This window comes from Haemorhous mexicanus, chromosome 3 (assembly GCF_027477595.1).
Source record: "Haemorhous mexicanus isolate bHaeMex1 chromosome 3, bHaeMex1.pri, whole genome shotgun sequence".
Classification (NCBI taxonomy): Eukaryota; Metazoa; Chordata; class Aves; order Passeriformes; family Fringillidae; genus Haemorhous; species Haemorhous mexicanus.
The window spans coordinates 13,535,616-14,112,331 of record NC_082343.1 but is presented as its reverse complement, the minus strand read 5'-3'; the positions used below and the strand labels follow the sequence as shown (position 1 = coordinate 14,112,331).

Here is a 576,716-nt window from a genome sequence, read left to right as displayed (position 1 = left end):
CTGCCCCCTACCTGCTGGCTCCCCGTGACATCCCAGGCCTCTTTGTGGCAGGAGAGGCTCCCACTGCTGCTGCAGGTCATGCTGTACTAAGCTCACACTTGATCCCTGAGGTAACTTCATCCCCCTCTGTTTAATACCATTAAGCAAAACTACCTGCGTGGGGCCACCTGTGTAACCAGAGAACTTCCCATGGCCACATGCCAGGGTGTCTCCTTCCCAGGGTGTCTTCTTCCAGCCTGGACCTGCTGCCAGGGTGGGAGGGGGACAGGAATGAGCTGGGCAGTGGGCTGCTCCAGCTGCTGGTGAGGTGAGAGGGGTCCCACCTGCTCCGGGTCTGCAAAGGACACCGATGATGCAGGGGCTTGTGCACCTCTCCCTGAATCCATGGAATGATCCCCTGACCTTCCTGGCACCATCAGGAAGGGAGGGATGACTTTTCTAGCAGTCAGTAGGATGTGATTTTGGTGGGCAGAGTCCACATGGAAGAGCCAGGTGATTCCTGCCCAGGTGTCAGCCTGGCTACGCCTGGCTGCGCCACCGTGCTCCTCTGCTGCCTCTCACCACGGGCCTGGCAGCTCCTCCTTGAGCAGCCTGAAATGGATCCCTGCAGACAAGAGGCACTTCACTGCTTTCAGCTGGGAATAATAGAGATGAGAAAGCAGAGTATGGTTGGGATGAGGCCCCGTGCCTGAGCCCTGGCACTTGGTTTCCACAACACAGAAATGCCGAAGCCTGACAACTATAATCAACAGCAATATTGCTTCCTTCAAGATTTGGTCCAGTGCAAGTCTAAAGTCTTGTGGGAAGAATTTATTTTTAATTCTCTCACCATACCAAAATTATAGAGCTTTTAAAAACCACCCACCCCCCCAAAAAAAGAGTTTAACATTTCCGTACTTCTCTCTGTTTCAAAGCACAGAATTAAAAGTGTAATGGGTTTGAAAAATGGAAACTCACTCAACTTGGAGCCCACTGGATGGTTTCTACCCCAAATTCTCAGAGAAGTTTTTAAAGGGGGATTAAGCAACAACCTTTGTTTTGCAGATGGGGAAACAAATCAAATTTTGGATAAGCATCTAAAAGTGAGTCAATCAAAGTTAGTAGCAACATTGGAAAAGCCATCCATGTCTCCTGACTTCACAGGTCAGTGACTAAACAAGCAAAATAGATCTCAAACCAATCATGAGATTTCATGAGCGAATGCAATAAACACAGGTGACATGCCAATTAAAAAGATACTGAGTTGTACTCACCACGATGTGCAGTTAAAGCAATTAATTCCTTCCGTGGAGAGAAAAAATTGGAGTCTCTGGCTTTGCAGGCAGATTCCTCCCCATGAGAAAAGGTGGGATGAAGGGCTTTTTCTCTGCCTGGTAGGATGGTCTGGGGAGCAGGAGATGCCAATAGTGCTAGCCAAAGTTGTGTGGAGGAGGCTGAGTGGGCTAAAACACTGTGTCAAGGGTTTGGCTGAAGTTGGGGGAACTTTTATTCTCAATTTTCCTGGAAAAGTGTTGTGTTCATATTCCAGTTGCAGCTTTTTAGCTGCAAGGAATTGACTTCCAGCAAACCAGAGAGTACATCACCTGTGGGGATGGGGATTTCTAAAAATAGAGGGGGAAAGCTTATGGTGATTGTCTGGGAGAGACACCCACCTGTAGCCAGGGTTTTCAAACTCAGCTTGTGTCTTCCTCACCTCACAGCATTTCTCTGTGTAGCTCAGGTGTCTTTAAAAAAGGTCCCCTGAATTGCAAGGAATGATAGTGTGTATTTAAAAGTGATTTCTCTCAAGGCACTGGAGGGCTGTTGGGGCAGGACTGTCTGGAAGGAAAGCTAAAGAGTCCTAGCTATCATCTCCAGGAGCTCAGGTTTTGGTTATTCAGGTCCCTTACATGGAAAGTGACTTTCCAGAAGTATTTCTGTCTTTAAATATTTGGCATTGGCTGGCTGTCCCATGATTCAGGGCAGGTGTAGTTTACTGTGACTTCACAGGAAACATCACTCAACACACACATCCCACAAGTTTGTAGTTGGCAAGCTCATTTTTTTTGTAAAAAACAAAGAGCGAGCCCAAACAATTCTACAGCACACAGTTATATTTTTATTTACACCAGCTTGGCTTTTTTTCTTTAAACACATTTCTGCCTACGGCCATAATTGGATTTACTGGGCCTAGCAGCTCAGTGCCAATCATGTTTCCATGGAGAAAACAGTAGGTCCAGCTCATTCTCCCATGTACTCTTATCTCCAGCTCCCTTGGAGGCACTGCCTTTGTCACTGCTCAAGAAGCACCCTTGTACTCAGGACAGGAGTCCCAGGGAAACAATAATGAACACAGGAAAATAATCAGGAACATCGAGACACGGTGTGCTCACAGCATCCCAACAGCCTCGGGTGTGGGTTTGAGGTGTGTCCTCTGCCTGCCCTGCCAGGAGCAGATGGACAGAGATCCAGGAAGCAGGGCATCCTACAGAGCCCAGGCCTCCCTAGCTCTGCTTGAAGCCCTCCTCAGCACCAGAAGGTACCCTCTGCCATGGCAAGTGCAGCCAGGGGTTCAAGGGCTTACGGGAGCTGATGTCAGGGAGTTTATTCTCCTTTCTCCTTCTCAGTCTGGGCACTCTGTCTCTCCCTGCTGTGGGGACTAGTGGAAAATGCTCATTGCAACCTCCACACAAGTAACACATCTCTTCAGGCCCTTTGTGGTGTTCATGTGCAGCATCATATGAGTGAAGTTGCCCTTCATCTTGCAGGTGGAGCTGCCAGAAAACCATGGCCAGGCCCACTCCCATCTTTCACACATCACTGCTGATGGAACTGGGCTTTGGGAATCCAGGTGGGACCAGCTGGCATCCTCAGCCTGGTGTGCTCTGCCCTGACTCAGGAAGGTGCCCTTCTCTGACCTGTGCCACCCCGTGCTCCTGAGTGGTACCCACAGATGGAGTGGGGCTGGCAAAAGCCAGGCAGCCTTCTAGGGCTAAGGGTGGCTCCCAGCTGTGCAGTGGCTGTTGCCAGTGGCCTCCCTCACCTCCCAGCTTCCTCAGGTTACCCGAGAAAAATTTCTTCAGGTGCACCAATCTATAATCCATGGCTAGCCTAGGTATCTATTGAGACACCCAGGATACCCACTACTGCCCATGTTAGGCAAACCCCAAAAAGCTCTTCTAGGGAAGTTTAAGTGACTGTGGCATGGTGGGATGAAATGCCACCCTCCTGCCTGTGTGACAGGGAGGGGACACAATCTGCTGGAAGATTTGTCCAAAGCTATGGCACAGCAGTGGTCCCAAAATTTTGGGCATCCTGCACCCCACGGCCTCTCCTGCTGGCAGCCACTGCTTCCCAAGCCACCTTTGCTGCCTGGCTGTGCAGCCGCTGCTACCCCTGCCAGGCAAAGGGTGTAATCAATGGTAAGCAGGCTGCATTTTAATTACCCTTTATATAATGCAAACGTGACTGCATTAATAATCCTTGCAAGCCATGCGACCATCTTACACAACCCTTAATTACTCAGGGAGTTCAGCATTTTCCATTGTTGTACAATTTGCTTTATCTTCTATTATCTCACCGGGCTGCCAGGCCCTGCAGTACAAAGGGAAACACTCTCTGCAATTTCTTCCAAGCCAGGCATCTCGAAGCTGTGTACCTGCTCCAAGACAATCATGTTTCCTCCCCTTTATTTCCTGGGAGCACAAAGCCAGAACATCACCCAAACTTCTCATGTGCACATGCACAGGGTGGCCTCCCCTCCTAAAAATCCCCGCCTTTGTGGTGAGAGGGTTGTTCCCACACAACTATCTGTATTAAAACAATAAAAGATAAGGGTAATGAGTGCTTGACACATTGCATGAGGCAGACCCAGCAGAGTGCTTAAGAAAGGGAGTAAAGCTCTTAAGCACATTTTCCCATTGACTGGAGCTTACCTTTTATTAAGCACTGAACTGGAGCGTATGGGTGTTCGCAGAAATGGGAATTAGGTTCTGACGTGACATCCTGGATCAACCAGATTTTTCCAGTGGCTTCAGCAGCAGTAGGAAAAATATTACTCATCAGCCTGTACCAGAAGCTGTCCTTATTCATGGCAATTGGCACGCTAAAAAGACCTTTGGGGCACAAGAACCAGAGCCCTTATGTCCTCTTGCACCTCATACCACCAACAGCACTCAGGTGCCTCTCAAGTTTCTTCGTTCCCCAGGCCCCTGAGGGTGACACTTGCTCCATTTCATTCCCCCATCCCCAATGCAAGTCACCTGGGCGACTCTGTGTCGTCCTTTGCAAGTTGTTTCAACACACGAGAGTTCCCTGGAGTCTGCTGTAAGCTGACAGGTCTGCTGAGATATTGGATATAATAAACCAATAAAGAATATCAAAAATAACACAATAATAAAATGAGGCATCACATTTTTGCAAAGCATTCAAGTGGGCATCAAAACCCACTTGATGAATCAGATTTATTTTGCAAATTAAGTGTTGAGAAGAATAAACAGGAAAAAACAATAAATAGATGTTCTTTCCTCACAAGGGGGTTCCTCTCACTGCTGCCCAACCCATTGCTCAGGCTTCTGCTGCTGTGGATGTGGATTGAGATCCATGCAGACACCTCAAGCAAAACTGCCTGGAAGAGTATCCAAATTCTTGGATGCACTGATAAAGGGACTTAACTTGAATTTCTTCCCTTAGAAGTCTCCTGCAACTGTTTTTTCACACATCTACCAGTGCCATTAAAAAAAAGGTCCCAGCTGGCAAAATGATTCTAGAACAATTAAAATATTACTTCTCTGGGCCTGAGTCTGATACTGGCTTGCACTGGCACCAGATTTAATCAACACCATAGTGAAGTGTATCTGCAGAATTGCAAACAGAATGGAGGCTATAAATTAATAAATATTAAGAGATGAAAAATTCGGTATTTAAAGCATTTTTGGATGTTTCCCACCACCCTACCCCCAAAGCTTTTATGTACAATTAGTTCTCCTAAGGTCCCTACTGGGGATCATTTCATTAAATAATAGCTCAATGCTGAGTTACAGAGTGGAGTCTATAAAATATTATAAGGCATGTTAAATTATGTGTGAAGCTCAGCTAGGTCAGCTGGGGAATAGGGATTTCTGTTGTCTGGAAGGTCACACATCTGTCTCCAAGAAACATGACAACAAGCACAGATATGCAGGAGCTACCCCACTGGCTCAGGCTTTCAGTCCTTTTCCTGCTCTACCTGCTCCTGTTCTCTTTCAAGGATGCAGAGAAGGAATCTTACTGCTCAGCCCTCATGCCTGGCATGAGCAAGAAAGTCCAGATCTGGTGAGCTCTGCCTTCTCCTTGAATTAGCTTTAGGCATGAAAATGGTTTCCTGCTGCCATTAGCTTTTCCTGATACAGTAATTAATGTGCCTTCCTGCAGAAGGAATACCAATCGAAAGGTAAAGCCATTGCCTGGAGAGAGCTGGGCTTCCAAGGAGGTGCTAATTAGTCCTGATTTTGAGAAACCTGGTTAAAGCAAGTGAGCAGGTGTTGCTAGAAATTGGAAATAATCTGTACAAACATGTCCTTTCCTATGTGACAGCAGAGCTAATTACACCTCCTTGGGTCACCACTCCATTTTACCTAATATCTCTCTGTCAAAAGTGTATTCCTGCTGCCTGGCACTGGCTGCTAGAACAAACACTTTAGCACTTGGTGTCAGGGGTGAATTAACTCCTTCTCCCATCATGGCTTGACAGGAAGGGTGTTGCTACCACCCCCACTCGCTCCAAGGACAGGGAAAACCTCTCCCATCTCCTTTCAGGCACGTGAGGCACCGTGCAGTGCACCCTGCCCTGTGCCTTCCTGTCCCACTGCCAGCCAGTTTCAGGTCACCTTGCTCAGTGTCAGCGTAGGAAGGGCTTAGGGATGGGTTTGTGCTCCATCCCACTGCCGTGGCATGCGATCAAAGCTCCACAGCCTCCTGGGAAAGCAGGATGTTCCCTGGGGAAAGGCGGTGATTGATGTGCCGAGGAGGAATGGTGCTGTGGCAGCAGCAGGAGGAGTCACCAAGCCCATTGCTGTTTGTGTGAGAAGTGATGTGTGCAGGCTGTCTCAGACACAATGCTCTCGGGCTCGGGGGAGGTGTCCATGCACATCTGCAAAGCTGGATCTGAGGAAAATGGGAAGCAATCACTCAGCACAAGCCAGCACAGGAGGGAAGCAGCCAGCTGCAGGTTGATCTCAACAAGAATTTCCTCAGCACCCTCCCAAACCAGAGGTGTCTCTGCGCTGTTTTGCAAGCCTCACGCAATCTTAACTCCTGGTTCGCAGCACTTCCATGGGAAGAGACGGGCCAGGCACAGTCTGCATGGACACAGAGATACCTGCCAGTCATTGTGGAAGCTGGGAGACCCTCACAGCCCCCTGAGCCTTGGTTTGCTTGGATGCATGGATGTGTTGGCACTGCCTGGGAAGCGAGAACTGTGAGAGGGAAGGAGCAGAACACCTCAGCTACGTTTGGGAGCAGAAGCCCCTTTGTAGGGTGCCTGCTGGGGCAGTGAGCTGTGTGCTCTTCCTGCAGGCAGAGGATGCTGGTATGCCTCGTAGAGGCTCTGCCATGGCCACGGGCCTCCAGCTGCAGGATGAGGATGCACCTGCAGCCCAGGATTCCCTCCTGCCATGAGACACACTGGCCATCCCACCTGCTAGACCCAGGATAATAAAATGAGGATGGATGCAATACTGAGGTTGTGATAAATGAGTTGAGTGCAGACAGAATATGCTCCTGACATCTGGCGTGGGATGTTTCAGCACAAAGGTGAAACACAAGCCCAGGCAGATCTGGTACCTAAGAGGTCCAAGGAATGGGGGCTAATTCTCAATATATTTCAGGATAATGTGAGGTTTGCCTCTGTTGTAGCTGCAGCTGCAGTGCAGGGTGAGCAGGGCAGAGCCCTCAGTAGAACACCACACACATCAGCCAGCTCAGGCAGCTTTACAGAAAGCCCTTTCCCTACAGGCAGAACCTGCTCAACATCCACTGCTGAGCCACCTTTTCAGCAGCAGCAGCAGCAGCAGCAGCACCTTCCCCAGCCCTGGGCACTTCCAGCCAGGCCTGCATGAGTGGGAGCTGAGCCTGGGGGATGGCAGCACAGCCGTGCTGGGAGCAGCAGTGGGATAGCCCCTTTCCAGTGGGAGCAGAAGGGGTGTGAGGGGTGTGCCCCTCAGCTGCACAGCTGCCCCTGCAGTTGCTCCCAGCACTCCTTATCCCAGCAGCTGAGCATGGCCCGGCTGGACACGGGAGGAAGGCAGGGACAGACCCCCTTTGTATACTTGATTCCAGACATAGTGCCCTACACGTGCACCCTGAAAAGAGGATCTGTTAGGGCTCAACTCATCAGAGCTGGGATCACACTGGGATAAAGTGACAAAATCATGGTGGGAGCTGGCATTTAAGACACTGGAGTGAATTGCATTCCTATGGAAATGTTTGGGTCCTATTTTCCTCCCCTGCCCACCACTAACTGCTGCAGAGGTCCAGAAGGAATGTGCATCATTGCTTGCAGAAGAAGATGGCTAGAACTGATCAGGGTGGTGTCCTTCTCCACCCACAGGAGAAGCCACTTTCATACTCATTTTTTCCTAAAGCCACTGCTGACTCTTGACTCTGCACCCACTTGGAGCTATAAATTTGCTTATCAGAGGGGCTGGCATGGCCCTGAAATGATAAGGTCTGATTACTTGTTCTGTTAACACGCATAAGGCACAATGATGGTGATGATCCCATCCTGAGATGAGGAGAAGAGATACAGAAGTGTTTCCCCACTGAAGTCTTAGTCAGAGCAGGAGCTAATGCTCCACTGCTCCATTGTCTCCCTTTCCAGTCAGGGATGTCCCTGTACTTGATTCCACAGAGGTGGGATGCAAGTGTCTTAGCAGAAAGGTCTCCCTCTCTCATCTGGCTTGTGTCCTGGAGAAATGTCCTTCCCTCAGTCTCAGTCGGTCGAGTCAGTTTGATCTTTTCTTGTGGAACACACTTCCTTAGTCCAATGTTTGCCTTTCCCATAACATCACTATAAAGCTGACTCATGTCAAAATAAAGTTCAAGTATTATGCAGGAGGTTTAGAAATGTCCTCCCTGGGAGCTGGGAGCTGGCTTCAGTCTGAAGATGGCTGCAGTTCAGGCCTCTTCCAGCCATGATGCTGACTTTAAAAATAAATTCTCTTGGTTAAAATAAGAACATACCTTGGATACTCCTTCCAGTTCCTGAGCCACCTAGGTCAAAGCTGCTAAAGCCAGATGTGGGATCATTTTGTTTGAGTGAAAGCTGAATTCTGTCATTCAGATGACATCTGATCCATTTCACAGGCCTTCTAACAAGCTGCCTCCACTGGCAGGTGCTTTAAAGTCCAGCTCAAGGAGTGGTCACCATGCATGACTCACTCCAGCCCCAAAGCCCTGCTTTATCCACAGGGGATGTACCAGCTCTTGCAGTGATGGAGAAATGCTGCTGCCCAGGGTGACGCTCTAAGCATCCTGCCTTTGTAGTGTGGGGCAGGGATGGGGAATATAAAACTGAATTAGCTCAGCTTAAGAGATGATGGGCACAGTATGGGCTCAGCAAAGCTTATGAAAAGTGTGGTTCCACGCAAATCCATGTCTGTAGCTGCTGCTGGTGTGTGTGTGCATGATTCTGTGGGAAGGTTTCTGCTTACCAGCTCCTCTGCCCCTTAATCCTGCAGCATCTCCTGCAAGCTGCAGGGCTGTGGGATTTGCTGGCCCTCAAAGAAGAGTTGGGGTCCAGACTGGACTGGATTTGGGACTGACAAAGGAGAAGACCAAGGAGCAAATCTATTACCTGTTGTGACTCCAAAGACAGATAAAATAAAAGCCCAACCCCCCCTGCTCCAACAAGGAGCCAGCTGAGAACTGTGCTTTTCTCCTGCAAACAAAGCCTCTTTCCTCTGCCATCTGATGCTGCTTCAGTTTGCAAAGAAAGGCTGCTAATGTGCTCACCCGTTGACAGAGCAGACTTGAAGAATAGTTTATGGCACCTACTGTACTCTCAGCTCAGAGATGTAAAACAATTTTCACTGTAGCTGCTGTGCAGGGCTTGGCTAGTACAGCCATGTCCAGAAATATCCAGCAAGAAGAAAAAAAAAGAAGCTATTAAAAACACTCACACACAAGCCAGGAAACATCTTATTATAGATCTTGGTTTGAAGAAGGGAAATTAAAAACCCATACCCACACTCAGCATATGCCCAGCTATATTTGTCTGATTCATTTATTATCTCAGGCAATGCAATTTCAGTGTTGCACTACTCCAGCCTTTCACGCTAAAAAAAACAACAGCCCAACGCGCAAGATGCCATCGCTGGTTTACAGCTGTGGCCTATCCTGTTTCTCTGAACATTTGCTGATTTGGCATCGGCACAACACGGAGGGAAGCGGAAGGTGGGGGCTGAGATCTGCCTGGGAGATGTGGATCGCAGTAAAGCCAGCTCTTCCTGTATTTATGGATGTGCTCCGTCGGAAGCGCAGCAATTTGTTTGTGCGCTGATCTTTAAAATTGTGGTGGAGAAGCCATCACTTTGACTGGGATCCTTCACTAAAGATGTATCCTGTGCATGCATTTCCCAGGCCGTGGAATTGCAAATCCAAGCTTTGGCAAGGGCACATCATGCATACAGAGTTAAATATGCAATGGAAAACATTACAGCTCAGTTAGTTATTGCTCCCATAGTGCAAGGACTGGAAATCAATGCTGCAAGTACTTTATGAAGCAGTAGGAAGCTCCTGGCTCTGGAATAAAGCAGTGTGCATGCTCATGGGTTAGAGGGGAAGAAGCACAGCCATGCTGTAGGCTGAGGTTCTCCAAAGCCACCTGTGGGTCAAGCCATGCCAAAATCACTGGTGAGCCCCTGCCTCCATGGGATGCTCCACAGTGTTCCAGTGCAACGTTGCTGTACCCGTGCCCCCAATGCAGGTTTGCACCAACTCCTCCTGCACAGAACAGACACCAAAAGATCACCAATTCAACATGAGCTCAAGTGCTCTGTTGGCTGAAAGAGCCAAAATAGTTTGAGTGGCGAATTCTGTGTCCTTGATGCAGCAAACTTATACTAGGATCTAAAGCAACACTCGCTTTTATTATTAGCCTAAATGTCCTGAGTGTTTTTCTTTTTCAGTTCTCACGAGTTATTTTCACTATACAGCCTCCCATGATCACCCAACTTTGGGAGCTGGTTGGACCAAATCGTGGGATAAATCCCCACAGATGGAAAAAACCCAACTCAACGCACACCCAGAGAAACAAGAGTGTTTCTATAAAAAGTTAGGAACATGAGCGTGGTATTGTGGGTACAAACAAGACTCGACACGTGTCTCTCTGCCTTTCCTCTGCTGAAAAAGGCTCATTTTGGTTCCTGGGGCTTTATGTAAAGGAGATCCTGGTCATGCATCATGTGCCACTTTTGGGGTCCCTGTCCCCTGAGTAGCCCCCAAGCACTCAAGGCACTACTCAGCAAGGGTAATGGAATTGCATTTCCGTGCTAGCTCTCCTGTTTGCAAAGCAGTTCTAGGGATCAGATCTGCCAGTGACTTGCTTTTGCATGAAAACCTGCCCTCTATTAAGACTTTGAACATCCTAGGAAAGACTATTGTGCAGGGACAGAAAGTCCTCGCAGACACAATGAGTGCCAGATGGGTGGAGAAAAGCCTTTGGGGCAAATGCTTCCCTTAATTCCCACAGCCTGTCTAGGCAGAGATGTCAGGTTGTACAGCTACAGCAGAGATGTGAAACACCTACAGCAACATCTTGGTCCTGTAAAAATCAATAGCAAAACCCTCCTGACTGATGCCAGGCCATGAAACAGTGAATTGTGCAGAAAAAGCCAAGAGTTAGAGAAAAGCAACCGGGAGAAAAGGAATCAGTGCTCAGCAGGAGCTTTTGAAGGCCTTTAGGGTTTGTTTCCTCCAACAATGAGGTATCAAGGGAGCTTGCAGGATGGATTTAAGCCACTATGGTGGGACTTGAAGAAATCAGGATCTCCATGCAGATCCAGCACGGACTACTGAGGGTACAGCAAAACGTGCATGGAGGTCTCTGGGAGTTTTAACTCCTTAACTCACTGTGCAGGTAGCAATGCACAACAACCAAATGCATGACTGCAGACCATTTCCCCCTCCCACATCCAAGTCCTGTTCTGGATTGTGATCACTCACTGAATGGGAATTCCGGATTTTGTTTTATGCCTCTCCATGTGCTTTTTTATTGTGCCATACTCATTCTCAGCTCTGAAGACACTTCTATTCATATTCTCAGGGGTTTTGTTTGATCTTTGTCTGTATATTAACAGGATGAGCACTAAGAGCACAGGAAGACATTCTTCTTGCCTCCAACTCAGGTATTTGGACACAGACTTGCCAGCTGCCAAAGTCTTACTCAGTCCCTGGCTTGGACTTGCTTAAAGCATATAAAATCTTCTGGGGATTTCTCTGTAAAATCCATACGAGCATATGCAAACTACTTTCTTTCCCTCCAAGGTTTGACACAGCATAACCCAGAGGTACTGGGCTGGCAAACAGATCAAGTCCCAACATATTTCATAATTCCCAGCAGTATGAGTATTAGAGCTACTCTAGAAAAAGCTAGACAGATTTTTAACTGGGGAAAAACACTGCATTTTCACTCCCTTTATTTTCTGAATAGTCTGAATATCTCTAAATAAAAGAATAAAAAAGTTAGCTGGAGGTAGAATCTGCCAAGGTGAGATATGTCAGGCCGAGGCCAAGGCAAATGGGAAGCACATGAAGGTCCCTGCATAGATCACAGCTCAGCCCTGCTCTAGGAGACATAAGGAGCCCCTGCCAGCACCTCCAAAGCTGCAGTGGATCCTGCCATCACAGCTGAGACACGGGGAAGGGCCCCCACATTTCAGTGTCAGCACTGAGCCTGTGGGCAAGCAGTACACCTGGTGTGAGGTCATCAAGAAAAGTAGTGCAGAAAGCAGATCTGTCTGCTGCCCAAGCTGCCAGACCGTGCTCTCCCCCAACATACAGACCCAGAGACCTTCTCTGCATCCTGCATGTGCCTCTGCGAGAGTGACAGAGGGACCCGGCCTACAACAGCACCCAAAGCTGATGCTGAAAAGACAAGGAGTTAGAAGGTATTTTCTTCATGGCCAGTAATAATATGGATATTTTAGCACCACCCCTCCACATAGCTAAGATAAAAATAACATTGCTATAAATGCACCACTGTATTCTGACGTCGCACAAGGCTTCCCATGAAATCAGTGCAAGGCATCAGAAAACAACTCACTATTTATCTCAATAAAGCAAGCTCATCTCTCGTTTTTCCTTGTCCCTTCCCAGTAAGGCCCTAAAGCCCCTGGAGGATGGCTATTTTGATAAATTGTGTAACAAATTACGTTTCAGGGCTGTACATCTCCATCACAGAGCATGGATGGAGCGTAAGGCCACCTGTTTACATGAGCTATTCTGGGACACGGTGGACAGCCCTGGCTTTCTCAGAATCCATCAGCAGACAGTGTTTGTTCCCAAGCATGCACACGTACACCCACCACTGCACGTCTCTCATTGACCCAACGCTCCCACATATTCCCCCCAAACATTTCCCTTCACACCAGCGGATAACCAGGAAGTTGTTCCACTTGAGAAGGTCTGATAGCAAAAGGAAAGAATTCAACTCCTCCACATGGTGGGCTTCCAGCTTTGATCTCCTGGATAACCACTGCATCTGGTGACCATCTGTGGTTAAAAATGGCTTCCTAGGAAAAAGTGCTCAGGCTCAGCACGGGGAGGTCAGTTATTTTTAACCGAAACCCATTCCACCTTGGTGCCTCAGGAAAACAAGCACGTTCAGCAGAACTGGTCCTTCAGAGCCAACGAGTGCTATCACCACGTCATGTTGCTTTTGGCAAACAAACCAGTATCACCTACTTGCCCAGGCTCATCCACTTACAGCATGGCTGCCAAGGGAAAACAGGATGAAGAAAGGATGACACATTACTAATCTCTAACCACGCATGTTCAAAGTGCAAATGGAAAGAATGAGCACCCTTGACACCACACTCCCCTGTTTATCACCGGAATAACTGGAGCCTGGGATGTGACCGGGCAACTTTCCCCTGAGCATGAGTATGTCTCTGTCCTAAGGAGAGGGTCAAAGGGTGAACTGTGACTCCAAACCTCTTCAGCTCCAGAGCCTCTGAGCTGGAATCTCACTTCTGAGAAGTCAGCCACAGCAGCGGCAAGGATACAGTGACACTGAAACTGGGCCGTGTCGGACCAACAACTCACACTGCAAGGCAATGGAGAGCAAAGGCTCAGTATCTGGGCTGCCTCCTGCTCAGGAAACCCTAACAAAGCAAAACCAGGAACCCATGGAATGGAGACCCTTCCTGCGTCCTTTCTTCATCCTGCCCATTTGCCATGGGCAAATAGGAAAGAAGGGGAAGAGTTGCCCCATCCTCATTTCTCTGCCCTGCTCAATGCCCTGCCTCATCCTTGGGACCATGGAGCTGGGAAGTTGCTTTGCATCTGCTGTCCCAGGTCCTGTGCAGTGTAGCGCTGCACATCACGGCTTCGCGGTGCCGGGATGTGCGTCCGGCCGCGCTGAGTCACGGCCGCGCTGTGACTGACAGCCCCTGCTCCAGGAGCCTCCCAGGGCCCCGGCGGGGGGAGGTTTGTAAGCAAGGATGTTATGTAAGTGGATAGCTATTTTTGTCCAAAGTTTGGGTCTGTACTCTCCGAGACTAAAAATACCCTCACACAAAGCTAAAGAACGCGTTTCTGCGCGCCCCTGCTCCTGTCATCCTCTGCACGGTGGTGGCATCTTGCTTTACGTGCACTGCACAGTGCAAAGCTGCTCCTTTGTAACCTGCCTCCTCCTCCTCTTCCTCTGCTTTCATCATCTCCTAAACCAGAGTCCAGCACTCCGGGCTCAACAAGGAGCTCCACCATACTCTTCTTGCTGGACAGGAGGTGGTCAAGGGCCTGGGAGCAGAAGCCACAATGAATCAGGTGTAGGTCAGAAACGAAACCTTTTATTCTGCCCCATGAAACTTTTTAAACTGAATAAATCAGACCTGCCATAATTTTGATGCTTTGAAAAAAATCCCACTGAACTTCTAGGAGATTGTCTGCCGTTAGTTGAAGACTTCAGACAGTTAAATGATACTTGCTAATTCTGGTGCTATTCCTAGGCCCAGACATCTGTCCCTGCTGGCAGGTCTAATGAGGACTTTGGTCTGCTCAAGAAACAGTTATTCATCATCAGATCTCTTTGCCCCTTATGTAAATGTTCTGCTTCATGTCAGAAGAAAGGGGAGGCAAAAAAATCTATAAATAAAAAGTCAGCAGCTATTTTTGGAAAAGAATTTTCTTCCTGGTGTATGTGTCTGTGTGTGTGTAAACAATTGTCTTCTGCATTTTTGTCAGCTTATCTTATCTCTTAAACAAATACCAAAGGGCTTTTTTTATTTTATTTTTATCTCTATTTTTTTTTTTTATGGCCTGGTTGTCTTTATCAGTCTCTAAAAGACTCCCTCTGGGGTCAGGTTCTCCAAGCACCACCACATGTCCACGTGGTGCCCACTGTGGTACCTGAGCTGCAAGGCAAGCTTGAGCAACTGATGCTCAAGGCAAAGTCTGGCCCTTGGAGCACCCTTGGCAGGGCTTGTAAAGTCATCACCCCCTACAGCCTTCCACCTAAATATTTATACCTGCTTATTGCAGATACAGCTTCACCCACCACCGTGCTAAGGGGTGCACCTGGGACTGGTTTTGGGCTGCAGGGAACTGCTCCCTGCACCAGACCCCCTGCCCATCAGCATCCTCTGCAGCACAACACTGCCTCAGAGAAGGCTCTTTCCTCAATGATTAGGTGGGGAGGGGCATGGCTTAAGTGCCCTCCAGAGCAAGCTGAAATAGCCTGCCCTGGGGCAGGAGCAGGCAGAGCTGAAGGGATTTCAATGGAAATGAATAGGTGACTGCCGTTTCAGACAGATGGGTATTTTGGAGAAGAACAGGCAGGATATATATAAAGTGAAAAGCAACTTAGGAGAAGAAACGAGCTGCTAAGGGCAATGGAAAAGCTCTCCAGAAGACTCAGCAGCCTTACGTGCTGATAAGAGATAGGGTTGAGTGGAACATCACATTCCTGGACCATTCATAGCTCTCCTTCCTACGAAAGCAACAAGCTCTGGGGCTTGATAACACAGGAATGTCAATGCAGAGCTAAAATAAACCAACCCTCTGTGTGTGCTGCTTTAAATATTCCCAGGTACTCAGGACTTGTTCTGAAAGCACCCTATTTGAAGTCTGAGAGAGGGTGATAACTCTGCTCACCAGGTGGGAGGAAGGCAGACAGAGGCAAGGAGGCTTGAAATGCTGTGCTGGCCTTGCTGCATGTCAAATCATCTCCCCAGCAGCAAAGAGAGAACCAGCACAGGACAGAAGGAGCAGAATTACTCAAATGCTGGAGTTGCCAAAACAATAGCAAACGTGTTAGGGGATTAAAAAAAGTGATTGTCCTTGTCCCCAGCCTCTCACTGCCAGCATCAGAGACACAAGCTTGTATAGACCTCAGATCCAACAAGTGAAGCCACTTCCTGTAAGGAATCATGAAATAAACAGCAACTTTTAAACCATTCAGCTGAATTTCCATCCTGTTGAACTCAGAGTTCTGTCCCTGCACTAAGAAGGGCCAGAAATTAAGTGGATTTATGTGGCAGAGGGACACTTCAGTCCAACCCAACGTCCCAATCAAACCCAGTACCTGATCAAAACCCATCAGCTCATCCTTCTTGCAGTGCAAGAACTCTGTGTTTCCTTGATCCAGTCTCCCAAAGACTCTTGAAGGTGTTATGGCAGCACAGAGAATATGTTGAGTACTGCTCACCCAAAGGCCCTGACTCCCTTGCCCTCAGAGCTTCACAGACTCCTTCAAAGGCCAAAAAAACCAAAACAGAGAACAGGATTGAAAATAGTTGGTTTTCCTCCCTTCTCTAGCTTTAGGCTTTGAGCTATCATGGGAAGGTTTTCAGGGTGGGTTCCTGCGTGTCCAGGCTCCTAGCCCAACACATCCATGCCCTGATCTTAAGTGGCAAATGCCCATGCTACAAGTGCAGTCACACAGGGGCCACATGCGCCACATACCTCTGAAAAAAATCAGGCCAAACAAGTCTCAGTTTTATCAGCTAGAAACTGTGGTTCCCAAAACCTCTTCCCCAGATGCCTGAATACAATCCTTTGCCTGAACTCAGCTTTCCTTGCTCAACATCACCTGCTAAACTGGGAAGCAGAAGAACGATCACAGCTTTTTGCTCTTCATGGTGGCTGGCAGAAGAGGTTCCAGAGATGCCACTGCCACCTGGCTCCTCTGGTTAATCCCTGTTGTCAGGGCCACAGGACGCTTTCAGCAGGGCTCCTTCAGCACACCATGCAGGAAACTCAGGGCTGCTTCCAGCCAGAGCTGGCTCTGCTGTGCCTGTGCTCACTCTGCTGCAGGCACCAAGCTTTCCCAGCTTGGTGGGAAAGGAAAGATCAGAAATCAAACAAAAAACTCCTCCCCCAATTTCCAGGGCTGCACTGTGAGTGTACATCCACATGATCTGGCTAAACCCAGAACTGAGGTGGCTCAGCTTCTGTGGGGGTTAGGGCCAAAGGCTGGATTCAGCTCACACACTGAAGTCAGGGTGGTTTTGTGGATGCAAGCTAGACTGGAACTTCAGTCTGGTGGTTTGAGGAGGATGGAATAACTTAGCTTTGATTTAAAATGGAAAGAGAAACAAAATAAAATGGTGCCATTCCTTTACAAATCTCAAGGTCTCCAGTAACCCTGCTGCAGTGGGCTGCTTCTCCTGTTGGCAGGGCACTAGAGATGGTTTCCAACAGTTAGCTGGTCTCATGGGGCATGGGAATTTTCTATCCTGTTGGATATTTGGTTCATCTCTCTTTCCTAGGGTTCCCTCTCCCTCCAAAGATTTTCCACAAGGGTGAAGCCAAAGCTATAAACTTTGTGTGATATCAAAGCAGCTTTTCTGTACTCACTCATCTTACAAGCCCAGTTTGGATCTCTGCTCTGAGTTCTTTTTGGGTAGGGATTTCCTACCCCTGTTTACTCATCTGAAGGAGCTCCAGGCAGCCGAGTGTCTCACAGCCACCCACTCAGCCTGACAGAACAGGCAGATTCCATCCCATTTTCAATGGTGTTTGCTGTATTTCCTCTGCTGCTAGAAGCAAACCAAGTTCCATCTCACCCAAGCAGAATTACTGCAATGTGGAGAAGAAAAACAAGGGAGGCAGAGTGGGCTTTCAGGAGGGGAAAGGTTTCCAGCAAGAAAGGATAGCAATGATCATGTAGTGCAGCACCCAGCCAAACACTGCCTGCTCAATGTGGCCACCCCAGGACCCACTCTGTGGCTTCAGCCAGAGCCACCCCAAACTATCATGATGGTTTCACCCCACCATCATCTATGCACACTCGGCCACCAGCTAAGATGACAGATATCCTCACCGCCTCGATTTTCTCCTGTTTATTTACTGCATCACTTGTTTCAGTCCCTGCCTGAAGTCAAGGTGGGTACTTGAGGGGGTACTGGGGAGGCACGAAGGGTCTGGCAGGTTGGGCAGCCTCCACCCAATGCATTACCACTCATATCATTGCCTTGGTGTCACTAGTGGCAGAAAATGTGAACCCCACATTTGCCCTAATGCTTTCCCAGGCAGTGCAATCCCTTCTGTTCCAGATTGCAAGGCAAGATGTATTCTATGACCATCTGTATGGCAGTTGTCTTGTGACAAGTGGGCAATTCTCCTTCTCTCTCTCTCTGAGTGATCATAATCACTCCTCCCTAGGCAGGGGACATCTGCTGATAACAAGCTGTTGAATGTCACTGCATGGCCAATAAGAACTAGAACATCCCATAGTGAGATGCTCCGCCCAGAGGGAGGAGCCAAGCATTGCTAGCCAGATATAATCTGGAGGTTCTGACACACCAGCACGGCTTCCCACTGGATTCCCCAGAGGAACAGCAGCTGCTTCTTCTTCCACGGATCTGCGGAGGAAGGATACACCCTTTGAACACAGGACCCCCCCTGCTCCAACAGAACCACGCCTGACACTCCACTTTTCCAACTGGACTGCTACCAACCCCCTGACCAACAGGGTGTCAGGTTGAGTTCTGACTCTGTCAGTGTTGTTCTAGTGTATTGCATTGTTTTATTTTATCCTCCTATTTTTTTCCCTTCCCTATTAAAGAACTGTTATTTCCTGCTCCCATATTTTTTGCCTGAGAGCCCCTTAATTTAAAATTCATAGCAATTTGGAGGGGTGGGGAGGGTTTGCGTACTCCATAGACACCTTCTAAGGTGGTTTTTGTTGTTGCTGGCTCACACCCCTGCAGGGAGCTTGCAGCAGTGCCAGTATATCCATATGGAAGTGAACATTTCAGCCTGCCAGTGGCACCCACTTCCTACTTGGTGCCAGTGAAAGGGCTCTAACAAAAGGCATGCTTGTCACCCATGGCCAGCACTCAGTGTCACCCAGGAGCTGCCCCATCACCAGCTGGGACCATCCAGGTGCTGACACCACAGTTACAATGAGCTGGGAAGGCCAAGCCAAGGAGTGGCTGAACAGTGGTGTCCCACAGAGTGTGGAAACGATGCCTCCAGTAATCTTGGAGTGAATAACCCCAACCAGCTCTTCTCCTGCCCAACTCTGCAGAGAGGGATGAGGCTCGAGTTCCCTCCTACACCTTTTGAGGCAGAAACATCTTTACTTGAGCTGAAGTCAAGGAGGCCAGTTAGATCACAGAGTGGGATGAGACTATGTCTTCACCACACAATTTCATGCAGCAAAGTATCCTTCAAACACTAACTCAGATGTTTTGTCCCCAGTCCAGAAGGAAACCAGATGCCAATCTTTTCAGATTCCATGATAAACTCCTTTCCCATCTGGCCTCCTCTTCTGAGGACTTCAGAGAAGGACTGAAATAATTGGAAGGTTTTCTGAAGTTTCCTGGTTGCAGTTCTCCTGGTAATGGTAATAGTTCAGTGACCTCAAGGTGTGCAAATACACCTTGAGCAGTTCTCCCAAGTAATTTCTTTAGGTAATGAATGGTAGTCTTTGTGTTTTCTTCTGTTGCAGCTTCAGATGACATCTGAATTAGCAATTGAAAATTAAGAAGAATGAAAGAGGATTTTTAGTAACTGGGGTGCCACTTACACTAGGGACAGAGCTGAGCTGGCTGACTGTCAGGTGAATTACTGCAGAATTAATTTTAGTGTCCCATCTCTGTTCTGTACTGTGACAGCAACGTTTCAGAAGGTGGAGTCAAACTTTGACACACAAAGTTCATCTCCACTCAGACAACCCTCAAAGGGCAATAAAAAGCTTGATCCAAAAATATCCTTCATAATCTTTAGGAACAAAAGGAAAATCAGTTTTCAAAAGGTGGTGTGATTTTTAGATTTTGGTTTTGTGGTTTTTTTTTTTTTTTGGGGCGGGGGGGGGATTTGTAACAAGGTACAATACAGAAAAGCAAGGGAATACTTCAGAGCCTCATTTCCTGTTATTCATATTCTGTAAACTGTCTTCAGCATACAGGGCTGAATATTCCCAAAAGCTGAATGAAAAAAAAATTCATCCATGATTCCATATTTATCCTTTGTATTTTATATCTAAATCTACATTCTCCTCGGACAGACAGACTCCTTCATACCTGCACACAGGTTCACCTTCACACACCCACACTGCAGCCTATCCAGTTACCATTTAGAGCAACATGTTTTACTTCCAGCTCGGCAGAAAACCCGGCTGCAGAGGCAGGATTTTCTCCAGATGTGCAGACCTGACCAGGACAGGGGGTGCAGGGAATTGTTGCAGCCCAAAAGCACCACTGCAGTGCCAAGCCTGAGCCTCAGCCCAGGCTGCAGTCAGGGATCCCTAATCAGCCTGGTTCGTGGCCAAAGGCCTCCCTTTCACACTTTTCATTGCAGATATTTCTGGGCAGTGATTGTTGCCTATTCAGGTAAAGGTTTCCAATGAATTCTTTTCAGGCCACTCCTTTTTCCTTACTTAATCCCTGGTTTTCCTTCTCACTTATTTCAGAGCCCATCCCTGCTGCTGGGCCCGAGTAAAAACCCTCAGGGGGCACAGAAGCATTAAGATATTTCCCCTTTCCAGCCACTCAGGAACACTCAGAGGCAGAAAACACTGCCAGGCAGCGTCTCTGCAGAGCCCCGTCCCTCTTCCCCCAGCAGTCCCAGCCTGGAGAAGGCAGCTGGCTGAGCTGCCACTTCCCACCCAAGTGACCTTAGTGTGAAGAAATGCTTTCCTGGTATTCAGCCTACATTTCCCCTCGCCCAGTTTATCCCATTGTTTCTACTTAACCCTTCCTCAACAGCCTCATCACCCTGAGAAGCTCTGACTGTATTTGGCTGCCATACACAGTTCTGGCATGATTTTGGGTAATCTTAATCAGTAATTCAGGTTAGCAACATATGTGGCCCCCCAAAAGACAGGCGCGTGTTCCTATGCCATTCCCATGCCCCTTGTTTCAGGTCTTGGATTACCCAGTGACTTTTTGCTGGAAATGATCAAACAAGAAATGTAACATCAGTGGATGGAACCTAGTGGGTGGGCCACTTGCCCACCAGGAACATCCCCTTGCAGCTTTCTTCTGGATTTCTCTCTGCTTGGTTTGCTTGCCCCACACCTGCTCCTTCTCACATGCACTATTCCCCACTGGAGGTGTACACGAAAGGACACCAGCACAGCTTCTGTGTCAGACACAGCAGGGCCACAAGAGCTGAGGACGGGACAGTGGAAGCAGAAGGGTTGTGTTTGGAGCTTGTAGTTCCAAGGTGGATCCCTGAAAACCTTTCTCCTGGGAATAGAGGTTATTGTAGCTGGTGTGAGGCAGTCCCTCTGAAGCCACAGACACAAAAAGCAGGGTTGTAACCCTTTAAAGACACAGAATAATCCTTTTAAGATGTAATTTATCGAAGAGTATTAACAGAGATGCCACTGGGACGTTCCAAAGCATCTTCATGCTGTGTGTGACTACTACAACCTGCAAAATCAGAACTTGCTAACAGCAAATTTCCTGGAAATCAGTTTGAGCTTCCTCATGTTTTCTGTGAATTTCCATTACTCGCTCCAAATACAAAACATTTCCTTAAAAATCCCCGAGATGCAAGAGATGCAAGCAGATTAACAGAGGAATGTTACAGAATGTCTTCTGTGGAAACCACTTCAGTACAGGAGCAGCACTTTGTAAAGGCCAGAAGTCCCTCTGCCTTGTGATCCTTTTTAACCCTTTAATGCCTGTCACACTCTCCAGAGAGCACTTCAGGTCCACAGCCTTGATGTGAGATGTTACCTTTACACTGTGAGATCTCCCCAGGTCTCCTTACCGTGATTTTCTGCCTTTCAGCCATTCCAACTTCAGCTTCAGGAACTTTCTCCTTGGTGCCAACACTTCTCTTTACCACTGATTCAACCTCAAGCAGAGCAAAATTTCTCCAGCAAAACACGGTGCAAATTTGGCCAGTGAAAAGTTTTCACCTTTGCACAAACTTGTGGATTAATCAGCAGATTTTCAGGACTTGAGGATGCTCAAAGGATTGTTAAAGGGTTAACACCGAGACTTTTTTCAGACAGTGAAAGGTCTGGCTACAACTTCCCTTGGTTTCCCTCTCCCTCCTCCCTTTCCACCTTCCCTCCTGCTGCTTCTTTTATGGATAAATCTTTACTGTGGCTCAAAAAAAAAAAAAAAAAAAAAAATTGCCTCTTGAGGGCCTTGTTTTCCCCTGACTGCTTGGGGCCATCAGAGATCCAGTCAGAGGGTGGCTTTTGTAATAAGGAAAGCTTCTTCCAGGCAGAGGAAGACACTGCCTGGGGCTTCTATATTCACAGCCTTTCTATTTCTGGCTCTCCCTTTTCACAGGGCTTTGTTTGCTAAACCCTGCTGTCTCCCACAGGACATTAGTGAGCACACTTACCCCAGAAAAAGAACAAACAGAAAAGCCCCCAGCCACTCTGGCACAGCCCACCCCAGAGATAAGGGGCTTTGCATCTTACCCCTCTGCCTTTTCTACTTCCAGGAGACTAATTAATAGGAATGCCTTAACGGCTTAAATCCTGCTCTATGGATTTCAATCTGCCTCTTGAGGTAGAAAGTAAGACCTAATCCTATTTTCGATGCAGACAGGGGTAGGCTGTGCAGACACCGAGCCCAAAGCAATGCAAGAAAGGTCACTGCAATAATGGGATGCTCAGAGAGCCCCAGGCAGCTCTGGGGAGCTGGCATCAGATGTTAAGGCAAACCTAAGGGCCCCAACTCTCCCTCTGATCACTGACAGAAGGATTTCAGCCCATGACATCGGCTCTCAGCCCTCCCAACCCCAGCGAGATCCAACTGCTGCCTGCACCGGATTTTGAGGCAATGCTTAAAGTTCCTTGCAAAGGTGCCTAAAACACATAGGATGGGTAAAGCATTGCAGCCTCTCAAGATCTGCACAGGAAATGCAGGGATATTCCTTCTTCTTCCTGAACCTTTTTCCCAAAAGTTTTCATCAGTCTTCCAGCAAAAGCTCTGTTTAGTCCAGTCTCACCAGTGCAGCACACAGGTAACTGCTCTCCCATCCTCAGAGGGCTCCAGAGCTCCCTCCTGTAGATTTTCCATCGGTGGTTGTTTTGAACTCTTTTTTCTTTTTTGCTCTCTCTTGAAACAAGCCAGTGTTCAAGCACAGCCTGTCTGACACCTATCCCGAGGTCAAGGCAATTATTTCACTCCTTGCCCTGAGCTGCTGAGGCAGTCACAGCTTGCACCAATCTTTGAGCATTTCCACCACCTCCAGCCGAGCACAGCCTGACTTGGGAAGTTTACACTTTGTCACTGTTGATGCCTGCAAAGTTACCAGAAGCATATGCCACCTCCCTAGCCCTCTCCTGAACAGGAGGTGCTTTTTATACCTCTCCCTTCCTGAATTTCATACAACTGGTCCTTCAGCCAGAAATTCTCCAATCTTGAATGCCCACTTCTCCAGGGTCTGACATAGCCACATTTTGATATGGTATTGATAACAAGTGTGTAATGGTTTGTATCTACATGTGAAGACACCCTTTTCCCAGGAAGGGACAGTCAGGGAGTTGGTTGTAATCTTGGATGGTTCTCCAGGCTCCCATCTACCACCTCCAAGGATTGATCTGCCCACAGGTATGCACTCTCACTCACTCCTTGTCTTGCCAGTCACTGCTTTTTGATATCCAGCCCATCTCTTCAGTTCTTTTGAGTTGAGCACACACATTTTCTCACCTGGCACCAAGCAGATGAGAAGATTTCTGTGCCCCAGTCACAAGTGCACACCTGTATCAGCTGGTCTAACTGCAGCCTGATCATTTCCAACAGGGAAACAACAGCCTTGCCAAAAAGAGCTCTTGGTCTCCTAAGCACTTGCTGCAGCAGGAATAGGGCATTTCAGAGAGGAATCAAGTTCTTTTAATTTGACAGAAACTGCTGAGAAGCTCTGCCAGAGCAACAATATTCCCCCACAGCTGGCCTGGATGAGCACTGTGAAGCCAGAGGTGAAGGACTTGCATAGCCCATTACCCAGCCTCCTGAGCCATGCACTTCCCAGCTGCCACACAGAAGCTCAGTCCCTGCTCTCTTTCTCCTTCACTCTCAGCTTGCAAACAGAGTGTGAAAACACATTTCCTCATCTTCAAATGCTTTTTTTTTTTTCGTATTTCCTTCTCAGCATATCTGCCCCTAGCTTATCACCTGGAGGCGCAAGGAAGAGGGCACTCAGCATTTCACAAGATGTCATGGTTAACCTTGTGCATGATACAAGCTGGAAACATGAATTATCAGTAGCACTGGGGCATGAATAAGGAGTGTTGTAACTCAGAAACTTCAGACACAGCCACAGGAAGATGCAGTGATGTGTTCTTTTATCTCAGCCTTACTCCCAGAGGGTCACTATTGTACAAACTGCTTGCTAAAACCCAGAGACACCTTCATTCTCACACAAGGTACACGTTCAGCCCCTTCTCCCCCAGTTAAAATAATGATCAGAGATGGTTATTAGGAATGTCAGAAATTCTTCTTCCTGTCTTGAAACTTTGCAAGCTTGGTGACCCTCCTGACTACCTACACATGCAAGGGAAGCCTGGCAAGTCCTGAGGGCCAAGGCAGAAAATCATAAAATCATTTAGGTTAGAAAGGCCTTTTAGAGGATCCAGCCCAGCACTGCCAAGTTCCTAAGTGCCACACCTACATATCTCTTAAATGCCTCCAGGGATGCTGATTGACCACCTTTCTGGGCAGTCTGTACAGGGCTTGACAACCCTTTTGGTGAAGAAGTTTTCTCTAATACCCAATCTAAACCTTCTCTGATGCAACCTGAGATCATTTCCTCCTGTCCTGTTGCTTGTTACCTGGACACACTCCAGCACCTCAATGTCTCTCTTGGGGTCAGGGGCCCAAAAACAGCAGAGAATTTGAGGACTGGCCTGACAGCCTTTCCTTACCAGCAGCACAGCAGCATCTTTTAGGTGTTTCCACCAATAGATACCAGCATGATTTGCAGATGAAAGCAGTACATTATCATCATTGCTGCACTTTTTGGAGGATGGCAAGGCTGAGGTTAAAGAACAGCAATGGAAATGAGATAGAAGCACAGAAGATGGTCAGGGAAGTAAAGCAAAGTTCTGTCTGCTGTAACCAACTTGGGTCAGGATGTCCCCATTGCCAGTGAAAGCCCCTAGAACCAGGTCTTCAAAGGGCTGTCCAGAAGCATCCAAGATGCCAGGCTGGGTCTTTCCGAAGCTAGTTTCTTCCTCCATGTGAAATTTCCCATTTTTACTTATATTTAGCTGCTCAGGACAAACTCCAGGAAATACCAGGAAATGTGCTAAAACATGTCAACAGCACAAAGGGAAGAACAGCTTTGCCTGTCCCCAGCTCTCTGAACTCTTCCCCCAACCTGGCAAAGCCTGAAGCAATTCAGACACTGATGGAGAGACTCTGTTTGGGCAGAGGCACGATGTGCCATGCTGTCAGGTAAGGACATGACTACAACTCCAGAGTCCATTCACACACCCAGAGCCTGGATGTGCATCAGCCTTCAGGAAAAATTTGAGGTTTGATGGGTTCCTGATCCAGGAAGTCAACCTATATATCCTCCAGGAAGGCATCATTGCATCCCTCTTCACCCAGAGGGGAAACTCATCCACACACACTGGAAAACCTCTTCTGCAATTCTCTTTTCTAAGCATCTCTACAGAGACTCTTCCCAGCCCAAACACTTTCTAATAAAGTCAACACCAAAGATTTATCTCTGGCCACAACATGTTTCCTGCCTTCATAGCAGAGGCCAGTGCTGCAGGTACCTCACTTCCAGCATAAAGATATTTATTACAGCACAAAGCCTGGGAGATGGCACTTACTGCAAAGAGCTCAGTCTAATAGGCACAGCTCCACGATCCTCATTCCTACGGGAAGCCAGTCAAAGCCTGGGGGACAACAGGATTTTCCTGGGAAGGCTGTGGCTGTCCCCCTGCTGCCCCACCCCACTTCTGTGCCTGCCCAACATCACTGACCCATGCAGTGCTGTCTGTGCTGCACGGAGCAGCACGTGCCCAGCACAAATTAATCTTCTGCCACCCAAAACCCAGCACTGCCACATGACTCCTGGGCTGCAGGAGAGGGAGCAGCAGGTCTCAGTGACTGGAGCCTCACTGAAATGCTGCATGCCCACTCTCAGGAGCTGAAAACACACCAAGGATGAAGGACGAGCAGAGGGAGCAAGGGGGTTACTCGGGATGCTTAGGGCAGTTTAAAGCACGCAGGCATGAAAGTTCTGCTTTAGTAGAGGTCCTGCAGTCTGGCTGGCACATCCAAACTCTCCACCTGGGGTGCATCCCCACTTGGATCAACACCCTCACAGGTACTTCCTGATGGCCTATTGGTTTCAACAGATGCCCTAGTAAATGTGTTAGAGAGGGAACAACACCCCAGTAGCAGCTGCAAGTTCACCTGCTAACAGCCCCTGGTTGGTGCAAAATGGAAAAGGAGTTTGGAGAGGGTAAGTTATTAACAGGTCAAGGGGATATTTGCAATCCTGGCGACAAGCAACCTACCTCAGAGCTGGGGTAACAGGAGCAGGCACAGCACAGCCTCCCCTGGGACCTGACCTCAAAACCAGGGTCACCTCCCCAAGGCTCCTGCCACTCTCCTGGCAATCTCCATCCTTGTAGAAAACATCACTTGCCAGGCCCAGCTGTGCCAGGGCAAGGCACATCCCAAAATCCCCCTGGCTGCCAGTTCCAGGTAGGGGACAACCTCCTGGTGACATGAGCCAGTCAAAGCACCGGGCCTGGGGGACACTGTGGGGCAGAACAGCTGGCCCCGCGAGGAGGGCTGGGGCAGGCAGCATCCCCTGGGAGCAGCCTCTGCCCAGGAGCAGAGCAAGGACTGAATTTCTGTTCTGGGGCTCCCTGTGCTTCCTGTTTGGTGAGACAGCCTCAAAGGGGAGTTAGTATTTGCAAGGCTCCAGTCACATCACCCCATTGTTCCCATGAAGGCAAGAGGCTGCAGGGGAGAGGAGCAGAGAGCAAAGCACCTCAGCAGGCTGCCCCAGCCCTGGCTCCCTGGCAGCAGTGGCACTGTGCAGGGAGGCAAAGCAAACAGCACAGTGATGTCACTGATTTCCCACCTCCTGCCACAGAGCAGCACACAGAGGGCACTCAGATGCTGGGAGCACAGCTTTCCCCTCCCCAGGTGTCTTCTGATAGTGGAAAAGGCAAAAAAGACAGGTAATTATTTTTCCCTCTGGCAATCTATAGGATTGCATCTATAAACACCCTCCAAAGCCTTTGTAGACCCAATGAGAGGAGCTTTAAAGGCTTTTGAGTGATGTCAGCTTCTCAGCTGGGCTAAAGCCATCCCTCCTCCAGAGCCACTCTGTTTTCTGATGCACACAGATCAATGCCATGCCACAAAGAGGCACAGTGCCTTCTGCATGGGCAAAGAGAGGAGCCTCCTGCAAAGGGAGGGGACACCAGGGGGGCCCCAGGAAGAGGCAGCAAACCCCATCAGCCCTCCCTACCTGGGCCACACAGAGCAGGGGTGATGGGCAGCAAAGCAGAATCAGGAGAGAGAAGAAAATGAGAGCCCCACAGAAGGAATTTGGGGAGTAAAGGGGAGTACAAGACAGGAGGGTGAAGCAGATGTGGCAAATGGAAACTAGAAACAGCTCCTGCGCACACAGGAGCCCTCAGTAAGAAACAGCACAGCATGAATAAAAAGCTATTTTGGGGCTTACCTCAGGATGTTGCTCTGCAGGGTTGCACAGCCCCTCTACTAAACACAGGGGAAGGCATTTTGGGCTTGACAGGAGGAAGGGGCAGAGACAAAAGAGAGGTGTACCAGAAAAAGATCCTGCATCAGTAGGAAGATACAAGCACAGCTGAAGACAAAGGCCTTTTACAAGTGAGACAGCCAGGTTAAGAGACTTCAGCAAATCTCTCTGATTATTTGCTTCATCTGTGCTAGGAGAGACTTGCACCTCCTGGTGCTGCACAAGAATGAATGCAATAAAGAGGACGAAGCACCAGCATGATAAAGTGATGGGGATTGTGCAATTCCCCCCGAGGTGAAACTCTCTGTTTCAACTCAATCAGCAGTGGCAATTGTTTGGTCACTGGTTTTGCTTAGATTTTGAAGCCCCCCTGAACCTGTACTTGTAGGACCACATTGACTTGATTCAGGCTGCATCTCAGTCCCTGTTTTTCCATGGATTGGGACTCAGCATTTCCCATGAGCAGCATGAAAACAGAGTGCAAAAGGCAAATTTTGCAATCTGATTTTGGGCAAAACAGATTTTAGGCAAAATGAGGTACATGTGCACAGCCTGGTCTGTGAGAAAGAGCCAGCCTCCAATTTTGAGTGGACCCAGAATTTCAGCGGACCCAGAATTTCAGCAGCAGCAGCATTTGCTGAGCTATCCAGCAATTCATTGAATGAGAACTTCTGCTGCTCTATACTTTTGGCATGGTTTTATATACGATGTTTAAAGAATTTTTTGTTGTTGTTTCCCTTCCCCATTTTACTTCCTCCTTAAATTCCAAGACAACTGCCTGTGTGCAAGGATAGCAGCTGTTTTATTCCTGGAATTAGCACTCAGTTACTGGCCAGCCAAACACTGGGCTTTCTGCAGGAAACTTGGCTTTCCTGATTTGTTGCTGTTTTCCTTAGGCTGAAGTTAATGTCTGCTAGGGCCAGAACAGACATTCAGGGTTTTGTCTATGAAAAGAAAGAGTTCATTCCTTGTCAGCAGCAATGCGGGGCCTTTCAGAAACAGGAATATTTTCACTCTTAGGTTTCAGCAAGACATTTTGGCAGCATTATGAGCCCAAACCTCTGGCAGAATTGCACAGGCAGTGAGAGAGGGACTTCATGGGAATATGAAGAGCAAAGGGGATCAGAGCTCAGTGTTGCCCTGGGTGTGCAGGAGTCCTTCCCACACATCCCTCACTGCTGGCACCAAGGCACTGCAGGAAAGGGCTCAGACTGCTCCACCTGTTTTCCACATGGAACAGTTCATCACATCTCTGTGGCTGCACCTCCAGAAATGTCCTGCAGAACTCACACAAAAAATCCCAAAACCCATTCTGGAAGTTCAGGATGCGGATGTTGGACCAAGAGCGAAGCTATGGAGAGCACACTGCACATGCACCTCCTCTGCGAGAGCCAGCAGCTCCCTGGGAGCTGGGAGAAGATGGGAGTCACCAGCTGGGGAAGTGTCTTGGGTAGCCAGAGGGCTGTTCCAGAGGGCTGGAATTGCCAATTGGCACTGTGCTTGCATTACCAGGGGCCTGCAGAAACCAGAACACAGGATGGGGCAGAGCTCATTTTTTGCCTCCAGGAGCCAGGAGGCCCAGTTAAGTTCAAACACACTCAAAATAAGGGCTGAAACCTCTGGATGCTGATCCAGTACAAAGTGAAGCTTCTAAAGCCATTAAGTTTTGCCATCTCTGACTGTATTTATCTCCAGCCTTGCTCGAGTGACCGCTCTGAGGAAGCAGGGGACAGACTTCTGGTGCTACTGAAAGGTGCTGTAAAAGCTCACAGCCCCCAGTAAAAAAAGCCATTATCTGAGGGAAAGGTGCATTGTTTAAAAAAGCAAGAAGTCTTTTTGCCTTCACTTTGAGAGTCCATCCCACCTCAGGTCTGTATAACAACCTTCTGGAAAGGAAGGGGATGTCCTCTGGTCAAGGCAAACTCCTCTGCTCAGCTGCCTTTCTCCTTCCCTTCCCTCTCCACCATGTCCACATGGAGACTTTAACTGGTCCTGGAGCCTGCACTCCTCAGGACTCATCCCATCAAGGGCCCAGCTGCCCTGCAAACACTCCCAGGGCCCCAAGAGCTGGAGAACTGCAGGTCACAGGTGAAAATGAGGAGAGGAGAAAGAAAAAGAGCACGGGTAGAGCCTTGACATCTCCTCCTGCCCCAGCCTGGAGCCACCACAGGCTTTTCCAAGAAAGGACTGGGACAGCCAAGCACAAGTGATTGCAAATCAGATGTTCAGGTAAAAATGGTGGCAAGTTCTGTTTTGGCACTGAGTTTTTCCAAAACCAAAAAACCCCACTGGATAAGCATGGCTTTGTTCATGGAGCTTTGCATTAATGTTCTGCTTAGTTCTGATATGACCTGAGCTCTCTTTTCCTTCCATGTCTGAACCTTCAGCTTACTTTACTTTCTAAAGATTTTCTCTGGGGAAAAAAAGAAAAAAAAAAAAGACTGGAAATGCTCTTTTTCGTTTAAAAGGAAGCTAAGACTCCCTAACAATGAGATGACTCCAGCAGCTGGGCTTTTAAGGACACTCTGGAAATTACCAGACTCCTGATAAAATCGCAGGAGCTGGCAAGGCTGTATTTCCCCTGCACAATTACAATTCCTTTGCCTGTGGGTATTGCTGTGTTGAAATGCCTCTAAAGTTCCTGCTATGTCATTGAATTTGCATGCATTTCTTTTTTGGTTCTTTCCTTCTCCAGCCCCTGCCAGAGAGCAGACATTCCTGAAAATCAACTAACCACACTCCCATAACTTTACAGCCTGAAGACCTTGGAGCAAATGAGCCTTGAAGAGTAATTGTGGAATTACAGGCACCAAATGATGCTGAATTATGCAGTGCTTAGCGGATGCTGCTTGGTGGTTGGATTTGGGGGAAATTGCTGGATAAGAGGAGAAAAAGTCACTTTTCCAGCTGATAGAGCAATACTAGTAAACTCTCACTGTTTCTGATCTCTATTAGCAAAAATAAAATAAAATATGGGATTGAACAGTTAAACCTGCACTGGGAAAGGTCAGGTTTAGGCATCCCCCTGACACATCTGCATTGCTGTAAGAGGTGCTGAGAGCAATCACACACCAAATCCAAGCACTTCAGCTAAAAAACATCAGCCAGGATGTACCAGGTCTTGGAGGCAGGTATGAGCCAAATTTCCATTCTGGTGGATGCATGAACCTTAACCAGGATGTATCTTCCTAGCAGGATAAATTAAATCCTATTGACTGTGTGAGATCATTGTCTCTATTTAGAAAACACCTCAACAGCATCATCACTGACCAAGCCAGGAGGAATGCAGCAGCCACAGAAATAAGGAAAGAAACATGATGGAGACACGTGCAGTGATGTCTGGTGGTGTAGGTTCATTGCAGGGGGGTTGGACAGGTGACCTTTAAAGGTCTTTTCTGACCATGATTATACATTCACTTATAATTTACCATCTCTGTCTTCACATGCAGGGTGTTGCTGCACATTCTATGAATGGCCTTCATTATTAGTAGCATTATTATCGTTATTAATATTATGATCATTATTTCTATACTTCACAGGTAGGAATCCAGCTGAAGTGTTAGCATTAATTAAGAAATTAATGTAGAAAATCAGCAGCTTGCTCAACATCACACAGGAAATGGGTGAGGACTGAGGGATGGGAAGCAGGTGTTCCCCTGACCGGATTGTCAGGTTGTAGTGCCTTCCTACCAACAGCTTGGCATTGCATAGGACCCAAAAAACACAAGGCTGCTGCAATGCTTGGAGGTCCTCTTCCCCAAAACTGTGATATTTTCCCTGGACAAGAACTTGAAGAAAGGCAGGAAAGGAATGGGGGAAAGTCTGAGTGCTGGTTATCAGAGAGACTGATGGACGAGGCAGTGGGAAGAGCAGGAGCTTTGATGGGCTGGCCAAGAAATCCCCAAAGGCAGCAGGGATACCTGAAGGGCCCGGCATTCCCAGCAGGTGACAATGGGCAGCACCTGGCTCAGGTGTGCCCTGCTGTGGCACCGGGAGAGCCAATAACCCTGTCACTGGCAGAGCAGCATGCCAGGGTGATGGAGCAAGAGCTGAGGGAGGGTGGGCAGGAGGGAGGGATAAGTAGGTGACAGTCTAATTAGGGACTGTGATAGCACCTGGCTCCAGGGCTGTAGGCATTTCCTGGCCTCGGGATGCTGCCAGCTTTGCCTCCTCAGAGCCTCCTCACAGCCCTGCAGGCACTGGCCACAGCCCCACCGGGCCGATGGAGAAGTGTCCAAATCCATTGTCCTGCCTGTGTGCCCCTGGGGGATGCAGGAGCAGAGGCTTTAGGTCACCTTTTGTCTTGGCCCTGTCGCTGGGTGTTTCAGCACAGGTGTCTGCTGCTGTTGACACTGAGTGATAAGTGGAGACATTTTTTCCATTGGAAAGAATCTCAAGAATTTCCCTGTTCTCTTTTTATTCTTTTTTTTTTTTTTTCCTTTTGCATCGTGGTAAAGAGCCTATAACTGGGGAGAGGGTGGGGGAGGCTGGCACGAGGCAGAGGTGAGGTGGCACTTATTTAAAAATTAGATCCCCCTCCATTCTGTTCTCACAAGCACAGCCACTCTGGCCCCAAGCTTAAAATTCTTGTTTAAGTTAAATATTCCTCCCTTTCTGCGCCCTCAGCTGCCTCTAGTAGCTGGTCCTTAGTGCTCTAGTCCCTCACTTGCAAACTGGTTCCCCAAAACTGCAGCCAGCAGCCACCTCAGGGGATTAATTATCCCTCCAGAAGAGGGAAGAGCTGTGGCTCCTTCGGTGTAGTCTGTGATACTGAGGCTGAATCTGCACCTTTGCATCCGGGCTCACATTTCAGCCCCCTCCATGACCCCTTCAAAGAGAGGAGTGGAACACTCAGAGCTTCATTTCGCAGCTGAGAGAAAAGTGTTTGGATGTCAAATATAAAAACAACGCCTTTCCAAAAGGGGAAAAGTAGACAAGAGCTGGGAGAAGGCCCCCCTTCCCCTTGCCCATCTCGTGACACTGACCTGCCACCACAAAACACCCCAGGCTGCCGCTACCAGAGAGCTCCCATTATATTTGTCATGTTTTCTGTGTCTCAGCTCTGTTTCAGGTCATTTCTTATGTCATCTGAGCCTGTTAGAACTGTTCCCCAAAAGAAACCAGACCTGCCTTAGTCTGTCACACCCTGGGGAGCAGGAGGCAGACCCAGTGACCCCACAGACGTGCTCACACTCCCTCCCAGTGCTGTCACCAGGGGAAAACCTAGTCTCACAGGCAGCTGAACATCTCCTGTGCACACACCAGAGGCTGAGGCGCTCCAACACGCAGGAGCACATCCCAGCACGTGCCACTGCTGCCCAGGAAAGCTGCCCAGCCCCCTTTGCTCTCCCAGACCTGGCTGGAAAGCAGACAAGGCACCTCCAGCCCTGCTGCTGGTGCATCGTGCCACAGGGCATCTCTCCCTCTCGGGGTAACAGTGACACTGATAAGCAGGCGCCATCCCCAGCCTAGGATGGAAAATATAATAATTGTGCTGGAAAAAACCCTGGTGCAGTGGAAAGCCAGGCCCAGGGGACTCAACCAAGCAGCCTGGGACGCCAGCTTGCCTAACATGTTCAGAGAGCTGTGGCCACCACACAACTGCCTGTACCTGCAGCAATCAGCTGGCTCTGGTCATCAGCTACCCCTGCCCTGGGAGCGGGGAGACACAGGGTCCCTCACCATGTGGGGGTCTCCTGGGAATCTGGGCTAGCAGAAAGCCAACAGGAGTTGTTTTAATGGATAATTAAAAAAAAACAAACAAAAAAAACCCCCTCATGTCAGTGCAATGATGTCCTCTCTCTGATCTGCTCCTTGGCTGGGGAAATGTTGGTGGCAGTGAAGCTGGAAGGGTTGGGGTCCTTGCTGCAGAGGATGATATCCTCTCTTCTGGAGAGGATACAAACCTGGGGCCCAACACTCATAAATTACCTTTTTTCCCCCCTCATCTGCAGTCTGCTGTATGGGGCTGCACATCCTCATCCTCAGGGATACGGTGAGCTTCCCCACCCATACCTCCCATCCCAGGGGAGGGGAACCATGGGGGATAAGAAGGAAAAGGCAAACAAGCCTTGTTTTGAACAAAAGAATAAAGAGGCCAAACCACAGATGAAACATTACCACTTCAAAAGGGTAAAAAAATAGATAACAACATTAGTCACCAGCAGTTAAGGACCTCCAGCCTCCACAGCCTGAGGGGGCTATGAGGAGCCTTCCATCTTCCTCATCCTCCTCCTGCCCCTGTTCCTGCCTGTTTGAATCATATGGTTTATGACAAAACAACTTATTAAAGGAATTACCCAACTGAGGTCCTAACCCTTTCCACGCTGGATTTTTCCACAGCCTCACTCTTATCAGGCAGTCATGCTGGAGACACCAGCTACCTGTCACAAGCTCTGTGGTGTGCTTAGCTGTTTTAACGAGGCCTCAGCTCTTTAATTGCTTGCCTGCTTTGTTGGGAAGCTTGGTCACATGAGTGTGGAGGTAATCCAGGAAAAGTACTATCAGTGTACTCAGTTTTGGGGGCTGGCATTGCCTCTGGAGTTGAGCTCTGCCCACAGCCTCGGGACCAGCATCCCAGGAGGTCACTCAGTGGAAGAACATCTTTGCACCTCGCGGAGCAGACTGGAGTTGGCTCTGCAGCTCATGGTCCACGTGGGCCACAGGAGACTTGTCTCCTGACAGGGCCCAGAGCTGGCTGCCCTGGGATTACCCGGGAAGGCCACCTGACCACCGAGGAGGAATGTGTGAGCCTGTGCATAGGCACCCTCTGCCTTCTGAGGTGCCTCTGCGTGCCTGAGGGTCCCACCCAGGGCTGGCAGATTTGGTCCAGGAGCCACCAGAGCAGCATCCTCTAGCAGAGGCAGATGTTGCTCTGCCCTTGCTGTGCCCAGACACGCCAGGACAAACCCCCCCAGGTCACTGCCCCCAACGCGGGACTCGCCACCAGCAGGGACCAGCCCTGCCCTGCCCTGTGCAATCATCTCAATTCGGACTGTGAGGTTTGGACCAGAGTTGGTTCCCAAACACCTCAGGCTGCCAGCAAGGGGCTGGCACACGCACGCAGAGCAAACCCGTTCTATGTGTGAGAGTCTCGGCCAAGAGCCCCAGCACCGTGGCAGGTTTCAGACCCAGGGTGAAGGGCACATTGCATGTGAGTGTGGGCTGGGGTAAAAACCCAGCTCCCACGTTTGACAGAAAATCATTACCTGCTATTTCAGTTTGCTGGTTTCAGACTCGGCTCCAATTTTGTGTCAAACAAATAAAATCACCTGCAGAAATCCCACCCCTCTAACTGCAGCCCACTGGGTCATCTCAGCCAGCCTCAAATCTTCTGGTAAACAACGCTCCCGAAGACAGACACCAGGCTGCTGGAAGCCTCTGCACACATTTGTAATATGTAACACAGCACATAAAAACTGTATCTCTGTGTAATTAGGAGTGCTCAGAGCGGTGACTCAGACATTCCAGTGCACTTTCTTCTTGTCGGTAGTGTGCGAAATCTAACTTTACTCATTTTTTCCAGCGACTTTGGACTTTAAAAACAGCAATTAGCAAAGGCAACTTGTTATCAGCTCCTGTCGGTTGCTCGTCCTCCTGCCAGTCCTCCGCTGTGTTTTGGTCACTGGCAAAGCTTTGGCAGTCGTTTCCCCAGACTTGCTTTTGTCCAGAGGACTGGGGCAGCCAAGCGAAGAAAATAGGTGCTAAACCTGAAGCCCTTCCACACATCTTTGTGTTGAGCATCTGATCATTGAAGTAGCTCTAGACTGGGCCTTTCTGTAACACGGCAAATAGCAGATAAGACACGGAATAAAACTTCAGAGGCATCATTTTCTCACCTCTCCTTCTGGTTACCACTAGGCAGGCATCGACAGATGGAAAGTGAAAATACTGTGCTCTCATCGTTGTGCTTCTCCTGCCGTGTTTTTTATGGTGTTTTTCATCTGTGCTGCTCACAGCTGGCTTTACTACCCAGGCATTGTCACACACTGCTGCAGCTGCACGAATGGCAGGCTGCTGCTCTCCACTGCTGCTGGGTGCTCTGCTGTTATCTTTTTATACTAAAACCCACGTGTACAATGTTTACAATTACTTTCCAATACCTATCACCTATGTTAGACAGTGAGCTTCTACTCTAAACCATTCTAAAAGTGCCAACATCACAGCAGAAGATGGAGGCCAAGAAGAAGAAGAAGGAGAAAGGCTGGACATGCCTCGATTCCTCTATCTTGCCTCCTGACCCCCCATTCTAAAAACTCTAAAAATCTATTTTTCACCCCGTGATAAATTCACTATCATTCTACTTAAATTTTTGTGGCTTATAATCCTTCATATGAGGTTGGTAACCATTTTTTCCAAGAGCTAAATCAAAGGCACAGGGGTCTTGGGCTCTGTGCCAAGGTCTCTGAGCCCCCTGGGCAGGGGATCGAGTTCTCTAGGGCAGCCAGAGGAATTTCCTGGGTTCCGACACTCTGCCCTCCCATGAAATGTTTCCAAGGGTGCTCTGGAGCCTGCTGTGCTTGGTGAGGGGCAGGGGAAGCTGCTGTTCCCTCTAGCATGCTGCTGGTCCCTGCATTTTATTTCCTGGTGGGACTGACTGGTTGTGAGACCCCAGGAGAGGAGGTTGAAAGACCAGCATCCCCTGGAGACCTGTGGGGAGACTCTTGTCCAGCCAGCCTACCCATGTGAGCCACCACGTACCTGGACTGATGAGTGGGGACAGAAAAACACCTAAGAGAAATACTTAAGTCCTCAACATTTTAATATGAAAAATTGGAGTGGAAATAACAACTTTTCCTGAGACACTGAGGTGATTCCTGTTGAGCAGATTGTGCTTGTCTGCCATTTGCTGCATGAATCTCTGACACACACAAAAAGATGGGGTACTGTGCAAGATCCATGTACACCCAGAGGTTTTTGCTGTGGGAGCACGGGAGCAAACAGGATCAGGCCCTACAGCTGGGCTGCAGACAAAAGGCAGGGAGTCTATTTAACCTCCTTGGTCTGTTTTCCTCAGCTCAGGTGGGAGGAACCTCATTAAGAGTTTGTGAACTAGCTGCGTGTGGTTTGTCCCTGACACCTCTCCTTCTACCTCCATGGTCTTCATTGCAGTCCTGCCTGCGTGTTCCTCATTCTTCCCTTTCACAATTGGGTTTTTTTTCACCAGTTGTGTCACTTCATGTGACTGATGTCCTGCTGGTTTGGGCTTATTTTTTAAGAAATGTGAATTTTCCAGCAAATTCAGTCCACTGGGCTCACACAGAATGGCTGGCCATGGATGCATTAACCTTTTTGCACTACAGAACAGGGGGCATTGACATGTGAAGGGGCAAACCCAACAAGGTGAAAGTACAAAATAAACTAAGAGTGAGGTTCACCTCCTATGGATTCAGCTGCTTGAAAGCTGGGCAAGCAAAAACATTGAATGGTTTGGGTTTGGGTTTGGAGGGCACCTTAAAGATCATCTAGTTCCAGCCCCCTGCCATGGACAAGGATGCCTTCCACCAAAGCAGGTTGCTCAGGGCCCCATCCAGCCTGGCCTTGAACACTTCCAGGAATGGCTAATCCATAACTTCTCTGGGCAACCTGTGCCAGTGCCTCACCACCCTCACAGTAAAGAATTCCTCCTAAAGTCTAATCTAAACCTACTCTCTCTTTGAGTTTGAAGCCATTCCCCCTGTCCTGTCACTACAGGCCCTCCTAAATAGTTCCTCTCCATTTTTCTTGCAGTAGGCTCCCTTCAGGTACTGGAAGGCTGCAATTAGGTTACCCCAAAGCCTTCTCTTCCAGGCTGAACAGTCCCAATTCTCTCAGCCTTTCCTCTTAGGAGAGCTGCTCCACCCCTCTAATCAACTCCATGGTTATCTCCATCCTCTTGCTGGCCTGAGGACATTCTTTCCAGATAGGCTGTTAAAATGATTCACCTTCTGGAGATGTTTACTTCCTTCCATGGAGTACAGCAGGAGACTTAACAACTACCTCAGACTAAACACCCAGATTTTAATTACGATGGAGGCAGCTTAGCATGACTAGCCCAGTGCCAGGGTGGGAGGTGGCATCACAGGGTCTGAAGCTTTTGGGGTCCTTTCTTCCAGGGTCTGGAGCTTTTGCTGGCTCTCTGGGTAAAACTCAGCCAAATAAACCATTTCTTCTTACAGCAGTGGCTCTGGAAATTTCTTCTGATCAGGTTTCCTCAAAAGTGACTGCTGCTGCATCACACCAGGAACCTTCCCTGTACACAAATATCTCAGGCTTGTTGGGAGATACAGGTATGGAAAGTCACTGATGGCAAGTCCCTATAAAGAAGAAAATACTGAAATATTATACTTGCATTCTGTGGCCAATCCCATTTTACAGAGGTCAGGACTAGTTACAGAGGTTTAGTTGCTCAGATCAAGTAAGGCAGAGATAGGAAATCCTGGAGAATTCGCTTGGGCTGCTACTGAGAGAAAGCAGAAAGGATTCTGGATGGAAAGGAGCACATGGACGACGGGGTGCAGTCTGTGAAACATGCTGCAGCAAACAGGCAGCTGAGAAAGGCCCTGGAAGGGGCCAGGACAGCTCGGGAGTCCATCTGGGAGCACCAGTGGGGTGCACAGTAGCAGGCAGCACGACTTTCCCCTGCCCCATCTGAATGCCCACAGGCTCTTCCCTCTTCCACACTGAGGCACCCACAGCACACCCAGCCAGGAATCCACATCCGAGTGCTGCAGATTTGGGCAAATCCCATTTCAGGTCAGCTGAGAGCCCCATGGATAGAGACAGGTCATAAGACTGCCCACTACAAAATCCCTTTGTCCTTGAGTGCGGGGGATAATGGCCCCAGCAGGATCTGCTGAGCCTGGCAGGGACTGAAGAGCCCCTGCAAAGCTCCCCTGGTCCTACTGTCAGAGCAAGCTCATGCAGGAAACCCTGCTCTAAAGCTGCCTCTGCCTTGCCCTCTTGTGAAGGTATCCCAAATCCCAGCAGCTGGATGGAACCCACCGAATCCATGCCCGAATGTGCCAATTACTCAGGAGGCTGAGCAGAGGGTGAAGCAAGCTGTGGGCACTGGAGCAGGGGAGGGCAGGGCACCGAGAGGCAAATCCCACTGCACACACACACACACACACACACACACACACACACACACACACACACAGCCTCCTTGGCACACTGGAAAGGCTTTTCCCACCCAAGGGAACATGGAAAGCAGCTCCACCTCTGCTGCTTGCCCCACCAGCTACCTTCAGCCAGTTCACCTCCACGCCGGGGGACCCGGTGGTGTTGTCCCCTGGCCACAAACCGGGCTTTCAGCAGGGAAGTGTGGCTGCAGCTCCAGGGGCAGCAGGGGTCAGTCCTCACCCCGCAGGCAGCATCCACGGCAGGCTTGGCAGCGCTGGCAACAACTGCAGTGGAAAAGAGTGGTCAAACACCGCTCAGGAAGGCTCGTGCTTGACAAATATTTGTTGAGCTGATTGTAACCTGCCTGGCTCATACCTCTGAATGCAGAGAACCTGTGGGGAAGAGCTCAAACCCCTGCAGTACAGTCGCCCTTTTTTGCTGCCCTGGCACAGCTGGAGAAAGCCACAAACCTGAGCCACCTCCTCACCCCGAGCTGTTCTCAGTGTGGAGAACAGCAGGAGCAGGCTGCTACATGGCAGTGACCACACTGGGATTATATTCCCGTGTTTCCCCTTGTGCTGATCCTCACCCTTGCAGTTCCAGAGCCAAAGGCAGCAGCCAGTGCGACCCTGGAGGAGGTGGGGACCTTCCAGGCTGCCGCTGGACTCTGAGGCTCTGCCAGCTGCTCCATCCCTGCAGCTTGCAGCAGAGATGCAGGCTGTGCATGAGGCTCCCGGCATCTATGGCAGGGCACTGTGCACACAGCAGGCGGCCACGAGCACCCCTGGGCCAGGGGACGTTTGGGACAGAGGCAGGACACGCTCTGGGACACAGAGGGCAGGAAATACCTGGGCTCCTGGTCTGGCTGAGGGCAGAATGAAGAAGGAAGCACTGAAAATGAAAGCGGAGCTGCAGTGACATTTTCATGCTTGGCTTCTGACATCCTCTCCCTCTCATACACTTGACTTCCTTGCTTATTTTTATCAGATGAAGCTGATGGTCGCTGCTACGGTAACCCTGTGTGGTTACAGCTCTGGCAGCGACCGAGTGCTCAGTGCATGCTTCCTTTGTGGCTTGTGCACTTTTCCCACCCCTCAGGGCTCTCAGAACAGCGCGTTTGACTTTGTTATGCCTCAGCTGCCTGTTGTGGTGGGCGGAGGTTCACCCCTCCAGGCTCTGTTCCCTTGTCCGTGCAGGTCACTGCCCCCAAGCATGGCGCTGAGGGTTTTTGTTTTAACGTGAATAAAGCACAAGACAACTTTCAGAGTTGGTAACTTGGTGTGGGAGAAAAAGCTCTTCATGGACAGGAAAAGGTCTGATTTGAAACAACAACAACAAAAAAATGTACTTCTCTTGCTTTGACCCCAATCCTTCCCCTTTTAGCCATTATAGGGAAGGTGAGACCAGAGAACGAAAGAATCTCTTCCCCAGCTGGTTTGTCTCCAGTCCTGGCACCCAAAGTGCCCCAGCCTGCTGCCCCAGGCTTTTGGCTCATGCTGGGGCCATCAGCACAGCATGACACAGTCGAGCCCCACATCTCTTCCTCCAGGTGAACTTCCACTGAGCAAAAATTGGGAGCTGCAGAAGTCAGTGGGTGCCCCAGGGTTTGTCCTGGCCACATTTCCAGTCCTTGGAGCCATAAGGAGCTTTGGCAGAGCAGCTCTCCGCTATCACACCTAACAACCCCACCCACAGTGCCCTCCCTTGCTTTGCAGCAGTTCTTGTTCTCTCCATCCCTGCCCATCATCACATAAACACACACAATGCTCCCACCAGTCCCAGGCATTTCCTGGGTGAAGCAGGTTTCTCTGCACTCAGTTCCTCCCTAGGTGATGGGCATGAAGCCTCTTCCCTCCCACTCCTAAAACCAGCACTCATAAACCTTCATTTGTGTAAGGATGGGTTTGAGCTTAGTTCAGCAGAGCTGCTCTCCAGCCAGGCTTGCACAGCCCTTTCTGCAGGTGGATGATCACTGGGGCTGTAGAAAGTGACACATTTTTTAACCCAAGTGGCTCAAAGCCAATGACACTGTGCTACTGACATTGCTGGCCTCCAGGAAAGCCTGGGATGGGCCACCATGCCTCAAGGGACGTCCCCCACGCTGCCCTCCTGCTGCAGAGACATTGACACAGACACTGCTGACCGTGGGGACACCAGGCAGGTGCATAACTAAACTCTGCTGTGCTCCTCTCACATCCAGACACAGATTCGTGCTGGCCAAACATAAGCAGAAAGGCATCACTTGGACCATGAAACAGCCTGAGCTTTTCTCCTCAAGTAAGGATTTAGGAATAGCAATTCCTCCTGTTTATATAGAGATGTGTGGTGCTCAGGATTGCTTTTTGAGAGCTCAGAGCATGTGCATTACAGGCTGTTGCTCCTCACATCCCCTGGTTTGTTCCAGGTGAATAGACTTGGAGGATTTTGTTTTAGTTTTGATTGTGCTTCAAGGCTTCTTAAAGCAGATCAGCATCACAAGGATGAAAGCTCCATGTCCTCATAGGCTGGGAACTTCCTACTGGGATTAAAATTGGAAGGAGACAGCTCACCTGACAGAAAAATTCAGCTTCTCCTGTTGCTTGCAATAATAAAGAGACTGGTTATACCAGAACATAACTTCAGCCTCCACAAGGGGACCTGTGTCTTAGGAGTGGCTGCTCCCCACATGCAGTGCTGGTGAATTATCTTTGCTCTCCCACAAAGCAAGAATTTTTCCTGTCTGCACCCAAATGTAGGCAAAGTCAGATGCCAGCAGTTCATGTGCAGAGGTTCAAATGACTGTGGGCTTGATGAAGGTGAACAGAAGTGGGTGCACTACAAATTAAATATCTGGGAGAGTGAGCTCAGGCTGAACTAAGCCGGACAGCAGAGCACAGCTTGCTGTGTCATCAGTTTCAACTACAGGGCAAAGCTTGAGGAGGACAGATGCCTCAGGCTTAAATGTGACCCAGGAGAAACATTGTTCTGTGTGCAAATAAAGGTCCTTATGCTGCCCATCATTCTTCTTTGGGATGACTAAGGCTCACCCATTCAGCAGCAAGCCCATTTTCACTTGATGATCCAAGTTCCAGTTTGGCCACAATAGTTGGAGTCAAGGAGCAGGAAAGAGCCTCCTTCCCACCAGCACTGCTTCAGGCAGATCCAAGGCAGACCCCCTGGCTGAGCAAGCCCCACTCAGGGGCCAACCCTTCTGCTCTTACCCCAAAACAGGATGATACATCAGGATTCATTCTTGATTCTGATGTGAGCCTGAAAAACCTGCTGGTGTGCAGCACATGGAAGCAGCAGACAAGTTCAATACATTTGCAGTTTCCCTAACCAGTGCTGTATTTTAAGCAAAAACGTTCCAGGTCAAGAATAAATGTCTTGGTTGATTTCAGACCAGCACATCTGGTCATCTTAGAAATCCTGCAGCAGCTGCTACAAGGCAAGAAACTGTGCCTGAGGAAAGGAAGACATCAAAGCACCTCTGCTAGAGGTTGACTGAAGAAAAGGAGAGGTCAGCTTTAATATTGCATTTGTTCCCATGGCATAAAATATCCATGAGTGTTGAGCAGGATACAATTCATCTTCAAACCATGGGGCTCACATTGAGCATGCCCTCAGTTCAAGCATTAAATGGAAGGGTCATTAGTTAGTGTATTTAAACTAGTCTCATGTAAACATAACACTCCAGCCTCAGCTGGGCTTCTTTGCCTAGGTTAGATTAGAGTGTTAGCTGCCAAAACACAGGAACTTCTATCCATGTACCTTAAAGATATGGGTATCCCAGGGTGTTTGCTTCTTATCACCAGGTTTTAGTGGAAAATTTAATCCCATTAAGTACACAGCTTGAATTACTGAATCCTGGCATGGTCAGACTTCTACACCCAGAACAGTGCCTCGGTACCAGAGAAGCTCAGACTCAGAAATGCCATTTTCCCCAGCAGCACCACAAACTGCAGCACATGGCCACTGGTGAGTGCCAAGAGAGCTAGTCAGGAAGAGCTGACCTCTAGACCCAAAATGGCCAACACAGACACCCCTGGGTAGCTCAGCTGAGGCCCACAAGCACACAGCAAGGCAAGGCTTGTCTTCATGAGTGCTGCTCAGGGCAGGGAAGAGCATGCACAGGGAACATGACTAACAGCAGCTGTGAATAGTTTCCACTCTCCATTACTTCATGTTCTGCAAGGTTAGGTTAGGGGGTAGATGTAGATGACAGATATAAATACAGATTTTATTTTTTTTTTCAGGAATAAATAAACCAGAGCAGCAGTTTGCAGCAGCCTTTCACACAGCAATGAGCAACCACAGGAAGACAGAAGGCAAAGGTGCTGCCCCTCAAAGTTGACTTAGGCTTCCAATATCATAGGGCATGATCTGAAGTCAGTCACCAGTATGAAACCAGCATCTCTAGGCTCAGCTGACAGCCATGATCTGGAAGGCTGACCATCCCAACCCACTTCTGCAGTAAAAAACAAAGCCAGTACATTTGGAAAGCATTTTCAAACTTTATTTACAACTGTCACAGTGACAAAAATGTAGTTTGAAAAAAATGCTAGCTTCTCCCTGAGGCTCAAAAAAGAATTACAGAAATATAGAATGTATATCATACAACAGGAGTTTTACTGGAGTGCTTTGTTCTTTAGATACGTTCAACAACAAATAGAAATATACACAATACTTCCAAAAAAAGGATGCAGACAGAAATATGCAAGTCTTTAGGGCAGACAGCAGGTCTGAAGTCCAAGGATTGCCATCTCACTGCTGCCCACATGGTAATATCTTTGATATAGAGCTTTGACTTGGTGGTACAGATGGTAGAGACCAATAGAGAGTAACACTTAGAAATAAGACAACTGGCTGGTATGCAGGTGTACAAGCTCACTCCAGTAAGACAGCAAGACTAGAACAAGTGTTACAGACACAACAGCTGAATCCATTGCTAGAGAAAATGGTATCACCACATCATGGCTGTTCAGTGATCAACCATCCAAGGTGGGCAGGGAGAGTGTCTGACTGGGTCTGCGTGGCTGGACCAGGGGCCAGCTGCAGTGTAGGAACACTGAATTTCTCCTGCTTTGTGCTAACTCATCTCCAAATTCCCATCTGTCCAAAAATAGTTACACAGCTGATAAATTATTGCCATTATGTTGAAACACAAGCAAGACAAGACTAAAACAATCCTGCCAATACGTTAAAAGCAGTTCCCAAACCCCACCAGCGTTTAACTACTCATGAGGTATTAAAAATACAAATACACACATGTCCAAATAGATTTTAAAAATGGAACCAGTTATAAGCAAAGGGGGGTGGCATTGGGATTATTACGGAAGTTTGGTTAAGGCCTTGACATTTCTTTTTCTCTTCCATGACCCCAGATTTGGTTTAGGTGGTAACTGCTCTCATCCTATCCCAAGACTGACTGGCTTCCAAGCTGGTCCCCAAAGCCGCAAGACCATCCCTTTCCAGGAAAGCAGCAGGTTACCTTGTCTAGCAGCAGACTGGCCTTCTCCTTGAGGCAGGATATGGTGAAGAGAGGACAAACCCAGACTTCACAAGCCAGTCTGCACTTCATTAAACCAACCATGAACGTTTCACCCTCGCTAAGAAGCAGGAATGCATCTTGTCTCAGGACACCCAGGCTAATCCTCTCCCAGCAGACCCCATCCTGCAAATCCCACTGGTGATCCACATTAGATCTGGTGTTTCACCTTTGGATGACCCCCAGGTCCAGCAGTGCCCCCCAACACTTCCCACCAGCCTGTCCTGCACTGAGGAGGCCCTGCAGTGCAAGGCTGGAGGAGAACCCCCCCCACCCCCTCCCTAGCCCTCTCAAGCCCATTGACCAGCAAGTTAAGACACCAAACCCTACAACTTCAAGGACACCAAGGCAAGGAGGCATAAATCTCCACCCTTAGGCTTGGGGCACTGTACAAGACGAGACCACCCACAGCAGCCTCAGCAAATAGGAGAGAAAAATCTGAGGTGTTCAAACCTACATGAGCTCTTGCTGCAGACAGAAGCACCTTTTTACATCCGATGCGCACCACCTCATGCTCACCACCTGCAAGATAAGCTAGGGCGTTGCAGGAGAGATGACAAGCAGCAGCCTAATGCTATCCTGCAAATACAGCTGCTCAGCATTGAAGAGTCTAAAGGCAAACAGAGGGAGAAAGTAACTTTGGGGAAAGTGGCTGGAAAACAGGCTCAACAGCAAGAGCAAGAAACCAGACTACTCCTATGGACGCTCACCTTACCCTAGGAGGTGCCGAACCAGGGAGAGCTACAGGCCCCTTGTCACTAGATCATTTAGCCATGCTTCGCTATGGACACCCTTCCACCCCCCAGCACACAAAATGGAAGCTGTAAGAAAGGCAAATCTGAGATATTTTGGCTCTGTTCTCATGCTTTTAGCCAGAGGCAGCTCCCAGCCAAACGCTGCCACCTCCAACTTTCTTTCCCCTTCCCAAGCTCCCCCCTCAGCAGTCCTCGTGTGGTCACCCTCTGCCATGTGCTTGGAATTTCACTGCTGCCTCCGCCTCGGAAAAATACAGATAATGATCTCGAGAACAGCAAACACTTCTCTGCGTTACTTCCTTCCTTCCTCAGGAGGTCTGGTGACACCGAGGGCTTCAGTTCTCAATACAGAGAATACAAAAAAACTAAGATCTCGCAGGTGCAAAATTGAACTTGTCTTATTAAAAAGACTTTCAAAGAAAGTGTGGCTCTTCCTTCAGAAGGGTGCAGTCCCTTGCCTTTCCTCAGACGCCATTTATTGCTCCTTGTTGTCCTTCTTTGCGTCTTCACAGTTTTCCTCCTCCTCCTCCTCCTCCTGCACGAGGAACTCTTCGGGCGGCCATCTCAGCTCGCCGCTCTCCACGTCGCCCTCCGTGGGCTCCACCACGATGGAGGGCAGGCGGTCCTTCAGCTTACAGTAACGATCAAAGTCCGAGGGGTCGGGGAAGATCTGAAAGAGCCAAGGAACACACTCTGTCAGAGGGGCTGCACTCACACAGGCTCAGCCAAAAACCCAGCTCGAGACATTCAGGTCTCCAGGGCAGACTAGTCTGGACACAGAGTCAACCACTGAGCTATGGGAATACTCTCAAAGTTGTCAATAACCTTTTCTAGTCTCCAAGTAATGGAAATGAGCCCTGCCCAAGAGGCTCCCGAAGCACGTGCTTGCTTGGATAGCGCTCAGCAAACAGGCACCTGCCCTTTTGGATATTTATCCAAATGCCTCACCCCCCCACCCCTGCTTTTGCATTAATGCTCTTCAGTTTGCACACAGAGCTCTCTCCATCAGAGAATCTGAGATCTCATTTCCTGCTGCTGGTCAGGCTGCACATCAGAACAGGCTTGTTCTCCCGGCTCTGCTGCTGGAAGGCAGGAGGCTCATGGCAACCCAGGGCTAGCACAGCCCAGACCCCTGCAGCAAGGACCTGTGTCTGGTATCACTCCAGGGCCACAGTGCCAGTCTGAAATAGTTCAGCTGCATTTTAGAGATAATTCTGGCAGTATTCTGCACACTACAGCTACCACACATCAGCAGTGAAGCTCAGCAGGACACTAATTTTATGGAAGGGCTGGAGACTAGATGGTATTTCTTCAGGAAAGGGGTACCTGTGGCACAGCCAGCAGTTATGCACTGTATTCTCATGCAGTGAAGATCAGGACTCCTGGATCTCCAGCCCCTCGAGGTGCACCTTACCCTTTCCCTCCCACCCACTGCTTGCAGGTGGATGCACAAGCTTGTGCAGTGCAGCAGCACCAGGGCCCATACTCACTGGTAGTGCCAGTGATGCACACTTTGATCCTATGAGGAACTGAGGCAAAGTGTGAGTAAAGGGAAAACAAACCTGCTGGTGCAGCGTTAGCAGCAGCTGTGCATGACTAGATTGCAATATGAACAGAAAAGGTTGTGTTACTCGTGGGTAACTTGCTGGGGGAACACCTTCAAACCCCAGCTCATCCAGAAGGGAACTGGATGGGTGATAAAAAGGTTATCACTGCTGGGTGATAAAATCCACTGGCTACATCAGACCTCATGGCTAGTAGCCAGAAGATTTAACAACCACCACCTGCTATTTCAAACAATTTTATCAGTGTCCATTTCACATTAGAGTTGCATTTAAATACCCCAAGGAAGAAAATGACAAAGTGCATTTTCCCCTTGAGGTGAGAAGTCATGTGGCTGTACTTTTCTTTGAACATCATCTGCATTCAAGTGAGTTACAAGAGCATCCTTGCAGGGAGCAGCACTGCCAGCCCTGGCCTCAGTCTGAGAGCAAGATCTCATCTGCTTTGATCTCTGTGGTTCCAGTTACAAAAGCAAGCTCCCCATCCAGGAGCCCTGAGCATTAACCATGAAGCCTCATTTTCCTTGTGCCAATCATGTGGGTACTCACTACCTTGGGAAGCCCTGGCCACAAGAAGTGATACAACATCCTATCAGCTCCTTCTTCAGCCTAGCAACTATTAGCTACAGCACCACCTCCTTGGCAATACTCAGTCTTCCACTGTTCAGCCTCATTTTTCCTTCACACCCAAAGCTTTGTGGCAATCAGATTGGAAAAGCCATTGAGCTGCTACCTAACACAAACTCAGGCATGGGAACAGAAGGAAATGCACAAATCAGGGTCTGTTTGCACGTGATCATCTGGTCCTGGGGACAGTGGTGCAAGACTCCAGCTCCCACCATCCATGTTTTTCAGGTGCACAAAAGCAGCTGAGGTCCCTTGAATGCAGGCACATAACCTTGGCATTACAACATGAGCTACTTGCTATTAGTCACTCTCAGCACCAGCGAGACAGCAACTGTATCTTGGAACTTTGTGGCTTCTGCTTGGCCAAACAAAATCAGTTTCAGGCACACAGTGCATTACTGAAAGAAAAGTCAGTGGCTCTTAAGCAACAAGCTATCTAACCCAGGATAGGGGAAAAAATGCTCTTGGCATTACATGGTTTAGAAGGCTGCAATGGAAAAAAAAGTGTGGTTCAAGAGGTTACATAAGCTGATAATGTCATGAAAATAGCCTCCTATGGAAGAAAAATAGCAGTATAATAATTAAACTAACCTTTAGCTGCTATTATTTTAAGCACATTAGGTCAAATTGGAGCAATTTCTTTGAAAATAGCCTGCCAGATTTTTTGTCCAGAAACTAAGTAGTAGTCATTTCCTCACAAACAAATATCCACAAAATGTGGTGTGCAGCTTTTTTAATAATAAAAAAAAAAAACCCTAGCACAATCTTATCTCAAACAGCTGCAGGACAGGCCAAACCCAAGAAGGTCAGGATTTTTTCCACTAAGTCATGCTTTTTAATCGTTGAGGCAGCATGAAGGGAGATGTTGCAACTGCACTTTGAAGGGGCGTGGACAGTCAATGGAAAAAATACAGAAAGGCAGATTTCCTCCAGCGTGATGGGCAGGGTGACAGCAGGCCAAGCACAGGGGCCCAAGGAAAAAGGGTTTGAGACTAACTGTTCATCTGGGGAAGCCAAGTGAGAAGGTTAACACAACCAGCCTCCCCCCTCCTCTTCACAGAAAAAGATAAGCAAGCACCAGCTCTCTCTGTCCTGCTCCAGTAGGGCCATGCTACATTGGTTGCTTCCATAGGCCTTATCTGGTCCCACTCCAGATTTAGACAATGGGGAGAAAGAAACCTCCCTAATTTACAGCAAGCTCCACACTGGGAATTGCAGCAGCTCAGCTCTGACCTGGGAGCTCTGCACTCTCTGGCACAGCAGCCAGGACAGCAACCCCTGCCTCCAAGCCTTTCTGCTCCCATTATCCTGCCCAGGGGCATGGGAGGAAGGCTCAGCACCTCCCACCCCGCAAAGAGGGCAAGAGCCATGGGTTAGCTTCTCCCTCTCGTGCATGACAGGGAGCCACCTTGCACACAGCTGAGGCAGACACCTTCCCCTGGCAGACCTGGTCACTTGATGGGGGACAAGTGACAAACAACTGGTTGTGATGGCTGCCTAAAAGCAAATTTATGCAATTCAAAGGCATCTTCCTCCCCTTCACTTGCATGACATAGCACAAGGGGCTGCAACTGCTTCCATACAGAGCCTCCCCTGTAGCTGAGTCTCAAATCCTGGCCGTGGAGAGACACATCCAACACCTCTAGATCCACAGAGGACATGACATGCATGCTGCTTCTTACACCACTCAACACAGCTCCTTGCTAACAGCAAGACTGGTTTTTACAGGCCCCTCTGGATTTACATCTGGGAACTGTTCTCCTCATGAACTTATCCAGATCACACACAAATCAACCAAATTCTTGCCTTGCAGCTGGAAAGGGCAGGGAAAAGCAGAACTTGAAACAAAAGCTTGAAATGATTTTAGGACGATCATGTTTGCCTCTGTTTCAGATGAACTAGCTCTGCTATCCTTGGATGAAGTCTTGGCAACCAGAACGGAAAGTTTTCATTGCCCTGGGGAGGCTCATACCCTCTCTCAGCATTCACAGGGATGGAGAAACACCAAAAGCAGGAGAGATGTCAGGCAATTCAGAAGATTAGCTCAGCACTACCACAATCCAAGTGACACTTGTAAATTCAAAACAACTTCCACATGTGTGCTCCATACCAACACCCATAGTTAAAATGCCTGTCTCCCCTCCCATGGGGCTGAAAATGATTTAAATTGTATTACAGGGAGACTAAAGCAATGACATCTTTCCAAATTAAGTTACTGGTTTGGGGAGAAGCTTTGCTTGACTGTGGTAGCTCTATACAAGACTGCAATGTCGACAATGGGAGACATCCCACTTCAGGTACAGGATGCACCCCTGATGGACACATCACTCATCCTCCTCGGACTGAAGGGCTGAATTTTGGGCCTCTTCAGCAATATCAGTATTCCAAATCCCAAATCAGCATTGAAGTTCTGGAAATAAAACGCTAGTGCCACTGAGAAGCATGGCAAGCTCATTTCAGGAAGGGCTTCGGTCATCTCTCAGCGTCCTCTCTGGAGGACTTCTCCAGCCACAATGCCTACATTTACACACACAGTAGTCATGACTCAAAAATGAGCTCCAAGTATGTACACGGCAGCTGTGACTCAGGTTGATGAGCCACAACAACTCCCCAGCCACAGAAATACTGCCCTGTCTCAGGGCATGATGTCAGGGAAACTTCCTACATCTAACCATTTTCCCTCAGTGTAACAAGGCATCAAAGCAGGGAGGAAAAAACATGCTCTGAGGTGTTGCTGCTGTCCTCAGCGTGGATTTCAGTGGAACACTTGTGCACAGCATAGCTGCCAACATGATTGCTTTTGTATCTGTTTATCCCATATCCTGCTTCTGTCCTCACTGAGGTCCCAGACCCTGGAATACACACTGACTCTGCCTATTAATCTTGTCTAGCAGCCACGCTGGCTATCACCACCTTTTTGCAGCCTGGTCTCAAAACCTTCCACAGCAGCAAGCAGGATCTCTGAAGGACTTGCCCCACACAAATCAAAGCTGCACAGACATGAAGCACCTGACAAGAAAACAATTACAGAGGAAGTTCAATTTCCATTGAGCCAACTGCCCTTGGGCCAGTAACATACTGGTGGGTCCAGTTTAACTGGAGGGATCCAGCACACACAGCTCAAGCCCCTCAACTCCCAGGGAAAGCCAGTGCTTCCCCAGGGCTGGTGAAGAGGTGTTGCACTCACCAGAAATTACTTCCCCAACACCAAGCTTTTGGCACAGCCACTGGATAGAGCCTTAAGCCTATTTACCCAGATTCAGACACTCTGACGTGATTGCCAGCGAGCTGTGGCTGTGATTAACCTACACAGATCCCAGCATGATGCGATCATGACTTAAAGAGCTCAAGCTCCCCATGACAACCAAACCTCAGCTGAGGGCACGAGGCAAGCTCAGCCTCTGCAGGCCACTCTCCTACATGGGAGCCTGAAGGACCAGCAAGTCACCTGCCAGCCAGCCTGCAGCAAAGCAGCACACTCAACTCAGCACACTGCCTCTGCTAAGAACGCACACTTTGGGCATTAAGGAGCTCTCAGTTGTGCTCAGACCCTGCTCCACTTCAAGAAGCAAGGTAGGATTGCAGTCAAGGCACTGTTTTGACAACAGCTCCACAAAATGATTAATTCAGCCTCGGTTTCAGCGGCATTGTTCGTGCTGCTGGGAGACAGCACAGAGGACAAGCTGGCAGAGTGCTGATGAGGCTCTTCAAAGCACGGGTATTTCTGGGGCTGGGAAACAGCAAACAGTGCATTAGCTCTGGCTGGCAGCAGAAACAGTCTGGCTCACTGGACACTGCCAGGCAGGAAGTGCGTGAAGCCCTCCATAGCCATATCTGTTTGTAGCAGGGGCAACTTGAGCCATCAGCTGCATTTCAATGAGTTTTTTGTTTAGTAAGTCCCATGGGAATTATGGGACATCTATTAAAGATCCAGAAATAGCTTCTCACTGCAGGCACAAGACCCAGCATGACATCATCTCTTCAGTCACATCTTCTGTTTTGTCTATGCTGCCCTGTTCTGAGACTCATGCCCCAAATTCACCACTCACTTCTGCTCAGGCCCTTGGAATCTGAACCATCTTCAGGGGGATAAGAAAGCAGCTTGCTGTCACAAATACAGTAATAAAAATCTGTCTTACAGAGGATGATTTTGAAGTTAGCACGCTAGCTCACAAGAATTTTGCATATTAACTGGAAAAAAGGCAATCCTATGATGAGAAAGCATGTTGGCCTTAAGCCTATGGAAGCAACTCAGTTAATACTGTTATTCCTTCTACAGTCTGCGTTTTCACACTATTGAGCAGTGATGACCAGACCAGCAAAGGGCACAGTGCTTTACCAGGGAGGAGAGTGCAGACCTTCAGCTGATGTCTAGGACAGACAGACACCCCAGTGGGTGGAAGATGAAGAAAAAAGTCAACAACTCAAGCACCCTTCATAACCACTGAGACAGAAAGGAGCCAAGAAGTTCAGTGAACTCCACAAGACAGAGGAATCAGATTGCTGAAGTTTATACTCAGGGTATGAGCTTGCTTCCTCAGTTTTCGTCCAAGTAAACTTTGAAACAATTCTCTTGGTAGGACAAGTCTGTCTGGAGCAGGCACTGATATGCTCTAGAATTCTAGCAGTGCTGCTGGGCAGTACCAACTCCTCTGGTCCAGACAGTTTCATGCCTGCCTCTGGTGGCAGAAGCAGCCCCCAGTCTCACAGGCAGCATCCTACTGACCAAATCCTAGGCAGTCCCTGCTCTAAACAGCTTGAAGGCAGAAATTTTGAACCCCAGTTTGAGGTCATCTCTATAGTAAAATAAATTCAAGTTCTACTAAAAGAACAGGACAAAATTTTGAAGCTAAAAGCTTGATTCTGGCTCCACCTTTTATTTTTTGCCTCTCATAGCCAGCCAAGGGCTGTTACACTGTGAGTGCCTTACTCTGCAGATGAGTGGAGGAAGATGCTGCAGCACAGAACAACAAGCCTCAGTGTAGAAGCAGTCATGCTCCATTAGCCCTGTCTGGTTTTAAGTTATTGCACTACAGCTCTCAGACAAGCATACAATTTTCCATGTACCAAATTCTCTCCATCAGCAAGATGAGGCACAAAGTGCCAAAGTCTGAGGTAGAACAAAAAGTTCATGGTGCTATTTGCATCAGATTTGCCCTTGCTGGTTTCAGTTGACTCTTCAACCCCTTAAGGATGCTTTCAACTTACCTTGACTGACACTGTGACATTCTTAACCTAGCAGACAGAGAAGGAAGGCTGGATCCTGCTCTCCAATCCTCTTTACACTAACCTGATTTAGAGGTAGACCTCATACACAGCCCACACACTACTAGTGCCATAAGGGTCTTCCATTTCAACTCCTCTACTCTTGCTGCCATCACTCTTCATCACATCAAGGTGAAGTTCTTTGCAGGCATTTGAAAAAAAATTATCTACAACTAGACCACTAAAAGGAATAGATCTAGGATGCAGAAGCCCTGCACAGGTATGAGTCGTCAGCTTTTATGACTCACATGTTCAGGTGATCCACTCAAAACCAAACAGTCCTATTCCCCAGTTGCCCAAAGCAGACTTTATCAAGGTCATTAGCACTCGGGGAGGAACCTCACTGAAGTGATCATTAGAACAAGCAGGGCACCTAGATTCTGCCTCTCTCCCTGGGAATTTGGATGGGTAGATAGAGGCCATTTGACCTGACTGGGTTAAGCCTCTTCATAAGGTGACAGATAAAGGCAGCCCATGCAGGTTACTTTGATTGCTTCAGATTTAACAACTGGCATTGCCTCTGCACTCTGTCTGTAAGGGAGGAAAGAGAGGCTGTACACTCCCCACTAGCTCAAGTACTGAAGCATAGCACAGCTGTAAACCAAACAACTTGCATTATCCAGAGCCAGAATCCTGACTAAAAGAAGGAAAGCATCCCCTTTTCCTCCACAAAGCTATACGTCTGCTAAAGGCCTCCATGGTGGCCCAAAGTTCAGTCGATTTCATGCTCCAGTGCACTGCTGCTGCCTTGTAGTTCCCTTTTCAGACAAGCATTCGGCACTTCATCTGAATGCACACTTGGAGCAAATGCCTCCATGCAGATTGTGTAACATCTGCAAAGGACAAAGCCTGCATCTGGATGTGCCAGTAAAGAGTCACCCGACACACAGAGCAGATGCAAGTCGTCTGCCAGCATTCAGCATCTGTGTCAGAGCTCATCAACAAGCCTCCTGGAAGTGAAGACAACCATGGAGCTGGGAAGCTGAGGTGCCCAACTTGTGTTTTGATTAACTACAGACTAGGAAATGAAAGGGATATTAAGACTAAATCTAGCTGCAGACCACTTATTCATTGATCTAGAGATTAACAGCTAACTACATTGTTCAGAAGTTTCAGGATGAATGTAACTCCTGCCTCCAGGTACCGATATCTCCAGTGACATTTCGTGGCTCATTTAGGCAGCGTCTGGCCTCACTGTATCTTACAGATGACTGTTAACCCTCTCAAATGGGCACATCAGTCAGGAAAATCAAGAACTAGATCAAAAAATTGTGGATGCAATATAAACAGCATCCTCCTGCTCTCAGCAGATCAGCTGTATGCTGTGTTACAAAGATCTCATGAGCCCTCTCAGCCCAGTGAGTGCCATGAATCCTTCTTTAACCCATCTCCCACCGAGCCCCGGGAATGCTGAATGAGAGGGGAGCTCGGTCACTTCAAAACAAGCGAATCCTCTGCCAACCCGCACTGATAGCGAGTGATATTTTAGACAACCATCTCCTGCCAAGCAAACATTCCAGTCTGTTGACTAGTTCTCACTACTGTAAGACCTGCTGCTATTAGGTCAGGCTATGGAAACGTGCGCTAGACCAAGCTTACAGTCTAGCCCAGGCAATTCCACACGGGATTAGTGCCTCAACTGCCAGCAAATCACTTACCTGATACGACAGCCCATCCTTGCGGGGGCTTAGTCCGATCTCATCCATGGCTGGGGTGTTCATCATCACTTCAGTCATTTCAGCGGATCTCAGATAATCAGAGCTAGAGACAAAAGACAGCATTCCAGTGATCTGAGGGGCTCCGGTAGGACTGAGCACGATTCAAGCGGCGAAGCGAGCAGCAGAGGCTGTAGGCAGTCTATTTCTGGTCCCTTCCTTCCTGCCCCCCCTTGGAAGGCAGCGGAAAAAGCTCAGTACCTCGTAAGCCGGAGCTACATCCAATGCCCTCGGAGCACCTCCCCGGCTCTCCCCCCAGGAGCCCAGCTCAAGCACACCGGGGGACGCTCCAGCAGCAGCGCTTCGCTTTTAACTCCGCTTCCTCCAGCTCTACCCCGCGGGGAGGGGGGGAAGTAAAAACCCACAGTAAATAAAGTGCAAGCGCGGGGCGGTTTGGTTTTTCTTTCAGTTTTTTTAAAATATTTTATTTCGCAAGCGGGTGCGCTTTAGATCCCACTGACTTATTTTACAACCTCGGGGACTCCCAGACCAGCGGAGCGCGCGGAGCCAATTCCAGCTCGGCTCTTACAGCCTTAATGGCATTTCCAGCGCCAGAAAGTGAAGCGAACTCCCTCCCGCAGCGGCTTACCCGTCCCGCTACCGCCCGGCTCGCACCGCCCGCCGGGGAACCGCCGCCACCGGCCGCTGGCCCCGAACCGCTCCCGGGGCCCCTCGCCGTCCAGCTGCCTCGCCTCCTCCCGGGCACGGCGGCGGCTGAAGGGGCTCGGCCTCAAGCGTCCCCCCGGCAGCACCCTGCGACGGCAGAGCCGCCGTCCCCCCGCCCGCCCCCCGCGGGAAGCGCCCACTCACCAGGGCAGGGGACACAGCACAGACATGAAGTCCCAGCAGAGGCTGCCCCGGGCAGGGGGTGGCGGAAGGGGCACCCAGGCGCTGCGGGACGATGCGCGGCGCTGCCGAGGACCGACCAGACAACCTTACGCCTCGGCTACCGCCTCCGCTCTGAGCCCCGCGCCCGCCGCCGCGCCGCCTTAAATGGCCCCGGGGGCGTGGCCCGGCCCCAGTCCCGCCCACCGACCTGACGTCAACTTTTTCATGAATGGCCTCGGCACCGCCTACGGGGGGGGAGGGAGGGGCGAGGGGCGGTGGTAGGGGGGCGTGGGGAGGGGTGTCCGTCCGTTCCTCCGTCCCTCCGTCCCCTCTCCGCCACAGCTACTCCGTGCCGGGCGTTCCCAGTGCAGAGAGGTGTGTTCCCGCTGTCTGGGCCCGGGCCGAGGCGGGGTGCCGACCCCCGGCGCTGCTGCCGGCCGCACAGGGACGCACCGGCGGCACCCCGAGCATCGCCGCGGCTGGCGCTGGGTCTCACGGAGCGGAGCGGGTCTCAAACCCGGCCCCTTGGTGGCGGGGGGTGGCCGGGGACACGGGCAGGGACGGCAGGTACCGAGCAGCGGCAGCGGCCGCCCAGCCCCGCTCCTGCCAGCACCTTCCGTGCCCCGCACCGCCGGCGGGAGTAAAAGCTCAGTGAGCAGCTTCAAGGGGCCGAGTTATATTTAGCAGAACAATGTGAATCAATGACGGGAAGGCGCAGGAGCAGAGAGAGAGGCAAATCCATTCGCTGCCCGGGCAGCGTGAGCCCCGTGGCCAGCTATAGGAATGCACATTTCCTGCACTCCCCTCCCAACATGAAACTTCTGGAAGGCAAAGCGCATCTTTGTGCGCAAGGCCTGGGCACCCCAAACTCAGCATGACTCCCGACTTTGTGCATCGATCTGCTGCTGCTTGTGCAGCCTGAGGAGCGGGCTGTGCCCCGAGGCACATGCCTGCAGGGCAGGGCTCTCCAAGGCTGCTGAGAGATGCTCAGGGCTTTTGGGGACAGTTCCCCCCTCTGTTTGCTTTCCCAGGGATGTTGCCATACGCTGACAGGTGAAGTTTAGTGCCGGGACTGTTTGGATTCCACCTGTTGCTTCATGCTGCTGCTCAGACTTTGCCAACACGGTGGATAACTAAGCACACACTTACAAACGCTTCTCGTGTTTCCTTCAAACGCAGAACACTCAGCTGCTGCCGTGCTTCACACACCTGTCTGTGCACGGGCAAATACATGCTATTTGCCCCAGTTTTTTAGTGCTAAAAAAGCACAAGTTCAGTGTGTCTGAAGGGAAGCTTTGCCCTCAGTTCCACTCAGCTACCCTCCAGACTGTGTATGAGTGTGTACATCCCTATGTGCATGTGTTTCCTCAGACCGGATAATTTAATCTTCTTAGATTGATATTATATAATGTGAGCGTGTGTGGGTGTTTCACATCAGGCTGCAGCAAGCTGCTGCTTTGTGCCACATTAGAATGAATCACAAGGAATCAGTTGAGCCCCTGCAAGCGTGTGGAAATTCAGGTGGGTGGGAGTGACTCCCTGCAAAGGCCACCAGTCACCTTCCACAAGGTTAAAGGGAGGGAGGCAGCAGAGGGGACTCGGTGCATATAGTCCCTTTGCCCTCCTTGAGCCTCCTGACAACGAGGTTTGGAGTCAGGGAGAGGAGTAAGAGGACAACCAAGTCTCCAAAGTGCTGGGGAAACAGCTTCCCTCTGTTTTTTTGTCCCATCCACCCGGACCACCTCTCCCTGCTGCATCCCCTGGGACAACACGTTCACATTGACTGTCTTTGCTGATTTCTCCACTAAGAGAACACAAAGACTTGACTTGTGAAATGCTTTTTTGATGCTGAACAGCCCAGGTCAGTGCCTGGTGGTATGCGCAGAGGCTGGGAGACCACTCTGGGAGAAGGAGAGAGATGGGGTACTGCTTCAGTCAAGTCTCTTTAAATTAATTTTCCATCCTGTCCCAAGCGCTTTCATCTCCCACCGCGTCCAGTTAAAACGTGGGACATGAGATGGGGGACATAGCTCAGTTCTCTGGGATGTTTCATCTGAAGCAGGCCTGCCTGTGTCCCTGAAACATAAACACACATGCTAAGGATTTCCTGCTGGTGTCTGTACAAAATAAAAGCTGATGAAAAACCCACATGCCCCCCAGGCCCTCTTTCACCAGGCCCACTGATTTGTCTCTCTAAATGCCTTCATACGCTCAGCAGGGCTTGAAGTTCAAGGTTTTTCCCTCCTTGGGAAGTTCATTCCTTTAAGTATATAATTTTTGATACATCAAAGTCCCTGAAGGAGGTCAAGGGACAGAACTGTGGCTCAGCCTCCCCTCCATCCAGCCTCCGTGGCTCCTGCAGCCACCACTGAGAAAAAGCAGCTCAGATCAGCCCTTTGCCTATGTCCTCTGGGCTCTGCCTTGCCATTTTGGCTGGCATGGGAAGATACTTGAGTTTCCACCTGGATAAGCGCCTTTCAGGGGGTCTGAGGGGGATGACATGGAACAAAACCCCTGGATGTGTCCGTGCTGAGTACACAGCACACTTCCCAACGACTGGGTGAGAACATGGGCCCTGGCCCTGGCCAGTTCCCATTGGGAGGCCTGGGGATCCATGCTTTTACTGCTCGCTCTGGCTCCAAGCCATGGTGAGATCTATCTGTGTGATTAACCCTAAGTGTATTAATAAGCCTTTGGAAAGCAAAGGCACACCTCCCATGATTCCCATCAGTGATTCCCATCAGCCTTGGCTGCTTCCCTGCTTCAGGGTGGCTCCCGTGGCCCCCCGGGTGAGGTTCCGTGGGTGAGCTGTGTACCAGGAATGCTGCACCTTTGGCCCTACCCTCGGGGGAAGTCTTGCTGAAGGTATCCAGGTGTCCCAGGGATGGAAGATGTGTTATAAGCCTGGGGAGGTGTTCTCCATGCAAGGGAGTTGTCCTACAACAGCTCCTTCTGCTTTTCTTGCCCCAGCCAGGTGTGAAAAGCTGGGGCTGCAGAAGTGAGCAGGAGGGGCTGTTGTACCTGCGGCTCCCACCTTGCTAAGAACAAGCCTTCCCCTTTGAATAAGCCTTTATATCAATGTCTAGGATGAAAATGAGGGAGCCCAATTAACCCTTGAGCTGCTGAGCTGCCACCTTGGAAATGGCATGTCCAAGCAATCAGGTTTCATTACATCCCAGATCCTTAAATGCCAAGTCCTCACTTCTCTCAGAGAGCAAAGCAAGAGGAGTTTCCTGCCGTCCATGACCTCACAACCACAGAGCAGTACATGGGAGTAGAGAATAAAATGGGATTACCTCAAAGTCTTTGATCACAAATGAAAACGAACCCCTGTGCTCATTCTCTGCTCTCTTGATAGGAGCAAGATACAAGCATTTCAAATTGCTATTTTTTTGTCTTTTATTTTCAGCCAGTTCTAGTAAATGGAACTCAACCTGCTCTGATTTCTCCTTCTTCTCTCGTCTCAGTGTTCACCAAGTCCCTGTTTCGCTGCTGTGTATTTTTCCATTAAATACTGTGGACTCCCCAGTCACCTGGTGGCCAGGAACAGCAGCACTTGGGTTCTCAGCTGGGGTAAAGGGCTTTCCAGGGCGTTGAGCTGAGGGGAACCAGATGAGCCCCCATGCCTTTTTTATTACCTTCATTTAATTTTATAAATCTCTGCAATATTTTGCTTTTCAGGACAGCATAAACCAACCAACAAATGGAAGCTGGTACGTTCTGGGTCAGCAGCAATCCAGCAGGAGCAGAGTGATGGTGAAGGACAGAGCATCACTATCCTCCTGGAAGACACTTGTGCACCAGCAGAGCCAAGGAGCTCATTTCCACATATTTTCCCCTGACTTGTTTGGAATGTAAGAGTTTTCATCACGTTTGCCTCCAAGCAAATACAAGACACTGCCTATCTGGATTTAGATCCCACTCGGCACTGGCTGAGCGCACGACAGCCGGCCCCGCTGGCATCCCAGTCCCTCTGCAGCCATGCACGTGGCCACCTCCCTTCTCCAAGGGGCAACTGAGGCTGCACGTGGCCACCTCCCTTCTCCAAGGGGCAACTGAGGCTGCACGAGGCGACGTGACCAGCGCAGGGTCAACCTTGGGGTCACCTCCATTCGGGACCGGAGCTCGCCGGTTCTTGTCTCCCGGCCAGAGTTGTGAATCCTACGGGGAAAGTTTCCTAGTGAAAAAATAAACTCTTCCCACTTGGAATTTAAAAACAAAACCATGGAAACATTTCTCTGCGTCCTAATGTTTTGCAAAAAAGTTATTTTAACAAATTTAAATTTGGGGCTTGATTTGACCGTCCGGTGCCCTTTGAAATAGTTGAATCCAGGCCATCACCATGTTGGAGCCAGGCCTCGAGCTCCAGCTTGCCTGACATCCCACCAGCACCTTGGGCATTTAAGTCCCCCCTCCTCAGCTGAGAGGTGGTCAGACTCCCCCCAGTTCAGGGTTCCAGCACCCACAGTGTGCAGTAGCTTGTTTTGCTTCACAAGTTTCATGACCCCGTTGCAAATAGTTTGCATGCCCAGGGATGCTGCAGACAAGCTGAAACAGCTGCCACCTGCAGGCTGCCACCTTGGTGGCACCACCAGAGACTGTCCCATGTGCTTCTGCCCAGCAAAATCTTCCTAAAAGTGGTGACTGCAGCTCAAACAAACTCTGGGCTGTCCCTGCATGGCCCTACCTGTGCATGACCTGGCACAAACCCTCTCCTCTCCGTGCTCGTGGCACACAATCTATTTATTTCCTTGGAAAAAAATAGGCTCTCGCAGTGTCATTCTTTCCAGCCACTTTCCACATAGCATCGCATTTCACAGTGACTTTCAGAGGGTGGTTGAGAAGAAAAGGCCACTCAACGTTTGGCTGACCTGCTCTGTGTGCCTCGTGTTGAGGGGGGTTGGAGAGCAGAGAGGAAAAATGGGGTTCATACTCTGTGTTGAAAAGCAAAAAGGATGGATACAGCAGGCAGAGTAGAGAGGTTTGATCTTATAGACCCAGATGGGCTGCTAAGGGCCTGGGAATTGGATCTGCTTTTGCAAGGTTGCCTCTGGTTTTATTTTACGCTGACCCCCCAGGAAGGAAGGGGCCATGCTGGAGCTGAGTCTGGAGCCTCCGGTGAGGCTGGCTCGGCGTGGCTCAGCTGGTTTCCATCCAGCTCTGCAGGCCTGATTCAGTGAAAACCTTAATCTTGTCCTGATAATTAAGTTTATGCTTAAGGACTTTTCTGAATTGGGGCCTTTCCTTGGATGGTGACAGCTCCTGTAGATAACCATGAGGAGAGTGGAAGCGCCAGCAACAGGAGGAAAGGACAAAGGACATGGCTTCTCTGTCCCAAGAAACCTAAAATATGAAAACCTTGGTTTCTTCATGGTTCTCTTTTCCTCTCCATTGAGGTGGCACAGCTCGTTAGCCTCATGTCCAGAGTTTCACCCAATGCCTGGTCCTTGTTTCACCCAGCCCTGCCTGGGACATGTCCCCACATAGCCTGCAGTCTTCCTGGGCACATGGCTGGTCTCCCTGACTCCTCTCTGGCCCTCTCTGTTGCCCACTGCTCTCACCAGAGGAGCAGAATTTCAGAGCCATTTTGCAATAAGGTAAAATTCCACAAAGCAGGAGAGAATTGGGCTCAAAAGCCCAGCAAAGGGGATTTGATGCGGACCTCACATGGTGTAGGTGTCTCACCAGCATCCCCTCCAGGTTCCTGCAAAAGGAGCTGTCTTCTCCATACTTGTGATGGCTCCTGCAGGAGATGCACTCAGATAAAGCAGATGGATGAGCAGCAGAGCCCCATGTTCAGGACAGGAGGACGTGTCCTTGCTGGGCTCTCTGGAGTTGTAGTGAGCACCCTGCACCCTCAAGGAAGCCAGCAGAAGACGTGAGCTCTCAATGTGGCTCCAGATCATGCCAATACAAAAGGACACATTGAGAACAACGAGTGTCTGGATTAATATTTATATTCTGTCAAGGGAACAGAAATGCCTTTTGGCTGGAATTGGTGTATGGGAGACCTTTCATTTAAAAAATTGAATCCTTTACTCAGTCACTTCATTTCCCCTTTTCATCATCCTAGAGTTTTATTTCTTGATGGGTTTATTTTTTTAACAGCATAGTTTTTGGGGTTTTTTTAAACAGAGTTTATTTTTTTAAACACTGGTATTTATTTCCCTTTTTTTAATCTGTTGGTCAGATGAGTATTGCCCTGAGACAAGTTGACCCTAGAGGCAACATCACCCCTTCCCAGTTTCTGGCAGGTCACTTGCATGCATCAGGGAGACAGTGGGAGCATGAGAAACACAAAGATAAGTCCCCTGCCTAAGAGGGAGAGAGGCAACATGGAAATCCAAGCATCAAGAAGGCACCAAAACGCAGGAGCTATGTGGGGGAATTTATTCCTTCTGTAGTATCTCATCTATGCTGTAATTAAAGCTGTGACCACTGCTGTCACAGCACAGGGCAGCTTTTACACCAGAAATACTATTTTTGTACCAAAGGAGGACTAACAGTCTTGATATCACGCAAACCTGCCTCGATAGAAGTGAGCCAGTGCTCTAGCTCTGGCTGCTGAGAGAGCAGATAAACCACTGGGTCCCCACCACAAAGCACGGGAGAGGATGAGCAGGGCATGGCAGCCCCTGGAGTTTCCCCAGCAGAGTCAGCTTTGTTAAAAAGAGTTGAAAGGACCTAGGGCAGAAAATTAGTGATGAAAATCTAGTACTGATTTAGGGGGATAGCTGCTCATGCAGCAGAGCCCCAAGCTCTTCTACTTGCTGGATGAAAGCCAGACTTAGGAAGAGCTATGGCCACACTGCAGATGAGGAGCATGGGACAGCTTGAACCAGGATGTGCTGGGTGGCCTGGCTCCTTGCTAGGCACCCAGCTCCTCTGGGTTTGTGGTAGGTCCAGGTTTGGGGAGCAAATCCAGGCACTTGGGAGAGAGGGACTCTGACCACATGGGTCTCAGCAATGCTCCTCCCCACACCCTGTCCAGCATGTGCATAGGTGTGCAAGAGCCAGCATGGTCCCTTGTGGTCATCGGCCTGTCCCATCCCTGTCCTGATCAAAGTTTCTTACTGTTGCCTATTAAATCAAACCATGATGCTCAGCACTGACCTTAACTCTGACCTAAGAGGGCCTACATCTGTCAAGGAGCAAGAAGTAATCCCATGAAATCCTCAGCTTCCTACTTAAGAGTGGAGGCTAGTTATCCTTTTGCCTTAGCTCACTAAGACAGGGATCGATGCAGTAATTGCTTCTTTGGGGGCTCCAGGAATGAGTAGCTAAAGTAGCTCAGCTCTGACATTCTATGCCTACTCAGTGGCAGCTCTTCCCTCCCTTTCCAAAGGCTGCAATATGGCCCCAGCGGGGATTCGTGTTCCGCTCTCGGTGAGACTCCTCAATCCCTGGTTTGTGATCCACTGCCCAGAATAACCACGTGGTAGGATGATTCCCACCACTACTCCAACCATTCCCAAAGCAGCAGGGAAAGGACCCTGGCCCCAGCTCATCACAGCCCATACAGTTACACACATGGGAGTGGGGCAGTGTTCACTGTGTAAACCCTTCATCCAGCGAGGCCCCCAGGAAGAGTCACTGCAGGTTGTCTTACACAGCTCCGGGTACTTCCCATGGTAGGAAGCAGCCCGGTGGCTATGCTCCTGTCCTCTGGCAGCTGCATTGTCTGGCCAGCTCGCAGGGGAAGGAATGGGCTTTATCTTAAATCTGTCACTACTGCTGAAAAATAGTAATCAGACAGCTCGGTCATGCCCCCAAAGAAGAGACAAATTCTCTGCTCACCTACTTCTACTCGTATGGACTTCAGTGCAATTGCACCAGGAGAAAACCCACTCCCTTTGCTCCCAGCTGCTGAGGGCACCCAGAACACCCTGTGCCCACAGCTGGGAGCGGCCCCCCTCCAGCCACTGAAACCTGGGCGCTGAAATTACTGCAGAAAGCATCTTAGGGGAAAAATGCCTCCAGAGCGTGAACCGACGGCACGAGCTGATGCTCGTCCAGGTCTCCAAGTCATTCAGGGCCGGTGTCCAGCATGGGGGAGCAGGGAGAGCGGCCGGCTGCCGGGGTCTCGATGACGGCTCTCCAGCCGCTCTCCATCCCCCCGCGGCTCCTCCTGCTGGCGCGGCGTGCGGGACACGCTCCCTGCCGGGAGCGCCCGGCCCTGCAGCATCCTCCGCGGGGAGCGCCCCGGGCGCTGCGCATCCATCTGTCCACGGTACGGGACAGACGGACGGGCCACGCCGTGAGCCCAGGGGGCTGCTCGGCGTTTCGCAGCCGCGGAGCAAGCCTGCGTGCCGGGTTTGCGGGTGGGGACTCCCGTTGGGTAGGCAGACAGCAGCAGAGGGTTCGTGGGTGGGAAGGTGTCTCCAAACACAGCCTCAGCCACCACCAGCTTAGTCTTGCAGTCGGGGTGTTTCTGCAATATGGAAAACTATCACCATGGCTCCCCCCTCTGCGAAAGAGCACTTGGCAGCCGAGGAAGTAGGTTGTGAGTGCAGTCACAACCGATGCTGCAAGAAGTGGCACTCGTCCCACAGGAAGCCTCTTAAAATGCGCCATGGACCCCGTGCAGAGCATCGCCGACACCTCCATGGGGCAGCCACCCCTACAGGAGGGTTTGCAAATGAGGCAGTGCCAGCCTGGCTCTGCAGCAGTTTGGGGAAGGATGAGGATGGCCTTTACACTTGAAATTAAAAGCCACATAAGCAGTCAGGAGAACCAGCAGCCCCCCCCTGCCAGGGCTGAGCGAGGTGGCTGGAGTTGGCATCAGGTGGCAAATGTGCCTGGACCTTCAGAGCATCTCAGTGTGTATGAAGGAGGAATTGTCCCACCCACCTGACTGTGGGCACACGGCCTCACCACCTCAGGACACATGGAGGCCCATCCTGCTCACAGAGGGAGCCAGTAGATTCCCTGGGTTATGTTGGACAAAGTCAGAACCTGCAGCCCAGCTGCGGTGCCTGGGAGCAAGGGAGGGCACAGAGGCCTGACCAGGGATGGCTTTCTCACTGCAGCACCAGCTACTGCACCAGACCAAAACCAGCACCTCGTTTGAAATATGGTGTTCCCTGGGCTGGCCAAAACCATGCCGGGCTTGCAAGGTGGGGCTGGCTGGCTGCACATGGAGCTGCACAGGAAGCAGGCCCCACATCTGTGTCTGCGAGGAAGCTCATCTCCCTTATCAGTGCCAGTGCTGACCCAGCCTCGCCTGGGTCTTGAGAACTATCAACCCCACCATCCCGAGGGTGTGCCAGGGGCAGGTCCTTGCAGAGACAACCCGGCTCTGTGTCAGCAAGCCATGCCCCCAAACACCACGACACACCCCACTTCTTGTGGGGAGCCCAGCAGAGAGAGCCAGCACCAGGGAGGTGGGAAGGGGGATGATACAGCAGCAGGGCTGGCCAAACCTTACTGCGAGCTGCTTCAATAGAAAAGCAATCACTCATGCTCCACCTAAAGGCCTGTGATTTAATCCTGGGGGACCAACAAGGGGAGATCCAAGATAAACAACATCTGTGCATTCACAAATAGGAAATGGAGCTGCTTTCATGTCCTGAGCCTGTTGATTAACCGGGTTATTGTTTGGCTTGGCACTAGAAGCTCGGTGACTTGGGAAGAAGGTAACTAAAAGGGATCATTTTGTTACACACCCTGAATTCGAGAATCTTTAAATAGTGAGTGGGTTTGCATTTTGCCTGCAGAAGACTGATGGGAAAAGGTAGCAGAAGAGTGCAGATGGCTATCAGAAAGGAACCTGTGTTTAGTCTGCTTGTGCCAGATGGGAATGGAAAGTTCTCTCCCTTGCCAAGTGTTTAAAAGAGGAAATAGGATGTGATATTCTGCCTCCCACTCCTTTCTCTCCCCTGAAACCAACTCACTGCTCTACTTCCATTTGTTGTAAAAAGGTAAAAAAAAAAAAAAGTAGCTTGGCCCATGTAAAGCCTTGGAGACAGTTGGAGACACACCTTGTTCCTTTTTAATGTGTTTATTATGTGGAGACGGATGGAACAGTGTATTTTTATACACAGCTGGGCCCAGCACTGCGCAGCACCTGTCCTTCAGTCGCTCATATTCATCTGTGTCACAGAAACAGGACTGCAAAGTCCCCAAACCATCTTCTGCTGTCATCTCCTCCACACAACTCAAGATTCAGACACCTTGGCTGACAAACCTACCTGTGAGATAGACCAAAGCTTCTTGCCTGAAATTCCTGTTCTTCCCCCTGGTTAATAAATCCAGGTCTGCTCTGAATTGCGACTGCCTGGGGAACTTGTGGAGGTGGGGGAGGCTGGGATTGTGAGGCTGGGATTGTGAGGCATTGCTTTATGGAGTTCCAGGGACTGACCCAACAGTGCCCTGTTCACATGAGTGCTATGGCATTTGGTGATGTGCTGCATCAGTAAGCTCTTGGGTTAATTGCAGAAATGTCTTATGGATGTGGAGGATGTGGATAACAGAAGCACAAAGCAGCTCTGGGCAGAAAGGACTGGTCCAGGGCCTCCTGTCCAGCCCCTGCTTGGAGCCCAGCTGGCCTGCAAAGCTGAGCAGGTAGCTGAGGGCCAGTCCAGGTGAGCTGTAAGTGTTTCCCAGAGCAGAGGTCCCACCACGTCCCCAGGCAACAGGCCCAGGGCCTCACTATCCCCATGGTGAACATTTTTCTTTCTCTCCAAACAGAATTCCATCTGCAATTTGTGCCTGTTGCCTCTTGCTATGTTCCTCCAAGAAGGGTCTGGCTCCACTTTCTCACTAGCCCCTTAGAGGAGGTGGATGACAGTAGCCAGACCCACCCCCCCCCCCCCCCCCGCCTTTGCTTCTTGCTCTCCAGATGGGACAAACCACCTCCAAATAATGTAAAGCAATGTCCTCATAGCAGTAATATCCACCCAGCTGGTCTCAAGTACAGGCATTTCTGCAGTGTCCTACAGCTATAGCTTCTGAAGGATGGCTTTGATCACTTATTTCCCCAGATAATTAAAGAACATTTGTATAAACTTTTCATGGAGGCAAATGGCCTCTTGTGCTCCAGCCCTGATGTGTGTGTACCCAGAAATGAAACTGCGACTGAGCAGAGCAGCCCCGTGTGTAACAGCAGAGCCCTCAGGAGAAAAGCTTCTATCAGCATCTATCACACCTCCCCCTACAGCCTCCAGATCACCCCACAAACACTCCTGCCTTGTTCACAAAGCCACAGGGTGCTGGGTCTGGGGACGGTCCCCACTGCTGCAGAAATCCTCAAGGAGGAGAGGGAACAGGGGCCAGCACCCACCCAGCTGGAGGTGCTGGGCACTGACAACATGGCCATCCCCAGCCTGAAAGGACACAGCTCCTCAGAGTGGGGACAAGGCACCCTGCTAGAGGGTGGAGGGCTGAGCGTGGTGGGCAGGAGGGAGCTGGGGCAGCCTGGTCCCCTGCCTGCCCCTGCCGTGTGCAGGAAGCCACCAGGCAGCCACTGGACTCCAAGGACCTGGGGATTTAATGAGCAGTTTCAGGAATACTCTCAGCTTTGCTGTCTCTGGCACTAATCACTAAATCTTTCCAAAGCTGCTGTCTGTGTGAAACAAGGCCCTTGGTTAGATCAGTGCTGCTGTGGGCAGCAGGGCAATACTGCGAGGGTGTCTGCTCAGTCTGGAGGGGCTGGGTGTATTATTCCTACCTTTTTCTCACAGGGAAAGAAAGGATAAGGCCTCCCTCTCACTGTCACATGAGAGGTGCTGTCACTTGCTTTGCCAGGCACTGGGGTGTCCTGCCTCTGCTCTGGAAGGGTGTAAGCCTCTCAGGTGTGGGGAGCAAGGGAATGGGGCAGAAATAGGGCTGGCCTGCCCAGGATATGTGTGAGGACCTGCCTCCAGCTGGCAGGAAATCCACATGGACACTGTGAGATCAGTTTAGTAATGGTGGCAGGAGAGGATGGGAGGAGGAAAGGCAGGGATGGGTAGAGATGAATGCAAGATGGATGGGTGGCTGGGATCTGACTGGCAAAAAATGAGAGCTGTGGAGTAAGGACAGGGTTGAGGACAGTTGTGGGAGAGAAACTTGGATAGTGCTGGCTGTTTTTGTAAAAGAGTTGCCATGGGGAATGGCCACCCAAAAGTCAGCCTTTCCCCATGCCAGTGCCTGCCCCCAGCAAAGGCATGGCACAGGGGGAGGCAGCTGTACCCCTCTATGCCTAAGGGCCAGCTAGGTTCCCATCCCTTGTCCCTTTCCCTGCCTGTAAGAGGCAGGGAGAAGTGCTTAACTGCATCCAGGGTGGTGTGAAGCCCTTCTGTGTTTTTGCCAAGTGAGACTCCCCAGATCACAGCCCCCTCAAAGCTTCTGGATGGTCACAACCTCCTGACAACCTGCAGGCAGCCTGGCAGGGTCTTGCTCCCCAGCTGCACTCCTTGCTCTCAGGTACAGAAAGGTAAAATCTTTTCCATTGCTCTGAGCTCCTGGGAGGTTAAGCCCTGGTTAAGGAGAGCTCACAAACAAGCAGTTTGACAGGTTGTGCTACCAAGGCAGAGAGCTATGGCCACATCTGGATGGGAGTGGGGGCTGAGCGCATCCCTGCTGCAGGGCTGCTGCCGGCTGCACTTGGGCAGGAGGGATTTAGCCCTAAGAGTCTTAGTGACGCATCTTGGGAGACTTAGGCTGAGCCTGGCTTGCAGAGACGTGACCCGTGCTGCATTTCCCGTGGTCACCTGCCAGTCTGCATTATGTGAGCTGTCACCGCTCCCAGACACAACACGTGAGCGCCGTGGCACAGGGGCTTGGAGGACAAGGAGGGGGGAAACCAGCCCAATTCCTTACTTGGTCCAGCCTTGCCCCTGCACCAAGGCTGCTGAAACACAACGCGGGGCTGCTCCCAAAGAACAAAACCCACTGCTTAAAGGTGACAGGGAATCAGCAACCAGTTTGCTGTTGCTTGAACTGGAAGGAAGAGATGCTGAGGGACCTCATGTCTCTGGGTCATCTACAGGACAGTCCTTCCCACTGCCTTGGGGGGCCAGCATTTAGGATGGGGAGGAGCCAGGACTGTAATTGCTGAATTCTGGCTCCTGTATTTGTAAGAATTGCAGTATGAGTCACTGCAAACAAAGCAGCAAAGACCAAGGCACAATTTAATGACGTTTATGATAATCCTATCCACAGGTGTATTTTTATAGCTGAAGAAAATGGGGAAAGGAAAGTAAAGGTCTTACTTTGACTTGCAGAAAGGCAGTCCCAGGGCCAGGACCAGCCCTGGGAGAAAGGAGCAACATGCTGGTTTTCACTGTGAGGGCTGGCTTGCACAGAGACCACCCACTCCAAGAACTGACCTGGCTTTGGTGATCACATTCAGCTGAGATGAAAGTTGAAACAAGGCCAGCTGTAATCCCCAAGAAACCAGGCCACTCTCAGGACTCAGGACAATCAGGTCCCATTAAAAAGCATCTGCCAGACTGATGTCCTGTGGGTTTCATTACCATGCTTAGCTAGAAATCATTGGTGAGGACTGATCTCCTGTGGCCTGGGGAAGGAACTCAAAAGCTGCAGGTCAGTTTCAGGTGCAGCAATGTCTGTTTTCAGAATTTCTTGTCTCCCAAAGGCAATGGGATGGTGCTTTTGGCAAGTAGTGTACTCAGCTTCTTCCCTAAAAGACATGGAAACTTAGGAAGAGAAATGTGACAGTCTTGGAAGTGACAGGTGAAGCGCTCAAAGTACTCAGGACGTGACAGGGCACAGCTAATAAGCAGCAAAGAGGACACCATGGAAATGCCTGCTGTTGTTTGCCTTTTTCCTCACCATCCGTTTGTCTTTTGACCATTGCAAAGTCTCCGAGCCACAATTAGGAGTGGAACTTGTTGCAAGAGTTCCCAGATTTAATTGAGCTCCCTTGAAATGAAACCATTTATAACAACCTTTTGCAAGGACGAAACACGATGTACTCTGCTCTGGTACAGCCAGGAATATGCTGTCCTGGGGGCTGGGGAGCCCCGCTGCAGCACACACGGACAGCTGCCACCCAGGGACAAGCTCCCTGCTGGTCCAGCAGCTTGAACCCAATCCCATTGGAATCAGTAAGAATTTTAAGATCCCTGAAGCAGGAGTCATAAGATGCAGAACTGGGGTCTGGCTCCAGGAAGTATATTTAGCAGAGAGGAGCAAGAGCAGGCTGTTAGGAAGATGATTTTTTGGTTTTATTTCATGTATCTCACCTCCCAAAGGTAGTAAGATCCCTGTCCCAGTCCCTAACTGGAGTGCATCTCATGGGACCTTAATTTGCCATTTTTAATCAATGAGGAACACTCTCTGCCCTGCCTCTTGGCAGGACAGACAAAAATGCTCACATTGCAGTGGTGGAAGCACAGAAGGGCAGATCCAGACCTTGGCTCATGTTCTGGACCTCTTGCTCATCCCTGCTCCTGAACAGCTAGGCATGGGTGGCAGCTGAGGACTTCTTCATGTATTTTTGGAAGAGAAGTCTCCTAGCTGTCTAGAAATCACACACTTGCCTTTCTGCCTGTCTGGGGCAAGAGCACATGATGATGATGCCAAAGTCACGAGCTGACCCTGGGTGACACTTGGGCATCTCTGGCTAGTATAGGAATAGAGCACGGGGTCATGGCAGGACCAATCATTTACTCACTAAAAAAAGGTTGGTTTGGACTAAAGGGGAATGTTTGCAAATGTCACCCCAAGTCAGCAGACAGTCACACCAGTGCTTCAGACATTAGAGGTAAATCCAAGTACAAAGAAGCCTTGGCAGGCTTCAGACTTCTTTCAGGGAAGTTCTTTCATTTTGCTGAGCAAACCAAACTACCAGAAACATTTGCTTCTGACTGATCTAAAATGAACCCACTTGACCTTCTTCCTGATTTGATTAATAGGAGGAAGAATTTCGTATTTGTACAGTTTTAATAACAAGCCATCAAGGAGAAGCCGTGAACTGTGGGTGAGCCATGTCAGGAGCCTCCTGGAGAAGGGAAAATTGTCCCAGCCTGACCTGCAGCAGCTGCAGCGCCATGAGCTCAGTGGAGCTTTTCAAGATTCACTGAGGTGCCTTCTCCCAGGCCGTGAATGTTGCAGTTGGAAGACACCCCGCATCGCTTAGGGATGCTATCAAGAATGGCTGAATTATGAAAAAAGTCCTCATTGCAGCAGGTTTTAAAACAAAAAGCAGAATCAGCGTGGGGCACTTGTAGTGGGCATAGAAGGAAGAAAGATGTGTGGCCTTTTTTTACGAGTAAAGTAATTTTAAAATGTTGAAATGTGTCTAAAATAAAAAAGGCCACTGTAGAACTGGCCCAAGCCAACATGACAAAAAACCAGGAACCTATCTGCCTTGTTTTATGGCCTCCTGCCCTCCAGCCCCAGCAAACAAAGCCCAGCACCAGAGGACCAGCCTTGTGTCCAAAGAAGTCACGACTTGCGAGAGCAAATTTTGCAGAAGCTGCGTCGCAGTGTAACTTTGAAGAGAAGCAGCTTGTTTCTTTTGGGGGCAGGGAGGAAGGGATATTACTAAGTAAAAACTGCCATGGCTTTTATCCATGCGTGTCTAAACCCAAACCTGGCTTTACTCGACGGCCAGAGGCTTCAGGTGCCGATGGTTGTTGCTCCTCTCTGATAAACACTTGTTTCATGCTTTAGCTGGACAAATGAGCCCGGCCGGGGATTTTCTCGGGGCGGCGGTGCCAGCAGCGGTGTGTGCCGACAGCAGAGGGGGGTGTTGGGCCGCTTTTCCTGCGCATCCCGTGCCCAGCCCGCCGGCCGAGCGGGGCTCCGCGCTCCGGCCGCTCTCGGAGCCACCGCGGGCCCCTGCGGGGGGCACCGGCTCCATCGTGTGCCCGAGGGGGTCTGCAAGGGCCCCCTCCTCATCGCCAGGGTGCGATGGTGGGAGAGGGGGTCTTGTCCTGACAACTTCTGCTGATGCCTCAGGTTTTAGCTTTTCTGCTTTTCAGGTTCTGTTCTGCTTTAGTGTGTAAGTCTCGGCTTCATATCAGGGGATGGTGAGCTCTCTTCACAGAGTAGGGAGACCAAACAATTCCTTCTCTAGCTGGGGAGCCAAGGACAGCCCATCCAGATCTCAGGCCCAAGAGCATAAACAACGGTGGAATGAAGAGAGAAAACAAGAAGGATGGGACTTCATGGGCTAAAGCTGTAACTGGACAATTAGCTCCAATATGTTAATGGACCAAAACTTATGAAAGTGTGAGACCCCGTGACCGGTCGGGCGTTTTGTGGCCATTTTGGGTTGTGCTGCCCAAGGTGGATCTATTGAGGCCTCTTAATAAAGCCCTACTTTATTCTTTAGCTCCATCTAGTCTCTGTTCTAGGTCAGCATTCACAGGGCACTACTGCGGCCCCTCGGCTGCTCCCGCCCCGCGTAAAGCTTCTCTCTGGGCAGCGCTCAGGAGCACAACTCACACCTGGAAAGAGGCCCCTGGTGAGCAGGGTGAGGGGTGGAAATTCACTCCCACCAGAGAGAGAACTGGAAGTGCTCAGCTCTGTGGGGCCTTGGATCGTGGCCTCTGACAATCACAGACCCGAGGTAAATTCACAGAACTGGAGAATGGTGTGGGTTGGAGGGAGCCTTAAAGGTCCCTTAGTTCCAAACTCCTGTCAGGGGCAGGGACACCTTCCACTAGACCAGGTTGCTGAAAGCCTCATCCAGCCTGGCCGTGAACACTTCCAGGGAAGGGACATCCACAGCTTCTCTGGGCAGCCTCACCAGCCTCTAAGCACGAACTCCTTCCTAACATCTAATCTAAATCGTTTCTCTTTTAGTTTACAACCATTTCCCCTTGTCCTATCCCAATCTGCCCATTTAAAAAGTCACTCTCCCTTTTTTTAATAAGTCCCTTTTAAGTACCTGAAGGTGCTCTAGGGTCTCTTTGGAGCCTTCTCTTCTCCAGGCTGAACAGCCCCAGCTGTCTCAGCCTGTCTTCATAGGAGAGGTGCTCCAGCTCTCTGAGCAGCTTTCTGGCCTTCCACTGGACTGTCTCTAAGAGGTCTGTGTCTCTCTCCTGCTGGACCTCAGAGCTGGGCACAGAACTCCAGGTGGGGCTCACAAGGGCGGAGCAGAGGGGCAGGATCCCCTCCCTCAGCCTGCTGACAGTGCTGCTTATGATGCACCCGTGAGAACCCCTAAGTCCTCATCAGGGCTACTCTCAGGGAGTTCTTCTCCCTGTCTCTACTCATGTCTGGGATTGCCCCAACCCAGGTGCTGCAGATGGCCTCACTCTGAGCAGGTCCTGGAGCAGGACAAAGGGACAAAGCCCCTCTCTGCTGCAGTGCTGTGCAGCCTGCCCAGTGCAGGCCAGTTGTGTAGCTGGTGCCCCTGAAACGGTATATTCCATGGTTAAAGAAGGCCCTGCAGGGGAAAAGTACACCTTTTATGAATTGGCTGAGCTCCTGGGGACAAAAGGTATTCTATGAAGTTAAATATTAAAGCTACCCTGGATTATTCATTAAGCATCAATTATCACCATCACAGTTACTGTCAGACATTTCAACGCTGCTATTCTGCTCTGGGAGGGAACATATTTTTAGGCTGGTTTCCGAAGGAAGGATGTTCTTGGGGTCAGCTGTGCGGTGTGCTTGTCTGTCTGTCCTCCCTGATTCGGTGAGGACATTTCAGCCAAAGTTTTTGGCAGGCTGTAAGCCTCTACACACTGTGTTGCTGCAGATTAATTAGCTAGGGGATGGTGGGGAGCCCCCAGACCCAGCTAGTGGTGTGGGTGCAGGTAGAGCAAGCACCTGATGGGTGCAAGAGAAGCTCCAGGCAGGGCAGCTTTGGTGCCAGCACTGGGGAGCTCAGGCATGGGACACAACACCATGGGAGACTTCAGCTTCCCTAACTCTGCTGCCCAATGAATAATTTGCACAAATACCTGCCAGCTATGAATTGGCTCCTTATTCCACATCCTTTCTGCTACTCCTGCCTCCCCTTGTTTGTGCTTTTACGGCATTACAAAGTTGGAACAAGCTTTGGTTTAACAATAAAGGCAGTCTCATCTGCAAAACAGGATGTTCCAAAATAAGATCTAATTTTCCTCTGCAAGAACCTAAGGCAAAAGCAAATTGATATCCACTCTAAAGGCAAATACAAACAAGGACTTATTATTTATCATTAAAACATCTTTAAAAGGCTCTAGAGCCCTAAAAGCAAAAGTTTCGTGCTGTATAAAAGAGTTATGTTTCTGAGATGTATCAGTTCAATAATTAAAACAGCATCTATGAAATATAAATGCAAGATATTAATAAATTAAATTAAATTAAAGCCACTGAAAGCCAATTATCTTGTAAAAGATCTTTGATAGCTAAACTAATGAGATGTAGAAAGATTAATTTAGATCCCCATTTTGGGAGGTGATTATAAATTGCTATAATGCCACATTCAGTTACTAGGTTGTTATTGAAACTTGTGAAATACATTTGGAAAGGTTTTTAAATATTCAGGATGAAGCAGAAATTAGAAAGGAGTTAGAAATAATTAAAAAATTAGCTGTCTTGTCATATTGCAGCTTTAATCCTATTACCCCTTCTAGTTTACAAAGCTTCAGATGTCTCTCAAAGCATTGATCTGTGGGGACAGTGGGGTTTATGAGCAGGGATTTACGTGCTTTAATAACTGCTGAACTTCAGCTGTTTCTCTGGTTTTGCTTGTTTGAGGGATTGTTTCTGCGTGGGATTATCGCCCTTGCTGCCAGCACTGCCTGATGGATTTCTTTGGCCAAAGGGGCAGGACATGCCACCAGCCATGGTCCCCTTGAGCCCCCAAAGACCCACTGCTTTCCCTGCAGCTCCTGGTGAAAACGCTGAGGAGCATCAGTGATGGTCACTGAGGTCAGGGCGAAGCACGGGGGTTTTGTGCCTCTGTGGCTGCTGTAGCAAAGCACAGAGCTCTGGGGGAATGCAGTAGGGTGATGGTGGTACAATGCATGCCCATGATCCACACACTATGCTAGGGGCTGGCCAGCCTTGTTTTGGTTGGGACCTGCCATGCAGGGAGCTCTTGGAGAGCTCTGTCTAAGGACTCGGGAACTCACCCCTCAGCACTCAGTTTTGCTTCCCCTGGTCCAAGGGGTGCCAAAAGCTCTCCAGCAGCATGTCTTGGCTGTATTTGCAGTGGGAGCACGGCAATCTCTCCCTGAGCCAGGAGGAAAGTTGCAGGTAGGGGAGGGCAGTGGGTCCTTGAAACCTCTGGCACAGGGCGATAGCAGAGCCCCAGCGCTGTGAGCTACTCCCCCAGGGGCAGCTGCTGCATCAGCCAGCAGAGACATGGCCTTGGGGCTGGCAAGCTGCACTCAGGGGCACAGGGAGGGCGAGGAGCAGCTCGCTCTGCAAGGTGTGCACAGCTCTGCCTGCAGGGTCAGTGCTGACATCCCCGGAGCTGGGGGCAGAGGAGCAGGGGGAGGGGAGCCTCAGGGCACCACACAGACAGCCCCGGGTGGACTCCAGCAGAAGAGGAGGAGGCAGAATCCCTGGAGAGGCAGACAGAGGGGTTCCATCATCAGCACTGTGCTCCTTGGAGGTGAAGGACTTGTGCCAGGACGCCAGCAGCCATCCTCGGGCAGAGGAGGGGTGAGCATGAACTGGGGAGAGGCATAGCAGACAAGGGAGGGGGTGGGTTTGATACTGATAAGGGATTGTTTTTCCCTTTTATCTCCTTTTTCTCTAATAGTCTAGATAATATCACCCAGCACTGTAAGTGGATTGATGAACACTCTTTGATCAGGCTGCTAGAACTCTGAAGTAGTCAAACAGCAGATTGATTCTCCCATGCGAGGCGTGTTTCCCCAGCCCATGTAAAGGCACCAGCTGTGGTGCACAGGGCCGTCAGAGAAGGCAGCAGCCCTCTGGGGAGCCCTTATGGCATTTTTGTGAGTAGCCCTTCTGAGAGAGCCTTTTTATGGGTGCCATCCTGTGGCAGTCAGAGACAACCAGCAACAAGGCTGCTCTGTGGTCACACAGCCTCAAGTGTCTTGCTGAAAGCACAGTGCCTGGTTTTGGGGGCAACACAGACTAGTTGAAAATATTGAAGTGGGGAACGCAGCAGGTTTGAAAGCCTTCCTCCCACCTAGGCAAGAGAAATGTTCAAGGGATGCCTCTAACCATTCTTGGACAGAGAAATGAAAGCTCTCTGTCTTTTCTGTGAGAAGAGATAAATTAGAAATCCCTGCTTAGAGGATTTCTTGGTTGAGAAAACCTTCTGGAGGGAAGAAGTACACTAGGAAAACGACAGAGGAGCAAGCCCAGATTTGGGTGAGGCTCTGCCATCTTCTCTCAACCTGCTTGAGCTGTAGTTTGTAAACAGACCTTTCTGTAAAGTCTAAAATACCTTTAGAGAAGACAAAAATATGTCAGAACTGGCAAATTGGGTTACTCAGTGGGGAACAAACCCCTGGGGTCCAAACTCTTGCAGAAGTATGCAGCAGGCTGACCTAGAGTTTGCCAAATTAAAAGAGATGACCAAGTGTAAACTCTTCTCCCAAAAATCCTTAAAATGTGCAGGAGCGTGGGCTGTGTGGTTAGTTGCCAAAAGCTTAGCTGAAGAAAAACAGGCAGCCCAGGTAGAAATTCAGAAGCTAAGGGAGGAAAACAAGAAACTGAAAGAAGAAATAAAGGCTCAGCAGCTTAAACTGGAGGAGGGTATAACTCAGGAAAGAGCTGTGGCCATGGAAAAAGTGCGAACTGTTCTCCAGTATCAAGAGGTGTGTGAACAAAAAAAGGCCATTTTGAATGAAAATCAGGCTTTGAAGGAAAAAGTAGCCATCAGTTCAAAAGCTGTAGAGGAGGCACAAGGAACAATCCAATTACTGGTACAAAAAATACAGACCCTAAAAGAGAGAGGCACAGACCACCGGGCCTGTGAGGTCAAGATAGAAAAGTTAAAAGCCGCGTTGGAGGCGAAGCACGGGGCTGTCACAAAAACACCCCATCAAAGGGATGATGAGCACTGGGATGGAAAGGAGTGGGCTCATCCGGATGGAAGCCCCTCTGCAGAGGAGTGCAAGCCTGCGAGCCCACAGTCAGTAGTTTTTGAGAGGCCAGAAAGGTTTAAAGCAAATCCTGTCTCGCCTACCTGCGCGGCTGGGAAGCGGGAGAGGGGAGCAGCGGGGCAGGGCGGTGAGAGAAGCGTGCAGCCGCGGGCAGAGCAGGCTCTCACCGAGGGAAGAACCAGCGCTGGCCCAGCTCCTCGCCACTTCAGAGCCAGGGACACCCAGGCGAGGAGAGAGCAGTCGGCAGGGAGTGTCTGGGCAAGGGAGGGAGCCGGGAGGGGAAGGGGCAGCAGAGGAAGGGAAAGCTCCAGGGATGTGCGGAACCCGGAGGTGCTGCAGAGCGCTGCCTCTGCTGCTGTGAGCCCCCAGAGCCCCTTCCTGGGAAAAGGGAGGAAAGGGAGCTGGCAGGGCAAGGGGCATTGGCAGAGCAGCGCAGCCCCTCGATTTGTGGTACACAGCACCGTGGCCAGGAGGGAGTTAAGCAGCTTACGAGTGGACATATGGAGGGAGCTTCGGAGGCAGGGGGAGGACATGGCCCGCTGGGATAACGCTCCCACCAGGGTTTTGTTGGATCGCCTGCTGGAGATCCGCGGGAGAAGAGAGGGAAGCGAGCCCGGGGCTCCTGCCCTCCCTGTCTTAGCCTAGGGCAGACAGTGCCCCTCTTCCCCGGGCTCGTGGTGGAACAAAGCCGGGCCGCTGGGGAAGGCTCCCGCACTGGGAGCCCTGGGAGGTGGGAAGAGAGCCCCGGAGGGATCATCCGTGTCACACAGAAAGCTGGGGCACCAGAGCGCGTCTGCTGCAAATTGAGAAGGCTCCTCAGCCGAGAGCAATGCAGGAGGAGTGAAGTGTTAGGGGGGTTTGGGTTTACTGGTTTTTAAAGGAGAAACACTGAGGGAAAAGTTGACTTTTCCAGCAGGAGCAAGACAGGGCTGCAGTAAAGGAGAGGCTGCTTGAGCTCTGCCACAGCCACCCCAGCACTCGCTGTGCTGCCCTGAGTCTGGGCAGGGGTGTCAAATGCTGCTCAGGCCAAGTTAGCAGAAGCTGTTTTGGGAAAAAAGAAAGCTTTTAGGACTGGTAAAACCCTGGAGCTGTGATACCAGCTGGGCTGCGGTGTTTGTGAGCAGGGATGTGCAGCGCTAGGACTGGGAATGAGCTCTAGGTATGAAGGGCTGTGCAAGAAAGGTTGCAGGAGTTCCAAGCATGGCATAAACCCTGAGGGTGAAGCAAGGACGAAAGAATAACATCTTCTTTCTGGGTTCCTGTAGGCAATCCAAAAGGGTTTGGACGTACAAAAAGAATAAAAGCCCACTATTTAAAAAAATAATACCTGCCTGTTGTCAGAGACAAAGCAGAGAAATCAAGAGGTAAAAGCAGAGCAAATTCAAGAGGTACCAACAAAATGAAGCAGCTCATGTTTAGCATTAGTCGTGTTAAATTCAGTAGTGTGTTCTCACATAAGCATGTGGAAGCACTTGCAGCAAAGAAATTTAGGAATGGTATAAAAAAAAAAAAAAAAGGATAAAAGGATTGAAACAGAGGAATGTGAATTAGTTGAATTAGTTGCTACCAATGCTTAAAAAGTTACAAGCTGGAAAAGTGTCAGATTATGTATGTACCTATGAAGTTTTGAGGGGATGGTTATTAATGATAAAATATTCTAATTGACTTGGGACAGAATTCACTCTGAAAGCAAAAAGTTAAATGTGTGATGCATGACTGGTGCATTAACACCAGCAGTTTTTTCTTAGAGTGGGAAAAAAGAGAAGTTAAAAAAAAAGAAAAAAGAAGTAAGAAACACCTATCATAGTAAAGTATACACATTAATGTAATAATTTTAAATTAAAATATAAAGTTCTTCTGTTACAGAGATACAATGGAACCAGTTGAAGCAATTATGATGAAAGACTGTTGAGCAACTCTTTAAAAACATAAGCTAATAAATTGTATAAAAATATGTGAAGATGCAGTTTATTAGATCCTTAATATCATTAAAAGTTCTATGGGTGTATGTGTTTTCTACCTTTTAAACTGAGATAACTATTCATAACAATCTTTGCTGTTTTTTCTTCCATAGGTAGCACAGAAGAATAAGTAACAATTCCAAATTGCAGATATTATTAATTGTATGATGCTTAGTGTTTGCTTTCTTGCTTTTATTTTGCTTTATTATCATACATGCATAGATGTGTGGAAAAATATAATCTCCTTTTTTCATAACAGTTGCTATTACTGAAGCTCAAATAAGAGAAAAGAATTAACAAGCTGTGGTGACAAGGAAAAACTTGATCCATTTTAAAGGGGTCACCATCTCCAAATAAGAGAAATCTAGTTTCCCTTGATGAGTATGGACATACTTCCTGTTATTGATAGTGATCCTGACTGATAGAGTACCTGTATATGTGAAACAGGAAACACATAGCTGAAAAACATAAGTATTTTTGAATAGTGTGAGAAACAAAGATGAACAAATGAAGTGTAGAATTTTTTAGTAGGGTGAGCTATATTTCAAAAATATATACACTTAGTGTAGCTTTGAACAGTTTTTAGCTTAATTTAGAGCACCTATGTATAAATTGATGAAAGCTGAAGGTCCCCAGTGATGGGGATATCAAATCACTGCATACATGGATGATACATGTCGTGTGCTGATGAAAAATTCTATTTTGTTATGGAGGAGATGAGGAGGTGACTTTAGACACTGACAGCAGGAGGTTTCCTGAGATGAGAGCTGCACAGTGGCCATGTCAAGCAGCCCAGCAAGGTGGAGTGCTCCCAGCTGCCTCTCTGCAGGGACACCAGCAAGCAAGAAGCACTTACACATGCAAATTGCTTACAAAAAGGTAATCGGTTTAGAACTGGGTCTAGCCAGAGGTGAATATGAAATATACCCTTTGGCTTCCAGTGGGAATGTAATCACTTATATGGGATCCAGCTGTGTTTGTGTGTATCTCCAGAATCCAGAAATCACCTCTGCATGTCTAAGTTATCTGGTAATTCATGACTGTTTAATGTGACTTGAATTTAAATGTATGATTTTAATGACACAATATTTTTAGAAGTGACACTAAAATTGCTAGAAATTTTTTAACTGTGTACCGAACAAAGAAACTTTCAAACTGTGTACATTTGGGCTGGGTTTTGACCAGTTGTTGCAGATTACAGCATCTACCTGTAATTTTTGTAGTCTCACAGGCACCAAAGCAAGGTTTGCAGTACATCGCAAAAATGATCAAGTTGCTCTTACTACAACAGCAATAAAAGATGCTGGCCATCATACTTGGTGTACATCCTTCCTTGTTGGCTCTCCCATCACCTAGTGAAATCTTTAACTAGGCTGTCGGGCCTAGAGGTGTAATCCTGGGAATTGCAAGAATTCAGTTAATTGTGCAAACTATTCAACTGGCTATAAAATATTACAAAAACCAAGCAGCAGCCATGCACCTAAGTCAAGAGCTACAGGCCACCCTCAGACCCACACGAGGCAAGACCAGGTAGGAAGGAGCAAATGCCTCCAGGAAGATCAGCTGCTCGGTCCTGGTGAGGAGCCTTGAGCCACAGGAGGGTTTGCGATGTCCTTGCTGGACTCGTGTGTGACAGCCCATGGCCCTGCGCTGCCAGATGGGGTCTGTTTGCCTATAGCCCATGAAACACAGCCTGGCCACTGCCAGAAACAGGCCACAGGCTGTTTACTAACACTGCAAAACAGAGGTCTGTGAGCCTTGCTTTGGTTGGGACATGCAGGGACCCAGCAGCCCCGGTGCTCCGAACTACTCCCCCACAGGCAGCTGCTGCATCCACAGAGGAACTGACCTTGGGGCAGGGAAACATCACTCTCAGCAGCCAGGAGGGCCAGGAGCAGCTCTGCCAGGTGTGCACAGCTCTGCCTGGGTCAGTGCAATGTGCCCAGCTCTGAGGACTGAGGAGCACTGCAAGAGGAGCCTTAAAGATGGGGTAGAAGCAGCCCCAGGTGGACTCCAGCCGAGGAGGAGGCAGAATCACCGTGACCATCCTCCCACCATTGTGCTGCTGCAGCAAAGGACTTGCTGGGCCCATGACACCTGCAGCCATCCCCCTCCTCCTGGGGGACAGACAGCACCTCTGAATCTGGCACCCTGGAAAACTGCAGCAGCTAAAGTGCTCTTGTGTGTTAGTTTTGACCCTTTCTCTCTCATACTCTAGGTAATATTACTTATCATTTTTAACATCATTGTATTTGACATGTACTCTCTGAGCACTCTGGTAAAACTTTTAAGTAGACTAACAATAAATTAAATGTCTTCTCATACTAGCTGTGTTTCTCTAGCCAACATAAATGGCAAAACTAGTGGTAAAACAACATTGGCTTCCATGAGGGAAGTATTTTCTAAACCAAAATAATGACGGAGAGAAAATGAACATCCAAAGGTAACCTCAGAGAACTGGGTCTACTTAAGTGTCACTCTTCATTGTCTTTCCAGGCTACACCATCAAGCCCTGGCCTTCTTGGCCTTTCTCTGCAGTGCTGCCACTTGCTCAACAAGTGATTAAATTATCTCTCTGCTCACAGTGCAAGTAATTCAGTGAAATGCCCAATTTCCAAAGCACAGCCTCAAAGATACTGAAAACCAGTGTGCACAAGCCCCTTCCCCATGTACAGAGCATCATATCTCAGGTATTTTAGGATGTGTACAATGTTGTTCAAACCCAGAGCAAGCTGCTGGCTCCTCCATCCCACCAGGGAATAACTGGAGTATAAATCTGGGTCAGGTCAGGAGAGCAGCCATTGATTTACAAAAGCTACAGCAGAGAAACAGGTTCTGCTGCTGTGAGTGATGTTTGCAGGGTGGATAGAAGGTTGACACTCCCTTAAAGGTGCTGTGTGAAAGACAAACAGTGTGGTACAAATTGTTCACATCTGTCACACACACAGGGCTGCCAGACCACTCATGGCCAGTCTGGATTCTCTATTCAGCACAGGAACTGGTTTACCACAGAGGTTACACAGTGATTACTGCATCAGGAGGCAGGGTGAAGTTTCAGTCAGGAAGCTGCTTACACCCTAGCATTTCTACTTCCACAATCCTCCAGAAGTTCCTCATGGCAATCAGCAGTGCAGGGACACTGCCCATTAAATGGAAACACAGAGCTGCTGGCAGCTGTGATAGGGGTTTATCCCTCAGGAGAATGGGTGAGACAGACTTCACACTGTGAGACACAGCTGCTGCACACACATCTGACACTCGCCTGCAGAAATACTTTTAAACAAAATTCCTGCCTCCCCACTGTGAGCCAGCTTAGTCCCTGCTGTTGCCCCAGGCCTCAGGAGAGTCACCCTGGAGCATTGCATGGTGCAGCCATGAGAGCACTGAGAGCCATGCCACAGACTGTTCCTGTCTGTCAGACTACTAGTCGGACTCTTGCCTGTCAGGAAGGAGATCTGAAAGGATTTGCTTTACTTTGGCATTGACTTTTACACATCTTCTCATTTAGGGTCTGCCACACAATTTTCCTGAGCTCTGCATCAGTTGAGTTTCATCACAGGTTAATGTCCCTGGGGTGATGAAGAGGTGACTCACCAGCCAAGGCTACATACACTCCTTATGGAGACAAGAGATTATGCTTGGGGGAAAAAGAGCCAGGAGATTTTAATCCAAAAAATTGCAAAACCAAGAAATTTCCTTCTCACAAGAGTATCTCCAAGCACTCCCGTACCAGGACAAGGAACCACAAACTGGCAAGGTCAGTATTTACGAAAGCAGCTAGTCTGAGAACAGCAAAACCTGATTTTCAGAGCAAGCAGGTACCCATACGTGTCACTTGTGTCTGTGCTCACTGCACCCCTGCAAACCTGTCCCTAGACTGCCCAAGTCAAGCACTGGAACAGCAGCACCCAGTTCATGTGGCTGTGTGAGCACTGAGCCCAGCAAGCCTGGCACAGTCACACCTCTGTTCAGGAACCACAGTGATTCCCCATCCTCCTTCAAGGCTGCACATAAACCTCTCCTCCTTCTTCAGGGCACTCTGCATCCCTCAGTGATCTCCTACCAACACTGCAGACCCTTAATTTCTTTTTAAGGGGGATTTAAAACTCCTCCTAATTACAGCAGTCATCAGCAGCCATCATTTGTTTAACCATCCAAATTCCTCTGTGTGCTGGGTTGCTTTCCTGGCCTCAGGATTCAGCTTTCTGACACATCTTAAAAGCAACCCTGCACACCTGACCCTTAAAACATTAACTCTTCTTGCTCATTATTTTAGATGGTCTTTGACTACATAATCTGAAGTCATAATCCCCAAATTTCAAATCAATGTCAAAACATCTGTTAAAAGAATGGTAAATTACAGAATTTCTGTTAGGTCTGAAATGTAAACCATTTCAGTACCTTCTGCCTCATAACGGTGAACCACAATACTGTCCCTTAGGTCTGACATATAAATCATTTCAGTACCTTATGCCTAATTACAATGAACTGGTGAAAGTGTCTAGAATAGTCAAAAAGATTATTTTTGCCTATTAGATTTTGCCCTAGATTAGATAGGGGAATAAAGGTTATTTACATGCTACGGTAATTCTTCTTTTCTTTGGCAAAAATGATAGAGAGAAATATTTTGTGTAAGACTCAGCCTTTCCCTTTGTCTTGTTGTTCTTTCCTTTTTGATGTCTGAATAAAAAGGGAGTAAGAAAAGTTTACATTCATAGAAATAAATGCTGTGAGATTCACAGAACAGCTTCTGTGTTGATTATTCCCCAGCGTCTCCCAGGCCTATTAAAGCACTCGAAGATATGCAAGGGAAAACACGCAGGAATGTTTTTGTTTAATAAAAATCAGTTTAGCCATCCAAACAAGTGTGATGTGTTCAAGGGCAGGCTACCATAATACAGGCAGGCCTCAAACTGGCTTGTTTTGTTTGTCACATTGCAAAGTTATTCCAAAATATTCCCTGCAACATCTCAGCCCTCTCAGATATCTCAAATGGCTCTCATAGAGAAGCAAGTTTGTCCTTCTTGGACATATGTTTGCATTTTTACAGGTAAAATATCAACTTGTTGTTGAGCTCTCCCATTTCCAGTCTCCAGATAGATACATTCCTAGAACAAGGAGGAATGCAAGGAGGAGAGAAGTCAGCATTAACAGGACAAAGGCAAAATAGGAACTGGTACACATCTGGAAAAACCTTCAGGTATGGCTCCTACAACTCCTAGTCCCTGCAGAAGTAAGCAGTGGTGTAACTCCCCAGCTGCAGGTAATTCCTGGCAGGAGCACTGTTATTATTAAGAATCTTAGCAATGAGAGTCTCAACCGTGGTTCCACTTGCTAGGTCACCATCCAACATATCCCATAAACTCATCAGTCTGACTGAAAAAGAGTAACATCAGTACAAGCAGAGAAACTTGTTTGTTCTTCCTTCCCCCCCTTAATCTGGTAATCCTCTTTTCCTCACCCTATTTTAGGCTATTTTTTATGACTCCTTCAATGTCCTTCAATTCTGGTGGAAAAGACTACTTTTAGCCCACACCACAGATGTTTCAAAGGCAGTGACTGACTCAAGTTAGTCTTGTGATGGAAACCATGCTGCAGCTTTACGTTGCCATGGCTTCTTTAGTTGACAAAATAGTACTTTTGACAGACAACTTCTTCATCTTTCACAGCCCTCTTATTTCACACAGGGTGGTGGTAACTTCAAAGAAATGATCTTGTAGGGAAAAGGGGGATTAGGGGAAAGCTGGTGGCAGCAGTGGACACAGGCCCAAGGCCTCTTCATTCCCAGCGCTGTACCACCTGCCATCCTTCTGAATCCACTTGATGCCGGTAGGATTTTTCAGCAACAAAATGTAGCCCAGTATTGGTAACTGCTGATTCTCTCAGGCAATCTGTGAGGCTGTCCTGGATTCAATGAAGCTTGACCAATATGGTTTCCTGTGTTCCTCGGGAAGGTAGGGTGACACACAGAGCATCTCCCTCTCCCCACAGTGCAATGCTTGTGGTCTGCAAAGATCAGAGAATATGCTCAGCTGGGAGGGACCCACAGGGATCTTTGAGTCTAGCTCCAGACCCTGCACAGGAACTCCCTAGGAATCATGTGCTGAGAATGTTGTCCAAATGTTTCTTGAACTCTGGCAGGCTTGGTGCTGGATATCAGAACATTGCCACACTTCAATTCAGTGCTTCTGCATCTACAGTAAGGTGTCTGCCACCAGCTATTAACTCCTGATTGTTCCCCCTCTCCTCCTTTGGGAAAGGGATCTAGGGAGGCATCAGTGTTTGATACTGCAGTGCAGCCCTCTGCAGAGCAGGAGGAAATGTCTAAATCAGTTCCTGTCAGATGTAGGCGTTAAGCCACGTTCACCCTCTGTGCAGGCTGTACATCCCAACTTCTCCAGCCAGAAGCCGGTACCTGATCTTCCTCTATTCTCCCCCATAAAATCTATTATTAAGGAAAAGGGGAGAAAGAGACAGAGAGGGAGAGATGTCATGGAAAAAAAAAAAAAATCAGTCAAAACATACCAGCTACTGCTTCCCATACCAGCTACTGCTTCCCTCTGCATTTGCATCTCAGCCTCATTATGTCACCTGAACAATAGGAATTCTCCTGGACTATTTTAAGGTGGCAGCTGCCTTGGAAAACTCCAAGTCTGACATTCTCTGTGTGGAAGGAATACTGGGGAAATAAAGTTGCTTCAGATCTCCTATAAATACTTCTTCAACCAACATGAGATGAACAATGTCTGTTCCAAAGCTTGATGTTGCAATAAACAGTGGTGAAACACAGCTTTGGGAAGAACCTGACCCAGGTTTTATTTCAGAAGGAACATGCAAACCTGGGATCTGACCTGAGAACATGAAGTGATGCAGATGTGTTTCATCCTAAAGATTACAGCTAGATATCATATATCCTTCAAGTCAGTAACAAACTGCTTCCCTTTCAAATCCCATAGATGTCTAGTTCAGCCAGATCAGATTGAGCTGGAATCATAAATCACTTTAATCACAAACTGCAACAGCAGCCTCCTTGGGAAGGTTGGCTGTCATTATTCTAGGAGGACAAATCCAAGTGTCTTTGTTGGCAGCTTTGGCCAATCAGGAAAATAAAATGAGAATTTTTCAGGAAAACCTTTTAAGGGCCAGGTACACTCCTCACAGAAAGGCTCTCCCCTTTGGACAGGGGGTCCCAACCCTCTCAGCTAAAAGTTAGGCAGAGGAGATCTGGCAAAGGCCAAGAAAGCAGGCAGGACCATATCTCCAGGCCACACTGATTCAGTGGAAGTCGAGCCCACACTTCTTTTGCTCTCAGGTAATAAATAACTTGCAGGCTGCCAAGTTCTGCTTCAGGTTTCATTCCCCAACATTCCTAGATGTTGAAACTCCCACAGTCTCTCTTGTGCTGTCAGGAAATAGCTCTTCATTAAAATAGAGGGTTGCTAAGGTATGGCATATGGTATATCCCCAGCCATTAATATTTCTGAAACACAGACCTTGATTATTACAATGTGCACATCCCACTGCAGAGCTGATGACGGGGGAAGGGACATGCAGATGCCCCCAGGAGGTGAGCTGGCACTGAGCTGGATTCATACCATGCCATGAGGGTCAGCTCCCAGATGCTTTTGGAAGGGAGTGCAACAGCATTTTTTTTAACAGCAGAAATCTTTAAAACAGTGCTGATATGTGGAACACAGATGCTTTGCAAAGAAGCTGGATTTATCCACACAGACCTGAAGCAAGGAGTGTAGTAGACATCTGACAGTGGTTGGCATTCCTCTCTGAGGTCTGGTCACAAAAAATATCAGAGGAGCACAAAATACCCTCTGTAAAAAAATATATTGAAAGGAGTATGCAAGGCAATCCACTGTCTATGGACACACACTGCAGTGCCCAGCTGCAGCATTCTCTTTTGTTTCCTAGGCTGAGGGAGGGAAATAATGGTATCTCTATTCAGGGGTCCCTGTCACTGCTCACTTCCCTTCTGTGGAAATTAATTTTGTCACCTCTGTCACACCCCACCAGCTGCAGCCAGGGCAGCTTGGGATTTCATTAAAGGTGAGCTGGGGATGGCTCAGATACAATCAGAGCAGCCCAGTCAGAAGTACTGCATTCATTGAGGGAGCCATGGAAAAGACCCTGCATTAATCTGAAAGACTTCCAGGAACAGTTTCAAAATAGAAAGGTGGAATGTCGGTAGAGGACCCTTGTTTGAGACTCCAGCACTTTTTGCACCAATCCCACCTAGGAAAAAAAAGAGTCAATAAGAACTCTGGATCCTACTTGATCTAGCAAGTAATAACATGGATTAAAGAGTAGCCAAAGCCAAGAAAATAAAGTATGTATTGGTTTTGGTGAAGGTCAGAGTGGGTGGGAAAACACTGAGCAAAAGGTCTTCAAGAAAAAAAGATTGTAGTTTGAAAGGATGTCACAATAAGAAATGCTCAGCTTGCGATGAGCAGATGGAGACAAAAGACAGAGGCAAAGGTAGGGAAGAAATTAGGATGGCAGACCACCAAATTTGTTTATCTAAGAGGACTTAAAAGGAATCCTTCTGAAAAGGGACTGAAAAATTACACCATTTCATTGCCTTTTAATTCAGCATGAGTCTAAGCCTTGCCATGAGGAACAACTGAGTTAATATTTGGAATTGTACTGCCTAAAAACCTGAAATAAATGATTTAGTGTTTTTAACACTGTCTGATGCAGACAGGAAAATTTACAACAGCAAAGTCACCCAACACTAAAGAACACTTGCAGGTGTAAAGAAGGTATTCTTTAGGGAAGATGTATTTAGAAGTATGTTTGAGGAGACTGGTAATCTCAGCACATGTGGACAAGATCAAGTGAAACCAAAAGCCATCAGGTACTATGATTTCATTTCTATTCTATATAATTCCTCTCCATAGATACATACATATTCATATATATAGAAAAAATATGTATATATATTTCTGGTTATACCAAACCTGCAGGGAATTAGTAGCTCCAATGAAGTAAGCTGATGTCAAGAGGAAAAAAGTGTAAAGGAGAGAAGAATCAGGTCCAGAGTCTTTCAAACACTGATTATTTGGCAGCTAATCAGTGCTTGAAAAGGGCACTGAACTAGGGCATTTTAAGGCAATACTGTGAGCAATTTTACACTGTTAAAAGATGGACAAAAATATATGCCTCTGACAGATTTCACAAAACTGCCCATTGAAGACAAGAAAAAACAGATATATGTATGAATCCTGAAAGGACATCTCAAAGCATAGTAAATGAAGAAAAAACATAGTTTTCCATTCCCTTGTCCAAACTGATGCACTTCTTGGCAGCTGGGCTCTCTTTTCAGTTGAGCTGAAGTGTCTGTGCAAAAAATGACTCCTGAAGGAAGGCTGCTTGGCACTTGCCAGCACACAGCTCTCTTCAGCTGGCTATGATTTTGCTCACAAAGCATTACACAGTTGAAGTTTTCCCTGCTGGAGGTCTGCATCAGGATAGGTTATTATATTCTAAAACTGTTCCTCTAGAAACAGGCATTTCTGAAAACCAGGCCCAAGGGATTTACATGATTTTGCCCTTTTAAAACAAGGTGTCCAATTATTTTTTTAAAAAGTTGTGACACAACACTTTGGAGCTGGGCTTTGATACCTTTTGCCATTACCTGTGTGTCTGCAGGGGGTTGTGCAGTGTCCATCTCAGCTCCTTGGCCACCCTGGGTGCAGACATGAGCAGAGCCTTCTCCAGAGCTGTGTCTGCTGAGCATCAGTGCCAGCGGGGCAGGAGTTGAGAACAGCAGGGTCACCTCGTGTGTGTGTGTGTGTGTGTTCTTCATGCCCCTCCCCCCCCGGCAGCGCACAGGGGCAGGGATGAAAACCTGATTTCTGATGCAGTGTCCCTTTGCCTCACCCCCAGCAGTGTGCTAGCAGGGCTGGGTGTGCTGCTGGCGTGACAGCCCGGTGAATCAGAGCGGCAACAGCCCCTCCGTGTCCCCGGCTGGCCGCGCCACCAGCAGCGCTGTCACCGCCGGGGCGAGGAGGAGCGGGCAGCGGGAGCGGAGCCTTTGGTGCCCTGCGGGGAGGAACAAGGTCACCGGCTGAAAACCCAGCGGGGATGCAAGGAGCAGGGCAGGAAGGACGGAGTGGAGCCAGTGGCAGTGTGGGGAGGTGACAAGCGGCGAAAGCACAGACTGCAGGAGGAACAAAGCACACTGGGTGCAGAGAACAGGGAGAGAAGGGATCAAAAAGCAGGAGAAAGGTAAAGGAGCCTGTGATGAGCATCACCTTCCCCAAAGCTCCTGAAAGCGATATCCAAGCATCAACACCGCCGGCAGGTGACAGCAAAACTTCTGGCAGAGCATCTTTCTCTGCCTTTGCTTTCCCCTCACTTCCTGTGGCAAGCGTCCCCCACCTTCTCCTTCAACCTTCTGACATAAAAATACCAATGCTCCTGAAGTGAGTTTTATGGGGGGGAATGGCTTTGTGTCTATTTTTAGGAATAACAATAGAATTTTACGTCCTAAATTGGCACTGGACCGAGTGTTAAAAGCTGCTGCTTTTCTGTGCCTCTGGTTTGTTTTTTTTGCAGGCAGCTTCCAGAAGCCCTGAGCTTACCTGCAGCCTGATAGAGCAAATGAAGCAGGGTGAGATAGAAAGCTGCCTCCCACTGCTCCTCTCTTTCCCAGGAATGTGGCACGTGAATCATGGTGCTGCTCTCTCTGTGACAGGGAGCATGCATGGAGCAGGAACCTTCCCAAGCTCAGAAGCCTGGAAGCAAGAGTCAGGCAGCTTGGATAGGAAATACAATGTAATTTTCATCTTCCCGTTTCTTCCTGTAAAGTCCTACATGGAGCAGGAAATTTACCAACTCCACATACCAGAAGGGGAAAAATACAAACAAGGGAAAAAAACGCAACCAAAACAAAAAAAATCACAACTGCCTCAACCAAACCAGAACTAGAGTACAAACTGAAAATAAAATTCCCAGTCCCATAGTGAAACCTTACATCTTCACCTGTCATCTGATCAGCTTTCTTCATCAAAAAACTTCCTCCAGCTACTGGTTAAGCAGCAGTCAGCCTTGGAGCTTAAGTAGTGACGATTACTGCACCAAAGGGGGTTCCCAGTTCAAATCCCAGTCAAGAAGAAGCCAGTAATTACAAATACTTAATCTCATTTTCTTTTAGTTTTGCCACTTAAATGCACATCAAAAAGTTCATTTTCAAATTGCCTTTAGAAACAAAACTAAAAATAAGTCCAGCAGTCCAGAGTTAGGAATGGTGGGATGAAGGCTGTAGCTACAAGTTCAATGAATATCATATTAAAGGGTGATGATGGTGCCATCCTTGTAGATTACATGGCACTTTCATCCCCAAGCTGCACGTATGCAGGGACAGGACAACCATGTGCTACCCAATCCATTGGAAATCTGGCGTTTTTCAAGTGTTCTACTTCTATACTGTGGCCTAAAACATATCTCTCTGATGTACTTTTGGCTATAATAAGAAATCCCACTGAGGAACTTCATCCCAGGAATGCACTCTCATGGAGTACATCACTAAGCTAATCCCTCCTCAGCAGGGAGACATGGAATAGACAATCCATGGATCCTTCTGTGCTGCCAACAACTAATCCATTGTACTGGTATAGTACAGGATAGAAGTGAGTGTCTAAGATTGCCAGAAGTAAGCACTTTGCCAAGTCCTTAAGCTGCTCTGATTCTGCAGGGAAGGTGCAACAATCACTACAGACCAGACCAAAGGCAATAAAAATGGGTAGGATGGGGGAAAAGATCTGCTGGCCAAATACCAACAGGAGCATAACCACAGAGGCTCTGCACTCTGTCCATGGGATGTACCTGAGTTCTCACTACCAAATCCAGAGCATCCCACCTTTCTGACCATGCACATGATCCAACATCTACCCCTGAAAATAACAAATGTCCTCATCATTTTATACTCACCATATATCTGTGCCTGGAATATTAGTTTTCAAACTCTTCCAGGGACAGAGGATTGTTATCTCTAAAGACAGCTGAAAGGCACCAGGCAGTTCTTTGGTTAAGCAGCCTTGTATAAGCCAGTCTGCTTTGTGTTTCCCTCTAAAAACAGGGATCTCCCTACTCCACTAACTACATCTATTGCAACATCTGCCATTAGTGGGCAATCAAGCATGCAGTCTGCTGTAATCCAGTAAACTTACTGTTTTAAACACCTGTAAATGTTTACAACTGTCAAATCAAATGTCCTTACAAAAGGACAAAGCAAAATTCTGTATCTAAACATCCCTAAGTCCCAGAGAGAAACAGCACTGGATCTTGATGTCAGACAAACAGACATCTCTCTCCTGGGCAGAATCAAAATATAAGATCTGAACATGCTTCTCTCTCCCATTTACCCCTCATGCTTAGAAAATCTAAATTATTACCATAGTCTTTTGCTCTTTTCTCCTACTTTCACTTCTATACAAATGTAAGTTCTTGATAGCAATAAATGCTTCACCTAATGAGAACAGAAACAGAGCCTACTTCAAAGGACAAATGCCTTCAAGCTGCCTTCATCCAAACACAACAGAGAGCCTGTACCAAAGTTAGTCCTGGTGCTGCACTTCCCACTCCTCTGTTCATCAGGGGATCTTAGATCCTCTGCAATGCCCAAGTGATTTCCACTTTCCCTGAACCCACACCAGGCAAAAAGAAAAGGCACAAGTTTACCTCTAGAATTTGTCCCACCTCTGCTCCTTCAGAGTGACTAGTTTAGTTGACATGAATCACACACACACTTTCACCTGGGTTTCTCCTCTATATCCTAACTCCTATGCAGGGAGATTTTTAGCCATATCTTAGACAAGCAGTGGGGTTTATCTTTGCAGGAACAAGTCAAACAGGAACACAGCCATGCCTTCCAACTGAGCAGTGCACAGAGCATGCTGTACCAAATTGTATTTCAGGTCCTTCAGAGGGAAATGCCATGTTTAAGAGGCACAGACTGCTGTCTCTTAGTCACCTCCTTTTTAAAAGGAGGACTTGAAATGCAAGCTTAAGTAAATCACACTTAAAATAACATCAGAAGGAAAGAGCTGCAGCACAGCAATGGAAGTATCCTGTGAATGAGGTCTTCCTTCATATCACCTCTACCCAGAGTACAGTGTTCAGTCAAGCATCACTCCCAAACAACCCCTGCCCAGACTTGGGGAGGAAAGATGATAAAGTCACTAATATTCTGCCAGAAGGGCCTTTAAGTAAAAATGCAGCAGCAGCCTAGCAGCAGTTTTGCTGAGCTCACAGAAATACATTCAAGTAAGAGCAACACTAGCAGTAAACAAAAGGCTGGAAGGCAAACGTGAGATTTCTCCCCCTACACTTTCCTACCAGAAATCCCTACATGAGAGAGAGGCAGGGAAGGAAGAAACTATGAGATCAGGAAGAACTCCACACTTGCAGAAACCAGGCTCCTCAGCAGCTCTTGAAGGTCTTTGCCACACAACATGTAATGAGACAGCCAGGAGCTCACTTTCTTTGGCCATATTTCAGACTTTCTGCAAGAAAAAAGCTTGCACAGGAACTTTATCTACCAGGTCATACTCCTCCTCATCGCTCAAAGCAATTTTTTGAAGTTTTTGGGCAATTTTAACTCTGGGTTATGAAGAGAGGGGCCTCAAACTTGCTTAGTTCTTTTAAGTCCTGCAAAACCAGGATTGGAGAAAAAATCTTATCAGTGCCCCAAGCAAAATAAAGAGACAGAAGCTTTTCATCTTTCTCAGGCATCAAGGAGTCTACAAAGCCCTTGAGATCCACAGAAAAGCAAGCGTCACTGGATTTTTAAAATTTATTGTTGCTCTAAGTAAAGGCAGGCCCAAGAAGGAAACACAATACACTATTTCTGGTTTCTGCAGAATGGTACTGCAGTATCACAGCTTGTGTTCCTTGTCTAAAATAGAGTTCATCAACCAGCTAGCCTCTTCCCAATCAATGCTAGAGCCTTCCCAGCCACCTCATCCTTGTACCCAGCAATTGTGTCCTCAACTGCAGCTTTACCTGTTCCTTACCTGCTCATCCATGATCTGCCAACTTTTTTTCCTAAAGCTCTGACCTAAATCTGCGGAGACAAGCTTGTCCTGTAAGAATAAGGCTGTGTCAGTGACCACAGCCAACCCCAGAGCCCCAGGTAAGGCCATTTTTTCTAACAGAGCCATGAGACATGTATGCCATTTCAAAAGTTCCTCCAACATCCCTGAAGAGCGTAAGTAAAATGCTTTTACACTTCACAAACATACCATCCAAACTTTTCCTCTTCCCAAATCTGTGGTTTTTTGAAACAGTAGCAAGGAGGTATTTCAGTTTCAAGTACACCCACAGGATGGGATCACAGCATTGGTGACAGGAACTCTAATCCAGCCCATGTCATGCAAATGTCACAGCACCACTGCTGGGACAAGCTGCAGTCTAGGAGCACAGATTCTGAGGTCTCTAGGAATGCAAGGTGCACTCTGTTGTGCACTGCAATTTCCTTGCTCCCTTCTTTACCTCAGGCCCCACCACATGCCAGGCAAAAGATCACTGTGGTGGCACATTTTCCTGTGCCAGCCCTCATTTGAGAATCCCAGGCTACTGCACAACTACAAAATTGCAGCTGATGCCAAATAGCAATGTGTCCTCAGTCTCTATATGTGCTGTAACCAATTGCCTTGTTCCCCACAGATAAGTTATCTGTGTTCACACACCAAGTGTCTCAAGGAGGAGCAGCCAAAATATAGGAGGCTGAACTCTCCCAGAGCCATCAAAAGTGATACAGGAGGGAACAGCATGTAAGATAAAACAAGCAAGCATCCAAGCCAAAGTCTTCTAAAACTGCATAGAACTTGCTTAAGTCTCATGGGATTTTGAAGGATTCAATTCACATGTGTTTTTCAAATCAAAGGCTTTGTGAAAAGTAATTTTTAGCATTTCACACCAACATTCTACCGAAATGATCTTAATGTATGTTAGAATAAGAGCCCCAGTCCCCATCACACCAACAGAATAATCCTTTCATCTCAGTTCTTCAGCTTTAGAAGTTGACCAGCTGCTGGCAGGTTTCTGGCTAACATTTGAACACAAAGGAAAAAGTCACAGAAGTCCAGATATATAATACCAAATTCATTCATTTCAGAAGCCAAAACCTCAAGTTTCTTGCAGAAGGCAGATTTTTGCTTAGCTTGCTGCCTTTTCAAAGTCATGGAAAGACATTTGGCACCCAGAATTCCATAAAACGAGACATTTTTTGTTTTCTCTTTTTAACGGGAGTAAATTGAAGGCTTTCAAGAGTCCAAGTGGTATGCATAAAGCTCTACTTGGCTCATTCCAAAGTCAACAGAACTCTTTCATCACCTATACAGAAAGGGATGCTCATCAACAGCTTGTCACTGTGCTGTAGAAACTTAACACAAGGAATGAAAGATGGGTTATGTGATTTGGCTGACAGACTCCATTACAATAACTCTAAAAGGACAGCAAAGATCAGTTCAGGACAAAACATACTTTATTGTACTGTAATGTCAGAAGTACAAGAAAAGTACTGCAGAGAACCATGCTAATGGCGCTTCCAGGGCCTGTGAAGGACAGAAGTACAAGATAATGGGGTACTACTGTACTCAGTGCAAAAACTGATTCATTTGAGGCACAAGTACACTATTGTTTAAGCAGCTTGATTCAAGCACAGCTCTGGTATGTGATCTACTCTGTTTTCTTTCTATGTGACATTTCTAGAACAAAGCTACCTTTACATGAAAGAGGCAGTAAATTCAAGTCAGGGGTGTCCAACTTGCCACTTGGCAAACAAAAAAAAATTAAGAAAAATACTCTGCATAGTCACCCTCCACATCTTAGTTTCAGATATGGAGCTGTGTCTAGAGAAGAAAATTACTCTGAAAGGTCAGAACCCACATCCATTTGGCTGGGTGGGGTTCTCCCCCCTTCCTACGTCTGTGGGTAACTTAATTCACACGTTGACCACAATTTATCCAATAAGAAAAAGAAAGCACAACCAACTCGTATCTTGGATAAGAAATCATACATATCTAACATTCAAATAAATTTCAGCCCTTGAGATCCTAACTTATGGCTTAAGACACAATGAAATAGTTTGGGCACCCTTGAGTTAAGTTAATGAACAGCATTTTTGCTAAAAAAGGCAAGCAAGATCACTGTTTTAAACAGAGCTGACCTCTACAAGAACAAAGTAGGAATCCAAGTCACTAGTTACTACTAGGCTGACATGTACTGCTGCCCAGAAAGATAAAAACATAACATCACAATGAAAACGTTCAACAAAGTTGAGAGATAAAGGTTTCAACACCAGAAGCAGCATTTGAAAACAAGCTGTTTAAGTTAATCTTTTCAAGAGATGCAGATTGCATAACTCTACGCATGAACAAACATGCTGGCAATCTTCTCCTTTTACACAGCAGCTGTGTTTAACATAGGAAGTTCTGGGTTTAAAGAAAGCTACTTGAAGAAGAATTAAGATTTGCAATTCCCTGTCTAACTTAATGAGATTACTAGAGAAATGAAAAAAAAAAGACTACTGAAACAGTAGTTTCTCAGTGGATCCCTATCATTACAAACACAGCTGGATTTGTAAGCAATGCAAGACTAAACAGACAGCTATTACTTTATATTATTACTATGCTCATAAGTTACATCTGTTAAAGTTAAAAAAAGCCAAGCAGTTTCACCCTATTTCAAGGATAGTTTCCAATCAACACCAGTTTATGTGGTGAATGGGACTTCACAAATAAACAAGGAATGGTGACATCTTTGGGTCAAGAATGACAAGAAATAATGGGCTCTGTGCTACCAATCAACCTCAACAAGAATATGGCACATGGGCCAGCCCAAGCTGTACCAACACTGAACCTTTAGCACTCAGCACAAATTCGGATCTCTTCACTTTAGCTAGCAAACCAGGTGAAAAGGCTGGGTAAAAAAAACCCCAAAAAACCAAAAACCTAACTAAAAACTTAAGCCAAAAGTTGGAATATACTTTTAAAAAAACATCTGTAGTTTTAAAATAACTTGATGCTGACATCAGTTTGTGCAAACTAAAAAAAAAAAACTTCTCATTGAATTTCTCTCCAACAAAAGACAAATCCTGCAAATATTTTCCTTTTAGCCCACTGTACCTTAAGATACAATCTCAAATCTAACAGATGTAAATGAAAGAGAGAAGTTACAGCATCTGCACAACATTCTTTCTACAAACAGCTGCTGAAGGGAAAGTAAAATATAAAAGGAATAAAGAAAGTAAGGTTCCATCTGAAATATTCTCACAATCTTTCCCACTTTGTAGTCCATGAATCCGACTCTGATGCTAAGGTGACAGTGTATGTAAGCAGATTTTTTTGTTGATTTTATTACATTGGAGTTTCAATTGAAGAGACCTGAGAAGAGACTGGGGCCTCTTCAGGAATTGTCGGATGGAACATGCTCCTCGAAGCCCTCGCTCTCCCGAACCAAGGCTCTTTCCAGGATAACGCGGCCCTCCTTGTAGCGCTGGCTGTCTTCAGTGGCAAACTCATAGATCCAGCCCAGTTTGCTGTTGCAGTTCTTGCAGCTCACGTCCCGGACCATGTGGCGGCCGGTGAGCATGACGCGATCCTGAACTTCACTGTACTGCAGATTGACCACCTGGGACACACACACAGGGAACACAGAGGATTAGTCTGCCTATGGGAAACCTGCTAAATGACTCGTTAGAAGGGAAGAGCCTGTGGCACCACACAGCAACTGAAAACTGCAGTCTTAAAAATGCTTTGTGAGAGAGAGGGTAACACCTTAAAGATATGCTTCATAGTGATGTAAAACCCTCACATTTTAACTGAGAGACAGGGATTGCTACAACAAAATATGCAAAAGGGCTGTGTTCAACTCTGGGTGAGAACCTCCCAGCAAACAGCTTGTAAATTTATACTAAACCAGTTGTAATGTATGTAACCCATTTCTAGCAACTGATGTGATCACCAAGTCCCAGAACTCAGAAAAAAAATATTAAAAGAGGTACTTCTTTAAAAATCTTGTGGTGCCTTTGAAATAATTACCTAAGAAAAAGCCAGGGTCAGTGGCTGAGAACGTAGACATGAAACATGCACCTTTTTGTGTGCTGTATCAGCAGTATAAATATACTTGCAACTTCTCTGGCAACATCACCACAAAACCAGGATGCTTACCTCATTGAAAAGCTGATGTCAGAACTATACCCAAGCTGATTCTAAAAGATGGGACTTACTACTTTCTCAGCTTTGCACCTGACTGGTTCAAATGTACAGCTTCTGACTGCAGAAATGCAAAACCTCGAACTGTTGTAATTAAACCCCACTATTTCACATTAAAAAAAAAATCTGAACTCCAGGATCCAGAGTTTATTGGATGAGGAAGAAATCTCTCGGTACTGATAAGATTCAGGAAACCAGAAGTCCCAGAGCAAAACATAGTTAAGACACGACTGATGCCTCTATCAACTCTGCCCATGGGCAAATGGCTTATAAGAAAAAAATGAAACTAAAATACACCAAGCATTATATAACCAGGAACTTTGTGAGAAAGCAAAGGACAATCACCATTTTTTTCAATTAATCTAATGGACAAGTCTTTATGCAAGATTAATAAATAATCCTTCAATTCACTCAAAAATTTTGACATCTGTATTTCAATCTATTGAATTGAATCAATTAAAAACTCTTAAACTAAACCAGAGTATTACTGCCTGTAAAAAAGACTGTGATTGATTGTGGCAACTTAAGTTGCCAGACTACTGTTACATTAAATGCATTTCAGAAATTAAACAAAATATTATCTAGACTTTTTTTTTAAACTGCATAAAAGTGAAAAAACCTTTGGAACCCTTTGACAGACACCAGATACACTCAGAGTGACTTTGAGGTTCATATTACAGAAGTCTCTGAAGTTGAAACTCCATCAATTTTGGCCTGAGGCCTCTACATACACAGTCTTCTTTACAGTCTTTAAGTATATCAGACAAAACTAATTTAGTTAAGTTTCTCAACAACAGTAAATGTCAAATTTGACTTCAAAGACAGAAAAAAATTGAAAATAAAATAGTAATTATGCAACACTTTAGCCAAGAAGCTTTTTCCATCTTATGACAGATTCATATCCCACAAACTCATTTTTCAAAAATTATCAGCAGTTCCTCCAACTTCTTACCAACCTTGTTAAAAAGAAAGGCCCTTCCTGTGGCCCCTGTAAAACGAGTGGAGATGAGCTCGGAGCGGTTGGTCAGGATCGTGTCACAGTTTGCGCAGGAGAACAGGCGAGTGCCACCAATATGATCCAAAAAAATTCTTCCCATTTTCAGAATTTATCTATGTTTCTACTCAAGACCTGAAAGCAAAAAGAAACATCATGTAAAAAAAACATTGCAGCAAAAAAATTGAAACTGGCAAACATCCCATAAATACGGCAGAATATTCTTCAAACCAATCCAGCTAATGATTGCTCCAAGTCATTCTCTGTTGGTGAACTGCTGAACTTACAGTCTGCCTTCAAGACAAGATATTTCCCAAAGTGACCATTTTACCAATAAGATTACTTAAATACAAACTAATTGCATTAAATGAGAGAAACATAAACTGAAACCTTTAAAATACAATTCAGACTTTTGCAGACCCCCTACTGATCCCTACAGTTCTTAAACTCAGAAGCTTCCACTTCTTTTAACACAATACTGAAATTCTATTTCAGTACATTCCCAACAACTCACTCATCTTAGTCAGCACTAAGAAATGAAGCACTGAGAATTACACTGAGTCACCAAGACAATTATAGCTTAATTTTCCCAAGTCACCCCCACCTTTTATAATACATATTTATTATGTCACTTCCCCATAGCTTTGCACAATTTATGACACACGATCACACAACACCACCACTCAAAATGTTGGTATAGCACCCTGGCTGCTGTATGTGACTTGACACTTCTTTGTTTCACATACACACCAACATAGGAAGGATTTGGATGCTATTTCACATAATAAACAATCCACCCAGTCTTTACACCAGACAGTTTTATATACAAATGTTTAAAGTTGTCTAATCCAAATATAAAATACTGTGTCATTTATCCAAGGTATTTCCAAAGCCTCATCATTAAAATACCTCAGCAAATCCAACAAGAAAAATACCAGAGATTAAAAACTTTATAGCAGATGACCTCCAATGCCTGATAAATCAGCCTCTTCACTACTTAGGAAAATTAAAGTGTCTCACCAACTTCACACTAACTAACATAAATTACTCAAAGTTAAGTAGTGAGTAGGCACAGAATGTATAGCCGAAAACTTAAATCACGAAGGATGATATAACATGACAAAGGAACTGAATTATGATGTTATTTCCCTTTCAACTGCAGAAGTTTTATGACTAAACTTCTACAGTTAAACAAGTTAAATGTACCTCCATTTATGCTTCAGATGTGGAATCAGAAAAATGTATTGTCTCTGCTTTTGTCATGCAGAGCAATGCAAAGTCAATCTGACACACTGCAATATTAGAATTGTGTGGGTTTTACTTTTCAGAGCAGGAGACTGTGCTGTTCATAGAGAAGTCAATCAAATTCTGTGCTCACCTAATTGAATATTCTAAGTCAAACACCATTAAGAAGCACAAATACCTAATTTAAACTCATTTCAAGGTTTAGGGGATCAGTTTCTTAAAGCCTACTCTTAACATGCACAAAGCAAATGGACTAAAACTTTCACCTGCACAGACAGAACTTAACACACCATTTTTACATCTAAAAATCAGAAGTCGCTGACATAATGATTTTTTTCCAATTGCTTTATTTCACACTTTGTTTTCTTTCAACATGATGCAACAAAAGGGGCTCCTAATATTGAACAGAGAGATTTTAGCTCAGGTTCCTTACCTTCAGATTTTTCAAATCACTATTAATCTTCTGTATCCCATCTGAAGGATACATAAAAATTAATAGCAATGTCATGACTCTTCCTTTTAATACCCAATTCTCTTCTTCAAAGGATAAATAAAAAGGTCTGAGTGTTAGAGGTGTGATTCCACTCAAAATACAGAAAGTATTTTCATTTAGATTTCTCTAAGCTTTATTCCTTTCTAATATGCCTTTATCTTTCGCAACAACCAAAGGCAAAAAAAAAAAAAATTAAAACATGAATACTGACAAAATGAAGGAAAATCAACACACAATAAGTGTGAATAAACAAGTATCAGTAAAAGGTCTCCAGCCAGAAGAAACCACAAATACAAGCAATTAAGGCAATTGTAACAGATATGCCCATAAGGCACTTGGCCTAGGTCCATGTGCCATCCTTCCTAGCTTTGGATAACGTTATATTTGTGCTGATTGTATTGTGGATTCAAAACAATTAACTGATCGTAAGTTACAGTAATGTGCAATCAGCATCCAAAGGGGTGTTTCTTTCAGAGTAAACACAATGCCCACCCTGTCAGTACTTTTAGAAGGTAACATAACATAAATCCAAACCTCTCCCTATCTCACCAAGAGCAACACACACAGAGCCTGGTGTCCAGAACAGATCCTTTACACAGACTGACCCTGCCCAGCATGACATTTTGAAAAATGCACCTAAACACTTCAAATGCAAGTGCATCACCTGCCTAAAATCATAATTCCTGTCAGTGCCCTCAGAAAAGCATTAGCTCAGAGACATTAAAAATGGAAATTAAATACTTCAGAAGGGAGCACAAGCGCAATTCTAACAAGCAAGTTAGAAGCCACAGCAACATACAAATGTATTACTTCTGGATATGGCATTATGGCATGGACTGAAGTCTTGAGTGTTAAAGACCTCAAACATTAAAATAAATGCATAAATAAATATATTCAGAGATGTAAGGCTGAAAAATCTGCCTTCTAATACAAGGCCTAAAATCCTCACTTATTTATGTCACCTTAAAGAACTGAAAGTAACCTGAAGTCACAGCAGAATCTAACAAACCAACTGGTATCAGAATACATTTTTTTCAGAATACAGTGCATAAGGAATCTCTATTCTTGAAAAAATACACATTTTAAAAATTTAGAAAATTAAATTCTACAGTCAGCACTCTAAAAGTCAAAACAATGTCGATTTTGTGTATGTTTTCTTAAGAAACTACTAAAATACTATAAGGTTACCAGAGTGTCTAACTTTTTCAAAGTAACCTCTACACTTAACTACCATCCGGTAGACTACAGTCAAAATACATAGCAGGCTACAGCTACCTCTGACCTCAGTTTTGATTGTTGAATTCAATGAATTTGTAAGGGCGCAGCTGAAGCACTATAAAACTAGTCACCTTAGTCTTTATGTTACTGCTCACAGTAGTAAAAAGTAGGAAAAAATTATAAAATGACTGCTAGCAATGCAGACTTAAAATGCCACACTTTATCATGGATTTTCTAAAAAACCTAACATGGAAATTTTGCTTTCTCCTCTCCTGTAAAATAGAGAAGCTGATTTCAACTTGAAACCATTTCACACTCTCCCCTTCCTTTTTCTTCCCCCAAGCTAAAAACACAGCATTCACTTATAAGGCCAAATCAGAAGGTACTTGCTGTGGATAAAGACTCTTCTCTCCTTATGTAAGGATGCTGAATCCTGTAGGGTATAGTTACTGAACACAGGAAAAAAACCAGAAGCACAACAGCACAAAGGGAAAGCAATTTTCCATTGCTCTGAGGCTCCTGCCCCTTACAAACACAACTGGTGTGTACAAAGTCACCCAAGTTAACTGTGCAGATTTCTTTCCCTATAGTTTCACTACCAATAGGAAAGGTGCAGGCGTCTATTTATGTTCACACATGCATAAATGATCTGAAAAAGCCACTTATAGGCAGCTTTGATAGGCAGTGGGAGGGTTCTCTTAAATGAGAAGCCAAAGAATGGTGAAACATAAAAGCATTTCTAAAGCTTAAGATCCTCTAAACAGGGGAAGGAAAATACAGTAAGTGCACTTGGCCAGTCATCCACTATTTACACTTAAAAATACAGAAAATAACCTCCACTGGTCCAGAGAACCAGTCAGGTTCCCTAGTGCTACTTACAGCTCCAGAAAGTGACACTATCCCACCAACTCCATCATGCTACCAGCAGAATTTTCTAAAGTAGTGGACCAGGATCTTGGTTATTCACAAAATCAAATGCTGAGGAAAGAACAGATTATTTTTTTGGCCCATGATTTCACTTTTATAATCAGCTAAGCATTCTTTACTGGGCATGTATCAGTGATGAAGTTCTAGTGCTCCTGCCTTCATGCAAATTAGCAAACACAAGTGATTATATTAAATGAATGGCTGCAATGTAAGAAAGGTAGACTTATTTACTTTCCTTAATGGGATATAAAGTATCTATTGCTTGTCAAATCTCTCCAGTTCCTAGAGAGGGGTACTTCATGAACTGAGAGATGATGACACTTCCATTATTCAGCATCCAGACCACCTCCCTGAGAGGACCTTTAGGAGAGCAATCAATGACAGGTCATATTACCTAGCAGGTCAGGTTTGCTGACATTGCATAATTTTGACAGAACATTATTCTGACAGCATAAACCTTGATACCACTCCTCAATCTCTCTGTGAAAGACTTCCTCCCTGCATGCTTCTCCCAGTGAATGCGTGGACAAACAGGAAACACAGGCACTGTGGCTGAGTACTATAATGTGCATTCCCAGAGCAGTAGCTCCCCAAACCCCCAAACACTTTCAGTGTTGATTTCAGCAACACTGAGCAATAACCATATCAAAGGGCTGACATTCAACAGCTTAAATTTGACCACTATCTGCACACACACCCAAAACCACCTGAAGCACCACTTGGTTGGTATTTGTACTACCTCATCTGTCTATCTTCACCATCAATAAAGAATGAAAAAGTAACACAAAGAATTATTTATTAACATCTTTAAAACTAACAGTCAGTGTTTTCTTGTCCTGGAATGCATCTCTTGAAGACACAGGACCGTCAACACTTGGGAGAGTCAGCAAGCACTTTCTCTATACACTGGACTGTGGATATCTCACAGGAGGAGCCTCAGTGTTGCTTCAGCACCATCTACTGCGTTCACATCTACAACAGAGAACAGCTGCTAGTTAAAGGACAAAAAACTGTGACCACCTCTCTTTCACCATTTAACCAACTAAAAACATTTTCCTTGTGAGCAAATAAGCATTCTCTCCCTCTGAGAAAGGCTTATGCATTCCCCTAAGCACACTGAAACATTCTCAAGATGTCCTTACCCTGAAACCAGGCTGAAACTTCATCATGGCATCTCACGAACGGGGCTTCAGCTTCCTCTTCTCATCTCAGAGATGGACAAAAGAGGAAAGAGAATTCTTAGCACAACTGCACAAGACCAAATGTTAAAGAATCATAAAGGAAAAAATAAAACTTGCTCCTTACCTTTCCAGGTTTCCCTGCTCACAGGTGGGGGCACATTCAAAAATACATGTGTGGTCAGTCTCTTGGGAGGTTGGAGATTCAATGTCCACCGCCAACTTCTGCGACTGTCCGAGTAAACAAGGCCTGGCCTCTGCCTACATGCAGAATTGAAACCACCACATGTAGCCAAATGAGGAGAGAAACTGAACTGGACCAGCATACTCTGCTCTTTAGAACCATCCAGCTACTGCAGCAAACTGTGAAGGGAACTGAATACAGTCCAGTGACAGAAGAGGCTTTAGCGAAGCCCAGATGCAGGGCACAGCACCCACTAACAACAGGCTGCCTTGCAGGATGAAAACACCCTTGTGCAAGTTGCAGCAGTGTAATTTTGTATTGCAGGGTGCAGTAGTAAACTTCCTATTGCAAACTGCATTTTTTCTTGGATAAGGCGAGCACTAGGACACTGGCATTTAAATTTGTTTATGTCATATTGGTGCAGTGAAACACTAATCCAGGGTACTCTGTTTCACATTTACAGAGAGCAGAGGCACACAGATGGGTGCTTGTTTCTCATACAGCCCCCCTATCTCAGCATCACCCACAGAGTAACTTAAACCCTCACAATACTCTGGCTAGATAACATATAAAAGTATTAGTTTACAAATGGTATCAGACTCAGATTAATTTTCTTTCCCACGACTACACAGAGTCCAAAACCAGCAACTGGACCTGTCTCCCTGCTTCTTTTCCCCTTCATTTTCCTCCTTTCCCTTTCCTAATTACTCCACTGTTTTTAAGAAAGCTGTATTTCCTTGTTTTGTAATAAACTTACTCTTATACTACTTAAGCTGTTGAGATAACTTTTGCCTATGAATCCATTCTGCAACTTTCAGAAAGCTAAACTACACATTTTCATTAGTTTTAGTGCTGAAATGATACAAAACTTCATCCAAAGACATGACTGATTTCATGAGTCATTAAAAATGAAATACAATAAACAACCTTTTAAGAAATGGTGTAAAGACAACCATCATCCAAACCAGCAACATCCAGCTGGCAGAAAGGGTGCTAATACACTAAGTGCATATCACCAAGAGAATTTTATATAAACTAGAAAGGTCCTAAATGTAGGTAAAGACTCTAAAATTAGAAATCACCTTGCTAACAAACATCCACAGTGTGCAAGCATTTCATCTACACATTTAACAAGTAATTTTTAAGTTAAATCTTGCTTTAGGGAATAACGTATTTCAGTGAGAGCTGAGCAACCGAAGATTTCAACACAGGTCAAATGTTAGTAAACAAACATGAACCAATGACCTGACTTGGACAACACCCCTTTCAAGCTTGTGATGATTACCATGTTAAATACAGACATATAAAAATATGTACAGCTCTCAGTGTGTGGTGAGTAACAAACACAGCTTGTTCTTGTCTTCTCTGTTGGGCTTTGAGATGCAGTTTCATTTGTCCTCACACACTTGGCAACCACACTTGAAACTCACTCGTCATTATTAAAATCTATATACAAACAATAAGCTCTGCACCTCTAAGTAATTCTGTAACTACGGAAGTGAAAGTAGCAGATGACAGAAGCCTCCACACAGTACTTCTGAAGACTGCTTTAGAAAAATTGAGCAGCACTTAAAAACTGAGTTTTGTTTGTCACACATGCAGCTTGAATTCAGCCATCCAGAAAGAGGCTTTATATAAAAATATACATAGGATTATATATATAGCAGTTACATATATATAGTATATATACAGCAGTTACATACAGTCACGTGAGGGAATGTTTACAACTGGGGAGCAAGTTCCCTTCCTTTCAGTCATAAACGTTAGTTAATGGTTAATCTAGAGCCATTAGTTGCTGACAGCAAGAGTTGTTCTGTGATACCACTTTCGAAAGAGCCCTGCCCTGTTTCTCTCTCATAAAACCGTGTGTACTTGCTTTGTTATTCCCTCAATCTAACCCTAATCCTGTTTTTTGTTTAAAGAAACCAGAGACAAATAATTTATTAAATTCTACGGCGATATCAGTCCAAAACACGGCCTTCATTCTTAAATAAACACGCTGGATTAATCTAATCTACATCTGCTTGCACAGGACAGCTGAGGGCTGTGCACAAAGTAACAAATGAAGCAGACAGACAGCAGTCTTATTTATGCTTTGACTAAGAAGATTTCCAAAAGCGCTGGCAGAATATTTCAGCTCCCTGGGAATCCATACTTACACGGGGAAAACCCCAACAAAAGCGCTAGCAGCCGAATGCGCCTCGCTGCTGAGCGAGCCGCCAGCACCTCCACAAAACAAACAAGCACCAGGGCCGGCTCGGTGACAGGTCCCCGCGGGAGGCACCTGTGCGGCGGGGACCCGGGACTGCCCCGCCGGCCAGCGCTCAGCAAGCGGCACCTTCGCCCGGGAGAGGGGCGATGCGTCAGGCGGAGCGCCGCCGCCGCCCCCCGTGCGACAGGGCAGAGCGGTTCAACCTCCGCGGAACCTCCGCGGCCGGGCCCGGGGGCGGCGCAGCGGGGGTGCCGGTGCCGATCCCGGTGCCGGTGCCGCGCACACACAAAGCCGCGCGCGCGCGGGGGCGGGCCCCGGCCCGGCCCGGCCCGCGCGCCGTCACGGGGGCGCGCGCAGCCAACCGGGGCCGGCCCGGCTCGTCCCGTCCCCCCCCCCCACCCCCCCGCCGCCGCCGCCGCCGGGCGCTGTCGGGAGCGCAGGAGCCCTGACAACAAACAGCAGGAAACAGCTGACGGGGAGGCACCGCCGCCGCCTCCGCCGCACCGAGGGGCCGTGCCCGGGGCCCACCGCCGCCCCCCATCTCCGAGCCACCCCCGCTCCCGCACCGGGCCCGGGCACGTCCCCGCGCCCACCCGCCCGGGGCTCCGCACAAGAACCGGCCCGAAAAGTTACCCACTGCCGGGCCGGGGGAGGAAGTTGTGTCGGCGGCGACGGGGAGGGGGTGCTCGGTGCCGGCCCCCGCCGGGAAGGCTGGGCGGTGCTGGGAGACGCTGACGGAGAAGGGGACGCGGCGGGGGAAGGCCGGTGCTTTGTGGCAGAGCCGGGTAACGCACCGGGTCAGGCAGGGCCGACCACTGCCCCTTTCCGCGCCCGTCGCCGGACCGGAGCGGCTCGCCCGGGGCTCTGCCGCGGCCCGACAGACACAGCGCCGCGCGGCGGCGGTCGCCACCTCCCTCCCCAGCCGCCCTGGCCTCCCCGGTAGCGCGGAGCGAGCGCGGCCCCCGCCCGATTACCTGGCTGCGGGGAGCGGCGGCGGCGGCGGCGGCTCCGTACCCGGTGTCTCCCCCGCCCTCCACGGCCCCGGCGCTCCGGATCGGCCGCGCGGCTCCGCCCCGCCGTGGCCCCGCCCCGCCTGTCAATCAGCGCGGCGAGGCCCCGCCCCGGTCCCGGCCCCTCGCTGCCCCGGAGGCTCCGCCCCTGCCGCCTCGCGCTCCGCCCCGCCCCGGGTCGCCTCACGGCCGCGCCCGGCGGGGCACGCCGGGTCACGGAATGACAGAATTATAGAATGGCCGGATTATAGATTTATAGAATTACAGAATCACGGAATCATCGAATCATCAAGGCTGGAAGAGACCTTTAATGTCATCTAGTCTGATCGTCCACCTAGCGCTAGCACAGTAACCTCTAAATCACTACACCTCACACCCCAGCACCGTGTCCAGAAACCTCTTGAACACCTTCAGGGATGGTGACCTCCCTCGACAACCTCTTCCAATGCCTCACCACCCTGACAATGACAATTTTTTTCTGTCTAATCTGAATCTCCGCTGCCTCAGTTTAAGGCCCTTTCCTCTGGTCCTGTCACTGCAGACAGGTCAGAGGAGACCAGCCCCCACCTCCCTACAGCTTCCTCTCAGGTAAATGTGCAGAGCCGTGGGCTCTCCTCCACGCTGAACAACCTCAGCTCCCTCAGCCATTGCTCACAAGATGTGTTTTCCAGACCCCCCACCAGCCTTGTTGCCCCTTGCTAGCCATACTCCCAGCACCTCAATGTCCCTTTTAAAGTGAGAGGCTCAGAGCTGAGCACAGTGTTGCCTCCAGTGCCGAGGAGAGGGGCAAGGGCAGTGCTCAGCGCTGCAGCCCCACTGTGGGGGGGCTGGAGGCAGGGCCAGAGCTGGAGCTGGAGATGGAGCCAGGCCTGGAGCCAGTGCCAGAGCCAGGAGCCTTGTGGCAGCGCTCAACCCTTCCCCACCTGCCAAGCTCCATTTCCCAGGCACCTGTCAGCCACTGCCCTCATCCTGGTGCCTTCCACTCTCCCTCTACCAGCCTCTAAGACCCCCTTGCTTCCCTCACAGTCTGGCAGAAATTCCCACTCCTAGGGGAGCTGAATGCCAGAGCCACCCAACAACTCCCTGCACCCCTTGAGCGCATTGCCATGGGCCTGGCTGGGAGGAAGCAGACTCCTGTCTCCAGGGATTTGGCCTACCTTGCCTTCGAGCTTCACCACACTATGGGGCCCTGTGAGAGCTGGAGGTGTAGAAAGGCACAGAGATGGCTTTTGGTGACATCCCCCCCTCAGTGAAGCTGTGACTCATGCTGCTTGCAGACTTTCAGGCCATTCACATTGAAATCTTTGTGGGATACCTTAAACACTGCCCACTGTGGAGATGAAACATCAGAGGAGAATGAGGTGAAGTGTGGCCCTTCTTAGCATTTGTTTGCAAGAGTTATCAGTTCCCTGCCAGTTTTAAATGCTCACAGACTGCCTCCATGGCAAATAGAAATCTTGGACAAAATACAATGAAAAAAAGTCCTTTTGAGTTGTTGGTTATGAAAAAGAGATGCAAAAAGGTGTTGTTTTCCTTCTGTGGGGTAAGCCATGCCATTTTAAGGAAGTATGTTCTGGAGAACGTATTGTCATTCCTGGGTCTGTCCATGTGGTATCATCAGAGGAGCGGCAGTAAAGGCAGGAAGGAATGAGTCAGCAGGATTCTTTTGTCATTTGACACAGAGGCAGAGGGGCATCTCTCAGTGAATATACAGCACACAAAAACTGCTTACACACCCAGCTGTTCTTCAGCCTGTGTCTTTTGCATGGTTTCTTTTATAAAGAGAAATTACAAGGTAGAAGAGAACACAACAGCCTGTGTGAGGGTAGACAGTGACAGGTCAACATCAACATGCTAAGACCTGCTGTTTGATTTGGACAGACCTGCAGAAAATCATATCTCTTCAGTATGGTCAGCTCTGGCCTGATCCTGAGCAGAGCTGAGCATTGACATTTCTGGCCTCTCATCAGCCTCTCTTTAGATCGTGGAAGGGGAGTGCAAGGTGTTAGAGCAGTCCATCAGACAGCAATCACCACTTACTTAATGGCACGGGACAGCAGAAGTATTGAGAATATTAGAAGGAACCCATAAAGCTGTGCCTGGGGTCCCATTTACCACCAACAAATGGAGGAAATAACTGATCCAACATGCCCCCTTTGTTAGCAGGCTGACCTGATCTGCTGCTGGTCCTCACTGGGTAACCACGAGCTGTGTCCCTGGTGGATCTGCTGCATCTCATCATAGGAGCTATACAAAGGTCCATGTCTTACTCATCTCTGCACAGCTCCCATGGAGATCACTGCAAACAAAGCCAAAACAGAGCAGAAAGAGAGTCAAAGCAGTGGTGCTTTAGTCAGCACGGGTGACTGGGTCTTATCTGGGGCCCTGTGAGCTCACTGCTCAGCTCTGCTGCTGAGGCACCCGCATATCCCAGGGCAAGCTGGTTCTTCCTGCCTCGTTTTCCCTCTGTACAAGGGGCAGAGTGATGCTCCCTGCCTTACTGGAAGGTTGCAGGTTGGCTTAAGTACCCTTCTCCAGTCTGGGCATACGAAGGGGTTGTATGTCTGAATATTGCAATCATCACAATAATATTACCATGAAAACAAAGCAAAGCCCAAACCTATGAATAGAAATAAATTCTCAGCAATAAGAAGGGTAGCTGTACCAATCAGAGAGAAACCAAATTGACCATGAGACAAGCAGAGAATGGATTAGCCTGTGCTTGACAGATGGTGTCAGGGACTGATGTTTTTATTTCCCTCGCAGAGGAGCTTAGAGCAAGGGGGGGTAGGGGACGGTGAGGTAGGGCACGTTTAATAGAACAAAGCAGCAGGCTGTAGCAGCTCTGCTGAAAAATGCTAAAAATACCAAAAGCAATTTCCAATTAGCTTGTAAGGGACATGCTACGTGTCAGCTACAGGGTGAAAAACAGGATCAGCAGTATTGTACCACATGGCACTTTTAATTTTCAAAGCAGCCTGAAAACATTAATTAATTCTCCTCTGACATAGGGAAATGCAGTGCAGTCAGCAGTTTGCTCCTTTACTTCTTATGCCAAGTTTTGGGAAGACCCTGGGCCTTTTCCACAGCTGATTCATATCACAATAGCTCAAATTACTTTGGAGGAGCCAGTCTTCTCTGCAGCACTACTGAGCAAAAAAGGCTATGTTAGATCTGGAACTTTATGAACCAGAGAAAGGGGAGATGCCCGCACCCAACAGCCTTAGTAAGACCCACCTTTAATATATGCCCCATCTAAAGCCATTTCTCAGTGGTATGAGCAACTCTATAGGAACATTACAGAGATAATTGGCTAACTGAGGAACTAATCACAATCTCAGACAGAACTGTGTAGTGAAACTCAACCATCAACATATTAATCCAATTAAAACCTGTAACAAAACTTCAGTGGAATTCAGCAGGACCTAGGTACATCCCACTGAATGAGTGTCAGGGCTTGGGGGCTGCTTGTGCATATCTTCTCCCTTTAAAAAAAAAAATCTTACAGCTCAGTAGGTTTTGTTCCTGCTCCTTCTCCAGATCCACTAATAATCTTTTGGTACACTTGTGGATTCCTGTGTGGCAAAGTGAAGCCTACCAAACCAGGCATGCCTGAGGTGGAACAATGATGCAGTGGGATTTTCCATTGCTGTTCCTTCCGTGCCCAGGATTTCTGTCAGCAGAGAGGAGGCAGCTGAAATACAGAGCCAGGCTTACAGGCTGTGATCTCTCCAGGAGACAGCGTGACTCCTCACTGCCCCCTCTGTGCCTTCTCAGCTTTGCCTCGCATCAAAGGCTGGGTTCATCCCACGAACTGCTCTTGTTATTTGGCAGTGGCTACTGATAGCCTCTGTTTTTCAGAGGAGATGGTACAGCCTGCAGCTTCATTTTCATAAGGTAAGCCTACTGACACACACACAAAAATAATTGTCTTTGGTTTGATATCACAAGCAGACCCTTACTGCTTTTGGCTCACCTGAAAGCTGATGCAGGCACAAGTCCTACTTACAGATACTTTTTCAGATGGTTGTATTTTTTGCCAGGGGAAATTATTTCTACAGTTAATCTCAACATCAAAAGATGAAGGTCAGTGATGAAGCAGTCCCTCCAAACCCTCTCCATAATGACAGCTGGTCTTATTATCCTGTCACCATACCTAGTAGCTGTTGGCCAGATTTTAAAAGGTGTTTAAATGTAAAACCCCAAAAGACCCAGGAGCCATATCAGAGAAAGTACTTAATGCCTGAAGAGGGACTTTGAATTTCCATGCCATTATTAAGACATCAGGAACAGAGCCAGTAAGCAGGCTTGGTGCCAGGGAATGCAGAATGGTGTCCTGCAGAAACCAGGAGCCATCGCTGTGCACAGGGCAGTTTGGGGAGGCCAGCAGGCAGACACAGAGACCCTGCAGCCAGGCACTGTTACAGCAAGCCTCACTGCCATGCCCTAGCAAAGAAAGCAAAGTTGCTAAGTAGGATGGATGGTGACACAAACAAATCACAGTGGGGCAAGGATCTTGAAGAGTTTTTCATTGCTGAGCCTTCTCTTTTTGGTCCTCCACAGAGAAGGACAGTTACTGAAATAAGGAGAACTTTCAGGTTTAAGTCTTTAAGTCCTGTCTCACAAATCCTGTTCAGTGGCAATGCTCTGCAAGATCACATATGTTATCACTTTCCTTTGGGGGAGATTTTGTCAGGTGTCCAACTCATTGATGACAGCCATCTGATTATGCCACTTCCTCCACACAAAGGCTTGGTTTGATGCACATGTGTTTGAGTGGAGAAAAGATGCCATGGGGTGGTGCCCCACTGACCCAGCTGATGCAATGAGCCAGCTGCCAACTCCCCTGTACTTTATAGGAGGTGATTTCAAGGGACCTTTTGTCCTCAGCTGAGAAGGTAAAGCTGAAACCATTCCCTTGGCACAGAAAAGCATCACAACAGCTGTCTACCAGGAGATAAACAGTTCGGGGGAGAGCAGCTACTCCAACGCACGTGGACTTTGTCAGACAGTCTGGGCTGTCCCTATTGTTTGTGAGCACTGGGTGAGAACAAAGACAGATTGGGCTAGAAAGGGCCCCATGCAGAGACATTCAGAGCCTGTACAGAACGGGACACTTTAATGTCTGCTCCAGATTGCTGTGGGTTTTTATATAATCAGAGGAATCTACTAACTTGGGAATATATAAATGTACACACACCTGAGGCCCAGATGAATTCCCATAACTGTTTCATTTTTGGTTGCATTTTCCAAGAGATCAAACTCTTGGTTTGTTACAATTGTCACATCACAGACAGGGGAGTGAGAAGAAATCTTTGTTGTATTGTCAGTCTTTTCCATTCGCTGTTCCTGGAGCTCTGGGTGGAGTTTCCCAGCCTCAGACAACACAGCATTTCCTCAAAGGTCTTGAAGCTGATTCAGTTTTGCTTTCAGTCTTTTAACAGTACCACCCCCTGCTTCGGAGGCACACTTCTGAGTGTCAAAGGTGAGCCTGTGTAAAGGAAAACAGCCAACCCCACTCTAGGCTTACTGCTTTCTTTTGTTCACAGATATCTACCCAAAGACATTTATCAAAGATGCTAAATTCAGAGAGAGCAGAGTGAAAAAGGCAAGCAGAGCCTAGAGGAAGAAACAGGTGGCCCACATGAAAGGGGGAGACCGGAGATGCAAGGGAAGGGGACAGGACCTGGAAATCTACCCAATAAAAATCTTCATGCATACCACTGAAATGATGGGGTAGAGACTTGTTTTGTGATCCTTTTGACACCCTAATAATCCTTGGTCATTGTCAAACAGTCAAACAGTGAAGGTACAATGGATGTGAGACCAGGAGGAGAGCTCAGCAGATGTGTGTCCATGTTAACACCAGTCTCCAGGATGGAGAAACCTTGAGGAGGGAGACTTCACACCTGCCTTCTGTCCGGCAGCCATGACACGTGGGTGACACCACGCCCTGCAGGGACAGTGTGTTTCAGCAAGTGATGCCCGTGGGAGGAGCCCGCACCTGAGGAAACAGAAAACGCCCAGCTCCCCTTCTGCAAGTGCTTCAGAGGTCTGCCAAGGGGCTGTCTCTCGGAGCCCAGCTGCACAGCTGAGTAAACACTAGTGTTTGCCTCTGGGGCAGCCTAAGAGAGGTGCTCCATGGTTTATTCCAAGGCGTTCCTGAAACCTCCATGGAAGTGAGAAAGGATTTCTTTCCTTCCCAGGCACAATAGTAACAAAAAGGAGGAAGCTCTCTGCAGACCTTACATCAGAACACACAGTATCACACACACAAAGATTTTCAAGCAGCCTGCTAGGCTGAGTAAGCAACGTAGTTCTTGCTGCAGAGATAAAAATTACGAGTACAAGAGAGTAGAAGCAATGAGCCCCTTGACCTGCCAGAGGGGGACTGGCAGGGTTAGGCCAGAAACACAGGGAAAAGAGTCTTCCATTTGTTTGCTTTCCAGGCTCCATTTTGGATGAGAGTCCAAAGGAAGTGTGCTCGAAGGTTTTCGTGTGGCCAGTTGCTTATATGGTGAGTAATGTAATTATTCAGCACGTGTGACTGCTTTGCACAGGGCAGGCTCTGAGTTACACTAGCAAGGGACTTTTAGTAAAGGCAGCCTGAGTCACTCATAAGCCAGTGAAACAGGTGAGAACAAGAAGAATAAGAATTACTACAGATTTCAACTCAGGCGGGCTCACAAAACTGTAGCACAGGACTCTTGTAAGCAACCCACAATTCAGTTTTCTCATTTCACTGGGGCTCCACGTGAAGATTGCTCACATTTGACGGATTTGAGCAAGGTCTCTTCCTAGGTTTGCAGGATATGACATGAGGGGGATGTTTGCCTTCACACATGACTATACATCAACAAGTGCAACACAGGCAGGCAATAGGGCATCAACAATGCAGGGATCTGAGCTGCAGCAGTGACCACTTGACATGGGACCTGAATGCTCCGTCACAGGATGGAGGGCATGGCTGGCTATGTCCTTGAAGAAGTCTTTAGGAGAAGAGATGGACACCCCATGCTTTGTGAGGGGGCAGAAGGCAGGAACAAAGCAGAAAAGCACTCCAGTAACTTGCCAATAAAGCATGGAAGACTATTTCATCATACTGTTATTGCATCATTATTACTCAAGCTTCTAGGAATCTGCTAATGTGACAGCTATTGATTATTATTATAGTGTTTAGACAGATTTCCAAAAGGCATCATGTAGGTGCCTGACTCCCATTCATTTCAGAGACACTTAGGCAACAGGGACTTAGCTCACAGTGCAGCCTCAGCCTGGAATGTGGGAGGCTACATGGAGGGATCACCCCTTTGTGAGCCTCTAAACAGCAAAAAACAAATGGACTTTCACAAGTACCCTATTAAAATCTAGACCAATCAAGTCTGGAAACACTTGTTAGACTGAACTAATTAACCACTCTTAGCCCTTGCAAGCCACATGGTGGAAAACAGCCTCCAGGGTATTTGCCAAGGCACAGCAGTGGCCTGATGTTCCAAGAGGGCAGCAGCTGGAGGCAGAGCCAGCCCAGGCAGGGCTCTCAGGGATGACACATGGTCTCACAAGAGCTAAACACAGCTGCTGGTGAGGCCAGTCAGTGCAATTAAGGTCTTTGAGTGCCCTCACAGCCATGACTATATTTTAGAGGTTAAATGGCACAAGGAAGTGGATCACAGGAACAGATTCATTTGAATTCCTTGCAGTACAGCACTTAGGTTGGAATTTCCTAATTCTGATTTTTCAAAAATTCAGCTATTATAATTTAGTGTGACTTTTCTCCACGGAAATGTACTGACTGACCTCAGCCTGATGGAATCTCAGGTTCAAATCTGATCAGTTAGCAAGAGAAACACTGATCTCATTCCAATCCCTTGCAGATTTTTCCCCAAGAAAATCATGCAGACACTTGGCAGCTTCTAACTCACTTTGGGAAGATCCAATTTTAGATAGTTGAGAACGAACTAATTCAAGAAGGAGAACATCACAAGGACTGGGATGTTTTTAAACTTGATACTCAATTGACCTGTGTTTTCCTCTTTTCCTGTCTCCCAGTATCAATTCAGCAGTGATCTCACAGAGCCCTTCCATGCTCCTCCCTGGACAGATAAAATCTGGTACTCAAACCAGCTGGGCATTTTGGCTTTGTCTGGGGTTGTTTTTTTTTGTTCCCTCCCTTGCTACCTTAAGCTGAGAAGCAGCCTCAGATGCTCACAGAATGCAGACAGTGTAACTGCCTGTGGGCAAAGGGAGCTGGTTTCTCCCAGGTCGAGTAAGTCACCAGCAAATGTGTTTCTGTTTGGAATACTCATTGTGGGTAGCTCACAAAGGAATAGACCAATGCAGTACTCCTTCCCCCAAAATAGTGAGCAACAAGATAAATCCAGTGACACTTACACATGAAAAAATAGGAGCTGATTAAACACAAGGAACAGCTCAGAACTAGGGGCAGGAAAGCAAAATGACAGAGCCAAGAAATGGATTAAAGAAATAAATCGGTCTAATCAGCTTGGAACACCAGAGAAAGCTTTCTTTCCCTGGCAAATTCACTTGAGCAACTGATCAGTAACTGAAAGGAGAGCTGAACCAGGCAGGTGAGTTTTCTGTGGCTGTTAATTATCCCCGGTTTCTGCAGGCGCTGTTAGTGGCTATTGATAGCGTGTGACACGTCACTCCTGCCCACATCCCTAACTTCAGGGACAGTGATGCACACATGAGCCACGTTAGGCTGCCACACAGCCCTCCGCGGGCGGCCCACATAGTGGCATCTTTGCTGGCTCACTGTCACTAATCCTCGTCGTTTTCTGCTGCAAAAGGAACACGGTGGCTCTCGGGGCAGGGGGTGGGTGTCCATGTGCAGTGACTCACTGCGTGCCCTCCCCGCCCTTTCCCGGTGCGCAAACACAGTAGGGACAGAACGCGAGATGGCTGTTAAATGATCGATTTGAGTTAATCAAGACTTCATTAATCGAGGGTTTTTATCTTGGGTGACCTGGGAGATTTTCTTTTGTGCAGCATAGCTCCGTCTACAATTGACTCATCGCACCTGAGGGCAGATGATACTTAGCCCTGTCCTAGCTATTGAGTTACTGCTCTGCAGTTTGTTTGTTTAATGTGTTCCCTGGTTCTTTGTCCCAAACCCACAATCTGATCGTTCATTTGCATGTAGGCAGGGGCAAGCTCCAGCTCGGAGTCAGCTGTTCAACACAACAGTCTAAATAGTGCCTTGACAAAGCTGGGAAACATAAAGTAAATTGGAACCCAGAGATATTTATCTTGTCACCACTGCTTAAAGTAGGCAAACTGAGCAAACAGTGAGCTGAAATAACTGTGTGTAGAAATCACTTGAAAATAGCCTGAGGTGCTTTGTTAAGGCAGGAGACCACCTTACAAATGAGATCTTTTATGCATATCAAACTGCAATATCATAACTCAATGGTTTTTTTGCCTTAAGCAAATCAGCGTTTGGGACTTTTCTAACAGGCTGTTTGTCCTTGCTGTGCATGGCTTAATTCACCATTGCTTTGCTTTTGGTGGAGTCATTTAAGATTGGGCTAAGTTATGTGATCCCTCCTTTCTGGGAGAGTGTTGTAGAATTATAAATACTGAACATGAGACAGGACAGTTTATAAATCAGTTTCTGGCTCATGACACCAGCTATCAAACTGAGAGCCACAGCATCGAGGAATTTTTTCCTACCAGCTGAGCAGCATTCAACTTTCCAACTAACCCTGGTGTTTTTCCTCCTTTCTAGAAATCAGCCTATGTCAAGTGGAAAAGCAAATATAGGAAATAATTTCCTGACATTGCTCTCCTGGCAGTTTTCAGTTTAACAGTTGGAGCTGTAGCAAGACTGAGCTGTGGCTTGGGAGGGAAGAAAAGGCCACCTGTGCTATGGTGAACAGGAGAGGAGGTCTCCACATGGCACTCAGAAGAATCTATGCCAAGAAAAAGGCTGGCAAAATGCAAGGACTTTGCCATTAGTCCTACAAGCAAATCACCTTTAGTGCTCTGTGTGATGGTGGAAACACATCTCAACTGTTTTTTTTTTTTCCGTACAAACTCATGTATTAAAGTAGAAGGGAGGTAAAGGGATTGGTTACATCCAGGCAAAGAAGTCAGGCATAAACAGCCCTTCAAAGTACAGAAGCAGCATGCACAGAGATGTGGTGAATAGGTGCAGGTTCCTTCTCCTGTGCCCTGTTCTTGGTGTGACTGCAGGCTCTGGGGACCTACCTTGCACATACTGCACACTGAATTCCAAGCTTTGTTCACAGACATTTTCCATAACTTCCATATTTTAAGCCTCGCTCCTGCCCTCTGAGGCCCTCAGTGGGACCTGGGACCTGAAAGGGAAACATACCAGGTTGAGGTTGTGAATACTCCTGGATGTAGCCTTTAGAGCAGTTTGGATGCTTGAGAGAAAGGGGTTAATCTGTTCCCAGTTGGGAGCAGCCTGCAGGCAGGGATTTGCAAGGCAGTAGGGGCTGTACCAGATGTGAGGGCAGTGATTAACTCACCGCCTGGATCACTGAGGAGCTGTGCATAATTGGCACCTTATTTTAGCAGCTTTTAGGATCCAGTCTAAAATTAAGAGTTTAGATTAAATTCACCCTGATTTGAAAGAGAGAAGCTGAGAAAACAGGGATTGTCTGGGACCATAATGGCCTGGGTTTTATATCTTCTTGAAGGGGAGGGAAGAAAAGCTTTAGGAATCCATCCATTTCTGTCACAGAGTTACTCTGATTTTGTTAGAGTCAAACAGAAGCTTTTACTACTCAAGACAGTGTGAATTCTCATAAGTGCTTATTTTTAAAAGGAATGATTCATAGATACTTATTTTTATTTAAAGACTAATTGTTTTCTGGGGGATTTAAATTTTTCATGACAGTGTTTGTAACTTGACATGCCACAAATCAGGGCTGTCACATAGCAATTGGAGGATAATGCTGAGGAGAAACTGGCTATTCTCGTTGGGCTGTCTGGATGGGAAGGAGCTGCAGACAGTGAACAAACAGCCACGTGAAACACTGCTAGAAGCAACCTCCAGAGGTCACCTCTGTTGCTAGGCAGGATTTGCTAACACAAGAAAGGAAAGGAAAATTAACCTCAGAAAATAATTTCAGCTTTAATAATTCAGGCTGGTACTGATACTTAGGAATGGATTTGATCTTTAGGTGCAGGTTTTTATAGTGAATGTAGCCTTCCCCCTTTATTTTCTTTTTTTGCCATCCCAGTTCACTTTGACAGGGGAATGATTCTCAGCCAAAGCTCATGATGGATTTTGTCTGGAGTTGACATCTCTCCTGGTGGCCCCCATCATGATTCCATCAGTGGAACTAAACCACCTGGAAAATTTGGGCCAGGAGCCTTGTGTGGACAGCTCTCTTGGGGGGGACAGCACTTTTAAATTAACTGGCAGAAACCATTGGTGGGGAATGACTGCCAGTTCCATCTGAGGGGAACAATCCCAGCTGCAGGCTGTAATTCCTGTTACCTGTACAGTGGAAAAATCTCCCAGCATTAGCCCCTTTTTCCTCTCAGAGGAGCTAAAAATATGCACTTTGAAAACAGAGTAATACTGGTTGGAAATGGGAGAGGGAAGAAGCAGAGATATCTGGGACCTATGTGGAGGGCACGCTGACAAATTTCCAGTGTTTTCAGGGACAGCAGTTCACAGGGAGTATTGGGTTCTGAAAATCATTGTCATCTGTCCCACAACTAATTATGTGAGTGGATTAGTCACTGCTGGCTTTGGCAGGGCTCTTCATTTGATTTCCAAAGAGAGACTGCAATCTTAAGTCCTATCTCACCTGCTTGTGGTGCACTGGCCAAGAAAAGGTCCATGAGGACAACACAGCACTTTTCTGGGCAAGGTAGAGAAAGAATATTGAGTGGCATTTTGGGGGCCAAAGGAGAGCTCTGTTCATGTTAGCCTTGGACTGTTTGATATAGTTTAGTTTTTCTGGTTTTTTTTTTTTCCTTATTGTTATTATTATTCTGTACAGTGAAAAGCTCCTGGGATCAAGTTAAAAGGTGAAAATATGGGCTTCCTTGGAAAAAAGTGCAAAACACTTCAAGCTTTTTGAGTTGTAAAGTCCTGATAGCAAACCAAGGTGGCTTGCCTTGGGCTTTTGAGGTGGATCCTACATTGGCAGCTCAACCCTTCCTGCTGCAGAGCAGGACTGGTGCAGGAAAACATGGGGCTGCCAATTTGAGCCAGCTCAAGGGCTGCACCAAGGCCAGCTGAGCTGTCTCACCAGCCAGGCAGCCTGGGCAGTGGGGTTTGGTAACCTCCTCAGCTGCGCTGGTGAAAATCATCTCAACTCAAGGCTCACCTTCCAGTGAGAAGCTTGAAGCAACAACAGCAGCAGCCGGATCTGAGGGAGAGGGCTTGGAGTCTGGGAGTTTCTGATCATAAAGCCAGGGAAACCCTGAAGAAGTCTTGCACTCAGATATGAATGTGGTGGCTCTCCTTCACACTTCCAGCAGATGTTTATCCAAATGCCATCAACTGCTGTTTGCAAAGGGATTAAAGGGTGCAGGAGTCACTGAGGTATGTCTTACCTAGATCTGGGTTTAGCCATTTCAGGTGTAATTGCAGTTTCCACCTTAAACTGCTCTTGGTTACCTACTTACTTTTTCATGCTTCCACTTTTCTGAAGGATCTGCAGATCCTCCAAATGCAATGAAAAACACTGCCACATTTAATCAGGGTTGATTCCCTGAAGAAAGCACTGGGAAACAGCATTTAGAGACAAGAGCTGAGCATGCTGCATTTGCCAAACATATGCTGGGATATTTTCTTTCATACTGGGCTCCACCAGTAGCTTGTATTTACAGGCATAGAATTGGAAACAACAGAGATTGGGAGTAAACAGCATTCAAAAATCATGTTGAGATTTAGCATCCTTTATTTCAGAGAAGGAAGCACAAGGACAGAAAAAACAGAAAATGAGGTAAGGGCAGATCACACCAGAGGCTGCTGGGTAAACCACAGTTCTCAGTGGCACCCCAGAAAAGAGGAGTTAAAAGGCATGATTTGACGGAGGGTAATTCGCAGATGTTTATAGGGAAGATCGTTGTAAGAAGGAAGAAACCCATGGAACTGGCTGGTTGCCAAATCCCACCATTCCCCCCCCCCCCATATTATTCTGATGAAAAATATAGGCCAGGGTTATGCCAAATTTGCATTGCTTCCATGTGCACAGAGGAGAGAAAGAATGGACCAAGCTGCTTTATCCCTTCAGCAGGTCACAGGTCTGCTCCTGTTCTGAAGAACCTCTCACTGCTCCTCACGTGTTTGTCACCCACTCTGGGCCCATGAAACTTGCTCTGTCCCAGCCTGCAAGGCAGCTGTGCAGGGGACAGGGAGGACTACAAACATTGCAGGACAAGTACATGTGTAAGTCACTGCAGGGATGAGTCAGCCAGGATATGCTTACAGTGAACCAGAAAAGCAGCTGTTTTGAAGGACCCTCTTAAGACCTGAATTCCATGGTGTAACACAAGTTGTGCAGAAATGCACAGCTCTTAAACCTGTTTGGTTTTTTCTTTTTGAAAGGGAGGCCCATTAACTAGCTCCAAAATATACTCCCTGCTTGCCTTGACTGCCTCTCTCTTCCAGCATCTACCACCTGCAGAAAGACCCCTCATCCCTTTCCTCTCTCACAGAGCCCACTTCACCTTACAAGCTGTTGTGCACTGGGGACTCTCTCTGCATACAGTCCTTTGTCTTACTGACCAACAAGCTCTGCTCCAAAGGCTGGATTTTGTTGGTGAATCTCCATGGGACTGACAGGAGCCAGCATACTGAGGGAAGCCCAAGCTGCTTTGGGTTAATGAGATATTAATTTATATTTGGCTCTTTAAGATATTTTGCTGCCATAGCTAAGAGTGGTGGGTATGGCAATATTCCATAGGGCTTCCATGGCTTTGTAGCCTGGAGAGACGAGAGACTGTAGCAAAAGCAGTTGCTGTGCACATGTGAGGCTGTATTTGTCATTCTAAACCAAGAAGGACATTTTAGCCTGGCTTTCTAAAGAAACAAAGCTTATGCTTTCATGCTGCTTTTCCATCTGTTTCCCCTCTGATTGTTCCTCAGCAAATCTGGAGCCCATTGGCCAGTGTCAGCCAAATTTGACCATGGAACAGTATGCATTTCCCTCTGCAGAGAGATGGGTGGCTTGATACAGGAGAAGGCAGGGATAGCCCCTCTCTTTCATTGGGAAAGACCAGAGCCAACAGGAGCGGAGTGCCGGCTTGGCCTGGCAGCCCACGCTTGGCTCTGGCTCCGGCACAGCTTGTGCCCAACTACGCAGGCTGGGTAAGACCTTGGCTACCTCGGCTAGTGACTGTGCCTGGTGGGGAGAGTTTCCTCTCTGACCATTGTGCTAATCAGCTTAACCCTGCAAGATGACATCTGATAAACTTGGGCTCTCTAAGAAAATATCTCATGGTTATTTTTGTTTGTGTGATTCAAAGTACCCTGACAGGAGATAGATCTATTATTGAACTCCTAATTTTCTCAAGAATTTGTATTTTTGACCTGACACTATTTTGAGGAAACCCTTTGAGGGATGTCTTTTTGCAGAGCCATCACAAGTGTTACTGTAAACACATGCCCCTATCAGTCCTTCTGTCTGACCTCACACCATCAGATAAGCAGGCTTAGCCTTCACATGTCTGTAGGGATTACTTTATATCTGTCCATAGCAGTGACTGGGATAAAGTGATATTTTCTGCAAATACAGTTTAGCCTTTAGGAAGTCACTGCTTACTCATGTGTTAACCTCAGCTCTGAGCAGGTGACCAAAGGCAGGCAGACTTCAGCTTGCCTGTGCTATAAATAAAGAGGAGCCTGCAGCTACAGCTGCCCGTACTCTGCTGCAGGTAAATATTTGTCCATGGAAGCTCAGTGAGGGCAGCTTGCATTTGAATTGCTGACCAAAAATCCCCACAGGAGACTGCGATAAAAATTATTTGGTGGCATCAGGCGCCACAAGGTATTAAGACTCACAGGAAAAAAAATCATAGTTCAGTTCATTATCTCAGTGACAGGTTGTTGACACAGAAAAGCAGTATTTGATACCAGAGACTCAAATAATGAAGAGTCAGAAGCCAGCTCAAGAGATCTACGTCTTAGGCTAAGGCACGAACAAGTACTTCAGGATCATCCTGAGCATATTTTAAATATCTCAAATGGCAAAGATTCCACAGTCTTCCTAGTTAAACATAACATTTGTGATATATTTTCTTTCTAATGGGTATTCCATTCTCATTCTCTGAGCCGCATCCTCCCTGAAGTGTATCCAGCCTCTGACTTTGATTATAACTGTCCAAGTTTTCAGGAGCCCTTTCCTATGGCCCAGTGACTTTCCTGGGTTGAAAATTTGACAGCAACAATCATTTTGAATATCCTACTTTCCCAATACATTCAGGATGGGGATTACTCCTGATTCCAGCTTTGTAAATAGCTGGTTTCTGACATGCTAATGAAAAGCTACAGAGCAGAGAGGCTACAGTGCAGGACAGTTTGAGAGAACTGCCCTTCCCAACTCCTTGCAACACCCCTGGAGTTTTGTATAGCCACAGCAGGTTGACTGATCTACTCTTCATCCCTACATGTCTCTGCTCCTTTGTGTTCCTGCGTGTGGTGATGAAAACCAGTGCAGAGGGTGTGCAGAGCCCCAGCTGGGGTAGAAACATCAGAGCCCATCAAAGAGGCCACTCAGCAGAACAGTCTGTTGGGGCACATTCAAAAGAGAGTGGGGGCCACTTGGGAGAGACACTACAAAAGCAGAGAGGGCAGAGAGCAGAGGAGGGAAAAAGGGGTCACCACATCACCCCAACACCATCATCACCCCCTGCCACTGTCAAACTCCTCTGTCAGCAGCACCAACCCCAAATTCTTACCTTTGCCCCTTAAAGGCCTTTTGTGGCCTCTTTTCATGCAGTTCAAGTGTCTCCATTTAGCAAAGCACAACACTCTCATTGATAGGTGTTTTTTCCACACTGCACCACGCAGCAAAGGAGCCCCTCTGTTTAAACACCATGACATCACCTTCAAGGTCATCCTATAAATTCCTTCCTAAAATTGTTTGTCACAAGCTCTGTGGAAAACACAGAGAGAATGAGACTGATGGGATGCATTGAATACACTGCCAAGCATGGACCTCTGCTCTGACTCATGACTTTGAGCACGGGAGTTTTTCTCTTGTGTTATATCTCACATTGGGCTGGGTTGCTGGCACATGGGCCACCTTTCTCTTTTATCTTTGCACAATGGGCACTTTAGTACAAGACTGGAGCTCTGAGCTCAGCCACAGTTAATAAGCAAGTTGGTCACAGCAAAATGGAGAATGAGTATCAGTCCTTTGAAGGTCAGAACAGTCTCGAAGCTTTGTTAATGCAATTTCATTATTATTCTTTATGAAACAATCCTGTTTAACCAAGATGACCAGACTTTTCCCCTCTCTAATTTTAATGTGGTTTTATAAAATGGATACATTTGGCATGTCATCTGGAAGCATTAACCAGGGAGGTTAAGAGGTGAGGCTCTTGGGTTTAAAGCATCCACTTAGTAGATAGATAAATTAATTGACTAAGTGCTACCCCATTTGTCATAGGGCTATTATACCTGATTTTTTTTTCTGGGCTAGTTATAAGCTATTGGTTAATGGGGTAGAATTAGATTTTTACAGAAGTCTGTGCCATAATTTTCTTGGAAAACATTTTGAAGAGCCTGCCTGTCCAGAATATGAGAGGTGATGTTCCACTGCTGTCTGATGGATTGGTCCTCAAACAGCAGGACTGCAGCTGCAAGTGGTAGCCTGTGGCTCCTCCATTAAAGTTTCTGCACTGGCACAGGAGAGCTGTTATAAAGAGAAATGACATATTAATGTGGAAGTAAGTTCAAAGCCCTCAGATCTGAGCATCATGGGACATTAAGGAAATTTAACATTTGATCTAGAACAGGGCTGCTTGGCCTGGGGAGCCTCAGGCCCAAAGTCATCACATCTTAAAATGTGTGTGCTGACTGGTTACCTTGGGCTTATCTGTCCTCATGAGATTAATCCAAATAAAGAATAATACCTAGGTAACTTCCTCACAACAGGATCCCAGAGCAATGGAGAGTCATCTCAAACAATATAAATACTAGGTGATGTAAAACCTGGCTGGATAAAACAGTGTCTATTAAATATAACAAAAGTTATCCTGCACCAGTGGGGATAGAAGTAGGGGCAGATTTCCCCCTATATTTTCCATTAATATTTTCCTCTGAAAAGCTTTTCCCCAGGCTGAGGAAGTTAAAGAGAGAAAGCTCTGGGACATTCCAGGGTTATGAAGTATTTAATCCCTAGGACACCCTTATCTGAAGTTGGTTGAGACAATTCAGATAGAAATAGGTCCCATCCTAACAGAGAGTAAAGGGAACAGAGGATGTTTTCTAGTGGATATTTGACAGGATTCCACAAAATTGCCACCAAGACATTACAGACAAATTACAGACAAGCTTTTTTTTTTAGCCCTAGCAGTGAGGCTGAAAGATGCATAAAACACAAAAGGGTTCTGCATAAGGTGAGGGGCAATTCCCTGTACACTCAGCAGGGCTTATTTGCCCCCACAAGAGGTCTAGAAGAGGGTGGTGTTATTCCTTCAGTACATATCTCCTTTGATGGTCTCTATTTTTATCAAGCAACAATGATTTCTTTCCACAGTATATCCTTGACCTTACATATGTTCATTCCCAAGCTCTTCATATCATTTTGTTTTGCTCTTCACTCCTCCCTTGTTATACTTTCCTTAGCAAACAGAGTCTCATGATGCTCTCTGTGGCTGGGAGGAACTCCCTCAGCACAACCCCAGATCTCACTTGCTGTTCTCTGTTAAAATCCTACTCAGGAAGCCCAAATGCCTGAAGAAAAGCTGGCAGTGTGTAGGTCGACCTGCTGCTCTCATGTTCACTTTTAGCCCCTAGCCATGCTGTGCTCAGGTTTTTTCTCTGCCTTGAAAACTGCTTGGGAGCATCTTGGCCATGTTGCTCTGGGTGTGTGTCTCAGGCAGCTGAGAGGATCAGGTACTCTGATTGGCACCCCTGTGTTTTCTGAACAAAATGTTAATATTGTGAATGTCAAGCTGCTTTAGGACCACAGCTTGGCAGGTTCAACCATGCAGAACTGAAAGTGGACTTGCAGCTGAGGTCCAAAATAACCTGTGAATGCCTCACCAGGGAGGCTGGGATGACAGGCACCCAGCTTCCTAGCAGGTGCTCATTTCTTTCACATGGAGCTACTGTTGGAGGTCAGGGCCTCTTTATTGGAACATGATGTGACTGCATCTCTTCTGTTACAGTACAAAGAACAGAGTCATCCCAGTGACACTGAGAATGGGCCTTTCAGTGAGGTGAGTAAATAACAAACTCTCTCTGTCACTGCAAACCGGTGATGGTGTCAGTACAAATCAGGGGATAACAAGAAAGAGGTGCTCCCAGCTATCATATCAGATATATTGTCTCTCTCTAGGCTTTGTCTCAGAAAGCTCCCACCACTTTTTTTTGGGGGTTCTGCAAAATGCAAGTGTTCACTTTTGAAACTGATGCTCATCAAGTCAATGCTCATCAAGTCATGGAAAGTCCCCTCTGCAGGTCTCCTACTGCAAATGTCTTCCCTGAAATCCAACCTGGCTCTCCCAAACTGCAAACCTTGGATACCACCCCTTGTATTGTCCACTGCTCCTGAAAAGTATCTGCTGTTTGTGTCTCCCTGCTGGGTGGTTGTGGCCACCTCCAGCTCACCTCTCCCCAGCCTAAGCAAGCCCAGCTCCCTCCAGCTCTCTGAGGGGGTACATCCTGCAGGCCCTGAATACATGGCAGCCCCACTGGGCCCTGCCAGTTTCCCCACATCCCCCTTGAGCTGAGAAGGGGAGCCAAGTCTGGACACAACCCAGGTACAGCCTCCCCACCACCAAGCAGTCTGCAATAAGAGCTGGCTGTCCTCCTCCCCAGGAACACACACACAGGCTTTCTGAGGGAGGAGGTGCTGTCAAAGGCACTCATGGGTTCTTCTTACCCAGGAAGTTGTCCAGTTGCTTTTTAAACCTCTGTAAAGGTTTGAATCTAAAATCTCCTCCAGCAAGGAGTTTTACAGATTTCTTGCATAGTGTGTGAAGGACCTCTTCCTCCTTCTTGTGAAGAGCTTGCTAATTGCTAGTTTCATTTCTTGTTCTCATACAAGAAAGCACAATGAACCATTTATCATCCTCCTGCCCTTCCTAATTTTATAGATCTCTACAGAAGCCATAAAAAAAGAGGACAAAAATACATGAGGAAGACAAATGCTATATTCTGCTTTTCTCTCCCCTTATTTCCTGAAACATGTGACTCCTCACACTTCATTTGAGCATCACCTTTGGAGATTGTCTCCCATTGTTTCCTTCTCCTTTGTCTTTATTGCACTCCACCAGTGAACAGCAACTAGGAGTAACTGAGGCCATAAACAACTACTTTCCTGCTCATTTACCTGTGTTGTTTTGGCAGTTTCTTAATGGTAAACATATGACTTACTGACCCAGTTTAGACCGCAATGCTAACAAGTTTAATTCCTTGCCTTTGAAGGACAGACTAATACAATTTTCCTCTGCATTCCTCCAGGACATAGAGTCAAGAACAGCCACAGGCAGAGGTGTTCTCAAGACCCCCAGCTGCTTTATCATCTGAATTTCATTAGGACTCTGAATAGTGCCGCTGATGAAGTTGACTGGGAAAAAAAGGCAACTTATTCTGTTAAAGAGCTGCAAAAAAGAACTGTAATTCTTTCTGAAAGATTGTTTTAGCTTCTTGCTCTGCTAATCTGATGCTTGTGTTTATAAGGACAGTCAGTATGCATCCTCAAGCAACAACTTTAATGTCTGCTCAACATATGCTGTTTACAGGATTTAGAAGTCACTGATGTTGCAGGCAGTTTGACATTCAGCAAAGGACAAGGCCTGAAGGGAAGGAGATAGCCTGTAGGTTAGGAACAACCAGCTGAACCCTACAGAAACTAACCCCAGCCTCCAAGCTAGAGCAAGGGGTTCAGGCAGGGGCTGAGGGAGGGGTACACTTCCAAGCCTCTCCTCTGAATCTGACACAGGCAAGAAGCCTCCAAGTCCTCAAAATGTTCATCCAAGGCTTTCTGGAAAAGAAGCTGGCCATCTCCATGGAGTGGGAAAACTGATGTGGAGTACAGCTGGTGGTGTCCTGCTAATACCAAAACAAGGGACTCCCACTCTTCACTCTGTTGACTCAGTTATCCTGAGTCCATCACCAAGGGAAGACAGTGTGTGTCCTGTGAGCGGGAGATGATGATGTAGGAAGAACAAACAGCCTCTGTATGGGAACGGGAATAATCAGGAGGGCTGACAGTAACCCTTGCCAGGGACTTTCCCCGTGATTATTAACCATCCAAAGCAAACTGAGCTGCTTATTCCTGGGCCATGAGGTTAAAGATGGTCTCTGTTTAGCACACAGGTGTGCTGACAGGGGAGCAGGCTGGACTGTGGGGTTTTTTACACTGCAGAGCCACCCATATAGAGGAAAGTTCCTGGGGCTGCATCCGGAGGTGGACACGACCCTGCAACAGGAAAGAGGCTGAAGGAGACACAAGGCAGCAGCCAGAATCCTTGATCTGATGCTTTGGATTGACTGAGTACAAGCTGCTGTTCGGGTGGTGCTTGGCCGACGGTTTAGAAAACAGTTTCTTGTGCAATAGACCGTAATTGCTAAGGGGAGCTGGATCTTGGTTTTCCTCCCCAGTGCCTCGGTGGTGGCACTTCTCCTAAAATTATTGAATGGCACCACCTTGTGGGTGCACGGAGATGCGGAGACTTCCATCTTTATTCCATGCGCCGACCCTGCAGGGGTACATCTGAATAGCGGGGTGTGCAAAGGGTGATTTATTCTCACACTGCTTCTCAAAGACCGGACACTCACCAAGAAGTGCTTTTCTGCTTGTTTGCTGCCAGCTGACAGAAACAGATTTTAATGCTTAGGGGTTGATTTTCAGAGCTTAACTGATTTTGCCTTTGCTAGAGATTGTATTGGAGAACTGTAAACAGACAAAATAATTGACACTTTCCAATTATAGAGAAAGTGCAGAGGAAAAACACTGAAATACACATTAAAGATCATCTGCCCAGGATGCCACTTTTTACCTTTTTCCAAGGTGTGAAATCTATGTGTCAGCTTGTCCATGCATCACACAATTCCCTAAACTCCTGAAAGTAAGGTGTAGTGGGAGAATTTACCATATTGTACACTTGAGTTTGCCTTTAGGGATTACCCTGGCTATGACAGACAGCACATGTCCTAAACTGCAGTTTCTGGGAAGCATCAGACATATGTTTGTGAATAGAACAGCCTGTGTACATCGACTCCAAGACCTTCCAGAAAGCACTGGCCGCATGTTGTGTATTTTATACAGCATTAGGATTCGTGTTACTATGGGTATGCCAGAACCCAGGATGCTAAACAGGAGCTATGGGACAGTGTGAGTGTGCATGCATGGAGTACCAGGTTTTTTGGCCAAGAGGGATTATCATGTATAAATCCAAGAAGCTCCATGAAATCTACCCAGACAAGATTTTGCAGAGTGAATAGGATGATGTCCTAAAAGAATGGACATATTGTAGCTTCAACTGAAATAAATAGGGCAGGAGGTCTTTCTCCTTTTTAATGCCCTTATTAAAAGTGATTAGCTCAGGAGGGGAGAACCAATGGGTCCACGCCCATGCCGCCCCTGCTCCCAGGAGTAGCCCGGAGGAGGAGGAAAGTGCAGTTTTGTCCACTAGTCTGTAGGCAGAGCTAGGGGTTCTGTCCTCCCAAGAGCACCCCTTGTTCACTCTTTTGGTTTGACCTTCAGGGTCCTTCCTCCAGCCAACATCCCCCTTGGCTAGGGTGCAGGGCAAAAAGGGTCTCAGAATCTCCGCAGGCTCTGGATTCTGTTCCTCACGTCCAGACATCACTTTAATCTCTTAATTCTGTGTTGGCTCATTATTTTAGGGGTCTTTTTGCTAGGTTTGGTTGGGGGTGGGTGGTGGGGCTTTCCCGTGGCATGCTAGCTCCGAGGTTATTTGCATGGCAACTCCGATGTCCCCTCCTTTCACTGTCCAAGGGGGGGCCATCTACCTGGCAGCAGGCAAGGTGGTACTGACAAAAAGGGGAATTCTCAACAATAGGGAGTTAACGACCGACTATTGTGAAATACAAAGCTGTGTTTCTCGCCAGGTACAGACAGGCAATGTGTGTATTTGTGATTGCTATATGTGTGGAGGCCGACAATGAGACGGTTGAGAATTCTAATAATAACTGAGGAAAGTAAAGCATGGAAGAAGGCCTTTGAACCTATCTTTTGTTTGCAATTAACTTTGGTTGATTTAGGAGCTTTTGAATTAAAGCATTAAGGATGTCGCTTTTTGCTTGTAGTCAGTCCTTAGTGCTGCAATAATAACCCTTTTGAAGTATATTGCTTGTATCCTTGAAACTATAGCTTTGGAACGTATATAAAGGAAATATGCTTATCTCATGCCTTAACAAAACAGAGAAAAATAGCTCGGAAAAGGAAGATGAACATCATCTCAAGGACTTATAATTTCGACCAAGGGAAGCTGGACATCACTGTTATGAGATTTCTTGTCATTGTAATTAAAAAGGTGGACCACATCTGGGGAGCTGGACTTCACCAGATGGGATTCGTCTTTATTCTTGCAGAAACCAGGACCAACATCTCAGAAACTACTACCACCATTTGGGGATCCTCCTTTTTGAGACGCATCCTGAGAAAAACTAAATCACAATAGTGTATAGAATTGTGATGTAAAAATTGGAAAATAGAAATTGCTGATGAGTAAAAATTGGAATAGAAACTGCTGGGAAAGTTTATGAGTACCCCTATAAATACCTGTAAGCCCCAACTATTGGCGTGCAGTTGGAGGGAAACTGCCCCCATTGTACCCAGCGCTGTGTTGCTCATACTTTACCATATTAATTAATAAATTGATTGCTGCTTGAATATTGGCATAGTCAAGCTTCCTATTTATAACACTATTAACAAGTGATTACAACATGAAACTAACAAAGAACTCTCCTCTGCCAGCAATGGCTCAACCTGTAAATCTGCAACTTTTAAAAAATGGGCAACCCTTTTTTTACTTATAACATCAACTACATCAAGAAAATGGAACAAAATCTTAAGGAGAATATAGACAGGTGAGCAGACACATTCATACAATTCTATTGTCCACAGGGAGAAACAATAAAAACGTAAATAAATACAAATGGTTAAACTGCCAGTTAAATTTTTCAAGCTTGCTTCTCAAACTCGGTTTCAATTTTGGAAAGAGCATTTTCCTTTTACAGTGTTTCCCCCCAGCCTTGTGCCCATACAGTTTATTTCTAAGCAAAGTTACAAGGGCTGGATGCAAGGCTGTGCCAGAGATGTGCTGCGACACTATGGGCAGAACAACATGGCCAAAGCAATGTGGTCCACAGAGTGAGGAGAGTGCCAAGAAAAGGGATGGGGAAAGCTTGCCAGGGGATTAGAGAGGTTTCTGAGAGCAGGCATTAGGATAGGAATGGGAAGGCACTAGGCCAGTCCAAGCAAGGCTCTGCAAGGGGCAGTTTGCTGTGTGTTCCCAATAACCCCATATGAGGTGTTGCATGAGCACAGAGTGAATGACAGTCCTGTCCCCAGAGCACCCACAGCCTGACAATAGCCCGGGATGTGCTGAGGGGAGAGTGTGAGCTGTGAGAGAAGGTGGGTGATGTGAGAGGCAGCAGTGCCAGCACATCAGCAGACAGCACTCTGTGGGTGCTTTTTCCAGCCAGGACAGTGGAGCACAGTTTAAAGCAGGGATCTGGAAGAGGAAAATGAGCCAGGCTTAGAGGCAGTGATGGGGATTTCCTCTTCACTGCCCTGAACACAGGGGAGTGTGGGAGAAATTTGTGGGAAAATTGTGTGGGAGAAAATATGAAGATGCTTACTCGGAAATTCAGAATACTGATGACAGCAGTGACCTCTGGGATAAATCAGAGACTGCTGTAAATATCCAGTTGTTGAAGAGCAATGGTAAGAAGGAAGGGAATTTACAGGCTGATGAGATCAGCAGTGAATGTTTGCAAAAGGGATTAAAGGAAGTGAGGGAGCCCCTCTAGTGGGAGAATCCAAGAAAGGCAATCTCAGCCATTAGCTGGCAAAATGATCCTAATGCAGCATCCAGGACTGTCACAAATGTGAATCAAGATTGTCCCCAAATTAACAGTGTGGCATCATTTATATTATGTAAGGTAAAACCCCCTCAAAACTGAAGAAAACATCCAACACTTTCTACCCAGCTGATCACAAGAAAAGCTTTTCCTGACTTGATATCTGGTGAAGAAGCCAAGCCTGAGCATGTGAACAGAACATCCCTATGATGCACACAAATTTAAAATCATGTAGAAACAGTAGCATATTTCATAGTCTTTTAGCCTGGACTCTAGAATTCTCTGTTCATTCACCAGGTGCTAGGGAAGGTCACAGAGACACTAAAATGCTCAAATTAAATATAGGTCCCACCACTTGTGTGAATCAGAGGTAGCCAGAAAGACTTGCAGCCTGTCAAAATATGTAATACAATGGGAAAGGAAAAGGCACTGTCTGCCTCTGTTATGGGGGAAATCACTAACTCGGTATCCACCTCAGTTTCTAATTTGTAAAGCAGGGTGAAGAGCAGTTCTTCACTCTTATAAAAAGGCACATGCCAAAAATCATGAAGGCTCTGAAATGCCAACATACTCAGGAGAGGGAACCAGCTTAGTGTCTGGGCTTGATGTGCAGCGGCACCAACTTTAACAGCTTGCAGATTCTGTTTTAGCACTGAGCTGCCAAACAGGACAGCAGACCAGCAGGGCTGCGCTGGGAGAGGACAGCTCCAGCTGCAGAGCAGGCTTGCTTATGACAGCCACCTTCTGCTCCAGGAGCCATGGCTGTCAGAAGGACAATGCCTCTGCCTGATGCAGAGAATGAGGAAGATAATGTCCATTAGACACCTGTAATAGTTTAACACTTGAATTTTATCCTGCAGCAACACACTCAATATTTCCACCTATTTATGTGGGGTTTTAGGGCTGTATTTGACAGGCTTTAATGTAAACATGGTACTGCTGGCACACCAATAGTTTTTTTTTGGCATTGCTTTTACAGAGTCTTTACATAGAATGAGTTGATGTGTGACTCATGTAAATTCAGATTTTTTTTTTTTTTACTTTGAGCAGATGTGGCCCCTCAGTGTGAGCCTGAAAACAGTTGGGGTGTTGCTGGGATTTATTTACAAACCTCTAAGCCAGCAGTTTCAAATCTGGGTTAAAGTTAGATGCCTGTTTCCATGACAGATGGTCTCATTTTGAGAAGGAGTGAGTCTTGACAACTGGGGCTGGCTGGGAGAGTGAATTTCTGTTTCATAAAGATGATTCTATTTTCAGGGTATTTTCAGATCCCAGATCAAGATTTAAATCTCCAAATTCAACATTTGCAACATTTCATCTTGCCAGTATCAAGGCTCCCGTTGATCCCTGGCTGCTGCCAGTGTTTATCAGGCTGCTGGAAGAACGAGGAGTCCTGGCTCTGTTGTCACCTGCCTGACAGAGCTGTAGGGAGTCAGGAGCAAAGGCTGGATGGGAGCCTTTCTCAGGGGGCTGTGCTCTTCCTGAGTGCTCTGGTGTTCAGGGAACAAGCCTGAGCCCTGGGCTGTCCCTGTCTGACTTGGCATGGCAGGATTGTGGTAGGGGGTCCCTGGGCTCCACAGCAGCCCTGGAGGTAAAAGGACCAGAGAAAGGTTGTCATAGAAACCCTGATTGTTCATTAGCCCTGACAGGACTGGATCCCATCAGAGGTTTTTCTGGAGCAACTCAGAGAAGCATTTCCATAAAAATGTTCCAGTCCTTCCACTGGAGACAGCAGTTGCATTGGACAAGCAGTGCCTGCTGCTGCTCCAGCCTTCAGGAGATGAGGGGGGGGCACAGCCCAGTGCCACCCTCCCCTCCTGAAGCAACAGCTCTGACATGGGGAGGAGCCCCCACCCTTGTCACACAGGGTGCCTGCTGAGGTGTGTGAAATCACACGAGGTATCTGACATTGGTACTGAGGAGCTCCAGGTTATTTTCCCTGGCCTCCAGCTACTTTTGTGGAAAGGTAGGGAGCTTCACTAGCTCCTTCTGTCAGCTCTGTGCAGGTGTCTTGGGTCCTTAACCCATCTCAAATGGCACAAGATGTTCCCTTTCAGGGCAGCAGCCCCCTGGGAATTGTCTGTCATTGTCAACATCACTGCCAGGCAAAGCAAAAGGAGGGCATGTCCTGTACCTGGTGAATTTCACCATGATCCTTGTCAGGGAAAGCAGCATCTCTCCAGTCTAACTCCCATCCCCCAAAGCCTGGATTTTTATTCACTGACCTCAGCTTGGTGCAGAAAGGCAAAGCCTGAGAACAAGGGGAAGAGGGGAGAAACCACACTCAGTGTGCTACTCACAAGACAAGTGGGGCATTGTGCTGCTGAGCAGAGGGGAGCTTGCAGTCCCAGAACATGGATGTAGGCCATGGCCCTCCATCAGCCCGCATTATTAGTAGGGTGGCACCCAGAGGAATTTTGCTGCCAGTGGTGTAACTCTTCTTCTTCTTCTTCAAATTATCTCATATGCCATTAAGAAGAGGGCCAGGCTGGTTTTTTTGTTTGATTTCAGTACCTTGCCATTGACATCTTGAAGGAGTGTTTGCAAAGGCAGTCTGACATGTGTCACCCAGAAAGCTGCCTGTAAACATGAGTTTGTGCAGACTCCATGTTATGGAGGGAAAGAGCTTTTACTTCTTAAGTTTTCACCTAAAGAAAAAAAAACAATAAAACAAAACCAAAACCACCCAAAAGCAAACCAGCATTCAACTGACACCTGTATTAAAAATTTAAGCCATCCCTCTAAATGTCAATGATCTGAAAGTTCAGCTGATTTCTCTCTGCCTTTCACTTTTGGTTACTTTGCAATGAAAGTTCTTTCTTTATCAATTATAAACTTTATCAAAAGGGGACAGTTTTGCTCATGATGGACAGAAGACTCGTTTTAAACAAAATATAGGAGTAATTTTCTTAAATCCTGCATTATGCCCAGGCAGTGCAACATCTTTGGGGCATTCCTGATGAATTTTCCATTCTCTTTAATTAGTCACAAATAGAATTTATTTTTCCATACTGAATCAACCAAGTATATGAGCCAGAGGCTTCAGTCAGCAAAAGGGTGACTTTGTGAAGATCTTTAAATTTCCTGTTCAATTCACTGGCTGTTGGCTGGGATGTCATTAAGGGCTGTTAGGCACTAGCAGCTGTTTCAGGGTTTCTGGTATTGACAGAATTTGTATGGTCACACAGCTCAGAGGTGTCCATCATGGTAATTCCCCGGGTGCTGATGAAGGAGCACTGAGGCAGCTCTCCCACAGGAAGCTCACACTCCAAGCAAACACTGCACCTCAATGGATTTGATGGGAATCTAAAAGTGCTCAAAGCATTTGCGAGGTACCAAAATGTTCCTCTTTTAAGCAGCCTAATGGAATTTCCTGCTTTCATTTTGCAGTGCATCTGCTCTTGAATGAATTCTCAGTGGCTGACTTCAAATATACATTGAACCATGAAGATGGAGGAGAATACTGACCAGCTGCAGGTTTGCAAGGATCTGAACTCATGTGTGATAGCAGAAGCAATTTGTCACTGTCTGAGTCATCACAAGTGCTCTGTTCAGGGAATCCACTCTTCCAATACAATTATTTGAACAAAGCATTAGAGATAATAAAGTCCAGAGGAGACTTACTTGGACAAATACAATTTTCAGGTAGTTCTGAAAAGTTTATTGTTGATCAGACTGTAGACTTCTCCCAGATTAAAAATCCTTTTCAAATAAAAACCACTGGAAAGTGTGGAGAACAGTAGTGAGTGGTTATCTTTGGCTGTGGTAAAGTATTTTGTCTGTGAGACAATAAAATGCAGGGCATAGGAACTGGCACTCTTGATGACTGAATTAACTTTGAAATCTGACTCAGTCCCTGAGACCTCAGAAGGCACTGAAAAGACTTTCCTGACAAATAATTTTGTAATTACACTGGGGCTGAAGATTGTTTTCAGTGACCTCCAGCAGTTAATTATGGGCTCATAAGTTACAGATTATGGGGTTTTACAGAGCTGCACACAGCTTGGATTGTTCTTTTGTAGTGGATTCAATAAAAATAATTTTGAAAAATATGTTCATGCCTTTTTGGACCATGAGTTTTGTCGACAGATGCAATGAAACTGATACATCCAGAGCAGCTCAGTCTCGTGGCACTGACATTTCCCCCACAAAAATACCCAGAAGTTAACTTTCTGAGCAGCTCTTGTTTGCAATAGCAATTCAGCACAAAAACAACTACAAAAGTTCAGACAAATTTGTCATCATTTTGTTAGGAGTGGCACAGCTGTAGTTTTTTATTTATTTGCCCATCTACATGGTGGTAGGACCTTGGATTTGCAGTTTTGGTGTAGTGTCAGCTCCTGCATGTGCACAGAACAAAGACCTTAATTTACAGAAAAAATAAAAACTTTGGAGACTGCCAGGCATTTAGCCTTGCTGATATCACATAGCACTGAACTCCACAGGTTAATTATGGCTGGTGCAAAAAAACATTGCTTTTTGCCAGTATTGGAAACTAAATGTATTCATGCCTTCCTGAATGCTTTCTCAGCAGTTGACAGCCCTGACATTTACATAGGGGTGTGGTGAAACAGGGCACCGACACCCGTAATCATCACGAGGAAGGAAAGCATCCAATGGTGTAAAACTGCTTCACAGTCTCTTCCTTTCCCTGGAAAAACAGCATCTGGCTCAGTGTAGGCACACACTGTCTGCAAGGGCTTTTTTTTGTTCTTTAAACAGAACTCAGCTGACAGGTTACTTTCTGGAAGAGGCATGGTAATCTGTCTATTTATGTACTGCCTTTGAGAGATGTAGCCTCAAATTAGGATAGGAATTGGGAACTGAAACAAAAGGGTTTACAGAAATGGGAGACACTGGGATTCTTGGCGTGTAGGCTCTGTGCAAACAGGTCTCAAAAGCATTAAAAAAAATAGAATAATAAGAGCTTTGTTGTTTTTATAGCTGATTAAACTGAGCTGACATCTCATCCTCCAGACATGAGCATATTGCTTGATCTAACCCACATTTGAAGATGTGCATGACATTCAGTGAGAGCTGGAAACATCATTATCCTTCCTTTGGAGTTAGCCCAGTGTTTACTGAGTGCCTGCCTTTGGAAATGGGCAATCCCTCCCTCGGAGCTGACAGAGGAAAAATATTTGATTTGTGGTGGTCAGGATTCTGCCCTGAGCAGCCTGCAGCATTTGGCAGTCTTCAGGCTCTGGCAATCCCACTGGCTCTCACATGAGTTTCCCTGGAAATGGAGAGCTCAATAAGCCAAACTGTTTATTTGGGCACTGGATCTCATATCCATGAGAGCCCTGTTCAGAAAACAGGATGACACTGGTTGTACCTCATTGCTCTGTGTTTTCTGCAGTGCTCTGATGAAGTTCCCTCCTCAATTCTGCCACCTCCTCTGGGTCCTGCTCCTGACCCATCTCCTGGCCCCGCTCACTCTTTGTCCTAAGCCCAGTCCAACCTGGGGCTTCAACACCCATCAGACCCCAAACTGAGGGGTTGCTGAGGTTTAGGAGGAAGATGGCTTTTGGAGACACTCAATATCCCCACATCCCTCATCTGAAGGTAAGGGAGGTTGTACCTGAGAGTCAGGGGCCACAGCTGGTATTGTACCTCAGGTCTCTACCACTCAGGTCACACAGTGACAGTCAGAGAGCTGTGTCATGCCTTTGCAGCTGGCCAGTGCCAGCCAGTGACACACACTGTGTGTCATGTGTGCCCAGGGAGATGCGAGTGGCTCCAAAAAAAGGAAATCAGCTCTCACCTGGGATAGAGATAGGCACCTGCCAGGTGTTCAATGAATTAAGCTGTCTCTATAAATTATCCCGTGACACTGGAGACACAGAAGATTCTGTTTGAAGATCCATCTGCAGTCTTGCACTCCCTGCTTTCACAGCTGTGGAGATGCTCTCACATTTGCAGCAGGCAGGGCAGCTCATTGTCTGGCATTGCTGTCACCACGCTCCTGCTGCACTGACTGCTCTCAGTGGCCAACACACTGTCATGCTGCTTCTAAAAGGTTTGCTCCCTGTCAACACCCAGACATGCTAGAAATGTTTCCTATATCAGGGGCTCTGTCTATGCCCTGAGTTTAAAAGTGGACAAAGGAAGAGGAGGAGGCACACTCAGATCTGTGCAGGTTGTTTGGGGCCTGTTGCCACAGAGCTCCAGACTTACTGCACTTGGGAGGTGAGGCTCTGGGGGGAACTGGGACACAACAGGACAGCCCTTCACAGGTGGGATAAACAAGAACCTGCAGGAAAACACTGTATGGCTTCCCCAACGTGTTTAAGTGCTCCAGGTCTTGGTACAATGTCCAGCTGAGCATCTGGGTGTAGCAGTATAAGCAGGACATGTGTGGATTACAGCAGTGGTTAACCAGCAGCATGAACATCACCTGAAAATTCTCCATTTGTCTCCAGATGAGTCCCTCTTACATATATATATATATATAAAAAGAACACATATATTGTGTGTGTGTGTATGTATATATATAATATATATATATATATATACACTACACACACACACACACACACACACACACACACACATATATATATATATATATATATATATATATATATATATATATATATGTAGCACCTGTCTGTTGCATCCACCTTTACTTCCAAAGTTCTGCAGGTAAATAACCATTTGGTGTTTGAGTTGTTCTGCATGCAGCACATCAGCTGGTCCCGTTACAAGTAATTCAAAGGCTTTCCAAAGTGGTAAATCTCTGCTTATTTTCATTTCCTGCCTCTAGCAATGTAGTAAAAAATTGTCTCATTCACTGTTTGAAACCTGCAAGCAGAAGTGAAATATTCTGCAAGCCAGGACAGGTCAGAGTGTAGATTCTTCCACTGTCCCAAAGCCTAGTTTAGTCAGCTGGATGAATTAGAGGTAAGCGTGTAGCAGGGCATAAAATAAACCCTTCATGTTCTGTAAAAGCAGCCTCGAGGTGCAGCAGGGCTCTGCACAAGGGCACTAATTTGTCACACAGAGTGTCCTCAAGCTGCACTGCACAGCCCGGGCTGGACATGGAAAGCAGGGTACAGCAAGCATTTCCTAGAGCCTCACTGTGGCTGAAGGGTTATCATCCATCCCCAAGAGATGAGTTTTTCTTTCCCAAGGAAAGGAAAGAGACCAGCAGACACAATCCTGAAAAAACAGCGTGCCTCTGAATAAGGACATCCTCTTGCTTTGTGCTCAGGCATCTGATACCTGGCAATTGATTTGCTTCATTATATATCCTGGCTGGATCATCCTGAGCCCTCCTGCACAAAGGGCACAGAAGAATTGAAATCAGTTTTGCCTAGAAACAGATGCCAATTAAGATCACTGGAGAAGGGCAGAAAGGGAACAAGAAACATCGCACTGGAGTTGTTGACACAGGTAGAATGCTGGAGATGGTCCCAGTCTTTCCCAAAGCCTTTTGTTCTTCTGTTTCCCAAGCAGCTTCTTCCTTAAAGTTTTTCCTGTGTGTGTGCAGGCAAAAACATGGTGGAAAGAGGTGAGCTGAGAACACATGGATCACTGGAGCTTGTGGCAAGGCTGCTCTTCCCTTAATGGAGAGAAATGTCTTGCTCCCACCAGGCAGTGAAATGACAAACATGAAAGCCTCACTTCCAGTTTAGTCAAAGTGTCCAAAAGCTGCTGTTGGCTTTTTCTTTTTCCAGAAGGTGTCTTCACTCACTTCTTTCCCCACAGTTCTCATTGCTCCCTGTAACTTTGTACAGAGGGGCAGGAGGAAGAAATGACAGGGAAAGGTTGCTAAGCCTAAGCCCCACTCTCAGCATGTACACAAAGCCTTTCTGCTTTGGCTTATTCCAGAAACAGGACCCAGTGGAACCCTCTATCCCTGCAGCACAGTTTGGCCATTGCTGGCACCAGGCTGCAGGCTCTGGACTGAGTTTCCGAAGGCTCAGGACCAAGGCCATACTTGCTTTGCCTGGACTACTACAGAGAGCCTGCTGCTTTGTTTCAGTTAGGTTTAGCTGTAGGAACACTTTCCTCCTTCTAGCCAGGTGCCTACAGCTGATGGGGTTTACTTTCACTAGCACTGCATGGTAGAGCCATAGTTTCCTACCAGCTCTTCTGTGCACTAAGAGGTGCTCACAACTCCAGTGTCACACTCTGGAGCTGACAGAGGTCATCGTGGGCTTGGTGTGACAGCAGAGGTGATGCGAGGTGGAAGCACAGGGTGCACTGAGAGGGGCTGCAGGCCCAATGGGATGGGAAGAGATGGGGCACAGGCCTGACTCTGGAGCACTCACAGGTACAAACCACTCACCTGAGGACAGCTAAAGAAGTGCAGGTAAACAGCTGGACAAGAATGGTTTCAGGGGTAGAAATAGGACAAATAAATAATATCTTACATGTATAGAATCAGCATCTATTGTGAATGTGGATGTGAAATGGTGTTGCAATCCAATGAAGAAAAAAACAGGTGCAAAAGTATGTAACAAACCATAAAACTGACCCCCAGGAGAAACTGGAGGGAGGAAGAAGAAACCATCACCATCAGCCTCACATTCCTCCCACAGAACAGCTCCAGATGCTGATAATTTCCTGTAACACCACCACCAGAATGAAACCACCAATGTTAGGATTTAGATGAGCATGGGCAGAGGGAACATAACATCAGCAATAGGGATAGAAGATAAGAAGTGTGCAAAAGGCTTAAAATTATTTAAAAATTATTATTATTATTGCTATTGATTTTTTCTGATAGGAGTATTATTTATTTTTCTGTAATAATTTGACCCGGACTAATAATGATTTTTTTTAATTAGCATGCTAAGATTTCAGTTCTACTAACATTAAATTCTTGTCTTGATATGTAAGGTATGTTTCCCTTTTGCCCAGAAACAATATTTTGAGCATAACACTGTAAGAAGGTTTCTGAATAGCTCAGAAACATTCTGTACTTCTCACGGGTTCAAAATAACCAAATAGTTTATAAGCTGAAATCACCATCAAATGTGAAAAATGCATTTGCCCAGGAGAGATCTAAAGAGCTTCTCAGCCTCAGATGGAAAGATAAATATTGTTTTGGGTAAAATCAGCTTTTGGTTTTCAGTTTTTCCCTTCAAACCTGTCCCTGCTGTCTTTGATGTTCTTTCTGTGAGTCAAAACTGATTCTATTTCTCTTCTGCACTTTGTCAAAGAGGAAAACCACAACAAACAACTTATGAATTAGGTGCCATTATTTTTAGCCACAGATCAAAATTCAAATAAATAAATAGAAACTTCCAAACTCCTAGTCTTCCTCTAGTTCCTCAGCAAAGCTTTCCATATCAATGTCTTCCATTTCTAATGGTTCTATAATGTTTTACAGATGTATTTTGCTTACAATAAAATCCAGTAGCAATGCATTGCCATCAAAAATGTGCCCTTAGCACCAGCTTTTCTAAACTTCTGGAGAAAAAGAAAGAAGAGGCCAAGGCCAGGAGCCACCAGAGCAGACAGACCTGTGCATTTGGAGCCATAAAGAGAAGTGAGCAAACCTGAGGGACTCCTAGTTTGTGGCTGGGCTTCCTAGGCAGAATTACAGTGTAACCTGTAATTACAAGGTACAGTGTAATTAGAAATGTTTTCACATCCTGGACATCCTGGAGCTGGTGTGGAGGTGATTGGCCAGAAGACTCATGGCCATTCCTGATTCTGGGGGTTTGGCCTCCCTCTTCATTGGAGATACTTACAGAACATTTTTCTCTTGGCTTCTATGTGTCTCTGCACCAAGTCAACTCACAGGACTACCTAAAATTAATCTGTATGACTAGAAGCATGGTCCAGATACTTGTTGAGCTCCGACAGGCTGGGTGCTGTGAGCACTTCCCAGGGGAGCTTTATCTTAACATCTGCAGCAGGTGAGGGTTGTTTAATGGCTGTAAAGCTTTGGAAGATGTGTAAGATCTAGACCCAGTTTTGTGAGTGGCTTTGGTTTTCCCTTTGGATGGCTCCAAAAAACATCTGGAGATCTGATCCTTGAATTCTCTCTAGTTTGAATATACTTACTATATGTTTGTCTTCTTGTGAAATGAAAATAAGGATTTCTTGATTTGCTATATTTTCCTTAAAGGGAAATCTTGTTTTCCTACTGTTCCAGATTGCAAGGCAAGATGTATTCTATGACCATCTGTATGGCAGTTGTCTTGTGACAAGTGGGCAATTCTCCTTATCTCTCTCTCTGAGTGATCATAATCACTCCTCCCTGGGAGGGGACGTCTGCTGATAACAAGCTGTTGAATGTCACTGCATGGCCAATAAGAACTAGAACATCCCATAGTGAGATGCTCCACCCAGAGGGAGGAGCCAAGCATTGCTAGCCAGATGTAATCTGGAGGTTCTGACACACCAGCATGGCTTCCCACTGGATTCCCCAGAGGAACAACAGCTGCTTCTTTTTCCACGGATCTGCGGAGGAAGGATACACCCTTTGAACACAGGACCCCCCTGCTCCAACAGAACCACGCCTGACACTCCAGGAAGACTGCAGCCACTTTTCCAACTGGACTGCTACCAACCCCCTGACCAACAGGGTGTCAGGTTGAGTTCTGATTCTGTCAGTGTTGTTCTACTGTACTGCATTGTTTATTTTATCATTTTTTTTTTTCCCTATTAAAGAACTGTTATTTCCTGATCCCATATCTTTTGCCTGAGAGCATCTTAATTTAAAATTCATAGCAATTCAGAGAGGTGGGGAGGGCTTGCATTCTCCATTTCAGGGGAGGCTTCTGCCTTCTTTAGCAGGCACTGGTCTTTCCAAACCAAGACACCTACCAAAATGGTGAGATACCATTTTATTGCAATCTGTTAATTTATAGGATGCATGGAAACCCTCCTCCCTTAAACAGAGCTTGCCATAAAGGACTCTGAGTTAATTTCTGTGAATTTAATTTTAGCCAGGTTGTTCTGCCTTATCCAATGGGACCTTCCCCTCAAACCTGTAGGCCTTGGTCCTCTGTGTTTCACCAGGGCGTTGCACAAGTCTGATTGCCTAATCCCACTTCCCCCCATTGCTGCTGGCTCTGACACAGAGTCCCAAAGCAGGACATCTGAGAAATGCTTTGATCAAAGCTCCCCACACGCCAGTGGGGTTTGGCCATTAACCTTTTGTTTATGCCCTTGCTGTGCAGCAGGGGCACTCCAGGTATTTCCTTGCTAAACAAAGGAAGGCGTTTAAACCCAGCGATCTGCTTTATGACTCTGGGCACCATTACTGCACACTCCGTTTGACTCTTTTCTCTGCAGAGATTAATGCTGACATCTTAAACATTACTAATGCCTTATAGACAATCTATTAACATCAGTGTCTCCTAAGTGGCTAGCCATACCATTATTTATAAAATAGGGATCCTTTCCTAGTGCTAGCGCTACCAATCCCTTGATTTCCTGAGCATGGAATCATGCCTATTATCAGCTGTGGAGTATTTCACACTGCTACATAATTTTTACTATGGAATGAGCTGCGTGTGTGTGTGAGTGACATGAAAAAACCTCCATAAAATAGCAGAGTATTGCTATTCCACTTGCTGCAGTGTATGAGCTGATCTGGTTAGACACGAAATGCAGACAGAAATCCGCCTCACCTCTCAAGCTAATTTTAGTCTCTCCCTCTGTTCTCCGTGGCTGTGTGTGTATAAAATCACTGGCAGTCTGACAGCGTTTCAGTAACCTGTGCCACGCGCAGAGCGGGATGTACTCACCAACCATCTGCTTGCATGGCACGGGTTAACTGAGCCTCTGGGATTGTGCTTACCTAAACAAAACCACTGCAGTGAGGGGAAAAACAATGAATGGGTGGAGATGATCAGCCCATGCATTCCAGCTAGTGCAGTCCAGGCAGCAATGACAGCTTGAAGGTTGCAGCAGCATCGGGATCAGCATTCCAAGTGCATCAATCTTACAGTCTGGAGTGATTTTACGTGGAGCTGTTCTTTATTTGCTGAGCCATGGCCAGTAACCAGGCCAGCCTGCAGGATGATCAGAGCAGGCACTGCAAGTTCTTATCCTACATGTTCTACCAGGCTGTGAGAGATCACAAGCCTGTGTGGATGCTGGAAGACATGAGAACTATGGAGTATTTTTACTGGGAGGAAAATGCCAGCCTACGAACCTACTCACCTTCAGAAGCCCTTCTCTATGCAGTGGTGCATAATCACCTGCCTTATGCTCAGTATCTGCTGTCTCATTTTCCAGAGGAGGCTCTCAAGGTGCCTGGGGAACACTTCTGCTATTGCCCATCCTCTGCTCCTCACCTGGCCATGGCGGTCACATATGACAGGAGAGATATCTTGGGACTGATCATCAAAATTGCACACAAGCTCCCCAGCTTGAACTCCTATATCAATAGGGCTGGCTGCTTTCATCTGGAAGATGGGAAAACACCCCTGCACCTTGCCTGTGAGCTGCTGAGGTCAGAGACGGTCCTCATCCTCCTCGGGAATGGAGCCTCTCCCAGGATAGAGGACAGTAAAGGACTGACCCCGCTGGACGTCATCCTGGAGCAGATGTGGGACTCCAAAGTCAATGTCGCATCAAAGAAGCTCTGCCTTGACTACCTCTTGCTCTTCATGCCCAACCCACAGTTTAAGATGCGGAAAGTTCTGCAGGAGCATCCAGACCACTGGACAGCTTTGCTGGGAGAAGACAAATTCAACAGCCTGGTGGGGAACACACCTGCTTCTTTATATCTGCAAGCTATGCAAACTATTCTCCAGACTCTTCCCCCTTCCCACTTCCCTAAAAGCATCCAGGAACTACCTATACCTCAGGCACTAAAGCCCTTACCATCCTATGGCAAAAAGCTACCAGCAAAAAATGTGGTAAATGTTTTTCCTTGACTTTATTCAATGGGTCTTGGATTTTCCAAGGCAACTTAGAGGAGCTGGTTATCCACCACCCTCTGCATTTTAGTGTGATTTTAGTACTTAACCTATTAGGCTATGCTGGAAAATCCAATATTTTGTGACAAAATTTTAAATGTCTTTTCTAACTGATTGCAGGCACGGCACTTTTAAAGGCAAAAGGCTTCCTTGTTTTCTGTTTTATTGTGCATGTGAAGGGTTAACTGTAGTTGAGACTGTGTTGAGACTGTGTTATGTTTGGTTTCTTAGTTGTCAGCTGGTATCAGTGTATCTGAATTCCCAATGTGATAACTGTATCCTGTGTAATGCACCTGGGTTAAAAGGAACTACTTACCCAGTGGGATTTTTAAATGGTATCACTGCTAGAGCTGGGAGAAATACCATCCCCTACCAACAAGGTTCAGACATCAAGTTCCCTTTCTAACAATGCTCAAGCATTATTAGTAATAACCACAAAGTGCATGGCTGATGCTGCAGGGATGCAGAAGCAGTTCCTGCAGGATAACTGATCTATTGAGTTACTTTCCAGAAGGTCATGGTGTGGAGGGCATGAGTTGAGAGAGGGGCAGTGTGTGTATATTCCTGGGGGATGGGAGATAAAGATCCACAGAACAGCTAATGGGAAGAATCCAGTCTCACCTGGGAGCGAGGGGGTTAAAGGCAATCCCAGCCTTGGTGCCTCTACAGACTAGTGCAATGGGGAAGGAACAATTTTCCCCACTGTACAGTAAAAAAATGGCAATTGGAGCAGGGACATTGGGAGCCCTGTCTTTCATATGTGACATTATTTCTCCTTGGCTTGTGTTTTGGAACATATCTCTACAGGAGATGTAGCTGGCTTACTTGATTTCCCTGTGGGTCTCAGAGCTATAGGCATTTGTTATTTATCCTAAGTTGGGGTATGATATTCCGCTGCTAAAAGTTGTTACTTGCTGTCAATTAGAGTGTTTTTGCCACCCAGGTCCAGACAGTAATCCTTAGCCTGGAAGTTACAAAATGTTCCCACTAACTGGGCACTGCAGGCAGGGTGAGTTTGCAGAAAGCGAGACTGGGTCTGGGCAGCCTTCTGGGTAGCTCTGAATCACACTGCCCTCTCTGCTCAAGGCACTGGTTCTGCTCTCCTGGCTGTTCTCAGCATCAACAGAGCAGTGGTAGAATCCTAGCTCCCTTTGGGGGACATCCCTTATTTTGGACACCAGTGTTCCCCACTCCTTGTAAGCGCACCCTCTGTTCTGCTGAAGTAGCACGACTCACTTCCCCCGCCTGCACTGGGCAGCAGTGCAGAACTCACTCTCCCTCTTCAGCTGGATTTGGGGCCCAAGGCTTGGGGCACAAACCACTTTCCACAGGCAGTAGCTAAGAAAGATGTGCAGTCAAATCTCCACTGCCTTGTGCAAAAATGGCTCATGTCTCCTCTGGCTAATTCCCTGCCTGTGCCAAGGAGGCCGTGCTGGACTTGCTCCTGTCTTTCTGTCAACACAGGGAGCACTACCATTTAATTTCCCTCTGCTTGGGCTACCTCCTGTGTGCCAGGACACTGGCAATGCCAGCCATGGCCAGGTGGAGATTTACTGTGAGGCTGCAGAACATGCCGTTCACAACCACCTGGACCATCCTTTCTGAGACACTGGGATGCTCCTCCCAGCTATCTCTTCCTGCATGCTGTGGGAGCACCTCAGTTCCTGTGCCATGTGCTAGGCCAGGTGAATGAGCAGCCTTACTTGTGAGGTGGAGGAAATGTCAGCCCTAAAAGTGGCAAGAAGACCATGAAGGGGTTAACCCTTCTCCTGAAATCCCACATCTCTGGTGCTGCAGTGTCCCTCCACTCCTGCCCCTGGGGACTTGAATGTCCTTCTCCATCTGTGTCTATTTCTCCTTGTTGATGGGGAAGGCTGCAAATGGGGAAATGCAGGGTCAGCGTTGGGTGAGGTTTTGGGGGAAGCCTGCGCTCGACAGCTTGTGCTGCAGACAGAGGCTGTCACAGCTTGAGAAGCAAAGCAGAGCCCAAGGCAGATTTGCATTATAAGCAGTGTCTCAGCTGCTTCTGCCAAGCCCTCAGGCTCCCCAGCACTGGAAGATACTCCCCCAAAAACCCAGAGCTGGAGGCAGAGGACAGAGCAGGCTCTCGCTGCCCATGGCTGCCTGGAGTGACTGTGCAGAGCACAGCCCCTGTGGCACCCCAGGAGTCCCGAGGAGCAGGACTGGGTTTGTCCCCAGCAGCACTGCGGTATCTCATCCGGATGTCCGTGGGTGAGAGGCGGAGGAGGCTGGTGAAGGATATTATTAGAATAGTAATTAGGTCCTGGAAGCAGAGATCCCAGAAAAGGAGGAAATGGAAATCATCCAGTGCTATTGCACTGGCTCGAAACCATGTGAGTTTCAGTGCTGTGAAGAGTTTCAGAAAAGACGGGAGGGAGGGGAGGGCTGTTCATCTTACAAATCCAAGGAGACAGGTAGGGACTGTTGGCATTATTGCCAGCACTTTCTATTAAGGCAGGAGGCCAAACTCAGAGAGCCAGAGCAGCCCACTGGGAGCAAGTGAGTGTAAAATGGTGCAGGGGTCTCTTGTTGGCTGCAATAGTTGTGGATCAATGCAGTGGTCGGGAATCAGGCACTTTATAGGTGGGTTTGCAGCAGACAGCAGGATGCCTGTGTGCATGCATTTGTCCATGTGGGAGGCTCCCCTCAATCCACCTGCTGAGAGAGAGGATAGAAGATGAATTGTCTTGAATAGTTTCTTTCTGGGACATTCCTGTGACTGGTGCCCCAGCCTGGAAGAAAGCTGCTGGTCCATTGTTGGCTAACACGGCCAAAAATTCTGGTGTGTCCAGCCCAGAGTATAACAGGCAAGTACCCACACAGGAAAGATCACTCCACAGCCCCCTCATTTCTCCTTTTCTTGACCATTTTAGCAAGAGATCGAGCACCAGCTAGCCCTCAATCACATCGGGCCTCCCATGTGCAGTCCTAGTGGGACAAAGTTTTGGGTCATTAGCACTGTGGTGACAACTCTTTCCATTGCCTGTAGCAATGTGACAGCAGGATGGGCACTCCTGCTGGAATAAGGAAATCTTTTCCCTAGACCCTGTTTGCTTATATTGCGGTGATCTGCCTGTTAGTTTGATACCCCTTCATCTTTGTCAATACAGTGACATTACATCAGATATGGCCAAATCTACCTCAGCCCCGTCTGTGTTGGCTTTTTCTCTCCATTCTTTCCAAGCCAGGTCATTAGCAAAAGTAAACTCAAAAACATTTTGCAATATTTTCCTGCAACCTGACCATCTTGAAAAATCCCTATGCTTGCATGGCAAATATGTTGGTGGCTTTGTTAATCAAAAAGGGTGCTGGGTGCTGTGAGGTGATGTTTACATTCTGCATATCTGCATACTGAGTAAGTGTCGCTCAGATCTGTATTTCTGCACTTGGGAAAAAGAATAAACAAGAGAGAAACAGGGAAAGGGTAAAGTCTTTTCTGATCTTTGGATTTAGGTTGGTTCTGCAGGTTACATCTCCTTAATTACAATTTTGAGGAGTAGCATTGTAAGGATCTGAATTGTCTGTATGTATGAGCCTTTGGTTTTGGTGAGAAGCACTTCAATGAGTACAGTGTGGCAGAGTGAGTGAGTGAGTGAGTGAGTGAGTGAGTGAGTGAGTGAGTGAGTGAGTGAGTGAGTGAGTGAAAGCACACAGGTGTGTGTGTGTGCACGTGTGTGAGTGCCTGCCCTCTTGACACACGTGTGACTGTGTCTGCCCTCTTGTCATACGTGTCTGCCTGCCCTCTTGTCGCACACGTGTGAGTGTCTGCCTGCCCTCTCCTGGCAAATCCGTAACCTACTGGCAGCTCCCACCCACTGCACTCCTCGGACCAGCACTGAGCGATGCGCTACGGAAGCAGCCTTTTCACGCGGTCAGTGTGTGTGTCCCGGGCCCCGTGCTGCTGACAGGTAAGGACGTTTCTTCTCTTGGAAAGAGGCAGCAGTTTTGCTCTTGAAATGAATGTTTTATTCCCAAACACCAAGCACAAGGGCTTCTGCTTGCTGGCAGCTGCAATCATCCAGCAAAGAGTTTGTGATCCTGGCCACACTTTATTCTAGAACTTTTTTTTTTTTTTTTTTTTTTAATAAAGTGTCGTAAACGTACATCTTTGTCTTTCTTTTATTCCGGGCTGCCAGCAAAATTCAGCTATGTATGACTTCCTAACCCTATGCTTCTGTCTATTTCTGCAGCATCATTAGCAGGAAGGACAGGCCAGATTCTGACCTCAGTTACACCTCCCTACACCTGAAGTAACGCTTTTTAAGTTGGTTCCATCACTACAGCTGTTTGTGGGTCTAAAGGAAAACAAACTGTTCGTGCATTTGTGTTCTTCAAGGCTCCATAATTCTGACTTCAGCATATAAATAAATGTGAAACTTTATCTCTGAAAACATTTTTTACATTTTTTTTTACTCTGAATGTATATAGATATATATTTTCCATCTCTAAAATCAATGGCATTTCCCTGTTTTCAGTTCCCTTGGCGTTTCTGGAATCAGCATGGCAGTGACAGATGCTGTTGGTCACTTTTTAAGACTGAATGTTGCCATGCCTGAGTACAAATGAATGTTCATTGTATGATACAACTTTCTTATAAAGCCATACTTTTGTAATTTTGGTTTCTCTTTTTTTAGGGGGGGGGGCAATCTTCCCTATAATTGTGTTTGCACATTACTCGCTGCATGATTAAAGATAATATAATTGTAACGTGCTGGAATAAATTATATATACATAGCCTGATGTAATTACATATGCTAGCTGTGAAAATAATTTAATCTTGATTGTATTAATACAATAAACTTGAAATATAAAATTGATGTGTCTTTTATTAGCCAACTGGTCAAAACCACCCATGAGTATCCATTGCTTTTGCTTTGGCTTATCTTATTGTTTGATGATTTCATTCTGACTGCTGAGCCATTGTCTCAAAAAATGTGTTCTGAGGAAAATAATATTTCCCTTCACAGGGAAATATTTTTATTACTATATTGCTTATAGTAGCTGACTGTGCTGTCAGAGGATGACCCCAAGTGATGAGGTGAACCCACACTTCACAGATCTGCTGAAAGGTGAGGATAAATCAGAAGGCGGAGCTCAACAGAGGTTGAATGGTAATTGGTTTCAGAGATTTTAATTTTTTAGGTTTGAGTTCAGCTCATGCAGCTGTTTCCTGTGAACATAAGAGCACTGGTAGCCTGCTTTCCTTCTCTGGTTTGTGCGCCATCAACCAGCTCCTTTCCTTCCTCAGGCTTTTCTGTGTACAGGAAGATGCCCTGGCAAGGCTTCCAGCACAACCTCTCCTGTAGGCTCAGCTGAAGGTCTTCAGGCAGATGAGCACCTCTCACCATGTGCTCTCCATGGGGTAAGGATCCACCAGATTCTGTGCCAAAACCTGAACCATCCAGATCCTCCTCTGCTCTGATAAAAACACCTACCCAAAGTGTTTCAGGTGATGGGTAGCTGGTTTGGATGATGAGGATGGTGATGATAACCATGGGGTGTAGACTCCAGTGCCAACTGTACCCACAGATCTCCTCAAGGCACATTAGTACATGCAAGCCATAACCAAGGGATGACTCTTTTGAGCCTGTGTTGCATAGTATGTTACTGGTTTCATGGAAGAATGCAGAGAGGGAAGTTTCACTGATCTCATTTAAGGAAGATCAAGACTATGTCCTTGCCTTCATAGCAGGAGATTTATCCCTAGCTACTTCCCCACAAGAATGTGGTCCCCAAAGATGTAGTTTTCTGGCTTATTTGCTTCCATGTAGCCTGTGTTCGAGAAAGGGAATCTGATTTAGTTTCTCTTGTGCCCAGGCAGCCCTGCTGAGGCTGACCATTAGGGAGCTCCAGGCTGACACGTTGCTCAGAGGCAGTCCCATGCAGGTATTAGTTTTTTACAACTGTAGCTAGTTGGAGCCCACACACCAGCAGGCAGCAAGACAGGGATTTAAATAGAGAAATTTAAAGGGTATATTCCCTTGCGTGGGGGGAAGCACTGTCACAAGCAGATGACGCACTGAGCGAAATCCTGCCCACGCCTCAGTTACTTGGGTGCACCTCCCCGAGTGAGTCACCCCAAAAGCAGCTGACAGGTTTGGCATGTCCCACACTGTTCCGTGTCTCCCTGGCCAGCACAGCAGCAATGCCTTAGGGGAGCATGCTCTGCCTTCTGCTGCACCGGCCCTCTCAGCTGGTGACATGGATGGCCACCAGGCTCCAGCTCCCAAGATGCCTGCCTTTGTCTCCAGCCCTTTGGGAGCTGCTCTGAAGCCAAGAAGCCAGATTTCTCTGGGGGTGACTCCTAAGCAGTGCTTGGTCTGGAAAATCAGCCATAATTTTTTTCTAGTGAAATGCGTGCGCATTTTGCTATGGATTTGCTGTGTGAAGGAGAAGTTTATTGCTGGTGGGAAGGCTTTTGGCGAATTTCATGAGTTCGTAGAGATAAGAGAGCTGTGCTCTGTACACCAGCTCTGCCCACCCACGCAGATCTCTGAGGAGAACAGTGAGGAGGAGGAATGATTATCACAGAGTTGTCAGACTCATGCAAGAAAACCTGGGAGGAAGAAAGGGAAAAAAAGGGTTGGGAGAGGCTGTATGGCAAGATGCCTGTGGGAAGCAGATCCCACAGCTGAACAGAAATAGGGAAAATAGTCTGGAGAATCCCAAACCACAGTACAAGCTATGAGAAACACAGAAACCACCCCTTACCACTTTCTCATGGAGCTTGTCTTCTGGGTCACAGGGACTATCAGGATGAAGAGGCTAACAAGCATTAGGAAAGGAAATTATCACTAGAGCTGACTGGGAATTGATGTTTCTATTTCACCAAAACCAACAATATTGCATAATACACTTCTGTTCTAATTCAAAATGAAAATTCAAACTATCAAAACCAGTTTTACAAGGAAGAATACTGATCCAGATCTATCAAGGTAATTCTTAAAGAATAGTAACATTTTCATAATGTAATACCTGGCTTTTTATTTTTAACAGTGTTAAAGCACTAAAAAAGAACCAAAATATTATAAAAATACCCCACTTCTTTTGATAGCTGAAAGTCTTTGTTCAGATTTTCTTGTACCAGAATTTTTGTCAAAATAGGAACATAAAGCCCACAGTGCTGGGTTCTCCCAGCACCATGCCGTGTCTCCAGCACTGGCAATGGGAGAAGCCAGGTAAGCAGAGCACCTTTCCCTGACTACTTTCAGCAATACATTCCCTACTTAATTCCCTCAGTTCCCACAGCTGCTGGATTGGGGATATTAGAGGCTATACCCTTGCCCAGTCTTTCAGAGTATTCATCTTGTGTCCTGGTGTCCCAAATTTGTCTAATTCTTTTCTGAGCCTGTTGATACAGTCACATCCATGACTTCCTATGGCAGCAGTTTACATTTATCTGCACCCAAGCTCACCTGCCACCTCTTTTTCCTACTCAGTTTAATATGTGTTTAGTTTACTACTTCAGGTGCCTCTGTGTGGTGTTTGGATACCTGGAAAACCCCAGCAGCACTGTGAAGACTGCTCACCTCCTTTCTCCAGCCACAAGTTATATATTAAACGAAACTGGTTCCCACACCAATCTCCAGGACAGCCCACTGCTGGCTCTTCCTCACCCTTTGCCATTTTGTAACTGGCTTTCACTGCATGAAATAACTCCTGTGAACCCACAACAGCTTCATTTTTAAAAATAATCTTTGGTGTGGAATCTTGTCCACAGGTTTTTGTGAATCCAAGTACCTTATGTTCACCAGGTCTCTCCTTTATTCTCTGTCCTTTTGAGTGAAGTAAGTAATTTACAAACAATTCAATTTTTATGAAGGTAATCTTTGCTGTAAAATCTGTTCTGACAGGAGATGGCAGAATTAAAAAGCTTCACCCATTAGAAGGACGCAAAGATTTTTATGCAAAGTCTGCTTACAGAAGTATATCCCATGGTGTGATTCCTGGAACTGCCCCATGCTGGACCAGGAGTTGGACTTGATGATTCTTGTCGGTCCCTTCCAACTCAGAATATTCTTTAGTTCAGTGATTCTGTAAAACACCTTGCCTGGAGATTGCAGGGGAATTCCAGATGGTATTTCTTTAAAAGTGTCTTATAATTTTGAGGCTTTGACTGAAGCTGAAAATGAGCAACTATAGGACAAAAATCTCTGTTCTTCTGTCTGGAAGGTGTTAGGGAGTGACACTGTAAGCAGACTCTTCTTCTGAGTTTACAGATCCTAGTGAGATACTATTTTCAGCTGTGATGCATATATTTGCAGACACTAAACTTCTCACCGATAGAGGTGATTGCTTGATCAAATGGGGTTTTTTATGGGGCTCCTCCCGTGGGTAGAACTGAGCTTCACTGATAGATACAGGCTTTGGCTTACTTCTCCACCAGCCTGCAGAGCCCAGCATGGTGACAGACAGAGATAAAGCTACATTCCATGTATAATTTGGGAGTTCATGAAAGGAAAGCCAAAATGATAGGAAGAAAGAGTTCTGCCTAAATTAGGTTTTTGCTTAGAGGTGTGTTCCCTAAACACTCAGAACACACATGCTTACTTAGGCTCACTCAGATCTGGTGAGCTTCGGGGAAATGTAAGTTATTCCAAATTTGGGATCAGGGAGGCTGAGAGTAGCTTTCCCACAAAATTACACAGCTCTTCTTTCGCAGAATTAACAGATTCTAGCAGCAGAGTGGTGCTTCGTGTTCTCTGGAAAACATGAACTGGGTTTCAAAATGTCTCAGCTCTGCCCCGACACATATGATCATCATCCCCTCAAGTAAAAAACATCACTAAAATGACAAAGTCCAAACCTAGACCTGTCCATGACCTTTCTTATTCCCCTTTTGCAGATATTTAGAGCTGGGGAGCCCCCTCAATCATGGTCTGGGCCTTTGCCCCCACTGCCTTGGAGTGGATGAACACACAAATTTCAAGCTGCAAAATGACTGCACACAACACACAGAATGAATGCACATGCAAGCACAATAGCTGATGTGAAAGAAGAGGCCCTTCACAAGTCTTACTTATTTTTAGAGTGACAAGCCCCTGCCTCAGGCAGGCAGGAGTCCAAGACTAACATCCCAGTTCCTTGCCGCTGCCAGCCTGACAGGTTTTACTGAGCTGCCTGTCAGTGCAATTCCTCTAAGATTCAGGGAGCCAACTCTTTGCCTTTAGGATCAGGTCAGACCTTAAACAGGCAACTTCAGCTTTACATTTCAGTAGCTACTGCTTTTACTAGATGTGGACCTTTAAACATCCTCAACAAAATCTAGAAACTGTTCGACCTGGCAGAGCTGCTAATGAATATGCTCTCACAAGCTGAAAGGAAGAGGAAAAAAAAAAAAGCAATGTCTTTTAAAATGAAAGCCCCGTGTTTAAATTTTACATTTCAAATGCATTAAGTGGTTTTTTTTTCCCTTCTTTTATTCCTGCAGTGTTGCCTGAAAAGCCAATTTTGCTTGGCTATTGTCACCTTCACTGTATGGCTCCCTATGTTTTCACAGTCAGTCCTCAAATCGCCACAACTTTTAAGTGGATCCTTCTTCCAAATGGACACCTCTTCTTCCTCCTCTCCTCAGCATCAGTAGCACATGAGCGCTTTGGGGCTTTTGAACTCAAATAACACCGTTTATTAGAAGAGAAAATAGACATGCTAACTCATAAAATAAGGAAACAGCTGGGCAGGGCTGGGTAGAAACAAAAAGGAATTATTAGCAGCCTTCCCTTCTCCTAGGGGTGTCCTAGCTTGTTGGCTGCCTGAGCTGCGGAGAAGTAAAACCAGCTCCTTACACCTGTGCAGGCGCTACCGCTGATCATTTCCGCACACCTCCGTCGTCTTGCTTTGGGTTCGTTTTCTTATTTTTTGACGACTTTTCCTACTTTCCACCACGGCGGCTCCTGCGCGGGCTACGGTCGGGCCTGGGCCGCCGCGCCGCTATCGGCCGCCAGGTGGCAGCACCTCCCTACGGCTGCCGGGCCGTGAGGGACCCGCGAGACCCTGGGGGACCCCCGGGCCATGAGGGACACCTGAGGCCCTGGGGGACCCCTGGGCCATGAGGGACCCCCCGAGACTCTGAGGGACCCCCGGGCCATGAGGGACACCCGAGGCTCTGAGGGACCCCCCGAGACTCTGAGGGACCCCCGGGCCATGAGGGACACCCGAGGCCCTGGGGGACCCCCGCGCCATGAGGGATCCCCGGGCCGTGAGGGACCCCCGAGGCCTTGGGGAATCCCCGAACCCTGGGGGACCCCGAGGCCTTGAGGGACCCACGGGCCGTGAGGGTGCTGCAAAACGTGGAATATGCAAAATTTTCCTTGAGAAAGAACGTTCTTTGGTGTTTGATCTTCATATGCTTTTCAGCCTAATTAGCAGGAAAGGAGATTTTAGAATGAGCAGCTGACGAGCAATCCCTGAGTGATGTCCAGGTGTTAGAAAGACAAATTACTTGTTGGTGGAGTTGTCTTGTTAAGGTTTAGGACTCCAGGTGTTTCGGTGATCTCTGACCTCGGGGGAGGTTAACAGAGCTTGGGGAGAAGGATGTGCAGCTGATAATGGACACAAAGAATGCAGAATTTTTGGGCCACAAGGACATTTGGCCGGACCCCAAAGATAAGGAAGAACCTAATAAAGAAGTTCAGCTCAGCAACTGTGCTGAACCAGCTCTGATTGGGTAAAATGTAATTCTGGCAGGAGGAGATGGTGACCACCAACTCACCAACTCAGGGACCCAGGAAACCCACGGGCCCAAAAGAAGGGAAAGATTGAGTATGGGACTGATTAGCAGGAGAAGCAAGAGAATCATTAATAAGCAGAAGACAGAATATTAACAAGAGAACGTTAATAAGAGAACGATGTAACTTGTAACCAATGAACCAAATTCTTTTGTTTGCTAAAATGTATAAATTGCAAAAGGTTTTGATAGTCGGTATGCTTGATTTGTGGAATAGCACTGAGCATCCAGGCTTGTGCAACTCTGAGATAATCGATGTCTCTCTGAAGTGTGGAATTATAGGCTTGTTCTCATGAATCCCATTTTTGTGGATGACAAGGTGACTCCAGGGCTGTGAGAAGACCCTGCCACTGTGAGGGGACCCCGGGATTGTGAGGTGACCCCAGTGCTGTTTGCTGCCCCGTGCCTATCTGGTGATCCTACAGCACATCTTTTGGATGCAGTGTCCAAACCAAACCCAAATGTGCAAACCCAGCTGCAGGAAGGTGGTGCAGGTGCCTGTCAACCACCAAAAAAAGGTTTTCTGTTTTTTTCAGCAATGGAACGGCCTCATTTGCTGTGGAGGTTGACCCTGGAGCTGGGCTCTAGAAAAAGAGCTACAAACAGAAACAAATTTTTTCACACAAGGCATGTGGGGTTGCTGGGCAGAGATGAGCAGGCAGACATTTTTCATCCTCTCTGCTGCCTCCAAGGGAAAGGAGAAGTTGTGGTGACTTAGTTGGCCGTGGGCGGCTGAGAGGCTCCATATCTGTGTTTAGCAAAGTACCTGAAACCCAGGGATGTGATGCAGCCCCATTGGATCACTGTTCCTGCACAGCAAACCTTGTTGGAAGGGTCAGTGGTGGTGGAGCTGTGAGAGCCACCATTTCCCACTTTCCCAAGAGAAGACTGGCTGGGGCAGGAAGCACATCCACTGCAGCGGCAGCAAGGGCCTGCCTGGGCACTGGGCATCTCCTGCAGAAAGCAAAGAATTGCTGAGGGGCTTGATACCTATCAGGAAACAAGGAAAGGTACTGCCAAAGATGTCTTCAGTTCTGTTTCTGGCACATTTATGAAACATCAAATACCAAGACAGTGGTAGATGGTCCAATAGCCTGAAGTCTCAGCTAAAAAAAACCCCAGTTTGTCTTTTTGGAGCTATCATTTTCTGATCTGGGGGTCTGTTCCTGTTTTTTCCACTCCTCTCTGCTTCAAGGCTAATCAGCAGAGCTTGCAAAGCAATAACAAATTGGTTAAAAATCATCTTTATATGCAAAGCCTAAAATAAAACATCTGTATATATCCCAGAAGCCTTCACAACCTCCTGTTTTATTAGTATCTCTAAAATAACTTTTCTTTCCTGACTCTAATTCCAGCTAGAAGCACTCTGATAATCCTCACAGGACTGTTATGTGTATTTCCAATTAAGCAATTTATAAGCACTGGCTGTGAGGAGCTTTTTTGTTCTTAAGGAAATTATTTCTTCATTAAGAGTAAAACAAGTCCTTTTTTTATCCCTGCTTAATATGAAAGCCCTTGTGTCCCCTTCGCATATGTTTTAAGTACTGAACTATGTAGAAGGAGATTAATCATTTTGTACCCCAACAAACAGGGAAGACAGAGCAGCTGGGTCAGTCACTCAGGGAATAGGCTCTTCAGTGTTTGTTTTCAGAGAGAAGTAGAAGTCAGACAGACAGACACTTGCTTTCAAGCTCCTTGCCTTTGCCAGAGGCAACCCACACAATCATGAGCCCTTCTGGAGTCTGAGTCATGAAGAGCTGCAGCAGATAAAATGAAGACAGTCAAGAGGAAAAAAAAAAATCCCATTCATGCCCAGCTAATGAGTAGAAGTTCCAAATTTCCTCTTGTTTTGCAGGCTGTGTACCTTAATTAGATGAATCACAGAACACTGAGGGTGGAAAACACAGGCCAGACAGCTCATAAGAGTCCACTTCATTCTTTCACACTGGCAACATTATCTACCTCCCCGACAGGGAAGAATGTCCTTCCATTTTCCTGGACTGTCAAGAGGTATGGGCAAAAATTGAAAATGAAGAGCAGAAAGGATGGATGATTGAGTTTAGCTTCTATAGTAGCACAAGCATCCTATTCCTATTTTTCCTATTTTTGTCCCCAGGCCCAGCCATTTACACTTTCTATAAAGGCACTCACGAGCCCATGTTCACGAGCCCAAATTGCATGAATTGCAGCATGAGGGAGGACACACTTGCTAATATCAGGAATGAACTTACCAGAAAGCTTCTGATGTGGTCACAGAAGACATTTTGAGCCTTGAGTGTTCCTGGAACTCTGGAAGGAAACCGCACATTAAATGTTGTAAGTAAACTGCATTGCCTTCATTTTCCTCTAAGCCCAACTAGGAGACAGCCTAATAATGGGATAGCTCCTGAATGTTTAAGGTTAATATCTTGTATTTGTTTACAGTGACAAATGTAGAGAAATAGAGGAACTGACAACAAATGGAATTACTACATTAGTAAAGAGTTAATCTATAGAAATAGGTTAGAGATCAAGATGCTGCAGCATGTGAGCCTGTGCCAATGCTTGACTTGCACAGGGTCACTGGGAAATATGTCATGTACTCCAGCAGCACCAGCAGCCCCATGTATTTTTCCCAGGAATGGGTGCATGAAATGGCTGATGAAAGAAGCTAGAAGTGGTGAATTCAACTGCATAGTTCAATTGTATCATTCAGTGAAGAAATTATGAGTTTAGAATGATCTTAAAACCTTGAGGTTTCCTTCTTACTCTCTGCATTTCATGCTATGCTTAGTAATACCATTTATCATCTCCCTTTGTGTTATGGAATGGATTTTATTTAGCAGCACAAGGAAGAAATGCCTGACTACATTTCCCTCAGCAAGCCAAATGGCACTGTGGTTTTTGGTTATGCTGGTTTTGTGATGTCACTCTCTGTCTTAAAGGAAAATAGGTTTTGAAGAGGGATTTGAAAAAAGATGGGGTAATATGTGACACTGCATTGGCTCCTGGGACAGAGGCAGCTCTACTGGCACATGGAGAGTCATTGATTTGCCAGGTCAAAAAAAAGCCACTTGTGTCATGGCAGCATGAAAGAAAGAAAGAGGACAGAGTGACAAGTCGTACTTGGTGGTCAGAGTCAGCACTGCTGTCAGAATGGAGGGAAGAACTGTAAAAGAAATATCAGAAACAGACAAGCAGGTGGAGAAAGGCACTGCAGGAAGCAGAAATGTGCAGAAAATAATGCTGTAGGGGGAATTGGAGGATGAGGAGGGAAAAATAAGTATTAATGATACCATCATTATGCAGGGTATGAGGTCAGTCTGGAAGCTGTGTTTGGGTTGGCTGCAATCTCAGGGAGGCCAGAAACAGAGGGGATAACATCCGGCAGAAGATAAAGTGGTCAAGGGCATGATCTACCCTAGGTCTTAGAAACACCACAGAAGGGAAATCATTTGTGTTTAGATATAGCCTAATGTACAAAAAAGTATTGTGAGCAATCAGAGCTGTCTGGCTACTTCACCTAAAGGAAAAGGGATATGGCAGCATCTCAGTTATAAAAGCTAAGAGAACAAGAGGAGGCAGTCAAAGAGAAAGATCAGGATTTAATTTGCTCAGTGTTCAGTCACCAAGAGACGTGGGGGTGGCAATATTGCCAAAGCAAAACTGAGTTGAGGAAAATAGATTAGAAGCAGTGAGTCAGATGTGTGAGCTCATGGTGGCACAGCTGATACTTGAAATTGCAGGAAGAGCAAGGATCATAGAAACCTTCACAGGGACTTTTCTTCCTGGGTTTTACAGTTCAGATCCCATCAAAACACACACAGTTCAACAACTCTTACTCACTACAAACCTGCAAGAGCACATCAGAGAAGGGAAAGGGAGAGCAGCGGGCAGATATGGAGTTGCAGGAATATTCTTTGGATAGAGGTGGGAATTTTAGAGAAAATGACTCAAATTTAGATCCTCACTGACAACCTCAGCCCTGAGGGGAATCTTTTGTGAGTAAAGGTTTAAGACTTGTCTGTCAGCTGCTGTAAAATCTCTTCTGTGGCCATTCCAGGCAGTACCAACCGGATGATCCATAACTACCCATGGACTATGGTAGCATGAGCCATATTTCTGTCTATGACTGCACACAGTAAAATAATTTTGTTTAACCAGCTTATCTTTGTTTGCTTTCCACCAATACCACTGTAATTTCTTTTGATATCCAAATGCATTTTCCTCCCCTTTGTGGAAAGGGAACCACTTTGCAACAGCTCCTTGATTTTTACACACCTGCCTTAGTGACTGTGATAGCAACATGCTCCTGTATTGCTCTAGAAAGTAGCTTTACATGCACTGTTTCATCTAGTCCTTAATTCTTCCACTGGGGCACTAAATCTGGACTAAGCTGAAATACTAGGACAATAATTCTTAATCCACTGTGGAACATTAACTGAGTGTTAAGACAGCGATTTGCTGTATATTATGAACGTGTCTCCATTTCGTTTCCTCTCTGGAGATGCTGATTCACTGATGGAGTGATGTTCTTCCAGGCAAGAAAAGATTAAGTAGAGACAACAGACTCAGAAGTAATAAATAAGGCTGTAGAACAAAACTGCCTAATATTATATTATTTTAGAAGCCATATATAATCATGCCATCAGAGATGTGCTGTGATGCACACATGCGAGGGAGCAGAGTTAAGGTGGTGCCTCTCATGTTATACTGTGTTAGTTCAGAAGGTTACAGAGTTTACAACTGTATATCTTATGCTGCATCCATCCAGCCCTGGGAAGGAGGTTTGCATCTATTTAGCCACAGCAGTGTCCTCTTGGTTCCCATCACAGTCAAAGTGTTCTTCAAAGGAATGTGTGCACTGTATCTCCTGGTTCCCACATGTGAAACTAAGGTGCTGGAGAAACAGCTGGTCCTTTAGTCCCTGAGATCAATGGCATGTGCAGTACCAAGGAACCAAGTTTCCTGCTCCCTGCTACATCTGCAATATGTGCTCCCCCTGTCCCTTAATCATGCCCTACTGCAGGGAGGTGGCGTGGCTGAAATTCTGGAGACAAGTTTGGATAGTGCCTCTCTAACACAGACAGAGCACAGGCTGGGATCACAGGCAGCCTGCCAGAATTGTCACATCATGTTCCTGAGGGAACCATCTTCAAAATACCAATCAGCAGCAATTGATCCAAGACAAGGTTGTTGCTCTTTTGTTTCTGTGATTCTCCTGTCCAGAAGGCACCTGGGCTGATGTTGCTGTCCTGGCTGCTCTTCATACTGTTGCTGGGAGCAAACCAGGCTACAACTCTTCAAGCGTGGGATAGGCAGCACATAGGAAATATTGGGTATGGGCAGAAAGAGAGGGTTCACTGGACTTCATTCCTGGGAGGCTTTTTTGATAATGGCCAAATGGCAGACATTTCAGCAGCTTGTTGAGCACAGTAACCTACTCCAATTGCAAAGGTAAATTTTAATTGTAACTGTAAAGATAAATTGTAAATTCTCCTCTTAGTGGATCAAGGTGCAGAAAAGAACCCAAGGTTGCTTGTTCATTACAAGAAGCTATACATTGCTATAGGAATTAAAAACACAGAATGCTTCTTTTGAGCAAACAAATCTTAGGATGCTGGTCGGTCACTACTTGCAGGTCTTCACTGGGAATCCATTTCACTTAATCCAGACTTGCTGACAATATCTGAAGAGAGGGCTTGATCATTATGCCTAAGCAAAATCAGGTTGTGCCCAGCAAAATGCAGTGGGCCCTGTTTATTTTTGATGGTGTGTTGTGTAGCTGTGAGAGTTCGAACCTCTGGGTGCTCTGGAACTGATCCTGCTCTCTCCTTCAGGTCAGGGTGTTCTCCCAGGCCTGGAGCTTGTGCCTGTAATGCCCAGCTCTTCTTTTGCTATAGGAAGGGATGGGTGCATGTACTGGTGGTTACAGTGCTCTGTTAGCTCTCTCTTCATGCTCTAGGGAGCTTCAGTGTTTCACAGCAGAGTCAGAGCTGACATTCTTAGCACATTCCTTTCATTTCTTTCCCCTGGCATAGCAATTACTATTCTACACCGTGCTGCTCCATGTGGTTCTTCACAATTTATTTTTAAGGTTTCTCCAAAAACTTGCCTAGTAAGAGTTTTTGCATAATTGCTCCTCAAGATTTGCATTTCAAAATTTCAACACAGTATTAGCTCTTGGAGCTGGCTGCAGGGTTATCTTACTTTCCACTAGTTTAATCCACCCAGCTCTCGACTGAATGATCTAAACACAGGAATATGCATTGTTTTTTGCTTCTATTCTCAAAACAGCATTGTTCTTTCCTAGCCACTTCATTTTTTTTAAACTATTCCCAATTCAATTGCTTCTGCAATAGGCCTTAAAACTTTCCTGACGGAAAGGGGCTGCAGTATGTGCCAGAAGAATCTTTTGGTGTATTTTTGCCAGCTTGTCAGATTCTCAAGTTTTGCAACCTTGAGTTAGGCCTGGCTGATTTATGACTGATGGCATCAGAGAGATCCTCTTTTTCCTTCCTTGTTAATCACATGCCTTAAATTATCATCAGTGATGGGTTTATGTTCCTCCTTACAGGTTTACAGAGTTTCAGCACCAGTTATATCACTGGATTCAAAGGAAATGATGACAGACTGAACTGTATTTGCTTTCCAAAATCTAGCTTTAAAGTTTCCCTCTGGACTGGAACTCACTGATTTAAATTCATTTCTGGATGACACTGATATAAGTAATTTTTTCACTACTCTCCTCAGAGAAAGTGTTCTCTACCCATTTGTTCCCTAATATTCTGTCTTCACTTTGCTCTGGGTCATTTTAAAATTTTCCCATTTCTAACTGGTGCTCTCCTTGCGATGCTTGGACTCTTGCACGCAATATAAAAACATCTTCTGTCATTTTCACCTTTGCAGTTGTTACTTTGCCATGCTAGTTCTTTTTGATCTTCTCTCACTTGCTCCAAAAGTTCTTTTTCCTTTTTTTTTTTTTTTAAATCTGGCATAAAACGTTCTTTAAGTTCAAGCTTGTGATTGTATCTGCTCCTATCTGCCAGCATCCATGACCGCTTCCTTAGAAACAGTTCTTAGCACTTTGCCAAGATGTCATGATAAGAATGAAGTGGGGGAAAGTGCAGTTTCTAACAACATTCATTGAATCCTCCAAGCTTCCTCTCCTGACAAAATATGCTTGATATGGTGTCTTTTTGATCTCCTGAAATGGGTATAAAAATTACCTTCCTCCCTATTTTTTGTTGTAATTTTAAATGCTCTAAATGTTCTAAACATGAAGTTTGATGGCCTGGCTTGAGAAGTTTAACAAGCTGAGCTCCACTGGCCTCTTTCTTTGATGATAAATGGAAGGGGAAGTAAGTGGGGAATAAGCTACAGGTGCACCATCTCCCTGGGTGACCACAGTCATTCTTTGGGGTTATGAGCCTGTCTGAACCTCTCTCTGCTTGTAAACAAACTGGTGAGGTAGTATACAAACTGCTAGTAAATAGGTTAGTAAATACCTGGTAAACTCCTGCAAGACACAGCTAAATTCATGCAGCCTCCAAAACAAGGTATCTGGATGCCTATTGGGAATAATCTGCAGCTTTGTCAGCCCCCAAACCATGCACAGGCATTGTCTGGAAGAACGTCTGACAGCCAGAACCAGGGCTGTGCTGGCAGCTTCACAGCACAGAGACTCCCTGTTCCAAATCTGTGTCCAGGCCTAGGCTTTGTATCCTTTGGGTAAGGTGTATATTGTGCTTTGTTCCTTAACTTTTCTCCAGTGTGACTCTTGGAGTCAAGAAAGAGTTTCAAGATGTCTCTCCCAAGCTCCCTGCTCTGGGAATGGTGGTAAGGAATGTTTCCCTTACTACCATGAGATGTGATTGGGCTTTTTGGTGCTGTGATAGAAGGCTGACATGGCAGTGGTATCTAAAATGTTCTATAACACTGTTTTTCTAGGCACCCTTTCCTGCAGCTTATGTCAGCCATACTTCGTAAAAATTTATCTGATATTCTTCAATCACACATAAAAATTAGAGTATGGCAATTATGTTGGCCTGGTTAAAAAGTCTAGCAATACTGTGGCTTGGAACGCTTACTTTTTCCAGGCTTCATAGAAAAGGCATTTTTGGTATCAAGTAAGCCCCTTTCACTGTCTCCAGGAAATCATGTCTTGGCCAAATCATAAACTCTGACTAATTTTAATTTGAACACCCTTAGTAGAAGCCTTGTTCTCTTGGCAGCTGAATTCCTGGATGTGACATCTGCAGTGAGCACCCTCCAGCTTCTCCCTGCCAGTTCATCTGCCTCTGTGCAGCTCCATGCTGAAACACGGGGCTGGCACCTTCTCCACTGGAGCATGGAGCACTACAGGTGTGGAATGGGGAGCAGGGCCAGCAAGAGCAAAAGCTGGACACTTGGACTTAATATTATAGGGAGGATGGAGAGTAAGCACAGAGAAAGCAAAACCAGCATGACTACAGCTTTTTATGTCTCTTCTTTCTCATCCAACACTGAAACAATCCAAGGCTTTCTTGAACCTCCATGTTTATTTGTTGGCAAGTAACTGTATTATCTGGTGGTGAAGGATGTACCCTTCATCCTCAAATTTGTTGACTGAGTTTTTACCTCATGCAACTGATCCCTATGGATGATAACAGACATCTACTTCTACCAATTACTTATTAGCACATGAGGGAGAGATCTGTTCTTCAGACCTAATAGGTTTCAGTTCCATTTGGAGGTCACTAGGGTTTCATATAATATCATTTCATTTCAATTAACATGGGAAGTTACTTGGTAATTCCAGTAAATGACTAGGTACTTAAAGTAAACCTGTCTGGAAATACAAATTTCTGTCCAGCTGGAAATTTTAACAACTGACATTTTACTTGAGAAAAAACAGAAAAAAGTTACTGCATTTTTGTGGTAAAACATTTAAACAAATGCCCTTCTAATTTTTCTCTGTGAGTTTTGGCCTCAAAGGGTTAACATGAAGAAAATAGGGTGATCAAAGATTTTATGGAAGGATGACTTTGGTCTCATAGATGGTATATGGCAGGATTTAATCCAAAATTAACATGCTGTATGGGTTAATTAAAGGAAACAAATGTGATAAAGCTTGTTCTACTCTTGAACAGCTCATTTAGCTTGTCTTTAATGCAAATTGTCAATGAGGTCCCTGTCATGAAAATAAATCTCATTAAAAATACATCACTTGTTCACAGACATATAAACCAAGGAAAGAGTGTGCTCCTACCAGATGAAATTGATGTTACTCAGCTGCAGAGTGAAGGTGATGTGGGTTTTAAAATGCAGACACTCTTGTTTTTTTCTGGGTTTAAGTTTTCTGAAAGATCTTTCTATTTCCCTCAGTGGGCTATCAGAATCCTTAATGAACATGGAATGAAGAGCAAGAAGAGCTTGAAACCCTCATTCCCTCTTTACTCATATTGACAAAGGTTGTATGTCCTTAGGCTACAACTTCCTTAAGATTTTCTATAACTTTCCATTGAATAGAAGTTCAGATAAAATGAAACTGTGAAAGCAAATACTATTTGAAACTGTATAAAAATGTAAAAATTTATATTGGGCTTATAAATCATGACATCATATTATTATTATTCTCTTGGAGCAGTTTATGGAGCAGTAAAGCTAGAATTCTGCGCAGAGATGAAAGTCAATATCTATCTCCATCCCTACACCAACATTAGTAGGAAATATTGCCAGACATTGCAAGCTAGGAAAGAAATAAGAAGGATATTAACTAGAGCCTTTTTTTCATATTATAGTCCCGTATTAAAAACCAAGCAAGTATGTAGTCCTTCTTTGTATACTTACAGAACTTCTTCTCTATGGAGCAATAAAGAGGCAGAGATTACTGAATGTCTGGTTGGACAAGGCCTGACAATTGCAACATCAAGGATGCTTTGAGAGGCAGTGATCTCCCCCCAACTTGAAGGTGAGAAACTCTACAACAACACATTTGTATGGGAAGCAGGCATAGAAAGAATTCTAATGTTTTCATTGTGTATTAAAATATATGTGTGAAGGTCACAGAAAAGCTTTTGTTTCATATTTATGGTCCCAAAGGCTTTATCCATTCATTCTGCGTATGCTTTTCCAGGCTGAGGTCACAGCTTGGTCACCTCAGCCAACCTCAGGTCAGGCCCCTGACCAGAAAGAGAGTAAAATACGAAGCAGGCTGTTTAGCACATGAAATTCTATTCGGTGTCTAGTACTGCCAGGAGGTGGCAGGGCAAGTCTGATTTACCATGTGTGAGTGGCAGACTCAGGGTATTTTCCAATCTTGACGCTGTGGAAACATGGTGAGTTCCTGCAGTTCTCCCATTTGCACCGTTTAGTGGCAACTGCCTGCACACCACTCACAGCATTTGCAAGGCTATAAAGAGGCTTCCAGCAAGCTTGCAGAGCTCTCTAGGAAATGATGGCTGGTATTGTTTTTTTTCCTTTTTTTTTTCCTTTCTCTTTTTTAATTATAATTTTGCACTGCTGACTCAACTCTGCTGCTTACTGGCAGTTTGGCCAATACATCCTTTCAGAGGCAAGAATGAGTCTTCCTTGTGTGTACATCCTTGCAAGCAAATGACACTGACCCTGCCCACAACAGCACAGAGTGACAACAGTGCATCGTTCAAGCAAGGGCCTGACAAGTAATGACACAGAAGTATATCATACATAATTCTGCATAACTGTCAATACAGCTGCCTCTCCTTTCTCTTCTTGCTACTCCTTCACATGCTAAGTGACCCATGTGATAAGCAGAGAGAAACCATTTGAGACGGCAAAGGAGATGAACAGGAGAAAAAGCAAATAGAGAGTGACAAACTGGCCAATTTCAGCTGGGGTTATTTTTTGTATCAATTTCAGCTGCAGTCAGCTCTGGGTTGGGTCAGCAGATGATGGGGGTTACTGAAGGGAAAAAAAACCAGACGTTGTATCAAAGTGCTGACAATAATTTGGCTATCTAAACTGTATCTAATTGTGAATTACTCTATTAAAAAAGCAATAGGCTTCAGCAAAACCTGTCTTTTTCTTAAGAGCTACTGGTGCTGGTTAGTAACAAACGCCCAAAGTTTATTAACAGAAAGCAACCCCAAAATCTCTGTGTTAGGTTTAGTGGACTGCAGCAGCCCCTGGATAAATATTGGTGCCTTCACAAAACAATGCATATACCGTCTTCGCCTCTTGTGCAGATTTTTTGTATGTCTGTTTCCCTGGGGCAGCTGTGAGAGGAGAGGTAGAAGGAAGGGCAAGAAGAGAAGGTAGTAATAATTTCCTTGGGTTTGATCACCTCTGGGAAAACACAGGACCAGTTTTGGTCTTGCTGTTTTAAAGGACTCAAAAACCTGATGGGTGGCAATGGAGATAGAGAGAAGCAGCTCCTTCAGTTAGGACTACAAGAGAAATTGATGATGCAGAAGTTTTTGTGGACAGGGTTAGAAACAAAGTCAAGAGAACCATGCATGAAAGAAACAGGCAGCGAGGAGAGGTGAACAGAGGATTCTTTGCACTGAAAGTACTGGAGTTACTATGCTCTAAATTCTGCATTTATTGTCTGCTGGCTTCAAAGCAGCAATGTACGATAGAATCTGACCCTAAATGGATGTAGTTGTCAGAATCAACAATAGGAAGCACAGATAGAAAGAGATTTGATATCTTCTCTACAATCCTGCCTCTGGTAATAGTTACTGCTAGACCTCAGAACTCCTTCAGAGGAGGGAGGGAAACAGTATTTCTTCCAACACCTCTGCTAACAGCTCTGTTTTTTAAATTCTAAGAAAGGACCAACTATATAGCTGGGAAGAAGTCACACAGAATAGCACTGCTATTCTCCAGGGGTTTTCCCCAACCTTCTAACTGTTTTAGCCAAGTACAGATAAGATCTATGCCCTGAACACTAATCAGACAGTGACCCCAGACAGACAGACTCAGATCTGGACAGAGCTGCTTGGATAAGAGAAAAGGTCACCTACCATGGCCTATGTGGCCTCTGACTGCTCTGCTAATACCAGATGCAGAGATGGCATCTGGAAGACCAATTTACGGCCACAGGCAACTGAAATTAGAGCAATTAGCACAAGTAGGCAGACAGAAAGTGGAGATCCTTGTAACTTCCAATTTCTCCTCAGCAGGCTGGAGTTGAACAGGCATCTACTAGCAAAAAGCTAAATATCCTGTGGTTCCTTCTCTGAGTTTTGTAAACAGCTCTGTGCATGTTACTGCAAGTCCTTTCACATTAACCCTATGGCTGTGGCTGCTATGCATTGCTTTAAGCATCCAGGTCCAAATTTCACATCTAAAACAATTATGTTTGGATCAGAAATGCTGTTTTGATCCTCCTCTTTTTTTAGTTGCCCCGGCCTGGAGGATGATGGCTTAGAATAGCTGAAATATTTAAAAACTCTGCCAAGCGCTGTGCTGACAAAACAGCGATTTGTATGTGCTCTGTACTTCTGGCTAATCTCAGCACAGAGTTCAGATGCTGAATGAATCTCCTTTTCTTTCATCATTCAGTGTATTAACTCGAGGTCATGCTCCATTGACACTTGCAAACAGCACCCGCCTCTGTCAGTCACAGCCACACTCAGAAGGAGTCTGAAAGGAATTAACTTTGTCTAATAAACATCCCTGGCCTGCACACAGCTCCTCAGGATGGGAGCGACAGCAAACTGGGACTGATGGCAAACTCTTGGGGGAGGGAGTAGGGTTTAGCCTACAGAAATGGAAATGCTTCCATTTGCAATGGTATCACAAGTGCATAATGTCACAGAAATTTCACTTATAGCTTGTTTTCAGACATCTACAAAATCCAGTAGTCATGGCAAAGCCAGCTGCCTTTGTTGTCTGTGGTTACAGTTAAAAGACACCAAATGACACTTTGCAGCCCCGTGATCCAAAGCACAGTGCCCTGAATCACTTCAGGAGAAAGAAGCGGTGACAGGATTTAGTTCAAAGCTGTAAGAAAATGGAGAGAGCAGACCAATAATACCAGCAGTTAAAGAACTTTATTTCTTAAAGGAAAATTAATTCAGCAGCAATAAATAAAGGTGCTGCTCACAAGAAAAACCTCATATTGCTGATGTGCAACATCACATAAATGTGAGGTTAGGAGATATGAGAACATCTGTGCAACTGTTATCTAAGGGCAGATCAATTCTTCTCCTTTCCTCATTTTTTCTTTCCCATTTCATTACAGAAGCTTCAGGAGACTTCTTCCTCTGGTGCCAAACTAACTATTTTGGGAGTGGGAGGAATCATTTATATTCTCATCCCAGAATCACCAGGTACTTTACTGAAAGTTGGATAAGCCCTTACTGTGTATGTGTTATAGGAAAAAATTGTTTGTATTTTATGCTCCAACAAGAAACTGAGGCTGTGGGAAGAGCTGCTGAAAATCCCCATAGGCAATAGTCCAACCTAGGATAGGAACTCAGTACTTCTACCTTTTGTACTCTTCTCCCAAAATAATGCTTTCTCGCTAATGAGGAAATCTGTCCAGGGCAAAAAGGTTAGGAGTATTCCATCCCAAAGAAAAACATGTGGATGCTCTGGTTCGTTTTGCCTCCCTTTATGGCCAGAATATGTTTACTAGGGTGGTTGGAAGGAAGTGACCAACTCTTCTGTCTTATTAATGTTATTTATTTGTCGATAAGACTATCAAGAACTGTCTTAGAAAAATATTAAAGCTGAGTCATATACCAATAAAAACAGACAAATTCACTCTGGCAGCTGCAATAGTGAATTTAGCTTACTTTTGCTGTGCCTTAGCAGTGTGGCATATGGTTCTATGGTGATTTCATTTCATTTCAGACTTTTCTTCTTGACATAAGATGAAGTCTAATAATATCTCAAACGGAGTTACAGGAAGAGCAAAGACAACTCTTTTTATTATAAACAAGGAACTCTGTGCATCTTCCTGCCGCATGTAAAGGCACCTATGACTCTTGCTGGAGAAATGAACAGCTGTTCTAAATGTCTAAATTTGATCTGTGCAAAGACCTCTGCATATCTAATGTGCACAGGCAAGCAAGCAGTGGTTGAAGCAGAGGTTGTGTGTAGATTTCCTCCTGATACTGTTTTGATCAAAAGCTCACGGTGTGAAAAACACTGGTGCTGCTTCAATTGTCCTATTTATCAGCAAGATAGAGCCTATGATTGATAACTATGAGATTCCCAAGTGAAAAGTGACATGTGAAGCAGGTGATAGAATATTTGCTGACTGAAATCACGACTTAAAAGATTATCTTTTTCTTTTGACAAAACACGCCAATTTTTGAGGCCTCAGACAGCAAAAAGAATGGTGATTTTTAGCAGCCAGAATGCAAACTATGAAATGGCACAGTATTCCTATGGATCCTGAAAATGGAGATGTTTGTTTCAATAAGAGCACAATACTGACTCTCTGACTATGATTAAGTTGCTATTGCTCAGTTGGGGTGTTGTTCACCGTAATCTGGGTCTTGCTCATGCTGACTCACATCTCCTGCGTTCTCAGCAGGGATTTGTGTTTGTTACCATTCTGGCCTCTGAGGTACTGAGCCTCCTGTATCTTGATGAGTGTGGGAGGCCTGGGATCAAACGTCAGGGGGCAGGAGCAGTTACTAATAGAGTTTCCTGATGTGAAGATGTCAGACAATGCCCAGGTGTTGGGATCCATGGATTTTTCCTCTTGAGGGGAGGGCAATGGGAGGAAGCCAGAATGTGAGTCAGAAAGGTACAACATTGTACTTAGAAAAGGATGGCCTTTTCAGATAGTTTTGTTGTTATATTTAACTGCTCTGCATCCTATTTTATATAATCACAAGGAACCAACCAAGGATGGCAGAAAGTGAACACCTGGGGAAGTGACATAAGCAGGTTTTAACAAGACAGTGTGGTGGGCGACTTCACAACCTCCATGGGCAGCATTTCCAATGCTTAACCCCCTTTCAGTTAAAAGAATTCTTCCTGATATCCAAAAGAAATCTCTCCTGGTACAACTTGAGGCCATTTCAACTGGTTGCCTGGGAGAAAAGACTGATACCCACTTGGCTACAACCTCCTTTCAGGTGGTTGTTGGGAATGATAAGGTCATCCCTGAGTCTCCTTTTTTCCCAGGGCAAGCACTCCCAGCTCCCTCAGCTGCTCCTCATTAGACCTGTGCTCCAGACTCTTCACCAGCTCCACTTGCCCTTCTCTGGAGACACTCCAGAGCCCAAATGTTTCTCCCATAGTGAGGGGCCAAGAACTCAACACAGGATTTGAGGTATGGCCTCACCAGTGCCAAGTACAGAGGGACAATACTGCCCTGGTCCTGCTGGCCGCATTCTTGCTGATACAGGCCAGGATGCCACTGGCCTTCTTGGCCACCTGGGGTCATGTTCAGTGCTGTCAACCAGCACCCCCAGATCCTTTTCTGCTTGGCAGTTTTTCAGCCACTCTGCCACCAGCCTGTCATGCTGAACAGGATTATTGTGACTGAAATACTGAAGTATGATAAGTGGAGCCAGACAAAGAGACGTCAGTTTGCAGGAGGTGAAAGAAAAAAATGTGACAGCAGAGCACAGAGGATTAAACAAGTCATTGAGAGTATGTAAAAGTGACATGCATGGGGTGATGGATTTTTCTACCACTCTGCATGCCTCTTGCTGCAACTAAACAACACTGGCCCTGAGGCTAGGTTTCATAGGACATGTAAAATTCTAATCCTTAGTCCTCTGGTCTCATTATTGTTTCTGTTGTAAGGGCCCCATCTGCACCTCATCAAAGTCCTCATAAATTTCTGGATAGGTTTGAGATAGATGACTAGATTATTGCTGTAATTTATCCACGTATACTATCAGTAGTTACCTACTTGTTCTTTTAATTAGGCTAAAATTTGCCAAAGCATATGAAAAATTGCTTATCCCACTGAAAACAACAGAGAGCTAACAACCCATTCTTCAACTTTTGCATAAATATTTTTATTGTATATTTTTATGTTCTGCATTTAAAGTGTGTCACTGGGGACATGTGCTGGTTGTGGATGCTGTACTTCCCACCAGCACCTGCTTCTTGAGCAGGCTAAATGTGGAAACATATTGTAATAGCTGAGCTGTGAGTGTAATAGCTGAGCTGTGTAGACAGTTTATTCTCTGTTCTGCAGCAGCATGGGTAAAGTAGGAAAATTTGTATCTGTCTGAGTTGACCCAGAGGGAAATCTGATCAAGAGGCTTTAGCTTTGAACTGAATTCAGTTGTGAGTTGCAGAGAGACCGTGTTTGTTTTAGCTTCTGAAAAGTAAGTGTGACTGAATTTAGCCTTGAAAGATCCCACTGGGATGAAAAATAAAAGGATTTATATTGGAAAATGTCAAAATCAAAACTAGCAATTTCCTCCTCACTCTTCTCTCTTTTTTTCCCCTTTTTGCCAGTCATAAATGATTGTCCCAAATGCATTCAGACTTCCCTGATGGCCTGGGTTATGCTATGGCGTTGCATTCTTTTGTAAATCAGCTCCTCATCCCAGGTTTGTGGTATGCCTATTGAGGATGGCTCTAGAGCAGTACAGCATGGGCTGGAGGGAGAGGAGTGGTGGAGATCCTGTACCAGTAGCAGTGTCCCTGCCTGTGTGACACTGTGATGCTAAGGGCAAAGGAAAAAGAGCCTAGCGCTGGTAGAGGTGGGATAAAACTGCTTAGAAACCGTCAGCTATAGGCTGTCTTTTTGACCTTCTGGTCCAGCAAGCAGGCTTGTCTAATTAATTAGGAAAAAAAGAGGTGAATTAATTGGACTTAAATTCTTGGATGCTGAAATTGACCTAAACTTGCAAATGTTGGTGCAACAGCTCTCCATCTGCACATGATATACAAAGAAATTCCATATTCTCCCAATTCCAAAATCCTTGCAGAGTTGCAGTTGTGTTTCCCTGTACAGAGCCCATGTTGTCAGCATGCTTAGGTTTTGCTGTCATTAATCCTTTCAAGCCCAGCAAAAAAGCACTGCATATTTGAAGTCCATCTCTCTGAAAGCTGCCTCTGCCAGAGGCTGAGTGTGTTTGCCAGCTGATCGAAGATCCACCGAGGCAGCCATTGATCGAGCCAGCAGCTCCTCTCCTCAGGATACTCTCAGTGAAGAAACTTTTCAGTGAGGGACAAGGTTTAAATAAGCCTTGCTATAAGAAGTGAAAAAGGAGGCTAAATTCCCTTTCTTTTCATCACACACTTATTTATTCTATCACTTTACTTTGGAGTTTACTGAGGTTATCATATCAAATACAGATATAACCTAGAATATGCTGGAAGGAAGCAGCTCTGCTGGAAACAAGTTGGTTTCCATCTGGGATCTTTCAGAAATTATCTCTTTTCCCAGCTTTTTGAACTAATTAAACACACCGACCACTCGTGCCACAGATTTTTTTTAGACTTACCCATCTTAGAAGGACTTTTTTTGTAAACAAAGCTAAAGCAAGATTTCTGTGAATTGAAGGAGGTCCCATTTGCAAAGTCAAATTAGTGAAGAATATAGGAGCAATATTAAATGCTTTTACATAAAAATAATACCTGATGGTTATTCCAGTGAACTATGGCTATTAGAATTTGTATTGGAATCACTGTGCAGGCTGACACCTCTGCACTGAGACCATCTCCACAAAGATAGTATGGGATAACCTCACACTGTTCCTTTTGTCCAGTTCCCATCTCTTTTCACAGCAAAATTCCTCCTTGAAGAGAGAAAGTTCATTCTCAGTGGTCTGTGGAGTGAGAACAAATTTTACCTGTGATATTCTGGACAAACAATACCTTGAATGGATTGAAAACCACCACTTCACATATTGCTCAATTTATCACAACTCTAAGACTATAACAAAGACATTAGATCATGACCCACGTAGCTCTATGTTCATTACCCACATAGCCATGGGGCAGATTCTTTCATCTGCCAGATCTGGCGTCTTTCATTGTCAGATTGTTCTTTTGTTGGGAGGGAGGCCAGAATTGCTTTAGTTCTGATGTTGTATGTTCACAGAAAAATGTATGTTGAATTCTGAATTTAACAAAAAAAAAAAAAAAAAAAAAAAAAAAAAAAAAAAAAAGGAAAAAAACATAGGTATTTTAATGGCTGCATCACACTCCCAAACAGCAACAGATATCACAAAACTACAGCATATCAGGATGTCAGGATGGGCATTCTTATCAAAAGCAAAATTGACCAATTAAGCCACCACGAACATTTTTTTGAAAGTGCTCAGACCAAGCAAGAACTGTCCATCTGAGCTCACTATTTGTGACAGCCTTGCCGTGACATCTGGGTGTGGCTTTGGCAATAACCTCCAGAAAAAGATACAATGCTTGGGCACTTCAGAGAGCAGCACCATACAGAGGGCACTGTGGCAGAACAGAAACATTTGGGAAATGCTCCCATCACTACCCATGGTTTCATGTCTCTGCAGAACCCTTCTGTCCTACGTGAGCTGAAATCATACTTCAAACATACATCAGCACCTTTCCATTCATTAAGGTACTTATGTAGGGGTAGGATCTGCACTTGAGCCTACCTTGAGGGTGTAATTGTGTGTTGCTAATGTAATGGCTAGAACTGGTGATCCAAACGGCAGCATATGAAAGGTCAATGTGCAGAATGCAAGGTTGTGCAGAGCAATTGGAGGAAAAATGGAGTCTGATTTAACAGAGGAAGAAGGAAGAGGGAGGGCAAGGGCAGTGAATGAGAGAGTGATAAGATGACTTCTAAATATGGGCCCTGCAGAGGTGAAAACAAAAGCATTGACTCCATCAGTTATACCCAATGAATATCTTGAAAGGAAAGATTATAGATAAAGGAAGAAAGACACAAACCACAGGAACAGAGCTGACCATTTAAATGATGTGCATACAGATTTCAGTGGAGCTGTTTCCACATATATAATCATCATCATCATTGTATGCATTATGTGTATGTCCTCATGGATGCTCTTAAAACATCATAGGCAATGGTATGCCTTAAAAGGCAAGTCACAGTATAATATTGTATAATATTCTGATCTTATATACCCTAATGAATGTCCAAAGGTGGTTTCTGCCAAGAGTCTGCATGGCAAAAATGAAAGCAAGACTTAATTCCTACATTTGTGTCATGTTTGCCACCGTACTTCGCATTTTTTTATATGCCATCTGACAAATCCATGTGAATTTCAATTCTCCTGACAATCAGAAAATATCAGAACCCAGTGCAGCATTATTACATGGATTTATTTATTTCCCACATAATAAAAATAGTATCATAACTTAAACAACAACAAGAAAAAAATCAGGCTAGTCACACGGGCCCATGAGAAACTAATGTTATTCAACAAGTCCAAGTGCAAGATGCTGTACCTTAGGTTAGGGGTAATCCCAGAGATGAGGACAGACAGGGAGAAGAACTCTTTGAGAGCAGCCTGTAGAAAGGAGTTGGGGGCTCTTGTAGACAAAAAGGTGGACGTGAGTCAGCAGTGTGTACTCCCAATCCAGAAAGCCAAACTCATCCTGGAAGATGATTCTGCTCTTGTGACCCCACCAGGAGTGCTGCATCAAGACCTGGGGTCCTCAACACAACATGTGAACCTGCAGGAATGGGTCCAGAGGAGAGCCAGGAAGATGGCTGGAGGGCTAGATCACTTCTTCTATGAGGACAGGCTGAGAGACTTGACATTTTCAGTCTGGAAAAGACCAGGCTCCCGGGAAGCCTCATTGTGGCCTTCCCCTGCTCAAAGGGGGCTTATAAAAAAGTGAGTGAGAAACTTTTTATATGAGCAGATACTGATAGGACATGGGGGAACTTAAAGAGTTTTAAACTAAAAGAGGAGAGATTTAGATTGGATGTTAGGAAGAAATTGTTTATTTTGAGCATGGTGAGATGCTGGTTCGGGTTTCTCACAGAAGCTGTGAGAATGGGATGCCCCATCCCTAGAAGTGTTCAAGGCCAGGTTGAATGGGGCTTTTAGCAACCTGGTCCGGTAGTTTGCATCCCAGCTTATTCAAGGGAAGTTGGAACTTGGGTGATCTCTAAGGTCTCCTTCAACCCAGGCCATTCTATGACTCGATAATTAATTTTCTAGTGATCACTTTTGTGCCCCTATCACTGGTTTGAGGTGCTGTCATTCACTTTAATGTCAAATGGCTTGGACATGCTTATAAGGTTTATTTCAGTTTCTGATTAAATATTTCAGTTGGCACATAGCTCTTATCCCCATAGTATTTGGATGAGTACTTCACTTGTTTAGGGCCAACTCCAGTGGAATTAAGAATTTAAATCTCATTAAAATTATGCAACCAAAAAACCAAAAAAGGATCATTTATTTTCTTTGTTGGTTGTTCCCTTGCTTTTCTGCAGATGTAAAAACTCACATTTGGAAAAGAAAACTCTATCCAACAGTATTAACCTGATACAACGACAGCTGGTACAATATACAGTCACAAGTCCATGTGTTGCGTACTCCAAATTGACTCGATTTCTGTATCCTTGCAAGGAGACAAAGGAATGCCATGGGTCCATGACAGTGATAATACCACAACCAAGGAATAGGCAAGAAAAAGAGAAATACAACTTTGACACTCCCTCCTTATGAATGATGTTCCTAATCATGTCGATTTCCAGTTACAAATGGCCTGAAAACAATGTTACCACACTGGTTTATGTCAGATGAAGATCTGGTCTAATGTATTACCAGGCATTTCATTGTTGCCAGACCCTGCCACGGCCTCTGAAGGGCTGGCAGGAGGTGTTTTCATGGGCATGGAGTTTTCTGAAGTACTCTGAGTTTCCTCGGGTCTCGGGTCACGGTTTTAAGTGCTGCTGCATAAACCTGTATTTCAGGAGGGAGGCAATTCACAGCAATTATATGGAAATCAAGGGAGAGATGTCAAGCTAAATTCTTGGCATGCCTTGATCAAATGGAAGTAGTTCTCAGAAAGCCCTATTCCCTTCACAGTTCCATTGTTGAGGTGGAATTCAAATTCCAGATAGGGAATTTGATCTTGGAAGAGACTGTTGCTACAGTGATTTCTAAGGAGCGTTCCAAGAAATATGGGCTGCAGATGTGTTCAGCAGATCACAGGTCACCTTGGGGTACCATCACCTGGGAGGGTGGACCAGTCTGTCCTCTCACAGCCAGAGACCTGATGTTCATGACAGTCTATTTATTGTATTTTCTTCATGTGCCTCATCTGATGGTCAGCCTTACTGAAGTCTTTGTTCCAAACACTCAGCCAGAGTGCACAGCTGTCAATTCTATTACAAAGTTACCTTTTTACGTGTAAGAACAATTTCTGACCAAAAATGTGTGTGGCTTGGATCCATTAAGAGCTCCAGTTAACCCTCCTCACTTTTAAATATCTGACAGGTGAACCTGGCAGAGCAGAGTGTTCAACTGGGCCCTCCTTACAGCCCCTCATTTTCCAGGAGCATGTTTCTTGCATGCACCAAGATTGTTTTTAAGGATCAGAGAAAGCATGAAAAGTATTTTTCAAAGCAAACAAATGAAACAAATTCTGACTGGTCTCTTTATCCTTTATCTGGAAGCCACTTCTTCTAAGGGAATCTCATCCAAAAGAGAGTAATCATAGCTGGGACACTGAGAGCAAAACAACAAGCAATTTCCTGTACTTTTGTCTTTTTCATTTTCCACAAGTGCAAATAGCTTCAATTACTTCCTCAAAGTTTGATGAGTTCCACAGTGGGGCCAGTGATTAACTGCAATGGAAATTTTTACTTTGCCCCTTGAACTTCTGCTTTTTTTGGTAACCACTGAGCCATTCCACAGCAGCACTGAACATCAGTCCTAACTAATCACCTGGATGGAAACACAAGGGGAAAGAAAGAGGCGGTGGCAGGAACAGCCCAGCCAAAACGCTGCAGATGAAAGACTTCCCATGTGGCCCTCGAGTGTCGTGCATTGGGAACTAGTTGAGTCATGCTCTGAACACCAGAGCATGAGTAAGAAAGCTCAACCCCCTCTGAAGCTTGGTTTTATTGATGGGCTGACATCAGTTCCTGTTGCCAGCTAAGCTCCCCTGAGCTGAGTCTCTGTGACTTCCTCTACACTGGTCCTCTCTGCCAAAATAGGTATTCTCACCCACCTGCAGCCAGGGCGAGGCAGAGCCACAGTGACTCAACAGACCAAGGAACGGGGCATGCAGGATTTCTGCCTCACCTTCTCATACAGCATTGCCATAACATGGAAATAAAAACTGACTTCAGGAGCAGTGGAGGAAGAGGAAAGGAAGGTTTTATGTGTGCTGGCCCCAGTTTTCATGCTTAACTTGTACTGCTGGTTGAGGGTCTTTATCTGAGAGGCCTGGTGCTGACTGGTAAACTGGTTCAGATAACTTGAGAATGACCATGATATAAAATACCTTTAGAAAGTTTTCAAAGGAGGTGGATTCCTGATGAAGTACGTGGGATATTGGGCAGTGGGTGGCCTGACACTCATAGCAGGTTGCAGGTTGGCTGGCTGGAAGAGGCAGACACTGGCCCAAGGTGTGGCTTTCCTATCAAGCCCTGGGTGCTGCTGCTCTGCACCAGGTGGATCTCCCATTCAGATGAAAAGCCCCCATTCCATTCTACATATGGAAACCACATCTTCTAGGCATGCTGGCAGAAGCAACCCTTGGCTCATTTGCTAATGTTCCTGTTAAGAAGGCGGCTGTTTTTCATCAGAGAGTTAGCATTTCTTCAGTCAGTGTAGAAGGAAGACCACCTATCCAGTCCGTACTGATTTACACTGCTCTACATGACATCTTTGTCAACAAACTCCACTGGGAAAGAATAGCAAATGGAGTGTGTTCAGGCAGTAGTTTGGAATAAGAGTGAGAAAGGACTGTAAGATTCAATAACCAAAGAGAGGGCAGTGTTTCCTGAATAGTTTATTCCCTTGGCTTTATTTGCTGAGAGCAAATGTAAAGTGAGGGAAAGGTGATGCTGCCAAATAGACAGGGGTCTATTGAGTGCCAGGGGGATAGCAACAGGTGCTGCAGGCACTCTTCCAGCTTGCTTGACAGCTCTGGAGCCTTAACAAGGGGACCCTGGAGTAAAAACAGGATTGTTACAGACCATGAAAACTTACCCATCCATACAACCAGCGTATGGGAATTCTCTCCTCCTTGATCTAGAGGTGAATTCTTTCTTAACAGCTCACGTAGCCACTGACATTTTTGCTAGCATTGTTGGGCAGCAGTTGCTTGACTGGATGATAGGCTTGTGAGGCAGGAGTTTGGGCAAGGCTCTCTTTGCCACTCTGTCCCCTTTGCCAACCCCCCATGATAAAAAGTTTCTCTAAATGGGAAACTGAGGAGCAGACAATTTCAGTCTTACTTCTAAGCCTCCCCATCCCATTCCCTTCTGCATGGGTTTACTGAATGGATGAGGAAAATGCAGATGCACTGGTGATTTTCCTTGACCTAATGACCCTCTAGGAACTGCTGCAAGCCTTCAGGCTTCCCTGAACTATTTGGAATATAAGGACAACAGAAAAATGGTACAAGATGTCACCCACAGCTCTCCCTTTGTGATGCTTTCATTGCTTCCGTGCAAAACCTGCATGCCAAGACCCGGGCTAGAACTTTACACAGAACACACTTTATAGGTGCATCAGTACATGATGCAGATTTTTCCAAAAGATATTTTATTGCACCACTATCGGTTGCCTGGCATAGTAGAGAAAATTAGGTGAATATTCACCTGCCCTGGAACATTACTTATTTAAACACAGTTTCAACTGAATAGAAAGTTCTTCACTTCTTGGCCAAATTATTCTGCAGAGTCACTTGCTCTGCAGCTGCTGCATCCTCCTGCTCCTACATGGCAGCATTTCAGCAGTATTTGGAAGGGAAGCATCTGCCTGTCACAGCATTACGCCGAGCTTTGGGATTCTCCCAAGTGGCACTCATTATATCCGTGTACGGGGATATTATTAGCGTATTTTCATCCAGCAAGAGTCAATGTCAGATTGCTTCACAATGAGTTCAACAGGCATCAACATTGCAAAAAAACACCAGACAAATGTCTTTTTACTTGACCTCTTTAATGCAGTCATGGATCATTTGCGTGTTTCACATCTCTCAAAACCTCGATGCGTGTGTGCTTACAAAACAGATATCTTTTCACTCCTTATTTTCCTCCTTCAAGTGCCATGAGAAATTATTTAAGGAAGTTTTAATGAAATGCATCTGTCACTTATGAAGATAAATAGCCATAGTATGGCTTTCCATTACTGGAAATGGCAGAATTAAATTAGAAAATTACAATCCTCAGCATCTTCCCTGACTTGTTTCTGCATAATGTGTTAGAAAATATGCCCACATAGGCAGAATGCTGCAATTCCAATGGAGCATGTCATAAAACAAGACCCCTTTTTATGGTTGTTTTGTTAGTTTGTATTGAGGAATTTTTTCCCATGGATGAATTTTGGTCCTGTTTCTGGGCACGGAAGCCAAATTAGTAAAGGGAACCTAACTAGAGTGGCAAATAGATAAAAGTTTCCGTCTCTTCCAAAACCTAAGTTCTGGAATGGTTCTGTATTTGCTCCCAAGCCAAATGGGAAGACCACAGTAGAGCATATTATCCAGACTGCATAATTCCTCATTTCCCATTTAAAATTTATTCCATTGCATGGAATAAAAATAGTGTAACCATTAAAATCCTTGGGGCAACACTTTGGACAGTAGGAATAAATATTGTACTCTGAGTCTTCATAGATAAAAATATGCCTATTAAAGGAGACATGTAAATGGACAGTGGGATGGTGTGTCTCTTACAATGGAATGGCCACCTCTTAACACCCTCATTAGCAAGTTGGTCTTTTTGTCCTCAGAAGAAGGTTGTTGGTAATTGATTTTGTCTTTTTAAGTGGAGAGTTAGGCTCCTTAGAGTTTAACCCAGTTAGAGTGAGCCAGAATGTGATTTGTAGCTTTTAGTCCTGCCAGCCCTGGATGCAAAGAGGTAGCAATTGAAATAAGCACATAATAGGACATCTCTCCTCTTTTTCACCTGTGCTTCCAACTGGTAATGAAGGATGCTTGTAGAATACTGGTTTCCCTCAGCCCTCATACCCACTCCACACCAGCAGGGTATGCTCCTGTTTCCCTGCTCCATTGACCTCTGACTCACCCAGCACCCATCCACTCATCCTCCTGGTGTTTCTCTCTTTCTGGTTTTAGGGTGTGTGAATTTTGCATTTTTTGTGGCACCAGAAATGGCTTCAGCAGTGGCAGGAGTAATTTATCCATGCCCACTGCCCAAACTCAAATTTCTTTCTAGCTACATTCCTAATGAGCCCTCTTCCCTAAGTTCCTGAATAAATACTGTAGCTACTGTGCTTTTATTCCAAGCTGGTCACCAATGCTGCAGTGCCCTCAGCATGGCAGCTGGCATGTGGCTGTTCCGCTGCCATTCCTGCTGAGCCCAGAGCTGCCTGTGCATGGCAGGAGCATTCAGCCAGGAATCCTGCTGAAATGAGGCAGCACTGCCTTGCATCAAGTCTTGGGGATAGCCAAATGCAGATGAAAAGGTGTGAGCAGAGAATGTGAGAGCAGAGAACGTCCTTGTAAAAAATGAATTGCATCATATCATATCACAGAATGGTTTGGATGACCAGGTTAAAAAGGGAGAGAAGGAATTTCCCTATCCTGCACTAAAAATTATGCTTATTTATTTCCAAATGAAATTATTGTAATTTTTGCTGTTCCTGGTTATTTCAACTTGCTAAGTACCTGAAACATTGCAAAGATTCCTGTGAAGAAAGGCAGTGTGTTTGTGTGTTTGTGTGTGTGTGTGTGTGTCTGTGCTTTATCTGAAAGTCTCAATTTATTGAATACATTTTGGGCAATCCCAGGGCTCTCTGAGAGCAGGAGAGAAGCAGATAAAACATATGGGGCACGAAGATGGGCTTGTTGCGAGATGAGAGCTTTTAAAACCCCAGCTGCTTTCCTTTCAGCCTCATCTTAATTGAACTGCTCAGATAATATTAAACCTGCATGAAGTAAATGCTGGTTATCCCAGCTTTGACCTTCAGTAATCATGCAGGAGTGTGGATAGGGAGGCACAACATTTTGCTGTCTCCCCAACTATGTAAAGGAAGAAATATTCAGATCTGAATACCAGATGAAGAGGAACAGCATAATTGACAAGTATGAACAGCGCCAAGGTCACAGAGAAACAGCATAAGCAGTGGTCAGTGCGGCAAGCGTCTGTTCTCCAGCAGGGATCACTATTTGGTTCCTGCAGATGGGAACACACCCCTCTAATATTCCCAGTTAGTGGTGGGATTTTGTTTGAGCATTTACATCCCAAGGCTAGCATGTCTTGGTGACTTATCCTAGGAAGCTTTGAAATCTGATCACCTCTAAGTGACTTGACACTGCTCTGCGTGTTATTGCATGTTATGAATAAACCCACATTGACCAAACTCTTATAAAAATCTAGCCTTATTATTTAGCTCTTTGACTTCCTCTGTAGCATATTCTACAGATTGACTGCATCCAGTGCAGAGAAGCCTCTTAGCCTCTTTTTGGTTGTTTTTTTATTTTTTTTCCCTATGTGTAATGCCATTTAGTTTCATCAAGTTTTGCTTTTCTCTGCCTCTTCATGCTATGTGACCAGAGGTGGGATGAGCAACTTCTCCTCTATGCCTCCTGTCATCTGGAACAGGCTTGTCAATATTTTTCTGCTTTGGTGGCTTTCCATCTCATTCCAAGTCTCAGCTGAGAACTCCTCCCTTCTTCCTTACTTCTATCTTCATGCTCTTATTTATTTCAGAAGCTACATTAGTGCTTTCTATGAAGTGGTTGAGAGATGGACTTTGCACGATGGACAGAATGCAAGGACTTATTCCTTTAACCTTTACTTACTAAGATATGTGAGTGTAGTGGGGACAATGGGGTTAGAAGAATCTTCAGGATCAAGGCTATCTGCAGATCAAGTGGACTTTCTCCGTGGATACATGGAAGAAAGAGTAAAGATTTTATTTAGAGCATTCCCAGTTATAAATGCTAACATCAACTCCAACTCCCATGGGCTGCATGGGCTACAGGAATATGGCTACAGAGCATGGACCTGGGAGTAAGCTGGCCCTGTATAATTAGCAAGTCAGGAAGGTAAATGACCAGTGATGAGCTGTAGGAGGCCACAGACAGGTAGTAGGATGGAAGTGGTCTTTCCTGTCAGATCCTGACACAGGTCAGGTTAGATGAAGGAGAGGCTGGCAGTAGTATCCAGAATGGGCTGAAAGGCCAAGAGTTTTTCAGAGGGAGAGGCAGGACTGAGTTCTGTATAGGCTTATTTTAAAACTCTGCCTTGCAAGAAGCTTCAGCATGATGTTATTGGGTTGGAAAATGAGGCTGGCAGCCTTACAAAAATGCTGGTAAGTAAGGAAAGGAAAATGCTATGGAAAACTGACTCTGAAGTGTGGATGTGAGCTTCCTGTGCACTTCATATTTCACAGGTGATCTTGGAAGGGAAGTGCCTGGTTGACTAGTGATGATGCAGAATGGTTACTGCCTTGACAAAATGCTGATTCTTTCCATGTCTCACCATGCTGGAAACCTTCAGGATTTTGGTTCAGGTTTGGATGGAAGGAAGAGGAAACAGCACCACACAACATGACATGTTGCTCTTTGGCCAAAAGGCAAAGAGGATAAAATGGATGCTGGGCAAGAGGCATTCTTGTAGCAACAGCAACATCACTTTATCACCCTTTGTGTTTCAAAGTGTCAAGACTCACAGGAGGACCTGTATCCTGATTACTCAGCCTGAGCACTGTGAAATGACTGCTTGGTCTTACTCCACCAGCCCTTTCCTGACACAGAACACTTTTCATGCCCTATCAGGAGTCTTAGACTGTCATCAAATTTTTCAGCTGCAGCCATCATCTAGGATAAGCAGAAAGTAATATATTGACTTGGTCAATAATATTTTGCATATAGTAATATTAAGGATATGTTAGATTAAATTCTCAGGTGGTCTTCAGTGGTGCACAGCTCCTGAGTAAAAACTGAACTAGAGAAAATTACCCATTGACATTAGATCAGTAGAAACTCAAGCATGTGGACAATTATATCATCAAAGCCACCTGGAAGCTTTTAATACTTTGAAGAATGTGTGTGCATCTACCTCTGCTTCCTCCTGATACTTTAGGGCAAAGAAGGAAAACAGCTCATGTAATGGTTTAACTCTAGCAGGCAGCTGAGCACCACACAGCTGCTCATTCACTCCACCTGTCCCTGTGGAAAAAAATATGTAAACCTTGTGAGTTAGGAGCAGTTTAATAATTGAAACAAACCCCTCCATAATAATAATAATAACAAATAGTAATACTAATTATAATATTACCACCAACAATAACAACAATAATAATAATGGAAAGGAGAAGGAGAGAGAGATAAAACCCAGGAGAAACAAGTGATGCCCAACACCACTGCTCACCACCCCCTGACCAATGCCCAGCTCATCCCCTGGCAGCAATTGGTCCCTCCTGGCCAACTTCCCCCAGTTTATACACTGAGTATGACATTCGGTGTTATGGAATATCCCTGTGGCCAGTTATTGTCAGCTGTCCTGGCCATTCTCCCTCCCAGCTTCTTGTTCTCCTCACTGGCAGAGCATGGGAAACTGTAAACTCCTTGATTTTTAAAGTTAGCCTTCCTAGCAGCAACTAAAACATCAGTGTGTTATCAACATTATCCTCATCCTAAATCCAAAACAGCACTCATAAGCTACGAAGCAGAAAATTAACTCTATCCCAGCCAAAATCAGTACAGCCTTAGAATCAAAATTATGTATGAAGTGGAAAAAATTCTTTCTGTCCCTGGCAGGTAATCAGTAGAAGCTCCAGAGCATGGAATAAATTTTATGTAAACATATAATGTAGCAGCACCTTTTTTTTTCAAACCCACTTGATGTTTCAAGGACTCATATCACAAGTTTAAATTGAAGTTTCTGCCCATCACTACTCTATTTGAAAGGCTATTCCAGGATGTCATTCTTCTGATGGTTGGAAACCTTCCCCAGTTTCCAGTCTAAATTTATTCATGACCAATTTATATCCATTTGATCTTGTTCCAGCATTACCCTTTAGGTTAAATAATCCTCCTTGCTCCCCAATATTTACTCCTTGATATAGCTATACAGAGTCATTTTCTCCCATCTTCAGTCTTGTTTCACTAGGCCAAACAAGCCAAGTTTTTTTTTTTTCTCTTTTTTTTAAGATAGATCTTCTGTTGCTGAGGAAAGAACTTTTTCTCTCCCCCCCTGCTGCCTTCAGTTTCTCTGCTCGGAACAGAGGTGGCAGGAGCTGTGGTATCAGAAACAAGGCATTACCAATGCTGTGGGTGGTGTTTCCCTGTGTCCAACAACAAAACCTGGCCTGATGCACCTGAGATTCAGGCTGGCTTTTCACCACCACTGTGCCTCACTCCCAGCCCCCTGTCATCTGGCACTGGGATAGAAGCACAGCTTTTCAACACTGGCAACATATTATTGCTGTGCAATTTGCTTGGATGTCAAAGGATATGTTTATTAGGAAGATGAAAGTTGCACTTTCTTCCATGGCAAATGTGTTCTTTTATGCAGAACTGTTCCCAACAGAAACATTCTAAGGAAAATTCTTAGAGTGGAAATTTCCATTCTCCCTTCACATGAATACAACGTGCTCTTAAATTGGAAGCCTAACTCCTAGGAGGACCTAGTAAGCAAACACAAAGAGACAAGGCTATTTTGGACCTTGCTTTGGAGAAATGTGGGATTTTCTGACTTGTTTCATTTTAATTAAAGTAACTTTAGAGAAAGATGAAAAACAAAGACTTGTAAGTCTGAAGTGAATGGAAATAAAACAGTCTCAGAAGCCCTAATCTCCAAGGGCCTTGTCTCAGCTGCAGGAGGCAGCTGAGCTTGCTCCGCACCTCTCTGGATTAGAACCTTAGAAAAGCAAGCGTAGAATGCAACAGAAGCTTAAATTGTTTTAAAACAAGCAAATATGTTAGCAAAGGGTGTGATGATTTGTTAGGGATAGTAAGAGAAGTAACTGTGTAGGGAAGCAGGTTTCCTTCTGTTGCTGTTGTTGTTAGGGGTTTTTTTGGTTGTTTTTTGTTGTTAATATTATAAAGCAAACAGGAAGGGATGCACTAAAATAGTGCAATTCAACATGTGATTAAAATAGAGTTATTTCTTGTTTCAACTGGATTTTCTTGTTTTCTCACTTGGATGCCTACCCAAGCATCAGAAGAATTTGGCTGAATACTGAATGTGGTTAAGAAATGTCCAAGAAGTTCCCAGCACTTCTAATAAACTGTGTGAGCATTCTGCATGGCCAGACTTTGCACTGACCTGTGAAAATAAACTTTTTTCACACTGGTTGTAATATGTTTGATGCATAGATGGCATAGAATTGGACTTTTTCTTTATGCTAAATGTTTGGAAAAGAGGGAACAGATCTCATTCTTCAAGAGGCTGGAGAGCAGCTGCCAGTTCAGGGTTGGACACTTTTCTGCTTGAATATTGCACTTCTTGAAAAATGCAGATTTAGGTCAGTCAAAATCTGATTATGAAATGATGTTAATAAGTTATTTGTTAGCAACAGACATCTCTGACTGAAGGTTAAAATTATTTGTTTGCTGCTTCCCCAAAGAGAATGTTTCACTAAAATATTTACACTTATGTTTTGAAATAGAAGGACAAAGAAAACCAGCCTAAAAGCAATGTGACATTTTATTTGGTTGAAATGATTGATGAGAGGAAATGGAAGAGGGGAATGAGGGAGTATTTCATACTGGAAAACTGTTCTCCTTTGTTTACCTGTTTGTTTCAGGTCTGAATAAATCAAACCACTTCTTGATGTTTTGGTTTGGCCAGTGCCCTTTATCCTCAGGGCTGTCAGTCAATCTCAGAGGACCTGCAGTACAATCTCCTGGGATCACACTTATCTGTGCCCAAAGCCAATATCTGAGGGATTCTAGGGAAGTCACAACTTACTTTTTAATCGACCTGGATGCATTTTTCTGACATCAGTTTTTTTCACCCTTTGCATCCAGCTAAGCCTTTCACATCTTTGCAAAGTATAATACAAATCAGTACTTGCAACAGTATCTCAACTGTATGCCAGGTGTACAACAGTGATCTCAGCTCATTTTCAAGGCAGATAATTAAGATTCAGTAAGAATAAATGACTGACCCATTGTTACTTTTACAATTCATTTGTGAAATGCAAATGATTAATTGAAAGCTCTTGCCTTCCTTTCACCTGGCCAGAATGATTCTATCACAATGTAGGGAATAGACCATAAACAAACCTCTCCATCAGAAATCTGTAATCTTTTGTTGATGGCTTGCTTGGCAGGCTCTGTGGATACTCTGGGATGTCTTCCAAGCAGGGCCCAAAGAAATTAATTGTATCCTAACCCACTTTGAAATATAGGTCAGCCTTTCATAGCTTTGCTGAAGCAAAGACAGTCTTAACCATCTAAGACAGTAAAACCTGGAAAAGGTATAGGTTTTCAGGCTCTCCCACTGAGGATCTTCCAGGACAAAATAACATTCTGACTGCCCTGAAGATAGCCTTACTGTAAAAAGGGAAAAGGAAAGGGAAAGGGAAAGGGAAAGAGAAAGGGAAAGGGAAAGGGAAAGGGAAAGGGAAAGATGGGATGTCCTAAAGCCAGGAACTTCTTTTGATAGTTTCTCCTACTCTTTCCGTTTCTTTCTTCCTAGCTGCCTTTCAATTCCCAGAGCATGAAGCCAGTTTTTAAAACTGGAAACTGAAGCAGAAATATTCAGTGACTCAATCAGAGAAGAAGTAACATGGAGTTCAGAAAGTTTGGACTTGCTTTCCAACACTGGAATCACCAAATAGTTCCCCTCTGGAATGATTAAGTCATCATGGGATGATGAAGCAGACTCCTGTGGGAGGTTGTTGACGTGGTTCTGATGAAATTTGCTCCTCAGCCCCTTCTGAGACTATTGATCCTTCTGGCCCCAGCATGCTGCCCGTGTTCTGTAGGGGAGGCAAAGCCACCCTGATGGGGCACAATATTCCCCTGCTAAATTCTTACAGAGATGGTTGGCCACAGCCCAGAGACACTGTCTATCAGTGGCTTTACCACTTAGCCAGTCACATGTATGAACATGAATGTTTGTTTGCTTGGCTTATTTGCAGAGCATTTTGTAGTGATTTTGCTTCTTAGAACACATTCTTCATCATATCAGGGAAACAGCTAGTTAATTTTTAACCTTTCCTCACTGAGATTTAGTAATTCTTTATCTCCTTGATGCAAATATGCAGTACCAGTGTCAGAAAAGATGATCATCAGCACTTATTTCCTGGATGACTATAGAAATATCAAGACAAACTGCACTTATTTAAGAGTACATTTCTCAATGCTCTCAGGCTTTCCTGCTGTCTTAACATCAGCAGCCATTTAACCACTCTCTAAGTTTCCAGTATTTTTCCTAACTTGGTGTAAGCAAATATTGATTGTGACTAAGATAGTAACTGAGTTCATTCATGATAATAGATGGTCCATTGGCTGCACCCATTAAAGCTCCTTTAAAAGCAAGAAAGAGATTTAATTGCCTGGAGAGACATAGGATGATATTGCAGCAGATTGAAACCTATTAATAATAGTAAATTCAAGGTTTACCCTAGCTTGTTTATGCTTGCTAGTATTAAAGCTTCCCATGGAATAGAAAGATGACTAAAAGGGTCATTTCAGACAGAATACCAGCCTGATTATGCAGCTTTTATAAAACACCCTCTTTAATCACTAAGAATATCATCATACAAAGCTGCAGTACTTTCTTGAAAAGACTGAGTTCTCTATTAAATGGGCTTTTTCTGCATTACCTGAAAGATCTGTAAATTTTGCATTTGTTTTATGCCCTATCATTTTGTTTGCCATAGGAACAGAGGACCAGAGGGCATCACTGAATTCCTAGGAATTACTGCAGAGGAAGGATGCACAGTTTTTCAACTTCTAGCACGCCTGTCTATTTGAAAACCAGAAACAATTACAAGTATGTCTGCATGTCTTAATGAATGATTCTAGAGGCTTTTGCAAGCCAAGACCTTCAAGATATTAACAAAATACTGCTTCAAGCAAATAATAGTGCCTGGAAGATGTATTTCAGGACCTCTCAAACTTCAGTAAAGCTTGGTTTATGTGGTACACAGGCAATGAGTTTTTGTAGACACTCAAGCAGAAGAAACTTTATCCAAGAAGAAAGGATTAGTAATCTAAGGATGAGGGCAGGGTTCCTTTATCGTTTATTATTCCAGAACCACATGGTCTTCCTCCAGTTCTCAGAATCACCACTGCTTCATGCACGAGAGCTGCTGAACTTCCTCAGCCTTGTCTCGGAGATCTGTGGCCCTGCTAGCACAGCTCCTCCTGTACGTATGTCAAAGCACCTGTGAAACAATACCAAATTAGCATGGTGGGGTTTCATAGCCGTGCTGCACCAAGAGAAACAATGAAACAGATCTCTGGCTTCTTCAACCTATTATCTCTCCTGGGAGATAGTATATCTCTAATTTATCTGAAACCAACTGCTTCATTAAAATTGGCAGGCATGTAAAGAGGACTCCTGAGGACAGTTTCCATTACACTCTGCAATATACAGAACTTTGATTTTTTTCTGAATTTACAATGAAATTAAATACTATATTTACTATGAGGTCATTCCATAATTTTGGAGGTTCTTAATAAAAAACCCTCCTGTGTTTGGCAGGATGTCTAAAGCTGACATCAGCAACATCTGGGAGCGCAAAGTAGCACCTCACAGATGCTGAGCAACAATCTCACTGAAGCTAATGGCAAAGACATTTGTTCATTGCATACAAAAATTAGGCCCCCAGCCAACGTTTTCCCATTTGAAGTTAGGCACTGCAGTCACTACTGAGTACCACAAACATGTTCCAAATGTGACTGCAACAGCATTACATTTTTCTGAAATGAAAGAAAATCTTCTGCAGTTATGTATTACTGCCCTTTTTATACAACCTAAAAAGTTTAGAGCAAAGGCAAATGGAAATTTGACAGCTCTGCCACACAGAAAAGCAACATCACTACTTGTTCTTCAATAATTCTTAACACTACCATGCCTTGCCCCTTGCCGACATCTTAGGGAGACCCTACAGTCACCCCCTCTTGGGCAGTTACTGAGTTTTGGGGAAGTATTTTTGAAAATTAATGAGGGAAAGCAACTCCTAAGTGCAGTGGGTTCATCTTCATTTTTTAAGCACTTTGCTGCTTCTGCTGTCAGCCCTAAATGCCACCTCATCAGCAGACTGAGAAGTCCACTCCCTAAAGTTTTTTGCATATGCAGTTACTGTTCATTATTTCTATCACAATGCTCGACTCAGCATTAAATTAGCCTCACAGAAGGTAAATAACTGTGAGTATTTTTTGCTTTAAAATGGGAAAAATCATGCTTCTGTAATAACACAACAAACATCAAACGAAATGGTCAGTTGTATACACCAGCTGAATTTAAGACCACCTCTCAGAAAAGATCTTTTTCACTCAATTTGCAATAAGTTAAGATGTGACCTGTGCTCCTAACATAATAATCCAAAGACCTCCAGTGAACTTATTCCATTTCCAGAGAATGAGATACAGGAGCTCTACTGCCTATAAGGAATTCAAAAATTGTTTCAAACCCCACTGAGGTGTCTAGAAAGCAGAAAGTCTTTATTCACAGCAATTCTGGGGCAAGCATGTCTGTGTACTAAGAAGGTGGTCTGGCTGATGCTCTGAAACAGCAGAAGCATGAATACCTGGGACTTATGTGAAACGCATTCCAATGTAGTGTGGGCACAGAGTGGGCTGTTCACAATCCCAGACAGGTGGTTCAAAGTCAATAGAAGCCTTGAAAGCCACAAAGCACAATGACCTGTACAAAATGCAGAAGAATTTCAGGCATATGAAATCTGGACAGGAAGGAGGAAGGCAGCATGTGCTTCTTGAGAGGGGGACTAGCTAAGGGAGAAGGGATAAAAGTACACAAGGGAGGCAGTTTTTGTGTTTCAGAAGAAAAGCCATGACCTCAAGAGAACTCCTGAGCATATCAAACACCTGAGAACCTATGAGAGCAGTAAGGGAAGGGAGACAGAGAAATGTGCACAGTATTTTATAATTTCCTTGCGCTGAAAGTAAAAGGAGATTGTGTTTCTAAATCTTTCCATAAGCATGTCTGTTGGTTTTAGCCATATGTTCAACTAAAACCCTAAAGAAATGTATTATAAATCCAGAGCACCTACAGGGAAAATCCCCTAAGCAATAAGTGCTTTAGCGGCAGATCTGATAACTCATGGAAGCTGATCTACAGGTTGCTTTTCCTCTGCAGTGTCCAGAGACAGGGATCCAGTGTCCAAAACTTCATTGGTTCTGCAGTCTGTTCAGATAAATGTCTTTGGGAGAAGGCAGGACCCAGCTGGGGGCTGCCTCATGAGTAGCTGGGCAGCAAGAGCTCTTGGCAGTGCAAAAGCAAAGCCCCCCCAAGAGCCTTCCAGCAAGGCTCTGTTTCCATGAACTGCAGCTTGTGTCAGTCAATACAGGACCATGGTCCACACTAGGACATTACATGATGCTAGAACATTTTCCATTTCACAATATAGCTCTTTTGAATTAATGTGATCAGCCGAGTCCTCTTGGAGGAGCTCCTTCCCAGATACAGATTTCCACTGCAAGGTCCTTTGGTATCTGTGAAACAGGAAGGTTTTAGCTAGCTTGACTGCTTATAAAATTTCAACCATCACTTCAAATGCCATAAAATTGGCCTTTTCCCTCGTGTGAGCACAATTCGCTTCAGGGCACTGAAGCAAGACAAGATTGTATTTGTGTCTCTGCATTGCTCATTCAGGTGATCAGGGAAAAAAAAAAATCACACTCTGTTGGTTATGTGTTGGATCCTACAAGGGATGAAAATCACAACACACCCTGTACAAACGTGTGTTGCTTCCAGTGTGCTCTGTTCTTACACATTAACTTTATAAGCTCTCTTGTGCACACTAGTATCCAAAGCCTTATAAACTGGTACAGATTTAGGAGTAGATCTACATTTATGCAAGGTGGGGCAAGCAGAATTACAGGAAAGGTAATGGTCTCAAATGTCCCCATGCTGTTCTACGTAGTGCCAAATATAAGATAGAATCAGATATCTATATATATATAGATATTAATGAGAATGGCATTTCCCCCATTACAAACACAGTAATTCATCTCACTTAATTTCTGTCCCCAAACCTGCTTTATAGGGTGAGGTTTCCCATTTTATAACCTGACACTCAGCGTTTATTTGTTTGTTTTTCTTAATGGGCAAAACAGTTGTACTGATGCACCCTGGTGCTGAGTGATATTAACAATCAGTGGTTCATGGCTGACACTTGAAAGCAGGAGCTTTAAGTGATGGATTAAACTTGTCATTCAGAAGCTCCATTCTGCTTTTATCTGTGGCATGCTCTGTCCTTGATAAAGATTCTCACCAAATAAGAAAAAATGCTCAGGGTGCTCAACAACAAAAGAGGAAAGATGAATCTGGATGAAAGTGAGAAAATATTTTATACAAGTGGTGACTCATCTATTTTTATTTTCCATGCATAATTCCAGGGATCTGTAGATAGCTGTGGCTAGGGAATAACCTATGAAAAAGAAGCAGCTTGTCTGGAATTGAGAACCAAATTTGCAATCAGGCACTTAATTAGAACACAAACACTGTCAAATAGTAACATTATCACCTATAATTGGTCCAACAGAAAGAAACACTAATTGTGACATTAGAGGATAGAATGCTTTCAGGCAGGATCTCTGTTAAAATGCAAACACTAATTGACATGATGAGGAAGACAAAAATCCAAGGTAATAAAAGAGGCTATTATGCTTTATCTTGGCAAATGGAAGGCTACTTTAGAAACACTCAATAGCTAAAGAAAGGGCAGGTGGCTTAAGCAAAGCACTAAATGAAATAATGAGCATTGTTGATTCACTGCCTTTGTCTCAGGGAGCCAGAGTGATTACAAAGTGATGAGCAAGAGCCACAATCTACTTTCTGCCTCATTAGTGTAAATCCAAAGTAGCTTCATTGAAGTCAGTACAGTGGATATTTACAGGCTTTCAGGTCTGGCCCCTCAGTTACAAGCTCTGGACTGTGAGCAGCAAGGCAGTGAACAAGGAATTCAGCCCATGCCTTTCATGGATTGGATTCTAATTGATCAGCAGTCGTTCAGCCTGACCCTAGTGAGGGAAGATCTACCAAAGCACAGGCTGGGCTGGCAGCTGGATCCTGGTGGCCCAAGGTGTCTGTCAGGCAGTTGAGCTCAGCAGGCTTAGGAAACAAATCTGCTTCTCCTTAAAGTTTGCTCTCTTCCTACACAGTCCCAAACAAAATGTGCATCACCAGCTCCCTCTGTATTCTTTCTTCTAAGGTGATATGTCTAGACACCAAAAATTGTATATAGAAATAGTCCCCATCATCAGCTGTCTCTTTGAAATAATTGTGTATAGACACTTTGCCCTGAGGTTTTGCCACTGCACCTTGGGTCTAACATCTCACCCAGAGCACAGACAACACATGACTTGTAGTGGGAATTCAGTGGAAGAGAGAAAACATAAATGTCATGTCCCTCTACACACCACCAGGAGTGCTAACACTCAGCAGTCACTATTTTTTTCCAAAATCTAGCTGGAAAACATTGCTCCTACACATGATCTCCTTGTTGATAGCCTGGCTTTATTCCTCAAAAGTATTTTTCTCCTTCTGCTTTGGTGACACTCTAATATGCCTGTCGAAATCAAGATCTCCACATTTGGCTGTGGTGAAGAATTCCCAAAGCAGCGTTGCCTAAGGAGCTGACTGTTTATATTCTCAGCTAAGTACAAGCAGAAGTGCTAGAGCAGAGCAATTTCTGATGCCTGCTCAGTCTATTATAAACCCATCTTTCACACACAGTACTCCATTTCCAAGTCTTCTGACTGATTTTGAGGCTGCATGGTATTGCTCAGGTCTATTACCCCAGTAATATTTCCTAGGAAGTCCTGGCAAAGGTTTGCTAGAATGTGGATATGTGAAATTTACTGGGTCATTCCCAACATCTAAACAGTCGAAATTAGATCCCAAACAGGTAATACATTTTTCCTGGCATGGATATCTTAATGCTTGAGGTTTGTGAGTCTTTTATCAGCAGAATGTGCTTTCCATGGGTATCACACCCTCAGGTCTCACACCTCGCTGTGCTTCCACAAAGTCTTCTGTTTGACTTGTTCTCTTTCACTTTTTTGCTGATGCTGAAATGCAGACCTACCAATGTGACTTTTCCCCTCTGCAGTAAAGGTTAGCACTGTATTTAATCCCCCCCCATCCTTTGAGACTACCTTGGTTTTCCTCCACTTTTCAAAATTAATTGCCAGCGACAGAGTCAATTCATTAGCTAAATTAAAAACCTGGGAAGCATATTGTCCAGATCTGCTGATCCCAACCTATCTCAGAGTTGAACAAAGTATTTCCTTACCTGGCCTTCATTAGCAGCTGTATTGGCCAAGCTTCTATTCCTTTCCAATTGTCCGTACCACTCTCCCTGTTAAAGACCAATTAAAAAAAGGAGATGAAAAAGAAGGCCAGCAACTCAACCACTGGAGATCCCTCATTGATTCCTTTGCCTCTCTTCATGCATTAATGGGTCCATTTTCACATTTTCACTTTTTCTCTTTCAACGTATTAACAGCTGTTCCTGTGCCATTAAAAGACTATTAATAAAGACACCTCTTCATTTCAGTTTTCAGCTCTAACTTTCTTGTGGTTTGTGGGAATGAAACAAAGCAATAGAGTGGGAAAAGCACACATCTACATGCTTTGATGCACTACCTAATTTCCTTGGGAGAGGTAAATAACAGTCTGTTAGCTGCCACTTGTATCAGAACCCTACTTATTTTATTTTTTCTCATCAAGCACATGCAAATTATTTCATTGAGTGCCATGTGTGCCTTAGGCATTCAAGGCTGCATCACCACCCAAATGCAGGCAAAGATCACCGTCCCAGCTGTCTTGTCTCCAGGTACCTCAGCGCTTTTTCCATATTGTCCCCAAGGAGCAACCTCTCTACAGGTGGCAGATCCACTTGGGTCTGTACAGTGCCTGCACCAGTGACAATGAACAAAAACAAATTCCCATGTGCTGAAGTCAGGCACATCATAACACCTTCTCCTGATCAACAGCTTTTTTGGGGGGCAAATATAGTAGAGAAGGAAGAGCCTGAAAAGATTAGAGTAGCTTATTCCACTCCAGGCAATATCACCCAGAAATATGAAAGGGGAGCGTGGAAGAAGGCTGCGGTGTGCCACCATACATTTTTAATCTAATTCTCAGAAAAGATCAGAAAGCAAAGGCTTCACTCAGGCCAGCCTGACTTATCACTGAGGCCAGCTTTAACTTCCCAGTTAAGATAGAGGTCAATGAGGTGCCCATATAAATTCCAAAATAAAGAGCAAATTTGAGAAGACATGGTCTATCTCAGCAAGATGGTGAGCATAAAGGAATCAATTAAATTGTTCTGCAACATTATCTGTAACAAATTATTCTGTACATTAGTTGAAAATCTGAACTGTGCCCAGGGTCTACCCAGTTACACTCAATAGGAGACTTACTAATCACTGAAATGAGCCTAAGCATTAGACTCAAATTGATTGAATCCCAGAGGAAAATACTGAGAACTGAAACCTGTAGAAGTCCCACAGCAGCAGATTCATTTGATGGAAATCTGATTGATCTGTGCAAGCAGGAAAAAAGCCCATAAGAAACCGATCGTTTAGATTTTTAGAACGTTTCCTGTGGCCAGCATACAATAATCTGCAATAACAGACATTTTCAGTAGCACATGAAACTGTGGCAGAGTATGAGAGTCCAAAAGAACATGGTGAAGACGACAGATTTGAGGATGTAGTTCCCAGTCCAGGGACGTTTTGCATGTTTGTGCATGTTTATAAGGCTATCCACTAGAGTAGAAGAGGTGAAATGAAAAGACAGGAGCACAGGATTAATTCAGTCCACTTAGCATTTATTTTGAGTAAGCAGCCTGAGCTCAAAGGAATAGAAGCATACAGATCGATTTGAAATCCTTCTGCACTGGATTCTATGTTACAGCACTTATGCACTTCAGTTTGTTTCCAGTTGTGGACTAGTGAAGCCCCAAGTATAATAGAACATTGTGACTGCTGTAGCAGAAGGTCCTGGGGAGGCGGGGCAGTGCTGAACTGAGCCATCTTCCTGCTCTGCCTGGAGACTTGTGCTCAGGTCTCACCCTGGACTCACTCCTTGGAGGATGGTTGCAAGGGCTGCCTGTGCTTATGTGAAAAAAAGGGTGAGAAAAATCTGGTTTAGATAAGAGGCCTGCACCAGGTTAACTATGAAAGGAAGTGGGTCAGAGCCCCTCGCTCTCTTTTTTTCCCCTCTCTTTCTCTTTCACTCTCACTGTTTGCCCCAGCTCTGGACTGCTGATACTCTCTGTTCTTTCTTCTCCACCTTTATTTCTCTTCTCCCTTGCTTTGCTTGGGCAAAGCATGGCTGTCATTTTCTATTCCATACTCCATACTGTTTGTTGTGGGAATGGAGAGCTTGTGGAAGTGTTTTGTGACTTGTGAGCCAGCACCTTTGAGAATTTTCTTTTGAGGACTTGAAAGTTTATGGCAGTGTGCAGTACAAAATTAAAAGCTTGTTAGCCACCACATGTGGAAGCCTATAGTACAAATTTAAGGGCTCGTTAGTCAACACCTTTTGAGTCTCAGTAGTGGGCTGGCTGCTGGAGTTCAATGAACTACAAGAGTTCCGTAACCCATGGCTTGGTGTCTTTGTTCAGCCTGGTGAGAATTTATACCAAACATCATTGCTCTCCCTGCACCCTCTTCTTTAATTAAACAACAACACTACCTCCAAAACAAACAAGCAAACAAGAAAAAAACATCTGGTTCCCTGTGCTATGTGAAGTCCTCCTGCCTCTCAAACCCTCCCTGGTGCCTCTTCCCCAGGAAAAGTCTTTTTCAGGAGAAACCCTCTTTTTCTAGGAGAACAGTTTTTTAAGATAAATGGATGCACATGGCACAGTCTATTCCAGGATAGCACAGTTGCTGAAAGCTTTCCATGTCCTGGGTTAGTGATTTCCCTGACCAGTTCCTGGGTCCTCGTGTACTGAGGCTCCTGACAGCTGTGTTTCATGGAGGTAATTCAGGTTGAATCCTGTGTGCCCTGAACCCCTGCAAGCCCAGCAGCACAGACAGTCACAGTGGGCTGGTTTGAGCAGTTGATGCCTTGGGCTGGGGGCAAATGTTGTGTCTGCATTGCTGCTCTTTTCTCCCTTCAAGGGCCTGGTCAGGAGCACAAGCTGTTTTCCCTGGACATGACCATGGTGGCTGAAGACAGATTCTCCTTGGTGCACACCAGCCAAGCCATGGGAACGTCTCTGGCAGACCAGCTGTGTCAGGTTTCAATCCCCAAGATGCTGGAATTAAGGCAGGTCCAAGAGAAAGAAGAGCTTTCAATTTTGAGTGACTGCTTTAATTGCAGATTCTGGGCAATGCCGTGCCTAATGGAGAAGTGATAGTTAAAAATCTGTCCTTTTCACAAAAAATGCAGGAACTCAGAGACCTTTGCAAAAGTCTCCTTTGGCTCCTTTACACTCCAGCTGCACTGGAGTGCACTCCAATACTGCACTGATGTGGCACTAAAGCAACCACTCAACTTCAGCTCACTGGTAAACATGAAGGATGGAGGAAGATAAATGTCCTGCTTTGAAAGAAATCTCTTGGACTCCTACAGCTACCAGTGGATGAACTGTCCTGGGCAGCTTGTTCTGGGTGAGCCTGCTCAAGGAGGGGAGTAGGACCAGAGGACCTCCACAGATCCCAAAAGCCCATCAGAGGACATTGCTGTGCTGAGCAACGTGACAGAACAGGCAGGGAGCTGGCAGCTGGAGCTGCGGCTTTGGCTCAGAGACTCCTGAAAGCTGATGTGTCACTCGGACAGCCTGTCCCAGCCCTTGCCCTGCCCTCCTCCAAGCCCTGGGCAGCTGTGGAGGCTCTCTGCTCCCCCATAACTGTATCCAGTGACTACCACCCAACGTGTGTCTTTGCTTGTCCCGGTGATGTCCTCCCTTGGGGTCCCACACCTGCACAGTGACACTCACGGGACAAGTGAGCACAGCTCAGCCAGAGCACAAGCTTGCCTTTCCTTCCAAAACTCACCTGCTGAGCAGCCAAGTTGTCCTCCATTGCCAGACAGGGCCATTGGAGGCTCTTGCTTGGGCTCAGCCTGCAAGAACCAGGCTGATCACAGAGCAGCCCCGGAACAGAAGGGGCACTGGGGAGCTGCCACCCAGCCCCAGCAGCCTGAGCATGGCAGAACAAGGACCCTCTGCCCTCCTGGGCTCTCTGCTCTGCACAACAGCATTTCCCCCAGTGCCACTGGCAAGGACATGCTGGTTGGTGTTCCTGGTGGCTCTCCAAACCCTCTGCTTGCTAAAAGGCACCACAGACCCTTCATCCCTCCCACACCCGTTCACCCCATTAGTGACACACCCCTGGCACCCCAGCCCAGCCACAGGGCAGCCATTCTCACCTCTGCCAGCCTCTCCAGACTCATGGCACTATGTATCCTCCACTGGGTAAAAGACAAGGAGTGGAAGAAGGGGAGCAGTGATGCCTCTGCTGCTCAGCTGCGGGAGCAGAGCCCAGGGACACAGCCCAGAGCAGACACTGCATGGCAGCAGCTCACCTCCTTCTCCAGGGGTTAGACACTTAGCAGTTAGGTCACTTGGACTCCCTTTGTCCTGTGCAGTGGGAAGGGACAGGGAGAGAGCTGAATAAGACCCCAGCTGCTTATCCTTAGACAGCTGTGCTCAGCACCACCCCCAAACACACGGGCACCTCTGCCCAGCTGGGGAGCTGTGTTCTGTCTGTCTGCTCCTAGAGCATTTCCCAGCTTACTCCTGTAATGTTCCCACCCACAGCTCCTTCAGTGCCTGGGAGCTGCAGAAAGAGAGGAGAACCAGTGCCAGGCCCTGGTGCTCCCCCAGCCCAAGGGCAGATGTGTCTGCACAGCCCTGCCCCGTGGGAAAGGACACAGGGGCAGGACAAAGGCCCATGGGGGTAGGACAGAGGTGCTGCCCGAGCCATGGCTCCCTCTGAGCTGCCATGGCATAACAGCAGCTTTTATCCTTCCCACCTGGGGACCAAAATGTGACCAGGGGATGTAGGACATGGAAATGTCCCCATCAACTCCCTGCCAGGGGAGGCAGAGATCATTCCCAGAGTGGTGTGTGCATGGCTGGGAACCTCTCCTGCCCTACCATGGGGTGCAGCAACACAACTAACCCAGAAGTGGCACTGCAGGAGCTGGTGGGCCAGATGAGAATGACGAGGTCCCATCCTCATCACTGCCTTCCTCCTGCTCCTCCTCTTCCTCTTCTTTCTCTACCACTGCCTCCTTCCTGCCACTCAGCACCCACAGCTGGCCCAGGGCTAAACAGAGCTGTGTGTGCAGAGAGGAAAGGCAAGCAGTGAGCTGCACCTGGCCTCCCTGATGGCCCAGTCCTGGTGGCCCAGCCCTGGTGTCAGTGCTGGGATGGACACTGGTGCACTTGTGCCAGGGCATCTCTACCCTGTCCCAGAGCCAGGGATGGCTCCCTACCGGTGGGTCATGATGAGACTGAGACCCAAAGTCATTAAAACTGAAAAGCAAGGGATTAGGCTTCACATGTTGAGCAAGTTATCTAGTGGGCTCTGAAATAGAAAGAGCTGGGAGTAAGCAAGGGTCTGTCCAAAGCATTTGCAGCCAAAGAAATGCCAGCTTCTTGGATGAGCTTTGAATCAGCTCACCTGTACAAGCCTAAACACAGCACAAAAGTGGCTTTTTTTGTATAAACTCTATTATTTAACTAATCCTTCAGCAATTGCCCTGAAGTTCCTTCCTCAACGCTTCTGTGGAGAAAAGATCCTGGTTCCCTTTCCTAGCATTGCGCCTGCAATTACACTCTGTGGCATTACAATTATGGAGGCATTACTCTGTGGTTCTGCTCCACAATATCTGTGTATTAACATTAATTTGATATAAGCACAAGAATAACTGCATGACAGAATAATTGCACTCTAATGATTATATAGTTAAAGTACCTGGATTATAAAAATATACATGCATCAAGTATCAAACTAAAGAGATAATAATAAGTCATTAATTCATATAGGCAACTTCCAGAAATATGAATGAGTTATGATTAGCTATCCTAAGGCACAGCACTAATGTAATTACAGTAATTAAATTGTATTTATGAAGGGTAAAAAGGGGGAAATTGTTGCATGAACCTTTCTTAAGGCTGTTGTTTTCATGCAGAAATGGAAGAATTTTGATCCGTTTTTTAGAATGACTTATACTCTAAGATTCCCCCCCCCCACCCCCTTCTCGCTTCTCATCTTTTTTTTTTTTTTTTCATTCTCTACAGGGAAAAGACATGCAGGGTTGTTTTATGGACGTCAGCCTTTAAGGAGGTAAGGAGGGAAGCCAGGAAGGAAAGGAAGGGAAGAAAGGAAAGGAAGAGAGGAAAAGGAAGGATGGGGAGGGAGGACAGAGGGAAGGAAAGGGAAAGAGCAGGAAAGGGAAGGGAAGAAAAGGGAAGGGAAGAAAAGGAAAGGAAGGAAGAAGAGCGGACAGGTATGTCCATCACTGCGTGCACAGAGAGAAGAGGCGGGGAACGGGACGCCAGAGCCCCCCGCAACACGGGGGTGGCAGCCGGACTCGGCGCCCGGTGCCCGCCCCCAGCCCCTCCGGGCCAAGTGGAGGTGCGGCTCCAGCCGTTCTCTTGCCGGCACGCCGGGTCCCCCCCTGCGGGCAGCAATCGGCCTCTGCCCGCCCCCGCTCCCGGGGCCCGCGCGTGTCCCAGCCCGGTCCCGGGGGGCCGCGTAGCCCGGCCCGGCTCCCGCGCCCGCCGGGCCATTTTTTTTCCTCAATGAACGCTCCGCCCGCCCCGCCCCCGGACATTTGCATAATGAGGGCTACCGGGGACGCCATTGGCTGCTGGGGGGCGCTCTCGGGCGTGACGTCAGCGCTCGCTGGGTAATGCCTGCGTTGTGGCGGGTAGTTGGAGCCGGCAAAGCCCGCGCAGCGGCGGCCCCGGGTGGAGCGGCCGGCGGCGGCCCCGAGCTCCCTCCGCAGAGCCCCGCGCCGGCATCGCGCTCCCCGCCGCCGCTCCGCGGGCGCGGGACTGGGCGCTGCCGTCCTCCCGCGGGTCATGGCTGGAGACAGGCTGCCTGCCCGCCTCCTGGCCGCCGCCTGCCTCGCCTTGAGCTTGGCCCCGGGGGCGGCGGGACCGCGGGACACCCCCGGCCTCTCGCGGCTGCAGAGGAGGAGCCTGGCGATGGACTTCGTTGTGCCCTCGCTGTTTCGCACCTACGTGCGGGAGCTGGTGCTGGGGCCGCCGGGGCGCGCCGCGGCGCGGTGCCGCCTGCGCCTGGACTGCGCGCCCCTGCTCCGCGCCGGCCGCGGGGCGCTGCCGGGGGCCGAGCCGCCCGCCGCCCCGGCCGGGCCCTCCGCGGCCGGGCGGCGGCTGCGGCGCGCCAAGCAGCTGGTGCTGGAGGTGGGCGAGGGCACCGTGCGGGACGGCTGCGCCGGGGAGCCTCCGCCGGGCTCCGGCGGGGCGCACCTGGAGTTCAACCTCACCGAGCTCTTCGCCTGGTGGCTCCGCGCCGGCGACGGGCGGCTGCGAGTGCGGCTGATGCCCGAGCGCCGCGGCGCCCTCCCGGGCAGCGAGCGAGGGCTGTCGGCGGCCATCCGCGCCGCCCGCCCCCGCCTCCTCTTCCACGTCTCCGCGGCAGGTGAGCCGTGCGTTGCATGCCTCGCACCGCGCCGGGCAGCGCCCCTCGCCCGCTCCGCGCAGCGCCCGCCGTGCCCCGGCGGTGCGGTGCGCCCTCCCCGCCGGGACGCGCGTCCAGCGCTCCGCACGGTCCCGGTCACTGACAGCCCCGCCGATGCGGGAAGCGCTGCTCCCCCGAACAGTCGCGCCTTCCCCTCACGGTTTGTCACTAAGGGCTGCGCTGTACCGGTGCGAAATGTATCGAAGCGCATAATGTTTTGAAAGCGATGAGGGATTTTTGCGAAACGCCAAGAGTTCCTATGTGCTAGAAAGCCGCAAGGAAGACCTAGAAGGTTAAGGTGTCATTAGTCGAAGGACAGCAAGATCAGGTTCTTTGAAACTTAAAAAATATCGTCCTAAAAAGGGATGCTTCCTCAAAGGGCTGCGAGGGTTTTCAAGGTTATGTGCCAGCAGACCAGGGAACAGCACAAACATCTCCAAAGCTGGGTCTGGCTCCCGATTTTGTACATTAAAGCTACTGTCTCTATTACTGGATATTGATATTAATATTATTACTCTTCTTTAAACATAAAATATAAGGGCTGATTGACATTTCAAAACCCCAAAGGATCCTAAGTGAACTGCATTCTATCAGCTACAGTACATGAAGTTATACGTCTGAGAAGGCTCATGCAGCACTGGTACTTGTGTGAAGAGAGAACCTGGCTTAGAATTTCGGTTCTGGTGGGTGGTGATTGGCAGCCATGGTTTGGGGCAGGTCCTTTATCTCAAATCAGGACGCTGTTATGGGCCAGTGATCAAGAGAAATTTCCATTCTATGTGTGCATTGTATCTTTAACAGAAGCTGTGATTCAGCCTTTCCTACTAGAAGAATATAATACCTAGCGGACTGCAGGTCCAAATAATTTGTCACAGTGAGTTAAGTCAGGTACCTTTTATGAAGCTTTGTAGAAGTCAATGGTGTGTCCCTGAGTAGCCACCTGCTTAATGGACCACAGAATACACTTCAGAAAATTCACGAGAGGAGGGAGAAGTCACTGCTGGGCTTTGAATACAAAGTTGGAGCAACTGATTTTTGATGCTCATCTGAAAAGATGGGATAGCCGTCTGAAGAACTACAAATGGAACCCATCTCCTTCATTGCTGCCTGAAATGAAAACCTAAGCTGACTCTCAGGGCAGGCTGTGTGTGAGTAAGTCCTGCAGCTGTGGCTTACGTGAGGTACCCAGGTTAGCTCTTCCCGTGTTGGATCTGGCAGGGATAACACAGAGGTGCTGTCCGCCACAAGGTGGCTAGGTGAGGCCAACACCCCCCCACCCCCCACCTCCTTCCAGCAGGTCTTGCCTTGCTACATTGCCGTAAAGAAAGAAATATTAAAAATTAAAGAGACCAAACCCTACTGTCTCCTTTTCTTTCTCTTCGGGGAATTTGTTGTGATTAGCACTTGTTTCGATTTACAGATCTCCTCGGGCAGTGAAGTCTTAGTTGCAAATGCCATTTTTACTCAGGTACTTACAGCAGTGATGGAGCTTGAGGACATGCATTTGTCTTCTTAGAGGATGAAGGTGTGTTTTTAACCTGAGGGAAGGGCATACATAAGAACTAACAGATTCTCTGATGTGAATACAATGCAGATGGAGCTTTAACCAAAGCTATTAAAACTCACAGGTTTTATTTTGTCTGTTGTCTCACTGCTGAGGAGAAATGCATGTTTTTCCAGATCAGTAGAAAGCTATGCCCCTGTAAAATCATGTTGGAGAGAAAGCTCTGCTGTTCTTACTGCAACACAGTCATGCAAATTCAATCACAGAAGAGGCAGGAAAAGGAGGAGCAGAGGGAAGGAATATGGACCTCCTTTACCTCTATCGAAGTGGTAACTTCTCCTTGCAGCTGTTCATAATCTCCTGTAAAAATCCTGGTCTCTTTCTGAATTGCATCTCTGCTTTTTCAGCAGTGACTCCTCAGCATAGTTACACTATTTATGGCTTTGCTCTGCTTTTGTTAACATGGGTTTGTTTAACAACATTAGGAATCCATTCCTCCTGCTTTGCTAAGGTGCTGCCTGTGTGAACACCATGTGTCACTGCCAGCCTTAAATTTGTGCTGTGCAGCCCTGCCGACAGCAGGATGTGCTGACACAGTGATAACAGCACGAACAGCCTCCACCAGCCTGTCAGATTCCAGCAGTTATTGACACCATTGCAGCTAATGTGCACAGGGCTTAACTAAAGCCCTTCCTAAGGCAACTGAGCCTTTCCTTCATTGCTTAAGCTAATTGGAAATGGATTTCAAACAATACAAACCTCCCATCAACAATGGAAAACTGCTTCACTTATGTTGGCATACTGGGCTTTTGTTTTTCCTCTTGTCTGCTGGAGATGTCCAGGGTTGCAGTACTTCCCTGAAAAATGTATAATTACCTTGCTAAATTATTTTCACCACATTATCCTCCCTATGAATGGAGAATGAATTATATTTTAGGGTGAGAAAAAATGGCAAGGGGATGAAGTCACACTAACCTTAGAGGTGACAACAGAGTCCTGTAAATAATGCTTTATTCTCTTTAACTTTTATTTTCATTTGCTGGCCCAAAGAAAAATTTAAGTGGAGTGAACCCTTTCCTTTTTTAACAGCATGCTTGTACAAAGCATAGAGCACTTTGTCTCAGTCTGTTACTGAACAATTAGTAAAGGATGTACTTATGGGCAGCTGTTATTCAGCAGTCAAGCCATAAAGTTGAATTTCTACAGGGCTCTTCTGCAAATATTCCTGATGCCAGATTTCTCTCACACTCTTCCTTGTGGGAACAGAGCATCCTGCAAGAAGCTTCCATTTAGAGAAACTGCATGGAAGTTTCATTCAGTTGGAATAGGACCAAACCTCAGCCCATCTACCATTTCTGTGTCAGCTTGGCCTTTTCAAAATTGGGTTCAAGAAAGTTTTGCTCTCTTGGAAATGCTTTCAGATTTAGTACTGACTTCTTAGCCTTCTCCCAGTGCTTCTCTGGGACAAAAAAAAAAAAAAAAAAAAAACCCAAAAAAAAATCCAATTAATTTAATCTTTTCTTATCAAAGACACGAAAGACAGGCATCAAGAAATGCAGAGGAAGGGAGGAGGAGGCTTGGACAGGAGTCCAGTGCTGCAGGTCTCCTGGATTTGAGGTGAACCTCTCAACTACCAAGTTGCTGTTGACTTTGCTCTCATTGTCTGTGGTTTTGACTAGAAATTCTGCTGTGCCTCCAAGGAAAACTTTCCCAAAAGAATCTAATGAAAACCAGTACATTGCCATGGGGAACTGAACAGCCAGTGTGAACATTACTGTCAGGAGATCTTCAGGCTGGCTGTAGTTCTGGTCTTACAGGGTTTGCTGTATAGTTTTGAACCACAATGGGTCTCTGTAGCAGTGTGCTCTGGACAGGTTATTGAGCTTTCTTGGTGGAAATAATCCAAGAGCCCTTCCACTCTAACCCTGCACTGGTATTTGGATTTTTTTCATGTTAGCCTCACAGGGAACCAGTTCTCTCACTATAAGGCACCTGAGCCACAAATGTTGCTAAATAGGTTTCTTGTGAGTTTACCCAGGAAATTTAATAAGCTGAAATGGCCATAAAATAACTTCCCATGAAAATTAATTGCTACTTACATATGCAGAGGTAGGAAATGTATGTTAAGAAGGGTCATACAGGGTTGAAAATGAGTCATTCTTCCCTCTAAAGGTCAATGTACTTTCATTCATGAAATAGATTTAACATTCCAATTATATTTTTTAAATAGCAATGCATAACTTTTCATCCTCTGGCTAGGCGAAATATTACTCCTGCACTGTGGCCTTCATCTAAAATTTTATTAACTTGCCACATGTATTCTCCCTGAAACTCTGCATTCACTACATACCAATGCTATTATAATGCTGAGGCAATTAGGCTTTACATCTTTAGGGGACTGCTACTATACACCTGAACTCATTTGCAGGAGGAGCCCTTTGCCTAAAGATTAAAGAGAACTTCAGACTAGATAAAAATGTGGTTTTGAAACGGGACATTTTGTAAATGAAAATCAGAGCTCCTAGCTGAAATCTGACTGTGCTGGAGTCTACAGAATTATTTCTGTGTATTATAGAGGTGCTAGCATTTAATCAAGGTCTCTTAGTAATATTTTTCATTATATTTTGGTTTTGTTTTGCTGCCTTCAAGTGATACCATTTGGAATTGTGTCATACTGAGCAGAAAACTGGTAAAAGGTATTGGTCACTTTGCAGTTGCTCTCTGTTTTTCTCTCACCCTCAGCTGTGGGCCACACCTGAGATCTGATCTTGCTCTTCTGATAAAGCAGTGGCAGAACTTGCTGGATAACACTGAGGCACTGCCATCAGGCTTCTGAAAGGTTTCTGGTGTAGTGCAAGTGGCTTTGCTCTTTGCTGGGGTTTTGTGCTTTGCCTCATCTATCAGGCCAGCTTTGCCAGTCTGAAGCTTAAAGAGAGTGTGAGTTGCACTTCAGTTTATTCTGGACATGAATGAGTGCAAACCAAGGCTTTCCTCTTCTACCCTTGGGTTGTCAATGGTACCAGTGGGTTGCCTGTGGATTACCAGTTGCTAAATCAGTGAATCATGCGTGTGCTTAGAAGCATCTTTCTCAGACTTTCCTGCCCTATTAGGTATGTAGCACTTTCCTCTAGACCTCCAGTCATTCATGCTTTCCAGAAATGTGGATACAGTCAGTTCACAGTGCCTCTTCTTGAACAGGAAATGCTTCTTGGAGAGGAAACTAACTGTCTAGTAATGGGGTTTGTCTGGCTTTGTGGGCAGTGTGTTCCTTGATCCTACTGCTGTCCTGCTTGTTGCTGTCCAAGTCACTTCTCTATTCCATCAGCACTGAGAAAACTCATGGCTTATGAGTCTTTAGACTCATGATGCCTTGTGCATGTTGACCACAAAAATTTGGCTTGCAAAGCCATGAGGCTTTCACAGTAAAGCCACTGGGATTTGCAAATTTGTTGCTGATTATTTGACAGATTATGTTAGAAATTATGCTCAGTCTTTGAGTGGTTCACGGAAAGTGTGATGTGATCACATGGATTTGTTTTCCCAGAGTTATGTGGTGTTGCTGATCCTCATTGTGAGCCAGGATTATGCAAAATGTGTTTATGATTTCTAGATCTGTTTTCTGCAAATTTTGTTTACTTTTAGGCTTATTGTTCTTATGAATGTTCTTATTCATAAGCATGTTCAGTAAAATAGCCATAAACAAACACCAAAAGGGGCACAAGTAACAATTTATTATGTTTGAATGAACATTTATGGCACATTGAAAAAATATGTTTTCTCTAAACTTGCTGTGCTTTTATTTCCACATCCTTAAAAACAGGGAATAAATATCTACAGTAAAGAAGTGCTCAGGGAAACTTAAGTGCTTTATTATACAAAAGCAGAGACATCCTTCAAAATCAAAGGCAGTTTTGCAGTGTCTGAGTGAATTGGATCCTGAAGTAATCTGGTCATTTGGTTCACTGCACATCTCACCCAAAGATTACATGATAGGAAATAAAATGTGTGTTTCTGACAATGTTTGTGAATTAGCCAAAAGAAGTAGAAGAGTTGAAGGGAGGCTGGCAGGATTTAGCACTTACAAATTCCCAGCTAAGTGAGTCTTGTCTTAATAAAGAAGATCCCACCTTTTGGATACATCAGTGCTAACTCCCTTGGAGTGATGATGTTTTGAGAATCCAAGTTGCTTCCCAAACAGCAGCAAATTCCACACTGTGCCTGGACATTTCCTGTCTAATTCTCACACCAAAGCATCCTCTTGGGCTACTCAGAACTAGAGTACTGAGACTAGGAGATGTATGGTTTTGGCAGGAGTGATTTACCTAATAGCAAACACCAATTCTGGTTGCCTGCTTTCCAGATCTCTTTTATCCACTGAGCAACAGCATCTGTTTCCTGGGAAGCCACTTCTGAACTCAACATGGTTGCTGAGACTGCAGTGCTGGGCTGAGAAAGGTCCTTTATGAAATGTGCCACATTTGTCTTGCTTCTTTAATTCAGAAAGATTTGGTTGAAGAAAAATGTCATGGAAGCATAAATGCAGATTTGATAAGTCTGACCTTTCTTTTCTTGCGAACAATAAATGTCAGAAAGCTTAAAATGACAAGTTGGAATGGCTGGAGGTTATTTATGTGTTTAAATATTTAGGCAAGAAACACATTTTGAGACTAAAGTCTAATTTACATGAGTATTTTGATTTATGACTGAGATGGCCAAGTAGCTTCATGGTTGTCACTATCCTGCTTAGCATGGCTACTCAGAAATTCCCTGTGGCAGCATAGGTAGGACTTAAAGATCTCTCCTTGCAGAAGCTGTGAACTCTGTCAGTTGTAGTGAAGGAGAATTACCTTCCCTCGTTAGTCAAGTAGGATCTGTGAAGTGGTTGAATGTTCTAAGTGTACCCAGTAGACAGAGCTGGTGGCTGGCTTCAAACTGACTTCAGACAAGTTTCTAACAACAGGCATTTCTTTGGCCAAAGAACTGCAGTAGGCAGCTGCAAGAACTGAGTTCTAGTTTGACTTCTAGCTTAATTACCATGCAGTACACAGCTCTGCCATTGACATCTTTTGTGAGATGAAATACTTCCCTTTGTGGTGGTTACTTCCTTTGCAAAGCAAGGATAGTTTTGACTGCTTTTGAACTCTGTTGGTAGATGGTGCTTTTTCTTATGGACTAATAATGCTTTTACTTTCTAAGAACCTGAATAAAGGCAGTAAGATGCAGTCTGAACTCTCAGCTTTTCAAGGGAAAAGCTAAAAGAGCTGGTGTACCGTATTGATTTATTCCCATCTCTGCACTGCTAATAGTCAAAGGACTGCTATTTCCCTCATTTCAGTGATAGCAAACTTAGAGTTTTGGTTGATGCTACAAGAAAATCAGTTTCTCTTTTATTTTAAAGAAAGTTGAGTCCTACCTTTGGCTGTTAGAACACCAACTGTCTTGAAGCCAAATAGTCAAATTTAGATTTGAAATTTGAATTTTTTGAGAGTCTTTGACCAAGATTATTTGTACCCTCATAGTAAATAAGAACAGGATAGGCTGTGGCCAGCTGCTCATGTGCTTTTGGCAGCTGCAGCTGGGCACCATCTCCATTTGCAGTGAGGAGCTGCAGGTGTTGGCTGCTTCTGGCTAATGGGGACTGCTGAGCAAACCCAGCACTGTTTGTGCTGGCTGGGAAGGGACAATGTTGTGGAGGCAGAGAGAGGAGGTTTATCCTTTATGGTTTCTTACTTAAGATATCAGACATTTGCACAGAATGGAGCATTTGAGATAGTTTACAACTTTGGTGGATTACCTGAATATTTCTGGGTTACAGATGGCAAAGGGGAGATACTAGGCTGAAGCCTTTCAACTAGATGCTTCTAGAAATATGGGGTATCCCCTTTGCAACTTATCGCCTTTACCACTCTTCAGCTCAGTTTGCAAATCTCAAGAGTTTCCCCTGGTATTTCAATGTTTACACCAAGGCAGAAGAGCTACCTTTCCTAAAGAAACAAGGGTGTATGCTGAATCTGTTTTTGGACTGGGATTTCCCTGCAGTAATGTACTGTGAAGAAAGAGGTGGAGGCTCTTTCTGCAAGCTTCTGCCCATTTCCTTACTGACAAGCAACTCTCGCTGGTCTCATGTCTTACAAAACCTTGTGATGAAAGAAAACCTTGACTCTGTCTTCAAGTTACAAGCTGGGAAAGAGAGAGAAGGCTGTAAGGTGAAGAGCAGAGAACATCTGGGTGGTAAGTCCAGGGGGAAAAAGGAGATCCTGCTGAGTGAGGGTGGGAGTACAGAGGGAGATGTCCATGTGGGGATTCTTGTGCTATATATTTCTTGATGTCTGTTAGGAAGGAAAATACCAGTCTTGCTAGACATGCTAGAAATGGTGATTTTCATATGTCATACTTCTTCTAAGAATTTTATTCTATTGAAGATTTCTTTCCAGCTTAGTTTTGAAAGCTGGTGTGGTTCTTTGGAACATGGTTGCTGTAGGGCTTGTGACATGCAGCTGAATATCTGTGACTTCACTTCCTAGAAATCTGTGATGATGCTTGAGAGCTCTGCAAGTTGCAGCAGACCTCTAATTGCAACTTGTATATTGGCATTCTCCTGCTGTTTCTGCTGGCCCATTGAGTAATGAGTTATCTCAGATGCAGCAGAGCGTCTGGGCTTTTTATAGCCTCTTTCGTGTTGGATTCTCAAACTACTTTAAGCCTTGTCACCCTAGTGACAATGCTAAGCATTATTATATCTGTTTTAAAGAGAGATCATAGAAGCCAGGGATGGAAAAGCATTATTTGATTATGTTAGATTGAAAGTGCTGAATAGAATTTTCTCATATACAATATACTATACAGGGAAGTCTCTCTCTCTTTGCTTCAGCCAAAAGGCCAAGAAAGAACAAGAAATTGGAGTTGAGAGGCTCAGTATCTTGATGGAAATACTGCAGCAGTTATTGGAAAAACTATCCTAGTCTCCTCTGCTCCGCACCATGTTTATGACACTCCTCTTTAAATAAATCTGGTTTTGTCACATTCTGCACCTTTTGCAATATTGTTTTCTTCTTAGTTTTGGGATCATCTGTGATCTGCTGAGCCTCTCCCTATCTTCAGACATCACCATGTGGCCTTACCCTTTATAGGGCAGTGTATGTCAGCATTATAGACCATGATGCAATGGTTATTTCCAAGGGCTGTTTCATTATTGATGCTAATTAAACTTGAAACTAATGAGAAAGGATTACTTTTCAGGGCTGGAGAGGAGGCCAGAATAGTTATTATAGGTTAATTATTCTTCTAAAATACTTGTTTTAAGTAACAATTAATTTTGTCAACTTTTTTCTTAAATTGTACAAGAGCCTTGTTTGAAGAGGTTTCAAAATATAATTGCTCCACTGACCTCATCTAGCTCTCAATCACTAATCTCCTTCCATCAGCAAAAGGTTAATAAAATCTTTAAGGAGAGGAATTTTATACCTTATCTATGTGTAGACAATTTAGAATAGGTCTCCCTGCAAGTATTTCCTATTACCCTTCTGCATGATTTCTCTGGCATACTTTTTAGATGTGAAAAATGTTGCATTCCATAAAGCTTCCAAATTTAATGGTTGCTTTGCAAAACAGGTGCATTACAGAGGCAGGGAGTGAATCTGCCTGGGGCTGGCTGAGAAGTGGCATGTAAGTCAGAACACACTTCTTTGTTCTCAAAGGTCTACAGCCTGTGGTGAAACTTAAAAATCTGTCTTCACTTTGCAGAACACTGGGGTGTCCATAACATGATTAATATCTGCTAAGTAACCCAGGGAGGACATGAAACTTGTTTTACATGGGAGCTAGGGTCTCTTTCTGGCTTGGAAGCACTGTGGCTTTTGAAGGAGAGGACATGTGCTGGTCCACTTTGCTCCTTCCCAGCTGTTACATTGAAACTTTCTTCTTCCTGGCTCTTTCTAGAGATGAGGGATGGCTTCCAATTGTTGCAATATTGTGCTACAAAAAGGTTAAGGCAGAGCTGCATTAATGATATTGTGAGTGCTGAAAGCTGAATAAAATCACAGAATTATGTGAGTTGAAAAAAACCTCTAAGATCACCAAGTCCAACTTTTAACCCAGGACTGCCAAGTCCACTACTACACCAGGCCCCTAAGTGCCACATCTACACATTTTTTTAACATTTTCAGGGATGGTGATTCCACCATTCCCTGGACACCATTATCAACCAGTTCTAATGCTTGATAATCCTATCACTGAAAAAAGTTTTTCTAATATCCAATCTAAACCTCCCCTGGCACAACTTAAGACCATTTTCTCTTGTTCTGTCTGTTGTTAGCTTGGTAAAAAGACTGACCCTTATCTGGCTACACCCTTTTTTAAGGTGGTTGTAGAGAGTGATAAGGTCACTCCTGAGTTTCGTCTTCTCCAGGCTGAGCCCCCACAGCTCCCTCAGATGCTTCTCATCAGACTTGTGCTCCAGACCCTTGTTCTGCTCCGTTGTCCTTCTCTGGAGTCTCTCCAGCACCTCAGGGTGTTTCCTGTAGTGAGTGGCCCAGAACTGGACGCAGCACTGGAGGTGTGGCCTCAGCAGTGCCAAGTGCAAGAGGACAATCCCTGCCCTGGTCCTGCTGGCCACACTCTTGCTGACACAGGCCAGGATGCTATTGGCCTTCTTGGCCACCTGTGGAACAGGTCCTTTTTCCTCTGGGCAGCTTTCCTGCTGCACTTCTGTACTGTAGAACTGCAGGGGTTGTTGTGACCCAAGAGCTGTGACCTGGCACTTCACCTTGCTCACCCTCCTACAGCTGGTCTGGGCCCATCAATCCAGCCTATCCAGATCCTCTGTTTTTGTGGACAGGAAGGAAAGCAATCTTTATTAGCTGTAAATGTTAGGGCAACTTATGTGCCCCATTGACCATGGCCTGATGCTTTCTGTCAGGGCACCTGCTTTGCATCTTGTATTAATGTGAGGGCTGTGAAGGAAACACTCGTGGATGAAGGCAGTGCTGCGAGCAGCAAGGCCCCAAATGGAATGTGGGATGCTGTGGCTTTATGAAAGCCCTTCCCTACCTGCTCCACATTTCAGTCTATCTTAAAAGGACAGCATTCACCAGGCCTGAGTTCAAGAAAAGAGTTACAGCCTCCATCTGAGTGCTGGTATCAAGTTCAAAGATAAAACACCCTCTGAGTAATCACTCTTGCCACTGGGCTCTGCTTAGGCCAGCTCATAGGATTTGGGATAATAGTTGAAGTGCTGAGTCCCTTTTGCGATTAAGGTTTTAAATCACACAAAGATTGATCAAAAGCTCAGTGTTTCTTTCTTTCCTTTTCCAGCCTACTGTCCTTTATCTCTTGAAACAAAGCAGCATTAACTTTTAAGATCTGATTCAATAACATTTTATGGATAATAATTATGACTGATATTAAGCCTTCAGCAACCAGTCTGTACAGAGACTTAATGTATTGAGGTTTATTACCCCTGTAACCTATCTTTTTACATTGGTTGTAAAGCAGGATCAACTGTACTGGTAAGAGGAAAGAGAAGCATCAATGAACTGTTTGCCTTTGCTTCTCTGCAGGGTGTTCATATTGTTGCCACTTAACATTGCTGGCACGGTGGGAGTTTGCTGGTGAGGAGTTTTTGTTTACAGAGTCTGTTTGCGCAATTGCAGAATGAATGAACGAATGAGTGCGTGAATGAGCTGCAGCAATCCTGTGCCGGGGAAAGGAATCTATTACTGGATAAACCCTGGAGACCAATTGATCATACTCTCCCTTTTAATAACGAGTGTGAGAATGCAAAGTTTTTAGACATGAGCTCAACAGATTTCTCTAAGACTTATCCCAATAATGGAAGCTCTTAAATATAGAAAACTTCTTTAGACACCCCATATTAGTGATTTTTTTCCCCAGAAGTTTCCCAGTTTCCTTGATCTCATCAGGATATAGTTGTATGTACGCATGATAACAATGAATGGAGACGGTCCCTAAACCAAACTGAAGAGCAGGCTGTGCTAAAGAAACCCCTGGTTTCTGGGTCTTTAAATGCTGTGTAGAGTGGTCTAAATATAAATTACAATATGAGAAAGGAAATTCACCTCGGTTTCCATACAGGGTCTTCAAGGAAAGTTCTCATGTTGTATTGGCACTGAAAAAGTCACCTGAAGGACCCAGGACTGGGTCATTGCTCAGCTGAACTTTGTGATGTTCATGCATCATTAACTGTAGCTGTATTATGTAGTTGCCTTTTTTGCCTTGCTTCTCGACATAACTTTCTGAATAAGGAAATCTACCTCCCTGGTAAGTTCAAATAAGATGCTGTCTGCTTATGTCCTTTTTGCCTTTTTGATGGGAAAGCAGAAGGGAATTCTAAAGTGCTCTGTGAGCTACATGGAGGCCTTGCTTTGACATCTCTAAATATGTGAGTAATGGGGTGCTTAGAACTGATTTTACGTGTGATGGATGCTCAACAATAAGGAATCACACATTGTGAGCAGCAGAGCTTGGAAAGGAGAGCTGCTCAACAAGATTAATGGGAAGGGAGACCTTTAGTGTAATGAAAGACAGTTCTAGCTTGAAAACAGACAATGCCACACTAGATCGAGTCTTGAGGATTTGGACACTCAGATTCCCTCTGTGCCTTTGTAGAGCCCCTTCCTAGGTAGGGAACACTGAAGAGGTTCAAGAAAAGTGCACTCCAAGTTCCCACTTCACCTGCAAGTGAGTACACTGGGGCACCAAGGAAGCAGATTGTCCAAGGAATGTCTGTCAAGTGGGGGATAGGGCTGTTGAAGGAAAACTAGGAATTTCTTTTTGTTTGAAGAAGTGCAAGCTTATAAGAAAAGCAGGATAAGACTGCAGTATAATGTAGCTGGGTCTGAGCACTGCAGGGTTTATTTTATGACCATTTTCCTGTGGAGAAATGACCTTAGACAAATCACGCAAGTGAAACCTAATAGGAAAAAAACACCAACTTGTGTCTGCTTTCAATTAGATAGTAATTATCTTGTTATTAGAAGAAATATCAAGTTTAAAAGAAAACAAATATCTGTATTTAAATAATAAAAAAAACTCCAACAGGTGAAAGTGTAGCTCATCCATCCCTTCCATTCTAAGTGGAAAATTGGTATTAACTCTGAATATCATGACTAAAGGACTATGAACAGGGAGCAGAATTAGCAAAATGTTAGTGGAGCTGGCTGTAGGATCATTGTTATGACTGTAACTGCTATTCTCTGTTTCTGACAAGGATAATAGTAGATGGAAATGAAGCCAGCAAACATGTAAAATACATCTAAATATAGAGGACAAACAGCAAATAATAACTGGACCAGTAATCAGATGCTGAAGGCCTTATCTGTTAGTACAGTGGCTTGAAAGATGGCAGTGCTGGTAGATAAACATTAGGAGGACTATGAAGCTGAGGATAAATAGAGCAATATCCTCTAAACAGTAAAGAGCTGAAGCATAAGACCCTGGAAAGACATTCAGGACTTATTGCTTGAGAAAGATCCCTAAAGCTGTCAAGCAGATGTGCAGCTGGTAAGTAGATGACTCGCTGGGACGTTGACTGAAATGGTAGAAGGAATAAATCAGAGGGGATTGCATTAGTGTAACTGAAGGCAGTACATTACTTTGCTTTGAAGTATAGTGCCCTATGGAGAAAGCAATGACTGTCATCCCATAAGAGTGATCAAACTGAGTGGAGACATGTCCCAGATTTAGGCTGAAGCATAGTCAGGGGTTTCTCTTCTGAGCACTCATAATTTTCAGGTTTTCTTCAAGGCTTTGGACTAGAGTTTGATGGGAGGCATAAGGGGCTGATCCTAAGCCTACTGAAGCCAATGACATCTCCCCATTGTACATCTGCTCCCCTCTCCTGCTCTCAGGTACAAACAGACTGGACAAGAACCACCTTTTCTGCTCTTTGCTGTTGGGCCATGTGCTGTGAGTGCACAGGGAGAGAGCACACCTCATGTTCTGTGTCAGAAGATAAAAAAATAGAACTTATCTTCAACCTGGCATTTTTTGTCAGCACTTAGTCTAGGTGGAAATGCAAAAGAAGGCCTTGGTGCTATGTTTAGTGGTTGGAACGGTAGTGTCCGTCTGTCTTTACACAGGTCGAATCAGCATGGGAGATACTAAGAACTCTTGTTCTTGAATTCTTATGGCTTTGTGGGAGGGGCTTTTGGGCATAACCACTGCACTGTAGTTTGTGTGTTAGCCATTAAACTTCCTGCTGTAGCCCACTCTTAGACCTTTGACATCATATATCTGGGTTTTGAGCTGAATTAAAACAGGGAAGCATCAACCCAATAAGGAGAATGATGGCGTGACAGCATCCTAGTGTAAGCAAAGAGGAAAACACCTCTCCAGAGTTCAATGACAGGAGGAAGGTGCTTGTCAGACTTACTAGAATATGCCTAAAGAGATGATGGTCACCTCTTAAAATGTTTACGTCCACTGTTCATTAAGCATTGCATCCTTGAAGACCCAGTTTCAAGTTCTTTATCTTTGTTAAAATGAAATTATGTTTGATTTATGCCAAGGTAACAAGGTAACTGTACAGAACAAACAGACCAGTCACATCTCCAAACTGAAGGTGAGCACTTTTTACCTTTTTTGCTCTGCCTATGCTACTGTGGTCATGCCTTCAAGGAAAGGAAGGCACTTTTGCGTGGTATCCCAGACTTGAAATTGTAAAAGCTAACGAATTTGCCCTTTCTGCCCCATGAAAAAGTTCTCAGTATATGATCCTAAAATTATTTCAAACACACTTTTGTCACTTAAAATTTTGAAAATAAGTTATTTTTTAAAATAGGGATTGGGAAGGGGGAAATGAGTCAATATTCTTTCTGAAAATAAAAAGACAACTAAATTGAGATGTTCATCTGAAAGGAGAATGTGATTTTTACTTTGGAAGGGATAGAAAATGTCTTGTTTCTACTTCTAAAATCCTTTCCAATAGTCAAATCCATCTGCAAAGATAAAGAGCTGAAGTATGATCTTGTCTCTTAACGTGTCTTTTATCATCATGCTCATCTCTTTCTCCAGAAGGATTTGAGGATGGTAAAATGGAGTTCAGATTAAAATGCTCAAGGGAAGGAAAAATAAGGGAAGGTCAGCCTTGTATTAAAGATTGTATTGAAGTCACATCAGCAGAATTACCAGAAGGAAGAACAGACAAAGTGCCTAAATGAAAACTCTTTTCAAACTAGTTTACAACTAACATGGAAGTGTCTTTAATCTCCTGTGTTAGTTCAAGCTAGAATAATTCAGATCTTTTCTTTCATAGTCCCTAAACTGGTCCATAGATTGTTTCTCTGGAGTAATATCCTGGGACAGATCTGTTTTATTCATAATTTTGTTTTCATGGCAAAACAAGACTGCTTTCTTATGGGTGCTCTGTGAACCATCTTAGTATAAACTTGGATTCTCTCTCAGGATTACCACAAGGAGATAAGTTTTATGTGGCAGTTTTCGAGCTGCTCCATGCACGTCTCTAGCCTAGCAATGAAAGCCTGGCTTTCAGGGTGGCTTTCAGGACATGGTACTGTCTGAAGTCTTATCACTGACCTCCCAACCCTGGTCACTGCTCTTCTAAAGCCTCTCTCCAGAGCATCATGGGCACTTCCATTATCCAGAGATTATCATAGCATCTCTTGAGAACAAAGTCCTCTGGAGGAAGTTTTGTTTTCTCTGAGTAAAACAGTTATCTCTTGCCTCTCTGTAGCTTTTATTGGTGGTACACATTGCTGGGGTCACACACAGGGGGTTTTAGGTGTTCCTTTCAGTTCCACACCAAAGGACAGGGAAGGTGTTGACTTCTGGAACTGCATTTATATGAAGGCTCTGTTTTGCAATTCAGCTCTTGTAAAATGTTGCAGGTAAAAGCCTCCTGAATCAGAGCCAAAGCTGGAGCAGGTGCAGCAAAGAGGTGGGTGCAGCTCTAACAACCTGCATCTCAGATGCCTTGGATGCAAAGACCAGATAAGCTTTATTTTCCAGGAAAATTCACTTTTTTTTACCATAGGCTTCTCTGTTAAGGCCTTTTATTTCCCATCTCATCAAGCTAGGTTCTGTGTTATGATTCTGTACTACAGCAAACAGGAATCCTTTCCCAAAACAGCCTCTTCCTCCAAAAAGGCTGATTACAGTGGAAGTTGTGCCTTGCTGTGACTGACAGTGTCATGGCTTGATTATACACAGATCTGCCTTGATGTGACTTCCTCTGCAGGTTCCTTCCCAAGCTCTTTTTTTTAATATTGCATTCTGAACAAGTAGCTCTTCTTATAGAGGCACTTCATAAAAGCAATGTGTGCAGCTCCTCTGAGTAGCACTAAATCTGTGACAAACTTAAGGGAGGTTCCCCAGAAAGGTGATAAAATACTGACTTATCAACTATTTTGCTGGCTAAATGGGAAATGCGGCTGGCAGCTTTACCCTTTAAAGTGGAGAGAGAGATAAGGGCAGTTTCCCTGTTTCACGGTCAGCCACAATCATCCATAAAATGAAGAGTTACTTTGTTTTTTAAACTGGTGTCTCAGTAGTGAAGGACTCCACTTTTCACTGTATTCATGCTATTCATCCTGTGCTGTTTAATAACTGAAGATATTTACTAATGAATTAAACAAATAAGATTTCACCTGTTAACCATCTTCCTTGAAATACAATTTTTAAAAGTGTTTATATTTGGAGCTGCTGAGGTCAGCACAAGTAAGACTGACTGACTCCCAAGAAAGTGACAAATTGCTGGAGTTGAGAGATGTGGAAAGTGAAGTTTTGTGACAGTTCCATGGTCCTTCATGATTCTTTTTTTCAATAAAATTATGACATTGATGAACCTTATGATGTTGCTGAAGGAAAAAGGGAATAGAGGTGAATCTGGCTTTCTCCCCGAGGCCTTGTGCTGAATGGGTTGTGCTGTAATCTGAGTCACTGGCAACCATCTCTGATACTGCAGGGAAGATGAGGGATTCTGACCTCCTCTTCTTTGATGTTGGAACACTTCATGGAGTTCACTTTGTTCTTTTCTTCTCCCTTTTGGTGTCTGATGTGATTTACTTGTTAGTGCTGATGAATGCCTGCTGCTACCCCAGTGAAACCCAGCAGTGAGTCAGCCTGGTGCCTGCCAGGTCAGTGCTTGGCCATGGGTGACAAAGGGTGGCAGTGATCCCCCCAGGTCACTGCAGCCCTCACGCCCCAGTCAAAACTCTGTTTCTGGAATAAAGTGTCAGCTGAGCAGGGCCTGAACATCATGGCTTTCCTCCTGACCTGAAAGAGGTGAAATGCAAATACCTGTACCATTGCAGATTGATTAGGAGCTGCAGAGAAGCTTCTTGGCAAACCAAAAACTTAAAAAGAGTTTTGTCTTTGCAATTCCTAAACAGGTTCAGAACTCCCCTCCACCCTCAACAATTCTGTGATTCTGTGACTGTGGGCAAATAGAATTTGGCTGGGCTTTTTCAGGGCAGCTTGAGCTGTGCTCAAGGGTGTTACCCTGTGATACATATTCTTAGCTGTATGTTCTGTCTTTTTGTGAATGCCAGCAAACTGACTATATCTGCTTGGAATACTAGGCTCAGATTTATGGTACTCTGCATACGTGTTTGCTCACCACACACATCAGCAGAGTAAAGCAGGGCCTCTCGTTAGGGAGCTGACAGATTTTTGACAAGATTGTCGAATCCCAAGTCATGCATGAGTTCCCTAACTGCTTTTGGGCATGGCCTGGGTGTCTGCTTGTTACACAGGACGAGTATTTGGCTCACTCAACAGACAGCAGGTCATCCCATTGACACCTGCCCACTCTGGTAACAGATCAGGAACCTACTGCTGTCTAACGTTTCTATGATAATGCAACACAGTTGAGAATTGATTTATAAAATGCAGGTCGCTCAGTAGATGCAGCAGTCAGTGAGGGAGCACAAGGTGACAATGAAACAATTCAGATTAGCAAGTGGGGGCATTGCAGCTGCTTGTGCTCTAATTGCATCTCTCCAGATGTTCCTGTGATGTGCAGGAGATGCCAAACAGTCTCTAGGCATAACCGTATTTCACTGTTCAGCTTTCCATACACTCTTCTGTGGTCTGCAGAGAAGAGAGAATTTAAGGACCCAAGCCTTTTCATCTTCTGTGCTGTCAAATAAACTCTGTCATCTGAAGTAATATTTCCCAGGCATATTTTTTTCATAGATTTCTTTTCACATTAAGATCAGCAAAAGCTCTTTCTGGGAAGCCTGATTAAAAATGCAGTTCTTCCCAGGAAAAAAAAAGAAAATAACATTTTTGGCATCAAAAGAGATCACAAAATCGTCATGAAAAATGAAATTAATTTTGAAGATTAAGTATTGCAGGAAAGTAGGTAGAAGTGACCTCACGGCTTTCTGCTGTTTGTAAAAGAGTTTGTGGGTTTTTTGAATAGACATCTGCTAAGAGTAGAGGTGACAAAGACTCTCAGAGACAAGAAATGTTCTGCTTGGATTAGCTTCAAGAAATTGAGGAAGATAGCTAATTTCTTTGCAAAATTTACTCTTGTTTGTACACTAAAAATGAACCAGCAAACGAAAATATGTTATAAATATGTTCCCAGTTCAGAACAAGAAAGATGGAGAGGAACTATTTACAAGAGCATATACAAGACAAGGAAGAATAGCTTCAAGCTGAAAAGGGGAAGTTTAGGTTAGGTGTTAGGAAGGAGTGATGAGGCACTGGCACAGGTTGCCCAGAGAAGCTGGGGATGCCCCATCCCTGGAAGTGTTCAAGGCCAGGTTGGATGAAGCTCTGAGCAACCTGGTCTAGTGAAATACATCCCCACCCATGACAGTGAGGTTGGAACTAGATGATCCTCCAGGCAAACCAGTCTATTATTTTCTGTGAAAAATTATTCTAGTAAGATGTATATCTTTGTGTTTTGACAGCCCAAATTCTTTGTAACACCATCACGTTGAATGCTGCTCCAACTTGTATAACCTCCATCTGTAACCAACCCTCCTCATGTTTCCTCCTCAAACATCTTTTCAGGTACACATACATTTCACAGGAATAGAATATGTGAATTGTTATTAGCAAAAAATAATGGTGCTCCCCTGAGGCCCGTGCTTTATCAATAACTTTAATAAGGTGTGTTTTGCATCCTGAGATGTGTCTCTCATTCCAGCATTGCATACCTGGAAGGCAACAGTGGCTGTCTTTCCAGTGTCTTTAATCAATCATTTAAGATGAGTTGTGTAAAATCCAACTGACCCTTCTATAATAACTAGGAGAAAATAGCTTTGAATTGTCATTTTGATAAATTTTGGAGTATTGGCAGTGTTCTGGGCTGTAGAGCCAGGCAAGCAAGCCTTTCATCTGTCAGTGTCATTATGAAATATCTTAAAAGAACAGGGGGAATTGTGATTCGATAAATCTTATCTCCATGAATGAGTGGATTTTGCGTGGTTTCATAATCTACTAAACTCTAATAGCCTATATCCTTTGCTTCAAAAATAGCTGTTAGAGCAAGGTGTTTGATGAGCCTGTGTACTGTTTTCCTGCAACCCCTTAGATTTGTTTATGTCAATGAATGACTTCCAGTGGTGAATACCAGAGGAATTATTTGCCGATGTACTGCCTGCATGATTTTAACTATTTATTGTGTGATAAAACCAAATATTTTGCTCTTCCCCATGTTTTTCTGTAGGTTAGAATACCAAAGGCAGGTGAAACACCTCTCACAGCAGCATGCCAAGAAAAAATTCAAAACTATGTGAAATCACTTTTGTTACATGTGGTACCAAATAAAATGCTGGTTTTATTATCCTATCTAATGTCTACTACATGGCTGGGGCCTATACTGATAATTGAGTGCAGTCTGAAGATCTACTGTGTTTTATTGCATTGTCTTGACTATGTGCCAATTTTAGTAGAAATTAGAAGCTGAGTTCATAGCTTCACACACACCATAGCTTAAATGCAAATAACCATGGTGTCTGAAAGTAAAATAAACTTCCATGATAAGAAGGGACAAAAATCCCATTTTGCCACTTGTGTTGCCATTTTTTGGGGGGAGGAGAAGGCAGAAGTGGAGAGGAGGAGTGGAAAGAAGAGGAGAGAAGGTAGCAGTGCTGCCTTGCTGTTAGGAAGAATCAGACCTAGGTCATGCAAGGTCATCTCCCAAATACAGGGTATTTCTGGCAAAATAGCATGGGCAGTGCTGCAAATGCCAACACTCCTAGGTCCATACATAGAAATTCCATGTGAAAAGACTCTGACTTCTGGATAAATGGTTTATAAGGTTTCCCATTAAGGAACAGACTATTATTTGAATTATTTTAGGCATACCTAACTCTTCTAGACTCTTAAGCATTCTCCACAGTTTCATGTTGAGTCACTGTGACCACTCTTCATACTGAGGCCAGGAGAGCAGTGTCTCCATGAGATATTTTGTCCCAAAGAAGCTGCAGGTGGTGGGTAGGACTTAGTGAATAATGCAAGTATCTACGTAAAGACACTGGGAACATATGTGGTAGCACAGAGGTGACTTGGTGGGCTGCCAGGAGGGAATAAGTGTCTGAGTTTTTGTTTGTTTCCTGTTTGGTGGAGATGATAGAGCCAGAGCTTATTAGAACAGATTTACCATGCTTATATTTTATGGCTGTGGTATGTTCTTGTACTGCGGTTGGCAGAGTTTTCTAGGTGGTGTCTTGTCTTTGAGGAACAATCCTGATTTTCCTGAGTATCTCTACATAGCACTGGCAAAACAGGATTATTATTTTCTACCAATGATAAGGTTCCTTCACGCTCTGAAAGGCTGGATTAACATAACATTTCTACAATATGTGTCTGGACAAAGCATTAGTACAAAATTTAGAATCTTTGCCAGGAAGTGAGAAAAAAAAGTGCAGCGGTGTCATTTGAGAGGAAATTCAAACTGAGTTTTAGTATATAATTATTTAATTTAATTAATATAAACACAACTGTGATTATTTTTTTCACTAATTCAGCCTGTTTTGAACTGCCAGCTTACATTTGTGTGACTGTGTTCTCAAAAATGACGCAGCTCAGTTTGCTGGTGAATGAGAAGTTCATAGAGTAACTTGGTAGAAAAGAACAAATGGACCCAGTGTTTTGAACACAGTGCAAAGAAAGTCTCGACATGAGAGAAATATGAGGAGGCAGCAGCCATGTCCTGACAGCGCTGATGAATGGCAGGTGGCCACAAGCCCGACTGCTTCTCTTTGGCTGCTGCTGCTGATTCGCAGGCAGGTGGGTGAGAATGTTAAAGCCCTGATACATGGAGTGACAGATACCCTTAGTGCTCGTGTGCACAGCGCACTGGCATGGCTTAAAATAGAGCCAGCTGCATGCATAATTAAGGAGAAATAATTGCAATGCACTTATGTAAATTATCTTGCGGTTCATCTTCCCCCACCCTCGCACCCTGCTCTGTGTTTCCATCAGGAAGGTCCCACAGTCAAAAATTCACCTAATCAGTGCGAAACACTCAAATATTATATTTGGAGGAACAAAAAAAATCAGTTGTTTTCTGTAGGAGAATAAGAATAACACCGTATGAACGAAGTATGTGGCTCCAAAGTATGTAAGAATCGATGTTGGTAATCTGGCAGTTTGTTCTACAAACAAAAATTAATTTTAGAAACCTGCATGTGAATTTAGTAGTTCTGTCATTCTTGCTGTCTTGTAACTCAGATAAATATCTTATATTTCCTGCTAGCTGAAATTCTGCCTACATAAGCTTTTCCATTCAGCCTGTTAGAATCATTCTGGCAATATATGACTGTGAATTTAACCTCATTTTTGTTTGTACTAATTATAAGTTATATTGTATTTTTACTTTCTTTGGGAGAAACACAAAAACTCTATTCCATACGTAATGGTTTTATATATCTCCCAGATGACTGTTCTGGATGCATCTGGAGCATTGTTTTCAATAAAATATTCTTTCACTCCCCTTTGCTCATATTCCCCTTTCTTTCTAAATTGAATAAAACTCTGCATATAGTTCTAACAAATTACTGTATTTCCAGATCACTGGTGACTGCGTGCATCAGATTCAAAAACAGTAGTCCAGAAAGTAGGGGATATATTTCATTGCTTGGGAAGTTTGTAAAATGCTCATATTGGCCACTCAGTTTTCTCAGTACATGATTGATCACATAGCACAGAAGATAACTTTCAAAAGCTCTGATGCACTCTAAGCTCCTCAGACCTGGACTTGATTTGCAGAGCTATAACACAAGTGGTGGTATGGCCAGTTCCTGTGTCTGAGACCTCATTGTTGCTTTTATAGGACTGTTTTTAGGAGCAGCAAGGAATTGAGTCACCCTTAGCTCACACAGTCACTGAACTGGGCTGAGACTGCTCTGGAGAGCGCAAGCCGTGGTGGGATGGTCTTGGGGGAACTATTGCTTGTTATACTTTTCAGTCAACCTGTGTTAAATACTGAGTACTTCACTTGGCCACTCTCAGAGATTGATTGTTTGTAATTATCCTGGATCTAGTCTGGACTTAAGCTCATACCATGTGTGTTTTTTCCTGAATGTATTTATGCTTCTGGAACACAAGAAGTGTGCAGCAAAAAAGAAACACGGTGCCTGCACCACCTCCCCGCAGAAATTCATCTGCTTTCCACTAGGATGTAAAAAGCAGGAGGTCAAGAAGCAGGGAAGGCAGCAAAGCAGAAAAAGTAGCATAAAGCAGGAGATGCACATCTGCTCATTCATTCTGGCTACATTCTATAATCAAAGCCCTGGAAAAAGTAAAACATCAAGTAGTATATGAAGCATGACCATTGATTTCTATTTCATAGTCTCTACCTTTTTCGCACTTAGGGACAGCTGAATTCAAAATATTTATGGTTGGCTGTACAGCAAATGCTGGAATAAGCCTTTCCCTGCTCCTTTTGTGTTGCAGTGTCCTAACATGCACAGCTTGTGAAACTTCAGAATGTATTTGAAAAAGGTATAAGATGTGGTGCAACCATGTGAAACTCTGAGGTGGGAAGAGTTCCTCTCATGCAGCAATCATCAGTGAATTTATTCAGGGGTTCATTGACCTCACTTTAAAGTTGATTATCTCCCCTCAGAGCTGGTGGTGGTGATACAACTGTTTTTGAACAGTGGGTCCAAGGGAAGACATTTTCCCTTGAAAGCTGGCAATATGTTGAAATAACTGAGGCTCTCTGTAAGTGCCCAATGCCATATCCGTATGGTGGATATGCAGTAGTAAGTCCTGAATTAATACCAAGTATGGAACTGCTGATACCACGTTTTAGTGCATGGGATGGTGTAAAACATACCACACACCAAAAAGGCATGGTGTAAAAGCTACTGAAAGGATTAATTTAGATGCAGTGTTTTGAAGAGGCGTCTTGCAGCACTCTAATATTATTGGAGCCCAGATCACAGTGCCTACAGAACACGTTGCCCAAAACTTTCCATTTTTAATATCCTTTGAATGCTTATAATTTTCAGCCTTTAAAGGATAAGAAAAGAGATTTCTCCATGCTGATCATCTGCCAAAAACTCTTTTCAAGTAGTGCTTCAGCTAGGACATCTTATCCTCTCTCTCCACACCCCCCCAAAAAAAAAAAAAAAAAAGAAAAGCATATTAAGATATTTTATTATGGGAAAATTTAAATTCTAAAGAAATAGATTACAAAGTCCCTGTACTCGCTTTGAGTTGGGAAAGATGAAGCTACTGTTGCAATAGAAGGATTGCTGGGCAATGCCAGCAATAGCAAAATCTCACTACCTGCAAGATATAAATGAAACACTAGGAACAGTTCGCCCCCTTTGGCCTTCCAAACGGTTGGCAGCAATTTGAAAACAATGTATTGATTAAAAGGAATTGCTTGTTCAACAATAAGTAAAATCTGAAAAACTCATATAAACTCTATGCTAAATTTCCCCATCATACGTCAAGTGTTACATCTTTAAAAGTAGTTTATCTGTATTTATTTTAGGAAAATAAAATTGAGATGGAACCAATTAATTTGACAGCATCAATTTAATTAATCCCTAATATTTGCTTTGTTTTGTGTGTGTGTTTTAAATGAATGAAGTGAAAGTGCAAAAAGCCATCTCTTTTAAGGATATCTGCAAGTAATGAGATTAAAATCAATTAAAGTCTGGTTTAGAAAAAGTAGCTGGGCTTCCATTTGATAGAGTTTTCTGAGAATTGCAGCTTTGAACTGCAGTGACACAACCAGTTTCCTCAGAAGTGATTTTTATGTGTTTGCCCACATGCCAGGGTGAACTGCATGTAACTTTTAAACAAAGTACTGCTTTTTCCCTTCCATTTTCATTGAGTTAGATCTGACACTGCATTTGCCATGAGACTCTGGGCAGCTGCTGCTGTGTCTAAGCAGAGATCTGAAAGGTCACTTCAGCCATGGGTGCTGCTTTTTTCTATTTGACATATAACATTAATCCCTTTGGGAAAGTCAAAGCTTCATGAATTGCTTATCAGGAGCTTTTAGTTTGCAGTTCTCAGTTTACCATTTGAAGTCAGATTTATGCTGTAATCTCCATTTTGTATAGATAATCTATTAAACAGCCCTAATAACTGGAACATCTGAAAGTTTCTGTCCTCACAGTTCCATTGCCTCTTCATGTACTGAATTTGTCTTTAAGAAAATTAGAGCTCTAAGCTAGATACTAGTAAATTAACCCAGTTTCTAATCTTCCTACATGGTTTTAAATAATATATTAGTCCAGAAATTATTTGGGCATAAGTATTAGGCATTAATGTATAAATTCAGTGTATAATTCATTAATCAGATGAATAATTTCCAAAGTATCAACAGAAGTAAAGAAATTCTTAAGGGATGTGTATTTATATGCATATGGACATTATAATGTATAAAATTATCATCCTAATATCCTGTTGTGGCTTGTGTTTGATACAAATACTGCACAAAATGCAACCAAACATTTGCTTCTGCTCTCTGATGGCTTTATTTTTTTTAATTGAAGCTCATACACATGACTTAAAATAGGTTGAAGCTCTAGAGGTTGGAATTAACAGCCATTTAAGATAAACTTTTACAGATCTTCTTGAAGTCAAGGCTAAGTCTGTCTCCCAATAGGAGGCTTTTCCTTTTGGAGAGAGTCCTTGTTTCAGTTTGTTTATTTATTTAGCCTGGCTTGCATAACTATGGCCATGTTTTGGGTGGTTTTTTTCTGAAATGTTCTTTATTCATGAACAAGGGATACATCTTTCTCATTTGATATATATATTTGAGCATCCTGATAGTTCGGTGGCATTCCACATGATGATGAATATTTCTGCATAATTTATTTTTCTGTTTCTTTGGTGAAATAGCTTTTTTCAAATACCACCTCTACCCCTGGAAAAAGATGAACAAATGCAGCCCCTGGAATGGGTACACTGCCTTCTTGATTACTCAAACAGCTTCTGAATGAGGCCCCCCATTTTACATGTGGAAGAGACCTAACCATACTGGTAGGTAGTTGCATTCTTTAATCATCTACTGAGGTCTTCTTGATCTTGTGACAATTCGGTGATCATCTTTGAAGGTCAGGCCAAGGAAAAAAAATATGATCAGGTCTTTTGTAATTTTCTGAAAGAAAGACCTGCAAGTCTGCAACTGCCCTGTGGTATGCTCGTAAGTAAGCCATCAAAAGGCCCTGTGTCCAGCTGTTCCTGGTGGCTATAAAATGGTAGTTTTTTGAAGTGTTGTGAGATTTTTGTCAAGGTAAACAGAATTACGGAAAAATTTGACTCTGTGCAGTACAGATATGTATGGCTAGCCAGAAGATGCCTGAGAAATTCTCCCAGATGAAGGAAAAGTCCATAGAGATATCTAAGTAACATTTCAACATGAAGAAAAAAAATCCCCTAAATAGTTGAAATGAAAACTGGATTCTCCCACTCTGCTATACAGATATATATGATATATGCTCTATACAGATCATGTATCCTTCTTTCTGCTTGCACAACTACACTGTGATCCCAGCCTCAACTGGGATTAAGGAGACATGAAGAATTTGGTTCAGTATGATTTATTACAAAAATGACAAATGAAGTTGTGTCAACAAAAGACATCAGGGCAGGGGCCCAGGCTCCCTGTGCATGCAAAGATAAGCAGCATATGCAGGTGTTTGAATGTGTGCTCCTGTGTGAGTGTTTCAGCTCTGCTTTCTGCAAGATCCTCCAAAGGCATTATTTCCTCCCCATTGTCCTGGTTACAGAGAGGGGCAGAGTTCAGCACTGTGTGGGTGTGACCAAGTTGTTATTCTATGCCCCCCACATCATTGCTGGGCACATGGTTTCAGCAGGAAAAGCTAGGGCTTCCTTTTGGAATTTGGCCATATTGCCTTTGTTCCCATATCCCGCTGCATGCAGGAAAGGTGTCTATATTATCTTGGTCTGGGAAAACCCCATGGATGTGTCCTGCAGGAAACATTCACCACCTTTTATTCCCAGTGGTGAATACCTTTTTATGGTAAAACACCTTCTCTTTTATTGTATACTTCTGCTATTAATATCACTCTTGTGCACATCTTATTCCATTGCTCTGGGTTTTTAATAAATCGTTAGCTCAACCCATAATCTTCTTTTTAGTCCCTTCCTTAGCAGACAGGGAGGAGGAAAGGGAGTGGCTTATTTGGAGTTTAATTTGAAACTGGCGTCAAAGCCAGCGCACAAGTCTACTATTTTGGGAAGCTTAGCTGTCATGTGAGGAACTTAGGCATTTTTCTCTATAGATAAGTTTCTTTTCATTTGCATATGATTAAAAATTTAGATTAGGACCTCACCAGAAAAAAGGGGTGTACTGAAATTCTGTTAGATATTTAGGCTGAATTAAACAAATAATTTTCTTAAATGGTTCTCCAATTTTACATTAAAAACTACTTCTGAAAAGCAATACATAAAACCAAAATTTGAGAAAGGTGGGAAAGAGGTCCTTTTTCATGCCCAGAAGATTTTGGTAGAAGCAAATTACTAGGGCTAATAAAAACCATGCAGGGAAAGAATTAAAAGTCAGGTCTGTGTCACAAAAATATGCCAGATAATAAACTGTGTAGAAATTTTCATCGATCAAATTTGAGTTCAAACAGATTTGCTGTTTTCTGTTTAACTAATGCCAGGCCATGGATAGCAAATAGGATTTTAATATGTCATAATCTGTCAGCTCAATGACATTATACATTTCAAATAGCAGTGAGATCTTGGTCTCCACTCTCCTTTCCATTCTGGGCATGAAATAGTGTTCTGACGGGTTCTTGGCTTAAATATATCCAAGTGGTACCCCTGGAGAATAGTGTGGGCTTGCAGAAAATAGCCTTAAATGGATTCTTCTAGTCTGAAGTATTTAGCATCAACAGTTATAAAATTTCACTAGAAGTGGCCTAGAATGGGGATGGAACCTGTCATTTTTCTCACTCATTTCAGATTGTATAAAATATGGCTAAAATCCAGCTCTTCCCAGGTTGAATTGATTCATTTTCCTTCTGAGATTTGAATACTTCTTGGACTTTTTAATTTGTTCATGCCCTATGATTGGTCACTTTTGAGCCAGTCTGTAATTAGCAGAGTTAAAGTACTGCAAGAAAAAGCTACTGTTTTATTTCAAGGATCTCAAAACACTTAAAAAATTAATTAATCCTCATTACAGTTCTATTAGGTAGGAGGATTATATAAATGTGTAGACTATGGCTAGGTGACTTACCTCAGATTACTTAGTGAGGCTTTGTGAAGATGACTTTCCTGTTGCTGCTCTTAATTGCACCACCACATTGTCATCTGATCTCATGGGTTCTGTGGTTCTGTCAGAATTTGGTGGGGGAGGTGGCGTGATGAAATTCAGCGAGGTTCTACTGCACCCTCTGCTGAGAGGTGACTGTGGGAAAATCTGGATGGGAGTCTCTTGGAGTTGGCCTCAACTGCCAAGTCCACTGCAGTTCTGAAAATTGTGTTTTGATTGTTTAGCAAAAATTCAAACGGCACAGAACACCTTGGGTGTTAAGAAGGAAATGTTAATGAAATTAGAATGAGTACATTTACAACTGATTTTCTTTATTTTCTTTTCTTCTTTTTTCATGGCATAGGGATTAAATCTTGTTATCTCTTCGGCAAAATGTTTTTTTTTTCTGTTCATGCACTCTTGTCTTGTCTGATTCTGAAATGCACTAACTAATTGCTTGGATCTCTTACGCTAATTCTCCTGAAAGTTCAAGGATGTTGTGCTTGGATGTCTGCTAATTAATTAAAGGTTATGAGTTGGCTCTTAATCAAGGATTTTGTTCTGAAATTCTGAGCCCCAGTAAGTGTATAATGTTCCTGGTTGAAATGGGCAGGTAATGAGACTATTAGCACATTAAAATGGATCTTCATGATTGGATCTCTGTGATCCAATGGGTGGAATCTAGAACAAATGTGTACAAAACTGCTGATCAGTGTGTAAAGCAAAGCTTTGTCACGTGGCCCACACCTGGATCCTGCTTTGCTTTGTGTGAGTGTTCACACAAATAGCATGGCTTTGGGAGACTGCTGGGGGTAACAAGCAACAACAACTTTTAGTCCTGTGACAGATCACAGCCTGGACTCACCTACATTAAAAAGTTTGGACATAGACATATATTTATTTTCCTCATCTGTATATTTCCACCCACCCACCCTCCTTTTAGGTATAGGTACTGAGTTTAAATATCAGCATGGCTGAATTTCTTGTTTCCTCAGTCACAGTTGTTTTTTAATAAAAGAAAAGCAATTATTTCAGGTATTATTTTTGCTGTCTCCTCTGAGGACTGTATTTTTCTAGTAGTATAATTCTTATTTTTTTCCCCTTTCTTTCCTCTGATTTTCTTTCTGGCATAGGAAATGAATGGGTAGAAATTTTCAAAGGAGCACAGAGGGAACATGAGGGGGAAAATTGTTCCCTTTTCTCTCCCATGAGCTGCCCCTCACCATGAACATAAGGTTTTCTTCAGCTCTGTCTTGTGATTCCCCTGATGTCTCACTTGGCAGTTGAACTGTTCAGTCTGAAGTCTGAATGGTTGGAATCCATCTCAGAAGATTTTCTATTTACGTGTCTATTTTTGTCTAGGTACGGATTATTAATGGGCTCTTCTCAGTTATACACACCAGTTTGTAAATTATTTAAATTTAAAATAAAATAGTTAGAGGAGGCATCTAATATTATCTTTAAGCAGAAGTTCAGCCCTGAGGATTGCTATCACTCAACCAGTCCCATTTTCTGCTGACCAGAAATGCCCAGCAGGTGCAGGTTCAGAACATATAACACAGGTTAGTACATTAATGTGGCAGATTTCCTCCAAGGAATTAAAACCAAGATCAGGCTAGAGATCTGTTTCCATAGGATTGTATTTGTCATCCAAAGGTAATCAGAACCAGGTTAGGGGAACTCTCCAGTGTACTGAAAGTCTTTATAGGGATGAAGAGAGCATTTGTTTATACAGGTATCAGACAGCTACACAGATTTATTTGGCAATTAGCTGTTAGTCAGTCATGATCACTACTTCCATCCCTACTTCATTATTCCTCAGAAAGGTAAAGTACTTGTTCTTTCCCCCCTTGAGGAATACAAAAAATGTTAGACCAACCTTTAAAATTGCTTGGTCAGTGGTTCTCAATATCTCATATTTCATCCAACTGCCAAGACTCTATAATTAGGATATTAAGACGTGCTCTTGATTAGATAGATACATCTCATTGTAATTCACATCCTACTTTCTAAGAATCTGACTGTGCTGTAGTACCTTCACTTCTTGTGTGCTCAAAGAGAATCAAAGTTTTCTGTATTTAAGCCATGAAATCCTAGTTGTTAACCAACTACACATCTAAATATATGTCTAAACCATAGCACAGTCTCTCCAAAACTAATACTGGCTAAAACAGATCTCAACTTTGAACTATAGCTGCCTTTCTTTTATCACATAGAGAAACAGCTTAATCATTGTATTACCGCCTTTATTTCATAAGAAAGCATTGCACTCTTGAAAATTTGCATAGATGGTATGCAAAAAATAACCCAAAAGGATCTTACAGCGTCAAATCACAAATATAATTTATGTGAATACTGGATCTTCCCCTCTCACTCTTATGATCCATACAGCTAAAATCTGCTCTGTTCTGGGCTGTTGCAGCACCAGCATTCATGAGCAAAGCTGGACCATCACCATGTCAGTGCTGGAGATGGTGCCTTGGGATGAGGTCTGTAAATTGTCAGGCACTGGTGCTGCTGTTGCCTTTTGAGCCCTAAAATCAAGAGTCAAACAAGGTTAGGTGATAAAGTGTGGTTACTATTTAATGAAGGGTCCCTGTGGGTGCACAACATACTGAAACCCATGTCAAAGACGCTCACGTGATATAGGACAAGTTCAGTTTTTTAGGTTTGGCAAACTAGCATAATTGACAAGAATCCCCAGTTATAAACACAGGTAATGAAGTGATTCCCCCTCTTGGTTCAACCCCTTCTGAAGCCCCCTCCTTGCTAGTTGTTTATGTCAATCACATGGGAAAGTCTCTTGGGAAGATATCTTGTCCTTAATTCCCATAAGAAGCAAGATTAGAACAGTTCTTCAGGAATTTGTTTGTCTTAATAGGAAAAGTACCGAAGTTAGGAAAATATACAACTATATAGTAACAGTCCACAGAGCTATGAATATATATGAAGAATATATAAGATCAAAAATCATTTTGGCATCACTGCCAGTGAGGCTGGTGGGATGCCTGCACTACCTGGCCCTGTTCTGGCCCCCGGATGGGTGTTGGAGTGACTGCTCTGTTGGCTTCTGGCTGATGGATGCCACCCATATATAAATATTCTGCAACTTCACATAGAAGAGAATAACAGTCCTTTATAATTACAGCTGCACTTTTGCCAACTCCTGCAATTTTACAGCAAGCCTTACAGTATTTGCTATCTTTTCTTGAAAAAAACTTGAACCAAAACCACAGAACAACCCTCCACTCATAGAATCAACGAGTGGAATCAATACTCGGGTTTAAAATCACAAGCTTTCAAAAACATGAGAACTTGAATGCTTGCCTGTGAATATTTGGAGAGCTGAACTCCCCTGTGGGGTTGGCATCAGCTCAGCTACACTGTCCATGGTGCTTCTCAGCCAGGGATATCACCAAAACATGAGTTTGCCTGATCCAGAGGGTTTAGTGCACTACAGGGGCTGGGCTGCAGCAACGAGCAGCAGATTGACTGGCTTTGGCTGTTGTGGCTGTGAGCTCCTGTAGCAGCATTTTCAGTTTAGAATCACACCTAGTTTAGCCAGGTCTTTTAAACAGAATTTTGATTTACAGTTTTATGTGAGGTAGTGGAAAATGTTCTTAACTCTTCCTACCTTTTTTTTTTTTCCCCAGCCTGTTCCTTCTAGTAAAAGGAGAGGGAAAAATTAAGGGGACTAGTTGGCCCCTACTCAAAAAATTGTCGTAAGCATTCAGAGAAGTGAATAGCATTTTGAAGAAGAGGATTTAGCTGCATACACACGTGTATATTGTGGTCCCATGGTGCCTGAAAATGTTGCTGTGTATCCTCTAAATTCCTAATATGCCATTAACAGGTTTCAGCATCTGCAATGAGCTGCCTATAGTTTTATCTTGCAGTTGCTCTATTTTTGTGTCAGTTGTGCTAGAAGCTTAGAGCTCAGCTAATGTACCATTGACAAATGGGCCCCTTTGAAAGGAGGCTGTATATATTATATAAATTCATTTACATTGTATATATTCATTTGGAAATGAAACGCACAAGAGAAAAATCAGTGCTTTTCAAATCAAACATGACAAATTCACCAGTGGAAGATATTTGATTTTTTAGCTTTTAAAAAGCAGACAAGATATTTACCATTCTGATGTATTTTGTTTTAAATGTAAAAAGATTAAAATAAAGCTGAATTTGTTTGATTGAGAAAACTGTTCTTGTGGGCCTTCTTCTTTTTCATTCTCTCTGATTTTCAGGATGAGTTTGAAATTGGAAGGCTGTATTTTGAACACCTTGATTGAAATGCTGCAACTTCGTTATCCTTTGGACCATTCTAATGAGACAGGAAGGAAGAAAGGAAGGATGTGAATGGGCAAATGCCTTCCACCTAGAAACATGAACTCTCATATATTATTATTCATTTATGCTAATACAATTTAAAATTTTCTGGGCTTGGATCCACAAAGGTTCCCTGGCACCTACATTCCACATAAATCCCACTGAGGCAGTTCTTTTGAAGACTGAGAACCCCAAAACTGTTCTCTGGTAGACTGGAGACCATTTGTATAGTGCTGTCACATCCTCTCAAGCTCTTTGAGGCACCTCCAAGTGAGAAGCTCACGGAGGTCCCAGCCACTGGGCCAGTTCACACCTGTGAACTGTGGTCGCAGCACTTCACAGGGGCTGGGAGGGTGTCACCATACCAGCTCCTGTTAAAAACACTTCTAGTGCCCTGTGCAATGACTGGGAGTTTTATCTGCTAATGTTATAATTGTTTGGGTGTAAACTGATGAAATAAATATTGTTCATTCTATTCTTGAACATTTTTCCTGAGGACCATACAAGGTCCCAGCTCCGCTGTTGTTCAGCATTGGGTAAAGAAAGCAGTTCATTCATCTTTGCCATCAAGAAGTCACTGTCAAATGACACCTTGCTGTTCTTGGTTGCACATCTGCAGAATAATTTCTTTGATGAAGAAAGAAATCTATTTTCCCTTGGAACTACTTTCACATTTTGGATATATTAACTTATTAATTGTAGTAGTAAAAATGTATCAGGAGTTAGGTTTATTAAAATGGCCAGTGGCTTTCTTTGTGTATTTAAAAACTGGTTAGAGGGCTTACCCAGGGCATAGGAATTTGGGGGCAAATTTCTTTCTTTGCCTGAAGGAGTTTGGACATGTAACTCCTTCATCACAGAAGGAAACTAAGCCATCAAGTAGTGCTGCATTCAGTGGGGAAGCAGGACTGTCTGCATGTCTGTCAGATGCTGCTCCAGTCTGTGCAGAGGTCTTGAATATCGCTTTCAGCAAGAGCTGGCACTCCAGTGCCAGGTGAGATGTATCTCCAGGAGGTCACTGCATCTTCTTCTCTCCGTTGGATGAGCCACAGACCTTCAGACCTTTTGTACAAAAAGGGACAATGCCAGCAGGAGGAACACAAGGCAGTCCCCCTGATCAGCCCTTGCAATTCCCTGGTTATAGGACACTTTCCTAGGAAGCAGGTCTCAGATGAACTGTAGTCTTGGACCAGATCAAGGGATATCAGATGCAAAAACATTGTACCCTCTTTCCCACAGGGACTTCCCCTCCCTGCCATACACATGCTCTCCCAGTTCTGCAGCAGAACTAAGAATTCAATTCCGCACATAACATTAATCTGAAGAGAGAAGAGATGAGCAAGTTAAGACAGGGAAAAGCAGAAAAAAAAAAGAATGAGAAAACAGCAAATCTTTCTGGAGAGAGCAGTTCAGTGGGTTTTTTTGTGGGTTTAGAGCAAGCAGATGAGGTGGTAATAGAAGAGTGCGTTTAGACTGATTTCTAGCTGTGATATTAAATGTGCCAATACTCTGCTTAGAAACAAGGAGGAAACACTGCTAGATATTTATAGGTGTTAGTTTTCTGTGACTCTTTTGTTAGACTGAATGAATGCTGCATAGAATTTTGTCAAGCCTTTCATTTTCTCCCATTTTGTGAAGCCTAGTGCCTTCAAACTCTTTCAGAAAAGAATCACTTTTGAGAATATCTGAAAGTAAACAAGTTAAAAAGGATCCTGGCTGGTTGATACGTGGAATTCATCACTGGATCAAACAACCAATGCATGTTGGGCTGTGTATTGCTGGGAAGTGTCCGACTGGGTTAAAATGAGAAAGGGGAGGCAGGGCTTTGCTGTGTGCAGTGTGGAAACCTCAGGCTGTTCTTGAGGTTATGGGCTGGCTCAGAGCAGGCAGCACAGTACTGGGTACAAGGCTGCTCAGATGGCACTGGGTGGTCTTCAGAAATCGTGTTTGAATGTGTTATTTGTAACAGGAATATCAATTGGGGGTTTGCAAACACATGCTTTCCACTCTGTTAGTGAAGGATACAAACCCTGCTGTTCTAAATAATAAGACCTTTTTAAGGTAATTTTAAAAATGGTGTAAAAAAAGAAAGCAATTGAAGTCTCTTTGTGATTATCTCTGAAGGTGGTAGCAGGGGATTAAACAATCTTCTGGTGCCTTGTTAACAAGTGCCATTTTGAGAATTGCTGTTCAACCCACGGGCTCCAGCAGGGCCTTTGCTGGTGCATATACACCTCACCATGCTCATCAGGGGGCTCCCAGTCAAGCATGACAGCAGCTGTGTGAGGGATGGTCAAACAAAGGGCAGATCATGAATTTTTCAGCTTGGCTTTATCTGAGTTTGTCTTTTGCAGACAGCACATAGTAAGATGTTTAACTTTACAGTTAATGAGGAAACATCATAAAAAGAGCTGATGGAAAAGAAGGTAAAGAATTTTTTGGTTGTCATCCAGACTGGTATCAGGATCCAGCTTCACCATGTAGATAAAGCATGCTGCACAGTGATATCAGCTGTGAGCAGATGGGGTCATACAGTCCCTTGTGCACATAACCCAAACCTATGACTAAGCTTGACTTTTTTATTTCAAAACTGTAGCTAACTGTGAGAGCCAGATGTGAGCTGGGAACCCAGGCTTGAGCTTTGCACACAGTGTAAAAGGAGCATTTCTGTAGTGGAGAGAACCAGAAAAGTAATGTGCTGATAAAAACTGCATGGGATGAAGGTGTGCTGCTTCCATCTGAATTGTGGTTCAAGGCTCCAAGGGGGTATGTGAGGAGTACAGACATTGGCATGAAACCTCCAGAGGGTACAAGAGCTCTGCTTATGGCATATTCTCTTCTTCAGCCCTCTGTGAGTCTGAAACAGTCCCATTCCAGCTGCGCATTCCAGCAAACTGGTCGTCAACACTGGAGTCCCTTCACACAAAGCAGGACTCTTTCCTGCCTTTTCCCTCTTAGTTTTTATTTCCCTTTTCTACTCTGCCCATGACAGTTTGCCATGAAGCAATTCATGCTTCTAAGCCAAGGTACAATGAAGGGGAGATCTTCCCCACATCCTCTAAAGCTTGCTGCTTACAGCACTTACATCTCATTAAGCAGCAAGTGGTTCTCTAAATTGCCAGGTAGATCAAAGTGTCATGCTTTTTTTTAGGTGTCTTAATCCTTGTTTCGTGATACACAACTTGACTGCTTTACTTGTAGAAACAAAATTATTTTGAAGAGACAAGTTTTTGAAATAACAGCATGGTCTTTAGCTTATTGATGCATCTGAGCCCACAAAGAAATTCCAAAGCACGTGTCAATAGAGGAGGTGGTGGAATGCAAATGGTGCTAATTGAGGTAAAAATTACAGTTCTGGTTAATCATAATGTGGCTCAGAGATCATTGTTTGATTGGAGTTGGGTTTTCTTCTGAGATGTGGAACCTATTTTTTCTTGTTCTCTGCACACTCAGAACTTGTTGTTGCTGCTTAAAGCACAGAGAGGGGTTGCATAAACATTTTAATATTGCATGAGGCTTCTGTAGGCTTGAATGATCTTATGAATGCTAAAACCATGACATACAAGCACAAATGAAAGCAAGCAGCAAAGATTGTGTAGTCTTATCATCCGGATGAACTGATAGATAAGGCAACACACTTTGGTGTCTTGTCATGTTTTGTTTTCCCTCCTGGGATAATTCAGCCACAAGCCTTAAAAATAACCTGCCTCTCATTATTCTTATTTTCAGCATTCCCTTAATATTTAAATTCACCTGGCAGAATATCAGCTACACAGCTGCATACTGTGACTCTAAAAGAACACGTGTGAACAGGGTCTTTCATTGGGATAAATGTCATTGCATTTTCTGATCTTATTAATTGCACAAGCAATGCTGGAGATTTCTTCAGTTGTTCTTGCTGATACGAGTTGTATGGCTGGAGTAAAACAGCTGAATACCTGAGTAATACCAATCCAGAAATCAGATAAAGACTTCAAATGGTAACCAGCTATGGCAGCAATCCACAAAGTAGTTGGTGACTTGTATCATTTGCAGCCTTGTAACAACATCCTCCATGTAGCAGCTGTACTGCAAATCTGACACTGAGGCAGAGGTTTGATTGTCGAGCTCTGTAACATTCATTGGTTTTGTGGAATAAGTGATCATCCCCACTAGCTTCCAAAAATAGATGGCACCAGCCAGATGCTGAATGTTAATACCAAATCAGACCAGGAACCTGTGACTCTGACAACGAACATAACTTAAATTTTTTTTTTTAATGTATTTAAAAAGAAAGTAAGAACAGAGCATATTAAAAGTGGTACATTCCTTGGTGTTATTGAGCCCAAATATCCAGCAATTTGTAGCACAGGAACTTCATGAGGTGGAAGTCCCACCAGCACCATCTTATTGAATAGTTTTTAATGAACTTTTCTTCTAAGGTTTTTTTTTCCTTATTTCTTTTGGGACTTTTCTTTGTACTTCCATAGAATTTTTGGACCAGAGTGTAACTATTTAATAACTATTTAAGTGTAACTATTTAATAGTCATTTGAGAAAGAATTGTGGTTTAAAAGTTTTTGGATTACATTACTATATACTTCTAGGTTTTGACTTACAAAAAATAATTATCATATATTCTCTGCAAGTCATAATTTCATATTCCCTTATTTTAAATCACTTCAGTCATTTCTTTTCCAGGATAATGAATTCTAGCCTGTTGAAGTTCTCCAGGTATGCCATTTGGCTGATTATTTTTCTTGATTATTGTTGCCTGAAACTTTCCTAGTTTCACTGGAACAGGTTCCCCAGGGCAGTGGTCACAGCTCCAAGCCTGTCTGAGTTCAAGAAGCATTTGGACAACACTCTCAGGTACATGGTGTAACTCACAGGGTGTTGTGTGCAGGGACAGGAAGTGAACTCAATGGTCCTTGTGGGTCCCTTCCAACTGAGCACATTCTGTGATTCTAGTTCTTTCGTGTCTGCATTGAGAATGAGGGGAAGAGGATGTGGGGAGAACGGCACCAGAATTGTAAAATCATGACATTTCCTGCATTTTTACAAAAAATATTTTTGACGTTGCCTTTTTGACTTCTGAGATGGTATTTTCAGGGAGCTATGAACAAGAAGTTCAAAATCTTTCTTTAGAGAAGCACTGGCTAATTTAGTCATTGTGGAATACATACATTAGGGCTGTTGATCACAGTCTAATTAAATTTTTCAGGAAGAAGTACTAAATCTTAAGCTGTCCTACTCAGCCTAATAAAACCTAGTGTTCAATGTTCTTTGTTGAAGAGGTTAATGGATAGCTTCTGCTTCATCTCAATATTTCTCCTCATTCCTCAGCCTGTGTTTCATTGCAGCTGTGAGGGAATACAAGTAGGGGCTGTATGGTTGAGATCTTGTTTATTTCCTGCAATGATAACTGCGTGAGCAAGCAGGAGTTGGCTGTGGGAGGATGGAAGGTACTGAAGAGAAATATGGATAATTAGGGCAGTTTAGTGTGCTTCAATTATCTCAAAGATCTGCCTTTTTCACCTTGCTTTTCTCAGAAATCAAGTGGGCCTCAGGTAGATCCTTCCGTTATCTGGCAATTATCAAGGAAATGTTCAAAAGGAAGGCCAGCTTCTGTCACTCTGAGTTATAAATATCATAACATCTCGGCACTTCACAATCTTTTCAGGTACTTACCTTTGCAGTAACCACATGGAACTAATGGTTGGTATTCCCGTCTTCAAAACCTTAAATAAAGATTAGAAGACTCCAACCTGTACCACGTGACTGTCTGGACTTACAGAGTCCAGGGGCACATCAGATCCCTAACAATTCCTATGGCAGAGAACTGAACCTTGGTCCACAAGGATAATATTGTATTTTCCCTTTTCTCAGCACACGCTTTCTCTGGCCAATTTTTAAACTGCAGCACAAGCCCTGTGCTTTTCTGGCACTCCAGGACTACTGCTTTCTGCAGAGCTGTGCACCAGCTTTGTCAGAGAGCTTCACATGGGCTTCTGGTGCCAGCAGGGACAGTGGCAGTGTGGGAATCTCCCTCGGTTGTCTGTTTATCCTTGTGCCATCCTGTCCATTGAACTGTGGCCCAGCAAGACACATGTATTGTCTTCTCCCACTGTTTGGTATTTTCTAATACATACCCTGAATCTGCCTCTTTGCAGTAACTTGTCCAGGACACCTCCTTCCTTCGCTGAGTGCCTGAGCAGATCCTGAGTGGCAAGTGTTTTCAGCTGCTGCTGTGACCCTCCGTGCAGGCAAACCTGACCCTTACAGCATCAGTAGCACTCAGTTTCTGTTTTGCAGTTCCCTCACCAAGGAACTACTGAGCTGCTAAGAGCCAGGGGCCCTCTGGCTGTGCAGACAATTTTCTGTAGCTTTTGCTTGCTGGGACATTCATCTCTGTGCCATCTTAGAGTAGTTTCTCCCAATTTATGCTGGGCTAAGAACCCAATAATTGGCCGTTGATGCTTTATGACCTTTTCAATACAGGCTGTGCTGGGTTTGGCTGGGCTAAAGTTAATTTTCTTCACAGTGGCTGGTATTGGGTTGTGTTTTGGATTTGTGCTGAACACAGAGATTATGATAGAGATGTTTTTGTTATTGCTGAGCAAGGCTTACACAGCTCCAAGGCCTTTTCTCCTGTTTGTACTGTCACACTGGTGAGGAGACTGGAGTTCACAGGAGAGACATTTGGCACAGGTGACCCCAGCTGACCACAGGGATATTCCAAGCCATATGCAACACATCAGTACATAAAGCTGGGAGATCAAAGAAGGGGTGGACATTTTGAGTGATGGCATTTGTCTTCCCAAGTCACCATTCCACGTGAAGGGGCCCTGCTCTCCTGGAAATGGCTGAAACCAGCCTGCCCAGGGGAAGCAGTGAGCTAATCCTTTGTTTTGCTTCACTTGTGTGTGTGGCTTTTTCTTTCTGTTTTGAACTGTCTTTATCTCAACCCATGAGTCTTCCAGCTTTTACCCTTCCAACTCTCCCCAATCCTGCTGGTGGGGGAGTGAGCAAGCAGCTCTGTGGGGCTTGGCTGCTGGCTAGGCTTAAGTCACAACACATCCCCAGGGTTAACCTCATGTAATATTGACATTAACATGTTTGACTGCATTTTCCCCAGCTTTTCCTTTTTCCCTTTCACAACCTGGCAGAAAACTCAAAATACACTGCCACCTAGTTTACAATGGACAGGAATGACAGCACTTGAACTCTGCTGTCTTCCTTTTGCTTGATTTGCTACCTGGTGGCTTGTGTGTGCTGTTCTATGCAGGCCCAAGTACATTTACAGCAATACTAGTTGCATTGTAAAAGACTAAAAATGAGGAAAAGATGTGCTGCGTCTGTTATAGAGTTCAGTGGTTTCCAGGTGTGTGCTAAATACATGGTGTTTCTCTGGGGGATCTAGGCAACAGAAGCCTCTTAGAAGAAGAACCTTGCATCAATTACTCTGGATGCTATTGATCTTTGTGTGAACTGAAGGGCTTCAGAACCTTCCAAGAACAGATTGGAAATGATAGGATTACAACTAACTATTTCAGTGGCCAAAGGGAGCATTGCTAACACAGAACTCTAACCATCCTCTTGTCCTTCATGACAAAGAAGAGATGCTCTGTAAAAAGGCAAGGAAGGATCTCCAGTTTACAATATTGTGACAAAACTAATGTAGGAGGAATAGTATATGCTGGGTCATTGTGTTTGCTCCCCCACAGCTTCAGTTGTAAAGAGTTAAGATTTAAAAAACACTTTTAAAAGTAGCCAAGATTCTCTTCCTGCTCCCAATTACTACTGCAAAAAGTTTACTGTTGGGCCTTGTTCCTCTGCTGCTCAGAAGTTTTGTTTTTGTTTCCAGATGTACTTTCTGAGCATCGATTTGTATTTGTTTGCTCACATGCCAATAACACTGCTTGGCTTTAATGACTGTTTTTCCCAGCTATTTATCTCCAGACATATTAAAGAGAGCACTCCTCTACCTTCTCACCTTGAATTTCTCTTTGATATTTGATCCTCTTCCATTTTTTCTGTCCACACTAATAGCCATGCAAATGATCCAAGCCAAACTCATCCTGCTGGAATGCACTAGGGCAGACCTGTACTCAGACTGACAGCTCAGATGTGTCTTATGTTTCATTTTGGCTGATCATTATTGGCTGACGATTACTGTCAGTCACTAAATGTTTGTCAATATAGGCACTCTCTCCATCATCTGGTACATCTATTCAGGTATTCAGTTTTTCATTTGAGGCTCTATGTTCCTCCTCCTCTTCCCAGAAGGGTGAGCTGCTGTCATTGTGAATAACACAGAAATAATCCCCTTCTGTGTGCAGGTAGCTTCCCCAACACTGCTCACAGCTCTTAATAAAAGGTGGTTTCAGCGTAGTCTGGAAAGCAGCTACAGAATTTGTACCCAGCAATATTTACAGGAATGGTCTGAAGACCTTTTGTCGTTGTGTTCCCCTTTCAGGGCAGCTGGTTATCATTGCTTTGCTTTTAGCTACTCCCTTGTTTTTCTCTCAGCTTCCTCACTGACCTTCAGCTTTTCCAGTCTCATAGATTCCCTCCATGGTGCTGCCTCAAATACTTTGTCTGTGCAGGGGGAATAAAATGCACTGCTCTTGTTTAGGAAACCAGTTACCTTAGCAAATATCTGTGTAGGATCTGCCCACTTTTGCTAAACCCTTTCAACCCTTTTTCTATCCCTTCCCTCTATGCCCATCCAAAATGTTTTACACTCCAGAACACGTTCAGCTTTGAATTCTGGCAGGGTAAGGTAATTCTAACAGGTCTGCATGTCTGGATCACCCAACTCTTTACAAAATACAGGTGCTATATCTCTGGTCATATGGTACCATCACTGACTTAATGGATTTATTTTAAAAAATCTTTGCTGCTGACTTGCAGTTACTTGTGCCTTGTGGCAGAGAGCAGGCCAGGAAAAGGCTGTAATGAATATAGAGCAGACTCTGAGCAGAGAGATTGCTGAACAGGAACAAAATTCTGTGTTTTGTTTCAGTTCAAGACTGAAAGAGCCTCCATGGCACCTAATGGCATAATTTAGAGGAATCAGGAAATAGTTTTCTGTTTTTCACATGAAATCTCATTGAAAAAAAGCAATTCACTTTCATTAGGAAAATAGTACTGAAAATTTTCACTCTGTGAAAACCTTGTTTTTTCAGAAGAAAAACAATACTTTCATTATTCTAACCAGAAGCTTGCAATAAATAATGATGTAGGCTTTGACAGGGATGATGGAAAGACTCAGGAAGGAATGGTGGAAAGACAGGACCACAATTCTACACCTTGGTGCTTCTGATTTTCATTTTAAAAGCTTTGTGGCTTTTTTTTGTTTGTTCTGTCTAATTCAAGAAGTAGGCAATAGCAGTAATCTTGGGTTTTGGGGGAAGAGAGATTATACTGAAGAAACAAAGCAAATTAGGAGAGAAATTGTCATTCAAGATGATCCTAAATGGCATGAGGGCTATGCACTCTGTCACCAAATCTGCAGTTTGCAGGCTGATAGACATGGGCCAGTTTGCCTAACCCCTCTGCCTGTAACCTGGGACTGCTGGTAAAAGCTACCTTTTTAACTGAAGTGATTTGAAATCCTTTCGTGAAAAGTAGTCAATATTAAAAACAATTATGACTTCAGTTCAAGTTTGGTGACTGTTCTCACTCTATGGATTATGCATTTCCTGTGCCTGGCTCTTGAATGTGCAGTTGGAAGTACAGGAAGTTTCACGAGCTCAGGGTTGGGAAGGGCAGGAGTGTATTCCTGGCTGTTTCTGGGCTATTTTCTTGTTGTGGCCTTCATCCTGCAGCACTGGCTCTGCACTTCTGTATGTGACATGCTATGGTGCCTTCAAATCCTGGGTGTGGAAGCTCTCTTGGACCTCAGAAGATGTGTAAAAATATGGCTTTCAGCACAGCATCCACATGCTGCATGTGAATGGAATGTTTTGCATTCCATCTACTGCTGCTGGGTGTACATTCGAAGAGGTTTCACTCTTTAAGAAGAAAATATTTTCTTTCTTTCTGGAAGGTGTGAGGGAAATTCAGTGTTTGGGCCACCAGCAAATTCTCACATTCTGAAGTTCGAAGTGTCAGAAACTATTTTGACTGTTTCCCAGGTACTGTGTTCCTGTTAGCAGCTGTTTAGCTCTCTGAGCACACCAGTTTTGTTGTGTGTGGATGGAAGACAGAGAGACTAAGGGGACAAGTAGTTGATCATTTCAGTGACTCCTGGTTGAAGGGCATTGACATTTGAAATAGCATGACTGTTTAGGCAGTATTCCCTTGTTAATGTCCAGCTCTCCATGGGTATTACTTCTGTCTCTAAAGGCAAAACATAGTTCTTCTGCTCTTGCTTTCCAAATTCTACTTGGAGACATTTTGAGTGTTGAGCAGATGAAGGGCAACTACTAACATGTTATTTACTTTCATGAGGAGTACATGGATTGCCAGGGCAATGGGATAAAGAAATGTCTCAAACAAGACTAAGATGGTATTTTTATTCACATGCACACACACCTAAATACCAAGGCATCTGGGCACATCAGAGTCTTGTTTCTTTAAGAACATCACCAGAGAGCTACCTTCTGAATGATGACATTTATATATTTTAATATAATTTGTTGTGGTCAGAGAAATGTACAATATAGTAATTTGGTACTCTATATCAGTTCACAGTGAGTGACTAATCCATCAAATTTGTTCAGCACTACAAGTCAGAACACGATTTTTTTTCTAGCTGACGATGTGGCTAGCTCATGCAGCTTTTAGAAAAATCAAGTTGTGGGTTTTTTCCATCCTATATATCATCATCTCTGTCCACAGTAAAGAATTTAGAATCAGGGCTTGACTGACTGGCTATTTTTCTCAGAATCGCATGAGGCAGAGCAGTGTACAGCTTACTCATCCAAACCTATTCAGAGTTTGAAGGTACCTTGTGATACAAATTTACTGAGCAGATAAGAAAACTTGGAAGGCACAAATGGGGCAGATAAGGACGACTGCAAAATCCCATGGATCTTTTCAGAATTGGTTTGAGAGTTTTTGGTGTTCTGCTTTGTTGTCTTTTTCTGGCATTGGTGCAGTGTATTTTTGACGAGCCTCAGCAGTTTTAGAAAAGCATTCAGAAGTTTTTGATGCTCATCTGAACCAATTCCATCTAATCAGAACAAGAGCTGAATGTTACTATTCTCAGGAAGCAATTGTATTCACAGAATTTCATCTTTTCTGATGTCCTCAATTTGTCCTCTGACAGAAGCAACTTTTATTAATCTGTCCTTTCACTGTTATTGATTGGCCGTTTATTATGCCAATGCATCCAGCTTATGTTTGCACATAAGCTGTGCAGTGAATCCAGTTGACAGCCATAATTTGAAACTCTCATAGATTGAACGAAAGCAACTGTCATATCCTTGTCACTTGCCATATTCCATCTTCCAGAAGTGATGGGACAGACTTGTGATTTCAAATGGTAGAGTTCTTTGAGTTGTCGCAGTGTTCCTCTCACATTGCTGCTTTGGGAAGTCCCGTGTTAGTACCTTGTACCTTGCCCTTCAGGTGGGCTTTGCAGCATGTGGAAGGTGGGTGGGTACTGAGAGCTGCTTTGAAGCCAGCACAGTTTGTGTGTGCCTTGGCCTGTAGCTGTTGTGGTACCTGCAGATTCCACACGCTGTGACTAGGAGTTCCCTAATGAATGCTGAAGTGCTGAAATATTTACCCAGAGCTCATTAAGGTTGATTGTTAATGCCAGTCTGGGCTAAAATTGCCAAAGTAGTTGGCTTCTTCCTTTCTACTTGAAGCTGAACCAGGTGTAAGAGCAGCTCTCACTGTGTTCTGTGTGTACCATGTGTAAATGGCAAAAGGCAACACAAAACCAGACCTTCCTTCAGCTCACTGTTTTTATTTTGGATCAGCAGCATGATGAAGCATGGAATTCAAAGGCACTTTGCTCTGAACAGACACTGCAGGTCTTTCCTGCAGGACCTCTTTTCATTCATGAGAAATGGGATTGTTTGCTCTCAGCACATCAGAAGAGTGACTGCTAAACTAATACCCACAGCAGCAGTCCCTCATATCACCAGGCTTTAAGTAAATGCATTACAAACTTATTGTCTGTTTGCACCCTTAACAAGGCTTATCCAAAATCACTGGGAACACAGCTCTGCTGTGTAAGTAGTGCTGCAGTTTTCCCTGCACATTGCATTTCACTGATCTTTGTCATAGCTCCTCCCCTCATTGCTAAGCTGCTGGCCAACTCTGCTGTTTCTCAAGTTGGTTGCAGTTGGTTTGCTTTTCTCTGCAAGAACTGGGACCAGTGCTGGAGGTGCCTGCTGGTCTCTCCAAGAGCTCATTTGTCCCCATTTCCCTCATGTGGAGGAGTAGGGAGGGCAATGCCAGGCACTTGTTCATAGATGCTGTGCAGAGTTGTCATCTGGAGGTGGACCCGCTACCAGGAAGCTCTGTCTGTCCTGTGAGGAGCTCGCTGATGAGTTCTCTGCCCCAGGAAGATAGCACAAGCTATTGAGTGCTGCTGACATAAGACTGGCAAGAGCCCAGGACTTGTCCATGGGTTAGTGAGGGGAAAAAAGCAGTTTATCCAAGAATCAAACAGATGTAGATTTGAAATTGATGAAGTGTTGAGACTGGAGAATGCAGTGATACCATTTCTCCAAGCACAGTTTTGTTAAGTTGAAAATCACAATTTATGTGGCTTGAGCAAGTGAGTCTGCGGTTTTCAAAAAACTACTTTTATTCTTTCTGAATGACCGTTTTCCCCTCTGTTTGTATGTTCATTTCACTGCCTCGATGTAAAGGTAAAACTGTTTGATTTCACAGTGGAATTATCATTTTCTTGTTGATCTCTAGTTTCCTGAGTACCTCATCATAATATCAAATCCAGCTTTGTCTCTGAGTGGTTCCATAACATTTCCATGTAAGTAGTTTCTTAGCCATTCTGAGGTGGGCTGGCAGAGGGACACAGTGATATGCAGATGATACAAGCTCTTAATAGCTGGGACAAGGTAAAGGTACAGCTCATGCCCCGATGCGTTGGTTGTTTTTGGCTGACAGAGGTTTTCTTCTTGGGGAGTTTGTGCTTATGAGGCTGTTTTCTGAGAAGTTACCTGCAGGGCCTGATGGCAGCTCTTGCAAGGCTGATAAATTAATGTTTTGCACACTAATCTCAGAACAGCTACTTGCAAAGTAAAGCACTCATCAACACGGGAGAAGTTGGCTACACTGTACAGCTTTGTTGAGGAGGAAAATAACACTTGCAATATATTGTCTTCTCTAGGATCAGGATTAAGTATCTATGTTTCTGTGCACCTGCTTTATTAACTGGGGCTGGTTCTGCAAGGAAGTGCTAAATAAGTCCTGAAGTTGAGTTATTAATGCCACTCTGGGGACTGCAGTTGAGGGGAGGCAGGACATAGTGCTCCTCTTGGTGAAGTCCTGTGGCGAGGCATGAGCTCTGAAACACAAAAGATAAGGAGATTGCTTGGGCCAAACCTTCTTTATTCTCATTTTAGTTGGGTTTTGTTTGCTTGTTTTTTCCTAATGAAGTCAAATTTTGGGAAAGCTGAAGACAGGACAGTATGGAGTGAAGAATGAGTGAGAAGAGGTTAGAGTTGTTATATGGAGCAGATCTGGAAAATTTGGAAAGTCATGATACTGCATCATATTTGGGCATTTCTAGGATGTGACAACGGTTGTAAATAGCCTTGCTGTGGCATCATCTGTTGGCTTTTATTACTGTTCTTTGCTGATGACATTCCTGTTAGTCCTTGAAACATGCTGGGCATTTCTCCATTTCCTTTTGGTTAGCTCCCCAGCATGCTTTGTCTAAACCCTGGTATTACAGCCAGAGCCAGGAGATACACAGTTGCTATTCTGCTTGAAAATACATTTTGAATAATGCTGCATATATTTTACAGATTTTATATCCATTCTGTAATATTCTAACTGCCTCCTTCACTGATATACAGCCTCTACATTTGGTCCTATAGTAATGGGAAAAAATACTATATTACTTCCTGGCTCTTCTCTCTTCATTCTCCAGCTCTCTCCTTCCTTGAAATATGATCTATTTCATTCTTTCTATTTCTGTTCCAAACATACATTAATACATCCAGATCCCCATATGCACTTTCTATTACTGCTTAGTACTTGATTCAGGGTTATTTGACTTTACTGAAGCTAGCTGGCTAGCTTAGCCCTCCTTGTGTCCTCCTTCATTCCTCCTCTCTCACCCCATCCCCATCTCTCCTTCTCTCTCTCCCTCCCTCATTTTCTCACAGAATCACAGAATATTCTGAGTTAGAAGGGACCCACAAGGATTATTGAGTCCAGGTCTTAAGTGAATGGTTCATATTTCCACCCTCTATTCATAATAGTTTCACAGAATCATAAAATGGTCTGCATTGAAAGGGACCTTAAAGTTCGTCTTGTTCCAAACCCCCCCAAACAGGCAGGAACACCTTCCACTAGACCAGGATACTCAGGGTCCCAATCCATTCATCTGTTTACTTCATTTGCATGGAATTCTCTCAAGATAAAAATATTTATGAGAAAAGCCTTCTTTCATACTCACTAGAATGACATTGCCAAATATCAGCTGTACAAGTGTTTTGAAAATCTAGTTTCTGTTTTTTTTAGAGGAGAAAAATGGGTGTCTTTAAGCACTGTGCTATGTAAGTATAATTACTTTTAACCATCTATTTTGAGTATTATTTCTTCATTTATTTCCCCAGTGAAGTAAGACAAGTGAGTTTTGCTTTTTTTTTCCTGTCAGTCCTAGTTTGCATGCTGGTATCTTGGTTAGATGCTGAGTTTACAAGAACTGCAGAGAATATTTGATTGCTTTGTTCCTTTTCATTGAAAGGAATGAAAGATAAAATGCTAAGAAAGTGAAATTTCAATATCTTCTGTGTAGTTTCTCATCTGTCACTGGAAAAGAAGGAATTTTTTTGACAAATATATGATTGCTTATGTTTCTATTTCAAAGCAAGATTTGGAAGTATCAATGCTAGAAAGCATTTTTGGAGAGAGAGATCTGTATCATTTCTCCACACTGAGGATAGGAATGGATAGGACATTTCCCACACTTTTCCTTTCTTTTTTTTTTTTTTTAAACTTCTTTTAAAGTGGGAAGCAACAAAGACAGCATCCAGCCCCTTTGCCTTGCAAGAAATAAGAGCTGGTCTTAGCATGATGCTGATCACCTACCAGGAATTCAGCTGGTAAACCTGTGCCTGGAGGTTGGCCTTGGAGAGGGATCAACTCAACAGGAAATAGCTTTTCTTTTTCAATTTTATTTTCTTTTTTGTACCTGTATCACTGCCCTTGGAGATGATACTCTTCAGATACTGGTTCTGCAGACCCTGACTTTTGTGTAGGTGTCAGTGGGAACTTTCGCAAACAGCGCTTTTAAATCAGTGGCCATTTTGTCCCACCAGCATTGTTTCTAACCAGACAGAAAATCAGAGGGAGGCTCTGAGATTTGGTTCTCCTGCAAAATCTCAGCTTACATCTCCCATGTCTCTTTCCCAGAGTGTCACTCCTGCCCTCCTTAACTCTGGAATTCTTCCCCTCACTGTGACTGCAAAACCTGCAGGCACCTCTTGTAGGGGATCTGGGTGCCTGCAGACAGACATCTTGCACCAGAAAAATACTTCCTGCCTGCAAGAGATCTTTGATTAGCTTTTAAAAAGCAATATCCATTTCCTTCAAAAACGCCGACCTGTCCCATTTGTGCTGTACTTTCACTTGCATGTAACTTGCTGAAGCAATAATCAGCTTCTTTAAAATTCTGCTCTCTGCTCACTTCTAGACCACTTGAATATTTCACTCTGTTCAGGATTCAAGTAGCTTGCTCCTGTGCCTGCCTTCATTTTTTTTAAAGTAACTGAGAAGTTTTCATGAACAATGAGCTCATTGAAGCAAAGAGAATTATTTGGCCAAAACCTCCATCTTTCTATGAACTGACAATATTACAGATTATCTGCTGAGCTATCTGACTGTAATTCAGAGAAATGCATGACTTCTCTTGCATTATTGCTGCTTTTGTGTGGGTGAGCCAATTCTGCTTCCTTGCATTTTACAGGTCTTGCTGCTCTCCTCATGTTGACTAACATTTTGTGCTGCTAAATAGTGCTTTGGTTCTTTCATTGGGTGTATTTGATAGCCTTGCTGTCTTAAATAGTGACTGGAACAAAAATTGCAACTTTCTGGTTTAGAGCTTCTGGAAGAACCCATTTTTTCCCCCACTTGTGAACATCTCTGACCTGCAGTTCCAGATAAGTGGAGAATATAGGCTCATTCTGGTGACTTGTTTTCCAGGAGATTTTCTTTAATAGCCAGCCTGAGATGGCCAAGGCTATCATGCTTTCAGGATGTCATTCCATTAATTCTGAGGAGAAAGGGTTACTCTGACAAGGACTTTCCATTTTGTCTCTTGTCTGCTTCTGCTCTTAGCCTTCTTATCAGTTGGACCTTGGGTTTTCCTTCCATATGCAATGGTGACAATGACTTGCTGCTTATCTCATGTTGAGATTTAGTAATTCATGGTGATGTAGGAACTAAGTAGGAAAATGGAGAAGATTTATGCAGAAGAAAAGCCTTGCATTGCTATTTCTTGCAAGTTCCCTTCAGTTCCAGAGGTTTATATTTCTAGAGAGAACACTCTTGCTTTTTTAATCAGAGACAGAAATTAAGATGTAATTTGTCAAACCTATCAAGAGCATTATGGCAACGAAACATCAGATTTACTTAATGGCATGCAGTAGGCCTAATTCTATGTGCAGTGTGCACATGCACAGCAGGGTGCACACCTAAACTTGACACAAGAGTGATTTTAACTTTGAGTAGCATCTAATGCAACTGCTCTCTGGCTCTGATCAGCAGATGGAGATGCTTGAAAAGGTTGTAAGCAGTGCTGTGGGTTATATGCCTCCAAATCCAACTGGCTCATCTTGGAAACATTTTATTAGTGTTCACATTCTGCCTTGTCTTTCAATCTGATCCAACAGAGCTTTCTCTGTGTTGCAATGTCTGGTGGATCATCCAGGCTGTGGTCCAATATCCTGGCTTTATTTTCAATTTGGTAGCAGCACAGTAATTTCCTCCAAGTAACTGCATAGGATGGATGAAAAGAAAGCAATTCCAAAATGCTGAATAAATATGAATGGCAGTATCCAGAAGAGGAAAGTGCATACAGGGAGACTGAGGAAGAAGGATGGCTCACACTCTGAGTGGCTGCTCTGGCAGGGTTCCACCACGGTTCACTCATGCATGCAGTCATCACCACTTCTCTCAGCTGCCTGTGTGTGTGGCTGCTACTCCACAGGTACCAGACACTGCCTTCCTGATCGTGATAGAAAAATCCTGGTGTGACTGAAGGACAGTGATTCCAATAAAACATAACCCAACTGAGTATCCCCACAGGCCTGAATACATGTACCAGGTACCACTTCATAAAAGGAGTCACGTCTCCAGAATTTCAGCCAAAATCAGAGTCTGTTCCTTCTTTAACACTAGAACTATTTCCCTTCTACACTACATGGTAATATTCCTTTTAACAATAGATGGCCTTTCTTCTTGGTACATCCTGACCACACAGTAGAGAAACTGAACATGGCTACAGAGACTGAAAATAAAGATCTATTACATGATCTTTAGTGTTGTATCAATGCACACGCAAAGTGTCCTAATCCTTCATTTTTATGGCAAAGAAAGGATTATTCTATATTTAAAATGAAAATGGCATTGAATTAAAATGTTATTTTGTTGAAGGCCATTGTAAAACCCAGGGCTTGCAGAGGGGAGACAAAACAAATTCATCCTTATTATAATTGCAAGGCTCTGATCTTGTTTGCTTAGATGCTATGGTGATAGACTCAAAATTGGCTCTTGGTAATACAGCATACTTTTTGCATAATATTGGTTAAGCTGTTCCAGGAATTTTTCACCTCCGGGTGAAATTGTCTGCAAAAGCAATGTTGAAATTGGCCTTGGTTGTGTGGAAGCTTTGCCTGATCATTTTGTAATAGATCATGGTAAATTTGTTTCATGGTCCTATTAAGAAAGAACTGAGGAAACTGAACATTCATCATTATAAAAATTGCTGTTTGACTGAAGCTCTTTCACAAGTGCAAATCTGCCTTGTTAATCTTCTGTTTCCCTCACCCTCATTGGTACCATTCCTCAAATTTTGTGCTAAGTGCAGATACACAATTTAGCAAGTGTAGGAAACAAAGGCCCTGAAACAATCAGTTGTCAATAAAGAGCGCCTTCTGATCTCCTGACAACTCTGCTAGGCACGAAGGCTTCACCCTGTGGTGTCTCTGGTGGCAAAGGCAGTTTGATTTTCACCTTGCCCACTCACTCCTGCCTTTGTCCTTCTGGCTCTTGCCATAGCTGTATCAGCACACTTATTTGAGGGACATACTTGGAAGACCAAACAATGAAGTGAGCAGGGCTTAAAAAAAAAAAGTCCATTTCTGCAGGAGTGCGTGTGCTCCGCTTCATTTTGATTGAAGTGAACAGCTGCTTGGCCAAAAAATGGGTTTTCAGCTACTGAAGTTGTTGAGAGGGAGGAGGAGAGATGTTGGTAAACAGTTTAATAAAATAAAAATGAAATAAAAATGAAAAATGGTGATCCATTGTATCTTGCTGTTGAGCTTCACAAGATGTAGAAACCAGGGAGCCTTGCTTCTCCCTGATATCAGCAGAGACATTCATCTAGTAGACCCACGTTCTGATCTCTGCTCAATTTGGGACACTTTAGTCAGTGGCACACTCTTTCTGCCAGACTGCTGGGCATATTTCAGCACTCCCTCCCTTCCCCTAAAGTAGTAGAATTTATCATAAAATAATTGTGTATTGATTGAGATGGAGAGCAAATGTAAAGCTGCCCCAGTGGCTAGGCTGTGGCAATCCCTGGGCCTTGCCATTTTTGAGCTGGGCAGACTGAAGGTCACAGTCCCTCTTCACATCATGTCTGAGAGCCCTCTCCAGCAGCCTTTGAATTATACCCTTACCAGTCACTTTTTCTCGTGGAATACCCATTATCTGACCCCAAACAGATATTTATTTTCCTTTTGCCCACCTATCTTTGATATTTTTCTTTTCCTTGCCAAACTGTGAAAATACAGATTGAACAGACACAAATGACATTGCACTTGACTCAGTGTAAGTCTTAGTCATAGATTCTATAATGTCACAAAATTACTGTATTGATCCAGCACAGCTTAAGACATGTTTGAAGTATTTTGTTATATCCAATGTTATGTATGACAAAGCACTACGTAAGATTGGCCATATTAAGTAAATTTAGCCCTTTGAGGTAAAGAGATACTGCACAAAGGGAATGTTATTACACAGGATTTTCCAGAAACTTCTAGCTACCTGACCTTGCACCAGAGATCTGGAGAAATTGTAAAATAATTGCAAATTTTGCAAATGAGACAGAGAACAAGATAAGGTGAACAGCAAGCTTAGTAGTCCTGTGCATGAAGTAGATTCAAGCAGTAGCAAGGTGAGCTCTGTTAAGCAACATGCATTGAAGCACTGCCAGGTGTAAATTCTGCTATAGAAACAGGGCTGTATGTCATTATCTCATATGGGATGAGGATGTAGCATTTTGCAAAGCCATTGCGTTGAAAAGGAAATTTCACCTCTGGGTCCTATCCTTTAGAGCGTTTTTTTTTTTTTTTTTTTTTTTATTGGTGGGTGCTCAGCACAGCTAAGCCCCAGAGCATTTGTAAAGAGCTCAGTGTGAATTGAGTCATCTGACTTTTCAGCCCTTGACTTTGAGCGCTGTGTTTGACTTTTACTCCAGAGAGGTTGCTGTGATGAGCCAAATGCAAACAGGGCATATTGCTGACACTGCTCCTGTGAGCAGTAGGAGTTGAGCAAAACATAACGTGCATATTTACTTTGCTCATTTAACATGCAACAAATAATTTAAATAAATTAAAATGCTAACGCCTTGGTGGGAAATCAATGAATCACTTAACAACAATAGATTCTTCTGTACCTTTTGTGTCTGCAGTAATGCTGTATTAAATCAAATTACTTTCATTATGATGGATGTGAACTGAACTCATTTAGCAACAGGACAACCAGCACTTTCTTACTACTAGAATTTCCATGTTTCCTTCAGAGACCTTGGTTCAGGAAAACATGACAGTTCAAGCTAGGTGTGAGTTTCTGTACTTCAAGCTTCTGCAGAAATACCATTTACAAGGAGAGCTGAGGTTGAATGTGTGCCCAGTGTGCAGTGGATTACACAAAATCAATAAAATGAATTGCTGAAATCCCACACAAATTCTTCCTTCCTGAGTATTTTTGCCATCTGGAAAAAAGGCATGGATGGTTTTTGGGTTGGTCCTGTCATCTCTCTGTCACCTCCCTGCCCTTATCACAAAATCAACTATTCAATAATCACAATATTAGCAACTTCAGAACAAAAAAAAAAATGGACAGCTGATTTTACTTGCAAATTTGTCCTCTTCACAGAAAAATGAAATTGTTTGTGTGCAAAATTGACCTGATCTTAGAGTTTACCAGAGATATTTAATTCCTGTTTTAAGGCTCTGGGTCAGCCCTAAGGGACTGATACCCACCTAAAGAAACCAAGGTCCCCCCAACTTTTGTTGTTTACAATAATCTTGAACACAAATTCCCAGGAAACTCCCTGATCACAAAGGACAGTTCAGCTTAGCTACGTGTTTCCCAGCCCATCTGCTTTTTCTGTTACAAAGATTATGTTGTCATCATACATTTTATTAGGAGTGATTGTTGTTTCTAGTGTACCATGTGCCATTAGCATGAGGCACCGTGCTCATTCAAGAGGCTTCCAGGGACAGCAGGACTGATGAACCAGACCTTTCCATTAGCTCCAGAAATGATTCCTGCATGGAGGAGTAGCAGCTTCCTCATATTCCTCTGACCAGCTTCTAGAGGTGCATAATAAGGTGCCCTGGGTTCTATACCCTGGGTCTGAAACTGATTTTTAGGACATATCCACGTGGATGTGTTTAGATGTTGTTGTGGTTCAGGAATGGTACTCCCCAGTTTAATGCTCCCCAATTTAGGCTCTCCAAACCACACTGCTGGTTGCATGCTCCCCCTTCCCCTCTCCCTGCCCACTGCGCTGAGCTGGAGAGGAGAGCTGAAGGCACAAAAGGCAAAGATCATGGGCTGAGGTAACAACAATTTACTGGAAACAGCAATGTGATAAGGAAACAAACAGCAACAGCAACAATATTAATAACAAAAGTGTACAAAAGAGGGAGTGATTCACATGCGAAAACGCTCATCAGGAGCGGGACCTGGGCACAGCCACACCGCCCTGACCGGTCTCGCTGGCTTGGAACCAAACCAGCGTCACCCAGCCGCTCCCTCCGGCTCAGGACCAGCACCACTCTTACTCAACCAGAAGGAACTCCTTCTCCCTTGAAGAAAGCCCCTTTCCCCACCCCTGGAAACCAGGTGAGGTGGTTTAGAATAACTTCCATGCCCTAGCCATGCCCCCTCCTGACTACTGCAAAAATTAACGCTATCATGGCTGGAACCAGGACAGACATCCTGGAACTAACTCTGCCTCCATTTGGCATCAACTTATTGAAGCAGTGTGAGAAATCCGATATATCCCACTGATATAAGGCATGCTCAGAAAGAGTAGACTATTACCTATTGTGCTGCTGGATAAGATGTGCACAGTAATTCTGGAGTGGCTATTGCAAAATCCACATGCTAGTTTATCCTCCCATGCTACATCTGTCTTAAATTTATTAAATGAATTCTGGGCAAGAGCTGCTGTAGTATGTATAAGGACATTTGACTGTGTTAAAAAGTCTTACATGAAATTCAGAGCACAGTACCTAACCTAAATTTACATTAGTGAGACTTGGACGTAACTTTTTATTTGCATCTGAGTCCTTATAGAGAGGTGAACTGCTGTGAGATAGGCTGATATTTACTGAACTCTCTTTTCACTTGTCTCTGTCACATTGCAAGCCATTTAAAAGACATCTTTTTTGCATTTCTGAGCACAGGAGCAAGTGCTGCAGCTTCATGCATTATTGAAAAGTGTAGCCTCGGCTCATACAATATAGCAGGGATCCAAATGATCTCCAGACTCAAGCTTTTTATATACACACAGGCAGGTCAAAAATGAGGTTCCAGAGAGCTGTAAGAGTGAAAGGACTGAAAGCAAATGCAGAATATAAATAAAAAGTTGGGCTTATGCAAAAACGAACAAATTTTTACTGGGGAGGCAGCAGATGAAAATACCAGCATTAGGCGTTAGAAGTTCAAGTGACCTCTAAATCCATTTTTGTGATAATCTCAGCTGGCCAGGCTCTCTTCCTCTCTCTCTCCCTCTCTCCCAGTCTCTCCCTCTCTCTCTCTTTCTCTCACTCTCTCAACTTCTTCTCTGGAAGTTATTTCGCTCTGTGTATAACTACTGAATATTCTTTGAAGCAGAACCTCAGTAACCCATTTCCTGGTTGAACGCTCTCACCTGAAGGTCATATTTAGTCATCCATTCCCCTCACCTGGCCTTTTACTATAATACAGAAAAGCCTGAAATATTATTTAATAGCTGATGAAAATGCTTTAGAGTAAGAGAATTGAAGTGCTTGGCCCCTATAGGAAAAGATCAAGGTGTCACTTTGGGAGACCTTATGTCCTCTTTTTCTCCTTCTGGCACCAGTTATGGACTTTAATCCAGCAAAGTGAGGTAGGAAAAGGACTTGTCTGTGCAAAATGACAAATCCCAACATGAAACACAGATTTCTGTCAAGGGGAAGTGGTAATGAAGTGTTGAATCAAAGTGTAACATCAAATCCTTCCCCTTCAGGTCACAATTGGATGCCTCCTCTTGAAGTTCTGTTTTAAACAAAAGAGATGGGGCTTAAAAAAGGGGCAATGGGGTGAAATGTAGAGGCCAGTACTATGGAAAAGCTCAGATTAAATCTAAAGCTATGTCACTGAATTCATAATGTTGTTTGTTTCCAGATGCTATTTCATGTCAGAGAAGTGTGTGCATTTGAGATTTCTGTTCAATTCTGCTTTCCTGAGCAAGAAAGAGTTTTCGAAAACATATTTTTACTTTTCTCTTCCCATTAAGAACAAACAAACAAACAAACAAACAAAAAAACAAAAGCACCTAAACTCAGAACTAACTCTGGTCTACCTCAGCAGCTAAACCAAGTTCTTTCCCCCTCCAAGATTTTCCAAATACGTGTTCCTCATGATTTTCCCCTTTCTTGTGCATCAGCTTGAGCACTGATCCAGCCACATACTGTGCTGTTGACTCATTTGTTGGCATTTAATGTTCCCTGGGTTTGTGGTAACCCAGGGGTCACTGAAAATTCCATTCACAACTCTGTCTATTTGTCTTTCCATGTGTTTTTGCTAATTGGGTCTGGAAAAATACCATCTACAGGCATGCTGCTGTATACCTATAAAATATTCATACTAAGATTGGCAAGTCAGTGTAGCTGGGACCTTAGTAAAGCCAGTAATACCCTTTTTAGATTCTGGTAAATATACCAGGGGCTTTTGTTATCTGCTTTGTTTTTTTCAAGTGTTAGGTCTGCACACATATGAGATGGGTAAGCCAGACTTTTTGTTTAAGATGTGCTAAATTATTTCCATAAATCTTGTATTGTTGGCTGTTTAAATTATTATGAGCCAAGGTCCCTGGCACTAGAGGCTACACACTACAATGAAACGTGCTTATATTTTCTGTGTTTATGAACCTAAATTATGACAGGGTACTTTTTTTCTCTTCTGTCTCATGCTTTTTCTCCTCAGAGCACTCCACTGTGGATATTCACAGATGGGCTAATAACAATCGCAATGGTTGCCTATTTGTTACCCTGTCATAGGTTGCCAGAGATTCTTTATTTGTGCTATTAGAAACACACAAATAAAAACCACCTTTTAGTTGTCTGATAGTCCTCCTTGAAGGCCTGTTTAGTTTCCAGAGAGGCATTGAAAAATCAAGTTTTTAATACTTATAAAGAATAACAAATGAGAAAGAAACTTCTTTCCTGCTTTCTTGTAACTCATCCAGGTCTGCATTCTGCCACACATAGCGCTTAAGCAGTGTTTCCTTCCTTTATCCAAGGGTAGGATATGAGGGGTATTCAGATCACAACCGAGCAATGAAGAACAAGTGACACAATATGCTCACCAGTTTGACAATAGCTTTATCTACATCACCTGTGTGTTACAGGATTTTCTCTTTTTGAGCTTTTTTAGACCAAAAGTTTTTCCTACTTTTATCAACCAGATGGCTTTCCCTTTTTTTCTCGCACGTTTCCAGCAATTCACCTCCCACTTTTACCATTGAAACAATGACTTTCAGGTCCTAAAATAGAAACTAGCTCCTAGTGGAAGGGAACATACCCAGCCATTGCAAGACAAGGTGTAATGTTGCATATGAAATCACAGGTAAAACCTGAATATGAAGCCCCAGGCAATTCTCCCAAGCAGGACTTACCTGGCAGCTGGTACTTCACATCCTGCTTTTCTCAAAAACCTTCCAAGAGGCTTTTACAGGTTAGAAGTCAAAAAAACCTTGCTTTCATACCCCTGGTGCTGATACATGTAGGGCCACACTCATACCTTTATGCTGGGCCTGGCTATTTGCTTGGCTAGTGTCTCGAAAATACCTGTGCAGCAGGATCCAGTCCTCTCTCTGCCAGGACACGTCTCCTGTGTGCCACCAACTGGCTTTGTTCAGAGCACAAACAAACAGTTTTCGGGGCAGGGAATATATTTCTCTTTGTTTTCAGACCAGAAATAGAAAAATGGAGCTGATCTTGGCTGGAGGTGATAGGTCAGGTCATGACAGAAACAGGGAATGATGTAGTGGCAATCAATGCAATTCTCCTTCCTGTGGCTGGACTTTACAGAAATCTTCAAAGTTTTTGTACAGTTCTGTCTTCTAGGATCCTAAAAATTATGCACGCTTGCTGGAGTTGGCTATCTGATACTCTCCCTTCTGGTGCTCTCTTACAAAATTACTTCCTCTGGGAACTTTTAGTAATGCAAGACATGGCCAAGTTGAAGTGGGAGCTTGCTAATTGGTAGTGATAGCCTACTGAAGCCTTAAGTACAGTAATCTTACTTTATACTGTTTTTCTCAGATCTCGTTTTTATCTAAACCTGCTGCTGTGTCTCCAACTGGAAAACAGAGCTTGTCTCAAAGAAGATGCACTTTTCCCACAGTCTCCAATTGATCATTCATTATAATAAATATGTGCAGCACACTTTCAGAGTTCTGTCCCTGTTACAGTCCGCTGTCCACATTCATGCTAATGTGGCCATTTTGCTTAGGGTTTGCTGTGCAAGTGATAAAAGACATTAATGTTTCCCTGGAGTAGCTAATGGGCTCTTTCATAATTTGCATGTTCCCCTGTTGGCACTGGCTGACTTGTGGCCCAGGATGGGCACTTCTTCAGCTTCGCAAGAGGCATAATATTATTTTGCTAAATATAATGGCACTAAGGGGACTGAGTTTCTTGAAGTTGAGATTCCACAGAATTACAAAATCTAATCAGCAGTTAGAGATGTCAATCCTGACATCTCTAAAAAAAGGCATAAAAGGCCTTTTTTTTGCCTATAAAAGGGCAAAAGGCAGGTTAGCACCCTCAATCTTGCACATGAAAGAGCAAGCAGGTAAATGTGGAGCATAGTCCTATGGACTCGATCCTAAGCTGTGTCACACTGCTGAACCAACCCAGCTAATGAACAGCTGTCCCAGCCCAGCCAAGTGCTGCCCCCAGACCAGTGACATCCAGGAGGCCCCAACTTTTTACTGAAATGCTTCAGATCCTTATGCAGACCAGGCAGACCTGAAAAATTAGTAGCCAGTCCTTTGAGGATGGTTTCTTTTATAGACATTAGTCATAGTTTTCTGTTGCACATGGCTACTAAGTTCAGTAATAGTAGACAAACAGCTGATTTGTGGTGGCTGTCCTTGGTGTATATTTACTTTTGACATTCAGGATATTCTTCAGCATGTTTTAAATGTCAGAAGAAGTACCATGAAACATCAAGGCAGTTCATCTATAGCTTAACTCTTTTATTAATTTCAAATGCTTTCATTCTACTATAATTATCTTTTGTTCACTTCATCTTTCTTTTCTGTCCATCAGAAATTACCTTTGCTTAGCAATGATTATTTTTATAGGCTTGAAATTTCAGGTCTTGGCATAATTTGTGAGCTGTCCTGTGTGGGCACAGCACTGAGTGTGTGTGCACGTGTGAGTTGCTCTAGCTCAGGAGCACCCTCAAATGGGAATAACTCAAAGCTAGTTGTGTAGTGAAGGTTGCAGCAGTTTCTGCTGGCTCATACAGGACTACTTGTAAGGCTTCCCTAAACCTTAGTGGGGCCAAAGAATTGCTGAGGAATTATGAATTGCAGTGCAGGATTTACCACCCAGTGTAATGTGCTTTCCTGCTTCTTGGCCTGCTGTTCTTCTCCATCTTCCTTCCCCATGCTTTCTTGTCTGTCTTTTCAATAAATCTGGGTTTTTATTCTTCCTTGCTGCTCTCTAGTTCCCAAGATACTGTCTGTATTTTCCTCCACAAGATGCCTGGACAAAAGCTACACTGGGGTTTATATTTCTAGGGAAATATTATTATATTCTAGTTTGTGAAAGCCTGTGCTGTAAAGCTGCATAGTCTCTACTGAAGCAGTGTATGTGCCAGGGACGAGAGTAGTTTCTCTTGGGTGAGCAATATTGGATGCAGCTGAGTTTTATTCTGTTAGCAATGAACAAGTATTTCTGTTGTTTGACATTGTATAGTCTGTGATATTAGAAATAATGCCACCCTTCAAGCCTTACGTTCAGAGGTTAAATTGCAGAAGATTTTTTTGTTTGCAGAAAAGAAGCATTTCACTGTTCTAGATTTAATGGTGAATAGCTTTTTAAACTTTGAATTGGCACTGGGCAAAGGTGATGTATTTAAGTCATCACAGTGTGGTGATTGTAAATGACCAGGGCAGCAAGCAGTGGCAGGGTCTCAGGCACCAAAAATATTCCAGTATCCATAATATTCGTCCAGCCATGTGCATGTGTCCCCAGGGGAAGGTGGTGGTGCTGTCCTGAGGGCTCTCCTTGGCTTGCCCAGGCAGAGTGAGGGAGCAGAGCTTATGTCCTTATGGGCTGAATGGGGAATGTGGCACTCACAGTGGTGTGTGGGGAAGGGCAAATTGTGCTTTGGAAGGCAGAGAGAGGAAAGGGGAGTATCAAACACGTTGCAAACTCCTACCAGCAGCAGGACCAAGAGCCCCAGGGAGATCAGATTGACTGGAAGGAAAAGACGGAGAGAAAGAGAATTTCATCTTCCTGCAGCACACCAAAACCCATGTCCTACAGAATAAATAGGGTTGTGATATTTGGTGGAGGCACAGTCCAGTACCAGTCTGATGGTTTCACCAAGCAGTGGATGATGTTGTGTTTGACCCACTACTTTTCATCATGGCTCACCTTGTGTATTCAGAGATATTCACTAGGGGGAACTTCTTGATGCATCGTTGCTTTTTAGGGATGCTTCAGCAGGACTGAGACAGAATTCCTTGACTTATTCTACAGCAGTGTGTTTATGTCATAAGTAGGCAAGAAATGCCTGTGAGACACTATTATACTCACCTTCCAGGTGATGGATTGGTTATTCCAGCCACAAGGCCCATTGAAGGGAGATCAGAAGATAATTGACTGTCAAGATTTTGAGCAATGTTAAAGTCAATTGCTGCAGAGGTCAGTTTATTTGAACAATGGATCCGTTTACAAAGGGTTACTGGATGCTAATAATCATTTTTGTTGTAATGGAAGTTCTAATCATTGTCAAGGGAGAATTAATTTTTAAATGTTAAACTTAAATATCCTCTAGAAATCTGAAGGCTCTTGGTCTAAGAACCATTTTTTTTCTATTGCAATGAATGTGAAAGATTTGAAAAAAATATTATATGGAAAATGCCAAGAGTCAATGCTTTGATTGCATGGCAAAAATAATTGATTTTTACCTACAGTCAATCAGCTGAATTGTGTGTGCATATTGCATATATATATATATATATATATATATATATATATATGTATTTTTTTTTCAAATTTCTCAAGGATTGAGAAAAAAACTTGTTGGCAATACATAGAAATATCATAGAAATATGACTGGGGGAAGTGGCATGACTGGGTTAATAGTGGAAAAAAAAATCTTGAGTGTTAGTAAGCAGAAAAGAAGTTCAACTGCTCAAATTCCTGAGGCTTCTGTCCTGAGTAGCCATCAGGTCTGAGGCTCAGGACACTGCTGGTCAGGCTGTGGAACAGACTGAAGCAACTCTACTCAGAATAAAACCTTAATTATTTATTTTCTCCTCTTCCCATCAGAGGTCACTGTACCTTAAAAAAAAAAAAAAAAAAAAAGAAAAGAAAAAGATAATTCCTCCAGTTATTTTTGCCCTCTTCATGTATGTGTAATTAACAGGAAAGCTATAAGTCCACCAAAAACCCAAGTGTTGTCTACTGCATTTATAAGATGTTCATATTGGCTTTGTTTTCAAATCATGCTTTGTGCTTAGTAAAATCATCAAGATTTCAAATCCATTTGTTATGTTTACAGAAAGTATTGTTTCTACCACTCAAAGTCAGTAGAAAAATAGCAGAGTCCTGCTTCCAGTAAAATGTTGGAAAGCACTAATTTTGACACACATGCTTGATGAGCCTCCCCACTTCTCTGGCTAGTGGGAGTCCTTGGAAGCAGAGGAAACCTCTTAAACACACACACAGAAATCAGTGTTCATGTTTAGCTTCTCTTTATTTTTGTGTGTATAGAATCACACAGTGAAGCAGCACTGATGGGAGCTCCCATGTGTCTCGGCCTGCCCGTTCTACAAGAACTCTTTCTTCTTTGTCTGTTATTAATACATTTTGTTGAGGGCTCAGTTGACCAAACATGGTTTTCAGGGACAGCTGCCACCAGGACACCCCTTGGCTGCACACCAGCTCAATTCTAAGGATGCCAGTTCCTTCTGTGACTGTGCCAATAGCTTTGAGTCTTCTGGGGCACTGGGGAGCATTGAGCCTGCATGCCACTGTACCTGCTGTTGCCAAAAATGCATCTGCAGAAGGAAGAGAGATGCTCAAGGAACCTGAGGAAAATTTCAGGTTTATTAGGAAGAAAACAAATCAGGTCTTGTTCCTTAGGTGGACAGAGTTGGCATCCAAGAGAGCTTTGAACAGCTTACAGAAGAGTGGAACTGTGTCTGGTGGTAGAAAGTGCAAGGTTCCTTGAAGCAGGTCTCCATGATATTTTGCAGGTACATGAGAAGGGTGTTCTTAACCTGCTCAGCCTCTGTGTCAGTTCCTTCCTGTCTGGTGTGGGGCATGCAAGGCAGGGTGGGCTTGCAGAACAAGTTCATATCTTCTGCAGAACACCAGAAAACCAGATACTTGAATGGATCTTGTCATTTTAAGAGATATGAAAACCTCCCAGCTTTCTCTTCTTAGCCCTCTTCCACCACCTAAGTGGTTTTAAGAAGTGGTAAAACACATGAAAATCCCTTTTTTCTAATTAATCACTACATTCGGAAACTAGGAAATTGAATTAGTTCCCTAACATCCCTGAGCAAAGGCAACAATCTATAAACCTTTGATTTTTATGTAAGTCTTCATTCTTTTCCTATCCAACACTTCAGTTGGAGCATTCTGACCTACACACTTCACTTCTATTGCTTTTCTTTCTTTATGATATTTGTTCAAACTAAAACAACTTTGGGAAGGTAAACAGTACCTCCATATAACAGGTTTCTTTTCTGGCTCTCATGTGCTAACATGCCCCTTAATGTTTGTGCTGCATTGTCCTTAAAGGAAATCTTTGCTGCTCAGCTTAAAGTCCACACAAGTGAGATCCTAAGAAACCCGGAGTTTTCCGGAAGAGCTTAGCTACATAAATGTAATTACAAGACTGGAGAAAATGTTCAAGTGCTATCCCCACGTTTGTGTGAGGAATCCCATATAGCTTCTTCTGGGAATCTGGTGAGGAGCAGGCTGTGATCCCTTTCTGTGTGAGTGCCACCTGAATAATAGCAATGAAAAGGGGAATGGGCCCAGTGGGTGTAAAGCATGTGAGGACTAAATCCATGTTAGTCACATGCTGAAACAAAACACTGTACAATGCACTGCTTCAAGGGAATCTCTGTGGGATGTACAAAGCCAGCTCTGTTGGGATTCCTCTGAAAATCCACACCTCAGCTGGAAAAAAAGCATGGCTCCCACATGAATCCAGGTCTATGCAAGGTTTCTGGTAATCTGGAGTCCAAGTTTTTACATGCAGTGAGAGGTGGTCAAGGAAACGGGGAGGAGAAACATCAAGAATATGCTGTAAATCAAATAATACTGTGAGTTTGGTTAAAGCAGTAGCAGCATGTTGCTAAGTGTTGCTGCATCTGCTCCAGTTCATCCATCTCTACGTAACAGCCCTTTGGCTTTTGTCTGTTAGGAGGCTCATAAAATATCACTTATCTGACAATAGTAAATATCTGATTATCCTCTGTACGTTCAGATATTTTTAAATGCTTTGCTATATTCTAGTTTCTAAATTAAGACATTATGGACTTATGCATATCAAGTAGTGCAAGAAAAAAATAGTTTTAGCATGTCCTCTTTAGCTTTCACAAGCTTAAATGATGACACAAAATACCAAAAGAGAAACGAGATTTAGATGGTTACATGATCTGTAGAAGGTCACCACAGGCAGAAACAGAAGAGAAAGACAGAATTTGGGATACCTAAGGGCAGGAGTCTTGTTTCCAAGTCCTTAATCAAGTTTGTCTAGGAAGAGATGAGTTTACCCAGCCTAAGTTCACATTGGAAGATATAGTAAGATTCTACCACATTTATTTGGGGTTGGATTGGTTTTTTTATTACCTTTTAAAAAATCACGTTGTTAACTGTTGCTTTACTGTGTGTCTCAGTTTGGTGAACTATTTTTCACACCCTTAGGAGCAGTGGATGTCTTTAATACAGGGGTGAGCAAAAGGCTGCAGCAGTGGTTCCTTACTTGCAGGCAGTAAAACATTATGATGCTCATTTGCAGCACAAATACACAAGCCTGTTCCTCACATTGCCCAGCACTAATGCATTTATATGGCTACAAATTCCATTACTTTGTGCAACTGGAAGGACAGAGGACTTGGCCAGCTAGGGAGAAATCCCAGAACACTCTTATTAGGAACCTGATGTCAGTCCAGAAAAGGATGGTATATCTTGTTTTAAACATTCAACAAACTAAAGCTGAAAAAGAATTAAACTCAAGATGGTTTAAGTTCTGCTTCTGGGCATAGGCAGACTGGCACAGAAAGGTAGAGGAGTAATTGTCTGCTAAGCAGACCTCATCTCTGGAACAGGCATAGCTTCTTCAAAAGATAATGGTACGAAACTCAGACTATTCTTCTACTCCCTGAAGAATGAGAAGTCTTATATACTGCAGAAAGTTGTTCTAAAGGTAGTTTTATTGAAGATAAGCTTTCAAAATATTACTATTTTTTTTTTTTAAGACAGTCAAGTGGAGCCTGAAATTTTTCTACGGTAGTATTTGTTTTAAAATATCACTAAAATCAGAGGGCATAGATCTGCCAGTCTCACAGTGTTCTGATGGCAGAGACTTAGCTCTGCTCAGTGCTTAGAGGAAAGGCTTTCCTAGAAGCCTTCTGTTCCAGAGTCTGACCCAATCCTGGCTATGACCAAGGGTGACTCCTCTGGACTGTGGATGTGATGGAGGCAGCTCTTTCTCCTACCTGGAAGATCTCAGGTAGGGTAATACTGAGTCTAAAGGCAGCTGGATCTGAGCAGAGTCAGACAGCAACATAGAGTCAGGAGGGCTGGAGCAGAGCTAAGGAGCTCTGGGAAGGCATTTTAGGGATCTTTGTGCAGAAAGCTTGCTGTAAGCAAAAGCTGGTGCCCCTCAACATGATGGCAGGGGTGCAGCTCTCGCAATGGCAGCTGAAGGTCTGAGTTCCTCAGCCTGCCTTTTTCCTAGCTCTGCTGGGCACAAGCAGGGCCAGCAGAAAATGCATGCAGCTGTAGGGCTTTGCAATTCCTCCAAATGACTCATGAGCCAGAGGTGGTGTAGTGTGGGGGGAAAGGAGAAAGAGGGAAGCAAGTTAAAAGGGTAGCTTAGAATTGAGAGGGAGTTGTGTAATCAAAAATAGGAGTCTTCTACTATTTTTCCTGTTTCTCAACCAGAACACAGTCCCAACCCAGCAGAGCCAAAGTTGTCAAAGCCCCTCTGAGAATGCTTCTGAATACCTACTGCATCACTAGGTAATTAGTGACCCCCAGGGACACTTTGGCACCTCTGCCTTGCTGCAGATGACATCGAGTCACTTTTGAAAAATCCCTTCTTTGTGAGTGAAAATAAAGACTAGGAGAGTGGTTTAATTTGTGTCTTTATTTTCCTGGTTGGTAAAGAGAAGCCTTGAAAGAGACTCGAGAGTGAAGCAGAATAATCAAGCAACTCATTGATCTGAAGTTAATCTGCTGCAACTGCCTCAGCAAATGCTAAAAATGGGCTCCTTTGCTCCTTTCTATAACTGAGGAAACGGCTTCTGCCAATATCCCTCTAACACCAACAGCCCTTGGCACTTTTGTCAAACACGCTCTGTGTTTGAACAGATCAAATGAAACTCATTTGTTGTTATTGTTTAAGATTAAGCTGTACTTATGGAATTACCGCAGCATTATTAGGCCAGTTTCCTAGAACACAAAGAGAATGAAAACCAAAAATTAAAAGAAGAGAAAATTCTGTTTATTTTTTGTTTTAGAACTCAGTACGGAGCTTTGAATTTCTGCTGTTCTCAGTAGTGAATTATTTATCATTGCTTTCTTCAAAGAAGCACCAAGAAGCTGTCTTTGAAATATTATAGTTGTTATACAAAGGTACTAGGTAGTATACAAAGCATTCAGAATGTTTCCAAAATGCTTAGAAGGTGAGTTTCTGGTGAAAAATAAGAGCAAATAATTCCTTTTAGATCTGGGCTCTGATATGGAATCTGTACAAGCATGAGAGGTCACTTAAATGGACCATCTACTGCTCCATCTGCAAAATGAAGCTATTGAGTGCATCCAACTACCCAGGGAAGCCAGAAAATATATCTGTAGGCAAAATGTTTGGTGCTGACCTGCTGGGATTTATGCAAGCTGAATTTTCTTTCATGCTTTCACTGATGGAAAGCATTTCTGCCAAGCCATCAGAAGCCATAATTTTCTTAAATGAAAACTCATCAGTCCTCTAAGAGATCCTGAAAATGTGCTCTGGCTCACAACTAGTATTTTCACATAGACTCTTAGAGCAATTCAGGTTGGAAGGGAACATGGAAGGTCTCTAGTCCAGCTTCCTGCTTAAAGCAGGGCCAGCAGTGAATTTCGACAGTGCTGCTGCCCAGCTGGGCTGTGCCCAGCCTGATTTGCTCTAGTGTGGGGCTTCACATTTGTCCCAGCTGGATACCACAAAATTCCCACTGGAATTCCAAAATTCCCCTTTCCCTGGCCTCTCCCTATCCCTCTGGATGACAGCCCTGCCCTCTGGCACACCAGCTGCACCCCTGGGTTCACTGTCATCCACATTCTTGATTTCAAAACAAAACTTATTTTAAATCGAAGAGTAAATCTAAACACCAAGGACTTCTATTCACCCTTCTATGTAATTCCACTAATTTTGGTGAATTTAACAAGACTTCAGATATGTTTTGCAAGGAGAGTTTTCCTTGTTTAAGGAAATTGACTGGCCTGCAAACCTCTCCTGTCTTTGCGTTCAGCAGCAAGTAAACTTCTCTAGCTCCATTAGATCATGTATTCCTGGAGTTCAAAACTTTCTTCAAATACAAACAGAAAAGCAGAAAAATAGCACATTTCTCCCTACCCACTGCAATTTCAGTTTGAAGTTAAGTTCCAAAGAATATGTGTAAAAAAAATGAGACGAGTCTGGAAAAATCAATACATTGACAGAGGAAACTTTGTTTCTCTGACTCTGCCAGAGGATGCTATTAGGTTGTATCCCACTTGGGTTTAGGGTTTTTGCTAGTTCTGTATTGCCTGGAGCTTAGCCACGAGTATGATACTGGTAGAAGTAATTCTTTAACCACACAGAGGGTTTTCTTGTATTTCTTCAGTAAAGGATATCCCTGATGCTTACCCAGTGCAGGGGAGCTTTACATATTAGCACAATCTTCAGCTTTTGAGGCCACAATAGCTGTGGATTGTGCTGACTTTTGCTTCCACGTCCAACCAACCATGCAGGCAGGTGTTGTAGGATATTTAGCTCTTACTGCAGGACTGGAGCATGCTGAAGTTGTGAATGCCAAAGCATCCTGATGAACTCCCCAAACAAATGTAATTCACTACCAATCTTAAAATGCTGTTCTACTTTAGAAAATGACTACTCAAAAAAGATCCTAATTTAATCAATAGAGTAACTCCCCGTGTACAATCAGACTCATATAAAATCTGTTAGTGACAACATGATGGCTTTTATTGCTTTTTACTTCTATTATCATTGCAGAACCTATTCTGATTTGAGCAAGCTGGAATCTCCCCCTCTCCTGTATTATATCCCCTGAAAATAATAGCTGGCACAGCACAGAGGCTCTGAGCACCTGAGTGCTGTCAACAATGGTGCTGTTAACCCAGCTTCTGGTGAGTCACCTACCCTGACCACTGAAAGCACCAGTGTTACTGAGACCATTATTTTAGTTTACAGGGGGTTGCATGGACAGAATGTCTCAATTCTGACCCCAGGATGTCTTTGAAGGTTAGGGAATGATTGTATTTTTCATTGTCCATCTGAGTACTGTTCCTGCATTAATATAAATCTCCATTATAATATTTTTACACAGCTGACTCCTGTGAGATAGAATTATATTAAAAGCTAGGGGGTCTTATTCAATTTAGGCAAGGAAGCAATCATTTGAATACTGACCTCCAACACCTGAAAAAATAGGTAGAATAAAAAAAAGAGAACCTGTGTGCCTGCAGCATTCTGATCTGTTTCTGTGGCTGGTAAGAATACAGCTTGAGTTTACATTACTGGAAAAGTAACATTGCCTAGAAAAGAGGAAAAAAAAGCAAAAAGAAAGCCATATTATCTTAAAAAGTTACGAAGAAATTCTGAGCAATCTTACCTCTTACATCCCATATCAGTTCTGATTATGCTATGTCAAGTTTTCAAAAAATAACAGACTTAAAAGTAGCAGTTTGAATTTTGATTACAGCACTGTGATTGACCTGTCAGTGGTGATAGGTCTGCCATAAATCCTTTTCAGACTACCACGGGATTGGCATCATACAATGAAGTTACTGAATGTCAGGGGGTAGTGACCCCTCCCAGCCAGTACTCCAGGCTGGATTTTGATACTGCACACCTCAGCATCCAGGAGAGTTTGACTTAGATTCACTTTTTGTGGTTGCAGTGTAGGAAGCTTCCAGCTCTAGCTGGTAATGATGGAAATGCAGGCTGGGTGCTGCTGTAGACACAGAGGCCAGTGCCCTGAGAAAGGAGGACAGGCTGCATTTCAGAATAGGGAACAGAGAGGAAGGAGGGAAAGCTCTGATGTTCCCACATGCAGCCCAGGATGTGATGGTCAGAAAGCAGAAGAACTACCAGCAGATTAAAACCTAGAGCCACGAAAGTGAATTTGCAGCTCAGGCAGTCTGTACAAGGAGATAATGATGCTAATTCCTGTGAGTAGTGAGCTGGATTCTGATCAACCCTGTGTAAGCAGGTGTTCTCCAGAGATAGTGAGGAGCAAAAAACAGGTTAATTACTATTTTTAGCAATGCAGTAAGGACAGACTGGGCAAGCTAGCACTATATCCCTGATAAATATTAGATTGTGGGTTCTCAGGGAGCACAAACATCTGAGATGGTGATTACTAATAGAAAACTCTGCAGGAGATGAACAAAGGCAGGTTTCATCCACAGAAGAACATACTCAGCTCCTCACTGTGAGAATCAGGCTGATCCTATACCCTGCCATCTGTTCAGTGGCCTTCAGGTGCTCCAGAGCAATACTTGCCCTGGTGAGAGGCTCCTGGCTGTAAAACACCTGGGAAGATCTCCCCTCAGATCCAGTGCTACCTCTGGTACCCACTCCCAGAGCCAAGAAAGCAGATACCTCTCAATGGCACATGAAATCCTATGCCCCTCAGCTCAGTCATGGGTCAGGAGCAGGGATATAGGAAAAAAAAAAAAAGAGGGCAGAGAGAGAGACTGTTCCTCCTACTTTCCTCCAGTAGAGGAGAGGAGAGGAAGAAATAAGGCAAAACTGACAAATTGCTGAAGAGTGCTTCTAGCCACCCAGCAGATTGGCTGCAGGACATCAGTGACCAGGAAGACACAATAGCTTAGGGGTCTTAGGGACACTTCAGGGGGTGACAGATACACACTGAGGAGAACCTGGATGAGAAGCCTCAGTATGAAAATATGTGGGGTAAGTGTCTGCAAGAGAACAAGACCCTGACCACCAACTGAATTAGAGTTGTGGCCAGGCAGTGAAGTTAGTGAGCTGGTGGTAAAAATCCCCTTACCATGCTCTGTTCTTTTGTGTCTTTTGGTCACCTGGGTATAACTCAGAAGCTATTAAGAATTGTTCATATCCTCCCTCTGCACATTGCAATGCATCTGGAGGATGATGATGTCTTTCTCTATTACCTTTTTGCCTTCACAGATTTAAGACACCCTGCCAAATTAGGGTCTTTCCTAAGATCGTGTTAACGTGGGAGAAAAGCATGAACCCTGGTTTTATTTTGCCTCGATTTCTTTTAGTAAATGGGAAAGAAAGAAGGCTGCTTATCTTCACAAAGTTCGTCTTTGTTTGGAGAGAAATAAATACAGCTTTGTGACTCTAACACATCATCTGAGTGGGCTGAGCCTGAGGTGCCTTTTGCCATGTGCAGGGCAGTCTCAGTTCGTGTCTGGAGCCCACACAGTCACCTCCACAGCTCACAGATTAGTGGGGAGAGGAGGCTCTGAGACAGTGTTGTGGCACACAGCAAATCTTTTAAGTCAGGATAACTCTCTACAACAGAATTTAATAACAAGTTACTTAGTACAAGTGTTTTATTCCTCATGTAATTTTATAGTTTCCCAGAATGTCTCAAGCTGTCGTCCTGGCTAATGCATAGTCAGTTCAAGAGCAAGCTCTGGAGGGCTGACTGCTAAGGTGATACTGGCTCCTGTTTATTTCTACCTGCTGAGCTGTATGACAAGAACCTTTATAATACCCCAAATCCTCACCTGATGGTTTCTTACTGCCATTGACAGATGAATGTTAGGCAGGCCTTGGAAGAAGTTTGGAAAACTGTTTCAAAAGACATCTAATTCAAAAACAGTAATTATGAAAGTCTGAATGTTCTTACCTCCCTGATGGGATTCAAACTTGCAGAGAGGCTCTCTGTAGCTCCACAGTGCTCTCAGTGATGGATCAGCTGGTTGCACTGCAAGCCAAAGGTGTGACTGTGACTGCAGGCGTGGGCAGCGTGGGCAGCTTGTGGACAGAAAGGCCAGTATTTTTTTGCAAAAGAAAGAGAATTTGTGTTTTCCATCCTGAAATTCTTGACAGTGTTATTAGAGCAGGGTATGGATATAAGGAGCAGTGCATCATTCTGGTGGGGATTCAGCCTGTTGTTGTAATTCCCACAGTGTGCTGTGCTGCCTCTGATACGCAGCTCCCTCTCTGTCAATAAAAATACATATCCGCCTGAAGTTTGTTGCCAATAGAGGTTTTTTAAAATTTGAATTTCTTATGGGTTTGCCATAGCTCTGCTCATTCTGTTTTGCTCCTTACTAAATTTTCTAAAAGACCTTGTTGACTCTCCATGAGTGTTTTTCTGAGTGGCTTTTCCAGTTCAAGGTCCCTATCAGGGGACTCTCAGAGAGATGCTCTGGCAGCGGAATAGCAAACTCTTATCATGTCAGATGCATAAGAATTAGAATTACTTAAGTTGTTTTCTAATGGCAGATTTTCCATCAGGAAATATAATTTTGAAAGCTAGACTTCCTATGGGAATATGTCAATTTACACAAAATGCCAAGGTCTTTTTCACTCTGAGAGAAAATCAAAATGAAGTATTTTGGCCTTACTTTGATGAAGCAGTGCTATAATTTACTTCATTTGCAACTATACTATGGTATATTTTACAGTAAAATTGACATGGAAACACTTTAATTTTAATTCCTTTACACAGAAGCATTTGCTCCCCAGCTGTTTTCCTATATAAGATTTTATTTTGAGGAAACTTCAGTTTTATTCTTGTTCATTCCAACACATGGATTGGAAACAAAAAGAAATCATGGAGTTCCCTGCAAAGCAGAAATTTGTAATGTTGTTCAGATCCAGCACCTATTGTGTACCACAGGCATTCGAAAGACCAACTGGTGCATGACTGGAGTACCACACAAAGCAAACAAACAGAAAACCCCAAGGGCTGAAATCTGTTCCCAGTAAATATTTGAGTAATTTCAAAGTATTCATCAACTGCATTCTGCCCATGAACTATTTGCAAACAGCCAACAAGTGCCAGATTTCAAGAGCAAACTGTTCACTGCAGAGAGTTTGCCTCTTCACTGTGACAGAGATGTGTGTTACTAAGAAGCCAACTGTGCTTCTTACACAAGCTTTTAACCATAGCCATAGTAAAAGCTGTATGTGTGAGGAGCAGGACAGTAGAGTTTGAGGGAAATTATATTTTGAAAACCTTGCTTAAATATTTTGTCATAAAAATATTTACTGCCTTTTATTCAAAGATTTCCAAACCCAGTGAGCATCATTACTTCCATTTTAGTAGCAGAATAAAAAGGCAAAAGGAAAAACTACAAAATTTATTTTAGATCCCATTGTAGATAAGATGAGGTGGGAATGGAATTAGCTCTTGAGATCCAGTTCCCAAAGCAGTATATATGAGATGATAAATTGGCCTTTATTTGTAATGGGTGTTCATCACTGTATAACTCAAATAAATTCAGCTAAGCAGTTTCCACAGCAGATGCACAATAGAGCATATACTCTTTCTTTCCTAGATGTGGAAAATGAGGCATAGATTACAAATTGTTTTGCAGCATTTGGGGCTGGCAGTGGAAAAGTGGTGGGAGGCTCACAGTGCTGCCTCAGCCTTTTCAGGCCTCCTGTCTCCTCATTTGTCTCCCTTATCATCATCTCTAAATTCACCTTTAGAGCAACTGCCAAAACTACTTTGATTTCAAGACGTGCAAGCAGATAAAACATTCCACACTCAGAGGCTAAAAAAAAGCCAAAACCCAACGAACCCCATCAGGGAAGCAGCTCATGAGGGCAGCTGGTGATGATTCCTCCTTGATTATTGCTTAAGGACCATTATTTGCAAGTGCCTCATCCCAAGAGATTTTTTTGGGAAAAGTCATGGGAGGAAGTGTTCCTGAAGAGGTGTCATCTGTCATGACAAGTTGCCTGTTCTGATGACCCTGGTGCTGAGATCACATTATGATGACTGATGAGGCCGTCTGTAGCAGTTAACTCAGCCATTTGTAATCATTTCTCTTACAGGCCTTTTGGTAATCACTTTGGGAAATTCTTATTTGAACAGTGCAGGTTCTGGGGGGAAGAAGAGCAAAGCTATTTCTCCTGTTGAAGGGAAGGATTTAGACAGACATAAACTTGGGGAGAAATGAAAAAGAAAAAATCCACATAAAATATCTGCCTGTCCTTCTAGATATTTCTGCACAGCTCTTTTGTTTTATCTTTGTGTAGCTCACAGCCCCATCCACACACAAGCTCTGTTCCAAATGCTCAGAATTCCCCTTTCACAAGGCAGGGTGAAGTCCTTTGACACAGACAGGGCTGGACCACCAGAAGTTGGGATTTCTGGGAAGAAGGAAACAGTAAAAATTCTTTTTTTTTCTAGACTCTACTACTGCTTTGCAGTATGAATTTGAGCAGGTCATTTAATCCCATGGTTTCTTAGTATCCTTACATATGAGACATGTAATTTATATGTCCATTTTTTTTCCTGTGTAGTTCATTTCTTCTAATTTTTTTACAGTTTCTTATGGGCCAGCTTTTCAGCCCAGCCCACCTCACCAGTTTTTCCCCAAAAGGAAGGCTGAAGCAGCATACAGGAATACATATTCATCTCATAAGAGAGATGCCAGAAATCTCCTCCTCTGTGTGACAGGCAGATGACGGTAACCTGCTTCTTCCTACTCACCTTAGACTGTGTTTTGTTGTGTATTTGAACAGTTGTCTTTATACCAGAGGCCAAGTACAAGCCTGAGTAGAACTCCACAGCAGCAAAATTGGCATCAGCAGAGAGAATCTTGGCCATCCTGCCCCATACCCAGGGGTGATACCTTGAGCTGGAGCTCCTTCTTTTATGTCACATAACTGCTGGTGCCATCCAGCAGGGGACAGAGGCGGCTGGTGGCATCAGCTGCTTCACATCACTCACCTTTCCTTAGGGAATGCTGAGGGTCAGTTAGCTGTTAAGATCTTTGGAAAGCAGCTACACAGAACAAAATTGTGCCAAGGAGCCCAAAACATCCTACAGAACTCAGGGCATCTTCAGAGATACTGCTTCTTATTTTAATTCAGCACCTGAAAAACAGAATGACAAGCAATTTCCCTTTTACAATCTTTACTCATAGTCAATTTAGAGATGTCTGTGTGAGTGAAGACAGGAGTTTCTGATGCCTCGCTCAGATGCTTTATGGCCTTCATTTTGGCAGCACTTATAGAACTTCCTTGAGCAGTACTTTCACATCTAAATACCCCACAGTTGTAGTCAGAGATGCTGTCCTTTACCTTAAGCAAAATTAAATGCTGCAGTGAAAATAGACAATATAAGCACATTGGCATCCTTCCCAGTAAAGGGAATATGAACTAGTTTTTATTGTTCCTGCCAAGACAGCTGTGTTTTAGATTGAAATAGTCATCACACTCTTTTTCTATTTCTAGAAATAATGCAGCTTGCCTACCAATAACAAATGTCTTGTATTTTCTCTGGTACCAAAACACCCTGCACTTTTGTTGCAACTCTTTAACACTATAGCTTAACAGAAGTGCCTAATGCAGCAAATAAATGGGTTTGGCCATGTAAATGTCAGGAAATTCTTAACTGTCACCTCTTCACAGTTTGTGTCTGTGGTACACATGTAGGGCTTCCTCTGATTCCTCTGAGTATTCATTTTGTTTTGATATGGTAGGCATAATTTAAAATTTTCTACTCTTAAAATGCCATATTTGAAGTCAAAGATTTGAGATGGAATTTCAGATATTCATGGATTCAAAGATTTCAGACATTCCATGGATAAAAAGTGGACAAGACCTCTTTAGCTGTAGTGACCTTTCCACAGGTGTTCTCTCTGTCTTCATGATACAGCTGAGGCAAAGTGTCTGTGGGAAATATCACTTCATGATTTCTGCCTCTATTGTACAGGAAATCTCCAGTTTTTAACTGAGGTTGTTGTATTTTATTTCCTTTGTTTGTGGCCTATTTTAAATATGAAGGGGTGGGGATATCTGATTAAAAAAAAAAAAAAGCCCCTGGATTTGTATTTCTATATGAAGAGCCATTATTGAGCCTTTTGCCAACATTAACTTGCACATGTACTTGTGCAGTAAGCACAGAATTCCCCTCCTTTCACAGAAGCAATAATAGTAATAATGATAATAACAAGTAAAAATAAAGCTGACTTATGCCACTGCTGTTGCTTTCTTCCAAATAACCTGTATTTACTGGCTGCCATTTCCTTCTGGCATTATTGAATGGTTCCAGGCAGCAAAACACAGCCAGCTTGCACCTAAGGTGAGTTTATGCCAGAGACTGTTCTGGACATAGTCCCACACTCTTTGAGGAAGAAGGATTGTGCACATCTTCAATTTTTTTTTTTTTTTTTCCCACAAAGAAAGAGATATGTGTAGCAGTATTATGGGCTACAGGGAAGGAGGGTCCCCAGGCAAATCCAAACAAATCAGGTGGACCAAAGTAAAGACACTTCCCAAATTAACTCAGGCTGAACTTGGACCTTTAAACGGCAATGAATAAAAGTTAGGTTTCCCCTTGATATGTAATAGGTGTGTGAAACTGAGCTGTGTTTCCTGTCTCCCTGCTATCCAAGCTCAATGCTGCAGTGCAGTCAAAGAGAGGGTTGTAAATGCTCAGGTCATGTGTGACTGTGCATGGCTTTGACAGAGGGTGGAGGCATTTAGATGCTGTCTATGAAAGAAAAAATAAATGTTCCCCAAACTTCATTACGAGTGTCTCCAGAGCCAGAGGTACTGACATGGCATGAAAGTGTGGGAGGAAAAGTGAATTACTACCTTTTTCATCCTGATCAAAGAAGTCTTTAAAAGGTGATGCAGGCTGCCTGCTCTGAGGGTGAAAGCCTTCCTGCAGACTAAAGATTCAGATCTACAAAACCTTCAAATACTCGTTTCCCCAGCATTTAAATGTTTGAGGAATTTTTCCATGTGTTTTTGTCCACTGACAAGAAGTACAAAGATGAAAATAAGTGAGCACTGAATGCCACATCTTAAAGTATGAGACACAGATTTAAAATGCAAATGTTGAGAAAAAATATGAGCTTGTATTGAAATTTGCGGGGGGGTGTGGGCCACTGAATATCTAAATATCTGCAGTTGTGTTAAAGTGGTAACTGTTCAGTGGTGTGAGTTTGTGTGTGTATTCTGATTTAGAATGCAGTCAATGTAGCACAATAAAAGGCTTTACATGTATAAAGAGCAGGGGGTTGTTTCTGGGTTTGTTTCTTTCTAATTCTTTAACCCCACTATTTAAAATTATGTAGGAAGTGTGCTGATCTGATGAGACTCCATCTGGGTGTCTGTGTAGCTGTGCAGAAACCCAAGGTGAAGGCACTAAATGGTTTGAAGTCAGTGTGTGTGATGAATTATTAAGACACTGTCACAACAACAATTTCTTTTGCTTGAAAGTCTGGCCACTGTGTTTCTAGAGGTTATGTTAGCTGGGTACAGAGCAGGGGAAAGTACAGAGTGCAGAGGGGTGAGACAAGACATGCAGAGTGATGAACATTGGCAATATGTGGGATCAGGGCCCCAGGGCTGGAAGATGAGAACCATACTGGTATAGCAGATATACCAGCATAGTGATCATTTTGGTATGGTCTGGGTGTGTGTGTGTGTGTGTGTGTGTGTATATAAAAAGATATATTAAATACTCACACTGATGAGCAACTGCTCAAAAATCCTTTGGATGAAGAACACTTGAAGGAGGGGGCCAGTGCATCAGGCTCCCAATGACCATGAATGGAGGAGCTCTCTAATGTTGACACACATACCAGACATTAGTTCTGTCTCTCAGTTGTTTTTTGGAAGTTTTTCTAAGCTACAGAACATAAATACCCCAGATGACAATGGAAGGGTCACTTTATTTCCCCACATACAGAAAAAGTTCAGATATCTGCAACCTGAAGTACTTTAGTGTGCCTGAGTAGAAAGGTTACCAATTCTGCAGATTTCTACCTGGCATTTTTCTACTGTTTGCAGTGTCTGGAGGTCTGTCTGTGCTGCAGGAAACAGCTAAATATGATTCCTTTTGGTTTTCACTGCATATCTGGTCAGTAATTCAGATGCATTTGTTATGAGTTCAAAGACAAGGCAAGTATTGCCCTGTGTTGAAATACCACAGCCCTACAAAATCACAACCCCAGGACTCCTTTTCCAGCTGTGGCCCTGAAATGTCTAAAAGCTGATACAAAGAACAACCATCCAAAATTCAGAAGATTTGTTTGCACATGGAGTTTTGCTGCTGCAGGGCTTTCCCCCCCAGTTTAGCTAAGCTGCAGACTAGGCAAGGCAAGCCAGAGAAGTGCATCCCTTGGCACAGTCCTGCCAGCAGCCTCAGCTTTTGAGACTCTGAACCAGAGTTAAGAGCAGTTCAATTGCTGACACTCAATCCTTTGTTTTCTCTATGTTGCCCACAAAGGCGCTTAATTGTGCTGTAAAAGATTATTACAGCAAAACTCAGCCTGCAGTTGGATTTTTTAAAGGTTTCTTGTGTGCACACAGATGAGTTACACCGTTAAGCCATTCCTAGCCCAGTCTGTAATTAAGGCCCTGAGCTCTTTATCAGTGAATCATGGCTGTTTTGTGGTGTCTTACTGGGCAGGTCTTTGGCAGCTGCAGAGCACCTGAGATGCAGTACTATGCTCTAGATGGCAGTACATTTTTAAACTGTATTAGTTATTATAAGCTTGGTCATCTTAATTGGTTTATTTTAATGCTCTTTGTATGGAAAATGTGGATTATTTCCTCTCCTGTAATGAGCAGTAGCACATTATACCTAGCTAATATTTCCCTATTGCAATGTCTTGATCAAATTGCAACTTGGGTGTTTTGTGTTCCTCTCCCTCCAGATCCAAGGGTTCCACTGATCAGGCCACATCTCCCAGACTTAGCACATTCTCTCCGTGCATCAATAAATGTTTATGGGTCATGTTTGGCAGAGGAACTGCCTTGTCAGTAGAAAAAGTATGGAGCTGTCAAGTGTCCACTTGCTGATCAATCAGTCATGATGCATTTGGGTTTTTTCAATAAAAAGTTAATATTCCAGTTGAAAAGGAGACAGGAAAAAGTACATGGCTAACATAAAGGGTTTGAAAGAAAATTTTAAACGAGGCTTACAAAAGAAAAAAATAAAGTCAGGATCAGAAGGATAACCCAGTGGTTGAGTTAATACAGTGTTGTTAGAGACACATGCTATATGTACAGGAAGTGTGTGCTATTCCCAAATTTACTCATCAAGCACCTGCCAGTCAGCATTGTTGATCACTCCAGTGTCTAGTGCAGCCTGAATTCACTATCCACAGGTGTGCTACAGCCCACTAAATGCAAATTTCCTCTCTGCAGCCATCCAGCACTGTCTTTGTGACACACACGCTATAGTTTGTTTGCACTCATCAGGCTGTCGGTATGACATAAAATCATTGTAACATAATGCATTATTAAATATATTTTCCAGCTGAAAAAGATAAACTTGACAGACTGTCAGTGAACATTTTCATACTGTAGAAAAGGTTAGTGAAAAAAAACCCAGGAGTACATCCACCTATTAATGTAAAAAAAGCTCAGCAACTACTCAGAGCAAGAAACTGCATGCAATGAGCTTGCCCTCTGCCTTGCTCTCCATCAGGACCATAAACAGAACTTGAATTTTACTGCTAAATTTCACTTAGACAATGATTTGTATGAGCTCATGCTCATTATTCACAAAGCATTTACTTGGGCTGTTTGTTGGGTTTGGTGTTGCTTGGTCACCTCAATATAATGTGTTTTTTGCACTTTCATGGGTGACTGAGTATGTTTGTAGATGGGAAGAGGGGAAAAATGAAAGCTTCTAAGTGGTGTGAGCACTGTTAGTGTGATTGTGAGGATCAGTTGTGAATTTGAGAGGGAATTCTCAAGAGATCTTTTCTAGTCAGGGATGGAAGGATATCCTCCAAAAAAAAAAGAAACCAAGAACTTCTGTGGAGGTAGGAGCTCAGCAATCTTTTATCAAGGCCTCTGGAGTTTACACTTCCAGCCGAACAGAGGCAAGCCCAAACATCCTGCTGGTCACAGCCAGCCAAATCTTACTAAAGACAGGGTCCTGAGAGCTCTTGTGCAAGATCAAGGTGTTTGGCTTCAGGATCCTGCAGTGTTGGATCTGCCTCTTCCCAAGGATGCCTTTGGCCTGCCTCTGGCTCACAGAAGTCTGCAGAGGTTTCCTTACCTGGGGCAGTCAGTTCTCTGTAAGACTTTTTGTTTTAATCAAATGAAGTTGCCTTGGTTCTGAGTAGTTTAGTCCTTCTTTTTGTTAATAGTGGAAAGATAACTGCATATTATCCTTTCTGTGGAAAATTGCTACCTTTTACTTAGAACTGGAATAACCTTTTCTGAAATGTCAGGCTTTCCCAGAGACTGGAAAATCCAGATTTTAATGTCGTAATATCCTTTCTGTGGAAAATCACTACCTTTTTCTTAGAACTGGAATAACCTTTTCTGAAATGTCAGGCTTTCCCAGAGATTGGAAAGTCCAGATCACAAAGGTGATTGTTTCTAAACACATTATTGTAATAATTACTAGGAACTACTCTATTGATGGCTGTTATAAATTAGAGCCAAAAATACTACTAATGTTGACTTTTGATTTCCACACAAACCAACATGAGGGACTTTGAGATATTCTTTTAGATGTAGATGTAGCTGAAAGTACATGTTGATCTCAGTTATTATCTTACACATCTGTTGCAACTCTGAAATCTAGGGGACAGGTACATGCTGGTCTGTCACCTCAGATTTACCACAGAGAAACTGCAAATAATACAGCTCAGCACAGTGAGAGAGCTGAGTAATCAAGCAATATCCCAAAGGAGCAACAAGCAATATTTGGTTACATGGCAGAGCATTTTTTGGTTAAAGAAAGTTTGAGTGTTTTGGTAAAAAATTCATTTACATTTCTGCACTACATGAACCTTTAAAAAATTGCATATCTTAATTGCTGGGGATATTCCTTCTTCCAGAGAAGACAAAAAAGGAGGAAATCCTGTTTGTTTAAAAATTACTCACGTAGAAAGCTTTTATTGTTGCTCCATTTCTATGTGAACATCAAGGGTTGCTCTATAAACAGGTATTTTTCATTAAAATAATGCATAAATATTTTATTTAACTAATTTGTAGCCTTAAGACTTCAGCCCACATGAACCATTTCCTTTTTTTTTTTCCCCCCAAACTCCTGGTGAACTGACTGAATTTTACATCCCCTAAGGAGATACCTTTGCACAAGTTTAAAAAACAGAAATGTCAAATGTTCTCTGCAGGTGCAAGTTTCTTGCTGTGATGGAGCACCCAGGGCCAGGATTTGGTCCTGGTATGTCTTCAGGCAGGAATATAAAAGAAACCTCTCTTATACCTTGGCATATGTCTGGCTACTAAAAATGGAGTTGTCAGCTTCCAGTTGCCAATCCATTAATTTTTTTTTTAAAGGTTAGGGTTACTTTTGACAAGTGACAGAGTACCCTGATACAAACAACTGGAATTGGAGGTTCGCATATCTAAAAACAAGGAGACACATTTTCTCAGTGACTTTTGGCTTAAATTGAATTATTTTGGAGAGGAAAAAAACCCCTTTATTTTGTAAAAGGGCTAGACTGTGGTCTATGTTTGCATTGCCCTTGCTGAACAAAAAGCATTTATTTAGCTGAAATGGTCTCCCATTATTATCTTTTCGATGTAAAACGCCCTGAAGGGGGAAGAGGAAAGTTCTCTCCTTTTCCCAGCCTAAAGCTGATGCTTAAATCAAATCATTCCTCACTGTGAAGAGTGGCCTCTTGGCTATACAAAAACCTTTTACCCAGCATCTTTGGTGGAAGATAACTTAATTGGGAAAGATTCATAACTTCTGATACAATCTTCTTGTCTTCAAGTTCAGACCAATAGCCCAAACAAATCATTTGAGATGAAGTTCTAAAATTAACCCCAAAGAACATGGGATAAAATAGTTCTAAGGTTAAAATGAATTGGACTGAATCCATTCCATTCTTTAAAAACAGAGGAAAAACTTTCAATTTTTTGTATTATCTCTTATTGACCTCTTGCTGCTGAGGGAAGGTTCAGGTACCTGGACTGCCTTGTCTTCTCTGCTCAGATGTTCAATCTTATTTTTTATCTCAATTCACTGCATTTATTGGTTCCAGTGGAAACATTTCCACTTAGCAGAGGCTGAAGGTAGGCAGGAATTCTGAAGAATGCAAGATGGAGGGGCATTTTTTGGAATGTGAGAAGTGCCAGGGAATTTGGAGTACTGCAGCTGCTTGCTGTGGTGCTGCTCCAGTGGTAGTGATTCCCAGGTAAGGCTGGTCAGGGTAGGAGAAGAGATTTAATTTTGAATTCTGTGACTGAAGCATTAGGGAGAGAAATGCACCTCAGTGACTTTCTCTCAGATTATTTTGCCATGGGAGCAGAGGTGGGAAACAGGTCAGTTTTTTAAGGTTTTTTTGAAGTTTTCAAAGGATTGCAGCACAAAGTCTTGGCTCTCTGGTAGCACTAAATGAGTGACATCTGCATGCATTTGTGTCTGTTTGGGGTAAAGGAGCCCCAGAGTTCTTGTCTGGGGGAGATCTCTGATCTGGGATCAGGATATTAAATTATTCCCTCTTTTGGAGAGTCACTGGGTACAGATGTTATATAACAGGGATATTGATGTTGGTCAGACATCCCACATGAGGCAAAACACACATGGCTTTGAAAATCATCTTATTTCAGGAGCTCATTTTTTATTAACATGCTTCTTTTCTTTATTATTTTATAGTAGCTTCAAAGTGAAGCACATTTGTAGGGAAAAGAAATCTGCTTTTAGCAGCTATTTTAACTGTTGCAATAAAACCTGACATTATTTTCTACAACCAGCTTTATTGAGGGCTACTGGAAGATGTGTCTTGATGTTAGGGAGGAAAAGCCAATATAAAGATTATTCCATGGTTCCCTATCTCTTCATCAATGACAGCTGCAGGCAGGACACCAGGTTTGCTGCCTCCCTTCACCAATCTCTGGCCTGATCTTCTACGTACCCACATTCTAGACAACAATAAGGGGTGTTTAGTTATGGCACTTTAACTTAGCATAGAGACCAGGTTTAATTGAGCCATTAGGGATATTCTTTTATTGCCACTCAAGAATGTCTTACAATACAGAGAGAAGTTCATTTTTATCTTGAAGATTATTGCTGTAAGCAAGGAGTAAGAGTTACAGTTCTTACCCAAGAGCGGTTATTTTTCTCTTGGTTGTGCTACAGTTACTTGGTTACAAGAGTGTCCTAAAAATGAGATTGCACGAGAACAAGATAGGGCACAACTAACAACTTGTGTTTAAGCTTCTGAGAAGTTCCTCTGAAATTTTCCAGTTTTTCTTTGGTGGAAGAAGGAAGTAAAATTTTTTACAAAATCAAAGCAGGGTTTTCCCCAAGACTTCAGACATTTACTTTGTCTACTATTATTCTCTTAAATATGCCCTTTTTTATGGCTTCTGTAGAGAAATCAGAAATCCAGAGGTCTGGGTTTTTTTTTCCATCAAGCAAATCTCCCAAACATAAGTTTTTCCTGCCTGAATTCCTATACACTTAAATCCTACCTTTCTTCTGAGGATCTCAAAAAATGAGACCCCAAGATCCTGATATCTCAGAAAACCCAACTTAAACATTCACTGGGAAAATTTGTACTTTCAAAGCTTGCAGAATTCCACTTTGCTCATTGATCTGGTGTATTATTTCAGACGGTCTCTCTTTACACCTCTAATGTTATCATGGTCTTGCAGAGGTAGTGCAGGTTTGTACAGAACTTGCCTGGAGTATTTGGATCACAAAAAGAATCTTTGAGATGTATTGGGTTGTTGAACATAAGTTGGGTACATGTTTGCCTGTTCCATGTACAAGATCTCCTTGTGCTAGCAGAACTTAAAAAAAGCACCCCAAACTGGGGGACAGAAAGGTCAAAGGGATTTTAGAATCAGTGTGAGATGACACTTGACAAAGCTTCTAGATGATTTTGCACTGTAAAGCAACAACTGTCCTGTGTCCCTCTGCATGCACACATCAGGAAGGAAGAACCAACCAAGAAGTAGTTGAAAATTGGTGCTTATTGCATATGGTCAATAAAGCTGCTTAAGTTCTTGCACTTGATGTGTAGCATGCAAACAGCTACATCATACCTAATGGGCTTTTCTTTCTTGGCTTCCTTTTTTTCAATGAAAGGTCCGAGCCCTTTGGATCACACAGCAAGGAGCCCTCCTCTTCCTCCTGGCTACTCTGCTTGGAACCTGACCTGGGTCATGAGAGATACATCCCCTTTCTTCTCCCACAGAGGACGACACAGTGAGTAGCATGAATATGTTATCCTCAAGAGGCTGCAACTCCCTGCCTGAGCTTTTGGTGTAATACTGGAGTAAAGCAACACAACTCAAATGTTTCATGGTAAAATATCCATACTGGCAGCATCTGAGGCCACTAGCAAGCCTCAGTGCCCCTTACCAGCTGCCCCTGGGACTTCCCCCACCTTGCCCAAGGGCACAGGAGTCCCATTGCAGCCCAGCCCAGCCTGAGGTCATTGCCATCTCTGTGGAGCTTTGTGGTGACCTGGGCTGCCCCAGCCTGCCCTGCTCCCTCAAAAATGAGGGCCCAGACTGTAATATTTGAGTGGGATGTTGAAATTCACCAATATTACAAAGAGAGGAGCTGTGTACTGAACTTTTTGCTTCTCATCTCTTTTTCTAACATCCATCCCTTCCAAAATCTGAGAATGTGTTTTCACCTGTTCTCAGGTATGACCTATCCATGGCCATCCCACTGTGAAGTACGATGGCCCTGGTTAGGACTGGACTGCACAAGGCAATATCTAATGTGCAATCCAGAAAGTGACTGCAGTAGAATATATCTACTATATATCTACTACCAGTCTCTATGCAGGGAGATAAGGTGCTGAGAGGCTAATAAGATTTACTCACCCCAAGCCTGTAATTATCTGCTTGAGGGAAAAGTTTGACCTACCTATATGAAGGAGCCCCATATTTCTTCAAATTTATGCTGCAGCCTTTTATGTGTGCAATATATATTCTTTCCACTGGCATACAATATCTGCTCCTAGCTGTTGTATCTGCTTGAGTGATGAGGACACACCAATTTCATTTTGGAAGCAACAGTAGTACAATCTTTTTTCCCTTACTTGGTTTTTTCAGAAGTTGCAAAAATGATTTTTAATTTATCCTTTATTACTTCTTCCTAAACTCTTTCAGTTTCTCAGTAATACTATTCTAAGGGAAGGCTTTGTTCTTAAAAGCTAAGAGCACTGATTCCATCTGACAGCATCACATGGAGATAAATGTACTGCATCTCAGCAGAAATGATTTACGATGATTTTAGCTGATTGCACAAGACCAAATCCTACCAGATTCCAACCATCTGTTTTGCAAAGAAAGGCAGGAATTTGATGAGGTGTTACACAAAATACAGTGTTCACTCAGGACAACTAGTAACTGTTTTCTTCCTCAGTAGGTGTAATTTAGGACATGCATTTTGAAATTTCTGGAGAATCTTGAAGAGAGGCAGGAATAATTTGCTTTTTCTAGCTTTGCAATTTAACATTTACAAAAATTTAAATTAAAGGGTAGTAGTCTTTAATTGAATTGAATTAAATTTCATTAAAGTGTAGTAGCCCTGGAAGGCACACATTTCAGGCTGGAACACCCCATAGCATCACTGTGCAGACACTTCCTACCACTTGAGATTTGCAGCCCCCAGAGGACTGATGTGTGTATCTGCAGCAGAGCCCATAGTCATAGCCCAAAACTGAGGGCACTTCTTAAAGCTTCTATTCCTCTGCATACCTTCAGCTTATAGCCACCGGCATGTTAATTAGTAAACTTCCCAGGGAGCTGGATTTCTGTTCAGAGCTGCTCTGTCCATGACAGGGTGGACAGCTCCTTTCAGTGGCTGATTACTGGCCCTGGGTCTACATGGCTCTGTGAAGGTCATGCAGGGACTCAGCAGAGTGAGGAAGAAGACAAAGTTAGACCATCCAAGCGCTAGGTGAGTACTCCTGTCCCAGGACCCAGCCTTCTGATTACTGGTTAATCCAAAATCATGCAATAAATCATAAGCAGAATTAAAACCCAGCAGCCTTTTCCTACTAGAGTGATTTCTTCTTCTGTCAGCCTTCCTTCCTGCTCCTAGCATGACTGATTACAGAGTGCTCAATAACTTCTATCAAAACTATGTTTGCCTAAATATCTGATGGGACCCATCTAATTAACTGGTGACATTGCTGGAGTGGGGCAATATTAGTTGTCTTAATTACGCTTTCTCTGTGTTCCGCCATTGGAGAAATCTCTGATTGAAAGAGTGAGTAAATTGATACGTGGTGTCCTTCTTCCTCTGCCAAACTAAGTTCTCTTCTCTTTTGCTGAGAATTAAAAATTCTGACAGATTCTCTCTGGTAGTTCTGGCAGGAACAGTGCCTGATGATATCTTTGAAACCACAGGCAGCAGTCCCAAAAGATAATCGCTGGCACAGGAAGATACTGGAGCGATGCATTCACAAGACTCTTTTAGTGTTTTGTCTAGAGATTTTTTTACATTTGTCTCAATCCAAGCATTGATTAATCACTAGTCATCTCAGAGATGCAAAATCCACCTGCCTTTCAGAAAATCGCATGTGAAGTCAAAATTATCTGGGAATTCAACCTGTGAGGCAGGAAGAGACTTTAAATCTCCAAATTTTTTATATCTTTTTGTTCTCATGAGGTACACTCAGACTATTTCCTGTGGCTAGAACAAATTTTAATGCATTTGGCATATGTGGACTTATGGTAGCGTATTAATCTCCCATTTGCAGATCTGATGGATCTCTGTCCTGAGGCTTACATGATTAACTGCACCCAGCCACATATTTCATTTCTTGTCCTGGCTGGTTGAATGTTAATTTTCTCTTCTGTACAGGTATTCTATAAGAAATCAATTGTCCACTACATAAAATCTTACAAGCTTGTGTAATAGGGGCTCCAGATGACAGCTGCCCCTCTGGACTTTCATGCAGCTAACACATCCCTCTCTGCCCCATCCTCTCCATGTCCCTGGGCCAGCCAACAGCCCTGCACCTGGAGCATGATCCTAGCAGGGTGTGGTGGCAACTGTGGAAAGAGCTATTGATTGCAGCAAAAATCAAATGGAATTCAACCCTTTGAAAGAAGAACATGTTTGGTGTGAATAACAGGCTTAAGGTTGCCATGCTGGACTGCTGGAGTAGGCTTTTTCTCTTTAACTTTTCTTACATTACTGTGCTGGCTTTGTGTCTCTTTGCCACATTGTCCAGTAGCAGCTGAACTCCTTGGCTGCTCTCAACCAGCACTGGGCAAAGTACTGAAGTACCTCTCTCATGTTATATAGTTTCCAGATTTTTTTTTCTTTTTTTTTTTTTTTTTTGCCCCCCTAAAGCTTAGGAAATAGTGGTGTTTGGATGGCAAAGTCAACTGGGACTAAAACTCAGGATAAGAGCAAATTTGGCTGCCTAGTCACTATTGTGCTTAAAAACATCAAGAAAAGGTGAGTTCAGCAGAGGAGGAACACACACCTACAAGAATACATAATTATTCACAGCTTTGATTTAATAGGTACTAAAAGCCTAATCCACAGGATGGCCTCTATTAACAACTTATTAATAATTTCACTCAGCTCTATGTCTTCAGAAAACTAATTTGACAGGGTTGTTGGGGTTTTTTTAACACTTTCTAATGGAATGTCGTCTGTGATGTGTTCCTGATTTCCTGAATTTGGTTTGCTGACTAAAAAAAAATAAAAATGCATTGGACTAATTCTGGGATAATTTGGGATCATTCTTGCTATGTATTTGACGCTCAGTAGCATGGCAGTTGCTCAGCAAGGTGTCAGATGATTAATTTTTTTCCCTGGTAGGTCATAAGCACCCTTTAACTCATGTCAGTTGGGTACCAGATAGACACTGCTGCCACAAAACTCAGTCTGAACATGGAAAAGGGAAGATGGAGAGAAAGAGGGCACCAGCCAGATAAATTCATGTTGCAGTTAGCATCCCATGACTACTTGTTTCATAATTCTACAACAAATCAGACTACTACTGACATCTTCAGAATGATAAACCTGTTGTGATTCTTGGCTCAGCGTGGCATAGTGAGATGTATGGATACAAACTGATTGTTACAGCAAGATCCTGCTCAGGGGTGAGATTAAGTCAGGAGGGGAACAAGGAGAATGCTGCTTCATACCGGAGGAAATCCGAATCAATGCTTTCTTTGTAAAGATACTGGGAAAGTGATGTATCATCTTAATCCAAACACATCCTTTTTGCAATCTTACAAGTATTGTAATGTAGTTTGGAAGTAGCATTATGGATGCAATAGGGCAAGGCTTCAATTAACAGCAGTTACTCACACCACATTAACAGAATTGCTCCATATAAAATAGCAGATGCTGTGACCCCATGTACTTTTGCAGGAATTCTTGTTTAACAATTAGATGGTATTCTGGCTATGTGCAGTGGTGCTGAAATCCAAAAGGAGAAAAGTCAGGAAGCACAGCATCTGCCTAGCTAAACTGAAGGCTGTGTTAAGCAGGAAGGAAGAAAAAAATCTTATTAGGGAGAAATTTTCACTTTCTTTTCCTTATATCATCTTTTATCTGCAGATAATATGTCTGTGACAGCTCAATATTTTTCAATAATAAAATAAGTAAGACAACAGTATGACAACAGTAAGACAACAAATGTCTTTTCTCCCCATCTCTCAAGTATTCATTTTCTCTAGAGATCTTTTGAAATTCATGCGAGAGGTTCCTTGTATGAATTGACAAAATATGACAGTTCATCCAACTACTGTTTAGTGCCAACTGGAGCATATTTTCTAACAACTGCTGTTATTCAGTACTTCATTTTTTTTTTTTTTTTGCCCAGAATTGGCATTAGAAATGCACTTTCATGTATTGTTTTTTTTGCTACATGCATGGGAGACTTGGTGGACAAATATTTCTTGTGTGGAGAATGAGCTCTGACACTTCTTGGGGCAGGAGGAATGAAAACGAGAGCTGTTGCTAGGTGTTCTCCCAACACCCCTTCCTCACACCTCTCTCTGTAGCTGTCTTGAAAGACTGTGCTTATAATTGATTGATGAAGGAGTCCTGGCCCTTTCTTTGTAGTTTGATTTTCACTGAACAAAGCAGCTGTCAGAGATTTTGGTGATTCAGTCCCTGGTGCACGCTGAGGGCCTGGGTGGATATAAAGTAGATGCTGTCATTTTTACGATTCTCTTAACAAATAAATGAATAGCTGCATTATTGCTGTTTTCTCTAAGCAGTGGCCCATCCATCGTGCCTCACTCCCCAGAGGATTCATTTAAATGCATCTGGCATGAGGAGAGCTCTGGGCTCCACAGGGAGGCAAGCAACCTGCTCTGTGCTGGGCATCCAGACCCAAGCACCCTTGCCAGGATGCTGCTGGGATATTCCCCGGGGTGTTGCTCCTCTAAAACTTTTCTTCAGAATGCAATATACAGCTCCTCTATATATTTGCTCCTCTAAAACTTCTTCCTTCAAGGTGGGCATTGAAGGGACGAGCAGTGCTGACGCTACCAGCCTTGACCCTGCCCGACAGCCTCCACTCCTGGGTGCTGGGGAGAACCTGGCCCCACGGAACTCTTCCTTGGAGGCAGCAAGCTCTGAGGAGCCCTTGAAGCCCTGTGAGGGTACAGCAGCAGCCCTGTCAGTAATGTCAAGGTCAGGGCAAAGTGCTCAGAGACCTGCTGGTGCAGAGGAAGGACACAGAGAGCGATAAGCTAACTTGTGCTAAGCAGCTTGAAATTAAAAGGAGGTCCCTGGTGAGCACAGGCTGTGTCTCAGGGCAGGGAGAGGAGCTGGCGTGGTGCCCGGCTGATCTCTGCTGCACTTGCAGGTGACTGAGGTTCATCAGATGGTATGGACCCCAAAGCTGTGCTGAATGTGGGGCTCCTCGAGTGCCTCCCCAGCTCCCCACGTCCCCTGTCAGGCCATGGTGCTGCTCTCACCTTTGTCAGCTCCTGGAGCAGCAGCCCGAGCAGCAGGCAGCGATTGTTGGCACAGGCATTTGCAAGGGTAGCACGACCCAGAGTGCCTGGCAGGGCACATGTGACATAATCATCCCTTAAAATGTGAAGTTTGCCCTTTCTCAGGGCTAGACAATAGAAGGAAATAGGTGAAATTGTCTCTTCAGACTTGCTTGCTCAGCAGGAACAAGGCAGTTAAACCCCGCAATTGTTTTTGCTCTTGAATTTGTGTGACTGCCAACACCTTTTCCCCTTTTCCTTTGGGCTTTTCTGCTGTGCCCTTTCCATCCTCTGGTAGATTCCCTTGGTTTAAATTGCTGCTGTGCCTCCAGTTGCAAAGCTAAAATACAGCACCAGGAATTAATTTGCAAGAAGTTGCATCTCCTCTTTGTGCCAGCAAGAAATTCTCACTTCCAGGATCCTGGCCTGTATTTGGGTCCTCCTGGATGTTCACCAGGCAGGTGAGCTGACAGCCAGAGAGCACAGTGTTTCCTATTTATGTTCTATTTTCAGGGAGAAATACTTATCACTGCAGGCTTCTTTGTGGCACCCCACATGTGCACCCTGGTTTGGTGAATAGAAATTCAGAAAGGCCTGATGAGGCAATTGAAATCCTTAGATTAAATGCCCTGTGCCCTTTTGTACTCAGAGGGAATGGGAAGGCTTTAGGAACTGGCTCTGTCACTAGGATTAATAACTGGAAAATCAATTTGTCATTTCCCTGTCATAAATTAAAAGCTTATAGGCCTTATAACATGAGTAAAATAGAGGTTAGTGGGTATTGATGGAGGTCTCAAAGCTCACTCAGCAGACCAGATCTCTACTACACAATTTAAATTATGTCTCCTCCACAAGGAATATCTGTCAATATTTGTATTGAAAAAAGACATCCCGTGCAAGAATATTTTATCTGTTTCTACACGGCTGCTGCGATTGTTGCTACTGAAGGAGTTCTTGAGGGAGACTGTGGTCCTGACTTGATCGGTGTGAGTGACCTTTACATTGTGCATTTGGCTGTGGATGGAGTACAAATTAGTCATGTGCAGGCTGATGAGATGTCAGTGAGATGTCCCCCACTGAGCTGGTCCTGCTGAGAAAGGAGAACCTCTCTCTGCTCCCTTGGCTGTGGTAGAGTGGTGAGAAAGCAACCACACCCTACCAAAAGCGTGCCCAGCTGAGAGTAATTGAGGAGTGATGGGTAAGAGTCAGCAGACCAGGAGGGAAAAGGACCTTATAAAGCCAGACAGATGTAGAACTAGAAAGGAGCTGTCTAAGAGGAAACTACCTGCTGGTAAGATTTTTATGTTTGAAAGGAGATGTGGTTTAGCCCAAATAAACCTAATCTTCTGTTGGGCAGCTGAAGAAGAGATAATCAGAGTAGTTTCTTAACAAGCAGCTTGGTTTGTTTTGTTGTTTTTTTTTCTTTTTTATTTAATCTGTCTCTTAATATTAGGTTGTTTTTATTCTAAATAAGGTAAATTTCTGTGATGTGTGGTTACACAAATGATCCAAGATGGCTCAGAAGTGAATGATCCATAATCTGACCTGCTGCAATCTAAAAGAATCCTTCCCACTGATTACTGTGCTTTGGTGTATTACTTACAGTCCTATTTTAAGGCATTTGTTTATTAGAAAACTCTAATCAGTTTAATTGAAACAGATGTGGTTGACAGATATTTTAATTATCTGTGCACAAATTATTGTTGTTAGGTATGTTGATAAAAAAATAAATAAATTGAGATGCTCACAAGACTCTAACATAATTGGACATACACAGATTCCAGTGTCTTTTTAATTGAATAGCAGCTTAATTGGCTTTTCAGTCTGTGGTTAATATTCTGTATCTTTTTACATACTAAAAGCTGAATTGATTTATATCTACAGCCTTTCTTAAACAGGTTTTTATCTTATTTTGATTAAAAGCCTCACTTTTGTTTCCGCTTTAAAGGCGCGATGATGATGAAACAGGCTTCCAATAAATTATCTATTCTGTCTCTCTCATGCCCAGCCATTGGAGATAAAAGAGATTGCTGGACAAAGAGTTGTTTGTTCTGTTTTGGGTTTTTTTAACTTATTATTTAAGAAGAGACTTTGCTATTTGTTTTTCTATATGGATCTTAAACTCATGTAGAGCATTTATGATCTGTAGTGTTGATATAGCTCTGACATAAATGCTTGTACTTGGTTTAAATCTCTGTGACATATCTTTTAGAAAATCAGAACTCACAAAAAATCCTCCCACTTTACTGAGTAGGCACAGTATTCAAGTCCAAAAGCTCTGTACCTAGTCAATTTATATTGATAGTGGGTTTAAAAAAATAACCCCTGGAGGTTGTGTTAATCTTAGTTCCCTTTTGTGCAGTGTTTAGTTTTTCAGTTAAACAAAAAAGGCAGAATGATCTTTATCCAGCTTCCAGAGGCACATGGCTACTGCTTTCTGTGCTTAACTGGGCAAGGAAACAAGAAACTTGGTGTAGCTTTTAAATGTTAAGACAAAAGTGAAAAAGGAAAGAGAAGCACTATTTTTTTATGCAGAGGTGTAAAAAATGGCAGGTGATTTGTGGCAGCAATTCAAGTATTATGCGGGTTTTGTATTTGCAAGTGTGGCTTATGTGATCTTGTAATAGCTAACACACCAAGACTAGCTTCTCAGTGAAAAAAAAATTATATAATTCTTTTTTTATGAGGTATATTACATTGTCGATAGTGAAGGACATTGTGGAAGAAGGAAAGCCGGAGGGTAGGAAGTTAATGTTAGCCTTGGAAGACTGGATGCTGTTTGCATAGATTTTTCTGTGTTGCATCAGATAGTATTTCTTTGTCATCATTTCTTTCTACTGAATAGGATAATAGCCCTGAAATTTGTGTCTGATACAGGACTATTTTAAATAGGAGCTTGTAAAAAGTACTGATGTGCTGGTGATGTGAGGGGATTACTGAATCATGTAAAAGTTGCAAGTGTGTTTCCACTGAATCACAGGCACTGTGGGATGTGTGAGCCAGTCTCCCTCCTTTCCAAGGAACCACCTGTACTGACGGGCATTCAGTGTGACCACAGCAGGCATGTTAGATCATGCCCACTCTGCAGGCCCTTCATTACAAGGGAAGTATAGGGGGATAGAATATAAGAAAATAAAGATAGTGTAGAAAGTAATCTAACCCCTAAGGAGTTGCAGCTGGGACAATTATCAAAGATGAGGAATAGGCCTGATTTTAACAGGGCGCAGCTGTAACCAATGAGCAGAAGAGTACTATAAAAGAGTGGGATGGCTGCTTGAGAAGGGAACTGCAGTCAGTTGGCTGCTTTGTGAAGAAGAAAGAGTCAGTGCTCAGAGGAGCTGCCCACAAGAAACACCGAGAAGGTGTGAAACTTTTGTGATAAGGAGACAGCAGTATGGAACCCCTGCAATAAGATGACAACAGGGAAGGAAGTGGCATTGCTGCTTATCTTTTTTTCCTTTACTTTCCCTGCTCCAGGCAGAGGCTTTAGCTGTCTGCAGGCGTCACAGCACTGGTTATGAGCAGTGCCTGGTATTTAATCACTTACCCCAATTAAGTTGTACCAGTTGTAGGTCAGAGGCCCGCTGTGTCAAGGGCTCCACAGCTGATTGATAGCTCTCTTTTGAGAAGGGGATTCTGGCAAGGGAGAGCAAAGTGGGGAGCAGAGCTGGCCATTGAGTGCTTGTGGCACCACAATCAGACAGTCAGGGTGACTGGAAAGGAGAATGAGAGTGCCTTTGGATATCCCTGAAGGGCCCCTCTGCTTGGGTCAAGAGGGTTAGAGAGCACAAAGGCTTCTGTTCCCAGCAGCTGGCACGTGAGGAGGGGAAGCAGCAGCAACTGCTGGAAAGCTGAAGAAAATAAAAGATTGATCAGGAAGAGAAGTGCACAAAGAATGAAATAGTTCATTTGAAATGATTGGTTTTGCCATGTGTGATCCTTGGCTTGGTCTTTCCCATTTGTCATTCAGTGAGTTCCATCAAAAAAATCCTTGTATGAGCTGTGTTTCTCCCCTCTGTATTTTTTTTGACAGTGCCTTAAAACACACACTGCTCAAGGTGCTCCCTGTGACTACTAAAGATAATATATGTTCTGTAAACTATAGTTCAGTGTTTGGTCACTCTTTTGTCCATCTGGGCTTAGCTGCAAAGTTTAACAGACTCCTAATACTTCAGTTAAAAAAATATTTTGTTTGGTTTTTGCTTTTTTTGTTTGGTTTTTATTGGTGGGTTTTTGGTGGGGTTTTTTTGTTTGTTTGTTTTTGTTGCGTGTTTTGTTTTTGGTCTTAAAAAAAAAACATCTAAGGGACTAGAAATATGTCATCTTAGGTTTGGATATGATATTGCAGTAGTAAACTGCATGAATATATCCACAGCTCCCCTCTGCCTAAATTGAAGTGTGCTTCATGTATCATGAAATTTGTATTGATAATTTAGGGGCCTGAAGAGAGTAGAGGCTTGTGCATTCGGATTTAAGGAAATGTGTGTAATCCTTGTTACTGCTGCTTGTGCTGTAAATTGACTTCTTATGTTATATGGTTTCCCTGGTGTTGTGAAGTATTTAAAATGCTGAGTGAATGTTAAAGCACTTGGTTAAGAAAATCAAATATAAACTGGAAAAAATATTCTGTTCTTTCCAGCTTGCTGTTAAAAAGGGAAATTAGCTGGGAAAAATATAGCAAGAGGGCAACAGTATTAACCTTCAGATGAGAAAATATTTTATCACCAGGAGAATAGGCTGAACTACATAAATCTGTGCCCACAAAGAAGAAATTAGATGTTTAACAGAGAATGTAACTGAAGCTTTAAAAAAATCAGTTATTTCACTAGTGTTGGTTCAGATTGTTTCACCTGCATCGTATGGCAGAATACTCCAAGGAGCAGCTGAATTTTTTTCCTTGGCTTTTTCAAATAGATCTAGCCTCTTCAGAAACACTGAGTTAGTTCTAAAACTATTTCTTTCTCTTACTGAATATTGTGTTAAGTGCTGACTGTGGTGACAAAAGCAAATGTATACTGGGCATTCCAGAAAATTTAATGATCTTGGCAATTAAAAGTAAAATCCTTGCAGGTTGTCACTGCATGTTGTGTTAAGCAGCTTGAACTATGGTGTGATGGTTAACTGGACACTAGGAAGTGAATCATAGTTGTACCAGCAAGGTAATGGGTTTTCCTAGAGAAACATCTCAAAGAGAGAAATCTCTGTTGGAGGCAGTTGCTGCTGTGCTGCCTGGAGGCTGAAGTTCTGCAGCAGCAGTCAGGTTTTTGCTACTTCTGTTGTCTCAGGAAAGAGTTTCAGACCCTGGGATCAGAATGTCACCTCCTGGGGTACAGTCCCTATGGCTTCCAGCACATTCCAAATGCCCAGGATAGATGACTCTCTTTGTAGAGACCTGTGCTCACTGAGGTGAAACATGGGTGTGAATCATGTGAGGAGTCTTGGCACTCTAATGGTCCACCTGATTGAATTTGAAGCAGCATCCCAGAAGACATTGTCTTTCTGTCCCATTCCATCCATTGACTAAGCTATTTTCCTTTCAATCCAGATGATGTCTTTCTCCACTTTAGCCCGAGCTGCCCTTTGGCCTGTCCTGCTGGGGAATTACTGGCTCTTAGGCATTCCTTTTGATTTGCTGCTGCCTCCATAATGAACCTCCCTGTGCAGCCCATTTCAGGCCCATTTTTGACTGTTTACAGAATTTCCTATTTCTTTTTACCTCATTGTGGAAAAAAATCAAGCCCAAACTTACTGAAGTACAAAATGAATGTGCATGCACATGTATGTATAGCTCCCTTTGAGCACAGAAGACACCAGATTTAATTAACATGGTGTGGTTTTTTTCCATTTTCTTTTTCCAGTATTTGACTGCAACTTTGAATCTCCTTGTGAGCTGGAATATTCCTTTACTTCAAAAGATCAGGAAACCCCGAACAATGCCTGGGTCAGACTGAATGCAGAGGAAATCTCGCAGCTAAACCTCCCAGATGGGCCTGAGACAGATCACTCTGAGAGCACACCCAAAGGTAAGATGGATACAGCTGTGCAATGCCATCAGTAGTGGTCAGTTTTAAAATAAAACCACCCTTGCTGCCACCCCCTAAAATAACCATCACAGAGAACCCTAAAATGCCACCCATACAAACGTGTTCCCGTGAAGTGCTAAAGACAGCTGTAATCCCTTTGCCTCAACAGACAGTGAGTGAAAACAAAGTGACAAACAAAAGGGGTTGTTCTGCCCAGGAGAAATCTGTTTTCACCTAAAGGAAATCTCCATCATATATCTCAGAAGCAAAGTATCAAATACAGTCTTGTGTAAAATCTGAATTGGGCCGGCCTATGCCATGGCTGATATTTGGATGAAAACTGTGCTATATTGCCCATGTTTAAGGTCATTCAGTGTTTGGAAGAGTCTGGCCTTATCTTTGCTCTAGGTCCTGTTTACCACTTGTGTGTTTGCAGACCATTTTAGGCAATATCCTTCCATCCAGGGCTTAGGTTCTCTGTTTGGTAAGAAAACAAAGATGGGCTTTGTCCTAAGTATAACAAAAAAGATCATGTCTCTAAAGAGAGCTAGGAGGTCTCAAAAGATGGAAGTGCAACAGACCTTTTTTTTTTCCCTTGGAAAAAATGTGGTTTGTTGGAATTACTTTTTCTGCTTATGATCATATCTGTGAACAGCAGCATATTTCATTAAGATTGTAAATTCTGAAAATATTTTTAGATATTTGTGCTCTTATAGTCCTGTGAAAGCAGAAAAATTCTTAACACCCTTTCAGCTGTTAGTGACACCTACTTGGAACTTCTTTTTGGAAGATGGTGTTGATGAGAATGGATTTACAAAAATGAAAATGGAGGAGTTAGAGCTGCAAACTTTATTCAGGAGAACAAAGATGTGTCAGGAATTACAACAAAAATTTCAAGGGATATGGAACAGTTTCCATAGTAGGAAAAACTGAACATACTGATTCCCTATTCAATCTCATATGGCAGGGGTTAGAAATCTTTAAAAAGCAGGTTGAAGAGCATTGGAAAGCATCTGTGAAGTTGGTGGGCTCTGGGTTTAGAACAAGCAAGCTGAGACATTTTTCATGTAGTACCTGAATAAACGGTGCTAATAAAATACATGAATTAATGTTGTGGGGCCCGAAGTGTGTGTAAGTTTAAAGAAAGATCAGGTGAATTCTTGCAGAATACATTCATCACTGGATGTTTAATTCAATAGTCTGTTTAGAGTCAAGAAGCCTCTTACACAAAAGGCTGCAAGTGAAAGAATTCTTTTCTTAGGAGCCAGCATTGGAGACAGAGTTTGACTTTGCAGGGCTGCTGTCTGGCTGCTTGTGACAGTTCCTATGTTCAGGCAAATATTGAGGAGATTTTCTGTGCTGCTTTCATTCATATTCTGTTTTCTCATCCATACCAATAGTATAGGTCTTTTCCCTAGATAGCCATTATAAATTAACTTTTAAGGCCCATTGATTCATCAGCAGACCAAGTCATTTTGGTGTGATCTGTGTCGTGTGTAAAGCAGATGGACCACATTTGTGCTGCATGTAAATATCTTCTAATTTCCGCATCAATAAACATCCACACGCAGCCTGACTTGCTTCCTACCAAGGTACAGTTCAGGGAAAGTTTGAGGTAAATCAGAGTCTCTGTTTTGTTCTTCTTTTTCTTAAATTCTAGTATAAGCTGGCTGCCCCTGAAATTTAGGAGTTAAAACCTTGTTTTGAATTGAGAAGAGTAGCTGTAATTTTCCTGGACTGGGGGGAAAACCCGCAAGGAAGTAAATGTATTGTTCCAGGCAAAGAGCCTGGCCAGGACCCCATGGTGCTGTGTGTTGTCAATGTATGATTCTTTTGGTTCCTTTCCAGTGAAGCTACACCTTTGTCTAACTCAGTTTTGTATATCTATCAAAGCAGGAGAAGGGGGGACTGTTGGCTGGCCCCGCAGCCCAAAGCCAAAGGTGGTATTGGCTGATGATTTCCAATTGCCTGTTGTGTTAAAATTCTATTTCTAAGCCCAAAGGTTGGAGGTTCTCATCTGGAATATAGGCAGTTCAGGCTGAAACTTGTGTTCTGCTGTTTTCTTCTATTCTGAGGGGCTGGTAACCAGTGTCAAATTGATTGAGTGGATTTAGATTTGTGGGGCATTAGTGTAGATTATTTTGTGTGGTTTATTTGCTTGTGTATGTGTGGGCTTGTTTTTTAAAATTGCCAGGCATGTTGGACATAGTGGTAATTTTTTTCAGTGGAGCTGTAGGTCTGCAACTCATCGATGACTGTAATTCTTGCATGTATAAAGACTCATTTGAAAATCAACACTTGGAGCTAGCATCTCTCTATTTTAAATCACTTTAATTACAGCTGTTTGGCACAGATAGTTGTGTGGTCTGTTTCAATCTGAAATAATTAAGCACAGTAGTTCCAACCCCCACTGTTTCCTGCAAATTGTACTTGCAATTATCTCAATCTCATTTCATCTCCTTTGCAGACAGTAATGCACAGAGATAAACAGATAGCTTAACTAGATTTTGGGATGGTTTAGCTCATCCTTGTCACTTGGTTATCAAGTCATGGCAAGACATTGATAGAGACAAATGCCTCTGGTATGATTCATTAGGCTTCACACAAGTTTCTGTAAAACGTTCAGTAGAAAATCATTGGTCGATCTCCCAAAGAGACACATTGGACAAATTTCTGTATTTTTGCTCCTGTCCCAGCAGCATGATACAGCTCAGTGTCAAGAAATCAGAAGTCAGCATGGATTAAGCCTCCAAGAGGAAGAGCTATCTCCTGGTGTCTCAGCATCTGGTTGCAGTCACAGCTGAGCAATCCACTCACTTGGCATGTTCAGCAGTAGTGTCACACAAATCATTGATCTTCTGGATAGTAATAGATGGTGAGGTAGCAGAGTTTGATATTAAATTATTCAGGGTAAAAGATTGAAGGTCTGGTTTGCAAGGAATTGAAAAGGGATGCTTAACCAGCTAATAGTGGCAGGTGAAATTTAGTGCAGGTTATTTGAATTGAGGTGATGGGAGACACAATCAGAGCTTGGCATATATGCAGACAGATTCTGAGCTGGTTACTGTCATTTAAGCTGATTAAAGTGTAAGAATAGAGCTGTGAACGCATCACCTCAGTACAGTCACAAAATAAATGTGATTTGGGGGCTCAATGGGAAGGGAGTGGAAAATAGGAACAGTATGCTATAGTATAAATGTGTGGGGCAGCTGTTTTTAGAACTCAGTCTTCTGTTCTAGATTCCATGCATCAAAAATCTTTTAGTACAGCTGGGAAAGTTTTTAAAGATGATAAAGTATGTAATGGCTGTCTTCTAGGAACACTTAAATTGACTAGGGCTACCCTGCCTGCATGAAGCATCTAAAGGAATACATGCAGGGTTGTGTAGAAATCAAAAATTTATAAAATATGTATAAAGGTTTATGAACTCCCAAGGTAAAGCTCTGAAAGGATGAGTACAGAAGGAATATTTGATATTTCTTCTAATACAGTATTGAACAGCATCAAGCAAAATTAGTAGGTGTCAGGCAAAACAAAAGAAGATCCTTCAGTATTTAACAAACAGTGAAACCGTAGAACGTTCAGGGTATTGTTGTTGCTGGAACCTTCTGTGGCTGTGCAACTTGACAGACTATGCTCAAGAGAAGAGCATAGAGAAAGAGAAATAGTTACAGGTACTAAATTCTCTACAGAACTTTTTCTGGCCCAGAAAGTCCTCCTGTGACCAGTCCCTGAAGTCCAGAGTGGTGAGGGACAACTGTTTGCTCTCCCTGTTCATACATTCTTTTTCATTTTCTATTTCCATCTGTCTGTTCTCAGAGCCAAATGTTGAAAGTCAATGGCTCCTTGCTCCTTGGTCTGATAGGGTTGGTGTGCTGGTGTGTTCCTGGCTCACCTCCCAGCTCAGGCTTAGGTTCCCTTTGAAAAAAAGATAAAAATGCTTTAACAGTTTTAGACCAATTTAGAGTGTCAGAGAAAAGTTACTATTTAAACATTTACTATTATTTGCTCTTCTTTTCAAGCCTTGGGAATGCCATCAAACCATGCAGAAATTTTGAGTAGTTGGTAGGAATAACTGCTGGACTGTTTGCCTGTAGAAATGTAGATTAGGGAGGCTATCAAGGTTTTGATTTTTTAAATTTGTGCTAGAATGCTTCACTTTCCTATGTTCCCCCCATCTTATAAGCAGAGCAGTGAGTGAGAGAATCACTGGTGTATCTGCCAGCTAGGTCCCTGAAAATCTGCTGGAGTTATATAACTTTCTGCAGGGTCAGAGATGTAAGGTTAAAGTTCCAGTGATGTGCTAAAGGCTGACAGGAAAACCTCTACTGTTGGGATCTGCATGGGGCCTGTACAAGCTGCAATGAGTAGGCAATCCATTGTGGATTACAAGACTACTTTTAATTCATGAATAAGCAAAAAGATGCTATAAAAAATTCAAGCATTCTGCATCACTGACTGCATTTATTTATTTTGACAAGTGTGATTAATTTTTAATTATTCATGACTCTTCATGATACATTATACCAGCAAATGCACTGCAGTCAATCGTAATGGAACAGGAGGAACTGGAGATCTTGGAACTGTGGCAGTGTTTCCTAAGGAGGCAGGTGAGACAGCCCAGTCTGTGGTTAGAAGTAAGGAGTTTGTAGACCAAGGAAATTGCACTTTCAGCTGTGTGGATATGTGTTTTTGCCATGCTCAAGAGTCATTTGCCTCTCTGATAAATCCAATTCTTGAGTCAAACCCAGAGTTTTCTCTACTGCGGGGGCCTCTAGGACACAGTGAGTTTGACATCCATCAGGGATGGTTTAAGAGCCATCAGCAAGTGGGACTCTTCAGAATTCACCTCTCCTGTTATCTTATTGCAGTGCTGTATTTTCCCTCCTCCAAAGAAGCACTGGCTCAGCTTCCTGCAATGCTGTGTATCCCAGGGACTTTGGCAGGCAGAAATTGTGGTCCCTGATCTGAGACCATAGCTGGGGCTTCATTCTGGTCAAATCCTACAAGGAAGAGAGAGAACCACTACTATAAAGTTAATGCTTTTTATTTAAGGAGGCAGGACCAGTAGCAGTGTACCCAAAACAGCTGCATGCAAACTGAGTCCAGGTCTGATTAAATTTCAGAGTGATCTGTTTCTAACCAAAAGTGCAGTTTTAAATGGGAAGGATTAGAGTCTTGACTGCTCCTGACTATGGTTATGCAAGCAAGTTGCCTGCTTCTCTTTTAAATCTTGTGATTCTAGATAAGTGAATTTCTGCTTCTGTGATTTGAAGATTTCAAGACCAGAAAAATAAGCAGCTGCTTGATAAAAATTTCAGATGAAGAGATAAGTTGTGGAGATTTGACCACCATTCCAAATAAAAATCATAAAAGTAATTCGCCTCCCTGTGCAAATGTGAACTCTGGTTGAGACAACTTCCTAATGGAAAATGTAGATTAAACTTTCATGAAGGATGGCAGGGAAGTGGGAGATGAATGAGGACAGTGCCCTAACCAGCCACTGATTAGTTGAAAGCTCTTATGTAAGTTCTAAAACAAGAAGTATCTGCATATTGTGTTAATGTGGTTTTATTTTTATATTTATTACTAAAGAAATGGAGCAAGGCTAAGGCACTGAGCATATTAGCAAACGGGTGATAATGAGCTGCAGGATTATAAAATGGCTGTTGACTTTAATTTATGATTCCTCAGACAAAGAAGAATGAGGCAGATAATAAAAGATAATAAATAATACTTTGTTTCAGATTATCACTTTATTAACAAAACAATAGAGTATAAATCAGGGTGGGCTTGCAAGAAATAAGTAGGTGATAAGTTATTCTTCATGTAACACTCAAAAATACTTGTATCACTTAAAATTCCACAAAAAAGGAAAGGGTGTGTGTGTAAATTCTTTTAGAAGAAGATAGCTATTTGCCAGGGGAAAGAGTAAAGTGTAAGGAGAGTAGCTGGGCTCACACTAGACAGAGAAAAGTTTTCCCTTTACATTAATTCTTATACTGGTTTGAGGATATGCCTTGATCTTGTATAATTGATCCAGCTAACGTGTCTTTTGAACAAGATATTAGAGGTATTTCTTATTTAGTAAATCATTCCATGGAGTTTGAGATCTTGACACCTTAGGCCTGGAAAAAGAAACAACAAACCAAGAACTGTTTTCTCAGGAGAATTTCTATTTGGAGGAAAAAGGTTTTTGAACCTGTCACAAATTTTGACAAAAAAACCCTTGCAGACATGAATGTTTATTGCATCTTTCTAATGTTATAGAAGAATTTGGATCATCCTGGTTCAGTCCAGATGGCTGAATAGTCCTTAAGAAGATATGACAAGATGCCACCCTAGTTTTATTATTTACATGCCTTCAGATAGACTGCAGGTATCCCATGAAGATTTGTGAACTTTTGTACTTTCATTTAGTTCAAGTGGGATTCAGTTTCCTATCATTTTCTTCTTTAAGATTTAGTCAGTGTCTCAGTGGAAATAATTGTTGTGTGTGAGTTGAAGAATGAGCTACATACCACAAGAGAAACAGTACAAGAATTAAGTGAGGTTCAGAAGTAACACAGACTGAAAATTATTCATCAATCTTACTGCAAATGAGAGATTTGTGGATTTGTAGGGATGACTATCAAGTTACTCGTATACAAACAGGGGGTTTAGAATTAAAAATATTATTTACAGCAAAGAGTTCTGGCTGTTCTAGATGAGATTTAGAATTTGAAACTCAATTTGGCAATATAAATGTATCAAGTGTTACAACACACACCCATAGGAATTTATGCAGCATTAAGACACTAAATGCAAACCAAACTTGCTTCCAGAATCCACTGGGCTGTGGAGAAGGAAAAACACAGCCTTTTTATAGGGATCAGACTCCAGCTTATTCTCTGTCAGTACAAAAAATGGACCAGGTGTTCTTTCCATTTTGCAGCTTGCTCTTCTCAATAGGACTACACTCATGCTTTGTTATTGCAAAATTATTTCCCTTTAATGGGCCTGCTCTAAAGAGGCAAATTGTCTCACTGTAGGACAGTGTGTTTATTTATAGGGTAGGTATGTATTTATACAGACTGTGGAGAGACATGTGGGTTTGTTGGTTTTAGAAATCTTGTTTGTTCATTCCTTAATTCAGTGAAGGCTTCCATGCAACATCCAGCAGTCTCTTTCCCAAGTTAAAGAAGAAAAATTAATTTCAGTGCACATCAGATGTTAGTATGCTCTAATGGCTTGCTGCATACCTGTGACTAATGTACTCCAACAAGTTTATCCAGAAAAGGCAGAGACAATGAAGAATAAATGGCTTGTAAAATGGTCTCTTTCTCACTCCTAATGACAGTTTCTCCTTGGCAAGATGAGAGGTATATTAAAAGGACAGCTAGAGGGAAGTGTGTCCTGCTCTTGGCCGTGTTTCACCTTTTTATAGGAAAAGACTACCAGATTAACACACATATTAATTGTTTTCCTTCTGCAGTATAGTGACAAAGTCCATTATCATGAAATGCTTGTGTATGTCTATGCATATGTTGTGTTCAGAGGTTTTTTTTTTAACTGAACTTTTTAAGCATGGAAAACTCACATTTGCGCAAAATATTTCTTCAATGGATTAGTAAGTTATTTGGTAGTTTTGATTTCTTTCTAGCCAACCTGCTTCTTCTGTTTTGTGTATTTATTTTGTTACCATGCCAATGGCAGCTCACACATATGGCTCTGTACACAAAAATACTTCTTTACCATACATTGTGTCAGCAAGACCCTGTGAGCCTGGCAGCCCCTTTGGCTACACTTTGGCTGTCCTTACCAAGCAGGGTCTAACTACATCCATTGCCAAATACTACAATACCTGTGCTTCTCCAGCACCCCACCTAGGAGGCTCTGGGACTGCTCTACTAAATAAGGCACCTGGTATGGTTTTGAGGAGTTGGGAGAAGGATTTCTCCCTGTTGTCAGAGAGAGACTAAAGCCCAGTGTGGTTAAATCAGAGAGAGACTAAAGCCCAGTGTGGTTAAATCAAAGAGAAACTAGAGCCCAGTGTGGTGAGTTGTGTTCCCTGTTGTGCCAAACTTGTCCCTTGCACCTTAACCACCGCTAACAATTGTTGGGGCCTGCTGGTCCCCAGTGTTTTCTTCATGAAGTTGGCTTGCTCCACTGGTAATGAACAGATGTTATCATGTGAGATTTTCTACACAATTCTGTGAGGTTCTGGTAAAAAACATCATCAGATTGACAAGAACTGAAGCATTTTTGCCGTTATTCTTCTCAATGATAATTGGTTGTATTACACTACTTACCTTACACACCTATGCTTGGGTGAATACATTAAAAGAGCCACAGAATTTTAAAAGCTAAGAAGTTTTACTCCTGTGACTCTTGCCAAGAACAAAGTCCAGCTAATTAATCAGATAAGAAATTGTGAATTTAGAACGGTGGTAGAGAAAATATGATATAGGATCTTTGTGTGGATGAAGCTGAACCTAAGAAGAGTTTAACCATTTTGGTAAATTTGGGTAAAGAGAGGATTGATTTTTTTTTTTTTTTACACTATTTCTCTCCTTAGCTTTCTGATTAATTTCAAGTTGTTTAGATGTAATTCTGTAAAGGATGTGTTGGTACCAATGCTTTTGTAATAGCTCATTTTTCTCACAATTACATGTACTAATTCAGAGGTGTTGCAAGAAATATTCCCCTAGGTGTGCTTTCAGAGGTTAAAGCTTACAGAAATTGTTAATATTAAAGCTCACCGAACTAGTGTTGTTTACCATTACCTTGAAGGGGGTGGAACCTCTGAGCTTAGTTGTTTTCTCATATAGTAGCTTAAACTTAGAGTCTTTATTTTATCCCACTCAAAACAACCAAAGAAGGTTGCAGAGTTAAAGCCAAGATACTGAATGAGAATTCTGTTTTCTATCTTTAAAAAATAAATTTCATAATACCATGCAATGCCTGTTTTGGCAGCCCCAAGCAACTTGCCTAGATTCTAATGAATAATCATCCTTTCAATTATGAGCTAGAAGCTATCCCTGAAGTTTCATCTGTTTTCTTTGCTTGCTTGTTTTGAGAGCACAGTGATTAAACAGATGGTATAATGCATGAAGATGGGAACAGCCATACTGGGAGAGAATGAGAGGGAAGAAAACTGATGGCTGGGCTTCCCCAATTGTTCTCCCGCTCTTCAGACATGCTGTGAGCTGAAGGGAGCAAAAGAACATGGCCCTCCATGTTATGTTGTAACTCTGCTGGAGAACATACCACAATACCTCTTTGTTGATTTGGGACCTCCAGTCCTAGTCCCTGTTCCTGTGTTGAGTAGCATTTCCTTTCTGTGCAATAAATTTAATTGTGTGTGCCAATCCTAGTAAGGAAATTGCTTTCTCTAAGTCCTTGTGAGTCCCTTTAGTCTCAACAGCTCAGGCTTTCTCATCTGTCAAATGCAAGCAATTTGGAAATGCTTGGCCTTCATCTTTCACCTTCCCCAAGTAAACAGGAATTTGTAAAATTTAAATACGAGTTACTGTCTTTTGTTAAAATGAAAATACTGTGTTTTTAAAAAATCATTTTTAATTCACATTAATGGTTCCTATCAGCTGTAAAGTCAAATGAAAGCCAGCCTTGTTAGCTGAATGCTTCAGTGTCACAACAGAGATGAGAGAAGCGAGGACCACGTACTTTGAAGTGGCATTTCCTTAAGAATTTAAGAAATGTAATAGCGGGCTTTTAGCCATTGTTCTGCATTTTTTTTCTTTTTTTTATTCTATACCTGTGAGCAAGTCTAACCACCCTTCTGGGAGAGGCTGTCTTTCTAAATTATCTCATGTAGACACAAGTAAAAAGGGTGATGAGTAGATTTCTCAACATTTGGAAAGATGTTCAAACAGCAGAAGCAGCAGATTTGTTACTTTGTTACCATTGCCTGTGTTAAAAGGATAAAGCTGATGGAGGACTGAACTACAATAATTCACCTTGTGTGCTGCTTTTAGTGGAGGACATGTTGCTTTCCTTTGCTTCCAGTGGGGAAGTGGAAAGGTCAGGCACTGAAGGGAAGCATTTTGCTGTGTGCAACAGATAGGCATCTCTGGCAGTAATTTAGAACTTTGCAAGGCACTTAAACAGCATAGTAAAGGTTAGATCACAGCTCCTCTTCACCTGTCGCAGTAGGTTTGTTTATCAGAGAAGAACCCAAGCTGCAGAGCTCCAGTATTGATTTTGAGCAGAAGGTTCAAGGATGTTCTGTTTTCAAGGTGTTTAATCAGAGCATGGTAGAAACAAAAAGCCCGTGTTAAAACAACATTAGGATGCAGGTTTAATTCCACTCTGTGTTTTTCCTGAAGGTGTGAAAGTATTTGAGGAGGAGACAGAGGTTGTTTTCTATTTAACTGCTCTAAAACATTGCAGCTTTTCAGACTACCAGGTATTGATAGGGCAGGCTCTGCCTGTAAGTTCATCTACCTGTCAACAAGGTCACTTCATTAGAGTGAAAGTTTGCTGTGACACACAGCTTGGAATGTTACAAACTGAACTTACTCAGATTGGAGGAAAAGAAAAGATTGTTCTAGTGGCCTCGGTGCCCAGTTGCACAGTAGGGAAAGCTGTTTTAATTTAGTAGTCATTGGTTTAGTTACCCAAGTGTCTAAGGGCAATGTATTCAGTGTAACCATGTTATTAGAAAATCAAGATTTCTGAGGACCTAATAGCTTGGATAGTTAATTTTTGTTTTATCATTAATTAAGGGTAAAAAGCAAGAATATGAGATGGTATTACAAAATGTTGTATAACTTAATTCAGAAATTGTGGTTAACTCCAAAAATAATGATTTTCTCAATGACTAACCAAGGCAAATAGGTATCTGTTAAGCAAGCATAGGTTCTACAATCAACTTGTTAGTAAAGATGCCAGGCCATTTGTGATTGGTGGCAACAGCTGAGTAAACAGCAACAATTAATGTTTTTAACAGCAAGTTTCTTTAAGGACATATATTTAAGTATGACTACCAGTGTAGCATATGTAGCTGGTTGTTTTATCCATCAGTGGAGAAAGGTGAATAGGTGTAGAAGGGGTTTTTATCTTTGAAGGATTTGATCACCTAATTAGAGAACAGAAAACCTGGATCCTAGTTACACTGAAAAAAAATCCAGTGATAATTGTAATGGCTTTGAAGCAAGGGATGATTAAAATGTGCTCCAGGCATTTTCAGGGTTGGTGCTTGACTTGTTGCAGGCAGTTCTCTCTGTGGTCACCTTGCAACACAGGTGGTTAATGGCAGGTGTTTGCTGTCCAAGAAGTGATTTTTGTTATATGCAAGGCTGAACTGAATATGGAAACTTATGGAATATTTGGTGTGCTTGGATTCAGCAGTATTATTCCCAATTGCCTTAAAATTAAAAAATACTCAAGAACTAGAAGGCAAAATGCTGTCTATTTAGAAACTGAACATTGGCTTCCATTAACACAACACCTCCTGTTCTGTTGTACAGTGGGCTTTTGCCATGACTGAGGGGAGTTTCACTGCAGGTGAAATGCTGGGAGTTGGTGTCCAGGTTTTCCTTGCAGTGAGCTAATATGCTTCCAATAATACTGGTATTGTGCATTTGCTGATAGGCTTAGGTGACTGTGTGATACATGAGTGCTTCCATTTCTTTCCACTGATTTACAGGGGATGGTGTTTGTCTGGACAGGTAAGGGCAGCTGTAAGAAAATGCTGGAGCAGGGTCAGTGGTTGAGTGATTGTTGAGCTGCACTGTCATTACAGAGTGAGTGACAAAGTGTAATTGAAATAACTGAGCTCCAAACAGCTGAGGGACCTCACATGGGTGTGAAGCACTGCTTACCTTGGAGGGAGAGCTGTTTTGCATGGAGGAGTTTGGCTGGGATGTCCCTGAATTAAGACACAGGAATTGGCTGTATGGAAAAGAGGCACATTGGAGACAATGCCTTTAACCACTCTCTACTAGGTTTGGGCTTTTTTATTTTATCTGAATGAAATTATATGTTTCAGTGTGCTTTGTGGGTGGGTGGGTGACCTGTACTTCATTACAGCAACAAATTGATTGTCCTGTGCCTCAGTCAATGTTATATCCATTATCTCTTCCAGAGGGATGGGCACCAAAACTGACCCTGAGTGCAAAGCTGGTATAATGGGCACTGCATCAGGAATGACCTGAACAACTCCCAAAAATTAACAGATTTGTCAGTTACTTGATTGGTTATTTATTCACTACTTTTACCAGCCAGCTAAACTTTTTAAAAATGAAACTGAGTTACTGAACAATTCCTTGTTGCTAAAGCTATTGGTAATACAAACGGCAGAAGTTTGAGTGAACTGCAGATTAACCTCTTTCAATCCCAAATGAAATCAAAGCTCCTTGTTTATTTGTGTGTGGGTTGTATTTTGCTGATTTTTCTTAAAAACTGCTTTCTAAAAGGCACCTTCCTGTTCTGTATTTTCCTAAGAAAGTATGATTGGGATTGCTGGATGAAGGGGTACAGACTTCAGGAAGTGGCATTTTGCTAGCCTATATTTTTAATGAGTCTGTGAAATTGCTGAGGATGTTCCTATTGTTGGGCTAAAGCCTGGGATTGTTTTTAAAGCCTGACACTGCCACAATGTGATATAAATGTGCATTGTGTCACTGGAAGCCATGCTGCGTAGCAGCAGCTGTTTTACCTTGTTTTTTTTTTTTTTCTGGTGGTTTTTGCTGCAATAAAACATGCAAAGAACTTTGCTATTTGTTATGATTGCCCAAATACTTACAGAACTTGCTGAAAATCTTGATTAGATTGAAATACAAGGCTTGTCTCTGCAGGATTGGGTCTATGTGGCCCCACGCAAGGCTGTTTGTTCTCCTTTTCAGGGCAAGATAAAACCATTAAGAATTTCTCTTCTGCACTACCTTTGGTCTACAAAGTACTAGCTCTGAGAAAAGGAGATAATTTATCACCTTTTCTGTATTACCAGATGTCTCTTTAATTGATGGGAATCTTTTTACAATCACTTTAAAGAAAACCAATTGCTTTTGAGGAATTTTTCCCTCAATTGACAGCAACTTAATGAGGGGTTGTGACTTTGTAATAAATTTTAATTATTGTGTAGTTAATACTGCTAAAAGTAACAACTTTAGCTTTGATACTGGATGATTGATTTTTGAAGCAACTTGTAAATAATTGATCTCTTGTTCCTTAATGGTTTTTCTGTTAAAGCTTTTTAAAGTAAAAAGGAAAGAAAAAAAAATTCAGGCAAACATTTCAGTAGCTAAAGAAGAGATAATGTAATGTCATAGTAACTACAGCTACCATAACTGGAGTTTTACACTCTGAGAGCTGTGTGTTTTAATGGTTAAACCATGAAACAGAAAATTAGTATTTCTAGGTGTTTTTCCCGTTTAGTCACTGCCTCTCTAGGAATGTGATCACACACCGCAGCCATTTGGTCTTTCAGTTTGCCAGCTTTAAAATAGCGAGCAGACCCTGTCACCCTGTGTTGTAATGCTAATTAGCATCAGTTCTGGTAAAATTATTCTATGAAAGATGGCAAAACCCTGAACCATCCTGTTATTTCCAGAACACATGTGCTCAGTTTAGAGATGACAATGGCTCTTGTTCTCCACTGGTAGCTGTCAGTCCAAAAGTCCAGTTTCTTTTGGGTATTCCATGCTGTCAGTACTAGAGAGTCTCTGATTAGACCTTATGGCAGCCTTCTCCTCTGTTACTACTGAGAGTTGTAACATTTGAAGGGAAGGAGCACCATTCTTCATTTCCAGCAGCTGTCAACCTTGTGGCATCAGAGATTTAAATGACCTGTTAGAACAAGGCTGTTTGCATGCACATATTTTAAATGAGATGAGACACACTGGCCTATTTGGGTCCTTGTTTAGAGCAGGACCATGTTCTGCATGTTTGCAAAGCCCTCAGAGTTCCTTCAGAGGGAAGGTGCTATCAGTGAATGTTGCTGTGCTGTGTGCGACTGTGGGCCGTTGGCAGTAATGGGACAGCGAAAATGGATTATCATTAATGTCAGCAAATACAGTTTTAATCACGTTAAAACCATATCTTTGTGAAACTAAATGAGATTTCTCATAACACAGCTACTTATTTGTATTCCCCATGCATTGCACAGACTACCCCACTATTCTTAAAGCAACTACCAATCACCACGAGGAGTCAAGCAGACGCTGCATTCTCCATAATTACAAGCAATTTTCCAATTGAATTGTCCCATGATTTAATTCCTTACCTTGCATCTGGAGAGCATCAGCAATGTGCAGCTGTTTTGGCTTTGAGAATTAATTGTTGCTAAATGCATTAAGAGTGGTCTTGCTGCAATGATTTCAGAAAAGAGTTAAATCCTACCTCATTTCTGGATTAAACTTCTATTTCTTATTTCCTGTGCTCTTGACTCAAGATCATGATTCAGGCCATGGGTTTACTAGCATTTGCCTTGGCTAGTTGAGAATCTTAATTCAAAATAAATATGTTTAGTCACTGAATTGAAATCATATTACAATGAGACACAAAGTTTAATAGAACCTGCCAGAGTCAGTAAAGACTGGAGGGCTGAGGATTAATGATAAATTATGTTAGTTTATTCAGCTGGTATGACTTCTTAGCTATAGCAAAAAAAGAGATGGTAACTTTGCAAAGTACAAAATACCCAGCGAAATAGGTATAACTTTTCACATCACGGGGGTTTTTAGGCAGGCCAAATACTTCAAATCTAGGAAGAATGTATTAGTTATTTGTCTTGAAGGAAGAATGGACTGGTATTTAGACTGGGAGTAGCATGTGGTTTATTTCTGAAAGTAGAAAAAGAATTGGATGAAATACTGAGTTTTGTGAGGTTGAGATTATCATCAGGGATGTTCAGTGTCTATTAGATTGCAGTAAGAATGGATTTTTTTTTAATCTGGAGTCTCTCTTCTTTTTTTTCATTAAGTACAAATACTATAGCTAAGGGTATTAGTAATGTTAAAATTTGGAGGGGTATTTTCATAACTTTTGCAATTTAATGAGAACAGTCTTGAAGTGCAGTTAGTTAAATAATGATACAAAGATGCATTTACTGCTGAGTTTCCTTGATTGCAGCAAAGTGTGTTGTGTTGAATCAAATCTACAAAGAAATGGAGAGTGCAGGATTTTTTGTGCATTGCAATAGAAGAAGGGGGTGCTAAGCCCCCTGCTATAAACACTGTGCTTTTCAAACACCTTACAATGATAAGAACAAGTAGGTTCTGATTATATCTGAATAATATAAACATTATTGAGTTTGCCTAATGATTGTCTGGCTCATGATTACTCCTTCCAATGAGGATCATATTGTGCAAGTTTAACACAACCAGGGCACTAAGGCAACAAGGTATTGAATTGGCTGCTTCTTGCAAAATTTTCCTTTGTTCTCACCCAGAAAGCAGCTTTCTTGAAGGGCTTGTCTGCTAAAGAATTTCACACTGTTATTTTTATTCCTTTAAGAAAGGTTTAATTTAGGAACATAGGCAAGTAGCAAATGCCCTGAATTACCTTCCTTCTCTTAAAAACCAAGTAATTTTTATCAGTTCTATTCTATGGCTGGAGATACCTTGATTGGATACAAACAAATTGTGGTTGCCTTTGGAAAGCCTGTGTGGGCAACTGTGCATTTCTCACAAGCTGAGGAGAGAAACTCCTGGAGGAGGAGCAGTGAGAAAGGCATCGGATTGTTGGACCAACCAATACAAGAATTTATGAGTCATTGCCTCTAGACAGTGGAGGAAACACAGAAGCAGTGGAATAAATGTGACCACATGGGTTTGAAAGGCATTGCTAATATAATAGTGGAATAAAGTAAGGAAGAATGTGATGCCTTTAGGACTGGAATTTTGGAGGCAATAACTGCAGCAGAAAATGAAAAATCTTAGTCGTGGTGCAGAGTAAGAATTTGTGTTCCAAGCAGGGATTATTGGCTGTGAGTGGAAGCTGTAAGAGAGCGTTGTGTGTGTCTGTTAATTGCCACACCAGTCAGATATGAGGCTGGTGAAGAATTTTCTGTAAGAGGAATATCCTGTTGCCATTGCATAAAACAGTAGCAGAGCCTAGTGCAGAGTACTGCATACTGCCTTGCTCTGTTTGAGAAAAAGGAAATGTAAAAAGGGAGTAGGTATTGAAAAGAGCTTCTAGAATGTGTCTTGCCACAGCAGAAGTGAGATTACAAAATAGCCCTTTTCAGTCTACTGACAAGAGAAGTAGATGCTGATGTTTATAAATATATTTGAAGAAAGAAAGACAAGTGTTGGAAGTCTAGCTGAAGGAGAAGGAAGTGCTGACCAAGGAACGAGTGAACAAATAAATACAGGCCACAAATGTTTTTACATGGAAATGAGACTAAGATAATGAAATATCAGAGCTGTGAATTAGCCTTCCAGTGAAGGGGGCTGGTAATCTAGATAGTTTTGATGTAGCATTTCACATTGTCCATCAACAAATGGAAGAACTGGTGTTATTGTTATGTGTACCCCTTGCTGTAATGTACCAACAGTGGTAACTTCTGAGTTATCCATAACACAGATATTAGGGCAGGCTGATGGTGCACCCATCCATTTATAGTATGATGCGCTGAAAATCTCTGTAGCTCAGACCATACAGATCCTGCACCGAGTTCCCAGTCTGCAACAGCAGCCACACCAGAGAGTTGTCAGTCTGGGGAGTGCTGCTGTTTCATACCCATATAAGGGCTCTGACTGCCCATTGTTGACAAGATGCCTGGTTTCCTCTGCCTTTCAAAAGTCCTGGGTTTACAGTTTTATTTTCAAGTAGATTTGGATGTCCTGATATAGAGTGTCTTTGCTGAATTTCTTTTTACATCTCAGAATGAAAGGCCTTCCCACACCCCCAGGAGAGCAGGGGCTCAGTAAGCCCCCTGTGCTGTTTGCTGTGCTCTGCTGTGAAGGAGGAAAAGCCGGCACTTGACAGCTGCCTTGGTTCCCCCAAGCCCGCCGCCAGTCAGGCACTGCGTGCTGCACCGCTTACGTTTGGTAACTGAGCAATTAAGGATTTTGTATTCTAATTACCTGGCCAATTATGTGCAGTGCAAAATTCCCTGCTAGTACTGCTGTGATAGCCTGAACTGCAGACAGTCTTGTGATTAAACTGTCCCTCGATGATGAAGTCGATAATTAACAAGAAGGCATTTTGCTGAGTAGTGAACAAAGTCAAAGAAAGAACAGAACCGAGTTTTCAATGCTTTAATATGGTTTTAATGGTGCTCTTCTCAGGGACAAGAACTTCTCTGACCTCCCCTGAAATTAGAAATGCACACTCGTGTGCAGAAATGTAGACCTGATATCTTTACAAAGAGCATAATACTGACGATCAGAGGGCTGGAGGACCTACCTTGTGAGTGAAGACTGAAGGAGTTGGGTCTTTTCTCCCAGGAGAGGGGAATGTTCAGGGGAAACCTCATTGCAGTATTCCAGTACTTACAGGCCAGCTACAAAGAGAACACGCTCTCTTCACAAGGAGCCATAAAAAAAGGGTGAGAGGAACAAGTTGCACTGGGAGAAGTTTGATAAAGATGAGAGCAAAAGGATTTTTCTATGGTAACAATCATTGGCTGGAAGAATTTCCCCACCTCTGGGGGTTTTCAAGGTGAGACTGGACAGGGGGTTAGATAATCTCCTCTAGGCTCCTGTTTCCATGAAAGGTTGGACCAGATGACGTTCTGAGGTCTCGCCCACTCTGGGCTGTTCTAGGATTTGAATTTTAACTGGGTAGAGTACCTTAAAGTTTTTTTCTGTGATACTTTCATCTCAGTAAAAACCTCTGCAGCCTGTGCCAGCTCTAATGGTCTTTGTAGCTGAGTGTCCTGAGTGGAGTCCTGTGCTTTCAGCCCAGAAGGTTTGAGTGTCACTTTCAAGTGATAACTAAAGATGAAGGTTTTATTGTTCATTTGTCCTACAGTCCCAAAGTAATTAGACATTTCCTCCTCACAGTGTTAAGTGATATACGAAGGCGCAGTAAACAGCACAGAAAGCCACACAGCTCATCAATGTCAGCCAGGCATGAGCCACAAGACAGGCAGACAGAAAAAAATATTCCATGTTATGGTATTTTACTTGAGCTGGTTTTTCTCTGAATGTCTGCTTGAGCAGAAACTCATCCAAATTCTCTTTGGAATGTATTAGCTTTTATTGAGGGCTATCCACTTAAAAAATTTAATCCCTGTGAAGATGTCAGCTGAGAAAAATTGAAATACTCTAGCAAATGTATTTTTCTCCCTTAAAAAATTCACAATGTTGACAGAAGTAATTATCCTGAGTGAGCAAATCTTCCAATTACAAGTTATCCTTAACATTGTGGACATAATTAAATTATGGTAACTGATTTATATGAAATAAAGCTGAATTTTTTTTTTAAATTCTTGTTAAAAGTTGTATCAAGACAACTGAAAAATTTAAATGGGCTTACATAAACATCTTTTGGTATGATAAAATTAATTTTGTACATGGAAGAAGATACTTTCTTTAGAAAAGAAACTTCTGAAAATTACTTTTTGAAGACAAGAACAAGTAAAATCAAGGGCTCTGCTCCTGCTAATGTAGTTCAAATACCCAGCAATCATCATTTGGCAAATTGGTGCCTGAAAATGGGTTGACTAACATAGGAACCTGGCACCCGCAGACCTCATGCAATTACTCCATTATACTTTCTATGTCATAGAGATTTGCAGCTAAATCAAATCTGAGTCATTTTGTTTTGTTGTTGGTTTTTTTGGTTTGGTTATTTTTTTGTTGGGTTTTTTATTTGTTTGTTTGGGGTTTTTTGGGTTTTTTTTTTTTTGGTTGGTTGGTTTTTTTAAAATTTTGTGCTTAGATTCTGAAGGAGCTCCCCTTGGTTAAACATGGTACCATCTTCTGTAAAAGAGGAATGTGCCTTCCTCTGGTGTGTTTTGAGCAATACTTGTCCTTAGAGCAAGTAGTTTGTGAGTTCTGGTGTGCAGAAGCTTCTACTTGACTGGTTTTAATGGTGTAGAAGGCACAGAAATTTGCATGTGATCTCTCTAAGGCAAGTCTCACTATGTCATTCATCAGCTTAATGAGATTAATTGAATAGCAAAGCTAAAGAGAACTTCATCTGTTACAGCCCATATACTGGCAAGCTCAACTTTCCTTTAACCAAAAGAAAACAGCAGTAACTTCCTTTAACCTCTTTGGTGTTTGCTCATGCCAACCAGCCACATTGTATGTGACATCAAAACTGAGCTGGACTTCCAAAAAGGAATACTTATCATACAGTTTGCACTGTCAAACCTGGCTGCAAGTCCTGAAATGTGATAATGTGGTACTATTCAATTTAATTTTCCTTTCCTGTGTTTAACTTGGGACACGAACATGCAAATGCAAAATGTATTCGCTCTATTTGATAGGAATACATGCTCTTCTCTAGAAGTGTATGAAAATTTGGGGATTAGCACTTCAGAAGTCCTAGGAAATTTCTCTCATATTACAGAATTTCATCAAAGCATGGAAAAATATCAACTTGATTTTATGTTTTGGTTGTCATGTTTAGGTATCTGATAGAGAAGCTTTGTAAAATGACTTACCTGCCCCTATAAATTGTTAGGAATCAAACCAGAATTCCCTACAGATGCTAATTTTTAAGACACTGTAGTTAATGATGACCTCCAGGGAACTAACCCTTGGGATGACCTCATTTGAGAATGACAATGAGAAAATTTCTAATTTTGTTTGAGACTGAAGGTGAGAGCTCCCATGCCATGAAACCAGAATTTCAGGCAGACACTTGTACTGTATCATACCCTTTGAGGGACTGGTGCAAGGAGTACTCTAATATGTGGGTATGGAATAGGCACCTAAACCAACTTCCAGCCTTGTCTATATTTGATCTCTATAAAAAGATGGACCTTCTGTGTTTTAATTTTCTTTTTTTAATGCCAGCTTTAATTGCCTCCAATACTTGATTGCAATGAGTACCAGAAACTAAGAGTGTGTTGTTTTTCCTTTTAGGTTTTCCTTTTATCAGTTTTCAAACTGATACATTTAAATGGCTATGCTTCACTTCATCCCAGTGTTAGTACTGATCAATTTAACATACAGAAAATTATCTTCTTGGTTTAAAAACAAACAAAAAGGAATAGTGAATTTATTGAATTATTTTTTCAGAAGCTTTCAGAGTCTGACTCTCCTTTATCTCCGTGGGGTTGAGATACCTGGGCACTGTTATGCACCTAACAGCCTGCAAAAAATCTGTCTATAGCAGATGAGTGCTATTTATTTATGGGTTTCTTTAAATCTTGCCAGACTGTAGTTAGAATGTTTGATACAAATGTGACTTTTTAATCTGGACAAGTAATTTCACTGCTTTGGTGTTCTTCTTCCATAGTTAGCAAAGTGATTTGTCCTTCCCTTTTGAATGAGACTTAGCAAATCTAAAAGTTGTTGTCATAATAATTTATTGTGTATGAATATACTTGAAATCTGTGGTTCTTAAGAAGCTTGTTATTGAAGTAATGTGGCTCAATTGACTTCTTGGGTAACATACCATATTACTCTTAGATCATCTGTATTCATCAGTTTTCAAAGAATGCAGATAGAGAACGTTAATTTTTATCAACAGTGTGAGTTCAGCAAGTCACACTGATTATGCAGCTGGTATATCATTTCATGTTTGACTGTATGTTTCTGACTGCTGCACAAAACTTGTTTGTAAGTGTGGAAAGATCAGAGACAAGTGTAAGGAGTTTTCAAGTTACAAAACTGCCTTGGGGAGCTGAGCTCTTAGAAAGTTAAACAAGTGTCTTCCCATTATCCTGAACAAAATGCCCTTGGAAGGCACTGATGAGAGGGCAGGGACAAGGAACTGTATGGCAAGGCTGCTGCCTCATAGCTCTAGACAGACTCCCACTGGTGCAGTAATTCCGGCTTCACAACTCAAGGGTTCCTCCATGGCTTTACAAAATGGGGAGATTGCAGGAGGGCTGACTAGATAAGTAATTATTTTGTTCTGATTATCTTATTTTCATCTTAGTGATTGAAAGGACATGCAAAAATTCTGAGGGATGTTTCTAAAGCAGAAACCTGTAGCTCTGATGGCATCAAGGTAAAACCAACTCCTGTGCCCAGCACTGGGGTATATTCTGTTCAGAATGTCAGGACTCACGAAGCTTGGCATTCAGTTGCTATAATTTTATCTGCTGGTTAGGAGTAGACTCATTACACTGGGACCACAGAGAGGAATGAATCAACAATGAGCCTTGTAAGAGACAAGTAACTAAGTTGCTGGGGAAACTGGGAATTGTTCCTAGTAATCTTGTTTACTAGTAAATGCTGTAGTCTGTAAAAGCAGAAACGTTTCCCTCTGCCAATACAAATTCATTAGTTTGCAATTTACAGTCTAAGCTGATACAAAGCCAAATTCTGCAAGAGTAAAGTTTTATCTGCAAGGAGACTGTGCTGTTGGTATAGTAGTCAATTGACTGGAAAATGTATTCTCGCTTTCCTTGAAATTTAGTTTAAAAACACAAATGCGAGTGGATTTGTCTAAATAATGTTCATAAATGATAAAAACCAGAGAAGGTGGCAACAGATTTCTTCACTCTAATGCGTATTTTTCCAGAGCTGCTCAAGGAAAGGAGGAAGCCTGGAGAGCCAGAGAAGCAGGTTGGTTGGAATCACAACCTGTGGACTGCTGCATCTGCTGCCGCAGTATGGAGCAGCATTGTCAGGGGGCTGAGCAGCTGTGGTGACAGGGAGATCTGTTGTAGGGGACATGGCCTTTGGCATAAGAGCTGTGGGTTTGCAAAGGTCAGGGCAGTGAAAATGGAAAATGGGGCAAGCCCTCTCCCTTCAGTGGCATAAAATGAGGGGAGTGACTGCAAATGAACTCTTAACTCAACCCTTTCCCAGGAACCTTTGCTGGTGTACTTTAGGATATATACAAGGATGCACAAGTTTAGGCACACAGCCTTGGAGTGCTGTCCTTTTGTACTTAAAATGTCTTAGAAACTATGTTGTTTTTACAATAAAACAGTATGCCAGGTCTTGGATTTAGGGTGAAGAAACCCAGAGAGCCTTAGATTCTAAAATCTGAAGTAAAAAATGGCTGTGTTTGAAGCATTGTCCCTTCAGGAAATCAATACAAAAAACAACTGGTATGAATGTATGAAAGGGCTTAGGTCTATACTTAGAACAGAAACTGTTTTTCTTGTAACTATTCTTACCTTTCATGTCCTTAGTTATCTCCTAAAAAAACCACCATGTAAATTCTGTGTATGATGTATAAACTTAAATGCTACAGCAAGAGAAGGTTTCTAAATTATATAAATCAATAATAAATTAATAAATCAATATAAAATGGCAGAAAATTAATTCTTTGTTGAAGATTCAAGAGAAGCTGTCAGTCACATTAACTTATTTTTGATGGAGGTGAAACTTGTTTAGGCAGTGCAATCTGCATCCTGCGAACCAAATTGTTGGGGTTTTGTTTGCTTGTTTAATTTCACAAAGCATTCCTATATTTTCCTTGCAGAAATACCTCTTAGGGTTTCACAAAAAAACCTTCATCTCACCATGGGGTTTCATAGCAGTCACTGGTAGAAATGCCATTGACTGGTACCTTTCACAGGGCTTGGTCTTTCTTCACTAAAGAGATGTGTGTGATTAAACTATCCCAAAAGCAGGCGGGTTGAAAAAAACATTTCTCCCCTTATTTTTTTTTGACTGGGAATCTCATCCCTGGTAGAGAGGCCTTCTCAGTGAAACATTTAAGCATGGGAAACATCCTGGTTTCCAAAAGATTGCACGTTTCAGTTGGCTTGAATGGTTTCTTTGAAGGATCAGTCCTACTTTGGACTGTCCTGGGGCATCATGGGCACTTCCAAGCAGTCTCCTGCTCAGTTTCTGCAACTGGTTCTCTTTTTTCTGTAACACATTCAACATTGTTCCTTTTTTATGTTTATAATGGCAATTACCTCTTCTTGAGTAGAGCTGTATTTGCAACTGAATAAAAATTTACAGTAGTCTTCGATAGTTTAGATAACTGGATAGTTTCTGGAAGAAATGCTATTAAAATACTTTAAAAACATATCCTTTTTCAAAAGAGAAGTGGTCTTTTTCTTAAAGGATTCTGTATACTTTACAGAGGTAGTGCTATTAAAGGGAATGATTAGACATGTTTTTATTAATAATTCAGAAGGATACAATCCCACTTCTATTTGTAGTCCTGCCCAGCAAATCAAAGTGTCACATTTGGAACTCTGTATTTCAGCTCACTGTCCTCAAAGTAAGAATGTATGTGCTGGCATGGTGGGGATATTACAAGACTAAACTTGGAAAAACATCAAAAATCTTCTCATCAGCTTTGCTTTAAGAAGCACAGAGCTCATGCAATATTAAATTTTAGGGGGGAAATAATTTTATTTTCTTCTTAATTTTCTCCATATTTTCTAAGTGTTTCTTTTCAGTCTCGAAGCAGCACACTGCTCTGACTTGCATTCTTATAAATCTGGGCAGTATTGTTTCAGAGTGTTCTTTTCCCAGAAGTGGGGATTCTCTGGCAAGCTGTTGCCAGCCAGCACCCAGCCAGGTTTCACAGGGTTGGTAGGACTGCACAGAGTATTAAATAAAACTGAGCTGTGAGACTTCTCTGCCATACTGTGCCACTACAGATGTGACCATATAAAGAAATCAAACCAATGCTGTGGTTTACAATCTTTTGGGATGATTGTTAGGGTATTCTTAATGAGGAGGACATCCTCAAAGTTCCTTTTAGAAGTGAGTGTTATTTTTTTGGGTTTCTTTGGTAGTGGCGGGTGTGTTGCTTTGTTGTTTTTGTTTGTTAGTTTTTATTTCCTTTCCCACAACACAGATTTAAAAATCACTCGCCTTTGTAGTCTCCCAGTCCCTCCTCCTTAGGCTCGGAGGTCCATAAAGCCTGAGAGTTGAAGTAGGAGTCTTACTCATTGCTGGAGGAGCACTTTCAGTATGTTCGCACCAGCCTCCAGAGAGATCACATTTGCAGACAGTTGTTTTAAGCTTGGGAAGAGCTTTTGAGTGACATTATTGTCTTGACTTTTAATTTAATACATGAAGTTCTTAAAAATGTTGCAAGTAGTGAAAGATGGTGGATAGGATAAAGCTAAATTACTCCCATCATGTGGAGCAGCAGCAGGGCAGCACTTCCCTGCTAAGGTGGCTTCCCCTGCCCTTTCCTTGTGTGGGATGGTAGACTGTGAAGACTGTTCTTCTTGGAGTCGTGTTTGGTCATCTGTGGGAAACAAATTAGTTAATAGATTTTAAGGCCAAAGGAGACCTCTTTCATCATCTGACCTAGCAGTGGATAGAAATTGATCTAGTAATCTTTGTATTGATTCTGGTAAGTTATTTATTAAAACTACACCTTGATGAGAGATGGCTACCATTTGCTTTGTTTGCTGTGTTGAGTGGCAGTGTGTAAGGCACACTAAAATTTGTCAAAGTTTTTCAGGTTTCAATTTTTTGAAGAAAGAGGATGAAAAAAAATCAAGTTTCTGATAAAGGCAATAGATTGCACTTGTAATTTATATGGGAATCTCAAGAGACTGAAATATAGGAAAAGGATTTTGAGGGTAGAAAGGTCACATTCAGTTTATCCTTTATACAGTAGTTATCCTGAAAATTAACTAATTACTTGGCTGAAAATGTGTGTTATTTACCTTATGAAAGAACTGCTTTAAAAGATGCCAAGGTCAAGACTCTATATAAAATGGTTGTAGTCAAACTTCTTCCAGGCTCTGCTTCCTTTCACAGCCTGACCCAAAGCCATGTCACTGGTACTCAGAGCTGTAGCCAGGTACCAGCTCCCTGAAATGTCTGCCTGTGCTCCAAGTCCAGTTCAGTTGTGATGGCAGAGCAGCACAAGCTGAGCCTGCCACCACAGCTGGTGCCTGACTGCAGTCCCAAGTTCAGCTGACCAGCTGATGTTATGACCGAAACCTTTCCTGTGTCACTGCCAAAACAAATGTCTTCACACAGCCCCTATTGCCATGGTTTTCTTCCTGCACGCCATTTGAGACTGAGCTCTGTTTTGGTATCAGTTGCTTGTAGTATCCTTTCTATTTATCAATGATTTCACCTTTTATTTATGGTTACCCTTCCTTTATGACAGCTGAAGTCTTTGTTGCCTCTTGTATACTTCTCAGTGTATATTATATAGCAAGGCTCACTCTCCTCTCTCTTGTGAAAATATTTCCTTAGTACCCAGCTCCTCTCTGTCATGTTGTAGGACTCATTTCTCAGCTCTGAAGCCATTTAACTTGTCCCATGTTGATTCTCTGGTGTTCAGAATGTCAGGATCACCTCTTTAATCCTTTAAAAATACTGGTTTAATGCTGAGTTTCTCTTTGAAATTCTCTGTTATTCTAAGAGTTATTAAACATAAAATCTCTAATATTTTAGATAACTCCTTTAGCCATGTCTTTCAGAATATGCCAGTGTTACCCCAGGGTAGGTCAATTGTGTTCAAAAGAACCCAAAAGGGACAGAAAAGGCAAGTGTTTAGTGAACAGTGATTTGCTCAAAGCTGTGCAAAGTCACAGGTGTGATCTGAATGCACAAATGCAATATGTGTGAATAATAAGCAGCCAGGTGAAATGTTGAAACAGTTTCAAACAAGTAGCAAGCACATTTTTTGTACCCTGTATACCTGTTTTAAAAACCCTTCTGACTGCAGCTGCAGCAGTTGTCTCCTGAGCCAGCACTGAATATGTTGGTTTTCCAGTGGCCAAGAATCCAGAGGATGGGGTGTGTCTGGACAGGGATTTTGGCACACCACCATTAGAGTCAGTCAGCTGAACTCTGTCTTGGCAAGAGGCTTCCATTTTCAAAACAACCAAGACTGTGATCAAGAAGTTCAGCTGCAACCAGGTGAAATGTGATCTGGGCCTCTGGCTCCTGTTTTGAACCAGAAGTAGCTCAGTTGCTCATTTGAGTTGAATTTATTTTAAAAATGTTTTGTCCTTTTAAAATGCGTGACTGCAGTGGGTCAGTCTGAGCAGGAGAGGTCTTTCTTCAGTGCTTAGCAGAACCTTAGCTGCTCTCACACTGGAGTGTGTCTTCTGATAGCAGAAACTCAGTTTTAAGTGACTGCATGGGATAGACATCAAGTCAGTCTGCTCTGGAATTTCATTTGGAGGGCACCAATGATTTATATGCAATTTTAGAGTAAATGGTGAGTGTGGAGTCTGGTTGGCTTGTTGGGTTGTTTTTTTTTTTTAACGTATTGTGATTGTTTGTATGAGGTTCATGTATTCCCCTAAAAATAAATTACATTTGTTTATATGTCATTGAAGTCTAAGAGCAGAATTTTAATATTTTTGGTTATTTTATAATAGCTCTGGCTTTAAGAAAACATCTGCTTCATAAAATAGTAGTTTTAAATTCTTGTAGTATTTGTCTAGGGGTTTCACACACTATACTTTAAAGGTATGTTGCTAAGCCAACAGATGTTCTTGTATTAATTAACATACAGGTCTTCCTTAGTTTCCTTCCTTCTTACTTTATTCTACTTCTTCCAGATCCATGTTGAAAGCTAGGATACTTCACTATTTCATCTGATGGAGTGAAATAAATGCTTTCTGCAAGCTTTCAGCATTTTAATTAAATATGCAGATAGCTGAGGAGCAGTATAGATTACATTTTTTTATTAAAAACATGGATTAGGTACAACGTTAATCAGTGAAAAAGATCTTGCCCTTGCTTTTCTTAATGGATTCTATTAGTCATTAGATCATTAGAATGAGTTCAAAGCGCTCCCTCTTCGTCTCATACTGTCACTTTGCTAATACCACTCTCTTATGAGTCACCTTCCCTTTTAAGCAGTAATAAATTTTACCTCTCCTCCTCTCTTCTTTGCTTCCCAGCACCCACTTATTTGATTTGTTGTGTAACTTTCAAGGAAAGGCCATGTTACCTGGCTGAGGAGATTGAGAAAGATGCAACTGAAATGAAACAGTGAGGCAGTGAATTAGCTCTGCAGGTTCATATTTTGCCTTGATTTATATTCTTTCAAATGCTTTTGAAGCACAAACCATGTGCTGGTCTCTGGAAATGAACACTTCATCTCCTCCCTCCCCTCCCCCCAAGACTGACATTAGCTACTTAATGCAAAATCTGATTTGTGCCATGGGCCAAGGCTTCTGTTTGACGCCTCCATCACTTCCCAAGTGGGAGCTTGAAACAAAACAAAATGCTTGGAGAAGTGCTCTTTGCCCCCCTGCAGCACAGGTGTGCTTGGGAGCAGCAGGCTGCTGGGAGCAGCTCTCTGTCTTGGCAGCAATCAAGAGTACCAGCGAGACATGAGATGGGTCATGGCTGTGGGACCTTTTCAGACTCGGTTCAAATCCAGCCAGTCACCAGGGGCTGGAAGTCATTGCTGTCTGCAGGGTGCCTGATGGTCAGCGGGAAAAGTGTTGGAGAGCTCTGTCTTTTCTATCAAAGCACTGTCCACAGGAGCTGGCACTAATTGGCCACCCCCGTTGGTGGTTTCAGCAGTGAAACCAAAGATTCTGAGCTGCCCTGTCAGTCAGTCCTTAGGGCAGATTCACATCGAGGTAGCAAGGTAATATGCTGGGACACATTCTAAAAGTTTTGACCTATATACTTGTTCTAAGAAAATCACTGATTTTTCATTCTTTGAGCTGAGAAATTGGCTGTGAATACTGCATTTATTTCATTCTCTTCCCAAAAAATATGGGACAGCAGTTTCTGAAAACTGTCTTTTCCTTTGACGTAAGAGGAAAAAATGCAGTGACCTTCACCCACCCTGCTACCATGCCCAAGGAACTGTGAGAGCAACAAAAACTTGTAACTCATAGCTGATTCATGGGACCAAATCCATAGCAGATCATGGAGAGCTTGGTAGGAGAGAATCCAGGAGGATTTTTAAGGGAAACTTGTTTTGCAGGATCAGATCAGTGTTTTGTGCCCTGACTCTGGGAAAGAAAAAGTCTTCACTAATAAGATGGCCATGATATAATGAGAAGTGTCTCACCTGAAGAATGTAGAATTGAATGCTTGTACAAACACTATCTTAAGCATGTTGCTTGCTTGTCTAAATAGTTCTGTTTGAAATACCTTATTTGTATTATGGCTTAATTGTCTCCTTCTGTTTGTCTCTTCTTAGGAGTGAGCTGCATCTTTTATATTTCCTTGGGTAGCATAGGAGTGCTGCAGTCAGTCAGTCCTAGGAAGGAGTGTTATCTCTGAAGAGTTAATGCTCATCCAGTCAGAGGGTGTGTTTGCATTTCAGTGCAAACATAACAGTTCAAACAGTGAATTAAGAATGACTTCTCTAAAACACGTGCTTCCTAAAGAGTGATCTATATTGCACACAAAGAGCACTTCAAATAATTTCCAGGGGGAAAAAAGGTGTTTGTAGAACTTTCCATCTGTTTGCAGATTATTCATGACTAAATTAATAGAATATTCCTACTTTATTCAGTTATGGCAATGTGCACCTTAGAAATGCCTTGATAAGGTGTGCTTCAAAGACCATCTGTATTTGAAATAGAACAGAACAAGACTTGCCTGATCTGGTGGTACATCAGAGGGATTTTTCATATTATTTGTAGTATAGTGGTTTCCAGGATCTGCATTTCTGGTAAAGGTAAGGTCATTTACAAAATACTTCTATTGTCGAAGATAAAATGAAAAAGGTTATCTCAAAGTTTCCTGAAGCTAATGAGAAGACTACAAACCCCAGATGCTGAAATGGAAAATTTCAGTGCCCTTTGGATTAAACAAAGTTTTTTTTTTTTATTCTGGGATTGCATTTATTTATCAGGAAATTCTTCTTATTGCCTTTCACTGTTTTCTTGTCTTACAAAGCTTTTAAAGAAAGCCTAGTTCTGATTTTTAGAAATGAAATGTGGGGGCAAAAAGAAAAGTTTCTCCAAAGACCACAGAGTGCTGTATGCAGAGACCTCAACTGTAGCTGTACTTCCTCAAAGGTTGTGTTTGCTGCCGAGTCTCTTGTGCTGGTAGCCAGATCTTGTTTGAGTTATGGCCTTGGCTCCTACACACTTTATTATGCATTTATTAGGCTTGTAGCTTGGTCCCAGAGATAAATTTAGGCAGTTGTCTGATATTTCATGATGTTTTCCCTTTTTTTTCCCTTCAGTTTTCCTGATTACAAGCAATGTAACATGCAGCTGCAATAAATTTAATCTGATGACAATGTGTATGTCTGGTATCTGATTCATCTTTGATTTCATGGCTGAATCCCAAAGAAGGGAGAGAGGGAGGAAATTGGGGGATCATGGTGGCAAGCAGGATTTAGATGCTGGTAGAGATGATGAGTATCAGCAAGACTTGCTCAAGCAGAGAAGTAAGTAGCTAAAGAGAAACCAGTGTGCACAGGTGGAAAAATACTAAAACTGGAGATAAGAAAAATGCAAATTAAATATCAGTGATTTAAGAATGAGCGTGTAAGGCCATCAAGAAAGCTGCTGGGTGCTTCTCACTGGAGCAGAGAGAGATACACACAGGAACTGACATTGATTGCTGGAATTCACCCATCCAGTTCCATCAGCAAAGTTCATTCAGTCATCCCCTTTACCTCTCCTAGACCACTTCACAGAATACAAATACCTTTGCTACTGCCACTGCTGAATGCTAAATAAATAAGTTAATCCTCTAATAAAATTTAGACATGAAATAAATAGGTCAATCCATTTATTCCCTAACTAGGGTTCAGAAGGATAATGAGGTTTGGCTGGAGGCAGCACAGTGTCCTGGAAGCATATTGCTGTTTAGCCTGCTAATGATTGTGGTGTGCTTAATCCTAATTCATTTTAAGGCATTCTTTTGTTTAGGCTTTAAAAAATTTAGCTTAACAAAACACTGAAAAACAATATTTTGAGAAGCAAGCCCACCAACAAACAAAACTTTAGTGTCTCATGATTCCACTTAAACTAAACATAAATGTTTGATTTGGTCTTGCATCCTCTCATGGCTGCTTTACTACTTTTGTAATTCAGCTGTACAAAGTCCTCAGAGAGGTTCCATGTTCATGTCTGTGTGTCAGACACTTCCATGTCTGTTCAGCTGCTTCAGTTGATTTTGTAGGTGGTCACATTTCTGAAGAACATCTCTGAGCAGTCACAGTGGTGCTTTCTGAATGATCAGTGCCCTAACTTCGATTTCATTTCCTTCTTTCTCCCCAGAGCAAAGAGTGCCAGTCTGTAAGGCAGTCTATGAGGTATTTGCCCTAATGAGGACATGACTCAATGAGGTGCAAGGGTATTCCCCTTTCTGAGGGTTTGTAATCTAACTTTTATGACAGTGCAAAAGGGTCTTGTTTCTTTTGCCTAAGCAGCAGACATATTCTGCTAAAAGACACTTGTGGATACCAGCTGAGGTCTTGAAACAGGGCTGTGTTCCTCTCTCTTTAGATGTGACTTGGTTGGCAAAGAGCTGCTTCATTTGTTGCCCCATTTCATAGGGTTACCTGATACCTAAAAGCTTGCTGGACTTTTCTTGAAATGTGCTGCCTTTTCTTAAAATGTGCTGCCTTTCTGGGCAAGTAAATTAAATCCCTATGTGGCATTTGATTGCATGAGAATTAATCTGTTATGAATCACATTTTAAGGCTCAGATGAAAAGTGCTACAGAAATGCAAAATATTTATTGTGCCTTTTATGAACAATTCTCTTGTCATGCATGCATATTCACTGCAAATTCATACTGGCATTTACTCTCCAAAAATGCTCTGCCTTTTTTTCTGTTATTGTTGTAGGATTGATTTCAGTACAGTCTAGTTTCTGAAAGGCTTTCTTTTTTGAACTGAAGTATTCAAATCACAGCAGTAGCAGAATCTTCAACTTCTTTTCCATTTAATTAAATTTAGCAATTACAGTGCCATGGCACCTATGTGAGCCACCACATGTTATTCATCTTTCTTACTGTTCTCAATTAGGGTGTTGTCTGGTATGGGGGTTTTTGTCTGCTTCTTCTGCAGTGATTAATATAATAGAGTTATAATCTCACTTATAATCAAACTTTCAAGAAAGGTTATTGGATTTGAGGTGACTTGTATGCAAGCAATTTCCCAACAGCCAAACTGAATGCTTGCAATTTATGGGTTGTCAAACCTTTATCATTTCATGGCCAGATTATTACTACATCTAATAGACAGGTTTCTGGGTTGTTGGGTTTTGTTTTTTTTGGTTTTCTTTCCATTTTAGGGGCAGTATCTGTGCTTCATTAACTACAGTGTAATTTCGTAGGAGGCCATATTTTTCAGATACTTTGTAATTGGCTTGTTATCAAGGCAGCACGAAGCAGTCCCCTGTCACCATGACTGTTCCATGCATGGTGAGGTGTAAGCAGAGCTGACTGGAAAATATTATTTGCTTTCATGAAAAAACACAGATTTCTTCTTCCAAACTATATATCCTCTTATGTATTTGGAAGATTAAATGTATATAAATAAATAAATACATACATATATATATATATAAGCTATATATAAAAGCAAGAAACAGGAGAAGCTTTCAGAACCATTACAAACATGTTCTCTATATGGGATTTTCTTGTCTCCTTGCAGTAAGTGCCATGTGCATAGAAGGAGTGATGTAGTCACTAGGCTTGGTACTTTGTGAATGCTCAAAGAGGGAGAGAGAAAGCGTGGAATAGTTCCTTTGCTTATGGAAGATAAAGATTGATTTTATTCATGGTGGAAGTAGGTAATTTTCTAGCCATAGGAGAATAAATGTTGGGCTAGAAGTGTCTTTGTTTTCTCACTATATAAAGGTTTTACTTTCAACCTGACCATCATACTAAGGAACTGTGACAGACATTAGAGCATTTTCCCCAAAAAATGACAGTTCTCTTATAATTGAGATAGTCCCAAGTCTCACCTGATATGCTGAGTGCTAAGGCAGGACAGATCTTTCTGATCTATCTGAAATAATAACTGCAAAATTGAAGGAAGTGCCAGCACCCATGAGAGGGTACATCATTGACAAAATGGAAAGGCAGATATGATTTGATTTTTTTGAAGCAGCTAGCTAGGGAGGAAGGGTGCTACATTAAAAGTACCTGAATTACAAAGGCCAGCGTTAACCAGCTCTGAAGGTTTTAGGGTGATCTTCATGAAATAAATGGCAACTGCAACTCTGTTTCTGTCTGGGTGCATATCCACGTACCAGAAAGCCTCTGTCATAAATTTATAGCCCTGCTGGAAGTCTAGAGGCCAAGGAACAAATTGCCACTATTATTTCTATGAAGCCAAGATTATTCTGTATGCTATAGTGTAGGTGGTGCTAGCTTTATCCAGTACTCAACCCTCCTAGAAAATATGAAATATTTTGGTTCTTTTGAGTGTTGTAGTATTTCAAAATGGTTTATGTTCCAATTGTTTATGAACCATGATCCTTGGTCAGCCTTCATCTTCCCCACACAAGGTGTTAAAATCTTCAAATAGGAGGCTGTTTTCAAACCCTTGAACACACTTTAATATTTCAAGCAAAAGCATCAAGTTGTGTTTTCTGTATATTGTTCTCTTTTCAAGGATTGCAGACTGAACCATATAGGACCATGGAGGTTGTTTTTTATGGCTTTATGTATCACTTTTCACCACCCTATTTGGTGTGGTTTGGGTCTTGCACACTTCATTTACTACAAAGTAGATGCTTTTACCTTAATACAAGGTGATATCTGATTTCCATCTAGCTGTACCAGGTTAGTATTTCCTCAAAAGAGCATTTTATTGGCTTTGTAGGCTGTGCAGTGATATAAAATGGTTACCAAGCTCTAGTTGTCTGCCGTTTCCAAATGAAGACAATCTTCCATTTAGAAGCATTCTGCAATTTTTATTTGAAACCTTCAAAAGTGGTAGAGCTTATACAGCATTTTAAAGGAGGAAAGCATATGTACAACATTATTCATGATGAGGCTCTGGGAGACATTACAGTGGCCTCCCAGTTCTTAAAGGGAGCCTACAAAACAGATGGAGAAAGACTTCTTCAGGTAAGGTAGTGGTAGGATGAGTGGTAATGGTTTTAAATTGACAGAGTGCAGATGGAGATTTTTTAGCAGGAAGAAATTCTTCCCTGTGAGGGCAGTGGCACAGGTTGCCCAGAGAAGCTGTGAGTGCCCTGTTTCTGGAAGCATTCAAGTCCATGTTGATTGGAATTTTGAGCACCCTGGTCTAGTGGAAGATGTCTCTGCCCATGGCAGGTGGTTTGGAACTGGATGATCTTGAAGGTCCCTTCCAATCCAAACCACTCTGTGATTCTGTTAATTTGTTTCAGGGCCACCCTTAAAGCATTTGTGGATTTACATAATTTTCTTTGCAAAATCAAATGTGCCATGTGATTTTTTTCAAGTAATGCCTCTCACACTCACTAGACAAGCAGTAATGACAACTTTATTTACCATTCAAACTTGACATCAGCAGCCATCCTTGGACTATCCACTGCTTGTGAAAGCTTTTCTCTTAGAAACGGTGCTAGAAAGGGATCCTGCATGAGGGTCACTGCAAAAAGAGCTGTAGGATTAGCAGGTCTTATTTAAACTTCCTAAGAATGAGATCCAGTCAGTATGCTTGTATTGACTTCAGTTCTACTTTCTATGCAAATTGAAAAATTGTGTGAAAACTCACTGACACGTTTGTAAGTGTTTGGTTTGTAAGGGACCCGTGTATAAAGCATAGCAAGCGATGGTAACTTTAAGTCAGGCCTGTAGTTTTTGGCTTTCATATCATGGTGTTTAGTTCCTGGCAGAGGTTTGAGCATCAAATAGCTCAAATCACAAAGGTTTGAAGATTCCACATCTCATTTGTTTATGCTGGAGTGCTAAATTATAGTTTTGGAGAGAGGATGCTGGTTTCATGCACCTTACCAGCTTTCTTCTTGACTCAGTCTCTTTCTGTTCAGAGTTACAAATCACCTAATTTCCCTACAAAAATGCCAAAAGTTGAAAGTGACTTCTGTACCTTTCCTCCCAATGTAAGAGTCATGTTGGTAGGTGCATGATTTCATTTAATAGGAAAAATGGGATTCCTCTGAACAGTAAAATTCAGTAGTTGTTCAGTGCTGAAAGCCACCAAAAGAACACAGTTTTTCTGTTTCAGCAGTTCTGTTTGCTTCCTTTTGCACATTTCTCCTAAAGGAAAAAACCTATCAACCATATCTAGAACAAGGGCTACAGCCATAGTGAGACTTAACTAAATTAAATACTCTGATAGCTCATCTTCAAAGATGGAAATGGTTTGAAAGCTTTCTCAGTCTACAAGTGTCTGCCATGTTCCCTTCAGGAGCAGTTCCATGTTTGCAGTGAGCTGAAAAGACATGCTGCTTTCCCTTAAAAAAAAAAAAAAAAACAAAAAAAACCCCAAAAAAACCAAACAAACAAACAAAAAAAACCAACCAGTTTAATAGAAAAGCCATTAAAACCTTGCCAGTTGGGATGAAAAATGCTGCCTGCAGGAGCTGTGAGAGTGCATGCTGTCAGATACATACATGCACAAACACCTGTGGGCTTATTAGAGCCTCCATAGCGATGTGCTGTCAGCAGCGTATTTCTGCTGCATATGACCTCGCAATATTTCTTTTTATCTAAAAGGCAGAGAGGGAGGGAGCATTATTCAGTGAAGCTTGGGTATCTCCTGTAACCTTTATGGAGTCTCTGCCAACCACTTCATAACAGTCTATAGCACATTCACTCTGTGTAGGACTTGGGTTATTGAAAAGCCATAGCAGTAAATCCTGTGTGGCTGGATGTCATTGGAAATAGGAGAATTGTCTGCTCTTCACTGTTGTATTACAGCTTGCATGTCTGCTGCCTCCACTAGCTTATTCCTAGGGGAGTTTATTTTCCACCCTTAAAAAAAGGCTGCCAGGCTGATTTAAGGCCACAAGTGATGCTTTCAAAAAAACATGGGTCTGTTGAACCTTGGATCATTTGACAGGTGGTCATAAGGTTTTGTTTGAAGTCAAAGAAAGCTGAATCTTGTCTGGGTTTAAATAACATCCCTTGCCACAAGATTTGGCAGCCTTGTGCTAATGCTTCCAATTAGGAAAGGAAGGCGGCACAGTCATAAAAAGAAAAGTGACCTGCAGGTGAAATGCAAAATGGAGGCAAATTATGTGAATGATGTAAAAGTGAAATAACAGGTAAGATCTCTCCTCTCTTATTACTATGGTGTTTTGCAGTATGAGCTTTTAAAAGCCACCTTATTAAAACTGAGGCCTAAGCGTCTTTCCTTGCTCTCCTGTAGAACACCAGTGACCATTGGGAATTTAAGGACAACATGGGTGGTTTCCCAGAAGTACCTTAAATTCACTCTGCTTACTTTTGAATTCTATCTGTACCATGTTGCATAAAATACTGCACTAGTTACCATAATGCATCCCTTATGAAATGAAGTCTTTCAACTTGTTCTCCACTAGCAGGAACGTCATCTGTCACCAGGGTGGGAAGTGGAGGGTGAGGGTAGTTGTGTTAAGACAAGATGTCCCCACTCACATGCCAGACCTCTTTGGGCTCCTGAATCACTTCTGTACCTCCTGCACTTGCTATCCAGCAGTAACATTCACTGGGGCTTTGCTCCACAGGGCTAAGCACTGGAGGGCGATTCGGGCTTAGTGCACATAGGATGAGGCAGCACTGGGGTCAAAATCCACGCTGTGTCTGCAGTGCAGGAACCAAAAAAGTTTCATTTACACCAGCTTACCCCTGAGATGGCTCACTATGGTACTGATAATGGTAATGGCTTTGTGGAGGGGACTCACTGAAACCATCAGCTGCAGTTTCTCTGTTGGGCAGAGCCAGCTTCTAAACTCGAGACTGTCACTGTGGGCTGTGTGAAATCCATGTTTTGAGCCACAATCCATTTCCAATTCACCCTGCCTCCCATTCCTTGTTCTGTTATCTCCAGATAAAACTAGAGTAGAGAAATAGTCTTTTAATAAGATAGTAATTCTTACATTCTGCAGCTAGCAAAAACCAAATAAAATGGGATTTCTCATTTATGCTATATCTTATGGAAGTGAAAAGAGCATAGAATAATTGTAACAAAGATAAATACACAAGTCATAACCTTTCTAGCATAACTATGCCTGTTTCTAGAAAATTAGAATGTCAATGAGCTAAAGGTAATTTGTTCAGGATGCCAGCAGAATGATAAGTCTGACTACTTGATTTTTTTCTCATTAGATAGTTTCAGTAAGGCTGAAAAGTGAATGTAGTTGGTTACAAGAGCTTTGTATATCTTTGCAGATACATCTTGACCCACCTTTCCCCTGACAATCTATATGCCAGTCTGTTTTTTGAGGTAGAAATGTTTAGTCAGTTCTGTGGTGACATTTCAGAGACATTTAAGTATTCTTTTTGGCAGAAGAAAAATCATGTATCATGGTTATGTAAAGTCATGTATCATGTATGAAAAGTAATGTATCGTGGTTTGTCCTGTTGAATTAAATGTCATGTAACGTTCCTCCATTATAGTTAGGCTTTCTGCTGTCGAAATTTGTTTTTTAAGATAAACATTTCTCTCTTGAGACAAAGGATTGATTTGTAAGTCATGCTGAAGGTAGGATTGTAACATGTGAGATGATTGGCATGCCCTGTTCAGTGGGCAGATCCCCTGTGGCCATGCTTTTTGTTTTTAGAGCAAAAGAGCTGTACAGTCTTTCATCCATAATGTGCATCGAGAGCTTGAACTTCTTCAATTTGTACTCATGTGAAACCAACATTGAAGCCCCATGGGTATTTGCTTGCATGAAGAGTGGAGACTTTTCTCAGCACTTTCACTGCTGGAAAAAGTAGTGTCCTTATTATTTCAGTCAGTTCACAGTATTCAGAGCCTGAAAGTGTGATAGGCAGTTTGGAGAACAAGTAAAGAAAAAATGGCTCTTCCTCAGCAGAAATGTAATTTTCAAGTGAATCGCAGTGCAATCACAATAAGAAAAGCCAACTGAGGAGACGAGGCACAGAAATTATGGTTTCTCATTGTAGCAAAAACATTTTGAGCTACTTGTGCTTCAGTGGTCACTGTTGACATGACTGAAGCTCCTCTTTGTTTCCATGTGTACTGCTGTCACTGTCTGTCTTTGTAGCTGCCAGCTGTCCTTTCCCTCATTCTCCTGGACTCTGGTGCAGTGACTCTCTGAGGTACTCTGTAAAGAGCTCTGGCCTCCAATGAGTCTCCTAAGCCCCGCGGGGGAATGAGGTGTTTCAAATAATCCATTAGTCTTCCTTGGTACATGTTAAAGCAATTTTATTGACAGATGATACTGGGAATGTGAATTTCAGTGAATTTCTTTGCCTTTACAGAGCTCAGCATGTAACAGCATGGGTTCAGGGAAAGGGCAGCATGGATTGGGAGAGTCAAAACTGGGGCTGGCAGTGCTCAGTATTCTCAGCCATGACCTAGAAAATGAGACAGTCAAATTTGTAGGTGATCCTCCACGGAAAGGAGAGGGGACTCTGCTGATGCAGTGAATGGCATCCGCTCCAGAGGGGCCTTGATAAACTTGAGGAACGGCTTAACAGGAGCCTTGTGGAGCCATCAGAAGTAATAAGCTCTGCTCTTGCACCAGGATTTTCTGGTGCAGTATCCCTTCCAGGTTGGGAAGCGGTAGCCTTGAATAGTCCTGATGAAGAGGACCTGCAGGTTGTGGAGGACCCAACCCATAACAAGTAGGGTAGGCAGCCATCCAAAATAAGATAGGAGGGAGACATCCAGGTGGGAGGAGTTGATTATTCTGGACTGGTTGGTTGTGGTAAGGCCACGCCTGGATTGCTGTGTTTGGCCTTGGCTCCCCTTCCCAGGTCAAGGGGGATGTGGGGAAACTGGCAGGGCCCAGCGTGTTCAGGGTCTGAAGGATATGCCCCCTCAGAGAGCTGCAGGGAGTTGTCCTTGCTTAGGCTGGGGAGAGGTGAGCTGGAGGTGGCCACAACCAGCCAGCAGAGAGATACAGAGAAGGTAAAGCCAAATACTTTTCCACCATAGCAGAGGATACAATAGGTGGTGGCAGCAGCTTCCGATTTGGGAGGTTCAGGTTGGATTTCACAGGCTCACCAGGAGCAGGGTGCAGTGCTGGAACAGGTTGCCCAGAGGGGCTGGCAAATCCCCATGGCTGGAAGCTTTTGCAAGCTGGCTGAGTGAAGCTGTACCTGCCCTTACCTGCCCTCACCTAGCGTCAGTGGTGTTTCTGCTCGGGGCAGGACATTGGATGGAGACCTATGGAAGGACCGCCCAGTTCCCTGGTTCAGTGATCCCGTTTGAAAACAGTGACAGCAGTGGATAGGCTGTTTGCTTCTCTGTGCTGGAAGGTCTTTGAGGGGCCTGAACCAAGAGCAGACAGCTGGAGTCCAGTCTGCTGAGATCTCATCCCACTGGGACTTGTAGCCTTGATCTGAACCATAGTCCCTTCTTCACCTGTCTCTAGAATAGAAAGGAGAATTTATTTTGTTTCACAGGAAAGGCAGATTAGGTAGACTTTTAATTAAGAGTTAACAGCAAGAAGCAGATGAAACTAGCTCTTTCAAATAAATGTTGCCATCATAAATAAGATTGTTGGCAATTGAGCAGTTTAGACTACTAATTCTGTGTCATGCCTGATTTTACCACATTATGAGGCAAGCCCCTCACTTTCGTATTGTCTTTTCCAATTTGGAAAAGGGATCTTTAGCGTCCTGAGGTTTAATAATTTAATTTTTCTGCAATGTTATTAATTTCTAAAATGCTATCCAAGTGTGAATTTTAACTGTGTTATTGGAGAACACATATTGAAGGCCCAGGGAACAGAAACTGTGGAAGCTGGTGGAAACCTCTTCTGTCATTGTCATTGATTGCCTCAGCATTTTTCAGCATGTCTATCAACATTCAGAGGAAATCCTACTCAGTATCAGACCTAGGGGAAAGGTCATTGTCCCCCTCACTTGTCTGCTCATTGACAAATGGTATGTGGGTGAAGCTTGCTTTTTTCCTTGCATGTGAATGTCAAGTGGAGCTTTTGAGTGAGCAGAAGGAAAATGAGCAACCAGGACAGCTTTCACAGTAGAGCAGAGGGTCCTCAAAAGGTTTCTGCAATCTGCATTTCTTTCCACCCTTTAACTGCTGTGCCAAGGCACTTTCCTCCATTTTCATCCTTGCAATGATGACTTAGGAAAGCACAGAAAGTATGAGAAACCTCTAGGGCAAAAAGATGAGTGAAAAGGGGTCTGCCAAACAAAACTGGCATGCAGAGTGATACCTGAGTTACTGACAGGCAGATGAATAGACGTGGTGTGGACTAGAGCTGGAGAAAGGATGGTTGAACCTTAGGATGAGCAGGGATTTGGTGACAGATGCTTTATGCTATGAGGCATTTAATAAGCTCTGGATAGGATCATCACATTTCCCACTAGTTACAGTGACAGCTGGCCAGCTAATAGACTCCTGGCACTGTGTGCATGGATGTACATGCATGTATGTGGAGAAGATGATGACAACAACAAATTGAAATGTATGAGACCTTAAAATGCATCATCTTGTCATGATTTATCTTATTTATGTTATCTGTGGACCAATGTCATAGTTCTCCAATGGTCTGAGTTATGACTCTTGTGCTCTTAAAGCTGACATAATGGCAGCTTCTGCGTGATGAGTTTAATCCTGACAGAGAATGCAGAAGGAGGAGTGCTACACCACAGAGATTTAATTAAGTGCCTTCCCTTGTGGCTTTCTAGCTCTTCAGAGGACTAACCTTCAGTACTAACTACTTGTTTAACGTGGTCTCTGACATCACTGAACTGCAATTTTGTTCCAGGCACATTTTTATTCAGGTACTTGTGCGTCACAGTATTGCTGAACTTCCTAATTTTTTAAGCTTCCAGCCTCCTGAGTGTAATCGAATAATCACACTCGAGGGCAAAACAGCAACTAGAGGCACAGCACTAGGTTTCCTTTCACACCCTTCCCTTAACTACTGCACACACTGAGCTCCTGAGCAGGCATTCTGCCTCTCTGTTTTTACTGACAGGACCAGCTTCCTCTTAGCTTTCCCTTTAGGTCTGTCTTGCTCATGATGACAGAAAATTCTCCCATCCTCTCGTCTCAGAACAGGCGTCTCAAAAGCAGCTTGCTGTTTTTCTCTGTCAGCAGCAAAAGAGAAGATGCATGTTGGTTAATCAGCTATGCAAGGCAGAATTATTTAAAGACTCTTCTGTCATTCTCAAGGAAAGATTTTAATTTCAGCATTGAATTTTAAGTTTTTAATTAACTAACTACTTTTTTTCAGTTCAGTGCTTTTTAGCTGCGAGCAAACGTTGCTGAGTCATTTAGGAATTGGGCTGTAACAGCATCTGGCTCTAGCTCCTGTTACAGAAGGAAATACCTGGAGCTTTTAATTGTTTTCTTCTTCCATCTGACTTTACTTTTGAAAAACTGGATCTAAACTGCTTTGTGAGAAAAACATCTTTTATTGTTGTCTGTCTAAAGAGTACTGTGATGAGCTCCAGTTTTTCCATCTGACTATGCTAGGGATTATTGGAGTTCAAACTGATAAATAGTAATGAATCTTTATAGGGTGTTCATTTGGACTGCAGCTCACGCACTGCACCTGAGCATAAGGAAGTGACAGGGGAAATCTGTGAAAGAATTGTGTGAAGGTCACTGCTAGGAGACTCCTCCCTCTGTGTGTAAGGCTTCAAGGTTGTCTCTAAGAGAATAGTTAAAATAATAAAGAAAATTTCTGGGACTGGAGTGTGAGAAAATGAAGGCCTCCTGTCTTTCCTAGCTTCAAGTCACATTTCTGTAACACTGCTGCAGTTCCCAAGGGTGGCAGTGAACACTAGTTGTTTGAGGGACAAGATTATATATGAGTGAAGCCATTGAATTTAGAAGAAATCGTATGGGGCAAATCAAATTTGCTTGATGCCTTAGTAACAGGACAGAATTTTACTTTATTTTGCTTTGATGGATTATTGGCCTTCCCCTTTATACTTAGGAAATGAAAAATACTTGAAATAGAAGATAATTTTTAAAGAGTTTTGACTTGCAGGTCTCAGCTCCAATACCAATCTTGGCTGCATGCTGTTTGCAGTTGTTTAATGTCTGCCTTAACTTGTCCATTTGTAAAATGTATGGCATGCCCACCAGAGTTAGTATGAATTCATTAGAGCTTCTGAATTGCTCTTGCATCATCCAGGAAAACGTGCTCACACTCCTGCTTGGTTTTAGAAGTGAAATCCCTGTTCTATTTCAGCTAATGGCAGAAACTCTGATCGACTCCCAAAGAGGTAAGATATCATCCAATTACCATAATTAGATGGTTAAGAATTGTTCAGCTCCAAGTTTTGTAATAATTCAAAGGCCGTTACCTCCATGAATTTTAAGTTCAGGGCAAGTATAGCAGGTTGCAAATCTTCTGGTGCTTATGCAGTCACATTGCACTCAGCACTGGAGACGATTCACATTCTTCACATTCAGCACATTTTGGAGCCTTGATGAGGCAATTAGAAAATCTGTGTATATAAGCTCAAAAAAAGCATAACAAAATCTTTTCTTTAATGTTGTCACTCAGGTAGTGCCCAGTTCTTTCATGGCTTTTGCCAACTATTGAGCTCCTGCTACGAGAGTTTTGCTTGAATAGTTAATGTGAAAGTCAAGTGTGAAATGAAGAATGCAAAGACCAGCTCTGTGGGATGTTTTGTGATACTAGTGGAAATGTTCTCTCCAGTCAGCATCTCTAAAGACTATAAAACTTGATTTAAATAATTTTTTTTCTACTGTACAGTCCCCAACAGACGTTGACTGTTAATAGTTTTTACAGCTCTAATTTAATCTGGTAGAGTATTGAACTTGTACGTGGAAGGTAATAAAATCCTTTTAGTAGGAAGATGGAGTTTATGTTCAGAATAACAATCTATCAGTTTTGCAAAGATTGTTAAATTGCTGCTTTATAAGTGTGATCAGATTAAGTCAGCCTAGCTGTATTTTGAGTCTTGCTTTTCACAGAATCACAGAATTGTTAGGGCTGGAAGAAACCTCAGGAAATCATCCATTCCAACCCCTGCCAGGGCAGGGTCCCCTGGAGCAGGTGACACAGGAGTGTGTCCAGGTGAGGTCTGAGTGTCTCCAGGCAGGGAGACTCTACAGCCCCCCTGGGCAGCTGTGCCAGTGCTCTGACACCCCCAGTGTAAAGAAATTCCTCCTCACGCTGAGATGGAACTTCTCGTGTTTCAGTTTACAGACATTGCTCCTCGTCCTGTCACTAGGCACCACTGAAAAGAGCCTGGCACCATCCCCTTGGCACCTTGAGATATTTACATGCATTGATGAGATTCCCTCTCAGTATTCTGTTTTCCACACTAAACAGGCCCAGATCCTGCAGTCTTTTCTCACAAGAGAGAGAAACCCCTCACCATCTTTGTGGCCTCTGCTGACCCTTTCCAGCAACTCTGTGACTGTCTTGTACTAAGGAGCCCAGAACTGGACACAGAATTGCAGGTGTGGCCTCACTAGGGCTAAGTAGAGGGGCAGGATCAGCTCCATTGCCCTGCTGGCCACACTCTTCCCAATGTGTTCCAGGATCCATTGGCTCTCCTGGCTGCAAGGACACTCTGCTGACTCACAGTCAACTTGTCACCCACTGAGGCTCCCTGGTACTTCTCCAAAGAGCTGCTCTTCATTAGGTCAGCCACATCACACACTGGAAATCCTAGACCTCAGCTGCAACCTGAAGAATTGCCTCAGTGTATTTGTCCCAGAAGAGCTGTTTGCTATTTTCTGAGGTGAAAACTTTGCTGAGGACCCCTATTTCCCAATGTGACTTCTCACTGCTGTCTTTTCGAGCTCCACCCATTTTTCTTGGGCTGCTGGCTCAGAAAGTTCCAAGGATGCAATGGGGTTGCACTGACCTCAGTGAGCATCATGAGGTTGTTGAGCAGAAGAGCCTGACCTGGCTCTGTCTGTGCTTTTCCCCCAGGACTGACCAGGAAGGATTTAGGATATGAGCAGTTAGCAGGGTGCATTCAAAGCTGTTGGGTAGCTGCCAGATGACCAGCTTTTCACAGGGGCTTGCAATAGGATTCCAAGTTTACCCAGTTCCTAGGGCCAGAGGAATGGCTCTGTGTTGAGAGCATCTCAGGGTTGCTTCAGCATTCCCTGGCTTGATTTTCAGGTGGTTTGTGCATCCACATCAGATAAAGATGTTAGGTCAGAGATTGTGGGAATGGACTTTGTTGCTGATGTGGGTTTAAGTGGTAGGCTTACCAGTTTGTACTTAATTTGAAAACTTTTTTGGACAGGTGCTTTGTTCATAGTGTGTCTGTGCCTGCATAGTACTTTAACATCAGTTTTCTTGTTTATAAATAATCTGTTACCTCATTAGCCCTGAACAGCACAACTTGAAGCTGTCTTCATCACCTCAAAAACATCTTGCTACTAAGCTGATAAACCATCCTTCCCTTTGTGTGACATGAATGGTAAAATGTTGTAAACAAGTTTCCAAAGGATCAACAGCAATTTTTCATGCAGGATATATTAATTTGTCTTGTAATATTCCTTTTATGTCAACTGCAATAATCTACTGTGCTTAAAGCATAAATATCTTTTCATGTGTGTTTGTCTGAAGTGACAGCAAGTTGCCAGAGATGTTATCAGACACAACATATGAGGATGAGTAACACCACTGCCTTATAACAGCAGCTATTTAAAAGGCAGGGAAAAATTATTTAGAAACTGAATATTATTGCTAGGTTTGTCACACAGTATGTGAGTGGTTAGAGGGAGTATGAAAAATAAAGTATTTGCATTTAGACCGGCACTTTCTGGAACACCACAGAGCAGTATCAGCTAGTAGTTTTTCTGTCATATAACACAAACATGGGCATATTGGGGGCAAAATACTGAGTGCTGTTCCCTCTGCAAACCTTGGGTTCTGTGGGATGATGATGAATGAGCTCAGGACCCCAGAAGTGCTAAGTGCCTGGGCCTGTGGGTGTAAATCTAGTTACAATTTCATTATTTTAACTGCATTTCTTCAATATCAGCATCACATTGTGCAGCTAGGGTCCAATTTAAAACCTGTAGCAAAAGACTCCTGCAGTGACTCATTGGTGAAGATCTTTGTGATAAATAACAGACCCACCAGAGTCCTGAGCAGCAGAATGTCACATTGGCAGCCTGAAACATGATGGCACCTTTCATCTCAGCTTATGTCCCCTGGTATCTAAGTAGCAGCAGAAGTTTGGTGGAAGCTGCAGTGCTTTTTCTAGCTATTCACCCAGGGGGATCCCAAGAGACTTATTAGAGCTGCAAGCCAGTAGGAGAAAACAACGACAAGGAAATTCTAGCTGGAACCTTAGAGTCATACAGGCTACAGAATGATCTCAAAGCATGCCACATGAATTCCCACTGTAGGGAAATACAGGTGAACCGGTAGCTTCTAGTTTTGCTGAGAAAGTCTCTTGCTGTGAAATAGAATGTTCTTGTATCCCTTGGCAGGGATGTGGAATCGATCTCCAGGTGATCCCTTAACTCTAAGGAGCAGTCTCTAGGCTGATCCTGGAAATGGTGGTCATATTGATCCTGTGGGGGAGCATCTCAGAAACAGTGTCAGGCAGTGCCTGAGAGATTGTCCTTTTGAGGGAAGGGAGAAGCATAGGGATTTGTGTTCAAAATTTATCATTTCTCACATCAGATTCATTAATTGTTCCTTTGTGGGTGCCATGGCTTAATCCCAGAATCTTCAAATTCTGCTGCATAAGAAAATGTCTGTGGTATTAAAGTAAGTACCCCCATTTCATCTTGGGAAACTGTTCCCATAACACCAGAGCTAAGTGATGCTCTGATAGTTCCTTGCTTGGCACTTACAAACTAAAAGAGCAGTAAGAGCAGAAGGAGAATGCTGCTGCAGACAAGGAAGTCACCCGTGAGATAGCTGAGCTTTCAAAAACAGGAACAAAGTTGTGTTTGTTCTCTCCTTTTTTAAAATAAAACAAGCATGTATGTATTATAAAAAAATACAATCTCTTAGAGCTGTAATATTTGCCCAGGTGGGTGATCTCCCCAAATGTATGCATTGGGAGGATATTTCTGACAAGAGTGTGCTGGTGGTGAGGCCAACACAGTGTAATGCATTGTGGAGCTGTGCTCTCTGCAATGATTTCCTGGGCACCACATCATAGCAGCTGCTGTGGGGCTGTTCCTCCTGGCAGAGTGTGCTGGGGTAACCCCACCATGGCAAAATCCTTTTAGCAACATAAACCAGCAGGTACAAGTGGCCATGTGATGAGCAATAAGCTGCAGCTGCACAGTGTGAGCCCTGCAGACAGAGTAGAAATAAAGAAGTCAGAACAAAAGAGATTTGTGACTCACAAATTTGCTGTAGCAGCCACCCTGGCCTACTACTGGACTTCACTGATGTTTCGAACCTGACCTCAAGTCAGAGCATAAGAGGAACTATCCTTGGCAGCTCCCTTGATTTAGAACTACTGCAAGAAAAGAAGGAATGAGAGCTGCCTTTTTTTGTTATTTTTAAAATCTGACTCCCCGTTGCAAGGCAGTAAGATGTGCAAATGGCTCTTGCACCTGGCAAGTTACCATCAGCAATTATTGCAACACTTAGTGTCTTTCTGCCACCAGCAGAAATCTCTTTGCTCCCTTTCATGTCAGAGATTTCATTGTTCTTATGGGGATGGTAAAATTAAAGCCACAAGATTTACTGCTCTAATTCTCTTTTGTTTGCAACAAAAGGGAGAGACAGGGAAGGATGATACATGTAGCTGGGTTTTGTATTGTTGGGGCTTTTCCTCTTTAACTGACCAACAAAAATGACTGACAAAAACTTTGCTTAAATCCATCAAACAATTCCATTAGCCACTGTATTAAAGACTATTATTTAGGCATAGGAATCTTGTTATTAAGGAAAAAAACTGTGACTGCATTTCACTCTCCTCTGAAAATCTTGACATCTGAGCAGGCTGTACTTTATGTATTTCTTCAGGTTTCTTTCAGTACAGATGTTTTCTAGTTTTAGATGTCATTAATGTGGTGTAAATGTCAAGAACACTGTTTTTGACAAATATATCAAAAATGCTGTTTATGATAAAGGCATGTGAGGGAAACAGTGTTTGATAGGAATCCAGTTTTCATTTGTAGCCCTTCTGTTATTGCCCTTTGTGTGACCTGAGATGATTTGCCAAATCAGAATTTTTCAGAGGGGACGTCTGTGAACACAAGTGCATTTCCCATGTTCTCAGCCAGCACCTGACAGTGAGCTGTTAAAATCCAAGCTCCTGACTCTCAGTTCAGTGGAGAGAATTGAAGACAATCAAATAAGGACAATTCACCAGATGCCTCATGGAAGGAGGTGAACTGCTGCAGGAGCTGCTGCCCTGCACCTCCTGCTCCAGAGCTTACCCACTGAGGTGAAAAGGGGAAGGATTCATTTGTAGCCCCTTAATAGTATTCTTTAGACACCCTGGACATCATATGAGCCATGCTCAGTCATGTAGGAGATCATTTCTCTGAAGCTGCAACCTTGGCATTTTCAAACACAAGCTTCTGCTCTGGCTGAAATTCATGCCCATTTGAAAATAAGCTTCAATTACAGCCCTGTTGAGCCTTAATTTCTCTCTCAATGAAATTACTCTTCATCAGACCTGCATGTTTTCAGTATTAACAGACAGGCTGTTTTAATGGATGCTCCAGGTAATCAAGACAATGAGATTTCATTACCTGACCAGTCTAGCTAGAATTTGTGGAATATCCTGCTTTTTCTTGCTCTGAGGGTTGGTCCCTTTCATTTGCCAGCTACAGGCCCCAGTGTGCTTGTTCTGTGGACAAATTGATAAATTAGTCAGCTGCCGAAAGGGAGTCATTTGACTCACCTGAAATGAGCAGCAATGGGATGAAAATACATTACCTCTGTCCCACTGGATAAGCCTCAGATTGTATTGAAATAGAATTAGGCCGAGGGAGTCAATGTAGTGGATAATAATGAAATGTTTAATGTGGATTAGCTGCATATAAAATTAATACATTAGAATGAATTGCTGAAGAAATGAAACTGTGTCAGACCTTTATCCTGTCTCTAATATTAGACTTAAAACTGCTGCAGTCTTCTGTTTATAGAAGAGCATAAGAAAAGCTATTGAATTTGTGTTCTTTATTTGGGTGAGAGGACTGGATACACCATAAAGTATTACAAATAAATATGTATATACCAGAGCTGTCAAATGAGGGTCCAACAGAACCAATGCTAATATACTTAGGTCTGAACCAGACCTGAGAGGTTACAGACAAGAATCTAAAGCTAAAACTCCTTAGTCACCTGTGTGGGCTTTTTTCTTCTGGGAGTTAAATCTAAATATGATTTTTATTTTGGGCCATTCAGAGGGAAGTTGAAGTGTTGCTTTAATCTTAATAGGTTTTATAGAAAATGGGCAAGCTTTCCAAACTAGATGGCAGATGAGGTATGGAGGGGCTGCAGAATGACCTGAGACATAAACCTTGAAATGATTCATCTGTAATCTAGGAGGCCTTGGGGTTTTTCTAATTGTTAAAGCTTTCTTGTTGCATTCTCTGTTCCAGGTTCTTTTCTGTTTCTCAATGCATCAGAGAGGCCGAGCCCCACCATCCTGAGCCCTTGGCTGAGGAGCAGCAGTGATCAATGTGTAGTTCAAGTGGCTGTGTACAAGTTTTACCAGCAGAGTGGAGAATATATTGCTCGTGTCCATGCCATTGATGAGAGCAGCAGTGAAATCCTATCAGAGGAGCATCCAGAGAAACACGGGTGAGTCTCATCCCCTCGTTTGTCTCACAGCTTGAATTGAGAAAAATCACTTGGCTGTGTAGCAGTACAGCCACAAAATGCATGCTGCACATCTGAGGGGAGCAGGACATGCCACCGAGGAGATGCTTGTCTTGCATGGGTCTAAAATACTGCAGAAGGTGGAGGTGCTTATTTTATTATACAAAGCATTAGCAAATTTCCAGATCCAGGTAACTGAGTCTCTAAGTCAACACCATATTTATTCTCAGTGCTTGCAGGTACAGGTAGAGCATGGATACTCATCCTCAGGTTCAAGCTTTTCTGCTTAATTCTCTCTGTGTGATTGCTTTTTACTACTTCTTAACCCACATATAATATTGGGCTTAGAATATCTACTGAGTCTTTGCAGTTTCATGTGCCTGCATACATTTTCAGTTTTGTCTTCACTTGTGGGGTTTTTTTTGCCAATAAAGCTGTTCAGAACTACTGGCAGGGGAAGAAAGCTTTTGATCTTTCAAGGGTGCAACTGTTTGAAATGTTTTATCCTCTTTGAGCAATTAATCTTGATGATGTTTTAATTTGTCAGACTTCCTGTGTATTCTTTTAAATTTTTGTTAGCAGCAAAACAGCAGGAGATGAACGCAGTAAATATTTCAAGATACTGTAGGAGTAGAGTAACTCGGAGTTTAATTTGGATATATGTGAGGCTAATGTTCTACCTGCTCTATATACTGACTATTTAAAGTTTTTATTTCTTACCTTTGTTGTGAAATGTGTTAAGAAGCATAATTTTTACCAAACATCTCAAATGTTCTTTGTTTTGATGTGATAGATTAGAGAGTTCCTAATAGCAAATCCTGCTGGCTTGTCCTCATAACAAGATGTGATTATCTGATTACTGTCTACAGCAAATTCTGTATCTTCCAGTAGCAAAAGGAGAATGTGCAATAAAAAGCCTTGCAGGAGATAACCTAACTCATAGAAACAGTTTGAATAGTTGTAATTCTCATATAACACATGGCCTATAAAAGTGAGGAGGAGAGCTTGTGTGTGGATCTAGATCATACTTAGTTCCAGCAACATCATCCAAATTGTAAATTGCTGTTGATGTCTGGGGAGAGGTAATTAGAGGAGCCACAGCAGCTGTCTTCTTCCTTAGCTTTTTGCAAATGCTGTGTTCTGTGTCACAGCTAATAAACATGCTTTGTGCAAAGTGCCTCCTGCATTGGCACTGCCTCTGCTCCTTGGCACTCCCAGGGAATATTGCTGTGTGTAAAATGCTCAGCATGGAGGAGCTGTGGCTTGGATCTGTGGGTGGGCAGAACTCCCTGGGAGCACAGGCAAGTGCCAAATGTAAGGAGCCTTGAAGGGAAGGGAAAGATTGCTTTAAGTACAGTAACAAATTCCTGCCTTTGCCATCTGCTGGGGATAACATGGATGACTCAGCTGTGTGCTGCAGATGGAGATCATCATCACAGTAAAGAGGGTTTGTGCTTTTGCAGAAGGTGGCTTTGGTTATAGCTTGACTGTCCCATATGCTTGCCAGAAGTGCAGCTTGATCCCCAACAGCATCTCTTCAGGGTGTGGAGGGCTAAGGATCTGCCTGTGGCTTTCTTGAGTTTGTATGTTTGACTCCTTGGTACTCCACATGCTGGAAAACTCCAGTTGGAGCCACCAGCTGGTTCATTTTCCCCTCCTCCTTTGGTCCTGTCCCTTCACTGCAAGAGGCAGTAACTCTCCTCTGAACTCAGCAGTGCAGAAAAACTCTGCTACTGTGCCCACATAAATGTCACATGGGGATGGTTAAATAGCTTCTCACAGCCACAGATGAGACGGTAGCAATTTGTCACCATTTGCCCTGAATCTTCTTTGCAGAATTTGAGTCCCCCTCCTTTGTTTGGAGGGATAATATTAGCTATTCCAGCTCTGATAACAAAACATGTAAATCTCACTTTTTAAAGCATCTTTTTTCCTTTAAATAGGAATCCAGTATAGCTGGTCGAAAGTCAAAAATAATTCAATGGTGTTCTTAAATGAACTAGCAATCGTACAGTGGAAATCTGTTCTGTTCAATATTTTATTTTGTCTTGGAAATTGCAAACAATTGTGTTCTTTTATAATGAGTTCTTTGACCATGCTATAACCAAATAATTTCTAAAATTTTATAAGGATTTTAGCTCTAGGCACAAAGTAATTGAATTCCCCAATGATGAGTCTGTGCTAGAAATAAAAACACTTTAAAGTTTCACAGCTGACACTTCTTTGATTATTTGTGCTTTATATATTGCTTTGCAAACCAGAGGTGTAAAGTGTGTGACTTTGTATGTGCAGAAGTGAGTCCATGCCATTGCTTGAGATCAAGCTCATAGCAGGAAAATGTGTTTTATTGAATAAAAAAATGCATATGAAGGGTGATAAAGCAATAAGTTAATTTCAGGGTGGATTTTCTCAGATCTTGAACTATGCACAGCACTAATATCTTCTTTCCTTTTTTTTCCCCCCTTTTTAAATTGTATAACCCAAATTACATCTTTTAACATTCTACAAGGTCTTCACAGTTCACCTACATTTTCAAGAGAACAAAGCGGATGCTGTCAGGTATTACTATTTCATTCAGGGTGAAACCAGGCAAGCCAAGGTTTTGGATGACAGCACTGGAGGCTGATTTTAAGTAGAATATATGTAAAGCTATGAAATTATAGTAGGTAAAGTCCGCATGGCCCCCAAATATTTATTTGTTACCAGAGCTCACCCATGTTGTCTTTGTGTGTAAATTGCTGGGTGTGGTTATACATAAGGACTCAAAGCAGAACTGTGGATATTCTGTTTGCTCCTCTGGTCTCATTTTTTAGACAAGAAAACAGCCTGTGGACTAGAGTTGTATCAGTTCCATAATGAGCCAGAAGGGTTGCAGAAATGGTTGTTTGGAAGACACCTGTTTGTTTTATTTTCTTAGTAGACATATTTCCCTGCAGCTGATGTATTGCATGCAGGAAGAAAGGTGGCTAAGCTAAGATGCATCACGCTGCAGTAGGGTGGGGCAATGGCACACAGACCAGGAGCAGAATGGCAGAAATGATGGCTGGGAATGGCTTCTGGGAGATGAACACCAGAGGCTGGCAAAGTGATACTTGTTTTGTGGTACACAGAAACTCTGCCAAATGCAGCCATAACTTTGATATATAATATTTACAAGAAAACTTCCTGCTCAGAAGGTAACTATGTCCTTGCTTATCAGTTCAGCAGAATTGTAAACTCTTTTAAATTATCATTAATTTTAAAGAGGAGCAAGGTCTCATTCCCGTTTAACCTGTGGGTTTTGGAACACCTTTGGTTAGACCTTCCTAACTCAACTCCTAAACAATCAGTAGGACTCCTCTGTGGGGAACAATACATCGCTGTGTTCTATCAGAGTTACTTTTGTTGCATGGCAGTGTTTCTAGCTGCTCTGAGTCTGTGGATGTTTTTGATGTGGTTAGTCTCTTCTGACATCTCTTGCAGTTCTGTTGGGTTTTACAAGCACCCACAGATGATACAGGGAGAGAAGCAGTGCACTGCTATTGATCCTTTGTAATGGCAAAAGAGTTGTTATAATTCCTGCCATGCAGCACAGCACTTTCTGATTTATCTCAAATGACACCAGATGTGGCTACTATCTTTTGCTGTTTTTCTGTTCCCATGGTGCTGTATACAATCCTTTCTTGCTATTTAATGAGGTTCCCATTTTCTATTTCTGGAGGTGAGGAGACATCAAGTATGTTTTTGTTGCATATTGGTAATTTAGCAAAGCAGAATTGCTGCCACAGTTTGAATGTTGACTTCTGGCTGCTTGTCAGACTGTCACTGTGGCCACTGATTTAATTTCACCTCTCATCTTTTTTTTTTCCCATGTTACATTTATAATTATAAAGCAAGTAGGATTTTAAGTGTGCTTAGTAGAGTGGAGAGAACACAAAGGAAATCAAGGAAATCTTGTCAGCAAGGTTAGAGTTTGTAATAAAGGATTGATTTTAATTTCTTTTGATCTGTGTATTTTGGAGAAATTAGAATTGGGCTAGGACAAAATTATCATGGCTCATTTTAATTACCATTATTACTTTACACCTCTACTTGCACTCTTAATGGTGAATTGCAGTGGTATATACAATATATCAAACCAAACTTTTTATAAGAATATAGCAAATGACGCCTAATTTCAATGTGGTCTTTTGTTGTTGACCTCCCTCATCACCAAGCTTGAGATTGATCTGAAGACTTTTGTGTGAAGGTGTTTCTTAAATAAAACATGAAATGTGAACATGCATGCATGAGAAAGGAAGTCATAAAACACTAATATTTCACAGAGCCAGTACTTCAGTAGGTGTTTGAATACTGGTGCACAGAGCCCTTCCAATAGAGAAAGTTCACCTGGTTCTGAAGGCTGCTGCAAATCATAGTAGGCTATTCCCTTTCTGGCATCTACAACTTCACTTAAGATTGATTGCATTGATAGATGTCAAGGAAAATATATGAAGGAATCAGCAGCATCTGTCACATTTGACCTTGGGGCTTGAAATCTGAAGGTTATTTCTTGTACTAGTCTTGTTCCTTTTCTTTCTTTCTTACCAGTAGCTTTAGTAGCCTGTCTCAGAGACCAGGGACTTGATAGAAGGATTTTTTTTTGTCTTATATTCTTCTTGTGATGATGGGGGATGTTTATTTGATTTTCTTCCCCTTCTTGAAAAACTTCACTAAATTCAAGCCTTTATTTTTCAAATGCCCGGGCTAAGAAATAAAAAGACATAAAAAGAATGAAGACCAATGTCTTAGTGTGTATTTGGGGCATTTAAACTTATTTATAAGCATTAAAATATGTCTCAAAATTTACAGGATATTTTTGTCTGGGAGAATTCTAAATCTGGAGTTTAAGTGATTCAGTTCAAACTATGCATTTGAGAAATTCAGGTAATCCAGGAAAATAATTTGGATTTATGGATTTGTTAGAAACTAAGCTCTCTCACCCTGATGGCCAGGCACCACTAATCCTTAATTTTAGAGAGATAACTTGAATTTTCTAGACAGAAAATTAGCACTTAAACTTTTTCTTTGCTATTACCCACTAGCCAACTTTTAGACCATTTCAGTCTGTGAAATTAAGTGCAAAGGAAGGAAAAAAAGGGGAAAGAAAAGTAAAGACAAAGTTAGTGTTACTTTTTCCCCTTCCCTTTTCAAAGGATACTGTACTCAATACCTAGGAAGAATCAGTTTGATATCTTTGATAGCAAATGCTTGCATGTGGAAAAGAGATTTTCTTCTCTACCTAAGAAACCTTTCGTTCTTCCACTAGGTTTTTCCAGGTTCTTCAGGTCTAGACCTGAGGAAAGCTTTAATTCTGTTGGTCATGGCACCTTGAGGAGTTTGTTGCTATTTAGTTTTTGGTTTGTGCAGCATCACAGAATCAGTTAGACTGAAAAAAGACCTCTAACATCATGGAGTCCAGTCTTTTTCCAAACACCACCACATGTGTCGACTACACCATGGCAGCAAGTGCCATGTCCATTGCTTTCTTAAATATCTCCAGAGATGGTGGCTCCACCACCTCCTTGGACAGCCCATTCCAATATCTAGTCATCCTTTCTACGAAGGAATTCTTCATAATGTCCAGCCTTAGCCTCTCCTGGTGCAGCTTGAGACTGTGTCCTCATTGCTGGTTGCCAGGGAGAAGAGAGCAATCCCCACCTGGCTACACCCTCCTTTCAGGGAGATGTAGAGAGTGGTAAGGTCTCGCCTAAGCCTCCTTTTCTCCAGGCTAAGCACCCCCAGCTCCCTCAGCTGCTCCTCACGGGACTTTTGCTCCAGACTCTTCCCCAGCTCTGTTGTCCTTCCCCAGCAACTCCATGTTTTTCCTGTAGTGAGGGGCCCAGAGCTGGACTCAGGATTTGAGGTATGGCCTCACCAGTGTCAACTACAGGATGACAATACTGCTCTGGTCCTGCTGGCCACACTCTTGCTGATCCAGGCCAGGATGCCTCTGGCCACCTTGGCCACCTGGGCACACGCTGGCTCATGTTCAGTGCTGCCAGCCAGCACCCCCCAGGTCCTTTTTGGCTAGGCAGTTTTCCAGCCGCTCTGCCCCCAGCCTGGTGTGCTGAAGGCCATTGTTGTGGTCCAAGTGTAAGCACCAACACTTGGTCTTGTTGAACCTCATACTGTTGGGGAGATTTAAATTGAAATCATTCAGGGTCTGCAAGGTAAAATACAGCACTGCAAAGTTTTAGGCAATAGTATGAACCCAATATACAAATGTCTGCATGTTTCTAGGCCGTTTTCCCATTCTGCTTGGGCACAAGCTGATATGGCTCAATGTGATGTGTTGTCACTTTCACACTAGGGTGAAATAAATGTCTGTACACTTCTGTTTTAAAAGTCTTGGTGGTTTTGCTGCTGCTGAAGTGCTCTGTTATTACTTGAGATAAACATGGGTCCTTTTTGGAGATTTTTTTTTTTGCTGTAGAGCTTGCCTTATTTTTCCATGTAGCCTTAAGACAATGAAGCAGTGTCTTCAAAGGGCTCCAGAAAGGTTTGCTGTGTTGTCAGTTGAGATTGGGCTGTAGCACCTTATTTAATCTTACATCTATATCGAGGTGAACTTTTTATTACAATTAATGATATATTAATATTACCAGAAACTGAATTTTGAGTGCCATTCACTATTGTGGCAGATCATATTGTGAAGGAACATTATCTTATGACCTCTTGGACCAACCAAAGCCAACTGACTTAATTCAGTAGTGAGTAATTGCAATTACCTTTTTTTGCAGTCGCTCACAGATGCAATCAAACTGATGAAGAATCAGTTTGGTGCAATGTGGGGGGAAAGTGCTCTTTCTTTTCTTGTAGTATATGTTATCAGACAGTTATTAGCTGGCATTGCTGCCTTTTATTGATGTCTGCCAGATTCATGCAAATGGGAAGACCAAAGTTGTGTAGTATACCTCTAATAACAATGATGAAACAGGATGGAGAATGTAATTTTAAAGTTGAAATAAAGTAGAAAATGATAAATGTGTGTCAAACATGAAAATTTTGCTTACTACTGAAGCACATTACTTACTATGTAGAGAATGGAGAAAAAAAATAAAAGAAAAAAGAAATGAGAAGTGTATTGTTCAGGGTAAGGGCTCACTTTTTACCAAGTGGAATAGCATTTTCAGCTGCTTTGAGCATAGTGCCTCCTCTAGTGTTGGAGGACTGGGGTGGGAAGCTGGATTCCCAGTATGCCTTGGCACCAAGATCCTTGTGGCTTCCCAAACAATCACATGACCTGTTGGTGACCTTCAACCCTGGGAGCTACTTCTGTGCAAGAAACCTCAGTCTGGTGCATCTGGCTCTGTAGAAATGATGCCAAACTTACCACACTAAGAAAGTTCAGCCATCCTATGTTTGCCAGGTTTGGATATTTGTTCTTTGAAACCAAAGATTCCTTAATATAAATAATTTCTTACAGGGCTAAAACAATTTCTTCAGACCACTCTGAGAAACCTAATCCAACTTTTATACTGTCTAAAGCCTGGGCACAAAGATTTGTCATTTTAAACTTTTGCACCTTGTATCCTTCAGAATTATTTTCAGGTTTCTCTTCTCTGGCTGCTGTGCTATTCTCACTTTCCAAAGTATGGGCTGGCTTCCCCCCCCTCCCACCCCCCCATTCTCTCATTCTTGTTTCTTGTTTTATAGATCTTGTGTTTTCTCCTCTACACAAAGGCTTCTACTTCAATTTTTTAAAGTCATCCTAAACTAATCTTCACAACCTCATGTTGATGTTAGTCCATGCTGCACTTCCTATCAGTTTGGACATGTCAGGATGAATTGAGTTTTGATAAAACCTAAACAAGCAAATCACCTGCCACACACCACCCAGCCTCCTCTTCCCAAGCCTGCACAAACACTTCAGTTTGTCATCTTTTTCTCTGTTTAGGTGTCCTTTCTGCTATATGGAAGTGCAACAGACTTTTTAGGATCCTTTGCTGAGTCCAAGTATCTTTGCCCATAGCAAAATGCTTCCGACATTTGTTTCCAGACACTGGGCAATTAATATTGCCGGCCTTGTTTCTAGTTATTTTTCCCCTCCCCTCCAGCTAAGCTCTCTGTCATTCTGCTGTTGGCCAAGTTTTATAACAAACCTGTGATATAATTGCTTTCTGTATCTCCTACTTACTTTTGACCTTAAAATCCGTCTGAGTTGTGTGCAGCCTCCTCTGCGGCTGTCCCATTTTGGAGCATGGCTTTGTCATTGTGTGCAATTTCCTTGGGGCTTTCCCTGCTAATGCTTCAGAATCTCCTTCTTATCTGAGGCAAATCTACCCTGCTGTAGGAAGTACTGTAGAAGATTTACAAGGTAATATTCCTGCTTTCAATTTCAGAGAGAAATTAACTAGGTGCTGATAACTTTGCAAGACTTTAAAATCGTGTCCTTGACCCATCCACCTGCTAAAAGCATTCCTGTAGTGGGAGTGCAGTTGATTCTGCATTCTAAGTCAGGTTCTTGGCTATCCCCCTGAAATTCTCAGTGGTGTTCCATGACTTAGAGCACAGGGTTCAAGTTTTGTGGGGTAGCTTTGCACCCTCGCTTTGAAGAGCACTATCTGTATTGCTGCTCACCAAAAATGTTCCCTATAATTTTCAAGTGCTGGTAAATTGTGTGTTTTCCACACAAGAAAAAAGAGAGCTCTGATAAACTTGACCTCTAACTTACAATTTGCTTCTGCATATTAAAAAAATCAAAGGCTTATTCAACAGGAATTAAGAAGCTAATTCTCAATTCCCACATGGGAAATTGAATGAAGGCTTTAGTAATTATTTAGATTCTGATGTGTGCTGCAGTGGCAGAGGCAGCAGCTTGAAATGCTTTTCAGTGGTTGAGGAAAGCACTGCATGACTTTCCACAGGGATACAGTGAGGACTGAGCTTTATGACACCAGTGTGAAGCACTTCGCAGAGCTTTTAATTTAAAAGTCATGTACTGTATTTGTTAAATAGCATTGCTCCTGCCAGAAAGCATTCTTCTGTCAAATAGCTACCTTTGTTTTGTTTTGAATTTTCCTGCTTTCTATAGCACACATCTAGTACAGTAGAAATTATATTCCTTTAATAAAATATTTTTCCAGAGCTCTTTTTTGTACTAGCAGGCCAAACCATTACTGTCAGCAGCTACTCTAGCAAAAACATGGGGTTTGGGGTTTGCACCAACACCAAAGGCACAGGTTCCAGACAGGCTTGTCAGATCTATTTTAAACAGTGCTTGAGTCAGGTTGTTTCCTCATTGGTGCACTTTTGTAGAAGGCTTTCCCTGCACTGTGCTGATTGCTCTTTCAGTATGGGGAAGCCATGAACATTCATGGCTTGCTCAGTAGCATTCTGGTGTCTTGTTTAGAGAACATTCCTCCGCACCCATTTGGAAGTGCTGAGCTTTTCTTTTTTTTTTTTTTTTTTTTTCCTCCAGGGGCTGTGTTCATGTGTTTTACTTTATAGACATTGAGTTCTCTGAGTCATCAAAACAGTTTCCAGCTTTTTATAAACATCAATCCATAACCTAATGGTATATGTCATGTCTTAGATCAGGTGGACTAAATATGATTTTCTTTTGGGAAGAGCAGCAATGAAGTTTGTCTGCTGAATGTAATTGGAGCTTTTCCTGATCATCCCTGGCTTGGTGTGCCATTTGTGCTGATGGATTGAGGCCACAAAGATGCCTTTGGACAAGGCAAAGATATTCCAAGCTGGGACTTGAACCTGCAGCACGTCTGTCTTCCTTGGTGAACTTCACATGAGGAAAAGATTGGCACAAGTCTAAATTTTTCACAAGGCAATGAAGTTTTTATGACTCTGCTTTATCTAGCAAGGAATACAAGCTGTAGAATAAATGAGACAAAGTCAACAGCCTCTCATATTCAGATCAGTGACCAGTTATTATGATGCCTTTATAATAGAACAAAATTGCACTAAGGGGGAGATTTTTATCAAAATATTTGCATTGATATACTTTTTAATAAGGAACCAAATAATCTGATTTTCTTCAGCAGAAGAAAATTCCAAAGCTTAGAAGTTTCCCTGTGCAGTGTGCTTGCTCAGAGATGTTAAGATAATTTTAGTGAGGTAATTGTTGTCGGTACATTAAGTGCAGTGGACGACCTGATTATTTTTAGGATGTTAAACATCCTAAGAGTGCCTAGCTAACTTCACTGCCACACCAGAAAATAAAACCATGAGATGATCTGTCTGGATATTGTCTTGGTTTAAATGCGTTCTCAAGTCTAGCAACTGGGGTTTTTTTTTGCATCTCTCCCCCTTTCTCCTCTAAGTGCCTGTCTTTCAGGAGGCTGTGGCTTGGGAAGTGTGGGCTAGTGCTTTTGACACCTCAGATCCATATCAAAACCATGATGATTGCAATCTGTTATTATTTCATGCCAGATGAGCTGTTGAGAGGCTCATTTCTTAAAGGCCTCTAGATTACATCCGACACAAGTTGATTTCCTTTTTTATAAAGTCTCTTGTCTGGGAACTTGGGCTCCTTTCATTCCTTTAGGCAATTTCTCCAGGTCAAAGCTGGGACATGCATGTGGTCTCTTTGAAAGGGCATTGACTGCTCTTAGTTTCTGTTTTAGATGGAGCATTCTGATTGCTGGTGTCAAGGCAGGTACAGCTGTCAGTAAAACAGCTGCTCTCAGGCAATGAGAGATGCCATCAGTGTTTATCAACATCAGACCACTAACAATATAATACTTTTTTCAGGAAGTACATCTTGCTTTCTTTTTACTTATTGCCTTCCACAACTATTCTAGTACAAAAGGGAGAAAAAATATCCTATAGAATTTTACTGACCTCTTTCCTTAATAATTCAAAAATTGAGAGATTGATGTGGTATTGGCTGATAGAATTTCTGTCTTCCCAGCAGCTCTTTTATCTATTCTTGATATTCCCAGTGATCACTTCTCCCCTCTTCCCTCTATCTCAACACTTTTCCCTTCTAGTTTTGTATTCCAGGCTCTTCTTCTAAAAAGGTTTCCAAACCCTCAATAGGTCTCATTTTCTCTCTCATTTCATCTTCACTCCCTCTCTCTTGCTCCTGTCCAACTTGTCTTTGACTTGGATATATTTCTTCATCCCAAATTCTGGGCCCAAAAGCTGGGGGGAGTATCATGATTTAACTGTGAAGAAAATTAACTCTATCCTAGCCCAAACCAGTCCAGGGAGGCACTGAGCAGCTGATTTTGTGTGCCCAGCTCTGGTACTGCCTGCTGCAGCCCAGATTGTGCACTTTCCCTTGAGCAGTTCAGCTGCTGCTTGTGTAGGAATATCTCTGCCAAGCGGGCACAAGCATCAGCTTCTTAGAGCTTGTAAACTGGCCTCAGTGAGGTGAATTTTCACAGCAACAGCCATGTAAATAAAGCAAGTGATTCTATAGCTCTCCAGAAATTCTTTCATCAAGTGGTCTGAAGGACTCTTAATAACACTAAGACCCAGCTGAAGGAGGTGGCACTGTACAGATGGACACAGTCAAGCATTAAGGTGTTCTAGCAGATCATTAGTGAGCTTGGTATTCAATAGATGTGTGACTGAGTGGTGCTGCATTTATGGTATTTTTTACTAGAAGAGGGCAGGTTTTGATGGAGAGAGATAATGTTGATGTCTGGGTTTTCAGAGTCAAAGGAATTGATTCCTGTGGAGATTTTTATGTGTACCTTCTCTGCCTCATTTGAGTGGCCCAAAACTGGAGAATGGGCTTTAATACACTGAATTTCAGCATAAACACAAAATCTAGCTTTTGCATTGCAATGAAGAAACATTTGTAGGGGCAAAATTAAGAGGAAGAAATAATTGTTCATAGGCTAGGACTATTCGAGCTCTGCATCTGTCCCTGAATCCTCTCATGAGCAGCACTTGGCAGATACATTTCTACTCTCCATGGGGATGTACTCTTTCCATCTTCTCTTCCCTGTGCTCCTCTCAGCTCTCCTCAGTGCATCAATACTCCCCATTCCTGAGATATGGATGCCTGATTTGTGTCTGTCTAACTAAATTGTGAATTTTTTTTTCTGCAAATTAATCACTACCCCATCCCAATTTCATGTGCCTTTGATGCCTGGTTTTAATTGCCTGAAAGTCGAAAGCTTCAATGAGCAGAAAAATTAAAATTGCAAAATCCTGATGGCTTTTTGTAGTTGAGTTATTTGCCTCCAACATCAACTTGAAGAGTATGTTTTTCGCTTGGCTTTTTCCTTTTTTTTTTTTTTTTTCTCTTAAGTGAGTGAATGTCTTATTAGCTTTTCATTTCTGACAGAGCCTCAGGCTTAACTGCGATGGATAGACAACATTTTAGCTCCAGAACACGAAACAAGTTCTTTGCTCCTAGATTCTGAAAGAGATCTTGCCAAGTCAGTCAAACAAACTCTCCCCTTCTTTTGAAGCAGTGCTTGACTTAGGAACAAAAACTGCTCTTTCAAAAGATCGAAATCCCTAATATGTAGCAGAGTTTCAGGGATTTCATGAAGGGGATAAAAGTGGGAATTAAGCACATTGTGTCTAGTTGAAAAACCAGAAATAATTTAGAACAATTGCATGATCTTTTATTCAGAAAATGTGTCTTCCATGAAATCAGGACTTTTCCTATGAAAAAACGTGGTGTTTTTCCAATGTCGGTTTCTTGGACTGATCCCAAATGCCTTCTTAGCTCTCTGTTCAGGATTACAGTGACTGTCATTTTGCTGCCTGATTCACACACAGCAAAGTTTGTCCTTTTTCACAGGGATTGTTCTTTATTCCTGTGAGACAGCACGTCTTCTCCAGGCGCGCTGTGGCATGTCATGCAAGTGACATGACTTGCAGAGCATCATCAGAATGCTGCTGGGAAAACTCTTTCCACAAGGAATCATAGCACAGGAGTGTCTTTCTGTCAGTGCTGCACAGCAGCATGGCTACATAAGAGAGTGAAGTTGAATGATGAATCTACTCAGACAAATATTGCAAGTCGCATATGTAAAGTAAAGCATGCTGATGAATTAATATCTTTATTTTTGTTTGCTTTAAAGATGACAAAAGTGTGCTCCTACTTTACAAGTTGTTTGGTCTTATAGAACTTAGTGAAGTGTAATAGCAGAGCCGAAGGGTCCCATGTTTTGTCAGAGTGAAGAGTAAAGTTACTTTGTGAAGAAAAATCCCCCTGGTGTAGAACAAGTTAATTAGTTATTGAGTGGAAAACAAGCTGTCTGTCACATTGCTAAATTTCAGATCTGAAATTTGTTGCCTTTTATCCACTTGGGTTTTTTTCCTAGAACTGATATAACTGTTTCTACCAGTATTGACTTTTTCTGAATCACTTCTTCTTGTCGTCTTCTGTAATAATTTACACCATGATCACGCTCAGCTATTATCTGCTGGCTGATAATAGAGTTTGTTTTACAAACAGCATTCATTGTAATGTAACTGTTCAGTACTGGCACAGCAAGCCATGGTAATAAATTCTGCAGGTTACTTTCATTCTTTGCTCAGCTTTTCCTCAGTTATCCATCAGAAAGTATTTTATTTTCTGTTCCTTGCCTGTGACAGCCCTAGTGAGAGTTATTTGGATTAGTGAGTTTTTTCAGCATTTAGGTGTAAAACTGATTTTCATGCCTTTTACCTTTGAAACGTATTTTAAATTTCCTATTGGAAAGTTCAGGGTGTTCCTGAGGGGCAAAGACATAGCCTGTATTGTCTGTCTTTTTTTTATACAGTTACCCTTTTTGACCATTACAGTTATTTAGAGTGGAAGATCCATGGGATGCCTTTGGAAGTAAGAAAAGTTGGCAGTGATACCAAAGGTTTGGATCATCCTGTTGATTTGAAAGTCTTGTGTTCCTGAAAATGAGAGACACCAAACCCCACAAAAACCTGTGTTCACAGCTCATGTTGCCCAGAAGCCTTTTAGTCTTGTTTCTGGGCCACTCTCAGTACTGAGCTCTGCCTGATATTTACTGTTTTCTGAATATGGTATTCCTGGGTCTCTTCTTTGATGTCTCTCCCTCATATATGCATTATACCATATACAGGAACTAGCCTTTTCTCTCCCACTCCCTAAAAAAGTACTTTTTTCCTCTCTCTCTTTTTGCTTGACATTATGAAGAAATGAGGGATTTTTGGTTTATGTACTGGCATTGCCTCTGTAGGTAGTTTGTGTGTGTGTGTGAGAGAGAGTTTGTGTGTTGAGTGTGACACAGTGTATTCTTAATCCTTCATCCTGGAATGACTGCTGAAGGGTGGCTTTGTGGATCCTTATTCCCTCTTGGAAAAGCCTTCATTGTTATGCCAGTCTCATCCATCTTTTAGGGAATGCAGGCATAAAATTATTTGATGCATAAGCTCAATATGTTTTCTACCGCAGGAGAAGGAAGGGAGGGGAGTGTTCCTCCAGCTCATTTATTAGAATGAGAATGAGAAATTGTAACAACTTCCCAGTCATTTACTATTTGCTCTAAAGTAAATCTGTCTAAGTATTAGTGCACTAGGGATAGTAAAAAAAACAAAGGGGGGGGATGAGGGGGTGGGCAGGAAAAAGAACCTTGTCATTAGCTTGTCACATGCTGTACATGGTAGACCAAAGATATATGTACTGTGGCATCTCTGTAATGAAAACTTGAGCAATAAAAATAGTTTCTGCCATGTTCTGGAACAAGGAACTCCCTGAGGAAACACATTAACAGTATTTCACATTACAAATTATTATTGCATATTCAGCTATTGTTTCAAATGAGAATTGTGTGTATTACAGGGCAAGGGAAGGAAGATAAAGTTAGTGTTTCTTCTGTAAGCAGAATTAAGATTTTGTGCATCTGGCTATGTCAGTTCTGGCCTATAAATTTAAGTTAATACTTTAACAGAAGAATGAGTTTCTTGTACCTAGGATGCTTGATGGACTTACACATATAGTTCAGGATACACTGGTAGTGGCTGAATATGTGAATCTCTTCACTTTTACTGTGCTTAGACAGAAGTAGTATTGTAGTGTGAAAGTGAGACTTCTTGGATGTGTCTAGTAAGGAGTCATCTCCCATGTTGAATGTAAAGACATTGTGTTACAGAGGTTCAGTATTACCAAATAACAGTATTTTGTGCAAATAGTGTGTTTTCTGCCATGTCTAAAATTTTTGAATTAATTAAATGGTTTGTTTAATGCGCTCCTCTCTCTCCACTCAGGGCAGTGTGTTTTTGGAAAGCTGATCATCTTCATTACCTGCTTACTTTCTAATTAATTGTATGACCTTGAACAGGAGGTCACCGTTGTCTTCACAACAATGTGGAAGAAATTTTAAAACCTCTCTGAGGGTTTCTATATGAACTTGTTGCCAGCAGAAAGCTAGTTGTTAGAATGCTGATTTTTCTCCTCCTCCAGCCTCCTTTCTAGATGAAGAATGTTCCTATTTCTTCTACCCTTTACGGTGCCAGGAAACAGCCTCTAGCCCTTCTCTCTGAGTTGTGTGTTGTTGGCTCTGACTGCATAGCTCAGCTTCCATTTTCTGATTTGTGAATGATGTGATTGATAAGTACTTGCACTTTGAAATTTAACTCCAAGTAAGTGTGAAAGTGAGAGAAAGAGAGAAAATATTTTTATTGGTACGTTAGTTTCTGGGTGTGAATTGAAAAGTGTTAGAGGCAACAGTGGCTCCAGACATAGTTCTTTGTTTGCCCTATTAAGCATCAGAAAACTGAAGCTAGGGGGAACTGGGCCCTGTTTCCAATTTCTGCAATATCTTATGTAAAATGCAGGAGAAAGAAGTGGTATTTTATTTTATGGTACTTCAGTTTGCTGTGAAGCTGGCCTGAGATTAAATGGGGTGAAGGGAGCACCTGTACACTTTGACCAATCACTCCCAACTTAGAGAGGAGAGCCAGGCTGGTGTTAGCAGAAACCAAGAGAAGCAAACCAAAGTGTGCAGAAAACATTGATTTCATTCTAGTGTTATAATTACTGCTTTCTGGAGACAGAGCAGTGTCTTGCCCTGCTCACCTTTGCTGTGGGATGCTGGATGTAGCTGCCTTGGAGAAGGTCCCAAAAGAGCATTGCATAGAGCTTGCATTTTTAATCTCATGTACTGCTCATATTTGTGTCTTAATGATGCTGCATCAAGACAGTAGGATGTCTAATCCATATCAGCAATGCATTTATATTTACATTAAACTCATGCTAACAGTATCATTAACTTCTTAGTGATATTATAGCATAGCCTTATGAGTGTATTTTCTTGTTGAAAGAAATTTGTGAAGTACTTTATTGCTAGCCAGAAATGACTCTAGGAAACCAGGGAAAGGCTTTCTAATGAAATGAAAGTAGTTAATTTCCCTTTTTCTTCCACTGAGATTGCAAGCCACAGTGGCAACCGCAGATATCCTGCCTCTGTACTCAAAATGACAGTGAGCTGCTTTCCTCCTTACAAGTGCCTGGCAGAGGATCTGAGCCACTCCATTTAGTTGCAGTCCCACATGCTGTCAGGATACCAGCGTGGAAAGTTCTGGGAAGTGGGAGTGAGGCACTAGTGCAGAATGAGTAAGTGAAGTGTTGATTTGCCATGAAGTTGCCCATCTGAGGCAGGTTAATCTTGCAGCTCGGGTGTGGATGAGGGCATCTTAATTAATACTGCACTGAAGATATACTGTGACAAAACTATGTAATTTTGCAGAGGGAACACGACTGGCCAATATATAACTTACAGTATGTTACACAGTGTTTATCAGTGTCCAGCTGACTAGAAATAAAGCAGCTCAACTGAGAAGATAATATAAAAGGTTGTTTTATTTTCTCCTTTATTTACTTCTCTATTTCTAGTGTTCACAAGTTATGTTTTTCCTGTGGTGTTCATAATTCCTAAGGAACAAGAGAGATGAACGTGGGCTTGTTAGGAATATTGTGTTGTATCTTAACATTTCTCTTCCATGACCATTTGTAGTAGTAAATGTGTCTATAACGATATTTGCTGGAAACACACATGGAACAGGCACAGTCTGAATCAAACCAAACTGACTTTAAATGATCAAATGCCTGCAGAAAACATCCTTGGTGCTTTCTTACATAAATGAAAACCTGTCAAATATGGGTGCCATAAAGCTGGATTCAGCCATGTGTGTAAAACAGAGAGCTGGCAACTGCAAAAGTATCATCAGGTGGGCATAGCAGCAGTTAAGTGAAGCATGAGACAATTAAGCATTGTCTTAATGTTTAGACAAATGGGTGTCTTGTGGGGTGTGTCTTTAACAAAGTAACCTCAAGATTTTTCAGAGCCCATTTCAAGCCCTCTTGATCAGGAATCTCTCCACAGAGTTTACCAGTCTTTCAGTCACATCCTAAATCAGCAGCCAGGAGCACAGCCGTGTTTTGGATGTGATTTGTGTTTCTAATATGCTTCGAAATATTTCAAATCAGGGGCTGCATCTACGGAGTATTTTTTACATCTTTCTGTTTTAATATATGCAATGTGTTGAAAGTAAGTTTGGTGAAAGAAATATGTGGAAGTATCCCAGCAAGTAAATGTCACTCCCCACCCCCTTTTATAAAATTAAAAAATAGGGAAATTGTGCCCAGATCTCCCTCGTAATTTTTATCCTCTGACTGAAATTTCAGAAAGTAAATTTCAACACATCAGTTTCAAGCAGCAACAGTCCGACAAGTGAATTGTGGCTATAAATGTTGATTTTAAGTACTCTGAATGCTAACTGCTATCAGACTTTATCTTGGATATTGGGGTAGAGACTGTGAGCAGTTCCCTAAGGCAGAAAAACAAACTGCTAGAGGAACAAAGAAGTTATGCTAATAATACATGACATGGTTCAGCCATATATAATTTAATGCTTTGCCCTTCAGCAACACCTTTCAAGTAAAAATCTTCTAGACTTTATCAAATAATAAGTTTTTTTATTACATCCTTTCAGTTGTCACACAGATAGCTGATTGGAAGAAATGTTAAGAGACTCATCACAGCTCTTTATTCAGAGCCCTGCAGTCTTGTGTCACAGTTCTGTGTGGTGGTGTTAGAATTCTTATTTTTTTAAGCCTGTGTACTCCTGAATGCTTGCTCTGAATCTTGAAGAATTTTTGTCATCACACTGGTTATACTGATCCTTTTTTTGGGGGCTTGCTTTTTTTGTTACTGTTGTTCTCTGTGAGCACTGTTTCTCTATTGCATAATTGGGTCATAATTGGGATCCCATCCCTCAGCTAAGTGCTAAAAGCAAAATTTTAGCTAGGGATTTTCATGGCTTTAGCCCGATAAAATAGAGTAATAGATGGAATCAATTCCGTGTTCAGGTTAGGCTGTGACCCAGAGCAGGTAAGATAACTTCAAATGCCTCCCAGAGTTCACTGGATATAGTAACAGAGACATTGTCTGTGTGAAATGAAACCTGCTCTAAACTGTGCATGTTGGGCAAAGCTTGACATTTGCAGAGATTGTGAAATTTTTGATTTCTACAGAGGGAGTGTAGTACTCTGTACCACCACTCAGGCTGGAGGTCTTTTCTGCCTTCATACAGGCTGGAAGACACACCTGTGACAATTTCATATTGAAATGCTATTATCATTTATCTCTCTTGCTGCAGTGAGTGTTACCCTGTCAACCAGCTATCAGTGGTGGTGGTAGTGGTGGGCTCTTGCCAAGCCTAGCACTAATTGCCAGCATCAGCCAGTATGTAAACCTGGACAGAATATTTTCCTGTTAGTTGGAAAGGTTCACTTGACCTGCTGGGTGGAATGTGCCTGGCCTTGCACTGTTCAAAAGCTTTGCTTATCAGAAGAAGGTAATTGTCAGATATTTAACACCTGACAGTTTTACAGCATAGGGAGGGTTAGGTCAGACTGGAGACTACTGCCCAGCCCTGTGTTCCTGTTGTTCTGTTTTGTACTCCTTCTCTTAACCACAGGGAGTCTGTTTTTTCCATCTCAGAACAAACTTAATTAGTATCTAAGTTTAAGAGCCCAACTCCAAACATTCTGAGTAAAGTCTCCTGCTATAAAGATTCTAATATTAACCCAAATCTCTATTTATTATTACAGCTATCAACATTAATCTCTCTCAGAAATTGTTATTGTCAGTGTGAGATCAAACCTGGTTTTCTTGAGTAGGACAAGTGTCAGGAAAGCCCTGTTCTGGAAAGATAAGCAGTACCAGTGGTGCAGAGGCACAGCTGTAAAGAATGAAATTTTGGAATCTGCTGAGCTCTCTTTATTCTTTAGCTCTTCACACACCATTATCCACTATCTAGTTCGGTGTGATACTTCAGTATAAGTTGAATCCTCGCAGCACAGAGAGCTGGTGTTGAAAACTTTCATGTCCTTAAGTTACATACAGCTTCATCAGATCTCAAGTGGTCTTTGAAAATTCATTCATTCCTTATTCCTGACTGAATCAGTGGAGATGTGTTCACTTGGAATCTGCTGAATTAGGTATTCTTCCTTTTCACCTTTTCCTTTGTTGCTTCTAGAGTACAGTTTACAGATCTCCCCCATGGTGTTCATCAGAAGTGCACACAGCAGCCTGCAGGGCATTCAGCCTTCAGCATCACACTCTGCAGGCTGCTGACACCTTGTGATGGATCCACAGGTGGGGGATTGTGGTCATGTGTAACATGAACACAATCCCTGTGTTCACACCTCTCCAAGCCCTGTTTTTCCATGTGGGCTTGGGGAGGTGGCCAAACACGATAGCTGACCCAAATGTAAAAGCTGACCTTTGGCTTTGAGAACCATTAAAGAACACAGGTTAGATCAGACCTTTCTTGACCTAATATTCCATTTCCAGGAATGGAATAGGCTTTTCAAAAAACTTTCTTAATACTGAATTATCTGCTTTTCTTCATCTTAGATTTTATCCTTCTTTTTCTTAATCTAGTATTTTCTGTTGCTACTGTAGGCTTTGAAAGAATGGGTTAATAAAAGAACATGTTAAAGTTTTTTGTCGTTAGTTCTTTTTTTTAACTTTAATTGTTTTATGTTGAAAGAAAGCCAACACCAAGGGGTGAGTGTCTGTTTCCTTGTCAGGCCCTTGTCTTCTGTCCAGCAGAACAGCCTGGAATATATCCTGCTGCACGTGGTATACCCACAGCTTGGACCACTCGTTCCCCTATGAGTATCCCCATTGTTCTGTCTGGGTCCTTGCTGATATTTCTCCCTTGTAGTGGTGTTTGGGGTGAGGTGAGTGTTGATCCCTCTTTCTGGGGAAACAGAATTACCAGATGAAACAGAAATTCCACCATGAAGTGAAAACCTTTTTGGTTGGTTGGTATATTTCTATCCTGGTTTTTTCTATTACATTTTCATTTTCAGATGGAAATACCTTTATTCAGAAATTGTCAAAGAATCATAGAACTATAGCACAGTTGGTGTTGGAAAGGACCTCCTAGACAATCTAGCTCTAATCCCACTGCCATGGGCAGGGACACCTCCCACTATCCCAGGTTACTCAGAGCCCCATCCAGCCTGGCCTTGAACACTTGCAGGGATGGGGCAGCCACAGCTCCTCTGGGCAACCTGTGCCAGTGCCTCACCAGCCTCACAGTGAAGAATTTCTTCCTAATATCTAATCTAATCCTTCCCTCTGTCAGTCTAAAGCCACTTCCCTTGTCTTATTACTCCATACTTTTGTAAATTTTCTTGTAGTGCCCTCCAGGTACTGGAAAATGATGGTAAACTCTCCCCATAGCCTTCTCCTCCATGCTGAACACTCCCAATTCTCTCTGCCCTTCCTCACAGGAGAGATGCTCCAGCCCTTTGGTCGTTTTAGTGACCTCCTCTGGACTCATTCCAACAGGCCATGTCCTTCTCATGCTGGGGTCCCAGAGCTGGGTGCAGCATTCCAGGTGGGGTCTCACAAGGACAGGGCAGAGGGGCAGGGTCCCCTCCCTTGCCCAGCTGGCCATGCTGCTTTTGGTGCAGCCCAGGATACAGGTGGATTGCCAAGGTTTGCTTACAAGATTCCCAATAGTGTCTTGTTTACAAATCCTTCTTAATAATTTTGACATTAGGTGCTTTTACAAAGATCTGGTCCTTTTCTGACCAGGTAGTTTGAATGCCATGTGTTACAACTGACAGCTTGTTCATTAGCATTCCTTGCCTTGCAGCTTGTATAGCTTGGAAGTATGAATAATCACCATTACTGTGGAAGAATGCTTTGACAACTATTTGTGACAACTATTATAGCTCTGTGCTGATTTTATGAGGAGTGAGTAAGTGTCTGCAAGTGAGTTAACAGCTTAATCTGCTCCCTTTCTCCCAAGATGACTCACTAGAGCATTTCTGTGTGCACTGCTGCCACCTCTCTCCCCAGTTGCTGCTTGATTGACAATAATCTGATCTCTCCATACGTGTTACCCTCTCTGTGCCATACAACTTTTGTCACAGTGCTGATGCCACTGACTTTCAGATCCTCATGTGAGCTTCCCCTGCAAGAGGATGTGACTCATAGGCTCCTCCTGAGATCCATTTAACACACTGAATTAAATCCAAGTAGATCTTACTGCTTGTTAGCATGTTCTGACTTACTGACTGGGACCTTACTCCTTAGTCTTGAGATTATTTGTAATATTAGATATGTACATGCTATATCACAGATTTATGTCACTCCAGGGTCCCAATTGCTTTTTATTTTGGGGTGGTTTTTGCTGACTGTGTCTCCATGAAGAGCTACAGAATAGCTGGTCTCACTTTACAGCATGTCCTTAGTGTGCAAATATTTCTCCACTTGCTTTCTTAGCAATTCCTCTTTTTGTAATAATATATTGTGTTCTCCACTGTGCATGCAAACAATGAATTCCAGTGTCATTATCTGAGCAGCAAAGAAAACAAAGGGCTGTGTCCAACTCAGCTGTTGAGCTACTGGATGATCCTAAGCAAGGCTTTGTCTTGATTTCCTTAGCCTGGAGATCCATCAGGACCTTTTTAAAGAGGATTTGGGTGTTGGACCATCCAAAATATAAACATTTGGCCTCTGTGTCTCTTGGAAATGATCCAGTGCTCATGTATGGTTTTGAAATAAGGCCTTAGTCAGGACTTTGTTTCACAGTACTCATTCTCTCCTTGTGCTTCAAGCCATGAATTTGTATCTGCTAAGTCTGCCTGAGTTTTTGGTTGGCCAGTTAGCAGTGCCACAGGAGATTTTTCACAACACTTCCACAGGCTCCAACCTCACTATCCATTGCCTTTTCCAATGGCTTAAATTCCTCACAAAGATCCCCCAAGTTATATCTTAAACTTGTGCCATTTCTTACCTTCAGGTCAAATTATAAACCCAAAATAGTGGGCATTTCTGAAAACACTGACCTAAGTAATTCTTGCTAAATCTTATCAAAGCCCATCTGGAGATGAATGAGTAGCAAACATCAAAGCTAAGAAGGAGATACTCCACTAGTACAAGGAAATTCAGTAGAAATGCTTGTCCATTATGAATGGGAAAAGCCAAAAGTAAAGGATATTCTTTCTGACTTGAGTCTTCATGAGCAAAGCCTGCTCTGAGATGTGTTTGCACGTTCTTATAGCTTCGGAAGGAGAAGTGCAGTCAACATCAGAGAAGCAACAAGTCAGGGACTCTTTACAGAGGTGAATGTGATCAAATCCATGTCCTGGATGGGACCAAGGGGCCTGGAAAAGCTGATGTGATTGTGGGATTGGTATACCATGTTTGTGACAAAACATGGTGACTGGGAAGGAGACTAGCAAATTTCTGGTGGCTAAAAATAATCACCAGAAATTTGTATGTATGTATTGTATTGTAGGTATTGTATGACTTTTGGAAAGGCAAGAAAATGGATCTCATCAGTTCCATTCCCATCCCTGGAAAAGACTTGGTGAACATCAGCTTTGAGTCAGTTAAACTAAATTACTTCCAACCAACATGTTTATAATTCTGTTTTCTGAAATTGTAACCCTAATCTCTGATTTTCATCTCTTCATTTCAGCTACAGCTAAATGCTCTGTTTCTCATCCCCAGTTGTGTTCTACTAAATGTTGTGTACTCCTGATGGGCCTCATGTTGATGTTTTTCACAATGAGAATTCCTGTGAACTTTCAGAAAAGTTAAGATCAGGTCTGAAGCTACACATTGCAGCTTAGGCAGTTTGCATTTGGTCATTATCCTTAGCAAATCAATATTCAAAATAAATTTATCCTTTTCTGTGAAATCTTTGAATTTGGCTTCATCTAATACCTGGGAAAAGCAGATATGCAGAGAATTTCATGTCTTGCTGAGGTCAGGAAAGACTGATCTCTTTTCAGTTGTGCTGCAACAATTATTTACTGTATTTAAGCATTGCTGTTTTTTTCTGTCTTTCCCAAGTATTGTGCAGTGGCTGTGTGATAGAGGCAGAGCTGGGGGGATCAATATTCTGGCACACCTAACACTCAGGTGATATGCAAGTAAAAAAACACATACTAGACTTCCAGGGCACAGTGTAAGCTTATGCAGGCTTATTTATTACTGCTTTAGGTATAAAAATATTAAGTTTCATTTTTCCAATTACACGGTACAATTCTATCTTGTTAAAATATTTCAAAATAGACTTAGGCATGAGTAGCTCTGAAATGAGGAGAGACTTCTCAGTTTAATGGGAAGGACATTTTTATTGCTGTTTGTACACTTTGATTAAAGAGAAGATGCAGAAATTTAAGTCTGATTATATTTTCAGGATAACATAATTAACAATAATATGCTCTTTTCCTTATCCACTGAATGCATTTGAGAGATGGTATTTGTGAAATGTCAGCGTTCTTGTGGAAATGAGGACAGTGCAATCGTGCCCAAAAGTGAACCTCACATTCCAAACCTGTTTGCCTTGACACCAGACTGCTGCCCCAGCACTCTGTGCTGCACTTGCTGAGCCCTCTGTCTCCTGCACACATCTTTTACTGTGCTGTGGAATATCAGGGCACACAGCAAGGTCCGGGCTCCTGCCAGCAATGTCAGAGTAACCCAGCCCCAGACAAATCGACCTGCATGTGAAATGAAAGCAATTAGTACTGAAGGTAGAAATTAGCTGGAATAGTTGGTGCCAATGCTGACTTTCATTCTTACACTTCCTACTCCTCCTGTGCCCTTCCAAGTGCCTTCCTGGTGTGTAGGAGCAACAGGGGGTAGGATGGTCGGGATGGACAGAGATGAGAGATCTCTGAAGCCAGGTCTTGGAACTTGAGGTTTATTGCAAAGGTGTGGGTGCAGGGGCCCTGCTTGGAGCTGCCAGCCACAGCTCGGAGCAGGTCCAAAAGAGGGAGAGAGAGGTAAAGAGAGAGAAGGCAAGAGCGTGGTAAAGGAGGTGAGAGCGAGTGAGGTTCCCGTTACAATACAGTAAATCTTCTGTGCTGAATATTCTAATTCTCACTAACCAATCTAATACAAGATACAAATCCTAGAGCATTTACATACAGCCTATAAGAATCATTACATTACCATACTGTGTTACATTTTAAACCCTAAAAACTCTCTTTGGACCCCTTCTGCCAAGCTAGTAGGGTCTGCTCTGACCCTTGGACCCATCTGCAAGCAGAGGTATTGTTTCATCAAAAGGGGATTACCTTCAGCCAGCCATACCATTGTTTTCCAGGTGTACAGTAACTAAGGTATCTCAAAGCTTGCTTTCGTTTCAATCTTGCTTATAGTTTCCTTATTCTCAAAATCTTTTGCCAGGCAATCATATTTATAAGGCTTTCCTCTTTCATCTTCCCCAGCACTGGTGCTGTGCATTAGTGCTGACCTTGATGTGCGTGGAGCAGACAGACAGACAGTCTGGGTCCTGCACTGGCCGTGCCAGGGCTGCCACTGCTCTAGGGGTGGATGCCATGTGTGGCACAGCACCACTCTCCCTAGGACACCCAGCTGAGGGGGCAGGACTCTGCACAAGCAGGGCTGGTGGCACCAAGGAGGAGTTTGCACATGGTGTGGCTGGGGCCCAGAGCAGATGAAGCCACGTGTCCTGTGACAAGCCAGCTCTGAAATGTTGGTGTGCTTGTTCTCTGAGAGCACAGCTGGGACAGGACTCTCATGGGAGTTATTGCACTGGGTTTGTGCCACGTCTTGACTGGGAATTATTCGGACTATCCAATGCCAGAAATAAACCTGCTGCAGGAGTGGAAAGATACTGTTTCCCTGCCTTCAGTCAGAGAGTGGCTTTATTTTTTGAAAATAAAAACCCCCAGGAAAACAAATCAAAAATGCCAGAAGCTCTGTGCTCTTATTGATTAGCTTCAGTGTGATACCAGCACTGCTGGCTCTGTATTTATGTTCCCTCCTACCCCATATATTGCAAGTCTATCAACAAGAGTGATCTGGGAGGATGAAGACAGGGAGAAAATACCCACAGGGTCAGCATGTCATTGTGAAGGAGAAGGAATCATGGTGTTTTATCAAATCCTCAACAGCTTGATCTGCTGGGGATAAATGTTTTTCCCTTACTGCTCTTTGGAATCCTGATGTTCTTCATCCAGCACGATCCCATGGTGTGCAATTGAATTGAGATTCATATGGTGCGGATTGCCATCACAAGAGTGTATTTGAGGAGAATTGCCTGAACAACTTGCCATCTGAAGGGAGATGTTTACAGGATAAATGCTTTCTCCAGCCTCAATTACCTTCAAAAGTAAGTCAAAGGTTGCCATATTGAATATACCAAACTCTGCTGGGAAAATGCCAGAATATCAGTGATCTGCTTGTCCCCATAGGTGGGACCGGCGGCACCAGGCGTGACTCAGGGAGGGCCTGCCTTGATTTAGTCATGCTTTTTCCTAAACAGCCTTGGGAAATGCTTTAACTACAGGTGCTCTAGGGTTGCAAATCTGTGCCCTTTGCACTGACTTCTGCTGCAAACATATTCTTAGGGGTGGTGGCAGAGTTTTGTCTTTCTGTCTTGTGTCATTACAGAAGTGATCTGATTTGGGACATGAAACGAAAGCAAAGTGAACTCACACTGGCTTTTTAAGAAGTATATTATCTTTCACATGCTTTACTAACACATTTCGATTTGCAGCTCTGCAATAAGGATGGGCAGGAGTTACCCCATCTATAACTAAGGACTTCTTGTGTTGGAGGTTAATAATCAGACTGCCTTAAAATATCTCTTAATTTTTAATTGTTAATGGGAGACTAAGGCTCTCATTTGGGTTCTTGTATATGATTATCTGCTCAAATTCTTTATTTTGTGTACCTAGTACTCTTAAGTAGACCATGAGCTTTATAAAGCATACTTTTTGTAAAAAAATTTATTTTTATTAGTCATATTTCCAGCTGTTCATATTCATAAATCATACATCTGACTTTAAACGAATACTACTGGCAAGTGCTGTTAATTTACCTCAAGCTTTTAAAACCTTACCTCACATTTTAAATGTTTTTTCCCCAAAGCTATGATGATCAGAAACTTTTAAAGATAACTAGTTATTTGACATTGAGAAAGACATCAAATACAGGAAGAGTTGTAGTGAATTCATGGTGAGGCAGAGCACTTCGGAGATGCAGATGACTACACACCTATTACATCCACTTTTCTAAATTATTAGTAAGTAGCTGTGTACAGAAAGTGTCACTCAGTAGTTGCTCATTTTCACTTTCAAGCATCTGTCTTGCTCACAGCCCAAGGGGCACATTTTGGGTACAAATGAGCCTGGCTGAAATGGATGATGGGATCAAGCAAAGCATTTCCTCCCTGTAACAGAAACCATCTGTACTCAGTACCAACTCTGGAAAGCCAAACACATTAAATGACCAGCAAAGCAGTGTTTGTACCCCTCACTGCTGGGCAGGCTGCTCCTCTTGGAGTGCACGCACCGTGGTGGTCACACCCCCCTGTGCCACCTGTCACTGCCACAGCCCAGCCCTTCATCCCTGCTGCTGCTGACACATGGCCACATCTGCCAAGACCTGATGTGACATTTTAACACACATTTCAACTTCGTTTCTGTGCTAGTGCATGTGGCACATAAACCTGATGAAAGTGGTAGTCCTTCTCCATCTCGATCCCAGAAGCCTGGGGTAAGGGTGAGGAGGAGTAGTGTCTTAATACAGTGCTGCTTCTTGAAGGTGCTGTGGCAATAAAAATACCACTAATTCAAATGTTCCACTGATTAGGCTGGAGTTTACAGCTGTTTTGTGGGCCGTGTAAGGACTTAGGAATTTAAGGAAAACTTCATTTTGTTTTCCAGCTGTCTGTCTATTCACATGGTTCAAAGTTCAAGGAAGTGTTGAAAAGCAATTAGCCTTTCAATGAGACACAGCCTTTTTTGATGCTCTGGGGCTTTTTTGTTTGGTTGGGTTTTTTTTAATAAAGGCATGATAAATGTCTTTATTCTTTGATCAAGACTGAGCTAAACTTGTTTTCTATTAACAGCAGAGGAAAGCAAAGTTAGGCTTGCTCTTTTATTCTCTGCACTTTGCAGCACTTACAGTGTCTATAGTTTCTAACTGTACAGTGTTTTACACTTTCTGTATTTAATTTCAACTTCAAAAGAAGCTGAACATCTAATTCCCAGGAGAAAGTAAGTTCCATGTAAACACCTGCAATCAAGGAGACATGGTGCTAAATGTGATACATGAAATGCATCATTCTGATATAAAAGTATTCTTTGCTTAGTGGCTTTAATATGGTATCAGGCTACAGCATCAGCAAAAATTTTGCTTTTCCATTTAGTGTAGTATCTCCTGTCTCACAGTGCAGCCTGGTTCAGGCTGTAATGCCTGAGCAAGCCATCTAAAAATCTGCTGACTCTGGTTATAAACACAAATGGTGTGTGATTTAAACTAACAGGAAGTCTTGGGCATTTCCATGAAATGCTAAGTTTGTGTCTAGGTACCACAACAGTATAAGGCTTAGAACCATCTTAGCCACCTTCTGTGGACACCAGAAACCAAGGCACAAAGAGCAGAGGCAATTTCCTACGCCTCTACACGCCTGAATGACAACACCAGATCTGACTGTATTTTTTTTAAGCTGTTTTTCCTTTCATAAGTCTCTGCTTATCTTTACCTATGTTTTTTACTTAGTTGTCTCTTCAATTGTAATTTTTTTCTTCTTCAGAAATTGCTGGAGGTAGTGATCAGGTTTCAAAATCGTGGATCCAACCACTTGAACACATCAGCATCAGGGTATTGAATGGCTCTGAATTCCCCTTTGATGGGTCAAATCTGCACGATCAATGTGAACATCTCACACTCTTTGATTGTATTTTAATTTGCATTCTGATCAGATAGTTGGCCATTTGAATCCATCTACAGTTAGAGCTGATTTGAAAGAAACATCAAGTACACATGTCCAATTAAACTGAAGTTACCGTGCAGCATATAAATTGCAATCTATCATTCTTTTCAGCCTTCCTAAAATTCACTGGCTGTATTTAATTCAGAGCAGCTATCTTTGTGATTTAGGAATGTACAGTGATAGGGCAGAGGAGGAATGAGCACAGCTCTCTGGGGTACTTAGCTTTGGTGGTCTCAAAATGGGTCTCAACATATTTAAACTCAGCTTAGCAGTGAAATGGGCAGCATATAATTTCTCTGCCCTGCTTTCCTGCTCTAACCATGTCCTGTCAGCCTGGGGCTGCTTCCCTGGGCTCTGAGGGACAGGCCTGTCCTTGCCTGCACTACATTCTGCTGCCTTTATAGGTAATATTTTGTATACATCCCAGGACATAAAGCCAAGTCAGTACCTAATTTAAAATGTAATTTCAACAGCTTCTTTGCACTGCTTGCTTATGGTCAGGAGCCCCAAGTGGCTTCTCTGATAAGCACTCCAAAAATAGACTTTGATTCTGTTTTTTAATAGATGTTTTCTGTAAGAAGAGGACGAGGGGGAGGTGATGTGAATCGAGCCATGTTAATGTGAACAGAGCTTGGAGGGGAGGGCTGTGAACTGCTATGGTCTGTGCTCACCTGTCAGGGTGAGGAAGGAAGCTGATTCCACCACACTTTCATATTCCTTTTTTTCCCAGATGTCTTTACCTTCCTGTTTTATTTAATATTACTATATCCCATTATTAGTGCAGAAATATACGGATCTCTTAAAAAATCCACCTAATCCGAAGTGTTGGGTTGCATAGTCATGACAGAGTTTCACTCGGTCACCTGTTGAGAAGGAGCTTAATCAGAAAAAAAAAGCTAATTTTTTTCCTCCTGTCCTGTTGCTAGTGTGTCCCTGGCACACAGTGACTGAGTATTCAGTGTGTAACAAAATCCTCTAAAACACAAGGATTAGAGGGCTTGCTTTGAAGAGAAGTCTAAGTAGGAACTACTCCCCAGTCTGTAAGTGAGAAGTTCTGGCTCCAGTGGCCTGATTAATTGTAATGTTTATAAATAGTGCCTTAAGCAAAGTAGAAAATAGGAATTTTAGCCATCCTGACATTTTTCACCAGCATGTTTTAGACAACAAACTGGGGCTAAAAAATATGTAAAATGCTTTCTAATTAAAATAGCTCAATATACTAAAGCTTCCTGATGCTGTAACTTTAAGGTACAATATGCATTTAATTATCCCCAAGGCAAAAATTACTTTCAGAGTGGTGTAGTTCTCCCCATACACAAAATAATATGGTTTACTGAACTGGACCAGGTTTTAGCAGGGCCTGCAACAGCAGTGATTTTTTGTGGCTCCTTGGAGATTACAGAGTAAACATTTTTAAATCTCATTTATAGGAAATGCTTTATTATGGTTTTGGTCAAGCCTAATTTATTGTTAACTGGATTATAAGTGATGTAAACTGGGGGTTGTTGCTGCTGGGTATCGCATACCCTCTGATTCCAGTAAGGTTGACCAAAAATTCAGCATTGTCATTTCACTAGTTTGTGCAGATGCATCATATTCTCACAAAAATAACACTTATCTAGCTCTCCCACAAATCAAATATTTTATCCAAGCTAGCCCACCTCTTGTTTGTTAGACTTTTTTTTTTTTTTTTTTTTTGCCTTGAATTAGAACTAAACAAGGTGTGGAATATGTAAAACTGTCTAATAGCAGTCATTGTTTGGTTTACTGTTACAACTGCCCTTTAGAAGTTAATTTATTTTTTTTCTTCATCTGCATTTAGCCATCAAGCATCTTAAGTTTTTTCAGGAAAAGGGTCTGAGTTTCTTCATAAACCTCAGAGCAAACTTTAACCTTATTTTTTAGTTTAACTGACGAAATCCAGGCACAAGTTATTTCAAATTCAGTTTGAACTGTTGAAACATGTCTTTTTAAGACAAGTAATCTGAATCTGGTTAAAATTTGGACTCCTGCTGTATATTTCTGGGCTTTGTCCTTGAGTAAAGTGACCTACAAAGCCATATTGACTGAAGATGTGCAGAGCCCGGAGCGAAGACCTTGATTTAAAATATCTTAGTACTGCCCTAAAATGACCAGAAGATTCATTGAGGGGCATCAAAGTGTTCTGTGTGCTGTATTTCTTATTTACTCTTTGCAATTTAACTAAGGAAGGGGAGAGAATCAGGGGGAGAGATTTCTGAAGATGTGGCTCCCCAGAGCTTTGGGATGTGGGGATGTGCAGTGGCTGCTGCTGTCACTGTCATGTGGAAGTTTTGGAATCCTGTCAGTTCAGGGGTCCTTTATGCCCCTGAGCCCTGCTAGGATTGGATTTGCTCTTGCCAGCTGATCATGAAAGATGATCAGTAACTTCTGCTAGGGCAATATCCATGTCTGGTGATGTACCTGGTGGTACATTAATTGTAACTGTGACCTGGCATGGCTGAAGGGGGCCAGACAGGGTCAGGTGTAAGAACTTGAATGCAAACTCAAATTTTGCAGAAATTCAGGGTTTGTAGCTGTAGAAAGTAAAGTTTTACTTTGTTGTTTCTGTGACCAGAAATTGAAGAACTCTGAGCTAGGATTTGGAAGAGTTTCTCTAGAAACTTCCATCTCCATTTTACAAGCAGAAATACTTGCTCACATTTACACACTTCTCAGAAGTCTTTGCTTTAAACCTTGAAGCTGTGATGTATTTTAAGCTACTGGTGTTGTGGGAAATGTTGTGGAGATCAAGCCAAACTGTAGCAAGTTCTGAGCTGTGTGAATTGCTGTATCAAAGATATTTTTTCAAAATGCTGTGCAGTTTGACCATGACTTCCTCTCTGATCATCCTTTGGAAAAGATCAATAAGGAACAGGTTACACTGGGTAGTGGTAGTTTCTGTTCTGTCTTGACTTCCTTCTGAAAGTTTGTGTAGCTATTTGGACACTACTATCTGTTATTTAAAAGGAAAAAATATAAGGAATTGAGCTTAATCAAGCTATTTCCTACTCCTCTCTTCATTTGCACCAGCTATTATTTTATTACCTTTCCACATCAATCGAGTTAGCTAAATTGAAGGAATTACAGGTTCACTTGTGATACTTTGGAATAGGGCTAGCAGAAATTCTTGTAAATAAGAGTTTCTTTCTTCAGGATTTGTCACTTGAATTCATATCAGATGTTCAAATAAATAACCTCTGGATGTCCTGCCTGAGAGCTTGGTTACCCATCCATTTCTTCACTCTTGCTAATAGAGAAGATGCTCAGGAGTTAAAACTTTGATTCTTGAATTCTGATCAGCTACAGCATGTAAAAATCTTTTTTTTCCCTGGCAGGAGGAAAGGAAAACAGCAACAAAACCCACTTGTGCTTATCCTGGCATAAAATAGATTATAAAATCCTGATACTAAACTGATGATTATTTCCAAATCTGTAGAACAGCTTAGTAAAGTACTTGCTCTTGTTTATGTTCATATTATAAATTTGAAAAAGATTAATTTTCCAACTGACTGTCTCTTAAATCAACTAATCATCAACTATGAAAAATTGTGCAGAGCTCTTTGACTGTGCTACTGATGTTGTTTTTATATTTTCTGTGGAAAGTTCATCACCTTTTCTCTTGCATCAGAAAGAACCCCTGTGCACACAAATACTTACAAGCAAAAGGAAGAAGGGATTGTGATTTTTTTGTTTCCCTGAAATGTTCAGAATTACGTGCAGTGTCAGTATACCAAGGGAGAAAAAAAAGCATATGACAACGTTAATTGCCAAATACTCTGGGTACAAATATACAAATAATGTATACAATTAACTAAAGTCTCCCTGGGTTTGCATTGATGAACCCAAGTTCTGCATATCTCAGATTAATTCTCTTGGTTTATGCAGTGGTTATTAGAACCTCAAGGCAGTTGGTGATGTTGCTGGTCTAATGAAAATGGATAAATGGTAACCTTGAGAATGCAACAAAAGAACAGGTCAGACAAAAAGCAGATCTCCAGTTTCTCATTTCATTTATGCAGTGACATTTAGTTTGAAGTGTCTCACGCATTTCGTTCTCTATCTATACCAGGTATTTACCCCTCTCTGAATTTGTCTCTTAATTAACTGCAGATATATCTCAAGTTCTCACTTTTGAGTGCTCCTTAGCCTGTTATGCAGGAATGCAAAAGCATCTGGCATGCCAGTTTAGGGCTCTTGGTGCCAGCGGGCCTCTATGCAGAGCTCCATGTGGTGCCTCAGGTGTTAGCTTTTATATTTTTCAGATTCTGTTCTGCTTTAGTCTGTGGGTCTGAGCTTCATATTAAGGGCTGGTAAGCTCTCTTCACAGAGCAGGTAAACAAAGCAATTCCTTCTCTAGCTGGGGACCAAGGACAGCCCATCCAGATCTCAGGCCCAAGAGCATAAGCAATGGTGGAATGAAGAGAGAAAAAGGAGGATGGAACTTCATAACCTAAAGCTGTAATTGGATTAAGTCCAATATGCTAATGGACCAGAACTTATAAAAGTCTGAGACCCTGTGACCGGTTGTCCATATTGTGACCAATTTTGGGTTCATTTTGGGTGTAGCACTGGCTGGGCTCTTGTGCTGCCCATTGTATCTATTGAGGCCTTTTAGTAAATCCCTACTTTATTCTTTAACTCCATCTAGTCTCTGTTCTAGGTCAGCCTTCACGAGGCATCACGTGAGCAGGTCATTGCATCTGATGCCCTCCTGAATTGAGGGCACTCTGTAGCCAAATGCCCAACCTTTGGACCAAGTGCCATCTCTTCAAACTTCCCTAAGACTGGACATAATCCTCAGCCCACCAGTGAAGGTTTGGGCACTTGTGGCTCAACCACTCCTAAAGAAAGCAGTAGGGAGTACCTATGCACACAGAAATAGCCTGTGAGCAGGGTCAGTGGCTGTGCCCAGCCTTTCAGAAGCTGAGCAAGGCTTTGCCAGGGTGGAAGCAAGGCTGTGAACCTGATGGAGCTCAGTCCAGCACCTGGGAGTTGGTGCATGGCTCAGCTCTCTGTGCCCTGACCACTGCAGCAGCATTTCCCAGAGCTGTCACTCATGGAAATGAGGGCAGAGCTGTCACTGCTTTGTCCTGGAGCAGTTCAGGGCCCTCCCTGTGTGACACTGGCCTGCCTTTGTGAGCTGGGCTGTGGTTACGCCGTGTCCTACTGGTGGGTCACTTCTGTTTTGCAGGAGACAGACTTTGGCTCACAAGATCTGAAGGCAACCCCAGCCTCATAGTGCTAAGTACCTGAATGATCAGAAGAACATAAAATCCTCTTAAACTTTGTCTGCTCAAAGGAAGGGATCACTGTGGAGGTTTCATCTTAGTGCACTGTTTCCAGAGGAAGGCACAAACACATTCTGGAGCTAAAAGTTGTAGTTTTTATTAGAGCTGCTCAGAAAATTTGATACTCTGAGGTCTTTTGAAATACTGAATTTTGACAGAAAAATGAAAAGGTTTGTGGAAGCTTTCAAAAAACCTGGATACCACATTTTGACTACCTGTAGTTTGTGTTTAGACTAATACAGTGCATCTTTATAAATTTGGCACCTCTTTTTGTAGCCCAAGGGATTAAGAGGCATTTCAAGAGAAAATCTTGAAAGCATGCATAGCTGAAAGAAGTGTATTTAAAACCTGGTTTGAGCAAAAGTAGGTAAGCATGAGGTATGGCTGTATGGAAAAATAATTAACCTGTGAATTTTTTGTGTGTGTTCTTGGCCTGAGAAAAATGCTTATCATGGAAAAAACTGAGACTGGAGGAGACTCTATCCCCAAAATTACAAAAAAATTGAAATTTAGGGGATTGTTGGAAAGTAGTATCTATACTTATAGTTATTTTATTAATAGATTCTAGTGAATACAGGCATTGCAGAAATGCCTTGTCTTATCCAGTGACTTTGTCATTCCACAGCTTCATTTTACTGTGTCTTTTTTTTTTTTTTTGTTTGTTTTGTGGGTTTTTTGGGGTTTTTTTTTTTGTATCAGGGAGAAAGGAAATTTCTTCTTCAGAGCAGATTCTGCTGGCATCTGATTTTTCCAGCTGAATGCTAATGTTCATAGGAAAAACTCTTGCTTAAACAGAACAGCATTTCTTGATAATAAATTTTTTCTGATGAAGATCTTGGCTGGCTGTATTATAGAGTTCATTTGAGCAGCACTTTAGCAGACAGGACTTCGGGAAGCATCAGGGACACCTCTTATACTTCTATCATTTTCCTTTTGTTTTTTTAATTGATTGAGATCACATCTCTGAGCTGTTCCAATTTTGGCATTGTAAGTCATGGTTTGATTTAATGAAAATGGTTACTTACCTCTTCCTTCACATGAAATTGACTACTGGTATGGTGAGTAGTTAATTCTTTGTTCTTATGAAAAAATGCACTGGCCTGATTGTGATCATTCTGCTTTAAACATAAGTGTGGAAGTCATTAAATATCATGAAAGGGAGGAAAGTCATTAAATATCTTGAAAGATAAGATATTCAGTACTACATGAGATTTTTCTCTGAGGTAATCCTGATTTTCCTAAAGCTGTTTGGAAGGAGTTTCTGTTTATTTGATAAATGCTACAATTTCTGCATAGGCAAAACACTCACCTGAACTACTTGGCATAAACCAGTTTTTGTTTCTAAGATCTTATCTTAGCTTTCTTAAATTTGCAAAAACAAGTCTCTTTTGAAATGACATGTTAATAATTTTTTATTATGTTTCCATAGCGGGATTTTTCATTTGGGGGTGTTTTTAAGTACAGTTGCTCTGGCATTGCTCTGTATGTTGTTAAATAGCTCTAAACCCAGACTGAAATCGTTATGGTTGTTGGCCTTTTTTTAATGTTAGCATGATTGAAAGCAGAATCTGTCATGTTTAATGCATGGTAAGGCCAAACTGAAGCCTTTATTCAATGTTTGAGATTCCAACAATAGAAACAGAAGATGTGTTTAGAGTTTCTCCCTACAGGAGAGATTTAATATAAAGAGAGATCCCTATTTAGGACTGCAAAATTGAGTCATTTTGGAGGTGTCTGTAATTTTTCTCAAGGTTTAAATTCTGTGCTGCTACTATCACTTGTACTCTTCCAAAGCAGGATTTCCCAGCATTTTGGCACTAAAATCCCAAACCCTGGTTTGTCTAAGAGCTGCTGAGGAAATTTGCACATCCTTTTTACCCCAGGTGCCTACATGCTGATACTATATTACTATGAGCTAATTTGTACTGTTGGAGGTTCTGCCTTCTCTATATTCCCTTGAGTTTTTTCTAGACAAATAAATGGAGACTTTTAAAATGTGTTGAATAGATCAGCATTAACAAATCCTGTCTTGGTTTTCAGAAATGAATGATTGTTCTGACCACCCAAATGCTGATCTAAATCTTATCCTGTGGCCTGCATGTCCTGATCCTTTCAGAACTCTTGAACAACTCTCAGCACCTTCCCAGAATTCTGGTGCTCTGAGCAGGATCCAATGACTTCTATCAGCAGGAACAGGCTGGTATCAGAGACAGTGCAGTCCACCTCAGTGGAGTCCCTCCATACATAGAAGTGGGGATGAATTTGTTGTTTGTGTGTGCAAAGAGGAATTGATGAAGGTGTCACCTGTGGCAGAGGACAGGTTACTCTGACATATAAATATAGCAATCCCCTATCCTGTATTCCTTGTGTTCTGCCTCTTTTTGTCTTAACTTCTGTTATCCGTTGGTATTGTTTGCTTCATTGGCAACTTCATGACAGTACCAAAGGATCCAAGGGTGTTAAAGTAGAACACTTCACATGGGAGAATCCAGCAATTTAGATTTTGCTAACACGTTCAAGGAGAAGGTCAAGTGGTGGTATAAATCGCACTGGTTTTGACAGCCTCTGGGCTTTCTTTGTGTTTAGATCAGGTCCTGAATTTCCCTGTGCTGCCCATGGAAACTATTCTTTCCTGGTACTCAAGTCTGTCATGCAAAAGGAGTTAATGATATCCTAAGAGAGACTGATCCATACCTTCTCTAAGCCCATGTTTCCCAGACAACATGGTGCTGTAATCAAAGCAGCTGAAACATTTCACTTCTGTTTAGGCTGGATGCAGAATCATTTTCTCAGGAGTTGAAAAGTTCAGAAGGAGAATGAATAAGATCATTTTCCCTTTATATTTTACAAAATCCTACAAAGTAGGCTAGACCTCCTTGCTCTCACATCATTACGTGTAGAGAAATGTTAGGGCTTTCATTGCAGACTTGCTCAAGGCACATTGTGTGAACTCCAGAGGAACATATGCTTGAAATTGTCCAGCACAATTTTCAGGAGAGAATGGCAAGAACACCAAGAAAGTAATACAAACTTGAGCAAATGCTGAAATAATGAGAGTTGCTCTGTGTTGTAAAAGCTCAGAAGGAGATTGAAATCATCACTCTGCTTCACAGCCCCCACCCTTAATGTCTCCTCATTTCCCCTGCATCTGCACAGTGATCAGTGGAGCTTGAGGAAAGGACATGAGCAGGGAATGTATAACTCTGACAAAATATTTGGGCTGTACTCTTGGGCTGGTCCTCTTCAGAGCCACAGAACTTGAGCTGGATCCAAAAAGCAAGCATTGGGTATCATCTCTGAAGCAAGCAAATCTGGAGATGCTAGAGGGACAAGTGCTGTGAAGAGAAAAGCTCTCCTGAGAGCTGCTCTTCCATCCTAGGGCTCCTCTGTGCTTGCCTAGAGCTCATGTTGCTGCTGGAGTCTCCCTTCCAATGGCTAGTTTGGCATCAGGCTTTTTGTCACTGCCATGTTGACAGCAACCCCCTCCTGGTCTCCTGGGGCTTCTCTGCCTTCATTGCTTCACTTCAGCAGCACCCAGGGATCATGGCAGGCATAGAATTAGCTCAGCTTTTCAAAGCTGATGAGTGCAGAAAATGTGTTGCCTGTATTCACTATTTTAAAGGGGAATTTCATTTTCCCACTCTTCCCTCCTGACTCTTTATAAAGGAAGAGCTAGGATTGTATTCCTCATAAAACCAAATTTTTCTTCATGTTTTGGTCTGGAGGAGTGTTCTTATCATAGTTCCCACAGCTTCAGCTTCTTCAGCCTCCAGATGACTAGCAAGACCATTTTTGCAAAGTGATTCTTTTCTAAACCTTGTTTCTCAGGAATTGAAAACAAGTGCTGTGTCTTGCTGACTTAATGTTCCCTCAGGACTGCTTGTACAGAAAGGTTATGGCTTTTCTGGAGTGATAACCTACCCTCTAATGAGTCTTCCAGCACAAGGAAAGGCCTGATCTTCTTGTAATGAAAGACAGACATGAGAGAAGAAAGAGGCAAAACAAAATCCTTGAATGAAAATCTTCTGTATTTTCTCTGTTCCTCATGGGGAGAGGAGTCAGTGACCAAGTTCTTGCTTTCAACCTTTTGTCTGTTAAACAAAGAGCATGACAAAGGCAAAGTCATAATTATATTTTAACAAAAAAGTAACAAAGTTGGAAGACTATTACCTGATTGTACCAAAGTGTTATCCACTTCTCTTCTGCATCACACCATGAGCACTGGGGAAAGAGAAGAGCAGGAAAACGCTGAAGAAGAGAGGGACAGAAATATAAAAAAAATCTGCTGGCAACTAGCAGCATTTTTATGAGTTACAGTCTGTGGGGTTTGATGGGCAAAAACTCAGTTTGCATTTTAGAGCTCTCGCAGCCAGTGCTGTGTGTCTCAGAACCAGCTCTGAGTAACCAGTACTGAATGCTGGCTGAGCCAGGGCTTGGGAATCCCAGGTGAGTTTCCCAACCAATAGGGTGTATCTCACCCTCTTGCTTGCTTTGTCCTTGCACATATTTTATATTATATAGAAGCATGTACCACAGACAAGTGCATTTTGGAGTGACATCATGCTGATGTTGAGGTGGGGTTTTGATTTCTTCTGAGCAGAAGGAAGGGGTTCTCAACTCAAGTGCACATTTATTTAGCCAGACTGCTCTTGGCATTCACCAGCAGAGTTTTGCAGACTTTTGGGCAAGACAAATTTTTGAAAAATCCTTACTTACCAGCACCTTTGAGATCTCAAGCAGCCTGGGTGTAGTTGTACACAATAGACTCATTTTGATCAAAAATTAGCATATTTTCATGCCTGTGTGGAAAAGGATATGGAAAAAACAGTTTCCAACTTCCCCCTCCTCAGTAGGAGCACTAATTCATGTTCACAATCACTCAAAAAGCAGAATGCTGAATTAGACCTATCTGTAATTATTGTTTTGATTTCTAGTTCTTCCTAACACTGAGCTACTAAATTCACAAACAGTAAGTAGAAATGCATCTTTTCACATGATTAATTTAATGATTTACTTATAAACTAAGATCTTCTCTTCTAGGGTAACTTCCCTTAGGTATTTAATTTGTACAGCATATTTCTCCAGCCTTTAGAACATAAAATACTAGTTGAGCATTTGGCTTTATGGCTGCTGGCAGAATTGGGAAAAGAAGGTAAGCATTCAGTCCCATCCTCTTGCTCCAAAAATCTAAAAATCCAGTAACAACCACTCTATTATTTTACTGTATTTCACTAATATTTTACTGTGTTATGTTCTTGCTGTACTGAGAGAGATCTTGCCCTTAAAACCACATCTTCTACATTGAATTTTTCAGTACTTTCCATTTCCTGTTTCACAATGAAACTGAAGGTAACAATACATTTTTACTAGAGGGAAAACTATTTCCCTTGAAGGAAAGACTCTTTTTAAGAATTCTTCAACATATGCTGTTTATTCTGAGGGAAGAAAAGATGCAAAAATTTCGTGAAGTAATCAAAACTTGAAAAGAGCAGGGAGGCATTGCCCCATCAATGGCTTCGAGGGCTGTGTTTGCTAGAACATTCACTCTCGAACTGAGTTTGACACTGAAAGCGTCACACTTCTGGTTTTAGTTCACTGCCCTGGGGTTTTAAGCAAGATGTGTTACAGGAAGACATATCCTAATGCTTTGTAAAGTGACAAAATTTGCTTTCATTCTGTCAAATTATAGTAATGTGAGCATTAACTAACTGTTGTGGTATTGGGGTGGATCCATGTGCATCAGACAACAGGATTGTGCCAGGATTATTAGAGGTCATGCCCTCTGCTGGAACTTTGTATGACTCCCAGAGCTGTGGTTTGCAGCATGAAACACCAATTACTGCCAGAGAGATTGGTAATCAGTGCTGATTAACAGCAGAAGGCTTTTTGAACACAGAACTGTGTGGGGGAGAAACATGCCCAGCAGGTGCCCTCTCTGGTATTTAATTATGACGGAACCTGATGGAGAGAGATGTTTACAGGACTTGCTCAGGATTGCCTGCAAGGGCTTTCTCACTGAAAAGGTTTAAAAGAAAGCACACAGGGGTGTCAGGCACAGGTTGGGACAGCAGCTCAATTAGAGCTAATTAATGTCCTGTGAGCACTTTGCTGTTTCAGCCGTGTTGTATAACATCATGTGTGGAGCTTCAGTGCACAAGAACTTTTTGCTATGAGCAGGAGAATTCTGATTCTTAAGTGTCCTAAAGAGTTCCAGGATGCTGCTATTGGAAGTCATAGTTTGTAAATGATCTTTGGGGCATTTATGTGTCAAGGCTACGACCAATGTTGATTTTTTTTGGTGTGTGGGTGGATGCTTAAGTACCATACAGATATATGAGGTATTGCAGCTATTGGGTTGACTTGGCTGATCGTGAGTGTTTTGGTGAAGTTCAGGATCAGCTGGTGTGCTGTCACCAGAAGTTAGGTTAGAGTAAACAGAAGTTAAATAGAAAATTGAAATAATGTATTCTTTGTGTGAAGAAAGCTAAAATATTTTGAACACTTGGTCATTTGCTGAAAATTACTTTTGACCAAAGTCTCTTCAGTTTATTTTAAAATGAGTTGATGAACTTGCATAACTCTTAATGGACCCAGGTGGAATGTTTGTCTGACTGTAGTCAAGCAGGTCTGACTGAGGTGAAGCAGGTGTGGGTTCATCCCTGATTTTGCCTGGGTTGAAGTTCAATCACTTCTCAGTGCCTGCTTTTGAGAAGCCTGTGTTTGGTGCCCAGATCTCAGCAAAATCTCCCTCACACCTGACAGTATCTGGTGCTTTTGTTTGCAGTGCTGGTGGATAGGCCAAGGAATAGAGAGATGCTGGATAGCAGCCTTGCCTTCTGCTTCTTAATAAAAAGTTGCTGTAAAGGTTGTGAGTAGGTCAGGCTGATGGGCAGTGAGCAATCACCTGCACTTGTGTCTCTGGTCCACAGTTGTTCTGAAGATAAACAGAGCATGTCACTCCAGCACAGCAAAGGTAAAGGTGACCATGATGGGCTGAGAATATTTTACCAGAGCTTACACATACAGATTTGTCAAACTGAAACTTTGCAAATTTTTTTCTTCTTAAAAAAAACCCACCTAAAAAAAGCCCTAAAAACCCCACAAAAACGAAAAAAAAAAAAAAAACCCAAACAAAAACCCCCACCAACTTAGGGAAATTGGAGCATCAGTTTGAATAGGTTTTCAAATTGGAACAGACTGGTTGATGAAAATGTGAGATGTAGCAGTGCCAGTACCTGCTTTCTGACAGTAAGGTATTGTGAGAGAATGGAGGTCTGCAGCCTTTCCTCAGCTCTTCCAAACAGTTCCAGCACTTTGGGGCAGGTGTATCCTTACAGTGTCTCTGTCAAGGCTTCCACACAGGAGCCTCTGACTTGTTAGAGCATTGAGGTATTACCATGCTCATAATAGAAATTAATTCTTTTCACCCTCTTTTTCGGTCTCCTCATTTTGAAGATCATTTAAGATGTCTTTTGATGTAGCTGTGAAATCACAACAAATTTGCTTGTTGCAGGTATTTGACTGGAGAGAGACAATGCATTCTCTTAATCTTCAAAATGATCTTTGTGATAAATACAAATTAAATATTATAAATATAAAAATTAAATTTCAATATTTTGTTCTGTCATTTTGCAATCTAGAACAGTTTAAACAATTTAACATTTCCAGCTTTCACTGAGTCACCCAGAAGGATAGGACACATACATTTGGTCTTGAATTACTGAAATATTTGTGTGTGTGTGTGTGTATGCAGTGGTCTCAAGACTTGCATAATTTGAGTACAATAAGTCTTGGCAAGTTAGCAAATGATACTGAGGCTTTCCACATTAGTTTTTTGTTAAAAGAGGAGTTGATGATCTGAAGCCTAAATTTATGCTCAGAAAATTGCTTTTTATCCTACAGTATGGGTTCTTGAGCAGAGGCAGGCTCAAACAATGTGTTGAAAATTATCTTTTTCACAGGACTTTGATCAAAGTACAAATGTCCTTGCCTCAGGAAGCAGTTTGTTTTCCCTTGAGAAGTGATGCTGGAAAAATCAAAGAGAGCAAAGTCTGCTTGCTGGCCAAAATTCATCTATGAATAAATTGCATCACAAAGCTACCAGCAACATAACAAAGACCATATCTGGTTTTGCTATAAGAAAAGTGATTCGTTAAACTCAGCATTGGATGGTAACTCTTGCCATAACAATATTACTAGAAACTATTATTGTTTATTATGCAATAGAGTGTTCTCATCTAATGATATTTCTGATTTAGTGGAATCTAGATATAAACCAGCTTTTGCCAGTTTCATGATTTGCCTGTTAGGAAGCTTTTTTTCTGGGAAATTATTTTGAAGCTTTTTGTAGGAACATACCTATATTAGTCATCTGTTTTTTCCAGTACCAAAAAAAAAAAAAAATTACTAGGTCTCATTTGACTCCTAAAGGATCCAAAGGAACTATCTAAATAACATTAAATGTCCACTGATGTATCATTTTACTTCTCTTAATTTTGCTTGTTTCTTCCAAAGCTGAGATTCAAGGCTTCTCTTTTGCTCCTTAATATAAATTTTTGGAACCAGGAATCCTCATGTGTCAGGAGTCTCTGAATAACTGTTTGTGACATGCAATTTTGCTTTTCTTTTAGATTTTCCTTTTTACTGAATATACCTGCTTCTCATTCTCTTACATGCAGTGACAGAATTCTAAATAGAGAAGTTCTGGTGAAAAAATATTCTGTTTACAACATCTTTTTTTGGTGTCCCAATATTGTTTTCATATGTTTTCACATGCTATGGAAGATTAGAATTCCTTCTTCCATCCAGACTCTGTCTTTAAAGAGACATCTGTGCTGCCAGAAGAGTTTCAGCTCAACTTTCCTTTGTCACCTCCTGAAAAGAAGAATGCATCTGCAGCTGAGGCTTTTAATGTGATTGAGTTAAAGATGGAATTCTTTTGGTAATGGTGAATTCATCTCTAATTTCACACCAGACTGTGAGGTTGAGTAATACTGTAGGAATCCTCTCCCCAGTAATTGGTCAGTGGAATCCCCAGTGGGGCAAGGGTGGGCTTGTTAAAGGAAAACTTTTCAAATGTGTGCTAAGTTTTGCTGCTGGCAGTTTTTGCTGAATGTTTCAAGTTGTGGTGTCTAGCACAGGCTGGACACAGCTGCTGTACAGTGTCAGCTTGTGCACACTTCTTTAGCAGCCTTGGCTGAAAGAACATCTCAAAGTGCTGTTCAGGCCACCTGTTGCTTTCATGGATTATTCCCTCAACTCTGTGGAATATAAATGATTCAGCTCCAGACCTCTGTTCCATGAAAGTGAGGAGAGATGAAGAAAATGTGCATAGGAAAAACAACTTAAGAGAAAACCATGTCGTGGCACTCAAAGGCCCATGAAGAAAATGTCTTTGCATGAGAGCTAAGGGTAGGTAAATGTATTCAGATGAAAAAGAATAATTTAGATGGGAATCTTAACCTTGATGGAAAGGCTGTACAAATACTTGCTGAGTTTCTCATTACTCCACTCAGAGTGGAGGCTGGTGCAATAGAGCATAGCTGGTGGTAACCCTAGATCTGGTCAGGAGCAGAGTCCTGCCCCTTTGCATTACTCCTCAAGCATGATTCCAAAGGCTGCAGACATTTAGCATCCTTCTGGTATTTTTTTTAGCTGGTTTAAATGCATTAAGTGGAACTAGCCTCTTTGGAGACTAAGTGTCCCATTTATTCATGGATGTCTTCCTGCAATGTCTTCCTGCCAGTATGTTTAAACCACAAACTACAGGAAAAATTTTAGTTGCAAGAAAAGGATTTAGACTTCACAGTCTGCACGGACCCCCAGCAGAATGTTCAAGATAGCCTCACCCTGAAATGGGGAAGGAATAGCTAAAGGGTGAGAATATGAATCACCAGCTTTTGTACTTCAGCAGACATCATGAAAATATGAATAGAGCATCCTTGTCTATTGCAATTAGGTCTGTGTCTGTCTCTGTTCCTGCTCCTAGAAGTTTTCCTTTTCTCTGCTTCAGCTGCCTTCTTTTCACTCCAGCTACCCTGGCCCCTACATACCTTTCTGTTGACACCTTGGCTTCATTGTTGATGCATAACCCTCAAATTGACATCATTTTTTTCTTTAGGATGAGTTTAGAGATGAGTGATTATTGAACTCCAACAAATTTTGTAGTTATTTGCAAAAAAATAGTTTTTTTTTTTTTTTTTATATTTAGCAGATGTTTTTCAGTAGAATTTAGAGATGCTACTGAAGCAATAGTCCAACATTGAATTTCAGTTTGTCCTCAGAGGTGATAACCTCTGAGATATCAGGGATGGCAATCTAGAGACTTGACAGTTTCAGAAGGAGAAAAAAATGAAGAAAGAAAAAGAAGGGGGGAGATAAAGCTTTGACCCTGCTGAACTCTTTGAACCTAAAAGGCTGTTTGCTTCTAATGCCTTTTGATCACCATCAGCTTTTGCCTGAGTAACACACATGACTTGAAGTAAGGAACATAAGACTGGGAAAAATCAGCAAGATTGTAAGAGCTGGGGCATTAGTCTGTGCCTTTCTGGTCTCTCTGCTGTAATGGAATTTTTTTTTTCTCTCTGCAAATGTACTGAAGTTCGCTAGTCTCACCCATTTGTACAGAGATTGCTTATTTCAGGGGGCTGTGTCCTGTCTTTAATCTGCTGTCTTCACCTTGTCCTCATTCTTCCTTCTTTTCCGTTCTCATGAGTCCTCATCTTCATCTCCTCATTTCCTACTAAATTATGTTGAAAGTCACTATTAAAAATCCTTTTAGTATTTTTCTTTCCTCAGGCATTTTTAGATAGGTTTTGTGATTCACACCTTTAAGTTTCAGTTATATGTTCTTTCTGATATTACCAGATATTTCTGTGGGGTTTGTAAGAACACAATTATTCAAAAAGATTATACTGAGAAAAGAACAAGACCTGAAGTCTCCTCTGGACTGCAATTTGTGCAGCTCAGTTTACCACCCTAGAAAAATCACTCCATTTTTTTTTTTTCAGTGGCTTTCTTCCTGAAACATTGCACAGATTGCATGGTGTCCTTGAGAGAATTTTAAATAGCACAGAGTGTTTCTTTGCTTTTGGCTCACGGCTGTACCCTGACATCCCAAGGGCTGAAGGAAAGGGAAAACAAAGCAAGGCTGAGGCAGGAGTTTACCTAGTGAAAGAGTCAATCCGTGCTGGCATTTAAGTATTTAAATACCCCGGTTTGTTTGCTTTGCATGAGGCCTTTGTTGTGGACAGTTCAGCAGGAGGGTTCTAAGAGCACCTGTTTTCCCTTCTCATGTAAACCACAAACTACAACTGCAGTGAGAATGTGGTGTCACATCCTGGCTGCCTCTGGGGCATTGTGCCAGCTGGCCAGGGGAGGGGATTCTCCTGCTCTGCCCTGCACTGATGTGGCCTCACCTTGAGACCTGTGAGCAGTTTTGGGCACCACAGTATAGGAAAGACATAGGACTGTTAGAGAGTGTCCAGAGGATGGCCACAAAGATGAAGGGCCTTGAGGGGAAGCTGTATGAGGTGCCTTGGTCTGTTCAGCCTGGAGGAGGCTGAGGGGAGACCTCATTGCTGTTCCAACTCCTTGTGAGGGGAAGAGGAGCAGCAGACATGGATCTCTTCTTTGTGCTGACTAGGGACAGGACCCAAGGGAATGGCTTGGAGTTGTGTCAGAAGAGATTACATTGGGTATTAGGAAAAGGATTTTCACCCAGAGGGTGGCTGGGCACTGGAACAGGCTCCCCAGGGCAGTGGTCACAGCACCAAGCCTGACAGAGCTCAAGAAGCATTTGGACAACAATCTCAGGCACACGGTGTGTGACCCTTGGGCTGTTCTGTGCAAGGCCAAGAGCTGGACTGGATGATCCTCATGGGTCCATTCCAGCTCAGCTGATTCTGTGATTCTGTGTCAGAGACAGCTAATCCTGTGGCATATGTTTTGGCTGCCTTTCTCTTATCCACTTTCTTTCTGTACTCTGCCTCATTCCTTGCTTGCTAGTGCTATTCTTTTCCATCTCCCCCTCTATCCTTTTTCCTGGCTCCTGCTCTTTGACTCACTTGCCAAGAGATGAGTTTTCTAGCCTGGATATGAACTGCCCATGTTCTCTACTGCCCTGTTTACAAAGACAAGTATGCATTTCAGAGTTTTGAATGTTGCCCTTTGCTGGCACAAAGTAACAAGAGGAAATAACCTTTCTCCTTTCTTTCTTCCTGTTCTGTTTATAGAGAATTGTGATCAGAAAAAAAACCAACAAAGATAAACCAAGTACAGAGCAGGATGTCTAATAGGGTCTGAAGGGCTTCCCTCCAGGGAGAAGCTGCTTGAGACTTACTAACTTTTGCACATTTTACAGGAAAATGGTTGTTTCACTCTGAAATCTGAAATTGGTTTCAGAGGGGAAAAAGGTCGGAAACATTTGACAGAGGATTCATTAATACTTCTTGATGTTCTTCTAGTTCTTTGCATTTTCAAGCCCTCCATCATAGGAACAAAGCAAATGTTACTTCAATAAGCTGATAATAATATGCATTTTCTTATTCACATGTCCTGTTTCAGTGCACATTAAGTTCATTCAAGTGAAGCTCTGAGTCTATAGCTGAAAAGGAAAAATTGAAGATGTGGCCACTATTGACCCTCCAGGAGCACCAGTAATTCAGCATGCTTTGTTAAAGAAATCAATAGTGAAGACAAAGATCTTTAGCCAGTGGAACATCTACTTGTGCAGGATCACAGAACCACTGAGGATGAAGGGCACGTCTGGAAATCATTTAGTCCAGCCCCTTTGCTCAAGGCAGAGCCAAACCAGGGTATTAGTACATAATGATAAGAGCTCTCTCCAGGCTAAACAATCCCAACTGTCCCAGCCTTGCTCCAGTCCATGGTGGCCATTATCTGTGCTATCCATCTAACACCCCCTTACCAAAGCATCTGGAAGTATTCCTCCTGTAGGGCTGAGAATCTCTCTTCTGCAGGCACCATCCATGTCTGAGTTCCCTGCAGTGGGATGTTTATGGAGACAGAGTTCAGGGCTTCTGGCAGAGGGAGGCCTTCCTTGCCCCATCCATCCATCCTGGAAAGAGTGTTCCTGCTCTCAGCAGGTGTCCACATTCACTGTTTTGACCTCAGGCTGCAGTTTCTGGGAGCCTTTAGCAGAGTCTTGTGGTGTACTCCTGTGTTGTATCTTTGCTCCACCCCTTTCATAATAAGTGGACTTCTTGAAGTTTTATTTAGTGGTGTAATGAGGATTTGAGAGTGTCTTTCCCTGACACTTTGTATTCAAGCTCAGGAGATTACCTTGTGCAATAGTAACATGGCAGGTCTTGTTCCAGGAGCAACTGTAGTTGCTTTATTTCACTTTTTTTTATTTTATATTGTTATTTTTAATTGTTATTTTATATGGTTTTATATGGTTTATTTTATTTTATATGGTTCCATTATTTTTACATATAGTATGTTCATATGTATCAGTATGGTCAGAAGAATAAACCTGATTTTTTTTGTATAGTCAGAGTTGTTTAGTAAAATTGAATTCACTTTGTCCACTCAGTGGTGTGTGGTTGAACAGAAATTCCCCAGGGAAGAACCTCTGTGTGTGCTTTTGAGCCAATTCCATTATTTTCTGTATAATCATTGCTGTCTGAGAGTTAGACACTAGATGTCTAACTAAAAAAAGTTATAAGGCGAGATCTTGAATTTACACTGTTTGCATAAGCAGGCAGGAAATATAAAATATAGATTCACCATTTCTTTTATTGCAGTGGGGTGATGATTTACATGGGACATTACCTGCTTGGAAATGAATGTTTTGCAGCCTCTAAGGGCCTCAGGATATAAACTTGTCCCTGTGAAAGTAGAAGGGGAAAGGAGATGCCCCAGTTTTTTAATTTTTTCACCCCCCGCCATGTAGTAGAAACTGCAAAACATATAAACAGCAGGATGGGATTGTTGGAGTTACTTGTACTTGGCATACTCTGAAAGGGGTTTGTTCACATTTGCAAACCAAAAACAAAAATCTGGAAGGCTGAAACAGAAAATGACCAACTGCAACCAAAGCATTTGCTGCCTGTTTGTTCTGAATGTGCAATTGGCCTTGGTCTTTTAATTATAATCCGTGGAGATGGCTCTGTTCCCTACCCACCCTCCAGCTTCCAGGAGCACTGAGTGCTTAGGGCTTGGGCTGCTAATGCTATAATTGAAACAGCTGCTCTGCTTTCTAAGTACTTTATTCATTCACCTTCTAAAATGCTGATGGATCTGTGGCATGTTCTGGGCCTTTTCTGTAGATATGAATCTCAAACACAGCCACTTGCTAGATAGAAATACTGAAGAGCATTTGCCACAGCTTTTAGTGTGCTGTCTCAGTTTTCAAAGAGGGAAGAAAATGGGAGGAGGTGACAAGAAGGCTGCTCTGAGGCCACAGTGGTCTTGGGACTGAATTCACTTCACCTACAAGACCAGACGTCCTAATTCTCCATTATTCTCAATGACTTAAACTGAAAGTGAATGTAAAAGATTACTAGGCAAAAAGGTCATTATTTTTACATTCTACACTGATTTTTAAGTTAGCTCACACAGAGAAATGCCCCTTGGAATTGTGCTGTAAATGAGCAGAGCATGGGGAGGGCCTGGCACTAATTCACCCCAGGCCAGGGGTTGCTGTGCAGCCCTTCCTTTCTCTCCTGCCTTGGGGAAGCAGTCACCAGGCTAAGTTGCTGCTGAAGTCCTTGATAAATTTTGAAAACTTCATACAGCCCATAGAAGCTGAAGTATACCCATGGTCTTTCTCTATACACCTTCCTTTGCCCACTGTTTTACCTTATCTCTGCATTCAGCTCAATTCCAAATTGCTGTCTAGAAAAGAAGAGTTTAGTCATCATGTCAAGTGAATTCTGCTTAATTAGTGGAAAGGCATCCCAGTGTGGGCTAATGGCAAAGCTGGTATGAGGCTGACAGTGGCTGACATGGATATATTCAGAAGGGCTGTGGCAGAAATGGAGCTATAGACTAAAACACAAGTACTTGACTGCTCTGATGGAGCTTTAGCATAATTTCATCTTCTCTCAGCCCACTGCTCAGCACATCCTATGGACTGAGGCAACTATAACCTCCTTGTGACCAGAATTCAGTATGTCCTGAGGCAATTTCCCTAACCAAGAAGGGTGCAAGACCATTTGGATTTGAGCTCTTTAATTCCCCAGGAGCTGATTCACCCAAGAACAAGCTGAAACTGCATAAAGTCATTGAGCTAAGTAGTGGTAGGGGCTGCTGTGGTTCATGGCTTGTTTTTTATTGAACAGTATCGATTGTTCTTGGCAGATATGGAGCCAGAGAGCTTTGTGGTTATGCCTGTTAGGGAAAATTAGAGGTCATTGTGGGACTTTGAGAGTCAATAAAACTAAATTTTGATGAAAAAGGCAAAACTCTACTTTGAAGTAGGCAACCCATGTAGAAAAGCAGTGAGGGGGGAAAGAAAGAGTGGAAATTTTACTGGATTTCCTGTCAGCCTACAGAACTTGGATTATGGTTCTGCTCAGGAGAGGAAGAACAGCAAGGAAATAGTTATAGAAAAGAGTACATGGAAAAATCTTCTTGATGTGGCATGAACAGATAATTAATACTAAGAAATGCAGTTTTGGTGTTGCTCCCTAGTTTTTCCTTCATATAGGTGATCTGACAATATATACACTTGCATGTGGATATTTTGCATTCCTGCAGCCTTATTTTCTGAAGTGCTTAAAGGTTGTTGCAGGTTCATACAGAAAAACTCATCCTTGTTCAAAGTATAATTTATGTGTTATACTGCAAACACAGTATAACAAGGATACAGTATAAAAAGGATTTCAGTCACAGGGTAGGAATAGTTCCTGAATTTGTTTGGCCTTTTTCATTGAGCTGGGTATTAACTTAATCAAGCCTTACAATACCCTCAGGTACCAAGTATGCCTTTTTGTACTGATGTTCATAGAAATGTCACAGTGTTTCTAAAGTCACATTGAAATATCATGGCAAGGACCTTTTTCCTCATTTTTGCCCTGTGATGGAACTGTGGAATGGTTTTCTTTCCAGCCTTTGCCCAATACAAGTGAGCTTGTAAGTGAGACTTGTTCTTTGAGGCTAAGCTCATGTTTCTGTGCTTCTGAGCTTTCCAGGATGCTGCAGTGCATGGTCTTCTTCCGAGAAGGGTGTCTAAAGGCAAGTGCTATCTCAGAAAATATTATTGAATTGCAATTACTGATGTTGTTAGAAAAAAAAGACCACTTGAATTTGAAAAACAGCTTAATGTAATACTGAGATGAGCAGCATTGTCAGGACTGCTATTTTGGGACTGCATGAAAAGGCCTAGGTATTTTCTTTATCAGTAAATACTAAAGACAGTCATCATGTTTTCATGTGCTTTTAGAATCAAAAACACCTTCAATTTCATTGGCAATATTAACCCAAGGAAATGAGCTTTTTTGTTTAGGAACCTTTTTATTTGATTGTGAGGAGCCAGTATATTATACTGGAACATCTTGTGAAGTCTGTTTTCTGTGCATGTTTCTTGTCAAGACTTTTCTATTTATGCTCAAAGGAAGTACGTGTGCCAAATGTTGAGGCTAACAGGCAAATGTATTCTGAGCTAAATAAAACAACTCCATGCTCCAGGTTCTGGGAAGCTGAGAAGCCAGACAGTGTCTTAAACTTGTATCTGCAGGCAGTGACAGATGCAGTTGGCTACTCCTGACTTCCCTTCTGGATGTTCAGCATGGCTTGTTCTGATTCTCTTTTAGAAATACCCAATACTAAATGCAGGAGATTTAGATTAGTGGGACAGAAACAGCCTCAACATGTGTGGAAAAACTCGACTTGACTTTTGGTAGCATTTTTGGACCTACCCAGCAGATGTTACTGGTGTATATGTTGCAGATGTGGTAAGAGGGGCAGATGCTGTCAGCACTGGACATTGCTGTGACTGCTGCCATGTTGAAAGCAGCATCAAACCTCACTTTGGTGGCATTTCTGTCTCTTTATAGTTGACATTTCAGTTGTTAAGTGATATGATCTGTCTGACTTCTGAAGTGTCATTTGCTCTGAAGAGCAGACACCAGCCTCCCAAGTTCCTTCTCTTTGAGGACACTGACAAAGGGACTGTTTTAGTCACTCTCTCTTTTTATTTTAAATTCCTTCTCCATTCAAAATTGAGTCATATAATTCAAAGGCCCCTTCCCCAACAGGGTAACTCTTACAATACCTGCTGTATAAGCAGTAATGGATAAAACCTTTCTGCATTCCAAGCCTCATATTTCTCATCCTTCCTAATGAATAATTTCTTTCAAATTACTGTGTTTGAAGGAAGTAAATGAAATTGGAAAAGGAAGTTTTTCATCTAGAAATGCTTCTTTTATTTTCACACCTGCAATTTTCTTTCATATTACCTTTCACACTGCTTGTGCATAGAGCCCCTCTGTATTGTACAGCTTTATATGGTAAGTATTTCACTTCTCTTTGTTCTGCACCATGTTTTATTCTTATTTACTTATCTATTTTGCATCTCATATGGCACATGCTCTGCCCAGTGCAATTATATCCTACCTCTGTGCTGCAGGCTAAGACTGGAAACAGCTGAAGTTATGGGTAAGGTGGTATTTGCTGAGGATTATCTGCCAGCCTTTTTTGTTTCTGGGAATCTCTAACACCCAGTCAGGCTGTTTTTTCTTTTTAACCAGACAGCTTTTTATGGGATTTGACCTGCTGAAATGGGTTTTAGGAGCCTCTTGGAGGACTGTCTTGTAGTGGGCGGGAATGCCTGGAGTAGATGTTCTGTAAATCCTTCTAAGCCTAATGATTCAAGCAGTTCTTCATGTGGTCTTTAATCTTTCTTTAGCTGTATTGATATCTGATTTTCAAGTTTAGGTTATTACAGCTGCTAGGTAATTGCAACATATTTGTAAAGGATACACAGTAAGCACAGCTGTTCTCTTCAGTGAAATCTTCTCTCTCACTCGCTCTTTGAACCTAACTTTGAACCTAAAATTTTCATGGCTTTATTTCCACTAGATAGGTAGTGAGTGGATACAATATTCCTATTCCCTTTACCTGTGCCATGAAAAGCCATTGCTGAGTGTGGAGGTTAAAATCCTCATTTAATTGGTCTCCCAACACAACTGTTGAGAACTAAATAATTTCAGAGTATTTTGCCACTACTCTTTCTTTTAAAAAGACTTCCTGTCGTTTTAAAGCCTTGACTGTATTTGGCTGTAATTAGGATTAGATTGTTCTACTTTCAATATTTAAATAAAAAATGAAAACTACTCTTTGGCACACCTGAGCAGACTTGTACATTGTGTTGAAAGGATGGAGTTTCCTTCTGATCCTCAAAGACAATTAAGTTACTCCCTGAAGCATGAAATTTAATTACCCTCATCAGAAGCATCACGATGCAGTGGATTAGGACATAGGAATAAGAATGAGAAACTTTTGTCTCTGATTCTAGTTCTAACTACTGACTAAATGAATCACATAACCTTGCTGTGCCTCCTTTTCACCCACCTGAAAAATGAGGTGTTTGATTTCTTTGCTAAAGAGCTGTGATGTGTGTATAACCACCTAAAGATATCATGGTTTGTATGAATGCTCAGTGTTCCTGGGATTGCCTGGGTTTACATTGTTGCCAAGAGTTACTGCAACTTGGTTTCATACAGTGAAATTTCATTTTTTGGCAGTGTTATCTTTGTTAAAGTGGGTGTAATCAAGCTGATATGCAAATAGGGAGAGGTCTACAAGAGGAGGTGACACTAAAGAGCTATTGTGTACCAGAAAAATCTGCTGAGCTATGATTTTCACATCAGTTTTGGTGCTACATCTTGGATGTGATAGCTAATTTTAGCATCCCAGGAGTGCCCTCAACTGTGTACTGCTTAAGAGGCAGAAGAAAGTTCCATTGTGCATGGTTTGACTGGGGAATGTAAAGGAAAATTCAGGGCCGGATGAAGACATTCCTCTGAGCAAGTTGTTGAGCTCTACTGTACTTGCAATTGCAGAAGTCTCTTACTGGAGTGATTGCCCATGTCATGTCCATGGGGAGCTCCCACAAAAAACATCAGAACTGCTTATTGGATGTGATGAAGGAGCTAATTAAAATAATTGGTTCTGTTGTTTAAAAAACCAACAGTGCTTTCTCCTGTCTCATCCACTCTTGTCTGATAGAGTTTTTACTTTATGAGTTTCTTAGCATGTCTGGACCACTAAGTTTATGTTTTGGAATGGTCAGTAACAAAAATTGTTCTGTAAAAACCTGGTTTACTCATTCCACAGACTTTTTGAAAAGATTGGCTGAATTAATCATAACTCTGCCATTTATTTAGTGGGTTACTTTCCAGGGGAAAATTGATTACTCTCTTGGAAAGAGGTTTGCCCTCCACCACATGGCATAAATCCATCGTCTGACTTTGAATCCCTCTACAGTTCCTCTGCTCTTTGTTCCAGGGCTGAGTCGGTATTAAATCCCATTAAAAGTTTCTCATTTGTAATCACAAGAATAAGATTTAATTGTGAGTGTGCAATTCTAAAGTCAGCTACCTTTTCAGTTCTTCACGGTGCTCCAATACAAGTCTTCACATTTTCAGAGCAGGGAATTTTTTTCAAACAAGTTAGGAAGACAAAATCTTTGTAAGAATGAGTTTTCTAACAGACATTCAGAAAGGTGGTTAAAAAATAATATTTTAACTCTGTGGAAGTTAACAAGAGCATGTATTTTTTCTGTAGATTTTATCTTCTGCCATTTGAGTAGTTTTTCTCATGTAGAGTGTTTTCCCATGTGTTGGGGTTGTGTAGCATGCTCTCTGCACAGGAGAAGAGTCCACTACCAAAGAAACTGTAGTGGCTTAATTACAAACTTCCACTGTTGGCCAGGAATAAGTAGAACATAAAAAAATATCCTTCACAGGCAGCTTGTGTTTCGCTGAAGCCTAAAGCAGTTTCTTCCATATTGCAATATCTTCCCAGCTGTACAATTCTCAGTGGAGCAGCTGTACAAAGGAGCCCAGCACTGCAATTCTAGAGAGAGGGTAGATTTAACCTCCTTTCCAGCACTCTTGAGGGGGTGTAATTGCATTTTGGAGTCAAAATCTTGTTGGACTCCTGTTGTAGGCAAGGTAATTACTCAATGCCTGGCTTATTGGTCAAACCAAGCACAGTTACAGCACACTTTCTTGGGGGGAGGTGGCAGTGGTTTTAGCTTCATCTTAAAAGCACTAAAAGAGTAACAGGAAAGAAAATCATTGCAATTTTTTTTATTTTGCTATTTTTTAATGGCAAAACTTTTGCGAGAGCATCTTCTGAAGGCATTTTGAGGAAAGGGCGGGGAAGCTCTCTGGAGCCACTGACAGGGATGTTAAAGGTCTGATCCAATGACACTAATAAAGGTCTCAGCTGTATTTAACCTACCAGTTACAGTTTTGTCTTGCTTATGCAAAAGGCCAAAGAAAAGGGTAGAAAGACAGTCGGCATTAAATCAATAGAGGAAAAGGGATACTATTTTTCTTTCCCTTAAAAATTAAAGTTTTCCCATTTTTCTTCCTCTTGTAAAGTAAAATTATCAATGAGCAGAGGAATTAACACTGCAAACTTTGTGTTGCACGTCAAGAATTTCCTCCTTTAATGTTAAATAATCGCTTGCATTATTGTGCAGTATTTCTATTCATTGCCATTTTGCAAGACTATATTATCATGCTTCAAATTCTGGACCTGGTGTCATTTAAGTAATTTTAGGGTCAGTAAACTGAAATTACTTTAAAGTTGATTGTTAAAAATAATTACGAGGCAGCATATTATATTGTTTGAATTAATGAAAAAAGTTTACCCAGACTCCTGTAGATGATTTTATTTCTAATCCTGTCTCTATAAATTTTATTGGCATCCTCTTGAAAACAGTTTTTCATTTTCTGTTGTCTGGAGCCTGAAAAGGTCTTATCTGCTTCTTCCTTTCTGCAGTGCCCAGTAATTGTTGAAGCAAAGGAAAGTCTGAAGCAGTATGGAGGCAAGATTAAAACATATTATAAACTTCTGCATAATTATGCAGGGGCATGCAGGATGAAAAAGTTATGTTCTTTCCCCTATTTATCCATTAAGGAGAAGAAATTCTCATTTGGACTCCTAGTGCTAATTTTAATTCCACCCTTAACAAGGTTTCATTCTCAAAATTCAGCTTCTAATATTTTCACTGCTGCAGGCAGATTTTGATGTGAAATACTCTGACACAGCTGCTATTATTTGTATTTAATTTTTTAATTCCCAGAAGTTTGCAGAACCCTTTACCAAAGAGAGAAAATCTAAGCCCTTGCCAAGATACACTGCATTTTCCTCACAGCCATACCATGATGAGTGCTGGTAGCAGCAGGAGTATTTTACATGAGAGCCTCAACCTGAAGAAATGAAATCACACTGTCACTCAGTTTAGCTATGAGGAGTCTGTTAAATTCCACAGTTTTTATTCTGAGAAAGTGGAGGTGAGAGAGCAGAATACAGCTTGAATTCACAGAACATTTGTCTCAAGGAAAGGAGTTAGTTGGAAGTTCTTGTGTTCCCTCAACCTGCCATTAATTGTTGCTGGAAGCACATGAGCTGATTCATGACCCTTGGAGGGCCCATGCAGCTCTTTATTCCCCAAAACACAGTTCAAGTGCAGTTAGGATTTACTGTGATTTAAGCTTTGGTTCTTTGGGGCTTCTTGCTAATAATTTCCCTACTTTTGTTTTAAGTTGAAGACTTGCTTTCAAATTTTCTGTAAAAGGAGAAAGTGGTGGGTCTGTCAAAGGTAGGACAGTATTCTGGGTGAAACTTAACTTCTGTTATTAGGCCGGTGCAAACTGCACTCCCCTGAAGATCTAGGTGGTGGCACAGGTGGCAGCACAGGTGTCAGGCTGGCTGGAAGCACAGAAATTAATTCTACCTTCCAGAATTAGCTGGAAGTCTGGGGAATGATCACAAAGATGATTGCTGTACATGGGAGTAAACTGGAGTCCCAAAGCTTGCTGCAATCAAGCATTTTGAAACCCCTCTTTAACAGGATGAAAGAGTATGTGAGTGTTAATTGGATTCAAAATCATTTAGCCATGAAGGCAGACAAATGCAGGATTGCAAGCATTCTGGCTTGAGAGTTCTAGCACTTCTTTTTTTTTAATGCACTGCCTCTAAGAGATCATCCTGACTTGAACTTGCAATTAATCAGTGCTGGCATTACCCAGAGGAGCATGCAAAATGGCATCCAAAGCATTAGTGTATCGATTAGAATTAATCAGGAGAGTGTTCCTTCTGAAGCTACATGCTGCATGAACAACCAGAGTGTCTTTACTACCTCTCAAGTTTCCATGACAACTGGATTGTGGCTTCTGAAACCTAGAGCCTGGCCAACTGAGTTGTGGATGGCGGGCTTAAGAAAAGTTAGGCTACAGAGAAGTACTTTGGCTTGTTCAGGACCCAGCACCTCACCCTTGCAGAGCTGGGAGAGGCCAAAGGTTGTGTCCAGCATACCTTCACGTTAAGGACTGAGTATGAAGAAGCCACAAATGTAGCCCTGGCTCTCCTGTGTAAACCTGGGCTCAGGTTCTGTCAGCAGCGTTTTCTGTTTTGGAGAAGAGCCTTCTGAGAGAAACTCTGGGTGTTGCCCAGGCTTTCTCTAAGTGACTAATTCTTTCTAGGTGACATCCTCATCCAGGTCTGAACTTCTCTAAAGTCTGAAAATATTTCTATCTAGGATTTTGGGTTACTCTGTCACTGAAGAGCACAGGGTTTTTAGTTTCTTTCTAAAATGATGTGTATTACAGATTATAGATATCTGAGACCATTTCTTCCTTAATGCAGCTTCAGTGGAAGACCTGATGGATCTGACTTGTAACAAGACACTGAGCAGTGCCTAAACAATGCAGCACAGTGTGTTGCTTTGCAGTATAAAAGTATAAATTAAAATGTTAAACTGCAGAATTTTTTACTGCTTGAGGCTGAATTCAGGGGGATCATCATGGTTATTATGGCCACTGTTGTGGTAGAAATAGGCCATGATGTTGAAGGCTATGTGATGATAGCTCTGGGTTCAATAAGTGATGGCTTTGTCCTTGCAGTTGTCAGCTCGCGGAGCTGATTCATCACTCTGTAGAGTGCTTGGAGGTCATGCAGAGGATAACAGGAGTAATCTTTTACCTGCTGTTGTTTGCTTTTGGGTCCTATGTTTCACAAATGCTGAATGGTTCAGGTTGTAAGGGATCCCTGAGATTGAGTAGTCCAACTTCCCTTCTTGATGCAGGGTGACCTAAAGCAGGTTACCCAGAACTATATCCACTCCCACTTTAAATATCTGGAAATAGAGACTCCAAAAGATTTCTGGGCAACTTGTTCCAGTGTTCAGTTGCCCTTAAAGCAAGTAAGCTTTCTCTTGTGTTTGAGTTTCTGGTCTTTCAGTCCAACAAAAGTGCCTTGTGTTTGCCTGTTGGCCTTTTTTTTGGATACTCTTGTCCAAATCTGTCTCCTTTTCACTCACCCATAATGGATCAACACTGATAAGATACTTCCTGAGCCTCCTCTTCTCCAGACTAAGCAATCCCAGCCTCCTCTTATATGTCAGATGCTCCAGTACCTAAATCATCCCTGTGGTTGTTTGCTGAACTCACTTCTGTACCTCGTGTCTGTTTTATGCTGGAAAGGGCTGCCCTGGACCTGGTCCTCCAGAAGTGTTTCTCCAGAGCTTAGTAGTGAGGAAGAATCACCCCTTTGATCTGTGTTTCCTAGTGTAGCCTGGGAAAATATTGGCCTTTCTTGTCACTGGGGGCACGTTTCTAGCTTAGGCTCAGTATTTTGTATACCAGGGCCCACAGGCTCTCCTCTGCAAAGCCACTCTCTGGCCTGTGATGGTGCATGAGGTTGTTCCTCTGCAGAGGCAGTGCTTTACATTTCTCTTTCTTGACCTTCATGAGGTTCCTGTTGACCCAAATTTCCAACCTCTCCCAGTGGCAGCCCAGCTGTCCCATGTATCAGTTGCTTCTCCCAGTCTTTCTGGAAGCTTGTTGATAGTGCAGCCTGTCCCATGATCCAGGTCATCAATGAAGACAGAAAACACTATAAAACCAGAGGTGTACCCCAGGGACTGGCTTCCAGCTGGACTTGGTACACTGGTGATAACCCTCCAAGCCAGTCCCCCTCACTGCCCACTCACAGTGTGTGCTTCCATCAGTCAGTGGTGATGGGATGGGAGAGAGTACTGGAAACCTTATCAAAGTCAAGATAAGCAACATCCACTGCCCTCCTCCTCAAGCAAGAAGGTGCTATCACCTTCTTGTGCTATTTCTGTGCCATCATCTCAGGACAGAAACCTGTCAGGTTGGTGAAGTATGACTCCAGTATGAGGTTCCTTACATGGTGTTTCCCCATCTATCCCAAAAGACAACTGACGTAGCTTTCTGTTACCTTGCGAAAATGCTTTCTAAAATTAGATTCATAACATTTAGACCACTGATAGAACTTTAATAAAGCTATGCTAATTAACATCTAATATGTATTGGTTATGCTGAAGTAGATCTTGCTGGTGCTGCTGCCAGTAAGCTTATATATAGTACAGGATGTGCAAATCAGTGTGGGTCTGTGTAATACAGTGTGTTATACAGAAGGTCTGGAGATCAGAGTCCCAAATCTGCCACAGACTGATGGCAAAACTGGTTCCTACCTGAATTTGCCCACAGGTGCCTCTGCTGACCCTGGAGCTATTTTTAGTATCCCTGATAAATCCACCAGTTGATGTCATCTTTGTCTCCAAAGTAAGAGGCTGATACTTGGTACTTCTTTTCAAGTGAATCTCTGAATCTCAGGCAACCTGTTGTAGGAGTTGTTACCACGAAGTATGAATATATTTTGTAATGAATCTGGGCTTGAGTGAGTCTGCCTTTTCCAGTCTTGTGTGGTGGTGATATAAAACACCTGCTTGGCAACAGCTCTGGGAGTTAATAAAGTTTCTGTGGTAAACTATGAGAGGCCTGAGAATCTCAAACTAAAGTTATTGCACCAGTAACTCAAAAAAGCAATTCCTAAAACTCCTGGCACATTTATCCAGAGGGTTAGCAGTAGCACAGAAATGGAAATCATTGTTGAGAGCCACTGCGTACTTGGAATTAAAATCCATCAGTCTTCTGAAGCTGAGGAAAACAATTTTCATGACATACAGATGCTTTTGTATTTCATAATCAAGTTTAATCTAGGGTTAGCTTTGGCTCTATTTGTAGGGAAATTTGTATCCTCTAATCCTTATAATATACCTAAGTTGAGGTGACATCAGAAAAAATAACTCACACAGAAGCTAGGCATTTAAAATACTCTCAATGCTTTATTCTATTTAATTTCAGCAAAAGCAGATTTATCTCTGGGGGGAGTGGGACAGAAAAGAGTGAGGATGCCAACATCCTCCTCTCAAGTGGGAGCCTGAAGCACAGAAGGTGGAAGATGAGATATGGAAATGAAAATAACTGTAAACAAAAAATGAAATTTAGCAGTCTATTTTCACTCTTCTGAATGGAAAAAGAGGGAGGAGGGCACCTAGTAAATCATTAAAAAGCTGTGTTTGCTTTTCTGAGTTGCACATTGAACTGCAATAGCTGCCAGCAGGGTCCTTCTGCAGCCCTTGCTTAGGACTTTTCTTTAGGTCCTTCACACCTGTCAGCAGCTTCCTTGCCTGCTGGGAATTTTGTTGAGTTCAGTGGAGCATAATGACACCTCTGTGTCCCTGAGGAGACAAGGAACGTGTCTGCCTCTGGAACCAAGAAAAGTCTCCTAGCTTCTGTCACAGCATAGGGTCTGCAGTTTGGGATTGATCCATGCTCACAGCAGGCACAAATGATGGTCAGTTGGTGCAAATGTCATACATGTTATATTTCCTTTCAGAAGGGTTTCTTAACTCCAAAACATCCAAATTTTGGCGTGCTTCTGGAGAAGGAGATTCTTGTAATGGATACCAGATAAACTGTGCAGCTTCTTGTGCTCAGAAGATCTGTTTCACAGGGTTCCCTTCCTCCCCCCCAAAAAAGTGTTCTTTTTCACAGCTCATGGACAAATGCAAACACATATACAGGGAGGTGGTGGAGGTACTTGACAAGGAAATCTTTTTGTAAGAGCAATAAAAAATGTGGGGTTTTGTCAAAAAGCAATGAAAAACTTCTGACAACTAGAAATAATTACAGTCTTCCCCTAAAATGCTTAATACTGGTGTTTAACAACAACTTAAGGAAACACAATACATTTTTGGTCTCATCTTTCAAAGGTTGCAGCTGGAGCTGCATTTCCTCATAGGCTTTGTTAGGCCCTGTTGGTTTGTTAGGCTCCAGCTGACCACTTACAATATGCTACAAAGGGACTTTTCCCTTGGTGCTGAATTCTTCCTGCAACAGAAGAGAAATGTGAAAAAATTGAATTAGTAGTGGCTGAGTGACTTTACAGAATCTCTTGTCTCTGATCATGTTTATGGTTAGTGAGCAGGCCCTGATAAACTGGAGTGAAACAGGGGATGGGATCCATATCGTGCTGAGGTAACAGAGCCTCTTGGGAAGCAGCCCTTCACAAACAGTGTCAAGTGGTTTTATTGGCAGCCTGTGCCCAAAGATGAAAAGGGAGATGGGCCAGACCATGTTGTTGTACAAGTATTTAATTCCTTCATTTTTTCCTTGCAGAATTCCAGAATATTGGCAGAAAGACAGATGCTTGTATTTTTATTATCTACCTTTAGACATGTCTTGTGGGATACAGAATTGGAACCAGGGGTCTAGGAATAGTTCTTGTGCTCTCTGGCTGGAAGTTATTTCAGATAAAGCAGCAGACCCAGCTGATCAGAGGGGAGGAGGTAGACATTAAAGACAGCCAGGCACTGATGCCTCCTAGCATCTCAGGGAATAAATTAGGCTCATACAGGCTTTTTGTTCTCATTTGCTCTTGGCAACAAGCAGACTAAGTTGTGGCACTCTTGGAGTGTGGATGTTAATCTCCAGCGCTGCTAATTCACTTCCTTGATTTACTTGCTGGGAATTTTTGTCATTTGGGAGGAAGGTAAGCAGGAAAAGAGGGACAGGAAGTGGAGGAGGAGAAATGGCATGTTTTAGATGTGGTGCTCCATGCAAAGTTAGATGTTCCGGCCAACTGCTCTAGAAGCAAAACGCGTTACCTCAACCAGTGATGCAGTGCTGGGAACTGGAGCTATTGCACAGCCCTGGAGACTGCTTTATTTCCTGAGTGACTAAGAGAGTTTTTGGTGAGACTCAGGAATGATATTTAAAGGGGCTGTGCACATGTGCTACAGATTTCACTGCTTGCTTTGCACAGAGAGTTAAGCTTCCTTTAAACAGCAGGCAGACATCTGGGGGCACAGAAGTGTGACAGAAGAGAGCAATAAGCTGCTGTTTACCTGGGTTTCCACATCTTTGCTGGGTGGAAATCTTGGTGTTTAGAATCTTGCTTTTGCAAAATCCATGGGAAGGAAAGGCCCTGACCATGGGGCACTGTGAGGGAAGTGAGGACTGGGGTAGGAGGCACAGCCATGAGTGGAGCTGCTCCTTTGGGGGATTTGGTATTTGTAAAGTAGTAGCCTTTCTTACAGCTCTTCTCCTGTGTTCTTTCCTCTTGCTCTACGATGAGACCAGATGGGTGTTGCTTCAAAGGAGAGTTGGACACCTGGAGAAACCATTTCGGATCTCACTGGAATATGTTCCTAATGGGAACAAGAGCGTGGCAGCCGTGGATTCCTTCGCCATGAAGAACTGCAGCTCAGGTAACACAGCATTTTATTGTTTCTAGCTCATAGTGCTTTGATGCCTTTTTGGAGAGAAGCATGATTTCTGACTGCTGCAGACATGACAGAAGAAAAGGTTCTTGTCGAATGAATAATTTAAATTTTAAAAAATAAAATAAGGTCCCTCTCAGGGAAGGATCTTTTCTAATGTTGCCTTAAAACTTTCCTTCAAGAAGTTAAAAACAAGTTTGTTGTGTTTGTTGTTTTGGTTTGCTTTGCTGCCTTTTTTTTTTTTTTTTTTCAATCCATTTGGGAAGAATAGCTATGAAAATTTAATTTTGGGAGAAAAGAAGCAGTATTCATCCTGGCTTGCCAGATGCATATCCTGACAACTTCTCTTTTCTGCAGCAGAAAGCAGAGCAGATGAGGGGTTCCTTGACAGACATCTTGCAAGCCATCTTTTTTTTATGTTCATGGTTACAAATTTTGGGGTTGTTTTTTAAACAACTGTGGAAAACTTGATTCTAATAAAGTATGCCTTCTTTGGCAATGTTCCAAAGCAGTTATTGCTGAGCAGCCCCTAACAGCTTCATGTAATGTGTGGAATTTTAATAATGGGCAACCTAAATGGGAGTTACTTTTTTAAATACAAGCTATCTAATCAATCCAAGTATGTAAATTCAGTGCTCTGTGCCAGAAGCAGCTGCATATTAGTTTTACCAGTTTTATGGACTCTGTGAATCATTCTGAAATCTTTAGGTGGCGTGTCAGGGAAGAATATTACTACTTATAGCTCTTAACACATTACTTTTTGTCCATTTTATTTATTTGGAGTAGTGCTGAGTTGAGCTGCATGTCCTTCTTTTCAGCCTCTCTAGGACAGGGAAATGTGCTGCAGAACATACATTATTTTGGTCATTTACCTTGCTCTCCTCAAAGGCCAGTTGTATTAAAGGATTTATTGCACTGTTTGTACATAAAGGTGCTCTCTAAGCTCCAACAAGGAGCAGCCTGACATTGTGCTGGAAGCAAAGGCATGTTCAGACAGAAGGCGCCTGTTCTGCTGCTGGTGTAAGGACACAAGTCATCCACAATGCTTAGAGAATTCAGTGCAAGAGACTGTGGGCACAGGAACTCCTCTTTTGGGAGCACTCAAGGGCGAGCCCAAGGTGCTGGACTGGGAGATCTGACCAACAGCAAGCACTGCTGTGCAGGTGATGGATGTCAAGGGCTGAGGCCATTTAGATACATTCTGGGCAAAAGAAGGAAGAAATCTCCCATTTTGCCTGCAGATTTGTAGCAGAGAGCTACTCCTCTGCCCTGCTTATAGGACACAGTATAAGAACAATGCCACCAGAGAACAAAACCACTTGTTCTCTTATTTTCAGTTGGTTTAGGTCGCTAAGCCTTTTGTGTACAGTTGAAGATGCGGCAGTGTAATTTTACAAGGAATGAGGTGGTGATGAGCAGCTGAGGGTGACACCTTAAGCTTGGAGAAAATAGGGAAAGCAATAAGAAAAGATTAATCTAAATCTAATTTTTCTGCAGCTGTTAGAAGCCTTTGGGCAGCTTAGCTACTTGGATACCTTAATGCTAATGGAACACATAAACATGGGTGAATTTGAGAAAGAAATATCTAAGAAATAGAAAAATGCCTTCAGCCTGATTCTTCTAAGCCTTTTGAAGACCATAAACACAATTTAAAAGTAAATTAATGTGTACATACAATCTTAGGAAATTCGGCTACCATTTCCTCAGGCGCAAACGTAGAAAGAATCACAGAATATGCTGAGTTGGAAGGGGTCCATGGGTATCATTGAGTCCAAATCCCAGCCTTGCACAGAACACCCCAAGAGTCACCCATGAGCCTGAGAGCAATCTCCAAACCCTTCTGGAACTCTGTCAGACTTGGTGCTGTGACCACTGCCCTGGGGAACCTGTTCCAGTGCCCAGGCACCCTCTGGGTGAAAAGCAATAAGGGCTTGAAGAAGTTTGAAGTTGGAATTTGCTTTTGCATTTTGGTGATTCCATTATTTTTAGTTCCTTAATCATAGAAAAGATTTTGCATAGGAAAAAAATATTTCATCTGAACTGAAAAATACCTGTTTATGTGGGATTAAATGGGAAATAAAAATCTTAAGGAGATTCTGATGCTGATAAAATTCTGAATTTTTAAAAAATTCAAAATCAAAAATGTCTAGGTAATTTTCACTTGAATATCTCACATTTCCCAATTCCCATAATAGAAGGAAAGTTCTTACAGTCTTTTCTCAACCTTAGGATTCGAATCTGATCAGAGAGCCCCTACAGTCAATACAAAGACTGCTTGTACTTCTGTAGGTTTTGTCTCAGGACAACTAACAGGTAGCGTTGCCTAGACTGCTACAACCAATTGACTTTCAATTAATGACTTAAATGTGAAGCAAATTGTGTTTGTCAGTGTGTAAAACCTAAGCTATTGATTGCCTAATTCTCTTTCTTACAACTTACTGTTTAAATAAGTGCAGTAGCCAAATAAAAAAAATACAAATTGCAGAGAAGTAATATATTAAATTAATAACATCAGTTAAGAAATTTGTTACTTATACAAGTAAAGTAATTGGTACATTGGCATTTTATAGTGGATGGTAATTTCTAGTAATAAAAATAGAGTTCATTTCCTAAGTAATGTATTGACTTATTTATGATATTTAATGGGTTTCTTACTGATTTTTTATTGCAGTTGTAAATTAATTAATTTGCTAACTTATTTCCAAAAGTCTTAATTAAAGTACTTATTAGTAGGCACAAGTAAATGACAAGACATTGTTGTACTTAGCAATGTTCGATTTACCAATTCTAAGTAAATTTTTACCTAAGGGGTGTGGAGACCAAATGCTTCTGAAATGTCTTAAAGCTTTAATGATGCTCCAGGGCTGTTAAAAGCAGTTATTTCAGACACTCAGTCTGTCCAAGAGGAAGCACTTAGCTTTCAAGTTTTCAAGCTCAGTAAGCAACATAAAAACCATTTCTTTTGGAGAGGGGAGAAGACCGTGTGTTGTTGATTAAGTTAATGCTTCTGTCCACTCAGCAACTGCCTTTTTTCAATAGATACTGAAAGTACACAGAAACACACATTACCTTGGGAGCTGCTAGGCAGTTAGTTCTGTAATGATCTGATGGCTGTAATATGTATGCAAATTTCTGAAAGTTGGAGTTAAGGTTGTACTAAAGGCAAAAATCCTTGATCAAAAGCACAGGACCTCTCAGGAAAGGAAAAATTTCGAAGATCAGGAGGTGATTTTACTGAAAGAAGAGAGAGCAAAGGAAGAGTGAAAATACAGACTTACAACACGTCTGAAGAAATATGATCAACTGCCAGATAGAATTTTTCATGATACCACTTGATAAATATTCTAGCAACAGATTTATGAATCAGCTGCAGGAGATCAATAAGGGCTTTCTCCAGACAGGATTGCTTATGCATCTGAATCATTACTAAAATGATGTTTCTGTGCATTCGGACAAAACCCAGATATGTATCATTGCAGTTTTCCCACATGCTCTCTTTTTGCAGTTTGTCTTATAAATTAATTTGGTGACAGGATGTTGTGGTTAACTGAACTTAATGAAATACCAGTGAGCCCCTTTTCAAAATGAGTTCTTGATGCTTCCTACTGGAAAATTGGCTAGAAAAGTTAACCTCTTCCCAACAGAAAACTGAGATTATATCAGTGTATGAGAGACAATCACAGAACAGGCCAGGTTGGAAGGAACCTCAAAAGAGAATTTGGCACAATGTTTTGTGTGAAAGGGAGTCTGGGGGAGATTATCTAGAACCCTGACCCAGCTGCATCTTGAAAACCTCCAGTGATCCAGTGATGAGGCCTCTGCCACATCCCTCAGGAGTTGCTCTGGCAAGTGCACCTTCTCACTATAAAAATAATTAAACATACATTTCAAAGTGAAGCCCCACATGACACACAGCTCATTTAGATGTTAATAATTAATTGGAAAAAAAAATCATTTAAGTAATTTTCATTTGGGTAGAATTGCAAGATATTTACAGAAGTTTTCTAAAACCACAAGATTAATTGTGATAATATTTTATGTTTCATTATTTGCTTCGTTCTATTTATGGGATGGAGGAGTGAAGGTATGAACCTTCAGTAGAATCAGTCATGTCATCTTATATGGTCTGGAGATCCACTTCTGTCCAGAAATACAGGGGAAAAGGTGAGCAGAACTATGAGCAGTCAGTATTTTGTCATTGTTATAAAACTGAAAAATAAACATGATTTAAAAAAGAAAAGTAGTCATAATTTCAGAAGTAGCTGTCTCTATCTGAGGTCTAGGATTAACATTTACCATGATATTACTTAGCCTGTCCAGGTAATTTTTGTGCAAAAGAAGCTGGATCATTTCCTTTGGCATTAATGCCATGGTTAAGAACCTTACAGAGCCAGAGAAAAGATCCAGAGCTAATTTAAACCAGCAGGATTATTCAGTATGTTGGCATTGTGTTTCTTCATTTAAAAAAAATAAGATTAGGCAGACTGGCTGCATTTTCCATCGAGTGGCCTATGCTATTTTTGCAGTTCAACTGGTCTGGTTTTCCTGTGGGTCTAATTTCACTAAGTAGGCATTTGGAAAAGGCTTACAATTTTAAGAACATTTGCTTCCAAATACTTTGGCGACCACCTTCTTTCCCCGTTCACCTCTGCTCCCTCATCAGCTATGACTGATTATTCTGATTTCAGCTTGTGTGCCAAAAACTATCTCTAACCTGCTTGTGTTTTAATCCTGTAGGGATCTTGTGTCAGAGAAAATACTGCTTTGCAGATGAGGGTGGTGGCTGTAGTGAAGTTAAATAATTTTAAAGTCATTCTAAAGTGAAAGTTATTTCACTTGTGGTTTGTGCCAATTTAAGTAAAATAAATTTAATGAACTTTTTATGGGGCTTATCTTTGTTTTCACTTTCATCTTTTTAAAATGAAGTTATTGTAATGCTAGGAATAAAAAAAAAATTAAGCAAATTTAGTTTTAACATTGCTTCCAGAAGAGGCATAGTAACTCAATTACTGGTAGAGTAGCTTCTTGCAGTAATGAATTAGTGATTATGCATTTCTGTTACTGGCTGTGAACACCTACTTCTTGCAGAGCCAGATTTAGACAGTGGTGGTTATGTTGAATAATTTAATCTATTTAGAACCTTCATGTGCTCATCAAAGGAGCAGCAAGGGGGAAGCAAACCTGAATATATAGAGAATTTGGGTTTCATAGGTCTGCTGTGCCAGTTTGGTGATAAATCTGACAGAGTGTCCTATTGTTTTGTTTAGTAATCAACTGGCCATATATTTGGGGTTTTAAGATATGGAGAAGGGGGATATAAAACAATGTTTTATAATGCACTTAAAAGTCATCTTTAAAATAGATGTATTCATGCAGAAGGTGGAAAGGCTTGAACCTGCCACAGCAGCTTCAAATAGGTGTGCCTTACCAGAGCAAGCAGGTTTATCCTCTCTAACTCAGAAAAGGTTAGGTGGCTTGGGTTAAAAAACAGAATTGAGAAATCTCAGCCTTTAAAATCCAAAGCCTTAATAGTCTGAAGAGAAGGACCTGCTCATAAGAAGTACTAGGAACTGCTCAAGAGACATTGCAAATGTTGGCACTTGTGGGTCTTAAGTACTTTTTAACACCTTGAAGAATTGGCCAATACATTATCTTTTTAATGCTGTATATGATTTTTATCCTGACCTTCTCCTTTAATTAAGGCTTATTTCAACAGGGGAGCCATTGATTCAGTGAAAGAAAATGAACTCTGTAATCTGCTTTCCCCAAATTGAACTTATTTTTATTACTATTAATTGCTGCCACTTACTTCTTGTGATGTTTTAACTGCTTGGATTTATTAAAACAATCATAGGATTTGCTATTATCACTTGAGAAATGGGAAGGACAATGATGATTCATGGATGACCCAAAGATTTTAAGCCAGTATTATTCCAGATTCAAAGATTTATGCAATCTGACTCCACTGTGCAAGTAGATGACAGTCTAACTCTCCCTTTCTCTCCCCGTAATAAACTCCAAAAGACTGCTAGCCTGTGACAGAGGACATGGAGACCCTTGATTTTGCAAAAGAGGGATAGTTTTGGTCTAAGTTCTGTTTTATATCCATGAAGTTCCCTATTAGCTGTAGGAAAGTTTTGTTGGTTCAAATAGGGCGGGTGTTTGGAGTTGTTAAGACCTGACTGCAACTTGACTCATATTTGTGAAGAGTTGCAGTGGTCTTTGTGAAGAACTGAGACAGTGGGGAAGCTTAAAAAGTCAGAACAGAAGAGGGAGATGATCGAGCAGAAAGGAAATGAGTCAGACTGAGTCAGCAAAAGAAGAGAAACATAGAATCCCAGAATGGTTTGGGTTGGAAACCCAAAGGCACCTTAAAGATCATCTAATTCCAACCCCCCTACCATGGAGAGGGACACTTCCCACTATCCCAGGCTCAGAGCCCCATCCAACCTGGCCTTAAACACTTCCAGGGATGGAGCATCCACAGCCTCTCTGGGCAGCCTGTGCCAGTGCCTCACCACAGTGAAGAATTTCTTCCTCATATCTGATCTGAACATCTTATCTCTCAGTTAGAAGCCATTCCCTCAGATCCTGTCAGTAGATGCTCCAGTGAAAAGTGTCTGTCCACCTTTCTTGTAGGATCCCTACAGAAAGAGGGAGAGATGGTGACAAATCACTAATGCTGAAAACAAACGACAGGATATCAGGCAGGAATAATTGGTCTAGATGGTGGAAATGATTAAAAAGTTTGACCAGTTAGAAAGTGATTGGAAGAAACATTTACAATCCAATTAATTAACTAGAGCAATCAAGGTTAATCAGATAGTCACTCAATCAACCAGACTGAACTAAGTGGATAATCTGTTGAACCGGCAAAGAAACCAAGTGAGGGAAATGCAGTGAATTGTCAACATTTAATGAAATGCACAAGAATTAATCCATTAACATTTAAAATTATCAAAAGCAAAGATAAATATCTAGGATGTTCAGATGGAAACTAGTCCATTTTGGTGGCACATCTCACCAGAGCCTCAGAGGCATTAATGAGCAAAATAGGTTTTGGAAGATGAAGAACAAGAATGAAGAGAATGTGGCACAATAAGGAAAGATGTTCTGGGTTTGCTTGAAAATGAAATAATGCTAACAGCAAGAATCTTATTTTTTTAAAAACCTGCTTAAGTGTCACATGTACAAATGGTGGGTACTGAGGTGGTCACTGCTTCTCTGAAGTAGTGCAGTACATACAAGATTGAAAAAAGGGTGTAATTCTTCATCTTTGCTTCACAGGATAGAGTCCTTAAGGTTTTGGCTCAGGGCACTTCTGTACCTCAGGGCTTATCCTCTGAGAAGTTCAAGTCCAGCTTGGTTTCTGTGTCTGAAAGGTTTCATGGTAAATCTGCCCCTGTTGTGCTATAAGGCCCTGTCCAGCTCTTCCCTCTTTTTGTCCACAGCCTTCCCTTTCCTGGCTCAGGAGCCCTGCTGGCTTTGTCCTGCTGTTCTGTTCCTGCCAGGTCTACTGCAGTCAGCTTTCTGAACAAACCAATTGCTAAATCAACCCACGGAGTTGGTTTTTTTTACACATGGGAGAGGTGTGGCACCTTGGTGCCAGCACTGAGGGACACAGTGGCACTCTGTAATAGAGCAACTGAAACTGAAAAACCTCGACCTTGTAATTCCAAATCAAATCCATAACCCGTAAATAGAAAAGACAACTGAATAAAACCACTGCATTGGATTTTGTCCCCTGAAAAGTTTAAGAATTTTTAAAGGGGAACTAAGTTTTCTGAAGAGCAGTGCATGCCCTTTTAACAAATGAAAGTCCTTTATGCTGTATTTGGAAATTCACAACCAGTGTCTGCCCATCAGAGTCTCAGGCAGTATCATTAAGCCTGTAAGTTGCAATTCTTTTACTCTGAAGTTGTGAAAAACGTGGGGAGAGAGAGCAATGTTTAAAAGCTGTCAAGTGACTTTGGAGCACAAATTAATGGGAACCACACTCCTTAGTCCCCTAGGAGTTCTCAAAAATGCCATCATTACTGCCTGGCACTGAGACATGCCTTCCATCATGAGGATGAGAAGGGAGGCAGCTTTAGCAAGTGCCTCCATAAATGAGGTGTACAGGGCTTTTATGAATTGAGCCTTTGAAAGCCCTGCTAGCAAGGCTTATTGATCCAGAAGTCACACATGGATGGCAAGATCTTAAATTGCAGTCAGTTTTTATTACATGAAAGAAATTTTAAGAACATACCTTTTCCCCTCCCTCCCTTTTTAAAATTACTGCCTGCTGAAGTTTTCTATAACTGGGAGGTTGCAAGCAATTAAATGAGTCAGCTGGATCCTGGGTCCAATTCCAAAAGTGTAATGTTCATGGAACATGATTGATGGAGTATCAGTGAATTTGTAAGCACAGGCAGAGGTTTGGAAGTGTTTTTTCATATCTACAAGGAAATATAAATAAATATAAATTAGTCAACTCTGTAAGAAACATTTATCATGGTCCAAAAATATCATCAGTGGTAGATCTTTCATTTGATGTGAATACAGGTGAACACTGCAGCTCTTTGGATACCTAAAAACTTTGAGAGTTGAGAAGCAATCCATCTGGTTCTGTGAGATGATGAGGTTGTGCCATATGGGGATCTAAGCTGTTTTGGTGGAATTGGGTGCACCACAATCCAGAGTAAATGATTTCTTGGAAACTACAGGATATTCCTTGCACTTAAACCCAAATGATGGACTGGATTTTTAAAACATCATTTAGAGCTGTAAGCAACAACTGCATAAATCCAGCGTTAGCTTATGTGGTGCAAAAAACAAAAGAAAAGAACAAAACCAAACAAACAAAAAAACAACAACAACAAAAAAGAAAATAATGAAATTTCAAAATTTTTGTAATATTATCACTGTTGCTATTGATTTCTAAAAAGACACAAAGACACATCTCTTTAAGCGCCTCATGGAATGACAGTGTATGTAGACATGTTCATGAACATCAGTTAATGAAACCATAACAAAAAGAAAGCAGCTGCTGTATGATCAGAAACATCAAGAACAAAGTTTTGGCAACAGTGTTAACTCAGCCCTCCTGTGTACTCTTGTTGTACACATCAGTAACAAAACAGTAGCAAAATGACTCACCTGTCTGCAAAAATTGCCAAGTGGCTTAGATAGCCAAGTAAAGGAAGTATTTCTTCCAAGGGAGCTATTTCCCAAAGCAAAGGAAGTGAGTAACTATGCAGTTACTTGTGAGGAGCTTCTGCCAGTGAAATTACTAAAGCACGTTGCACATCATCCCAATAATTGTTGGAGCCTCAACTGTTTGCATCAGCTTGGAGATCTGCCCCTATATATTTATCAGATAATACATTTATATATTTGTCCTTTTGAAAAAGGAGGAGCCTAACAAGAGGTTTGATTGATAGCAACATTCCTGATTTGGACTTCAGTTACTTCATCATTGCTCATCTCTTCTCAGCCAAGAGGAGAGTCAGGTTTAAGTGACAGCTGTTCTTTCACTGCAGATAGAGGCTGAAGCTGACACAGGATTTGTAATTACATGTCTTACTGTGCTGTTATATTTTTTTTTAATTAACAACTGGCTAAGACAACTGAGAAATGGAAATCACCTTTTCTGTTCCATGTTGGAAAAGTTCTGTTCCAAGGGATGTTTGCACTGCTCGTGTTTGCACAGAGTGCTTTGCCATGGTCTTCCATGTTTGTGGTGTTTATCTTCTGTTTTCTTCTAGCTTCATCTTTAGAGCAACTCTAGCTTTCTCTGTTCCCAGGTGAAGTCATGCAATTCCTCTCACTTGGACAAGCCTACTTCTCCTCTTTCCCTTTAGTCATAAAACATTCTTGCCTGTCTAATCTAATCACAAAACCTTTAGGGCAATTTTTACTCCATTATAAGTTTATATTATAGTAAGTAGTCTTCATCCTAATTGTTGATTTGTAGAATGCGGACTAATTTGTGGCTTCATGTAGCTCCCCTCAAATTATAATAAATGTGCTTCTTCTTGCTGGTTCTGTTCCTGGCAGTACCAGGCAGCAGCAGTAATGCATTACAGTTGTCTTTCTCAGAACAATTCTTCCTGGTTCATGTGACTTTTTTAAATTTTCAAGTAAACAGTGCCTTTCTTTCCTGGACAATTAGGGTGATTGCTTAAATGGAACTAAAGTGTCATCATGAGGCAGATGCCACCAAATGTTAATCAGTCATGCAAAATAACTCTTCCTACAGTGCAAGCCCACCATGATACTGTTCTGTAAATACTTCAAAGAAATTTCTTATGGTTTCCATTTATTCATCTTGCTATACCATCTCAAAACTGTAGTCTCAGATGAAATGAAGAAAGTTTCTTTTCCAGTTTCCAGAGCCAAGCAATGGACTTGTCCCTTTTTCCCTATTTCTTAATAGCATATAGGTGACCTTTTTTTAGCACCTCTACATTCTGCTGATGCTGCTTACTTTTTTCAGTGTTTGAACAAAGGTCAGAAAATATTTTCAGTAGATAGAAGAAAAAAAAAAATTTTCTCCTAAACTCAACTTGCAAAGCTAATTCAGTTTGCAGTTCTCAGTCTAGACCTCAACTGAACTGTCAGGGAATAAAATCTGTATAATAAACCAGTCATCTAATTCACAATATCGCAAGATTCAATCTCCCTAGGCAAGATTTAGTTCATACATTCAGGTGCTTTGTTGTATGAAGTTAGACAAGATGGTATTCATCTTTTGTGACTTCAGCTATCTGAAAGTTAGGCATCATGTCAAAGCTGGTCTCTAGGGTCCCTCTGTAGTCAACAGAGAGAAAAAGAGGCACTTCAGAGGGCAATTCATTCCACCTTTAACATCATCGCATCATCAGAGTGTCAGAAAGGGGACAATGCTTTGGTTGAAGAATTGCTGTCTGGGATTTCTAACAGCACTATCCTTTTAAAGCCAGTGGGTGCTTTAATACCTGTAATCTAGAAGGTCTGTCCACCAATTTCTCACTTGTGAATGAATAGGGTCAGGCAAGGAATCTTTAACAAACAGATTCTCTATTGAACATTCTCAACACTCACTGGTTACCACGCCAGATCAATCATTTTAGAGTAATTATTTTGCAGGAGTTTATTCAGAGTCTGTTAGAATAAACCCTGAAAAAAATTAAATGACTGCTGAGTGCAAGATTAATGTTGCTATCCGGGCATACTTTACAAAACCAGCATTACCAAAACAGGCTTCATTCGTGCAGCTTTTACAAGGTGCTTCCAGGCAGACCTAGAAGCTTCTCTGCACTGTGTGAATTATAAACCAGAAATCAGCCCCATGTATTTCAGCCTGTCTAGATATATTATGAATGGGTCTAGAAAATAAGGCATATTTCTAAAAAAAAAAAAAAAAAACCCAACACACTTCTTTCACATTCAGGGAGGAACATTCACATACAGAAGTGGTTTGAGAAGAGTGAAGTGGGTGTTGGTAGCAGCAGAGCTGCAACCCAGAGCCTTCTAATGGAGTCCTGTAGATCATATTTGAGACTCCAAATAAGGCTTTTTTCAAAATCTACTTAAATTGAGTTGCAATTGGAGATTGGATCCCATGCTGCTTCCCAAAGAGTGGTAATAGAAGATCCACATTAATTTTTCCCTTACTTCCTTACCAGGAGGTGCAATTCCTTCTATTGCATTATCTTGTTTATTTTTATTACCCTTGTGAATGACTCTGTCACTTCTGTTTAAGCAGAAGCAGTAACTCAATCCTTTAATACAGCCTTAAACAACATTGCTTCTAAATGAGGTTAAGATCTATATTATATGCAGCATTTGTCTTGAACCTTAATTCAGCCTGCTTCTGAAAGGATATCTTGTTACATTCAGGAGTAAGTAATTTCAGATCCAGTTCCTGGTGATCATTGAGTTCTAGGCTAAATTTCAACTGACAGGACTTCTTAGGCATGATGCACTGTTAAGATGCATGTCAGGGAATTTCTGTTCCATTATATTAATGTAATCAATGTTTCTTCTTTACCAGAAAAATTTAAACCAGCGTTTTTTACTGAAGAAAAAATTGTATCAGGTGTGATGTTCTTTGGGGTTTTTTGTTACATGACCATTCTGTTTTAATTATATGAAATACTATTAAAATAAACTTTAATAATTTCCTGTACAAAACCCAATCCTTTTATTTCTTTGATTTAAAGAGAGGTCCCTCTTGTGCAGTTCTAAATTGAGACGTAATTTCCTCCGAGTTTGACCATACTTGCAGGGTTTTTTTTCCCATTCCCCTTGGTTTAGAAGCAGACCTGATCTGAATATTTCAGATAAAGACCAAGCTGTGTTTGAGTTTTCCCTAAGCTGCAGTGGTAAAGGGAGTTAGCAGCCTGAGGTTCCACAGTATGCCCTCTTTGAAAAAAGGAAAGAGAAATAGTCCCTCTTGCACAAAGAGCTTTGCATGGGCTAGTAAGAACATTATCATGTATCAGAATGATCTCTCATTTTAGAATGATGGTTTTTAAAAGGGGCTAGAGAACAGCCTTTCAGCAGGTCACATGAGTCTGGGAGATGCTTCAACGCAGCCCAGAGAGCAGCTGACACTTGGAAATGAGAGAGGGTCACGTAAAATCCTTGAGTAGGTAAGAATTGTTGTACTGGTGTCACTTGTCTGACTTTGCCTGAAATAAATTAGGGAGTAGTTGCACATGCTGCCTGATCAGCGGATCAGGAGGGAAAGCAGTGGTGAACAGATGGAGGCAATAACCTCTCCTGCCAATGCAGCTGGGGAAGGATGCCTACCTGCAAACCAGAGGGACTCACCTGTTCCACAGCTACAAATAACTCCAGGATCTCACCACAGTCTGCTTTAACTCATTAGTGCTGACAGCTGTGAGCTGAAGTGGTGTTGCTAAGGCTGGAGCCTTGCACTGCCAGGAACTTGTGGAGGGGGATTCCCTCACCTTGTGAATTTGTGACAGTGTAGTTGAAAGTACTTGGGGGTCTGTTGACTCACAGTGAGCAACACCCAGAGAAAAGCACAAGAGGCAGACTCTGCCTTGTTTGCAGTATTTGGGCCAAATAATCAGATCTCAGGGCCCTTCTGGGGCAGTTCTTGCTGCAATTTCTTCAAGAAGGAGCTCTGTATTTTATCAGTCTGTAAGACTCAGAGATGGGTGTTTCCTGAAAGTACCGTTTTTGAGAAATACATTGTGTTTGTAAAGCATCTCTCTACCTTCAAATGTGAGTGTCCACTTAAAAGATGTTTGGGTCCAGACTTGGTGCTGTTAGGTTTCTTTTGCTGTTTTCCACTACAATGAAAAGCAATTTCCACTTGGATTTTGGAAATCTGAGCAGTATCAGGTAACTTTGATCAGAAATTTGAAGTGTCTTTTCATCATCTCATTCTAAAACTGTAACAGATATTCAGTGCTTCATCTACAGAAAATTTAATAACTTAGCCAGCATCAAAAATTGTTTGACACCAAATATGCATTGCTGAATGAAAGTAGTGATTTATAACATTGCATGAGAGATGTTAGTATTTAATTTACTGCATTAATCAGTGAATGCCAGATCAGTTTGCAGATTGCATGTAGATCAGTTTAATCTGTCATCTTAATTGTCAGCGAATTTTTTAATGTTGAGTTTACTTGAACTGTTTTCGATGCTGCTCCTCACTGAGATGGAAATAGCAGTATAATAACTCTACAGTGCCCACGTGGGACTGTGCAGGCCTCATGGCTGGTTTTGTGCTGCTTTCCACATCTGAGGTTCCCTTGGCCAAAGCTGAGTTTTGACATTTCCATGGCTTGATGTGTGCCAAATGGAGAGAGCGCTGTCAGCCTTGTCAGTGCTAACATGGTAGACAGTTGTGTCTTTGGTGCTCTGAGTGAGGAGATTTCAGGGGACTGGACTGAGCTGAAATGACCCAGAGCTCTCTCAGACATGCTGCACTAGCATGTGGCAGTGGCTCTAGTGATTCTGTCACCCTGTGCTGGTGATCAGCATTTGGTGACACACTTGGCATCGCCTTCCACTTGAGAGCCTCCATGGTGTTACATGGGGTGAGCAGCGTGTTTATTTATATATATTATTTGTATAATAAATATATTCTATAATATAATATATAAAATTTTCTAATACATATATATTACAATTTTCTAATATATATATTCTATTATTTTCATTATATATATCTATTCTAGCTTGGTTTTATTCTAGCTTGTTAAAAAAGCAACCTGGTGGAACAAAGCTATTCAAAGTGCAAATTTAGTATGTGTTTTGGCAAAGCAAAACAAAAAAAAATTAGTGGAAGAAAATGAGTTTTCACACCTTCTCCCTGGACTCTAGGTTTTTTTTTTATTGGAAAATATGTTAAAAGGCATAAAGAAAGCATGAAATAGATGAACTGAAAAAAAATTTTGAACAATAGCAAGTTTCCTGAAGCTAACCAATGTTTTATTTCAGGTCAAATATAATCTTTTGAAGTAGTGCTGAGCAAACATTTTCCTCTACAGGAGACATTTTCATTTTAGATAGCTCTTAAAAATGAGATTTTTTTTCTGTGAAAAAAATTATGCTATTCTAAAAAGTAGCAAGGCCATATATTCCCCACAAAATGGTTTCTTGGGGTTTTTTTCTGTCACAGCAAAAAGAGACTTATCCAAGGTCTTTGTCAAGCAAAGAGGCTCATCCAAGGTCACAACAGAAGAACCATTTTGGAAATCCTGGCCATCAGATTCCTGACTTGTTAGGCAGCATTTCTGGAGGGCATTTGCTAGCAGTGCAAGGCCCCTGCACACACAGATGGAGTCTGGCTTGAAGGACCCCAAGAAAAGATGCTGGACTGCTGAGTTTCAGCTGTTTTTTGCTCAGTTCTTGATTATTTAATTATTTCTTTATTTTACTGAGTACTGGGGAAAGGATACCAGGCTTTTTATTTCCAAGAATACCCTGGATGAGTGACAGCTTGGATTTGGCACCCTGTCTTTGCCAGGTCTCAGTTCCCTGAGCTGCCCTACTGCTCTGCTGAGCAGAGAATGCAGCTGCTGCTGTGAGCCCAGAGGCCTCTGAGCTTTCTGACGCTGTCACCACCCAAGGGACCTTGGATCATTGATTTTATCCACATTAGATGCTAGGGCAAGGCACTTTTATCATCTTTGTGATACCTCATTGACAGACTGTTTAAAATTATATTGCTCACTAAAAAGCAGCAGTAATGACCTGTGGGATGGGGAGGAAGGGCACGGTCCAAGTGGAGTTGAGAGCCTTTGCTGTAAGTGCAGCTGCACAAGAGTCCTGCTGCTGTCTCTCAAGAGATCCTGGAAAAGGAGGGCAAGGCATTTTTCCTGGGGGAAGGAGTAGGGCAGTGGATTTTGTTGCTGGTATTTCAGTAAACTTTCTGTGTGAAGATTCCCTGTGCCCTACGAGTTGCCTTCCTGGCTTTGAGATACTGCAGTGCTGTAAGCCAGTGACATTCTTTATGGTGGTGAACTGCATCCACATCCCATTAAGTTAAAGCCCCAGGAGAGCTGAAAGTCATGTGTTTTAACTATTCTCTTTGTAAAAAATATATAGTGGACATATAAAACCTTTGCACCCAGTATAACTTTACTGTTGCCCCATGGGCAGCTTAAGGTGAATGGAAGTGCAAATACAGTGACCAGTGGGGCAGAGTAGCAAACAGGAGGAGTGTCTGTCCCCTAAGATGGTTGCCCTTGTCCAGACAGCCCCTGCCAGAGAGAATTCCTAATGAAATGTGTAAAAAAATTCATAGCAATGATTACTTGAGGTTTTAAATTGACACTTCAAGATCAAATGTAGACACATGCAAAGTAGCTTCGAGGTCTCTCCCAGTCTGTTTTATGGCCAAAAGAGAGTTTGGTGGCTCTTTTTTGATTATTCAGTTCATTTGTGCACTTTGTACTGTCAAGTGAGTGAGTAAGCTTGACTATTGGAACCCTGTCCTAAACTGGTGGTGTTTTTTGCCAAAGCCTTTTTTGAAACAGAACCATGATCCACTAGTTTGGTGGAGTGTACACATAATTTCATTGCTTCTTGTAGCTGGTAAATTGGTTTATATTTCTCTTTTCTTAATTCCTGGTGCACCTAATTATTTTTTGATTGCCAGTCCTTTGGAATACTGTGCATGAATTGGCTGGGTATTCGAGGGTACCCTGCTACCCCTGCCTGCCACAAGACCAGACTAACCCCATTTACTTTGCTGTGGGGCTACTATTTCATATTCTCTTTTTATCATTTGTTTTTTTTACCTGAATGTTTGTTTGCTAGGACTTGATGAAGAGCTGTGTTTCTTCCTAATTCTTTATTTTGTATAATGAATTGTTGAGCAGTTGTAAAGGATTTGCCTGCCAGGAAGAGATACGTTTGCATTTTATAAATAGATTTATCTAAAGTCAACAAGGTGTTATGCTTTGCTGAAACCTACCCAGCTGGGAGGAGCATTTTACATAATAACAGCAGCAGCAAGTTTGTGGGAATTTAATACTACTGCTGACAGAAATTAAGGGATTAATTAATGGCCAACTGAATAAGTGAGCAAAATGGGGGAAAATGAGTTGGAAAAATCTTGAAGGGGAGCTTGCACTAAACAGAAAGCTTATTGACAGAGAGGATACAAAGGGATATTTTGGGTAGACATACCCTTTATGGTAGCAAATTTAAAGATGAGAACTACTAAGAAAATGACTGCTCAAAGTAATTTTATGAAATCTCCTGAGAGTTGATTGCACAATTTATTCATTGAAGGGTAAAGGTCTTAGAGAAAACCTAGAGTCAGAGAGAGAGAGGGAGAAGTCATGGTCTGTCTCCTTGATCTGTCTTTACTCATAGCAACAGTTTGTTAAAATTCCCATCACTGTATTTAAAATAGGTTCAAGAGCCATTTTAATATTATGTAACTCCTCTATTCTTAGTCTAACTGCTCTGCTGCTGCTGGCAGCCCACAGGCACCTCAGCCTCGGAGCGTGGTTATTCTCTGTACTGACACTGATCAACTCTTGCAATTCTCCCTGCATCGCCTTATACTTTTGGAAAGTGATCTCATGTGGAAAGCATTAATCAAAGCGTCTGTCAGCATGCCACAAGAGAGTAGAGAGTCTGCCTGAAACCAGGGTGGTAATGTTGGAAGTGTAGTGTTGCCACTTTTTCCATTTTTCCCTGATATCTTCAGTATGTACCTTGGCTTACACAGAGCTAATCACTTCATTATTCACTGGCATCTCTTTTTTTTTCAGTTAGTGCTCCCATTTTTCATAAGTTTTGTGCACGTTCAAACATTAATAGAGGTCCTCAGGCAGAGATGTGAATTCCAGGCAGGAGTCTTCTCCAGGCTTTTTTGGGTGTTGTGGGCCACTGACCTTCAGCAGCTTTGCTCCTGGGATAATGTCATTGAAGCATAGCAAGGCCTTGGAGCACAGCCTGGGATGCAAACACACGGGGCTGTGCTGGCCCTCTGTCCCTCTGGACTGGCTTCAGAGCACTGAGATGTTGGCAGTTGTTGGTGCATCCAGCTGGAAGAGTCACCCCTGACTCACGGCATCCATGGCTTCCTGGTGTTCAGAAATGTGTGGAGATGGGGGGACACCAAGAATTTCCTTCTCCTTCCCCAGAACTAAAAGCTGGAAGCATCCATGCACATGGAGTCCCTCCCTGTTGGTCAGCCTGTTGTGTGCAGCCACTGCTCTCCCTCACAGCAAGAGGTCAGGTGCAGTTTCATTTTGCCCATTCTTTGTGGGTTTGAGGCATCCTTGCTCACTTTTCAAACAAAGTGGAAATCAGCTGCTGGATGACAACTTGTTGCCTTCCCACAACTGCAGAACTTGGCACAGTGGAAAGGGGCACAACAGGAAATTTACTTCTCCAAGCAAGCTTCTGCTTCTACCTGGAGCAACAATTGCTCTTCCACTGTGGGGCCACTGCTTTGCACAGTAAGGGATTGGCTGTGGTGTGGGGATGAGTCCCTGCACTCTGCTGGGAGGGACCACATGTGCATGCTCAGGGCTGTGCTGATTTGTGATATTCCACCCACCACCCCCAGCAAGCCGTCTGTAGTAGGGCCAAAAACCTTTATAGTGCTGACAGCTAAAGCAGAGAGACTACTTAAAACACTTACAGAAAGAGAACTGCATTTTAGGAATGAAAAATCTCTGTCCTATCTAAAATGCTGTTTGAATGCAGCTAAGTCTCATACCTTTATTTGGGTTTTTCATGACCAGGCATGTGAAGATACCTCTCTTGTTAACTGGATTGGCAAAGCTAAAGAAGAGCTTGCTGAGATTCTGCAATTTCAGGATTAAGGAAGAGGTTATATCTTACCTGTGTGGAATCAGCTCTTGATGAGCTATGAAAATATTCTCCAGTCTCTTTCCTTGAATCTGGGCATCTTCAGTCCAACTGGTACAGGAAGCAGCAGGTGTCAGAGAGACTGTCTGGTTTGGGCAATTTACAGGCTCATTTAGGTGATTGAAATTGGCTGACAAGTACCTCAGTTTGCTCATCTTTAAAGTGTTATTGATGTTTGAGGTCTTCTTGCTGGGCTGTTTTTAAGAACCAAGAATTGAAAAAAATCTGCTGTGTATCGTGTCAGTGTTGGTTGTGCTTGGAACTGCAGAACTGGAAGAGGCAAAGATAACACTTACTTTAATAATTGAAAATGGATTTGAACTAAGCCTCCTAAGCAGCAAAAGGTGGAAAATGACATATATTTCCTATCTAATCAGCTCTTACAGTTTCCCCAAGAGGCACACATGAGGTTTGGAAGCACAATTTTAATGTCTTTTTCTCCAGCAGCCTTGTTTTATTTCACATTCAGTTCCATGTTTGATGCTGAGGTAGGAGCTGTGCTAAATCTGCTCCTGTTGTCTGTAAATAAGCTTAGAGATCTTAACCACCTCATGGTTTTGTCAGCATTCATCTTTCAGAGAGCCAAAAATCAGTCTTTTGGTGTTTCCCATGGAAAAGATTGTTCCCTGGTAAGATCTGTTCTCTAAGCCTGTTTAGACCCAGAAAAGTCTGATGGAAATAGCAGAGGCTAATAATAGAAGTTGGACCTTTTTATTTTTCCTCTACAAGGTATGAATTTTGAAAAATTCACAGGAGTCACAGAAAATGGTTTTTTGGCTTTTTGTGGGGATTTTTTGGTTTTTTTCCTTTTAACCAGCTGCTTACTGTTACAAATAAATAGTATTCACTTGTTTTAGGAGAAAAATGAAACCTAGGGGAGAGGGTTTTTTGTTGGTGGTTTTTTAATCTCACAAAAATGCAGCGATACCTAGAAAGATGCAATTGTATCTGAGATAAAAGAGAAACAAACAGCAAATGCAGCCTGATATTGAAACAAGGGCAAGGAAAAGCAACCCAAAGAAACAAGGTTTGGGATTTTAATAAAATTACTCTATCCCACTGGATTATTCTAAGTCAGAATATTCATACTTATGGATGAAAGCCTTAAAATCTACTGTGTTAGATGAAATTTTGAAAAGGTCCAATGACTATGTATGCACAGTATTTCATACAATAAGTATTCTCCATCTCTTTTGGCCCTTTTTTATTCAGTAGATCCACAGAATATGTAGGTATCACTGTAGGATGGAAATCACACTTACGTTATAAAGTTCACTGCTGCTGTTTACTTGTTTACTGGTAATTTTTGGATGTGCAGTTGGAGCTGCTTATTGACTGGTAACAAATCACCAGAAAAATATGTATGTTACCATGAGCCCTAGCAAAAAAAAAAGCCAAAAGAAGCAGCTATATTTTGTGCAGGATTAAGTTCTAGGGGAAAGCATTATCATGTCATTTACTACACTCAACAATTTTTAGTTGTCTCAGGAACTATGAAGACCCTCATCCAACTTTCCTAATTGAAAACTGAGAAAGTGTGAAATCCATCTAACTTTGTCCTTCCACATTCTTATTTCATTATAGCTTTTTAAGGAAGCTGTTTTTCTCTGTAAATTCAGGGAATATACATCACACCAACACTATTGTTGGAAAGTCATTCAGTCAAAAGGTAGGAGAAGCAACTAGACCTGGTCAAAAACATTTCTGAGAGAACACAGAAGGCCTGGATAGTCTGAATGCTGCACAACTCTGGAGAGAGTTCTTGCTACTGAAAATGTGTAAGTGGTGCCAGCTCCTCAGGTGTGCTGAGAGCTCTCTTCTGTGTAAGCAATCCTGCTGGCATTAGGCAATGCTGAAGGAGCAGATGTTTAAAATTTGTGTACTAAATGCAGCATCCCTACTTTGAGGCAGCAGGGAGGGAAAGCACATTAGAACTGAGCTAGCTGAATTATTGGCATGAGCGTGTTCCAAGCCAGTAAGTTCCCTCTTGAGTTTCCTGCCCAACATTTTATTTTTTTCTTAATTCAAATGTTTTCAAGTTTCTGAGGTTTATGACAGCATTGCTCATGTGTTGAAACCCCTAAAGTCAGCTTTCTAGCCTAGAATTGATTTGAATTTTTTGTTCTGTGAAAACTGTGGGGTTATTTTTATTTTCTGGTTAGATACATTTTAAATGTTGACATTGTCTTTGAGATGAAAATTCTGTCTCTACGTGGCTCTAATGAGCAAGTTTTCTCTTCTTGTAGTAGCTCACTGTGGGAATGCTGCCCCCTTAGTCTGCAGGGCAGGGGGTGCTCTCTCAAAGGGAAGTTATTTGCTGCCCTCTGTCCTGCCTTCATCAAAGGTGTGTTCATTTTATACTGTAAATTATTCAAGCTGCACTGTGAAGACAGTAAATAATTTCCTTACAGGGTTTTTTATGCCTGTTATCATAGCATCTCAGTTCCTTACAAACATTAATGAAATGAACATCACAGAGCTCTTGTGATGAGTTTATTCCCATTTATGTTTAGGAAGTGAAGTAAAAAGATTAAAGGCAGTTTATGGAACTGGAAAAATGGGTGAGCTTTCAGGCATTTACAAACACAGGCTGTTTTTTCTGCCTGTAGCAGGCAGTCTAATAAAAAAGAGAGCATTTCCTCCTACAAATGCATCCTTAGGCAATGACAGTGACAGTAACAAGTATTAAAGACAGGAATTATGAAGTGTTGACCAACTTTGATTGCCTGGTGTGAGAAACATGGAATCCAGTCTTTTTTTTCAAAGCATTTTTGAGGACAGTGTGTTTTCCAAGTATTTCTCTCACTGGTCTCATTTGCAGCTGCAACTACTCAGGTTCCTTGCTGATCTGGATACAAGAGTCCTGGGGTGGGTGGCTGGAAAATGAGAGCAGTGTAGCTTGCTGTGAAAGTTGTGATTTATGTGATCTGCCCTGTATCATGTGGAGTTCAGTGTCCATTTGCCAAGGATGGCTTTGCTCCCCTCAAACATGAACTTATCTTTCACTTCTCTCGCTTTCTTTCTCCCTTTATTTCATAGCTTCCAACTGCCCTAATGGTGAAAGCATGGGCATTAGTGACTTGTATCAATAGCAGATTTACTTTTCCTGGAATATGGCTATCCTCAGCACAAAGTGAGCCAGCAGCCTTTGAATGTCTGTGCTGCTGGAGGACTGGAGATAGAGTAAGGAAATATATAGCCATCAGAAATCGCAAGTAGTAGAAAAATCAATAATCAGAAACTCCCCCAAATTCTCACTATCCTTTTATAGCTAGACAGCAGCTCTTCTGTTTTCACACAACCTTTCAATCCCCCGAATGATGTTTTTGTAAATATCTGAGTGAAAGCTTTGAACTCAAGCCAAAGGAGGGACAGGAGAAATTGAGAAGTTAATGACAAATACTTGTGGCAGACACACATCATCAACAGGGTTGTACAATCCCAGATTTTTAGTGACATTTAGTGGAGGCACTAAGCTGCAGCACTAGCCCATTGGAAAACATTTTTTAAGAGATGTAATCAAATAGTAGGAAGCTTTCTGTTTTGAGAGGTAAACACATAGGGTTAGATAAACATGGTGGACTTCCATGGGTAGGTATTTTTGCTACATATATGCAATTCAAAATGGAAATTTTTCACATTATGGGCATATAGGGAACCTTGAGAACCACTGAAATAAACTCAACTCAAATCCTTGAAGGGCTCCTCAAGGATAGCCCAGAGAGAAGCTGCTTGCTGGTAAAAAGTGACAGGGCTGTACATTTATCCCAGGTCTTTGGAATTTTTGCAGAGTACTAATGAGACAATTTTTAAACAGCAACCAAGTATTGTCCTATTAAGCTCTTCTGTTTTAATGTGTCCTCAGCAGGAGTGCTTCACCTGACTGTGTTTGTCCCACAAGCTTTTGGTAGAATTAAAAATTATGGTCTAAGAAGTTGAATATAGCATGTGAAGGTATCATTATGTTCAGCTTCATTAATCCCTGTGTGATAATTAGCAGCGTAGCCAGTTTGTCAGATAAGAGATATTTTTGTGGATGCCTGGAAGCATTTCTTCTCCATCCCACCTGGCCAGGTGTGGTGGCAGGAAGGCAAAGTTTCCCCTTTTGCAGTGATCAAACACCACAATCTTTCTGGCCAGTTTTCTCAGAGACAGACTCAGCAGAACTTGCCAGCACACTGTGATTTCTCTGCTGGTCAAGGGACAGGGGAGGAGAGAAGAGGAAATCCAAGTCAGAGAAAATCTGTTGAGAATTGAAATACGTCCCCTTGGGTCCCACAGTACAAGCAGAAAGTTGCTGGTTCTGCATAAGCAAAGCCACATGATTTTCCTCTTTCCATCCTGACAGAGGAAATGAAAAGCAAGTCCAAAAGCATGGGTAGTAAAGATCCCAGGCTGTCATTTGTGTTCAGGATCTGGTACTGGATTTGAACACTGCCAGGGCTGGACTGTGTTGAGAAGCAGGACCTGTGAGGTACAAAGTCAGCTCTTGTTCCCCATGGAATTGTTTCTACTTTTCTGCTTTCAATTTAGAGCCTGAAATGCCATTTATTTAATGCTGCTGTTTAAATAATGATTTATAAGCCTCCAAGCCAGCCGTGGTACAGCTTAATTACTGCTGTAATTTATGGATGCCACTGGCTACATAAACATTGCTGTAAATATAAAGGATGTCTCCCACAAATTTTACTCTGATACTTATTTGATACCATTCATTTTCCTTTCCTAACACGTCTTCTGTGTGTGAGTTGAGGCCACTTCAACAATCCAGGTCATTCTGGTTCACTTTGCCAGGAGTAATTGGGTCTGGGAACTGAAAAGATCAAACGTCTGTTTTTCTTGCAAAGTATTTTAATTAAAATTTGAGTTTCCTTGAGCTTGGATGCAAACATCTGCATTAAGTGGCCCATTAAAAGGATTATTTGTATTTGGGCTTTTTTTGGTTATCTATTTGTTTTAGTAGTTAATCATCTCCTTTCTCCAATTCATTTTGCCTTTGTGCTCACAGTAAGCAAGCAAACAAGATGGGAATAAATCATGCACTGTAACAGAGCCCAGCCATTCCCCGGGCTGCAGCTTTGCTATTTGTGTTCTCTAACCTATACAAGGAGCACGTATATATTGGTCTAATGCAAATCTGAGCTAATTCAAGCCCTGTCTCCAAAGAGATGAATGAGCATGTAAATCTGCTGCTTTGTTTTGGAGGAATAGCTCCTGGAATTGCCTGATTCCCAGTTGCATCTGACATATTTCAAACACTACAGTCAGTTGGCTTCGGGAGATTTGTGCCCCCAGGCTGCAACAAAAAACACCTGGGAAGACAAGTAGGTTCTCTTGAATGCCTTGGTTCCATTATAATTAGTGCTAATGCAGTTATGTGCTTGGAAAAGTGAGTGCCTTTAAAAAGTTATAATTAATTGAGTAAACAGAACAACCCCATTGCCTACAATTACCACTCCTCTGAATTTCTGTGTATCTCTGCAGCTGCTGAAGTAAAACACGGACATTGCTGAAAAGATTGCAGATAAACTGAGTGGGACATGAAAGCTGGTACTAAAGATGGGCTTCAAAACCATCTGTGGGGTAATTCAGAGACACAAGAGTACTTCTGAATTTCAGCAGAACTTAAGGATCTTTGAAGAGTGTCATGATGTTGCTGACTCATGGAAGTGCTCTGGGGCATGTCTCCTAACTTTTCTTTGGGTGGTACTTCCAGCAATGAGGTGCTATTCAGGCTCACTGCACGCCCCTAGGAGAAAGGATCACCTACTGAGTTACCAGAGTCCCTTCTCACAGTCTTTTCATGCCCATTTGCAAATAACCTGAGCCCCAAGTGTCTGGCTTGTGGCACGTGAAGAGCTTTGCACTCACATAGGGAAGGCTCTCAGCGATGTCTCTGAGGGTACATTTTTTGTAGGAGGTTCAGCAAAGCCAAGGAAGATGCCATCTCACTGCCTTAAACCTGCACCGAGGAGCCCACAGAAATTGTCAGCAGCCAGCTCCAAGTTACTTGGGCTATTTTTCCTGCAAAGCTTCTCTGTAGTCATGCCTTGACCCAGACTGGAATACAAGGGCATTGTGCAGCCTGTATGTGGCAAGCCAGAATTGCTCTAAGGAAGGAGAAAAAATCAACCTGACAATAACACAGAGCACCCTTCTGAGGATCTATCGTCCTTTGTTAATAAAGTTTGGCATGTATTCCCCCCACTCCTGAGTGATTTGCACCATGAAATAAGCTGGAAGAGAAATAGTGGTTGTTTTCCTACAAGCTTCATTAATTTTTAGTTTTGGCAGGCAATATAAATAAAAATACCAAGTGCATATCTAATTGAATCGCCAGTGATTTCCAGCTCCCTGTAGTACCAGAGAACATGATGTAGCTGCACTGTTTAGTGAGCATGGATGAGTTAGGCAAACAATGGCTCACTCTGCCCAGAGGCTTTGGTTTAATCTGGAGCATTTATCCATTTAATATGAGACAGGGCAGTTATTGCTGCAGTGGGGAATCCACAGATCTCTTTGTTCTTCCAGGCTTGTCTTCCAGCAGTGACTGAAAGCATGTCTTGGCATATTCAGGAAGGTGTCAGTGAACTGCACCCTCACTCAGATTTTTGTGGAACTCTGGCATTTCTCAAGCTTAGTCTCCTCCATACACACTGACTCCAGGATGTTACTGAATTAATTCCTGCCTCCTTCATGCGTCTGATCTAGAGCATGGACCTCTTTTAAAAAAAAAAAAAAATTAAAAAAAAAGGCCTTGTCCTAAGCATCATCTCAAAGGACTTGGGATGAGAGAGTTCCTACAGTAAGGAAAATTATACCTGTCAGGCTACTTGATATCTGACTTCTCAGCTGTCACGGGAATCAAGTGCCTCCAGAAAAGGATGGTTCTTAGAGGAAATTGCTCAGGATCATTTCTGAGTGGATGATATTGACCTCTAATTGTAATGTTTGATGACCTCATACCATAAGAGATGTCTCCTTTGCACATTGCTGGATGTCTTTTGCTGCTTAGCACAGGTAGAATGAACTGGTGCCTTCGGTCTCTGGGTGGATGTAGGCTGCTGCAGGCTCCCTGACTCAAGGGGTTGCAGGAGCAGGAGTAGGCATAGAAGAGAAAGAAAATTACAAGTAGAGATTGAACTGTTTTCTCTCCTGCAGAGAATATGACAACACAATACACCCAAAGCAAAGGTAATGCATGTTGCCAAAATTCCATGATGAAAGCTTGTGCTCTTTGTAAATCCTATAGCCATGTTTACTCCTGAGCTAGACAGAGAGGATATCAGCTTTCAGGACATTCAGTGCAGCAATAAATTCACACACAGTTAAAAACCTGTCATGTGTATTGTGTTGTTCTTGAGAAGTACCAGAGCAGGATGCAGGATTTAAGCCCTCCAGGGGTCAAAGCTGCCTTCCATATTATAGCACCAGAAAGGCCTGGGGAACTGAAATTCTCTGTTAGCTAGACTATTAGACATTTGACAAGATTAAATAGGTAAAAAGCATATCAAGTATTGAATTGAGAAGATTTCACAAGGTATTAATCCCTTCAATGTTATGCAGGATGCTATGACCTATTGGTGAAAAGGAAGGCAATTTGGTTATCTGAAGTGTTTTTGTTGTTTTTTTTTCTTTTTCTCTAGGATCTGCCTCTCTCTCAAAAATGGCTCTGGAGGGTTCCTTCAGCTGCTGGAATGGAACAGTGATCAGGCTGGGGCAGGCATGTGACTTCATCCAGGACTGTGCTGAGGGAGAAGATGAGGGAGATATGTGCAGTGAGTAAATCCTAACCCCCACATTGTACCATTCTTTTCCAGAAGCATTGATAAGTTTGAACATTAATGTCTGAGACTTCAGCACCAACAGACTCATTTGGTGCTATCAAAAGACCTGTATCCCCCATAGCAGATGCCATTTCCTGGATGTCTGCCTGGAGTGCACCATTTGATATTTCTGGGCTCACCTACATCTGTTCTGCAGTAGCTTCTTAACATGCTCTTGGTGCTTTATCCCTCCCAGTGTCCTGATCAAAAATGCAAAGGAAGTATAGCCTGAACAGCTAGATGCCTTGCAGAATTACGAAATGTGTAGTTGGTTGGAGCCTTTAATCAAAATGTAGTGCAGCATGTGGCAGAGGGGGAGAGGAAGGAGAAAACTTCAAAGATGAAAAATGAGTAGAGCCCGTAGCTTGTCTTTGACCAGCTCCTCAGCTCCTATGTGTTTGTAATTCCTCTGGTTTTCTACCCTCTCTTCAGGAGTCAATAGTCCAAAAACATACAGCAAAAGATAGATAGCAGTTTTCTAAGAACTTGCTGTGTCTGAGTACTTTCAAAAATGTGCTGTGAGATACTTCAGGACCTTCCTTTGACCATCTTGAAGGTGCCTTATCACTTTTTTTATACCTCTGTACATTCTACCTCCAGCATCCTTCCATCTGCCAGCCTGCAAATAGTTAGGAGTGGTGGGTTGTCAGCTGTATGGTTGTCTACAGGGCAAATATATCAAGAAAAATAAATATTGAGAGTTTATTATTCAAAGCATATGTGCCACAGCTGATCTAGCCTGTGGGCTGTTACAATAGAACTGTGTTGATTTGGTATGTAAAAACATGTTTGCTGTTTCTAGCAAGAACTTAACATGAGTGATATACAACTTCTAGCAGATTCCACTTCTGCTAATAAAGAAATAAAGTCACAGACTTTCTTGGTGTGAAGAACATTGGTTTGACCTGGGATCATCTAGGAAACTAGTTAAAAGCTTGAAATTACAAGCTTCTCCATCATTTTAGATACTGTTATAATTTGAAATTATATTCTTTAATGATCCACTCAGTGGACATTAAATTCACAGGAACAGTGTCAGCACCGTGGACTTACAGCTTCTTAGAACCAATAATGCTTCATATTAGTAATATTGAAACCTTATTTCCATCTAAGACATTTCAAATAGAACTCTAAAACCCCATAATGGCATTTCTGTTGTCTTCTACCCTATAATTTAAAAAAGGTCGAATGCATTTTCATTTCATTGGAAGGAGAGAAACATTATTCATCCTCAGCTGTATGCTCAGATACGCTTTGGTGCCCGTGTGCCATAAATGGCTCTGCCTTGTGGGAGTAATCCCAGGGGGAAGGGCAGAGGTCAAAAGGGGGAGTTGTACTGATCATGGATGTAAACTAACATCCCCATGGGATGGGGCAGGCCTGGAGGAGCATGCTTGCCTGGCATTTTCACACCCTGGGTGCACTTGTGGTGGGTCTGTTGTTTGTATTCACATATCAGGAGGGTGGCTCTGCTTTTGCCCCTTGCTGCCACCCTGTACCCATGGTGAGCCCAGTGGAAAAGCAGCCAATGCCTCTCTGGCATATGCTGCTCACAGGTCTTGGTTTGGTTGTCTTTTCTCCCTCCATTCATCTGTAGCTGTTTCCACAAGGCAACAATGCACTTTGCAGCTGTATTGGCAAAGGAATATATTGAGAATGTCGGTGAGAAAATGTAAAAAGCAGAAAATACTTAACCAGATGTTTAGCAGAGCATCGCTCCCAGCTTGAGGAGACGACATGGCTTGCATTCATCCATATGAATGGATGAGAGTTCTTACTTTCAGCCAAAAGGTCCAAAAAGCACTGTCTTCCACTCAAGGAACAAAAAAGCACGGCTTGCCTGAGCAGGAGCCCAGGCTGTGGATATTCCTGCTTATCCACCTACAAGCCTGCTCAGTTCTATGGCTTATCCTTCTGCTTTTGCTTCTTTACAGTGCTGAATATTGTTGGCATAAGGTTTATACACAAAACAGAGAAGTGATCTACTGTTTGAGGTGTCAGATATATCTGAGTGGCAGCCTAACACAAAACATATGTCATCCTTCAGCATTTTAGTTGTCATTTTAGTCCTGAGCAACACGAATATTTTCATCAGCTTTTTGCAAGTGTGGTAAAAAGCAGTTCAGATTTATCAAGCAGAGAAAAGGGTTTCCCAAATGGTTCTGCTTAGACAAAAGAGCTGTCAGAAAAAGACAAGCTATGCTTAAAACTGAGGCGAGATGTTTTAAAAATGCCATTATCAAAGGCTTCTATCTTTGAGCTTCAAGGAGGTGTTGGGTTTTTTTTGCCTTTCACTGTCTTTCAGCTTTACAGGTTTTACAATAAAACTGATTAGTTTTATTATGATTTTAATTTTTTTTCCAAATAATTTGAATTTTGTTCCTGTCTTAGCTGAAAAAGATCTCTCTCCAGCCTATTTGCTAACATCTCTTTACTTATTAATGGCCAGTGAAACGTCATGGTGCTTGTTCTGCTTTGCAACCAATTAGTCTGTGTAGAAATTGTCAAAGCAGAGAGTGCTGACCCCTAGAGAAAAGAGTGTTTGAGTCATAATCAGATATCCTTGCAGAAGTAAAAGACAGCTTCAAAGGGGCAGATGAGGGATGAGAGGCTGAGCTGAAGGTGTTTGTTGACTCAGGATCAGACACACAGATTCACCAGCCTGATGGAAGTGCCATGCTAGAAGTTACTTTGCAGAGCAAACACTGCAGACTCGCATTAATACTTCAGATAGCACTGGTGGTGTGTCTCTGCTGGTAAATTCCTGCCTTTCCAGATACAGAAACTACACGTGGCAGCCACCATGGCAGACTTTGACTCTGCTGAATTCATAAATTGAAAGATAGATTCCTCTGTAAAAGTACTTTTTTAAGTGGTGTAATAGCTGGAGCAGGGTGCCTCTGAAGAGTAACCTTGAACAAGTCCCTGGTTGATTATACTCAAACAATCTGAATTCCCCAGCCTTCATGTGACTGTTTGGACCAGTTATCCCCCATATGAGGCTCTGGGAGCTCTTCCCATTCATCACTGTGTCCCTTGCTTGCCTCTAGGTAGGATGTTTCTTATTTCCAAGGTTGCAGCTTATGAAGTCCTTATCTTCTGTCTGGAACCAGCTCTAGGGTTTTCTCATATTTGACTGAGTGGAAAGTTCAGCATATCTGGTGAGAGTTCACAGCTTGTGCCTTAAGCTTCAGCAAATTTATCTATTAATGCTAAGCAACAAATTCTATATAAGTAGTTTACCTAATCATTCAACATATGGGTAGAACTTACTGCAGAAAACTCCAGCAAATTTTCTCTTATTGTAGTAATCACATGTAATATGCTTTGTGTTGTACAAGACAGACACAAAACCTCAAATTATTTGCTAACATAGATGGGCAGGGCTCTGTTTTACAGAAAGGGTGAATTTGTTTTAGCAGTTTTGTACTTCTCTTTTTAATTAACAGTATCTGGGATTTTGGATAAATAATATTTCACTGCAGGGCAGCAAGTCAGGGCAAAAGTTAAAACTTTACTGAAAAGGGGTGCATGTAATTTTGGCTAGTCCAAAACTATTTTATTTTCTGTGACAAATTCAGAAAAAAAAGACTCATCCTTGGAAAATATTGGCTAATCAGTCCAAGCATGTTAGGCAAGTAATGGATGTATTCTAAAAACAGTAGAATTTTAAATAATGGAGGTGCCAGTAATATATTTATTATCTAGAGACCCAGAACTTCAAGGTAAAATTAACCTAGGACTGGTTCTTCTGTGAATTTGAACTCATATTTTCTATTTCCATAAAGAGTTTCCAAGCTTGTGGTCTGGAATTCTGGTCTAGTTCAGAAGAAAATGGTTACCTAAGTCTCTCGAGGTTGCACTTCCACATTTTATGAATTTTAGCTGGAACAGGAAGTAATGTCCTCTTTATCTTTCAAATAAATCTCATAATCACTCAGGTATGGGTAATTTTCACTCTGCTTCATTGAATATTTAAGGATGTGAAACACCTTAGCAGGTGAGATAAGGAAGACAAGTGTCTGGTTCCTGAAAGAAGTGACTCAGCCTGTGGAGGACTGCGTGCACACATCAGTCAAAAGGCCAGGTGGCAGCTAGAACAGGAACCTTGAAAGTTTGATTTTCTGATAATGTGGATGAGTGGCCAAAAAAAGCATTGATAATCAATTTTAAAGTGGCCAGTTTGCTTTCCAGGCAAAAATGTGTGAAAAAATCATGGGATTCATTTTCGTCCAGATACAGCCCAGCAGAGTCTTCCCACAAGCAAAGTGATGAAGTAGCAACCTGTTGCCAGGCCGTGCTAGGCTCTTAAGGTTCCTGTCTTGCATACACTAATCCTTCTGCTTCTTTCTTTATCAAAAGCTGTACTTATAGAAATGAATTCTAACCTCTGGCAGTTTTGAGCTCAGCAAAGCCATCTGCTATTGAAGGATAACTCTGGTGACTGTTGAAAAGTATTTTCTCTTTGTATGCTTTATTTCTGGTAGAATTTGGCTGGCCAACTCTGCTAGCATAGAAGAATCATTGAAACAAACTCATATTTAAGATTCATGTGATTCTTTAAATTGAGTAGCTGATCTGTTTGGCTTCTGAGATTTCATCCTAAACTTGGTAAAGGTCCATACGTACAGAATAGTCTTTAGTGCTTTTGTTCTTTAGAATACCAGTTTGGAATTTCATCCAGAAGCCTAAACTGTAATATCTGGTTGATTTACACCTAGTTTTGAAGCAAGAGATGACTCCATCTGCTTCATAAATTGTATCAGTTACTAATTCTCTAGCTATTAATGGACAAAAAATCTGGTTAAAGAAAAAGAATTTACTAAGATTTTTCTTGGAAGGTCTTTAATTCTGAAGGCTTGAAAATATTTGGTTAAAAACAAGTTTAGCATCCAAGAGCTTTTCCCTGCTTGCCCGCCCACATAAAAGGAGAGACTCTTGCATTCTCAGAGTGCTTCAGTTTCACTGGACTACTCTGTTCTCCATCTCATACCCACAAGTTGTATCTTAATCTTAACAAGGCCTAAATCTTCTGAGGTCTCTGTCTGGTATCAGTATCCAAAATGGCAGGTTTCAGTAGAAGTAATCCCTGCCCCATAATTTCCATGATTTTCCAATAAAGTCAGAGCAGCTTCCCCTCATCAGTGCAGTGTCTGTGCTAATGTGAGTTTCAGTGGCAAACCCATGAAATGGAGCAGTACAGGTTGGAGAGAAGTGGTTCCCAAAGAGATCCCTGTGGAGTACCAACCCATGGAATCACAGGTGCTGTACATATTCAAGGTAAGAAAGAGCAGCAAAGAAAATGCATCCAGGGCATGAGACATCTGAAAACTCATAAAAGATTAATTTGTGAAAAGGGAATGAAATATTCTGTGAAAGTAACAGCTTTTTATTTATGCCCTTACTTGTTCATCGACAGTGAGTTTTCCCTGGCCTTCAGGCAGGGATTGCTACTTAGATGACTCCTCCTGCTGCTCTGACTTGTTTACACCATCCTAGATAGCAAATGGCCATGACATGAATTCAGCTGGACACCAAACCAAGCTGTTTCTGTGGGAATTCAGGGCACATTATAATTTGTCATTTTCTTTGTATCCCAGCCTCAGGCTGAGCAATGAAATATAATCAAGTTCTGCAGAGGGGTGAAACACAGGGAAGTAACTCTCTGCTTAACAGCTTCACATTTAAAGGCTAGGCTGAATGAATTTAGAGATTTTTAAAAGGAAAAACTTGAAAAAGCCCTAACTTCAGTACAGGTTTTGTTTTTTTCATAACAGGTTTAGATGCTTGCCCAAAATACCACCAAAATGTGGTTCTTGGGTCAGTGTCAGGTTCCAGGTCCAAAACTAGCCCTACTAAAAAGCTACAGATAGAGGATTTGTTTAACTTTCCTCTGACATGAGAGTTGTGATTCAGGGTCCCAGAAAATCAAATGTTTGTGGTCTAGATGCTGCAGTTGTGGTGTTCCACAGTTGTTTTCTCTGGCACACCAAGGAACACCTGCATGTGGCAATGACAGTCAACTGCCTTTTGAGGTGTGTGAGTCAAAGCTGGGGCCCTGTGAGCAGGTATTTTATTGATCTGAAATCTCAGCCAGGGGAATCTGCTACAACTTAAACATTTGGAATAATCTGGAGCTTGAATACTGGTACCTCATTGTCTGACAGTCTCTCAATAGATATATAATTTCAGGGAGGAAAGAAATTAATAATCACAACAAATTATATGTACAAGAGCCTCTTCTTCTCATAGAGGAGCTGATGAAATTACTGGTATCACTTGACCGGAAGATTCTCTTGCTTTAGAAGTTTGTGGTCTATCCTACTGCTTGTGAGTGAAGTAATTTTTATTCTGATTTTATCAAGCAGCTAAAAGTAAAAAAAAAAGAAAAATCCTGGATATGTGTTTGTACATGAAATTTCATTTTTATCTTTCAATTTTTAACAGATTTCATGTGTCATTCTCCTGTCTTGGAGCAAAAGGAGCAATACTTTGTACCCCCTGTAAGCAGAACTTGCAGTTGTAGGTAGAGAAGTAAAAGGAAGGCATGAGATTACCTTCTGCTTTGAATGGGACCACTATTGCTTTAAAACTGGCAAATTTCAAGGCAAAAAGCTAATGGAGCTCTATTGTTTGGAGCTGGAAACTGAAATCCTAAGCTAGTGGCAGAATGAGCGGGCTTCAAAGCCTGGAAGTATGGATTAAAATAAACTGTCCTCTTTCATCTCATGGAAGAGACTCACAGGTGAAAAAAGTGAGGCACAAAAGGATTCAGTACTTTACCTGGGGCCACATCAGTGCTCACAGAGAGAAGAGATCATGTTGCTGAGCTGGGCTGAGTAGAAACCTGAACTGTGAGGGAGGGAATCTTGTAGGTAATTTATCCTCTCCAAGATTTCCCCCTGTAGAGTTGCAGAAGCGATGCTTAGGAAAGTCATCTCCAAGATGTGACCTTGAGCGAGCTGATAGCTGCAGAGTTGAGAGCCCAGGAGACGCCATGGTGTGTAGTGAGATGTGTCCTCTCACTGGGGTGTCAAGGTGTGTGGGGAGTCACTTAGCCACACTCTGGGGGCTGTTGCTCTCTGCTTCTCCCTCCCCATGGTCAGGCACGTGCACAATTCCATGCAAAAGGACTGAGGAGCCGGGAGTGCCCTGGGCAGAGCGGGTTGGAACAGTCACTGCAGCTCCTGTGTGAGCCCAGGAGCCTCCTTCTCAGCTCACTGGCTGCTTCTGTCTGTGTGCCTTTCTCTCCTGCAGGAAAGCTTCCCTCTGGCTTTTACTGCTCGTTCGAAGATGGGGATTGTGGCTGGACACCAGGCTCCCCTGCGTCCCATCCTTCTCCATGGCGGATTGGAAGCTCGGAGCAGAAGCGTTTCCCTTCCATAGAAGGTGTGTGAGAGGAAACAGTAAGTGTAGAGCACAAACAGCAGAGAGCAGAAATGATACACACGTGGTGAGGAGAGGGAATGAAACACGAGGCAAGTTTTCCTGTGTACTTACATATTCAGCCTCCAGTGAAACAGTTCTCAGCTTTCTACTCTCAAATGCCACTCTTTCCACTTTGAGCAAAAGACTGTCCTGCTCCCTTTTTGTCTTGAGGGTACAAAGCGGTACCTCAGTCTCCACCCCTGACACCAGATACAGATCTTGACCCCTTCTAAAAAACTTCACACCAAATGTTCATCTGCCTGACCCTCTACCATACTGATCTGGTTTTTTTTTCTTTCTGATTTTCCTATTTATTTTCTCTATTTTTCTGTACTGCTGGTTTTTTCCCCTGCTCACATCCTATTTTTTCTTGTCTTTGCTTCATGATCCCTTGAGTTGCACTTTTATGAACTATTACTATGTACTTGGTTCTCCTACCTAAATGCCAGTATCTAATCCTTCTCATACAAACAACTGAAGGCTTAAGCTGCTGAGAGAAAACCCAATACTGCCCTTGTTCCTCTTGTTTACAGAAATTATTCAAGTAGCAAGGAGCTATAGCTGTATTTTTATTTGGTTTTGGTCAAGATAAATTCTTTTATTCCGAGTTACTTTTTGTTCATAACAGATACACTTTATTTTTTGCCTTGGAAGGAGGATGAATTTGAAGTCATGGAGCAACAGAAGGTAGCAGTGGGGGGGAGGTGGACAGGCTCATGTGGTTACTGAGTATGTTTGTTAGGTAGGTGAAGCTGCATCCCTAAGAAATGGAAAAGGCCTTCTCCTCCCTGGAATTCCACAGTGGTAGGAGCCAGCTAACGTAGGTTTGGGGCAGGTTTCACAGATCCTGAAACCAAAAGGTGAGTGCTGCAGTTTGACCTTCTTCCTTCTCTTTCATCCAGGTTGTGCACTCCTCCTTAACACCAGCAAGGCACCAGCAGTGCCAAAGACTGTCATGACCAGCACAGCATTTCCACCTCCTTTGAGGAACTCCCCCTGTGAGGCAAGTCATAATGTTTTCTTTTCTTGTACAATTTACAGAGCTTTTTTTTTGTGTTTGACTCAGGTTTTCAAATATAGGTACTAGGTCAGTAGCAAGGCAACCACTATCTCTGATTTTATTTTCTATCAAATATACTTATTTATGCCTACTGTGCGGGGAAAGATATGGTTATCTGCTTGAATGCCACAAAATGTGCTTTGAAAAACCTATCATATCCTGTCCTCATTGCATCACATGATGTATTACAATCTTCATAATTAGGTGTGTATGCTGTAAGAGCAGGGCAGCCAACATTACATAAACACAGAGAGGAAGAATCTTGCTGCATGAACAAGCGTTATACTTGCAACATCCAAGACAGAATAGGCTTCAGGACTGCCCCTGAGCCATTCAGAAAAGGCAGTACATGTTTTCTCTAGCACAGCTGGGGTTTGGGCTGGCAGTTCTTCATGCTACTACTTCAAACCTAGCAGTCCTCATGCAGGTCTTGTTCACAGGAGTGCTGAAATTAGCAGCAGCAGAGAGAAGATCATCCAGAATGGAGCCAGGTTCATATTCAAGCAGAAAAGCTATTGACAGTCACAAGACATGAGCTTAAGCAAGTACATCAAGGCTTGCCAGACAACCTTGCTCATGCTTGTCATTTCTGGGTTAGCTGTATTTAACCCTTAAAGTGCAGCTTCAGAAAGAAGCTGTATGCATCTTCTTATTCTGTAGCTTTACAGATTGTAGAATCACTGATAAGATTTATTTCTAACGTATGGCTTTGAACCGTGCCTAGTGAGTTAAAGCATTTCACATCTTCACGGTCACTCAGAAATCTCCCATAAGCTTCTGGATCCTGGAGCAGAGGGATTTAGGGAAACTGATACTAATGAAGTGCAGCTGTTTGTTGGTTGAGTACTGAACAGACAAAAAAAATCTGTTCCAGTGATCTTAAAATGCAGAAAGGACAAGAAGGGATGTGTTAGAAAGTTCTCTGGAATGAAACTACACAGAAAAAGGTGTTTCTTTGCCTTAAAGTTTGTTTTGGTTCACTTCTGTTGGATGCCTCAGTTCATACAGCAAAGTGCCTCTGGTTTTGCTCTCTTGATATATTCATGTTCTCTGTCTTTGAAATATATTCTACCTTGTTTTTCCTCCCATCTGTGACAAAGGCATAAGCAGGTTCTGAATATTTTAAGACCTTGCTCTGCCATGGACCAGCAAGAGTGAGCGTTTTTCATAATCCACCAGACACAGGAATCACAGTGAATGATTTCCCAATATCTGTGTATTTTTTTTCTTGTGTATACAACACTGCAAATAATTAAACTTGCCGTGGGGGGAGAAGCTGCCATGTATTTCATCTGCTCACATGCCATCCCACCTTCGTCACTCCCCTTGGCACCCCAAAGGCATCCGGACGCATCCAGCGTTGCAGCTGTCGCTAATAAAGAGTGAAGGAGTTTTGGCAAGGGTTTTGTCTCTTGCCTTTTCATATAAGTGTAAAAGCTTCCCTTCTCAGTGGATCCCTGGTGGCTTCAGATTCTATTTTACTGGAACAATCTGTCTGTGCAGAGAATAATTTAATTCCACTTCTCAACACAACAGAAGAGGAGAAAGGAGATATGCCTCCATACGCACTTATTCCTCCAATAGGTGCCAACAGACTTCCTAATAGTGAAATTATAGTCAGAAAAGAGATTGTGAAAATACTGAAATGCTGTCCTGTATTTACTTACCCTCAACCACTTTGTGATTGAACTGGCTCAAGTTCAGGCACTAAAAGATGAGTTTTCTTTTATCTGTCACTGCTGACAACTTTACCTGGCATGTCACAGCTGGGACAGATTCTCTGGCAGCTGAAATCCCACTGAAAATACTCAAAATTCATGTTGCAAAGGTATCTCAGCAAGGGTGTATGTGAATTAGACCCATTTATTCTTCCACCATCAGATCCAGCCATAAATCTGCCCTTCTTCTTGTATTTGATCCAGCTCTCATGATCCTTTAGACATCTGCTTGCTCTCCTGAGAGCAACAAGGAGGTTGGCAAACATCCCCAGTTTGATAATTTTGACTCCCCTCTCTTTTCCCCTGCTACATGGAAGCTCTGGGGCACCTGCTGTTCAATGAAATTATTATTTCTTCCCCTTATCCCCTAATGTTCTTTTATCCAGTCATGTTAGACCAATCACACTCATCACAGCAGAAGATGACACCCCGCTTTTTAGCCTGAGGTGTTCATAGGAATTAATTACTTCAGCCTCAGCACGAGGAACATTACCTGCCACAGTGCTGTTTACCAGGCTGGAGGATTCTGGGGTTTGGCCAGGGTGTCCATGAAACCAGGACTCAAAGCTGATAAGGAAACAGCCAGGCAGTCCACAGTGGGAACCAGCCACAAAGAGTTTCTAATGCTTCAAGCTTGTTTTTCCTCCCTGAGCCTGGCTGTGCAATCTTACACTGTGGCAGACTGGAAAAGGTGGTGAATGACCAGCCTGGTGCAAAGACCTTCCCTGCTGAGGTTCTGGGCAGCTGTATGCAGTGGTGTTGGTGTTAGCACTTGGAGACACCACAGCATGGATGAGCTTGGCATATGAGCTGTCACTGAGTGCAGGGCTGGTGTGACACTCCATCTCTGTGCTCCCTTGCAGCCTGAGCTCAGTCCCCAGGCGCAGGCAGGGCTGCCAGCCCTTTCCACGCCTTGCAGGAGGCTCCTTGTTAGCTCAGGAAGGGAAACATCAGCCTCACCCACTCTGCACTGCCCCACATGCCCCAAAAGATGGGAAAAGGACAAAAATGCACACAGGAGATAATGTGATAAACACAGCCTGTACTTTCCCACACTTTTGGGATTGGCCCTAATGTGTCTTGCACTTTGTGTATAGCTTTGTATTGCACTTCACTCCTGTTTGTTTTGAGCAGCCTTATATTTTCATTTTCTTTGTTCTTCAGTGCTTTTGGCAGGTCAGAGCAGTCGGTTTGTGATGCTGCCCTTTATTCTTGGTTCAGTTAGTTTTTCTCTTTCCTTTTGTTGTTTTATTAAATCTTGGCTGGAGTGTCCTGGCTTCAAAGAATCTCTCCTGCCTGCAGTCCAGACAGCCTTTGTTATCTTTTTCATGTTGCACTTTCATTAGAGCCCTTTGCTTGTTGACCCCTTTAAGTCTGTGTTTAAAACCCACTCTGTATGGAAGAGGGAGACTGTGGCACTTCTACTAAATCTTGGGTGAATGCAGGAAGTGGTTCACATAGTCCATGAAGTGATGCTCTATTACCCTGAAGTAGCCAGAGAGGGGAGATGCAACTAAAAGCTCAGGAAATGCTTCTGGAACTAAACAGTCACAGTAATCAAGAGTGAAAACCTTTTAACCCACATGTAAAAGTTCACTGGAAGCAAAGCACATGTAATTGAGCATAGGAATGCACATGAAGTGCAAAGAATTAAGCCAAACGGTGGTGTGATTGAAAGGCAGAGTGTTTGGAGCTCGAGCAGTAAAGCACAGCATTATTTGCCCCTTCTGTCACACTGAGATTCCCCACCTCTGGGTGGGAATCAGCTGGCATGTACAAAGCTGACAGAGGAGCATGGGATGGATAGGCATTTCCTCATTTTGAAGAAGAAATCCACCTGCATGTCATTAGAAGCTGTGCTGGTGTTTGGGAACCTAGGAAACCACACTGCAATTAAATCCAAGGGAAGTGCTGTCATCTCAGGCACCACCCATGGCAAAACTAATTGCTTTGCCACAGTTGATAGCTCCTAGGTGTGCACAGTCTCCAAACTCTGGTCATGGCCACCTACTTCTCAGTACTTCACAAAGAAGTCAGAGAGCTGGCAGAAGTGTTGCAGGTGCCAAGGATTACTCACCTTTGTGTGGAAGCTGGAGACTCAGTTCTGACCCCCCATGTCTGGGACAAGAAGGCAATCCCATCTCCCTCAGTCCAGCATTATTGCTGTGCAGGTGCAGTCACGTGTGCTGATTTGCTTTTCCTTCCATTTTTTAGAGATGTTCCCTGATGTCTGCATCCTCAGGCCTTGAAGGATGTTGTGGTACCTGTAGATCACAAGAAACATACCTGTCTCTTCCCAAAGTGTGTGGCTTCCTCTCATAAAGACATGCAAGAGGCTGGTACAGTTGTACCTGCCTGGGCTGCAGTCTTGCATCTATCCTGCAAGATTTCATTTTGTGGTGGGTTATTACTACTCCTTCTGCTTGGAAGTCACTCCAGAAACATTAGCAAGTTTTGAGAAAGGCTCTACTTTGCTCAGCTTGAGGGAATCTGGGACAGAATCTCAGTGCCATGCCTGATAACTAAAAGCCAAGCTGCAGCTTTGGTGTGGGCTGTCAGAGAGAAGGAGAGGAACAGCAGAGCTGCTGTTCCTGCCTGGGGGTGGATTTGAAATTGGCCTGAAATGTTATTGCATGCACCTCCATAGACTGAGGTGACTCTGCAAGAGGGACTGCTTTGTGATTAGGAACCAGATTGCTTCATTTTCATGGTAGGTCCTGGGTCAAGCATTTTAAAGGGTACGGTTGTGCTGGAAAACAATACAAACAGATTCCTGTGGTAGTAAATGTGCTTTGTGCTTTTGGCTGTGTTTAAAATAATGAAAATATTTTTATGATGCTATTTTGACATTTCAACTAGCTGTTTCTTGAAAGCCACCATTATGTTATGTAAGATAGTACTAAACTGGGCCAGATTTCTTTAACACCTGAAATTGTTTTTGAATGTAAACATACTCTCTCAAAAATAAATATAACATGCTGATGTAGAACAGTATAGTTGAAGTTTGCCTTCTCAGCCAGCTTTACAGACATAAAGATGTTTTCATACTCTCTATTTATTAATTCAGTTATTTTTTCTATGCAGAAGTGTTGCAATTTTTTTCAAGGCATGTAAGTCAATAATATAAATCATTCCTTGAGTGCATTCTGAGCCCCATGCTTACACTTGCAGAGTGTGTCTCTTTTTCTCCTCTACTCCTTGAGCTTTAAATAACTTAGAAATGTACATGGTAATAACATTGACACTGAAAATTTACAAGCATGAAAAATGCATCATAGATATGCCTCTAGCTCAACCTTTCATGTGCTTTATTTGGCAGAATATTCTTAGCATACTTTTTTGTTTTAAAATGTTGTTTTTAAAATCTGTACAGCTTTTACTGTTATCTGTCTTCTCTTGCCCCCTTTCCCACCTGGCTTTTGTGTCGTTGGATCAGAAGGTCTATAGCATCTGAAATCTTTTGAGTGCTGGTCATTCCACAATCCTCTGACAGCAAAATTCTGAACACTTTCTCTTTTTGTTGTTTTTATTTTTCCCTCGGCCTGTTTTCTGAAATGAAGTAAGAAATATTGTGAGAATAAATAGTGGGAGAATCTGTTCATATAAAACATGAGCTTCTCTTGCCTGACTAGGTATTTTAAAGCTACGTAATCAGATCAGTTAATTAAAATTCTGTCATTTACAAAAGGTTTTTGCTTTCACTCCTGAGTCTTCATCTAAAGCAGAAGTGTCTGCAGACTACACAGAGTCTTATCATGCATTGTTGTAGATCTGGCCAAAAACCAGGAACAAGACCTTTTGATCCTCTTTATTATTCATAAGAGTCCAAGCCTGAATTGCTGAACAGTGGTAATAGATGTCTTTGCTTGTACTGTTGTATGCAGCCATTTCTCATTTCTGGTAAGAAAAAAATTATCGTCAGTATGATAAACTTCACATGTCAAAGGTAGCTCATATTCCTGTACAAAGCTTACTGAGACTTGGCAAAGGTGTCTGCAGCTATTGCCTAGTTCTGTGCAAATCATATTCCAACTTGCAGCTTCAGTTTCTGCTCAACTGCGAGATGTTTTCCAAGCTCCTTTAATACCTGAGCTACATTTAGTGGGTCAGTGCATTCACAGCTGAAAACAATTTCTACTGTTTCCCTTCCAGTGAAGAAGACCCAAGGGAACAGTAATGTTTTTAGGAGAATAAATGTCTACATTTCAAGAATCCACTGTTCCTTGTCAGGCAAATTTTGAGCAATTCCTTTGAACAAGCATCATGGAGGGGGAGAGCAAGGACTTGGGGAGCATCAGAATTAAGTAATGTGCTGTCTCACAAGATGAAAACCTGTGGTCTAGAGTTGAGGTGTTGCTGGCCAGAGAGCCTCCAGTGAGATCCAACTACTCCACTTCCTTGGGAGGAAAATGCCTGTAGACTCTTCTCTGTCTTCTTAAAAGTACTTTACTCCAAGCCCTGTTTGAAGTACGTTTTTCTTTTCCAGTTCCTTTTTTCACTTGTGTTAAAGACGGCCAAGTATCTATTCCTGCCAGGTAGGACCATAATGCTAATAGTCAGCATCACTGCCATGCAGAAAGGGAGGAAAAAGAAACAGCAGCTCTCCAGAGTGTCACTGCAGAATGTTTTATTTATGCTGCTGCAAGTGTGTGTCATTCGTCCTTGGTCAGGCATCTCAGAGATAGTTTATGCTAGGATGTTTCTAGCCATTAAAGTAGATTCACAGGTGTCAGCAAGTTCAAACTTCACCCAGAAGGTTCTTGGTGTTTTATTTCTCTTTTTTTTGCATAAAGGAAGTAAAATGGAAGTCTCAGTTCTCAAGTGGTCTTGAAATTATTCAGCTTGTGCTGGAAAATTCACCTTCCTTGCTTTTCTTCACCTGCCAAGCTCCGTTGATATTGATAAGGATTAGCTTTTTGGGATTTTTTTTTCTTTCTGGGATGAATTGAGTCCCCTGTTTGTCAGTTCAGAAACTCCACCAACTCAGAGGCTAAGGAGATTCTCAGAAGGCATCTTTCCAGATGGTGTTTGCAGTATAGAACATGTAGCCATCTGACCTGAGTTTTGCCTCAATATGCTGTGCATTTACCATGGGCTCTCCCTCCTGTTAATTTTCCCCAGATCAGTTTAGACCATTTCATTTACTGAGTCAGTGGGTTTGCATATGAACAGCTGATCAGCAGCTCTGGTGGGCTCTAAAGCCAGAAAGCAAGGTGCCATTGAGCCACTGCCTACCTTCTATGCTTAATTAATTTCTCAGTAGTGTTTCTAGCAACTGAGTATTTTGCTGCTAGTTTAACACAGAGAGAGATGTTTGATGCATAATGTTGGGGTATTCCACCAACAGCCCAGATTTAGATTTTTCCAAATGTGCCACTGCTCTGCTTGCAGGGCGCGCTGTGTATGTAGTGCCATCTGCCATCATTGATGCTGTATTCTACAGAATGAATGCCAGCCCCATTCAGAAGTCTTTACTATGGTATCCAGCTCATCATCTGCTCTGGTTCACTTCAGCAGGTGTGAAAAGACCTGGACTGCCCTGCTGTGAAGCTTAGAAACCATGGAAATCACAGCCAAAAATGCCCATTTGGACCCAGTGCCAGTCGATTCACTCAGAGCCAGTTCATTAGAGTTTGCATATTGCACTTTGCCAATGAGCTGGTCTCCCACATCTATTGCCAGCTACTTCTTTCCTTCAAACAGCTGACATGTGTGCAAAGGCATTCATTCCAATTCATCAATTGCTTCAGCTTTTGCTCTAGTGTTACGTTAACAGCCATCAAAGGCTCGCTCTTCCCTCACTCCTGACCATATAGATGTTGCCTCTTACCTTCTGGCAGGTCTCCAGAAGAGACAGAGGTCTGAAAGCTTTTGCCTGGAAGCTTTCTGAAGCTTCTGCCCTCCTGCTTTAACTCTCAAATTTTTAACTACCAAAATGGCACAGTGAAGTTGCTCCAACTCACCTGTATTAAAAATGTCACGTAGTGTGTTGCACAGGGAGTTGGCACTTGGGTCCTAAAAGTGGACACGTGGACTCTCAGTATTCAGATATTTAAAACCCTTCTCTCGTGTAAAAGAAGGGTTTTAAATATCCACTGGCATTCCAAACTTATTAAAACAAATAGTCAAGTTCTGATCAGTTTCCTCAAGGAAAATTTACTGGTTCTGAAAGGTAAAAATTTCCACTTTAAATTCACAGTAAAAAATGCCTCACTTAGTAGGCAATTGAAAATATAGAATACCCAACAAGTTCTTTCATCTTGATTGTCACCTGTTAGGAGTAGCCACACAGACACCAAGTTTGAAGGCATTAGCCTCCTATACCTTGAGCAGGCTCTCTCACCAGTGTTGCTTCTGGTAGCTGGGTATGAGCTCAGCCCTGCTCAGCAGCCTCCATGGCCATCATGTTGTGAATCTGAAATAGTTCCTGGCCATCCTGCTCAACTCTGCTTTTTCTCTCTGGTGTCTGGGAGGTGAAAATCCTCACACTTGATGCTGTAGTTTCCACTGCCTGACACTGTGGAAATAGCCATGGGACTCCATGAGTCCTTTCCCAGAAGTGTGGTGGGAATGAACTGGAAGTTAGACTTGACCAGTGTCCAGACTTGACCAGCTTGTCCCCAGAAGTGCTGTAGGCACCTGTGATGGTTTGCTGGACCACTCAAAATCTTACACATCAATTTGGGATGTGTGGCCAAAATAATGCTTTCACAGACACAAACTGGCATATCTGTTTGTACATTTATCAATCCTTGGGTCATACGGTACAATGGATTCCAGACAAGTCCAGTGATTTTTGGACTGGAGTGAGAGAAGAGCCCCATCTAGATTATTCAGTCTCTGTCACAGTTTTGCAGAATAAAGTCACTTCTTTCTTTGTAGCTTTGGAGACAGGCAGATGAACTGTAGTGTTTACCCAAATTCAGAACTGATAATTAATACAATGGATATCCAGAATTTTGTTCCACCCACTCCAATATTGTGATCATAAACTAGGAATAATAGCAACACTTCTGTCACTTTGATGCCTACATCTGATTTGGCTGCCAGAACAAACTTACACCATGACATAGGAACAGCAAGCAAAATTTAGCAGTTTTGTTTTATGCTAAGAAATGGATATGGACGTTCTGTGCTATCAAAGCAAGGAAGTAATGTTATCAGGTGTTCCTTTGTAAAACACAAACTGAATTCCAAGCCTCCTGACTTTGGTGGTGGCTTTGAAGTGCTAAAAAATAGAGTGCTTTATTTAATATGTATGGACACTAGATACTGTGCTGAGTACTTTCTTGTATCCAAAACATCCATCGTTAATGTAGCTTTAATAAACTCATTCCTTTAGCATTCTCACCTCTACTGGTTGTTTAGATGAAACCCAGCTCCTGAATACAATATATATAGGTGTTTTATTGTGCTCTTGATCAACAAAGGGCTAGCTCCTCTTCTTTTTTGCAAGGAAATAAGAAGACTATGTTCATATACTATGGATTGTGAAGCTAGCCTCATGTGGAAGGAACTGTTTTTCTTTTAATACAACGAGAGAGAAACTCATAAAATGAGAAAACTACATGAAATAATTTTACATACAGGGATAAACACATAGAAATGGATTAAATTACATTATCATAAGAAAAATGTAAGAAAAATGGTTCCCTGAAGTATTTTAATTAATAAAAAACCCACCAAATTATTACTGAACTTTAATTGAAAAATCTGTGAAACTTGGATGGAAAGTAAAAACTTATTTTTTAAAAGCGTATCTGGGGGACGAGGATGCGATTACTAGTGATGCCTGCTTATTGCAGTCTTCTCCCTGTGTTTTTTGCTGCTACTGCTGCTGGAATATGAAAATTCATTACTGAATAAGTTGTTAGTCTTAACTTGAATCTCTTAGGTGGCATCTTAGGGGAGTGTAGTTTTTGTAGTGCTCAAAATAGAGGTATAATCTTATCCCTGTAAAATTAGCCACATATGTGAAAGCTAAACCAGGCTGTTTAGACTCACCTTTACAAAGAGAAAACAAAAAGGGCCAGTAGTTCCAATGTTTATTTGCATATACTGAGTATTACAGGCTTCCACATCTCTGGAGTTTCCTAAAGGGATTGCACAGGGATGGGAGAATCAACTTTTTGGTGATTGGAAAGCAAGGAAAGAGAAACTGTTAACTTTGTTAACTTTTGAATAATGTTTGTGATGTTTAATCTCACATGTTCTATTTCTTCCAGCTACGAATGTCATGGCTCATCCACGGTGTCCTGCTGGGAAATGTCTCCCTGGTGCTGGTGGAGAATAAGACAGGAAAGGAGCAGAGCTGGACGTTCTGGCATTCCGAGAACAGCGAAGGTTTGGGAGTATGGCAGTGGATGATCTTACCTCTCCCAGAGATACTGGATAGGTATGAGTCTTCTCCTCATTCTCCTGCATGATGATCAGTGTTGGCAGCACTAGCTGGCATGAAAATGGCCAGCATTGCTCCTGGAAGCTCTTCCCTCAAGCAGAAGTGCTTTTTCTTCTGTGAAGCATCTTCCACTGGAAGCAGACAATGAAAATAACTGAGTATTTAGGGCAAAGCACACAGTTTTGCAGCTCCCAAGTGAAAGTTTTGGTTCAAAAACTGATTCCATGGGTAGTCTACAGCAAGGTGCTTAAACCTCTGTGTCTCCATTTCATTGACTGGGAACCACTCTCTTTGCATACTGGTCTACGTTGAACGTTTGGTGTTCCCTCATGGTTTGCTAGAGTTGGATGTGAGCTCCATAGATGATATTTTTTCTGAGTATCAAAGCCCCTGGTGTTCAATGTGTCTAGGTCTGAGGATGAAGAGATTGGAAAAGAGCCTGCTGCAAAATCAGAAAGAATCCATCTGATGGATCATCTTTTGTGTTAGCTGTAGCAGAAGCTCACCTTGATAAAGGGCTGTGCCAGTCGTGGCTGTATTCTGGCTTTAAGCATAGAAGGTTTATCTGGTAGCATATGTTTATTTAGAGTGTTGTTTTAGCTGTTTCTTGCCAGTTATCTTTAAGGGAATACCCTCTTTCATTGTTTACTTTTAACGTGTGATGTTTCTAGAGAAGGCGCAGACATACTTCACCCCCTGCTGCCCTGGCCCTTAGGCTGCAAGATGCATCTACCGTCTGTGTCATGAGCACTGGTGTCCCTTGTCTTTTTTGGAAACCTGTGCTCTAGAAATAATGGATTTCATCAAGGGATAGTTTGCCTTCTCAGAACTTTGAACAAACATTATATGAATATGTCTTTTATCTTCCTGGCACTTGGGGATGCACATAGGCTGCAAATACAACGAGGACACTGCCAATGCTTTGGTCCTGAATGTATAATTAATATGTGTGCGTCAAAGATTTAAAAAATGCCAGCATTAAGCTTATTGTGCAGTCACTGGTAAAGCACCATTTGTAAAAATACCTGGTTGCTTCATCCCCTTCAGCCGAGTTTCCTTTGAAGAATGGTTTATTTTGCCATTATTATTTATGTGATTTATTTCCTAGTGTTGCCAGGGGAATGTTTTGTACCTGAATTATTCTGTACCCTTGTACTATTGCTTTCCTTTAAATTCTCTCTGCTTGCACAGTCAGGCAGAGAACACTTTGATCTTAGGAGTCAGGCTAGCAGTGCTTCATGAGGAATCATGGATTCAGCTGATAACACAGTGCTGACTGTTATGTATAAGGTGCTGACACGCTTACTTCTCCATTGCTTACAGAGAAAGACAGATGGGTTCCCTGAAGGAAGGGAGTTTGTTGGAGGTTAAGACATAAGCAGGGAAAACTTTGAAGTTTTGTTGTCTCTTGAAAAGTTTTTGGCCTTATTTATTCACAGAAACTTCACCATGTTAGTGAATTTTTCTTCTAAGATTGATTTAATTGAAACCAATCCTTCCTGGGAAGAAAGAAGCCTCCTATGAGACTTGGAAATACTGCAAGCATCTTTCTTACCATCTCAAAACCTGTTGCTTAGGAAATCTGGACTGCTGTACAGATTAGGAAGGGATTCTATGGAAGTATACACCGAACTGGTACTGGAGACTCCAGTATATAAATGGAGATAAATGACAGTTTTATTGAACTGTAAGTAGTTAATTGGACACAGTGCTGCTGCTGCTGAAAGCTTGCTGTGTCTGTCTTTTTCTAAGTGGTTCCTGTCTCAGAAGCTGTGAGGGTCTATGTTAGAGCCATGATGTTGCAGATGTTCCTACAGGAGGAGCAGAAAGTTTAAATCACCTCAAAGAAGTAAAGCTCTCAAGTAAAGCACACCAGGGTACCAGTTTCACACCAATTTAAAGCACATTCCATTGTGACTGGGAAGCTGAATGGAAAGTGTTATTAATAACAAGATAATATGCTCTAAAACTGCTCAAAAGCATGCTTGTTTAAAAGCTGCTTAGCCATAATTTCCATGTTTGGCTTACAGCACTTCAAAGAATCATTAGGAAGACTTCCAAGAAATTAGATCAGCTCTGTCTTTAGAAACAGACATTTCTTAAATGTTTGATATCCCTCAGGCTGTTGGGAGAAATTATACTTTGGCAGAAAATCACAGCTAGAACATTTCAGGTGAATTGGCAATAACAGAAAAGAGGGAGGAGTAAGACAAAGAAGTAAAATTGTGACTGAGAGATGGTAGATTTCTAGTTCTGTGTTAGCCTGGGCAACATTGGACACATGCAATCACATTTTCACCCTGTGTGAGGTCTTACCTCTTCTGCATGGACTTGAAAGAAGCTGAAGTGCTGGCACTTTACATCTTCCTGAAGTTATCTACCTGCTTTTGTTATGGCAGGTGTTAGCAGAACAATCCTCAGAGCTCATGTGTTGTGTTGACCAACAGAGCTGATGAACAGAGCTGTAACCCAATTCCAAATGCTCAGTATCCTCTGTGCATGGGGGAGGAAGGGCCAAGGGCCTGGTCAAGGATGTGCCATCAAAGCAGGTGCAATTAAAGAAGCCAGTTTTGGGCAAGAGCTCCTTAAATTGTTGGATGAACAGGTTGTGCCTACCAGAGGCAAAAGGCAGCAGCTCCAGAAGTGCTGTATTTTAAGTTGCCAGTGAGATATACTCAACATGAATGAACAATCCTGGCTGTGATTTGTTATCCCCTGTAAAGCCACTTACCTCTCTCTAATGGATGCATTATCTTCAAATCAAATAATCTGCACAGATCAGTGAAAGCTAGAGAAATGGTTATTTGGACTTACTGGAATTTGCACATTAGTGCAATATTACAACATTTGGATTGAGAGTAGAGTAGGGAACCACCTTATTGTAAGATGGTTTGACTTGATGGAAAATTACTATTTGTTTTCCAGTGAAAAGTGATGAGCCTGTCAAGAATTGTTCTACTTTAACGTCACAGAAATGCAAGTAGGAAACAGTCTTGAAAACTATATTGTGGCTGGTAGTTTGGGCTTGCTTTTTTTATATATTTGCTTTTAGTTAGTACATGTGCATTTAAATTTTAGTAATGATAATGTTGTGGGAATGTGACAGCGAGAGCAAACAGAAGCCTGATGTAATTGAAGATGAGTGATTTGTGTAGCTAATAATTAGACATTCTGTTAGTTAAACAGTGTGGTCAAGGTACTGCACATAGATAAAATACAATCACATGTAACTTAAGTGATTCTCTGGAGCTTGCTCTAGGCTGGTGCTCATTATCACCAACACTTAGCAACTGTTTGCTACAGAGTGTGAGAGGTGGAACAGGATTAACTCTAATAGGCTGAAGCCTGACTGAAAATAAATGCTTTAAGAAACAAATTCTAAATATCTTGATTTTTTGCTCCCTTGTTGAAGCTGAGGCCAGCCATGCGGAGCAGTATGTAGGCTAAAAGTTCTCTGCGTTCCTCTACAACCTGGCTGAAGTTGCTTGGAAGTAGATTCCATGTGAACCAGCCCAGCCCATCTAGACTTTCAAGGGCTCTGTTCTCCACCAACCCTGTCCTTTTCTGTTAAAAGATTTCACTGTAACCTCTGTAAGGGGAATCTGGTAAAAATAGCTAATATTAATAGTAACCTGTCCCACCTCAGTGCAGTCTCATGACAGAAGACGACTGTGGAAATATAAAAAGAATTTCAATGTGTTTACTGGTTAGAAAGGTTTCTTTGGTTTCCTTTCTTCTTAAGTTCAGTTTTTTTGGCATTACAACATGTAAATTTTTAGCCAGTCTTTATGAGTAGTGTCCAGATGGAGGAAGGAATAAGAGGAGTTTACTTGAGGTCCCTAGAAATGAAATTTTCAGTCATGAATAGGAGCACCATTTGCCTTATCACTGATAGCAAGGCCAGGTCATGTCCTCTAGCAGGGAAGCATGTTCAGAAAGTGAAAAACCAATTTTCTTTTGGTCCCATAGTGCTTGGAGAGCTTCAAAATTATTTTCTTGCTGATGACCTTCTCCTGAACACAGACTGAGAATTTTATTATGTTGGAAGGGATCAGTAAGGTCACTTACCTGGAAGGCTGGGTAAGGATAAGAGCTTCCTGAAGAAGAAAGCAGAAAGGCCTACAGACAGCAGTTCCCTCAGAGGGTAATATTCTGTTTCAACAAGTCAGAATTCACATCCCAACAACTGCACTTGCTATTTTGGTTTAACTGGCCTCGTTACCTATTCCAATTTTGCTGACTTGCTGGGTTTTTACCAACTGCACTGGCTCTGGTTAGGTTTTGGTTTCCATATCCATGTGGGATTCCCTTTCAGTCTGTGGGAGCGAGATTGTCTGTTCTGTCTGGCTCCTTCAGCAGCTCTGGTGTCAATGGCAGCCACAGCACCTGGGGAGCCTCTCACTCACTGAGCAGTAAAAAGAAACAGTCTCATCTCATACCCCTGTAACTCCACCAGCTGTGGCTAAGCACTCTTCTTGTCCAGTAATTTTTCTTGCATTGCTCTGTCTTTCCCTCCAACTCCTTTCAGAATTTATTTATAAGTTTCTCAGTGTCAGGTTTCCCATTTGGAAAGAAAAGGAAAAGAAAGGTTATTAGCAATATTTTTGACCCAGGGGTCTGTTTATCTCATGTTATTCCTAAATTTCCTTCTCATTCTCTAAGAAGAAACGGGGACCCTCCACACACGCTAGTCATGTGTCTGCCTACACATGACCACATATATATTAATTCACAGAATATTCTGTGAGTAGATATTAATTGGTCACATCTGCACCCACATCTCTTCAGTCTGTCTTACATCCACCCTCCAAGCCCAGGCTGTGTTGCCCTGAGGTGGCCACACATTATTTTTCTAAAAGCAGTGAGACCAGATCACTGCTCTTCTGCTCTCTAGCATTAATTATGCCTGTCTGACTGTCCTCCTTCTGAAAGAGTTATTCTGAAAATGTTGTTCTGTGCATCTGAAAAGGGGGTTTTGGTGACAGTGTGTGCAGAGTGCTTGTGACAGATTTTGTACATGCATAGTTGTCTGTAATAACACCTTTGAATCTCAATCTTTATTACTAGCTATTAAGTAACTTCCTGCATGGCAATTCTGTCGCTGTAACTGAGTTTGGTTAACATGCTTATATTTCTCCAAATAATCTTATTTCCTCTAAATGTGTCTTTTATCCCAAATAGTGAGTATTCCTTTGTGAAGTGAGCTAACAATGCATCATTTGTAATAGAGAAGTTAATGGGAACCCAAATGTAATAAGGGTTAGTGACCTGAAATTTCTCCATTCTGTGAATACCTCGGTCTCAAGCAGGTTCAGCTGTAATTATCTTAGCTAGGTAGGGAGAGAAATCATCTCCATCAGAGGCAAAACATTGCCAGTTATGAAATGAGATTTGTACGTACAGACACGCTGTGTCCGTGTCACTGCATGGGGGATTGAGTACAGAGGAGATTAACGTTCAGTCTTGGTTAATAATCCCTGTCTTTTATGATCAAAAGAAAAAAAATAATGATTATGAGGCTTTCTAAAATAATGGTATAAAGGCAGCTGCCTGAGTCTGGATAATGAAAACCTGAACTGTCTGTATGAGCCAGGGACAATATTTAGGTGAAATTCAGAGTAGTTACTGAAGGGAGGGAGCTGTAGAATTTGCACAAAATCAGCTTGCAGAGGTCTTCAATGGGTTTTTTTTTATTTCCCTTTCATCAGAAGAAGATAGAATACATGCAAAACCTAACATTTCTGTGCAATGAAAATATAGGGATAGATGATGTGTGCAAAAGAGTTTCTCCTCATGGAGGCTATACCAACATAGCTATAAATACATCTTCACACTTTTAGTTCTGCATTTCCCTCTCTAATAAGCCCCAAATATTTTGGGGACAACCAGTCTTCTGTTAGAATGAAGAAAAAAAAAAAAGTAATCAAAAAGAACAAGCTGAACAGAAAACCCAGGGTGATATGACAAAGCTCAAATACTGACCATACAGAAATAAACCCCAAGATTCAAAAAACCTGAAGAGTGGGAAAGGTTACAGACCAGAAGCTTTGATGTTGTCCTGTTTTGGTGAGATTTAACTGAGTTAAATTACACTTTCAAAGAACTGTTCATCTGGATTGATATTTCACACACGGGACCAAAGATATAAACCAAAAAAAGCTCATTTTGTGTCATTTCTTATCTGTGACTAAAATATTTGAGCAGTGGTCACCCTTGAGTGGCTTTTGAATATATGTAAAATTTGTATCCTTCAAACAGAGGAGCTGATGTTCCCCAGAGAGGAGATTGAGAGGAGGGGGAGGGTGTCCCCCTGGTACAGCATTTCCCATTTGCCTCAAACAGAGTTTCTTTTAAAAAGGCCTTTGTATGTTTTTGCTTTCACAGCTCAGCTAACACTCAGCCCTGCAGGGTGTAACTTGTCATACATCTAAGGAATCCTCTTTCTAGCTGTGCTCCAGGTTGAGTAGGGCAAAAGGAGACAGTTAAGAAGTCATTTCCACTGTCCTCAAGTCGTAATTTTTCTAATATCCAAGTCATTAAAGTGTTTCATAGCTGCCATACTTTCATTCCTGTGAAGAAATCTAGCTTATAAACACAGACTTAGCTGATGAGGATCTGGCTTCCATGTGAAGAAGTTGCAGGGATTTATTAAGTCACAAAGTCATGACAAACTTGCCAGCAGTAATTTGGCTGCTCCTGTATAATTGCCTTCAGGAATATTCTTTCCTGGCCATTCACTGCAGCATCTGTGCTTGCAGTGGCTGTGCCTGTGCATGGCTGTGGACCAGTAGCTGTGCTGTGCTGGGGCCAGGGGAGATGCAGGGTGTGCAGTCAGCATTACCCCTCTTTGATCTGTGCACAAACCCCAGTTTGTGGAGATTGTCACCTCCAGTGTTGTTCTGAGTCACTGCAGTAATCTCAGTGACAAACTCAAAATCTGCCGCTTCAGTGTCAGCTCCCACCAAAGTCACAGGGAGTTATTTAATTTATTTCATTGATTTCAGGGATCAAACAGAAAGGGGAAAAAAAAAAAAAAAAGAGAGGGAGTGAGGGAATGAGATTTTCTATGGGGTTTTTTCCTTCTCACTGATGTGTGATATTTCCATCTTGAGTTTTGATTAAATTTCCCTTAATTAGCCCATTAAGCTAAAGCCACCAAAGCTAATGATTGAAATGTTGGTTAACTGATGATCTTTTTTCAATGGAATTTGAAAGACATCGTATTTCTAAATTAATAGTGGCATTAAACAAGGGAAGATAAAATAATGAACTATTTGTTGCAGAAATGCTGGTCTCAAGAGAAGGTTTGTACTGAAATTGCTTTCGTGTTAGCAAAAAATAAGATTAATAGGCAACCCAAGCAGCACTGATGGTCCTAATAGTGTTTAGAATTCACAGAATTTTTGTATGTTGGAGGCGTTTCTGTCTTTTTTTTTTTCATCCTGATGAACTTGTGGAAATTTTTCAAGAGTTCTGGTCCCAGTGTTCCTGCAGGTGAAATCAGCAAGGCTATCTCTTAACTTGAATGAACTGTAAATAAAAGTAAAAAGCAACCTATTGCATTCTGATATGGGCATGTGACATGGCACTCCCTTCAACAGCAGAAATACTGGTTTGTGTCATGCCTTCAAGGTCTTAGAAACTGAACATTTGATAATTCTCAAAAGAACAACTCTTTATTGACTGAAGAGGCACGACATGAAAAGTGCATCAGTGCATAACACCTTGGGGCATGAACCTTAGGAAATTGCCTGAAGATATTTTTAGAAGTGCTCCATTGCCTGGAGGCAGAAAGAAGGTGCACTGTAGTCTTTGCAGAGGTATCTGTCTCTTATTCTCCCTGAGCTAAAGTCTGCAGTACTGGAGGGAACAGCTGACAGAGAGCAATTGCTTATTTGTCTTTGCAATTAATTTTGCAGCCTCAGTTTAACACCTTACAAACATAAATTCGTATCAAAGTGTCCCTGTCTGCAAGTGGCATGTAGTGTGCACCCTGAGGAAATAGGCTGAGGCTCAAATGCACCAGACTTGGTGCCCTCAATGCAGCACCAATGGTCACTGTGTGCAGGGCACTGATTTTCACTCAGAGCTGTCTGAAAGATGTGCAGCTGAGCCAGGTTCCACCCTACCTCTTCCTGGGCATTTCAGCAGCTGACAACAAGGAAGGAGAAGCTTCTGCTGTATTTTACAGCCTGTGGTAGGTGCTGGTTCTCCATAGCACACCAGAATGTGACCTGTGGTGGTTTAGGACCTGTTTGACACACAGTTCAATCATCTCTGCTGCTGGCACTGTGACTTGCAGGAAAGAGTAGATTCAGAGCCCACTGTGTGTGTCCAACAGCTTTTGTTTAAGTCTTGTATGGCATGTCTCAAAGTGAACAGCTTATGTTTATGCTAGAGCCTGTAATTTCATTTGAAGTGTTGTGGGATTTCAGCTGTAGAGCAAACGAGGGAGGGAGGCAGAGGGAGGGCAGCCAATTCAGTCACAAGCCAATTCAATATCCAAGGATTTTATGTTCCCTTCTGTTCTCCTCCTAGACATACCCACAAGGGGTTTCAGGTATCCCAGCTAAGAACTGTGAGACTGCTGGCAGCATCAGACCGCTGTTGCACTTTTTATGTATTTTGGAAGGCTAAAAATATGTTTTTGTGATATTCAGACTTGTATGGATGGAGATGCCACCTTTTGAGCTAAAAAAATTGGATCATTTAGCAAGGAAAACCGTGTCTTGCAATTTGGAGTTGCCTTCGATGCTAGGGATACTCTTCCTTCACCATATCCACTGTTATTTGTGTCAGACACCTGCTTTTTCATGGCAGCTGCTCATGTCTTTAGAACACAAAAAGTCAGTTTTAGTGAAGTCTCTCCATATGTGCAATGCATATCTCCAAGGAGTGAGAAATTTCAGTGTTGGAACATTGCTGCTTTTCTTTGCTTTTCTTTACCAGAAATAAAGAAGGAGGAACATCATAACTATAGAAATCTTTTCTGTGGTCTGTTCTAAACCCTTTGCACCTTTTGGAGGCTGACAGGAGTTGGTTCAGCTTTCGGTTTTTTGCTTTGGTTGTGTCAGCTTTTCTGAGTCTGTGCCCACCTGTAGCTTAGCAAGAACACCAGCTGCAAAAGATGATGACACTCCAATCTACATATCCTGAAAATATCCTGTTTTAGCTTTTGCCAAACCTCACTGTCCCCTCTGGAAAGCTGCCCTGTGTTGGAGAACAAAGTGGAGGTTGGTTACATTGACACATTCAAAACACAGGAATATGCTGTGCCACAGTAAATATGCACATGACCAGGGCAGCTTCACTGGAATTTTGGTTTTGAGGTTGTCTTGCTGGCAAAGGAGAGGTAGTATTTAAAAACAGTAGAATCACCAAGACTAATGTATCAATGCTAATAACATGCACAAAGCTGAGAGAGAATATTTTAGACCCAGTGCCATGCAGAAAGGACTAGAGTCTGTGAGAAGAAAAAAAAAAATTCTGCCAGTGTTCAGATCCTTGCTGCAAGGAAGAGACAGGATTTCTAAAGGCTTTTGAAATAAATAGGGGTGCCCCTCAAAAATACCTTGTTCTGTCATCATTTTCTTGTCTGAACTGAAACACCTGCAAGAATTCAAATTCTGACTGAACATTTATCTCTAAAATATAGAGCAGGAAGCACCAGCAATAGATCTGCATTAAAGAGACCCACGAATGGTTTAACTTCTGCTGGTGTAAAATGTCAAGATACAACAGAGAATGAGGTTTAAATAATATTTCATATTCACTTGCAGCTTGTTCTACATCATGTGATCGTTTCATGTTTTTATAGTCTCGATGCAACCTCTGAGCATTGTATCTGACTGCTGAGCTATGGTTGGCTGCTTTCAGAAATTTTTCTCTTTCCTAAGCAGAGTATTATGATCTTATGTGGCAGATATGCATTGAGAGAACATGAACTTGCTAAGCTAAGAGAAAACCTAAATCCATGAGTACACACAATTAATGTGTGGTCAGTGTACTGTCAGATTTGAAGTATTTGGTTGTGGGTAATTTTTGCTCTTCCTGTTGACTTGTTATATCACTGAGGGTGAATTTACAGCAATTTTTCTTCTGGTAATGTAAGAGTGGCATAACTTCCCAGCAAAAGCCAGCTTTCCTTAAATCAGGAAGTGATTTAAGGCAAACCTTCTCAGCTTCTCTAAGGAGATAATGAGTTCTGCTCTTCCTGTGGACTACCCAGTGTCAGTTCCTCTCTTTTGTGACTGCCAGGGCTGTTAGACACCCTTTGCTTCCTACAGAGCACATCAACACCAAATACTTTCTAAAATTGGTTCAGCCTTTGATTGCCAGTTCCTTTTAGGAACTCCAAATTACTTCAGGAGCCCTGCCTACTTATTTTTCTTAACACTTTAGAGTGTAAATCACTTGTGAGATTAAAACCTCTCAGGGGTCTGGTTGGTTGGTTGATCTTTTATTTGTGCCAGAATCCAGGGGACTTTGTTTTCTGACAACACACATACACACACTTCTGCTTCCTTCAGGCTGTTTGTCTGGAGGGAAGAGGGGCAATATTCTCTAATTCTGCCCACCTATATTACTGTATAGCTCCCCTCCTCAGATCATCTTTCCTTGCTAGGACTGAGGTACCTTCTCTATCAATTTAATATTTTTATACGTGAAAAGTTTTTCTTCACCATTCAAAAGCTGCTTTAATTGTGAAGAGTTCTGAATTTCATGTTGTTTAGCAGAATTTAATCCAATTCTTTCCAATTTGTGCAGGTTTTGGTTTCAGATCACCGCTTCATGGGAAGAAGGCTCTGATGCCATTATTGCTTTTGACAATGTCTCCCTTAGTCTGGACTGTTATTTAACAAGTAAGTTTTCCTTTTATCTGCTAGTGACTTGTCTTTTATTTGCCATGTAATTGAAATTTGGGAACTGTGGGGAACGGGCTGGCTGTCATTATCTTCAAAAGACTCTTGAAAGGCAAAGGACTATGTCAGAAATCACTGTGCTTGGGCAGAGGACCCCGCTCAGGTGCATCCCTTACTGGTGGAGCCGCGCAGGGAGCGAGTTCCCAGTTAGGCATAAGTGGGCACTGAGACACAGGGTGTGGGAGATCAGCTTCCAGCTGAGGCAGAACCATCACCTGTCCAGCCAGGCTGATGGAGAAGCCAGTCTGTGATTATAGATTTCCACATGACCTGGTTTGCTGTGTGACAGTTATCAAAATGAATGACAACTGGACACTGGGTGGGAAAAGACAGGCATCCTGTGATTGACACTAACTTTGCAATAACACTGGGAACAATACTCCAGTTAAATTAAAGCAAGGTTATTTTATTTAGACTGACATGCATTTAAGTCTGAATCAGAAACTAGGATCTTCACACTCTACTGCTCTGGGGAAAAATTTGGATTCTGATCCTGGCTTTGTGATTGACTGGCCTCTAGAATATGCCCAGTCTATACCTCTGATAGCTCATGCAGATTTTTATTAAACGTTTGTGTCTGACTCATCTTTCATAATCTCATGCATAGTGAATTGCTTAATTTGTAAATGTGTTCAATGATCTGTCACTCTGTACCTCAGACCAACAACTTACATGAGGGCTGGAGAATTGCTGCTCTGAACAAATTAAACTTCTGCCTTGGGCTGAGCAACAGAACTTAAGCACATCCTTTCTTCTCCTACGCTTGGAGCTGCAACCTCTGTAGCCCTGTTTGGACTGAAAACCTCTAAACCACTTCTGCAGTCAGAACGTTTCATCTGCTTTGTGTTATGTTAATTTGCATTGCCTGGGGCATGAGTCTCTCCATTTATGCTGTAATACCTCTTGGGTTCTGTGCACAAGTGCAATATACCTCAAGTTACAGTATTCAAAAAGATCTTAAAATTAGGATAGAGTTAAAGAAAATTCCTCCTGCTTTTACTGGCTAAAAAAAATTTATAACAGTTGCTAAAGATTGTATTCTGTATTTCTGCTTTGTGTCTTCTTTCCCTTAATGTTTTGCCTACCACTCATTCCTGTTTATTTTCCTTTTGTCTCAGCTCCGTAACAGCAATGGAAAGTTAATCTGCCCATTTCTTTTAATACTGTTATATCCTGTGACTGCAGGCTCTTATTCTCAGCACAGAAGTCTGCAGCCCTTATTTTAGCTTCAATTTTGGATTACATAGTGACTCAGTGCCCCTCAGCCATAAACCAATCTGTGATTTCTTGTTTTCTAGTCAGTGGAGAGAAGACACCTCGAGGTACCACTCTAGACTCAAACAGTTTGCTCACCAGTGTCACCAGTAGAGGTGCCCAGAAGAAGTTTGGATGGGAACAAAAGCTCCTGGGAAATCTCCAGCTCAGCAGTGCCCCCTTTTCTGATCCAGCAGGTAACTGTCCGAGAAGCATCATCAGACAGATTTCCAGCTAGCACAGATTTCATTTAGATGTGGCTAAATGCAATTTTTTTCCCCCAAAGCCTTTGTTTAGGGCTTTTCCCAAGTTCCTTACAAATAAAACAAACATGCTCTAGAAAGAGATTACCTTTAGCTGCTAACTGTGTCTTGGTTTTAAGTGTAACAGGCTGCCAGCTGGTCAAAGAGCCAGAGGGGGCCACTTGAAGTAAAACGTGGGTTTAAACTGTAAGATAAGTGTGTTTGGTGTCATGGTCATCTAAAAACGGGCAGGAATCAAAGTGAAGTGTCCAAACTGACTGAGTTTAGCATTTATTAACCTGAACACCCAACCCTAGTTGATACAGACTTGGTTTAAACTAACACAGCCTCACTTTTTTAGTAAATAGTCATTGTCGATTTGAAATAGTGCAGTACTGGACTTAGAAATGTCAGTCTTGTGTGTTCATGTTATTTTATTCTCCCTTACCCTTCAGCTCCTCTTTCCAACCTAACTGTAATTAGCCCTTCCAACTTAATCAGCCTTTCCAACCTGACTCTAATTAGCCCTTCCAACCTAATCAGCCTTTCCAACCTAACTGTACTTCACCTTTCCATCGCTGTCTCCCAGATGTTTCCCTCTCTCCTCTCCCAGGCTTTCCCACATATTCATAATTTTCTGTTTTGGGCCTCAAAGGTGCATTTCCATTTGAATCTGCTTCCTTCCCTCCTCCTTGCCAGCCTCTCTTCCTAACTGGGTCAAGCAGCCACAACCTCCAGCCTACCTGGGGCAGCAGGGCTGACCATGGAAGTGAGGGGTGGCTGCAGGAGAGACAAGTGCTTGTAACAACTGCAACCCTCAGCACCATGTGCAGCTGTTTCTAATCACTTAGGGCAGCTACCTGCCAATTTGAAATATCTGCCCTCTTAAGTTAGAGAGCAGGGTTGATAAATGCCTCCTTTGCTCTGTCAGTAAGCCTAGGGATTTGTAGCTGCTGCCTCCTTCTCTCCCACTCTTCTGCCTAAGAAGAGTTCTTTGCATCAGTTCTTTTCTAGGCTGTATTTCACTTTGCTACTTGCAGTGTTCTGTTGAGGTGTATGGACTAAAGGTGTTAGCTCTGATGCTGAGAGCAGTCTGGTCAGCGTGGCCAAAAGCCCCACAGAGCCCTCAAAGCCTCCCTGAAAAGCTGGATCCATGAGCCCACCCCGTGCTGCCAGAGCAGGGCAGCTGCTGCTGCCTGAGCTCTCTTGTGAAGCCAGCTCTGGCAGCAGAGGCTGAGGGGACAGCCTGCAGGGTCAGCTGAGTTGCCATCACATGGAGTTTACTGATGTTTTACGTGCTGAGCATCACACAGCAAGAAAAGTGCAGAAGTACTGTCAGGAGCCTGGAGGGAGTGAGACAGAGGCAATGAGCCCACAGGAGAGGGTGCTGGGCTGGGTGAAGCTGCACTTCAGCTATAAAGGTTGTGTTTAGCTCTATTACAGATGCTGCGTGTGAGCCTGGGCTGTCACAAAGGTATAATTTACAAAAGTATCTTTATATGTTCTCTTTGAAGATCCTTTGAAGTTCTCCCTTCAATATCTGTATCTCTGTTTCCTGCCTGTAAGTGGAGTTGTCTTTTAAGTGCTCTCAGTATTGCCCTTGGGTCAGTGATCTCATGGTAGGATCTGTAGGCAGGGATAGATTATGGATTTCTGGCTGACTTTCTGTAGGTGGTGATGTAGTTTCCTAAGGCAGCTATACATTTCCTTCCAGGGTGCCTACTGTTTCAGCAACAGGAAAAAAAACCCACATTAGATTTTAGATGCAAAGTTAATGTAAAAGTGTGCGTTGGCTAGAAATCCCGTGGCTGTAAATTTTTGTGAAAATTTTCTTATTTCCTGCTTGTCACTAGACTTGACATCATCTAGCTCTTCTGCTCCCTGTCCTATCTGAGAAATTCAATTTAAAGAAAGGCTCGGATGGTAGAAATAAAGGGAATCAGATTTCATGAGGGTAGAAGAGAAGGTCACTGAGGTTCTTTGAGCAATTAAAATAATTTGTGATGACCTTGGGGTGAAAATTCAAGGCAATTCCAATCTAAAACAGCTTGCCTATTTTCTGGGCTTTATCCTTGGTCTTGTTCATATTCTGTCTAAAATTGTCTCTAGCCCTTGGGGTTTGAAATTACTCCTACAGCAATTTTCTCCCCTAGTGCCCTCAGAGTAGACAGGGCAGAAACAGAGAAGCTGAGTGGCTGTTTCTTGCAGTGAAAGTCATTGCATTTCTGAGGGTCTCTGCAGCACCAAATTCCCTTTTCCCTTTGTGTTGCTGAGCCCCTGGTTGCTGTCAGGAAACACTGCAGATGCTCGTTTGGTCCCTGGGCTATGTATTTTACCCAGCTTTAATCTTGTTTCTTTCTGCATCCTGTAATGCATTTAAGAAACCTCAGGCTGATTCTGAGAAGGCCTTTCCTTTGATGGGCACATATTTACTGTTGTGTGAGTGAACCAACAGTGTGAACCACCCTGAAGTCCCAAAGACTGCATTGACCAATATGAGCTCAGCTAAAAGTAATTACAGTTAATAGGATCTTTGACTTGTGTGATGGATCACATCCTATAATATTTCCTTCTTAAGAAATCTTACTAAAACAGAGAACTGTGCTCCTAAAGCTGATGAGACAACAGGATAATAAAATGCCCTCCCTAAATCCCCAGGCCAGCTTAGCCTTCGCAGCTGGAGCTACAGTCTGAAAGACAGGTAGCACTTTGTTTTCACAGCACTAAATCCAAACAAGCTCACTTGTTTTCAAGGGCAGGGGCCCTCCACATGCTGCTTTGTATCTGAGCACAGCCTCTTATATACACACCTGCTGCTTTTGCCTGTCCTTGGAAATGCATTTTCAGCAGAAGTGATGGTTGGCACCACCAGCCCCCCGTCCTCTCTGTCCTCAGGCCCTGCACCTTCTGACTTGCTTCTTCAGCCTTGCCACTGGTGGTCATGGCTCAGAGTGCCCCCAGGGCATGCACACTGGAGACTCAAAACACACCACACAGCCACACTGCCAAACACCCTAAAGCTTCAAGTAATGTGTTACCCTCTGCAGTGTGTCACACCTGGGATCAAGAACACACCAGGCAGAATAAGATCTGAAATGTCTACAACTAATGTGGTGGTGTTGCTCTCTCAAGTTCCTTGACGACCAGGACCAGGACAGAAAAGTTCCTGTGGTTTTCAAATCACACAATTACTTGCAGTGCAAGGTGGCCATTAGATAGATGTTCACAGGGCAGTGCAAATGCTTTCCTTTTCAATTAACTAATGATGTGTTATTTGCTGGAATACCAGCTTCTTGCTGAAAGGTTGCTGGTGAAACTTGATTCTAGATGCAGCCTGAAAAAACAGTTGTAACAAGGTCTGCATATGCCAGAAGACTGAATCAGTTTTAATGGAACCAGGATTTTTCATTGAGATGGTTAAATCTGTACAAAAGGCTGAGTGCTGTTTATTCTGTTGCAAACCCAGGCTTACTTTGGCTTTGGTTTTCAATTGGTTAGGTATTAGTTTAAGTAAAACTGAAAGCTTCTCAAACCATACTATCACTCAACTACCAATTAAAAAGTCAATTTATATCAAACCAATGCAATTCCCTTTTATACACAAGGCTAGAGTAAGGGAAATTCAGGCACATAAAGATACAGTGAGCAATAATGAGGAACTCGAGGTAAACAAATTACTATCACAGCGGCTGAAGGAGACAAAATAGGATTCTCAGTAGGCAAAAGGAGATAACAAGACACAGAGCAATCAAGCTTTAATTAAAGATTTCTGGTGCTTCTGAATAGGCTTTAAATACCATGAGGATAGCCTCTCTTTTGATATTTCAGCTTCTCTTCTGTCCCACTGACAACTTATTTGTGTCATGGCACACAGTACAAAAATGGCATGTTGTGCAATGTGCAAAAATATTCACCTCCTCTCCCCTCAAATCTTGCATTGTTTTATCCCTTCTGCTCTGCACATCCACCAGCCATTGTGCAGCCCTGATTTCTTGCATGGAAACTGCCATCAAATAATTTTCTTACCCAAACTGGGTTACTGTTTTCCTCCAATCTCTTCCCCACAGCATTTAGTGGTTGCACAGATTTTGTGTTTTCCATCAGGGAGAGTCCTGTTTTGAGCACTTCCATGGCTGTTTCTCGGAAGAACTCTCAGTCACATTAGTTAATCAGATGAAGGAGCTGAAAGGGACAGCAGAGCAAGTATTAAGTAAAAGAAAATTACATTTGGTTGCTCTTTGTATGCAATTATACTAACTGAACTGTTGCTATAATACAATAAAGGTATCTGCAGAATTGTATTTTTGTATTATGCATCAATTAACACAGTAAATAACAGCCCAGTGCCCCCCCTCCAACAAAAGCAGCATTCAGAACGGTGATGGAAATGTTCAGACACAACAGTGGGATCTCACAATATGTAGGTATGAATTTCTTTATTGCAGTGTTTATACTTGCTTTCTCTGTAGGATTGAAAATAGCAATGGTGCAATACTGAAAATCAGCATGCAACCAGATACAACCTAGCAAAGTTGAATTGGCATAATTGCTCTCTAGAGTTAATCATGCACTTGAAATAAACAGGGCAATTCACAGGTTTCACACCTCCATTTCAAAGCCGCTCACTCTTAAGAATGGCAGTTTAAATTGTACAGAAACTGCTGTAAATCTCAGAAAATGTTTTAAAATAATTTTTCCACCTCCACCCAACTTGGTCTTTGTTATCTAACGTGCATTTCTAGCATCCTTTGTAATTATGAGCAAAAAGAAATTCCAAAAAGGTTGGTAGCATGTATCACTTAACACCCTTTACGGAAGACTGTGAATCATAAAAGGGAAAAGAAATTAGTTTTCTTCATGCTGCTTTGTTAGTGCCTGGTTTCAGAAGGTGGCAAGAAACAAGGTGTTCTCATTGCTGTCCAAAGCCAGTAGTGCTCTTACCCTCTTACACTGACCACAATTTCCTACAAGAATGCCCAGAGAGTGTTCCTTATTTATAAACACTTAAGAAAAATCTAAAGCATGAACCAAGCTTTTGAGTATTTCTTTGAAATGATACTCAGGATCAATCAGGCATATGTTTGTCATCACTGCAGATGCTCCTCCTGTTTAACTGAAGTACCTTCCACTGCTGCCCTCATTTAGAAAATAAAGATAGAAATAGTAACTCCAGAAAGAGTGGAAAAGCCGACCTCTCTTAGTCTAGCCATACCTCAGTAACTGGTTCTTGTATTGCTGGCAAGACTCACTAATTTCTATGGTCATTTTATATCCCCTTAATAGCATTTTGTAGACACACTTAACAGGTATGGGACTGTGATTGTGAGCACAACCTAGTTCTGCCATTTACCATCATCTTTCAACCCCTGCCCCATTAATCTCTGGCAAATTCAATCCTGGGAAAGGTAATAATCTCCAATTACTGCTCACAGAACGCTGTTAAATGGCAGAACCCGAAGCAAAATTGAAATCCTTACCTCACTGAGCATGTTTCTTCTATATGCTTGTAGTGTATTTTGCCTACAGGCTTCCAACACAGACCACTGGAATTATTGGTAATGCATAACTGAGATTGCTCATGCACTGAGTAAAATCTGCAGCTCTCCACACAACCCATGGGGCCAGTGGCAGCCAAATGTTAGTGCAGATTATGGTGGGCAGTTTCCTGTAAGCCTCTGATTTCCCATATTGGCCAAATATTGCCAGGCAAGGGAAGCTTATGGAAGTTGTTGCAACTAGATGAAGCAAACATTCCTCTTGGTTGTGGCATCAAGCTTGATGACATCTGCCTGAGAAGAAGAGGTAAAATGGACTCTGTGAGGAAGAATTAATAGCATCCAAAAGTTTAGCCACTGGGGTTCTTGTGCGTCTGAAACATGAGAATTTACAGCCCTAATTAATGTGGATTTTTACTCTGTTGGAAGTAGGAATAGCCTTTTGGTCTGAATAGAGGTTCTCACAGCAAGTTACACAAACTGGGTACACATTGTTTTAAAGCACTGATGCATTTCACTAGCATCTTACTCTGGGTTCCAAAATAAGCCAAGTACCATGGTGCTTGGTTGGCAGTTTGCTCAAATCACTAAAGTTTGGGTGGCAGTGGGTTTAAACTGGGTTCAGATCAGCTTGATTTGACAAATGCCAGTTAATACATTTAGACCCTTGAGGTACAGCCAGAATGCCTCTGTCTGTTTTGGGGCATGGAGTTTGTGAGCTGTACACGTGCCAACGAAATTGCTTTCTATTAGAAGTACAAATGTGCCTTAGGCTTTGCTCCATGGTTTTCCCTTCAGTGTTGCTGGTTGTTATTTGCAACAGTGCCTGCAGCAGCATTGCCTAGGGCTGCAAGTAGTATCAGAGCTTCAAACAAATCAGTCATTTTAAGTCTTGTGGGGTTTTGTTCATTTTGTTTTCCAAGAGCACGACATTACTTCCTTCTTGCTGTGGCTGAAATCCAGCACCTTGATTGCTGGGCATTTCATGTGTCTAGACAAACTGTGTGAAAGCTAGAATATCTGCTGTGCAAAAGGATGAGCAACTGTATGTGTAAATATATCAGTCAATGAATTAATTACAGAAATAAAAGTTATGACGGGAGAAATTTTTTTCACTTGTTTTAATAGAGCCAAAAATACATTTTTTTGCCAAATGTTGCTTCTGGGACCTTGCCAGTTGTTGGGGGGCTTGCCAGGGAGCAGGAGGGCAGGTGAGTGGGTGAACATGCAGAAACTTCATCTTTCCTCTGCCATGTTTCTTTTAAAAGGGAGGATTCTATCAAATTGAACTGATGTATAAATTATTCACTGAAATGTAGTACTCCAATCTGAATCTCCACTTTTTTTTTTCCCCCCTCCACCTCAAACATATATTTCCATTTTTTCAAACCTGGGTAGTATCTTGCAACTACCAATTGCAGAATATACAGGGACCCTACATTAAGCTACCTGTTGTTTTTTGTCATAGGAATGCTCAGCTGTTTCTGGACACTGGGTATGTGCAACTTATGTGAAGTTGGGCAGAATTCCACAATCTGCTAGTTTTTGGGAGAGGTTTAGCCTGGAAAGTCCTGCTGTTCTTCCCCCAGTGTGTGAGATGCTGGCGGTGTTATCCTGCCACACACTGCAGAAGGAAGGAGGGATGGGTTGTGCACTATGCAACAGACCACAGCCATTCACAGATGGAAAAAATCTATGCTCCTCACCAAGCTACTTAAGGATTTTCGATTCAGTGCTGCTGCTTTAGTCTTTAGAGATCAAAATAATGCCTCAAACTGAATTACTGTAAACTGCTGTGGCATGCAGCAACCTGTAGAAATGCTCTCTCCAAGCTCATAAGACATGCTGCAGTCATTTCTAGAATCAAGAGAAAATCAATACTTTGCAGGGAGTGAAATCTTACTTTTAAAAAAGTAGTGGTGGGTTATTAAGGCAGGCAGTGCCCTGTCTTGCTGCTGGGTTAGAGGTTTCAGCTCTTGGGCTGTTGTATCTGCACACTGAGAGTTGGCTTTGTGAAATGGTGGGGGGGGAAGTGAGGAAGTTTTAGTCTGTATCCAGAATTGTAACTAAGATCCATCTGTCCTAATTATCTTGAAGTGAGGGGCAACTTCTTCCTGTGCCATATTATGTCCTATTGAGTTCTGTGACAAAGCTGTTCCATGTTGGACTGGCTTCCAGTATTTATAAAAAGGAGTAGGGCTGCTTGCACATCAGTGCAGCGATGACAAATGAGGAGATTGTGCAACACCTGGCTGTAGGTTTTACTAAAATCTCTGCTAGTTTAAATCACGTGCAGTCTCTCCATGGACTTTACTTGGGCCAGAATTCCTCCTGCAATGTTTTGGGCAAAAATCACTACCCAGCTCTACTAGCTCTGAAATACATCTTTTCCTGTTCTTGTCTACCTGAAAAAAGCAAATAAATATTCTTGTTAGCACTGGCTGCAGCACCTGGAGAACCTGGGAGGCTTTGCAGACAATCTTGTATGCACCACTGTCTCCATTACAACAGGACCACTTTAGAAATCCAAGATACCACCTCCTGTGCTCAGTTGTCTCCAGGTTCCTTGCATTGTTGTTCCTGGCATAACATAACTGTGTTTTTTTATTCTCCATCCTCTCAAGCTCTGAAAAACTCAGATTGATTCATCCCAAATTGCCAGCAATGTGTGCCTTTACTCTGATACTGCCTCTGCACTGGGAGTGAGCCCCCTCTAGTCTGCCCTAAAGGCAGAAAATACAAAAGCTGTTCTGGTTGCTTCAGTTCAGAGTCTGAAGGTGTAAGGTCTGCAGCAGAAGATGTTCTCCTTCTGTTCACCCAGGGCTTTTAAGGAACCAGAAGGCCATTTCAAAGCATTTTGGAATAAGATGTAGTTCACAGATCCCGAGTCCCTGGAACCCAGTGGGAGCCAAGAGCAGCCAGTTTCAGGTCCAGCTGTGCTGTGTATTACATATGGAATCATCTAGAGATAAGTTTGCCAAGGTCAGATAGGCTGATACCTAAGGAACATGTGTTATTTCAAGGGACCAAATCAGAAATGTAAAGCTTATCCACAGCGGCAGTCTGCACGTGCTGTGGTCTGTCCTAGCTTTTATTACTTCCAGTTTTCCATTTTGATTCTCTCATGTTTTGGGCTTATTGTCTCCTTGAAGGTCACCCACATCTACCTTTGGGAACATGTTTGATATTTCACAGGAGACATCCAAGTGGCTTCTTATTGTTCCACTTACCTGCCTGCTTTACTAAACATATGTTCCAGTGCAGGTGGCTAAGCCCGCTGGGGTATTGCAATGTTAAATCACTGTGATAGCTGACAGAATGAGTCTCTCATCTTCCAGCGAGTGTGAGATTTTCCTTTGGGTTTGGGGTGGGTTTTGCAAGGATAAACACAAGTAACTTCTGGTGCCAAACTGTTCAGAGCTACTGAAGCATTTTGCTTTAGTAACTTCTAGACCTTTCTTCCTTAGGTGCCTTTACCCTCTTATCTGTTGTTTTGGTGGCTTTTGTGGGGTACATCAGAAGCAAAGGAAGAGAGGAAAATTCTTCCATTTTTCTGTCTAATAATTTTAAGATTTCATACTGCCACCCACTGCAGAAGGATTGGAGAACTAAGTGAAATTAGTATGTAAATGAAACAAGTAACAGTGACAAAATCTGTAGGGGACCCTTGCAGGGGAGTTTTGAGAAGGGGTGGTGTAGATTTTTCAGAAAAATGGGATTATTCTCTCAGCAGAACTTAGACTGGGAAATTTTCTTACAGAGTGGTAATTTTGCACAACACTGTATTACCAACATTTTTCAGAAATACCAGTCACTGTATTTCTTAAAGTTCTGTCAAATTCTTTGATCCATTTCATTCACTGAACTCTTTTTGTAAGAAGGAATTTCGCTGATCTTTGGGATTAGTTTGTGAAAAGGTAATTCAGACTTTTTCTCTGGCTAAGCTAATGTATTTTCTTGTATTTCTGGAGAGTGAACCTCTCCAGTAACAGCAGTGGTAGAACCCTTGGCCTTGCTCATCCAGACACGTGCAGACCATCATTTCTAAACCACATCAGCCTAGACAGTAGCTCTGAACTCCAAGAAGCAGGTCAAGCTAATCGTAGAACATCCTAAGTTGGAAGGGATCTGCAAGGATCATTGAGTCCAACTCCTGGACATTGAGTCCAGTTAATGCCCTGTCTGAACAATTTAGTGTCACCACCTAAGGAATCTGCATGTGTGGTGTTGCTTTTGTGGAAGCTGGTGGAGAAATGGTGCCCTTTGAGAAGGCCTTGGAAGGCTGACTGGACCAACCTCAGTTGTAGAAAAAACTTCAGATTCCAAATCTTTTATCTTTAATGGCAGTAGAACTACCTAATGGAGTTTATTAGATTGTGTATATTAGATTATTAATAAGTATGTTTGATAAATCATGTCATGTTTGCAAAAAATGCTTTGTCCTCTTATTTACCATCTAGATCTTAGTTTTGATTGTATATTAAGTATTTCCTGATATACTAAAAAACAGGACAAGGTGGGTTTTACAAAAGCATTGTAGTCTTGGGGCTGCAATGCCCCTAAAATGAACCTTTAATGAAAAGGACATAATTGCCACTGTCATGTATTCAAATTTTTAAAATTAGATTTTTTTTTTTTTGAAACACAAATTAACAAAGCCTTGTTCTAGAAATCTATTTGTACAGGATCAGTACTTCCAATTGATGAAAATGGCTGTAATAGGGGGAGGCATTGGTCTACACCCACAGATCTGGCCTAGGAAATGCAGAGCTGGATGTTTGTTTTACAGGCCTCAGCCAGGTGTTTTGCTTTCTGAAGCTTAATTTGAGTGTCCTGTGAGCAAACAATTATTCAGAATTCAATTAATCTATTGTTATGTTTTAATCACTGTGATGGTGTTGTGTTTACAGGTTTTTATCTAATTAACAGTTACTTTCCCATTTAAAATAAATTCAATAACCAAATGTCTCTAGAAACTGAAAGGGCTGGAATGCACCAGCCTTGAGATTGTGAATGAACACTTAACAGCCCAGAGAGCAGAGCCTGAAACTGGGAGAAGTCTGTTGGATTTTTCTCTACTCTGTGCTCTTTGGCTTTTTGAGCCTTAGGAAAACTAAAACTATGTTTATTGTTGTGATAGATTTCTGGAGGTGTTGATGAAAAGCTGTCAAATACTGAGGTACACAGAACTGTGAGACTTTTAAAATAATCCTGGGGGTATTTGTTTGGGTTAAAACCTCAGGGCCAGGTTCTGCTCTTGGTCCAAGAAGCAGAGCAGCAAAAGAGCAGAGCAGCTCCTTGGTCCTTGGCTGTTGGGGTCATGCTTTGCACGTGTCCTCCTTTCAGATCAGTGGCTGTTCACAACCTGTGGTGCCAGTGGACCCTATGGCCCCACCCAGAGCCAGTGCAACGATGCCTACAGGAACTCCAAGCTCAGAGTGGTGGTGGGAGCTGAAGGGATCCTCCAAGGCATTCAGATCTGGAGAGTACCAGCAACCAACACATACAGGTAAGGGAGCTGTCTGATTGTCCTGATATATCTGTGTTCAGAACGATCCAAGCTGCAGATACACGCCAGGCGTTTTTGAAGTATTACATTCAGAAGTTTGGCCACATCTACTGGGGTTTCGCTTATCACTGAGCCTGTGATTTCCAATCTCTCCCATCTCAGATTTGCTCCCTGGAAAATGCAACTTCTTTGGTGAATGAGAAGAAACTTTCTGAGGCAGGCAAATCTTTAGCCTAAGTGGTCGCAGGTTGGGAGAGCTCTATCAGTAGCTGAAAATGAAGCATTTTCACCTCCCCAGACCAAGAGGAATGCATTTCATCATTTGGCATTTGTGGAGCCCTGGGATCAGAATGAGTTTTTCCCACCCTTCACTTGGTGTGGAAGGCACAATCATGTTGTCAGCATTTCTTATGGGCCAGCTTGCATCAACCTCTGCTCAGCATCTTCACTTTTTTTGAATCTAGAGACAGCAAGCTGAGCTTGTAAGCCTGGCTTACCACAGTAGAATCGATTTTGGAAGGCAGCCACCTAAATGGTAGGCTCTGTGATACTCAGGGTTCTAACACTTAAATCCCCCTGTGGAGTTGTTTTCAAAGAGAGGTGATCAGATAAAGTTCAATGCTACTTTATCAGATTTTTACCAATCATTTTTTCCTTTTGCCCTCTCTGGGGAAAGAAGTGCAATCGAAGTGTAGTTCACTGTATCTGAATGGCAACGTGAAGCCATTACATGCATCATTTTGTAAGCAGAACTGTCAGTTTGAACCAGTGACTGTCTACTGGTGGTTTTTATGCACCATTCCATATTGAAACCAATGATGGTGTCTTGGGTTTCAAAGCAAAACATTCCATTGAAAGCTTTGAACAAATTTCAGTTACATTTTTCTGAGCTCATCTCTTTTTTTTTTTTTTTTTCTTTTATATGGAAAAAGAATGCTAATATTGAGGGCAGATGTCAGTCTCTAATAGAGGTCTAGGGCAAAGCAGTTTTGAGAGACTGGCTAGGCTAGGCACAAGTTCTGCCTGAGTGCCTATTCCTACAAGGATTGATGGTAATGCAAAAAGCATTAATGATACTTTACCCAGCTATCAACAAGGAGTTGCCTGAGGTGAATAGAATTTTTCAGAACCAGCATCCAGTAAATATGGTTATAAAGTACAGCCCAAAAATGAAGAGGCAAAACAGCCCAAAAGCTTTACAGCACTGTCATTTTTTTAATATCACAGTCCAAGAAGAGCCAGAATTCCTGTGCAACTGCAGGCTGATTTTCTGCTGCACAATACAACCCCTGGGCCCTGCAGGCATGACTTGTCTATTTAAGTCCTATAAACGACCTAACAGACTTTTAAGTTCTGTATAGATAATAGATGTATAATGTCGTGCATAACATATATATAAAGGGATGACATTCTCTTCTGCACCTCTTAATGCTAAAGTAGAAAATTCACAGCCTGGGGAAAGCAGGAGGCAATTGTGGGCTTAAATTAACTTGACATCTTCCTGATTCTGGTCTGCTGAAGGGGTAGCAGAGTCCTCCAGCATAGCATAGCCCTAGGAAAATGTCAAGTTGCAATATCAATTGCAGGGCTTCCCAGAGCCTGGACTTACTGCCTGTGTTTAGCTCTGCCCTGCAGTCCTGCTGCAGTCTGGGTGCTGTAAGTTTTCCTGATGGGCACTGCTGAAACACCTGACACAGGGAGAGAACCCTCCTGCTGGCTGCTGGGCTCTGGAGAAAGCTGGTGCTCTGCCATCTCAGTGTGTTTTACACTGTGTAATGTACCCTCCTGGAAATTGCTCAGGAAGGATATTGATTTTGTGAACATGACGCTGAATATGTGTTATTAAAATACAGACAGCTCAATTCTGCACAAAAGTCTGCAAGCACAAACCCACCACACCCAGAAAACCCCATATGTGAAGGTCTGGGTAGGCTGCCACACGCTGTAGTGCCCACATTGGAAAACTGGAGTTTTTACATGCTCTGGTTCACTCTCATGGGACTTCACATTGTGTAATAACAACGAAGTTAAACATTTTAAAAGAATATTTTTTGTTTCAGATTTCCTTCTAAGCATCCAGAAGTTCTGGTTATCTAGGTCTCATGACCAAGTATGAGAGAAGTGGACTGTAAATTACACATCACCTTCCTTTATCCTACTTCTTTCCATTTTTAAAGGAAGAGCTTTAGGTCCATTTTGCTGAGTGCCCCATTTGTGATCACTTCCACTGTCCTCTCTTCTCTATGGTTCCTTTTGTAAGGTGGCACAAAAACACAGCCCATTGGTGTGCAAAAAAGTGTCATTGTGAGTCAGCCAGGCTAGACACAACATTTTCTCATACTCTCAAGACTATCTCCAGTGTTTTCCATAACCTGGATGTTAGGGTGCACGTTTTTCTCCAGCCCTGGTTTGCACTCTGCACATCCTGACCCTCTCTGAAGGTGTGGGCTTCTTTTGCAGATCCCACAAGTGTCATAGTAAAAGAAAAGAAGGAAGGCAGTTGGGAGGTACTCTGTGTTCTTGCTCTGAATGGGCTGAACCTTTGGTCAGGGCCAGTATGCTTAAATGGCTTCCTTACCCCTGTAAAAGAAAGGTGTTGCTAATGAAAGGGATCCTCTTAAGGTTTGAAGTCAAGATAACTGTTTAAATAGTGACACCTGTTTTGAATAGGGAATGAATGTCACCTGAATATGCTGGGCTTTATTTGTCTTCAGCCTTTGGGTGAGGCCAGACTGGGTTTCCTGAACTTTCTGATATCACTGCTTGTATGCAAAATCTGTTCTTACATGGAAAAGTATGGCCCCTACTGGCAGCCAATTAGCCCTGCCAGCTTGCTGTGCCTGGTAGTGCACCTCATTAGCCATTGCAAAATTCTACAGTAAATCAGCTCAGTTTTCAGATTCATGCAGCATCTGTTCAGGGTGGCCCAGTGCTGTGTCCATCACTTTTTCTGCTGGCTCTGGTACAGCCTAACTGAGGACTGATTGCTTTGGTTATCAGCGGTGGCATGAACATAATCATGTCACATTGCCAGGATCTAATATGCTTTATGAGACACTGCCTGTTTGCTGGCAGGACTGTGCTGGGCAGAGAGCAGCCAGGGGCTGGAGGAAAGGAGGTGTTAAAGCAGAGCACCTAGGCTGTGCCTGGTAGGAAGCTGAGAGCAATTTTTGAGTTCTGAGTCCTGCAGTCTCTGATTACATGCTCCAGGTGGAATTTTGCTCTCACAGAAGCACATGGAATGCTACTATCAGTGGAGAATTGCCTGCTTATTTCAGATCCAAACTGGGTTGCTGCACCATCATTCACCTGCTCAGAAAGTTGAGTAACTCTGTGTTTTGTTTCAGAAATGTGTGTTTTATCCTGATTTTTTTAAAGTGCTTTAAAATCCTTTGCTAAAAGCTGCTTTAAGTATGCCCATTGTTAGGAAGGGAGAGGGAGGAGATGAGAAATACAATGTTACAGCCATATCTTTGGGTACACCAGCAACAGTAAGCACCTCTGAATCTTGAGTGTTTGAAATAAAAATCCCAGGGCCTTAACGGAGACTGCAGCAGCCTGTGTGTAACCTGCCCACTCCTGGCTGGAGACAGGGAGGTGTTCCTGACCACCACAAGTTTGGCCAGGGGGCTTTTGCCTTCCTTGTTTACTGCAGGTAGTGTCATCTCCATCTACTTTTCTCTCTGTATTCCTCTGGTCCTGGGAATAAAAGAGCTGTTTTCCATCTGGTCCGTGCTACCAGGACCAGTTATGCTGTCTGCTCTCTCAAATCTCCCTCTGTCAATCTCATGCTTAATGTTCTCTTTAGCCATATGTCCTGGTTTTACCAGCTCTCCTGCTTCTGTTCTTTCTCTTCCTTGCTGCAAACTTTTCAAGGATGTGCCTTCTGGGAAACCAGATGTGTTTCACATATTAAAGCTGGAAACTATAAGGACTTGCTCACTCTGTTCTCAGCTGTGTTTGCCCAATAATCAATGTGAAAGAATCTGTTTTGTAGCTACCCAAGCTCACAGATTCAAACAGAGCAGAAAATCAGTCTTCAGGATTTGGGTTTAGGTTTATTTAGAATGTCAGGTCTTCAGAGCACTGTGTTCAGGTATGCAAAACACTCAGTGCTCTGAGGGGGTTTGTGCTTCCTTCCACCTGCCTGGGACAACTCAGGTGGCAGCCTCCTGTTTTCTTTTTCCTGCAGCATCTCAGGCTATGGAGCTGCGGGTGGGAAAGGAGGGAAGAACACCATGGTGCGGTCCCACGGAGTTTCTGTGCTGGGAATTTTTGACCTCCAGAAGGATGATACACTGTATATCTTGGTGGGACAGCAAGGAGAAGATGCTTGTCCTAGTGTAAGTGATGGCCTTTCTGTTTTGCCTTCATCCCTTCTATCAATCCATGGAGTTTCATCTTTTCACACAGAAAAATGTTGTCCTCAGGAGGTTTGGGGCTATAGGAGTCAAGAAATAGCTACAGATTTACTGGGAGAGCATGAGAACATGAAGCACCATGTCCCTGTGCTTGCTTCTTTTCAACATTTGGGTCCCATTGATAATACATAACAGGTTCCTGACTGTCTGAGTATCTCAGAGCACCTGTGTGGGGGCTTGGAGACAAAAGACAGCCCTGCCTTCCATTCCTCTGGAAATCAGTCTTCAAGGCTGATTTTGCAGGGTTTTGCCCTTGTTCCACTATTGAGCCCAGCCCTGCCATTATCACCTACTCTGCACCTCTAGAGACACCCACATCACAGGGCCTGCTTGGTTATTCTCCACAGGGGAAATAGGAAAGACAAATAAATCATTGTTGGGTCAATCCTGATTTTTATGTTACTAACCAACCCTTGCTGCAAATGTCTTGACAAAAAGATGGGACTATTTGCATGCACAGTAGTTTGTTAATTTTTAAGTATTCTTTGGAGTAGGATGTGGGAATAGGACACTCTCATGGCGCAAACTAAGCCTTTTCTGATGAAATTTCACCTACAGGTTTGAGCTGGACATTTAAATGATGTGCATTTCTCAGCTGATAATGGCTGGCATCCAAGAGATGAAAGCCTAGCAGTCTGTTAGAGCAGAGAAAGGTTGAAGGATATAAAGAAGTAAAAGGGGTTCTCAAGGCTGGCTGCTGAAGTAAATAATGGTAAAACTAGAATTACACATATCTACAAACAAACCATTAATATAAAGCCTTTTTGAAATGAGAAATGGCCTAACTCAAACGTCCATCCAGCCTCTTTAACTAGGACATTCCAGCTGAGGGTAATATATGGACTCATTAAATTGCAGGCCACTGTAATCTTAGTGAGAATTTATTGAGTGCTAATGTAATTCTTTCATTGAGGCAAAGAGATTGCATTGACTTGTAGAGGGGACTTTTACTAGATTGGATTGTAATCAGTTATGTCTTTGCCATGAAGGATTATTTTTTTTGTAATCTAGTGGTTCCTTTGGGTCATTGACTTTGTCATTTTATTAATCATTCCCACCCAACTCCAAATCAATTAAGGAGAGGGAAAAAACGGGGAAAGGAGGACTGTTAGTTCTTTAGGCAAGTCTGTACACAAAAGGGATGCCACTCATTCTCTAGCACAACTTAGAATATATTGTGTGGTCAGCAGAATAATTTGTAATTTGAGTATGCTTTTATCAAGTTTTTCTTCCAAAAGAAAATACATACTTGAAAGTAGAAGGAAGCAGAAGGTCATTCCTACTATAACAAATGTTTGTGCATTTTCCCCTAAAAGTGTTGTTGGTTTATTAAGTTCAGTGTGCATTATATGTGCAATATAACAAGATAGTGTTACTGAGACAAAACCTGTAAAGTAAAATAGGCTAGAAGCAAAGTTTGCAACTTGAAAATGCTCACAGCAGGGTCCTGCTTGCCATGCACTTTAGTGTTCCAATTTTAAACCAAAACAGTAGTTAGGTCATAGTCCTGAAGTAGGTATAAATGGTGGTTTAATGTTGTGATTGAAATCAGTTAGTGAATCTGGGGATTTGCCTAATACTGAAAGTTCACTGTGTTCAATGATAATTGATGGAAGGGAAAAAATGCCAAGTAGGAAATGTGGAGGCTTTTTAGTGAGGTATTTTCATTTACATCAGGGGAACATTGCAGTCGATGGTGGGATTGCTGCTCTTTTGGTAGGCATTGGTAGTTTCAGTAAAATTCCTGCTAAGATATCAGAGATGCACATTGGCTGCTTGGCCCAGCCGACAGGAAATGAGGTAAACAAACTTGGGTTCTCTGTCTCTACCGTTTGGCTGTCGTGTGACACAGGACAAGGCACATGCTTGCCAAGTTACTCCCTTCCTCCACTTGTGAAATACAGACTGTTAGTGCAGGGAAATATTTCCAGCAAATTCTGCACCATTTTGTATGTTAAAAGTTTATGGAGGTGTATTACGTGATAATAGGTATCAGCACTGAGCTTGCTTCAAAATAAGTCAATTTAAATGGCAAAAAATTCTTCTGGTGAAGGTTGAGGCAGAAAGCCAGATTCTTCCAGAAGAGCATTCATTTGGTTCTGGACATGTAGTTTCACTGGAGGACAATTTCTTGCTTTGGGATGGTGAAAGGTTCATGAGGCTTCTGGGGGCACAAGGGAGTGGAGGTTTCTTACCTGAATTCAGACTTGGTCTTCTGTTGGCAGACAAATGATGTTATCCAGAAGGTCTGCATTGGAGAGAACAATGTGATTGAAGAAGAGATTCGTGTGAACAGAAGTGTCAGTGAATGGGCAGGAGGAGGTGGAGGCGGGGGCGGTGCCACTTACATATTTAAGGTATGGAAACACAGTCCCCATGCACCTTCAGCATCCACACATCCTGCCTCTGAAAAATGCCTTATGCTCCCCAGGGAGAGGGTCCACAGAGTGACCTCTGGGTGTCCTTAATTTCCCCTTGAGAGATGCAGGGGTCTGGGTTGGCCCTTCACACTACTTTGAACTGCTGTTCAGTATGGCCACACTTGTTTCAGTGGCTTGAAGTATCCTTTGCAAACATAATGGGTTGAACTGGGTTGGGGTTTTTTAATAAAAACTGAGATGCTGAAGCACAGTTCTACAGCAAAGGGCAAATTCTGCAAGACTTCATTCACCTCTGGCATTGTAGAATGTGAGACATCAGCTATACATTTAGCCTGACAAGGAAAGCTGAGGATAGCCTGTATGTTTTCTGTTGGCAGTCCTGTAGCAGTGGACCACTGATGTTTCCTGTCCTGTGTTAGCTGAGACAGTGCTCATTCCAAACACTGGTGTCAGGGGAGACACTGTGCAGGGCAGTGCTCCTTAGATGTTTCATTTGATAAAAGTCATCACATGGGACATTACAGGCTTTCTAAGAGCCATCACCATGGTAGATACAATTCACAGAGCTACTGCTGTTTCCTGTAGCAGAACTTGGCTGCTAGGACTGCAGAACTTGGCTGCTAGGACTGCAGAACTTGGCTGCAGGACTGTTCTTTTATTTTCTATTCATTAATTTTCTGGGTGTGGGTACATAAATAATGCAATGACAGTGTGCAGTGCTGAGCAGCCCTAGATGCCTGCTTGGTGCAGCATGCAGTAACTATGATGAGGCTGAACTTCCATTTCCATGTCTGACTCAGTTTGAACATTGCCTTTATTTCTGAATTTGTTAAGATGGAGAACGGAGAACCAGTCCCCTTGATAATTGCAGCAGGGGGTGGTGGCAGGGCCTACAGGGCCAAAACGGACACATTTCATCCAGAAAGACTGGAGAATGATTCCTCTATTCCAGGGTTGAATGGAAATTCAGGAGCTGCAGGTAAGGAGAGTTTATTCCTTTTAGTAAAACCTTTGTGAATATGTGGTACTCCCAGATTCCTCCTCCTCACAAGAAGGTGAGGCAAAGCTCATGAAAATACCATTCAGGGAGAACAGAGGGTTATAACAGATGCAAATAGAAGCCCCCACAGTGCTGGATACTTGGGGTAAATAAGGCTTTCAGAGATAGTATAGCCATAGCAATGGCTACGTTCTCCCAAAATAATGCAGTGCCTCTCATAAACAAAGTTGTTTGATTTTTGATGTGGGAGTTTGCAGTGCCAATGTGACTCTCCTGGTCTCTGCACTGTTTTGTGCTGTGTGGACATACTCAGAGTTTTTCTGGCTTATGCAGAAAGAGCATAATTGCACCATGTCTAGAAGTCTCTGTGCAGAGACCTTGGACTGAGCAAGCAGCAGAGCTGAAAGTGAGTCACTGGCATGTGGTGTGGAGAGCAGGAGTGGGACATATTTTCACACCCCTTACAATAAATTCAGTTTTTTCTACTTTAGAATTGGGGTTGGTTTATTCCAAGAGTGTATTAGTCAAAGAGAAGGGGAAGGCTCTGAAAACCAGAAAGAAGTGGTTGGAGAGTAGGTAGGGATGTCTTTTTACCTTTTCTGTAGAAAATACTTGTCCTTGAATGTATGGTAGGTGAAAAGAGGTGCAGATGATGACTTTCAGCTGAGGTGTTTTGAATGCTTCTCCTGCAGATCCCTCCAGTGTTTTTTAACTAAAAGTAACCCCTGGCTGTGCCTGTTCTCTTCTCTCAACTGCAGGTGGTGGAGGTGGCTGGAATGATAACACTTCCTTCCTGTGGTCAGGAAAATCCTTGCTGGAAGGTGCTACTGGAGGAAGATCCTGCCCCCAGGCCATGAAGAAGTGGGGGTGGGAGACAAGAGGGGGTTTCGGAGGGGGTGGAGGGGGGTGCTCCTCAGGTGGAGGAGGCGGAGGATATATAGGTAAAGTGGCTTCGTGTTCAAGGTGTCCCTTCCCCTCCTTTAGTGCTAATGGTCAGCAAAATGCTGATGATAACTCTCCTGTAGCTAGCATATTTGACTGTTATGTACTAGTATGTCTGTGTGTTGCCTTTTTAGCACTAGATGAACTCATTGAGGCTTTGAGCAAAGAGCCAGTTGCCAGTCCTTCAGCTGCAACCCTGGCTTTGCTCTCTGCAAAATGTGACATTAAGATCCTGCTGTGATCCTGAGCTTTTCACGTTGGGGTGACAGTGCTGGAGCAGGAGGAGCCACAGCTGTGTGCTCCCATTGCCAGCACCTGTGTTTGGAGGACTTTGGTCCTGGGGACTGGCAGCCGGGCTTTATGCCAGGGGAAAGATGCAGCTTCTCCCCTGCCCTGCTGTGGGTGGGCCTTGGTCCTGCACAGGTGATCTCGGGGGCAGAGGCTCAGGCTGCCAGCCTGCACCCCTCTTAATATGACTTCAGTCAGCAAGGGGCTAATTGCACGTGCCTCTGTGTCTCAGGGCAGCTGTCAGATGGCATTATGTTGATTACAACTGGTGTGGGCCAGATTCAAGATCTCTACTAACCCATAGTCTCCTGGGCCACATAGTTTTGGCAGCCATCTGCACTGTGGTGGACTCTTTAACCCCTGGTTCTCCACAGCTTAAATTAACTTAGTCTAGTCTATATGATAGTCTAAAAATCTTGAGAGGAAGTAATGAGTTTAAATGATTAAGTGCATGTTTTGTACCAATGTTCCTGTGTAATGCTTCTTTTTCCAACAGAATGACTCACATGATATTTTTTTTTATTTCAATGAAGACAGTTAAAGGGGAAAAAGCTATTTTTGGGTGGGGTGGGGGAATTGTTGCATGCTTGAAGTACAAAATGTATGTGTTTCTATTATTTGTTATCTATTGCCCATACTTTGCTTCTGGTATGTTCCATATGCTCAAGCAGAAATGAGCAACTCATAAATTCCTTCAGTCCCCACTCCTGGTGGACCACCCTGCTTTTAGGGTGCAAAGAAGAGGAAAGATATCAGGTTATCCCTTCCCTCTGCTGACAAAATCCATGCCTTGATCAGCAAGGGTACTAACTGAGCCCTGGAGTACTGGTGCTTTCCAGTCTCTTGGCTACATAGATTTTTACAAGGGCTCGTATGTTTCACAGCATCCAAATGGTTAAAGATGAAGTTTGTGCCTTAGTTTGCAAGTCTACCTAAACAGAGCTAACTGATTGATTGTCACGAGCTTCATTATTAAATTGAAGTTCTAAAGTCCAGTAGTTCACGCCACAACTTGCTAAATATTCCCTATATATTAAATGCTTTAATTTTTCTCTTTTTTCATTTGGATGCCTCCCTAAATAGGCTGAATTAATGCATGTTGCCATGTTTATCTGTGTTTTATTGTTTTATGAGCCTCAGTCTGTTAAGGTAACTTCTGGTTTGACATAGGTGGCAATGCTGCAGTGGACAATGACCCAGAGATGGATGGGGAGGATGGTGTGTCCTTTATTAACCCAATTGGTACTTTATACACTCCAGCACTTAAAGGTATTCATATTGGTCAGAGGTCTTCTCATGGGCTTCTTTCATTTTAAAAATAGTAGGACCCCTTACAACCTTTTGGGGTACAACTCAGTGTCATGAACATGAGGAGGCAGAAAGTATATAAAATACAGCAAAGAACAGACAGAAGCAGCAGGAAAAAAACAGGGAGAGAAAGCATCAAGCCTATTAGGAAACACTCCCAGCAGTACAGTCTACCAGCCTACAGAATAATTTTGGAGAAGGAAAGTGGTAACAGAACTTCATAGCTCAGATACTTTAGGAAAGAAACAGACAAAACACCTGACTATTCACTAACAAGCAAATTCCTTAGAGCATCCCTTGGTTAAATATCCAGGTGCTGCCCAGCAGTGCATGGGAGTGATAAATACTGCCACTCCAACCTGTGTTTTCCCAGAAGTCAGTGTCTTTAATATGTTTTGCAATGAGCTCAGAAAACAACAACAAAAAAAATCTACCTGTTTTTAAATAAACAGAAGTTTCCTTTAGAACAGCCAGAAGTATTTTCAAATGCAGATGCACTCTGGCCTGGTGGATTCAGCCAGAAAGTTTTGAAGATATTACAGTGATTGATCTTGGAGGGACTGAAGGCCAGGAAAGAAAAGGGTGAGCCCAAGGAAATTATGAGAATGGTCTTAACAGTAATTAACTGAGCTTCTTCATCCACTCCTTAGTGACAGAGGGGCACGGAGAGGTGGAAATTAGGCTGCACCTTAACTGCAGTCACTGTGAGATGGACGAGTGCCATGTTGATCTTGAGACTCAAAAAGTCATTTGCTTTTGTGAGCCAGGCACAGAGCTGGCAGAGGATGGTGTGTCTTGCACAGGTAAGTAGGTGTGTGGGGTACTGCTGACATGTGGGACAGAAAATGCCTGGCCAAAGGCTGTAGTTTGGACTGTAAGACATCCTGAAAGTGCTGTCCAATCTTTCTTAAACCTGGCTGCAGTAGAATGTTATTTTCTTTCCTGCTGGGGTATGCTGCAGAGCTATTTTGCCAGGGTATAGCCTCATCAGTGGTGAGGACTGGGGCACTGAGCAGCAGTGCTGCTTTGCTCTACAGCATGTGTTTGGCATCCTGGGCAGATCTGAGCAGAGTCCAATTTTGTGTCTGCTTGTGCCGGTGTTCAGAGCCTGCTCTGAAATCCTGAAAGTTTGCTCAATGAAAGAATTTTCCAGCTGAACTTAAATTTCAGACCAGTTCTTTAAAGAACCAAAAAAAGCAAGGTGAAGGAAAATATTATTCCTGAGGAATTGGACATTTAAAGTAAAAGTTCAGAAACTGTGAGAAATTCTGTGCAGGATTTCTCTGAGAAAAACTAAACACAGTGCCTGTACTTGCATTTCTTTCAAAACCAGGTGCTCAGAGCTCCATCACTGGGTTTGCTTCCTATTCTTGTGCAGCATTTAGAGCAGGTCACCCCAGGGGTTTGGGATCCTGCTTTCAGCTTTGTCACTGGCATGGGAAAATTGTTGTGTTTTTACCATTCCTGCCTGTAAGATGGGCAAAATGTACGGTCATTTTGTCAAGGTGAAGTAAACCTTAAAAGCATGATCCCACATGAGGATGCAGCTTCACTGCACTGTTATCAGGTTTTTCTACTTGGATTACATGCATTTAGGAGATATATTGCAGCCCTCCTGCTTTTGCTGTGATTTGGCATTGATAGCAGCACTTTAACCCAAACAATGTAATGTTCTTTTCACCCCCCCAACCTTCTGCCCCTGTTTTTTATGGTCTTGTTTTCCCACCCAGGGAGTTCACATGTTAATTCACTGATAGTGAACCATCTGTTTTAATTACTTGATATTAATTGAGGAAAGTGAAACAATGAGGTATGAGAAGTCATAGATCCTGAGAACTGGTCATGCCAGAGGTTGCTCCTACACTGTTGGAGCAGCAGATGAGTAAATGGAAAGAGCAGAAAAAAATCTGCTGGCAAAAAAGTGGCTCCTGGAAGATAATTTCAAATGTGTAATTCCTTCTTTCTGTTGCAGCTGAGCCAGTGGTTCGTCTCCCTTTCTCCTTGGTCTTGTCTGTAGTGACTTCAGCATTGGTGGCTGCTTTAATTTTGGCTTTTTCAGGAATCATGATAGGTGAGTGTTTCTCTGCAAAAGATATTTTTGTACGAGGGCTGGATCAGAGCTGGGGATAATTGGGCCCTGAGAGGCAAAAGGATTCAGGTTTTGAGCTACTGCTGTATTTGATGGCACCTTCCCACACACATCTTCAGATTTCTGTAGTTGTTTCTAACCACAATGACCAATTCGAGGAGGCTTCAGTTACTGACTGCATCTCAAAAGAGATATTATTTTTTGTGTTGTACTGTGCAGCTGCCAGAACACAGCTGCTTCTGGTTTTGTGAGATCTGGTGCTGTTAAATGCCTAAAAGCTTCTTTATTTGTGTGCCTATGTACAGATTTCACCTCTTAATATGTGACATTTGGGCTTAAACTAACACATAGGTTCCCCTTTCACAAACTACTCCTTAGTAGGATGTGGGTATTCTTGGCATTTTTATTTGAAATTCCAGAAGGTATTTTTCACCTTTTCATGTTCTTATTTTAAACACTTGCTCACCTGCATTTGGTGCAAGCAGAATAGATTTGAATCAATGAAAAGGAGTCAGGGATTCAAACCACAGCTTTGCCACTTTTCTTTGTCCACTCTGTGTGTGGTCTGGGGAAGGAGAGGGATGAACCAAGAGCAGGAAATTAGATCTGCACAGCTGTTTCGGTTTTAAGAATTTCAGGAGTTATCAGTTGCATGCACATGGTCCTACACCTATGATTTCTGTCCTGACAGTATCTTTTCACAATGACTAAATACTTCTCAGGAGTGGAAGAGTAATCCTCTTTCCATCCAACCAGCCTATCATTTCCATCTCAGGAAAGGGCAGCGATTTAAAAACTCAAAGCAAAGGCAATGAGGAGGAAAATGGAGGACAGGAAGGGTTTGTGGATAGGTCATTACATCCATCTGCCTTTGCAAGTGCATGTTTACCCCTTCAATTTTTCCCCTGAGCAACATCTGCTGGAGAAGATGCAATAACTATTGCCGTCACAGTCTTTGGGCTCAATCCAGCTCCCACAGAAATCAATAGTGATTTAACCTCCTCCTGATTGTCATCTTCTTTTGGAAAAAGTCCTGCAATATCAGTTACTATTTCAAGGAATATCCTCAGGATGTCTTCTTTCAAGGTGTGGTTTTTAATGGTGTGGCAGAAGCATGAGTGAAGTGATGCAAGGAATGTAACATACCATAAGCTGACTTCAATTGTGGTCCTACTCTGTTGTTTAGAAACAGAGGAAGTTTTGGAAAATTAGCTATTTTTTATGTACAGTGTGTTTTTCTGAGGAAACAGCTTAGGCTATCCATTTTGAACAATATGATGCAATAATTCATTTCAGAATTCAGTCACTTCTCTGTGATTTAGGAAAGCCAGTTATACCCCACCTCCCACAAGTTTCAAACAGGACTTGTATTTGGAAGGTCTGGCTAAACTAAATAGAACATTAAAAAACATCAGAACTCTCAGATCTCTCCAAGTGAAATTCATTTCACTTTTTCCAGACAGTCCATGAGCAAGCCTGTTTCTTCGTAAGATGTGTAAATCAAAAGTTCCTGGATATCTTCAGATCCCATTTTCTATCTGTAATTATTTGATGTACAGAAAATGCCAGTGTCTCTGGCTGCTCTGATTCCCTGAAATCTGGCCACAGCACAGTGAGTCCCAGTGAGAAGGGCTGTCCCAGATGCAGTCTCTGGCCGTGGTTAACCGTGTTCTCCGTGTTTAGTGTATCGCCGCAAGCACCAGGAGCTGCAAGCCATGCAGATGGAGCTGCAGAGCCCAGAGTACAAACTCAGCAAGCTGCGTACCTCCACCATCATGACAGACTACAACCCCAACTACTGCTTTGCAGGAAAAACCACATCCATTAGTGACCTTAAAGAGGTGCCTCGAAAAAACATCTCCCTCATCCGGTAAATCCATCTTTGCCTTCTCCACCCTTCACGTTGCACGCCCACAGGTCCCGGCTCTCCTAGAGAGGTGTGAACACACAGCTCTGTGCAAATTCCTGTGCACTTTTAGGTCCATACCCCTTTCCATAAAATGTAAAGCTGCAGTAGTTAGGCTCGTGTGGAGGGGACTAGATTTTGGCATTTACCTTGACTTTCTGCAGGTGCAGTGTTCATCTCCTGGGATTGTGAGGAGAACTGAATAGTCATCACCAGTAATTCGCTTACATCTTTTACAGGCTATGCAGTGAATGGCCCATTGCCATGAGCTGATGAAATTCTGGGATGGCTGAAGCTTGTAGAAAGCTCTTTTAAATCTTTGATGGGGTCTTTGGTAAAGACAATGACATCCTTAAGTGCAATAGCAAAGAGAGGAATGGATTTGAAAATGCCAGACAGTATTTAAAAGACAGGGATATAAAGCCAGCAAGATAATCACGTCTGGATGAGAATTTTAGAGAAGCTTTAAAGTGTCTCCTAAGAAAAACTTGAAAATTCAGAGTTCTTACACACTTTGCTCTACTGCAGGATATTTGTGAATGTGACAGTACCCTGGTACCATGCAGTCTTACACAAAAAAATAAAAAGTGGAAGCAGGAGTCCTTGGAAAACTGGGAAGCTTAAGGTGCTGAAAAAAAATTATGCTCAGAGCAGTCTATGCAGTCTGCAATGTTTTGCTCTCTCTAATCTCATCCCCCCTTACCTGCACATCTTGCTGGACTGCACCTGGAGGTTTCCAGTGTACCCTGTGCTACTGCTTCTTTTGTCACTTGGACTTTGAAATTATTTTTGAAGTGTGGCAAGTAGACAGCAGAGGATACAGCTGGGTATTGACAAGAGAAGGGAAAGTGGACTTTTTGGAAGGAGGGTGATATGAGCTGTAAAGATCTGGCTTATCCCCTCAGTTTGTAATAGGTTGGTCAGGCAGAGCCAAGAATGGTGTCTCAAGCTGATACCTACAAAATGTTATTACACAAAGTGGTTGAGTCACAGGCAACACAAGTCCTCAGTGTGGTCTCACTGCCCAGACTGGTTCTATCCTGGCAAAGCTACAGACAGAGCTTATGAACAGCAGAGCTGATTGTTCCTCCTTGTTCACATGGACAGGAGTGCAACAGCCCATGCAAAAGCAGTCCACTGATAGAGCAGAGAACAGAATCAATGCAGCCCTCAGCCCAGTCCTGGCTCTAACTGGAGAGTGCATGCAGCCTTTTCCCCAGACTGAGATGCAGGAATGCCTCTTAGAGGCTGGAAATGCCACTGCCCAATGTGCAGCCCATGCAGGGTTAAGAGGGACTCAGGATTTGGGGTGCAGCCTCATCTTCTGCTATATTTTACCATGTCATTATGACAGGCCACTGATGTGAAACAGCTCTTGTTGTACCAGTTGACTTAACATTAAGAGAGTGAGGACTGAATAGACAGGTATGCAAAATCTGTATCACAAGGACATGGAACAGGGTCTACTGTTTGATTACTCTTATTCCTTTTTGTAGGATTATTCTTATTCCTTTTTCTTTTTCTTGTAATCTTACTCAAAATAAAACTGTACATTTCATAACATGATCACTGCCAGAAACAATTCTCAGCACAAATTCCTAGAGCTGAGTGCTTTACAAAGCGCTGTCATCACCATTTACTGGCTAAGGTACTTGCCCAGAATCACACAATAAGTCAGGAAAAGTTATTTGCTTTAGAATTCGGGTCTTTTGAGAATCATTGTGCCTCCTAGTTTCTTGCTCAATGTTTTGTTTAATGGTGATGCAGAAATATCAGGGGAACTGTTAATGTGTTTAAGGTGTATAAACACCAAGAGTAAAGTCCTGGCTTTATTGATCTGTTTTGGAGCACCCACCACTGAGCACTGATACCAAAGCCATAGATGAGTGCTCTCTGTTACGTGCTGCAATGCCAGCAGCCTGATTTCACTGGGGAATGTTCACTTCCATGGACTGCTTTCCCTTCCAATTAAATAAAATGTAGGTTCATGAAAGACCTCACCGAGGTCTGGTGAGATCATATTGTCAATATCCACTTCTCCCTGTTACACTGCCATGAAAATTGTGAGCCCGTTCTGTGAGCCGTGTCCACAGTGTTATAATGTGTGTTCTCTGTAGTAAAACCTTCTTGTCTTCTCTGGTCTGTCCAGGGGTTTGGGCCACGGAGCCTTTGGTGAGGTATATGAAGGTCAGGTGACAGGGATCCCCAGCGACCCCACTCCCTTGCAGGTGGCTGTGAAAGTAAGTGACAGTAAATGAGTTATCATGATGGTTTCATGCACCCTTCACCCAAGAGTCCCAATGCATTATAACAATGAAGATGAGTGAAGCATTGCTATAAGTCCTGAAGGACATGGCTAGAAATATTGCTGCTCTGTTGCAACACTTTAATCCATCACAGCAATGGTACAACTTGTAGGATATGGATATGTGAGACTACTAAAAGAGGTCTGTGAATAGTAAATAGGCAAGGATTTCCCACAGAGCCACAGCAGGCTGCAGGAATGAGAGCTAAATCCATCCTCTGTCCATCCTCCCCATGCTACACCTCGTTGGTAATCTGTCCAAAAGTCTTCACAGGGCCAAAAGCTGCTGGCACATACATCAAAGACCCTGCAAGCAGGAGAAGGCTGGTTTTCCAGGGATCTCACCACTCCCTTACAGGATGGATATGCATTGGATGTGAAGCTAAATCCTAGAAGACCCTGGTAGAGTTCTCCAGGCCTTCAGCAGTCTAGCTGGCTGGTTTTCTCTTAGAGATTACATAGCAGCACTGTTCTGCTGCTGGTTACAGATCCCAGTCTTGCAGGAAGGTAGGATCATTGAACTGCAGAGAACTCAGGAGCTGTGAGCTCACTCCTAATCCTCTGCTGTATAGAGTCCCATGTGTTGAACACTTCTCTGTGCACTCTGGGCTATTTCCTTTGCTGGGAGGAGGATGACATTGGCGTTGATGGGCCAGGAGTTCTGATATTTACCTTTCCACAGGTTTCACAATCTAGTTTAGCAGTGCTGTAGTGGTTGTCTTAGGGTGGTTTCTTTTGAGAAAAAAGGATTGCTGCAGACAGTGTTAGTGCCAGGTGTTCTAATCTGTAAGTTGAAGTATTTTCTCCTTGTCAACCTGCTCTTTCTTTTCCAGACATTGCCAGAAGTGTGTTCAGAGCAAGATGAGCTCGACTTCCTCATGGAAGCTCTCATTATTAGGTGTGTATGAATCACATCAACAACACTTGTGTAGGCTTGCAAAGCCCAACAAAATAGACAAAAACGGTTCTTCATAGGTGGTGTCCTCTCAGCACATTATACACTAGTTTTAGCACAAATAGAATAGGCATTACCATCCTTTTCTGTTCTGACAAATGAAGAGGCACCAAATGATTAAAAGCTAAATTTTCAAAAGGATCCGCATTGGTTTTCATTACCCAAAGTGAAACATTTAAAGCCCAGATTTTAGAATTGATAATAAGATTTTTTTGATTTCTCCTATAGAGGAGAACATGCCTTAGGAATTTAGGTTTGACTAGTAAAAACTAACAGATGGCATTGACTTTATGCTGCTGTCATGTCATGTGTCAGTGTCTGAATCACAGAATCCATGGAACTACTTTCCCATCACAATTGAGAGGTGGAGAAATAAGGAAGTATTAGAGACTTGACCTCAAGAAACATCCCCCAAAAGCAGATCCCTATGTCAGTGTGTTACTTAGAACAACATTGCCCTACTTCTGCCTCTTGGATGGGGAAATTAAGAGCAGAGTTTTCTCTGTTATCCGACATGTTCTGCTTCCTATGCCCCACAAGTCTTGCTGTAGCCCAAAAAGAATGCAGGAAACTGAGAGGAGAAGAAGCCAAAAGCCACTGCTTCCCCACCTCTGTCTGTCCCCACACTGTCCAGACAGACACAGAATGCAGGGGTAGTACTTTACCTTTATCCAGCTGCCCTACCTTTGAGATTTTTTATTTTCTGGGGGGGAAAGAAAAAAAAAATTAAAAAGTGCAAAACCAAAACATTCACTGCAGCAAAAAGGTTTGAATGTTTTCTGCTACTGTGCTTTTGGATCAAAGTTGCTGCACAACTGGGTGTCCCTGTCTCCACAGCAAGTTCAACCACCAGAACATTGTGCGCTGCATCGGGGTGAGCTTGCAGGCCCTGCCCCGCTTCATCCTGCTGGAGCTCATGGCTGGGGGAGACCTGAAGTCCTTCCTGAGGGAGACACGGCCCAGACCGGTGAGGAAAGAGTACACTTGTTTTATTTAGGGAGCTGCTGCCACAAGGCAAACACTTAGCTGTATAAGAGCTCATCTATGCAGATACCATTTCCCAGCGTTTTCGGTGGTGACAAAATTTTTGTTGCTGTGAAACCACTGTGCAGGCAGGAGCCAGCAGGATAGGGAACAGGTGCTGCTGGCGCTATGCAGAGGTGCCTCATCCCTGGACTTTGCTAGATAACATTGCAGATGCTACCTAAAAAAAGAACAAAGGCAAAGTCTAAAAAAAAAAAAAATGTTAAACTCAACTCTTACCTTCTTCTCACCAGCTGGGGGCAGGCTGGGGAGAAGTATTGAGTTAGTAATATTAAAAAAATAAACCCATTATTTAAACTGCTGATCAGATGCATTTTTGTGGACACCTGTCATTTCAAATTTGGCATAGGCAGGGAGACGATCTGGCCTGGAGGTGTCAGCTTAATAGAAAATATCTTTAGTCCAGAGTTTTAAAGGTTTTCCTCACTGAAATCAGTATCAATAGGAAGAGACAGTCAGCTAGAAATGTGAAAGAAATAAATTATGACTTCTAGAGAGAATTCAGTATTTCAGAAGAATAAAGCTTTCCCTGAGTTCCTGGGTCAGAAAGTCACACAGATATTGCTGAATTTTAAGGCTGGGCCCAGCTTCATATTTTGTCTCTAAGTTCAACAGAGGACAAAATGCTGCATTTTATCAGTACAAGAGAGACACAAATTTGCTCTAACAGGTATCAATAAGATTCTTCCTTGAGGCATCTGGAAACAGATCCACTTTTTTATTTTTTTCCATGCAGTGTGGTTTTCAGACATATAAAATGGTCTGTGAGACTCAGAAGCACTGCAGTCTTGAATAGGCTGCAATAAAGTGGCTCCCTCCTGGATAAGGAGGCTAAATACCCAGAAAGGCAGTCTGAAATCTGAGCAAGCAGACTTTATAAATAGAGGTTGTTTTTCTGAAGCACCTAGAGATGCTCCTACAAATGGGCTGAACTTGGTGGTAGGTGAATGGGGAAATTCATGTTCTGCAGCGTGGTTCCCACTCTCACCAGTGCAGTGTAAAATGGCACAGACAGGATATGCTGCAGGTAAGTGTTTGTTCAAAACTGCCAGGCCAGGCTGTGCAAGATGTGGGAAGGGGCAGGTGAAACACGATGGGGTTTGGCTGCTTAAATTAGAGAAGGCAGCTCATTGATGGTACAGATCTTGTGAGGAACTACCAAGAACACTAGTCCTGCACAGCAGGAATTTTTACCTACTTGCAGTAAAATGAGCCAGCTGCTTTTATAGATGAAACAGCCCTTAATCTTGACAGGATGAAGTCATGGCAGCCTTCTGATCTGAGGAGTTTTTTTTATGTTTGGCCCTACCTCAGGCATGAGTTCTTCCTTACCACAACTTCTGTTTTTGTCAGCAGTAGGTCTGTGCAACCTCTGTGAAAGCCCATGGCAGAAGAGGCTAATGGTTCCCTCCATTGTTTCCTCAGTATTTCTCTTTCTGCCTTCACAGTCGCTCCTTCCATTCCTCTGCTTTCCTTGCTGTCTTGGTTTGACAAGACAGGTGTCTGCTTAAGGGAAGGGAGGAGCCTCCCCTGAAATGGAAAATGTAAACCCCCTCCCTTGAAATATTCTAATTTTGAAATTAAAAGGCTCTCAGGCAAAGGTATGGGAATAGGAATAACAATTCTTTACTAGGAACACTAAAAATAAAGTTGCAATAGTACAAACAAACAAAAAAAAAAACCAAAGCAAAAGAAACCAAACAAACAAACAAAAAAAAAAAACCACTGACAGAGTCATAATAGGACCTGACACCCTGTGGGTCAGGGTGTTGGCAGCAGTCCCATTAAATGGTGGCTGCAGTCCTCCTGGAGTGGCAGATGTGGTTCTGTTGGAGCAGGGATCCTGTAGAAGAGTGAAGTTTTCCTCTGAAGGTCCAGTGGTGGTGTAGATGGGCCTGGTTCCTCCTCTGGGAATCCAGTGGAGAAGAAAGGTGCTCGTCTGGGAATCCAGTGGGAAAAGGCTGCCTGTGGTACTCCAAATCTCAGATTATATCCAGTTAGGAATGCTTGGCTCCTCCTCCTGGGTGGAGCTTCTCCCAATGGGATGATGGAATTTTATCAGCCATGCAGGGACACTCAATGGCCATGAACAGAAGGTATCTCCTGGAGGGAGGGTTGGTTGTGGAAGAGATAAAGAAAACCGCCCAACTAACAGAAGAGAACTGCCCCACCTCTAACAGACAGGAACAGAATACACACTCCCATTTCCAACCTAAGACACTTGTCTTTCCTGACCTGTGTGAGGCTACCTGAGGCTGACCATAACCACTACCAGGCACAAAGCCTTTTCCTGTCAGCTCAAAGATTCTCCCTGGTTTCTGCATTTAACTTGCTCCCAGGAGTGAAGCAGGATTGATGCCCCTGTTTTCTGCTTCATCCCATGTCTCCCACACTTTTGGAAAGCTGAGCTTCAAATGCAGATGGGTAGTTGCAAGCTGGAACTGATTCAGAAAAGCAGTTTCCATTCCCTCTTTAACAGCTGGGTGAACGTGGGCAGCCTGACTCTGCAGACACAAATCCACACTGTTTTGCTCCGTTCTAATACCTTCTTTCCCCTTGCCTTGCACTGCTTCTGCAACCATCCCGTGTGGTGTCTGCCTGGCAAGGATGACAGGGTAATTCATTATCTGGCTGCTGGGGCAGCTTCTGAGGGGGCAGTGGCACCTGTGAGTGCTGAGAAATCAGCCTCTGGTGCGTTTTTGACTGCTGGCTCACAAACTGCGAGGCAAGGAGACTGTGACTGATGAGAAATGAGATGTGTGCAGGGCACTGTGCTCTGTGAAGTATGGGATCCAGCCCTGGAAGTGGATTTACCCTCTGCATACACTCAAGGTGTGACAGTCTCTGTACATAAGGCCTGTGGCTCAGTGCTGGTGGATGTATCTTCACATTGCTCTTAATGAACCCTGAGCTGCTTTGTTCTTCCTGTTGCTCATTCAGGGAAGACAGGCAGAAGGTAGGCATAGCAGGCTGGATGTCTAGTTTTTCAGGGCCATTAAAGGAAAGGAAAGACAAGGGACAGTGCAGAGTAAAGAGGCTTTGATGAGCTTTGCTTCCAGAAGGAATTAATTGAACACAAGCCCTATCTGACTGGGTGGGTGGCAGAGATGCACTTCTCTACTCTGCAGTAAGCACCATATAAATTACTGCCTTTCTCCTTATTTTCTTTCCACTTTTGTATTTTCCAGCTAATTTCTTTTACCCTGTCTTTCCCACCTACTTTTGCTTTCAGCCTAATTGCAACAAAGAGATTTACATGTTCAGTCTCTACCCTCATCCCCCAGTTGCTCTTTGCACTTCCTTGCCAGTAACATAAAATTCATTTACAAGTTTTGGATAGACTTAATAGCGGTGCTAAAGACATTGACCTGGCACTAATTCCAAGGCTTATGGAGAAAGAAAGCACCATGCTGGAAAGACCACCAGTTGCCACTGGCCAGCTACAACCTGTGTGGTGTGGAACAAGACACAGGCAGCCTGCTGCCATGCACTTGCACACTGAAAAGCAGGAAAGGGAGCAGAGGGAATGGTGAAGGAGAAGGTGAATGAAGGGAGGGGGGACTGAAGGCATTGCAAGGGACATAAAATGGAAAGCTAAAGCAACTGCAGGAGGTATCAGAACACAGGATCCAACTTAATGAGAAATGGAGATGCTGCCTGCACTGTTGCATGCTGTTCATCTGTGTTCTTCATGTAAAAAATGAAGTTTCAGGTCAGCCAATACGTAATGATTTTTCTGGAGTCTAAGCAAGAATGATCATCACTGATACAAGACCAGTGATTCTCATGGAATATGTCAATTTATGCCAGCTAGGTCCGCTCCAGAAGGTTCAGATTCATAATTCCCCATGAGTCCATGGCTGACAGCCCTGAAGGCTTTCTCTGTTCCATTTCTAATAGAGTTTCACATCTATTACAGGATTACCTCTTCCCCCTCATCTGCAGAGAGGCAACCTGGTAGATCCAGAGACTCCTGGAACTGGAGCCTTAGCTCACTGTGAGCATTGCAGAATGGTCCATTCTGGGAGGTTCAGTGTGATCTTTCTCACTCACAGCACAGCAATCAAAGCCCAGCCCTGGGAGAGAAATCATATTTGGATAAATGATTCCCCTCCTTTGTGCTGTGCAGCCTGTTGCACAGAGCAGTGATTACACTGAACAATACACAGAATTTCATTCACCTTTGGCAAGATTCAGCCTCACCTGGGAGGTGTCACACCAGTGGTTCCAGCATGCCCACTACCCGGAGCAGTGGAGCATTGCAGCTGGCATCATCCATTCATCTGGGGAGCAAAGGCTGTAAAGTGAATCCTTTGGTGTGTCTCAAGGCTGCCCCTTTTCAAAATGAATCCCAAACCTCCATTTTTCAAACAAATTACATGGCTAAATTGTCCTTGGCTGGGCAGTCACATCTGTTTTAGGATTGTATTTAGCCAAATAAAAGGTGGAAGGAATTCATCCAAGGAAGGAAAGGAAAGCAAAATCAAAAAAAGGGAAAAGAGAAAAAAGCTATATAGTTCAAATCAGCTTGTGGCTTCAGCCTATAGAATGCTTTTCAGTATAGCCTGTGTCTGAAATCGATTGTAGAGTAAAGAATTGGGCTTTTTACTCAGTTTTCACTTCAGGTTTCTGACCCTTGCTCAAAAGAGCAGGGAATGGGTAGATTGAGATATTAATTTTCCCTTGGTTATGCCCTGCAAGGGAAAAAGAAGATGAAGAAGATGTGCATTCTTTCCTATTGTAGCCATCTTGTGTAGCTGGTGAGTCACTTTACCTCACAGAGGTAAAAGAGATTATTCCCCCTTCCCCAAAAAATGGCAGGGAAAGAGCTGCTTTATGTTTGCAGAAAATAGTTACTCTGTAAAGAGGAAAATTTAATGGGAGATGCAGTCCAGTGTTTTAAAAAAATCAGTGATGTATATATATGCAATGAACTATACTGTGTAAATAATAAAATATAGGCAGGTGGAACAAGATCACATTTTGGTTTATGGCCCTGCATTGAACAAAACAGGCTTTGTTCACACAGAGATGCACCATTTTTCAATTATTTCATTAGTCAAGTACTGAGGCCAGGTTTTTTTCCTAACATCTTCAGAGGACATTAAGTTGTTTTTTTTTGGTTTGGTTTTTTCAGTTTTATTGTTTGGTGGCTTTTGTGGTGTTTTTGTTTGTTTGTTTGTTTTGTGTTTGGTTGTTTTGTTGTTGTTGTTGTTTGGTTTTGGTTGTGGTTTTTTGTTTGGTTGATTTCTGGTTTTTAGTTTTACCAGCCAATGACCACTGTTTAACTAGTGGCTGCTGCAGAGCTTGGACTTATTTCCAGTCCCAGTTTGCAGAGGTTTCTATCAGGTGGGATGGGCAGCACAGCATGACATGCATCTGGAGATGGGCTGGAGAGCCAGCAGTCCCTGCCACTGGAGAACCTGTGCTGAGTGGTGCACTGGTGTGAGAACCCCGGGGACAGGTGTGCCTGTTGGGACTAGGCTGACTGGTTGGTGTCCTAAGAGAGAGCCAAGGAGCCTGATAAGCTTGTTTGGTCCAATAACTAAGGCTGATAAACACTTAGCCATGAAATGGTTGTTGTGCCATGAGCAGTCACTGCCACCCAATTGTTTCTCATCACTCTGCTGGGCAGCAGCACTTTCCCCTCTTCCACAGGACTGGCCACAGGGGTCACTGAATCTCACCACAGGAATCACTGAATCTCACCACGGGGATCACTGATTCCCACCTCAGGGCAGCAGCTGTGGTTTGGCTTCAGGGGCTGAGTGTGAATTGTGCCCTTTCCAATGGAGCATCTGGCTCCTCTTGGCAAGGGCTGTGGGCTTCATCAGAGGGGCAGGAACAAGGAGTTGGCAGCCTTAGTCTTCCATAGCCATTGGCTACACAAAACTGTGCCAGTGCTCTAAGGGGCATGATAAAACCTACACAGATGTGGAGGAGGGAAAGAGCAAATGTGACTCATGCCATTATACAAAATGTCATTCCCGTGGTTCAAGGTGACTTTAGAGAGGAGCTGGCAGTAATACAGAGAAACTCAGTGAAGAACAGTTCAGGCTACAGATCTCAAAATTCGTGCTGAAAATTCAGAAGAATCTGCCCTGAGAACTGGGGGAAATTCTTACAGGGGCATCCCAATGGAGCTGGAAAGTCAGATCCAGATGATTCTGTCTGTTCTGATTCTGTCTCTGGGATCTGTATAACGCTGTGTCTGCACATCCTTTCACAGTTCATGGGTATGAACTCTCTCTTGAGCATTTTCCTAATCCCTTTGTCACTTGCTGGAGAGCTCCCAGCGCTGCAGCAGTGACAAATCACACCATATTTCTGCTTTTAACCCATGTGTGTCCCTTGTCTTCTGGCAGAACCAGCCCTCCTCCCTCTCCATGCTGGACTTGCTGCACGTGGCCCGTGACATTGCTTGTGGGTGTCAGTACCTGGAGGAGAACCACTTCATTCACAGGTGGGTGAGCCCAGCCTGGGCAGGACTTGCAGACAGGCCAGCAGGGGCTCATATGCCCTGCTCCATCTGTTTGTGTCCTGCTGCACTCTATTGGCTGGATACCTTCAAACAAGGTATACAGAAGCAGAACCAGCAATCAAGAGAGGATCTGCTATAAATCAGGGTGGCAAAGGTCTGTAGTTTTGCCAAAGCTCCTGAGCCCTGTCTCAGGGCCTGCACTTGTGCAGCCTATTTGGCTACTCTGCAAATGGACCCAATCTTGTGACAGAAGTCTTTAAAGCTCTCCCTGTCATGAATTGTATTTAGTGCCTGTCTGCTCATTTGGGAAGCTTTTTCTTCTCCTTCTCTAAGCACACCTGTACAAGCACAGCCAGAAGGGCAACATCAGGTGGCCATTGCTCCTGCAAAACTGGGTGTTTGCCAAGCCTCTGGAATCTGCCTGTAGTAGAAATGAGCAGAGGTGGCAGTTTGCAGCTCTGAGAGTCTCCACAAGTTGTGCCATTGTGTTACTCAGACCTCAAGGTTTACTCCAGCCCGGCAGAGGTGGAGCTTGGAGCTTTACCTGCATACACAGATTCAGGCCCGCAGCTTCAGTATTCAGAGCAACACCTGCACACTGTTCTGGCAGTGTTCTGACACCTGTCTCTGGCAGCACAACAGCCTTTTGACAACACTTGAACAAGCACAGTAGGAACAGAGCAGTGGATCATTGTCCAGACAGCTTGATGGTGTGCATTCTGAAATCACCTCCTCTTCTTGCACTCCTTAGAGACATAAAAATAACTCCTGGGGTGAAGGGAGGCTCACAGGAGGCCCACCCTTTCAAATGGAAGATGTTATGTGAAGTTTAAAGAGAAAATGTTAAAGAACAAAACTGTTCCTGCTGTGGGAATAGATTGGAACTGGGGACATTGCAGTTATCCATAAACACTGACTTTTCTGGCTGTTTAGGTTCTCTGCAGCTCAGGAAAGTAGGTACTATATTTTGTTTTCTTTTTGACTTCAAAAACTGTCCAGTGATTAAGTGGTTCTTCTCTTTCTGTTTCTTTTCTTCCCTTTCCTTTTAGGGATATTGCTGCCAGGAACTGCCTCCTTACCTGTCGAGGGCCTGGGAGAGTGGCTAAGATTGGAGACTTTGGAATGGCCCGGGATATTTACAGGTAGCAGAGCCAAGCCCAGGGTACCTGCAAGTGGGAGGTCACCGGAATGGGGGAGGAGCAGTGTTTGGGCAGCCTCTTGTGTAACCCTGGTGAGGCAGGAGTGGAGAGATGCCAGCCTGGTGAATCCCAGTTTGCTTTAAACTGTCCTGGACAGTTTTCTCCTGGGCAGTGAAGTCTAATGGTCATGGAAGGTTTTTCTTCCCTCTTAGACTCTGTCCTCAGTTTCCTTTTTTTACGTTCTCCGTGCTGATTGACACTGATGTGCCCCTTTGTTTTGTCATCCCAAATCATTCTGAGTTTAATCTCTCTCCTTGATGCTACCCCTGCACCTTTGGTTTGGTGTTATCAGTAAATTTTCTCAATTTACTGCAGCTAAAGGAGGAAGGTGTAGAAGGTCAGGAAAATGTAATCACCCAAACTGGAATTCAGCCAAGGCACAGGGTTAACTACCTTTGCTCTTGCAAAAGTGCCAGAAAATCTTTAATGACCATGAGCAGTCAGGGCTGCAGTTTGATGTCTCATCTTCCACGGGGCAGCTCTAGAAGTGCAGCTCCATATCCTGCTGTGCTGAGGAATTGATTTGCCCTGACTCAGAAGAAGGAATGCCTCGTGCTCAGTCACCTGCACAGTTTATTCCAGTGCCTTGCCTTCTTTTTTTTCCTGCTTGGGAATTCTCCTGTGCAATTACTAAGCCAGGTTTGGCTCTGCTCAGCTTGAGCTCTGACAGTATCACAGCCTGAGGTGCTGCAAACAGAGTGCTGCCTTCAGAAACCCAAGTGTTTCAGAGCTGTTTCAGAGCTGCTTGGGTTTTTTTCCCCTCCACAAAGAGCCCCCATGCAGCCCCACTGTCAGATGGGGCTCTGCTGGGACAAAGTAGCATCTGTCACCCTCACACAATCAGAACTGATTGCCAAGAATGAACACTTTGGTGCTGAGCTTTCAAAGGTGCTTTTGAAGCCTGCCTGTGTTTCTTTGTCCAGGAACACCCTTTGGAAGCTCAGGCTGTGCTGTGTGATCAGTGATAACAGCTTGCATGGGCAGCCTCCTGCACCTGCCAGCATGGGATTTGGGGCTTGCAGGTTTTGTTTTAAATGACAGCAACTCCAAAGGACTGTTGTGACTCCTGTCTCAGGAACGTTTTTATGTCAGTGTCCCAGCTCAAATGACCTGGCATCCTCCTCTAGAAGTTCCTTGTTCCTGCAAAGGGGTTTGGATTTTACTCACAGGGCTTTAGGCTGGGTATATATGGGATAGGTTTGGTTTATTCTTGCTGGGTATGCCCAGGATCACCATGTGTGAGATGAGGTGGGCAGATCCTGCTGTGGTTGAAAAGGGCAAGGAAGAATCTCTGCCAGCAGCAGTTACTGTGTTAGTAATTCCCAAGGAGGATGAGGATAACTGCTTTACCAGATCAGGCCTGAAGTGATGTAGATCAAACAGCACTTCCATGGTCTTCTCTTTTGCACTAGTTTTATGAGAAGAAACAGGTAATTCCAGTACTCAGATTGTTCCACCTAAATTAGTCTCTCCTCTGGCTCATCATTTGAATATTTGTAATTACAAAAGTCCCATATTGAGGGCATTTTCTGAATCCTTGGCTGACTCTTTTGTTCTGTTTGTTCTTTGCAGAGCCAGCTACTATCGTAAGGGTGGGTGTGCAATGTTGCCTGTCAAATGGATGCCTCCTGAGGCTTTCATGGAAGGGATCTTTACATCAAAAACAGACACATGGTGCGCTTCCTTTCCTCCGCTCTGTCCGCCTTGGAACCCCTTTTGTCAACTGTGAATATTTTGTGAAAAACACACATTCTTGTTCGTTTCTCACATACTAAAAAGACAAGCTGGGTCTTTCAGAGCCAGCAGTGTTTGAAGACACAAGGGAGCAGAAAGGTCAGACCTGTGCAGAGATGGGAGCTGCAGGGAAGGGAGAGCAGATGCAGGTGCTGCTCCAGCAGGAAAGCATCAGTCCCACACTGAGGAAAGCAGCATGGGAGGCTGCAGGCACGATCCATCCTGCCAGTCAGGGAGAAGGGTGTCCTACACTGTGGGTTTTGCCTTTCTCCTGGCCTACAGCAGCACTTGGAGCTCCTGAGTGGCCAGAGGTGGAGAGGAAAATCGGGTGAGCAGGAGGCAAGAGCTAAGGGAGTGTGTGGAGGGGAAGGGGCTGGTGGCCAGGACACAGCTCCTGAGCAAGCCCTCACCCCAGAGGGGTGAGGTCCACACCCTGGTACAGCTGAGCTCTGCCTGTCTCAGCACCAAGCAGAGGAGTTTCCCATTGCTGCACATCTCTCTACCACTTTAACCACTGAGGTTGTGGTTCCCGAGCCACTGACCAGGGGAATGCTTTGGAGGGACACTGTCCCAGCCACAGCCACAGCACCCAGGCCAGGGCTGTGTTTGCTAGGGAGGGTTTTCATTGTTCTCTGGGTGACAGGGGGGGCCTGTGGGCCTCAGAGCACCAGTGGGGATTCACTGGCAGGATATTTCATGCAGGATAGCTATTCCAGAGGAAAGGTTTGCCCAGACTTCTCTGTCCAGCAGTGGTCAGTGTCTCAGAAAAGGATAACCTGACTTGCACTTTAGTTACCTCCAGCTGAGCAGTGCTGAGTACAAGAGCAAAGCGACCACATTTACCTGCCTACATCGTGGGCTTCACTCACCTCGCAGTCACCTACTGGTATTTTATATTAAAGGTTTTAATGTTACAACTGTGCAGCTTATTTATGTCTGAATCCTACAGCAGGATTTCCACCAGCTGCCTGATCAAAGGTTGCCAAGAGCAATGCTGATGGTACTGAACCCTAAGGGCACTGTCCTCTGGTGATGGTCATTCCAGTATCCCTCACTTTGTTTTCCTTTGCTTCTGCACTCAGGTCCTTTGGCGTATTGCTGTGGGAGATATTCTCTTTGGGATACATGCCCTACCCCAGCAAAAGCAACCAGGAGGTTCTGGAGTTTGTCACCAATGGAGGAAGGATGGATCCACCTAAAAACTGCCCTGGCCCTGTGTATGAGACTGTAACTTTGATATATTCATGCAACTAAGTTTCTGTGTCAAATGCTTTTTCTCCACTCAAAAGTTAATGACCTTTAAGATTGACCTTATCATGGCTAATCTGCCTTATTAAACTTTAGTGCCACTGATTTCTCTAATATTTAATTTTTCTGTTGTTTTGGAGAATAATTTAGGGCCTATTGGAGAAGACCTGGCAACTGCTTCTTTGGTCAAAGATGACACAGTATTTCTCTGTCTTAGGTTAGCTGTGAAACTTCAATGCATCAGACTGTTCACAGACAGGGAAAGCCTACCTTTAGTGTGCTGTCCAGGGGATTTCAGGTGGATGAGTGATTTCTCTGAAAGATTGTGCATTTGACCCCACTGGTGGTCACATTCCAGTGGTCACCAGTCCATCAGTCCAACTCCAGGGAAGGCAGAGAACTCTCATTTATTAGAAGCAAGAATGCACTGAATGTCTATGATTCCCAAGCTGCCACGAGCAGTTGGCACATCCCACAGGATCTGCTGTTCACGAATGTCTCCTGTTCTGCCCTTCCAGCTACCGCATCATGACCCAGTGTTGGCAGCACCAGCCTGAGGACCGGCCAAACTTTGCCATAATCCTGGAGAGGATTGAGTACTGCACTCAGGTATCCGTGTTTGTTCACCTCGGATGACAGGGGTGGAGAGGGCTCCTCTTGAGCAGCTGTCTAGACAAGCCAGGACTCGAGATGAGGAGGCAGCACTGCACTACTGCAGTCAGCAGTCCGGGGAGACTGATGTCAGCCTGGGAGCCCTGGCTGGGATATTCACCTCATCAGGTGTTTGATCCTTCTTGTCTTTCACTGCTGAAAGGCACAGGCTGACACAGGCTTACACAGCTTTACAGAGAGCACACCTGTAGCCTCACTTCTGCTTATAGAGGCGCAGATTCCAACAAGCAAAAGAGCAAAGACAGGGCTGCACCTGCGCTGCTTTCACATGCCTCATCCCAGCCACTCCAGCCCAGTGTTTACCCTTAAGGCACAGTCAGCACTGAACAGAAATGGTCCCAGCTCAGAGCACCCTTTGCAGATGGTTTCAGCAGCTGTTGGCAATTTTTTTGAGTCTAACAGCACTGGAGTAGGCGTGTGGAGAGATGGCCAGGCTAAAGGAGTGGGGATTCTTAGGCTAGGCAACAGGGAAAAGATGCGGCTGGCTTTCCAGCCGAAAATCTTATTTACTTATTTTTTTTACCACCAGTTTAACTTGTAAGGAATAGTGGTTTGGAAAATGTTCTCCTGCCTGCATCAGCACAGACGCCTTGTATGATCTCACTGTTGTTCGCTTCAGTCAGTTTGCTTTCCCTTGATGTTTGGGAAGCTTGATCTGTTTTTTATGTGCGTTTGGATCCTGGGATTGGGAGGCATTTTTTGTGCTATCTGTAGCTTACCATGGCATATAGCAATAAGTAAAGGTTGCCAAGATCACTGCATTTTCTCTCAGTTTAATTTTCAAAACTGCTTAAATAGCTCAGAATCACAGCCCCTGTAGATTTGGGCTTCAAGGGGTCTGCCAGTATTGTCTTCACTCTGCATTCCCATTCCTCCCTTCTCGTGTGGAGGCAATACTTCCATGGTTCCAACTTTCTCAATATTATCTGAGAGTGTTATGAACTCTGAGATGATAAAAGATTCCAAAAAGCATTCCCACAGGAAATTTTGCTGGACATAAAAAATGCTTTTCATTGGTTTTGTGCCTCTGCTGTTCTATGGTGAGTTTAAGGGTTACTTTCTTTTAAAGAGTTGGATTTTAAGGATATCCTGTTGCATCTCACACCTAACTGCATTTTGTCTACATCCTCTCCTCATGGAATGTGGGCTCTGGGTGGTGGGATGTGTTGAGATCATAGCATGACAGCTCCTAGATGTGTGATGGCTGCAGGCTTTGAGGAATTCCCATTGTTCCCTTGGGCAGGATCCCGATGTCATCAACACCGCCTTGCCGGTAGAATACGGCCCGTCGGCCGAGGAGGAGGAGAAGGTGGCAATGCGCCCCGACGATGCAGAAGGACTTCCTCCTCTTTTGGTCTCAACACACCAAGACAGAAAGGATGAGAAGCAAACCCTGCCATCTCCACCACCCCTGGCGTCAGCCGTCACTGCGGGAAAATCTCTAGGGAAAGTGGGAGCCTTGGAACAGCCAGCACCAGGGAAGGTGCAGTCAGCCACGGGAGGGGGACACATAAACATGGCCTATGCCCAGTCCAATCCCCCTTCCGAGCTTCACAAAAGCCGAGGCTCCAGAAACAAGCCCACCAACCTCTGGAATCCAACCTACGGCTCCTGGTTTGCGGAGAAACAGGCCAGCAAAAACAGTTCTCTGCTGGAGAAGGAGAGGCCCGAGAGGGAGAATTTGGGACAGGAAGGAAACTGTACTGTGGGGCCCAACATTGTAACTGGCAGGCTGCCAGGCTCCTCCCTGCTCTTAGAGCCATCTTCCCTAACCGCAAGCGTTAAAGAAGTGCCTCTCTTTAGGCTCCGCCACTTCCCCTGTGGGAACGTCAACTACGGATACCAGCAGCAGGGCTTACCCTTGGAAAGCTCCACACCACCTTGCGCTAGCAGTTACGAGGACCCTGTCCTTAGAAACAAGAGCCACATAACCCAGCAGGGGCCCTGAGAGCCCTCAACCCTCTCTTGACTTTCCCCCCCCGTGGCCCCTGAGCCTCGATGAGATGTCCTGTTACCCAACACAACGCGAGCAAGGCATCGGACAGCATCACCTCCTGTTTTGTGCAAACTTGCTCCAAAAGTGCCACCCTTGACGCTGTAATTTCTACTAACCCGAGAGGCTTCAAACCACCGGGGCCCCAGCAGAGTCAAAGGAACGAGGGGGAGGGAGGATGCAGGGAACTGTTGTTAACTGCAAGGCCCAGCTGCTGTTGCATCAACTCATCCGCATGGTTGTCGTCATGCCCTTCCTGTGAGCTTTTCCCAGTTGTGCGTCCTCTGCTTCTGTGTCAAGCCGCGGCTCACTGCCATGAGTGTTTCATGTCTGGGCTTTTCCGTGCCAAACTTGTCATTGCTGTGGAAGACCTGGAGGTCTCCTGCTGCTGGCAGGGCTTGTAGTGGGTTTGGGAAGAGCATCCTCTATCCAAACCAAAATAAAGAAATACGACAGCGCTGAATGGTGACGCGGTGGCACGTTCTCAAGTCTCGGTCCAGCTGCAATCAGTCTTCGAAAGTCCTTGAATGCACAGTGTTGTGGGGGTGCTGGCAGGGCAATGGAGGAACCCTGGTCACACTGCATCACTTGAAGGGGAGGGGAGAGGAAGCAGAGGATGGGTGTAGATGCTACGAGGCATTCAGGGGGTGGGCATTGTTTGGCTGGGGTTTTCTTTGGTTTGTTTTTGTTCACCTATGCTTAACCACCAGAACCAAGTAAAGCCCTTTAAAATTCCTTCTGTCCTACACAAGTAGGGATGCCCTTCATCAGGAACTTGGAAGTGTCAAGTGGAATCAAGGTGAAGCTTTAAAGGACCATGGTCATTAAAGAGACTTTCACCATGCCCTGAAAAGGGACAGCCACCTGCATACCTCGAAGGTTTGAAGTAGCCTTTGGCATACACTGTATGAACAACACCATAAAGGCAGAAGACTACATCGTGCCACTGTCTGGAAGCCAGATACTGTCTGTACTGAAGGGTTTAGAGCCCTTTTTCCTTTGGCAAAATACGTGTATGATAGTGGTTTAAGGACAAACACTCCATTGACTCACTTTGTACACCCCGTGCATGAAAAATACTCCAGTTAAGTGTATTGTCAAAACATAGATGTAGGAAATAATTCATGTGTAAAGATGTGCATTAGTAACTTCAGCTTAGGGTTGGGAGGAGCTGTCTCAGTATGATTGCTATCCAAAAAAGGGGTGCTTATTTCCATAGAGATGGGAGTACTGGAGCATCAGCAAAGGAGTGGGAAGGTGTTCTTCAGTCTGAGACTCTTCATTTCAGTGACGTGACCCTGAGTCTGGCCCTGGATCCAAATGTTGAGGTAAGCTTCCTGTCTTCATCAGGGAACAAACTAGAATTCCTATACCTCCTAAACTTTGGGATGGGCAGATTGAAATTGGAGGACTTGGCTTGGGCCACCCCCCTTGTACAAAACACATTGCAGGGGGAGCACGAGCACTAGTGTGCTCTCCTAATCTGCCTTTCTGATGCCTCTGATACACAGAATTAAATCCTCTTTTCAGACCAAAGCCAAAAGCAGATGTGGTGACTGGTTAACAGGCTGTGCTCATGTTGGGAAGCTTGGGTCAGGGACTGCTCTGAATTTCATGTTCATCTGCTAGAGATCCATCCCACTGCTGCTGCATGGGTTAGGGGGGATACCAGGTCACGCTTACAGGCTCCTTTAGGCTGAGCTAAGAGGGTATTTGTCATCTCCCAGGTTATTAGGCTTACAGCTCTTGCTGTGAAATAGCCACTGGGGAGGGATTCTGTCTAGCTCAGGATTGTGTTAGTGTCACACCAGTCTCTCTCTCTCTAGCTCAGTAAACTCAGTGGGGTTGTTTCTCAAGTCTCAGGAAAGCTGATTAATTCGGAAGGCAAGCACCATCTGAACAATTTATTACACTAGTACATTATTCACATATAATAGCAATTTTCATTTAAGTATTCCAGCTTTCTCATTTTCAGAAGAGCTGAACTCCTCATTGTTTTCTTTAGCCTGTCTTTGGAAAGGAGCACACTCTGAGTTTTTGCTGCCTTACAAAGTTTCTGAGAGCAGAAGCTGACCTGTTTACTGATGAGTGTTTTCAAAAGAATGCACAAGAACAAAAAGTTGCTAAGTTAATGATCTTTGACTAGCTGAAATTATTAATTCTTGGATCTGGGGCAGCAGCTTCGATGCTGCACAAATGCAGATAAGCTGCCAGGTTATGATGTTAAAGGTGGAATTTCTAAAGAAACTTAAAAAGCACAAGCAGCAAGAGATGATTTTAAGTCTGTAGGTGGGAAAGGCAGGCTCTCCCAGCCATGCTGAGGGTGTGGTTACTGCTTTGAGCTTGTGCTGTGCAGTTATTTTATCACAGAATTTCTTGCAGAATGGGAGTTGTAAAAAAATGAAGGAGCTAAACACAGTCCTGCTTCTTACCTATGGAATAGGTCAAGAGATAATTCTGATCAGGAGAAATGGTGAATTGCTACTGAAATTCTCCAGTCTGCTCAATACAGTGCATTGAGACAAATACTGTTCAGCACTGGCAGCTGCTTTTAAGTGAGCTTCCCTCTAGTGTTTCCAGTGCAAAATGCTTTGTTGTGGGTTCTTTAATGGTTTGGATTTTCTTGGTTGTTTGGAGTTTTGAGGTTTGTTTGTATTACTGTTGTTTGTTTGGGTTTTTTTAATTCCTCTCTCTTAACTCTTGGAATTCGAAAATCCAGTTTGGGCTTATTTTTGACGTTAAAACCATTCCATTTCTGAGCTCTTCCACAGCAAGCATTTAGTTTGGTATCTCTGTGTGCTGTCCAAGCACAGTACCCCAGGTTGCAAAAACTGTTCTGTAAATATTGCTGGTAATCAAATCTCCTCACTTAGAAACAGGAGCTGGAGCATTTGCCTGTCCTCTTTCTTAGAAAACAAATACTGCCATTAATTGCTTGGACCAAAGGGATGCTCTGCTGATTGTATTCAGGCTGCAGTTGCCATGAGCATGAACCAGAAATTTTAATTTCTGTGTCTAGGATGATTCACCTGTTCAGTACTCAGGGCTGCAGGGACCTGAAGGGATTTAAGTCACCATGGGCTCACCAGACCAAAGCACTCTGTAAATCCCAAATTCCTCTATCAAACCCCTCCATGCTAGGAGAAAAACAAATTCAAGTTTATTTTAACCCTCTTACCCATTTTTGTCAATGACTTATTTTTTAAATTATAGTTTATTGACACACTGTGTATTTTTAAGGAACTTGTTTTAAGACTGTTAATCTTTTGTGTTGGTAATAATGATGTTCTGATTTATGTCTTCCTCATTCTGCAGTGGAAAAGCGGGAAGCAGTATAATCTACAGGATGTAAAGCACAACTAGAGAAAAGCCCTGTGCTTCTGCTCCAAAAATGGCTTGCTTCCATGTGGATGTTACCTGATTTCCTATAGAGGATAAGTAGGTGGTTCTGTGAGCTGCTGGAGGTAAACTGGGTTCGGATGCCTGTCTCTCTGCCTTTCCAGTTGTCCCATCATCCTCCCTTTGTGCCACTGAACCGTGTTTCCCCACCGCGTGCCTGGGAATGAAGCAGGGCAGGAGCGAGGGTGGTTCTGCTCCCCTGAGGCAGTGAAGGAGTGGGGTGGGAGAGGGGCTTGGCCACAGCCAGAGGAGGTGCAGGGACCACGGTGGGAGGCCCCAGGTCTGCGTTAATGTGCCCGAGTGGGTCTCGGACAGCGGTGTCGGACCGGGGCTGCTCCGGCTGCCCTGCACGGGGAGCAGCCACAGAACATGAGGGCTGGAACAGGGAATGGCAGGTGCCACTTTGCATGTCTGCTCCTGGTAATCCTGGCTGCTGGGGGATGAGAACCTGGAGGTGGGGAAAATAGCCTTCCACAGCAGCAAAGACATCGCTGTTCGTCTGTCCCAGAGTTAAACCCATCACAGGGAAACGTCCCAAGAGTCCCCTCCTGGCTTCTTTTAGTACCGAGCTTCATTATAGGAGTGTCTGTCTCATGTACAGCCGTTTATGCAACATTGTTTATAGAGGAAGGGCCTGTGCACTTCAGGGATACTATGAAGAAAAATACTAATATATGGTCATTGAGTATTTTGTATTGAATAGTGTATTTGTATTGTAAACAAGTGTAGTGAACCACAAGGCATGAAGACAAATAAAGTGACAGTAGCTGGATTTCTTTGCGTTGGGCTGTGCAATGATTGGATCAATGTCCAGATGTCTCTGGACATCCATTTTTACTTGGCAAAGTTGCAGAAGTATTAAGGTGATGAACACCCTAAGGAGTAGGTTTGGTGGTACCCCGAGCCACCTTTTGGGCTCACAGCTGCTGTTCCAGACCTCTTTGCATTGCAGATGTGTCTTGGTTTGAAAAGAGAGGTGTCTGCTAAGGAAGGCATGGGCCTCCCTGGAATGGAAAATGTAAACCCCATCCCTCCGAATTGCCATAAAATTTAAATTAAGGGGCTCTCAGGCAATAATATGGGAGCAGGAAATAACAGTTCTTTAATAGGGAAGAAAATAAAAGGATAAAATAAACAATGCAGTAAACTAAAACAACACTGACAGAGTCAGAACACAACCTGACACCGTGTTGGTCAGGGGGTTGGTAGCAGTCCAATTTGGAATTGTGGCTGCAGTCCTCCTGGAGTGTCAGGTGTGGTTCTGCTGGAGCAGGGATACTGTAGAAGGGTGTAGTCTTCCTCTGAAGATCCAGTGGAAGAAGAAGCAGCTGCTGTTCCTCTGAGAAATCCAGTGGAGACGCTGTGTGGTATTTCTAGAATCTCAAGATTATATCCAGGTTGGAATGCTTGGCTCTCCTGTCTGGGTGGAGCATCTCCCAGTGGGATGCTGTAGTTCATATCAGCCATGCAGTGACATTCAATAGCCTGTTATCAGCAGACGTGCCCTGCAGGGGAAGGAGTGGTTGTGGAAGAGATAAGGAGAATTGCCCACTTAACAGAAGACAACTGCCATGCGGATGGCAAATAGAATACATCTTGCCTTGCAATCTGGAACAAGATGCTACACACCAAGTTTCTTACAGGGGAAGGTGCTGTTCCCTCTGTCCCAGGGAAGGCTGGCTTTTACCCACAGCAAACTGGCCAGTGCCAAAACAGAACAAAGGATATGGCTGAAGATAGCATTTGGGTGTTTTCCTAAAGTATGTAGCTAAGACAGCCTTTGAGTCTGGACTGAGGGTAGGTCTACCTGTCAGATGTATTTTGATTCATTTTTAGTATTGAAAATGATGCTATTGAATCTTGTGACAATTCTAGGAAGAGCTAGCTGCTGCCCTGAAACACTCACTTTTTATCCCATCCCACATCACTCCTATGGCCCAGGCAGCTGCATTCTTATGAAATGCTCCTTGAAATTAGGGCTGACTTTCTATAAACTTTCTCCTTCATGTACTCATTCTACAGCAGGATAGTGCTCTGGTTTGGTTAACAAGACTTTTCCAGTAGGCACTTCTCCCCTCCCTCCTTTGTTTTCTTCCCTGTCTTAACTCAAAAGGGAGCTCCCCTGTGCTCTTCCAGGAGCTGGACTGGTCAGCAGCCAGCCACCACAGCCTGGTTTGGATCTGGCACTGGCTGGAAATCTCTGCTGTAATTCCCCTTTTCTCAGAGTTGCCAGTCTGCATGCAGCCAGGCAGGGAAAAGGATGCAGGTGGGTACTCTGCTATGTGGCTTTCATGGACAGTTTCAGTTTCCACCTGGTCCTTGACAAGGCTTCTGCAAACTTTGAGCTCTGAAAAAGCCACGACAGAAAAGCTGGGTTTGCCACCTCTCACAGGTGACAGAGTTAACTTGTCAGAGGAACTATGCTGTGTCTTGCAGCTCTGCAGAGCCAGCCTTGGATCCATGTGCAGCACTCTGAAGGTGCAGGCTCCCTGCCCAGAAAACCATTACTGTCACCATCTGCAGAACAGTCACTGAGTCCAGCTGAGCTGAGCTCCATAGAAATTAATTCCCCATCTTCAGACACCTCAAGAAAATTCTCATCCCCCTGTCACATGGACCTGTGGTCTCTCCTTTCCAGCCAGTGTTCAAGAAAACTTGAAAGATTTAATTGCTAAGAATAGTGAGGGACATTTTTTTTATAGGGACCTGAGACATGCTGGGGGACAAGGACAGCATGTCTGGCCTCAGAGTCTGCACAGAGAGCACAGAATTGCTGGAGACCATGTGTTTATTTATTTATAAACTACACATAATGTTTTATTTATGTAGTTTCTCGGAACTTTGAGGATCATTTGGCTTTTTTCTAACCAGCCAGGGGCTGTGATAGTACAGCCCTCTGCACAGCACCTAATTTCAAACTTCACTGACACTTATTTTCAGAATTTTCTTTATGACACAGTGTCCTCCCATAAGAGTTGGAGTAAAGGATTATGGCAACTTACCTTGGATTTAGGGAAGCTCAAATCCCTTCCCCTCATCACCTTGAAGAGAGCCATCAGTAATCCTTTCTGGAATGGACTGATTTATTTCTGTTTCAGACAGCATAATTTTACAGTGCTTCTTGCTTCCTGGCAGAAGATTCTGAGAGCTACCAAAACAGCTCCATCCTGATAACAGTGAGACTTGCTCCTCTGAGCTACAGTGCTCGAGCCAATTACAGCCAGAGCTTCCAGCAGAGATGTGCTGCTGGCTGGAGCTGAAATGGAAGGTAGAGCACAACACACCAGTGCCAGATGGTATCTGTGCCCTCTCCTGCACCCATCAGGCAGCTTCGGTGAGACCCAGACCCCGCTTCCAGCTGAATTGTGTGGAGCTGCAGAGCTGTGCAAGGTGCAGCCTGACACCCCTGCAGCACAAACAAGCTCCCACAGAATCATCTGTGCAAGACAGACCACACAGAAATGCTGTGACTCCAACAAGCTGCCCCAGCTTGCTGCCTCACCCACACACTTTTTCCCATAGCTACCTCCTGGAGAACTCCAGCTACCCCTCAGATAAAGCAGTTCCACCCATTCCATCTCGTCAGGCAGGGAAAAGAGCATTCTTGCTAATGCTCCTCCCCTGCTCTCCCAGGAGCACCAGGCAGTGACAGAAAGTGCTGTGCAAAGGCTTTACTTGGAGCTGGTAGTTCTGTGCTGAACAGCCAGGAGAGAGAAAACCTTCTGGATCACAGCTGGCAGTTGCACACTGAACTCCCTGCACTTAATTTGTACAGAAGGACAGAAGTGTACATTCTGTAAAGACTGAATGAAAATTCTTTTTGCTTTACTATTTAACAGGGTTTCATTTTATTAATATCAGCAGGAAACAGATATTAAACAAAGTAAAGTTCAGTACCTCACTGAATATCTGCATCTCTAAATATAAAGCATTACTTTTTTCTTTACATTCAAAATTTACAACTTCTATATTCAATTCAAATTCCCATGAGTTAGAATACAATATGCGTTATTTTAAATACAGATCAGGAAAAATAACTACAGCAACATTTAAAAGAAGGTTACAGCAGCAGGATTCTGTCTAAAAATAGGATATTATGATTTAAAGTATCACTTCTTCAAGTAGGCAAAGCAAGCAAATAATTTAAGAGTAAAATGACTGTTCTGGAACACAAACCCATCCAGTTAAGATAATGTTTACATATGCTGAGCAATTAAAATACATTCTATGTTTAAAACATGGCCAAAAGATTAGCTGTTCTAAAAGGCTGAGAGACAAATGATGTCACATAAAGGCCCATTCCAGTGCTGTACCTAAAATTATCCTTAAGTCATCATAAGATCTCACAAAAAATTTATACTGGAAACTATTCCAAAGCAAACAAAAAGAAACAGTGTCACAAACTAATCAGATAATGGCAACAGTTTGCTTGAAAACCCTGCATCTGTCCCATACCATTGGCAGGAATTACCTTGCTGTATTTATACAGACTTAGTATTTATGATAAGGGAATTATGTATTCCACTCTGGTTTATTTGCATTTTACAAGTGTGATACTCATTGCCTGCAGCACCCCAAACAAAAATAGTCTCTAAGAATGAGGGCAAGCTCTCCAGGAGAGTGCAAAGTGCATTATTTTAAAGAGTGCATCTTGTATGTAGCTCGTTCTACAAATGCAGAACAAAAAGTGCTTGTTAGTGTACAGACTGACATGCAGCATATTTGTGCTTTTTAAAGGCTTCTTATTTAATTGCTGCTCTTCACTAGGAGAGGGGCAAATCCTTGTATTTATCAGCCCTTTTGTATTATGGAGAGGAGGAGAGGAGGAGGGGGAAGAGGAAGAGAGATCTGAACAGTAAAATGCAAAAATACTCCACAACTGTTTGGAAAAGGGTGGGGGAGTGGGGGTTTGGCTTTTACTTTTCCTCCTTTCTTATTGCTAGCAGCTGGTAATGGAATCGACAAAGTGCCCAGGAACCAGGCTCATGTCACCCATCAACCACCTCCACTGTCAAAAGCAGGCAATGCACAAACATTTCCAGTTCATTACTACATGGAGAAAAACCCTCTGAATACTGCATGAACCTCACACGAACTTTAGAGAACGCTGCAGACACTCTGTTCTCCAGCTGGAATGGTTTTCAAATGATGCAGCATCTTAAACCCAAGATGCTTTAATAACCTTCCAGGCAAGGGTCATTAAAGTAAGAGAAACTCAACAGTGGTTTTACTCCTTAACATGACTGAACACTTTTTTCATCTCTCTATTTTTTATATATCTATATATATTTATATAAAATATATATATTATATACACACACATACATCTATCCTTATATATGTAAAACGCAAATGCAGATTTAAAGATCCCAAAATAAGTTTGCATTCTAGGCGGGGCTGCTTTGTGCTTTGAAATCCTCCTTCTCCACTGTGGGAGCAGCACCCTGGGGCTCAGCAGATGTCATCCACCAGCCTTGCCCCGTTGATGCCCCGGTAGGTGACCCTGCTGGGGCGCACCAGCACACCGTGGTTCATCCTGCAGCTGAAGTAGCGCCTCTCCCCCACGGAGCCGTCGTTCTTCCCCTTGGCACTGCGGAGCTCCAGCCCCAGCCACACCCCTGGGGCAAAGTCCGTGGGGCCGATGTACCTGATGGTGCCCATTTCATTGGAGCTGGTCAGCAGAACCTGGGAGCCCTCGTGCAGCTTCACGGGCCCCTCGCAGGGAGCTGTGCTGCTGCTGCTCCAGCTGCGCCGCAGCACGGAGCTCTTGGACCTAGGGAGAAAGGAAAGGGAACAAAAAAAGCTATAAAACATACAAGAGGAATCTATAATTCAAGGAAGTGGGTGGGGGGAAAAAACACACCCTCAAATCCCTTTTTAGAAAACCTGGGTTCGATCTCATATAACTAACTAACCATGAAATAACAGTAACAGGCTGCTACACTCGGCAGTCTGAAGTATTGGAAAAGCAATTTCCTCCACCCGATGCTAGGATCTACAGTATTTACAGCAGGTGATAGTGTTGGTAAATTAAGCCATACAAAACATTTTATTTGGGGCTTAAAACAGTTTAACCAAAACAACTTTTAACATACAACTGTCAGTCAGGATCACCAGAACAAAGTGAAGTCCTCTACCAAGAGCCTCTGAATTTCATCCAGCTGTGTGAAAATACAAGAATTTGGAGAATATGATTGGAAAACAACTTTAATGCCAACAGGAATTCCAAGATGTACTCTTGGATGCCCATGGAAAAACAGTGTACTACTGGTTCATTTTGGAAAAAAAACCAAACAAACAAACATCTAAAAGTCTAGATACCCTATATGCCTGAAGGGTTTTTTTTTTGAGCAAAGCTAACAGCCACTTGAAACTCAAAACACTCACCTAACAAAGGCGTTTCTTCTGTTTATCTCCTTCTGTGAAGATGCAGAAGTGCTGCTTAGGCTGCGTCTAAAACCTGAGTGGAAAGATTAATTAAGCTGTGTAGGACTTCTTAAGGAAAAAAAAAAAAAAAACACCTTTATGAACACATATTCTTTGGGGTTTTCTTATACTGCTTCCACTACATCTGCTGCACATTCTCCCCTCTAATTTGGAAATTAAATGATGAAATTTCTCATAAACATACATGCCTATAATATGTTTGGCTTTTCAGAAGGAAAAGAAATTTAATTAAACAAAACAAAAAAACAAACAAGGGCAATTTGAAGGTCTTTTCACAAGAAGCTAAAGTAGAGGAAAAGAAAACCATCTACTTCACATACCTCACACAAGTTTTAGTAATTTCATGGGGACATCTCCCTACTGATCCCTTCATCAATCTCAATTTGTGTTAAGGAACATGTTCCATTTCCTTTTCTCTCTGATTAGAATGCAATATTAGCAGTAAGGGAAGACTGCCAACAATCCAACGATCATAACTGACAATTCTTTCTGCCAGTAGGGTGTTAAGATCAATACAGTACTCCACAGTTCCTTCTGCAGTTTAGAATTTTAGGAAGGGAGCAGCCAGACTATTGGCTGGCATTTGGGGTCCCTAAAAATCTCTTGTGCTTTTGGAGAAGTTGCCTTTGTGCAGATGGTTCAGGCTGCAGAGCAGGGCCTGCCTCACTCAAATCCCTATGTCTCCCACTCCTACCTGGAAAAGTGTGAGTTACTTTACTCCATGAAGTCTCTGTTAGAGAATCCAAAGAACCAGTCAGTCTGAAAAGCAATAACACAATAAAGAGGTAATTTCAACTCAACTCTGAACAAACCAACTGGCTTCTTGTCAAATATTGATGAGGTTTTCATTCTTTCCTTCTCCATCTACCCCAAGAGACACCAGCATGCCTGCTGCACTCAGGCTGCTGTGCAAGAAGTGCCTGGAGAAAGAGTGTTTGAGTTACTTGCCTCTCACTCACTGAGACAGCAGGTATGATTCTGAGGCAAGTTCCTAAGAGTTTGCCTGAGCTGGCTTATTCAGAGAAATAAAAGCAAGAACACATCTGGCAGAGTAACTACATACAAATACCGGAGGAAAGAGTACAGAACTCCTTGGATGCTCTTCCTGGATCCTAAGGAAGAGACTACAGGCAAGTAGTGCATGCTTTGGATCCTCTGTGCAGTTAGCTGGGATAAAAAGAGCCTTTTTTAGTCATGGCCAAGGGCAATTTCCTTTTATAACTGAATTTAGCAGAACACATCAGGATTTGGTCATGAAAGCAAGGCTTAATGAACACAGAGTATCAGAGGCCCTGGAATAAAAATAATCCAGGTAGCTGCAAGAGAAACAGAGGGAGATGTGTCTCTAGTTTTACACTCTGCTTTCAAAAAGCTGATATAAAACCACCCAATTTTTAATGGATGTTATAAACTTACATTTGCAGAAGAAAACATCTGTATCTTCTGTATGTGTTCAAAAATTTCTTCCACATTGGAAATGTATTAAGAAATCATTTGGCAGCCCCAACATGACAAGAGCTTCAGTGCTCACCTCTGTACACGAGATGGGGGTGCAAATATGCCATATCTGGGAAGGCAGCTGAAGTACTGCACTCCTCCCACAGAGCCATCGTTCTTCCCATGGGGCTTGTCCAGCTCAATTCCACACCAGAACCCTACATTGCAAAACAGTAAAATCAGGGCATTTGGAACAAAACACTACAGGCTTTTCTTCATCTAGACCACTGGCACAGTCGGCATTCACCCTCATCAAGGAAAAGTTTCTAGTCAGAAAATGTCAAGATGCTAATAGTAAATAGGAATATTATAAAATAGCTATCTATGCAATTATGCAAAAATTGTACCCTAATCTAATTATCTCAGAATTTTTATATGCTTTTAGCAAAATTACTGACATTCTAATTAATACAAAAAAGTTAAAACACTTGAGGAATACATACATATCTACATGTGCACACTAAAGTAAAATAGAATGTTATTGGGCATAACTGGCTATCGGACAACAAGGAGACAGCAAAGAGCAGCACTGCTGTTTCACATTTCCCTCTTCATTCCTCTGACCACATGGCTTAGGCCTCATCTGAGATCATCAACAGTAAAATTAAAGTTTTGATATTAATTCATTCTTTCTATCTAGCAAGTTATAATTTATGCAAATTGCAAGGTTGGTTGGTTGTGTGATATCAAAAGAAGGGTGCAAAAATTGGAACTGGCCATCAATTAATCTCATCCAGAACACTGAATAGGCAGCAAGATGTTAATGAGCTTGATCATTCATAACCTGTGATAAATGTGAGCTAATTACACAAAGGTGCTAAATTTCATACTCCATTAGTAGTCCTTATGCTATCCATCCCCAGAAGATTCAGAATTTAATTCAAGTCACTTGGTACTAAGGCACTGGATAAAACCGTAATTCTAATTATCAGCTCAAGAAACTCAAGAATGACAGCTTATGAATTAGAAGGGCTCAGTATATCAGAAGTTCTCCCCTTCCCACTTTAAGAATTAAATAAAGATCTGCATTGCAGCAGAAGGAACAAACCTTGAATAACTTCCAGAGCTCTGATACACATTAGAACTGAAATACTTAAACATGCATCTGTTACATTTTCTATAAATTACTAGGTTAGCAAACGGTGATGATTTGTCATCTTTCCATCCTCACTTCTTACAATAGCATGTTTTCCTCCAAAAAATTATGTTCCTGATTTAAAGCAGAAAGGGAGGAGACTTAACATTGTCAAACAGCTTTCAGATTTCACAGTTGTCAGTGTATGTGGGAAACAGCCCTTTTCTCCCTGATCACCTTGTCAGCAACAACACAAGGAGTGATGACATTAAAGTGTCCCTCGGGTCACTGCAGTACCTGAGCAAGGTCTGCCCACAGTGAAACTGGGGAACGAGGCAGGGATGAAACAAGTCCAGAGCTTGTGCCACGACCCTGCATCCTGACAGGGTTTTTTAAATGCTGATGCCACCCAGTGTCAGCACAGAGCACTGCCAGTCACCCACCAATCACACAGCCCTCACCCAAAGCAGGCGCTCACACCATCACTTACCAAGGCTTCTGCATTACTCTTGCAGTAAGATTATAGATAGGGCCATAGAGAAGATAAATTTGGTTACAATATTAGATTCAAAATTCATTTCCACAATGCAGAACAACTGTCTGCCTTTGACAGCACTTGGCTTCACTGAAAAGTGGATTTTAGCAAGGGGAAGGGAGAAGCTGAAAGGGAGAAGGATGAGAAAACGGTGGTAGGGGTTAGGGCTTTTTGAGATATTTGTAACTTTATTGATCTTGTGACCTAAAGGCTTGTTAGTTAAAATTTTAATGTTCACAATTACCCTCTTAAAGATGCCAATAAGTTAAGGAATGAGACTGGTACATGGCATAGGAGTGCCACTACTGCAAAAGACAAGCTGTGTCAAAAAGCCTTAATAAAAAGAACTAGGGAGTAAATTAATGTGAGCTCAATAAACTACATACCCCTTCAGAGACTAAACTGAGGATTTTCAGAAAGCTTTGTTAAGAAGTTGGACTCTATGATCCTTGTGGGTCCCTTCCAACCCAGAATATTCTGTGATTCTGTAATACCTACAACTTCAACATCAAAGTATCTCTCCTACGTAAGTCATGGTAGTGGACAGTAAAAGTCACATTCTAAACCACTATTTTTTCCTGACACTTCCTGCATTAAAGTTAAAAATACTCAATGAAACTTAAGAGGGAGAGGAGGAAAGACATAGAGAGAAAGACAGAACTTGGAAACAAACCAATTTAAATTTAGAATTCTCTTGGAAGGAGTGAGAGAAAAGATGGATTTCCGTTCATGTGCTCACATGTAAGCTATTCCATACTGATTTGGCAACATACACAGAGCACTGCACATACCTGGTGCAAATTTTGTTGTCCCAAAAAATCTAACAGTGCCTGTTCTCTGTCCCACTACCAGTACTCTGTCTCCAACCTGGATTTCTCCATCAAGAGCATTTTTCCTCGTGGTTGGGGAACTATACAGCCCTGGTCAAGAGAAGAACAAGATATGAAATTAGTGAGATTAAATCTTTAAGATTAAAGTTTTCAATAGCAAGCCAACTGATAAGTGAACAGAGTATTTATCTCTAACACAGTGTACCTTCCACACATGGCAACACAAATTTTGCTTAGACAAAAACTTGCGTTGTGCAGCACAAAAACTGGACTACAGCCTTTTCTCTACTCTGAAAAGGTACAGTGACCAACTTTAAAAACACTTTGCATCTTGAAGACATTATAAAAATCTTTCTAGAAGCTGCCAAACTTAGGTTTATGGTTAAACTACTTCACAAGTGTCTTTCTCAAACTATCTCAGATTCTGAAACAGCACTAGCAGTTCTACATAAGTATTTAATGCAGCAGTGAACTCCCCCCTGTGAAAATACACCTCAATGCAACAGACCATACCAGCACTAATCTTAGATGAGGCAGAAGATACTCTGGTCAGGGCCTTTTTACTGCTGCTCGTTGAGTTCCTCTTCTTGGAGTAATTCCTTTTGCCTTCCAAGGAGGCAGTAGAAGAGGAAGAGCTGCTGTACCCAGGAAAACCTGAAGACATAAATGGAAGTTGTCTTTCAGGGATTATAACTTGGAAAAGGACAGATTAAGCAGAAGGGAAAGCTCTTGTAATATGGAAGTTATCTGCTCTTCATAGACCACAGAAAACAAAGTAAAGAGCCAAAGTTAGAAGTTGTCATGCAGCATTTGCACAAACACGTGTCAGGAATAACACGGGTGCACATGACCCTGCCTGGGGAATATGGTGATAGCTGATGCTAGAAGAGGTCTCCACAAGCCCATCTTTATTATTCTATGAAAGTTCATCTAAACAATCCCAAGCATATTTATTAAAATACATGGGCTTTAGTAATAAGAGATCATACCACCAGCCTTTCAGCATCCAGCCTAGTAAAGATTTGATGAGAAGTGGAAGGAAGGTGATATTATGTGAGTGAATTATTGCCTGGATTAAAGCCTACTATATTCCATTACATACTGTATTAATATTAAAATCTGTACTATAAAACAAGAATGGGAAACAAATCACTTTTATTTCCATTTGCAAACCCTAAAGTCTAAACTGTCCAATAAGACTTATGTTCATCCTTCCTGCTTCCTTTTCAAGGCTCTTTCTCTTCTCCCCTTACTTAACCCCTTCTGCCCAAAACAGCAAGACACATCTATGCCTCAGCTTATCAGCGTGAAAAATTAGGATAATATTTCTTATCAAACTTTCCAGACTTTTGAGAAGCTTAATCCATTAGTTTTGGCAAACAGCTTATACTGATGCAGGGTTCGTTTGTCCAATGTAATTTAATTCTCCAATTTTACAAAACAGTAAGGAAGAACTGAGGAAAGCCAAAGGCAGTGGGTCCAAACAAAAGCTGAGGACAGAAATCTGAAGACTCTGAGATACTCTCTGCAGTTAGGCTACAATAAAGAAAATGCAAACTATTCACTAAATAGTGACTAAACAGGCAAACTTCAGCTCCATGTCCAAGGTATAAACACACATGCACATTTGCAGACACAAACTACATGTGTGCCTTATTTAAAAGCCAGTCCAGGGATGGATTCATTGGAGGTCAGACCACCATTTTTACAGGGATGCAACAAGAACTGCTCCAACTAAACCTGTCATCAGGATACTTCATTTTGTGGGAAATGACAGTGTGGGAGAAGGAAGAGCAGAAAGGACTTCAGCAGGCCATATAATTGATTCCTTTTCCTTCAGGCAAAACAATTATTTGTTACAACACTCCTGACAGGTGAGTATTTGGCCTGTTCTTAAAAACATCCCATCAGGGAAATCTCAAGACTTCCTTAGCAGTGTATCTCACCACATAATTATCCCTAGTGTTACAGGGTTCTTCTCCTCCCTAACATAAAACCTCAATCACCAGCAGTTTAGATCAAGGTGTTTTACTCCCACTACACATGCAGAGTGGGTTTTACTAACCCTTGTATTCCAAAGCTTCTACTTTTATGCCTTTCAGCTTCTGGCTTTTTAATCACACAATCACAAATTTCAAGTCTTTACTCCTAACTCATGTTTTATAAATCCAGTTGTTGTTGTCTTTTCTGAATTCACAACTGTTCACTCACAGAAGCTATAAAAAGATGCATTCCTTCACAGATCTGTTGGAGCAAGTCGAAAGGAGAACATGAAGATGTTTAGAGGGATGGAGCACCTCTTCTATGCGGAAAGGCTGAGAGAGTTGGGGTTGGTCAGCCCCAGAGAAATCTCACTGTGCCCTTTCAGTGCCTGAGGGGGGCCTCCAAAAAAGATGGACAGACTGCTCACGAGTGGAAGCAGTAACAGGACAAGGGGTAGAGGCTTCAGACTGACAGAAAGGAGGCTTAGATTAGCTATTAGGAAGAAATTCTTTACTGTGAGGGTGGGAGACACTGGAACAGGTTACCCAGAGAAACTGGGTGATATTTAATGACCCTTGATGATCTTTAATGTCCCTTCCAAGTCAAACTATTCTGTGATTCTATGCCTTAAGGAAGGAATATTCAAATTCACACTTCAAATTATTCCAAAGAAACACTGCCTTTAGCAACACTTACAGTATGATTTTATACACAAAACCTCGAAGGAGACAAAACTTTTAGGGTTTGCTCAAGACAGCTGAAAGTGAGGTCCCTTTGTGTTTCAAGTTCAGCAAAGTACTGCTGTGGCAGAAGTTATCCAATTGTGAAACTAGAAAACTGCAGAGAATTATTCACATGCAAAAGGCACTCTTTAAAAGTTATTTTCATTTTTCATATTTGAAGCCTGTTCTTGTGAGTCTGCCATGACACAACACCAAGACTGTTAAGCACTGTTAGATGGTAACACTTTATTACAGAAGCATGAACACACAGATAGAGGAGAGGAAAATAAAGCCAATAGAATATTAAAATCTAGGCAGCAACAATACAGGGTAAAAGGTCTCCCTCAAAAACCTCAGCTGGTAATTCTGCAGATCCTCTGCAAGATCATTTACTAAGAGCCAGCTTTAAGGGCTTTTCTATGTTCCTGCCCAAGTATTCAGACAGAAGTGGTTACCAAACCAACACAGAAAGCCAGCCAAATGTCCACACAAATTACTTTGCTCCTAGAAAACTAAACACCTACAGCCTGCTTGAGACCTGAATTAAACAAGCATGCCAACTTTTTTCTACAGTGTAGATACAGGGCTTTTACAGAGGTAGGGCAGCAATAATACTGCTTCTACCATACAAAGAATTTTTCTTAAAAAGTTTAAAAAAATGTAAAAATTATTTCATTACCATCTTTTGCAGGTACAGTTTTTCCCCTGTTAGCAGTCAGAAAGTTGTTTTCAGAAGCACTGTCTCTTTTTCCAATATTTAGGCCTGTAAAAAGAATATATACCATTAAATATACACATCCTAACAAGAAACAATAATTTTACAGGAAAGTCACATACAAAAACAATTTTTGCAGATTATGCAGATTTGCAGATTACTGGATGCATGAAAAAATTGATAAAACTGTACAATTCCTTAGACACTTGATAAATGGGTAAAATGAGAACTGCAGAATTGTTTTAATGGATAAGCACAGATATTAAACCCCTTAACACATTAAACCAGTCCAAACTATCTTGCCAAACAATAAACAAATTGTCTATAAAATACTAATTTTGATACTGAAGGAGATTTATTTAAATCTTTCAAACATTCATATCTATAATATTCACTTTAATAGACTTAAGGTCTACTATTCACCAGTATTAAATTCATAATTTCTGCTTTAAAGATTACACATCAAGGTTTTGAGAGAGATTTGAGATCAAATCTTCATTCAGACTACAAATAATGATGTAAGCATGCCAGTATGATTTTGAAGAGCCTAATTCTCAGTGCAGCGATGTTGTGATAAGTGTAGGAACTCATACTGTCACCAAAGTTATAATTTGCAATCAGTCATTTTGCATTACTGACAGCTTCCTACCCTAACTCAATGAAGAACAAGCTTATCTGTGATTTATCCCCTTCCTGTCATGAAAGAAAAATCATATCCATTTTATTTAACTACATCTCTCAGCTTAATTCAGCCACAGGGACTGAACTAGCTTGTGAATGTGGAGTACTTCCCAAACTTTTATGGCCATTAAGGCATCAGATCAAAAAACTAGCGGTTTCTGACTGATAACACATTTCTTAATTTTATCTCAGTAATCCTTTTCCTAGAAACTTGAAAAAGATCTTTTCTCATCAATCTGATAGATTATTCAAATCCAGTAGAACCAAATAAAATTTCAAAACCTCTACACAATATTATAAGTACATTTTACTTTGCAGCTTATAACCTTACCTACAAAAACCATATTAATTTTTCTTGAATCATTAAAACCAATGTAACCCAGGGAGGAAGTTTAAAGGAAAGAAATATGACCTGGTGATCCACATAAAGACTGCAAACCGAAGTTCTGCCTCTGCAGCTTTGTCCTGCCAGCCAATCAGCCAGGCATGTTAATTGCAATGGAATTCTGTGCAAGGCCTCCCTGCACACTGCAGCTTCCAGACACTCACATGCAGTGGATGTAAGCTCTCCTGGGCAGATGATGCTTAACTCACTCCAATTTCTACCTTAAAGCAAGGTATCAAATGTTTAAATTTTACAAAGACACAACTGCACCTTGTGGGTTATGACTGAACTAGGTCAGTGACAAAGGAGAAGTCCTTCCCATTACAGTTTAATGGGTTACAAACAGTTCACAGCAAAGTGAATCAAACACTGGAAAATATTTTACAGAAGTCAGCTTGGATCTGCTCCTGGGCAATACTCCTAACTGCTTATCCCAAGAAGCTTTTCATGCAAGATGCCCATTTATAATTAGCTCGAATCTTGTGCTAACTGTAAATACAGACACTTACTCCCTCCTCAATCTATGCAGAGAAAAGCAACCCAAAGTCACCCAAAAAGCTGTCAAAATGCATGTTTTTCTGGCACCAGCCTGCTGCATTGCTTCTATACCCTGCATATTTCAGGTAAAGTGTGCAGTGTTTTAGGGTGCTTGGGTAAATTCAATGGGAATGCGTGTTATCTTCCATCCTTTAAGCTATGCTGCCTTAGTGTGAGTCACCTGAACAGGGCTCAAAAGGTGGAAGAAATGCCAATGAGCCAATGAAATATTTACTGACATTATTACATAGGCAGCCAAACATGGCGGGGGGCAGATTATGCATGGCCAACACTGCTCACAGCAGGGAAGAGCCTGTTCTCCAAACAACTTGGAACCTGAACAGTCAGAAAACATGGATCATTCACTCCACAGGGAGGGAACTTACACAGAAGGATTAAGTAAATTGAGCAAATTACTAAGAAAGTAAAACAGAGCCAGAGACTGAGCCCATAACTCCAATCAGTAGACTGAGGCCTTATTACAAGAACAACCTCTCTCTTCTAATTTGGCACTGGTTTTACTCAGATAATTTAATTAGCAGATAAAACACAATGAGTTAAATAGTTTCATTATCATGTTGCCAGAAAATAAATCTCTTTAATTTCTAGGCATAAAGGTGTATAGATTACTTACTAAATTTTCATTCTTTGCAAATTCTCCAGGAATATCTTAGTAAATAGAACCTCATTAGGTTGAGACACTTAAGTGGTATCACAGCCAATTAGAAATTACTTTAATGGCTCAAGAATAAATGTTGTGTTGAGAGGCTTTCTATATAGAGTATGTAAAGAGTAGAAACTGTCACAGTACATCAGATCACTGCAATCACAGCTCCCTACAATGTCCTTCCAGCAACCACTCCACAGGCCAGTGAACTTCCAACCAGGAAAACATGAAGTTAATGAATACCTTATCACCTCATCCCAGCTAGGAACTAACTCCAAACATGAATTTTAATACCAAGATTTTACTACTTCTTGAAGATTAGTACCTCTCCATCCTGTGTCAACATGCAAGAAAATACTCACCAGAATTCACTCTGGAAGTTACGTGTGTCACATCAACTTTCTTGGATTTGACCAAAGGTGAAGAGCGCACAGAAGAGCTTCGTACGGAGCTTTTCTTGTGATCAGAAGCCTTGCTTATTTTGGAAAGGGGTGCAAAGATACCTGGAGAGAAAATTGTATGTGCCAACAAAGAACCATGGATAAGGGTAAAGTAATGAAATTTTGCAGCTAGTCTCTCTCACACCAATTAATTCAGGGGGCTTTTTTAGCTACCATCATAACTGGCTACACTGACAAAGCACTTGCAGGGTAGGAAGGACAAGCTCAGGAGAACAGTGAAACCAAAATCCTTATCAAGCAACTGGAACAGAGTAAGTTGGAAACACTCAGACTATCAATTAGAACCTCCTTTTTGTCCTAACAGTTACGATCAGTCTCCACTGCTAGAAAACACAACACCTTTGTATGCCCTGTGTGACCACAGCACTTCAATTAAAATACCTCAAGCTCAAAGTCAGAAAACAACTACAAGCAGGAATGTCTGACCAAGGAAGACAAAGCAGGTAAAGAAACATGGCTATTATTGTCACAGTACAAACAAGTCCTTTCAACAATATCAATGAAAAAACAGGAAATCTCAGAGTTTCAAGGAAATAACCAGCAATTTTGACTGGTTAGTTGTTTCAGTTATTTTGCAAATAGTTGCAGCCAAAACTTTAGGACCAGCTAAAGAGCCAATAAATCAAACAAAGCACTACACTACAAAGAAAAGCAACAGAATCTGCTATTTGTTTCTATCCTCCCAAACAGCTCATACCTTTCAGTACTCTTTAAATTTGGGGGTTTAAAAATTGAAGAAAAAATAAAACCTATACCGCGTTTTGGTGCACACTTGAAGTACTGGACTCTTCCAACACTTCCATTGTTCTTCCCTTCTGGTTCATCCAGCTCTACACCAGCCCACTGGCCACTGGCAAATTCTGTTGTGCCACAAAATCTTAAAGTACCAACCTAAGAGGAAAAGAATCAACACAGAATTTTAATGGGTTTGTTAAACAAGTATTGTTCAGGAGAAAATAGTATTCATTATGAAAGAGACAGCAAGTCATCTCCAAAATGCAAGACAAGTCATCACAAAAATGCAAACATCATTTACCTCACTTATTCACATTCCTACCTTTCAACACCACTCAATACTTTTTCCAAAAGGTCTCAGTCCTTCTGTATATATTTTGCATTAAACAGCAGCCATGGTTATGGACAGATGCCACAAAAGACAAGAATTGGACAGTAAGAACCACTGTAAACACAGCTCTAAGTCAGCAAGGTACAGGAGCACATGCCCAGTGAGAGGTTTTACTTGCACTGTTTATCCAGGAATAATTCTAGAATCAGGGCTAGGTATCTCCCTGAACTGGAGGTTCTGTAGACATATTAGACAAATCTGTGTGAACATAAATACACACAAACATTTTATATATATATATATATATATATATATATATATAAAACAAAGGTTCAAGGGTAAACTTCAGAGCATAATTAGTTTTTTCTTTGGAAAAAATTCAGAAGTCTTCTATTCCCTCCTAATGATTAAACAAAATTTTAAAAGTCAGCAAATGTTTTAAACATTTAAAATGTTTTAAACATCTGCTGTTGCTTCAATAATTACTATAAACTATGAACAGATAAGCATATGAAGAATATCAAGACAGACCAGTCCTGCTGGTAGACCTCATTCTCCACAAATATACATTATAAGCTCACACACTTCAACCAAACAGGGGAGGAATAACTACAAGAGCTGCATTTAAAACTGATTTAAGTTCATTTTTATATTTGATTTTTAAATTAGTTTTAGTAATAAAAAACTTTGATCTTTCAGTTGCTTAGTTTTCCTCATCTCATGTGACCTTAATGCTAGTTATTTTACACTGACTCTGATGTTTAATCCAAGCCTCAGAGAGTAAACAGATAGAAACAATTTTTTTTAACTACAAAACCTTCCAGCTACTCTCTCCTAATGTCTGTAAAGAAATAAACACAACCCAGAGCCTCTTCTCTTATGCTGAAGATCTCCTTAAACTTGATTGTTATAGGCAGGTATGTCACTCTAATCTAGACTGAGACCTTTTAGCTGTCAACAAAGGGATAAAATTCATCCAGAGGAAGTTCAGCCAAGCAGCCCCACAGATTCCTACAATTCCACCACTTACTTTCCAGGCACAAAGAGCCAAAGAGCATTTACTGAGCAGAGAGGAGAACAGCCAGCATCTTAAACTGGAGGTGGGAGACGGCAAAACTGCCGCTCCTTTTTTGACCACGGACCTGCAAGCAAGGAGCACGGGATCTCTCTTGCATGAGACACAGCAGGAGCAGTTTTCTCCCAGCTGCTGATCTTTCTGCACTCCCATTTCACCAGATGTGATCCAAATGGACACTCAGTCTAGCAGAGCAGGAGCTGGTGGAGCTGTGGGACCCCAAATCACATTCACATGAACACCTGCTAACACAGCTTCCTACCGTCCAAGACAACCTGAACAACAGGCACAGTAGGAGTCAGGAGAGCAATCTATTCTCCCTCTGGCATCCACTGTGCTTGGCTTTCAAGCTTCATTAAAACTGACATATTAGGAGACTGCAGAAGCAGGAAAGACAACAGGAACCCATAAATATAGCTCCAAAAAATGCTGCTGTTCCAAGTGGCCTCATCCCAGCTTCCATATTCCAGAATGAGAACTGATCCAGGAGAAGGTTAAAAACAGGGCACCATTTTACTCATCCTGTTTTCACTTTTGCTCTACCCTGCAGGAATTTAGGAGTACGGAGGGGCAGGGAAATTGTATTCTTTTTGCCATCCTTGTCTTCTGTTAAGTGGGTAGTCTTCCTTATCTCTTCCACAATTACTCCTCTCTCCAGGGAGACATCTGCTGATAACAGGCTATTGAATGTCACTGCATGGCTGATATGAACTACAGCATCCCACTGGGAGATGCTCCACCCAGAGGGAAGGGCCAAGCATTCTACCCAGATATAATCTTGAGATTCTGGAACACCAGCAGGCTTCTCCACTGGATTTTCCCAGAGGAACAGCTGCCTCTTCCACTGGATCTTCAGAGGAAGACTACACCCTTCTACAGGATCCCCGCTCCAACAGAACCACACCTGACACTCCAGGACGACTGCAGCCACAATTCCAATTGGACTGCTACCCACACCCTGACCAACACGGTGTAAAGGTCATAGTCTGACTCTATCAGTGTTGTTTTGGTTTACTGCATTGTTTATTTTATCTTTTTTTTTTCTTCCCTAATAAAGAACTGTTATTCCTGCTCCCCTATTTTTGCCCAAGAGTCCCTTAATTTAAAATTTATAGCAATTTGGAGGGAGGGGGTTTACATTCTCCATCTCAGGGGAGGCTCCTGCCTTCCTTAGCAGACACCTGTCTTTCCAAACTAAGACAGAGAATGAGAACTGATCCAGGAGAAGGTTAGAAATAGGGCACCATTTTACTCATCCTGTTTTCACTTTTGCTCCACCCTGCAGGAATTTAGGAGTATCGAGGGGGAGGGGAAGGCAGGGCTGAGAACAACTTTTCCATTCAGGCAAAGAGAGAAAGGAGTGGGAAGCAATGTGGGAGTACTGCACAACAGCTCCTCACACACAAAGAAAGGAAGGGAGGAAAGCTGCTGTGAAAATGGAAGTTCAAAAAGCACAATCACATTCCTTCTTCCCACCTGCTCTAGAACAGATTTGGCTCCCTTAAAGAAAAACAAGCTAGCTGCAAAGCCCTGATGGCCCTTGGCAGCAGAAAACCAGCTTCTAACAACTCCTTAAAAAACACTGCAACAGCATAATCAATTAGAAGAATAAAAGCAACCCAACCCAGGCAGCTCTATCCATCTACAGCGAGCACATGAGAGCACAAACTGTTCTGTGTGCCTCACTTAGAGGAAAGATACACAAGCGCACCAATTTTATCACTTTCTTGTTCTAGAGCCTCCATTACTTGCACTTACATTATCTCCTCTTGCTGCCACTGTGATTTCTGATAAAGAAACTTCTGACTTTGAAGAAAAGTGGCTTTCTGTACATATTTCAGTTAAAATGCCTACTGCATAGCTAGTGATTCCTTTGCTTTCCCTGACCCACTTTCAAGAATACATCAAATTAAAATACACAATGGAAGCTGCTTCACACTCTTGCTGGAGATCAATTTAGAATCTTTCAGTTGTGACAGCTATAAATGTGAAGATATATTAGGAAAGCTATTAATATGAAAGCTATTCAAATATAAAATTTTGCTCAAAAATGCTTTCAGTACTTACCAGGAGAAAAGTACTTCTCTGAAAGAGTTCTAGCACTTAGATCCCTTGCTATCAGAGCAAATAAAAAGTCAGAATACTGAATGCAATATTAATGCTACAGTTTTAAAATGTTTTTAGAAAGGTGGCTATCGTGGTAGCTTCTAAAGGGCTATTCACATTTGAGCTGGACCTCTATTAGCTACATCCTTATACTTCCACAGAACCATATAACAACCCTGTTGGCACAGCACTGCCTGAAAGATTTTAGCTGCATTGCACCAGTGAAATTGGGTTACTATAGGCTAAGCAGAACTGAAGGGTTTTTTCCTTGCCTTCTGGAAACTATCAGGAGTACTTCACAAATGCACGCTCCTAACAGAGCTGGACAACTCACAAAGTAATTTGCCAATTTTATCATCACTTTGAAATGACACCAAAAATGTTAATAAAAGCTGAGCCATGCTGATGTACTATAGGAGACTTAAAAATCATTTAAAGACAAAATGCAGCCTATGCCTGTCAAAACCGCTTTTCATAATAATGACTTTATCACACAACTCTTCAGCTTATGACTTTCCCCAACCAGTTTCCTGCTGCCATCCAGAGATCACACCTTCCAGAAAGCATTTCAGACCCTCAAACTGAGGTATGTCTCCAAAGTGGTACAGAAATGGACTCTCCAGGAATTATGAGAGTAGTACCAGGTTGGTGGCCATACCTTCTGTCCTGCAATAACAACCCGATCTCCCAGCTTCAGGCCAAGTGACAAAAGCATGGCCCTGCCTGTGACGTGGTCATATGTTGGAATCATGGCTTTGGAGATGTCACACGAGAGAGGCACTGCATCCAGCAGGATCTGCTTGATTTCCTTTGCACTGGCTGCTGCATCTGCCATTTCCAGTGGCATATCTACTGGATCAGGAACCACATCTGCTGGAATTTGCCCCTTGTCATTCTGAAAAAAACATAACATAGCACAGGATTTAATGTTGTTACAAGATAAATCTGACCAGGTGAAACCACAGTGTTTCACAAAGTGTTTAATCCTCTTTAATAGAATTTTTTTCCTAGAATATAAACAACTGTGAAAAAATCCACATTTTCAAAAAAGGATACCAGACCATCCTTAGATAGATCAGCCAGCATGTAACACCATCTCATTTTTGAAACTGACAAGTAACCAACATTTTCAAATTTAAGAACATTATTAGGACTCAGAACACCTGAAACAAGACACTTGTGTGTTCAGGTACCTCTGTGTACCTAAACACAGAATTGGGAAAGCAATGCAGACTTCTGGTCTGTAATGCCAACACCAAAATGCCAACTTCTCCCACAGAATCTATCTTTACCCAGCATACAGCTTGCTCCTTGCTGAGGCTTATTCCAAATGTAAGAGGGAATTTAAAAGTACGTTGCATGTATAGAATATGCAAATGTGATGGCTCCCATGAGTACCTGAATAAATCTCTTCAGGTTTATCTAGGTACAGACTACCTTGTGAGAGATGGATTAAGGACAGAGTCCTTTCCAAACACATCCTGGTCCCAGAGAGCCATGGCTGGGATTCCCTGCATGTCCTACATGACAGGACAAGTTGCTGGAGCACCAGCTCCCCTGGAGTTAATCTCAACTCCAGGCAGCTGCCCAGACAGCAGGTACTGTCAGGCTGCTCCAGGGACACTTCTACCTACACTCTTTAACAAAGCCATGGGTGAGGAGCTTTGGCTGTCTGCCCATTTTCACAACATCTGCAGCAAAATAATCATCTCAGTCTTCCAAATTTGTATCAACTGAGCCCCTGGACTCAGACATTACCAGAAGGAATGATGCAGAGTAAAACTGTATTTGTTTTTATCCCTTCAAAACAGACCAGAAGTTCAATGTTCCCTGAGCCCCCTCTCAATCCATCTCAAAGCTAGAAAAGTATAATCCTTACTCAGAATTTACCCTGCTGTTCCCAAATAATCAAACTCTACACACTGTCTCTAGTCAAAACCTTATTGTAGGTTTGAGCAATTCAACACCCACCATTCCTTAAAAATCTCCAATCAGTCTAAGTAAAAATCACACTAACTTAAAAACAGGAAGTAACTGGGTTAAAATAGAGTGGGGAGTTTGAGTTTGTAGTCATGACATTAGAGATTATTTTGGTCACATCAGCCCCACAATTCAGCCCACCAGGCACCCTGCAAACCTCTGTGCCCACACAAAGCAGGGGCAGAGCAGTGGCAAGAAAGCAGAGTGGAAGCTCAGGGGAAGCTCAGGATTTCCCTTCTCAAGGGCACAGCCACCTCTGCCAGCTCCGAAAGCTTGTGCAACTACAAAGCAGCACTGCCTGTGACAAAGGACTCCCAAACATAACAGCTGCCAGAGAACTTGAGACACATTCATGCACACTGAATAGAGAGACAAAAAGAAACCCACCATTTTCCAAGAGATCTAGAGTGAATATCATGAAGAACTGTATGGACAATAATGTTCCAGAAGATTTAACAGCAACAGTGCTACATGAAGAAATGACTTTTGAGTATCCTTGAAACAACTATGATTTCTCATTTAAAATAACACCCCCCCCCCATTTGAAAATGGAGAACTGAGATACTGGTTTTGCTAAAATAAGAAAACCTTCCAAGCCCTTCCCCCCTACAACACAAACAACAAAAAAAACCCCAAACACCCAAATCAAACACAAAACTCAATCAAAACACAAGATTGTGACTAGACACATATTAGCAGCACTCTGCACTATAACCTAGGCCTATTATTAGGTTACTAAGGAGAGCAGGTGATGTTTATGCTTTCTCAGTTACTCACGCTAACACCAGGCTCACTGCTAAGCACAACACTGCATTTCTGGAAGGCAAAGATTGCACTCCTCCATTTCTGAAAAGATCCCCCACTGCCATGGGGACTCAGCTGATGCAAGACACCCATGAGAACAAATAAATGAAAGCTCAAACAACAAACAGAAAAACCTCTTGAAAGTCATTTGAACTAATGAACCAGACCATGACACAAAAATACAAACTTCAACACACAAGTAGGACAAAGCATACAAAATCATCCACTAGGAGTTGCAAATATCTTTTTCTGAGGCACTCTCACTCCATGTAGCACACTTTTAGCTAGTCAGAATCCTGGACAGACTGTTCAGTTTTTCCAGGTACCTTTTTCACCTTCTGGTGAATCTACAACCTAACTCCTTACCCTAAAGGCAGGATTTGCTCCATGTTCCAGTAAACACTTGACAGCTCCTGTGCATAGGTTAAATGCAGCAATATGCAAAGCTGTTCCAAAATCAAAATCACTACAGGTGGCATCCACATCTGCAATTAAACATCACATGTGAGGTATGCAAGTCTGTTACATGAACATTTTCCCCTACAGATTTCTTGAGAGGACATTCATTTTTACAGTTTATGTTAGTATTTACACAGACACACCATTATTTATGTACCAAATGCATATAAGAAGCAATTCTACATAGAATATCAACCTTATTTGCATCTATTTATTCATACCACAAACCAACCTGGAAGATGAGCATGTACTTTCACTCATTTTTTAATACTGATGGCTTAACTGCAAAATTGCTGCTACTCAGGGTGCCCAATCTACTGTGCCAAGATTAACAAGTGAGTAACTTCAGGTTTGCAAGTAAATTAACTTTTTAATGTTTCAGACACATTTCTATTTTATTGCTTCTAGGTGTCAAACATTAAAATGAGATGCATCTTCAACCAGTTGTTTTCCTTTGTGAGCAGGCAGTAAGGCAAGGGAAAACTGATTATACATCTGCTTTACACTGATTTAATTACTAATGGCCAAAAATGAAGTAAGAGCTGGTGATTGTTATAATTTCTTTGTTTTCAAAGAAATGCACTCTGAGGGGTCTTGCACTGATAGTCTGGAAAATGGAGAACTGCATCTGACTGGAAGTGATTTAGCACAATATATATTTCTATCAGTTGTTCCCAATATATCTTTCAATCTGCTATGAAGTTATTACTGTTCTAGAAGACTGGAGTTTAAATGTCTGTTTAGTCTGAGGCTCCTCTCTTAAATTACACAAGAGAGATGTCATTTTGAGTAAGTATAGGACTGTTAATTAAAAATGCCAGCTGATTTAATACACAAGCCAAAAGACCACAAGTATTAGCAATCATGTTCCAATTTGAAATACCAGGGAGGAACATAAAACTTTCCACCTCAGGGCTGAAGAGTCTCCTCATATTTTCCAGTATCGGTCTCTATCCCAGAAAACACTAGCCCTTCTCACAATGCCATAAACAAAGTATATCCCCACTGCATCAACATCCTTCTATAGCTACACTAAATAAACAAATAAAACATCAACAATATAGAAAATACAGTTATATATGTTTGCATAGACATGTTAAGTTCATACATACTAATAAAACTGACTCAATTTTATAAAGATCAAAGGTAACAAATTTGTAATCAGAATTTAACAGTTTTGTAATTGCACCGATTGAACACAAACATGAAAAAAGACTGCATTCACATGCCTCAATCCTAATGAGAGCTACTCATGCAGATGTACCAAAGGTCAGAAGACATCACCAGGTTAAAACCAGCTAGAAGCTGAGGAGCTGCATACAGCCATTGAAACGTCCATGGAATACAGCCAAACATTTTCTGCACACATAGGAACCAATCTGCAGAAACACTGGTCAGTAGCATCAGCTACTGAGCCAGCAACAGCTGCATCTACTCCTATTTTGAAAAACAACCCAGGTGTGGTTTGGTTTTTTGAGTTAGACTGTGTGACTTCCTCAGACTTGCAAGCTTCATGCTTAGATTTTCTGAACAGTTAGTTCTCTCACAGCTTCAATCTAAATGGGCACAGTAGAGGTGACAGAAAGAAAGACAAAGACCAAATGTTACCTGGTAACTACCTGCAAACTATCTAGAGGAAAATAATTCACAATTTTTGTATTTAAAACCTCTAAAAATCCAAGACCAGACTAGCTCTCTCCTGTAGCAACCAAGGAGTAAATCTACTAACTACAAAGAGTCATAAAGAAATCAGTTTAGCAGTAAATCAAAAGGAAACACCTGGGCTTCACAATGGGAGTCTCAGAGTCAGCACACCACTGTCTTGAAAAGTTATTTTTATATTATCAACCATTTTTTCTCCAGTTCAGTATGGATCCATCCAAGGCATGTTCACCTTCTACGTATGTTCTTCCTTCTCTGCAAACTGCCTGATGAAGTATGAAGCTAAAATTATTCTATTAATTCAGACTATCCATTGTTTCCATGTCACAGGCAAATAATTTTACATATTTCCTGAGATTAAAAATATCAGCTACTTATCCAAGAATTGCCAGCTGCCCAGTAACCAGAGTGGTTTCCTTGGAAATCTGAGCAAAGTCCCACCCCTTCTGTAGGAACTGCACAGGAGGAGAACACCAAATGCAAACAAGGTCTGAAAGGAGACCTAAACTGCTGATGCAAATTATGGAAGCCAGGCTACTGAAATGTGATGTGGACTTAACTACTGTGCAGTCTGATTTTGTCTTTTGTTATCCCCCCACATATGTCACCTCCTAAGCAAGTGACACCAGTAACACCACTGCTTAGCAATTACCTCCCTGGAGGTTCAAGATGTGGTAAGCAAGCCCTGGGTACTCCAAAAGCCTATCAGCTTTTCAAACTGCTAAGACAGAGTCCCTAGATAAAAAATCCTTTTGCAAACTAACACAATCAGAAGGATATTCAGTAGAACAAATTCACATTTGTACAATTTCAGTGATAAAGTTGCTTACTGGCTTTGCTGTCCTGACCAAATTAGAAACAAACAGTTCTGATCAGAACCATTTCTATATTTCCATGTGCATAAGTATAAACTAATGGGCTTCAACTACCAGTCCTTCACAGTATCATTCCAAAAGGTGTTATCTATTTATGCCAAACACTAAGGTCAAACTGTTCCTTAAACAGGACCTTCTACATAGCTGAGAAATGGGAAAATGAGCACGTCAGAATTGCCTCAGTCACAGGTTTGCCACATGCAATTGCCTAATCCCCTACTACTCCTTTAACTTTCACCCCACATGTCAAACATACCTTTCAATGTTTAAGCAACCTTAAAAACCACAAGATTTTACTAGAATAGTTGTATCTTTGGTTTTCTCCGAACATTCCCTTAGTTCTCAATAACTTAAGATTAACCTGTTTGCTTTCCAGTCTATCTGAAACTTCTATTGTCTTGTACAAAGCTCAAGTTTAAAAACCAGCAATGGAAACAGTATAGTAAAGCACTAAAAATTAGCTTAAGAGAAAAATGAACCAATGAGGCTCAATAAAAGAATAAGAAATTATTTATGTATAATGGATAAACGAAGACCAGACTTACAGACCACAATACATCAGCTCAGGATCTACAAAATATGGACAACTACATGAAACAAAGGTCACAGTGCCTACCTTTTGGCTTTGCATTTTTCAAAATAACACTGATGAGTTCTGGAACATCAAAGTAGGCAGCATAGTGCAAGGCATTCATATTTGTCCAGCGGCTGCGCAAGCTGCTGTCAGCACCCAAATCAATGAGCTGTGTTGCAAATTTTACAGCAGTTTCAACATCACCTGCAGGGTAATTTTTGCAAAGTATGCATTAGTGATTTATTCATTTGACCTCAAAAAACGCATAGATGTTTATGTGTAAAACAAAACATACATTAAGCCCTTCAAGCTCACAGCAGAACTATTACTATACCTTTTTTTTTTAGGATTAGGATACAGAAATCTTTGCCCTTTATCATAAAGGGCTGAAATCTCTGGTCTATAATAACACTGTTTTTCTCTAATCTAAGTACTGTGTCAGCCAGCAAACCCAGGAGTTTTAGGACCTGGCAGGAGAAAAAGAATTGCACATCACAATGCTGAAGTTTATGTTAAAAGATGCGCTGACACCAGGCAAGATGACCTATGCCAGACCTCTCTCAAACTCAGAGGAAAAGTGAGCTCAGGTCAACAAAAGAGTAAGAAAACATAAAAAAGTTAATATGGGTGTTCAAACAGACTTAAATGGGTTCTCATTTACAGTATTTACGACCATAATAATGCAAACAAAGTTTATTGTTCTCTTCTGACACAAACAGGGTGAAAGAAACGAAACAAAAAGAACAGCCAGTCACCTAAATGTTCTGCTGTAAGAAAACTACAGCAAAAATTATAACAAACTTGCAGCTTGCACCTCAGTCTGAAACTGCCTTTGCTGCATGAACTATCTGTTTAAGCTGGTACTACTGTGTGTAATACCTATACCACTAACTCAGCTTGCTCCCCACAGCTACAGCTGCAGTTCTGCATCTTCCTTGCTCATGGCCACTAGAACAGAGAAAACCAAGCACACACACAGAAAAAAAAAAAAAATAATCTACTGCAAGGAGAAATTCTGCAAGTGTCAGTGGGATAAGCTTATGTGAATCAATTAGGTTTTTACATCTATAATGACTTTTTTTTTTTTACTCACCAATGCCATGAGCCCCTGATTTGCAAGTGTAATGCAGGAGAGTCATATCAGTCAGTCCATCTCTGTCATTCACATTGCAACCCCTTTTAATGATCTGACAGGCAAGTGGAAAACAAGCACATTTTAGCTCGGGCATATCTCTGACATCACTACTACTTCCTAAGTTATTGCAGATATATTGACTCCTGGATTCATTGCAATGGCTAGTAACAAAAGAAGCCAGCCAGAAAAGACTCTTAACTGCAGAACTGAGCAACATACACAAATGTAATAAATAGCATTATAATTAACCTTCATTATTTACAGATTTTAAAAATTCTTTATATTGCTCCTTTTAACATTTACTTCATATGCTAAAAAGTTAAGCAGTTAACTGAGTGAGAAAATTATTTATGAAGCTCTCCCCTTGTTATTTGATCTCTCAACAATTACCCAGCTCACTCCCACATAACCCCAAAAAGAAGCCCTCAGTTATAATATGGTAGGGTTCATCTTCATTACACTTTCCCAGAAAAATCTGTAATCAAGAAGAAAAATAAGAAAGTAGGATGGAAATACTTAGAAACACATTTTATGCCTTGGAAATATTGCCCTTAAGGTCAGGCTTTAACAGTAACTTCATATATTTTTTGGGTTTGAGTTTGGTATTACTGCTAAGTAGGAAACTGAAACCAAGGTGAAGGGTCTCAACACAATTGCCTTGAGAGAAACACTGTTTATACCATCTATGCTGAATTTTATCCATCATCTTTCTTTTTCCAAATAAAACCTGACAACATGTGGAATACAAGCCATGATCAGTCACTACTTGTTAAAAGGCAGAAACTGCATTTATGATTAATTCTGCTTCTGAATGAACTGGTTTTATTCACTGTCAACACAGTATTTAACATTGAGAGCACTCAAGGATCTTCATTTGTATCTTACCTCATTCCCAATAATATCAATATTCTGCTGGACCTGTGGAACCCACTGTCTTAAGATAGCAAACAATTCAGAAACTGATGTTTTGGGGTCGAAGAGTATTTCTTGGCATGCTGCATCATTGGGATCGAAGAAGGAAAACTCTGTTAAAAAAGAAAAGAGTCTGTATAAGATCTTGATGTTTAACATGCATCTAGTTTTTCAAACTCAGAGGCAAAGAACAGCAGAGAGAAAACATCTTCCTTCTTCTTCTTCCATCACAATTTACATGGAACATACTAAAATATAAACACACACTCTAATCACGAAGGCATTCTGTGACCTCAGCTATTTTCAGTATTTCATTAATGCATCAATCCCAGCTGGTGGCAGCTGCAGGAAACAAACACCTTCAAAAATTAAGGCAATAAACCAAGACCAAAAAAAAAAAAAAAAAAAAAAAAAACCAAAAAAAGAAACAAAACCACTTTTAAAGATTTTAAGCCTCATGCTCTTTCAGGCAACTGTAACTGTATGAACACCTTACTACGAAAGTATACGCATTACTCACAGGTGTATGTGTGCATGTGCTTGTATATACACACTCTTTATTTTTAATCTGTGGAATTTCTTCCAGCTCTGGAAAATTATATGAAAGAATCTGGACAGCAATGACTATGAGGACAGGGAATGAAAGCAGAGTCTACTACTATCAGCAAATGAACCATGGCAAGCACTGAACTTTTACCCCCCCTGCAGCTATCAGGGAGTTGCCTTTTAAACAGGTTTTGGATAAATGTACAACTCAGCTTGCATCCATCACAGATTCACAGCTCTCAGACAGGACAGACAGGTTAAGCAACACACACCATCACCCATCTGGGTGTGTGACATGGCATAAACCACTCCTGGGTGAATCATCCCAACCTTTCCCCAAAAACAGCATACCTGACTTCTAGATTGGATTAACAGATAAGAAAGAGCAAGTACAGAGCTCTCTTTCTGGCTGTTTAGAGTTCCTCAAACTCCATCACCTCAACAAGAATGGAAAAGGAAGACAACTTTCACTGATATTTACCATTAATTTTTATTTGCACCTAGCATATAAAAAAACCCCAAGCCATTTATCTCCCAGCCCTACAAGAAGTGTGCTTCTTCCCTACATCCAATGCAGCAACACACATCTACTGATTTATCCACTAATATTTACCTTCCACATAAACCACAGTTGATCTACAGCTGAAACTATGAAGTAAACAGACAACTAGGCAACAAGATTAATGATCCTGCATGATATTCACAGTTCTTATTCTACCAGGAAGATTTCTAACCACAAACCTGATCCAAATTATCTATCAGATAGCAACTCTTAAAATCAGCATGGTAGGGTAAAAATCTGAGACTATATTAAGGATTAATAACAACCACCCTAAGTGCTTAACAGGTGATCAGCTGTAGTCTTTGCAAGCAAAGCAATGCTACAGAAAATCTGTTAAAAGCAATGAACCCCATGAAAGGATGGCAATGGCATCTAGATACCTTAAAATACTACTTTCTTCCCCTCTATCTTACCCAAGTATTGATCACAGTGTCCAACTGCATTAAGGAAAAATAAATACACTGAATGTAAAGACCAAGAATCTCTCTCTGCCATGGTTTAACCGCCTTTACCCAGATTCAGCAATGTTACTGTTACACAGGTGACAGCAATCTCCTATAAAAGGATTTTATTTTAATTTAATGAGTAGGCAGAAACCAGGTAGAACACATAGCAGTGAAATCATACGGTTTTTAGAAGATACCACAATAAAACAATGTTTAAAGAAGGCAAATGGAAACTTTATCTAAGGGATAAGAAAGTAGAATGGAAATAAATCATGGCAGTACTTAGAGCAGACAAGGAGAGACAAGGGATGAGAAGAGGGCTAAACCATGTAAAGACACAGATTCATGTACTGAAACATTTCATATGGAACACTTATATTCCCAACCTGAGCCAACTTATAAATCAGGTCTTGAGAATGCTGAGCCTGTCAAAGACAGACCATTACATGTATTTATTCTTCCTGAATACAGCTGATTGCTCTAATCAATGCATGGGAAGCAGAGAGGTGGAAGGAGTGATTTTTGAAGCATATAGATGCTATTAATATCTTCTGTAACATTCAAAGGCATTATAATTGCAGCTATCAGTGAAGCTCCTTACCTACAGTGACATTTTAACACATTATATACTGTCAGAATTTTTATTATAATTTATACATGTGAAGACAGTTACTGAAGACAAACATTATTCTGACAGCTGATCACTGATACTTGGTGTAATTTTCTACCACTCACTTTACAGTCCTTACCACCACAAAAACATACACTTCCAACAGAACTATCCTCTTCTAGTACATCATTTACATACTAAAGCACAAGAAAAGGTCTAACTTTAGAGGTTTTAAATGTAGATTAATTTCCCTTACTTACTCCAATTTTACATCTTAACACAATATCCAATTCTACACTGAGATGTGAAAGAAGTACAAACGTGACCACAAGTGCACAGAACTGTACGAAGAAAAGATGTAATTTATAGTGTATGCAATAAGAAAAATAGAAAAAGCATGGGTCTTCATCTTTCATCTCATTTAACAGAGAATCCTTTTAATAAGAAGAAAATTTCTTCTGAAAATAAATAATTAAGAGCTGACAGCTCTTCTTAAAATTTATTATTCAAATTTATTCTCTGCTGATCACAAATTCATTTTCTGTTTAAAGTACATACCACAGTCTGAAGGCATTGGTGCTGCAGCAACAGAAAAAGTAACAGATGTTTCAGAGTTTGGGAATAAGAATCGTTCTCTTTCAATGAGGGAATCTCCTTCGAAGGAAGGCTCTGGAAGATCCTCTATGGTCATCTTCTAGAAAGCCACTTTAGGAGGAAAAATAAAAATCAATAAATACCCTAATTGGAAATACTTGAGATTGGTTCTATCATAGTAAGATATAATGTGCAATGAGACTAGAATCTTAAATTTGCAAACTATTACTGCCATTACATTCTTACAAACTGATATATGAACAAGGCTGACAGAGTATGGTGTCAAGTTAGCCAACTTCTAGTTTTGACTTCCACCACTAAACTTGCACTTAACTAATGGAAAACATCATATTTCTCCCCAGTTTCCCATTTGAGCAGTAAAGAAAATATTAATGCTCTACTTAGCAAACACACACTGAGGATAAATGGATTAGTGTGTTTCACAGCTTTATGAAAAGGTGAAGCATCAAGTACCTGCCCTCATGCTCTGCATGCACATTCCCTCCCCTCACCATGAGCAAGAACATGCTGCCAGCTACTGCTGCCTCCTCTTTTTAAATTCTCAGCTCTTTCATCTTCCCACACACAGCTGCAGACAATTCATCACCAAGTGATTCACTCCTGGACTCACGGCTCTGTATCAGCTCCTTTCCCAGCTCTGCTCCTGGCTGGTTTAAAACAGCACACTTACCACAGCCTCGGAACCTTCCCCCTCTTCTGCTGCTTCCAGTCAACTTCCCAGGCCTTCCAGCAATCTAGGAGAGAGAATCAAGACTAAAACATTGTAGAGTTATAGAGACAAAATCTAACAACCAGCCCAAGTTACATCCTAGTTACAGTTCACAGGTTGAGATCAGAGGAAAGCTAGCTACCACTTGTAAGACAGTTTATCAGGCAAATTCATTAACAAATAACAAAAAAATCATTATTCTTACTAGAAACAGACATGATTGCACCATCAGAGACTACATCTCACAGCTGAAAAATTTAAACTCTGCATCTTGAATGATCAATGTTAAACACAATATTAAACACTTGGAGTAAAAGCAACATTTCTACTAAACAACCTACATTTTTATTCTGGAGATTGCTATACAGTGCTCTTTTCTCAGGAATTTGTTCAGCCAGCTTGCTGGACAGAAAGAAGCCGTGGAGCTTGAAGGAATGTTTGTTTTTATTACATTTAATTTATACCCAAGTAAATATGAAAAACTAAAAGAAGACATATTTTGGTTTTTTGCATCTATCACACAACAAACTATATGAGTAGATTTAGTCTGATATTTCCCCAAATAAATCCGTCACACTGTTTGGGACCTCACAATCTACATGCTAATATATAAAAAGCATCTTAGCATTAGCAGATGCTAATCTTGAAATAAATAAATTAAAGCCTCCTTTTCTTGCCCATCATAAACATTTCCAACTTGTTCTCAAGATGGAAATAAAGGTCCACAAGAAAAATGCTCACTTTTCTCCCAACTAGTTTATTTCCTTAGTCTTATACAGCTGTACAAATTCATGTTCTGGCATGAAGATCAATGAGGAGGCCACTGAAAGGACAGGACTATTTTTTCCCACAGCATTATCAAATTGCATTGGCTTACGTGTTCTTTTATTCAACAAGGCCAAAAATATCTCTAATTATTTCAATTAGTATTTTCTTACAGTCAGGAAAAGTTAAGAGTTTACATTTCAATGGCTTAATAGCCATCATAAAGATGACAGCTTTCTTGTGTGAAGGACTATAAAGTCCCTTAAGCTGCAAATACCTAATTAAATTGCTTTTGAAGGGCAACAGTGAAATAAAGCTGCTACAATCTGATATTTCTTCAGAGGCTATGGCAAAACAAAACAAAGCTTTGTAAGACACATGAACCCTCAAGTTTCTCACAGGCAGCACCTCAGAGTTCTCACGAAATGCTCAAAGGAACAAGTAATATGCATGAGTATAAAAGACATATTAGCTGAGCCTCTTAAGCTGGAAAAAGACACAAAAGAAATTAAAAGCTTTTTGCACAGCCCTACAACTGAGGGAACAAAAGGAGCACAGTGAAAAGTAGCCAGACCTGATTGAGCAGATGGTAACAGGAAAGGTGACATTTTGTGAAGCAGGACAATATAAGTTGTTGGAACTTGAAATCAACAGAGACATTTCAAAATTAATGTAAGAAAGTGTTTATGGCACACAAAAAAGCAGACCACACAGAACAAAATCTGTGCAAGAGTCAGGGCATCTTTTATTCTGCAGTGTCGCAGACAAGAACACCATCTGTGTTCTGCCGAAGCAAAGCAGGCAGGGAAACAACCCATGCTGTCAGGTAGACAGCTCCAAGTCCCAAGGGCTACAATGCAGATGCTGACCCAACCCCACAAAGAATGAATTTACATGTCAGCACCTCCAGTGGAAGTGCGCACACCCTCACACTGCAGGGTTTTCACCTGGCTCCAGAATGGGGCACATGTCACCACCCAGCACTGACACACAATGTCAAGGTGACACGTTCTGCACCCACAGCCACCTCCAGGGGCTGCCAGCTCAGCTGTGAGAGCTTCCCAGCCAGCTAACACCACACACACAGCTGGAAAGGCAAAGGAAAAGGCTGAAAACTATTTGAAAGGAAGTGAAAAGGCATTCCTATGCCATCCTCATAATGAGCTCTGTTGTGAGCAAAACCAAAACAATACCCAAAACGTACTTCCCACCAAGATTCAGCTGGAAAGTCCTGGTGCAGTGGAAAGGGAGGCCTTCCAAAAGAGCAGTGACCCTCCTGTATTAGCAAAAGAGTTTAGAGCAAAAACTATTAGAGAAATTACATAAAAGAGAGAATTTTTCTATTCACAGCATTGCCAAACTACCACTGAGCACAGCTGAGCACAGCAGAGAGTATCATACTTACTATTTGCCAGCCATATGTTCTTCCAAATGAATTGTATCTGAAACTGAAAAAGCAGAAATATCAGGGAAAAATCTTCAAAGAGTCATCAGATGCACACACCCTTTTGTTGGCAAAACTGAACAGTAACAACAGGTTTCTTGATATCCACACATTACAGGAATGCGTGGTAGCTCTGCAGATACATATGAAAAAATTCCATAATAGAGGATCCAACTTTTTCAACGTACTCTCTAGTTTGTAATTTGTGTTAAAGCACAAAGCTTTCCTGCAAGTGCTGTAAGAACTTGCACATGCTAAAGCACTTCAAGCTATAACACACAGTTGTTCTGGGCTTTGATAGCTGAACCTGTCACAAATGTGATGCTATTTTTGACAACAACTATGTAAAATGGACTCCTTATCACGTACTTAATTTTTCTTGAGCACATCTAAGTTCAGAGAACAAGTTTCTTGCACGTACACCAGCTACCCACTTCAGAACATGGTAGATATGTTATACACATGTAGGTAAACCTAAGATTTGGGTGGTGTGCAGGGCCCTTTTGCAACATGGCAGTGTTTTCACAGATTCACTGAATTGTCAGGGTTGGAAGGGATCTCAGGAAATCACCCAGTCCAACCCCTGCCAGGGCAGGGTCACCTGGAGCAAGTGACACAGGAGTGTGTCCAGGTGGGGTCCAGGCAGGGAGACTCCACAGCCCCCCTGGGCAGCTGTGCCAGTGCTCTGCCACCCTCAGTGTAAAGAAATTCCTCCTCACACTGAGGTGGAACTTCTCGGGTTTCAGTTTACAGACACTGCTCCTCGTCCTGTCTCTGGGCACCACTGAAATGAGCCTGGCACCATCCCATTGGCACCTGCCTTCGAGACATTTATATGCGCTAACGAGATCCCGTCTGTCTTCTCCACTCCGCACTGCATGGGCCCAGCCCCCGCAGTCTCTCCTCATAGGAAAGATGCTCCAGACCCGCACCCCTGTGACCTCCCCCGGTGCGGCGCTTTGGCAAGCGGCGAGCCCGGGGAGCTCGGCTCCCGCGCCCCCAAGGCCGGCTCTGCCCGCCCACAGCCCCCCGCCACACCTCCCCGGCACTCCCCGCTCTCCCGGGGCGGTACCAGAGCGCACCCCCGGGCCCGGGGGTCTCCGGGCCGCCGCGGGGACACGCGGTGACATCGCCCGGGCCGCGCCCGCCCCCGGCCCCTGCGCCGCAGCCGGGCTCGGGGAGCCAGGCCGGCCGCGGCCCGCCCGCTGCGGCGGTCCCTGCACCGCCACCCCGCCCCCCGCGACGCGCCGAGGGAGGATGGGAAGCGCCGGGAGAGCGCTCGGGAAGCGCCTGGAGAGCGCCGGGAGAGCGCCGGGAAGCGTCAACCCGGACCCAGCCCTACCTGCTCCCGGCCGAGCGCCGCGCGCCGCCCTGGCCCGTCCGCAGCCCAGGGAGCACAGCGAGGCACAGGCCCCGCCCACCGCGGGCGGACCACGCCCCTTCCCACCCTCAGGCCAATGGGCTGTCGGCTAGCCCCGCCCCTCCCCGCAGACCACGCCCCTCACGGCGGCTGGGCGGGAGCGGGAATGCGCGGCTGGGCGGGAACGCGCGGCGGGAGTGATGCGGGGATGGATGCGGGGATGAATGCGGAGATGGATGCGGAGATGGGGCCGGCGGCAGGAACCGGGCTGGCATGGGCTGGCACCCAAGCGGCAGCACTGGCACGTTTCAGCACTCGGCTCAGGCGTCCCGGCTGTCTCAGTAGCCAGGTGCAGGAACCCCCAAGGAAGATTTTCAAAGGGTGCTCGTCCCTGCTGTAGAAGCTAATGAGGATCTCAATCCACAAAGACTGGCACTCTCCGGGAAACGCCTACGGTGGTAAACCCAGCATCGTACTTGTGTCCAGGCTGCATGAAGGGAATTTGAAGTGGATAAAACTTCAGGCAAGTCCTGCTGTGTTTTTGTGCTCTGCGTGGGTCACTGTTAAATAAACATAACTGATGTGTACAATCAGGTTTTTGGTGTTGTTTTTCCAGTGATGATATTAAAAGGGGTGGGGGCAGGACAAATAATAGGAGTGGCAAGTGGAAGTTTCCTCAGGTGGAGTGCTGGGAAGGTCAAGAGTTGCAAATTCTTTCAGCTCCCAAGGACTCCAAAGCTGAAAGAAGGAGAGCATTGAATTGCAGTTGTGATAGTAAACACGATAGCAGATGGCTACAAAAAAGCTAGGAAGTTCTTCCACTTCCTAGAACTCTCCATACCTTGGAAAAGGCAAAGGAAACATGTTACAGGAAAATGCAGGCCTGCTAATTTCACCTCAAGGCTACTTAGGTTCAAACTCTGTTTATTTAGACAAGCATGTAAGCAAGATCAGATGTGAGCTTTGTACTGGCAGTCAATGTTTGCCTTTTCTGGGATGCTTGGTGCTCAGGGCAGAAGAAATGTTTTTTCGCTGATATTGAATAACAGACTTAAGTGAAGAGCCTGGAATAGAAATTACTAGTTCTGGAGAAGACTGGAACTTAGGAGAACTTCAGTGAAGGTAAAGCACAAATACAGGGGGAAACAGTGTGAAGTGGTGTTAAATGCAAAATGCTGAGCTGAGGGAGGCTACTGATGACATCCTGGGATATTCTCCTTGGAGCTTATCTTTGTTTCATGTTTTCCTTTAATATCTTTTTGGGAAAAAAAAAAAAAAACAACAAAACCAGCAACTGATGAGATAAAAAAGCAAAAAGGAAAGAATTGCTGTTAGAAAGGAATGAACTGATACAAGATTGAGGTGTGGGATCATTGTATGGAACTAATGGGGGAACCAAGCAGTGCCAGGCAGGTACACAAGGGGCACCATTACCAATAGGAAGCAATGGCACAAAAATCAGACTCTTATCTTGGGATGTGTAACTGGAGAGTTGTGGCAGGGAAGTGAAGTGTCCATGCCAGCAGGTCTGGCCATCACCTTGAGGAGTCACATATTGCTGTGAGCACCCTCCTTCAGCGAGCAGCAGCTAATCCAGCCTGCCTAGAGAGGGTCTATCAGCACAGCCAAGGAAAAGAACAGTCTGTTTGAGGAGGTTACCAGAGCACAGCTTGTTTGCTGCAGCAGAAAGCTGAGACAGAGGATATGGTTGCCATCTGCCATGAACCATGGAAAATGGGGTGTGAATTCAAAGGTGGTGTTGAATATGGGGACAAAACTCTGGGTGATTATTTTTCATGCTAGGAAATGAAAGCAAGTGTGGAAAACGCTAGTCACTTGGTTTTTAAATTTTAAAAGTTTAATAGTAATAAAATGGTTATAAAAATAGCAACACAATTAGAGTAATAAAAATTTTGGACAATTTGGATTAGGACAATATGAGACAACAGAAACAAAGAGTTATGGATGTCAGGGTACATTTTTCTGGGCAGCATAAGCCCAAAAAAGGACACACATTACCAGAGGATTAACCCTTAAAAACAATAGCCTGTTGCATATTCATACACCTCATACATGATGCATAAATTCCATTCACACAAAGGATTCTCTCTGGTCATTGTCAACTTCTTCCTCCTAATCCTAATGGCATCTTTGTGGCTGAGCGAGGCAGGAAGGAGTTAGTTTCTTCTGATAATGGGGCAATAAATTCTCTTTCTTTGAAAGATTAGGGTGTCCTGTGGCTGCTATCTGGTGCAAGTACTTCATTTCTTTCTTAAAAAAGTATCTCACATATATAGTTTCTATTTTAACATTATGATATAACCTAAAATTATACTTAACACACTACTTTAAAAAATTAATACACATAACTTTCTAACATAACACATGTAATATTCATTTTAATATTTGTGAAAAGCCAATCATAAAATACTCATTTTTCATAGCAAGGACCTAACAAAGTGTTGCAGGTTCTAGAAGATCCTTCTGATCAGGCCAGCAATGGCAGAACCCCAAACATCTCAGCTCAAAGTGAGTCCTGAGTGCTGCAGCTGCAGAGGAGACTGGATGTCATTGTCTGACAAAACCCCTGCCTGTCTGGACTTCCACCTCTGGGCCCTGCAATGAAAATTTTAAAATAATATATATTTAAACCACTTTCTTTACTTTGGCACTTTGTCTTTCTCAGGCACACCTCCAAGCCAGGATATGATGCAAATAAAAAGCCTATTCAGCCTGTCCTGTCTGACTCATTTGGTGCTGCCATGGGCAGCAAGGCTGCTGAACACCTGGAGAGCTCAAAACAATGCTGCACCAGCTCTGACCACCTCGGGAGGAAGACAGGGAAACAATGCTTGTGAGCAACAAGCCTGTTTCAACTGAAACATTATTTCATTACTTGTCTCTTCTTGGGGCAGAAATAGAACATTGCTAAGCAGTTTGTGGTGGTTTTGGGGTCCTCCATTGTTGGGAGGAAATGATGAATCTGACTCCATGTTCTTAGAAGGCTAATTTATATTATATTACATTACATTACATTATATTATATTATATTATATTATATTATATTATATTATATTATATTATATTATATTATATTATATTATATTATATTATATTATATTATATTATATTATATTATATTATATTATATTATATTATATTATATTATATTATATTATATTATACAATACTAAACTGTACTAAAGAATAGAGAAAGGATACAGACAGAAGGCTAAAAGATAATAATGAAAAACTCATGACTCTCTCCTCAGAGTTCGACACAGCTTGGCCGTCATTGGCCAATAAGTAAAAACAATTCACGTGTTGGATAAACAATCTCCAACCACATTCCAAAGCAACAAGACACAGGAGAAGCAAACAAGATAATATTGTTTCCCTTTCCCCAAGGCTTCTCAGCTTCCCAGGAGAAGAATCCTGGGCAAAGGGATTTTTCAGAAAATACGACAGTGACACGAGTTCATCTCCACAGATTGACATGTCAGAGGGAAGCAAATATTAAAATGGCTTAGGAAGGCATTGCAGTTTCAGTAGAGCCACTCTGGAGCAAGGCTTAGGGCAGCAGGGAGGTTCTGACCCTGAGTGTGCACACACTGTGGTTAGAGACACTCTCTGAGAGAAAGCCAGGAGGAATCCTGTGTTTGCCTCAGGTTTCAGGGAAAGTCTGAGATGCTGTAGGTAAGGAAACCCACTGGGAACTGGAAAAGGCATAAGGCATAAATAGCTGCACTCTTTTCTGTAGCATCTTGGGATATTTTTCAGGAACACAAATTCCAGGACCTCACCTCCAGACCCAAAATCAATACTATCACCTTCCATTAGGAAGTGCTGCAGCCCTTGCCAGCAGTTATTGCCAGTCCCCCACCTGAAAGGAACTCACTTGCCTTGAAATTGCTCCACAACCACAAACCTGCTTTCACTCATGAGAACTAATGTAAAAGTTGCCAAGGTCGGTGGATCCCTCTCCTTTTACTTTTCTAGATTTGCATAACTCTGGGAATCTATGCTTAAAGCCTCATGCTGTTTGACAGAGTTCTTTGTCCTAACCCTCATCTGTTGGCTGTCACTGTCTTACCCACTGAAAGCAGCAGTGAATGCTTTGGCTGGGGCACATAGCAAGCGCCTAAAATTTTGATGGAATGCCTAGCAAAGAGAAACTCTGACTGACTGACTAGAACACACTTTCCAAAAATAACAAACAAATGTAAATACAAAACTACTGCTGACATACAATTTTTCTTGACCCCTTTGTATCACCTGTGATTTTCTGGTGATTTAATACAAAACTACTGCTGACATACAATTCTCCTTGACCCCTTTGGGTCACCTGTGATTTACACACATCACTGTAGTGGACAAGAACTTCTACATCCTCTCTAATAAGAAGCTACTCTAAGTTTTGTGACAAACTTCAAAAAGAAAATTTCAGAAACTTACTTATTTTTCATCCTTCTTGTGTTCTGTAGCATGCTCAACCAAGGCATAGTTATGGTCACATCGAGAGAAAGATATTTCTTCTGCTTGATTTTAAACTCTGGTTTAAATGTGGTTTCAGAAGCTTAGCCATCTGTCTAAATTTATTGCAAATAAATTGTAAATAAAATTGTAAATCTGTGTAAATTTATTTATTGCCCCCCAGTGTAGCAACAGCCCTATGCAGGCAAACCCCCCAGAATTACTCTCTTTAGTTTTCTACTTACATTTCTTCCTTCATTAATTCCTTTATAAAGTATTTTTGCTGGAGAGGGAAGCTGGTTTCCTAGCTGTTTTCAAGGTTTTTTTTAAATTGTTCTTCTGCTATTTAAAAAATCCAGATGTTTTTGCAAAACATGTTTTTGAAAGCATTGGGGTCACATTTATAGCCTCATGCAGTCAGAGTGCACCACTTTACTTAGAAGCCAGAATTTAAAAAAAAAAAAGCCAATTCTGAGAAGTGTCTCTCTGACCCAGAATCAAATGAATTTTGTCTTTCACTTGCATCACCACCACTAGTAAAAGCTCTGTGAAGTCTCACTGGTTTTGTTCAATTATTTGCAACTACATTTCCTTCAAACCATGGTGCTCCTATTCTTCACCACTGTCAGCATGTTTCCACAGGGGAAACAAAATGAAGCTTCCTATGTATCTCTGCAAGTGATTACAGAAAGAAGAGAACCTGCTCTATGTCCCAGACTAGTGTCAGCTCTGCAGGAGAAGCTGAAATTAAAAGAGACTATTTCTTATTTACTTAGTGCTATCTAGGCCAACAATATGAACAGCTCCCTGGTTATATTCAATTTGCTCACAGAAAAGAAGAAAAAGGGCATTTCTTTGAGAATAAAGTAGCTCTTTAAAATTGTTGTTATCACTCAAGTTCTCCATAATTCCTCAGTGAGCTCTTTTCCACAAATACAAATCTTAGATTTGTAAGACTTGGCATAATCATTTATGTGCATTACCTATTGCATCCTCTCCTTTGTTGTATGATCATGAGATTAAGTATTTTCCTTATCATTTTTTTGTGAGGTAAAGCATTGGGATTTTTCTGAAGTGCCTCAGAAGTATAAAGAAATATCTGCCTACTTGGTAATAAGAGTATTGATGAGAAAAATGCAGCTACATAAGTGTTTGGAAACAGGCACATCAATGATTTCACAGAAGCTAATAAATCTGATATAACATTAAATAGTAATATTGCATATGCATGCAGACAGCAATGAAAGCCAGGATAAAACAGATTCCTTGTTAAAACACATTTTCTATGAGCCTGGATCTTGATTTGGTAATAAATAAGTAATAAAATGTGTATTGGTTTACTATTAATATTTAAAATAATAAATGACTGCATAATTCATGGTCATAAACCAGGATTCTGCAGTTTTTAACCATACATTTCTTTCCTGTAGAGTGTTAATGCATGGTGTGAAAATAAGTAGAACAAAAATTCAAACAAAAGTAATATGACTGATCAAAGGCAAAGGGAAGGAAAAGAACTTCCTGAATGCTACCACCAACTCACAAAGAGTTAATTGTCAAAATTCCCAGTGTGAGCAATGGAGCTGTTGGAGCTGCTTTGTGAAAAACAGACACCAGAGATTTCATAGCACAAATATTAAGCAGTTACACAGAGATGTCTCTCAAGTCACACTGGAAGCAGCAGAGGGGCAAAAAGGCTATTTGCCTGTTCTCCTGAGTTTTCCTAGGCTAGCTCTGGAGGGCTACAGCATCCTGACCATTAGCATCACCAGGATGAAGCAGCTGCCTGAATCTGCTCCACTTCCCTACTTTGAACACATTAGATACACGCCCAAAAGGGAATACAGAAAGCGTTGGATGGTTCTGCAGAATCCGCATTGTGCTGAGACACAGAAGCAGCCAGAGCCTGAGCTGAATGACTGGCCAGAAGCTGAGTCAGGAGGTTATTACCTGATGCTTCCCAGAAAAGCCTTGTGGGAAATGGCTATGTCATCATGTACATTCAGTGCAATGTATGTGTTACTGAAAAGTTACTTTGAAGAAAGCACATAGAGTTTTAAAAATCTTCCTGGGAATCACTGTGGTGCCTTCTTCCCTGTAAAACAAGGTAATTTTGCTGCCTCTGCTGAAAAGATAAAAAGATTTGAACAATAGGGCTACAGAGAGTAACAACTTCCCTCTCAGATTGCAGTCCAGCCCCAAGTAAGCAGTTACTTAAAGTCTGAGAATGTTTCATGGGCTGGGCAGCATGTAAGGATTTGTGGGAACTGGACAAGACACACATGACCATGCAGGTGGAAATTGCTAGAGGGAAGCTGTACACTTCTAGCCAGCATTTGAGTTGGCCCCTGTTAACTGTAACCCCTGCAACACTGAGGAAGGGCCACCTTCAGGACAAAAGCTGTGCCTGGAAATTAAAACACAAATCCATTTTGGCCAGTCTGAGTAGTGAACAGGAAGGTTGAGGATGGTTGCTTCCACATGCCACCCTTCACAAATAAATACTTGGAAAAGTATCTTCTGCCTCATCCAATTCCTACTTTGGCTTCCCTAGTTTATCTTTCAAAGCAGTAATATAGCATCCTGACCTTAGAAGAGATTCAAACAACAGGTTTTTATTTCCCTTCCCTTTTCCTTTTCAGATTTGGGTCTATATTTTTTAAATTTCTTAGTTTTTTTCTTTCTTAGAGTCCTACCCCATAAAGCTTTTCATTTAAGAGAACTAAGCCCTGGCAAATGAAAAAGAAATAAAGGTAAGCAAGTCACTCTTGGGAGTTCAAATTTTATCCCAAGACACTCAGACAAAAGAAAAAAATGAATTTTCATTTGATTTTTACATTTAATTTGAAAATAAACAGATTGGATCCACTAGATTCAGATGCTCTCTTAAGATCTGCAAAACTTATTTTACTGAATTACTTAATTCAAATACTGTTGTTGTGCAGTTTGGATTTTCAGGTTGGGAAACTATCTAGAAAAGAAAAAAAAATTACAAGAATGATCATGTGAGAGGGAGGAAAAAAACTGCAAAATCTTGTTTGTAAGTCTTAGAAGGAAAAAGTAAACAGCTTGTCACTTGCTAGTAGGAGAAAATTTTGAAGACTCTCAATGCAGAAGTCTTAACAGGCATTTCTGACTCATTTGATTTCCTGTCTTTACTCTCCAGTGGGTACATCCATGGTCAAGGTCACCCTTCTCTTAGTTAAGGAGCATCTAATGATGCTTACATGCCATGTTCAGATAGTTTGCCTTCAAAAAGGCTTCAAAATACAGCCTCTTCCTTTGGATCTCTGCATTCAACTCTATGTTTTGTTTTTGCAACAAGGGAAAAACGCAGGGACAGGTACCAAGTCCTTCTGCCCCCCAATACATAGGAAAAGAAAAAATCTGCCTTTATAAATACAACACTGGTGCTGACTGGCTAGAGCCTGCTTACCCTAATGAGCTTAAAATCTTATTTGCAGAGGACATCTGTCAGGGCAGAAGTGAGGTACGCCAGTGCTCTTAATCCATTAGCTCTAAATCCAGCCGAGCTCTCGCACTCCTTTTATTGAATCAAAGAAGAAAACCCAAGTGGGAACCTACAAAGGAACAGGGCACAACTTCAAGACCAGATCCTATGCAATAAGCAGGTGGGATTTTAAGGTGAGCAACAAAGGAAACTGACAACAAAACTGGGACCATGATGGAAAACTCCTGAGGCACAGGCCAGTCTGCAGCTCAGGAAGACACAGTGAGTTTGATTTTTTTTTGAGTGTTCTGGATTTTTGATCAAAAATAAAGACGAAAAAAAGATGGGCTGCACACCTTCTCGCAGTGAGACTGATAGTACTGCTGCAAGAAGTGCTCTTAAGGCTTTGAATAAACCCAAAAGTGTTTTGCCAATTGATTCGAGAGATAAAGGAATCCCTCTGCTGGTTAAAGGTTCATCTTGCTACAATATTGATCAGTATGGGATTCAGAGGAAGGACTACCTGGAAGAAGAGGAGGAGGATAGACTGTCAGAGCTGGACAAAAATGATAATATGCACTTATCTTCCAAGGCTCATTCAGATTCCCAGATTTCCAGGGAAGACAAGAAAATTGAGAGGACAGCGACAGATGCTGAAGTTGTTATGTCTGAACTGATTGAGTCTCAAAAGCACATCACTGAGTCCATAGAGATCAGAAAGCAAACCTCCTGCGAATCAGAAGCATCAGCTTTCATCTGGGATGACAAGAATGAAAGCAACACAAAGCAAATCCCAAAGAAAGGAAAGAGGAAGAAAACTCATAAGCTGGCAAAGCAAGGTCAACCCAGCAGAAGTAAAGAAAAGTCCATTGTGGCCCCGTGTGAGACAGAGAAGAAGGTAGACTTCCCAGAGCTGCTCGTCAAGGCTCACCAGAGCGCATACGCCTACTTACACCCCAACCTCTCCAAGTATGAAACTATTCTGCACATGGCCAACCAGGCCACCCAAACTCAGCTCTTCCTGCAGCAGATGATCAGCTTCCTCGTGCTTCGCTTTGATGAAATTAACCAGCTCTTGGAAGAAATTGCCATCGATGGGGAAAATCTTCTCAAAGATGTAGGTGGGAATCTGGCATGGCCGGCAGAAAAGGATGATTTGAAGGAGCACCCTGATCTTCTGCAACAGCTACTGCAGTACACGGTGAACAAAATGCAGTTGGTGAGTGGGATGCTGGCCTCCCTCACGTCCAACGCCCTGCAGGAGACCTGCAGCTACCTGCAGTCTGCTGCAAGCAACTTGGAAGGCAAACTGAAAGCAAAGCAAAGCTTTGATGAGCACCTGCTACGGATGGTAAAGCTGCTCGAAGCCTCAACTCTGGGACCCTCTCAGTCCCATGGGGATGACAGGACTCTCTGTTCTGAGGACAGTGGCATTGGTGTGGACAATGAATCCCTCAAAGAGTTCAGTGCTCTCAGCCAGCACGGAGCACAGCCAGGTGACTCCTGTGCACACAGACATCCATCCCGAAAGCATGCCAGAGCTGCGGAGCGTGTGAGCATGGGCACAGCTGCTTCCCATGGCTGTGCTCTTGGAAGGCATTTTAAGGATGTGTTTCATTCATCTGTGCAAAGCAGGGAAGCGACTTCTTGTCAGGGTGGAGTAGCAGAAGGCACTTCTACCATGCCCCAGTGTGCAAGCTTGAGCAAAAGCTACAACTCCTTGCAGTCTGATTCTACTCAGGAAGGTGAACATTTCAAAATCTGTGAATCAACAGATTTTCCTTCAGATGAGGATGAGGATGATGACGATGATGAAGAGAGCACGCTGGGGGAGGATGATGATAGCACAAGTTTATCAGAAATGGGGAAGGATGCTCTGCCAAGGTCCCTGTCTTCACCTGCGCTCACTGATAACATTCAAAGGCAATCCATCAAAAGGACAGAAAATGCAGACACAGAAGAAATCATTTTGAAGATGAAAGATGCCATCAGTGAAAAAATCAAGTTTGTCCCAGCTAAATCCAGGCGTAAGGAGTGGATAGAGGATGAGAGTGGAAGAGCAGTCCTAGCAAAGAGGCCCAGTACAGCAACAGGCAGACAGAGAAGGTTTGGGAAACAACGACGGTCCAGGTCAGAGGAGTCCCTCAGAAGCCAGGCAGAGGACCCAACTCTCCTAGAGCTTCAGAGAACTCAAAAAGAGCTCAGCAAAAGGCTGGAAATGTTGTATGGAAAGGATATAGCTAACAACCTGGAGCTGTGGAAATCAAGAACAGCACCTTATTTGCAGGATGATCAAATTACATCTAGGTCCTCCCGCAAGCTGAAGGCAGGCCTCTCAAAAAATTTCAGCATCCTGCCTAACCAGGATAAAGTCCCTTTGTTCACATCTGATCAAAATCCTGCCCTTCTGCTGAATGAAAAGAGAGTCAAGAAGCCTGTAAGAGCCACTGTGCCTACCCAGGAGACATCAGGAGGCAAAGAAAATGAGCCTCCTGGAGCACAAATGTTGAGTGGCAGTAGCTGTACCCCCCGGCAGTCTGTCAAAAAACTGATTGAAACCTTCAGTACTACTGATGATCTTGCAAAAGGCAAACCTCTAAGATCCTTAGGACCAATAAAGTGCATCAGAAAATTTGGACTTCCAGTCATCCCACCCACCACTCCCTTTCAGAGAGGCCTGGCACCTTTAAATCTTAAGCATCGCATTTCGCCAGTAGAAGACACAAACACCAATGATGTTTCTTCTAGCTTTCCAAATGCCTTTCTTCCTGCACCACCTGCAGAATTAAGCAAGAAGGAAACAAAGGAAGAGACTGATGAAGACACTGAGAACCTGCCACCACCACCACCTGAAATGTTAATGGACACTTCTTCTGAAAATTTATCTGAGCCTGAAGAAACTGCAAGAATAGAAGGAAACTCTCCGGAAGATGCCAAAAAGACCACCAAACCAGAACTGCATGCTGCTAAGAGATCACAAGTTTCCCCAAAAATGAAAGCCTCCCTTCAGTCCATGGACTTACTGCCAAGCAAAAATATCAGTGGCCCCAGTGGGGTGACTAATAAAGGTCAAAGGAGCACCAGGTCAGGGGATGAGAAATCGCACAGGTACTCCCTGGAGCTGAACCCTACCAACGTGCGCATCCCCAGCCAGGAGGAGATACTGGAAACCCAGAGGAAAGAGGCTGCGGATTTATACAAGCAAACCCATAAAATTATTCCTCTTCAGAACCCCAGTGGGGTTTCAAACCCACACAGCAGCAGCTCAGAGAGCAAGGGGCCCAACCCACCCACACGCCAGAAGCACGGCTCTCCCGACCCGCTCCGGAGCGGCGACAAGGGCTCACTGTTCACCAGGAGGGTCTCCCCAACGAGAACTGCTCCTTCTTCACCAACTGAGAAACGGCTTTTCAGCCCCCCAGCGCATCACAGACATTCTCTGCAGGCTTTCAGCAACATACAGCCGAGCTCGCCCACCATGCAGAGGAAACCCAGTCCCCCCTCCAGCCCCAGGGTGCCCAGCCCCCCTTTGCAGAAGAAGCTGCCCTCTCCACCACTGCAGAGAAAACCACTCAGCCCTCCTGTGGGGCACAGGCAGAGCTCACCCACAGCACAGCGGCTGGCAGGCTCCCCCTCTCCATTCTCCAGCACCCCCTCCCCACCAGCCTCCCCATCTCACTCCTCCTACAAGGGGCCCAGAGCTGGGCTGGATGCTGGGGACGAGCACCAGCTCTCCTTCTCCAAGAGGGGCAGCAATGTCCGTTCCATATTTTGCCCGGCCACCTCTTCCTTATTCGAAGCCAGACCTCCAGTGGCAGCCAGCAAGTGCCCTGCTGAGGTGAGCAGCCAGCCTGAAGCTGCAGCACACCCCCAGAGGAGCAGCCTGCTGTTCCAGCAGCCCGGTGACCGCGCCAGGAAGCTGTCCCTGAGCACCAGCCATCCTCAGCCGTTCGTGAGGAGAAGTTTCTCCGACCGCCACCCAGGGATCCAGCCTCATCTCCCAGCTCCTCTGACAGCTGGCAGTGAACCTGCACTTCACCAAGCAAGGTAAGGAACTTGATGCCAGAAGAGCAGACCTATAGCAGCATGTTGGTTTTCTAAATTTCCGATGGGAATTTAAAGTTGTTAAGAGGTTTTCTGGAAGGGTGTCCTGTTCATGTGCAGAAAAGATGGCTGGGCAAAGATAGCACTGTATGATCATTGTCGGTCCCTTCCAACTGAAATAATCTGTTCTATTTTCTTGCCTCAGTTTTCAGTGGACTACCAGTCTGAATGAAGGGAAGAGTTAGCTTTCCATGGCTTGCTCAAGCCTTACCCTTACACATAAGCTGTGACAGGCACCCCAGGGAAAATTCAGTGTTGGTTCCATAGCACAGAACCCCCCTTATTTGTGTGGGGGCTAAGGGCATCCACATTAAATTCCTGAAAAGCTCTGAAGTAGCCCTCAGTTATAAACATAAACATTTATGAGAAGAAAGGCATGAGCCAAGAGGAGGGGTGTTGTTCTCTCTTCAGCTTCTAATCCAGTATAGACTGTTCATCTGAAAGCTGTGGGAGAATGTTTCAATTCAGCCAGCAAGAATGAGAGACAGATAATATATAGGCAAGGATCTGTGTGGACAAAATTATGGGCTGGAATTTTGAGCTTCTTGTGCATACTTTCAGACCTAGGTGCTAAGATCAAGTCTGCTGGGTCCACAGCCCAAACCCACTTTTCAGAAGCATCCCATGGCTACTGGAGATTCATTGCTATGAAAAAGAAATCTAGACATCAACACATGCCAGTTCCATGTTTGCAAAAAGTGGTGGCCTTTTATAAAGAAAATGGGCTTAGCTTTAAATTTTGTCTATCACCTAAGGAAAAAGAAAATCATAAAACCATCCAGTAAATAGAAGTGGGTATTTGGGAATACTCAAAGATGTGTAACAGCCTGGAAATACAGTGTTGTTATTCTAGATTCTTAACATCTTAGGATGTGTAAGTCAATTAAGCTTTAAGCTTCTCCGGTAACCTTTCCACACACGGGCAGTATTTTTGCTCTTGTCCCAGAAGAGCTGCAGTCACATGATTCATTCCCTTGAGGAGGGAGAGGGATTGCAAGATCAACCCCAACAGGATGAAATTGCAGTTGTGGGTGCACAAGCACTCAGGGCACTGGGAGCACAGGGACAGTCTCAGGCACTGAGGACAGATTTCCAGGCATTCCCACCCCAGAGACAGAATAAGGACTGAGCATCCCATGCTGGCAGTAGAGGAATGTGCTGAACAAAACATGTGAAAAACACTGGGAAATGCAAACCATTTTGCATTCCCAGTTCTACTATTGCATTGTAGTCTGACATTTAAACATTTCCTAAAATTCCTGTGCAGTGCTGCTGGGTTTTCTGTTATTTCTATGTACTGTGTTAAGTCAGCTTTGTCTACTCCACTGCCTGCCAGCAGAAATAAATATTTTCAAAAGAGTTTTTATGTAAAACCTTGCAAGGCAAAAGCCCAGGCAGTTTTATGGGTGCATTTTATTTGTTTATTATAAATTGCTAGCTAATTTATACTTCAATGGGGTTTATTATCTTTCTGTCATAGTCTGTCAGAGTATAGTGAGTAATACAAAACAACTCATTGTAAATAAAATCATCCCTTTCATGAAAAAAGCCATCTATCCTACTGTTATGATCTACAAGTATTTTGGAAGAACTAAATATATCCTAGGTCAAATTCAGCTTATCATTTATCCCAATGAACACCAAGAGTAGTACTAGTCAGTTATGCCAAATTTATATCAACATAAGCAAAAGGGAAATTTAGACCATTAATTACCTCACACACTGATTTAAGATGCAATACACAACCGTGTGTTTTCTTACACACAAAATAAGCTGCCTGGAGGAAATTTGATGGACCTTGCATTGAAGGGCCTAAAATGAACATCACAGCCAATGGGCTGATGGGCAGAGAAGGACCTGTCTTCTGTTATTTTAGGTATGAACACAGGGAAAAAGCTCTGAGAGCTCTTCACATCACTTCAGGTCCTCTCCTCCTGCTCAGGACTGATGGTTGCCACAGCTGTAAGCATCACATCACCCTATGCAGGTGCTGAGCCCTGCCCTGCTCTTTAGCAGGTGCCTTAGTAGACAAGGCACCACACTCTGATCCATCTTTCTTCTCCAAGTCCATTAAAGAGACAGAACTTTCTTTGCTTTGTAATTCATCCAGCTGACAGAGGAAAATCTCAAAATGTCTAAACCTAAACCTAAACCTCCTTATTCCAGCAATGTTTGCATCTGATTTAAAAGTCACAAGCCATCACCACACAGCTGTCAGTCTCCTTTCCTTAATTTCTCCCCTTGCTTTACCTCTTCTTTCCAAATGTAACAATGCCTTTTTTTTTTTTTTTTTGGTCTGTGTGGTGTTTTCCTGTGTTATTTTTCTGTGTAATTAGCAGCTTCATTGGTAAAAGGGCAAGAACACGGAGTCAAACCTGAGATACTATCAATCTTTCATAGGAAAAATATTCTGAAGACCAGTGAGTTATCCAGTGTCTCCCATGCTCACAAACTCAGGGATATAAGAGATATATCCCCCCACTTTTCCCATACCAAATATCCATTTCATGAGAAGTAGGTTGCCAAAGATAATCTGGCAGAGCTTGTACAAGCAAAAAGAGGCAGCTGAGTTGCCTCTCCCACACACCCCCTTTTAGCAGAAACACACAAAATAAAGAGGCAACTTCCACCTTATTTTGCAAGCTGGCATTGATGGGCATTAAACGTCAACGTTGTGCACAGATTTGTGTGTCTCCTGCACACTCATTGCTCTCCTAGCAGGCAAAACCCACTTTTTCCAAGCATGCCTTCTGCCCATCCCATGTTGTAAGGAATAGCAGTACTTAAAACATTAGTAGCCCTAACTAGGGCTGGAGCTGGAGCTTTGCTTTTAATCTTAGACCTTACCTGACAAGAACTTCAGTTCTCAAGTCAGTTCAGCTGGTTCCCATATGACCAGCCTGAGGTTGGGTAGGCTGAGATAACTTGGCTGGTTTCTGAGCTTGGTCATTTGACAGCAATCAGCAATTATTGGCATCTCAGTAAGGCACAACATGTACAATTGCTCTGCTCCTAGAAATTCTGTTAATCTGTAGCACAGTTTCTGTGTATGCACCCTAACAATATAGTATTTCATTGAGACTGCTCCTCTCCTAAGTGGTAGAGCAGAGAGAGAAGATAAAATGCCATTGTCTTTAACATACTGTTCAGTGAGAGCTTGAGAATGGACTGGGTTGACTGAATCAGGCTCAAAGCAAGTAGCCCAAATGAGCCTCTCTGCTGCTGGGGGATGTTTGAATCTGGATTCGTTTCATGACTGGACATGGATCACAAATCCCTTCATTTAGCAGTTCAAATCATTAAAGTCCCAGCAGTTAAGAGTAGGAACATAGCAGCTTTTCTGTAGTTGAAAGCTCATTCAGTTTAGCAGTTTATACACTTAAAATACAGTCACGATTCCCAGATAGCTCTGAAATGTTTCCCCATGTTGAGTTTAAACCACATGAATGAGCTGCAGCAACACAGAGCACACTTCACACACTGCAGCAGGAAGGCACAGGGCATGATATCCATGACTGGATCCACTGCTATGATCAGTCTTGACATATAAAGTCCCTGTACCCCTGGGGAGTGCCAGAGCAACCTCAAGAAAATCATTTACACCTTTTGTGTTTCAGTCCTTTTGTCAGCAGAGTGAGAGTAGAAAATTCCCCTCCCACAGTCATGCTGGTGTGCTCAGAAATCACTGTAACCAGGCTAGGCAGATGCACATCAGAGGTAAGACTTTTCCTTTTCCTCTTCCTCTTCCTCTTCCTCTTCCTCTTCCTCTTCCTTTTCCTTTTCCTTTTCCTTTTCCTCTTCCTCTTCCTTTTCCTTTTCCTTTTCCTTTTCCTTTTCCTTTTCCTTTTCCTTTTCCTTTTCCTTTTCCTCTTCCTTTTCCTTCTCCTTCTCCTTCAGCTGTCTGAAACAAGACTTTCCACTCAAATCTGCCCCTATCTGCAGGGAAACCCAGCCTCACACCGATCCCCTGTTAAACCTACAAGATGTTTTCTTTCCAGGAGAGGTCTGGGAGGGAAGAGTACAGTGCATTTGGCAGGACAAGAGCAGAATCTGGATGGTGCACACAAAGAGTGTATTCATGAGGAGATGGGGAATGACAGGGTGTGGGGAATGACAGGGTGTCGTGCAGCCTTTGTGCTTCCTGGGTTAACATGCTCTAATCAGTGCTGTTTTTAAAAGTCATGATTCATTAGCCTCTTAAGCATCTTTCCTTCTGCAGCTTGGAGAAGAGCCCGAGAAAAGCAGGTGACTCTTGGAACAGCTCTGGGGTTCCTGAGACCAGAGAGTCCAACAGATCTGCATCCCACCCCGAGCTCTACGTCGTGGGCCAAGGGCTGCAGAGGGACTGACAGCAGGAGCACCCCCAGGGGCAGAGGCACAAGCAAGGCCAGAGACCCCAGAGGGAGGAAACAGCCTTAGCCCAGGCTCCAGAGCACAGCTTCATCTTCTCTTGCAAGGAAAATGTATGATGGCACTGCATCAATAACACAGCTTCACCTTCTCTTGCAAGGAAAATGTACGATGGCACTGCATCAATAACCCCAAACTGGGCTCAACCAGCTAACGAAACACCAGCCAGCTGCTTCTCCCTTCATGCCATGGTTTTGCTCAGAGATCCACATGGAGCAAATAAACACGTTGTTGCTGGGTGAGTCTGAGGCAAATTTGGTTGATGAAGACAGGACCTATAGCCAAGTCCTTTTTTCCCCAGTTTAGACAAAAGATTTTAAAAAGCTAACACAAATTATCATTATTCAGTATGTTATTTATTCAGTAGGCATCATAGTCTGTGTAAAATGTGACTTTTCCAGGAGGGAGGTAAAAACCTGAGCCAATTGAGTGTTACTGCAATTAAACATCCATGCCTTCAGCAAAGCCACATTTTTACCCTAGGTGTTTATCTACATGCAGGGAGAGAATAATGTCATATACAAGTTAAAACAAAGCAACCCATTTTGAAGGAAAAAAATTAGGGATCTTACTTCCTCAAAAAAGCCTTTGATCTTCTAAATCACCTTTGATTACCAGATAATCTTATCACCTCTAGTTTCCAGGGTACAAGGCTTAATCCTGATTAGAGTAGTTTTGCAATCACCTGATCAAACAACATTATAAATCACAAAGCATCTAAGGACATATTTGGAGGTTTTGTTTGGGTTTGTGTTTCTTTTCTTTTTTTCAAAACAAAAAAAATGCCACCATAGAGAATTCTGTTCTCCCTGAAAATTTTTTTTGGTTTTTTTTTCTGATTTATGCAGTTTGAGGGTGTTGTAATTTCACTGGATAGTCTAGACGGATTCTTGTTAATAAAAACACTAGTTATTTACAGTCAATTAATCCTAAGATTTTATGGCATTCACCACAGTCTCAAAAATTACTGAATCTTCCTCACATAACTGATATGTCATCATGGTTAGGATGCAGCTTTTAATTAATGTAGTTTCAGTTTCATTTGACATTTCATCTACAACTTTAGTGCAGAATAAGATCAGTTAAAAAAAAAAAAAGCCATTTGTATCATACTTTGTTAGGAATAGTTTAAAATTTTTCCTACAGTTTTCATCAAGGTGGTGTCTGGGAACTTCACCCAGCATTTTTACCCTTCCTGCCCACCTTCCTGATGGGGGAATGGAGCATCACCTTCTCCAGTACAAGGGTTGCTCTCTGGATACTGAACTCCTGATTTTAGTTCTGTGCCTTAACCACAAACATCTCTCACCAAGTACAGTGCCATTTTGTCCCATGGACACAAGGAAACCTTAATTATTATGTTTAAAGTGGGAGTTTGAATATAGACAAGCAGTGAATAGATGCTTTGGATGGTCAGGGGTTTGTGAGCCTAAAGAGGCCAGGCAGCCATAGCCATACAGATGTCAACCAATCCACTGTGTAATCAACCACACAGGCAGAGGCACCACCCCTGCCAAGCTGGAAAATCACCAGGGACACACTGCAAAGCTCACCAGCAGTGTAAGCTCTGCAAGTTAGTCCTCCCCTCATCAGAAGTGCCGTCCTCTCCCTCCTAGGTAAGAATACAAATGCATTTTTGCGTGCATTTTGGGTTGGTTTGTTCTGGTGGCCGTAAGCCCCCAGAAGAGAAGCAAACCAGGAGCATGACAGCAGGAATCTGGCACTTGGCATGCCTGAATGCAGCTTTGCAGAGGAAAACAGAGCAGAGTGGGAGGACAGCTTCTCCTCAGCTACTGCAATCAGTTCATCTCTTTATGGCTTCATTCCGGAACTTCTCAGCACCCTGATGGGGAAAAAGAGAAAATATAAGAGAAAATATTTACATCCCTCAAGGAAGAGATTCTGCTTCAGCAGCACAAGGGACAACAGTTCAGCAGTCAAGCTGGAAACCTCCTCCCACATGTGCTCTCTGGAGTCAGCCAAAGCATCTTTGCCCAAAATCAGGCTCCCTTGGAGGTGTGTACATGAGCTGCCATCCTGGACTTCATCCCTTCCTGCTCTGACTCAGTCAGAGGCTGTGGTCATCAGGAGGCTCCTTGCAAACACAGTCCCACCCAAAGATGGAAGGATTCTTATGCTGCTGAAGGATTCTGATGCTGCCCAAAGGATGCTGCAGCAAACTGGTCATTGTATGCAAGACACAGCTTCTGAGGAAGTGATCTGCAAGTTTGTAATGTGAACTCATGATTACAGGTAGTTAAGAGGTTCTCTTTAGCCCAGTAATGTACAGGACTCTTGTAAAAAATGTGTTTACTTTTGACTTGTATCACAAGCATGAAATTGAGAGTAACTCTAGTATGCAGGAAATGATAGTTTGCCTCTCCACTTCTTAAGAAAAATTAATTTTTTAACAGGTTTTTGGTCAACAGTTCAATTTTTTCACAAATGCAACATTTCTGGAATACAGGTGTTTTATAAGACCAGGCTCAATTTAAACATTTATTTTTTACTGATGTAAATAAAACAGAGGTTTTATATACAAGGTATGAGTTTGATCTCCCATATTCTGTATGCAACCAGTTTCAATCTTAGCCCAGTGTTATACTATTGATGCATTCCTTAGTGCCCTGAACTATAAAATGTCCATTTGTTTCCTCTTCCCCCATCCCAGCACAAGTTTGTCTTGTTTTGTGTTTTGCTGGTACATCAATTAACTTAGATTGCATTTCCATTCAACAAATATGTCTTTTTCAGGCTACAAGATCCAGCCTGGGCACTGACAGAGCAGACCACAGGTCAGCTGTGCTTCCACCTCTCCCCTGCCCTGAATTAAGCCTGAGCTACCTGGCAGTCTTGTGTTCTGTTCAGTGGAGTTGCTGTGTGAATCCACAGCTAACTCAGGGGGCAGTGGTTTGCTCCTAAGGGTTAAAATCAGAGTGCACTCGCTGCAGTGGGGTCAAAATGCAGAGGGATTGAGCACGGAGTGAAGCAGGATCAGGTTTCCAGACCGGGCTTCTTCACAGCTGTGAAAAGAGCAGCCAACAGTTCTGTGCTGCACTTTATCTGCCGACCTTTAAAAAGTTGGCAGCTGCCCTTGTTTCCAGTGACACTACTCAAATCTCAGACCTTTAATGGGGTTGTCATTTCATTCCCCTGGCATCTGAAGATGACTAGAACACTAAGGCACCACACACACTCCAATTTCTTTTTTCTGACTTCAAGAACTACCTCAGACAGCCCGGAGAAGACTGAGGGGGTACCTCAGTGCAGTTACAACTTCCTTGTCAGGGCAAGCAGAGGGTCAGGCTCTGATCTCTTCTGTGTGACTGGAACTGAGGAAATGGCCTGAAATTGTGTCAGGGGAGGTTTAGGCTGGGTGTTAAGAAGAGGTTTTTCACCCAGAGGGTGGCTGGTCACTGGAACAGGCTTCCCAGGACAGTGGTTACAGCACCAAGCCTGACAGAGCTCAAGAAGTGTTTTGAGAACCCTCTCAGGCACATGGTCTGACTCTTGTGATGTTCAGTGCAGGGCCAGGAGCTGGACTCGATGATCCTTATGAGTACCTGTCAATTCAGAATATTTTGCGATTCTGAAATTCGCAACATGGCTGAGAATGCTGTGGAGGTTATCAATAAATTCAGCATATTGCAGTGCTAGCACCTCTTAACATTCAATGCATGTCATAAACATTCATGAAATGTTACCATTAAGAGAAATATTCTGAGAAGATATCACCTTTGCTATAGGAAGGAAAGGAACCATAACACAGAGATAAAATAACCCTTCTTACTGCCATGTCTCATCAGTAAAGAGCTGCCAGTATCTCCTGAAGAGAAAACCTGCTAGATTAGCAAATCATTAATTCTTCCACATCAAATGTACCCAGTGCCATCATGACTACAGCATGTGGAGATCCATTTTGCAGGTGTGGACTTCAAACTGTGATTTTGATCTTCCTGGGCAAGATCCTATGGGCCTGATCCATAGCATCTGCACTATGGATTAGGGGCTCACTTCCACATTGTCCTCAGGCAAAGGTGAAGGTTTGTATAAACTCACAATTGTATACTGGATCATCTGAAACCCCGGGGCAAAGATCCCAAGTTTGCATTTCTTGCCCACAGTCCTTTTAGGATGAATAATGAAAATGTTCATGCCAAAAGAAAACATGTGCAGATAGAGACAGTAGATACTCAGCAGGACAAGGTGATCAAGGCCCAGAACTACATTACCCCTCTGATCCCATTTCCATTCATCTCACACAATCCTGCTGTTGTATTTTGTGGAACCCCTGACAAGGGAAGGGATGAGGCATCTGAATCCATGTTCTTAGAAGGCTAATTTATTATTTTATGATCTATATTATATTAAAGAATACTAAACTAAGCTATACTAAACTGCACTAAAGAATAGAGAAAGGATACAGGCAGAAGGCTAAAAGATACTAAGGAAAACTTGTGACTCTCTCTTCAGAGTCTGACACAGCTTGGCCCCAGTTGGCCATTAAGTCAAAACAATTCACAGCAGAATCCAATGAAACAATCACCTGTTGGGAAACAATGGCCAAACACATTCCAAAGCAGCAAAACACAGGAGAAGCAAATCAGATACTTATTGTTTTCCTTTTTCTTTCAGGCTTCTCAGCTTCCTAGGAGAAGAATCCTGGGCAAAGAGATATTAAGTATCTCTATTAAGTAAGAGATATTAATATTGAACATATTTTCAGAAAATATGATGGTGACACCTGCCCTGCACCTATCTTGTTCCACCACCTCTAGCACAAAATTACCTACAGCCCTCACAACCCCTCATTGTTCTCCTCTCAGTGACATTCTGACTTTCAAAATCTGACCTCTCAAGTCTCTTCCTTTATTCTTTTCTCTTTCTTTACTAACATACAACACTGTGATTGCATTAAGTAATAGTGTGACAATTTCTGAAGCTGGACTGTATAGTACACACCCTTTATCAAGCTTATTTCAAAGGAAAAGGGGGAGATAAGCCTATTTTACTCCATATCTATCCCTCCTGCTTTAGTAAAGTTTTCCTCCAGGCACAGATTAATTGATTGTACAGCAATTAAGGAGAAACTGAAAGCTTTCGATGCAGCAGGCTGCCATTCATTTATTAACACCACCTCATTTAATAATACTACCTAACCACTGGCTCCTTGGGATATGAGTGAACCCAAATCCAAGCCTGAGGATGCTAACCAAGACCATCCTTCCCCAGAGCAGTAAAACTTTCCAGGCATTCCAGCAGACACACAGTCGTGTGGTGAGGCAGAGATGACTCTGCAGTGAAAATCTAAACCAAGAAATTTACCAGCTGCTTGGCTTTTAAGTAGGACTCTATCAGTCTTATGTGGCCATTTCATTGCAGCTTTACCCCCTCTTATAATCAGGAGAAGTTTAGTATGACTTACATCCAAACTGGAAATTAAGCCTGCCAGTACAATACAATGGCCTCACTTTTGGAATGCCTTAATCCTCTTGGAAGCTTTGTGTCTCTTTGCTAGTAAATATAGTTAATGTGGACAGCCAGGGCTTGAGGCAATGCATCTTTTGGATTTTTTTGAATAGTGAAGGTTTCATCAAAAACCAGATACCCATGCAGATCTTTTCACCTTTCTATTTCAGGGAAAACACATGCATATATCTGCACATCTTAACTGCTGTAAGGGACCTGGATTGCAAGTAGGTTCTCATGGCATGGTTTCTCATGTGGATAAGTCAGGGAACAGGGAACATCAGGCACACCCTGCTACCACAGTGCTCTCTGCAGCTGAGCATCTAGTTAGAAAGGACTCCTGGTAAGTAACTATCTAATTATGAGTCATAGACAAATTTTCATAATAGTCCAAATAACATATCAGCAGCAGCTTAAAACAGGGGGCAAAAAATTACAAAACTAAAACCCTCTAAGGCGCAAAACAAAGAAAGAATATAAAATACACCATGGACAAATTTTAAAAACTCTCAGGAATTGCAATGCTCTTCATGTTGAAAGACTCAGTACTTCATAACTATTTATCCTACAAAGAGCCAAGAGAAGAAGAAAGCATGTACTGCAACATCTGAGCTTTGCTAGCCCAGACAAGTTTATCATGTCCCATTTTCAGCCCCACAGAGTTCCCTTGACAGCCAAATAACTGCATTAAGCTTTTCCACAGAAGAATAGCCACTGCAAACACTGCAGCAAAGGGCTGCAGCTGGCATTTAGATGCTAGGTGTATTCCCAGTTTCCCTGGACTGATGAGTGGCTCTGCAACCTGTCTTCTCCCAACACATAATGAAGATTGTTGTGACCTTTTCAGAGGCTATTTACAAACCAGTAAAAATAGCCTTAAATAAGCTTAATAACTCTTAAAGCCTCTTAAATAAATTCTTAGTAATTTTTAGAGTCCTTTGATAGGTTAAACTTGGACTCTTTGCAGCAAAAAGGAGACTAGGACTTGTGTGAGTTTCTCTACTCTTCGGATGATAATTCCCAGGAGACTGATATGCTCCAGAAGTACAAAGCAACAGCTCTGGGGGTGACTACTTCCCAGTCACTCATTTGGGGATGAGACGCCAGTCCTGCAAAAAAGTAGGCAGAAAGCAAGCACAGGGGCCAATGTATCCAATTACCCTAAGCTTCTTATCTCAGATTTTCTTTTCCTTCTAAATTTCCACAAAACTGAGCCAAGACCCAAGCAATACCCAACTCCAGTTTTGCAAGCCAAGCACTTCCCAGTGATCTGAAGCAGCAGCAGCAGGACCATGGATCATTGCTGTTTGTGGATGTTCATGTTTCTGGTGTGCAAGAGCAGTAGCTTTGAGGAGGGACAAAAATGTCCCTCTTCAAACAGTGGCTGTGCAAGGAGATGTGAAGTTTCACAGCCTTTTTAAAGATATTTTTGAAAGATCTAAGAGAATATTGTGGCATGGAGCAGGTCCCTAAATGTGTCTCCAGAGAAATCCCCAAAGCACACATTCACCCTGCTGCTGATGGCAACCCCATAAGCTCATGGACCAGTTTTCCCTGCAACATGCCACCCTGCCTGGGCTTTACTAGGCCACGACTAGACCCATAGCAAAGCAAACACATGCAGCCACCTGACACATAGAGTTTTTCCTTTAGAAATCCCAATTAACACATTCACATGCAGTTTCTTCTGTAACATCAGAAGCTGGCAACCATGAGGACTTTGCTGTCAAAAGGTCACAGTTTGCACTGGGCCCAGAAGTGGTTTTCCCTGAGGCAAAGCAAATTGAAATGTGACATTTAAAAGCCTCAAATGACTATCAAAGGAAAAAGCAAAAAAATTTCTGGAAAGACAGCATTGTCAATGATCATGAAGCCAACCAGGACCTGAAGCTGAATCCAGAAATGTTTATTCCAGCTATTCATTGCCCTAGAAAGCACTGGTCCATGGGAACAAATGATCCCTAAGCCTGGGGCTGAATGGCACCCAGGCTGGAGTGGAAATTTATTTGAGGAATCCTTGTCATTTGTTCTTGAACTCACAGTCCACTCATCCCTCGGCAAGCAAGTTGCAAATAACATAGCTGGACTGCTGTCCTGGGTAAATATACATACAGATGACTTTCCCAGAGCAGTGCATCTTTCCCCAGTGAAATACACAACCTCTTCTTACCTATGGAATTGTGATTGAAGACACCTGTGAGCCAGACCTGTGTGAGATTGCAGAGGAGCAAAGCTTTCCCATTTGGGCACACTACTCTTGGTTTCTTTGCTCAGGCCTTTGGGGAGCACAGAACACATCCAGGTAGAAAACTTTGGACTAGACAGGATCCTTTGGATCCACTGTCCCCTAAACATGTGAACAGGTGGCCCTGTTGTAATGCCAAGTAACAAAGAGCAGCACAAATAGCACAAAAAAATCATGGCAAAAGAGGAAGAGGAGAGGCCAAGTGAGGAAAGAACGTGGTGAGACAATGGCACATCGAGTGAGATGCACTCCCAATCTCTTTCGGTTTATGTAATTTTTTTTTTTTTTTTTTTTTTTTTTTTAGATTTTAAAATAATCACAATAAAATAAATACAATTAAAATGATGTCATCAAAATTTAAAGATACGATCAAAACACATTTATTAAAAACTACATCTAAATATCAGAACATATGTAAAGTTGTAACTATGAAGCCTAAAACATAAATCCTATTCTTGAAACACTCTTCGGTCAGTCAGCGGCCTCTTCCTGATCTTTGAGAAAAAACAGCTCTTCTGGACTGGAGGCAAGGACTTTTTCGGTAAGGGAACATCAGAAACATCCAGGGAAAACCTCTTGGTAAGACTGTAGCCAGTCAGGCCTGCAAAGGGGAGACACAAAGTTTAACAGAGACTGCAATGAAAATCTAAAGCATCTGAAGCTCCATATTTCATGGAACAGATTCCTTGGAAGCTTCTAAAGAGCTGCACAGGGAAACATGCTCCTCCCTGGCCGAAACTTGAATCAGGCCAGGGGAAAATCCTGCCCCACTTCCCCAGAGCTACCACAGGAACAGCCTGGCCACTGCGCTGCCCTGGGACAGCAGGGAGCCCAGAGCCCTGTGCTCTCCAGGAATGGCTCAGCTGCACATGCAGCCTCCTGCTCCTCTCCCTCCCCCACAGCTCAGCAGCCCTACAGCTCCAGGGGCACTGGCAGCAGCACAGCTCCTTGCAGGGGGCACATGCAGGGCACAAGTGTTCCCTGCCAGTGAGCGCAGCCTCTCTGGGCTGCCACAAGACCCTTCCTCCCACCAGAGAGTAGCCCAGCTCCCCGCTTACCTCTGTGTGAGGCTGATCCATGCTTGATCTTCACCTAATCCTCAGTCTGGAGTTGCTTCAGGCCCCCCATGCCATGACTAGGAAGGGCGATGGAGAGAGTGGGGCAGATGCACACCCTTCCTTAGTCTTTGGTCATTTTTGGCACAGCTAAAACTCCCATCCGGAGGTGTCCAACTCAGAACTTGGTCAGCTTTCTGGAGAACATGAAACCTTCACCAGCCCAAAAGGCTGGAGAGGTTTTCCTGCACGTGTGGAGGCTTGCTCTCAGCACACTTGATCAGCTGGGTGCCCATCACCTCGCAGAGGGCACAGGCAAGCTTGGTGACCACAGCGCAGACGTTGGCGCTTCGGACAGGCAGCGCCTTGTTCTCCAGGCAGGACCAGAGCACGGGCAGGGCGTAGCGCTGGACCACTTCAGGGCTCCTGGCATAAACCCATTCCACAAGATCTGCCGGGACAGAGACACAGCTCCTTACTCATCAACCTCAATGCAAACAAGGATCTACCTCTGGTTTTGCTTCTTGGAAGCCTCTCTGGCCAAGATCAGTGAAATAGCACACAGAGCCCCATGAGCCAGAAATGGGCAAAGCAGCTGATCATCCTTGAAACAGAGCCACCAACCCCTCAGGACTAATTTCTCCAAACAGAGCCTTGTACCTGTGGCAGACTTGGTACCTTTACTAAATTATTTCACAATTTGTTTCTGCATGAACAATGAATAAAATGTCAAATTGCCTTTTATTTCCATTAAGAAATTGTCTAAACCCACACGGAAGATTTGGAAATGCATCCTACAAAGGCAGTTGAGAAATTTCTAATAAAAGGGATGATTCCATTTTTGTAACTTTGATGTCAGGGGCCAAAAGTCTCATCTGACTCTTCCCCTTGCTCCATGGCCCACAGCAAAGGGCAGTATTAGAACACACTTCAAAACTCCAGCCCACCAGAGATGGGTGCTGCTTGATAGCTGGATGAGAAACAGCAGTGACGAGCTGGTGTCTTTGGCAGAGTGCTTTTGTGGCTTCCAACAAAGAGCTCTTTCAAACCTCCGTGTGTCTTAGAGAATTACCCAGGCCCCATTGCCCTGACATTTGAGCATCTCCACATTTTAATGGCATTTCCCTTCCCAATGTTAATGGCATTTTTTCTTACAATGTGCACTGAAATAGGGGCACAGAGAGAGAAAAAGGCTACACAGGGGACTGAAATTTAGCCAGAACACAAGTGTTTTCTCACATTGTCTCTGGAATCTGCTCTCTGCTCACTTTCTGAACTGAACTGTATCAAACACAGACAAAAATTTACTACCAACAAGCTCCTTGCATGGCAGATTTGGCTGAGAGATCAACACCTGAAATGCTCAGGAGACCAGTCTTATTTTCTGATCAGGCAAAATGTTATGTAGTATCCATTTATTACTCTCTGGTGGAAGAGACTTCATTTTCTCTATGCTGTTAATCCATTAGCAGTCATCAACTTTGAAAGAGCTCCTGAAAGTACCCAAAACCAATTCTGCTAAGCAGGAAAAGGTTTATGGTTCCCATTTTAAAATGGGACTTCATTTGAGTTTAAATGCAGTTAAAGACTTTGGTCACTACGGAACTTGAGAAGAGCCCCAGTGACAGCTCAGCCTCAGTGAGGCTTCTGCCCCCATCTCAGAGGCTGCACAGCTCTGCAGCAGCCAGGGAAAGCCTGCCAAATACACCTGCCTTGGCTATTGGGCAGGAGGGACAAGCTCAGCACCTCCTGATGTGGAGGAGCTACTCTGCTCTCTGTTCACAGGCATCCCCTGTAAATACTCCCTCAGAGACCTCTTGGCTTAGAAGGGGAGGCCATACCTGTGATACGCTCCGTGACCTCCAGCAGAGCTTGGCCACTCAGTTGGCTCCATTGGTGGCTGAGCTCTTTCATCATTGATACTTCATCTACAAGTGAAACACACATCTCTGCTCACTCTTCTGAGGACATAGGAGAAAGGAGAGTGGGGAGGAAAAGGGCAGGGGCAACCCCATTTTATACAATAAAGTCGATTTCTGCTGATTTTTGAATCCTTTTTTTCTTTCCTTCCAGCCTACTTGGCAGGGTTTAAAATTCCAAAAGAAAAGCTCTCCTTTCACATTTGTAAATCCAAAGCTGTCTGCTGTCCCAGGAGCGATGTTAAAACATTTCACATCAGGGACCTCAAGAGTTCAGTCACATGGAAGCAGTGAAAAGGTTTTGCATCCCAGAGCAAAAAGGGAAGAAGCCCATACTTGGGACACAGAAAGGCACTGACTTAGGCAGTTTGTGAGTTCACAGAGCAGCTGAAGTGGAGAAAGTGGAAACTGCCCCCTGAAGACCTGCCTCTTCAACACTCCATTTTTCAGGCATATTCCCCCAGTGCCTTGTGGAGCCTTCCAGGTGGCTGCTCTGCAGAAGCTCTGATGGGCCAGTGTCCCTTCATGCCAACAGCAAAGCTGTTCATTTGGGAAGTCAGACGGGGCCCAAGCAAACTCCAAAACCCCTTTGCCTCTGAATTGTAGCAAAGCTGTAGTCCAGGACTTGCTCTTCAGACCAGCAGCACAGAGCTCAGGGCTCCTGGGACTGTTGGGAAATGCTGCTGCACATTCCAGCCTGTTGGGGATGGTGCATAAGGACTGCACCTCCACAGCTTCTGGTGGGTGTCAGCTGGAGCGTTCCACAGACAGCAACAGCTCCCAAGGCACTCAACGCTCTCTTGTGTGGGAGAGACAGAGACACAGCTGAGGAGAGTCCATGCCAGGGCTCAGCCTTACCCAAATGAGCAACAGATTTGTCCAGTGAGTTCACAGCTGCAGCACGAACCCCGGGATCCTTTGAGTTCAGGTTCTTTGTTATCCCTTCCACCAAACGGACCATCACCGGGTTCAGGGCATCTTCCAGGAGTCCAATGATTTCTGCCAGCACCTCCAGCGCCTTCTGCTTCACTTTCTTGTGGGTGTCATTTATTCTCAGGACAAAATAATCAAAAATCTGTGAAGAGAACAAACAAGATGAAAGCTGGATTAAAATGTCCTTGTTTCAAGAGGGCATGCAGAAATGAGCACTCAGCAATATAAAAGATGAAAGGGCTCTTTCCGTCAGGTCAGCCCTTGCCTGCACAGTTTCACCATTTTCCTGTGGGCCACTCACTGGAATAGTTGCGCAACCTGATGCTGCTTGAAAGATTTTCTCCCGTTTTTAAGAATTTTGGTTGGGGACAGAAAAGTTCCTATGGTATTTCTCTCCACCTAGAAATCATTAAATCAATTCCATTTATTAATTCAGAAGACTACCTTTGCTTTCAAAGTATGGAAGCCGATATTTACCATGCCCATTTTTCCATACAGTTGCCTCAAGTACTGAGGGCAGTTATGATTTTGCCAAAACTGTGGCGGGAGGAGATCTAACTTTTATTTTGTCTGTCTCAGAACCTGTGTCTGGAGATGGGCAGGCTCTGATCAACTCTTCCCGGATCCAGACCATTTCTCTAACTAACAGGTGGACTTCTGAAATGTAGTGTGCTCTACAGCTCTCATTGGAGCAGGTTCAGTCCCTTGACAGCCACATCATCAGGTACCATTTTCTGGAAAAAGGGACAAAGCAGCCACTGGGAGGAGAAAGGATAGATCTGTCCTTAGCTGTTTTCCTCCTTTTCCAAAGAGAAAAAAAGGCCCCTCAAGAAGGGTGAGCACTATTTTACCAAGAGGAACAGGGATGAGGATGGAAATGAGTAGCCAGAGTTGTGCCTGTGCAAGACAAGATGGAGTTTACAGAAGTATCCTTTTAAAAACATTTCATTTAAACCAACTCAGCCTGATACTTCTCTTCCCCATGAAAACCTATTTGCTGTCTAGAGAATAACTGCCATGCTTTCAATGGCTGGATTCCCTTCACTTCACCCAACTGGGAGTAGGAGACAGCAGCAGTTACACCAGCAGAAAATTCTGCCATCATCTGATGAACAGCAGCAGTAGGCACCTGCCAGACAAATACAGCTGGGCTGAAAGAACTTGTCCTGAAGCTTGGACCTGAATTAAATTTGTCTGGGTAAGAGGGACCAGCCTGTCCCAAACAGCCAGGATGTAGTGCCAAGACACACTGAATTAACTTTACTTCTACAGGCTTGGGAAAGGAGCTAAATGAAAGGAGCAATGAAGATACCCCACTTACTTGGACAATGTTACTGGAGATCAGCTGGGGGCTGGTTTTGCACAGATCTAGGAGGAGTGCCACTCCTTCCATCCGTGCCTGAAACCCCTTGGCTTCCAGGAGATGGTAAAGCTTCTGGAGTGATTCCCTTCCTTCCACAGCTGCAGGTGATGTGACCTGGGCTTTAGGATGGTGGAGGAGGCATCCACCAGGGGCAGACTTCACCCTGGAAAACAAAACCAAAGTAGGACCTTTGGCTGATAATACCTTCAGTTAATTGTGAGCCAAACATCTTGAGGAGCTTTCGTAATGATGTGATTTCAAGCTAGAAAATCATGAGGCTCTGAAGAACAACTTGGACCTCGTGACAATCATTATGGGAGACAATCTGCAAGTGACATTCTCATCACTGCTCACTCAGGAAAACCAAGGATGAGATGCATCTGATCTATCTTCAGATGCCTTCCAAGGCATGCTTTGTGGGGAAAGAGAGACACTACTTCCAAGTTTAAATGCCTGCTCATATGGGACGTGTGTGTCTTATAATAAGGAAACTCATCATTCTGGAGAAGTGTCTCTACACCAGGCATGACAATCTGGAAAAGTAGCTCAGATGCATCTGAACAGATGAACAGGGGCATAGCTGAAGGTTTCAGAAAATCAGGAACAGAGATAGAAACAGAAGCCAGACATGCCAGAACTACACTCACATTTCATTTGCTTCCCTAGAGACTAGATGCACAGCTTAACAAACCCTCCGGGAATAATCCTCTTGGATCAACCTATCTCTTCCATGAGCACAGGAAGATGCTAGCCATGCTACTGAGGCATGTGGTCACTTTCCTGCCACTGCTGACCATGACAGAGCTAAATAAATTCCCTCTGTTATCAGAGGAGAACAGGTACAAGTAGCTCTGCCACTGGCATGAAGAGACAGCAAGGACCAAATTCCTGTCTTAAATGCTGATTGCAGCACAGGGGGAAATAAACCAAACATGCTGTCCAACAAGCAAACTCTATGAAGGACAGGAATAGCAAGACAAAAAGTCCACGTTGAGACACCTGTTGACCAAAACTGCTCAGGAATTGCCTTGCTACTTACTATTCAAACTTTGTACTGTTTCAGGATAAGAAAACCATGAATCAGCCAGGCCAAACCACATGGATGGGAACTGCTTGTTTGGGGAATGGCATCTTGCTTCTAGACTGGGACTTCTCATTAAAACACCCATCTAAAAAGGACTCCACTTGGATGAAAAAAAACCCTGGTTGGATTGACTTGTCTCAAGTCAGGCAGCAGAGACTTAGCCCTCTCCTAGCCTCCACAACACTGCCACTACCACTGCACTGGATCGTCTGAGCTGCAACCAATGGGTGTCTCTTTGTCACCCAATTTTTGTGGAAAGCCCTGCAGAGAAGTTGTGTTCAACACAATGCAGAAGTTGACATTTTTTAATCCTAGAGAATTTGTAAGGAAAGGAAACAATCTCTGGCACTGGTCATCTCCAGCAGAAAGATTTGCCTGAGGAAGAGGCATGTAAAGCTTGTCGTGTGCTTGGTCACATCTGACAAAAGTGCTCAGTACCATTTGCTAGAAGGCAATGTGGCCTGGGGCTTCTTTGAGCCATCGTTCCTCTCCTTCACCGGCTCCTTGACAGATGGGTGTTCACCCTTCTGGTTTTCCATCCCCTACAAAGACATAGAGAAACCTCATGAATCTTTAGAAAATAAAATAGGAAATTCCCTCTTTAAAACACAAGTTAGAACCAGGATCACTGCTACCAAGGCTTAGGGAAACATTTCCTAATTTACAGAAAGAAAAAGACCAGAGATTCAGTGATGCCAACTCTTTGTTTTCAGTAGCCCAAGGCAGATTATGGGTGCGACCACACTGAGCAGCAGTCTAAATTCCCAAATTCATTAGTCTTGAGCATAAATGGGAATAATGCAAACTGACAGGCACTGAGTGGTCTTAAAGGAAGCAGCAGAACAAATTGGACTCTTTGGAGGCTGGCCCATTATGCTGGAAGTTGATTTGGTTCAACGCTTACTCTCCCTGCTCCTGCACCAAGGCACACTCCCTTCTGTAGTGTAGATAAAAAGAATAAAATCCCCCCCAAACAAACACATGATTTCCCATTGGATGGTGCTGAATTCACTAAGCTTCTTCCAGCTCCACAGGGCTTTACAGCAGGGCAGTATTCCCAAAAGACAGACAGCACTTGTAGTAACTAGGATTGACTTGGACATCTTTTCTATGTTTGGAAATTTCCTTGGTACTGCTACTTCCAGTCTCTTTTGGAAAGACTCTGTTATGTTCAGAAGCACCATTCCCACTTAATTGCTTTACTCCGGGCAGAGTAGGGAGAGTGTGGCTGGGGCATAAACTGAGTGTAAACCCATTTTCTCCTCTTTCCCTTTCTTCTTTGTGACCAATATTCAAAGTATTCAAAACCCCACTTTTCCCCTAATAATTGCAGTTCCTCTGTGGTCTGCAGATGAAGAGGCTGAGGATTAACAGCTCATTCCCAGAAGCAAAGTGATTCAGCAGAAGAGGAATGAGAGAAAGACACATTGGGTACGTTTGATCTCATTTTAGCAGGCACAATACTTGCACAAAGGATATATTCCTCCTGCCAAGCACTTACTTTCTTCTTAATTCTTGTCAGGATATCTTCCAGGTCATGTGGGGAAAGAGATTGTTCCAAAATCTTTTTAAATTTTTGATTATTCACTAACATCTTCACCATCTCCTGTCCATAATGCCTAAGGAAGGAAAGAAGGAAAGAATAGAAAAGTGAACCAAGGAGGAGTGTTAACAGAAGAGGCTGATGCCTTAAACTCATCAGGTGCAATGCTTGCATGAGAAGGCACTACCTACTCAGCAAAGAGAGAGATTTACCTCACTTGACACTGCACAGTGCTGCAGCTGAACACAAGAGGTAAGAGGAGAATGTGGGGCAAGAAAAAAATACCATTTCTCTCTGAAACTGGGGGTGTGCTTCTGTGGGATCAAAGGATCCCAGGGAACAAGCAAAACAAATCTGCTTTGTTGTCAGAGCCTATTAGCAGTGTCCTACTGCCATTGCACAGTAATTTACCTTTCTCACCTCATCCTTGCTTTTGTTTATTCTATACTATATGTATGCACAGGGACAGCTAGTTGCTCTGGTGTTCTTGGCAGCTATTAATGGGAATTTCATCATCAAAGTAAGGGGATTTTAGTGGTTTGGGGTGATTTTGCCACTAGGAAACCACAGTTTTCTTCAAGAAGAAATTTGGAGGTCACTGAGCCACAGAAAACAGCATTCTAGAAATCTGCAGAAGAGGTTTAGAAAGACTGAATATGTTGCCAAATACCTCTGAACTATTTCTAGGGAAGTCTTAAGTTAATGTGAACTAGATGTTTGGGATCCTTCAGTGATGAACATTAGCCAACATTTGGCTTTCTATTGCGCAACCTAAACTGTTGGACTGGCTAATCTGAGCACTCTTTTGATCTCAGTAAAGAATCCTTCAAGTCACAGCAAGGTGGCAATGCTCCTTCTTGCTGGCCAACCTCAGGTTACCCAGTACAGTCATTTCTCCAGGCAGCCCAGAGCAGTGGTCACAGCACCAAGCCTGACAGAGCTCAAGAAGCGTTTGGACAATGCTCTCAGGCACATGGAGTGACTCTTGGGCTGTCCTGCACACGGCCAGGAGCTGCACTTGATGACCTGCATGGGTCCCTTCCAACTCAGCATATTCCATGATCTGATGACCCTTATCCACACAGAAAGGTGTCTTACTATTTCCTTGAGTTTCCACTCTTTTGTGGTTTTGCCTTTATAGCCAAACACAAAACGGTTCTCCTGGTTTTGGAGGTGAAATGAAGATCATTACCTGGTGTCCTTGTGACAGTCCTGAGCCAGTGTCCCTGCCACCTGTGCCAGCCTCTCAGCCCTGGGGGTGCCCGCGAGCTTGGTGACTCCCATTTTCTCCACCAAGGACAGGAGGAGTTCGGCCGCACACTTCCGCGCCTGGGTGTAGCGGCTCCTGGGAAGGAGAGAGCAAACCCTGGGGCACAGGGACAAGGAGCAGCAGCAGCACAGGCCTTGGCCAGAGCGTGCTCCCTGGCCTTGCTGGGGGAAGGAGCCTGGGTTCTCCCTGCAGCTTCAGACACCTGCAGAAGGTTCTGTCCTCGGATAAACACTAAGTTAGCATTGTACAGAAGGACTGCCTGCATGGAAGAGGGAAGAATTCAGTCTCCCTGCACTATCTGTTACTCCATTTCTTTCCCAAAATTTCACTGGAGAAAAATTAAAGTAATAGATCACATATGAATTATTTAGAAATCAGGGACAATTCATGCTGACCCATTAGAGGATACCCAGTACACAGAGCTGCAGCGCCATGAGGCTCTTTCCACCCATTCATCCCCAAATCTGCAGACCTCTGGGAAAAAACAAATGCAGGGAAAACATGCTGTGGGGCATGAAGTTGCAGAATATCCAGCAATGCAGCCTGTTTCTTCTGTGAGCCTTGGCAAGGGATACATCTGAGTGTTTTACCCTATTGCAAAGCTGAGGAAAGGGTGCCAGTCAGTTTAGCCAGGTTGTCCTGTTCTAGAGACTGTCTCTTGGGGACTATCAGGCCCAGCACCAACACTTAGGGCAGCATTTGCTTCAGCTGTCCCATGGCACTCGACCTGTGAAGGTGCCTGGAAAGTGATTCATCATCTCAAGGCTAACATGAAACATCAGGTTGAATAGAACATAGAGCTCTAAGGCCAGGACACTCAAACAAGATTCCCTTTGGCAGGAGCTGCACCTGCTGTGCAGGCTGTGCCATACCCAGCACACTCTCCCCCATGTGCTCCACACCCCAGCAAGGACCCTCCTTATTTCTCAGGTTAATGGCATCATGAAGATATGTGGTTTTCCCCAGGGCCTCTGTGCTTAGCGCTGCAAAATATGCAACAGCACTCACAGCTGCAATTGCAATTGTCCCTCTTCCCACAAAAGCACAAGGCTCTATCCTTAGCCCTTGCAGGCACTTCCACTTCCCCTCCATTCACCACATCAAGGAAACTCTGACAGAGAACTCCAGGAAGCAGCAGGAAGCTGCATCAGAGGAGCTTTAGTTTGGATATCAGGAAAATGTTTTTCACCCAGAGGGTGCTTGGGCCCTGCAACAGGTTCCCCAGGGCAGTGGTCACAGCACCAAGCCTGACAGAGTTGAAGAAGCATTTGGACAACAATCTCAGGTATACGGTGTGTGACCCTTGGGCTGTTCTGTGCAAAGCCAAGAGCTGGAATTGATGGTCCTGATGGGCCCCTTCCAACTCCCCATATTCTACAGTTCTGTGATTCTGTGACCTAATGGGCTGCAGGAGGGCAGAAACAGGTGACAAGAGGAAAGCAATGAGGTTGATCAGAGAATTAAGTCACTGAATCCCCAGAAGATACAGGATACAGAACCCTTCCCTCCCAGCATTCCCATTCTCTCTCTCATCCCTTCCCTCACCCACACACTGGAAGGTGAAGAACATCACTAAAAGAAGAAGAAGAACTTACTTGACTCCCTTGTCCATGAGAACAGTCATTGCTCGTGCAGGAGTCATGTTCTCTACCATCATCCCCAGGCTCTGACAGGCTGCCTTCTGAATAAACTCTGGGGAGTTCTGCACCATGTGGAAAAGGACCACAGCAACCTCATCCGCCTCAGAGTCCATGTCCTTCTTCAAGATGGCAAAGAGCTCTCCCAGAGTGACAACTGCAGAGCAGGACACCTTGGACCGGAGGTTGGTCACCTGGGGAAGTCATGAGGGGAAACATAAGAATCACCTTGAAAAGAAAACCGGAAAACTCCCAGGAAATCACAGCATGTCTTGCTGTGTATAGAGGAACATAAAAGCACAGAAAGAGCAGAAGAGCCCAAGAAAGGCACTTACTCTGGCATCAATTTCTGGCCTCACACCTGCTTACTGCAGGCATAAAGAAAATGTTTCACTGAAGTGTTCTACTTAACCCTTCTATAATGTCAATTGCTTTGATTTTAGGCCCTTTGATTTGAAAAACAAAGAAGCAAAATAAAGTAAGGGATGCTTTCAAACCATAAAGGCACAAGTCATAAAAATAAAACAGTCAACTGCTCCTGTTCAAAAAAGCAACTCCTGTACCTTAAGCACTCAGACAGGAAACAGAAAACACAGGCTCAGATCTACAGCCT

At 43.1% G+C, this 576,716-nt stretch overlaps 6 protein-coding genes and 1 long non-coding RNA gene across 12 annotated transcripts; 3 read left to right on the top strand and 4 right to left on the bottom strand.

Annotated features, from left to right (window-relative positions):
* Positions 1-34,727: 34,727 nt before the first annotated feature.
* Positions 34,728-39,483, bottom strand: LOC132324601 (uncharacterized). The gene is made up of 3 exons (XR_009485681.1): positions 39,303-39,483; positions 38,577-38,738; positions 34,728-37,646 (listed from the first exon to the last, which is right to left on the bottom strand). It is a non-coding gene; the product is annotated as an uncharacterized LOC132324601 (long non-coding RNA).
* Positions 39,484-42,927: 3,444 nt separating this feature from the next.
* On the bottom strand, positions 42,928-54,892 carry LBH (LBH regulator of WNT signaling pathway). Its single transcript, XM_059840867.1, has 3 exons — positions 54,716-54,892; positions 53,849-53,951; positions 42,928-45,406 (listed from the first exon to the last, which is right to left on the bottom strand). Exons 1-3 carry the CDS (start codon positions 54,739-54,741, stop codon positions 45,212-45,214), a joined length of 324 nt encoding a protein of 107 aa, XP_059696850.1. The 5' UTR covers positions 54,742-54,892; the 3' UTR covers positions 42,928-45,211.
* A 38,254-nt stretch (positions 54,893-93,146) lies between these two features.
* YPEL5 (yippee like 5) lies at positions 93,147-105,439 on the bottom strand. 4 transcript variants are annotated; one of them, XM_059840864.1, is made up of 7 exons: positions 105,325-105,439; positions 102,082-102,215; positions 101,919-101,983; positions 101,595-101,748; positions 100,729-100,827; positions 96,856-97,028; positions 93,147-95,315 (listed from the first exon to the last, which is right to left on the bottom strand). In XM_059840864.1, the coding sequence occupies exons 6-7, from the start codon at positions 96,994-96,996 to the stop codon at positions 95,091-95,093; spliced, it is 366 nt and encodes a 121-aa protein (XP_059696847.1). In that variant the 5' UTR covers positions 96,997-97,028; positions 100,729-100,827; positions 101,595-101,748; positions 101,919-101,983; positions 102,082-102,215; positions 105,325-105,439; the 3' UTR covers positions 93,147-95,090. The 4 variants fall into 4 exon arrangements, with proteins under 4 accessions (XP_059696847.1, XP_059696846.1, XP_059696848.1 ...); XM_059840863.1 differs by lacking the exon at positions 100,729-100,827; XM_059840865.1 differs by lacking the exons at positions 100,729-100,827; positions 101,595-101,748.
* Positions 105,440-141,382: 35,943 nt separating this feature from the next.
* Positions 141,383-146,897, top strand: LOC132324598 (ankyrin repeat domain-containing protein 9-like). Its single transcript, XM_059840862.1, has 2 exons — positions 141,383-146,414; positions 146,697-146,897. The coding sequence occupies exon 1, from the start codon at positions 141,553-141,555 to the stop codon at positions 142,441-142,443; it is 891 nt and encodes a 296-aa protein (XP_059696845.1). The 5' UTR covers positions 141,383-141,552; the 3' UTR covers positions 142,444-146,414; positions 146,697-146,897.
* Positions 146,898-198,928: 52,031 nt separating this feature from the next.
* ALK (ALK receptor tyrosine kinase) lies at positions 198,929-505,679 on the top strand. 2 transcript variants are annotated; one of them, XM_059840860.1, is made up of 30 exons: positions 198,929-199,048; positions 280,420-280,539; positions 292,124-292,288; positions 339,833-340,034; positions 401,209-401,336; positions 427,337-427,468; positions 434,774-434,905; positions 435,847-435,947; positions 445,948-446,117; positions 456,888-456,982; positions 458,341-458,493; positions 469,380-469,542; positions 473,735-473,885; positions 476,189-476,320; positions 477,179-477,323; positions 478,103-478,285; positions 479,745-479,843; positions 480,533-480,685; positions 481,855-481,953; positions 483,655-483,841; positions 486,027-486,117; positions 487,016-487,080; positions 487,975-488,104; positions 494,547-494,644; positions 495,712-495,804; positions 497,434-497,535; positions 498,678-498,812; positions 499,362-499,452; positions 500,759-502,836; positions 504,824-505,679. In XM_059840860.1, the coding sequence occupies exons 1-29, from the start codon at positions 198,949-198,951 to the stop codon at positions 501,461-501,463; spliced, it is 4,320 nt and encodes a 1,439-aa protein (XP_059696843.1). In that variant the 5' UTR covers positions 198,929-198,948; the 3' UTR covers positions 501,464-502,836; positions 504,824-505,679. The 2 variants fall into 2 exon arrangements, with proteins under 2 accessions (XP_059696843.1, XP_059696842.1); XM_059840859.1 differs by lacking the exons at positions 198,929-199,048; positions 280,420-280,539; positions 292,124-292,288; ... (10 more) ...; positions 476,189-476,320; positions 477,179-477,323 and having other exon boundaries at positions 478,116-478,211.
* Positions 505,680-508,721: 3,042 nt separating this feature from the next.
* On the bottom strand, positions 508,722-541,220 carry CLIP4 (CAP-Gly domain containing linker protein family member 4). 2 transcript variants are annotated; one of them, XM_059840858.1, is made up of 19 exons: positions 541,130-541,210; positions 539,749-539,791; positions 539,548-539,619; positions 537,540-537,603; positions 536,813-536,959; positions 534,064-534,203; positions 533,137-533,230; positions 532,086-532,247; positions 528,840-528,958; positions 526,348-526,584; positions 522,198-522,333; positions 521,344-521,484; positions 518,676-518,759; positions 515,805-515,945; positions 515,253-515,381; positions 512,886-513,009; positions 512,049-512,113; positions 511,295-511,367; positions 508,722-510,680 (listed from the first exon to the last, which is right to left on the bottom strand). In XM_059840858.1, the coding sequence occupies exons 5-19, from the start codon at positions 536,943-536,945 to the stop codon at positions 510,359-510,361; spliced, it is 2,100 nt and encodes a 699-aa protein (XP_059696841.1). In that variant the 5' UTR covers positions 536,946-536,959; positions 537,540-537,603; positions 539,548-539,619; positions 539,749-539,791; positions 541,130-541,210; the 3' UTR covers positions 508,722-510,358. The 2 variants fall into 2 exon arrangements, with proteins under 2 accessions (XP_059696841.1, XP_059696840.1); XM_059840857.1 differs by lacking the exon at positions 539,548-539,619 and having other exon boundaries at positions 541,130-541,220.
* Positions 541,221-549,414: 8,194 nt separating this feature from the next.
* PCARE (photoreceptor cilium actin regulator) lies at positions 549,415-557,524 on the top strand. Its single transcript, XM_059843339.1, has 2 exons — positions 549,415-553,118; positions 557,395-557,524. Exons 1-2 carry the CDS (start codon positions 549,415-549,417, stop codon positions 557,522-557,524), a joined length of 3,834 nt encoding a protein of 1,277 aa, XP_059699322.1.
* Positions 557,525-576,716: the final 19,192 nt, after the last annotated feature.

Coding starts and splice junctions, on each gene's coding strand:
- LOC132324598 (XM_059840862.1), top strand. CDS start 141,553: ATGGCCAGTAACCAGGCCAGCCTGCAGGATGATCAGAGCAGGCACTGC.
- CLIP4 (XM_059840857.1), bottom strand. CDS start 536,945: ATGACCATAGAGGATCTTCCAGAGCCTTCCTTCGAAGGAGATTCCCTC. Junction 521,485..522,197: donor CAAGTGTGCACCAAAACGCG/GTATAGGTTTTA, acceptor TTTTCTCTCCAG/GTATCTTTGCACCCCTTTCC. Junction 515,946..518,675: donor AACTGTACCTGCAAAAGATG/GTAATGAAATAA, acceptor TTATGTCTTCAG/GTTTTCCTGGGTACAGCAGC.
- ALK (XM_059840860.1), top strand. CDS start 198,949: ATGCCCGAGCGCCGCGGCGCCCTCCCGGGCAGCGAGCGAGGGCTGTCG. Junction 340,035..401,208: donor GAGCATCCAGAGAAACACGG/GTGAGTCTCATC, acceptor CGATGAGACCAG/ATGGGTGTTGCTTCAAAGGA. Junction 479,844..480,532: donor ATACACTCCAGCACTTAAAG/GTATTCATATTG, acceptor TCCACTCCTTAG/TGACAGAGGGGCACGGAGAG.
- YPEL5 (XM_059840864.1), bottom strand. CDS start 96,996: ATGGGAAGAATTTTTTTGGATCATATTGGTGGCACTCGCCTGTTCTCC. Junction 95,316..96,855: donor GGGCCTTTCTTTTTAACAAG/GTTGGTAAGAAG, acceptor TGTGTGTCCCAG/GTGGTCAATCTGCAGTACAG.
- LBH (XM_059840867.1), bottom strand. CDS start 54,741: ATGTCTGTGCTGTGTCCCCTGCCCTG. Junction 53,952..54,715: donor GTGCTGTGTCCCCTGCCCTG/GTGAGTGGGCGC, acceptor TTTTGTCTCTAG/CTCTGATTATCTGAGATCCG. Junction 45,407..53,848: donor AGGATGGGCTGTCGTATCAG/GTAAGTGATTTG, acceptor TGGCTCTTTCAG/ATCTTCCCCGACCCCTCGGA.
- PCARE (XM_059843339.1), top strand. CDS start 549,415: ATGGGCTGCACACCTTCTCGCAGTGAGACTGATAGTACTGCTGCAAGA. Junction 553,119..557,394: donor CCTGCACTTCACCAAGCAAG/GTAAGGAACTTG, acceptor TTCCTTCTGCAG/CTTGGAGAAGAGCCCGAGAA.